The sequence below is a fragment of the Leopardus geoffroyi genome, chromosome B2 (genome assembly GCF_018350155.1).
Source record: "Leopardus geoffroyi isolate Oge1 chromosome B2, O.geoffroyi_Oge1_pat1.0, whole genome shotgun sequence".
Classification (NCBI taxonomy): domain Eukaryota; kingdom Metazoa; phylum Chordata; class Mammalia; order Carnivora; family Felidae; genus Leopardus; species Leopardus geoffroyi.
In genome coordinates this window covers 80,248,611-80,825,326 of record NC_059332.1, presented here as the reverse complement: position 1 = coordinate 80,825,326, position 576,716 = coordinate 80,248,611, and the positions used below count along the sequence as shown (strand labels likewise).

Below are 576,716 nucleotides of genomic sequence, written 5' to 3'. Positions count from 1 at the left end.
AAAGACAGGATGCTTAAGGGTCTTGCCTCATGCCCAGTAAGTAGCACGAGGGCCGTTTTCATGTCTGCACAGCCCTTCTTCCTTCCCAGTAGACACTGTAGACTGTGTGAGAATTTTCTTTCTCCCTAAAGAAGCTGTAGTAGCCCAGGAATTGAACTGTGACCTACGACAGGAAGGCAGGAAGATCAGGAATGTAGAACACCAGGATTTAGGGTAAGAGCTTCAGAGTTTGGGGAAACCGGTAGGGTACTAAAAGATGCTTGAAGCACAAATTTTGTAACTCTGCAGATTTTTGGGGTGAGTTAAATCCATCAGATTTACAAGATGCTCATAGAGAGAACTGCGATGACCTTTCAAAGTTCTGTTTAACAAAGGATCTTCGTGCCACCTAAAGGCTGTTACAGTAAATGTTGACCAGATGTTCTCACTCACAGAACAGAAGAAATAGTATCCCTGCTACATGTGAGGGATTTCAGCTATATTAAAGGACAGCGTAAGATGCGAGACACTGGAATAAGGTACAAAGAAATACAGAATTACCTTCAGAGGAGTTGGGGTGTGTTTGTGTGGTGTGTTTAAAGCAGATATTCAAAACGACAGGGTGGCTTAAGTAAAACGGTTCATAGAAGCAGAGGAAGGGAACACATGACCCTTTCATAGGCCGCTTCTTTGGGGGCTTAAGTTAAAAATATTAAGCAAGATCATTTCCTTCAAAGAGCTTTAATATAGTTGAAGAATCAAGATAAAACCATAGAAATCAGGGGCGCCTGGGTGGCTCAGTCAGTTAAGCATCTGACCCTTGATTTCGGCTCAGGTCATGATCTCATGGTTGTGAGATTGAGCCCCATGTCAGGCACTGTGCCGGGCATGGAGCCTGCTTAAGATTCTCTCTCTCTCCCTCTGCCTCTCTGCTACTTATGCACACACACTCTCTCTCTCAAAAAAAAAAATTTTTTTTTTTAATTTACATCCAAATTAGTTAGCATATAGTGCAACAATGATTTCAGGGGTAGATTCCTTAATGCCTCTTACTCGTTTAGCCCATCCCCCTTCCCACAACCCCTCCAGTAACCCTCTGTTTGTTCTCCATATTTAAGAGTCTTTTATGTTTTGTCCCCCTCCCTGTTTTTATATTATTTTTGCTTCCCTTCTCTTATGTTCATCTGTTTTATATCTTAAAGTCCTCATATGAGTGAAGTCATACGATATTTGTCTTCCTCTGACTAATTTCGCTTAGCATAATACCCTCTAGTCCCATCCATGTAGTTGCAAATGGAAAAATTTTTTTTAGTTAAAAAAATTTTTAGGGGCACCTGGGTGGCTCACTCGGTTGAGCATCCAACTTCAGCTCAGGTCATGATCTCGCTGTCTGGTCCATGAGTTCAAGTCCCACGTCGGGCTCTGTGCTGATGGCTCAGAGCCTGGAGCCTGCTTCAGATTCTGTGTCTCCCTCTCTCTCTGCCCCTCCACCACTCACACTCTGTCTCTCAAAAATAAATAAACATTAGATAGATAGATAGATAGATAGATAGATAGATAGATAATAAAAGTGTCAGTGCTGTCCCCCAGGCTTTCTGGTCCCTTCTGTCCAGCTCAGGGATCTGCATTCTCCTAAGAAACTAAAGTCCTTAACTTGGGCTGAACAAACTTGTACTCATGGTCTCAATGGTTAAATGAAAATCAACCAAAATCAATAAATAAAAAGAGTTGATTTCTTCTCATTCTTTCTTATTAAAAGTTTAAGACCTTTTTTCATATTTAAATTTACCTTGATCATTGAAACCTACCGATGCCCTCGCCTTCCTGTCTGTGTTTTAGAGTGACATCTCTGGAAATTACTAGTGTTATCTTAAATGGAAATAGCTCAGATGTTTTCCAAGTCTCTAACCCTAGCATCCCCAGAAAGAGAAGGAAAGTCTCACCATGTAGTTAAATCTTGAGCAGCTCTGAAAGAAGGAGAGGATGTGGGGAGTGTCTCTTCTCCTTTCCTGTCAGCTGGTGTACAAGTACTGAAACTGAAGAGTCTTTTCATAGGCATTTTCCAACATGTATAAATATCTATAAAGGTATCCTTTGGGAGGTCACTCAATAACCTTAGTATTTACATCAGGCTCTGGTTGTATACAGATTATGTCCAGGTAGTTGCTTCTTCCAGGATATGTCAAAATGTTTGGAGATAAGGACATGTCTTTATATTAATCAGACGGATGATGACGTTTTGCAAAACCAATCAGTAAAAGGCTTCTTTCATCTTCAACTCGGCTTTATTAAAATTAAGAACACATCACGAAGTCACCGCCTGACCCGGAGAAGGCTAGGCCCCTGAGTGCCCCTAGAACCTCCACTATTTTCATTCCTCTCCACATTTCCCTTGTGTCAGGGGGGCTGCTCACGGGGGCCCAGCAGCAATAAGATAGTTCCCTTCCCCACGTCAAGCCCAAAATCTGGAAGAAGACAACTGATACGTGTATGATTGAAACTTCAGAAGAGTGAGTCAGAATAGAAAGTGATGCTCTAATGGATCTGCACCTGGAAGGCTCACACTGGTGTTTAAAACAACTTTTACCTAACAGGCAAACTGATACCTACTCTGTGGCCAACAGAATGCTGGTCCTTCCCTACTTCCTCCTCAGAGACCTCCAGAAATGTCTCTTTTTTAAAGTTTTTTTTTTAAGTGATTTTTTTCTTAAATCAATCTTTAGTTTGTTTACATGGGAGGTCTATAATAGTTAACTCATCTTTTTTTGAATATTTATTTATTTGAGAGAGAGAGAGAGCGAGCACAAGTGGCGGGGGGGGGTGCAGTGAGAGAGTGGGAGACACAGAATCCGAAGCAAGCTCCAGGCTCTGAGCTGTCAGCACAGAGACCAACGCAGGGCTTGAACCCATGAACCTGAGATCATGACCTGAGCCAAAATCAGACACTTAACCGACTGAGCCACCCAGGTGCCCCAGTATTTGACTCTTCTAATACCCATGTATTAGCTCAGGCTGCCATAACAAAATACCACAGATTGGGTGGCTTAAACAGAAGTTTATTTTCTCACAGTTCTGGAGGCTGGAGGCTCGTAGGAGGCCACCTTCTCACTGTATCCTCATGTGGCCTTTCCTCTGTGTGCAGAGAGAAAGCACTGGTGTCTCTTCTTATAAGGACACCATTTTTATGAGATCAAGTTCTCACCTTATGACATCATTTAACCTTAATTATCTCCTTAAAGACCCCATCTCCAAATACGGTCACATTAGGGATTAGGCCTTCAAACTGTGGATTTGGTGGGGGGTGTAATTCAGTCCTTAACAATCCACTAAAAAATGATGGATTTGTACAAATACAAAACAACACACACACAAGATTATCCACAGATGTACAACCACATAACCACGTACTAGGCAGTCATGAGAAAGAAAAAAAGAAGACCTCCATGAACTGATAAGGAGTAATTTCCAGAATATATTTTAGAAACAAAAATAAGATGCAAAAGAGCACATACATACAGTACATATAGTATTATTCCTTTTGTACAAGAAAAAATGGAAAATAAGAATATATATTTATAATGTACAGAAGTGTATGTATAACTCAGAAGTATATACACACGTACACATTTGCATATTTTGTGAAAAGAAGAAGAAAAGAAAAATAAGGAATTATGAAAAAGGTGACCTATAGAAAGGGGGTGAAAACAGAGTAAAAGTTTTGGGATGGAAATGACTTTCTGAGTGTGTATTTTTATTTGATATTGACTTTTGAACCATTTAAATGTTTTACATAATTGGGGTACCTGGGTGACTCAGTTGGTTAAACATCCAACTTGAGCTCAGGTCATGATCTCTCCATTTGTGGGTTCGAGCTCCACATCAGGCTCTGTGCTGACAGCTCAGAACCTGGAGCCTACGTTTGGATTCTGTGTCTCCCTCTCTCTCTCTGCCCCTCCCCCACTTGTGCGCTCTCTCTCTCTCTCTCTCTCTCTCTCAAAAATAAATAAACATTAAAAAATCCCCCCAAAAATAAATGTTTTACATAGTCAAAAAATTTAAATTTAGACAAAAAGATGAAAAGCTGCAAACCTAAAAATTTTAAAGAAATAGAACAAATGAACTCACTGTATATTAAATTGGTTAGTTAACCACATAGACTAAAAGAATAAGTTATATTGAGTTTTACATCTGGTCCTATGACTAGACATTCTCTATGGGACATTCTTCAAGACAGTTGGACTGAACTTTTTAAAAACACCACTGTCACAACAGACAAAAATGATGAGGGACTGTCCCAGATGAATGCAATATGTGACCTTTGGCTCCCAAATTGGAAAAAAAATATCTGTAAAGGACATCCTTGGGGCAATTTAGAGACCCTGAATATAGACAGACTGCAATATTAGTTTATAATGTTGTATCAACGTTACTTTTCTTGGGTAGGAAAATGGTATTTTTGTTATGTAGAATATTCTTATTCTCAAGAAATATATGCTGAACTATCTAGAGGTGAAATGTCATGATTTATTTTCAAGTGGTTCTAGAAAGAGATGTGTGTGTGTGTATACATTGATAGATAGTACAGAGAAGAGAGCACACAAATCTAGCAAAATTAAACAGTTGGTGGATTCATGCTAATGGTATATGAATGTACATTTCTTTCATTTTTTTCTGTAGATTGAAATTTTCAAATTAAAAAATTCAGGGCAAACAAACAATGGATTTGAATTGATTTTGTCATGAAAGTGCTCCCTTCATTTAGGAAGCATTCACTGAGCACCTGCTCTGTGCCACGCCCTGTTCTTAGTGCTGGGGATATAGCAAAGGATAGGACAGAGTAAGTTGGAGCTCTCGTGGACCTACGTTTTAGCAGGGAAGACAAATAAGAAAACAAGATAACTTTAGAATGTAGAAAGTGCTAGAAGCAAAACAAAGAGGGTGATATGATAGACAGCCATCAAGGGAAAGGTGGCATTAGGTAACGATGGCCAGGGAAGACTTCCCCAAGAAGGAGGCCTTTGAGCTGAGACCTTAATAGCCAGAAGGAGCCATCCATTTGTTCAGGCGATTTGCATTGAGCATTGTGTATACAGGAGAAACCCCTCTGCCATCATAAAGTTTATGTTCCCTTTAGGGTTTACATACAGTAAACAAGAATATGTAAGTTGGTGATCAGTGTTCAGGGTAAAATAAAGCAAGGAGGGGATAGTTAATGAGGACAGGAGTTGAAATTTTAGATATAGTTGTTCAGAAAGGCCTCGTCAAGCAAGCATCACACAGAGACCAGAGCGAGAGCTGGGGTTGGGAAGAGACAGATCACATAGCATCTGACGGGACACTTAAGTGACTGGCTTTGACTCAGTGAATTGGGAATGTTTTGGAGGATTTTGGCTAGAACAGTGATGTAGTCCGGCTTATCTTTCTAAAGGATGACTCCAGGTGCTGGGTTTGAGAATAGGCCTGCCAACGGAGGAGGGCAGAGGAAGGGATACTTGTTAAGCATCTCCTGAAATAATCCAAGCAAGAGGTGCTCTATCCAAGAACGTAGCAGGGAGGGAATGCAAAAGTTTGGATTCTGACTCTATTTTAAAGGCAAAGCTGCCAGAATTTCCCACTAACTGATTGGAAGTGGGATATGAGAGAAAATAAAGGATCCAAGATGACTGAGGTTTTTGGCCGCAAGAACCAGGATAGGAGTTGCCTGGAACTGAGGTGCGAAGCAAAGTCTGTCCGAGGAGCAGGTTTAGGAGAGGAAACGAGGCTTTGGGTGGGTGGATGGCAAGATCAGGGGACGATCGGCAGTCAGGTGGAGGAAAAAGGCAAAAACTTAAAGATCTGCTGAGAATTTCACAGCAGGCCTGTGCAAGGATAATTATGATTGCCTTGTGTAAATCTTTTCAGAGAATTTCTTTTTGTTTATAAATACACCTAACTGGCAAGTTGAGCTGTCAGTTCAGACAAAAGGGTTAACTCCCGGTTCATTCTGTCTTCTGACTCTAAGAGTCTAGCTCCCATGTGAAGCTGCTGTAGGAGGCCTCCCCAGTGCTGGGCGCTGGATGGTAGTTTTGGTGGGAAAAGGAGGAATTTGTGCTGAAGATGTGGCCCTAGTCACAGTGACATGTGAGGCAGCAGTGTGGGAGCCGCCCTGCAAGGTTCAGCCGGAGTGTAACAGTGGTTCCCAGACATTTTTTGCCAATGACCCTTTCAGCATGTGACCAGATTTCACAGACTGCCTTTCAGTTTGAACCCAAATTTCCCTTCCTTCTCTGCCCTACGCCTGTGTCCGTGAGGGACGCACATTCTAAGCATATTTCGTTCCTCAAGAGCAGGCTCTGGCAGCTTTGAAACTATTCATTCACATTCCATTGCCTCTTCTGCTCTCCCGCCAAGATTCCAACAGAGGCTGCTCTTAAAATAAGGAGGCCTTATTTATTCAGATTCTTCCTCCTCCGGGAAGATGCTGAGGGCTTTTTATGAGACTTCTTCAAAACTTGCTGAAGTTCTGTGGACTTCAGAAAGTATACTGAAAACGGGGACTCCAATAACTTGGGCCCTCAGTAGACACTCATTGGGAGAGAGGATAGGCCTTTGCGCCCACCCTGCCTGGACCCTCTCTCCACAGCCAGAGTACACACCGCCAGCTGTGGACCAGCCCCAGAGAACAGTCCAGGACACTGACCTTTCTGGCCAACACCAGAAACAGAGGGGAGGTGTATTTGCCCTTTCCCTCTCATTCTTCATGCCTTTTCTTCCCACCTCCCTAGGTTTATTGCAAAAGCCATATTAGTGGAATAAGCCAGTCACAAAAAGACAAACACTGTATGAGTCCATGTATATGACGTATCTAAAATAGTCAAGTTCAAAGAATAGAATGGTGGTTACCAGGGCCTGGGAAAGAGGGGAAAGAGGAATCGTTTAATGGTTATGGAGTTTCAGATATCAAGATTAAAAAGTCCTGGAGGTCTGTTTCACAACGATATGAATATACTTACCACTGCCGAACTATACACTTGAAAATGATCACTATGGTAAATTTTATGGTACGTGTTTTTTTACCACAATTAAAAAAAATTTTTTTTAATTTGAGAGAGAGAGTGTGTGTGCAAGCAAGGGAGGGGCAGAGAGAGAGATTGAGAGGGAAGGAGAGAATCTCAAGCAGGTTCCATGCTCAGCCCAGAGCCTGACTCAGGGTTCAATCCCGCAACCCTGGCATCATGACCTGAGCTGAAATTGAGAGTTGGACACCAACTCAACCAACTCTGCCACCCAGGGACCCCTACCACAATTTTTAAAAGCCACATTAACAGCATTACTTCCATGGAGGGAAAAATATATAAGTTCTAAAACTCGAATGCCTTAGGACATAGCAAACAAGCAGAGTCCATGGAGTAAAGGTTTTTATGTTATAACCGTAGATGTTTCTATTACCCACCTCCCTATGATTCTGCAAGATGCACACACATATCGTGTGTATGTCTGTGTGTCTATGTGTAAGCACTCCAGCATTTTGTAGACATTTATTAGTTACTTCGAGGGGCTCATCCACACGATGGACCTAATACTATTATGCATTTTAAAGAAAGACCAAGGAGGGGCGCCTGGGTGGCTCAGTTGGTTGAGCGTCCAACTTTGGCTCAGGTCATGATCTCACAGTCTGTGAGTTCGAACCCCGCGTCGGGCTCTGTGCTAACAGCTCAGAGCCTGGAGCCTGTTTCAGATTCTGTGTCTCCCTCTCTCTCTGACCCTCCCCCGTTCATGCTCTGTCTCTCTCTGTCTCAAAAATAAAAAAAAATAAAACACTTAAAAAAAAAAGAAGACCAAGGAGTAGGATGAAATACTTAGGCTCATGTAATGGATTACCGGAAAATCCAGGATGCCTATGTCTGCCTCAGGCCTAGTCCCGGAATCTCTCTTTATCTCAGGCAACACTCCCGCTCTGGCCAGGATTAAAGAGCATGGATTTCATGAAGCAGTAGGTAGCAAGATGAGTAGAGAGAGTGGCCTCTTGAAAACAACAGTTAGGGTTCTAATCCCAGCTCCTACACCAACCAGTTTAGCCCCATGCAAGTCCCTAAACCTCTGAGCCTGGCTCCTGGGGATAATATAACTGCTCTGCAGGGTGGGAGTGAGTACCTTGCACATGGCACATGGGTCTCCCATTTGTGGTCATCCTTACCATTCATGACAGGAAAAAGATTTCAGAATCACCCTTGAGTTACCCAGCATCCCACTGGGTAGTCCTCTGCTAGGCTTAATGTCAAGCAGCAGTCCAGGACAGCTCTACTTGGCACAAATTTCTATTCCAGCTCCTACTGTTACTTCAAATACAATTGTCTCTTGGTCCAAAACTCACTGAAATTCAGCCTCTTTTATGGTTCATACACACTTGGGCCCCTTTTCTAACCACTTATTGAATTGTATAATTCCCTGGGTCTTATAGAGTCTGGCCTCCATGGGTTCCTCAGTCTGTGTCAGAAGGTTATTTTTGGATCTTACGATTCACTTCAATCCTTTTGGGGGAAAAATGTATGATATTATTTGAAAATGTAACTTGCTTTGAGTTAAAGATTTCTGAAAGAGCATGATCATCTTAGCATCCAAGGCTTTCTTCCTGATCTATCTTAATAGAACTTAGAGGGGCAGCCTCTGTATCAGCATGGCCATCTGTGATCAAAGGCCAGTGTCAAGAGAAGGTCCCTCCACTGCCAACTCCACAACAGGAAGCCCTAGTTCAATTGTTCGCCTCAACTGTGTGTCTAAAGTTTGAGTTAGAATCATTAATTAGATAGCAAGGTCACAGACCTGGGAGAACTACCCAAAAAATTCCAACCCAGATTAGAGCCCTAAGCATTGGCACAGGAAACAGACAGGTAAGCAGGTGCTAGAATGGGTGGTCTCCAGGAACCTGGTTGGTCTCATCATTGCATGAGCATCTCTTTTGTCTTTGCCTCAGGTTGCTGGTAAAGAGCTATGTTCTCTTGTAAGCTCTGACCATTCTTGATAAATTAGAGATATCTACCATGAGTTTCAACCATAAGTGAATCACAGTACTTATTGCCATGTTGTAGAATATATCCTTTACCGTCATCTCACTTCTTTCATTGCCTGGTGTCCTCCATCTCTTCTACTTGGGGTCATATCTTCTGGTTTCTTTCCCCTAATTAGCAAAGATTTCAGGATTACCTGGTTCGGTACTAAAACCTGTCCCAGAGATTATGAGGGAGGAAAGGCTTCGGGCTATTTTCTCCTGCCATTTTATGGTGTATAGAATGGCAGGGTGTGTACAACTTTTATGGTATTATTAAATGGCTGTTATTATGTCAAACCCAGGAAAATACAAGATGGGGCATGCTGCTATTCATTCAAACAAAATTGTAGGTCCATGTGACTGATTACACTTGCTCCTCTGACAGGTCTAAATAGAAAGAGCTTACTTATTCAGCAAGGGAAAATCATGCCTGGAAATAATGCCTGAAACTCAGACTGCTAAGTCTGCATTTGTTTAATTTCAAGGTTCTGCAACTATACACTTGAATTTTTGTTGAATAGGTATGATGGCTTCTGAAAACGTACATACTTAGGAAATCACTGACTTCTTTATTTTTTTTAATAGTGCCTTCCATTATATTCTGTCAAGACTCCCTGTGTTCTCTGCAAATTGTTCATGATCTCAGCAGACTGGTTGGACTAGGCCAGCATTCCAAACTAAAGTAGATTGAAGGATATGCATTCATTGACTTATAGGAGACTTGGGGAAGTTCAAAAAAGCTTTGTTTGCTTTGCCAACTCACAAGTCCATATATTTTGGCAGTGGTATCCAGAGTAAATGAATTTACTATCAACCTTGTCTTTCTTCCTTGTCAATTTTCTTAATGTTTATTTATTTATTTTGAGAGAGAGAGAGATCAAGACCGTGAGCAGAGGAGGGGCAGAGAGAGAGGGAGAGGAGAGAATCCCAAGCAGGCTACGCACTGACAGCACAGAGTCTGACATGGGCTCAGTCTCACAAACCGTGAGATCATGACCTGAGCCAAAATCAAAAGTCAGACCCTTAACCAACTGAGCCACCCAAGCACCCTTCGTTGTCAATTTTTGTATGAAGTATTTAAGGAATACTAAGAACCATAACTCCTCTTAATTATCATGGGGTGGGGGGGGATCGGGGAATGAGGACTGCCAAGGATTAAAGGTTAAAAAATAAGCCATGTTAAAAGTCATCTAACCCAATTCCCATCCAATTTGGAATCCTTTTATGATAATGACATAGGTAGCTCTTCAGTCTCTGCCGGAACACTTTCAGCAATCAGGAGCTCACCACCACTCAAGAGCTGCTTCCATTTTGTACATCTGTGATTACTAGAAAAGTCTCCTTCCTTTTTAGCAGAAATCTACCTCCCTTACATTTTTATTTGTGATCTTATTTATGTCCTCTGGAATTAAAGAGGAAAAAATCTATCTTTTCTCCTCATAATAGCCCATTAGCTCTCCAAAGACAGCTTTGGGGCACCTGGGTAGCTCAGTGAGTTAAGCATCCAACTCTTGATTTTGGCTCAGATCATGATCTCACAGTTCGTGGGTTCAAGCTCCACATTAGGCTCTGTGCTGACAGTGCGGAGCCTGCTTGGGATTCTCTACCTCCCTCTGTCTCTGCCCCTCCCCTGCTTGGTCTCTCTCTTTCTCTCACTCAAAACAAATAAACATTTTTCTAAACAATTTTTAAAAAGATAGCTCTTATGTGGGTCCCATAAATCTTGCTTTCTCAGAATTTAATAGCTTAGCTCCATATATCACTTGGATTCAGTGCTCATCATGATCCTTGTTGGTCAGGCCTGCTCGTAACATACAGCACAAGACTAAATACTAGAGTCTCGCTGTAATCTGAACAGTATAGAATAAAGCTATAACCCTGTCAATGCATTATACATCTCTTGATGTAGCCCAGGATTATGCTAAATTTCCTGGCGTCTGTGCCACTGTCCTGACTCACCCAGTTAAGCCAGCACCTTTCCATCCTGTCCTTACAAAGTTGACTTTTTTAATACCAGTGCAGGATTTGATTCTATTTTTGCTAAAGTGAATCTTTATACTTTATCCTATAATATCAACTTGTGGTTTTTATTTGGGATCTTGATTCTCTCTCTTGAAGTATCTTACCAGCTTGCCACCAACATCTTTTCCAAGTTAGATATAGAAACTTAAACATAACAGAGCAGACAACAGAAGCTTGGGTCATATAGCCACCCTTTCCTTCAGGTTGAAGTTGACATTGATCCATCACCGAGCTATTGATCACTTAATTTTACTATCTTCCAGACCCCATTTTTTCATATTATTCAAAGAATGACCTAAGAGATATCAGCTGCCTTGCTGAAATCCTGGGATTCTCTTTCTACTGCATTCTCTGAGCAGTAATCCTATCAAAACCAGAAGTGAAGTTATTCTAGCATGACTTGTTCCTAATGAAGCTTGAATCATCTGCCACCTTCCTGTCTCGGATCTGAGTGGGTGATGGTTTGCCAAGCCCAGAAAGATCAAGTACACAGTTCAAAGGGAAGTGCTGTTCAGAGACTTAGTTTTACTCACAAAGAGTATCAAAACTTTCAGAGAGCAGGTAGAAAGATTTAAGAGTGCCACATGCACATCTGAATTGAGTGACAGGGAAATGTCAGGGAAAAGACTCCTCCATTATGCATATACATTATAAGAATGAAAAGAAAACCATGGGGCACCTGGCTGGCTCAGTGGGTGGAGCATGCAACTCTTAATCTCAGGGTTGTGAGTTCGAGCCCCACGTTGGGTATAAAGATTACTTAAAAAGTGTTTTTTTAATGTTTACTTATTTTTGAGAGAGACAGAGACAGAGCATGAGTGAGGGAGGGGCAGAGAGAGAAGAAGACACAGAATCCAAAGCAGGCTCCAGAGTCTGAACTTCAGAACAGAGCCCAATGCAGGCCTCGAACTCATGAACCAGGAGATCATGACCTGAGCTGAAGTCAGATGCTTAACTGACTGAGCCACCCAGGCACCCCAAAAATAAAATCTTTTTTAAAAAAAGAAAAGAAAAGAAAACCAAAAAAAATAATGGTATTGTGACCACAATTCTTGGGAAAATGGCTGATAAGATTGAGATATGGTTGAAAAACATAAATGGAGGCAGGATGTTAGAAAAAAAGAAAAAAAAAAAAACTTTGAGTCCCTAAAGCCCACAGTGCTACAAATCTCTATCAAAGAGAGAACGTGTTGAATGGAAAGGTAGTAGAGAGGCAACACCATCCAGGCTAGGAATCAAGGGCAAAGAGAAATATGCCTAGAATGACTCCTTGACCATGGAATGGGTTTGTAAATCCCACAGAATGAAACACAGGTTAAAAACACACCAAGGGGTGCCTGGGTGGCTCAGTCAGTTGGGCGTCCAACTCATGGTTTTGGCTCAGTTCATGGTCTCATGGTTCATGAGTTCAAGCCCCACATTGGGTTCTGCGCTGGTGGTGCAGAGCCTGCTTGGGATTCTCCCTCTCCTTCTCTCTGACCTCCCCTGCTCTCTCTCTCTCTCAAAATAAATAAATAAACTTTAACACACACACACACACACACACACACACACTAAGAAGGAACAGCCTCACAAAACTCCCCCAGTACATGGCCCAGACGTTAACGCTCAAGAAGCTGAGTTCAGTTCACTTCCAACATCAGTCTTCCGTACTTTGTTTTTTCCATTCTCCTGTTTTAGTCTTTCTCAGATACCAGGTTCCTGAGAAAGCCTGCTGAGAAAGTCCTGCTATATGAGGACGGGGATTTGTAGGCAACAGTCCATGGCCCTCAACCCTCTAGCTTCTTCACTGTTTTCGGAGAGCTGTACTTCAGTTCCTCAAGCTCCTTCTTTCCAGCACCAGAAATTATCGAAACCTGGAAAATACTGCTGTGGAGTTATTTTTGGCTCCCTTCCTTCCAGCCCTGTGCCTGCCTGCTCATCGACAACCATTAACAGCTGTTAGAAGGGGCTTTCAATTGCCTGGCTTCTTGCTGAAGTGCTTTAACACCAGTTTTCTAAGAGCTCAGCTACACTGTAGAGGTGAGAGAAAAATGGCAGAAGAGTTACATAAAATCTCCTTCATTTGGGGAGTCAGGTTTTTCTCCCTTTTTTTTTTTTTTTTTTTTTTTTTTTCAGGAAAAATAAGTCTCTGCCACAAGCTGTAGAGGCGCTGCCTAGCTGAGTCCCTGTAGGGTCCAATTCAGGTGATCTTATGCGGCGGCCCCAGAGGCAGCCCTGTGCCATTTTCAGGGACACAGCCAAGGAGTTCCGAAGTCTATGCATCCTTGCGTTGAGAATTTTAGCATCCCCGCCCTCACTGAGCTGCTGCCACCTCACTACAGCATCTGAAGTTCTGGACTAGACAGAGAGGAGGTAGCCTGTCACCACAGAGGCTGGAAAATGACAACAGGACCCCCTGAGACCACCCACAAACTTGTACCCTGTCAGCCTCTTCCAGGAGCTTGAGGAACTAAAGCCTCATTAGTGCCAATGAGGCTGCCCGGGTGGCCCCCTCCTCAGTTGTTTACTTTCCTACAAACAACTGATAATGACAATAGACATTTGGAAAGTTCTGTGCTCCTTGCAAATGTTAGCCCATTGATTCTCACTAGCCTCAAAAAGGATAATGATGTTGTTGCTGATCAGTGATTAACACTTCACTTCACGTCAACCAACATTTTACCACCTTTTGCTCCTTCACTCTAGAGCGCCCACGCACCCCCCCCCCAACCAAGGGGAGTGTCACACAGTCCTAGTCCCATGTTTCAGACTGGAAAGTAGGAGAAGCCATGTCCAAATGTCTTCTAGCTCAGTACTTAGCCAGAATAATTGTTGAATCTCCTAATCCAAGTATTTCCCAAAATAGGACATGTGGAGCACAACATGGAAGTGAAATGATCTCAAGTGGTGTAGAACTTTTTCCAGAATCATTGTGTTTGTTTAATAAGTATTAGAAAAGGTATAACCTGACATGACACAGGCAATCTTGCTTAGGACAGGTTTCTTTTTAAGCTAAATTTATTTAAGGAAGACAGGGAGTTGCATTAGAGAAAATACTAAAAATTGTGATAGTGGGTCACAAGGTGTCTGTAGTTTAGGAAACACTTCATATTTCAGTACTTTTTCTGTCCACAAGCCCTGTCTGTCTTCTGCAATTTTTACCCAAAGAAAGCCACAATGGCATCTTATTGGAAACACGGGGTCATGCCTATTTTCTTTTTGCATTAGAACAAGCTTTTTGTATTAAGTACATTTAGATGAAAACAGTGTTTGTGTGCGTTTCTTTGAATCAACATTCTTGGTTATCTGATTTGTGTATTCTAAAATACCCTAGCTCTCTGGCTTGGGTTCCTAAGCATCTATACTGCCTCCTCACCTATTTCTGTAGCTCTCCTTACTCTACCTGACTACTGTTTTGTGTTGCAGAATGTCTTCAAGACTAACTAAGATGATTTACACTTCTGTGTGAGTAGTCTGTAACCACATACCTCTGCCTTCTTTCCTTCTCATGTTTCAGCTCAGTGAAGTTGTAAAGAAGGTCTCTTTATTTGGCTGTTGTGGATATCCTTATAATTTAGATGTTCTTCCAAAGAATGGATATGGAGGACAATAGGTTTTATATCAATAAACTGATTTTCTGTTGCTAAAATTGTGGGAGAAAGAGAGGACATATGGCATGAGATCAGTTGAACCCAATTATAAAGAGCCTGAATGCCATGTGAGAGGGGCTTGGGTTTTATTCTGCAAGAAACAGGGCGATAAAGTGATTGTCGTTGGGAAGATTAATCAGGTGACGATACAAAGGAAGAATTCAAGGAGAAAGAGACAATGACCAGGTTGTTACAATGGTCTAAGCAAGAAGTAATAAGGCCATGAAATAAGGCATGTTTGTTGGAAAAGAAAGATAGAGGTTCCTTTTGAAGACTGAAGAATGACAGAAAAGATCTAAAATTGTGTCATAATTTTCAAACATCATTGACTTAATTGTTTCTTATGTAATTCTTCCGGATCATTGCTATTCCATAAAATTTTCTGTGATGATAAAAATGTTTTACTGCACTGTCCAATATGGTAGCCACTAGCCACATGTGGCTGTTGAGCACTTTCAATGTGCCTAGTGTGACTAATTAAACTGAATTTTTAAATTTTATTTCATTTCAGCTAATTTTAATGTAAATAGTCACATGTGACTAGTGACTATCATATTGGATTAACCAATATGGTACAGGACTAGAATACAAGTGCCAAGTATCATGCCATCTTTGCCATTCTCTCTCTAGAGCCTAACATTGTCTGGCACATAGTAGGTACTTAATAAACATTTATTAAATGAGTGAATAAAATGAGACCTTATAAAACAGAGGCAAAGATTATGTCCTGTTCAAATCAATATACTCTTTTATGGAGAATTTTGGTCCCCCGTTAAAGGAGGAGGATGGAGATTTCTCATACACATCTAGAATATTTCCCAAATGTTTAAACTCAAGCTCTCAGCATGTACCAGTGGACCAAGATCAAACCAAAAGGTTAGATGAAAGTCAGCCATGTGGTGGGAATATCTAAGCCCAAGGTCTGTTCTGTTGGCCCCTGACTTCTTGGTCTTCATTTCTGGCTATTGTAGAATTGTACAATACCCGTGCTTGAAATATTTACATATTTCAATGCAAATGGGCAATGATCAAAATTTTTAAAATATTTTATGAGGAATGATAAAAAGAAAATGTGTTGGAGCTGCTTTGTTAAAATGGCTGTAGGAATACAGGGAGATCCACACATGATCTGGAGTGGAGGGACTCAGGACTTAAACCCCATGACCTTGGGCAAGTTGCTTAAGCTCTTCAAACCACAGTTACATAGAAAATGAGAATGAGAATCATAACACTTCACTTACCAAGTTGTTGGGAGGAAGAAATGATATGGCAATAGGAAAATTCGTGGTTCATAATCCATAAAATTCCATTCAGATGTTTATTATAATTCACACAGACTGGAGTTATATCTGAGTATGTGTCTGGAAGACACAGTTATATTAAAATAGAATTCTGATATGTGCCTTCCAGAAGAAGAAAAATAAGAAGTCATCAAATTCTAGCCACCTACATCCAAAACGAAACCTAAACAATCCAAAAAAGACTTTTATCTCTAACATTAAAAAAACAGAACAGGGGCACTCAGTCAGTTGAGTGTCCGACTTCGGCTCAGGTCATGATCTCACGATTCGTGAGTTAGAGCCCCACGTTGGGCTCTGTGCTGAGAGCTTAGAGCCTGGAACCCGCTTCGGATTCTGTGTCTCTCTGTCTCTCTGCCCCTCCTCCTCTCTCTCTCTCTCTCTCTCTCTCTCTCTCTCTCTTTCTCAAAAATGAATAAACATTAAAAAAATTAAAAACAAAATTCAAAACAAAACAAAAAAGCCTCTGGAAAAGCTGATACTACAACCTCCTTGTAGTAGCTTGTTATGATTCAGTAGTGCTTATTTCCAGGAAGTTCTTTATCTTTCCACCCTGTCTCTGCCCTTTTGGATGCAGTGGCCACCTCCTCTTCCCCATTTGCCCAGGACCACTTCCCACTTGCCCCTCTAGCCCTGCATACACTTCTCCCATCTCCCCTGCTCTATGCTTCCATCACCTGCCTCTGGCCCCTGTCTTAGCAATAAATTAGACTCTTTTTCTCCTTGAGCTGACCTTGTCAAACATAACTTCTGCAGCACCTGGAGTCATATAGTAAGAAACATCTACATCAGCTCAAGTCCCCCAGGACTACCACTTTCCCTCCATCACCCCCATTTCCTTTTCTCCACTCTCCGTGATTACAGCAAAGAGTTGGTCACCATTCCGTGCATGCTGACCATCCACAGATGTAGAGCTTTGTATAACCCTATCAAATAACATCACGTTGACTTAGGCTCTTCCTGGAGGTAACAACTGCTTACAGGAAAGTTTCAAAACTTGGCCTGCGTGTCATGATTTCATGCCGTTCCTCAGAACCAGGATTTGTAAAGAGATTCCTGTTGAAAATAGTTACTAAGTTGCCACTGGAATTATTTTCTCATAGTACATAAAGCCCATTTCTTTAAGGCTTTTGTAAATATGACTGTTTTTCTGAGCTTTTTATCATTTTTTCCCTAGATTTTAATATACTTATTAAAATAAAGGGCCATAACTGTATACAATCCAAATAACTGTTCATCAATTCCAGGAATCTAAGCATCCGTTTTCAAGCTTTGCCATCTTAGTCCCCAACATTCCTCCCCACTGGGAACATGTTCTCTTTCTAACCATATTTAAAGACAGGAATTACTAGAAATCCTACTGGTTTTCATGATAAATAAGCTTAAATAATTATTTCCATCTTACATTTGGGTTATTTCTTTTTTCCTTCCAAAATATTAGCGTCTATAAGACTAACGAGAACTTATACCACTTATCATCTTTAAACTTGAATTCTGAATCAAACATCTCTTTATGGCTACTACATAAAGATTAAGCCCACTCTAACCCCAGCCATTAGTAAAAATACTAAAGCTCTCCTTATAGTGTTGCTAGCTGTCAGCTAGTCAATAGTATGACAACTGATTGTATTGATAAAAGGGTAAAAGGGTAAGCATGCTCAAATTATACAAAAGGCAAACATTGAAAATAATATGTTTAAAAATCCTATTATATTAAGAAAAAAAAGTTATATAGACTTTACAAAAAAGAAAAAGCAGCAGTATAAGTCCAAGACTCAACACCTTCCAGCAGAAGCCAGCAGGGTTCTGTAAATGTCCTGTTAGATGATTGTTACATCCAAGGTCTGGGTTCTCAGGCAAGTGTCCTCAGGGCTAAAAAGCAGTTAAAGAGAAACCACACCCTGCTCTTCTTTTCCTTCTGGACAGTTACCAATCAGACTAGGTATCGGTACCGTGGTAGTAAGGGTTAGCCCCTGTGGGCTAGTCATGTTCCCAGATCTGCCACTATGAACAGCCTAAACTGGTGATTATAATCATAATAGTAGATCAGCTTAGGGTACTTATGAGGCAGTTGTATCTAAAGTACTGCATTTGTCCAAACATAACCCTGAGTTCATATGTAGAGCCAGGTGTGCTTTTCACTTTTCATTTTACCAAGGCCAGTATGGGGTGGAAGTCCTCCCCTGAAATACTCAGGGTTTTTTTTTTTAATATGCAAGTTATATGACTATGAGAAGAATCTTCACTTCACGTTCGCACTGCTTGAAACATTTCCATTGTCTCATGCATTGGTCCGTGTAAATGCAGGTTGTATTTTTGGTGGACCATTGTCCGAGGAACAAAGGCTAGGACAGGCAGTTTGGGTAAATTGCATTCCAAAAATTTCTTTAAAAATGAGTTGTTTCAAATTAGAATGTATTTTTTTTCTAGAAATAGGTTATAAATCATGATTTGTTTCCTAAATCAGCTCCCAAATCTCACATCTGTATCGCCTTTCTTTTTTTTTTTTTTTTAATTTATTCAGTGAACAGATATTTATCATCATGCAAAGAGAGAAGGAAATTAATTCTTTAGGAATAAGTGAAGGGCTATTAAAGTACAAGGGAAGAGTAAATCATTCTAGGGATTTCAAGAAGTGGGAAAAGGCCATCTTGGGTTTAGTGTCCCCCACCCCTGCCATTATATGCCTGTAGCACCTTCTCTATATTTCTGTCACAGCACCTTTGGCATTGTATTGCAATTGAATTATTTTTTGTCTGTCTTCTCATCTTGACAGTAAGATCCTTGTGCAAGATTTCTGTGTGGTGGTGGTGATATCTTCAGTCTGCAAATTGACCATCTAGAACAATGCCAGCATGATAGCCATTTGATTAATGTTTGTCAAATAAATGAAGGGCATCCTTCAGAAAAGTTCTAGAGGCAGGAAAATGTGTGGTGTGTATTAGATGGGAATAGGAGGGAAGAATGTGACAGAGTCTGGATGCCAGCAAAGAGGATACAGTTGGATTGTAGTTCTGGTGTACTTTCTGTCAGCCACACCTAAGTTCTATTCATTTTATATATATATTTTTTTCAACGTTTATTTATTTTTGGGACAGAGAGAGACAGAGCATGAACGGGGGAGGGGCAGAGAGAGAGGGAGACACAGAATCGGAAACAGGCTCCAGGCTCTGAGCCATCAGCCCAGAGCCCGACGCGGGGCTCAAACTCACGGACCGCGAGATTGTGACCTGGCTGAAGTCGGACGCTTAACCGACTGCGCCACCCAGGCGCCCCTCATTTTATATTTTTATGGGAAGATATTTTTTGGAGTTCCAGCCAAGGAACCCATCTTCTCGCAGTATTAAGGATGCATCAGCTTCCTCCAGGGAGGGATAGAGATCTCTATCGATTGGTCTTAACGAGCCAGTGGATCTATCTCTACCAACTGCCATGGGTGTTCACGATTGGAGAACAAAGGGCAGTTTTTCCTATGAGCCTTAATGAGGACTTGCCTGCCATTCACTTTTAAGTGCAGCTTATTCACAAAGTAGGAGCTGTTTATAAGTCAGGGACAGCATGTGTTTCATAAAAACATTTCCAGTATTAGGTTCTCTTTATTTCTACCACTTGTACAAACATGCATGGAAGTTTTTGCTTATCTTTTCTTTGCATTATCAATTTTTCCTTCCCCTCCTCCCTTTTAAAAAAAGTCTTAAGTTAATGTTCTTATGTTTATTTTGCATTTTTTTTAACACTAACACAATCCAGCCAGTAAATTTCACAGTAGCACTTGCCCCAGCTGACGGCAAAGAGCCTTGAATGAGGGCTCAGACAGCCTTCTCTGGCGAGCTGAAGAGTTCGCTCTCTGGGCTTCAGTTTTGCCACTATAATTATGAGCGAGAAGCCTATGGTTAATTACAGTGCATGAATGGAAGATATTCCTGGACTTATTTGCATTCATTACTTGCTGGTCATTTCTCTGTTGAGGTCTCCATGCTTGTTTTTACAGAGCTTTTTGGCAGTGTGTCTGCACTTGGTGTGTGAATTTTTATGATCTGTTGCATGTTATTCATGCAATTTCCTGCCCTGTAATGGTATCAGTTTTCCAGACGCAGAGGAATACAGACTAAAACCCAGGAGCCTGCATTAGCATAAAATGTCCCAGTTCTGTCAGTTTGATTAATTTGTCTCTTTGTCTCCACTCTATATGATAAGTGCTATTAATGGTTGCAACACTTCATATGTCAAAGTCTTTCTTCCTAATGACTTGAAAATGTGGTTTATTTCCCCCCTTTTTGTATTATTTTCCTCATTTAGCATTCCACTCAAGTATAGATTTATGCCATGCTCTTTCATTATCTTACTGGTTGCAGCACTGGAGTGATTACATATGGTGTAGAGTATGCGTAAAGATGTGATCCCAGGGGCAGCAGCTGCTGATGCAAGCTGAAAATAGATCCAGCATACGCTCAGCACTTTTCCCAGAGGCCTTTTATTTATTAGTAACAGTCTTGGTACAGGACAGCTTGGATCCTCATTTAGCAAGATGACTTTTTGCCTTTCCGAACACTGCAGTGACTTTGCTCTATTTACTGACACTGCTGTGTAATTATTTTTGTAACCGCCCTGTGTCTCAGCATTGACTTAACCTAACATAAATTGTAATATAATCTCGATATATAATGAACTCAAGAAGCGACAGGCTCCATTTGAAGTAATGGGGCTTGACAGATCTAAGGTTTAAATTAAATAATCCTATTTGTAAGACAGCATTTGTACATGGAACACTGCTTTAAAATGAATTTCTATTCTTCTCTAGTGCTTCTTACACCGTTTTTGGTATTCTTCCTTTCAAAAGGACTTTTTCTAGAAAGAAGTGCATTGCAGAGCCAAGGGCCCTTTCATAAGGAAAGAATAAAATGAAATTTTTTTACCCATTTCAATCCCTGAACTGGAACTAGCACCATTAATGATTTGAGATGGGTAGTTATTAATCCAAGCTGGCAAATCCAAATAGCTCAGACTCTTCTATCAGCACAAAACATCTGTGATGTAAGTACAGTAGCAGAATTTAGGATTAAGATAATAGCTAACCTTCTGCCCATGTTTTAGGTTCAGATAGGTATTTTTTTATATAAATTTGGGAAGTCCTAATAACAAGTATATGTATTTATTTTCTGAATAAATCTAAGCAGAACCCTTATTTTGTGATATCATTCTTCTCTTAGAGAGGTGTACTTTAAACAGGATAAGGAGGAAGTTCATTGTGTATATTAGCAGACAGCATCAAGATGGTGATTCCTCACTGTGTGATAAAATTTTCCAAATTGCGAAAATGAAAAAATCGTAACACTAAAAGTTTATAGGCAAATTACAATCTAAGAGTATTACTTATTGGCAGGACTTAGTCATATGATAAGGAAGCCTTGAAGAAAAAATGAATTTATAAATAGAGAGCATACCTCTTTATGGTAAAGTAGCAAATAAGGGAGGCAAGTTTGTAAATTTCCTTTTTCTTAGTTTGTGTGTGATTTTACCTGCTCTGAACCAAGAAGCCATCAGAGAAGAGGGTGGGTGATTGCCTCCTTAAATTTGTTGTTGCCCTGAGATAGTGCCATGGGTTCTGTTTGGTAACAAAGATTCTATTCCATAATCTAATGAAAGTTACATGGGGTTAAACACATAATTTCCTGCTGGGTCAGGTTAAAAATTAAAACAGCGATTCATGTTAAGGAAATTAAGTGTGGAAAAAAAAGAAATAAAGTTGATTGTTTCATTTTAGTGGGTATATGACCCATAATGTTGTTGAAAGTGCAGTAATCCAAACCATTCCTCAAATAAGCAAACCAAGGAGCATTTCAGCTGAGAAGAGACCCGCCCCCCCTTTTCCTGCCCACATGCACAACTGCATGAGAAAGCGTTGGACCATAGCATTTTATCAGCTTGATCATCGTGGTTCATATATTCTTTCAAGTTTGTTTGGGAATTTAGACTGCTAATAGCCTGTGCTGTGTAATGAGAGCAGAGCCTGCACCCTGCCCTAAAGATGCCCTCGGTAGGAACGGAATGGAAGACAAGCGGGAGCTTGCCCGCGGCTAATGTGCCTGCTTTCTTACTCTTCTTATTTTGTCTTCCTTTCTTTCCCTCCTGTCCTGCTTCCCGCTCTCACATACAAAGAGCACCCAAGCTTGTTCTCCAGGCTCATCCCTAATTACCTCCGTTGTGACACAGTAATGTTGGAGCCGATTTCATTCTCTGTCTAGTGGCCTCAGAACAGTGGGTGATCTTGCTTGCTATAGGAGAAGTGATACTCAGGCATGACAGGATGAATTAAGGTTGGGGGCCTAAGTATTAACTCTTAATTCCCTAGCTCTTGTGGTTTTAAATTAGATTCAGTGTCATTATAAGCGGGAGAATGTGAGCTTTTTGTATGTGTGTGTGTCTGTCGCTGAAACCATGTTTGATCAATTGAATTGACCTTGTTTTTCTTGTGAAACACATCAACTGTATTATGAAACAGGCAGCCCAAATAAAGAAAAACATTTCACATATCTTGTCAAATATTTCATTGGGACCTCTGAAAGCTGGTATTTCCCTTCTGCCACCAGATCTGAAATGAGAACAAAAGCACTTCATTTTTGATAAGTGGGACTTTGTTTTTCTCTGAAACCTTTTCATTTCCAAGATGTCTTATGAGAGTTATCACAGTTTGGGCTAAGTTTCCCAGTAAATGATGTGGACTCTGAAGGGGGCTCTCAGAGTCAATTATTTAGCAAATGGTTTGTAAACCAAAGACTAAAGGAAGAAATATGTTATCAGATAGGGGCCAAGCAAAGAACGAAGGGAGAAACCAAATTTATTGAACACCGGTTTTATACCAAGTAAATATGAAAATAATTTGAGCAAAATAACAAAGATCTTAGGATCAGAGAAACAAAAAAGATCAATGGACTTCCAGAGTTGGGTTTTTTTTTCCATGGAACACTGTGTTCCATTATAAACACTTGCAGAAGTATCTGAATAGAAGACAGAAAAGGGGAAAAGACAAAAGGGCAGGGGATGAAGTTCTTAAAGGCTGTCTAAAGAAGTAATAATAAAGTGGAAGGATTTCAGCCACTAAGGACAGAACTGAATCAAGTCAAGTTAAATACCAAGATAGTTGCTTGCAAGTAGAAATATAATATTCATTTTTGCTCCTGAATTCTGTTAGCAATTTCTGCCTCTTCAAAATCTTTTGAAAATAGAGAAGTCTGCATCTGAAGCTTTGCTTGGCTCTCAGTCAAAGGTCTGCCTCACCCAGAAAACATCATCAGGAAGCCCAAAATCAATGGAATTTTTTTCAATGGATAACACAAGCCAATTTTGAGCCTGATTTAAAATTCACTGTATAAATTCATCCTGGCTTGCTACAGCTATGAGTGTACTCTGTTTTCTGTTGCTGACTCTTCCAGTAAAACATACATCCACTCTACTTTCCACACTTCAGATTTCAAGAGGAAGAGAGCTATTTGAAGGCCTCCTCTCAAAACTGACTTATTGGGCCTTGTAGAACCTGCTTCAGAAGCTACCATGAGTATAGATGTGTATGTGCTTACTTTTTGAAAAATGATCTTTGATCCAAGAAAATTATAGCGTTTGTGTTTATGGGCATGCAATTATGCACTGGGCTTTCTTAAGGTACTATTATAAACAAGCTGGAGCTCCTATCCCTCTAGTTTTGGTTATACTTGGTGCTACTAAAAAGATACATATGCTTCATTAAGCTCAGATTTATTAGCAAGGCCAGCAGGTGATAATGGAACAGTAATTTTTGCATATCAACTTTGACTTGGTGCCCTTAATTGGCAGCAAGGAGAAATATTAAAAGATCTTGCTAACACAGCATGATGCATGGGAAGTAAGAACATCAAGGGAGTTTTTTCTTCTGTGATATATTGGGAATCATAAAACCTTGGTCTTAAAATTCATCTGACCCAGCACTAAAGAAATGGGCTATATTTTATCTTTTGTATAGCCCTCGTGTCTAATACAGTGATGCTGATGGTGTTTTAAAAAAATAACCTTTATTGAGCATTCACTATGTGCCAGGCACTGCTCTATGCACTTTTTTACATGTTTAACTCATTGACCCTATGGAATTGCTATTATTATGATTAATTTCTCTGTATGATGAAGAAACTGAAGCAAGAGACCTCAATTAACATGTCCCAAGGTCAGCTCCTAAGTCAAGGAGCCTGGATGGAAGCCGAGGCAGCCTGACTCCAGGGTCCATATTCTTTTTTTTTTTTTTTTTTTTTTAAGACATTTATTCTCTCACAGTTCTGGAGGCTATAGGGTAGTCTTAATCCTTTGCCTCAGAAAACTCATTAAAGATGCAGGCGTCTGTGTTTTTAGCAGGTGGAAAACTGAGGCCCAGGTGACACACCAGTCCTCTGTAGATTGGAGACAGCCAGTATCTCCATCTCTTTCTTTTTTTTAATGTTTATTTATTTTTGAGAGACAGAGAGAGCACAAATGGGAGAGGGGCAGAGAGGGAGACACAGAATGAGAAGCAGCCCCCAAGCTCTGAGCTATCAGCACAGAGCCGATGTGGGGCTCAAACCCACGAACTTGACATCACGACCTGAGCCAAAGTCAGAGGCTTAACCAACTGAGCCACCCAGGTGCCCGAGTATCTCCGTCTCTTGTCTATAGTTTTCCTATACCACACGGAAGTCACCAAGAGCCTAACAATAGAAATTTTCCTGTATGCAAGAAATAATGAAAAAGATGCTGAAAAAAATTGAAATATAAAATGATAGCAAAGAGAAAATACTTAAAATGTATATAAATTTTTGTTCTTCTCTCTTCCCCTTGATGATTCTTCAATTCATGCCACTTGATCAAATAAACATCTTAATATCTAGATCATCTTGACTTACATAAGGACTTGCCTTTGTCTGGGGCCTCTGTTTTGAGGCATAAGGTGTTTAAGAAACTGGCTATAGAGACTTTATAATAAGCCAGTATGGGGGCACCTGGATGGCTCAGTCGGTTAAGCATCTGACTTCAGCTCAGGTCATGATCTCGCGGTTTGTGAGTTCAAGCCCCATGTTCGGCTCTGTGCTGACAGCTGGGAGCCTGGAGCCTGCTTCGGAATCTGTGTCTCCCTCTCTCTCTGCCCCTCCCCTGCTCATGCTCTGTCTCTGTCTCTTAAAAAATAAACATTAAAAAAAATTTTTTATGATAACTCAGTATGGTAACAGAATAATGGCCCTCCAAAGATGTCCATGTCCTGATCCCCCAAAACCTGTGAGTATGTTACCTTACATGACAAAGAGGAGTTTGCACAAATGATTAAATTAAGGATCTTGAGATGGGGAGATTATCCCAGATTATCGGTTGGGTACAATGTAATCACAAAATTGCTTATAGGAGGACAAGAGGAGGGTCAGAGTCAAAAAGTCTACTCTGAAGTTTGAGGTCCACTCAAGGGGTGATGGAAGAAGTTTCTAGAGGCCCAGGTAGAAATCCTTGCCACAGAAATGGTTGGTTGCTCCACAATTAGTATAAAAATCAATGAACAGGTGGTGGGAGGAAGGTTGCTTTTTCTCCATCTCTGACAAGCTATTTTCAGCAAGTCTTCTCATTGTGTTAGTTCATCTATCTTCCATTCATCTTTCTTTTAAAATGAAAAGAACTCCTCACATTCTGTGGGAACTTCGACCTCTTTCTCACTGCCAGGCCAGAATGATTTATTGGGCAAGTTTGCTGTTCTTAAAAATCCTACATCATGCGGTGGGTAAAACAACTGACTGTCATCAATGATTGTGTTCCCTTAAAGAAAGCTCCAGGCTACAGAATTCTGATCCACTTCCTCCTTAATAAGTTATGACTCTGAATCCCAAACTATGTTGGTTTCTCCTCTGAATCTTTACATAATTCCTATCATAACAGTCATGTGGTAAGGTGTCCCCAATGGACAACTGGAACCCTCCTTTCACCAATATCCAAGCTATGGCTTTGGTTGATTGGTTGGTTGGTTGGTTGGTTAGAAGCAGGGTGGCCCTTCGTATATGATTCTTAGTCTTGAGTTGACCTGTGCTCTCACACATCGGCAGCTAATCCCCCTAACAGTCTCTCTAATCTGTCTCCACCTCCCTTCCGCCACCACTACCCACATTCAGGCCGCAGCTGGATGCCTGGACCTCTGTGATTAACATGCCCCCTGCCCAGGTTGTCCCCAGATGTGGCTAGAGTAATTTCCCCAGTACTCCTGCTTGGCAGACTCCAATGGCTCTCCATTGCCAACCAGCCTCTTCAGTGTGACATAGACCAGCTTTCCTGCCTGCCCCCCTGCTCACCTCTCTAGTGTCACTGGAGTCACCCAGCACCCCACTACAGCTGGACTCCTGCCTCACTGCTCTGCCTGCTGGATTCTCTCATGTGTCTTTGCATCTTCCTTTTCTTCCACGTGCAACACCAGTTCCCACCAAATACCTGGCTAATCCTCACTTGGGCTTCAGCTTATATCTTACTTCCTCAGAGTTAGATTCCCCTTCTGCCAGCACCTGTACTTGCCCTGTTGCAGCTCTTATGCTGTGCTGGAATTACCTGTTGACTTGTCTCTGTCCCATCAGCCTAGAACATCACAGACTAGGCACCCTTTCTTCCTTAATCACTGTTTTACCTTCCCAGCACCTAAGACTCCATAGAACCATGGGAGGTGGTCAATATGTGTTTGTTAAGGGAATAAAGTGAGCTGTACCCTACATTGCAAAGATGGTCACCAGCAGCATCCTGTATAGTGAATTCCCTGGGGCGGGGGTGGGGGGGGAATGCCTGGTCTCACTACCTTGTACTGGGTGACACAGACTCCAAACTTAACCCAGCTAAGTACTGCAATGTAACTGAGATTAACTGGTCTCTACATGAGGTTGCACACTTGCCATTTTGATGCACTTGCTCCCATATCACTGTGTGGTGAAGGTGAACTAAAATGACTAGGGAAGGTAGCTAAATAAATAAAGTGTTATTAACTGCTGACAGACTTAGCCGTTCATAAAGTAATGTTATGATCGAAGACAACAAGAACAAATCTAATGGCCTTTTAGGTCGGCATTCAATATAATCAGCTAAAGATTTCTTCTATGTGATGAACAAATAAGAGGTCTCAAATGCCCCCACTTCTTACCCCTAAAAAGTATACCATTCAGATTCTGCATATATTTTTTGAGGCAATTTGCTTCTCCTTGCCTTGCTCTCTTTCTGTGACTTGCCCTGCAATCCAGATATATAAATATCTTGTGTTCTTGTGCTCCCTCTCCTGGTCTTTTCTGTCTTTCAGCAAGACCATGTTCCTAGAATTGGGCATCCCCCCAGGTGGGGGCTTGGCATATTAACAAAGAAGCTAACCAGCACTGCAGGGCTTGTTGTAAGATCCACGGGGGACCAGAAACAGAGTCACTTCTTTGTTGTTTACAGTCCAGCTTGACTAAGTGAAAAAGCGCCATACTGGCACAGAAGACAAACGTGCCTGGCATCCTTTTTTGAGAAATGAAATGCTCTCCAGAAAAAAAAAATACATAATAAAAAGCACTTGATAGTACATTTTTGAAAATATTCCTCCCTGGAGATGTACAGATGCATGTAGGATGTGCCCTATCAGTGAACAGTGCTAATTACCTAATTATCTGGTCAGGTGCAATAAAAACCCTTTTGACATTCTGTTCCTTCCATAAGCCAGATACAGTGTTCTGGTATCTGCTCTGTGACCATGGTGAGGGGCACACCGTATTCTCTACCCACCCAGAGTAAGAACGTAGAAGGTCTTCACAGCTGGCTGAGGCGGTGCTTCACATCAGGGGCACAGGGCTGGGAACAGGGCAGTCCAAGGTCCTGCCACAGAGCTCACAGGACGACACTCCAGACGTTACCTGGCCTCCTTGGCTCCTAGCATCCCCTGGAGCTACCTTTGAACTCTGACCCTGCCCACATCTTTCTGTCGTTGCAATTGCTTCTTAGGCACTTCATAATTTTACCCATTTACCTTATATTCTTTTTTTTTCCCATTTGACTTTCTAAAATAGCTTCCCTGCTAAATATGTCATTTCTCCTACTTTAGTGTAAAAGAGGATTTTGCTTTTGCTTTTTCTCAAGCCGATATAGAAGAGCACACACCCCCAAATCTTAAATTTCTGTTATTCTAACTTAGTATGCCAAGGAAGAGCCAGTTTTGCTCAACCACTGAACACATCCAGCCTTCATTTTCAAACCAGCTTCCAGTCTTGTTCCCTCTGTCCTGCCACTCCTGCAGCGATGGTGTCTGTGTCCTCTCCTGAAGCCCCACTGTTGTGTTCTATAGTTTTCTCCTGTGTACTGTCGGCCTCTTCCCGATGGATTATTTCTTTTTCTACCATGGTGCTCCCTTTTATGAGGTGCTTTTGAAGTTTCACTTAGATGGAGTGGAGGGCAGCGGTTTCTCTTGGGTAGGGAAGAGTGTTAAATCCTAGGCGCTCCTTTCCTAGAAGGCTATGGGGCTGTTTCTGACAGGACCACAGTATTTGGAGGGCAAAGGTTGACTGACTCACATGGGTCTCGTGCTCTCCCATCTTCCAGCCTGCTCCCATCCAATCTTAGTGCCCTTTGACAGCCCATGCGCACCCCTCTTCTCTCAAAGTCTGTGGCACAAGAGTTTCAACAGTGTAGAGTTTAGCATTTAATTGTTCTCTAGTTGTGGATAATACATTGTGAGCTTCTCCAAGGTACAACTATCCTTTTTTGCTTCTTTGAAGTTCATCTCAGCACCCAACATAGCAAATGCTCAAGTAAACATTTTTGGATTGATTATTTAGTGGCAGTTTGGTTGTTCAAGATGCCTAGTATATACACGGAACTACTCATGGCCCCAGCACTTCTCTGCGATCTGATGATTTCCTATTAATTAACCTTTTTTGAATAGTATACCATCTGATTGACATGAAAATGTGAATTTCTGTTAATCCTTCTTTGTAATATTGTTGCCTTCTAGAAAAAGTAACCAACTTGGGGTGCCGGGGTGGCTCAGTTGGTTAAACGTCTGACTTTGGCTCAGGTCATGATCTCGCAGTTTGTGAGTTCAAGCCCCACATCGGGTTCTGTGCTGACAGCTCAGAGCCGAGAGCCTGCTTCAGATTCTGTGTCTCCTTCTCTCTCTCTTTTCCTCCCCCACTTGTGCTCTGTCTCTCTCTGTCAATAAAAAATAAATAAAATATTAAAAAAATAATTTTTTTTAAAACAGAAAAAAAGTAACCAACTCATCTTCATAATGCAGATATTTAACAAATTTTATTAGAGTACATGTAGATGATATATGGAAAGTATAAGACTTAGTACTTCACTTACAGGAATTTCTTTTTTTTATATTTAAATTTTTCTTTTACTTTTATTCATTTTTGAGAGGCAGAGAGAGACAGAGCATGAACAGAGGGAGACACAGAATCCAAAACAGGCTCCAGGTACTGAGCTGTCAGCACAGAGCCTGATGCAGGGCTCAAACTCATGAACTGCGAGATCATGACCTGAACCAAAGTCACTCAACCTATTGAGCCACCCAGGTGCCCCTCTTTTTTTTTTCTTTTTTTTTTCTTTTTTTTTAGTGATTGGTCATATGGATCCTTTATTTTTTCTTATTTACTTTTTTTTTTTTTTAAGTAGGCTCCATGCCCAATGTGGGGATTGACCTCACAACCCTGAGATTAAGAGTCATATGCTCTACCAACTAAGCCAGCCAGGTGCCCTGACTTTCAGGGATTTCTAATCAAGATAGGCACAATGGAACATTTAGATAACAATGAAAAATAGCACTTGTGTGATGAAATGCCAGGACTGGTTATCTATAATCAACAGCTATTATCCAAGTTGGGGGGAATGGGGTCCAGTTAAATTGCCATCTCCTTTGCAAGGGTTTGTCCTGGCCATTACATTCCGTATTGATGGAAGCCCCACCTCTGTCCTTCACAGCTATCATAGGTACAGTTGGAACGGGCAAAACAAAGTGAAGAATGCATCCAGTGAGCATAGCCTGAGCACATGCTAGACGGCAAGAGAAAGGCTGGCATTCTGGCTCAAGAAGACAACTGGAAATGAGACTGGAAGGGGACTCAGTCTGGGAAAAATCTGGAAACCAGACAGAAGAGAATAAAGTTTGCTCTCTAAAGCAGGGGGGTTGCTGTTTGAAACAAAGTCCCTGTCAGGAACATTCTCCCAAAGACTCTTCAGCCTCCCTCCCTATGATTGATGATTCAGAGGGATCTTGGAGGTGCAGGGGATGGGAGAGATCGTATCAACAGAGAGGAGAGGTTTTTTTTCCTTTTGCTTTGAGTCTCAGTATTTTTAACACAATGGTCACCTAGAGATTCTTAAGCCCTTGTCTCCTACACTTGGTAAGGAAAGAAATGACAATGTCGTCCAGACACCTGCTAGCTTAGTTGGGGTTTTCAAAGCAACACCACTCTGTAATGTGCTGTGGATGGGCTGTAATTATGCAAGGAAACCAAAGGGCTTGTTTTCTATTAGGGTTTGTTAGGTTTCTGACTTCCAACTTCAGTGACTGAACTTCCATCAAAATACCCGGGTATTCCATCAAAACACCCCCGGGTACTGTAGATGCCTTAACTCACTTCTTTAAACGTATGCTTCAGGAGTAGTTTGATTAGCCCAAACCAAGAACACCTGGTGTGGAGACGTGGGTATTTGTCAAAACCCAAAAGTTCCTTTTTAAGAGCGTTTGGCTATCTTTATTCATAGTAGGAAAGGTGTTTTCCTAGTTAGGAGATGTAAGTAAGGAGGTCTTTCATAACAGCTCCAAGCCACATTCAAAATAGATGTCCCAGAACAGACTCCTCCATGGTGCACATTCTAGATGCAACTATGACTTAGTTCCTTTTCTCACCATCCCCCAAGTTAGCATGAAAAGTGTGTTTCGGCCCCACAGAAACTGGACACGACCGATCAGACGCTATGGGAACTTTCTGCCTCACCTGCTTCAGCAGCAGCACTGCCAGAAATGACACCATTGTCAAAAACAGGACCATCCCTTCGTGCCCAGTCGTCTGAAGTCCCAGACACGCTGCTCTTCTCAGCAAAGGCCTGCTCCCTGTCCTCTTTGATGTCATTTGCCAACCCGGCAACCTAGTGTCCCAGGGAAGACTGTGGAAGGCTGCAGGGCAAGAGCCCAACACATCAGGCAAAACATGCACCATGGCCACAGAGATGGACCGAATTGGTTCCCTCTTCATTCTCTTCCCTGATGGCAGGAATCACATATAGAAAAGATCCGAATTTGAGGGGATGGAGGGGAGGTGGCTGAGTGACAAACCTGACTTCAGGCTCCTATGCAGGAGTGTGGGTGTTGTGTCGTACAGTCTCTGCAGCCCGGACAGCTCTAGAGCTGCGCTTTCTATCTGCTAGTCCCATAGCTCCAGGGCAGTCACTGTCCAATTCCCATATGGGGGTTTGTGTTGATGGCCACTGGTTAAATGCTCACAGAGCACAGATGGTGCCTGCATTGCATCAGCATTAACTCTTCTCCATTGGCAGAGCCCATTGTAGAAACAGGAGAAGGGAGGAAAAATCAGTGCACGGTCCCTTTGGCGGAAAGTCTGGTTTCCATATATGCTTTAGCCCTGACGTATGCCTTAACCCTGAGCCTCAGTTAACCCAGTCAGTGTGTCTCAGCTTCTGTTATATGGAGGTTAGTTAAAAAGGACTTAGATGGGGGCACCCGGGTGGCTCAGTTGGTTGAGCGTCTGACTCCGGCTCAGGTCATGATCTCGCGGTCCGTGAGTTCAAGCCCCGCGTCGGGCTCTGTGCTGACAGCTCAGAGCCTGGAGCCTGCTTTGGATTCTGTGTCTCCCTCTCTCTCCACCCCTCCCCCGCTCATGCTCTGTGTCTCTCTCTCTCTCTCTCTCTCTCTCTCTCTGTCAAAAATAAACATTAAAAAAAAATTTTTTTTAAAGACTTAGATGAAGGAAACTAAAGATTGTAGAAATACTATTACTGTTGTTGTATAAACCATGCCCATAAGGCAAAATCCACAGCTTTGTCCCTTCTGTAAGCCACAGTAACACCCCCTTCCGTTGCAAAGGCAGTGAAGAAGGCAATGAGAAAATGATATACATCTTTTAGAATTTTTAATGTTTGTGTCTCAAAAGGCCTTCAAGTATATGATTTCTTCAGCATGTCCTGGTTTATTCCTATTTTGCAAATGAAAGGGGGGAAATGGCAGCAGAGTGTCTCATGTTGTCAGGATCAAATTACCTTCCTCACTCAAGATCAGTGGTCCTCTCTTGTTGGCACTGGGTCCTCATGGCTACCGGAGTATTCATGGGGTATAAACCCACTTGTGCCAGTAGTCAAGTAACAAATAACATTTTCCATAAGAAGCGTGTGATCTGTCACTATTTCAGTTTTGATTTCAGATGGAAAATATGACTTCAGTTTTTGAAGAAAAAAAAATCCCTAACTGGGGTTGACAGATGTCTTCAAATATGTGATGGATTGTCATGTGAAGGAAGGACTCAAACCGTCTGCTTGCCCTGGTGGGCATTACTAGGGTTAGCTCAGTTCAGTTCAACTAATAGTTATAAAGCACCTGCAGTGCCCAAGGCTCATGCTTTAAACTGAAGGTGCTCAGAGAAGGAGGGAGATGAATATCCTGCTAAACTTGTGACATCAATTATTGCAGAAACAAGGAGGTTTGACATTGATGTGAAAGTGTGAAGTATCTGGTGAATCACTGGATAAACCAAGGAGAAGGGGAAGACAGAAGAAATACTTAAAGTCTCCAATGTCTATGCATCAATGGGTGAAGCAGAAGTAATTAAAAAATTGAATTGGAGATTACTGCCAGGGTGGTAAATAGAATGTCTTAGTAACCTAATGAGCAAAAGGATATCACATTGACATAGGGCTGTGAGAAGGAACTCCATGTTTATAAAATTAGAGCAAAGGAGAAGCATGATGCAGAACTTCAACTATATGAATAGTTACCAGAATTCTCTTCTAAGAAGAGAATACTGAGTACTTATTGATTTGCCATATTGGCAGTCTCACCTTCCAGAGGGTAGAGAGTACAAGAGTAGAATTGCTATTTTGGTCCAATACTGACCAACTAAAAGGAATTGATGGGAGCACATATGAGAGGATCCATAAAAGAAAGAGATATGATCTTAGAGAACGTGATAGTCAAAGAGTACATTTTGCACAGTCTGAAATATTTCAAGACCTTTCCTTTATTACAAAAGGAAAACCCAACATGAAATTTGCCATCTTAACCATTTTTAAGTGAACTCTACTAAAGTCCATCAAACATTCACCTTACTTAAAAAAATGTTCACATTGCTATGAAACACATCTCCAGAACTCTTGTCATCTTGCATATCTGAAACTCTGTACCCATTAAACAATAATCACCCCTTTTTTCCTTGACCCCAGCCCCTGATAACCACCATTCTATTTTCTGTATCTATGAATTTTACTACATTAGATAACCTCGTATAAGTGGAATCATACAGTATTTGTCTTTTTGTGACTGGCTTATTGCACTTAGCATAATGACCTCAACGTTTATCCATGCTATAGTATGTGACAGGCTTTCTTTCCTGTTTAAAACTGCAATATTCCATTGTATTTGTATACCATATTTTGGTTTTCTGTTCATCCCCTGATGGGCATGTGGGTTTAAACCGACAAGGAAAATAATTGTATGTTTCTGTTTAGAAAAGAAGGCAAGGAAAACAACAGCTGCTCCATGGGGCTCACCATTTTACTCTTGAGGATGGTAAAGGGTCTAGAGTTACCTCCATATTGTGTTTCAAGGAGAATGTCTATGAGATGGAAAAATAAGAAAAACTTGAGGAATAAATGTAAACCCCAGGTAGATGAATATTAAGAAAACACCCAAGGGACACCTGGGTGGCTCAGTTGGTTGAGTGTCTGACTCTTGATTTTGGCTCAGGTCATGATCTCACAGTTTGTGGGTTCAAGCCCCATGTCAGGCTCTGCACTGACGGTGCAGAGCCTGCTTGGGATTCTCTCCCTCTCTCTCTGCCTCTCCCCCACTCACTATGCCTGTCTCTTTCTCTCAAAAATAAATAGTCTGCTTCGAAAGAAAGAAAGAAAGAAAGAAAGAAAGAAAGAAAGAAAGACCCACACTCCCAATGTGAATGAAGTAAATCCCTCAAACTACAGAGAAAAAAAAAATCAGACATGATATGGTACAACTTGTTTTGGTCAAAGTCTTTGAAGAATTGCAGAACCTAGAAAAGTGTCAGAAGTCTGGAGATCAGAAAATGACATAATTTTCAAAAAGGGGAAGAAAGTGGATCTTTAAAAAATTGAGCAACTTGTATCAAGAATAATTTGTCTGGACAATAAATCTGAATATCTAGACAAGTATATACTCTTGGGTCAAAAAAATCAATTTTGCAACATTAAGATGGACACAGGTTTTATACTGAAAAAAAAGCTCAGAGATGTTCATTGATAGCACCATAAGTAATAAGTGACAATGAAATCTTAGCATTCCTTGGAAATAGGATCTGAACTGAGGGAGGTAATAGTTCTGTCCTCTCTACCAGTGACTGGAGTATTTACTCAGTCCAGATACTCTGCTGGGGATGTGGTCAAACTCAAGATGGTCCAAAGGAGAGCAGTGAGGAGGGTATCAGGGCTCATAACTGGTTAGATTTCCAGGATGGGAATTTTGGCTTAATATGAGGAACCATTAGAAGGCTCTGATGAGGGACTAAACCTCTCACCATTGGAAGACTTAAAAAAGGTTTTGTGTTTTTTGGTTGAAGATTGAGTGGCTGATGGTTGGTTTGAAATCACTAGAAGGGTTGAGGAGGTAAAACCAAACCCTGACTCAAGAAAATTCTGGTCAAGGAAGGTCATTGGTTTCTTGAATGGGGAAAAGGTCATTTTAAATGGAAATTAGGTAATTTTTTTAAAATCTCCTTTCAAAAAATAATTTTCTGTTGGAGGCGGTTTTTCAAATGAAACTATAAACCTAGATGCAAGTTTTACTACTTTATTACCAGTGAGTGGGATGCTTTTCACTTTCATTTTACACTGAAAAATGTAAAAAGTTACTATTTTATACCTATTTTAGGATCTATACTTATACTGAAATTCAATTTTTTGTAAATTATTCCATGAACTTCATTATGTAATCTTTCAGAAGGGAGATTTCCTGTTTTCATTGTATACTTTTAGAGTAAGTATGAATACAGTACCTTATATTTGTATCACGTGTAAATTTTGCTTGTCACTTACCTGAGAAATATATCCATGCATACCTGAGTGAGAAAATAATTAAGGCCTCACATGAAGGAGGTGAGAAGAAAGGGTGAACCACCCAGCTGAAATGAAGGTTCCACAGGGTCAAGGTGTTGCCAGTTCTAAGAAAAGATAGTAATGAATATTTGTTTCCCCTTCTCTGTTCATCAACTCTAAGATAACCAAAGAAATACCTAAAGGGCAGTTTTAGCTGTTACGTAGTCCCATGATGATTCTGAGCTGACTGACACAGATAGGGGGCATACCACTTTCTCTCTAAACACCAGTTTTATCAGTTGCCTTTCTAATTTGGAACCCAGCTTTGGTGCCACATGGATCCTCATGAGAAAGGCATTCCTGCATTGATATCTTCCAGATTCCAAGGACTGATACTGAGCGCAGCCTGCTAGTTTTATCAAATTCCTATGTGATAAAAGGGCTTCCTAGAATTTACTGAGTTTCACTGGGCAAGAGAGGAACATAGCAATTGTCTTCATTCTTCAAGAGAAATCTAGGCCCTGAATCTGAATAACGTGAATGACAATAGAACCAAGTGTGAGATTCACCCTTCTTCATAGCCCAGGCAGTACCACTAAGTTGTCCAGATTCCTTTGAATAAGCTACATACAACTGAATTACAAAATTTACAACAATGTCTTTCCATATGAAATACCATTTCTTTTCTAGTTCACTTCAGAGAAACAGCAACAGATAGGAAAGGAGCATGAGAGTTGAACTCTCTAATCAGAATACTTGAGTTCAACTCTGGCTGACCAGCTGTGTGACTTTGGGAAAATCCCTTCACCTTTCTGGGCTTTCTGGGCTTCACCTTTTTTGGCTTCCTTGTCTGTAAAGTGGATGAGGATTGAGTCAGGGAAACAGAAACCATGCCAGGTGTTTCAAACAGAGGGGATATAAAACAAGGAATTGGTTACACAGGTGTTGGAAAACTGGAAGAACAGAAAGGGGAAGAGAATTAACTCAGTGATTAATGATTATAGGAAGCAGCTACCACTCCTAGGGCCAGAGGGGATAAAAGAGACCTAGAAGCCTGGAGAAGCACCTGATGCCTCGGGAGCTGCACCTGTGGAGGAGACAGCCCTTACCCAAAACTCCTGCAGGCCTCCCCAGTACTCACCACCAAGGAAGGAAAGAGAACAAGAAATAGAAGGAACCACAGCTTCTTTCCTCCCACCTTCTGACATCCCACCAGTGCCCCCTATTGACAGAGTCCAATAATAAGTCAACCAACCAAAGAAGCCTAAAAAACATAGCATTACAGAGGGGAACATAAAAAGAGTTGGCATGAGGCTGAGGGACAATAGTAAATAAGCAGTGTATGAGTTTATAATGTCAGACTAAAAGTAAACTGAATCATAGAAGTCCAAAGTTAGTAGTTGATCAGAAATATTTATATTTTCCTGTTTGTATTAAAGTAATATTACTTTAATATACAGATGGAGATGGGGCACCTGGGTGGCTCAGTCAGTTAAGCAACCGGCTCTTGATCTCAGCTCAGGTCATGATCTCATGGTTTGCTAGTTCAAGCCCCACATCAGGCTATACACTGTCAGTGCGGAGCCTGCTTGGGATTCACTCTCTCCCTGTCTCTGTCCTTCCCCTGCTCTCTCTCTCTCTCTCTCAAAATAAATAAACTTTTTTAAAAAATGCATAGATGGAGATAGATCGATGGATGGATAGATAAATAGATAGATACATAGATTTAGTTCTGAGCTGAGCAATTTCTGAATAACTTTCATGAAAGTTTTTCTATTTAAAAAAAAGTTCATGTTTAGGAAAAACTATAAGGTATATGTTTCTGCAAACCCTTGTGACAGCAATAGTTCTAGTGAAAATGTAGGTAATTGTAGAATCCTTCCTCAAGAGTTCCCAGGAATTAATTTCAGGAAGTCTGTGTGAACACACTCAAGTTTGACATCATAACTCTCAATGATGGGGACTCATAGAGTCTCATATGAGAGGACTCAAGTCAGGTCTTTGTTCACTGAACCTACCTAACTTCCCCTTTTCTAAAAAAAAAAAAAAAAAAAACAATCAAAAAGTACCTTAGTAGGCTGACCATGCATTTCAGTCCAAGATATCTATGATCCTGCCAGTGACTGCTGACCCCAGTAGGCATGCCGGCTAGCCTTTGGAGTTTAACTCAGGTAGAGTTCCACTGTTTGGATACCATCCCCTCCCTCCCCAGCCCCCCCCCCCCCCAGTGAAATCAGGAGCCTATTTCAACTGCAGGGGACAGGGTGTGTGTGTGTGTGTGTTGACAGGGCCGTATTCATGGGCACACAAGCTGTGCAATTGCAAAGAGCCCCATGCTCAGGAGGACCCTATACTGTTCCTGAAAATCATGATGTAGCCAGTTTGGGTGGTGGAGTGGAGGAGGGCAGTTGTGAACAGAGACCCAAGAAAGGCCTCACAGATAAAGTGGCGTTGGAGGAGGAGCCGGAAGGAGATGATGGAGTGAGCCATGCCATTCTTTGATTTACTCTGATAAACTGAAGCTCAGCCTTCAACATTTGAGGCAAAGGCACCTTTTCCAGGAAGGCTTACACTGATGCCCTTAGCAGTTTCTGCCGCCAGCTTGGTCTTCCCTTAGCACCCTTTAAATACTTGCTGTTGCATACTTAAATTACATTGTGACATTTGTATTAAACATCTGTCTCCTTGGTCACCCTCTTAGCTCCTTGGAGAAAGCAACTGTTTTTATTCATTTTTGTAATAAGAGCAACAATAATAGTTGTTAATGCCAGACCCTGTCCCAGAGGGGTTTTATTGCAAAACAGGAACTGTTGGTATCCCTGTGTTCCAGTTGGAGAAACTGAAGAACAGAAAGGTTAAGTAACCAGCCCAAGTTACCCAGCTAGTACATAGTAGAGCTAGGATTTGAATCCCAGAAAGCTGGTTCCTTCAGGGCTCACACAGTACACAGTGAGTGCCCAGTAATGGTTGGTGAATGAATGATTGAATGAAAAACTTAACAAAAAATAGGAAGTGAATAAATGATCAAGTAGAGAACCTCAGGGGCAGATTTACAAATAGGAGAGGAATTTTATGTTGTGGCTACAGACCCAAAAATCAAGCCTGCAGAGGAGAGAAAAGACATTTTATTTTATGCTTTTAAGCCACATTTACTAGCACAGATAATTACTTTCTTTAGAGAAAAAAACAATTATGTACTTGTAAATCAACTTAAATGTTTATTTGTGTGTGTGTTGTTCCTTTAGGAATGGAAACAAGATTGCTTTCTTTGGCTCTGTCTTTAGCTACATTAATACTAAAATGACCAGAAGCTTTGTTGAAAGAGTGGAGTTAATTAATTTAACAAATACATCCAGAATATAGTATGCTTGTATAGCATGCTGCTTTGGGGAGAAAAGTATGATAATATGGATATTGATTATAGAAAATTAAGATTAGAAGTAAGTGATGCCTCATCACTAAATCAGTCTTCATCCTGCATCATGGTATCAGTGCAGTGTGGGGGTAGAAAGGAAGAGGAGTTGTCACCAGTGTTGTTGGTTTCGTTGTTGTTGTTGTTGAAGTAGGCTCCGTGCACAGCATGGAGCCCAACACGGGGCTTGAACTCATGACCCTGAGATCAAGACCTGAGCTGAGTTGAAGAGTCAGACACTTAACTGACTGAGCCACCCAGGCACCCCACCAGTGTTGTTTTCTTTCACAAGTGCCTTGCTGTGAGAGATCCAGCCTCATCAGGGAAGTATACATGGTGTTGCTGAAGGTAAAAGATTCCGTGTTTTGTGAGACTGTCATTAAGCAGCCTTGAGAGAAAACAGTCCTGAGATCTCCGCAGCCTGCGGCAAATGAGCTCAGTGCCCTAACAGTGTGTATATACTGCCAGAACCAACTGAAAAGACCTTGAACACATGCCTTAAGTAGAGAATGCTGGTCCAAGCCTCGTTAAAACTCCCAAACCCCGTTTTCCATATACACCTGAAGCCCAACTGCCGGATCCCTGTAGTAATCCAGAGCAGTGAAACTTACATGTTTCCGTTCAGGAGCTCTGTCCAGCAGCAGTCAGGGTACATCCTAAGAGCGAGCTCTACAAGCAGCACCCAGACGTGCCTGTGCCAGCTGAGTTGCCATCAGCTCCTCCTCCTTTCATCAGTAGCATAGAGAGGACTCATCAGAACCCATGGGAACAAAAGGTCAAGGGTCATAGTTTCAGTGGGTCACATTTTCAACACATTATCCTCCTGTGGGCTCACACCAGGCACAGGAGTTTGGTAGTGTGACCTTGTTTCAAAGGCTCAGAGGTCAATGCCGCTTGCCTTGTGTGTGCCAGCCGCTGGAGAAGGTCATCACCTGCTTGGGAGCAACCAGAGGACAAAAGGGTATCACTTCCTGACCTCGTGTACGTCTTAGTTCTACATGGCACATTCCATTCTTCCCCCATTGTGTGACCCAGTGTCATCTATACTGGACTGTACATTATGGGACCAGGCAGTTACATACTTAAGTGTGGTAGAAAAAGACTCTTCAAAACAATCCAACCAAAATATTTCGTTCAGAATGCAAGACTGTTATCCCAGGTGTCCGTAATATTGTATTTTGCACTTGTTTATCATTCCTTTAGGCCGTTCCCAACCAGTGAATTTTAGCCTAGATGTGTCTGCTTCCCTGAGAGCAGTGGAACACAGTCCATTGCCATCAGTGAAATGGAACTGGTTTGCTATTTCTAGTTACTTCATTCCGCTTTAACTTTATGATCATTACCTTTTTAAATAACATTTTTATGGGTCATTAGTTTTGTGTGTGATTCTCCACTTCCCACCCTTTCATTTTTTTTCCCATTATCAGAGCCTTACTCATTAAAAACAGAAAGTAAATCACAACACAGACTTGTGATCACAGTTTCATAGACACACAGCTTTACATTGGTACCTGGATATTTTGCTTTCTGAGTACAGTGAGTGAGTTTAGACGACTCCTGAAAATGGGAAGACGGTGCAAGCTACCAATGATGGAGGCTAAAAGCAGTATTTAGAAAGCCTCTGCGTGTTTAGCACTGGCCTGCACGTGTGATGAGCACTTGCTTTCTGTTTTGTGTGTCTAGAGTTATTGCAGCTGGCCTGAAGTGACCAGAGATGGGCTCCTGGGACAGACACCAGGCATTTTGGAAGGTACCCATTGTATCAAAGCAACTTATATTTTTAAAATTTTTTTGTTTAATGTTTATTTATTACTTTGAGAGAGAGAGAAAGAGTGCAAGCAGGGGAGGGGCAGAGAGAGAGACAGACAGACAGAATCTGAAGCAGACTCCAGACTCTGAGCTGTCCGTGCAGAGCCTGACGCGGGGCTCAGACTCACAGACTGTGAGATCATGACCTGACCCACGCAGTCAGACACTTAACCGACTGAGCCACCCAGGCACCCCTATCAAAGCAACTCTTGACCGAGAATGGATATAGGGCAATTTCACTGCATTCCAGGTGTCCTGCTTATGAGTGTTCAGGGGATCCCCACAGACCTCAGCAGTCACCTTCTCTCCTTAACTGGTCGGGATTTCTCAATTGACAAGTAATCATATAATCTTGTGATAGTCTTTCCATTTGTTGACTGATGTTGTTACATAGTAATCAACTTCCCATTGTCAAGGTATATCTACAAAGCTAAACTGTAGGTTTCTTAAGCACAGGGCCTAGTCTTGTACTTACCAATATTCCTCAGAGCACTTGGGTTGGAATCCCAGCTCTGTGACCTTGAACAAATTCCTTCACCTCTCTGCTTCTCAGTTTCCTTGTCTACAAAATAGAGGCAGCCATGCCTGCCTTGCAGGGCATTATGAGAACCCTAGCCTGCTGCTGGACACTAGGAGGTACTTGGTACATGGTAACTCTGACTCACTAGACAAAGCCTTGCACGCAGAAGCTGAGTAAAATTCAGCAAAATTGAATATGACAAAGCAAGATTTAAACTCGTGGGGGAGGAGCTAGTTACAGACTCTTGAAATTTCATGCTGAGGACACCATTTCCTCTGACCTTGAACTTAAATGACAGTTTACAATCCTGTTTTCAATCATGACCTTTTGTGACTGTATGATGATCATTTCAAGCTCATCATGTCTCCTAAGACCAAAAGGATCAGCCATCTGATTTGGGATGTGGAGACTGTTCATTGGCATCCTCAGTCCCATGCATACATTTAAGCATCAGCTTGTCCCTGCATGGAGAGGCTTTCTCCAGCTTCTTGTAGCCATGTGGCAGGTGGTGATACCGGGACTCATCTAATGATCCCCAGGGGTGTTCCTGGTTTCTCTAGGGATTTTCTTTAAAAGCATCCATAGTGGGGGACAGTGGCAGGACTTACTGAAACCAATGGCATGAAAATAAAAAAGAAATGGCAATAAGGGAGAAGGACTATATAAAAAATATAAATGATACTGATGTGAGTTTCCCTATTTTCCATATTCTGAGCACATCTACCAAAACTTGAGACGTGTATTATCCATTCAGCAACTGGCACATTCCCTGGGAGCAGAGCAGAAAATGCTGCCTTATGAAGGGGTCACCTCTGCCTTGATCATGCCATTCTTCTCTTTGTGGTGAAGTCCTGTTACAGTGAAGAAATGGGTCATGTGACATTCATCGCCTCCTTTGGTTACTTTTAAATATGTACTCCCTTGCCTTGCACTCCCTTTGAAAGGTTCCTGGAGGAAATATAGTAGGTACGTTTGCTGAGTCTATTACCATGTCAGCTTAGTAGGACACAAAGGTAGGTCAGAGAAGCTCCTTCTCAATAGTAGTACTAGGAGATAGGACAAATAAGGACTGTTGCCTACCTTTGATTGGCTGGTTGGTGTGGTTTATTGGTTCACACAGTGTCTTGCTCCAAAAGTAATTTGAGACAACACTCAGCACACAGTCTGCACTCTTACCTTCTGTACCTGTAATTGTATGTTAGGGGCCCAGCTAGACTTATGACATTCCGGTAATATACAAGCTTTTACCAGGTGTTTACTATGTTAGACACCCTAATTAGATGCAGAGTTATTAAGAGAAATGAAGCAATCCCTTATCTGAAGGAGCTTGCCGTCTTATGGTAGAAACAGACCCAATAAAGTATAATAAAAGTGAGATGGCAATGATTGTCCTTGTGGAACTATAATGTGGGTCTAGCAGTCATGTGTTGTTGTTGTTGTTGTTGTGTGTGTGTGTGTGTGTGTGTGTGTGTGTGTATTCACCAAATATCTTGGGACTCATCTGACAGATTTTTTTTTTTAATTTGGAATTTTATTTCAAGTCCTTCAAAACTATTAATAATTAAGTTCTCAGGGTGCCTGGGTGGCTCAGTTTGTTAAGCATCCAACTTTGGCTCAGGTCATAATCTCAGGATTCGTGAGTTGGAGCCCCACGTCAGTCTCTGTGCTGACAGCTGGAGCCTGAAGTCTGCTTCAGATTCTGTGTCTTCCTCCCTCTCTCCTCCTCGCATTCTGTCTCCCTCTCTCTCTTAAAAATAAATATTAAAAATTTTTTTAATAAAAAAATTAAATCCCATTCAGTTATATATCTAAGAAATTTCCCTTACTGGAAAGAATGCAGCATATAAAAATCAGTGCTGCCCTGGACAACCCAGGACATCTCCTCACTCTGGCAATGGGGCTGAGAGGCTCATATCACTTGTTCTAAGACGTTGGAGATTGCTCCCAGAGAAGCTGATGTCCAAGTTGAATATTGAACAAGGGATTGAGTCCTCACCAGAGTTTTGGCTCTGTGTGCTGCAGTGAGTTCAGTACACGTGGAAGTCAGCTACAGAACTTGCCAATTCAACTTGCTCTGCACTTATTCCCTTAGCAGACATCTTTCAATCACTGTTACTACAGCTTCCAGCAAGGACCCCATGATTACTGTGTCCATTTGACTTGTACACATGATCCGTAGACCTGCCTCTCCTTGCTATGGGGTCAGCAGCACTTGCAGGAACCTAGAAGATGCATGTAGGTTTGGCATGTAGGGTGAGAAAGCCTTCCCTGAACACCAGTGAGTTTGACCCACTTCCATCTGAAAAAACAGTTTGCCTTAGGCCATGCGTTTCTAATTGTTGAAGTCAATCTCTGTGATGGGTGTGTGTGCATACGCAAAACCGTGCGTAAATAGCACATTTTCAATCTATAAAATGGAAAGAAATGAGGAGCACCTGACAGTAGGCTGAGCCTCTGAAGATTTGTCGGGAAAGAAGACAGCTGCATGGCAAAGCGGCTGCTTATGATTAGGAAAGGAATAGCTCGTGTCCTGGGCCACTCAGCAACCTTCAACCATATAAATGACAGCTGATTTGTTTAGCTCTGTAACCCCCATTCTTTATGGGCCAGGAGTTGAGTTCTTGTTGAGAACACCACTTCGGATTGTCATTATCTCTGGTATCATTCATTGCAAGATCAGGTATGACATGATGACTGAAAAGTCCCAGCCAGAAACCGTGATGAATGAGAAAGACAAAAATTGCTTTAATGCCACTTTGTAACTTTTTAAGTGAGGGAACACTGTTCTTCACCCCCTGTAGACTTTTGGTTTTTAACAGGCCATATTGCCAGTTTTGCAGTTGACAAGGAAAGTCTGTTGCTCTCTTTGGCTCAAGTGATCAGCAAGTATCACAGCACTCCTTATGTAGAATGGCTCTCCACAGCACTGACAGGGAGGGAAATTAATAGGCTTCCCATTGTTACCGTGCATTTTTGCCAGGATATTTCATTAGGGTAAACACTGAACCCCTTGTCATCTTGTTTAGCCACTTGACCCTGGTGATTTTCAATTCTGTGTGCCAGGTGATGAAGTGGAGCCCAGGCGTGCACGAGACAGGCACTAATTATTGGAAGCAGAATCATTGCTGACCCAGTACGAGATTAACTGCTCCTTTGCAGTCTTTATTCTGGGACATTAGCACTGTCTGGTTATCTTGCTTCAGTTGAGGGATTCGGGACAATAGCGGTGCTGATGGTAACGTCGGCAATTTCCCTGTTTGTTTTGCAGGTCACGGCCAGGGGCTTCGGGCCGCTGTTACAGTTTGCCTACACCGCCAAGCTATTACTCAGCAGAGAAAACATACGCGAGGTCATCCGCTGCGCCGAGTTCCTGCGCATGCATAACCTGGAGGACTCCTGCTTCAGCTTCCTGCAGACCCAGCTCCTGAACAGCGAGGATGGCCTGTTCGTGTGCCGAAAGGACGCTGCGTGCCCCCGCGCGCACGAGGACCGCGAGAACTCCGCGGGGGAGGAGGAGGAGGAAGAGGAGGAGACGATGGACTCGGACACGGCCAAGGTGGCTTGCCCCAGGGACCAGATGCTTCCAGACCCCATCAGCTTTGAGGCCGCTGCCATCCCAGTAGCAGAGAAGGAAGAAGCTTTGCTGCCCGAGTCCGATGTGCCGCCCGACAGCAAGGAGAGCTCCGAGAAGGACGCGTTAAGGCAGTACCCCAGATACAAGAAATACCAGCTTGCATGTACCAAGAATGTCTATAATGCATCATCACACAGTACCTCAGGTTTTGCAAGCACATTCAGTGAAGATAACTCTGGCAACAGCCTCAAGCCGGGGCTTGCCATGGGGCAGATTAAAAGTGAGCCGCCCAGTGAAGAGAACGAGGAAGAGAGCATCGCGCTCTGCCTGTCCGGAGATGAGCCTGACATCAAGGACAGAGCGGGGGACGTCGAAATGGACCGGAAACAGCCCAGCCCTGCCCCCGCCCCCGCCCCCCCTGCCGGGGCCACCTGCCTGGAGAGATCCGGGAGTGTGTCCTCCCCCTCCTGCTTAAGGTCTCTGTTCATAACAAAAAGTGTGGAGTTGTCTGGCCTGCCCGGTACCTCTCAGCAGCACTTTGCCAGGAGTTCAGCGTGCCCTTTTGACAAGGGGATCACTCAGGGTGACCTTAAAACTGACTACACCCCTTTCCCGGGGAGTTACGGACAGCCCCACCTGGGCCAGAAGGACGTGTCCAACTTCACCATGGGGTCGCCCCTCAAGGGCCCTGGGTTGGAGGCTCTCTGTAAACAGGAAGGAGAGCTGGACCGGAGAAGTGTGATCTTCTCCTCAAGCGCTTGTGACCAAGTGAGCACTGCGGTGCATTCATATTCTGGGGTAAGCAGTTTGGACAAAGACCTCTCTGAGCCGGTGCCAAAGGGTCTGTGGGTGGGGGCTGGCCAGTCCCTCCCCAGCTCACAGGCCTACTCCCACGGTGGGCTGATGGCTGACCATTTGCCAGGAAGGATACGGCCCAACACTAGCTGCCCGGTGCCAATCAAAGTCTGCCCTCGCTCGCCCCCCTTGGAGACCAGGACCAGGACCTCCAGCTCGTGCTCTTCCTATTCCTACGCAGAGGACGGGAGTGGGGGCTCACCCTGCAGCCTCCCTCTCTGTGAGTTCTCCTCCTCGCCCTGTTCCCAGGGAGCCAGATTCCTTGCCACAGAACATCAGGAACCAGGCCTGATGGGAGATGGAATGTACAACCAAGTCCGACCCCAAATTAAATGTGAGCAGTCTTATGGAACCAACTCCAGCGACGAATCCGGATCGTTCTCGGAAGCAGACAGTGAGTCGTGTCCTGTGCAGGACAGGGGCCAGGAGGTAGGGAACCCGCATAAATTCAAGCATGTGGTCCACTCTTGCGGTCCTTTACCTGGACTCTACCTGCTGCCCCACCACTCCCAGATTAAAGGTCCCAGTAAAGGGACTGCCTCCCCCATCCACAGATGCAGGATGCTTCAGAGTCATTCCAAATTAACCACTTTTGTCCTAGAAGGCACTTGAAATTTGATGTAGATCTCAGTACTCAACAAACAGAGGCAAGCTGCTCAGAAAAAAAAAAAAAAAAAATGTTAAGTATAATGCATGAAAGCTTGAGATATTCAGATCTCCCCTTTCCACCTCCCTTTCTCCTTGTCCATCTGCTTTGAAAGGATACCCTAGTCCTCAGCCTCATCTTCGTCCTGCACCCCATCAGTGTGAAAGAAAATATAGAATCGCTTTCAAAACTGACTGATTGACACTAGACAGACCCTCAGTAACAGGTGCTCTCCCGGCACCCTTTAAGTTTTCCTTGTCAACAGGAGACCCTGGGACCATCCCTTGTCCACTGGTGAGCAGCGGACAGCTCACCATCCATCCTGGTCCCAGGGTCACCGCAGAAGCACCCTAGTCAGTCACACATAACTGAGTAACATACCCTTTCCCGAACTCCCCACAAATGACAAGAAGTCATATTGAGGAGTAGTGGAGTTGAGGACCCGTCTCTGCCCACCCGGAAAGCAGAGTGCCTCATAGATAAAAATTCCCAAGGCTCCATCCGTCTTACCAGTGCTGTAGGATGGAGCAGGAGCAACACCAGCCACATCGTAGGCAAGACTCACGTGGCTAAGGAGAGAAAAGAATAGACACCCCGTACGTTCCCCTTTCCCGCCGTAACCTGAGAGGCCTCTGCAAAGGTCTGAGGGAGCCCGTGTCATGATCTAGCACTGTCTGGCTGATTGACAAGGAACCAACCTGAGACTGCCACCCGGGTCTCAGAGCTGCCTCGGGAGCAGCAGCGTGAGCAAACCCAGTGAGAAGTCCCTCTTCAGAGCTGCTTATCTGAAAGCCACAGGAGGAAATGAAGCATGGTCCTCATTAGGCCAGTGCCCTCGGTTTGCGTCTGCGCTCCCTGGATAGGAGCCCTTAGTAGAGCAGGGATGTTAACCCAACCAGACAGCAGAAATGCCACACGGGGTGAGGGGCCTTTTCACAGAGCCACGTGCGGCTTATTCAGCCTCTGCGAGATTGGCAAGGAGCACATGAGGTTTTAGTTAGGGCATGTTTTGAAAATAGACCCCAAAGCTCTGCCAACTGCAGAGATGCCCTGTGGTCACTTCCTCGTCCTGCTAGCTAGCCTGGTCCCTGCTCTTCTGTTACTGCCTGGGAAAAATGGAGAAAGACAGCAACATACTGAAAGGATTTAATTTTGCTAAAAATTAGAAAGGAAATGTAGATGGGAACTCTTCCTGGCTGAATGCACCTGTCCCCTCAGGTCTGGGGTGGAGGACTGTGCCTGTGGCCCTGACCTGAGAGGACTGAGTTCTTGTGAAAACAGGGAAACCTTATGCTCTCTCTTCCCTCACTCATTTCTTTCTCTGATCATAACCGAGGTGAGGTGTTCTTTTTTCCCCTGACATTGTTCATAAATGCCCCTGCTGCAGAAGCCTGGTCACTGGGTCCAGTTCATCAGCAGAATGATTTATCTTGCCAAGGATTGGTGTCTCGAGAAAAGGACAAATGTCTTTGTCTTTGACGCTCCCTTAAGGGGAGCCCCACCGTGAAGCTAAAAGGGTTATGTTGTCCTGACATTTGCATATGTTCTAGGAACTGTCAGTTTCTGATAATCTCCTTTTGTCTCTCTCATGTCCCAAAAGAGAGTTTAAAGTCACTTCTTCAAATCAAATGCCACCAACAAGAGCACATGTATTTTTCCTGTGTGTTTGGGCCACATCACTTGTCTGCCTTTAGAACTTCTCAGCTCTAAATGAATCAATCAAAAGGATGATTCATTCAACCTATAAAATATCATGAACAGGATTAGTGTCCCCTTGAAAAATACCACCGCTAGGGGCGCTTGGGTGGCTCAGTTGGTTAAGTGTCTGATTCTTGATCTCAGCTCAGGTCATGATCTCATGGTTCACGAGATCAGGCCCTGCCTGGATCTGTGCCCTGACAGTGTGGAGCCTGCTTGGGATTCTCTCTCTCCCCGTCTCTCTCTCTGCCTCACCCCCGTTCATGCTCTATCCTCTCTCTCAAAATAAATAAACTTTATTTTAAAAAAAGAAAAATACCACCGCCTTAAAAATATTTTTATTTTTACTTGTCCAAAAAATAATAGATTATTTGCATTTCTAAACACTGAAAGAAGAAACCTTTACCAAAACTGCCATTTCAGGAATCACATCTAGTACCTCTCAGAAGGGCATTTAAAAAAATTTTTTTTTCAACGTTTATTTATTTTTGGGACAGAGAGAGACAGAGCATGAACGGGGGAGGGTCAGAGAGAGAGGGAGACACAGAATCGGAAACAGGCTCCAGGCTCTGAGCCATCAGCCCAGAGCCTGACGCGGGGCTCGAACTCACGGACCGCAAGATCGTGACCTGGCTGAAGCCGGACACTTAACCAACTGCGCCACCCAGGCGCCCCCAGAAGGGCATTTTAGACAGGGTTGTTAGAGTACAGCTAAAGTTTTTCCCAATTTGACATTTTGGTTTTCCTAGAATAGAGATTAGGTCTCAGGGACTCAGCAGGACTGCGTCTCTTTGAGTTAATAACTAGCTTCCAGGAGTTACTTTGACCCCAGTGGAAGTGTGTTCCCCAGTAATAACATTGAAGGTAAATCTGTCATACGCAATGTGGATTGTAACTCGTTTTCCTGAACTGAACTGATCCAGAAGAGGCCAACATCTGTTGGTCTGATTTTGCCCTGATCTGCTCTGGTGAGATGTCCAGGTGACTTCTCTTCTAGTTGAGCCCCAAGGAGACACCTCAGTCAGAAACCAAACAAAGAGTTCTCACCTCCGGCCAGCCACCTGTCCAGTGCTTCAGTCTGACGGGCCAGGCTCCTTCCCAGCCTCTCTTCCTTCACCTCTGCAAGGAGCCAAAAATGATAGATCAGAAGAAAAGTATTAGCACTCTTTATAACCTGTAAGGTGTTCTAGTTATGCCATCTCCTCGACACGGACTTCTCTCATCCTTTCTGTCTCCAGCTTTGAAGAAAGCTCAAATTAGCACAACATTGTCCTTTCTCAACCACCATCTTTTAAAATTACTTTCTTTTTTGAAATAATCAAACACAGCATGCCCAGGCCCTAACATACCAAATTTAACAGGCTTTCTCTGTGCCTATAACAGGATACAAACACATATTCCTGTCTCTAGGGGTTTTATTTTAATGGCATTTACTGTATAATTACTCAGCAACTTGCTTTTCTCACAGAGCTATCTACTATGTATGCGCCTCTACGTCAATCACATAGGGTTAAAACATACTTCTTCAATATCCATGGGCCCCATAAATCACAATTTATTCAGCTGTCAGCTACCAACAGACAGTCCAGTGCTTCAGTTGTTTCCAGTTTTTTCCCTTATAAACTTTGCTGCAATAAACATTTTTGTGAACATATTTAGTAGTGGTGCTTTTATTTTTGTCGGTTAGAATCCCATAAGTGGTTAAAGGTTGTGCTTTATTTGTGAAATACTACCTAACTACTTCCCCAGAAGGTTGTAGCAATTCACATATCTTTCAGCAATTTATGAATATCCTTTTCCCCCTGTTCTTGCCAGTACTGGCTGTTACCAGTCCTTTTAATTTTTGCCGATCCGATTGGCAAAAAATGATCGCTGATGAGGTTGACCTCTTCTCTTCTGGGTATGTGCCATTTATATTTCCCTTCCTGTGACTTGCCGGTTCACACATTTGCCCATTTTTCTCTCGTGGTGTTCGTCATTAAACCAATTTATAGGATCCCTAATCCCTAATACAGGAATATTAACCTTTTATTAGACATGCTTCCCATATTTTCTCCTACTCTTTCTTTCTATTTTTATGGCAATTCTTTTTGCGTATAGAAAATTTTGAGTTTCACGTAATCAAGTTCTCAATCTTTTTCTTTATGACTTTTGGGTGTGCTATATTAAAAAGTCAGTTTGGGAATTTTTTTTCTTATTTCCTATGATGAAAAAATGAACAGGTCATATTTAAAAATGTAACCAAACATAATGTATAACAAGGTCCTAGTTTGCTTCATGAATCTACATAGTATTAAAAAGGCAGTATAGGGGCACCTGGGTGGTTCAGTCGGTTAAGCATCTGACTCTTGATTTCTGCCCAGGTCATGATTTCCTGGTGGTGAGATGGAGCCCCGCAGAGAGCTTGCTTGGGATTCTGTCTCACCCCCTCCCTTTCCCCCTTCTATGCTTACGCTCTTGCTCTCTCTCAAAACAAAAAGGCAGTGTAGAGAACAAGATAAAACTAGGAGGCAAAGTTGGGGAGGAGTATAAGGGACGTTTTATTTCTATGTATTTCTATAATGTTTAAATTGTATTTATGTATATCTCACACCAGGCCATTATTTTAATTGAGCTACAAGTCACACACCATCAAATCTACCCTGTTAAAATGAACAATTCAGGGATTTTTAATGATTCACGAAGGCTTGTGACCATCATCGCTGTAATTCCAGGACATTTTCATCACCCCAAAAAGAAACACTATACCCATTAGCAGACACTCCTCATTGTCCTCCCTTTAACCCCAGGCAACCACTAATCTGCCTTCTATCTCTGTAGATTTGCCTCTTCTGAATATAACAATGGGATCTTACACTACGTGGCCTTTTGTGTCCGACTTCTTTCACTGAACATAACGTTTTCGAGGTTCATTCTTGCCATTGATGTACCAATAGGTACATCATGTATCAGGGCTTTGTTTGTTTTTATTGCTGAATAATAATCTACTCTGTGGATATACCACACTTTGTTGATCTATTGATCGACGTTGGACATTTGGGATTGTTTCCACTTTTCGGCCATTATCAATAATGCTACTGTGAGCATTGGTGTACAAGTTTTTTGCAGACGTATATTTTCACTTCTCTTCATGATGTACCTAGCAGTAGAATTGCTAAATCATACAATAACTACATGTTTAACCTTCTGAGGAACTACCAGACTGTCTTTCAACGTAAATGCACTATTTTACATTTCCGCCAACAGTGTATGAAGGCTCCTATTTCTCCACACTTTCAGCAGCACTTGGTTATTGTCCATCTTCTTTATTATAGCCCTTCTAGTGGATGTGAAATGGTATCTTGTTTTGGTTCACAGGTTCATTTTTAAAATTTGAAAATTATGGAAAAGCCACAAGCATTTTCCAGGTAGTAGCCTTCTTCGTGAGATGGGTTTATACCACACACATGTCTAATTACTTGTAAGTTTTGGTAAGGAAGCACTGGAAAGGCAATTTATTTGCGTAGCCCAAAGTTTTTATTGGTTGGACTTGCTTTATCAACATGTTTCATTTCAAGAGGGATAAAAGTGTGTGAGAGTTGAATGTGTGTACATTTGTTTTCATGCAGTTTGCAGGGCAGGGAAAAATCGTGTGTGACACGTAGTAGAATGGAAGACCTGTATCTGACACTGACATTTCCACCCACATGCCAACTTCCAGACGTATGTTGTATGTAAAATTTTTACAGTCATTCTTGTGGTTCATTGATTCAGGCATCTTTTTTTAAATGCCTGTGATTGGTCTGCTTAATTAAAAGAAAACCTTGCTAGGCAGCATAGAAGTCAGCTGTATCTCTAATTAAAACGATGTTTTTGTGTTGTCTAGAAAGACGTTCCTAGCATCTGTAATTGCACAGCATACTCTATGTCTGGAAGAAGAAACCATGTGACAAAGGAAGATAGGGCTAGTAAACAGAATTAATAGTACCTCATATTTGTCAGGCGACTCAGACTTTTCAAAGCACTTTCTCCATGTATTATCCAATTTGATTCTTCATAGCAATCCTATAAGCTAAGTAGGGCATGTATTATCTTCCTGTCACTCACAGCTCCTCAAAGAACTTTAGGACAGAGAGAATGAAAGGCTCGCCTGAGGTCACACAGCTAATTAATTGCAGTACAACTAAATCCCAGGTGTCCTGCGTTTGTTCTGGAAACTGGACCATGAGAATAGAGGGTGGAAGGACAATTGTTCAGGACACATTTCTTAGCCGAGAGGGGAGATTCTGTCACTGGCGTCTGCCTAGCATGGATCTGGTTGTCCCCCTGCCAACAGCACTGAATCATCAGCCCAATGGGCATCTTGCCTCCTCCCCTGACGGTGTACAGAGATCTGAGGGTCTTGTAAGAGCGTAGGTGTTAAAGGCTTTGAGCCTCGGGGTACTGTTAGTATTATCCGACTCCTGCAGCTTGTATTTCCAACATCTGGTAGTAAAACCAAGAAAGGAGATAGGAAAAAAGATTCACAAACCAGCTGTGGCTGGGATCTCTAGAGGAAATGCTTGTTTTCAGCTTTTCCTACAACCTTCGCATCTCTGTCCTGCCTCTCCAGTAGTTCCCATGAGCACCCAGCAGCTCCAGGCCAGAGAAATGTGCTGAGAGGCATGGTGAGATGAGGTGGTTGTGGTCTGCCTGCAACCCTGTAATAAAGATGCAGGGAAAACAGAGATCACAGGGCAGTCCCCGGGAGCAAGACAGTCACTGTTTGCAGGTGGGATTTCTTTTCTCCTCTTTTGTCCCATATTTGAATTTTCTGCAAGAAGTTATATTTCTTATGTAATTTTTAATGGTATTTTTGTTTAACTGGGAGCAAGGGGATGGTGGTTTGGGCCACAGGGTGGGGTGGTTGTTGGTACAAAGAAAAGAGGAGCAGTTGATTTCTGTTGGGCGAGAGGAGGCGCTGGGACCGCAGGGCCCACAGCTCCCCTGCTCAGGCCCTGGAGGAGGAGGATTTAGGTTTTATTTACCATCTAGATGTCATAGCTTTTTCCCACATTTGCCGGCCCCTGGGGCCAGAGGTCCCTCAGCACACTGCAGCACGCCATTTCACTGACATCTCGAGAACTGGAGCCCCCAGAGGGTCTGACTGCACTCTGGTCACTGCCTAGCAGTCCAGTGCAGGGGTTGGGCTGGGAAGTCCTCCGTCCTGTCCCTCTGCTTGTGCTCCAGAGGGCAGAGAGGACTGAGTAGCAAATCAGCAGAAGCAGACTGATGCAAGCCGTAGCACGGGCCCATGCTGCCCTGTTGGGCCCTTGGTTTGCTGACTCAGTGACCGCCCCTGACTTTCAGAGTCTCTCCTGAGAACCACAGTGCGGGTAGGAGGTGGGGATGGGCAGCACCTATGAGAAATCAGTACCCAGAGTCCCATGGGCCCCTCCCCTTCTGTGCAGCCTGCTTAGCCTCAGATGTCTGATATGCTTAGCCTCCTGTGTGTGCACTAGGCTGAAAATAAGTGCAGGCCAGCGAGCATTCAGACAAGTGGCGGTGGGAGCTGGCAGGACATTTCCTCTTGTTAGGGTGGGTGTTGTGCACTGTTTCACAGGGTCCAGTGAATGACCATGAAACTGTTGCTGAGAAGTAAAATAAAATCCTGGAAGAGTAAGTGTGTGGAGGGACAGTAAATAAGATGTTAAGCCCTATCGGGCCTATTTGGGTCATAAGAATTTGCCAGAAGAAAGGGAAAAGGGCCTCCGCCCTCACGAAGTGTCTGAACCTTCGAAGCCCATGTCGTACTAGCTGACTTTTGAGCCCTACTCAGGGAGTGTTTGGTGCGTGCACGCTTGAGAGTGGAATATATTCTCCCAACTCCGTAAGGGAATGTGGCTGCTCTTTATCCCCAGGGAAGATGCCCGTTGGCTTGGAACTTAACTTCCTACTCCGAAAGTAACAAATATCAGTGGCAAAGTTACCACTGCGCCTTCCCAAAATGCTTGGGGACCTCCCTCTTGGGAGACAGCGCAAGATCTCCCTTGCTTGAGGGGTAACAGAGCCTTTTAAAAAGAAACAAGAGTGGTCAGGTTTGGGTTTTGGCTTTTTGTTTGTTTGTTTTTTGTTTTTCCACATGGAAGAAGGTCTATCGCTATTTTCTTTTCCTTTGACCTCTTTAAAAAGCAGCTGGAGTTGCAACAGCTCCGCTGAAACTATAGGACCTTTTGCTTCAAGGACTTTGAAACGAGCATTGTTGATTTTCCCTTTTCCTGTCAACCTCTGTCCCATTTCCCTGGTGTTTTACATTTGTTGTCTGGATGATTTTAAATACAGTAGCTCTTAGTCTAGAAGGCCTTTGACGTTCCCTGTGGCCTGAGCTGTAGGTACGTATTCTTTCTGGAAATAAGTAAGTAAACAGGATTTAGAGCAGAAGCAGACCGGCTTTGGTGTCAGCAGAGGGGGGACTCCACGAGGCCCCGAAGCGCGGCAGCCTCTGCTGTGCAAACAAGGCTTCTGCCTGGTGTGGAAACATCCGTGTCCCCACCAGGCAGACCCCGGTGTGAGTCAGGCACTGTCCAGGATTGGAGTGTCTGTTTGTTATCCAAAGGATATAAAAGGAAATCAAACATTCTTCGTATCATGATAAGCCCTGTGCAAACACAGCCCATGGACAAAGCCCTTTCCCTGGCTGCCTGCCTTTCCGCAGTCAGAGCAGGGCTGGGCTGAAAGTGGTGTAATGTGAGCTATTGCGATTTTGCTTTCTTGGGCCCAAATTTTACAGGTGTCATGGGACACAGAGTTCACCATGCGAAAGTTGAATCAGGACCCCATCGGGAGCCCTCAGCAAATGCCACGTCCGGCAGGCTCAGGGTTCTGAAGCAGCCTGACAAAGCAGTTGTATCCAGCCACAGAAAAGTCATGTAGTGTGACCGCCTTTGTGCATGGGGATTAACTAGCCATAAATGCCAGCATCTAGACTCATCTTCCGGCATCTGATGCAATCAAAGAAAAGGCCTGAGCTCAGAATCAAGGATCTCCGTCTCACTTCCCTGAACAACACAGATATAACACTGCAGCTCCTGAATATTAACGAGGGGTTGGTTTCTTCAACCTAAACTACTTTGATCAATTAAACCCTGACCCTCCTGTTTTTCTGGTGACTCAAGTTCACTCGAGACTGTTCCACCTTCTAGAGCTGTGCCGTCCAGCACAGTAGCCACACGCCACACGTGGCTATAGAGCCCTAGAGATGTGCCAGGTTCTGAATTGTGTTAAGTGCAAAATATGCCTCCAGTTTTGAAAATTTAGTGCCAAAAAGGTGAAATATCTCAATTATGTTTATATTAATTACATGTTGAATATATTTTGGGCCTATTGGGCTTAATTCAATATACTATTAAAATTAATTTCTGATGTTTCTTTTTACTTCCTTTAATGTGGCTACTGGAAATGGAAAAATCACATCTCTTGTTTGCACTGGACAGCGCAGGGCTGGCCCTTTGTAGAAAGTTTAGGTTTATAGCGCCATCTGCTGGTCCGCCTAAAGCAGACGCTAACGTGAACAAGAATTAAGTGAATCTGAGCCGGAGGAGATACTTGGTCTCTTGGTCAAGCAACATGCAACCTTCCTTTTCTGAAACAGGACCGGAAATGAACCCTAACATCCCTGCACCATCAGTAAGAATCTTGGAGAGGGTAGTGATAAGCTGCTGGAAGATTCAAGCCTGTGCATTTAACAGAATATAAGGAGGACACAGATCCATTCCTCCAGAGACTCATGTCCTCTCCTTGTATAATGCTTATTTGTCTTTGTTTGTCAAGAGTTTAGAAGTTGGAATCTTGCTACTGACAGTATCTGCATCAGTTATCTGCGTAACAAATCACCCCCAGACTCCTTGGCTTCAATCATTTAGCTTCTCTCACCGTTTTCGTGGGGCAGGAACTCAGGAGTGGCCCATCTGAGCACTTCTAATTTGGGATACCTCATGAGGCTGAAGTCTGTGGCCGGGGCTTCCATATCTGAAGGTTCCCATGGGCCTAGAGAAATCACATCCTGGGTGGTTCACCCACGTGACCGACAAGGCAATGCTGGTTGTTGGCTGGAGACCTCCATTCTTCTCCACATGGGTCTGGGCCCTCCACAGGGTGGCTTGAGAGTCTTTTAGGCATGGCAGCTGGTTTCCTCTGGAGAAAGCAGTCTAAGAAGCCTAGGAGGAAGCCGCAGCTCCTTTTATGACCTAGCCTCAAGCCACACAGTTACTCCGGCTGCATTGTGGTGATCAAGAGGCAGGAACACGCATCCCGCCTCTTGATAGAGGAAGGTCAACATGCTGTGAAAGAGAATGTGAGATGGAATGACCATTAAATTTTTGAAAAATGGCCAAAGGGCCCAAATTGGTATAGCCTTGGGCAGCTCAAAAGCATGCCCCACTTTAAAATGAGGAAATTGAGACTCAGAGAAGTAAGGTAACTAGCCTGAGGTCTCATGGCTGGTAGAAAGACTAAAGCCCAGGTTTGAACTCTAGTCCACCAGGGTGGAGCCCATCTGAGTTCCCTCGCTGTACCTCCTTATGCTGTTATAACCGAAAAACCACACTGGTTGTTTCATCTTCCCAGCATCTTTGACGTGTGTGATGCTGTCCTCGTTCAAATGTTTTAGATAATTCCTTCAATGATATCTGTCTGTAAATTGTTATTTTATTGAGCTGAGGCTCAATGGAAGTAGGTTTCAACTAACTGTAGAGTCTTTCGTAAAATTGCTGTAGCAGTGAAAAAGTACACATTTTCCAGTATCTTTCGTGCTGTTTGTTTCAAGAACCTCAGGAACAATAACCACATTATAATTTGTGTGTTCACGTGCTGTTTGACTCTAAATATTACATCTTACTTATATTTGAAACAAGAAAGAATTAATCACTGCTTACTTTGAGTAGTTTCCATACTATTTGGTCCTCTTAAAAAGGAGGTTTGACCATTTTTTTTTGATGTTCCGCCAGCTGGAATTCAAACTAAAATACAGTTACCATAATCATATTCTGCTGTTCTCGGTTTCAGGTCAAACTTCCCTTTCCTGTAGATCAAATCACAGATCTTCCAAGGAATGATTTCCAGATGATGATTAAGATGCACAAGCTAACCTCAGAACAGTTAGAGTTCATTCACGACGTCCGACGGCGCAGCAAGAACCGCATCGCGGCCCAGCGCTGCCGCAAGAGGAAACTGGACTGTATTCAGAATTTAGAATGTGAAATCCGCAAATTGGTGAGTTGACCCGTTCGCTGCTATCAGCAACCCGGAGTGACCAGGACTGATGCAGAATTGCAGAAGTGAAGGCTGGAGAAGTGGAGAGAAGGATCACAACTTGGGGAAGTTTGGGTTTATTTTTAAGCAAGTTTCTCAACAAAAAAGAATAGCTTTCTATCTGCAGTTGTGTGTGTCTGTGCAGAGCTATAATCATGTTTCAGTATTTTATGTCCTTCAGCCATACACATAGAGGTAGTCCTTTCTTTTTTTCCATTCAACATGGACTGGTCACTAACATTTATTGCATGCATGTGTGGGCCAGGTGTTATTCTCAACTATTTTTGTAAATGATCACATTTAATCTTCACATCAACCCAATGACTTAGGTGCTATTTTATCTCCAGTTACAGAGGAGGAGAGGGGCGCAGAGAAGTGTGCTCACTCTCCACTATGTGGCAGAACTTGAACGCAAACCCAGTTGTCTGATTCCAAATCTAGACACCACTGCTTTCTCCTGCCTCGCACAGAAGAGTGTAGAATCCAGACAGGACACCACATGATCTCCTGAAGCCCTTCGCAGTCCCAGGGTCCTTGATTTTGTGATTCTGCCTCCAAGTGGCTGACACCTCTTCCCTGTGCCTGAGACTATTTTATCTCAGGGAACAAGCTCCCATCTCCCAGGCTCCCCTCACTGGGAGCTCTGTGCCCCCTTCTCCTTTGTAAGCAAGCTTAAGCTTCAGGAGGTAACTCCAGGTGGCCTCTGGCTCCTTACTGTAGCTTTGAAGGCAACCAGTGCAACCTCATTTAGCTGGACCTTTCAGCTGGCCAAATACTGGAAGCATCTTAGGTACTGTGCCTGTGTCAAGCTAAGGAAGAGAGAGACCACATGATGTGGTTATGATCTAAGTGTGGATCCTCAGACTATATACACAGTAATCCTCTGTCTCATGGTAAGCCACTGTCCCAATGAGAACCTCAGAACAAGATAAGACATTTGAAAAGCATAAATAAATATTGACCTGTTATCAAGGACTTCAGGGTATTTTTTCTCTCTTTTTTAAATTAACGCCCAGGGCTCCTGGGTGGCTTAGTCAGTTAAGCATCCGACTCTTGGTTTTGGCTGAGGTCATTATCTCACAGTTCATGAATTCAAGCCCCTCATCAGGCTCCACGCTGACCATGTGGAACCTACGTGGGATTCTCTCTCTGTCTCTCTGTGCACATTCTCTATTGTGCACATTCTCTTTCTCTCAAATAAAATTTTTTTAATGTTTTATTTATTTTTGAGAGAGAGACAGAGCATGAGTGGGGGAGGGGCGGGGATAGAGGGAGACACAGAATCTGAAGCAGGCTCCAGGTTCTGAGCTGTCAGCCCAGAGCCTGACGTGGGGCTCGAATTTGCAAACCGTGAGATCATGACCTGAGCCGAAGTCAGACACTTAACCGACTGAGCCAGCCAGGTGCCCCTCAAATAAATAAATAAACTTTAAAAAAATAATAAAATAAAATAAAAAATAAATTAACTCCCACCAAGCAGGAGAAATTTACTCATGTGCAGTGGTTAAGTCACCTACAAAATAAAGCTCAAGCTTCTTAGCAAGACATTGGTGCTTTCCAAGGTTCAGTCTGTAGCTACCTCCAGCATCACCTTCCACTCCTATCCTTGAACTTGACCCCTAATAAAATCAAGCTCTTCGCACTTCCTGCCATCTATGTTCGTACTTCTGTGTTTGTGCCTCTGCTGTCTCCCCTCTACCTTGGACGTTTCTCGACCATTTTCTTCTGTAATTTCATCCTTCATCCTTTGAGACTCACATTACTGCCACCTGTCTAGGAAACCCCTTCCCTGAGTCCCAGCTGAGGCTGGGCACTCACCCCTGGAGCCCTGATCTGACCTCTGGCTTCATGCTTATCACCGCAGTCTTGCGTCGTCTGTGTGTGTCTGTCTCCCCAGCCCCCCACCCTAGGTGGTAGGTTCCTCACAACAAGGACAGTGACTGGATCACCTCTCAGTCTCCAGTGCAGGCCCGGTGAAGCCTTCAGGATGTGTCTATTGCCCTGAAATTTCTTTGAAATTGTGACCAGATTGTGGAATTATGAATTCCTTCTTTCTTTCAAACTTTTCTTGAATGTTGCTTCAACAACAAAAATTTGTATTTAAGCCACATAAGGGGGCAAGACATTGTTGGTGGTGAATATGGGTCTTCTGAAAGCCTACTGGGCTTAGGGAGGGACCCAGGCAAGGCTGAGCCTGCTCAGTACAACTTATCAGGACATTGGGCATATGTCCATGATCATTCAGCCCTGTGTAGAATGAGTCTCATCACCCATGTTTGAGAAACACCTGATTTTTGTAATTAGAGTTCTGTCCTTCCATGTACTTGTGTAATACCGAACAAACAATAAAGTCTAAGCCACACACCAGGCAGATACCTAAAGCACTTTGCTTAATACTGTTCAGTTGAAAAATGGAGAGGGCACCTCCTACTTCTCCTCCCACTTTTTTGGCAACTTCTTAAATAATATGCTACATTTTGCTGCCGCATGAGAGTTTCCTGTGCTCATCACTGTATATCTGTGACTTAGAGCTTCACGCTTGTAACCAGGGCCTTGATTTATGCTGCCTTTCCTGCGAAGAGCCAAAACACGGTCACAGCAGCATTTCATTTTCTTCCCCTTGAAAGTGGCCCAGAACATTTTGCAGATTAGTAGGGGGTTGGTGGCTTGGCCAATATGATGTGGCAGGATCGAGACTGAGACACTCCTCCTGGGGCTGGGTGGTGTTGCCTCCCACTTTGCAGACCTCCAGGTCTTCCTGGCTGTCCGGGTTGCACAGCCACAAATGTAAGATATTTTCCACGAAGAGACTTCCTGGATGTTCTGTTTCCTATCCGGCACCCTCTAACTGCGGGGTCGTGCCTGCTCACCTAGTCTGGGCAGCAGGTACGGCACTGGCAGGCAGGGGCAGGCCAGTCTGCCCTGCCAGTCTCCCGCACACACACACCCACTCCCCACCGCCATGCTGCCTCCGGCACGCCACTCAGCTTTTGCAAACTTGCATAATGTATTTCTCTCAACTTGCACGGTACATCTGTTTATTTTTCATTTTTAAAACATGTTTTCTTGATAAATTTATAAATATTTTAGCAGGTGCCCTTTCCCCGTGTAAATCTCTGTCTCCTATACACATGCCCACGCTGCCTGCCAGATTGCATTCATGCTACAGCACGTACGGCTCCCATGTCGGAGCCCCCGTGTTGTATGTTTGCTTCTCTCCCCTGCTTTCTCTCTCTCTCACTCCCACCCCCCCCCCCCCCGCCTTCCATTTTCTCTCCCATCTGGTGGTGATGTCCAGTTTCCTCATCTCTTTCACTGTGTGTGCCTCCTGGAACCTTTGCATCTTCTCTCCTCACGCAGATAGTTCGGGTGAAACTTTAACCAGTCTCCCCTCTGGTGGCGAAATTCATCTCTCTGATGGGATGATGAATTTTAGTAACACAAGAGCTTGTGTGGGATTTTCTTTGAGGACAGCATCTCAGAACCATGGGCTAGTCTGCTAGGACTCAGTCACCACGCCTCTGTCTGCCCTTCCCATGTCACAGTCCCCACCTGTACTAAAGAGGATCTGTTGTGTTCAGTCTGTATGCTGCAAAGGCCAGAAGGCCTGTTGTTTGATGGAACCGTATGAAATTGCCAATGGTTGATTTTCGTTGTTGATTTTCGTTGACTTTTCACCAGTTTTTTTTTTTTTTTTATGAGACTTTCCTTTTTAGAGAAGTTTTTGGTTCACAGCACAATTGAATGCTCCTGCCCCCTGCCCCTATACACTCATCACCACCAGCCCCCCTTATCAACATCTCCCACCAGAGTAGTGCATTTGTTACAATTGAGGAACCTATTTTGACACATCATAATCACCCAAGTCCATAATTTACATCAGGACTCATTCTTGGTGTTGTATATTCTATAGATTGGGACAAATGTATCCACCATGACTATATCATTGAGTAAATTCACTGCCCTAAAAATCCTCTGTGCTTCACCTGTTCATCCTTCTCCCTCCCCCAGCCCCTGGCAACCACTGGCCTTTTTACCATCTCCATAGCTTTGCCTTCTTCCAAAATGTCATAAAGTTGGAATTGGCCCATTTCTGACCTTCAGAAATGGCAAACCTAACACATTTGGGGGAGATTTTTTTTAACTCCAAAGTTTGGAGCTGAGGGTTTTCCAAATGATTCTCTAAAAACCCCCAAATCCAGGAAACCAGAACTTTGACTCCCTGTAGTTTTCTGGTTGGTGGTGATTTTGCTGGCCACTTGGACAGACCCCAGAGAGGGATGAAGAGCTGCCACAGGGAAGGTGTGAGGCTTTCCAGCACATCTGGACATCTGGATAGGCTGCTCCCATAGGACACTTGAGCCCGGGCTCCTTAAATATACATTTTGTAGGTGCCTGGGTCCTGGCCTAGGCATTCACGAGTTACACTGCAATGCCAAATGCAAAAATAAAAGTTGGAAAACCCCCAGAAACCAGGGCTTCTGTGCTCCCATTCAGGCTTGATCAGGCCCCCTCTCTTCTCTCTGCTGTCCAGGTATGTGAGAAAGAGAAGCTGTTGTCAGAGAGGAACCAGCTGAAAGCCTGCATGGGGGAGCTGCTGGACAACTTCTCCTGCCTTTCCCAGGAAGTGTGCCGCGACATCCAGAGCCCCGAGCAGATCCAGGCCCTGCACCGGTACTGCCCCGTCCTCAGACCCGTGGGCCTCCCCGCAGCCTCCAGTATTAACCCTGCGCCCTTGAGCGTGGAGCAGAACCTGGCCGCCTCCCAGTGCGCGGTGGGGGAAAGCGCCCCCTGCTGCCTGGAGCCGGGAGCGGCTCCCCCCGGGCCCCCCTGGGTGCCCGGCAACACCTCGGAAAACTGTACTTCCGGGAGGAGGCCGGAAGGCGCTGACCCCGGAACCTTCTCGGAGAGAGGGCCTCCTCTTGAATCCAGGAGCCAGACGGTGACCGTGGATTTCTGCCAGGAAATGACTGATAAGTGTACGACCGACGAACAGCCCAGGAAAGATTACACCTAGTGACGCGGCCTGCCTCCCAGTTCTCACGCCTCTCCCACCCAGGTGTTCTCCGGTCAGCCTGTGGTGCTGCTCATCTGTTGTCTGGAAGAACCGAGAAGGAATTTGGTGCACACTACAGCGTTCTTAGCAGCAATACTGTTTCTGAGTATTCCCTCCTCTCTTCAAGCGGGAGTGATATACGGTTCCCTTCACAATGGTGCTACCCCTTGCTCAGGCGAGGAAAGACGGGCGGTGCTGACGCTGCCTGTCTGTGGGTTAATTTCAGTCTCAACAGGGATAGACTAGAACACCTCTAGGACCCAACCACGGATTTTTTTTCTCAGTGGCCCATGTCACAAACCCTATCTCAGGAATTTCTTCTGAATGTTCAATTTTTTTCATTGAAGACAGCTTCTATACACATCAAAGTTTTATAGCTAGACTGTACATATTATATATAATATATATATATAAGATATATATATATCCATATGCAAAAGTCCTGCATGCCTCAATTTTCTCATCCTAAAACTGGAAAACTTCATTTCTCATTTATAAACAGGTTCCAACATTCCTCTTCTTTTGTCTCTGATGCTAGAACTAGTTTGGTAACTGTTAACATGGTCATTTTTCTTGCTTCACAGTTCAATTTCAATTTGTACTTATTTATGGAACAGAATTCAATGTTGGAAACTTCTTTTGAGGTTTTATTTCAGACCCTTTTTTTGTTTGTTTGGTTTGCTTTGGGCACCGTCAGATGGTGTCATCTGAGTGTTGTGGGTTTTTTTTTGTTTTTGTTTTTCTTGCAGATACTGTACAGTCATGGTCAACTTTGCCACTTGCACTGAGTTTTGGGTCAAACCTATTTTCTTAAATGAAGTTGTTACTTCGGTATAACTCGAGTATACTGTATATTCTTTGCTTTTAGTTTAAAAGTAAGACATTTTAGCTAATTAAAAAGCACTCAGGTGATAATTATGTAGGAAAAATAATCTTGCCAAATAATGAATTCATCCTAGGATGTGTAGACAATAATCTGCTTGAATATTTTTATATTTCACCTCCTCCCCACCTTTCCCAGAAGCAAAGTTTAAATGCAGAGAGTTCAGAGTTGATGCTGGATGTTCAGACTCCTAAGTGGGGAGAGAGTTTGGACGTCCACTCAAAAGTGCATCCAAACAGCAGGAACCCATGATTTTGTACCAGAACTCAGCAGGCATTGGCTCCTAAAAATCAAGTTAGAACTATTTTCTCACCCAGGGGGCAAGTCCCATTCATTTCAACCCATCCTCAGGCCCCTGCCTGCCCTTGAAAGTGCAGTGCAGGAGGAATTTCTTGGAAGGATTTGTCTGATCAGCCACCCCACTCCCTTGCCCAGGCCCCAGCTCCCAGGACATCTCACCTGAGTGGGTTTGAATCACAGCGCCAGGTGTCCTGGGTTAATGCAGTTCACCCAGAGTAGGAGAGAGCAGGGCACATGTAAGCCTGGGGTCTGTCCCTAATACAGGCAAAAGCATTTCTTTCTCCCTCCCTTCTCCAAATGCTTTGAGTTGAATTCTGAGGTTTTTCTGCTCGTCTCTTGTCCAAAGGCAGATTTCATTCTGAGGCTTTGGATACAGTATGGCCAAGGAGCCCTCCCTATCCCCTTCCCCCACCACACACACACCTACCCTCACCTGATGATAATTTTCTTCTCTTGCTGCAAAACTGGTTGGCTTGCAACCCACAGAGAGCAGCTTCCCTTGGCTCTGGGGGCGTGCTGGCCCCTGGCCACGTTTACAGGAAGATGTGCCCAAGACCCTGCCGCCAGCCTAAGAGGAGGAGGAATCCGCTCCCTCCCTCCGGTCGGCCCTCCAGCCTGGCTGCAGGTAGAGTCCTGAAAGGTTTGATGTGGGGATGGGGTGGTGGGCAGTGGGGACTAGATGGTTGACTTTGTTTCTTTATTTGTGCCATTGTTTGGACAATATTAAAGCTGCATGTAAAAGGGGAAATTAGTATATGACGTAGGCGAAAAGTGAAATCATAGTAACATATGTTTTAGTATTATTAACTCTTTTCTGTACAAATATTAGCGCTAAATGTTTAAATATGTATGAATGCCAGAAATTTGTTGGTTCATGCGGTAGGATAAAAAAAAAAAAAAGGCTTTTCTTTTAAAATAGTTCCGCTTTTAAAACCTGCCTCTGGGTTTTTGTTTTTTCTCATGTGCGTGTGTATGTGTGTGTGCTAGTCTGACTCAGATTTTGGTAAAGCTCAGCGTTGGAGCTGCCATTTTTATTATGGTTGTTGGAATTTCTTGGCCTAGTGGAACGGTTCTGTGCTTCACCGTGGGGTTTGCCTTTGTGGAAAACTGGTGACAGCTGGAATTTAAATTCAATGTGAATCATGTGATACATCACAGGTGATATACATCCACAGGTGTTAATGGTGGAGGAGTCAGCCAACAGTATTGTTTAACTCTCGTGTTGCCTTTTTTAAGTGACCTCCTCTTCTTTTGAAAAAAGAATGTTTTCTGCTAGTATCATAACCAGGTCCAAACAAGCTCGCTGGCATGACTTACCCTGGCGACAACTCATGTGCAACTGGTAGTCTTGACCACATTCCATCAGTCTCCCCGCTGTCTGTTGTTTGGTCCGCACACACACACCTGTGCCACGGCCATTTCCAGGTGGGGAGGGGTCTCCTTATTTCCCTCCACCCTAACTCAGCCCACATCCTCCTTCCACCCACCCCCGCCTCGCTTTTCTCCCCCTTCCCCAGTCAAACCCCTACAATGGGACTGGTTAAAAACACTGCTTGGAAAACTGTCTTTCCATTTCTTAGAGATTTTTAACAGGTTGTTATGATTTTGTTCACTATGTACCATAAACAGTGACTGGCTTTGTGCAATTGTCTATGTGACGCGTCTTGTCTTTTACTACCCTGAACCATGTGTTCATCCAAATTGTTTCTGGGTTGATTCAAAGGGAGGACTAGTTGGGGACCAGAATCCAAATTGCCTCAAGTGGAGTTTTAAGAACCAGCCTGTCTCCTTTCCCTGGGATCCCTTAGTGAGGCCCATGTCTTTTATGAAAAAGAAAAGCAAGTTAATAGCAAAGAACAGTGTTTGCACAGCATGGTGGCATTTAATTGTGCTTTTAAGGGTCCTTCCTTACAAAAATAAAGGACCCTGCTGCCATGGCCTGCTTAGGAGGATCCCTGCCACAGCCGAGTTGGGTCTCCAAAAACGTAGGCGTGAGCCGTTGGGGCAGGGACGGTGGAGGTGGCCCTGTGGCTGGTTAACATCCGCCTGGATCTAGTCCTCCCCTTGGATCCACCTTTGTTCTACTTGTGTGTCCAGACAACCTCACTTCATTCAGGTTGGTCAGGCTTTGGGCAGGTGAGTGCTTTGCTGTATGTGTTTGTTTCTCTGCGTTATCTGGGGGTGCCTTGAATAAAATCAAACTTCATTACATACTGATTCTGGAACAAAACAGTTGCGAAAACAAAACAAAAGAGCTGTCAAACTTACTAGGCCATCCTGCTATTTCTATTCCGGGTTCCCTACCAATGACTCAGGCGTCAGAGGTGATGCTGCAGTATAAAACATTATTTTGTATATTGTACAAGTAATTTATTAACTGTCTTTCTAAAAGTATGCTGCTTTTAAGATGCACTATGACTTTGGATTTAATCCTTGTATTGCTTTCCTGAGGAAGTAAAAAAAAAAAAAAAAAGGCTAGTGATTAGAATGCCAGCTGCCACTTCTCCTTAAAAAGGAGGCCAGGGACCAGCTCTAGGACTTGCATGAGAGAACCGCCAGACATCGAGTGGGCACAATGTGAAGTTCAAAGCTATTATCAAGAGGTCTAGGAGCGCCTGGCTGGCTCAGTTAGTAAAGCATACGACTCTTGATCTCGGGGTTGTAAGTTTAAGCCCCATGTTGGGTGTAGAGATTACTTAAAAATAAAATCTTCAAAGAAAAAAAGATCTATACCTACACTTTCTCTTTTAATATTTTATGATTGCCATTAAAGAAGAAACAAAGGTGTATAAAGTATACACCTTTTAAGAAACTGTAAAGTCCCGTCCCTATGGGCCGCTCCACACCCTGTGGTAGCAGAACCCTCTCAGAGCGAGTAAGGCCTGCGAAGCGCTTTCAGACCCCGCTTAGCTGGACCTCTACATTACACCCCATTTAAACTAGCAGCTGCTTAATAAATGACTTCAATCTGCTCCCCTACCGCTTACAGTCTTGAAGGAGTCGCAGACCTGGAAGGGAGCAAGAATCAAGTTTTGTCCTCAAATTACTGTAAATAGACTGAGGGACAGAATTTTTTTTTTTTTTTTTTTTTTTTTTTTTAAGGAATAAACCTGTTCACTCTATCATGAGTTAGTATCTCTTCCCAAAATTGAGGATCTTGTTGTAGGTGCAGTTTTTGGCGAGTCAGTCCACAGTGCCGTGCCCTATGTGGAGTTGGTTTTCGTGCAGGAAGTCTGTGTGCATAGAGGCAATCTGTGTTCAAGCTGTATGTTTCCAGTACCGCCCAAGCCATCTCCTGACCCAAGCATCAAGGACTGATGCTGTAGAATAGAATATATTTGTGCACAAATAGTGTGTGCAGATAGTATTTGTACATAGAAAGGACCTATTGTGGCAAATTGAGGATAAATTATTCAACTGACGGTGCAAACACATTTCTTGCGAAGAAAAGGAAGTGTATAGTATTTTCCTACACTCCACCCTGGGAGGTGATATTTATATCCAGTGAATATCCACGCATTTTAATCATAATATGAAAATGACGCTGCCGTTCTGTGAAGAATACCCCTTGGTTGCAGAGGCCCCACTTTGTAGCTTTGGTTTGATGTTGTGACATGGTGCATGCGTCTCGCTATCAAGCAATGGCTAAACAACTCTGACTTTCACTTCATTCCAGTTTACTGACCTCAGATAAAACAGTGGCCCTCCTTAGAAGCAGAAGTGCACCAAGACCATCCATTCAGTGCCAAGTGTTCCTGGGGGGTTAACGGACACATAGATGAGGAAAGAGGGAAGAGACTTGCACAAAGAGGGTTTTCCCTACCAATGATGCTAAGTCTCCTACCAAAACATGTCTGCAGGCAGAGGGGTGACCTCCACCTGGTCCTAACGATGCATTGGGTGCGTGTGAATGCTGGGATGCCGTCATTCACACTCTGACACAAGAGACCCGCCACTTCTAGTGAGTGAACAGGAACCTTCCAAATGCACTTGGGAACTTTGGGCTCTGGTTAGACACAGCCGTTCAAGGCAAGCACCACCTTTGCTTGTGAGGCCAAAAGGGCCTGGGAGAATTTGTTCCAGAACCAGTCTGATACAAGTGCACCTCTAATATATGCCTTACAAACTCCAGAGGCCATATTCAAAACAGGGTCTTCTCAGTGTATGCAAGGGGCCACAGCCCTTCTTCTCTTCCTCCCCAGGTCGAACAATACGGACAGTTTCACACATATCTACCTGTATAACCCTCTGTACCTCTCATAACTGCTCAACGACTGTAACAGGTTACATCAGGTGTTTTTCTACATACTTTTTACACAGATTCTATGCGATTAATGTAACTTAATTCAATGCATCATTTTATTGTACTAGTTCTTAGGCTTGTCTTTTTTTTTCTAAGTGATTGTGGTTTTTGTTGTGGTTTTTACTGTAAAAATGAAATGGCTGTTGATGCTTATTCTCTGTAACTAAGAATTTTTACCTTTTTTGGGGAAAAAAAAGCATTGCTATGAACTAATGAATTGAAACTTCATTTACTCATTGTAAATACACTATTGTGCAAAAAAAAAAATTTCACTCAGTTGAATTGCTAGTGTTAACTGAATTTTGTCTCGACACCATTTCTGTTGATGAAATAAAGACATATCATTATGCATTGTAGGCTGGCTTTCTCTGCCCCTGAACCCTGTTACAGATCACAGGGCTAGAGGCCTTAGGAAATCTTTTCTCCCAGAGAAGCCATGTGACTTCCTCTAGTTTGGACCTTTACCTGCTACCTGATTAATATGATTAGAAATCTAAAACATGTGATACTGCTAAAGTGACTCCTCAGATCCCCAGTGCCTGTGAGAGTAGATAATAGGCATTAAATGCAATTTCCTGGTTTTGATGTTGTGGGTAGCTATGCAAAATGTCACCACTGGAGGGAGGCTGGGTGAAGGGTATTGTTTCCTACAAGGGCATGTGAATCTACAAGGATCTCAAAATAATAGGTTTAATTTAAAAGAAAAAGCTAAATGAAAGTCAGCCAAGAGAAAGGGGCATTAAACCAACACCAAGATACAATGATTAGCAAGACAGGGAGTTTAGAATTGTGGTTAAGGGAGTAAATACATTACAACTAGAAAAGTATATCTGATCATTTTGAATCTTGGATTTTGATATAAACAGAAAGCAAGGTACTGAATGGAGGGCAGGCCAGATGACCATGAGCGACGCTGGCCTCACGTGTTCTGGCTAAGCTGTCAGGCCATAAATACGTTCTCATGATGTCTGAAGAGCGCCGTGCTGCTGAGATCTGAGCTTCAGGAAGTACATGGCCTTGCCCCATCCACCAGATGGGAAAACTGAAATTTAAGGTTACTGAATTCTACTCCCTGGGCACCCTACTGAGACAAGGAGGAAGGGATTCCAGGGAGCATATAATGGGGTTAGCAAATGTGTGCTGTTCTGAAAACAACACAGTTATAACATTTTAGGTGTGAAAGGTAAAATATAGTTATTTGCATGAAGACATGAAGTTATTTAATCCATTCTAGAAAAAGCAGATGAATCTTTGTCTCAAAATTTGGTTAAGAAAACCTGGTCATTAAGCGGCGCCTGGATGTCTCCGTCGGTTAAGCCTCCGACTCTTGATTTCAGCTCAGGTCATGATCTCATGGTTCTTGAGATCAAACCCCATGTCGGGATTCACTGTGACAGCATGGAGCCTGCTTGGGATTCTCTCTCCCTCTCTCTCTGCCTCTCCCCCACCTCTAAAAATAAATAAATAAATAAATAAATAAATAAATAAATAAATAAATAAATAAATAAACTTAAAACATGGTCATTTAGAACTGATGGCCACTTGCACCTTTGATCCTGATGTTTGCACTTGTGGCAGGAATGACCATCATAGTTGGAAATAGAATTGAAAAGCTATTGTGTGTTGCAGAAGGGAAGCATTTAAACACCATCCTGCCCCAAATGGGCAACAGCCATTATTTCCTTTCCTTTGAATGTGCACCTTTGAAGGGATTCATATCTACTTCCAGGGTACAATGAGGATTCTCAGATTGGCTACCCCTATACCAGTCCCTGCCAACAGTTTTGTTGTATCTGTTTGTAAATAACTAGGCTCTTCTTTCAAACAGTTCTACTTCTCCAGACCGTCACCCCTACCCCCTCAATTAGGATGCACTAGCAAGACTGTACTTGATGTTTGACATCAGCTTGTGATAGTGCCCAGAGTGGGATGGGTTTCCAATTCTCCCTATTGAGCAGCTTTGCTTTCCTGGTATAAATGAATGTGATACCTCTTGGTGTCAAAGAATCAAGGCCCAGAGAGATGGAAAAAGCCACTCATCCCACATCCCATGATGCAAGTGTCTTTCCTTTCATTTGATTCAAGAACACAATACCTTCTGTTTTCACCACCTCTGACTCCTACAGATCCCAGCATATACCTGCCACTGGCCTGCTCAGTCAGCCAAAAAAAAGCCATTGCTGGTTCTTCATGGCTAGATTTTATTCTTCCCCTTTGAAGACCAGTGCATCCCTGAGGCAGTGATCCTCATCCTAAAGCAATAGATGGAAACCGTCAGAGACACACCAGCATTTACTGGTAGCATTACATTTTACACTGGTCCTTTAACTTTTTTTTTTTTCCTAAGTGGGCTTCATGCCCAGCGTGGAGCCCAACTTGGGGTTTGAACTCATGACCCTGAGATCAAGACCTGAGCTGAGATCAAGAGTCAGATGCTTAACCAACTGAGCCACCCAGGTAGGTGCCCCTTTTTTTAAACCTCTATTTGTGCTGAACAGTTGATGACATTATAAAGGCTTCTGAGGGTAAAGGAAATTTAAATCAAAGAAAAAAAGTGCTGCCCTACAGACTCTTCTGAAAGAATCTCTCATAATAAACCTATTGACAGGACATGACAGAACACTAGTGAATAAGGAATAGACTGGAGAGTTTAAAGCGATGGGTACTATATTGTCTTTGGCATCTATACATAAACATACATTCATTCAACCAACACTATGCTGCATGCTGGGCATCCGAGACTTAAAATGCACAGGCCTTATCCTTGTAGCTTTCACAGGTTAGTTGGGCAGACGGATGTGCAAATAAATCATTGCCCGGGGGCTGCTGATTGTTATGGACAAGAGAGAGAACACGACTTCACAGCTTCCTGGAAGGAGTCCAGGCCTTGGAACAGCTGGACCTGGATCTGGGTTTCAATTCAGCTGCACTGCATGCACTTTAGCTGTGTGACCTTTAGCTGTGGGGCAAGTTACTTAGTCTCTTTGAGCCTTCTCTGGTTTATAAAATGGGGGCAAATAATAACTTTGCACAGTTGTAGATAAAACAGGTATAGATAATGTGTCTTAAGCACCTGGAATATGGTGTGCCCCTTAATGGCACCCACTTGGACTTGGCCCCAGCATCATTTTCATCCACCTGGTCTTCACTGGCTCTTCTACCAACTCACTGTGGAACAGATCATGCCTCTTCATATCTCCACGCCTCATTTCCACTTCTGCAAAGTATGGGGACAGAGAAGACTCAGAAGCCATTTGGGCTAGAAACACAGACCAGCCCCATCCAATGCTGGGCTCCCTTCTGCAATATCCCAGGCAGTTACCCAGTGTATTAGGGTTCTCCAGAGAGACAGAACCAATAGTCTAATCTGTCTATGTCTGTCTGTCTGTCTATCTATCTATCTATCCATCCATCCATCCATCCATCCAATGGTCCCAACTGCTATGCCACTGCTATGCCACTGCAGAGCTGGGGTGCTCTCTGCAGTGAGCAGGTCAACAAGCCCTATGAGGCTGCTGGATGGGGGAAGGATAGCCGCTCCTCAATCCTTCTCCCCTCAGAGTGGCAGCAGCTTTTACCCCTGGATTTTCTCTCGGGGTGCACACTTCCTCCCTGCCTAATCCTGCCAGAGATCAGACCTGCCTCAGGTAGTGAGGCCAAGTGGGGCAGTAAGAGGTTGATCCCAGCCCCATCAGGGAAGGGAGGTCTCCTGTGGAGGTGGGCCCAGGTGGGAGCACCCTGTACACACCCATCGCCTGGCGGGTGTCTCTGTGGAGGGGATGGTTCCCACAATTCTTCTTGCAGTTTGAGCTAACAAAGGTGCAACTTTTCTCCTGCAGATGCTGGTTGGTCCTTGGTCCATTTTTCTGGCCCCAAGCATGAATTATTTTTTCATAATAGATGAAAGTTCTAGAAGCATGTTCTGAAAGAGAGAGGAAACAAGACAAATAAAACTAAATAGACTCAAAGGGCTTGTAAAAGTCAGTCCTGACAACCCACCTGGGACCCTGTATATGTCACAGATACCAGGGATCCAATCAAACCCTGCTGCAGAAGACAATTCTAGGTTGACCCAGAGATGAATGCCCACGTAAGAGGTTCTATTCCCAGAAACCTCTGATCCCACCTGCCATCTTCTTATTCTTCTCCAGTTGTTGTTTTTATCCAAAATCCAGGTCTAAAACTATAAGCCAACCTTTTCCAAAGCTCCATATTTGCCCCTTTTACAATTAGCCAGATTTTTTACTTTGCAAAATGTGGAAAGTGATCCATTGTGGCATATTCTATTTTGCAGTAATCTATCTTTGATCCTAAAAATATGCTACACTTAGGCTCCCTTTTGCAGAAAGAGCAAGAAGTAGCAACAAAGTATAGAAGAAGGAACTTGGGTTGAGTCAGACAGGCTTAGGATAAAATTCCAGGTCATTCACTCATCCAGTAAATATTAATTTATGTCCCTGCTATGTACGAAGGACTATGCTTCATCACATCCTAATTGTATGACTTTGGGCAAGTCATCTATTTCTGTATCCATAAAATGGAAATAATTACAGAAAGGAAGCCCACGGCAGTGTCTAGACCACCATCAGGCTCTTAATGAAGTGCGTATCTTTCCTCCTCTTCTTTAGATGCTTTGTTGATTGTTCTATAAAACTTCTCAGCCAGGGGCGCCTGGGTGGCTCAGTTGGTTAAGCTTCCGACTTTGGCTCAGATCACGATCTCAAGGTCCATGAGTTCGAGCCCTGTGTCAGACTCTGCTGACAGCTCAGAGCCTGGAGCCTGCTTCAGATTCTATGTCTTCCTCTCTCTCTGCCCCTCCCCTACTCATGCTCTGTCTCTCTCTGTATCTCAAAACTGAATAAATGTTTTTTAAAAAAAATTTTTAAACTTCTCAGCCAAAGGGCTCAATAAATTAGTACACTTCATCCTCAAAACATCCATCCAATAATCCTTGTTAATGCTGAGTCAAAAAAAAAAAGACCTTATCTCTTTTTTAATGTTTATTTATTTTGAAAGAGAGAGCATGAGCAGGGGAGGGGCAGAGAGAGGGAAAGAGAGAATCCCATGCAGGATCCATGCTCAGTGTGGAGCCTGACTCAGGGCTTGAGTTCATAACCACAAGATCATGACCTGAGCCAAAATCAAGAGTCAGATGCTTAACTGACTGAGCCACCCTAGCACCCCAAGACCTTCTGAAATGACACAAAGAACCTAGAAGTAATAGAGATTTTAGATTTAATATAATATCAAAAATTCAAAGATGCTATAAACAGGGATAAGAGACCAGGAGACTGGGAGAAAATCTTTCTATATACATACAAAGAGTTAACAATATCATATAAGAGCTCCTAAAAATCAGAAGAAAAACAAATATCCCAACAGAAAAGATAGGAAAGGATCATTCTTGGTAGAAATACAGATGACCAATAAACATGAACAACCTGACCAGTAATTACAGATGTAAATTAAAATGAAGGGGAACATGTCTAGTTCATCAAATTGCAGGGGTGGGGGGGGGAAGATAATGGCTGGTATGAACAAGAATGTGGGAAAAGAGGTACCAATGTACTGATAAGAAAATAAATTCGTGTGGTCCTTCCTAAGCAAAAATTTTCAGCATCTATCAAAATATAAAACATGTATGCCCATTAAAACCAACAATTCCACTTAAAGATATATGTATGAAACATTCACTGCAACATTGTGTTCAGGAGAAAAAAAAGTTAGAATGGCTAACTGGCCATCAAGTGTCTTATGGCTCATTAATACCATACAAAAGCATGAAGTGATGTAAAACTGAGGTAGTTCTGGGGCACCTGGGTGGCTCAGTCAGTTAAGAATCTGACTTTGGCTCAGGTCATGATCTCATGGTTCATGGGTTCAAGCCCCACATTGGGCCCTGCACTGATGGCTCAGAGCCTGCTTCAGATTCTCTGTCTCCTCCTCTCTGTCCCTCCCCTACTCATGCTGTCTCTCACACAAATAAATAGGCATTAAAAAAAAAAAAAAAACTGAGGCATTTCCACAAATCCTGACATGGGAAGATCCCTGTGATGTATCATGAACAAATCAAAAAGCAAACTGCAAAGACATCTCCACATCTCTACATGATCACATCTATATTTTAAAAATTAACATATATGTGTGGACATATATTTGTCCTCAAAGATGGATTATGAATACCTTGAGAAAGGTAGGGGTGTGTTCCCAAGCTGTTCACAGCAGTTGCCTTTAGGGAGAAGTGAGAACTGAATCTAGATGAGAAGAGATGAATCCTCACATGGTCAGGTTCCTATTTTATTCTCTGTGTTCTTTTATATTGCTTTAATTTCTTTCAATGAGCATGTATTACTTTAATTTGAAATACAACAAGTAAGAAAAAAACTGTTCTTCCATGCAAACCATAAATGATGGTACCCCTGGTCTGAGCCACATGCCTCTTTCACCTGGGTCATTGTGTAAGCCTCTAGCTGGCCTCCCTGATTGTACTCTTACCCCTTGTCTTAGTCTATTCAGGCTTCTATAACAAAATACTGTAGACAGGGTGGATTATTTATTTCCCACAGCTTTGGAGGCTGGGAAGCCCAAGATAAAGGTACTGACAGATTCACTATCTCGTAAAAACCTATTTCCTGGTTCATAGATAGCTGTCTTTTTTCTGTGTCCTCACATAGCAGATAGGATAAGGAACTCTCTGTGGCCCCTTTTATAAGGGCACTAATCCTAATCACGAGGGCTTTACCTTCATGACCTAATCACCTCCCAAAGACCCCACCTCCAAATACCATCATATTGGTGATTAAGTCTCAACATATGAATTGGGGGGGCGGGGGCACAAACATTCAGACCATAGCAGCCCTATAATAGACTCTCCAGAAAGTGTGTTTTTTAAAATGTATGTGTCAGATCACCACCACCCCTCTGCCATCCAACCCAGATTCCTTTCTGTGGCCTATAAAGCCCCATATATCAGCTCCTGACTGTTTCAACCTCACCCTTATCTCTCCCCTCCTTGATAATGGCCCAAGAGAACTCTGCAGGGCCTTGGCACAGCTGGCGCCATCAGTCATGCCAAGTCTTGAGGAGGGTGGTACATCCCAGGCAGAAAGACCAAGAAGTGCAAGCATCCTCAGCTTTTGAAGCTACAAAAGGAGAGCACTCTTTATCACTTGAATGCCCCGAAAATTGGAAAACTTCACAGGACAACCTTCTTCCTAATGCCAAAACCTCCCTCCTCTATAGCCATGGTTCTGAACTCTGGCTGCACACTGGAATCATCTAGGAGCTTAAAAAAAATACTGGTGTCCAGGCTCCATCAGCAGAGATTCTTATGGGGGAAAATTTCAAAGCTTCCCTGGTGATTTTATGTGGAACTCAGCAAGAGAATTACTGCTCCATTGCATCTCTGCATTCAACAATGAGGAAACGTCTCCTTTTCAGAGGGTAGCATGGGTTCCTAAAACTCAGCCAGCCCTCCTCCCCAGGCTCACTTGGACAGACCAGAAGTCTGCTTTCCATGCCCAGCTAAATCTATCCTCCAAAAACCAACCTTGACCAAAATTATTTAGCAATCAATGAGCTTGGACTTGAAGAAACTGTGGGGTTGGGTGAAAGCAAGGGAAATGTCAGAGCATAAAATCATGGCTCCTCCAAGTGACTTTTGTAACCTTCTAAAATAGAATGCATTTCTATTGCAGGACAATTCCCTCTATGGGACACATCATAAGTGACAAAGCAACTGTGGTCCTACCAGAAGTCATTTCTCTCTGAAATGTCAAAATGCATCTGACTGAGCCCTAAAAATTCTGCCATGTAGGACCTAAAACAGTGTAGAAAGCAGTTTACAGTCCATGTTTTGACCCTAGATGATTATAATCCTGTTTGCTGCACTAATTTCTAATTAAAGATCTCTCTGTTGGCAAGAAGCATGATGTGTCAGCCACAGTGCTCTGGAGTTGACAGCTGTGGCCTCAATCCCCAAGTCTTCCTGCCACTTGGGAAGTGAAGTCTCCTGTCAACCCTGTAAGAGGTCTGGGGGAAAGTTACCATAAGTAGTAAAGCTCTGTGTCCAAAGACATTATTTGTAATTCCCAGAAACATTAAAAAACAAAAACAAAAACAGGGAAGAAAGTGGAAGACAAAAAAAGAAAGGGGCCTATCATCTTCATCATCTTTTCTCCAAACTCACAAAAATGGCTGGCCTCTCCCAAAAGATAATCTAAGGGATTAAGAAAATCTGTCTCTACTACCGTCTCTACCTCAGTTCTCTGACAAAACAAATGCTCCTCTTAAATGGAAGCAGCTACAAGAGAGGGAAAATGATTAAAACTGTCTTGCTGACTTCACAAATGTAGGTAAGAAGCACGAGTCACTGGCAAGGTTACTCTAAAATAGTGGTTTTCAACACTGGCTGCACATTGCAATCACCATGAGAGTTTAAAAAATACTAATCCTAGGGGCACCTGGCTGGCTCAGTTAGTAGAGCATGTGACTTTTGATCTTGGAATCAGTGTTTGTATGTATGTATGTGTGTGTGTGTGTATATATATATATATATATATATATATACACACACACACACACACACACACATATATACATATACAGTACAACCTTGGTTTGCAAGCATAATTCATTCCGGAAACAAGCTTGTACTCCAAAGCACTTGTATATCAAAGTGAATTTCAAGAACCATTGGTTCAGTTGTGATCATGTGACATTCAGCATCACACACTACTCATATTGGAAGACATCACTTGTTTATCAAGATAAAATTTATTGGAAATGTTTGCTCATCTTGTGGAACACTCACAGAACAAGTTACTTGCAATCCAAGGTCTTACTGTATACAGTTTACATATGTATACACACATATATATGTATATAGTTTACATATATATACATACATACATACATACATAAATACTGATCCTGCATCCCCCCACCCCAGAGATTTTGGGTTAAATGGAATTGGATGGGTCCTGGGCATGACAATTTTTTAAAGCTCCCAGATGACTGTAACTCGTGGCCAGGGCTGAGAACCCTGCCGTAGTTTGTTATGGGGTTCCAAGTAGCCACACTCTGATCTTAAACATAGTCTCCTGGGGGCGGCTGGGTGGCTTAGTCGGTTAAGCATCTGACTTCAGCTCAGATCATGATCTCACGGTCCATGAGTTCGATTAAGCGTCTGACTTCAGCTCAGGTCACGATCTCACGGTCCGTGAGTTCGAGCTCCACGTCAGGCTCTGTGCTGACAGCTCAGAGCCTGGAGCCCGTTTCATATTCTGTGTCTCCCTCTCTCTCTGCCCCTCCCCTGTTCATGCTCTGTCTCTGTCTCAAAAATAAATAAACGTTAAAAAAAAAAAATTTAAACATAGTCTCCTGAATAGATGGCCGGTCACTGCCAAGAAATGAATATCAGTTTGAAAGAAGTATTATAGGAAAACTCTGAGTAGGATGATGCCTCCTCAAGATATGGCTTTAGTGTGGTAAAAATATCTCTAAACTCACAGGATATATGAAATTGGGATAGAGATTCAATCATCATAGATTTAATCATTATCATTAACAGGAAAAAGCAAGTGTATAAGTTCAACCAAGTGAGCTCAACTAGGGGGATTTCTTTCTAATGGAAAAAAGCTATTATGGGGTGCTTGGGTGGCTGAGTCAGTTAAGCGCCTGACTTTGTCTCAGGTCATGATCTCACAGTCCGTGAGTTCAGGCCCCACATTGGGCTCTGTGCTGACAGCTCAGAGCCTGGATCCCGCTTTGGATTCTGTCTTCCTCTCTCTTTGCCCCTCCCCTGCTCACTCGCTCGCTTGCTCTTGCTCTCACTCTCTCTCTCAAAAATAAACATTAAAAAAAAAAACTTTTAAAGCTATTAGGAGCAGTGGATAAAGCAAATGTCATTTTTTCTTTTTCCAGAACTGAGAAGAGTCCACAGTAAATATCCATTATGTCTTAACAATGGCCAGGAAATGCTTATTCCACACTGGCTTTTCAGAGAACAGAATTAAAATCAATACTATATTGATTTTAGTCTTTGTGAAATATATCACCAAATATTCGTATATGACCTTTAAATGCCAGAGCTATTAAAACAATGGAGCACACCCTCCTTCTTTAGCAAGACAAGGGCTGCTGAAGGTTACAAATGCTCTCTTTTGATCCATTTTCCACACTGTGATAGAAAGAGCTTTCTAAAATGTAATGCTGATCCCTTAACTCCTCTGCTGCACACCCTCTATGGGTTCTCCATTGCCTTCCCACAAGGCCTCCATGACCCTTCTCCACCCTTCCCTCTCCATAGCCTTCCTACCACTCAGTGCTCCAGCCACATGTAGCTCCCCAGACATCCCTGCTGTGTCACACCTCTCAGCCTTTGTCTATGCTGCTCCCTGTACTGGGATGTCCTTCTTTCATGCACCCCAGTCCTCCTAGTTCTGGAGAAATTCACTACATCTTTCAAGACTCAATTCAAAAACAATAAAAAAAAAAAGACTCAATTCAAAAGTAACTTCAACAATGAAGCTTTTCCTGACCCATTCATAAAGAATTGTCCACTCCTTCCTTTGCCTGCACACTCCTTCTAACATGGCACCTTACACTTGATCACATTTATGTTTACCTGTATAACTTCCCCATCTAGACTCTGAGCCCTTTGATGGGAGAGACAGTATTTTATCCATTTATAAACCCAGCTCTTGCAAGACTGAATGATATAAAGTAAGTGTTCAGTAACTTTATTTCATGAACTGAATTTAACTGAATGTACTGAATGACTGGATTCAACTCTCTATAAATTAACCTCCCTCACCTCCTCTCCCTCTCTCTCAACACACACGTATACACACCAGGAAATTGGAAAGGGACGACTAAGAAGCAGCCAGAGTGGAACATCTCTTGTAATAGTTCTATGATCAGTCCTTACTTACCATTGATGTTCTATACCCAGTGGCAGAAGGCAGAAGCGAGGGACTATTTTCCCGGTGCAGAAGATCCAAGCAAGAGCTGTTCTGAGAACTGAAGCTTCTTGAGTCACTGTGCAACTGTCCCTTTTCAGACAGCAATCTGGACAGAAAGCTGGCCTTGCGACTATCCAGGTGAGATCTGTCTGTCCAGACCCCACTCTCTCTCATGCTGCCATCGCTGTCTCTACAGTGACTGTGCAACTCTGTAAGAGGCTCTCCTGAGTGTCGTAGATCCTGGGACTGCTCCCAGGTTCCTATTGCATAGGATGGGCAATGTCTAGGAGCCATCTCTGTACCTAGCCAGGACTGGGACTTTACATTTTCTAGGCCAAATGAATGGCCTGGTTGCTGTCCCTGGTGCTGAATTCGATTACTGTCATCCCAGGGACATGGGCTGTGGACATGGAGCTGTCCGCTGTGCTGATCCTTCTCAGTCCATTCTTTTTTAATACAGCAAGGGTCTACTTCAAGTTGCTTGGGCTGTAGGCTTTCACATGTGGTTTTAGACTTCAGCACATTGACTTGAAAGACTTGCTGTTGATTGTTGGCTTGAAGTAAAGAGATTCTTTTAGGCAAGGGAGAGCAAATCATACAAGGCTGGGCCACCGAATATTTTTTCAAATGGAATGGAGTGCCACTTTCATCCTCAATGTCCTCATTGCTGGATTTCTCATAAAGTGCCCTCATGATTTTCCTGATTCCCAGATGAGATATTTCCAGTACATTAAGGAACAAAGAGATGGCTGCAATGCTGTGCATAAAGAGCATGAAAATTGTCTTCTCTGTGGGCCTGGATACAAAGCAATCCACTGCATTAGGGCAAGGAGATTGAGTGCATTTGTAAAGGGGGTGCATTTGAAACCCATAGAGAACATACTGGCCTATCATGAACCCTACTTCCAGCACAGATCTCGTTAAGATGTGTAAGACATAAGTACGCAGCAGACATCCTTTCAGAGGGACTTTATGGATTCTCTTCTGCTCCTCCAGTCTCTTCAGCTCTCTATCTATCCTTTGTTGCTCCTCCAATTCAAGCTCTGGATTCTCCATCCGGACTCTAAGGTGTGACTTTTTCCTCTGCCTCTCCTTTTCAAAGGCCCTGAGTCTATAAAGTGCATGGCCCATATACACCAGAGAAGGAGAAGACACAAAGATTATCTGTAAAACCCAGAACCTGATCAAAGAGATAGGGAAAGCATCATCATAACAGATATTGTTGCAACCAGGCTGCTGGGTGTTGCAGGCAAATGCTGACTGTTCATCATCCCAGACATCTTCAGCAGCCACACCGAGTACCAGCATTCGGAAAATGAAGAGAATGGTCAGCCAGATTTTCCCCACTATAGTTGAGTGGGAGTGAACTTCCTCTAGGATGTCACCCAGTAAATTCCAATCCCCCATGGTAAGAGATTAATGTCTGAAACATACAGAAAGTACTGAAGTTAATAGCACCCATGGATATAATGTATAAAGACACAGGCTCATTAATAAAGCAGGTTCTTTTTTCATGTCAGAAAAGCTATGAAGCATTTTCCAGCCCTAGTTATTTATGGCCCATGCTTGATGAAATAGGATACTTCCAAGGAATATGATTTGGGAAGAAAAAAAAAAACTCAAGACCCTGCACAATCTGATCCAATTTCCTGCCTATCCTTTCCTTCTCTCTGACACAAAGCTGACTCATTCCATATATGCAATGGCCCTCATATTTGTACAATGCATTCCATCTCAAGTTTTGTTCATTTCTCTGCCCAGATGAGAGGCCCCATTAACCAGACATCCTACATGATCTTACATGAGTCTCAACTTTTCCAAGAAGTTTTCCCTTGCCATCCCAAGTCAGAGTGGTTTTTCCCATTCCTAAATGCCCACACTATTTTTTATACCACTCATTTGGCACTGTGCCTAAAATGAGTTTTGTGAAGGCTGTGTCTTACATCCCTCATCTTGTACACTCTTTGCAGATAGGGACACATTCTACAGCATTTTGTTCTTTGCACACAGAAGGTATCAATAAATAATAGTGGGATGAATCATCTTTCCATTTTAAAACTTGGTTCCTTGACCTTATCACTGGAATAATCATCACACATACAACAAAAAAAAGTAAATCCTCATTATGTATTATATTATCCATGCTCCCACTGCAAGAAAACAAATCAGCCAAATATACCCTCTGGAACTGGCACAGGATAGCAGTAAAGATTAAGCAGACACAGGGGCGCCTGGGTGGCGCAGTCGGTTAAGCGTCCGACTTCAGCCAGGTCACGATCTCGCGGTCCGTGAGTTCGAGCCCCGCGTCGGGCTCTGGGCTGATGGCTCAGAGCCTGGAGCCTGTTTCCGATTCTGTGTCTCCCTCTCTCTCTGCCCCTCCCCCGTTCATGCTCTGTCTCTCTCTGTCCCAAAAATAAATAAATGTTGAAAAAAAAAAAAAAAGATTAAGCAGACACAGAAACAGTACCAGACATGTGATTACATCCACAACGCCACATCTGGAACAGCATGTTTTCATGAAAGCTTTGCTAACTTAGAAGAAAAGTGAATATAAACTGCTTTTCTAGCAAGCTTGGATCCAGGAAAGAAAGCAGAGCTGACATGAATAGGTTATTTGGTTTACCCTAAAAAAAAAATGTTTTTCAAAGTTCAATGAGATTAAAAAGTTAGTAGATTAAAGGCTTCTAAGATGTAGAAGACTTCCCAATATGAAAGATATGAAGAAAAAACAGGAAAAGTGTTATTAAGTTAAAAACCAATAATGAAAGAATTTTCTCTTCCATAATTCACCCATTCAATAATATTTACTAAATCTTACTATCATCTAGGCATTGTCCTAGATGCCAGGGAATTCAACAGTGAACAAGATATACCTGGTCCAGCCCTCACAGTACTTGGTCAGTAAGGAATCTCACTAACATAAAATGAACAAATTGTGAAAAGAATGGATGAATATCAACTCAAAAATACAAGAGATGGGGCGCCTGGGTGGCTCAGTCAGCTAAGGATCCACCTCTGATTTCAACCCAGGTCATAATATCACAGTTATGAGATCAAGCCCCACATCATTGGGCTCTGAGCTGGGTGTGGAGCCTGCTTGAGATTCTCTCTCTCCTTCTCCCTTTGCCCCTCCCCTGCTTGTGCTGTCTCTCTCTTTAAACACACACACACAACATGGAATCATTACATTTTCCCAACGTATCTCCCAAAAAAATAAATTCCAAGTGGAATAAAGTATTAAATGTAAAAACGCCAACCATAGGGATGCCTGTGTGTCTGGCTCATTTGGTTAAGCACCCAACTCTTGATTTAGGTTCAGGTCATGATCTCACAGTTCATGGGATCGAGCCCTGCATCAGGCACAGACAGCACAGAGCTGGCTTGGGATACTCTCTCCCTCTCTCTGCCCCTACCCAACTCTCTCATCTCTCTGTCTCTCTCAAAATAAACATTAAAAAAATTTTTTAAGGGGCGCCTGGGTGGCGCAGTCGGTTGAGCGTCCGACTTCAGCCAGGTCACGATCTCTCGGTCCGTGAGTTCGAGCCCCGCGTCGGGCTCTGGGCTGATGGCTCAGAGCCTGGAGCCTGTTTCCGATTCTGTGTCTCCCTCTCTCTCTGCCCCTCCCCCGTTCATGCTCTGTCTCTCTCTGTATCAAAAATAAATAAAAAAAAAAAAAAAAAAAAAAACGTTGAAAAAAAAAAAAAAATTTTTTTAAGTTAACCATATAAGTATTATAATAAAATATGAAAGAATGTTTTAGAATCTTGAAATAGAGGAAGTTTTTTTTAAGCACATCAATGCCAGAAATTATCATTGGAAAAAATTTTTAGATTTTACTCAGCAAAACTGAATGGCAAAACTGGAGCTGTCCCAGAAGGCATTTGGGTCTAGAAGACAATAAAAACAACAACAAAAAATACAAACTAAATATAAACATTTGTGAATAATCACTGAATAGGTAGAGAGGAGATCACTCAGGGACAAGAAAAAGTGAGCCAATGACAAAACCCTGAAAAATAACATAGGAGAACACGTCTACAAATAAAATACAAATAAAATGAATACAAATAAAGTAAAAGTGAGAAATGGCCAAAGAAAGTTGGGGGGCAGGGGGAGACTATGAAAACAGAAAACCATCACTGAAACCAAAGGATAGAGTTTCAAGGAGAGACACAATGCCAAATACACATACACATACTCCTATTTATATGAATTAAATGTGGGATATACCATGCTCAGGGATTGGAAAGCTCAGTATTTGTAAAGCTGTCAGTTCTCCCCAAATGAATTGATTGATAGATTCAATGTGAGATTTTATATCAGAATAAAATAAAATCCTATAAATGTACATATATATGTATGCACATGTATATGGTGTGTGTGTGTATATATATATATATATATATATATATATACACATGTGTGTGTATATATATGTATATATATGTGTGTGTATATAGTAGATATATGTAGATATATACACATATATATATATGACTTTGGACTATATGACTATATGACTACGTAGACTTTATGACTTTGAAAAAAATACAGGGCACACACCAGGAAGTTAATACAGGTTATTGGAGGTCTCTAGGAAGTGATGACAGTGGAGGGGGTAGGGGGAAAAAAAAAGGAAAAAGAATAAAGACTCTTCTTCTAAACAAGTATGACTAATTTTTTATCCAAAGTAAACATTTATATAAATTTACCTGTATATGCATACATATATATAAATTTTTTAAATAAAATATAAATAGGAGATACCTCTCTGAATTTGGGAGGGGTATTAATGAGACTTTTATTTTACTCTATATGCTTGCGAATTGCTTGAAATTCAAAATTAAGAAGGTAGTTACATATACTACTGGTAAATAAAATATTAGATTTAAAAATTTTGGACTTATGCCTTATTAGCTGAAGCAACAATTTACTAAGTTCTATCCTCTCTTAAAGAGTTCAGGTGCTTTCTCATTATTCCTTTAAAAATCTACAGACATTATTCTTTTTTTCAAAAATTTTTAAATGTTTATTTTTGAGACAGAGCAGGAGTGGGGGAGGGGCAGAGAGAGAGACAATCCGAAGCAGGCTCCAGGCTCCAAGCTGTCAGCACAGAGCCCAACATGGGGCTTGAACCCACAACTGCAAGATCACGACTCGAGCTGAAGTCGGACACTCAACTGACTGAACCACCCAGGCGCCACTAGACATTATTCTTTATTAAAAATTAATTCCTGGGGCGCCTGAGTGGCGCAGTCGGTTAAGCGTCCGACTTCAGCCAGGTCACGATCTCGCGGTCCGTGAGTTCGAGCCCCGCGTCAGGCTCTGGGCTGATGGCTCAGAGCCTGGAGCCTGTTTCCGATTCTGTGTCTCCCTCTCTCTCTGCCCCTCCCCCGTTCATGCTCTGTCTCTCTCTGTCCCAAAAATAAATAAACGTTGAAAAAAAAAAATTTAAAAATTAATTCCTGAGGAGCCTGGGTGGCTCAGTCAGTTGAACATCCGACTCTTGATTTCAGCTCAGGTCATAATCCCAGGGTCAGGGGATTGAGCCCCATGTCAGGCTCTGCACTGAGCATGGAACCTGCTTAAGATTCTCTTTCCCTCTGCCCCTCTCCCCCACTCGTGCACTCTCTCTTTCTCTCTCTAAAATAAAAAATAAAGATAAAAAATAATAATTCCTTTAGCACTTAAAAAAATATCTAGAGCTTCTATTTTATATAAAAACACTGAAATGGGAAAGTTAACTCAATTTGTTAAATTATCCTCTACTTGGCAGTCCTAACCTATTTAATGTTTCTATTGCCAGTATCCCTTTAAAACTTGGGAATTATTATCTTTAAATAACAAGTAAAGGAAAACTGGTCCAACATGGAAAACAGGAATACAATCATGCACATTGACATGCAAGAGCAAAATCCTTTAGACAAATACTCCTGTTTCCCAAAAGTAACTACTTTTTATCAATAATGAAAACAGGTCCTAGAAATATTCTTGAATTTTATTATCAAATACTAATTTAGCATCTCCCATGTAAAAACTGGTGCTCCTTTCCTGAATTTTATTTCAGATCTTATCTTTCTATCCCCACAGGGATTTCCTATATTTTTCATAAACAAGGAAGTCCACATATTTACCACTTACCTTATAGGTGGTCAAAAATAATAGTAACTGCTCACAGAACCTTTAAGTTGGACCGTGAGTGGCTAATTAGTGAAAAACTGCTGCTGGTTGCAGATATAAAGCATCTAATCAGCTGGGTGTGGGGCAGGATCCAGAATGAGCACAGTAGTTTTGATCAATGGAGTCTAACCTAGTTCTCTCTAGAGGTCAAAATGTCCTCTGGGGCTTTGCAATTCTCTTGTGATATTTTCCTCTAATTGACCCCATGCCTGAGCCCCTCCTGGTATATCATATTTACAAATGAAAAGTGAAACAAATGAGAATTTTCCTATCTTTTTTGTGGATGATCACAGTGATTTGAGTTTTGGGTGCATTTCTTCCAACCGATTGGGAATCCATGTCATAGATCAATGGGTCACGTCCAATTTCATTCAACAGCTGCCTGGGATGAGTCTTGCCTCATGAAATGTGAACAAGTAAAAATGGAGTGACAAGCCCAAAGTGTTCTTGCAAATCATGCTAGGCTGCAAGTAGTAACATCTCAAAAGAGATCAATAAACCAGAGAGGGGGCTGTACATGTCTGTAGATTATGCGTGCTACCAATACTCTATTAGGCTGAAACAGGCAGCTCAGGATATCCCCACCGCCCCCCCAACCAACTCCAAATGGATAATCTGAAAGCCTTAGAAAGCTCTGTCAAATTTTTTGGAGAAAGTATTTGAATTCCAGAGAGGTCAAATAACTTGCCCAATGTGGACAGACACTAGGTCTCCTAACTCCCAGTCTTACATAGCATCTACATTAGTCACATCTCAGGTACAGTCTTACTGCCATCTTAGAAGGGGTGACAGCAAGGGTGTTACTAGAACCCAATGGTGACTTCAAATCACAGCTCCTATGCACATTTCTGAGCCTGCTCTTTTCTGCTTAAATTTTGAAAGTATATAAAACTATTTAGGGCAGCTGGGTGGCTCAGTTGGTTAAGCGTCCAACTTCAGCTCAGGTCATGATCTCACAGTTCGTGAGTTCGAGACCGACATCGGGCTGTCTGCTACCAGCACACAGCCCACTTTGGATATACTGTCCTTCCCTCTCTCTGACCCTCCCCCACTTGTGTGCCTGCTCTCTCAAAAATAAACATTTTTTAAAAACTATTAATAGTTCCTATCATCCGCCTATTCTATTTTCACATATTTAGTTTTTAAAAAAGGATAATAAAGGCTAAACAGGTGAGGAGCTCAAATTTCCACTATATCGCACACTAGCCTCAAGTACAAATTGCCAGAATTAACTAGAGGCAAAAACACATGATGTATTAATATGTGTATTTGTATAGTACTGGGCACACTGTCCCAAAAAGCCCTTGACATTTAATTCTAAAATTCACCTGAAGACTAATGAATGTAATACCTTTAATGCATTTTGTCAGAGTCAAACATTAAAATCATACATTATGCATTGAGTAATTCAGAATGGTACGCAAGAAACTCCTATTAGTTGCCTCAAGGGAGGTAACTGAGTGACTGGGGAAGAGGTGGGATGAATACTTTTACATTGAATCATCTGAACAGCAAATGCATTACCTAACTCAAGATAATAATGTTTAAACCAGAAAGTGAGGTTTAAAAAAAAAAAAAAAAAAAAAGGCCCACAACCCTATGTTGATGTATTTAAAAATCTCCTGCAGGGGCACTTGGGTGGCTCAGTCAGTTAAGTGTCTGACCTTTGCTTTCGACTCAGGTCATGATCTCACATTTGGTGAGTTGGAAGCCCACATGGGGCTCTGTGCTGACAGTGCAAGGCATGCTTGGGATTCTTTCTCTTCCTCTCTCTCTGCCCCTCCTCCACTCACTCTCTCAAAAATAAATTTTAAAATAAACTTAAAAAAAATAAAAATAAAAAACTTTTCCCTGATAAAACAATCTGATCATTCTTGAAGAGTTTTAGCGAGCAGAGGATTGGCACAAAGTCGGTGACTCTCCCATATCCTCACAGTAATAATGTGAAATGTCCCCATGAGGTAATACTGCCCTGCACTGCTGCTGGGGAGGAGAAGCTCTACGCACTGCCTCATCCCCACCAGCCCAACGGCTCAGCATGAATTAGCACACTAAAGGATGAGAATCAGTGCCATAGAGAACAAGTTTTGTTTTGTTTTTTCAAGTTCCAACTTTCTCTCTCACCAAAAGAGATGTTGAATCTATGAAGTCACTGGCAGGCCCAAGACACACTCAGAGAAACAGAAGGGAAAAGGAAGTTTAGAAAGAACAAACGTAACAGGATGGAGGAAGGCGCACCTGGAATGAGAGCTCCACTAGCTACCGCCTCCGTGCTAGTCAATGGTATCAATACTTTCCATGTCACTGCACTCACAGCTGGTGATATACACTCCCTAGGGCCACGAGGGGTTGTTGGTTTTCTGTAAGCAGCTGTAAAACATTAGAACTGGGAAGGCTGATATAATATCAGTGAAATTCCGAGTCATAGAGGGTAGCAGCAGCAGAAGAGGAAAGCTCATTTGTGTCAAGTCCTCATCTGCTGAGATTCAGAGGAACTTACAATAAGAAAATAAGAGATTCCCAGAAGAAAGTGTGAGAAATTATAGGAACTGGGTTAACCTATCAGGTTCCTAGCAGAGAATTTGGTGTTCCTCAGATAAAAGGTATTACCATGCCAAAAGATAACCACACCAATTACAGAAAAACAGAACTGCAAAATAAAAGGTCGAGGTGAGTGATTTTCAAAACACCGTAGGGGCGCCTGGCTGGCTCAGTCGGCAGAGCATGCAACTCTCAGTCTCAGGCCTATGGGTTCAAGTCCCGCATTGGGTGTGGAGATTACTTAAAAAATAAAATCTTTTTTAAAAAGTAAAATAAAGGTAGTTCTAAGAAGCATGAAATTAAATCCCACCTTCCACTTGGAAAAACATTCTACGACAGTGTCAACCTCACATTAATGAATATATGAAATTCATAGCTGACTGTCTCATATTTAGGAGACACCACAGCTTAATAAACATAGTTCACTCTCACCACTTTCAGCAAGTCCTCTCCCAATCCAGGATGTGTGCTCGTGAACATAATTTAACCTACTACCCTGGCCTTCAATTATATATCCTTATGGGAATTTGTTCTACAGATTTACCTGCACATGTATAAAATGATGTGTACAAAGTGATTCATTACAGTACTGCTGCATTTGCAGAAGATAGGAAATGCCAGAATGTCCATCAATAGGGAAATGGTTAAACACAATAAACTCTCATTTATTATTATTCTCCCACCCCCACCGCCCACAAGGGGTAATCCCTCCAGCAACCCTTTGTTCTCTATACTTAAGAGTCTCTTATGTTTTGTCCCCCTCCCTGTTTTTATATTATTTTTGCTTCCCTTCCCTTACGTTCATCTGTTTTGTATCTTAAAGTCCTCATATAATATTTGTCTTTCTCTAATTTCACTTAGCATAATACCTTCTAGTTCCATGCATGTAGTTGCAAATGGCAAGATTTCATTCTTTTTGATTACTAATACTGAAGTATATATATATCACATCTTCTTTATCCATTCATCCAGTGACGAACATTTGGGCTCTTTCCATACTGTGGCTATTGTAGATAGTGCCGCTAAACATTGGGGTGAATGTGCCCCTTCGAAACAGCCTATCTGTATCCCTTGGATAAATACCTAGTGGTGCAATTGCTGGGTCATATGGTAGTTCTATTTTTAATTTTTTGAGGAACTACTATACTGTTTTCCAAGGTGGCTGCACCAGTTTGCATTCCCACCAGCAGTGCAAAAGAGATCCTCTTTCTCCACATCCTTGCCAACATCTGTTGCCTGAGTTGTTAAATGTTAGCCATTCTGACAGGTGTGAGGTGGTATCTCATTGTGGTTTTGGTTTGTATTTCTCTGATGATGAGTGATGTTGAGCATTTTTTCATGTGTTGGTTGGCCATCTGGATGTCTTCTTTGGAGAAGTATCTGTTCATGTCTTTTGCCCATTTCTTCACTGGATTATTTGTGTTTTGGGTGTTGAGTTTGGTAAGTTCTTTATAGATTTCGGATACTAACCCTTTATCTGATATGTCATTTGCAAATATTTTCTCCCATTCCGTTGGTTGCCTTTTAGTTTTGCTGATTGTTTCCTTTGCTGTGCAAAATCTTTCTATTTTGATGAGGTCCCAATTCTTATTTTTGCTTTTGTTTCCCTTGCCTCCAGAGATATGTTAAGAAGTTGCTGTGGCCAAGGTCAAGGAGGTCTTTGCCTGCTTTCTCCTGGAGGATTTTGATGGCTTCCTGTCTTACATTTAGGCCTTTCATACATTTTGTGTTTATTTTTGTGTATTGTGTAAGAAAGTGGTCCAGGTTCATTTTTCTGCATATCGCTGTCCAGTTTTCCCAGCACCATTTGCTGAAGAGACTGTCTTTATTCCATTGGATATTCTTTCCTGCTTTGTCAAAGATTAGTTGGCCATATGTTTGTGGGTCCATTTCTGGGTTCTCTATTCTGTTCCATTGATCTGAGTGCCTGTTTTTGTGCCAAACCTTCTTGATTTTTAAACCACATGAATGTATTATCTAGACAAAAATTTTGATTAAATATATGTAATTTACCCACAAGAAGCTAAGTCTATGCCTTCCCCAACTCTTCTCTGCCTCGGTGTCCTTCAAGGATCAGATCATATAGCACTTCCTCTATGTTGCCCCAACTTGTTCCTTGTAACACTAGTATACCACTTCTCACAGTTAGTTGGGTGTTTGTCTTCCCGGGAAGCTGAACTCCTTCAGAGGAAAAATGATTCATCTTTTTATCACCAGCTCCTATCACAATGTCAGGACTTAGGCACCTCAAGATACATTTAATTTTTAAAATATACCTCAAGTGCATTGAATCAAATCAGTCATAATCCTTGTATCAAGGCACACACACTGCCTTTATTTTTCCATGGAAGAAATCTTTTAAAGTTTTTATTTATTTGTTTGTTTGAGAATGAGAAAGAGAGAGAGAGAGAGAGAGTGCACGAGCCAGGAAGAGAGGCAGAGGGAGAGAATCCCAAGCAGGCTCCATACTCAACAGAGCCCATGTGGGGCTTGATGCCATGACCTTGGGATCATGACCTAAGCCGAAATCAAGAGTCAGATGCTCAACTGACTGAGCCACCTAGGCACCCCCAAAATTTGTTTTCTAATAATAGAGTCAATATCCATGAACCCATACCAAACTGAGAACTAGAACACTGACACTAAATTCTATTTCTCTAGATGCTATCCCTTCCCTTTGCCTCTTTGAATCTAGACATAGAGCTTACAGCCTTCACAAAAATTAACTCGAAATGGATCACAGACAATACACTTGTCACCATCTTATCTGAAGGCTATATTAATTTTCCTCCTCTGCCATAAACTAGGCCACAAAATCTAGTCTAGTCTTGACATCTCCCAGAACTTTAGACTGGGCCACAATATTAATCTGATTGGATCTGATGAGAGAGCAGTAGCAAATATGGTAGATGCTTTAGTAATAAGACATGCAAGCCACAGGGCAGGATATAACCTCCCCCCACCCCAAAATTAAGGCGCCTGCCACCTCAGTGGTTTCTGGAGGTCCAGCCTTTACAAAGTGAAAGATAAGCTGCTGTCCTTTGCACTAAAATAAGCACACACACACACACACACACACACACACACACACACACACAAAACCCCACAATACTTGATAAGCTTTTATGAATTCTAGAGGCCACTTGATGTGTTATTTGGCCCACTAAATGATCAACCTGTAAAGCTGTCAGCTTTCACTGGGGAACAAAGAAAAGGCTCTGCAACAAGTTCAGGTTGTAGTACAAAAGTCGTGCAAGATGCCAGCAAATCAGATGATACTCAAAGAGATGATAGCTAATATGTTGCATGAAGTCTCTGGTAAGCCTCAATGAAACAATCAGAGTGCATACCTCCAGGGTTTTATAGCAAAGCTATGCCTTGTGGGAGACTGAATGCCTGACCATGGGAAATCAAGTGACCAGGTGACCCAAGCTGCCCAGAATTAATTGGGTGTTATCTGAACCACCCAACCAAAAAGTACTAAATGCAGCATTCATCAATTAAGATGAAAAAAAGCAGGCTGAGGCAGGTCTGAAAGATACAAGTGACATAAGCAGGTAGCTCAGACTCTAGTATGTAATACTGTACCTGCTTTCTTTTCACTCAATCCAAACCTATAGCTTCATGTGCAGCTCCTTATAACCAGTTAGGTGAGGAGAAAGATTTGGGTCTGGTTTCCAGGTGTTTCTGCATTACATGCTAACACAAGCCAGAAGCAGACTGCTATAGTATTACAACCCAAATCAGGACAGAATGAAAAAGGGAAAAAAGGGAAATTCTCCCCCAAGGAGGGGGGATGGAAGAAGTATAGAACTTTTTTTTTTTAAGTTTGCTCATTTATTTTGAGAGAGAGAGGAAGCACACATCGGGGAGGGGCAGAGAAAGAGAGATTGAGAATCCCAAGCAGGCTGCACTGCCAGTGCAGAGCCAGACATGGGGCTCAAACTCACAAACTGTGAAATCAGGACCTGAGCCGAGGTTGGTCGCTCAACCAACTGGGCCACCCAGGCGCCCCAGGGTATAGGACTTATAACAATATATATAGTTGTCTCCTTCCTTCACTTTGAGAGCCAAAGCTAGAACCTATTCAAGGACAGTGGTTAAAGGCTTGACTGGATGGTTAAAGACTTAGAACATAATTGGATATATGACAAAGTCTTAGGGAAGCAGCAATGTGAATGGACTTCTAACATTGTAAACAAAGAATGAATATTGTGTCCCAGGTGAATGTTCACAAAAGGCACTTTGCAGAAGAGAATCTCCATGAGATGGACAAGATAATACATTCTGGAAATGAGTCTCTTCCCCGTGCAAACCCAGTGCTTACTTAATGGACCCATGTACAAAATGGCCATATGGCAAGAAAGCAAGCTTTGTATGGGCTCAACAACATGGACTTCCCCTCACCACAGCTGTTCTTGTTACCTCCATTGTGTAAGGCTTATCCTATCAACCACGAAGTCAAAGTAGAGTTCAAATACGGACTACCAACTACTAAGTAGCAGGTGTATTATAGCACACTGACTATCCATGGAGGGGAGGCAATTATACTATTGGAATGACACCATGGAATACCTGTTCACCATTATCACATTCCACCCATTTTCTGTCCAAGAAACTCATTTCACAGCAAAATACATTCAGCAAATGGGTTTATGCTCATGTCTTTCACAATTTCATCATATACCTCTCACAGAAAACAGAAAAAAGAACATTTCCAATGCATTTTATGAAGCCAGCATAATAACCTGAATACCAAAACCTGAGAAGGCATTATTAAGAAAATATTTTAGATCTCACAAAAAAATTAAAAACCCACAGAATATCCTAAACAAAACATTAGCAAACCAAATCTAATATTATATAAAGAGGATCTAATACATCACATTAAAGTGAGGCTGATTTTTTTTTAAGTTTATTTATTTTGGGAGAGAGCATGCGCATATACACGCATGAGAGCAGGGCAGGGGCAGAGAGAGGGAGAGAGGACCCCAAACAGGCTCCAGGCTCGATCTCACAATTGTGAGATCATGACCTGAACCAAAAGCAAGAGTCGAACACCTAACCCACTGAGCCACCCAGGTGCCCCAAACTTAGGCTTATTCTGAGACTACAAGGTTTGTTTAGTATTTAAAAATCAACATAATTCACATTTACAATATAAAATTTTAATAAAAGTAAACATCCATTCATGATTTTTTAAAAATTTATTTTAGAGAGAGAACGTGCAAGTGTGAGTGGGGGAGGGGCAGAGAGGCAGAGAGAGAGAGGGAGGAGAGAGAAACCCAAGCAGGTTCCATATGGAGCCCCGTGCAGGGCTTGAACTCAAGAACCATGAAATCATGACCTGGGCCCAAATCAAGAAATCCCACGCTTAACCAACCGAGTCACCTGGGAACCCCCATTCAGGATTAAAAAAAAAAAAAAAATTCTGGGGTGCCTGGGTAGCTCAGTTGGTAAAGCGTCCAACTTCGTCTCAGGTCATGGTCTCACAGTTTGTGAGTTCGAGCCCTGCATTGGGCTCTATGCTGATAGCTCAGAGCGTGAAGCCTGCTTCAGATTCTGTGTCTCCCTCTCTCTCTGCCCTTCCCCCGCTCACACTGTGTCTCTCTCCTTCACAAAAAAAAATACACATAAAAAAAATTTTTTTTTTAATTCTTAGGAATAGAAAGAAGGAAACTTCCTTAAACTGTAGTGGTTTTTATTTTTGTTTTTAATTTACAGGAAACCTTATATTTATAAAATATTGAGTCTTCACTATGAGATCAGGAATAAGACTAGTTCACTACCTTAGTGTTCACTAGTATCAAATTCTAAACTTTATTGTATTAAAGGTCTTTGACAGTGCAAAAAAAAGTAGAAAATAAAGCTTACAGATTATAAAGAAAGAATTAAAACCATGATTTTGTACAGAAGATTCAAAAGAATTTACAAATTTTTGACACATATATGATAGTTCAGCAAATTTCTAGGTATAAAGTCAAGTGTATTTCTGTATCCCCAAAAGAAAACTAAATCATTTACTACAGGATCAGATACTATCAAACACTAAGAAAAATCTAATGAAAAATATGCAAGCCTTATATGCACACACACATCATTATTTAAATAATTACAATAAATGGTGGAATATACCATGCTCAAGGACTGGAAAATTCAACACTGTAAACATGTCAATTCTCCCCGAATTTATTCAGATTCTGTGGAACTTGATAAACTGATTCTAATATGTATGTGGAAATGTGAAGAACCAAATATATCCACTAGGATAGTGAGGAAAGAAAACAAAGTGATGGAACTTGTCTACTGAACATCAAAACTTATTATAAAGCTACAGTAATTAAGAGAGTGATAAGAAACTAAAAATAGAACTACCCTATGGTCCAGCAATTGCATTATTAGATATTTACTCAAAGGATATAAAAATACACTCAAAGGGGTACATGCACCCCAGTGTTTACAGCATTATCAATAATAGCCAAACTATGGAAAGAGCACAAATTTCCACTGACTGATGAATGGATAAAGGGGTGGTAACGAAGGGGTAGTGTGTGTGTATGTGTATATATATACGTATACATATATATATATATATATGTATACGTATATATATACACATACACATACACACACATATACACAATACCAGTATTACTCAGCCATCAAAAAGAATGAGCTCTTGCCATTTGCAGTGGTGTGGATAGAGCTAGAATGTATTATGCTAAGTGAAATGAGTCAATCAGAGAAAGACTAATACCATTATGATTTCAACTCATGTGGAATTTAAGAAACAAAACAGATGAACATATGGGAAGGTGGAAGAAGAGAAGTGAGGGAAAGCACAAGAGACTCTTAATGATAGAGAACAAAGTAAGGGTTGATGGAAGGAGATGGGTGGGAGATTAAAGATTAAAATTAAGAATGTATATTCATCAAAAAGTATGTGATCCAAGGAAAGGCAAACGACAAAGTGGGAAAAGGGATTTCCACATACAGAATAAAGAAACTCATATCCAGAATATATAAATTATTCTTACAAATTAATAAAAGAGATCAGAGACTTGAACAGGGACTTTACCAAAAAAGGAAATTCAAATAGCCAACAAACATTCAGGAGGTATCATTCCACCAGAATGGCTAAGATTAAAGACTTATCATACTGAGTGGTAGAGAGCATGTGCAGAAACTGGAGCTCACACTACTGAAGAAGTATAAATGGATAAACACACTTTAGAAAACTGTTTGGCAGTGTTTACTAAAATTTCACACCTTTATTCTCATTCTGGACCTGGATGGGTGTTATACAAGTATCCACTTTGTGAAATTTACAGAGCTACTTTTCCTCAATGCCACACTTAAATTTTTTTTAAGCTTAGTCTTTTTTAATGTTTATTTTTATTTTTGAGAGTGCATGCATGAACGAGCGGGGAGGGGCAGAGAGAGAAGGAGACAGAGGATCCAAAGCAGAGGCTCCATGCTGACAGCAGAGTCAGTGAGATGCAGGACTTGAATACACAAACCATGAGATCATGACCTGAGCCGAAGTTGGTCACTCAACCGACTGAGCCACGCAGGTGCCCCACCAGACTTTAATTTTTAAAGTTCAGCGTTTTTATATTTGTACCTTCATCCTAACAAGGCAAGGACTCTAACATTTTCTTGGTCCCTTGACCTCCATCATATTGATACTGTCTAAAATTAATTATGGATATTTCCTCTTTCTCGTCCTATTCACACTTCACCCAGGTATCTAACCACTCCTTCTGCCTAGCTCTGATAATATCTCTTGGACTTATTGTTGCTGAGCATTTTCTCAAAAAATGTTTATGATGTGGATTTTTGATTGGTAAATCTTAATGATTGTATTAAGCCCTCACATTTGAATAACAATTTAAATGGATGTAAAGCTTTAGGTCCAATACTTTAAAAGGTTTTCTTACAGTCAGTTTTGCTCTTGAAAAGACAGATCAATCTGATTCTTATTCCTTTATACAAGAAAAATTTTTATTTTTTACAAGAGTAACTTTTAGATTTTTCTCATTATCAATATGTCTCTAGATGTGGGTACTTTCTTCTTGTTTGGCACTTCACAGCCCTTTCAATCTTTAATTTTTTCTTATCCTGGACCTCTTTTGTTACTTGAATGGTGGCACATCTACTTTGTCCTTCATCTCACTTAAATCTGAATTCATGTCGTCTTTTTTCTCTTTTGCTTCTTTCTGGGAGAATTTCTCAATTTGACTTTCCAACTCACTAACTCATTCATCAGCCATACTCATTCAATTTTTATTCCACTTATGTTATTTTAAATGTTTTTTATATTTCAACTTGGCTCATTATTTCTTATTCTTATACCACATTGCTAAACTCTTCCCTTTTTTTCTGTTTACAGGCTTAATTTTTGATTCTGATGATCTTATGTAATTGAGTTTTCTTTTGAACCAGTGGCATTTCTTGGTAATCACTTTACTTTGGCTTGTGAACTCACTTACCTGATGGTATGGGCTCTTCTGAGTGATAGAATGCCCTGGGGAAAGGCTGAGGGCAGCAATCTGGGCTATGTTGGGGGTTCAAAGAGAGGGAAGAAGATAAAGCCCTATGGTGCACAGCCCCAACACTACAAAAACCACAGTAAATTATTTGTTTGTTATCTACGAAGTAACCCTTCAACCATAGCTCCCTCTTTAGACACCGTGGGAGAAAGGGCAATTTCCTAAGGCATTTCCTAAAGTCTAGGGCCTAAGCTGTAACCCATTAGTCCTATAAGTCTGGAGGGGGAGGAGTGAACAAATAATGCACAAGCTAGTCAGTCCTTACCTGTTTTCCCCAAATCTTCACCCAAAAGGGTTTTGTGCTGCCCAGATTTTATCTGTGAGGACACCTGCAGCAGAGGTCTGGTTCACTGTACTAGTACCTGCTGTGAGAAAGCAGGCAAAGGCAACTGGTTTTCTCTAATGAATCTACTCACAGACATTCAGCCAGCCATACCCCCACCAAGAACCACTTCAAAACAGCTCCCATATCCCCTGTGAGTTTTACTTTTTTTTCTTGTAATTATTATCTAAACACACTAAAAGAAACATTCTAATCAAAATATAACAGAACTTTACATGGCTTTATTTATACATTACTGGTATTGAAAACAAACTTTATACAAAAAGTTTTATACAGATAAAAAAAAATCCTTGGCTAGGCAAAGCCATTTATGTGTGTATGTGCACACAAACACACCTATACACAAAGTATTATACATCACTGTAATTATACATATTTACATATACACTATTTAAATTATTTTACAATGTACCAAAATGAGAGGCAATTAGAAAAGCAAATAAAAATGGATGAAAATGAACTAAATAATCATTGTTTCAAATGCTACAAAATTATTTTGAGAAATCTAGAAAAGAAAGTCATTTCTTTGAGGTTTCAATGCCATTTCGTTGTTGCTTTTATCTTAATAACAAGTTCTGTTCAAAAATAAATACCTTGACCAATAACAAGTGAGCAAATCAGACTGATGACTAGAACAAGCCAAACATGCTGACCTGAGATTAAAGCGTCAGCAATTACAAATGTAGATTTTTATTATTAATCGAATATGCCATGAAACTGCCCTCTACTTCCCCATTTAAAACATGAGGAATTCCAAGCTTCTGTGAAATAGGCAATATCAATCAAGACTCCAAGGAATTCAGCAATTTATCTGTAATGTAAGAAAATGCTGAAGTTATGATTCTATTTTTCTGATGACCATTTTATAAGGTGTTGTTCTTTAAATGAGTTCACTCAGGTAATATCAGTGATAAAGAACTAGGTTTTTACAGACTCAGTTTGGTAACTTTATTGCTATATTCTGATTCTGGCAAGAATCTTATGAGACTATAGCACTTGGATGGAAAAAAAATCAGTTAAGAGACAGATAGGAATAAAATAACCTACTATTTTTGCTATCATGCAAGCAAAAAAAATTTCAAGTAACAAATCCACTGAAGATTTTAGATTTGTAAAGGAATTTGGAAATTTCAAACTAACACGCATCACTTTCAGATACAAGTTAATTCTTTCATAAATGTATATATTATCTTCACAAGGGAATGGAACTCACATTTTAACATAACATTCAGGTAAAATAAAAACTCAGTTTCATTTCTTAAAGGCAGTAAAAATTTTAAAGCACAGTAAATCTGAAAAATAATCAGGCCATTTTAAAAGGTTCTTAAAGGGGCGCCTGGGTGGCGCAGTCGGTTAAGCGTCCGACTTCAGCCAGGTCACGATCTCGCGGTCCGTGAGTTCGAGCCCCGCGTCAGGCTCTGGGCTGATGGCTCAGAGCCTGGAGCCTGTTTCCGATTCTGTGTCTCCCTCTCTCTCTGCCCCTCCCCCGTTCATGCTCTGTCTCTCTCTGTCCCAAAAATAAATAAACGTTGAAAAAAAAAAAAAAATTAAAAAAAATAAAAAAATTAAAAATAAAAGGTTCTTAAAGAATAAGCTTTTCTATTTAAATTCTCCATTATTCAATCTTACGTTCTGAATTATGTAAATAGGATTTCAACTTCACAGTAAACTGCTAAATATCTTCTGAAGATCTCATTAGCAAACTAGTTGCTTAGAGAAGATATTGAAACTAACAGGTTATCCACAGACAATAAAATTTACACTGGGTCCAGAAGTCGATTTAAACTTCAAAAATATAAGGACCCTTCACACTAAGATCTATGTCCAAATATGGATTCTTTTCAGATTTAATTTGAACTGAACTGAATTTGAAATTGGGTGTTCTGCATTCAAGTAATTATGATACAAATATACTGAAAACAGTGATAGGTTAAGTACCTTTACAACTTTCTTTATGTAAAGTCCAAAATATCTAAGCAATTGGTTCAGGCCTTAGAGAAAAAAAATCTGCTGATAATTATTGCCTGTACAGGAATGGCTTATATAATTATAAACCTGTAGGAATGGCTTAAATAAACTAAGAAAACATGTCAGTGAACATCATTAATAATTTAACTTGGTAAATCATGTCATCTACTCAGATGACAATGGATTTCATGTTTATGAATGATGTACATTTTATATTTTAAAATATTTAGTACTCCTAATTAAAATTTGAAAAATACTAAATTTCAAAGACTACAGAGTTCACTGCCTGTGAAATATATGCTATTCAAGAATGTTTTATTTTTCTTCATCTATAAAAAATTTTTTGTTAATCATCAAATGGATTTCCCCCCCCCAGCATCTTAGACTCATCAGCAATCAGAAGGTTGAGAAGAAATATGATATGTCGGTTATACTCCAAAAAAAAAGAAAAAAAAAGGGTTGAGGAGAGATGCCATGCTGATCTGAACTGCAGCAGGCTTCACTCTAAGCCACGTCTCTACGGATGAAGCAACCTTTGAATCCTGCACGAGCAACCATCCTCCAACCTGTGACTGAAGCAGAAACTAAACTGGATGTCTCTACCCACTACTCATATCTTCAATGACTAACAGGCCATTAACTGCACAGTTACAGTGTCAGATATTTACTTTACTAGTGTCCTGTAGCAGAACCGTTAACTACCTGCATTTTGACTTTTCAAAGAGCTTCATTAGCTGCTGGAATCTTTCTGAGACCTGAAAAATTTTAAATGATGGTTAATAACAAACATCTCAATATATATATATTCTTATCTGTGATGAATATTTTCACAAAACATCTAAAGACAAAGAAAGTTGCCCTCAATAATAAAAACATGAAGTAATGTTTGGAAGAATAAAATATCTTCATACTAAAGGTGATTGCTAGTTTAATTGTTCAATATTAAACATTCTTAAAGAAGCAAACATCATTATAAGACAAATGAGATCAAATAAGTAAATGGTAAGACAATAGGAAAAAATTAGGATTGTTCCCAACTACGTCCACAATCACCAAGATTTTATTTATTTATTTTATTTCCTTAAGTAATCTCTATACCCAAAGTGGAGCTCAAACTCAAGATCCCAAGATCAAGAGTCACATGCTCTACTGACTGAGCCATCCCGGTGCCCCTTACCAAGTTTCTAACAGTCCTATGTAAAGAGCCATACTGTTAAAGAAAATGGTTAATAGGAGCCCCTGGGTGGCTCAGTCGGTTGAGTGTCCAACTCTGGGTGTCAGCTCAGGTCATGATCTCATGGTTTGGGAGATCAAGCCCCACATCAGCTCTGCATGGACAGTGTGGAGCCCGCTTGGGATTCTCTCTCTCCCTCTCTCTTTGCCTCTCCCCCACTTGCGCTCTCTCTCTCTCAAAATAAAGAAACATTAAAAAATTTTTTTAAACAAATTGGATAATATCTACGTATTTTAAACATGATAAAGGTTAAATCTAAATATAGTAGAAACACTTGTAAAATTATAGAAATGTAAAAATTGGGTAGTTACCTGATATGGATTTTTATTCAACTTGGCAGCTAAATAAGAAAATGTTTTCAATGATGGCCCTCTTTTTTGACACTCCAATAAAATTTCCCGGTCATCATTTCTGAAGAGAGAAAAATGTTATTTTAGTTTCTGTAGATTAGAGTAGAAAGGTAACAAAAATTCCAATGCCTTAATGTCTACAAATAGGAGGTGACATTTTTCTTGAAAGCCCACAGAAACAAACAAACTGCATATACCAAAATATGAATAATGATTATCTCTGAGAAATAGTATGCATGATTTTAATGTTTGAGTTCACACATATTTCCCAAAAAATTAAAAAAAAATTTTTTTTAACATTTATTCATTTTTGAGAGACAGAGTGTGAGTGGGGAAGAGGCAGAGAGAGACAGAATCTGAAGCAGGCTCCGGGCTCTTAGCTATCAGCACAAAGCCCGACGTGGGGCTGGAACTCACACACTACGAGATTATGACCTGAGCTGAAGTCAGATGCTCAACCAACTGAGCCACCCGGGGGCCCCCCAAAATTTTCTAAAATAAACCAATTTATTCTAATGACAAAATTAAAGTTTTTTTTTTTCTTAATCTACCTTTAATGTGTAGAGTACTTTCTTTTTAATATTTATTTTTGAGAGAAAGTGCACACGTTCACACACAGGGGAGGGGCAGAGAGAGAGGGAGAGGGAAACAGAGGATCCGAAGTGGGCTCTGCACTGACAGCAGACAGCCAGATGCAGGGCTTGAACTTGCAAACCAAGAGATCATAACATGAGCTGAAGTCAGATGCTTAACCCACTGAGCCACCCAGGTGCCCCAATGTGTACTTTTAAAATTAGGGCCCAAACAAGATCAAAAGTCTTCATAAGCAGAAAAAACAAAAGTAAAATAGAATCCAGGCATTCTCATTCCCAGATTTGTTTTTCTAAGTGACCTGAACCAGTGCGTGTTATAATCTCTGAGATACTATTCTGCCATCTATAAATTATCTGGAATGAAGGCATGGAAGACTGTGGTATTAAACAAAACTGGTTACCAGGGGGTTGCTATACAGTTCCCCTAGACCTTTGAGCATGTCCAGGACCAGAGGTTAAGAACAAAGCAAAGGGACAGTTTCTAGAGACTTGAGCTAAGCTCAAGGTGACAAGGGAGAAAGAATGTGAGACTCTCAGGGTGCCTGGGTAGCACAGTCGGTTGAGCATCCTACTCTTGATCTCGGCTCTGGTCATGGTCTCATAGTTGTTGAGTTTGATGGGGCTCTGTACTGACGGAGTAGAGCCTGCCTGGGATTCTGTCTCTCCTCTCTGCCCCTCCCCGACTTGTGCTCTCTCTAAATTAATCAATTAATAAAACTTAAAAAAAAAAAAAAAAAAAAGGATGTGGGACTCTCAAATGGGGCAAAGAGCCAGGCACTTCACATGCATCCAAACACCAACTGTTCCCCAAACATGCATGTCCCCACATTCCACTTCCCTCTCTCCCTCTGCCCCCCCCACTTGCACATGCATGTTCTCCCTATCAAAATAAATGTATTTTTAAAAATTAAATGCAATTAATTAAATAGAATAAAACAAATTAAACTAAATAAGTAAAATAAACAAAACTGGTCACCAATTTCAACATGATTCAGTTTCCCTCATTATGCACTCTAGTTAAGTCTGGAGAGCATGAACCTCTAGTCCAATGGTTCACAAATGTAGTCACCTTTAAATCTCCATTTCTTAAAAAGTTTACATGAAAGTCAAGAGGACAACCAATTGATGAAACTTTTTCGAAACTCCTAGTTTAGGGGAAAACTCAAATTACAAATGCACTTTTTGCCCGTTTCACCACCTGTCATTCTTCCTTTCTAAAATGTGGTTATATTCTTCCTTTCTAAAATGTGGTTATACCAGTTCCTTACAAAGAATTTTTAACTGAAAAAGTTAAAAAAAAATTTTTTAAATAACAGTGAAAAGTTATGTCCATGGTGCTAATGCACATACCTGGTTAAGAGCCACTGCTCTAAACTGTTCTATACTACAGCTGGACTGCACTCTAGAATACATCCTTTACCAACTTTGGCCACTTTTGAAATCAGTCCTCACTTGCCTTATTTTAGGATGGGATAAAACTATGATGACATGACAGAACAGATGCCTGGCCTCTCAAAATTTCCTGGTGACTTAAAAGTCTCAAGATTCTTACCTTGTCCATAAAACTATAATTTCTCCCTTCTTTTTAATAACATTCTTTGCAGAAAGGCTTATAGGAGAAGTGGCAGTTGCTGACAGCTCCTCGATCCCTGGGCTTGACTTCAACGATGAGGGATCTTTAGTCACTGCAGGGGCCTTTTTCTTACTGGCTTTCTTTCGGTGAGCTTCACCATTCTCAGAAGAATCATGGGTAATTTTCTTAGTCTTTTCCCTACTGGTTAAGTCTGTTTCCTTTCTCTGTTTTTTATGAGAATGATTTAGATCAGAAAGTTTTTTTCTCTTTTTAGGAGCATTATCCAAAGTCCCAGGCAACACTGAACTATCAGAATTTGATGCCGACTCTGGTTTTAAGTCATCCTTTTTTACTTCACATGAACTGGGAGGTTCTGAGGTCAAATCGATACAGGCTTCCTCAACAATGCATTCCAAAGGCCCGTTTGCCACTTGCACCTTTCCTTCCTTACAGTTATCTTCATCTACACATATCACCTGACATTCCAAGCGTTCAACACCTAAAGCAGGACGGTTACTCTCATTTTTACTCTCACTTGAAACCTCTTGTGTCAAATCAATGAAAGCATCTACAGTATCAGGCTGCATATCATCTAGTATTTGAGCATTCTGATCCAAATTGCCTTCAGAGCATCCCAACTGATCAATATTTAAAACTGTTACTTCTATGAATTCCCCCAAGTTTTTGGTCTCAGTGACTGGATCTTTTGTGAGGTCTATATATGTGTCTGGAAGATGATCCTCAACAGAATGTGAAATTTCTTCCATTGGAGGCAATTCTTCAATGCTTTCAGGTACTTTTGGTTCCCATACTTGATGCAACTTGAAACACTCATCAGCCACTTCATTACCATGACTCACTTTACCTGAAGCATCTTTAAGAAATTCGTATATATCAGGAACCTGTGTTTGTATCATACAGTCCTGTTCTTCATGAGCTGATTTACTGCTGTCAACATTGTTGTTGGAATTTAATTCCTCCACAGATTTAAAAACTCCATTCTGACATGAAACATATTCTTTCTCCACTGCTTTATCTGCTTCTTTTTCCACTCTGGGCAACGATGCCAGTGACTCGTCAGCCACCATATTCTGTTTGAGACTAGGGGAGGTAGATGGTGCAGCACGCCGTATTTTCACAATGAAATGATCATTGGACTTTTCCATTATGACAGCATGCATGGGTAGGTTGGGGTGGTACTGAAAGCCTGGAGTAACAGACCGACTTGTCCATGATGAAGAACAACTTGATTTGCTGCTCGAATTATCAGACTCCAGAGCTAAATGAATATCTTGTTCAGATGCATCCTCTTCTTCAAGTAAGGCATCTTCACTAAAATGGGCACTAATAACTTCTTCAGGAGTTGAACTAGACAAAACTTCAGGCTTTAAGAAACTGAGATGACCATCTGACTTCAGAGGTGATGGTACTGTTAAAGAGACTGCGAGATCTTCAAGAAGTATGGAGGAAATGCAGGGCTTGCTCTTTTCTGAACTACATCCATTATCTTTACTCAAAGCTATATTAGTGGACACTTCAAACATACAACTTTCATCCAATACATCAGGATGAACTGGCAAAGAAAGTCCTGAAGACAAAGATGGACCTTTCTCAGATGACAATAATGACCAGTTGTCATCACTAATCATTTTAGGACATGGAGAAACCACCCCTGAAACCAGCTCGTCAGTTGTACAAGTTGGCATAGATTCGCACTTAAGACTCTCCAGCAGCTGTTTTTCTGGAGTCTTTAACTCCCACTCACTTTTTTCATTACAATTAACACTGTTATCCAAAAGATCAGAACCCTGTAACAAACTTTTGAATATTTCACCCATCTGTGCATCGCTCACTAAATTAAAAGTGAGGCTAGATGCTTGCTGTTCAGTAAGAATCTCGAAACTGCGTTCTGGCTTCAAAGCTGCATGCTGGGATGTTTGTGCATCCTCTATGGTGCTGCCTTCCATTTTTCCTGGCTTTGGGATGCTGGGACAGTTTGGTTCCAAGGAGCGTTCTTCAGACTGAGAGTTCTTAATGTTATCAAAGCAAGTGTTAGAACTTTTTTTAATGTCACGCTTTACTGTGTTAATACTGAAATTATCTTGAGGTTTTTCCTCAGATTTTTTACATCCAAGTGCAGACTTATGATTAACAGAATCTTCCGATTTGGGGGATTTCTCTTTCAGCATTTCTTTGCTGGAGTTGTCCACATTCCCCTTCTGACAATTTGAATACTGTGCTTTCTCCTTATTTATCTTTTCACGTTTTCCTTCATCACTGTCACTGCCAAAGTTTATGGAATCACAAAACTTTCCTAAGATTTTCTTAAGCTTTCCAAACAAATAATCCAGCTGTTCTTCTACAAACTTCCACAATTTTTTTTTCATATCTGGTAGCTGCTGTTCAAACAAACGATCCACAATGCCATTCTTTTTAACTTGCTTAAGTTTGGATTCTATAACATCACAGAGATTATTCTGTAAAGTAGTCACTGACTTTGAGATCTTGGATAAGTCAAGGTGTTTAATTAGTGATGTAAAACTCAAAATTGCTGACTCGATAATTCTATGAAATTGTATTAATGAAAATTTTACCTTGAATTTCATATAATTTTTCCTTACATGTTTTCTTATCATTCGTAACATGTGCATAATCTCTCGTACAGAAGAGGGTGCAGCAATAATTGGAACTATTTTTTCCAGGCTGGAGGTACTCATGGTCTTATCTTTCCTCTCTGTTTTTGAAGATCTGCTAGATTCACTTTGTCTATTATTATTCCATCTGCTTTTGGTCTGATGAATTTTTATAGATGTTTTCCTACTGTCTTTACCCAAGTGCATAGTACTTTTCCTACTTCCTGGGTTACTTTTTGCATTCTGGACTTCAGTAGAAGTTCTAGGTTTGGCACTTTTTTCAAAACTTTCTTGTGGTTTAGATTTTTCACTGTCGCTTATAATTTCTCCTTCTTCCAATTCATCTAAAGATGAATTCTTATGGTAGTCTGCATCTGTAAATTTGTCAGATTTGCAAACTGGCTTTTGATTTTCCTTATTGAGATCAGACTTGCTCTTAGAGGTAGATTGAGCCGAATCTGGTGGAAATATATCTGTGGAAGAGAAAAGTGTATTATAGTCACATGACAACTGAGTTCTAGTCATTTGACATTTCCATACTAAATATAACAAAAACTTAAGTACTGAGGCAACTCATTATTTTAATAGCTTTTTTTTTTAGTAGAATGTTAATGCCTAATATTTAATCATGTCATATGTCTTTTGTCACCATTTTTAATAGCTTTTTTTTTCTTAGTAGTATGTTAATGTTTAATACTTAATCACATCCTATGTCTTTCCTGGCCTCAGTTGGTACTCAGTGATGGTGTGGTTTGGTCATTTGGATAACCATCAACCAACCGGTCAGGTATCTTTATTTCATGTTAGGATCACCTACTCTATACCATTTGATGATGGCTTTGGAATAAAAAATATATCTGAAAGCAAGCAAAGAGTATTTGAAACAACCTGTCCTACCACTCCCTTGTTTGTAAAAATAAGAGTTATCTAAATCTAGATTAAAGGCTCGATGTACCTCTCTAATTAACAGGGGTCTGAACAATATGTTAACTATGTTATCAAAAAAGAAAAAGCACTAATTCTTCTTATATATTTTACAATCTCACAAAAAGTTATAGAACATAATATAAACTATTACCTTTATGACTGTTATTACATAATGAAACTTGAGATGGGCTTTCCAGTCTAAGAACTTTTGCTACAGGTCTCACTGGACTATTCAGAGGACTGATGGCTTCTGGAATAGGCCTCAGGTGATTGAGGTCAATGCTCAAAACTGAATTCTCATCATCATTATATACGGAGTTTGTTTCACCGATTTCCGTTCTGTTGTCCACTATCGCAGACTGCTGAAGTGAAGATTCTTGTGTCTCTTTAGGTGAGCAAGGCTCCAAATGACAAGACTTACTTTCATCCAATGGTGTATCTACAAGAGAAGGCTCAAATTTGGGGTTACCATCTTCTGAAAGGGCTACTGGCAAAATTTCAGTTTCTTCAACTGAAGGCTGCAAAATGCTGTCACTGGATTCAGCTACTTTTGTTGCAGAAGGCTCCTTCATCTCCATACCTTCAGAAACACTACAAGAATTTAAATCAACATTTCTTTTAGTATCCAATTCCAAGCCAAAGTTTTGAGAAACATTTGTTTGTAATATGTCCATTACCACAGGAACTGCTTCCCTGGCACCATTAATGGTTTGTTCCATTTCTGTTGATGATGGAAACAAGGATTCTGTTTGTTCCATTTCCACAGGCGCTGAGAAGGAAGTCTCTGTACCACAAATGGGCACATCACAACCCATAGTATTCTCAACAGATTTAACCAACACACTCTCTCCTTCCATTTTCCTTTCTGGATTACTGGTCCTGGGTTCAGATGCAACTGCAAGAGCATCCTTTGGTTCCAATAACTTTGATTTGGTTTCCTCTGCGGTATGTTCACTGACAGAGGAAACACATGTCACTGTTGTCGCCTGAACCAAGCACTCCAAATCACATATGCCACTGGATTTGGGGATATTGGTTATTTTCGGGTGGTTATCCTGAGAAACAGGCTGCTTTTTAGCAGGAGAAAGGGTTAAGTTCAATTTTTCCATAAAACTCAACTTTAAGTCTTTGTTTTTTGTTTCATTTGGACCACTGTCAGCTTTAATTGCAGGCTCTTTATTATCCGCTCCTTCAGAAACCTCATTGTTACAGACTTCACCTTTATCACTTTTGGGCTCATTCTGTCTCTTTAAATTCGTAGTGGTTTTCTTAGTTTCTTTGCTAGTCTTCTGCAAATGTTCTGTAGGTGTTCTTTTTTCATTTCTTATATGCCTATTTTCTTCTTTGCTTTCTCGTTCTCTTTTCCTCTTCTCTTCAGTCCTATGCCGTTCTGCTCTTAAAGGTGTATTTTCCCACTGGTGCACAGCATCAGATTCTTTGGAGTCAGTGTGTTTATGAGTTCTGCTGGATGAAAAAAAGGATGGACATCTTCCTTCTTGAAAACTATGATTACTTACACCCCTATCTCTTTTACAATCTTCCCTTCCTCTTCTCTCTTCTAGATGGTATTTACTTGAATTATGAGATTTTATTTCATTCTTGGAATGAGTAAGTGATGGTCGTTCAGATCTTCTCCAATGATCCTGGTCTTTTACTACGGATTTAGGTTTCTGATCAACTTTTCTTTCTTCTTTGTCTTGCGACTTAAGTTCTTTCCTATTTATAGTTTGTGATCTTTCACTTTGTCTTTCTAGTTTTTTGTCACTTTGAGATTCTACTCGAGTATATGACCTTTCTCTAAAGGTTTCTTTTTCCCAAGAGTTAATGCGTTCATTTTTATAATCCATATCTGTATTACTTTTAAACTTTGAATTTTTACTTTCAGCCTTTGGTTCACCTTTACCATATTTCTCAGGACGTCCTTGTAGCCTTTGACTAGCCTCTGTGTTCCTTGATTCACTATCACCACAACTAGAATTTAAGTCTTTCCGTATTCTATCCGTTCCTCTGCTATATTGGCTATGTCTAATATCTTTTCTCCCTCTTCTATTATCCTCATTTGAGATACTCTCACCAACCTGATAATGGGAACGTGACCAAATGCCATTGTTGCAGTGTTTTTCAGTAAATGGAGACAAATACAAAGTGCTCTTTTTTTCACAATGTGATTTTCCTTCCTTTTCGGGATTTGGCAGTGAAGTGCTATGATGTACATCTTTAGAAACATCACTTTTCACTCTGAGATCAGTCTTTGCACAATCATCCAAATGGGGAGATCTGGATTTAAGATCTTTTGTTTTAACTATATCTGGTGTCCTTAGAGTTTTGTGATTATTTCGAAAATGTGAGAACTCAGACAGTCTGTTGAGAGATAGAAATTCACAACAAAAAACAAAGTTAATTGCTTTTTAATGATCCAGATTTTAATCACATGCAAAACATTTTAAAATTCAGGGGTCCCCACACTGGCAAAACTGTTTTACTTCATATAAAGATGTGAGTGATGCTTACCAGCTTCCAACTAAATGGGCCTGTTTTCAAAACAAGGAACTCCCTTTCATTTGCTTTGTTCAACAAAGACTAGAGGACCTCTCTGTTCTATCCCAGGCCTTACCAAGGTCTTCCAGACTTCCCTCACCACAGGTGGATAACTGCCAAACTAACCACAGATTCATTTCTTTTAGAACAAATAACATTATTTTCTTGCCCTCACTCACTCTAGTGCAACTGAAACAGAAGGAAAAGTAAAATGTTGCCAGACAACACAATCATAGAGTTCTGCATAGCTCTCTACCCTGGTTTTCTGTTTCACATACAATCCCACAGTAAACCAAAGCATCAATAGCCATCTTAAAGTGCCACATACTATGCAAAAATAAAGAGAGATATAGAGTTGTGATTCTTTCTTAGGGAAATGGCGTGTATTTATTATTTAACCAAAAAAAGTCTAAGTCTTAGGGTTTTATATTAGTGTTTCAGAAAACTGGCAGTTTTCCTAACAATAATATGCAAATAGCTCATTTTAGTTCTCAGTCCATCTTCCTGAACTTCCATAACTTCTCTAAATCTCCATAAATCTAATCCTAATCAGTACTAAATGTACAGAGAACACCAAAATTTAAAAGACTCAGGAGAATAAGGGGAGATTTTAATTAAACAAAAGAGGATATAGGAAATATACAATCTAAAACAATATACAGATCTTACATGGATCTTATAATGGGTTAAGTTATGTTCTCCCCAAAATTCAAATGTTCAAGTCCTAACTCCCAGTATCTTACAATGTGACTTTGAGGAAAGGGTCTTTACAGAGGGAAATCAAGTTAAAGAGAGGTCACTAGGGTGAGCCCTAATCCACTATAACTAGTATCCCTATAAAAAAGGGAAATTTGGGGGTGCCTCAGTGGCCCAGTCAAACATCTAGCTCTTTATATCAGCTCAGATCATGATCTTACGGTTCGTGGGATTGAGCCCCACAACAGGCTCTGCACTGACAGCACAGAGCCTGCTTAGGATTTTCTCTCTCCCTCTCTGCCCCTCCCCAGCATGTGCACGCTAGATAGATAAAATACTATCAAAAGTTTTAGGGGGAGCCTGGCTCACTCAGTTGGAAGAGAATGTGGCTCTTTTTTTTTTTTTTTTTTAATTTTTTTTTTTCAACGTTTTTTTATTTTATTTTTGGGACAGAGAGAGACAGAGCATGAACGGGGGAGGGTCAGAGAGAGAGGGAGACACAGAATCGGAAACAGGCTCCAGGCTCTGAGCCATCAGCCCAGAGCCTGACGCGGGGCTCGAACTCACGGACCACGAGATCGCGACCTGGCTGAAGTCCGACGCCCAACCGACTGCGCCACCCAGGCGCCCCGAGAATGTGGCTCTTGATCTTGGGGTCATGAGTTTGAGCCCCACACTGGGTGTACAGATTAGTTAAATAAATAAACTTTAAAAAAAAAAAAAAAGCTTTATTTAAAACAAACCTTTACATTACACACTTTCCAGAATTTATACTCTTAAATTTTCACCTTACATTATTTATGTTTTCTATTAAACGTGAGGTTTCGGGGCGCCTGGGTGGCGCAGTCGGTTAAGCGTCCGACTTCAGCCAGGTCATGATCTCGCAGTCCTTGAGTTCGAGCCCCGCGTCAGGCTCTGGGCTGAGGGCTCAGAGCCTGGAGCCTGTTTCCGATTCTGTGTCTCCCTCTCTCTCTGCCCCTCCCCTGTTCATGCTCTGTCTCTCTCTGTCCCAAAAATAAATAAATGTTGGGAAAAAAAAAAAAAATTAAAAAAAAAAACAAAAACGTGAGGTTTCAGCCAAATGATAAACACCAGTAGAATACCAGATACAGGTCACAATTAAATTTTTTTTTTTTTTTCAACGTTTATTTATTTTTGGGACAGAGAGAGACAGAGCATGAACGGGGGAAGGGCAGAGAGAGAGGGAGACACAGAATCGGAAACAGGCTCCAGGCTCTGAGCCATCAGCCCAGAGCCTGACGCGGGGCTCGAACTCACGGACCGCGAGATCGTGACCTGAGCCGAAGTCGGACGCTCAACCGACTGAGCCACCCAGGCGCCCCTACAGGTCACAATTAAAAAGTGAAAATAACTGGCAGAATGTTTATTAGATAAGGTATAACCACATGAATCAATCTAATGACATAAGTCTCATCATTTATTCACCCAGCTTCTCTCTCCACCCTGTTAAAACATCACAACTATCCGCTAAAAGATTTAAATATGTATAAAATTTCCCCAACATTTCAGGAAGCAATCATACTAGCTGCACTGGTGCGATTTAGTACCACACACAGCCATCTTCATTTCCAAAAGGCCTGAAGTGTTTTACAGTATCACACAGTCTACATATAAAATTACCTTCATTCACCTGTCAATCATTTATTGACCATCTGCCATGCGCCAAACTCTGAGCTAAGTGCTTAATAAAATGGTGAAGATACACAGACATGGTCACTGCTCCCATGAAGCTTACAGTTTAGTGAAAAGATAGATACTAAAAGATAATTCTAACCCACAGAGCTCTTAACAGAGATAACAGGGAGATTAGAAAGAGAAAGATACTAAACAAGTAACCCCATTAATGACTTTAAAAATTCTAAGTGTAAGAGGAATAACAGACTAATACCCCTGTGAAAAAGACCTGAGGATAGGTTGGTTTTTAGCAAGTGGAGGATGGGAAATAGGTGGCAAAGGCAGAGCTCATGGTACATCAGAGGAACCAAAAGAATGCAGAAATTCCAGAGCTATGATGCCTAGGGCAAAGGTAAACACTAAAGGCAAGGCCTGAAAAGTAGTTTAGAACCATATTGGGAAGAGTCTTGTGGGCCACGTTCAGATTTATGATCTTTTATCCTAAGAACAATGAGAATCCATTGATGTATTTTAATTAAGAAAGAGGGTAGGATGGAGTAATTCTATGATAGTGAGATGTTCAGTGTGGTTTAAAAAGTGTCCTGTGTGGGGCTTTTATACTGAGAAGAGATGAACCAGAGGTGGAAAAGAGCAAGAATGGATGCAGAAATACCAGCACAAAGACTACTGCCAGATGAGAGTTGATAGGTAACAATGATGGTAAAATCGGAGACAAATGAGTAATTTGAGAGATTATAAAGACATAAAAATCAGCAGAACATGGTAACAAATTAGGTCTGAGGGATGATTAGAGAGGTAAGGGTCAATGACAGCTTCTAGGCACGGTGACTATGTGTCCCAGTTTGCCAAGTAATCTCAGTGCAATTATTAATAGCATGCTCTTCTACTCTCAAAAGGGTCCTGGTGTGGGCGATAAATTAAATGGCCAGTCTACCCCTAGGTCTCTGGTTTACACCAGCTGAATAAATGATGGAGAACCCACTGAGTAAGAAACAACTGAAGAGGTTTGATCATAAATTCCATTTTGAATGAGGTAATTTTGAAAATTCTGTATAGATGTGAAGTAGTTATTTCTATATAAATGGAACTGATGTAGCAGGAGTGAGATTACTTCAAATGAATATACTAACAGAGAAAGGAAAAGACATAGGTCTGAGTTTTAAGAATTCCAACCTAGTCAAGTACAGAAGAATAAACCTCAAGTTAGGAAGAAAATTAAGAATCATGAAAGCCAAATCAAGAGACTATTTTCAAGAAAAGGTCAATTATGTCATATAATGTGTGAGGGTAGTTAAAATGAGAAATCAAAACTATTTGATAGACTTAGAGGCAGTCACCGTTGAGCAAAATGACAGCTATTTGGGTGTACCAATGGAGGCAGAAGTCAGAGTGAAAGGGGGTCAAGAGTGAGTAGAAACATAAAATGAAGACAGCAAGTTTAGATAACTGCTTTGGAGGTTTGACTATGCAAGGGAAGGAAACATGAAATTCTCTGGAAAATACTGCCCCCAACCAAAATTTTAAAAAGAGAGAGAATATTAGTCATACTAAAACCTTAAAGACTTAATAAAATGCATGATTTTCATCTTTCCACTCAAAAGTTTAAAATATTCCACATATCAACAGCCATGTAATTCATAAACAGATCCACACCCCTCAATTATACCTTTGGTGAAGATTATTTATTTCTTCATCCTTGCGATTTATTTCCACTCTAGCAGTTTTGATAAGTGCTGAAATATTCTTCTTAAGAGACTGGTTTTCATTTTTTAAGCTGAAATTCTAAACATCATAAAATATATTTAAAGTATATATATAAATAAAGTATAGGTCTACAGGATTATTAAACTTTTACTTATATAATACAGCTAATGTTTACGGAATGCTCTAACTGCAAGCCAGGCATCGCTTTTTTTATCTTGTGTGATTCCAAAAAAAGTCCTATGAGAAAGAAGTACTATTATGTTCATTATACAGCTGAGATTCAAAGATAACAGACACCAAACAAAGGCCATTTCAAGTGAAACTACTTAAAACATGGATCAAGGGGCACCTGGGTGGCTGTCAATTAAGCACCCAAGTCTTGATATTGGCTCAGGTTGTGATCTTGCAGTCATGAGATAAGACACTGCACTGAGCATGGAACCTGCTTGGGATTCTCTCTCCCCCCCTCTCTCTGCCCCTCCCATACACACCTGCGTGCACATGCTCTCTCTCTCTCAAAATAAATAAACATTAAAAAAAAAAAAAAAAAAAAGCCAGGTTCAAAATGAAAAGACAATAACAAGAAAAAAGTTCTGCCTGGGTTATTACCTTGAAAACTGAAGATAAAAACGATAAGGCTTTATTATATTTAACAATTCACGTTTAACTTACAACAATGTACTAATTCTCAAATGAACAAAGAATGAATTTACGATTGGCTAGTTATTTGGGGGGGAAAGGGAAACGAAGAGAAACAACTTTACCAAAAAATAAATAAATAAATAAAAATCAAAACAAGACATGACATTCCTGTATTCTGCAGCATGCTCACCAAAAAAGTCACTCTTGCAAAAATACGAACGTATCACCACCTTCCCCCGACAGCCATTCTAAATCTTTGCTCCTCAAACCATTCCCTTTTCAAACACCTGGTATCGGGGCTCCTGGGTGGCTCAGTCACTCAAAGTGTCCAATTCTTGATTTGGGTTCATGCCATGATCTCACAGTTCATGGGTTCAAACCCCATATTGGGCTCCACGCTGATAGAACAGGGCCTGCTTAGAATTCTCCCTCTCTCTCCCTCCCTCTCTCTCTGCCCCTCCCAACTTGTGTTCTCTCTCTCAAAATAAATTAACAAAAAAACAAAAAGCAAAAAAATACCTGGTATCATCTCCATTAATGTTCTATTATTTGTTAACTAGTGTAACAGATTTTTATGCCAGTGCCATTTAACAAATCAGTTTTCCAATATCATTTTCAGTGACACAGAAAATAATGCATGTTTTTGCATATTTGCTATATCATTTAACACTAAAAAGAAGAATTTCCTTATAAACCGCCAACACTTAAGCATTTTAATTTCTAACAAAAAAAAATTATTACATTTTGATTTTAAAATAACACAAAAGGCCCTAGGGCCTCAATAAAACTTCCCTTCAATGACTGGAGCAGTAAAAGAAAACAGAGAGGCAAAAATACTCATTATAATCCTACCTGTGTCTGTATTTCCTTAAACTTTTTCATCAGCTCTTTCATTTGCAGCTGACATTTACCATATTCTACTTGCAACTGTAAGATATAAAAAGATTAAGCATCATCCTAAATTATTTTCTTAGCTCATATGACACTTCAGAATATTTTAAAATTTAGAAAATCAACCCCCTACGAAGGATAGACAAGGTCTATTTCTACTAACAGATATTTAATAAAACTACTAGTTTTTAACATTGTCTCAACCAAAACACATCTTGTTAAGTTTCACATTCAATCTCCAGACCTTAAAATTCAAATAAGGTAGAAAGAAATTCGTATGAATTAAGTCTTGGGACATTTTATAACTTAGTACAAATCATGAAAAGATAAAATGTTTTATCATACTGACTGCCTGTTGAGGTTTTATATATTCGCTTAAATTTAATCAAGCAAATTATAACTAAATTTAGACAAACATTCAGAAAAGATTTTAAAAAGCAGATCTGAAGACAGAAACTTAAATATTCTTTTACACTAAGAGCTATTTCTTCAACACAGAATGTTTAATAATAAGCTGATGTCTGAACTTCAGAAGCTACCAAAGGTTAAAATAACTCTGTCCTTAATTCTGGCAACCCATACATCATTATATGTTGCCTCCTTTGCAGTTCCTTCTTCAGTCAGGATTTCTTCATATAAATCCAAACAATTTCTGGATGGTACACACGATTTGGAAGCACTGTCTAAAACAAACATACAAAAAGCCCTTAAATTAAAATATATACTTTGAGATTCAATGCAATCCCTATCAGAATTCCAATGTCATTTTTCAAAGAAATAGAAATAACAATCCTAAAATTCATATGAAATGACAAGACTGCAAATAAAAAAGCTATCTTGAAAAAGAAGACCAAAGCTGTAGGCATCACATTTCCTGATCTCTAATTATAATACAAAGCTATAGTAATCAAAACTGTATGCTATTGGCATAAAAACAGATATACAGATCAATGGAGCAGAATACAGAACCCAGAAATAAATACAGTAAATTTATGTATGACAGACAAGCGAAGAATATACAATGGGGAATAGATAAGCTCTTTCCATAAATGATATTGAGAAAACTGGACCCCTATCTTACTCCATGCACAAAAATCAACTCCAAATGGTTTTTTTTTTTTAATTTTTTTAAATTTACATCCAAATTAGTTAGGATATATCATCAACAATGATTTCAGGAGTAGATTCCTTAGTGCCCCTTACCCATTTAGCCCATCCTCCCTCCACAACCCCTCCAGTAACCCCCAGTTTGTTCTCCATATTTATGAGTCTCTTCTGTTTTGTCCCCCTCCCTGTTTTTATATTATTTTTGTTTCCCTTCCCTTAGGTTCATCTGTTTTGTTTCTTAAAGTCCTCATATGAATGAAGTCATATGATTTGTGTCTTTCTCTGACTAATTTCACTTAGCATAATACCCTCCAATTCCACCCACGTAGTTGCAAATTCTTTTTGATTGTCAAGTAATACTCCATTGTATATATATACCACATATTCTTTATCCATTCATCCATCAATGGACACTTGGGCTCTTTCCATACTTTGGCTATTGTTGATAGTGCTGCTATAAACATGAGGGTGCATGTGTCCCAACGAAACAGCACACCTGTACCCCGTGGATAAATGCCTAGTAGTACAATTGCTGGCCCGTAAGGTAGTTCTATTTTTAATTTTTTGTGGAACCTCCATACTGTTTTCCAGAGTGGCTGCACCAGCTTGCATTCCAAATGGGATTTAAATGTGAGACCCAAAAAGTCTTAGGGAAAAAAAAAAGGAAGGGGGTAAGCTCCTAGACACCAGTCTTGGCAAAGATTTTCTGGATTTGACACCAAAAACAAGGGAAACAATAGCAAAAATAACAAGTAGGACTACATCAAATTACAAAGCTGCAGCACAGGAAAGAAAACCATCAACAAAGTGAAAGGCAACCCACAGAATGGGAGAAAATATTTGCAAATTAAGTATCTGACATAGGGTTAATATCCAAAATATATAAAGAACTCATACACTCAACAGCAAAAGAAAAAAAAAAAATCTGACAGAAAAATGGGCAGAGAAACTGAATAGACATTTTCCCAAAGACATACAAATGGCCAACAGGAACATGGAAAAGTGCTCAACCTGACTAACTGTTAGGGAAATGCAAATCAAAATCACAATGAGATAACACCTTACACCTGCTAGAATGGCTATCACCAAAAAGAGGAGATAAAAGCTATAGAATAGGGAATATAATCAATAATATTGTAATAACTTTGTATGGTGACAAATAGTAACTACACTTACCATGATGAACACTGCATTAGGTACAGAATTGTCAAATCACTATTTTGTACACTTGAAACTAATACAGCACTGTATGTCAACTATACTTCAATAAAATAAATGAGTAAAAAATAAAAAGCACCAAACACTTGCCACACTTAGTAAGTAAATGTTCAGTAAAGACTGCTGCTATCAGAGACCTCCCCGATTAAAAAAAAACAAAAACCAAAAAACAACCATGAGATAACAAGTGTTGGCAAGGATGTGGAGAAAATAAATACTTGTGCAAGATTGGTGGGAATGTAAACCAGTGCAGCTACAATGGAAAACACTATGGAGGTTCCTCAAAAACTTAAAAATAGAAATATGATTCAGTAATCCCACCTCTGGGTATTAATCCAAAGGATATAAAAAGAGGATCTTAGGGCACCTGGGTGGCTCAATTGGTTAAGCGCCTAACTTCGGCTCAAGTGCAAGTGATTCATGGGTTCAAGCCCTGCATCAGGCTCTCTGCAGTGTACAGAAAGCTATCTGTAATCAAATGCTCTACCACTAGACTATTACTATGGTGATCATTTCACATTATATACAAATACTGAATAATTATGTTGTATGCCTGAAACTAATATGTAATAGAGTCATAAATATGATCTCACAGTTCATGGGTTTGAGCCCCGTATAGGGTTTTTGCTGTCAGTGCAGAGCCCACTTCAGATCCTCTGTCCCCCCCCCTCTCTCTGCCCCTTCCCCATTCAATTTCTCTCTTTTCCTCTCTTTCTCTCTCTCAAAATAAATAAATAAAAACTTAAAAAAAAAACAAACCGGGATCTCAAAGAAATATCTGCACACCCATGTTCACTGCAGCATTATTCATAATAGCCAACATATGGAAACAACCTAAGTGTTCATTAACAGATGGTTAAAAGAGATGTGGCATATGTATACAATGGGATATTATTCAACCATGAGAAAGAAGGACCTCCTGCCATTTGCACTAACATGGACAGACCTTGCAGGCATTATGCTAATTGAAATAAGTCAGAAAGAGAAAGACAAATAGCACATGACACCAACTTGTATGTGAAATATAAAAATGCCAAATACATAGAAACAGACTAGAACAGTGGTTACCAGGGGCTGGGGTGACAGAAGAGATATTGATCAAAGAGTATGAACTTCCAGGGGCCCTTGGGTGGCTCAGTTGGTTGAGCACTCTTGATTTCAGCTCAGGTCATAATCTCATGGTTTGTGAGTTCTAGCCCCACATCAGGCTCAGTATTGACAGGGAAGAGCCTACTTGGGATTCTCTCTCTCCCTCTCTCTCTGCCCCTCCCCTGCTCATGCTCACTTGTGCTCTCTCTCTAAATAAATAAGTAAATAAATAAATAAACTTTAAAAAACCAGAATATAAACTTCTAGCTATAAGATAAATAAGGTTTAGGGATCTAAAACAGAGCAGAGTGATGATAGTTAATCATACTTTATTACATACTTAAAAGTTGCTAAGAGAATAGATCTTAAATGTTCTCACCACAAAAGAGAGATGGTAATTATGTCACATAATTGATGCAGGCTAATTATATCACAGAATTGATGCAGGTAATTATGTCACATAATTTAGCTAAGGCTAAAGTGGTAATCATTTTGCAACATATAAGTGTATCAAATCAATACTTAAACTTACACAATGTTATGTGTTAACTATATCTCAATAAAGGTGGGGAAAATAGAAAATATGTGTCAAGCTTTTTGATGTTGTGTCTACTGCAAATCAAAGGGCTATATATTTCTGCATCTCCTGCATTTCATCCAAATCCATACTGATTGGTTGGAAAGCCAATTTACCTAAAATACTCATGACAACAAATCAGATGTGAGGACCATATTTGTTCAAAGCTTTGAGAGATTTGATTATGGAAAGGTTTCTAATTTGGATAGGTCATTAGACTCTCTCCATACCACTCTTACTGATACATTTGTTTGTTTGTTTGTTTGTTTAATGTTTATTTTTGAGAGAGCGAGACAAAGAGAGAGAGAGAGAGAGAGAGAGCCAGCAAGCGAGCAAGCACAAATGGGGGAAGGGCAGAGAGGGAGATCAGAATCTGAAACAGGCTCCAGGCTCTGACCTGTCAGCATAGACGTCTGACAGGGCCTCGAACTCACAATGCAGGGTTCAAACTCACAAGCCACGAGATCATGACCTGAACCAAAGTTGGATGTCCAACCAACTGAGTCACCCAGGCACCTCTTACTGATACATTTGAAAACATTTATAGTAACTACCCTTTTCAAAAGTTCTAATATGTAAGCCATGACAGTATGAGTAGGAATATATGTATAGACACCACCAGCAGCTGCATTTCAATGTACAAAATATACCTGCTCTAGGTCCAGTTAAATCTAAGACCTAGATGAATAGCAAAACTGAGTGCTAATTTGTTTTAGTGATCAAACTTTGGTCAAAAAAATAATTACCTAAGTATAACCATTTCAAAGAATGGGCAAATTGTTCAGGAACTATGTATTACTCCAAGAATTGGCAACAACAAAATAAATACTTCCAATACACTGACCAAAGAAAATGAAACTTTTATTTTAGAATTTACATACCAGAAACAGCACTGTCCAACCCAGCATATATGTCCAAAGAACCTTCATCATTATTTTTAAGAGGAGAAGCTGCAGGAAAATCAAAGATAATTAAAACTGACTTTATGCAGTTAGTGAAGTTTTTCTAATCCAGGAAAAGACAGAGACTTTATTAGTCTTATACCAAAAAACACAATTGTTTACAATTTTTAATTTTTTTTTTTTTTAATTTTTTTTTTTTTTTTTCAACGTTTATTTATTTTTGGGACAGAGAGAGACAGAGCATGAACGGGGGAGGGGCAGAGAGAGAGAGGGAGACACAGAATCGGAAACAGGCTCCAGGCTCTGAGCCATCAGCCCAGAGCCCGACGCGGGGCTCGAACTCACGGACCGCGAGATCGTGACCTGGCTGAAGCCGGACGCTTAACCGACTGCGCCACCCAGGCGCCCCTGTTTACAATTTTTAAACGTCCTTATAAATACAAAGATCTCAATACACAGATTTATGACTCTATTACATAAGATTTAGACTTAAAAACTCACTTTCAAAAACAAACTTGTGAGAAGGTTCCAATTCCAATAATAGCAGAGTCGTTCTATCAGACCAATCCTCCTGCTGATAACAACTATAAACTCTAAGCAAATTATTAAAAGCTATCTGTAGTCAAATGCTCTGCCACTAGACTATCATTGTGGTGATCATTTCACATTATATACAAATACTGAATCATTATGTTGTATTCCTGAAACTAATAGGATGTTATAAGTATAATTATACCTCAATTAAATAAGAAAAAAAAGGCAATCTGAAAATCTAAAAACAATCCAAAGAGGGCAAAAACTGAATGGGAGACAACACCTGAAAGGAGAAAACAGTCTTGTATGCATTCCCTATCCCCTTTTATTAAAATTTTTTGTAGAAGGATAAGCCCTAGTTGGAGCCACTATGAGCAGTGAAAGCTTAGATGGAAATCTCTGGTCCTAAAAGCTTGAATAATGACAGAAAAAAAATGGGCAATGACAACAGCAACTATAAACTAAGAAAGAAAATCCAGAAAGAGTATTCCCCAATTTGTGCCCAAATCTCCAAGTGACCTCCAAACTACATAAGTAAAGGTGAGAACTCCAAAATGTCCAGTTCAAGCTAAAATATCTGAACAGATTTTCAGCTGCTATCCACTACAGGTAAGACAGAAGTTTAAGTTCAGCCAAGTTAAATACTTGCTAAAAGTAAAAACAATATAGCATAATCCAGTGTCTCTAGAACATAACAGAATTGAGCATCCAGAATGCAATCCAAAATTACTATAGGGGAAATCTTGGCAGAGAAACAGAAACCATTAAAACAAAGAATGAGGGATGCCTGGCAGGCTCAGTTGGTGGAGTGCAACTCTTGATTTTGGGGTCATGAGTTTGGGACCCACAATGGATGTAGAGATTACTAATATTAAATAAATAAAAAATAACTAAAACAAACAAGCAAAGAATGAAAATCCTAAAACTGAAAAGTGCAATATCTAATGCAAAAAAAAAAAAGAAAAAAAATTTTCACTGAAGGTGCTTAACAGTAGAGCCAGTGAACTTGAAGGTAAATCAATAAAAATTACCCAATCTGAAGAATAGAGAGAAAAAGATTTAAAACAAATAAACAACAACAAATGTCTTAGTAACCTTAGTAATATCAAAAGTTCTCACATACTGTATATCTGCAGTCCAAGAGGAAAAGAGAGAATGGGGAGGAAAATGATACTGAAAAGCTATTAGAGGATACTAGGACTAGAAACGATAAATAACAGAGTAAATATAAATAACAAATTTTTCTTAATTTCTTTTAATTCCTCTTAAGTTTTTAAAGATACGTAGAATGATATAAAGCAAAAAATTGAAGCTCTATATCATGAGGTTTATGACATCTTTAACATAAAAGGATGGATGAAGGTTAAATAAAACTATACATACAAGATTCTACATCTTAGGTGAAAAAGTACAATACTAGGAAGTAGACTACAAAATGTTAAAGAGGTATACTCCAATCCCTTTAAGCAGCCACTAAAAAATAATGCAAAGAGGTGTTGTAGCCCAAAAAGCTAATATATAAATTAGAATGAAATTCTAAAATATATTCAACATTTGAAAGAAGGTAAGAAAATCAGAAGGAAAAAAAAAAAAGATGAGAAAAACTAAAAGTATTAAAATGATAGATTAAAATCTAATCATAATAATAAAGAAAATGTTGGGGTTACCTGGTAAAACAGGAACAAAAATAGCAGATTAAATAAAAGTATTATATCAATGTTAAATTTACTGAAATTTTGATAATTGTGCTGTTCTTATATTAAAAAACCTAAGTTTTTCTTATGAAATACACACTTAAGTATTTGGGAGTAAAGGACCATAATGTATTCAACTTACTCAAGAGTAACAAATACCTATTTTATATTTCTTTGGATAGAAAAATAAATATCATTACCACTCATATTGACAAAGTTGTTAATTTCATTATATTTGAGAGCCTTAAAAGCCCTGTAATAATAAGAAAGCTCACATTTACTAAACATTTCCTATTTGCCAGGCACCTTACTACGTTAATTCATTTATGTGTGGGAAGAAAGAGTTGATGACAGTGTTTTCAATGAGAATAAATGATTTTGCAATTAAATACACTTAGAAAGGCAGTTCAGAAAGACAGGTCTTACCAGAAAAGACATCAAATAAACTTGTTCCATCACCATTGTCATCATCTGCTGCCATGATCCTATTTCCTTTTGACAGTCGCCATCTAAAGCATGAAATAGAAAGATTTTTCCATTGTTAAAATCAACCTCACAATTCAGAGAATAAACCTAGCTTTCAGTTAAAAAGCAATTTTTAGGGGCACCTGGGTGGCTCAGTCGGTTAAGTGTCCTACTTCGGCCCAGGCCGTGATCTTGCAGTTCACGAGTTCAAGCCCCGCATCAGGCTCGGTGCTGACAACTCAGAGCCTGGATCCTGCTTCAGATTCTGTGTCTCCCTCTCTCTCTGCCCCTACCCAGCTCGTGCTCTGTCTTTCCCTTTCTCTTTCTGTTTCTCTTCCTCTTTCTCTTCCTCTTTCTCTTTCTCTCTCTCTCTCTCCTCTCTCTTTCAAAAATAAATAAAAACATTAAAAAAGGAAAAAAAGAAAAAAACAAGTATCTAAATTCTTACTCCATTTTAATTAAAGAAGGAAGGAAGGGAGGGATGGAAATCATAAGCAATATCTTATAGGTGTGGTTTATGCAAGAAAGAAGTCAGGGGGCACCTGGCTCAGCTGGTAAAGCATTTGACTCTTGATCTCGAGGTCATGAGTTCAAGCCCCACGCTGGGTATACAGCTTACTTAAGAAAAAAAAAGAAAGAAAGAAGTCAGAACTCTGATCACTGGACTCATTCTCAAAGAAAAAGTCATGGTTCTATCACAAGAGATACAATTTATGTTACTACTTTTAAATACAATCAAAGTATATATCTTTTTTTAAAGGCGTTTATTTATTTTATATTTAGAGAGAGAGAAACAGTGTTCGTCTGAAAGTGGGGCAGGGACAGAGAGGGGGAGAGAGAGAGAGAGAGAGAGAGAGAGAGAGAGAGAGAGAGAACATCTCAAGCAGGCTCCACGCTGTTGGCACAGAGCCTGACTCAGGGCTCAATACCATGAACAGTGAGATCATGACCTGAGCAGAAATCAAGTCAGACACTTAACCAACTGAGCCACCCAGGCACCCCTAAAGTATATCATTTTGTTCATTACTCACATTCCCCACTGCAACACTTTTTCCAATTAGCTGAATTGATTAACTGTTATAATATAGTCTGTACAATAATTACAAATGGCATAATGATATTTGTCAAATAACAGAACTAACTCTTGGTAAAGCAAAACTACTGACACAGCAGAAACTCACAGGCTTTCTAACAGTAACTTATCACCAGCTATAAACCATCATATGGGGGCGCCTGGGTAGCTCAGTCAGTCGGTTAAGCAGCCAGCTCTTGATTTCAGCTCAGGCCATCTCACAGGTTCAGGAGTCTGAGCCCTGCATCGGGCTCTGGGCTCACAGTGACGAGCCTGCTTTGGATCATCTGCCTCCCTTCTCTGTGTCTGCCTCTTTCCCGTTCACATGCATGCGTGTTCTCTCCCTCTCTCTCTCAAAAATAAATAAATGTTAAAAAAAAAATAAAAGTGGTGCCTGGGTGGCTCAGTCGTTAGACAGCCAGCTTTGGCTCAGGTCATGATCTCACGGCTCGTGGGTTTGAGCCCCCTGTCAGGCTCTGTGCTGACAGCTCAGAGCCTGGAGCCTGCTTCAGATTCTGTGTCTCCCTCTCTCTCTGCCCGTCTCCGACTCGCACTCTGTCTCTCTCTCTTAAAAATAAACACACATTAAAAAAAATTTTTTAATGAAAATAAAAAATAAAAATAAATTAATTTAAAAATAAATAAACTGTCATAAGGAGGAGGGAAAATCAGTCAATGGGTTTTTTACAGAATGGTGATAATGATTTGGTTAAACAGAAATCTAATAGATCAAAGTCTTCATTGCATATGATTTTACAGTTTTAGTTTTTACTACTGGCAGGTATTACTTAAAAAAAAAAAAAAAAAAAAAAAGATGGGGCACTGGGTGGCTTAGTCGGTTAAGTGTCCCAACTCTTGATTTTGGCTCAGGTTATGATCCCACGGGATGAGCCCCACACGGGGCTCCACACTGAGCGTGAAGCCTGCTTGGGATCCTCTTTCTATCCCTCTGCCCCTCTTCCCCACATGAACCCTCTCTCTCTCCCTGTCTCTGAAATAAAATAAAAATACAATAAAATCTTAAAAAAAAAACAAAAAAATAAAGCAGTGTTGGTTCATAATTACAGGAAATGTACCATACTAATATCATGTAATAAGACATTAACAACGGAGAAAACTGGGGAGGGAGATGTAGCATGATAAACAAGATTTCTCTGTACTCCTGATTTTTTTTTTTTTTTTTAAGTAAGCTCTACACCTAATGTGGGGCTTGAACTCATGACCCTGAGATGAGGAGTCACATGCTGTACCTGAGCCAGACAGGCACCCCTGTGCTTCTGAATTTTACCATAAATCAAAAACCATTCTAACAAATGGTCTCTCAGTAAAAAAAAATATTTGCATATTTCATCATATTAGAGACAAAATATGTGTATCCTAACATCTGCTCAGGAAGAGCATATGATAAATTCAATACTAACTCCTAGCAAACTTGGCAGTTTATGAAAATTTAAGGGACCTTTTTTAAACTGATAAAGGATATATTTCTACTACAAAACAAAACAAAACAAAACAAAACCCTCAAACATCATACATTATGATGACACCTCAAAAGCATCTCCTTTAAAGTCAAGCTTGCTTCTGTTTGAAAGAAGAGTAAGGTATGAATTGAGACAGAACTGGAAAGAAGCAAAGCTGACATTATTTACACTATGGCCACCAATGTAGAAAATCTACAAATTATTAGAATAAGAGTTTTTTTTAAGTTCCTGAATGTAAGATAAACACACAAAAACGCTTTCCTGTATGCCAGCAAAACAATTTTAAGGTGTTTTTTTTTAACTTTATTTATTTTGAGAAAGAGGGAGAGAGAGCGTTAGAGGGGCAGAGAGGGAGTGAGAGAGAATCTGAGCCACCCAGGCACCCCGCAAGAGTTTTAAAACATAACTGATAAAAAGATATTTACAACAACAAAACCATTAAGTACACAGAAATTATATTCTCATTCCCTCTCTCTCTCCCCCTCTCTCTCTCTTCCCCTCTTTCTTGGTGCCTGGGTGGCTCAGTTAGCTAAGCATCTGACTCTAGGTTTCAGCTCAGTTCATGATCCCATGGTTCATCGGTTTGAGCCCTGCGCAGAGCCTGCTTAGGATTCTCTGTCTGCTTGTCTCCCTGCCTTTCTCTCTCTCTCTCTCAAAAATAAATAAACATTTAAAAAAAAAAAAAAAAAGACTCTCTTTCTCTCTCTCTCTGTCCCTCTCCCTACCCATGCACTCTCTCTCTCAAAAAATAAATAAATAAATTATCAAAGAAAGAAAGAAAGAAAGAAAGAAAGAAAGAAAGAAATAGAAAGAAAGGCCTAAATCAGGGGTATGGAAACCTTTTCTTCTTACAAGGCCAGAAAGTAAATATTTTGTGCTTGCAGGCCATCTGGTCTGTCACAACCACCTACCCCTGCCACTGAAGCTCAAAAGCAACCAAAGACGACATGTAAACAAATAGGTCTGACTGTGTTCCAATAAAACTTTATTTACAAAAACAGGCAATTTGCTTCTGATCTAAATAAATGGCAAAACATAATTCAATCATATTTAGGAAAACTCAATATCAAAGTTGGCAATTCTCCCCAACTCAAGGCAATCCCACTCAAACTTAACAAGTTGACCATAAAAATTAAATTGAAATGTAAAGGGCCTAGGAGAGGCAGGACATTTTTTATTTTGGAGAAAAGGAAGTAAGCTTTTTATTGAAGTATAACATATAGGGAAAAAAAACCCACCAATCATAAGTATACAGTCCTATGATTTTTGACAACCTACACACATCCATCTAACTACCACCCAGATCAAAAAACAGATCATTATCATCACCCTAGAAGTATTACTCATGCCCTCTTGTAGCCACTATCCACTCCCAAATGTTGGCAAAGATGTGTGGAGAATAAAAGCATGCATACGGCTGATGACTGGTTTGTAGAAGGACCTGCATATCAATGGAAGAGTGGGAGGAAGAGGGGAGATAGGTAGATTCCAAATGAGAACACCATTAACTTTGGAGGGAAGGCATATATGAACCTCAGGCAGAAGAGGACTGGGAGATAAGACTGTCAAATTTCATTAGAGTCAAACAGAAGATACTAAATGTCCAACTAAGGAATCTGGCCTTGAAATTTCAGAAGACAAGAGCACTGAAGGTTTCTGAGTTAGAAACACTGGTATAAAGAGAAAAGATTAACATGTGGAATGAACTAGAAAGACAAATGTGTAGGAAAAGAAACTGGGAAGGAGCTTATATAAGAGTCCACATAATAACATAACCCAAGATGGAGACAGTGAGATTGAAAAGGATATTTATATAAGGCATAATAATGAAAGAAAGCAAATAGGTAGATGCCTAGATATGGGAAATATAAACAATTATCTCCTGCCTGAACTCATTCTCAAACTACAAACTCTCATTATCTTTGATTTGTCCCTTACATCCACACTCACTTTCAAGTGATCACAAATTCTTAGTGATTTTATTTTTAAATCTCTCAAATTTAATATCTCCTTTCCACTCAGTCATTCCAGTTTTCAATATACTTATTACTCATTTAAATTATTACAAAGTCTCCTAACTAGTTTCCATACTACCAACACCTTTTTCCTTCTACCACTTTCCACACTAAAGTCAAAATCTGTTGACTTGTAACCTGTTTCACTCCCAGGTCAAAAAGCCTTTAAGAACTACCCAAAGCAACATTATTGAATTAAGCTTCCCTAGCACAGAACTACAAGGCCTTTCCAGAAATATCACTACTTTTCTCACACTGCTACTCTAACCTACCCTATTCAGCCACATGAGATATTCTGTACTACCACAGCATATTTCTATTTTTTTTAACGCTTATTTATTTATTTATTTATTTATTTATTTATTTATTTTGAGAGAGAACAGGGAGAGGGGGAGGGGGAGAGGTGGGGAGAGAGAACCCCAAGCAGGCTCCAGCTCCATGCTGTCAGCACAGAGCTTGACACAAGGCTCAAATTCATGAACCGTGGGATCATGCTCTGAGCTGAAATCAAGTCGGACACTTAACCAACTGAGCCACCCAGGTGCCCCTACCAAAGCATGTTTCTATAATGCGAGGCAGCACACACGTTATTGAGAAATAGAGAAATGACGTTAGTGTAATGCAGAAACTATACTGGTTCACACAGGGTTCTTCCCAGATCATTACAGTTTTGCACCATTAACAGCAGCTAAATGCAGCAACTCTTGAAGGAATCTAGTCCTACACTGATGCCCTTACCCTAGGTGCCCATCACTCTCCTTTCTTCCTCTTGTCTCAGTACAGTAACAGGCTCTGTCTTGCAAGGGTGTAAGCATGATTTTCCTCAATCTTTGTCAGGGTAGAAATAACCCAAATACCAGGCAATAAGCCAAAGCCATCCAGTCTGCCATCACAGTATTCACATCAAACCTGCAACCTGTGTTTATGTCCCTCTGTTCTTGTCTCCACAAATCAACAGCTTCAATTCTTCCTTTTCCTCCTTCCATCAGCCTATTTCATCTTTCTTCTTTCTTTTTTTTTTAATTTTTTTTTTTCAACGTTTATTTATTTTTGGGACAGAGAGAGACAGAGCATGAACGGGGGAGGGGCAGAGAGAGAGGGAGACACAGAATCGGAAACAGGCTCCAGGCTCTGAGCCATCAGCCCAGAGCCCGACGCGGGGCTCGAACTCACGGACCGCAAGATCGTGACCTGGCTGAAGTCGGACGCTTAACTGTCTGCGCCACCCAGGCGCCCCTCATCTTTCTTCTTTCTTGAGAAAAAATCTATATTGACTGAGATATTCATTAGGAATTTTACTTGCCTTAACTATGCCAACATTTTAATTAAAATTGTTATTGTTCCTGTTGGTGCTCTAGTAACATGAGTAGACAGGTTTTGAGTATTCTGCCCCTATTTTTCCCATAAACCCTGTTTTAGTGAGTTACAGAACTAAAGGTTTTTCAAAAATGCATACATTAAAGCAGAAATGTCTGTACTTGCAGTTCCTGAATTATGCCATGAACCTCAACTCCACAATCTCTTGCTCATTCTATTGCCCTGCCTGGTCTGCTCATCCTCTCCCCAACCCAGCTACCATAAAAGAGAACCCCCTTTTCTGGAGACATAGTCAACCCTCATTCCCTTATTGTACTGACATACTAAATACATCATTACATTTAGCTACCTCCATTGCAATCATTTGCTTTCTAAAGTTGTTCTTAGAGGCACCTGGGTAGCTCAGTTAAGCATACAACTTTTGGTTTTGGCTCAGGTCATGATGTCAGGGTTCGTGGGTTCAAGCTTTGCATCAAGCTCTGCACTGACAGTGCGGAGCCTGCTTGGAATCCTCCCTCTCTCTTCTTTCTCTGCCCCTTCTCTGTTCACTCGCAGGGCCAGGGCCAGGGCCAGGCAGGGCAGGGCAGGGCAGGGAAGAGAAAGAGTGAAAGAAAGGAAGAAAGGGAAAGAAAAGAAAAAAAGTTGTTTTTAGACTTCAGCATGTTTTTAGACTTCTAACCTGAAGGAGTTAGAACATAAGACTGATGAGTCCCATTTCCCCAGTTTTTGATTCTGTAGGTCTAGAGTGAGACATGAGTATCTGCAACTCTAAAAAGTTCTCAAGGGGGCGCCTGGGTGGCGCAGTCGGTTAAGCGTCCGACTTCAGCCAGGTCACGATCTCGCGGTACGTGAGTTCGAGCCCTGCGTTGGGCTCTGGGCTGATGGCTCAGAGCCTGGAGCCTGTTTCCGATTCTGTGTCTCCCTCTCTCTCTGCCCCTCCCCCTTTCATGCTCTGTCTCTCTCTGTCCCAAAAATAAATAAACGTTGAAAAAAAAAAAAATTTTAAAAAGTTCTCAGGTCATGCTGCTAGTTCAAGGACTACACTTTGAGAACTACCTTTTTAATTTTTTAATTTTTATTTTTTAAAGATTTTATTTTTTTTTTTTTAAATTTTTTTTTTTTCAACATTTATTTATTTTTGGGACAGAGAGAGACAGAGCATGAACGGGGGAGGGGCAGAGAGAGAGGGAGACACAGAATCGGAAACAGGCTCCAGGCTCTGAGCCATCAGCCCAGAGCCCGACGCGGGGCTCGAACTCACGGACCGCGAGATCGTGACCTGGCTGAAGTCGGACGCTTAACCGACTGCGCCACCCAGGCACCCCTTAAAGATTTTATTTTTAACTAATCTCTACACCCAATGTGGGGCTTGAACTTAACAACCCCCAAGACCACAAATCACATGCTCCACCGACTGAGCCAGCCAGATGCCCTAAGAACTACCTTTTTTAGACTAGTGCTGTCCAATAGAACTTTCTATAATGACAAAAATGTCCTATATCTGAGCTGTCCAATATAACACTAACCACATGTGACTATTGAGTACATAAAATATGCATAGTGTGACTGAGTACATTAGTCTCCTATTGCTGCTCTAACAACTTACCACAAACTTAGTGTCTTAACACATATTATCTTACAATCTCATTTGCCATGAAAAGCTCACAGAAAGGATTTCACAGAGCTGTGGTTATTACCATTTCAATAACACCTAACTAGCTCTAAATGCTCTTGGGCTCTTATAAAAATGCTTTTGAATGTTGTACTAAGGCAATGAACTCCTGGACATCAGTATCTTATTTTCTATACCTGAAAAGCAAAATTTATTACGTTGTGTTAAACACTTGATGAACAAACACAAGGGGGTAAGGGATAAAGAGCAAATACTGCCACAAAAAGTAGGGGTACCAGATCAGGTTTATAGACCCCTCTGCTGCCACCTCACAGTGCTGGAAAATTAGGAACTGTTTGTACTGAAACACAAACCAACAGTCAGCAATAAGATGCTAAAGTTAATAAACACATTCCTGTAAGTCCCAATTCACCAAGACCAAAACCAAAAGAGATCATCAACATCTGTCGCCTCCTGACATCTCTACTTCTTTCACTGGCACTAGCATTCCCTAATAGCCTTCTGATACAAGTCCACAATGTTTCTCCCATTTATCCTCGTTCTTTCCTTCTGAATTTTATTTCAGGCTCCACTATACCTATCTAATTATCTCCTCTCTCCAAATATATGCCACACACAATTGCTGGATTCGTTTTTCATCTTTTTTTTTTTTCTACGTTTATTTATTTTTTTGGGGGGACAGAGAGACAGAGCATGAACGGGGGAGGGGCAGAGAGAGAGGGAGACACAGAATCGGAAACAGGCTCCAGGCTCTGAGCCATCAGCCCAGAGCCCGACGCGGGGCTCGAACTCACGGACCGCGAGATCGTGACCTGGCTGAAGTCGGACGCTCAACCGACTGCGCCACCCAGGCGCCCCTGGATTCGTTTTTCAGAAGCAATCCTGCTCATTATCACTTCTTGCTCAAAAACTTTCCATTACTTCCCAATGTCTACTGAATAAAGCCCAAACGCCTTACCATGATACACACTAATGCCTACCTTTCTAGCTCCATCATTCACTATCCCAAGGTTTCCAAGATCCCAAGGTTCAGTGAAACTGGGTTCCCGTTTGCAAACACAATTCCTATACCATCTCCCCACTACGTCTATGAGCTCACAAGGAAGTATGGGTGTGAATACCTACAGATTAGAATTTGAGAAATGAGGGGCTTAATAATTTATTTTTTTATTTACATCCAAGTTAGCATATAATGTAACAATGATTTCAGGAGTAGATCCATTAACGCCCCTTACCCATTTATCCCATCCCCCCTCCCACAACCCCTCCAGCAACCCTTTGTTTGTTCACCATATTTAAGAGTCTCTTAGGGGCGCCTGAGTGGCTCAGTCAGTTAAGCATAAGCGTCGACTTCGGCTCAGGTCATGATCTCACAGTTCATGGGTTCAAGACCCGCATCAGGCTCTGTGCTGACAGCTGGGGCCTGGAGCCTGCTTCAGATTGTGTCTCCCTCTCTCTCTGCCCCTCCCCTGCTCACTCTGTCTGTCTCTGTCTCTCAATAATAAATAAACATTAAAAAATAATAAAGAGTCTCTTATGTTTTGTCTCCCTCCCTGTTTTTATATTATTCTTGCTTCCCTTCCCTTATGTTCATCTGTTTTGTATCTTAAAGTCCTCATATGAGTGAAGTCGTATATTTGTCTTTCTCTGACTAATTTCACTTAGCATAATACCCTCTAGTTCCATCCACAGAGTTGCAAATGGCAAGAGAGAAATGAGGTTTTAGAAGTCAGGTGATATATTACACGATTAAGATACTTGGACTTCATCCAGTAGAGAATGAGAGAAACCACTGAAGGTTTTTAAAGCAAGAGAATATCATGATCAAATCTGCATTCCAGGAATTTAACTCTAGCAAGAAAAGTATTGAAAATATTAGTACCAAAAGATAAAGACTATTAAAACAGTGCAGGAGACAATGAGGGGTGACGAAGTCATCAGTAGTGGAAATAAGAAGCAGATCTGAGATTTGAGACAGAATCAAAAGATTTAATGGAAAGTGTATTCGAATGTCCAATCTTGACCACTTCAAAACAAGAGCCTGAGTTATCTTTTCAAAATGCAAATCTGATCATGTTCCCTCCTCTACTTAAAACCCTTCAGTGCTTCCTGCTGATTTTAGATTTAAAAATTTTGTCACAAGTCTGCTTGCAAAGTCTAGGGAGAACTGGCCTCTGCCCACAATTCCAGAGATAGTCTGTATCCTTCTTCCCCATTTCCCAGCAGGCAGTCTTTACTCTTGATCATACTGACCTTTCAGCTCTTGGCCATGCCAATTGTTCCCTCCCGCCACAGGGCCTCTGCAGGGAGTGCTCTTTCCTCAATGCTCTACCATCACTCAACTCCTCGCTGGTATTTTGTCTTAAGTAATGTTTGAGCCTTCCCTGGCTACTCTCTCTCTCCACTATGTCAGGCCCTCTGTTACAAACTCTTATACCACTGTGTCCTTTCTCGATACGGCCTCTTTTCAGTTTATAATTACATTTTTGTGCGATTCCTAAAGAAATGTCCATCTCACCCACTGGAATGTAAGATCCATGAAGACCAGGACTGACTCTGTTCTGTTCACCACTGTATCACCAGCTCTCAGGACAGGGCCTTGCAAGTTAGTAGGTAATAAAAAGATATTTGTTGAATTACTGAAATCCCCAATTTATTAACAATAACTCCAAAGTTCCTAGCTTTGGTAACAAGGTAGTCATGCTTTTAACTGAAATAGAGAACCAAAGAAGACATGATAAATTATCTGTATGACATCCAGGTGAAGATGTCTAATAGACAACAGGAAACAGGAGTATGTAGCACAAAAGACAAAACATAATTGGTAGAGTTGAGAGTTGAGATTACTGTCTTGAAATCACAAAGGCCAGTGATTCTCCTAAAACAGAAGGGAGGAGGGAAAAGAGGAAGGATTATGTATCAGAATCTCTTGGAAAGAGGGGTTTTATTCACATTTGCTCTCACTTTCCCCTAAATGAGGACCTCAATGAGGGACTACTGACAGAGGAGTGTTGCACCTAAACAGTGTAAAGGCAAAGGTTTACATGTTTAAAACCATGATAAAAGAAAAGAGTTGAAAGCTCACTCATAATCATTTTAGGAACAAAGCACATGAAAGGAGGATTACCTAGCCTTTTGTGATAGGACAATGTCTTAAAGACAGTCTAAAGGAAATTTTCCTTAAAAAAAAAATTGAAGGAATGAAGTAAGCATTTATAGAGGAAAACAGGAAAAAGCCAGGGGAGGAGGAGAGTGTCTTTTAAGGTTCCTGGGAAAGGTTAAATCTAATACACCAAGATCCCCAAAGAAAATGTAAAGGGAAAATAACAAACACTACATATACTGAACACTACGTGCCAGGGCCTTAAATGTTCCAAATACATTATTTTAAATCTTCCCAAAATCCCGAGAAGTATATACTATTCTTTTTCCCGTTTCACAGTTGAGGAAACATATAACAAATGATTAAGAACCTTGCCCCAAGGTCAAACAGGTGTTAAATGGCATATTTGGTATTAGATTCACACTGTCTTTAAAGACAAATGACAAAATCAAGAATATTCGTGAGAAAAGTATGTATTTTTTTCTTTGAAACGGGGCCACCTCTTGTGAAACGGGAAGAAATGCTAGAAGATAATTGGGGTGGGGGTGGGGAAATTTTTGCTCTGGTCTCTGTCCTCCAATCAAAGAAGCGCTGAGTGAGATGGGGGAGGGGCACTGAGGAAGGGTAGAGGTTTGGAGCTATAGCTGCGGAGAATGGGAAAGACCAGGGAGGAATCTGGGAAAGACCAGGGAAGAATCAGTCAATGCCAACCCGATCCCTGAAGCACAAATCCTGAGATTCTGCATATTCTACATTAACATCTGAGTTGGGGCCAACTATGTGTCAGGTATGGTTCTAGGCGTTGTGGAGATAACTTCTCTGGGTATAAGAGTAGCGAAAACAACCAACATCAATGATCACCTTACACTTAACGAAAGACCCATTCCTCCAGAATCCCATCCGGAAGCCTCAAGAAGTGCATTCCAAAACAAGATTGGTTTTGGGGGGAGGGGCGGGAGGAGCGGTCGAAAGGGTAGTTCCTACGTGCTCTCACCCCAATTCCCCCCTGGATCCTCTCGAGGGACCAGAGAGGAACGCGAATGCTAGCCCTGAAACTGCACCCGAGGGCGGCGAGAACGCGGCTACCTAAGGGCCCCGGACATCAGGCGCGCCCCCCCACCTTCCCCGACTCCGTGATTCTCTTCGACGCCTGGGCTCCCCGAAAACCGCTTGCTTCCGCTCGGAGCACTACCGTGCCATACAGCCTATTCCCAAGAGCCCCGAGCGGACCGGACCCCCACATCAACTTACCCGCCCTGCCCAGCCCAAGATAGCTGGGGCTCCTTTCTGGACACCGAGGTCTCCCAGGCATCTCCACCAATGCCAGAACGCACTCAGGACGGTGGGGCGGGACCGAGCACCCATGGCCAATCAGACCAGACGTACAGCACGTCCCGGCGCACAGAACTAGTTCCCGCCTTTAGGAGGGCGAAAAAAAAAAAAAAACACGATTGGCGCCAAACTCGCGTAAGCTGGTGCGGAGTTTAAGGGAAAGGGGCGGAGCCTACGCTGTTGCAGGAAGGGGCGGGGCTTGGAGCTGTTAAGGGCGGAGTCTGGGAGAAGCTCTTTAATGAAAGGGAAAGTAAACTCTAAGGCCCTGTCATTTATTTGGTCTTTTATTCTATAAATTCTGTTGAGTATGAACCGCGTGCTAGACGTGGTGCTGGACACTGGCTCGATAATGATGAATAAACACTGTTCCTTGCCCTCAGACACTTTCCTACATAATAGGCAAACAATTTAGGCCAGGGTGTTGAGAGCTTTGAAGAGGGGATACCAAGTAAAGTGGGGTAGGAGGAACAGGAGAGCTTTTTAGAGGGTAGAATACCTGAATTGTCTTATAGAACATGCAGGAACTAGAGGTGCCCCTAGGGTCTAGCCTACGGGGGCGGGGCCTACGCCATTGATTGGTAGGGAAGTAAACCAAAAACAACTTCCTCTGCTACCTGATCTGGGGATCTTACTCTTGATCTCTAACCGTTTCCTCCTGTTTGTCCATTTTAATAACTTGTAACTGTCATATCGACTCGTATATTTTTAAATTTTCTGGAAAGACCTCCATTTGGCAGAATATGTTCTGGGAGAACCACCAATTTCCCAGGTTCTCTCCCAATCGCTTTGTTTCGGAGAAGTCAGTCAGACAGGCAAGCATTCCAGGTAGTGGAGACGGAAAGAGTAGAGGGTGTGCAACCATAAGGCGTTTATTGTTGCTGGAGCATGAAGTGTGAGATGAGGCCGGCGGGGAAGCTATGGGTCAGAACTTGAAAGGCTATATATGCATACATATATACATATATACATGTATGTATATATATGTCAACGAACTTGGAATTTATCTTTAAATGATGAGGCATTGAAGGATTTTATGCTTGGTGCGGTGGTGATCTGATTTGCATTATTAAAATCCTCTGGCCTTAAGAAGGAGAAGTTTCAGATGTTATTACAGTGATCAGGCTAGAGAAAATGAGGATCTGAAGGAAATGGTAGGCAACAGGATAGATTTGAGAATATTTAGGAGATGAAATCAACAAATTTAGCAATTGATTGAATATTGGTTTTCAGCATAGGTGCATAATGATGACATCATCAAAAAATATTAATGGAGGGGCGCCTGGGTGGCTCAGTCGGTTGAGCGTCCGACTTCGGCTCAGGTCATGATCTCGCCATCCGTGAGTTCGAGCCCCGCGTCGGGCTCTGTGCTGACAGCTCAGAGCCTGGAGCCTGTTTTGGATTCTGTGTCTCCCTCTCTCTCTGACCCTCCCCCATTCATGCTCTGTTTCTCTCTGTCTCAAAAATAAATAAATGTCAAAGAAATTAAAAATATATATATTAATGGAGAACATAAAATATATATCTCGAAAATAACTGAAGTTTTCCCCCAAAATTATCTTTCAGAGAAGAATGACCTTATTACTGATGTACTTACAAAGCCTCTCATTTTACTAGTACTTCTTAAAAACTTTACATTGACTAGAAAGTAGTGATTGGTTTAAAAATATTTGCTTAGGGGGCGCCTGGGTGGCGCAGTCGGTTAAGCGTCCGACTTCAGCCAGGTCACGATCTCGCGGTCCGTGAGTTCGAGCCCCGCGTCGGGCTCTGGGCTGATGGCTCAGAGCCTGGAGCCTGTTTCCGATTCTGTGTCTCCCTCTCTCTCTGCCCCTCCCCCGTTCATGCTCTGTCTCTCTCTGTCCCCAAAATAAATAAACGTTGAAAAAAAAAATTTAAAAATATTTGCTTAGGAGCGCCTGGGTGGCTCAGTTGGTTAGGCCTCTGACTTCAGCTCAGGTCATGATCTCACAGCTCATGAGTTCAAGCCCAGAGTAGGGCTCCGTGCTGATAGCTCTGCTTTGGAATCCGTGTCTCCCTCTTTCCCGTGTAGAGCTCTGTGCTTCTGTGCTGACAGCGCTGCTTTGGAATCAATATCCCTCTTTCTCTGTTTCTCTCTCTCTGTCTCAAAAATAAACATTTTAAAAAATGTATTTGCTCGGAAAGACCTCAACCAATGCCAAATTGGGAATTTGGGATACTTACGGAACAGAAGTCAACTGAAGGTATTTTTTTTAAGAAAACAAAGAAATGTAACACAGTTACATGTTTTATTAAGTCTGAACTCACAATTGCAAATGTTGCTTTAAAAAAAAAAAGCAAATTCCGGGCGCCTGGGTGGCTCAGTCGGCTCAGGTCATGATCTCACAGTTCGTGAGTTGAAGCCCCGCATCTGGCTCTATGCTGACAGCTCAGAGCCTGGAGCCTGCTTCCAATTGTGTGTCTCCCTCTCTCTCTGCTCCTCCCCTGCTCACATGCTGTCTCTCTCTCAAAAATAAATAAAGATTAAAAAAAGATTATATTAAAAAAACACAAATTCTAGGGGCACTTAGCTGGCTTAGTTAGTAGAGCATGTGACTCTTGATCCTCTTGATCTTGGGGTAGTGAGTTCAAGCCCCACCTTGGGCATAAAGCTTACTTAAATAACAACAGGAAAAAAAAGCAACTCCTGAAGATGTCTATATGTACTTATATTGGGTAATCTAGGGATAGTGTTAAGGAAGGAAAAAGTACAGTATGGTATGCTAGCTTTTGTATAAGAAAAAAATGAGTGAAAGAAATGCAGTACATATATTTGCTTGTTTTTCCATAAAAAACACTTGAAGGGTAGGGGCCCCTGGGTGGCTCAAACGGTTAAGTGTCCGACTTTGGTTCAGGGCATAATCTCGCGGTTTGTGAGTTCGAGCCCCACGTTGGGCTCTGTGCTGACAGCTCAGAGCCTGGAGCCTGCTTCGGATTCTGTGTCTCCCTCTCTCTCTCTGCCCCTCCCTCACTTGTGCTCTCTCTCTCTCTCTCTCAAAAATAAATAGTGTAAAAAAAAAAAAACACTTGAAGGGTAAATTAGAACTTAATAAAAGGGTAATTTGGGGTGCCTGCGTGGCTCGGTTGGTTGAGCAATTGACTCTTAATCTCAGCTCGGTTGTTGACCGCAGGGTTGTGAGTTCAAGACCCATGTCAGGCTCCAAGCTAGGTGTGGAGCCTACTTAAAAAAAAAAAAAAAAAAGTGGGGCACCTGGGTGTCTCAGTGGATTAAGCAACTGACTTCAGCTCAGGTCTTGATCTCATGGTTCATGGGTTCGAGCCCCGCATTGGGCTCTGTGCAGACAGCTCGGAGCCTGGAGCCTGCTTCAGATTCTGTGTCTCCCTCTCTCTGCCCCTCCCCCACTTGTGCTCTGTCTCTTCCTCTCTCTCAAAAATAAATAAAACATTAAAAAAATTTTTTTTAATAAAAAAATTTTTAAAAAGGGTAATTCAGGGGAAAAAGACAGCTTTTTTTTTGATAACAGCTTTATTGACATATAATTCACATACCATATATTTCACCTATGTAAAGTGCTGAGTTTTCCTTTTTATAACCCTTTGCTTGTGAATCACAGAAGTGTTTCATATATTCAAAAACGGAATCAAATCAGAAGGAAAAAATGCAAAAATTGAAAATAAATTGAAATAAATGAAACTGTGTAAACGAGAGAAATATAACCACTCAAACCAATAATAAGTGACATTAGAACACAGTACTCTGACTATACATCATTAGTGGGATATATTCCAAGCACAAAAAGGACTGCAAAGAAATCTTATACTTTATGCAGTAGTTTTACTGTTAGTCTCAATATTGTAATTTTTAAACTATTTCATGTATATTGTAAGATAAAGAAGTGTGTGATATGTTAATAATTTTAGGAACCAAGATACTTGGTGAAAGCAGCCACAGATAACATATAAACAAATTAATATGACTGTGTTTCAATAAAGCTTTATTTATAGAGACTGAAATTTGAATTTTATATTTTTTACCTGTCACAAAATATTATCCTTCTTTTGATTGTATTCCCAACCACTTAAAAATGTAAAAGCTATTCTTTGCTTATAGACCAAAATGTACAACACCAGTCAATGAGCAAGATTTGGTCCATGGGCTGTAGTTTGCTGACACTGCTTTAAAGTCTCATCGCTTGGTACTCCCTCACAGGCACTATGCTTCCTACTGGCCCTACAAAACATTTTTTCTTTTTTTTTTAAAGATTTTATTATTTATTTTTATTTTTTATAATAAATTAATGTGGGGCTCAAACTCATGAACCATGAGATCATGACCTGAGCCAAAATCCAGAGCCAGACGTTTAACTGACTGAGCCACCCAGGCACCCCTAAGCAAGACACTCTTTAAGAAGTTGGAGGACTTGCACTGTTAGTGAGCAGTGAGATGATTGGTTTAATGTGTTAACTTATCTAGGTCACAGGCCCATATGTTTGGTTACATATTCTTTCTGGTTATGTCTGTGATAATGTATCTGCCTGAAATGGTTGAATGAATAAAGTAGATTGCCCTCAGGGGGACTGGGTGGCTCAGTCGGTTAAGGATCCGACTTGGGGTCAGGTCATGATCTCACGAGTTCTTGAGTTTGAGCTCTGCATCTGACTCTGTGCTGACAGCTGGAGCCTGAAGCCTGCTTCAGGTTCTGTGTCTCCCTCTCTCTCTGCCCCTCCCCTACTACTGCTCTGTCTCTCACCCCCTCTCTCTCTAAAGGAAAAAAAAAATCTAAAAAAAATTTTTTTCATAAAAAATAGGGCACCTGAGTGGCTCAGCTGGTTAAGCATCCAACTTCTCAGGTCATGACCTTGTGGTTCTTGGGTTTGAGCCCCCAATGGACTCTGTGCTGGCAGATTAGAGCCTGGAGTCTGCTTCAGATTCTGTGTCTCCCTCTCTCTCTGCCCATTCTCCATTTTCACTCTGTCTCTCTCTCTCTCTCTCTCTCTCTCTCTCTCTCTCTCAAAAATAAACATTAAAAAAATCATTTAAGAGGCGCCTGGGTGGCGCAGTCGGTTGGGCGTCCGACTTCAGCCAGGTCACGATCTCGCGGTCCGTGAGTTCGAGCCCCGCGTCGGGCTCTGGGCTGATGGCTCAGAGCCTGGAGCCTGTTTCCGATTCTGTGTCTCCCTTTCTCTGCCCCTCCCCCGTTCATGCTCTGTCTCTCTCTGTCCCAAAAATAAATAAACGTTGAAAAAAAAAATTTAACAAAAAAAAATAAATAAAAACAAATAAATAAATCATTTAAATAAATAATAAATAAATAAATAAATAAATAAATAAATAAAGTAGATTGCCGTCACCACTGTGGGTATCATCCAATCAATTGGAGGTCTGAATAGAACAACCAGGTGGAGGAAGAGAGAATTTACTCTGATTTAGATCTGGAACATTGATTTTCTCTTGCTCTGGGACTAGAACTTAGACCATTAGTGCTTCTGTGTTTCAGGTCTTTGGAGTCAGACTAGAACTGCACCACTAACTTTCCTGGATCTCCAGCTTCCAGGTGGTAGATCATGGGACTTCCTAGACCTTGTAAGTTCATGAGTCAATTCCATATATGTCAAATATATATAATAGGATATTATAGGAAATATTTGTTTATACACAAGCATCTTGTATTGTTTCTGTTTCTCTGGAGAATCTTGACTACTACAACAGATTTCAAGACTCACTATAAAGCTACAATATTTATGACATGTGGCATTACTGCAAGTATAGACAAATGGCCTAATGGAACAGAATGGAGAGTCTAGGAACAGAACCACACATACAGGGTTACTTGATTTATGATAAAGACAATAAAGGACTGTCTTCCAAGTGGGAGAGAAAAACCCAGCCACAATAGTTTCTCCAGCAATGAATGAGATATGGCAATCAGGGGAAAGTGAAACATACCGAATGAGTACTGTCAGTCAAAAGACACCATGGCAGGGGCGCCTGGGTGGCGCAGTCGGTTAAGCGTCCGACTTCAGCCAGGTCACGATCTCGCGGTCCATGAGTTCGAGCCCTGCGTCAGGCTCTGGGCTGATGGCTCAGAGCCTGGAGCCTGTTTCCGATTCTGTGTCTCCCTCTCTCTCTCTGCTCCTCCCCCGTTCATGCTCTGTCTCTCTCTGTCCCAAAAATAAATAAACGTTGAAAAAAAAAATTAAAAAAAAAAAAAAAAAGACACCATGGCACAGAATATCAGTATTCTGACCAGGGCTCAGAGATGTGGCATATCAGTATGTGAAAACGAGGGCCCGAATTTATGTGGAAGGGAAAGTAGACTATGGTGAACATACAGATAAAAATAATGTGAGGCAACAAGCAACAATAAATATAACTGATAACATTCTATTTCTGAGAGACCAGACCAAAGACAAGGCATAGAGTGGACGATTCTTCTTTGGTCATTGTTTAGTGCAGTCTCATTTCCAAATCATGTATATAGTCTTTACAGTTCCTAGGGACAAGAATTTATTCTTTTACATAAAAATAAAAGGTGTCTTTTCAATAAAGGTGGAGAGCAACTGGATATCTATATGGAAATAAACCATGGATTACTTTTAAAAAATATTTTTAAAAAAGGGGTGTCTGAATGGCTTAGTCAGTATACCATGAGACTCTTGATCTTGGGATAGCAAGTTCCATTTGGCATATAAATAACTTAAAAAAATAATGTTAAAAAATTTACTGTACTGTACTTCACACCATGCATAAAAATTAGTTTAAGACAGATTATAGATTTAAATGTAAAAGTTGGGGCACCTGAGTGGCTCACTCAGTTAAACAACTGACTCTTAATATCAGCTCAGGTCATGATCTCACCATTTTGCGAGATCAAGACTGCACTGGGCTCTGCACTAACAACACAGGGCCTGCTTGAGATTCTCTCTCTCTCTCTCTCTCTCTCTCTCCCTCTCTGCCCCTCCCCTACTCTCTCTCTCTCTCTCCCTCTCTCAAAATAAATAAATAAACATTTAATATAAATAAATAGAGGTACCTGGGTGGCTCAGTCAGTTGAGCATCCAATTTCAACTCAGGTCATGATCTCATGGTTCATGGGTTTGAGCCCCACATTGGGCTCTGTGCTGACATCTGGGATCCTGGAGCCTGCTTTGGATTCAATGCCTCCCCCTCTCTCTGCCCCTTCCTCCCCCCCCCCGCCCCCCCCCACACACTCTCTCTCTCTCTCTCTCTCAAAAATAAACACAAAAAATATTTTTAATAATAATATAAATAAATAAATGTAAAAGTTAAATCATAAAGCTTCTAGAAAAAAATAGAAGGATTATAATTTAATGATTTTGGTGTAGCCAAAGATTTTTTTTTAAACAGGCCAAGAAAGTACTGACCATAAAACATTATTAAAATGAACTTTACTAAAAATTAAGAACTTTAGGGGGTGCCTGGGTGGCTCAGTTGGTTAATTGGCCAACTCTTGATCTTGGCTCAGGTCATGATCTCGAGGTTCATGAGATCAAGCCTCACGTTGGGCTCAGTGCTAATGGTGCAGAGCCTGCATGGAATTCTCTATCTCTCCCTCTCTCCCTGCCCCTCTCCTGCTTGCGTGCATGCTCTCTCTCTCTCTCAAAAATAAATAAATGAACTTTAAAAAAATTAAGAACTTTAGTTCAACAGATATCATTAAGATAGTAAAAAGGGAAGCTACTGTAAGAGAGGAAAGTCTTCCGCTCTACCTTGTAGGTTCATAACTGCATCTATGAAATAAACTGACAAAAGGCAGATTAACAGGATAAAAGGAATACAGATTTATTGATTTATTTATTACAAACTCACTGATTCTAATATCATATGCATCACAGTGTCATCACGGGGGGGGGGGGGTGGAACTATATACCCAAAAAAGCAGTGAGCTGTGAAAATTTTTTTTTAATGTTTATTATTTTTGAGAGAAAGAGACAGGCAGAGGGCAAGCAGGGGAGGGGCAGAGAGAGAGGAGACACAGAATCAGAAGCAGGCTCCAAGTTCTGAGATATCAGCACAGAGCCCAACATGGGGCTCAACCTCACAGACCGTGATATCATGACCTGACCTCAACCTGAATTGGGTTGGACACTCAACTGACTGAGCCACCCAGTTGCCACCCTATGAAATCTTGTATACCATCTTACTAGGGGAAGGTTGAAGGGGGATGTAAACTTTTAGGGGAGAGTCAATGAGTTTTAGGAAAGATGAATAAACCCTTAGTAGTAGATAGTAGGGTAGTTTGTGACAAAATGTATCTGGGTATGGTGTAGACTTCTAGTCTCCTCTTCTGTGTTAAGAGTCAATCTTCCCTACCGATGAAACTCCCAGGAAGGGGATTTATGACAGTTGAGTTCCTTTTGGAGGATCTGTCTCTAGGCAGATAAAGGGAGTTCAGAGAAAGCCTCTCCCTGCATTTACTGTTTTTCAAGTGCCCTACAGCTCAAAATAATCAATATACCAGAGCAGTATATTTTGGGGTGGAATGTCCTAGACTTCTTCACTACCAACCATGGGAAGATATTTATAATACATATATCTGACAAAGAATTAAATCCAGAATACTAAACAAAACAACAAGCCACACTTACACCCATAAATCAATAACAAAAAGACGACCCAATTTTTTTTTTAATGGGCAAAAAAACTACACCAAAAGTATACCCATATGACAACTAAGTAGTTGAAGACATACTAACATTCTTGCTCATCAGGGAAATGCAAATTCAAACAATGAGATACCTCTACAACCCAACCAGTCTGGCTAAAATTAAAAAAAGTCTGAGATGGGAATGCAAACTGGTGCAGCCACTCTGGAAAAAAGCATGGAGGTTCCTCAAAAATTAAAAATAGAACTACCTTACAAGCCAGCAATTGCACTACTAGGTATTTATCCATGAGATACAGGTATGCTGTTTCAAAGGGACTCATGCACCCCCATGTTTATAGCAGCAGTATCAACAATAGGCAATGTATGGAAAGAGCCCAAATGTCCATCGGTGGATGAATGGATAAAGAAGATGTGGTATATATATATATATACAATGGAGTATTACTTGGCGATCAAAAAGAATGAAATCATGCCATTTGCAACTACACGGATGGAAATAGAGGGTATTATGCTAAGCGAAATTGGTCAGTCAGAGAAAGACAAATATCATATGACTTCACTCATATGAGGAATTTAAGATACAGAACAGATAAACATAAGGGAAGGGAAGCAAAAATAATATAAAAGCGGGGAGGGGGACAAAACAGAAGTGACTCTTAAATACGAAGAACAAACAAAGGGTTGCTTGGAGGGGTTGTGGGAGGAAGAATGGGCTAAATGGGTAAGGGGCACTAAGGAATCTACTCCTGAAATCATTGTTGCACTATATGCTAACTAACTTGGATGTAAATTAAAAAATAAATAATTTTTTTAATTCCAAAAAAAATAATAAATAAAGACAAAACTTCTGTTACTGTGGGAAATTAGACACATGGAAATGATCTTAAAATTTATAGATGCATATTTTTCAAAATAAAGATACAAGGATCCAGTGGAAATTAAGGACTACAATGTTTGCTCAGAATGTTATTAATCACAGTTAACATAATAGTGTTACAGAATGTACTAGTGAACAGAGAAAAGAAGAAAAGAACAAACTGATGATAATGGTGTGACTGTAAATGAAGACACTTGTATATAATCAACATCCTTTTCCATAAATGTATATGTAATAATAAATAGTTCAAGTTATAAGGGGGAAAAAGTCTGAGAATAACAAGTATCAACAAAGAAACAGAATAACTGAAACTTTCACACTTTCCTAATGATGGTGAGAATTGTTGCAACCATTTTGGAAAACTGTTTAACATTATTTACCACAGCTTGTGTTTAAAATAACCAGCCTTGGGGCACCTGGGTGGCTCAGTCGGTTGAGCGTTTGACTTCAGCTCAGGTCATGATCTTGCGTTTTGTGAGTTTGAGCCCTGCATCAGGCCCACTGCTGTCAGCAGATCCCACTTTGGATCCTCTGTACCCCCTCTCTCTGCCCCTCCCCTGATCACTCGAGTGCTCTCTCTCTCTTTCTCAGAAATGAATAAACATTATGGGGCACCTGGGTGGCTCAGTTGGTTGAGCCTCTGACTTCGGCTCATGTCATGATCTTATGGTTCATGGGTGTGAGCCCTGTGTCGGGCTCTGTGCTGAAATCTCAGAGCCTGGAGCCTGCTTCAGATTCTGTGTCTCCCTCTCTCTCTCTCTCTCCCCCTCCCCAGCTTGCTCTCTCTCTCTCTCTCTCAAAAATAAACATTTTTTAAAAATTTAGAAATGAATAAACATTAAAAATTAAGTCAGCCAAAGACAATTACCATATGATTTCACTCATATGTGGAATTTAAGATACAAACAGATGAACATAGGCAAGGGAAGCAAAAACTGAGAGGAAGACAAACCATAAGAGACTCTTAAATACAGAGAACAAACTGAGAGTTTCTGGTGAGGCATTGGGTGGAGGATGGGTTAAATGGGTGATGGGAATTAAGGAGGACACTTGTTGAAATGAGCACTGGGTGTTACATATAAGTGATGAATCACTAAATTTTATTCCTGAAATCATTATTATACTATATGCTAACTAACTTGGATTTAAATTTTTAAAATTAATTAATTAAAAAAAAAAAAAAAACTCAGTCTGGAAAAAAAAAAAACAGCTTATGACCCCACAATCCCATTCTTGATTATATACCCAAGAGCTATGTGTGTTTTGTACATCAAGAAGCATATATCATGATATTTATAAAGGCTTCATTCATATTCATAACAGCTGTGACTGGGAACAACCTAAATGTTCATCAATACGAGAAAAAAAAGGGGTGCCTGGGTGGCTCATTTGGTTAAGCATCTGACTTTGGCTCAGGTCATGATCTCATAGTTCATGAGTTCAAGGCTTAGGTCATGATCTCTCACGGCTCATGAGTTCGAGCCCCAAGTCTGCTATCGGCACAGAGGTTTCTTTCGGATCCTCTGTCCCTCTCTCTCTGCCCCTCCCCTGCTCTCTACCCACCCCCCCCAAATAATTAAACATTTAGGGGCGCCTGGGTGCCTCAGTCAGTTATGCATCTGACTTGGGTTCAGGTCACAATCTCATAGTTCATGAATTCGAGCCCCTCATGGGGTTCTGTGCTGACAGCTCAGGGGCTGAAGACTGCTTAGGATTCTATGTCTCCCTCACTCTCTGCCCCACCCTACTCATACCCTGTGCCTCTGTCTCAAAAACAAACGTTAAAATTGTTTTTAATTCACAAAAATTAAAAATACACATTTTTAAAAGAAAAAGTATATTTATTTAAAAAATTTTTGATATTTATTTATTTATTATAAAAAATGTTTATTTATTTTTGAGAGAGACAGAGAGAGAGAGACACATTGCAAGTGGGGAAGAGGGAGAGAGAGAGGTAGACACAGAATCTGAAGCAGGCTCCAAGCTCTGAGCTGTCAGCACAGAACCTAACGCAGGGCTTGAATTCACAAACCACAAGATCATGATCTGCGCCAGAGTTCGATCCTTAACCAACTAAGCCACCCAAGCACCCCAAAAGGAAAAAGCACATTAAAAAAAAAATAAGAGAAATAAAAAAATAAATTGTGTTATAACAGACACAGATAATGCATACTGTGTGATTTCATTTATAGGAAGTTCAAGACCAGGCAAAACTAATCAATGGTCATATTGATAATGTTAAAAGATAAACTGAGATATATTAACATTTTTAAGGGCTTATTTAAGCAAAAATCTATTTGAGTCAGGCAGCATCCAATCTAGAAAATGAAAAAGAACTCCGAGGAGCTATATAAAATGAAGAACTTTCATAAGCAAAAGAGAGTAGAAACAAGGAAGTTGTACTGGTAAAAAATCAAATGGGTATTGCAGTTACTTTCCTCAGGGATTGGCAGGAGTCTTTCAGGCAGATTACCTACTAGTGCTAATCAGGCAGATTACCTACTAGTGCTAATCCTGACTGAATGGTTTAAAACTCCATTTCTGGGCATGCTGAACTGTAATTAAGTCTTGGTTTAGTGAAGTAGAGCTTTGCATAAGCACCTCCATTTTGGGATCTGTTGTCTTGGTTTTTTAAATTTTTTTTAATTAAAAATATTTTTAAGTTTTTATTTATTTATTTTGAGAGAGAGACAGAGCGAGCAGGGGAGGGGCAGAGAGAGAGGGAGAGAATCCCAAGCAGACTGCACTGTCAGCACAAAGCCCCATGTGGCACTCCAACTCACAAACCATGAGATCATGACCTGAGCTGAAACCAAGATTCGGTCTGTTGTCTTGTTTTTAACAATAGTAAATGTGGGGGTAATTGGTTAAAGAATTTGGACTGTGAGAGGGGTGCCTGGGTGGCTCAGTCGGTTAAGCATCCAATTTCGGCTCAGGTCATGATCTCATGGCTCGGCTCATGGGTTCAGGACCCATGTCAGTCTCTGTGCTGACAGCTCAGAGCCTGGAACCTGCTTTGGATTCTGTGTTTCCTTTTCACCCTGCCTCTCCCCTGCTCATGCTCTCTCTCTCTGTCTCAAAATGAAATAAACATTAAAAAGAAAAAAAAAAAAAGAATTCAGGCTGTGAGAAATGCATGGCTATTAATATGCTTTGGAAATTCTCCCAGATATTTTGGAAACATAACATATCATAGGTGAGGCTCTGTGGAAAAAGAATGGACTTTTCCCAGATGAGACAGAGATTCACTTGATGGAGGAGCCTTTCTCAGAGCAGGGCAGAGAAAAGAGTGATTGAGACATAAAGGAATAGGGCTAGCAACAAGGGTCTCCATGAAAAGCTTACTAGAGAAATAGCATCTAATGTGTAATTTCTTTGACTTTTCTCTAAATCTGTGATAAAACCTATTATATTACTTTCGACCCTGAGCTCATATCCCACTTTCTCCAGAAGTGTTTGCTGTTTTCCAGGTTGACTTGGCAGATACCCTATTTGTATTCTCATAGCACCTTCTCCCTAAATCCCTATGGGAACCCTTTGTGATACTATCCCTTAGGTGTCTGCCTTCACCATCAGACTGAGAATCCTTTAAGGTCTGGGCCCCTGTCTGTCATCTTTACATTGAGTATGAGAATTAGGAACAGTTGAAACCAGAAAATCTTGAGAGAGAAAGAGATTTTTTTTTTTTGCCTCTTATGGACATTTACTATTAAATATGAATAAAGAAAGGTCTATAGTAGGTATTGAATAAGCTAACTGGGTAGTCAATGTTTATGGAAGGAACTGATAATTTAGTAAGGAATTCATTATTGAAAATAATGATGAGAGGGACTTGGTTTCTTCTAATTCTCAATGTGACTGCTTGTTTTATGTATGAAATCACGGGATGCCTTGGGGGCTCAGTCAGTTGAGTGCCGTCTGCCTTCGGCTCAGGTTATGATCTCCAGGTTTGTAGGGCTGGGCTTGCGCTGAGGGCTCAGAGCCTACTTTGAATTCTCTGTCTCTCTCTCTCTCTGCCCCTCCCCTGTTCGTGCTGGTGCTCTCTCTCTCTCTCTCTCCCCCTCAACAATAAACATTAAAAAATTTTTATATATGAAATCACAGCTGTTGGGGAAAACAATTAAAAACAAAATCTCTTCCAAACCCAGAAAATTTCTCCATGAAGGCAGAGAAAGGTAACAATTTTATTACTGAATTAGCATAAAACCAGAATGTGATGCACATCACAGACAATCCCCTAAAGAGGTTGCAAAGACAGAAATTTCACCCTTTTATATAGTGTTAAAAGATACACCAAGGCTTAATAAAAATGTTAAGAGTGGGGGAAGGGGTGCCTGGGTGGCTCAGTGGGTTAAGTGTCTGACTTAGGCTCAGGTCATGATCTTACTGTTAGTGAGTTGAGCTATCAGCACAGAACCTGCGTTGGATCCTCTGTCCCTCCCTCTCTCTGACCCTCCCCTGCTGCTCGTTCTCTCTTTCTCTCTCTCTCTCTCCCTCAAAATAAATAAAATAAACATAAAAAAATTTTTATTAAAAAAAAAAAGAGTTGGGTTGCCTGAGTGGCTCAGTTGGTTAAACATCCAACTCTTTTTTTGTCCTTAAGTTTATTCATTTTTGAGAGAGAGAGAGAGAGAGCACAAGCAGGGGAGGGGCAGAGAGAGAGAGAGAAATGCAGAATCCAAGGCAGGTTACAGGCTCTGAGCTGTCATCACAGAGCCTGATGCAGGGCTTGAACTCAAGAGCTGTGAGATCATGACCTGAGCCGAAGTCGGTCACTTAACCGACAGAGCCACCCTGGCACTCCAAGCATCCAATTCTTGATCTCAGCTCAGGTCTTGATCAAAGAGTCATGAGTTCAAGTCCTGTATTGAGCTCCACAAACAGTGCAGAGCCTACTTAAAAAATAGAAAAAATAAAATAAAAATTTAAGGGTTTATTTGAGCAAAAATCAATCCAAATTGGGCAGTGTTAAACCAGAAGTAGTACTCTGTGACAGAAGCCGAGAGAAAAATTTATACAGAAAGTATAGATGCAAAGAAAGGAATTGGATTTGCTATAGCTCAAAGCTGGGTTGGCTGTTTGTGATTGTCTTTAGTGTTTGATTTCCTAACCTTCAGGCATTCACCAGACTTAGATTTTGATTTGCTTAGGAAGGCTACCAAGGCATTAGAGCCACCTCAGTCTCATGGCCTGTTTGTTTAATTAATTTAACAATAGCCAAGTGGCTATAATCCATTATATTAGGTAGGTTTTGCAATTCAGAGTCAGGTGACAAGTTAGGTCCACCTCCCCAGAAATTGGGCGACTGAGCATTATCTTCCTTGGCGATGATTTTGTTACAAAGAGATGGCTCCCAGGTCCTTAAAGAAAAATTCCCAAGTTGTAAAACTGGCAAGAGGCTTATTTTTAAAAAATATACATGTATTTGAAAAGAGCTGGAAAGAAGAGAAAGAAATTCTGAAAGAAAAGAATGAAGTGGAGAGAGGAGGAGTTTCCTCCCTTGTTTTCAAGGAAAATTAAGCCTCTTAATTTGTATATGCTCTTACACAGTTTATAAGTAGATAGAGAAATCAGTGCAACAGTTTCCACCTGCCTTTTTTAAAGATTTCATTTTTAAGTAATTTCTACCCCCAATGTGGGGCTCAAACTCACAACCTTGAGATTAAGAGTCACACACGCTACCAACTGAGCCGGCCAGGTGCCCCTGGTACAACAGTTTCTAAACGTGTTATTTTTTATAATTTGCACAAGTGATTTAATTAAATTGCTCCTGGTTTTCTCAGTCATCCTAGAAAGGTTGAACATTTATTAAATGCATATTGTGTATGAGAAAAGTACGTCAGCACTGTGTGATATGGCACTTCCTGTGTTCCTAGAGTGTTTATTGACTCTGGGAGACAGACACAGAATCAGAACTTCTAGAGAAAAACTGAGGCTTTGGAAGGTTAAGTCACTTAACCTAGGTCACACAGCTAGTTATTGGAAAAGTACAACTAATGGCTGAGGTCCTTAGATGCTGTTTCAGGGCTCTCTCAACTTCAAAGAACACTTCTGATATCCTAATGAGACACAAATAATTTTTTCTTAATATTTTACTTTTAAGTAGTCTCTATACCCAATATTTTATTTTTAAGTAATCTTACAATCCCAATATCAAGAATTGCATGCTCCAGGGGCGCCTGGGTGGCTTAGTCGGTTAAGCGTCCGACTTTGGCTCAGGTCATGATCCCGCGGTTTGTGGGTTCGAGTCCTGCATCGGGCTCTTTCCCGACAGCTCCGAGCCTGGAGCCTGCTTCGGATTCTGTGTCTCCCTCTCTCTCTGCCCCTTCCCTATTCATGCTCTGTCTCTGTCTCTCAAAAATAAATAAACATTGAAAAAAAAAAAAAAAGAATTGCATGCTCCAGCAACTGAGCCAGCCAGGTGCTCCTGAAGCACAAATAATTTTTTTGACAGCAATAATTTGAAGTTAAAGAAGAGTGCCTGGGTGGCTCAGTCGGTGTAGCATCCAATTTTGTTTTAGCTCAGGTCTTGATCTCAAGGTTTGTGGGTTCAAGACCCTTGTGGGGCTCCACACTGTGCAGAACCTGCCTGGGACTCTCTCTCTCTCTCCCCCCACCTCTCCCACTCATTCTCTCTCTCTCTTCCTCTCTCAAAATAGATAAATAAGCTTAAAAAAAGAAAAAGAGCACCTGGGAGAAATGAGAACTCTTACCCCTGATGTGTCCTGAGTTCTGAATCCCACAATTTTTTAGTTTTTATTTACATTTTCTGTATTCATTAAAAAAACTTATAGAACAATAAAAACATCTATTAATGAAATATTATTAGGTAAATATCATTGTAACTGCCACACAGGTCATGAAATCAAACTTACAAGCTTTTCTATACGCCCTACCCCAAACACAGCCCCTCTCCTCCAAACAAAAACTACTATCCTGACTGTCAGGGTAAAAACTCCCTTGCATTTTGTTATGGTTTGATTAACCAAGTGTGCATTTCTAGGCACTACAATTTAGTTTTGCCTGTGTTATAAAAATTTGCTAAGTGTCATAAGTCTCAGTCTTAGTTCAGGCTGCTAGAACAAAATATCACAGACTGGTGGCTTAAACAACAAACATTTATTTTTCACAGCTCTGGAGGCTGAGAGGTCTAAGGTTAAGGTGCCAGCAAATTCCGTGCCTGGTGAGAGCTCTCTTCCTGGTTTGTAGGTAGCTGCCTTCTTACTGAATGCTCACATGGCAGAAAGAGAGGTTAGGCTCTGGTTTCTTCTTGGAAGAAACTTGCAAGCACTTTATTGGTGCTCCACCCTCATGACTTTACCTAAAGCTAATTACTTCCCAAAGGCCTTGCCTCCAAATACCAAATACCTTGCCTCCAAATACCATTAATTTTGGAGGACACAAACATTCAGTCTGTAGCAGTCTCATAATTCAGTTTCCCCTCCCATACCTTTCTTTTCCTTTTTATTTATTATTTTTTTTGTTCTTGTTTTTTAATATTTTATTTTTAAGTAATTTCTACATCCAACATGGAGCTTGAACTCAGAACTGTGAGGTCAAGGATTGTGTGTTCTACCAAATGAGCCAGCCAGGTTCCCCAGCCTTTCTTTCTTTCTTTTTTTTAACATTTATTCATTTTTGAGAGACAGAGCATGAGTGGGGAAGGGGCAGAGAGAGAGACACAGAATCCTAAGTAAGCTCTAGGCTCTGAGTTGTCAGCACAGAGCCTGATGTGCGGCTTGAACTCACAAACCGCAAGATCATGATGAGCCAGTCAGATGCTCAACTGACCGAGCCACCCAGGTGTCCCCCCTTACTTTTTCTTTAAATTCATCTCTTTAGGGGCACGTGGCTGGCTCAGTCGGTTAAGTGTCTGACTCTTGATTTTGGCTCCAGTCACGATCTTGAGGTTTGTGAGTTTGAGCCCTGAGTCAGGCTCAGCAGTGACAGTACAGAGCCTGCTTGGGATTCTCTTTCCTCTCTCTCTTCCCCTCTCTCCTGTGGGCACCTGTGTGTGCACACACACACTGTCTCTTTCTCTCAAAATAAATAAATTAATTGAAAAAAATAAGTTCATCTCTTGAAAAATTGTGTTTTTGACTTGTAGACTCTCCCAACAGTCTGGATTTTGCTGATTATATATTCATGGTGCAGTTTAACATATTTCTCTGTTCTCTTTATTTTCTGCATATTGGCAGCTAGATCTCGAGATTTGATACTTTTGAGAAGACTATTGGTGGTATTATGTTCTTTTTATTTTTAATTTTTTTTAAGTTTATTTATTTTTGAGGGGGTTGCAGAGGGGCAGAGACAGAGAGGGAGAATCCCAAGCAGCTCTGCACTCAGTGCGGACCAAAGGTGGGGCTTGATTTCACAACTGTGAGATCATCACCTGAGTCGAAATCAAGAGTTGGACACTTAAGCCACGCACTGAGCCATGCAGTTGCCCCCAAAGGTAACCAGTTTTTTAAAAATATTATTATGTAGTCATGGATTTAAACATATATAACGTGTCAATTCATTGCAATTGTTATCTTCATTGAAGCTCAAATTGTACCATCATTGGTCAGCGGAGATCTTTAAGTTGGTACTGTAAAGGAGGAAAAGAAATAACTTTCCTTACCCATTTTGGGTTCTCTGGCTTGGGCCTGATAAAATACATTAAAAAGAGACAGATTAACAAGAGAAAAACATAAATTTATTAACATGTGCATCATGCATGCACATAGGAGGACTCAGATCAGTAACTCAAATAGTTAAAACTTGGGCTTATATAGCATCTTAAAAAAAGAACAATAAATTTTTAGAGAAGTGACAAAACAAAGGAAAAGAACTTTGAGTTTCTGGAGGTGGCAAATTGTGAGAAGGCAAATATATGGGGAAACTAATGGTAGATAACAGACAGTTTTAGCAAAGTTTGTTATATAGTTTCTTCTGCTGCTCTCTCTGTGCTAATAAAGGTCTACAGTTGTAGAGAAGGGAAGGGGAGGCACTCTTAAAAACTTATATCCTGCTTACAGGCAAATAGGAGGGCAGAGAGCTTCTGGATCTGCTTTTCCTCAATTGTGTTCAGTTCAAGAAAGCTTATAGATCTTCTAGAAAAAGCAGCAATAGATTTGTAAAGAAATGACAAGGCAAAAGAGGTCTGGGCTAGAGGCAGTAAATTGTAGGCAAGCAACTAGGAGACTTAGGGAGGGAAAATTAGTGGAAGATAATTTTATTAAGGAAGATAAGGATTATTTTAGTAAGTTTGTTTGTACAGACCCATTTGGTGTCAATTACCAGTCTCAGGTGATAAGTACCTTCTTTTATTCCTTGTAAAGTCGGGTGGGGGGGGGGGCACTTTTCTCATGGGAAATTTTATTCCTTGCTATATGTAGAAAAGGGAGGCATGGTCAGAGAGCCCTTCCTGCATCTTCTGTTTCAAAGGGTCTTTACCTCAAAATAATCAATATACCAACGTGGCATAGTTTAGGGTGGCATGTTCCAAATTCCTTCATGCCTAAGTGGTATATTCTGCTACTGTTTAGTACCTGAGTCCTTTTGACATGACCCTAGTAGTCTTTTTAAAAATAGATATTATTTTACCTTTTATTATTGAAAATTTTCTACTCAAAAGTAGAAAGAGTATAATGAACTCCCTTCACTCAACATCTAGTTTCATTAATTATCAATACATTGCCAATCTTGTTTCATCTGTACCTACACATATCCTATTCCTTGCTGATTAGTATAACTTTATTTTTAGAGCGTTTCCTTTTTTTTTTTAAGTAGGCTCCACACTCACTGCAGACCCCAGTGTGGGGTTTGAACTTAACGACCCTGAGATCAAGACCCTGATGCTCAACTGACTGAGCCACCCAGGCACCGCTAAAGGTTTTCTGAGGTTTAACTTATATACCATAAAGTTCGTTCATTGTAAGTAAGCAATTCAATGACTTTATTCCATTTATAGAGTTATGCCACCATCACCACAATACAGTCTTGGAACATTTCTATCACCCAAAAATGTTGCCTTATGGTTGCTTAAGAAAGGTCATAAGAAAGGGTGTGTAGAGGAGGAAAAATACTTTTTCCTTTACCCTTCTAAGTTCTTGGGTAAGACCACTGTCATATAAGAATGATTAACAAGAAAACAACAACACATAATTTTATTAACAAGTGCACTTCACATATATATGGGATATACCCAGGGGTAAAAATGAGTAATTCCTCAAATGTGGGTAATTTTTCATCCATTGTGCTATGTCCTCAGGGAACCCTCTTGATCTTCTTGGGAATTTTAGAAACATTATTTATGTGGAAACGTTTTTTGCCCACCTCCACAGTTCCCTAGTTCTGGAAGTCCTGTGCTTGAGTTTGAGTTCCCCCAGAAGCTAACGTTCAAACCCTAGGGGAAAAAAATTCAAATTCAAATACATTTTTAAAAAATTTTATTTTTATGTAATCTCTTCACCCAATATGGGGCTTGAACTCACAACCCCGAGATCAAGAGTCACAGGCTCCACCAACTGAGCCAGTCAGGCATCCTTCAAATACCTTCTTAAAATATTGACTCATGGTATACACTTGCTATTAGAGATCTACCCCCCTTTAAAAACACTTTTTAGGAATATAATTTACACAAGGTGCACAAATCTTGTATACAATTTTTTGCTTTTTAAAATTTATCTACCAGAGTAACACCACCAAGAGGAAGATAAGGAAACATTTCCATTACCATAGCATATTCCCTCAGGTTCCTTGGTTGGCAACACTTCTCATAGCAACCGTTAGCTTGACTTTGTCATTATTTTGGCTTGTTCTTGAACATCACAAAAATGAACTTTGAGGTTCTCTTCTACTCCACCCTTTTAAATGACGTCGTAATATAATATATATGCCCTACTTTACTTAAATATTTCCTAACTGAACACTTATTTCCAATATTTATATTAAGGATGCTGCAAGGTGGGGCGCTTGGGGAGCTCAGTCCTAAGCCTCCGACTTCCTGAATTCCACCCCTGCATCAGGCTCTGTGGTGACAGCTCAGAGCCTCGAGCCTGTTTCCCTGCTTGGGATTCTGTATCTCCCTCTGTCTCTCAAAAATAAATAAACATTAAAATAATTAAAAAAAAAAAAAAAGAATGCTGCAAGGGGGGGTGCTGGTCATACTTGTGAATTTCAATAGGAGGGAGGCACGGTGGGCTGAGGAACACATGCGGCTACGGGCTCCCTCAGTTCCGGGCCTAGTAGAATCTCCTGTCTCGCTGTCCCACCACACCTTCTCTCCGGGACCTACCATCACTGCAATGGTCGGACCCGAATCACGATATCGATGCCCACTTCAAACGTCCTCCCGGAACTGGGGCGGTAGTGACTCCCGCTGTTTCCGCTGCTGAGGGGGCGGGGCTGGGGCCGCCTTGCCGTGGCGGTCGTGGTCGAGGGCTGATGACGTAGGGCGCCGCGTGCTCCCCCACGTGTGCTGCAGTTCTCCCGGTGTCTGCGGGGCAACCGTGGCTGGTTTCCCCGGGGGCGTAGTTGCTGGCACCTCCAGCGCGGGACCTCGGTGGCTCGGGGGCTCCGAGCGCTAAGTAGGGACCGCTGATGACCGCCGGGGGGGGAGGGTCTGCGATCATGGAGCACCTTTTCCTAGAGGTGGCGGCCGCGCCGCTGCGCTTACTCGCTGCCAAGAACGAGAAGAGCCGCAGCGAACTGGGCAGGTTCTTGGCCAAGCAGGTAAAAGAAGGAGGGAGAGGGAAAACACCGGGCCGCTCCCGGCCGCCCCCCTCGCGCGTGCCCTGCGACCCTGAGTGAGACGCGCAACTTTAAGGGAGGGGAGAAGCGGCGTTCTGTCACCCTGGCCCCCTCCGCAGGGCTGGTGCGGGGCGGAGACGTCCGCGCGTGTTTGAGGAAATTGGAAGAAGCCTTTTGTGTGTATCTGAGAGACCCTTCCATTCTCCTCCAACCTACCTCTGTCTCCTCTCTGTAGCAGACGTGGCCTTCCGAAAGAAATGTGGTTTGTTTTTCTGTAATTGAAGTTGTATCTCTGCCCGCTTGACGTGTATTAACTTAAGTGTGCCAAGTCTAGCCACCCCTGTTAGTCTGGGTGACTGTTTTTCTTTTCTGCTCCATCCTTTAGTTGTGGCCGGCTGACACGTATTGATTGCGTTCCTGCTTTGCGTGAGGCACAGTATGGTTCTGTGAGGAGACAGAGAAATTCGTTACGATCTCTGCCCCCAGGGAACTTAGCGTCTATTTTTGGAGACCGTTCGTAAACACAGAAAACAACTGAAGGACAAAGCAAGACAGCTAATGCTGTGTGACATTAACTGTAGAGACTATGATGTGGATTAGAATTTTCTAAGAAATGGGGTTTTGGCCTTTTAAGAGCCTTCTCTCAACTCCCTGCTAAGTTGAGAACCTTTATCATGCATTTTCTTTTCACGTTGCATTTTAATTTCCCATTTTATGCTTCCCCACTCCCAATATCTCTGAACTTCTAGAGAGTAGAAAATGTGTTTAGTTTATTTTTTTCCTTCTAACTCCCGTATCTAGAACTCATTTATTCAGTCACGAATGCATTGTGTACACATATATCCTTTTGCTCAGGAAGCGACGGGAGTATTTTGGGTCTGGAGCTGCAGAGAACTAACATGAGAGGCATTTCTGTTTGGTGAAAACAAATTGAGCATGTAAAGGGCAGGGGGAGGGGGAGAAGAGGGGTGGGAGAGAAGGTCAGAGATACCCTGGGGCCTCTGAGCCCCAGTGAAGGGAATCACTAAACATGGTGATTCCCTCTGGTGAATCCGAGGGATTTTGGTGGGCTGGACTAAGGAAAGAGATCATCACTTTGTAAGAGCTGAGCTTTTGGTGACAGTCCTGAGTTATGGATTGTTGATAGATGTATTTTTCTGTAAGTGGGTGTTAGAATTTAGAGCAGAGGTTCTGAAACTAGGGATCATAGACCAGCAACAGGGGATTTGTGTTTCCCTACCACTGTAATTGGGTGTAACATAGATGTTTATGTACTGGGGGTAGGGAGGGGAAATGGTTTGTAGCCTTTATTAGATACAGTTTTAGAGAATCTGACAGGTGTGAGAATCACTCATGTGAATTCTGAGATTGTATAGAAGTAGTATTAGACTTGAAAGCTACTAGAAAGTTCACTTGAATTAAGGAGATTGGGACACCTTTGCTTCTCCCTTTTTTGTGTGTCACATTGTCAGATTCTCTCCTGAGATGTCTTTCGGTTTGTTCCTTATCATTTTCATGATTAATTTCAAACCTTTCACTCAGAAGACTTGATTGTGTTGCCATTCTGTATTTATCCTATTTTTTGGAAACAAAGCAATTTTTATGGGAAAGCAAAGCCTTTTGAAACATGATTCTCATTGCAATTGGGATCTGAAGTAAGAATTCTTTAGGATTGTGGGTTTTTTGTTTTGTTTTGTTTTGTTCTTTGTCTCAGCTGGTGACAGCAACTTCTGCCTATCCACTTTAGAGAACTGAATGACCTCACTCTTCTCACTTCTTTTCCTTCACATATGGCCAAGTTTTCCGTGTTTTATTTACTCAGTATTGAATCTATTACTTCCTTTTCATCCCTATTGTCACCACCATCCTACAGTTCTGACTCCATTCCAGTGTGGGTTTTCCAACATCTCCAAGCAATTCTCAGACACAAACTGGGTGTCTTATAATTTAACTCAATTCTGACACTGTCTACTTGGAGATAACATGAGATCCCACGTGTTAAGGGCTGAGTCTTTCAAAACTGCCCTCCCCACCTCTGAATGCCATTTGAAAGTCCAGGTTGTCACCTGTACTTCTGACCAACTGGCTGTGGATTGGAGGTTCTCTACAACCCCCTCCTTGGGTTTGATTAATTTGCTAGAGTGGCTCACAGAACTCAAACATTTTACTTACTAAATTACTGGTTTGTTATGAAAGGATAGAATTCTGGAACTGCCAGATGGAAGAGATGCATAGGGACAAGGTATGTGAGGAGTGCAGAGCTTCCATGCCCTCTCCAGAGGTGACACTTTCTCCACATATCCATATTTTTACCAACCTAGAAGCTCTCCTGACCAAGTCCCTTTGGGTTTTTATGGAGGCTTCATTACATAGGGTATAATTGATGAAAACTTTAGCCATTGGTGTTGGAATTCATTGACCAGCCCGTGGCCCTTGAGGTGGAGGTGGGGGTGGGACTGAAAGTTCCAACACTAATCACTTGGTTGGTTCTCTTGGCAGCCAGTTCCATCCTTGGGTGCTTTGCAAAATTCACCTCCTTGGGGCGCCTGGCTGGCTCAGTAGGTAGAGCATGCAACTGTAGATCTCAATCTAGTGAATTCAAGCAGCATGTTGGGCCTAGAGCTTACTTAAAACAACAACAACAGCAACCCTACCCCCACCCCCTCCCCCACAAAATTCACCTCCTTAACATAACAAAAGACACCTTTATCACTCTGCTCACAGGAAATTGCAAAGATTTTAGAAGCTCTGTGCCTGGAATGGGGTTGAGAACCGAACAAAAATGTGTTGTGATAAATCATATCACACATCCTTACCTCCTTGATTACTGTCTATGTTCAAGAAAAGCAGAATGCTTAAGAGCATGCATGGATATTGGAATGAAGTATGGCTAAAGATCAAATTCTCTTTTACATAATTGCTTTTGGGGTTTGAACAAGTTCCCTAACTCTCCTGAGTCACAATTTCTTGATATATTACATATGGTAGCTACTACATAGTTGGAGGGGCTCTGGAACCAGACTGTGACGCGGATTCTTGGTTCTCCTAGCTTTGTGACCTTGACCCCTTTTTAATTTTTCAGTTTCCTTATCTGTAAAATAGGGATATATTGCCTGCTTTATGGGTTGCTGTGAGGACTAGATGCCTACACTATAGTAAGCACTCTTTGTAGAAGTGGTTCTTAATTATTATTGCTATTAGTAAGGTTGTTGTAAGATCCAGATAATGCATGTGAGGAGCTTACCAAAATGCCTAGCACAGAGCAGGTAATCAGGGGCATCTGACTTCAGCTCAGGTCGTGATCTCGCGGTTCATGCATGGGTTTGAACCCTGCGTCTGGCTCTGTGCTGACAGCTGGGAGCCTGGAGCCTGCTTCAGATTCTGTGTCTCCCGCTCTCTCTGCCTCTCCTCCATGCACGGTCTGTCTGTGTGTCTGTCTCAATAAATAAACATTTAAAAAAATTAAAGAAAAACAGTAATCAGTACATATGAGCTATAATAATACTTTTTATGTTTATTTTTGAGAGAGCTAGTATGTGTGCTCGCAAGTGGGGGAAGGGCAGAGAGGGGGGAGAGAGGATCTAAAGTGGGCTCCATGCTGACAGCAGAGAAGCTGATATGGGGCTCAAACTCACAAACCTTGAGATCATGACCTGAGTTGAAGTTGAACACTCAACTGACTGAGTCATCCATGCACCCCAATATAATAATTTTTAAAAACCACTTTATTAAGATATAATTCAGGTACCATATACTTCTTCCATTTAAATTTATAGTTCAGTGGTTTTTGCTGTTTTCACAGATGTGTGTAACTGTTACCACAGTTTTAGACTGTGATGTTTAGACATTTTCATTCTTTTGTAATTTTTAAAATTATTTTTAAATTTTTTTTTAAGTTCATTTATTTTGAGAGAGAGAGTGCAAGCAGGGGAGGGGCAGAGAGAGAGGGAGGGAGAGAGAATCCCAAGCAGGCTCCACACTGCCAGTGCAGAGCCCCATGTGGGGCTCGAACTCATGAACCATAAGATCATGACCTGAGTTGAGATCAAGAGTTGGATGCTTAGGCTTAGCTGACAGAGCCACCCAGGAGCCCCTCTTTTTTTATTTAAAAAAGTCCCCCAACATGGGACTCGAACTCATGACCCCAGGTCATGAGTTGCATGCTCTTTGAACTGGGCCAGCCAGGTGCCCTGACATTTTCATTATTTCAAAAAGAAGCCCCCATACCTTTTAGATGGTAGCACCCCCCATTCCCACCCCAGTCACTGTGCTCTCCCACAGCTCCTCAGGCAACCACTAACTTAACTTTTTTTCTCTGTGGGTTCCCTATTCTGGTCATGAATAAGACATCTGAATCTATCACCGTTCTGCATAAAAGCTCCCTATTATCTCTATAATAAAAATTTCTAAGTGGCATATGAGGTGTTTTATATTTTTTGAAAATTTGTCACAAAAATGAAAGAAAGTTTTTTTTCTCTCAACTTTTTTTCCAGTTTTTGTTTGAAATACTTTTAAATCCAATGCAGTGGTTCTCAACTGGGGCAATTTTTCCCCCAAGGGCAAATCTGGAGACATTTTTTGGTTATCACAACTGTTGGTGGGGTTGCTTTTGGCATATAGTGTTTAGAGGGCAGAGATGCTGCTAAATATGTTACAATGCATGGGACAGCTTCCACAAAGAATTATCCAGCTCCAAATATCAGTAGTGCAAAATTAAGAAAGAAACTCTAAATATATATGTGCCTAATAACAGAGTATCAAAATATGTGAATCAAAAAGTGACAGAAAAGGAAAAATGGACAAATTCACAATTATAATTGGAGACTTTGACACTCTATCCTGATTAATTGATAGAACAAATACAGAAAATCTCTAAGCATGTAGAAGACCCACTATCAACAAACTTGACCTGACATTTCTAGATTGCTGTGCCCAGTAACTGTAGGATACATATTCTGCACATCTGGAACACTCCCCAAGATAGACCATATTCTGATTGATTAAACAAGTTTCAATAAATTTAGGAGAATTAAAATCATGCATGGTATATTCAATGATCCCAATGGAATTAAATTAAGGAAGGAAAAAAACAACCAAAAGATAGTGGGAAAAATCCCTAAATGTTAAAGAAAAAAAAAAAAAAAAAAAGATGGTTAAAGAACAATCACTGAGTCAGAAAATCATTTGATCTGAATCATGATTTAAACAAATTGAGGGAGGGGACATCTGGGTGCCGACTTCGCCTCAGGTCATGATCTCATGGTCTTGGATTCAAGCTCCATGTCAGGCTCTGTGCTGGCAGCTTGGAGCCTGGAGCTTGCTTCAGACGGTCTCCCTCTCTCTCTGCCACTCCTCTGCTTGCATTGTCTCTCTTTCTCAAAAATAAACATTTAAAAAAATTTAAAAAAAGGTAAGTTACTAATAATGAACAATTTATGAAATCAGTGTTTGAAGAATATAAATTACCAAAGCCCACTCAAGAAAAACAAGCTAGGAATAAAACAGAAACAAGTTAGCAATAGAACAAAACATCCTCAAGCTGATACAGAGCATCTACAAAAACTTAATAGCTAGCATCACAGTTAATATGTGAACAACCCAGTTTCAAAATGGATAAAAGATGGGGCACCTGTGTGGCTCAGTCAGTTCACCGTCTGACTTCAGCTCATGTCATGATCTCTCGGTCTGTGAGTTCGAGCCCCATGTCGGGTTCTATGCCGATAGCTCAGAGTCTAGAGCCTGCTTCAGATCCTATTTCTCCCTTTTTCTCTGCCCCTCCCCTGCTCATGCTCTGTCTCTCTCTGTCTTTCAAAAATGAATAAATGCTAAAAAAAAAAAAAAATTAAATGGATAAAAGATTGAACAAATGTACAACAGATGATAAATAAATGGCCATTAAACACTTGAAAAAATTCTCAACATCTTTGGCATCAGAGAAATTCAGATAAAACACCAGATTCCATTCCCCCTTCTCTAAAATGACTAAAATTTCAACTGACCATACTATGTGGTGGTGAAGTTATGTGGCAACCAGAGGTCTCAGACATTGCTGGTAGGTGTAAACTGGTACAACTACTTGTTTTAAAGTTAAACACTGAGGGGTACCCGGCTGACTCAGTTGATGGAGCATGTGACTCTTGATCTCGGAGCTATGAGTTCAAGTCCCACATTGGGTATAGAGCTTACTTCAAAAAAGAAAAAAAGGCTAAGTATCTTGTTTTCTTTTTTTTTAAGTAGGCTCCACACTCAGCGTGGAGTCCAGTGTGGGGCTGGAACTCAGGACCCTGAGATGAAGACCTGAGCCAAGATCAAGAGTATCAAGAGTCGGATGCTTAACTCCTTGAGCCACCCAGGCGCCCCTTCCTCATTTCCCTCAGGGGCGGAGAGAATCTTAAGTAGGCTCCACACCCAGCACAGAGCCTGACCTCGGGGCTTGATCTGCATCTCATGACCTTGAGACAACCTGAGCTGAAATCAAGGGTCTGGTGTTTAATTGACTGAACCACCCCACCCGCCCCTTTTCCTATTTTTAGTATCTGATTCATCTAACCCTGTTTTCCCGATTATCTTTTCAAGAGAAGGTTCATGAAGTGATATTCTCTCTGGAGACTTTTTTCCCAACTCACAAGTTTCTATATAATATGTCCAGGACAGTTGCACTTTTTTTCATTCATTTTGTAAGTGATGTGTTTCTTTTTCTTCACAATATAACCACTTACTATCTACTTTTTTTGAATGATATCTTTAGAGGGCTTCATAGCATGCCCCTGTGAATCATGACCAAATCTGTTAAAATTTCCTTGCAGGACTAATATTGATAGAAATTGTTCCAAAATAACATCTTTCCCCACTCAGTGCTTTGTTCAGAATTAGGAATTTTTTGGGGCTCCTGGGTGGCTCAGTTGGTTGAGCGTCTGACTTCGGCTCAGGTCATGATCTCATGGTTCGTGGGTTTGAGCCCCGCATCGGGCTCTGTGCTGACAGCTCAGAGCCTGAAGCCTGTTTCGGATTCTGTGTCTCTCTCTTTGCCCCTCCCCCACTCGTGCTCTGTCTCTCTCTGTCTCAAAAATAAATAAACATTAAAAAAATTTTTTTTCAAAAAAAGAATTAGGAATTTTTGGAGCACTTGCGTGGCTCATTTGGTTAAGCATCCAACACTTGATTTCGGCTCAGGTCATGATTTCATGGTTGTGAGATGGAGCCTCACATGGGGCATGGAGCCTGCTTAAGATTCTCCCTTTACCTCTGTCCCTTGAGTGTGTGCTCACACATGTGTGTGTGAGCTCTCTCTCTCTTTCTCAAAAAAAACAAAACAAAACAAAACAAAAAAAACCTAGGTGTTTTTATGAGTGAATGCCCTATAATTTGAAAGACTTCATAAGAGCTCAGGTGTAAGGTGACCTTTTTTGAGAGAGAACTTTGGAAAAAATTGTTATATTTTTGCATGGGGGTATTTAGGTTGTGCTCAAGCTTCAGTCTTAATAGGTAAATGTTTTGTGTGAAACGCCTTAGCATAAACTCATAGCGTTGGACTTGGTGAGTATTTTAAACCTGCTGTCTCATTGTCGGCAGCAGGGGTTGTGTAGACCCGCGTGCACACTAGCAATATGAGACGGTAGCATTTTACATGGAATTCAGGTATCAGTCCTTTTCCTCAAACCTCAGTGGACTGAAACTTCTTTATAACAGCCTTTCACGTTAAATTAACTGCACTCTTCTATTGCAAAGCCCTTTTCTATGTTTTATAAGATAAACTCATTTATGATATGTGGAAATTGGATGTTTTGATTCTAAGCTAGGACTTTTTCCCTTTTGCAGCAGTGCTAACAAGCAGCATTTACATAGATACATTGTTTTGCCTTTCTCTCAGGTGTGGACACCTCAAGATCGCCAGTGTATCCTGAGCACCTTAGCACAATTACTTCTGGATAAAGACTGTACTGTGCTGGTTGGTCGCCAGCTGCGACCTCTTCTTTTGGATTTGTTGGAAAGGAATGCTGAAGCCATTAAAGCCGGAGGCCAAATCAACCACGATCTACACGAACGGCTCTGTGTGTCAATGAGCAAACTCATTTGTAACCATCCTGACGTCCTCCCGTGAGTAACAGTTTTATTCTTCACTTCTCTCCTTGAGGTAGTAGAACCTGCTGTCTCCTGGAAAGTAAAGGGGTGTGAGCTGAGAAGGGAAGAGGAGAAATACAAGAAAGAAGGAAGGTAAGTGGTACTGTTTATTAACAATTTAGTGACCATTTACTAGGTTTCTTTGAAGTCTTGGCCATCAGGATGGGTCTGGAAAACTGGCCATGATGTGTTCCTTGGCTTCAAGAATTATATCATCTGGTGAGATGAGGCAGATTTAAAGAGTTTCATCTGAGGCTCTTATAGCATCCATTTCAGATGACTGCTTGCTGGAGTAGCTGAAGGGTGACGTTAGAAGAGCTGTGGTGTCCTTTCTAACTTTCTATAATCTGTCCAAAGCAGTTTTGTGAGAAGTTGTATTAGAACTGGATTCTAATGTATTTCTCTTTAAAAAAAAAAAAAAAAATTTTTTTTTTAATCTTTATTTATTTTTGAGAGAGAGGGAGAGACAGAGCTCAAGCAGGGGAGGGGCAGAGAAGGAGGGAGACAGAATCCGAAGCAGGCTCCAGGCTCCGAGCTGTTAGCACAGAGCCTGACACGGGGCTTGAACTCGCGAACTGCAAGATCATGACCTGAGCTGAAGTCGGACACTTAACCCACTGAACCACCCAGGCACCCCTAATGTATTTCTCTTCTGATCTGCTCTGTGTCCAGCCTGTGCTGGTTCACCCTTCCTTAGGCAGCCTGGTGGTCCCCTACTTCTGAGAGGTGACCATATTGATGCCAAACTTATTGTGCACCAGATCAGCATAGTGCATTGCAGTCAAGAACTATAGCCCAGCAATCCTCCTCCTGCCTCATCCACCTGAACAGCGGGGGCTACAGGCACGTACCACTGTATCTGCCTTTGTCTTTTAAATTAATAGCAAAATACTGTTGGTATGGAGTAAAGGGCCAGCAAAATGAGTATTAGGGTTTTTTTAATTGAGAAGGTGAAGAACTTTCACTCTAAACTTGAATAGTATCTTTGCAACTAATAAGAGTATCCCTTATATCCATTCCTTATTTATTAGTTTTCATTTGGCTTTCTTAGAAGTATGATCTCTAATCTGGTTCACGAATGAAGGGAATAAGAACTGAACTCTTGGCAGAAAACCATAATTTGTATGAGATTTTCTTTTTTTTTTTTAACGTTTATTTATTTTTGAAACAGAGTGAGAGAGAGAGAGAGAGCGCGCGCGCTCGAGCGAGAGAGAGCGAGCATGAGCGGGGGAGGGGCAGAGAGAGAGGGAGACACAGAGTGTGAAGCAGGCTCCAGGCTCTAGGCTCTGAAATGTTAGCACAGAGCCCAATGCAGGACTCAAACTCACAAGTCGTGAGATCATGACCTGAGCTGAAGTCGGACGCTTAACCCACAGAGCCACCCAGGTACCCCTGTATGAGCTTTTCTAAAAGGGGAGGGGGAAAAATAGGCCCAGTTTAATGGAACTAGAAGATATACAGCAAATATCATCATTATACGTGGTAATTAGGAACATAAGCTGTGGGTTGATTGAAGGTTGAGATTGTGGCCTCACTTAGTACTCATTGATGTACTTGACTGTGGTACCATTTCATAATGTGTACTGACTGCCCTGTACTTACTATATAGAATTGACGTGTGGGTAACTTGAACCCCCGTTTCTCCTAGGCCTTTGTGGTACAGTGCTTCTGGATTGTGTTTTTTTTTTTTTTTTTTTTTTTTTTTTATTATATGAAATTTATTGTCAAATTAGTTTCCATACAACACCCAGTGCTCATCCCAAAAGGTGCCCTCCTCAATACCCATCACCCACCCTCTCCTCCCTCCCACCCCCCATCAACCCTCAGTTTGTTCTCAGTTTTTAACAGTCTCTTATGCTTTGGCTCTCTCCCACTCTAACCTCTTTTTTTTTCTTTTTTCCTCCCTCTCCCCCATGGGTTCCTGTTAAGTTTCTCAGGATCCACATAAGAGTGAAACCATATGGTATCTGTCTTTCTCTGTATGGCTTATTTCACTTAGCATCACACTCTCCAGTTCCATCCACGTTGCTACAAAGGGCCATATTTCATTTTTTCTCATTGCCACGTAGTATTCCATTGTGTATATAAACCACAATTTCTTTATCCATTCATCTGGATTGTGTTTGAGAATCATTAAAATGATGGGTTAGTTACATCTGGTTTCCCATCCGCTTTGCACTTTATGTTCTTATGAAATGCATGTGAACACAGAGCACACCCCTACTTTTTCTTCTTTTCATTTTGCCAAGGCAGTATATTTTATTTACACTCCCACCTTATTTCAAAAATTATATAATGCAGTTTATGAAGTTTCTTGTGCTAGAGTAACTTAAAAACAAGCCATAAAAAAAAAGAGCTATGTGTAAATGAATCAATACATGATGTGAAATGAATTATAGACAATGATATAGAATGAGATTTTGATTTTCAGTTTTAAGAATTGTAGCTCATTAGTTCAGCATGTGCCCTAAATTTCCTCTGTAGAGGAAATATACCTAATGTGTTAGGGATATACCAAATATATTTAGATAGGATACAGTCATTCATTCAGTAGATAAATATAGAAGACCTCTCTTGGGGCCACATCATGGGGGTAAGAAAAGTCCAGTATAATGGGTTGTTGTATTTTGCAAACAATTGAATATAATGCTAATAGAGATGTTAGCCAAATACTTAAGGGGAGCAAGAAAATCATTAAAGAAGAATGAATGTTATCCTCTTAAAAATCAGAGAAAGTTTTGTATTGTGGCAGATTGTGGAGGAAGAGGGAAGAAAAAAAAATGAAGAGAAGAGAAATAGGATGGCAATGAAGATCTAGGAAAAAAGAGAGAGAGAGAGACAGACTGGAAAGGAGGATCCCAGTCAAGCTCCCTAGAATCCTAGTGCTTGCCCTTCATTTACTGGTACATATCTCTTTCTGAGCCCAAGGTGTTTGGGGCTTCCATGAGGTTCTTTAGTAGTCTTAAACATTTCTTTTTTTTTTTTTTTTTTTAATTTTTTTAATGTTTATTTTTTTTGACAGAGAGAGAGAGAGAGATATGAATGAGCGGGGGAGGGGCAGAGAGAGAGGGAGGCATAGAATCCAAAGCAGGTTCCAGGCTCTGAGCTGTCAACACAGAGCCTGATTGCGGGGCTAGAACCCATGAACCGTGAGATCATGACCTGAGCCGAAGTCGGACGCTTAACCAACTGAGCCACCCAGGCGCCCCTTAAACATTTCTTTTTTTTAATCTTGCTTATATTATTTGTTCATTACTGTGTTCCCCCTTCCCCTGCCCAGCTTTATTGATTCAATTGAGATATCTTTTTATTGACATACAATATTGTATAAATTGAAGGTAGAAAACATAGTGATTTGATACATGTACATATTGTGAAATATTTGCCACAGTAAGGTCAGTTAACACGTCTTTCACTTCACATAATTACCATTTTGTTGTTGTTTGTTCATTGTTTTTGATTCTAGAATCCTTGAACACGTTTTACTTTTTGGCAAATTTTTTGTCAGGACTTTGTGAGTGCAATCCTGGTGTATTGATTCTTTCTCTATTCTAACATACTAGGTTTCCAAGTTCTTTTTTTTGTTTTGTTTTTCCCCCAAAGATTTTACTTTTTGGGGCACCTGGGTGGCTCGGTCAGTTAAGCATCTGACTCTTGGTTTCAGCTCAGGTCGTGATCTCATAGTTTGTGAGTTCAGGCCCCACATCGGGCTCCACACTAACAGCTCAAAATCTAGAGTCATGTGGGGGCGACTGGGTGGCTCAGTCGTTTGAGCGTCCGACTTCGGCTCAGGTCATGATCTCGCGGTCCGTGAGTTTGAGCCCTGCATCAGGTCTGTGCTGACAGCTCAGATCCTGGAGCCTGTTTCGGATTCTGTGTCTCCCTCTCTCTCTGACTCTCCCCCATTCATGCTCTGTCTCTCTCTGTCTCAAAAATAAATAAATGTTAAAAAAAAATTAATAAAAAAAAAATCTAGAGTCATGTGTTCTTCCAACTGAGCCATTTAAGCACCCTTCAATCTTTATACTGTAACATCTTAAGGCACTGTTAGTCTTATTTCAAATCTTTAGAGAAGTAAACTAAGTAGCTCTGTCAGAGCCAGGACTGGACTGCAGGTCTTACTTCTGGATGCTGGAAAGACTGATGAGTTGCCCGAGTGGCTCATCCAAGATTAGATGTTTAACTGGGTGATATTCCTTGCTGTATTTTAGGCCTTATGACTATCTTACTCCAGGAAAGAGAACTTCTCCTCAATCTTTGGATATTCTCTAAGGCAAAAACTGATCATGTTATTCTCTGGCTAAAAATGCTTTATTGTTGTTTAGATCAGAATTTTAGAGCACTCCCTGAAAGCGATGGGTCTTTGGAGAAAAGGGTGCTGTAGTTAAGTAAGTTTGGGAGAGAATATTGACCAGTTCCCTTTTGTATTTTTATGGTGGACCACAATTCTCTTCCTTGCACTGGCCGCACAGATGTAGGCCATTGCCAGTGCACTCGGCTTATTTCCCCCGGTCTTCCTCAAGGAAGGAAGGTCAACCCTGAGTCAGGTTGACCACTTGGCTGCTGCTTCTCTGTTTGTTACTGCCGGCTGGTTTCACATGTGCTGCCAACATCATCTGCCTCTGAGCTAGTGGAATACCAGCCTCTCTCCCCCAAAGAATGATTGTACTTATTCTCACAGCATCCTTGTGGAGAAAAAAAAAAAAGTCCTGTTTTTGTTTTTAATTTCAAAGGTGATACATTTAAATAATAACAATACAGAATTGCAAAAAGTGGAAGTCCTGGAATTTCACCCTGAAATCCTACTTTTTAGAGATAATTGTTATTAACAGTGTGATATGTTACCTCTTAAATCTCTTTTCTTTTTCTCACTCTGCCAGGTTTCTCTCTTTTTCTTTTTAAGTTTATTTATTTTGAGAGAGGTAGTGTATATGCATGTGAGTAGAGGAGGGGCAGAGAGAGGGAGAGAGAGAATCCTAAGCAGACTCTGCACTGTCCACACAGAGCCCGATGCACAAGGCTCAATCTCACAAACCCACAAACTGTGAGATCATGACCTGAGCTGAAATCAAAAGTCGGTCGCTCAACAGACTGACTCACCCAGGCGCCCCAGCCAGGTCTCTTCTGAGCCACAGCTGAATCTTCTAAGTCCCATTTGTCCAGTCTTCTTCAGAATATTGTGAGTGTTAACTTACCAAGCCTCTATTTCTGTTTGCCCGGATTGCTTGTGGAAGTCTAAGCCTTCCCACCCATCTCCTGAGTTCTGATTCTCTCTCCCTCTCATAACAGTTTTATGTTTGGGGATTTATTGAGCCAGCGATGTGGGGTATGTTTCCCTGGTGCTTCAGTGCAAATCACTCTGGAAAGCAGATTCGAATGGCCCCTGCAGCTGCTCTGTCTCATTCCCAGTGGGCTCCTGAAGACTCTGTTACTGACCACTAGTTCACTAAGTTCTTGTAAAAGTTTGCAACTCTGGAACAGGCTGATGGAAGAGATTGCTTCCTAATACTAGATTTCACAGTGATTTTTTTTTTGGATGAAACCAAAAGCACAAGCAACTAAAACAAAAATAGACGAATGGGACATCAAACTAAAAAGCTTCAGCACCGCCAAGGAAACAAGAATGAAGAGACAATGTACAGATTGGGAGAAAATATTTCCAAGTCACCTATCCATTAGGGGATTAATATCCAGAATGTATAAAGAACTTCCTTCCATCTTTTCCAGTTTTACTGCCTGCCTTTTGTGTTCCACAGAAATCTGTTCTCATCTTCAGATGCAACCAAAGCATCTCTTCTTGACTCCCCCCCGCCGAGCCCTGTTGGTTTAGCTGAATCTTTTTTCTTTGTGCCTCTTGTTTCTGTAAGTGACTGTCTTCCTTGGTAGATAGCAAGCTCCTCAAGGAAAGTATCTCCTTGGTTTTGTACTCCTGGAACTTAACAGCATCTGGCTTCTAGTGAGAGGTCAATAAATGTTTATTGAAAACTAGTGCATTTTCAGTGGAAAACACTTGCAATAAGTACCTATGGTTTTGTATCCTCTTAGACATCTCATGCCATTGTCCTGGTTCCTGAATTTGAACAGGACACAGTCTTAGGATTGGGTAGCTTCACTATTTGTCTCTTTATTCTCAGACCCTTGGAAATTCCTGTTGTATTCTGCTGGCCTGTCTCAAAGTAGAAAAGCATACTTTGAAATGCTCACCAACAAATGAAAAAAATTTCTTTTTCTGAAGGTTTGCCCTGAGGTATTTCAAGGACACTTCTCCAGTCTTCCAAAGACTCTTCCTAGAGAGTTCAGATGCTAATCCAGTCCGCTATGGGCGCAGGCGGATGAAGCTCCGGGACCTAATGGAAGCAGCTTACAAGTTTCTGCAGAACGAGCAGTCTGTATTCCGGGAGCTCTGGGACTGGAGTGTGTGTGTCCCTCTCCTCAGAAGCCATGACACCTTGGTCCGCTGGTGTGTAGCTCCTGGAATTTTCTGGTGCTTCAAGTGTGGGGGTGGTATAAGGAGTGTAGAGTTCTGTGATGAGGCAGGAAAGGAAGCTATGTAAAATGTGTTGTTTTAGTTCTGGTACCTTTTGGGTTCCTCGTTCCTTTCCTTAATCATGCATCTCCTCAGTGGCAAATGAGATGATACTTAATGGAGTTCTACCTTTTTCAAGTTCTATCGGGTGAATTCATCATACTTGATTTGTATTTTCTACTCTCAAATGTATTGAAATGTATTAATTCTATAAGATTTCCTTTTTTTCTTTTTAAAGTTTTTCTTTTTTTAATTTAAGTTTTTAGTAATCTCTACACCCAACATGGGGCTCGAACTTAGAACCCTGAAATCAAGAGTTACATGCTCTATCCACTAAGCCAGCCAGGCACTCCTAAGATTCCCTTTTCTAATGTTTAGTTGGCGAGAAAATTTTCTTTTTTCTTGAGAATCAATTGCTTTTCCTAAGTTTATGTATACTTTGGTTTTCTCCAGGTACACAGCCAATTGTCTTGCTTTGGTCACCTGTATGAATGAAGAGCACAAGTTATCATTCCTTAAGAAGATTTTTAATAGTGAGGAACTGATCCATTTCAGGTTAAGGTAAGAAGGAGGATTCCTGGAGATCTTGATGTAGCCTTACTGTGCATTAAAGTAACTAATGAGAGACTCATTTTCCTCAGGTTATTGGAAGAGGCCCAGCTGCAGGACTTGGAGAAGGCCTTGGTTTTGGCTAATCCAGAAGCCTCCCTTTGGCGTAAGGAGAAAGAGCTGCAGTACTTACAGGGCCATCTTGTTTCAGCTGATCTCTCTGCCAGGGTGACTGCTGTCTGTGGCGTGGTGCTGCCTGGGCAGCCACCAGCCCCTGGAGAGCAGGTATATTGGCATTAGTGGGATGTGTGTCCTCTTCTCCCCTCTTAAACATTGAGTGTGCTTTTTTCCTTGGCTGGACTGTGTGTTATAGGTGTGAGCCGAGTTGAGTTTTCCAAATTGCTGTTCCATGTACAGAACTATTCAGAACAGATTAAGGAAAATTTACCCAGGGTCCTCTTCTCTGATAGTTTCTTTGTCTCTGTTTGATGTTAAATTAGAAAGTCTAATGATGTCGATGTGATGCTTTTAACGTTAGCAAAGCACTTCCATATACTCTCTTATTTACTTGCTACAGTAACTCTGTGAAGTTGGGTAGCACATGTTGTGATACCATATTTATGTAAAACAAAGGTAGAATGACTGGCCCAGAGACCCATGGGCTGCCCTTTGTAGAGACGGTGCCAGGCCCAGGTATAACTCCCAGCAACCTCTTTTTTTCAGAATATTCTTTTTGCTTGTTAGGTAGGAGACTAGTAACTGTAGTGAGCTTTCCCCCTGTCATATGAAATGAGCTTCTTTCCAAAAATATGGCTCCAGACCCACACTTTGGAAAAGCTTATAGATCAAAATCTAGCTCTGTAATCTGAAGCTATTCGCAGCCAGTTTTTAGTTGTCACTTTGTGTGATGGTCAGGTTCACCCAGTTTTCTTTTTGGAAGAAGACCTGGGTCATTCCTTGAACCATTGGTTTATCCATTGGGTAGTACAGTTTAAAAAAAAAAAGCATAATATGCATTTTAAAAATGCACATCTTAAATGTACAGCTCAATGATTATTCATAAACTGAATATATCTACGTACCTAGCACTAGGACACCAGCGCTTCCGCAGGCCCTTGTGTTTCCCTCTAGTCACTAAGATCCCCCAAACCCTAACCATTTTTCTAATATAGATAAGGTTTGGAGCATTAGAATTTTAACATAGGGAAAGATTCTAGTTGTGGTAGGTTTGATGTTGAGTACCAGTGGCTAGGCACTGGGGCAGAAGTACAGAATGGTTGCTATGGCCCAGCCTGCCTGCTAAGTTGCTGAGAGTAACAGCTCTGCAGAGAATTCAGGAACCTGAGCCAAAGTCGGCCGCTTAACCGACTGAGCCACCCAGGCACCCCTATTGTTTACATTCTTGATCTTAGATAATGAAATCTTAGAATGTGGCGAGAGGAAGGAAAACAAATAAAAATCTCTTCATGAGATTAGGTTTGCCCCCATCCCTCATGTGTCAACTTTTTTGACTTCTTAAACTTTGGGAGACTTTCCTTAAATTTGTTAGCAAATTTCTGCCAGAAGGAAAAAGATCCTATTTTGGGTAACCTACCTACGGTTACTATAGTTCTGATACTAGTAATTTAGAGGTTTATGTAAAGTCAGTGGAAGCATTGTTGTAGAAACTAATGTGTACCCTTTGGAGGAAAGACTGTTGACATGCCTTTTATTTTTCACTTGCCTCCTTAGGCTAGTAATAGAAGTTCTTCTCGTGAACAGGAGCTGGCCTTTAGGTCTTATGTGCTGGTTGATTCAATCTGCAAAAATCTTCAGACGCTGGCTATGGCAGTGGCTTCTCAGAATGCTGTGTTGTTGGAAGGACCGATAGGATGTGGCAAAACTTCCTTAGTTGAATACTTAGGTGCAATGACGGGTAGAAGGAAGCCCCCTCAGCTTCTTAAAGTCCAGCTTGGAGATCAGACCGACAGTAAGGTAATTAAGAAATGGCAGGTTTTGGTGGATTAGCATGCTTATAAATGTTTGCATTAAAGTATTGTTTTTGCTAAGGGATGTGAGAATAGTCCTTGGTCTTCTTCATAACTGATGGGACCAAGCTGTAAAAACCTCAAGTGCCTGCTTATTTCTGTATAGAAGTTTAACAATTAATCAAAGGTTATAGCAATTGGTATCTCAGATATGTGGTGTCAGTAATTACTTTAACCTCTTCCTGTAGATGCTGTTGGGAATGTATCGCTGCACAGATGTCCCAGGAGAGTTTGTGTGGCAACCTGGTACCCTGACACAGGCAGCCACAAAGGGACACTGGATCCTTCTGGAGGATATTGACTATGCCCCTTTAGATGTGGTATGTCATGTCACTAATTATTTGCTGATTCTACCTTTGAAGAGCATTTGGTTAATAGTGATTCTGGGAGGTGTTTGATTTGAGATGGTATGTTTTGCAAGAAGCTCATTCATGGTTGCCTACCTAATCTGGTTTGAGGTAGGATTACTTGGCTTGTCTCTTTTGATAGAAAATTGATAAAATTCCACTGGTGCTATTTCATTCAGTAGAGTAGTCCCCCCTTATCTGCCGTTCAGTTACCTGTGGTTACCCACGGTCCTGAAGCAAATGATTCTCCTCCTGTGTCTTCTGAAGGTTAGTAGTAGCCTGACGCTATGTCACAGTGCCTCGGTCATTCACCTCACTGTTACCTAGGCATTTTATCATCTTTCGTCTCCACAAGAAGGGTAAGTACAGTACAATAAGATACTTTGAGAAAGAGAGACTCCATTCACATATCTTTTTTATAGTATGTTGTTAGAATTATTCTATTTTACTGTTAGTTATTGTTGTTAATCTCTTACCTTGCCAGTTTATGTTAAACTTTATCATAGGTATGTTTGTGTAAGAAAAAGTATACTGTAAATAGGGATCTGTATTATCCACAATTTCAAACATCCACCAGGGGTGTTGAAACATACACTGTGTGGATAGGGGGGACTACTATAATCGGATATGTGACCAATTTCACTGTAGTTTTTTCCTCCTTTAGTTAAATTATGTGACTAGTGTCATAACCTTTCCAAGAATAGGCCTTGTGGGAAACATCTTACCAATGTTACAGATGGACTGAGAACTTTGAGACCCTACTTCCTAGCTATGGCATCCATAGAGCAGTGGGCTGAGGACAGATGAAGAAGAGATGATGTAACCAGAGTATCTTGTCTTGCTTTCATTAAGGAAAATCTACTGGACGTATATTTTCATTTTTTAAAGATTACTTTTCTATGTGTATCAAAATAACTATGCAGGCAGTCCATGTTTCCTCTATATTTTGTAAAGTATGACAAAAAAATGTATTGCAGAATGAAAAATTCTTCCTTGGGCACATTTTCCTGAGATTGGTTTTAATTTTTTTTTTTTTTTTTTTTTTTTTAATCATGAACCCTAAAGTACCTTTTGGATAGGAGAATAACGTGAGAGTGTGTGTGTGTTTGTATATGTAGGTTTAGGAAAATATGAAGGGGAAGGAGTAGCTATAAATACATGTGTATTGCGATGATTTTACAGTCTGATGAAGTAAAGATGTAATGGAATTACTGGCCCAGGTAGGGCCTCATAATATGATTACCATGTTCTAGGGTCTCTGTCTCTCTCTCTCTCTCCCTTTTGTTTTGTTTTGTTTTGTTTCTTGAGTCTCATTGACATACCATGTTCTAAGGTCTTAATGCTCAGTTTTATAGGACCAGAAATTTAGTTTTCTTAATAAGCTCAGAGCTAAGGCTGACTCCTACAAATGAGACTTAATAATACAACTGAAACATAAACCACATGGCCAAACATTTGCTGAGGGTTTTCACTTTCTTTTCTGTTTTCTTCTTCATTTTTTTTTCCTCCTCTCCACACCAAAACTAAGGCTTTTCATTTTCTAGTGCTGTCTTCCCTGGCATGTTTTTTAGATACCAGGGTACCTGGGAAGTCATTAGGATTATGGATTGTGGAATTAGAGCCAAAGAAGATAGATGAACATAAGAGATAGTCAATCCAGGCCATGATGGAGCCTAGGGATCCATCCCTGTCCTATAGTTAATTATATTCCTTGATGACCAGGTCCTGATTCAAGACCAAACTGACAGTTTCTATCTTGGTCTCCCTTTGCCAATATTTGATAAACATCATAAAATTCTACATTGAGTCCCATTTTGTATAGACTGGACTCTTTGGACTTCTTACTTTGGTTTTTCTTTTTAAACTTCCTGTATAAACTCATGTTCCCTAGATCCGTATGTCTAGTCCACCTTTTTGTCGGAAATATCTACTTGAATGTCCCTTAGCTGGTGGAAGTTCAAGATGTCCAAAATGGAGCTTGTCTGCTCGTTCTCAGAACAACCTTTTCTGCCACAGTTAGCAAGCCAGAAGTTTGATGTATCCTAGTCAGCACAGGAGACCCCTAGTCATTTATCTCTAAGTTTTGTAGTTTTCCATTACTTCATATGCACATTCTGCCCTAACAACAGAATCCTTTTATGACATACTCTTAGGAACAAAGACTTTTATCCATTTGAATATTTTTACATGGAGTTTAGTTTGTGCCATTTCTCTCCCACCAAACCTGGCTAATTCTTGCTCAGATTTAAGACTGAGTGAATATCATTACCTCTGGGATGGCTTCACTGCCCTGCTTCTACACCATTCCATTCTGATTCATAGCCACCCTCTATCTTCAGCTCTGGGGTCATGCTGTATGGTGGTTTGCATGGCTATTCCATCAGATGCTCGGCTGTAAAGCCTCAGTCATGCCTTGATTTTTAGTGTCTGGCTTGTTTCTAGTCCATAGTAGGCACTTAGTGAATGTTGAATGAATAAATCATTCTGTCAGAGTATAGGTGGCTCAGACATTCCTACCTGCCTTTTGGACCCAGTTCATGCTATGAGAATTAAGGTTTCCTTTACAGATGTGCTCATCATTTGGAGAGAAGGGTTTATTGTTGTTGTTGTTGCTTTAATAGCTTTATCAGTGGGGTTTTGTGATTTAGGTTTCTGTGCTGATCCCTCTCTTGGAGAACGGAGAGCTCTTGATTCCCGGCCGAGGTGACTGTCTGAAAGTGGCTCCTGGATTTCAGTTCTTTGCAACTAGGAGGTATGTCCTATTAACCTTTCTGTTTCCACTGTGGAGGCTTTTCCTCATACATTCCCACACTAGAGTCCAAAATCCCTGGAATAGAGTTTCCTGGGCCCACTTTAAGCAAGTGATGACAGATCCAATTTTCATTCCTTACTTATTTTTAAAAATACCTGATTCTATATCAGCACTCTATTTTGTTCCGTTGTTCATTTGTCTTTACACCATTTGTCTTTGATTACTGAAGTTTTTTTTTGATTGTTTGTTTTTAATTTTTAGAGAAAGAGAGTGCACTAGTGGGGGAGAGGGTCAGAGAGAGAGAGAGGCAGAGAAAATCTTAAGCAGGCTGCAGACTCAGCACAGAGCATGACATGGGGCTTGATCCCACAAGCTGTGATCCTGACCTGAGCTGAAATCAAGAGTTGGATGCTTAATCAACTAAGCCACCCAGGTGCCCCTGTAGCTTTTTAAAATTTAAGTAGGTTCTGTGCCCAACGTGGGGCTTGAACTCACAACCTGCAGATCAAGAATTGCATATTGTAATGACTGAGCCAGCTAGGCACCCCTTCATTCCTATTTTAAATAGAGATAACTAAATCAGAAAATGAGAGGGTTTTTTGTTCTCCCCACTTAAAAATATCCAGTTTTTTAAAACTACACCTTGGGGGCGCCTGGGTGGCGCAGTCGGTTAAGCGTCCGACTTCGGCCAGGTCACGATCTCGCGGTCTGGAAGTTCGAGCCCCACGTCAGGCTCTGGGCTGATGACTCAGAACCTGGAGCCTGTTTCCGATTCTGTGTCTCCCTCTCTCTCTGCCCCTCCCCCGTTCATGCTCTGTCTCTCTCTGTCCCAAAAATAAATAAACATTGAAAAAAAAAATTAAAAAAAAAAAAATTAAAAAAAAAAAATAAATAAAACTACACCTTGTTTCATGTTTTCAGAAATAATCACCAGTGGAACTGTTGTCAGACAGCCCTAGGTTTGAGTCCTGACACTACATTTTGTATTTGTGTGTATCTTGCTTGTCTGATAATGATGAGGCTAATAATACCTACTTTATGACTTGGTGTAGGTGGTAAAGATTAAATGAAATAATTTATGTTAAAGACTTCTTACATAATAAGTGCCCAACTAACTAATGGCTAGCCACGATGATGGTGATGATGATGACCTGTAAATTTTAACCAGTGAAAAAATTGAACGTAAGCATCAACAAAGGAATAAAACCTAAACGAACTTAGTATATGTTCTTGTCTATCATTTATAACAACATGGATGTAGTGGTTTTTTTCCTACTGCTAGTCTGTGTCTTTACAGCTTTCCCATGGTCTTAAACTGCCCAAGAATGACACTAATGTCACATTGTATTTTAGTGGTGGTTAAATTAGTGTTTGCCTCAGTGAACATTTACAGACGGAGGGTGAAGTTAATCTAACGGTTTTCAAGGAGCACTTTGCTAGGCCTTGCTTTTTTTTTCTTAAATAAACCCTGGTTTCGTTCATAGAAACAGTGAAGTTCTTTCCTGCTATGTTCATATCTCAGAAAGTCCTGGGACATCATAGAAAGGTGTCAGACAGACTTGAATTCAGTTCTTGGCTCTTCCATTTATAGTCATAGTTGAGTGATCAAAGGACCTTGCCGCCTCTTCTTAAAAAAATTTTTTTTTAATGTTTATTTATTTATTTATTTATTTATTATTATTTTTTTTTAAATTTTTTTTTAACGTTTATTTATTTTTGAGACAGAGAGACAGAGCATGAACAGGGGAGGGGCAGAGAGAGAGGGAGACACAGAATCTGAAACAGGCTCCAGGCTCTGAGCTGTCAGCACAGAGCCCGACGTGGGGCTCGAACTCACAGACCGCGAGATCATGACCTGAGCCCAAGTCGGACGCTTAACCGACCAAGCCACCCAGGCGCCCCAATGTTTATTTATTTTTGAGAGAGAGACAGAGCCAGGGAAGGACAGAGAGCAAGAGAGAGAGAGAGAGAGAGAGAGAGAGAGAATCCAAAACAGGCTCCAAGCTCTGAACCATCAGCACAGAGCCTGATGCAAGGCTTGAACTCATGAACTGTGAGATCACGACCTGAGCCGAAGTTGGACACTCAACCGACTGAGCTACCCAGGTGCCCCATCCTCCTTTATGCGTTAGAAGAAAAGTAGGGTACCATCTCCTTAGGAAGTTGTGAGGATTATGTGAAATGGCCTGGGTGTAGGCTTGTGGCTTGGCCAGAGTATGTGTTTAATGAATATTCCTTCTTGAAATTTTTAATAATTTTGGTATAGTAGCTTTTGGTAATAAGCAGTGAACTTTATTTTTTTTTAATGTTTATTCATTTTTGAGAGACAGAGCGCAAGTGGGGGAGGGACAGAGAGAGAGGGAGACACAGAAGCTGAAGCAGGTGCCAGGCTCTGAGCTGTCAGCACAGAGCCCAGTGCAGGGCTCCAACCCCTGAACTGTGAGATCATGACCTGAGCCAAAGTCAGATGCTTAACCAACTGAGCCACCCAGGTGCCCCAGCAGTGAACTTACTTTTAATGCTAGTGGCCTTGGATTATGTTTTCTCTTTCCTGAAGTTATGTCTTAAGGAAGAGAAATGTGTATTAAACTACCTGATGGGGCACCTGGGTGGCTCAGTTAGTTAAGTGACTGACTTCCGCTTAGGTCATGCATGATCTTACGGTTTGTGAGTTGGAGCCCAGCGTCGTGCACTGTGCTGACGGCTCGGAGCCTGGAGCCTGCTCTGGATTCTGTGGCTTCCTCTCTCTCTGCCCCTCCTCACTTGTACTCTATCTCTCTCAGAATAAATAAACATTAAAAAAAATTTTTTTAATTAAAAAAATATCAAAACACCTGATAGAATCATTTGCAGTGATTAGAAAATGACTTCATTAACATTGAGCTACCACCTCACAGCAGTCAGTGTCTAAAATTAACAACTCAGGAAACAACAGATGCTGGCGTTGATGTGGAGAAACGGGAACCCTCTTACACTGGTTTTGGGAGTGCAAACTGGTGCAGTTGCTTTGGAAAACAGTGTGGAGTTTCCTCAAAAAATTAAAAATAGAATTATCCTACAACCCAGCAATAGCACTTTGGATTTATCCAAAGGATAGAGGAGTGCTGATTCACAGGGGCACATGTACCCCAATGTTTATAGCAGTGCCATCAACAATAGCCAAATTCTGGAAAGAGCCCAAATGTCCATCAACTGATGAATGAATAAAGAAGTTGCGGTTTGTATATACAATGGAATACTACTTGGCAATGACAAGAATGAATTCTTGCCATTTGCAACAACGTGGCTGGAACTGGAGAGTATTATGCTAAATGAAATAAGTCGGTCAGAGAAACACAGATACGTGTTTTCACTTGTGGAATTTGAGAAACTCAACAGAAGACTATGGGGGAAGGGAAGGGGAAAAAATAGTTTCAAACAGAGAGGGAGGGAGGCAAACCATAAGAGACTCTTAAATACAGAGAACAAACAGGGTGGATGGGGAGGTGGCAGGAGGGAAGGGAGAAAAGGGTGATGGGCATTGAGGAGGGTACTTGTTGGGATGAGCACTGGGTGTTGTATATAAGTGATAAATCATGGGAATCTACTCCCGAAACCAAGAGTACACCGTATGTACTGTATGTTAGCTGACTTGACAATATATCATATTTAGAAGAAAAAAATAAGATAGATAAAGAAAATAACTTAGTTAAAGCTCTATTGTACCCCCTTAGGAAGAGTCAGACTTGGGTCAATTGGCAACCTTTCATTTGTCTTCTGCCCTATGAGCCCAGCATATCTGGCACCAGAAGGGGTTGTGAGTGTTATTCATATATGAGATATTGTCTAGCAAGGGCAACTAGAGGCATAATTAAAGATTAAAATTGGGAATTTTGTGTAATTTTTTTTATTTTGAAATACAGACTCTTGAGCTGTGGAGGAAATTGGTATCGACCTCTAAATAGTCATGCTGCTCTGCTGGACAAATATTGGACCAAAATTCACATGGATAACATGGATAAGAAAGAACTGAATGAGGTATGTCGTTATTAGTGAGAAAGTGCAGATGCTTTTCTTTAGTTTTTATTGTTAAAAGTTCCAGATATACATGTAAATAGAGGAAATGGTGTAATGAATCACCAAAATACTCATTAATAGTTAATGTACTAACATTTTACTGTACTAACTTCATCTGGTATTTATTTGCGAATATATTGGAAAGCAAACGTTTCATACTTATGCATCTCTAAAAACTTAAATGCATTTTCATGCGTAATCACAATAACTTTATTATACTCTATAAAATGAACAGTAATTCCTCAGTACCATTTTTTTTAAGGTTTATTTATTTATTTTGAGAGAGAGCTCATGTGTGCAAGCATGAGCAGGCGATGGACAGAGAGAGAGGGAGAGAATCTCAAGCAGGCTCCTCACTGTTAGTGTAGAGCCTAAAGTAGGGCTCAAACCCACGAACTGTGAAATCATCACCTGAGCTGAGATCAAGAGTCAGACATTCAACTGTCTGAGCCACCCAGGTGCCCTATCCTCATTACCATATAATTCTCAGACTGTATTTAAGTTTTCTCCATTGTTTCCAAAGAACTTTTTTTGTTTACTAAGTTGTTTTGTAACTAATGTCTTTAACACCCAGCAACTTAGTGTACATTGTGTTCTGGGTATTAATGAAAATTGAGATAAATTATTATTTTTTTTATTTTCCACATTGATTCACTTTGGTTTTTGCTGGTTATCCTTAATCATTATGAGGTATACCTCTCTTCGCCCTGCTAACCTCTCATTTTCCCTTTGTATCTACTCCCTCATTTGGAAAGCTTCCTAATCTGCAATGCTTCATCTTAGAGAAATGAATTGTCAGTGATCATTCAGGCATGGGAAGGATGGGAAGGATGCTTTACTCTTGGTATAAGTTTTTATTTAAATAAGTGACAAGACAACGTTATCAAATATTTTAGTTGTTTATTAGCAGAGGGGGTTTTTCAGGGTGGTATCTACTTCACCATATTACTGGAGAAGGCTTGATCGTGCAATCTCTCAGAAGCCTTCTCTTGCCATTGTGATTTTTTTTTTTTTTTTATAACTCTGCAGCCTGTTTTGGACTTGTGAATTTCTTATCTTACTCTGGTTCCCAGGTGTCTTATTTCTGTGTATGTCTTTCCCCATTTTGCTGCCCGCAGCAGTAGCCCCTCCAGTGTCCCCAGCATCCACTATGCCTGGCCATTTGTAATTGTTTGGTGTATTACTCTGTTATCATGCAGCTCTTTTCTTTTGCAGTTGTGGACCTTTGAATGTTTAGTTTTCATTCCTAAATTGCCATCTGTTCTTTAAAAAGGACTGAAGTTCGCATTTAGGTGTGATTTTTTTTTGGGGATTGAAAGGATCAGAACAGCATTTACAGCTACTATATTTTTTTTTCACTTGTGTTCTTAAAGTAAAAGCCAAAGCTCATCTTTCCATTCCTGTCATGAGCAGCTGTGAGTCATTCTGTTCACAGGACGTACCATAGGAGCATTCACCTCATCACTTACATGAAGTATATCATATTTAAATGTTGACCTTGAGAGGCTCACTTGTTATTTTTAAACTTCTGGACTTACTAATAAATTCTTATTCACCTGAATAAGTGACTGGTGGCGAAAACACTTGTGTATATTAGTTAGAAAATACAGTTCATGCTCTGTCTCTCTCTGTCCCAAAAATAAATAAACGTTGGAAAAATTAAAAAAAAAAAAGAAAATACAGTAATCTCCTATGCTGACCTCATGGGAAGTACACGGAATTGCATTTCTATTGCTGTCACCCCCACTTATTTTATGCTTAGAAGGCTGTCTTTGACGTCTTGCTGAAATAACAAATTATATTTTAAAAATTAACTATTTACACACTTATATAATGGAATTACTACTCAGCAGTAAAAAGGACTAAACTAGTGATACACGAAGTGGTGTTTAGATGAATCTCAAAAACAATAGCTGAGTAAGAGAAACCAAACTACACGCTCCATTCTATATGATTACATGTATGTGACAGACTTGAAAGCAGAACCATAGGGATTGGATTCTGATTCCTGATTCCCACAGGCAGGGGTGTGGGGGAAGGGACTGACTGCAGAAGCGACATGAGGGAACTTTTTGTTTAAGGGGTGATGAAAATAGTCTATATTTTGTGGTGACCAAGGTCATGAATATATATGACCAATTTTATAAATGTTCCATCCCTACACAAAAATTTATATTCTGTATTTAAAAAACCTGTGCGTGTATCCATTTAATTGAATTTATTGATTTTATTTTTCTGTTTTCATTTTTAATCCATATTCAATGTTTTCAGCAATATTTGTTGTAAAATCCTTCAGTAAAACAACATGAAGAAGTAAAATCTATGAGATCTGCCACTTCAGATGACATTTGTTAAAAGGTTTTAGTTCTTTATCTTTGTAAATATGTGTATATTACATATACAGAGTAAGTGCATCTTTCATATACAAATTGGAATGACAATATACCTTCAAGGTAACTTAAATGTATTGGATGACAATATTTCTTTTCTTAAAAAAATTTTTTTTTGTATTAACTATACACCTGATGTGGGAACTGATGACCCCAAGATCAAGTGCCACATGTTCTACTAACTTAGCCAGCCTGGTGCCCCTGGATGACAGTATTTCTAATATATACATATTTCCCTTCCTTTTAAAATAGACTTGCCTGAATAAGTCCATATCATAAAACCTTGGAACCAATATCATGAGCACTAATTACCATTCTGCAGAAAATTTTCAATAGTTATTGAAGTGAATAGGACTACATCTTTTGCCTTTTAATTTCTGTTGTTTGCTTTTTTTAATTTTAATTTTATTTGTTTTAAAGTTTTTTTTTTTTTTTTAAGTTTATTTATGTATTTTGAGAGAGACAGAGAGAGCACACACGTGCAAGCAGGGGAGGGGCAGAGAGAAAGGGAGGGAGAGCATCCCAAGCAGGCACTGTGCTGTCAGCATAGAGCTGGAGGAGGGCCTTGAATCCACAAACTGCGAGATCATAACCTGAGCTGAAACCAAGAGTTGGACAGTCGGATGCCCAGCCGACTGAGCCACCCAGGTGCCCCTGTTGTTTGCTTTTTAAAGATCAATTGCTTTTTATCAGTACTTAACATTAATCGTTTTACTGTGGTTTGGTTTTACACACTTCCTTTCTCTTTTCCTGTTAACTGCTTCTGATTGCATTTGCTGAGAAATGACATAACAAACCTTACTAGAATTTCGTTTAAAATCAGAGTAAGTATTGGGGCGCCTTGGTGGCTCAGTCAGTTGAGCCTCTGTCTGACTCTTGGTTGTGGCTCGGGTCATGATCTCAACACTTAGTGAGTTGAGCCCCGCATTTGGCTCTGCGCTGGCAGCATGGAGCCTGCATGGGATTCTCTCTCTTTCCTCTCTCTCTGCCCTTCCCCAACTCACGATATTTCTATCTCTCAAAATAAAGTTAAAAATTAGAGTAAGTAGTACTTGCAGGATTTTTCAGTGAGTCAGTTCCTAGGACTTGGATGTATATGTTGCTTGGACACCCTTTTACCATCTGGCTTCTACACCCTAGGTTGTGTAAATGGTGAGGTTGCCAGATAACTGCGTTTGGCTAGGAAAAAAAGTTGTGGTCTTTGAGGGCGACAGGGGTGTGGGTATTGGCATAAGTTCTTACACAGTAGTTCCCCCTTATCCCTGTCACTTTTTGTTCTTTCAGCTACCCATGGTCAACCTCAGTCTAGATGGTCCTCCTTCTGATGTTGTCAGAAGGCCAGAAATAGCCTGACAGTATGTCACAATGCCTGTGTCATTCATCTCACTTTATCTCATGTAGGCATTTTATCATTTTACGTTATTGTAGTACAAAATATATTGAATAAATTTCTTTTTTTAAAAATTTTTAATGTTTTTATTTTTGAGAGAGAAACAGAGCGTGAGTGGGGAAGGGGCAGAGAGAAGGAGACACAGAATCGGAAGCAGGCTCTGTTCTGACAGCTCAGAGCCTGACACGGGGCTGGAACTCACAAACTGTGAGATCATGACCTGAGCTGAAGTCAGACACTTAACCAACTGAGCCACCCAGGTGGCCCAGTACAAGATATATTGAGAGACCATATTCATATAATGTTTATTACAGCATATTGTTATAATTCTATTTTATTATTAATTATTGTTAACTTCTTACTATGCTTAATTTATAAATTAAACTTTATCATAGGAATGTCTGTTTTGGAAAAAAACATAGTATTTATAGGGTTTCATACTAACTGCAGTTTCACGTATCCACTGGGGGTCTTGGGACGTATCCCCTGTGGATAAGGGGGGAACAACTGTACTTGGTACAAATTTTAGAGGGAAATTCATTTTTTGGTTGACTAATATCAGCAGGAGTTCACATGTGCTTTTAAAAATCACTGTGTCTGCTGCTAAATTTTCTTTGCTTTTTTTCCTCCCTCTGTCAGGTTCTTCAGAACAGATATCCCAGCCTCTTGGCAGTAACTGATCACTTGCTTGACATTTACATCCAAATTACTGGAGAGAAACATCACTCTCAGAAGGATAGTTCTGTTACATGTGAACAGGCACCTGAGGAAGTTTCAGAAGCCAGAAGAGAAAACAAAGGACTAAGCCTTGAGGGAAGAGAGTTGTCTCTAAGGTACTGGATTAAACCTTGAGCGTATACGTATATATAAGAGGGGCAGAGGGAGAGAGAGAGACTCCTAAGCAGGCTCCATGCTCAGTGTGGAGCCCAACATGGGGCTCGATCCCACAACCCTGGGATCATGACCTGTGCCAAATCAAGAGTCAGACACCCCACTGACTGAGCCACCCAGACAACTCAAGTTGATATTCTATTTATTCATCTTTTAAGTAGGCTCCATGCCCAATGTGTGGCTTGAACCCCTGACCCCAAGGTCAGGAGTCCCATACTCCACTGACTGAGCCAGCCAGGTGCCTCCTGAGTTGATGTTTTATTGATTGATTGATTGATTGATTGATTTTTAGTGATTATTTATTTTTGAGAGAGAGAGTGCGCTCAAGAGCGCAAATGGGGGAGGGGCAAGCAGACAGGGGGACATAGAATCTGAAGCAGGCTTCAGGCACCTAGCTGTCTGCCCAGATCCTGATGCGGGGCTCTAACTCACAAGCCATGAGATCATGACCTGAGCCAAAGTTGGGTCCTCAACCAACTGAGCCTCCCAGGCACCTCTTGAGTTGATATTGTAAAAATTCCTTCCCTTTAAACTTCTTAGCAGCTAGCACTAAATGGTTATGAGGGGTCAGGTTTTGAAATTAGACCTGTGAACTGCTTCATGGTGTACAATCCTGTTTTCAGATCTTATAGTTAATCATTGAGAAGGCTTATTATAGGTAATGTTATTTTAGCTTTAAAAAGTAACTTTGGGGGCACCTGGCTGGCTCAGTTGGTAGAGCATGGGACTCCTATTAAACTCAGAGTCATGAGTTCAAGTCCCATATTGGGCATGGCGCATACTTAAAAAAAATTTTTAAAGAAAAAATAATAACTTTATTTAAAGAAAAATCTGTATTTATTTGGGGGGTGCAGAGAAAGGGAGAAGAATTCCAAGCAGGCCCTGCGCAATCAGCATGGAGCCTGATGCACGGCTTGATCTCACAAACTGTGAGTCACATGCTTAACTGACTGAACCACCCAGGCACCCCCAAAAAATAACTTTAGAAGCTTGGGACTAGTTACTGACATAATTCTTTCACTAGCTTTTTTTGTTGTTGTTACATTTGGGGTCATAAATAAGACTTGGATTTTGCTTATATGTATGGGTTCTGGGCCTTTGCTTTCTTTTCTTGATGGTTGACTTGCCTTTTGAGAAGTGAGCATTAGGAATGGACAGTTCCCCTCAGTTTGCTCTGAGAATTTATTGGCCACCCCTCAACCTTGTTTGGCATGGATTGGGGTAAAATGAATGATAGATCACTTCCTGGTAGGGTAGGGAGTAGGACCCCCTCACTTATTCTTTCCACTGCTCTGTTTATTTTCACAATGTCAGAGTTACAGTGAGACTTCATTGTCTGGTGTCTCCAGACTTAAGTGGATTGAATTTAACGCTGATGTCTTTGTTGTCTATGACCTATGGTCTTTTATTTCCTGGCTTTTTTTTTTTTTTTTTTAAAGGGATCTACTGAATTGGTGTAATAGGATCGTTCATAGCTTTGACGGTCTGTCTTCATCAGCATCCTTAAATATTTTTCAAGAGGTAAGAGAATCTTCAGAATCTTCCTGTTTGTTTTCTCTGTACTCTATAAGGCTATTGATTTTCATTTTTATTTTCTGTCTCTTGGCTGCTATCAGGATTTTTCTTTTGTGTTTATTATTCCTAGCTAGTTAAAACCAAACTAATGTCTTAAAACTGTGCATAATAAATGTTTGGTTTTGAAACAGGTTACTACTAATAACAAATAAGTATAGTTTGGATAGAGTAAAACAGACACTGAAATTAAAGATAAATAAAAACAAAATATCCCAGGTGATAAGAGTGTTGTAAAATGTAGCGTTTCTAAAATGTTTAGTATTTAAGGGTCCCTGGCTGGCCCAGTATAGCATCTTGATCTTGGGGTAGTGGTTTTGAGCCTCACATTGGGTGTGGTGCCTACTGAAAAAAATGTTCAATATTTATTCCTAGATATAATTTCATAGTCTGTCTGATAGAGTTTTATTTGTCTGATCCCTCCACTAGTCTCTGTAGGACCTTTTAACTTTGTTCAGAAAAATTTATGTGGGGGTTGCAAAGTATAGCCTTGTATGCTGGGCTTGGGGAAAAAAACGTGTTATGTGGGAGTGAAACCCTATTGAATTACAACTCTGCCATATTTTAGATTTAGAGATTTGTTCCTGCCTGTTTAGGAATAAAAGTGATACTGCCTGAAGATCTGTGGGCTCTTAAAGCACTGACCACTTTTGATTAGAGTTTAGTCCCTGCAGCTGTTTCCAATTTTCCACTTTCTCTCCAGCTGCTTTTGGGGAGGGGTGCTTTTCCCATATTCTCCCCTCCTCAGTCTCTGTCCTCACTCCGCTCGCAAAAGCACCTCCCTTCCTGCACCTTCTCGCTCCCCAGGTTCACTTCTCTGCGCCGCATACCTGCTGAATTCTGTGGTTCAGGTTGTGCAGATTGTTGTGTTAATCCTCCAGTCAGTTTTCTAGGTGTGTAGGATGGTTTAGTGTTGGTCTGGCTGTATTTCATGGATGCGAGACACACAAAAAACTTCCATGCTGTTCACCATCTTGGCTCCTATAACCGCTTTTGATTATAAAGTGTTCTGGTTTCTGTTAGCTAGGATTGAGGAGAGTTTACAGTGTCTTGTTGTGTTTGGCAGTTAGCTTGAGTAGAAAGAAACCACATATGGAGTTCACACTTATGGGGAGCCGAACCTGAAATGCTGTGTGTCAGTCCTTGCTTGAATTTCGATCTTCTCTCCCATGAACTTGCCTTCTCATTCCCCTAAATTTCTCATTTTTCTAAGAAAAACTTTGATTTTTATTTAAAAAAATTTTTTTTAACATTTATTTATTATTGAGAAACAGAAACAGAGCATGAGCAGGGGAGGGGCAGAGAGAGAGGGAGACACAGAATCCGAAGCAGGCCCCAGGCTCTGAGCTGTCAGCACAGAGCCCGATGCAGGGCTTGAACCCACGAACCACAAGATCATGACCTGAGCCGAAGTTGGACGCTTAACCAACTGAGCCACCCAGGCACCCATGTTTTATATTTTTAAAATAAAACTGTGGCATTAATAGGATTCCTATTATCTTTAGTCTCTGTTTTAGAATGTCATTCTGTGTGTTTGCATAGAACCACTTTATTGAGATATAATTCACATACCATAAAATCCACTCTTTTATTAAAGTTTGCAACTCAGCGTTTTTTACTGTATTCACAGAATTATGGAACCATCACCACTATCTAATTATAGAACTCTCTCTAATTGCATCACCCCAAAGGAAAACCATGTACCCATTAGCCATTATCCTCATTTTCCCCTCTCTATATCCCCTGGCAACCACTGATCTACCTTCTGTCTATAGATTAGCTAAATTTGGACATTTCATATAAATGGAATCATACAATACATGACTCTTTGTATCTGGCTTCTTTGACTCCGCTTGTTTTCTCGGTTAATCCATGTTGTAGCATGAGTTAATACTTCATTCTTTTTTTTTGGCTGAATAACATTTTACTGTATCAATATATCACATTTTGTTATCCATTTATTCGTTAATGGATATGTGGGTTATCTTTACCTTTTGGTTACCTGAATAATGCTGCCCTGAACATTTGTATACAAGTATTTTATTAATATAGAAACAGTATATATGTATTGTTGAAAATGGGAAAATATAGGAAAGCAAAGTGATAAAAATATTCTTTCATTCAGAGGTACTCCAGCACTTTTAACACCTTGGTGTATCTCCTTCCAGATATTTTTCCTCTTTTTTAAGATTTTATTTTTAAGTAATTTCTATATCTAATGTGGGGCTCAAACTCACAACCTGGATATCAAGAGTCACATGCATTACTGACTGAGCCAGCTAGGCGCTCCCAGATTTCTTTCTGTGCATATATGCTTAAGAATGCTTTTACTATCAGGGTTCCCCTCTTTACAGATACTATCTTGTGTTTTTTTTTAATTTTATTTTTAATGTTTATTTGTTTTTGAGAGAGACCATGAGTGGGGAGGGGCAGAGAGAGAGGGAGACATAGAATCCGAAGCAGGCTCCAGGCTCTGAGCTGTCAGCACAGACCCCAGCATGGGGCTTGAAGCCACAAACTGTGAGATCATGACCTGAACTGAAGTTGGATACTTAATTGACTGAGCCACCCAGGTGCCCCTACAGATATTATCTTGTTGAAGAGATCAGGCCTGTTTTGCAGAACGTTCCACCTTTTGGCTTTATCCTTGTTGCTTCTTCATTGCTCTGACACCAGCTGGTGTTCTGTAATTCAATCCAGTTCTGATACTGACTATCTCGAGTTAGTGTAGACCCTACAGGTCAAGGGTGCAGTCCTCTAGAAGACTGCCCCCATTTTAGACTCAGGCTGCAAGTCTTGGTGACTACTCTCACTTGTGACTACCAACTATAAATTCAGGGGTTCCCACGACCGTGTCATGATCAGTAACCCACAGAACTCATTGAAAGCACTATACGTAATAGTTTTATTATAAAAGGTATAACTTAAAGACAGTCAGATGGAGGAGACAAAAAGGGCGAAGTTTCAAGGATCCTGATTATACAGGAGCTTCTGTTCCTTTGGAGTCAGGGTGTGCTACCTTCCTGGTTCATCAGTATGTCCACCAACAAGGAGGTTCTCTGAACTTTGGATGTCCAGTGTTGTTGTTGTTGTTGTTGTTGTTTCAATATTATTTATATTCAGAGAGATAGACCTTGAGTGGGGAAGGGACAGAGAGAATCCCAAGCAGGCTCCCTGCTGTCAGCTCAGAGCCCTATGCGGGGCTCTATCTCATGAAATATGACATCAGGACCTGAGCGGAAATCAAGACTTGGAAGCTTAACCAACTGAGCCACCCATGGCTTTTATTGGGGTCTTCTGTCATTGTCCATATGATGGAGCTCAATCTCTAGCCCCTCCTCCCACTCCAGAGGGTAGAACTTTCAGCTCCACCCCTCCAGTAAGTGCTGGGTCTTTCTGGCCAGACCAGCCCCTCCCTCAAACTGCCTAAGGGTCCATCAGGAGTCACCTTGTTTATTAGCATAATAAACTCAAATATGATCCAAAGGGGCCCTAGTAAATAACAAAAGACACTTCTTACTCTTGGTAATTCCAAGGGTTTTTGAAGCTCTGTGCCAGATACTAGGGACAAGGACTGGATAAGTTCCCTCTCTTTAAAAAAAATTTTTTTTAACATTTATTTATTATTGAGAGGCAGAGAGAGACAGAGCATGAGCATGGGAGGGGCAGAGAAGGGGGAGACATAGAATCTGAAGCAGGCTGCAGGCTCTGAGCTGTCAGCAGAGCCTGATGCATGGGTCAAACCCACAAACCGCGAGATCATGACCTGAGCCGAAGTCGGATGCTCAACCAACTGAACCACCCATGCGCCCCAAATTTTATTGATATTTTAACATTTGGTTGGTGGTGGCAGAACCAAATGTATTCTTTGTTTGCCACACTCGTGGTATCCTTTCCGTTGTCATTTTATCTCTTATCTTTCCTGTAAATGGAGATTTAACAAATACTCAATGTATTCAAATTCAGACCTTTTTTAAAAAAATTTTTGTTAATGTTTATTTTTGAGACAGAGGGAGACAGTGCGAGTGGGGGAGGGGCAGAGAGAGAAGGAGACAGAATCTGAAACAGGCTTCAGGCTCTGAGCTGTCAGCACAGAGCCCGATGTGGGGCTTGAACCCATGAACTGTGAGATCATGACCTGAACCAAAGTCGGACGTTTAACCGACTGAGCCACCCAGGCGCCCCTCAAATTCAGACTTTTTTTGGGTAGACTCTTTTTTTGGTGGTGATATGTACTTTATATTTCATTACATCAGGAGACACATATCTGGTTGGCCTATCAGAAGTTGCTGAGATTGAGTACTGGATTAGGGTAATGACAATGTGATTTTTTTATTGTGCACCAAGAATTTACCTTTACAGCTAGAAATTAATCTTTTGGTGTTACTTCCACTGTAGAGTCAGATTTGTAAAATGAGCCTTTTAAAATTTTTTCCCAATTAACCAGTATTTGGATAGTAAAGGCTTCACATTTGTTTGTGTCTTGTCTCTCTTACGGTAAGGTCCTTGACGCTAGAGCTCGTACTTTATTTCTACTCTCCTTACTCTTACAGAAATGTTCCTGCTGTGTTTTATGTTCTTTTTGTGGCCAGGATAGTGGCACTCTGTTATTAATACAGTATTTTAAAATGTCAGTCGGCATTGACCTTGGTTATTTTAATAGGCTCTGGACTGTTTCACAGCAATGCTTTCTAAGCATACAAGCAAACTGAAAATGGCAGAAGTCATTGGAAGCAAATTGAACATTTCCAAGAAAAAGGTACGTAGTACCATTTTTGCTTCTCTGTTGAAAGGAAGCTGGGTTATTTAGTTTATTTGTTAGTCTCTGGTCCTTAGCTAGAACAGCTCCTTTGTAATAACTACCTCCTCTGAAAGTTGGTAGTTTCATTGCTCCCTTTCATGGACATAAAGCTCTCACTATCTTCTAAATAAGTAATTCTCCATGTGTTCTACATTCTTCTTTTTTTTTAAATATTTTTTTTTATTACGTTTCTTTATTTTTGAGAGGCAGAGAAAGACAGAGCACAAGTAGGGGAGGGGCAGAGAGAGGGAGACACAGAATCTGAAGCAGGCTCCAAGCTCTGAGGTGGCCACACAGAGCCCGATGCGGGGCTCGAACTCACGAATGGTGAGATCATGACCCGAGCCGAAGTCGGACGCTCAACCGACTGAGCCACCCAGGTGCCCGTCATGTGTTCTACATTTTTAAAGTGAGCTGCATTGTGCCTTATATCACATGCATGCTTTATTTTCTCTAGTGTTTTAATGAGCGTGTTCTGTAGATTGTGGACTCAGGACTGGAATTGTTTTACTAACACCTTTGTCTATAGTTTTATGCACAATTAGATTTTTTCCACCTTTTCATTATTAACATCAGAAAAGTTGAAAAGAATAGTACAAAGAATAGTACTTAGGTTCATTGATGACATTTTTAATATTTTGCCATTCTTGCTTTATTTCAAAAATTGTATTTTTGGAGGAGAGAGCTTTTTAGCAGTTGGTGATGGTAGCTAGAGAACTGTCTGAGGCCTGTCTTGTGGTAGGTGGCTGGCATTCTCAATTGAATGATGACTCAAAAAAGCTTTATGTCAGGAACTGCTCCTTAGCATTCTGAACCTGTTGGGGTGGTTTTGGCTGCAGGTGACAGAACACCTACTGAAAGGGGCTTACATAATAAAAGAAATGAAGCTGCCTCAGTTGGCTTAGATTGATCATTATCCCTCTTGGTTGAAGAGAGATTTACTTTCCCTGAATACTTTGCTGCCCCTTCCATTCCTGACCCAAATCTAAACAAAATCTGGGTTCTTAGAGTTAGCAAAAAGGATAAGAAAGAATGGCTCTTGGGTAGAGACCCTGGAGCCTCTCTGACAGCTTTTCTGTGTTTTGGCTGTGGTCAGATGTACTATGGTTTATTCAAGTCATTGTTTCCTGCATTATGTTAGAATCTAAAGCAGAGGAAAGCATAACTGAAGAAAAATCACTTTGATTTTTTTCATAAATTATAGGAGTAGAACTTTCTGTTCATTCACTATTGGAATATGTTAATGTGTTCACTTTAGAGATAGGCAGATATGGGCTTATTTGAATGAATAAAAACTACCATTACAGGGAAACATTCATGATCAATGTTTTCAAATAAAACTGCAGAGATTTAGAAAATTTTTAAAAAGACATAATTAAAGTTAACTCACCTGTCTTGGAAGTAGAAAATGCTTGTTAGTAAAGGGCTAATTAGAGGGGCACAGTATCCCACATGCATGAGGAAATGTTTGAAGCGTGTACAGAATTTTTTTAAAAGATCATACAGAAGTTTACTCTTTCCCCTCCCACAGGCTGAATTTTTCTGTCAACTTTATAAACCGGAAATTGTGATCAATGAGTTAGATGTGCAAGTGGGTCGAGTGCGGCTTCTCCGGAAACAAAGTGAGGCTGTCCACGTACAGAGGTAAATAGGTTCTCAACTAGTCTGAGACTGTGGGACGTTAGGAGCATGATAGGAGGGTTAATCTAGCCCCCTGTCTCCAAGCAAAACGTGTGTGAATGGTGATCTCTCCCCTGTGCTGGATGGTAAGAAGCAGTACTTTCCCAAAGTATATTCTGTGAAATTAGATGTTAATAGGTGAAGGAGGTGAGGAGGGTTATTAAGGATTTGGGACTAGCAAAGATGTATCTTTGATTTTATTCATTGTAGTGTATTTAGCAGAGTAAGCTTCCCTTGGAAGTTAGGCTAGATCCTAACGTTAGTCTGTAAATTCCTTGAATGCTGGAATGATTCGGAGATCTAGTTACCATTCATTAAATACTTACTATACTCCTAAGATTGTGCTGAGTGCTTTGCATATGTTCTCTCGTGTAGTGGTGGAAATAATTTTATGAATTAATAATTAGTGTCTTACAGCTGCCATAACAAATTACCATAACTTGGTGGCCTAAAACAATCGACATTTATTCTCTCACAGTTCTGGAGGCTTGAAGTCTGAAATCAAGATGTTGGCAGGACCATACTTCCCCTGAAGGCTTTTGCCTCTTCCTGGCTTCTAATGGCTACCAGCAGTCTTTGGTGTTCCTTGCCCCTGTAGCTGCATCGTTCCCATCTCCGTCTCCATTGTCAGATCATCTTTCTTGTGTGTGCTTGTGTTTCTAATTCTCTCTTTTTGTAAGGATACTAGTCAATGGATTTAAGGCTCACCCTTAAAGCCAGTATGATAGGATTTCAACTTTGTTATAGCTGCAAAGACCCTCTTTTCCAAATAAGGTCACATTCACACCTTCTGGGTGGACATGAATTTTGGGGGAAGGCTATTCAACCCACTACAAATAGTCACTCTTACCTAAATTTTATAGGTGAGGAGATGAGGGCTAAGAGAGGCTAAGTAATTTGCCGAAGATGACATAGCTAGTGCAGATAATGTCTTACCTTATGGGTGTTTTGATTCTCCAGAGTCTAGTAAAGTACTAGATGTATAAATACTCAATGTTTGTAGAATGAATGAATAAATTCTGTGATTCCTAGGTTGTAAGGATATCTGTTTATAGCATCAAGACAGCTATTGTCAGTTCTCTTCTCATTTTTGTGGAGTCCGGAAAATCTGGTTCCTACACTTAAAGAAACTTGTAGTCTGTTTCTCTAACTGCTTACTTGTTTTCCCCTTCCCAGGGAGAAGTTCACTTTTGCTCCCACAAGGCCATCCTCCATTCTTATTGAACAGCTTGCAGTGTGTGTTAGCAAAGGGGAACCTGTATTACTGGTGGGAGAGACTGGGACTGGCAAAACCTCTACTGTCCAGTACTTGGCTCACATTACAGGTAACTTAGAGGAGAAACATTCTGCCCCCACACAATAAACATTTCACACTGTCTGCCTTTTTTTTTCTTAAATAAAATGTCCAAAAAATACCGGAGTTTAAAATGCCACCTCACCACTGCCTGGAAGTAACCACTGAAAATTTTTTCCTTGGAAGTAATGTAATTTTTTTCCCCTGGAAATAACCACTGTTACAGCCTAGCATTATCTTTTTCAGTTTATTTGTTTATCTGTTTTTAAGCTTACTTATTTACCTGGAAATAGAAAGCAAGAGCTGGGGTTGGGCAGAGAGAGAGCTAGAGAGAGAATCCCAAACAGGCTCCATGCTGTCAGTGCCTAGCCCAATGTGGGGCTTGATTCCACAACCATGAGATCATGATCTGAGCCAAAACCAAGAGTTGGACACTCAACTGACTAAGTCACTCAGGTGCCCCAACTGTTTCCAGTTCTCACCTATGGTCTGCAAATATATAAACATTTAAGTTTGGGTTTGTGTTGAAACAAATGGGATCACATTCTTATATATTGCATTTAGTTAATAAGCAAATTGGATATCTTTAAAAACAGAACTGCTTTACTCCTAATGGTTAAATAATATTACGTATTGGATGTTTGTTTAATTCTAATTTATAGACATTTACTTATTGAAGGATTTTTTTGTTTTCAGTTTTCTGATGCTAGAGCAATAATACACAGTGAATCTTCTTGTATATCTCTCTGGGTTAGGTGAAAATTTTGAATGGTTAAAATTCCTGAAATTAAAATAAGAGGAGCAGAGGAAATGTGCCCATGTCCACACATCTTTAAGGATCACACTGGATATAATCAGTCTTGAAATTTTCAGAGTGACCCTTTTGCCCTTTCTTTTTAAAAGGCCACCATTTGAGGGTTGTCAATATGAATCAACAAAGTGACACTGCAGACTTGCTTGGAGGGTAAGTTTGTTTTAAAATTATTTTCTGGTTATTTTGAGTTCACTGCTTGAGGGAGCAAATAGTGTTTTCTTGTAAAGCTCAAAATTAGCCTTAGAAAAAGGTTCAAAGACTTGCACTCCTACCCCTCACCACAGTAGGTTATTTATTGGACTTTACTGAGGACCTGTTGGATATATAGATGTTTCTCTCAATTTTAAAGAATGCTTGAGATTCTTGCTCTCAAAGATCATGCTGGAATGGAGAGGGACAAAAAAAACCAAGCATGCAATTAATATTTGTGTGTACTGACATTTATCTAAAGTGTACAGAACTAGAGTCGCACTGCCTTGGAGCTAGATTCTCTCCTGCAGTTCAATTATCTTTGAAACATTAAGTAGCTCTCTACTTGGTTAAATGTTGCTCATGGGATTCCACTGTGGTCATTAAAAGGCCCTTCTTCCCTGTTGGTGTTTTTGAATATGTTAGATTCGTGATCAGTTTTAGTTTGTGCCGAAGGCTGTAAAACTGATGGATGTTTTTGGCATACCTTAAGTTGAGTGATATTGGGATCTGTCCCATTAACTCTAAACAATTGCTTAAAAAAACCCTTAAAGGCATAAAGTAGAATTTATTGCCCTTTTTGCTCTTTATGGCATCTGCCAGAAAGCTTTTCATTTATCTCTTTTTTGGAGGGTCACATTACAGCAGTTTTTATTTTTACTCTTTCTTTGTCTTATAGCCCTCCCTGCTGTGGTGGGAGTGCTACTTTGGATTCCTGCTTCCTCCTTTTACTTATATTCTCTTCTATACATATCACTAGTTATGTACTTAATTAACACTTTTAAATATATATTCTGTCTTAAGATCCATTAGCTGAGATTTATCTTTCTTTAATTCTACTTTCATTTTTTTATTTTTTCCCCAGTGATGTTTCTACCTTGTTTTTAGTTTACTTCTGTTAGTTCATTGACATTTAATCTGCTCTTTCCTTCATTGAGGTACTTGGCAATGTTTTTTTAGTGATATAATTTGTTTCTTAACTCGGTATATCTATGCTACCATGTATTTCTTTCTATTTTGTATCTATATGTGTCTTCAGGAATGTTCTGCTATTACATACTCCTAACACAAATGGCTAATCTTACAATAACTGAACATGGACTAGGTCTATTTCTTCTAAGAATTTATAGTGTTATGTCACGTCACCCACTATAAGTAGTTTTTTTTTTTTAATTAAAAAAATTATTTTATTTTATTATTATTTTTTAAATTTACATCCAAATTAGTTAGCATATACTGCAACAATGATTTCAGGAGTAGATTCCTTAATGCCCCTTACCCAGTTAGCCCATCCCACCCTCCCACAACCCCTCCAGTAACCCTCTGTTCTCCATATTTAAGAGTCTTTTATGTTTTGTCCCCCTCCATTTTTTTTTTTTTTTTCTTAATGTTTATTTATTTTTGGGACAGAGAGAGACAGAGCATGAACGGGGGAGGGGCAGAGAGAGAGGGAGACACAGAATCGGAAACAGGCTCCAGGCTCCGAGCCATCGGCCCAGAGCCTGACGCGGGGCTCGAACTCACAGACCGCGAGATCGTGACCTGGCTGAAGTCGGACGCTTAACCGACTGCGCCACCCAGGTGCCCCCCCCTCCGTTTTTATATTATTTTTGCTTCCCTTTCCTTATGTTCATCTGTTTTGTATCTTAAAGTCCTCATATGATATTTCTCTTTCTCTGACAAATTTCTTTAGCATAATACCTGTAGTTCCATCTACGTAGTTGCAAATGGCAAGATTTCATTCTTTTTGACTGCTGAGTAATACTCCATTGTGTGTGTGTGTGTGTGTGTGTGTGTGTGTGTGTGCGCGCGCGCGCACCACATCTTCTTTATTTATTCATCCATCGATGAACATTTGGGTTCTTTCCATACTTGGCTATTGTTGATAGTGCTGCTATAAACATTGGGGTGCATGGGCCCCTTCGAAAGAGCACACTTGTATCCCTTAGACAAATACCTAGTAGTGCAATTGTTGGGTCGTAGGGTAGTTCTATTTTTAATTTTTTGAGGAACCTCTACACTTTTCCAGAGTGGCTGCACCAGTTTGCATTCCCACCAGCAGTGCAAAAGAGATCCTCTTTCTCCGCATCCTCACCAACATCTGTTGTTGCCTGAGTTGTTAAATGTTAGCCATTCTTACAGGTGTGAGGTGGTATCTCGTTGTGGTTTTGATTTGATTTTCCCTGATGATGAGTGATGTTGAGCATTTTTTCATGTGTCAGTTGGCCATCTGGAAGTCTTCTTTGGAGAAGTGTCTATTCATGTCTTTTGCCCATTTTTTCACTGGATTATTTGTTTTTTGGGTGTTGAGTTTGATTAAGTTCTTTATAGATTTTGGATACTAACCCTTTATCTGATAATGTCATTTGTAAATATCTTCTCCCATTCCATCAGTTGCCTTTTTTTAAAAAAAAAATTTTTTTTTAACGTTTGTTTATTTTTGAGACAGAGAGAGACAGAGCATGAATGGGGGAGGGTCAGAGAGAGAGGGAGACACAGAATCTGAGGCAGGCTCCAGGCTCCGAGCTGTCAGCACAGAGCCTGATGCGGGGCTCGAACTCACAGACCACAAGATCATGACCTGAGCCGAAGTCGGCCGCTCAACCGACTGAGCCACCCAGGCGCCCCATGCCTTTTTTTTTTTTTTTTTTTAATTTTTTTAAACATGTATTTATTTTTTGAGAGACAGTATGAGCAGTAGAGGGGCAGAGAGAGAGGGAGTCATGGATTCAGAAGCAAGCTCCAGGCTCTGAGCTGTCAGCACAGAGCCCAATGCGAGGCTTGAACTCAGGAACCGCGAGATCATGACCTGAGCTGAAGTCACATGCTCAACCGACTCAGCCATCCAGGCACCCCCATCAGTTGCCTTTTAGTTTTGCTGATTGTTTCCTCCTCTATGCAGAAGCTTTTTATTTTGATAAGGTCCCAATAGTTCATTTTTGCTTTTGTTTCCCTTGCCTCCGGAGACATGCTGAGTAAGAAGTTGCTGCAGCCAAGGTCAAAGAGGTTTTTGCCTGCTTTCTCCTGGAGGATTTTGATGGTTTCCTGTCTTACATTGAGGTCTTTCATCCATTTTGAGTTTATTTTTGTATATGGTGTCAGAAAGTGGTCCAGGTTGATTCTTCTGCATGTCGCTGTGCAGTTTTCCCAGCACAACTTGCTGAAGAGACTGTCTTTATTTCATCGGATATTCTTTCCTGCTTTGTCAAAGATTAGTTGGCCATACATTTGTGGGTCTATTTCTGGGTTCTCTATTCTTTTCCATTGATCTGAGCGTCTTTTTGTGCCAGTACCATACTGTCTTGATGATTACAGCTTTGTAATATAGCTCGAAGCCCATGTTTTGCCCATTTTCAAATGAATTCTTACATGTAGTCTCAGTGTATGTTCTCCCAGGTGTCACGCTGGTTCCCATTGAGTATTTCTGTTACAATTCATTTTTTTCTTTTCTGAAGTGTATATATGTTGACTCATTTTTTTCATCACTTGAAATATATTGACTTAACTGTTTCAGCCACTGTGCTCCACTTTAAGTTAATTCTTATATGCACTCATGTTCCAGGCTCTGTTTGGAGTCCTTTATCTGTGTTAACTCACGTGGTCTTTTTAACAACCATGAGGCACAGACTCTTACCCCATTTTACACAACAGAGAACTGAGACACATAGGGATTAAGTACCTACTACAAGGTAGTGGCTGGTTCATGTTTGAACCCAGGCAGTCTGTACTGAACCCAGGCAGCTGCCTCAGTTAGCTTTGGATTCCATTCGTACTATCATCTTTAAGACTAGCAACTTTATTTAAATAACATGTGTGTTTTGTTTAATTTCTCACTATTCCTAGTGTTCATCATCTTTTGCTTTGGTCCATTGTATAGGTCTCTCATGTTTGCTTCTACTCTTAACTTCCCTACAGTCTCTTCCATTTAGTAGTTAACAGTCCTTTTAAGGTATAATCAGATTGCATTACTCTCTGTCTCAAATCCTTACACTGACTTCTCAGGCCATTTAGAGTATACTCCAAAGGCTTTTTTGGGCCTATAAGACCCTTCATAATCTAGCACTGGTGCTTCTCTGACATAATTTCCTCCCTTCGGCTCTGCTGTTGAGCTCCAGCCACACACTTTCCTGTGTTGCACCTGGTTGCTTGCTGTTCTCTGTGTGGCATCCCTTGTGGTCCACAGATGTCTGGCTTAACTCCTTTCCTTGCTTGATTTGGGTTGCCTTGAAACTCCCATCTTTAACAAAGCCTTTCTGACTATCATATTTAAATTACCAGTGCCTTCTCCACCCAGTCTCATTTATCTATAATCATAGCACTTAACTACTACTTGATATTTTATAGATGTCTTTTTCTATTCTTTTGTTAGATTGTAGGTGGGGGAGGACCTTGTGGGTCTTGTTGACTCAGTGCCTAACACCTAATAGGTACTCAGTAAATTTTTGTTGAATAAATGGAATAAATAAATGTCTTTACTAATGTGTTAGTGCTTACTGGTAAGTGTACATGAGTTTGAAGTTCTCATACTTTTTCTCTCTGGAATCAGACTCTTTGATGGATGCTCAGTATCTGGGCATTGATTTTGCTTATCTCATGGTTTCTCTCTCACAGTCCAATGAGTAAATAGTGTCCATGAGTTTTCTAATTGTGCTTGATTGTTGCGAAACATACTTGTTTTTGTTTTAGTTCTCAAATTATTTTTTGTGGAAATAACAGTTATGTCATTGTATTTGAATTATAGTATTTAGTATCTTAGGGTATAGAAAATTGTATACCTGAGGTTTTCCAGGAACAATTAGTTGCTGCTTGAGCAACTTCTAGCTACAGCAGTGGTTCTCGACTGTTTATTATCACCTGTCACCTCCAGATATTACAATTAATATGAACTGATCTCCTAGCTCCCCAACAGAGAAGTGCTAAAGAATAAGAGAGAATCTAAATACTAAGAAATAAAATGTTGAGCTTTGGAGGGCCACAGACCATTGCAACATCTAAGGTTTTGTTGCTGTCCTCTCTCCCCTAGTTTTTCTCTTTGAGAGCAATTCTCTCCCCCATCAATTGAGAAGGCATGAGCTGTGTTCACTTTTCTTAAGCTAACCAGTTTCAGATGTTGTATTTTCTTCTAAGATATTCTGAAAACTTTTTGGTCAGTCTTGATAAAATATGGTTTATCATTGAGTCTTCTACGTGATGTTTACTTAAACATGTTAGTAAAATAAGTGACATGCCTTTCACTGCCCAACTAGGAATTTCGAATTCTTTTCATAATACTGTTTTTACCTTCAGTGTAGACTCTTCAAACATTTAGAATGAAGAAAATCGATTATAATTTAAAACTTTAACATAGATTGTTATGTTAATATAGAGAGAGTGAGTCTGAGCAGAGAAGAAGGGCAGAGGGAGAGGGAGAGAGAATCCCAAGTAGTCTCTACGCTTGGTGCAGAGCCCCACGTGGGGCTCGGTCCCATGACCCTGGGATTAGGACCTGAGCCAAAATCAAGACTTGGATGCTCAACTAACTGAGCCACCCGGGCACCCCTAAGGCTTTAACATAGATCTTTAAAGTATTTTGATATTATTTCTGATTTTGAGTAAATGAAATCTTGGACCTATTCTTATTTTCTAACACATGATTTCTAATCTCTAGTAGCTTCAGAAGTTTGGGAATTATATTTACCTTTTGTTTCAGTTTCAAACCGGTGGACCATAAACTTATTTGGCTGCCCTTACGGGAGGCATTTGAAGAACTCTTTGCCCAGACATTTTCCAAGAAGCAAAACTTTACATTCTTAGGACACATTCAGACCTGTTACAGGCAGAAACGGTGGCATGATCTCCTCAGACTAATGCAGCATGTACACAAGTCGGCCGTCAACAAGGATGGAAAAGAAAGTGAAACTGGTAAGAACAGGACCCATACTGCTAGTGGGAGGCCATGAGGCTTTGGCTTAATTAACAGAATTGAAACCAGTGACCAAAGGGTTAATGGAACTAATAAGCACAGCTACAGACTAATAAACCAGGCTGCAGTGTTTTCCTTTTCCATGCCTCTTCTCTTTCCGGCAGACAGATTTGAGGCTTGCTCTCCTGTCTCCTTGTCTCACTGCCTCTTTTTTTTGTTTGGTTTTTAAGATTTTATTTTTAAGTAATCTCTACACCCAAAGTGGGGCTCAAACCTACAACCCTGAGATCAAGAGTTGTGTGCTGTATGACTGCCAGCCAGGCACCCCTTGGCTGCCTCTCAAGTAAACCCTTTCCTTGCTACATAACCGACATCTTAAATGGCTTTGCTGTGTGTTGGGCACATGAACTGGAGTTTAGTTACAAATTTGGTGAGCCAGGCAGGAGCTTTTTGCCAGTGGTTCATGAGCCCCCAGCCGACAACAACAATCTGGGGGAAAGTCTAAGCAGCTGCCTAGGCTCTTTTTCCTAAGGATGACACTCCCTGCCCTGACTGGGTGCTGCCAGCCCTCAGTGTTTAATTTAGCTCTCATGGGCAGGGAATGGTTTTTGGTTTGGGCAGATGTGTCTTGGTGAGGTCATTTCTTCCTTCCATTTGGTTTGGCTCTCTTAGCATCCTTCCCTTGCTTAATTAGAAAAGGTTGACTAGGAAGCCATTTGGTTCAGTTGGTGAAGCCCTGACTTTTAGGGAGGAACCAGTGCTCACAGAGGTACTCTGGGTTTCATTCATTTGGTTTGTTGTTGCTTCTTTGGGGATCTTTGGGTAAGATCAGCTGCATTGTAATTGGAAAATGGGAAATGACAGTTTGATTCCTGAATGCAGCCTTTTGGGTTGTATTCTTTAATTTTTTTTTTTTTTTTCAACGTTTATTTATTTTTTTTGGGGACAGAGAGAGACAGAGCATGAACGGGGGAGGGGCAGAGAGAGAGGGAGACACAGAATCGGAAACAGGCTCCAGGCTCTGAGCCATCAGCCCAGAGCCCGACGCGGGGCTCGAACTCACAGACCGTGAGATCGTGACCTGGCTGAAGTCGGACGCTTAACCGACTGCGCCACCCAGGCGCCCCGGTTGTATTCTTTAAAACTGAGCAGTGCTTAGTTATGAACCCATGAAAGGAAAAAGATGATCTTTTTTGCGACACTGCTTGGTCATAATATTCATTAGACTCCAGGTAATGATGACCAATTAATGAATCCATACGTTATAATACCATTTGCAGTTGGATTTGTTCTGTAAGATTTTGTTTGCATCTTTTTTGTATATTTATGTGTTCATGTATGTTGTAAATATGAGAAATTTTCTCCACCTTTGGATAGTATTGCTAAAATTAGTTTGTAAAGGAGTTATATATAAGTTGGTTTAAAGGCAAGTGCTTGTGGGGCACCTGGGTGGCTCAGTCGGTTGAACCTCTGACTTCAGCTCAGGTCATGATCTCACAGTTTGTGAGTTTGAGCCCCATGTCGGACTCTGTGCTGACAGCCTGGAGCCTGCTTCAGATTCTGTCTTCCTCTCTCTCTGCCCCTCCCCTGCTTGCATTCTCTCAAAAATAAATAAACATTAAAAAAAAAATTAAAAAAAAAAAAGGCAAGTGCTTGTAAGCTTTAGACATTCTAAAACTCAGAAACTAATGTAAGTTTTTCACATTTATGTGATCTGAAAAAATATTTGGTATTAAAGCTAATTTAAGGTTGTTGGTTTAAGGTTTAATAGACGTGTCTTTAGAATTAACAGCATTACTTTTATTCTGCTTCGATTTACTTAAGTCAAATAAGTTGATACAAAAAAAAAATTTTTAAATATATGTTTCTTGGGAGAATGACTTTCTTCTAAAGTTTAGATTGGCAATCTAAACATAACTATTAAGAAAAAAGAAACGGATATAAATAAGATAAAAAAGTTTATAGGTTGGGGAGCCTGGGTGGTTCAATTGGTTAAGCACCTGACTTCAGCTCCAGTCATGATCTCTCGGTTTATGAGTTCAAGCCCCCTGTTGGGCTCTGTGCTGACAGCTCAGAGCCTGGAGCCTACCAGAGATTCTGTGTCTCCCTCTCTGTCTGCCTCTGTCTCTCTCTCAAAAATGAATAAACATTAAAAAAAAAGTTTATAGGTAAACTTTTAAGTAGCTTTAAAAATCTTTGGTCACCTATAAAGTTTTACAAAGTTAAATGATAGGTTAAGTAAATTAATTATCTGTATCATTTCCAGGTAAGAAAACATTAATTACTAAACATAGTTTTATCTGCTTTTGGCTTCCTGTTACAGAGAAACTAAAGATATTTGGGTTTATTAGTAAACATGTTTTATGGTACACTGAAATAAGGCATACATTTCTATAAATTCTTCAGTGTAGTCATAAGTTTACCAATATAAAAAATGCCAACACAACAAACAGTTTACAATTAGTTACTACTTAGTTTTTACTAGAAACTTAAGATTTTTAAGAGTTAAGAATTCTAATACATAGAATTACTGGAAATGATAAGGGAAACAATTCATATATGCAAGGAAAGTGAGACTGGGTATGTAAAGAGGAAAAATGTAGGTGAAAATATGAATGTAAAAAGGAAAGTTGTAGAAGGTTTATGAGAAGGGAATTTTTGTGCATGGTAGTCACTAAGATTAATGATATTAGTTGTTTTTTTGTTTTTGTTTTTTTATAATTTTTTAATTTTATTTTTTATATTTTAAAATTTACATCCAAATTAGTTAGCATCTAGTGCAACAATGATTTCAGGAGTAGATTCCTTAGTACCCCTTACCCATTTAGCCTATCCTGCCTCCCACAACCCCTCCAGTAGCCCTCAGTTTGTTCTCCATGTTTATGAGTCTCTTCTGTTTTGTCCCCCTCCCTGTTTTTATATTATTTTTGTTTCCCTTCCCTTATGTTCATCTGTTTTGTCTCTTAGAGTCTTCATATGAGTTGAAGTCATATGATTTTTGTCTTTCTCTGACTAATTTCACTTAGCATAATACCCTCCAGTTCCATCCACATAGTTGCAAATGGCAAGATTTCATTCTTTTTGATTGCTGAGTAATACTCCATTGTATATGTATACCACATCTTCTTTATCCATTCATCCACTGATGGACATTTGGGCTCTTTCCATACTTTGGCTATTGTTGATAGTGCTGCTATAAACATGAGGGTGCATGTGTCCATCGAAACAGCACACCTGTATCCCGTGGATAAATGCCTAGCAGTGCAATTGCTGGGTTGTAGGGTAGTTCTATTTTTAGTTTTTTGAGGAAACTCCATACTGTTTTCCAGAGTGGCTGCACCAGCTTGCATTCCCATGTTTTTGTTTTTTAAAAGAGAGAGAGCGTGCACACAGGGGAGAAGGGGAGAGGGGCAGAGGGAGAGAGAGAAAATCCCAAGCAGGCTCCTCCCTTAGCATGGAGCCCGACACAGGGCTTGGTCCCGTGTCCCTGGGATCATGAACTGAACCAAGAAAAAAATCAAGAGTTGGATGCTCAACCTACTGAGCCACCCAGGAGCCCCAAGATTATGGATATTAGTATGTAAAGTTTATTAGGGAGTGGTCTACACCTGGGTAACAGAAGGGGGTAAGAGAGCAAGATTAAGCAGAAATTGAGCAGTGACACACTATCAACAGAAGCCATAGCTGATTCTCTGAGGGGTTCCAAAAGTTGGATTTTCTTGAGAACCATCCTAAATTGGGGCTGGACTTCTATAATAGTCATTGGATGTGACCACCTGGGAAGAGGGCATGCCCTTGGCAAAGCAATTGTCTTCAGTCAAGGCAGTCCCTGATGGCATCTGAGAGTTGAGGACTGAGAGCCTTTCATTTCTTTTTTTTTTTTTTTTTCCCTTTTTTTTTTTTTTTTTTTTGAGAGAGAGCCAGAGCAAGAGCGTGAGCCCAAGTAGGGGGAGGGGCAGAGATGGGGAGGGGGAGGGAGGGAGGGAGGGAGAGAGAGAGAAAGAGAGAAAGAAAGAAAGAGAATAAGAATCTTAAGCAGGCTCCATACCCAGCACAGAATCCATCAAGGGGCTCAATCTCAAGATCATGACCTGAGCTGGATGGTCAGCCAACTGAGCCCCCCCAGGCGCCCCGAAAGCCCTTCATTTCTGATGGAGATTCTGGTTAGCACGTCACCGCACGTGCCACAAGAGATCAGATCTGTGCAGTGCCCTAGATGTCCTTGTCCCAATAACTATATATCAACATTGGAGATGACAGGGAGGAAAAAAGGAGGGACTGCATACATTTTTAAAGAACTCATCTTGTTGGAAGAGTACATTTTAATACAGGAAGTATACTGGTATAAAACTGGAATTAGGTTTTTCTGTTAAAATGACAGTTTCCGGGGCGCCTGGGTGGCTCAGTCGGCTGGGCGTCCAACTTTGGCTCAGGTCATGATCTCGCAGTCCGTGAGTTCGAGCCCCGCGTCGGGCTCTGTGCTGACAGCTCAGAGCCTGGAGCCTGTTTCAGATTCTGTGTCTCCCTAGCTCTCTGACCTTCCCCCATTCATGCTCTGTCTCTCTCTGTCTCAAAAATGAATAAACGTTAAAAAAATAAATAAATAAATAAATAAATAAATAAAATAAAATGACAGTTTCCTTCGGTTATTGGCCTAATAAGAAATTATAAACAGAGGTTTTTCTTTATCATTAATGTAACCTGCTTAGAAAAACAAAGTTTCTATGTTTTGTCTCTGTTAGATCCTTGATTATTTAAGAAAAAACTTCAGTGTTGCTAACAAATCTGTAACCTTCTGTATTTGCCTTTAGAATCTCTTATTGCTGCCTTGGCTAAATAGATAATTAAATACTAAATTTTGTAATGATTTGTAATCCTGTTTTGGCATATGCTTTAAAAATTTCTCATATTTCTGACAGACTTCCCAAAATTCAGCTTCTAAATGAAGTCTTTTTTTTTTTTTACCAACTAGGCTTATTTGGTATATCAAATCACGTGGGAAGCATTGTCAAATAAGTGATGATAAACCTTCTGAGGTTGTAAGATTTTATTATGTCATCACTTGTAATTCTAATTATTGAAATGCTGACAAATTTCCTTGTCAACTGCATTATAATGATGTCCCATCATATCTTTAACCGTGGCCATTTTGTAATCTTTTGTCATTTATAGTTACTATTTTACTCTGATGATCTTGCAAATACCTTTCACCTTTAATGCAATTAAAGGAAAGAACTTTTGACAAATACAGTTTTCTCATATCTTTAAGATCATAAAACTGAACTAGGTATAAATTTCTGGAACTAATGAAAAAACTGGATTCAAGCAGAGTAACATGGGACTGAAAGAATTAAGAAAAATGGTTTCATTTTTTATGACTTTTTTTGAAACATTGCTGGCTCTTTAATGTTTGCCCTTCCAGATTTAAGGAAAGTGTTTCTCTTAAGCTGTGACTTGCAGAAATTTAATACAGTATTCCTTTGTAAACAAATACGAAACATTCATATTTTTCCCCTACCTGATTCCTCCAGAATTCAAAAATTCTCAGTGAATATTCTTATATTTTCATGGCAGTTATTATTATTAGCATAAGTTCTCTAAGAATCTGTTCTATTTGTAACAGAACACCACTGGAAACATTGGTTATATTACCAAGGCTCTGACTGGAATGTCCTATTTGAGTGTAAAATGCATAGACTCAAATGTGACCACATAGCTTTAAGGATCTAGGTTGACTCTCTGGAGCCCATAAAGCCCCTTAAGAATACCAACTTGAGGGGCGCCTGGGTGGCGCAGTCGGTTAAGCGTCCGACTTCAGCCAGGTCACGATCTCGCGGTCCGTGAGTTCGAGCCCCGCGTCAGGCTCTGGGCTGATGGCTCAGAGCCTGGAGCCTGTTTCCAATTCTGTGTCTCCCTCTCTCTCTGCCCCTCCCCCGTTCATGCTCTGTCTCTCTCTGTCCCAAAAATAAATAAACGTTGAAAAAAAAAAAAAAAAAGAATACCAACTTCAACTTGATACCTTGCTTATAGTGTTTTTCTAGCAGCCTTATCAGGCCTAGCTTTGAAAGCCCACCTGCAGGACTGCCTCCTGAGCTAAGAAACTGTTGAACAGAACTAACCTATTAAGACTAAGACTGGTTTATAACACCTGGAGTAAACCTCGTATCTAGGGTCAGAACAGTTTAAACTCAGGCCAAGAAGAAACAATATTGAATTGTGAAGTTTTTCTAACAAAACAAAAACTTGTCAAAAGTGGAGAATGTTAATTTTTTTAAATGTTTATTTATTGGGGGGGGGGGGTGGAATGTATAGAGAATGCAGAGCCTAACACGGGGCTCGAACTCATGAACCATGAGATTATTACCTGAGCCGAAGTTGGACACTTAACAACTGAGCTACCCAGGCACCCCAAGAATGTTAATTTGTAATGGTATACAAGGACTTTGACTATACTGTGGTAACCCATCAACAAAGCTGAAGCCCTTTCCTTAGTACATGCCCATGGGGCTAGTTGGAAGGGAAGGGGACTTTTGACCTTGGAGAAAACAAGACAAAAACAGAAGGGCCAGAATCACCCAAACCTTGGATGACACACCTTGAGCACAGATTTCACCCACCATCTTTGGAACAAAATTTTGCTAACTATTCTTGTGAGCCCCAACAGATCTTAAGGTATTTTTCAGGAGACGGACTAACAGATGAGTGTGATTACTTCGGGTTACTGGTTTTGCTATTTTGCTGAATACTTTATAGCAGTTTGAATCCATAAGCAATAAAGGCTAGACACCAGGTGAAGGTTTTTGCACATGCTTGGAATGCCACTGTAAGAACAGCTGTGTCTCTAATAGAGGAAAAGGTAGTGGCCAGATTTCCTGCTTTTTTACCGCACAAGGATCTGAATATGGACATGCAGAAAAATAGACCAGATGGGTGTACCCACATGGTGACCCCTGGAGCTGATTGAACCCACCTGATCAGAGTGGGAGATGCTGTGTTAGCCCTCCAGGATCCACCTGCTACATTATAAGAATATTCTTCTCCACAGTTAAATATTTCCTGAATTCACCTGCTTATTGTGTCATTGGTGTCACAGGCCAACCCCTACCATGAAGTAATGCCAGTTGACTTTGAGGAAACACCAAGACTTCAATCAGGCAGCTGGCTTTTAAAGGAATGAGGAGATTCAATAGAATTCATTCAATTGTGTTTGAGACTGGTTCCAACACCAGTGAGAAATTCACCTAACATCAGAGCCTCAGAGCATCGCTATGAAAGAATTGGTTGGTGATAATGCAGTTGTCAGCCACAGCAAAAAAAAATGGGATGTAGTGATAAGAAAGAGCATTGGAGATGCAGTTCTTTCCCAAATTGTAAAGCCCCTTATTCTTGATGAAGTTTATTTGCTGCATGATGAAGATAGGACTTTAGCTGTGCCTGGTAGTTAGTTTGTCTGGTTGCTCAAGATGTCAGCTTTCCGATGTTGCTTCAAAACAACCAAAGAAGACACTACTAGTTTGTTCAAGCAGAATGTACAGGTTAAGCTAAGTACCAGGGAATATTACCAAGAAAGCACGAAGTTGTTGGATTCCTCAAACCATGAAACTGCACCCTGTTTCAGCAGGAAGTAGCAAGAGCTGTCATCATCCCAGTTCCTTCAGGAATAAAGCATGATCAAAAGACAATGGGGATTGAAACTGGTAACCAAAGGGTTAATGGAACTAATGATAAGTGCAGCTGCAGACTAATAACCACAGATACAACTTTTTACCCACATCTGTTTTCGTTTGCCTTTAAATATCCCTGACTCTTCAGGCTTGCATATTTGAGGCTTGCTTTCCTGAGTCTCCTCATTTGGCTGCCTCTTAAATGCATCCTTGCTCTCTGTTTGGCTTTGCTGCATGTCAGGCAGACAAACTTGGGTTCAGTTATAGAATTAGGAGAGGAGTTTGGGGAAGAATGAAGCAATACAAATTGGAGCTTTCTGGGACTTAGGGGCAAAGATGACTAATTCTGAAGTATTGCTGTTCCTGTGATTCTACGCAAGATTTCCATAAAAACATGGTTGGTGATGTTGATGTACCAGTACCACTTACTGGTCACTTAATCTTATTTCCTTAGAAAATAAGTTCTTCAAAAAGCTAAGTTCTATAGCCAAAGGGGTTTTGGTAGCTTAGTTGTCTTCTATGTGCTTTCTTATCCCTAAAATGGGAGTAAGAGTACCTACTTGAAAGGATTGTTGTGAAGGGTAAAAAAATTAACTAATATACACATGCATATATAAATGACCTGATTAGTATAGTTGCTGGTACATAGCATTATATAAGTGTTAGGACTTATTTTTTAGTATGTCTAAGGTGTTTGATATTTGTATGAGTTTTGTGTGTGTGTAAGTTAAATGTATTACAACTCAAAATGTGTGTTACATTCTTGTCTTTATTCTTTCCTAGGGTTACTCCTAAAAGAGAAATGGGAAGCATTTGGTCTTAGACTCAGCCATGCTCAGCAACAGATGAAAATGACTGAAAATGCCCTCTTGTTTGCATTCGTAGAGGTATTTTGCTTTGGCTGGCTATCTAGGTTAAGGGAATGTTGATTTGATGCAAAATGCAAGTTTAGGCAGGCTGCTATTACTGTTGATGTTTTTAGTGCTTGCTGTTTAAAATTTAATAAATACTAACATTTTGTGGGGAGGATTTCTGAAAAATGTCCTTTATGGAAATTGTAAGGTCTTGATAATCACCATTATTTTTTTTTAATTTTTTTTATTTTTACATTTATTTATTTATTTTTGAGAGAGAGAGAGAGACAGAGCACAAGTGGGAGATGGGCAGAGGGAGGAGAATCCAAATTAGTCTCCAGGCTCTGAGCTGTCAGCACAGAGCCTGACACAGGGCTCGAACTCACAAATTGCGAGATCATGCTCTCAGCTGAAGTCAGACGCTCAACCGACTGAGCCACCCAGGCGCCCCAGCACCATTATTTTTAAAGTTGCAGTTGAGGATGACTAGTGAAGTCTGTTTTCATGGCAGGGGCCGTGGCCGGGAGATTTGAGTGTGTTCTCTTTAGGCCTTACTTTCTATTCTAGTAAATGGATAGTTCTATTGTTTTCTGTCCTGTGACCTGTGGGAAAGATCATCTTAATCAAATTTTCATGATGGAAGCTTATTAAATTCTTTTGTGGCATAATTGACTATGCCCTGAGAAAGGTAGGAATCTTATTCGAGATGGTGTTTTGGTGAGAGAGCAAGATCATTCAGTCCTATGTGCATCAGTATGGGAAATTTGGTCGTCATTGCTTAATCTTAGTAGGATTTATTTCTAAAATCACCCATTAGGATGTCAAGTGCTTTCAAAATAGGGTTTATACCTGGGAATGCAAGCTGGTACAGCCACTCTGGAAAACAGTATGGAGGTTCCTCAAAAAATGAAAAATATAGCTACCCTATGACCCAGCAATTGCACTACTAGGCATTTATCCAAGGGATACAGGTGTGCTGTTTCGAAGGGACACATGCACCCCCGTGTTTATAGCAGCACTATCAACAATAGCCAAAGTATGGAAAGAGCCCACATGTCCATTGGTGGATGAATGGATAAAGAAGGTGTGGTGTGTGTGTGTGTGTGTGTGTGTGTGTGTGTGTGTGTGTGTGTGCGCGCGCGCGCGCACACACACACACACACAATGGAGTATTACTAGGCCATCAAAAAGAATGAAATCTTGGCCATTTGCAGCTATGTGGATAGAACTGGAGGGTATTATGCTAAGTGAAATTAGTCAGAGAAAGACAAAAATCATATGACTTCACTCATATGAAGACTTTAAGAGACAAAACAGATGAACATAAGGGAAGGGAAACAAAAATAATATAAAAACAGGGAGGGGGACAAAACAGAAGAGACTCATAAATATGGAGAACAAACTGAGGGTTACTGGAGGGGTTGTGGGAGGCAAGATGGGCTAAATGGGTAAGGGGTACTAAGGAATCTACTCCTGAAATCATTGTTGCACTAGATGCTAACTAATTTGGATGTAAAATTTAAAAGATAAAAAATAAATAAATAAATAAATAAATGGAAAAAAAAGGGTTTATACCTATTTTATGATTTGGCATTACAGTAGAGTTCAATACATTTGTTCTGTTTTATTGTTTTCAATTAAATTTATTGAAGATTCTGTTAGGATCATCATGAAAGCAAAAGTACAAAGCCATTTAATAATAAAACAATCCAATTTTTGATGTTCTGTCACCTGAGTAGATTTTAATATTTATCTTTCAGTGTTCTTGGAAGTAGAACTTGAAAAGGTAACTCAGTAAAGATGAGAAAGATTTATTTTGATATTCTTCAACAAATGTGAAAGGCTATGTATTACAACCACTGTACCTTCTTGATTTAGTCACTTATTTCATCTTTGCATACTCGTCAGTATACTGACCCTGTATTTATTTTGGGTGCTTTTAGTAACCATTTGGGCACCTATAAACATCTGAATACATTATAAGTTACCAGTTACCTCACCATGTATCGCCTGAGATGATTTACTTTGTTGCATCTCTCTGTTAGGCTCAAAGATATTCCCTTGACCCTTTTGGACATTTAAAAAAGGTTGTTTTGGCCTTAGCTCTGACAACAAGCTGGCAGCCATTGGGCCTTTAGGGTGAAAGCTCATCAAGTACAAGAGGTTTGCCCTTGCCTCTTATTTCTAACCCTGCTTGCATAACTGCTCTTGGTGAGTGTATCTTAATTTGAAATGGATTTTTAACATTTTACTTTATCTTTTTTTAGGGTACACTAGCTCAAGCCGTAAAGAAAGGAGAGTGGATCTTATTGGATGAGATTAATCTGGCTGCTCCAGAAACATTAGAATGTCTCAGTGGTTTACTCGAAGGCTCCTCTGGCTCACTGGTGTTGCTAGATCGAGGAGATACAGGTAGCACTTGATCCCTTTGGGGTTTGACTTGGCACCAGGCCTTGTGGCCTCTTTAGAGTAAGATTCATTTGGTTAGGTGTGTTACATAGGTCTCCCAGTGTTCATTCCATAGTACTAATTTTCTGCCAAGTTAGGTAGCATGGGGAATGCAAAGAATAAGATAATTTGTCAAGTTACTTGGGTAGTAGGTAATAGATGTGCATACTCAGTGACAAAATATCTGCTGTTCAATATAATGAACAACGATACCTTAAAAGATGGTGGAATGGCAGTAGAAGATTAAGGGGTATATAGGCCTGGAAACTGTTCAGTGGGGTTTCAGAAAAAGCAAGGATGGTTTAAGCAGCCAGCAGTAACAGTCTGAGGCAGGGTGTCTTGGCCTTAAGTTTTGGGGCGTTAGATAGTCTTCCTCTGTGGACCTAAGGCTGATGACTTGATGTTACCAGTAGAGAATTTATAATTTTCTCTTAACAGAACCACTGGTTCGTCATCCCGACTTCCGTTTATTTGCCTGTATGAACCCAGCAACAGATGTGGGCAAAAGGAATCTTCCACCAGGAATAAGAAACAGGTGAGGAGACATGGACTGGTTCCTGGGGATGGATGGATGGATGGATGGATGGATGGATTTATTTATTTATTTATTTATTTATTTATTTATTTATTAAGTTCTCTTTGTTTATTGATTGGTAACACTAACACAACCAAACCTCATAACAATGCTTGAGGTTTCTTGATCTCTGATAAGCAGAATCCTTCCTTATGTGTCATATTCCTCTACTTTCTCCAGATGGTAGGAATACAGAGGACTCCAAAACACTGGAGAATTTTTCCTTTAGGTTGTTAGTATGACACTTAATGGATCATGGATATTGTTGAAAACAAAATTTTTTCCTCCTTCAAATATGTTTGTAGTTACCAGAGAAATTTCACATACTGATAAATGTTTAAGTGCATTTTAGGAATGGAATCCCTTTGGGCGAGACCAGTGATTAGTAAAAAGCCTTTTAAGTTTCAGTTTTCATCATTAAGCACTGACTGACACCAACAAGGTACTTAGTTGCTGGTATCTTATATATGTAGCATTTGGGAAAAGGTGAATGATCTAATTTTGTTGGTGATCTTTTGTTGAATTTCGAGTTTTATTTATTTATTTTTTTTTAATTTTTTTTTTTTTTCAACGTTTATTTATTTTTGGGACAGAGAGAGACAGAGCATGAACGGGGGAGGGGCAGAGAGAGAGGGAGACACAGAATCGGAAACAGGCTCCAGGCTCTGAGCCATCAGCCCAGAGTCCGACGCGGGGCTCGAACTCATGGACCACGAGATCATGACCTGGCTGAAGTCGGACGCCCAACCGACTGTGCCACCCAGGCGCCCCGAATTTCGAGTTTTAAAATGGTGTTAAAATTTTATTAGATTCCTCCCTCCATTATATGAGTAATAAAACCTTCTTAGGAAAATGTTATAAACTTCATTATGTATTTTCCTTTGCTTCTACAATTTTATCATTTTTTCCCCATGATTTTATTTTTGATGGTGATATTGATACTGTTCTGTTGTTGTTGCAGCGTGTATGTTTTATTACATGTAGTTAGAATCAAAAACACCTCTGAAAATGAGGACAAATGTCTTACTTTTGTAACTCTTTCTTGTAAGGACTGTACATGAAAAACTTCATTACATGCAAATAAATTTTTGGCAACAGTTATCTTTCATTTCATTATGGTCCATATGTATCTACATGAAAGGCTTTTATTTATTTATTTAAAAAAAGTTTTTTTCAATATATGAAATTTATTGTCAAATTGGTTTCCATACAACACCCAGTGCTCATCCCAAAAGGTGCCCTCCTCAATACCCATCACCCACCCTCCCTTCCCTCCCACCCCCCATCAACCCTCAGTTTGTTCTCAGTTTTTAAGAGTCTCTTATGCTTTGGCTCTCTCCCACTCTAACCTCTTTTTTTTTTTTTTTTTCCTTCCCCTCCCCCATGGGTTTCTGTTAAGTTTCTCAGGATCCACATAAGAGTGAAACCATATGGTATCTGTCTTTCTCTGTATGGCTTATTTCACTTAGCATCACACTCTCCAGTTCCATCCACGTTGCTACAAAGGGCCGTATTTCGTTCTTTCTCATACATGAAAGGCTTTTATAGTTTATACTGTAAAAAGTTCAAATGAGTTTACATAACTTCTTGTGTTTTCTATTTTTTTATTGTCAAAATAGTTGTATTCCTCAAAATTTTAATTCTGTAATAATAATTGTCTTCCAGGTTCACAGAACTTTATGTAGAAGAATTGGAAAGTAAAGAAGATTTACAGATTCTTATTGTGGATTATCTGAAAGGACTGAGTGTGAATAAGATCACAGTGCAAGGAATTATCAAGTAGGTTCACTTTGGTTTCTCTTGATAAACTTTTCCCCTGAACAAACAATGTATGCCTCATGCATCTATATTTATTATTTCTTTTTTGCTAGAGAAGGATTATCATTAAGGTTTCTGTTTTAAAGTAGGCACCTTATGATCTCCTTTGGATTTTCCTAATGAAGCTACATTGAAAGCTTAAGAATCACCACGTATGAGAATATTTAAGTAATTGGATAATGCTCTCCTAATTAGTTTTGTATTCATAGCTAAGAGTTTGCATCCGTGGCAGATGTAAATGGCTTCTCTTCTGATCTGTCTTGATGAAATCTTAATTTTTGCAGTTTGCATACTACTTATGTGGGATATAGGGGGGGAAAGGTTGGTAAAATACGGGATTCACGTTTAGAATTAATTGAGGCTTAACTGAAAAACATACAGACTGTCCATGTGGCTTGGTGCTTTCTTGAGTCTTTTTTGTTTTTCTGTTTTTGTTTTTTATGCCTTGTGGATAGGGCATAATCTTTTATATCAGATAACTGGATTCTCATACAGGCTGTGTCAGAAACGAATTCTTTCATCCTGGGCATGTCACTTAGTTAATTTTGTCTGTTGTCTAGATAGAAATACACACTATGTAAGTTGTTTTTGTTTTGTTTTGTTTTTAATTTATAGGGAGGGACGGAGAGAGGGCGAGTAGGGGAGGGGAGCAGAGGGAGAGAGAATCTTAAGTGGGCTCCATCCTCAGTGCACAGCCCAATGAGGGACTTGATCCCACGATGTTGGGGTCATGACCCGAGCTGAAATCAACTTGGATGCTCAAACAACTGAGCTGCCCAGGTGCCCTCTGTGTAAAGTTTTGAAATAGTATCATATTAATGTTTTACTTTGCATTTTGTGGTTTGTTCCTTATTTTTTATACAAATAATTACTGAGTTGCCCAGGTACTAGGGATACAGCTATAAATAAGAGACAGAATCCTGGTTCTCCTCACAGACCTTTTAATTCAAGAGGTGAAGGTAACCAATAAATAAGGAGATACATACTGTCATTTTAGGTTGTGTTAAGTGAATAAAAATAACACCACAAAATGGGGATTACAACATACAGGCTTAGAGCCCTATTTTAAATAGGTTAGTTAAGGAGGCATTTATGAAAATGCTTTGAAATGGTTTACCAATACCACATTCTAAAATTGGAACACTTTTTGTTAGCCAAGACTTTGGACAGAAGTATAAATATGTGTGGTTAAAATTCAAAAGTGGAGATAAAACAGGCTAGATAAAGCAGAGGCTCTTGTAAAATGCTGATAGTACGAGTAGTAAGTAGCCACTTTCTGCACAAAAAAGAATACATAGCTAAATTGCAAAGAGGCAAGCCAGATCCCATTTGGGCAAGCACTTGGATTTCATCTGTGACACACATTTGGTTACTCTTGATCTTGTGTAGCTGATCATCAGTTTCATGAAATTTTAAATTTCTTGCATTTCATGTTTCAGTCTGAAACTGCTTCCATCTTGTCATCTTCTGGACCCCTAAAGCCTATGGCAATGATAACAGTAACAGTCACTTTATATTCATGCTTTTTAAATTTTGTCATTATTGATTATGGCCACATCTGTGACCTTTCAGAACACCATGAGTTTTCTCTGTGCTTATCCATCACTATTATCGCTTACATAGGAACTTTATTTCCCCACTGTATTAGAGCTAACTCTGAAACATTATGTTTGGACTCTATATATTCTTGGTAAAGGCCTCTCCTGTCTCTCTTTTTGTTAAGAATCCAATGTTTCTCACCTCTCCTCTTTTCATCCTAAAGGAAATTGATAGATCCTTTTTTTTGAAAGAGTCTGTGAGCGTGTGAAAAATAGATTTAAAAGAGAATGTGAGAGGTTTTGGTGAATGCTCTAGCAAGTTGTATGCAAGCTTAACCATCTAATTCAGGGAAAATGGCTTTGGGCCTTATGTAGAAAAATTGGAATAACAGCAAAATAGTGAATGCTAATCAATTAATAAGTCACCTGAACTCTGTCCTTTTTGTAGCTTGTACACAGCTCTACGGAAAGACTCTGGGACAAAATTAGTGGATGGAACTGGCCATAGACCTCACTACAGCCTTCGGACTCTTTGCAGGGCCCTGCGATTTGCAGCCTCCAATCCGTGTAGCAACATCCAGCGCTCACTCTATGAGGTCTTTCTAAAGTCTGTGTTTTTTGTATGGGAGCTTGGCGGATGGGCTCACCGTCAGAAGGGAGGGAATGATTATGTGTCTGCCAGGTTTGCCTGTGTTTTCCATTTAGTCAGATAAGCCCAGAACATTTCATACCAGCACTACCCTGACCTTCTTCTACCATCCTGTCACATTTAAAAGTTGTTCAGCATGGGGCGCCTGGGTGGCTCAGTCGGTTGAGTGTCCGACTTCAGCTCAGGTCATGATCTCATGGTCTGAGTTTGAGCACTACGTCGGGCTCTGTGCTGACAGCTCAGAACCCCGGAGCCTGCTTCAGATTCTGTGTCTCCCTCCCTCTTTGCCCCTCCCCCGCTCGTGCTCGCTTGGGCGCGTGTGCTCTTCTCTCTCTGTCAAAAATAAACATTAAAAAAATAAATAAAAGTTGTTCAGCAGAGGGGGTGGGGGGATTGCATGCCTGAGTGGCCCAGTCAGTTAAGCATTTAACTCTTGATTTTGGCTCTGCACTGGGTGTGAGGCCTGCTTAGTATTCTCTCTCCCTTTTCCTCTGCCCCTTCCATTCTCATTCTCTCTCTCACTCTCTCTCTTTCTCTTTCCCCCCACTCTCTCCCTCTCTCCTTTCCCCTTCTCTCCCTCTCTCCCCCTCCTTCCCTCCCTCCCTCAAGGAAAAAAAAAAAATAGTTCTGGGAACCAGTACCATCTAAGAAGGTTGAATTTTGTTCCCGAAATATGTTGGCCTGTTACTGCAGAAGGGTAATTAGTTTTATGCATGTTTGTTTATTCTTTTTTTTCCCTAGGGCTTTTGTTTGGGTTTCTTAACACAGCTTGATAGGGCATCACATCCAGTAGTTCAGAAGCTCATTTGTCAACACCTTATCTCTGGCAGTGTAAAAAGTCTGCTGAAGCAGGTATGTTTTTTGATGTTTTTGACTTGTTTAATGTAAATGAATGGCTGAATTATCAACTTTTCAGCTTTTTTTTTTTGCAGAAGTAATCTGTTGCAAAAGATTTAAATATTAGAGGGTGTCTTAGATGGTGCAAATTCCCAATAATCCTACTCCTACTCTTTAGAGATTTAAGCCTTATAGTCATTTCCACCTAAATTATGTATGTTTTTATTATATATTCACATTCTGACTGCGTGTATAGATTTATCAAGGCAAATTCCTTCTTGTTTTTATTTTAATTCCTATTTAACCTACAGTGTTCTATTAGTTTCAGGTGTACAATATAGTGATTCAAAAATTCTATACATTATTCGGTGTTCATCACAGTGAGTTTTCTTTTAATCCCTTCATCTGTTTTACCCATCCACACTCCCGCCTCCCCTCTGGTAATCATCAGTTTGTTCTCTATAGTTAAGAGTCTGTTTTTTGGTTTGTCTTTTTGTTGTTTTTTGTTTGTTTCTTCAGACTCATATATGAGTGAAATCATATGGCATTTGTCTTTCTGACTTACTCCACTTAGAGTCAAATTCTAATACACATATCTAATTATAAATGATTTTAAAAGGATCATCTTGGGGCACCTGGGTGGCTCAGTTGGTTAAGCGCCCAGCTGTTGATATCAGCTCAGGTTGTGATCTCAGTCATGAGATTGAGCCCCGCATAAAGCACCACACTGAGCATGGAGCCTGCTTAGGGTTCTTTCTCTGTCCTCTATCTGCCCCTCCCCCACTTATTCTTTCTTTCTCTATTTCAAAATAAATAAATGAAATTTGAAAAAAAATTAAAAAGGACCGTCTCATAAGACTGTTCTGTAGCTTCTTTTCTTAGCCTAACTGTATACTGTATATAGTTTTGTTTCTGTACCCGAGATCACTGTGACATGGTTTCTAAAGGTTACATAGTATTTTGTTGCTTGTACCATAATTTGTGTACACACTTCACATCTGATTGATGGTTGGGCTCCCCCCCCCCCCCCCAATTAAACACAGTAACTGGGTTGCCTGTGTCACTCAGTTGGTTGAGTGCCCAACTCTTGATTTCGGCTCAGGTTATGATCTCAGGGTCATAGGATCGAGCCCTGTGCTGAGCATGGAGCCTGTTTGGGTTTCTCCCTCCCCCACCCCCCTCCCTTTCACTAGCCCCTCCCCCATTTGTGCACATTCTCTCTCTCATGCTCTCTCTAAAATAAAAAAAAAAAATTCTAAATTAAAATGCAACTATTTCAGTTTGACAAAGGAAATTATAGGATAACATAGGACTGAAAGATGCAGAGTAAGTTTACCAAATAAATGCTTTTTTATGTTGATTCATTCCTTTGTAGGAAGAAAGAGCCTTAGGGACTTTGGACTGCTTTCGATTCAATATATTTTCCTCTTTAAAAATTATACAAATGGGGCGCCTGCATGGCTCAGTTAGTTAAGCGTCCAACTCTTGATTGCGGCTCAGGTCATGATCTCATGGTTTGGTTCATGAGATCAAGCCCCATGTTGGGGCTTGGAAGTTTTCTTTTCTCTCTCTTTGTCTCTTCCCCCATTCACATGCACATACATTCTTTTTTTTTTTTTTTTTTTTTTTTTAATTTTTTTTTTAACGTTTATTTATTTTTGAAACAGAGAGAGACAGAGCATGAACGGGGGAGGGTCAGAGAGAGGGAGACACAGAATCTGAAACAGGCTCCAGGCTCTGAGCTGTCAGCACAGAGCCAGATGTGGGGCTCGAACCCACGGACCGTGAGATCATGACCCGAGCCGAAGTCGGCTGCCCAACCGAGCCAGCCAGGTGCCCCACATGCACATACATTCTGTCTCTCAACATAAATAAACTGTAAAAATTATACACGTAACACATGAATATTTACTTTTGGTAAAACATGAAAACATTGAAAAAAAGACTCAAGCTTGCTTTATTATCTCAATACCATTTTTTTTGTGTGTGTTCCTCATGGTTACACGTGATTGGAGGCTTAAATATTCTTTTTCCCCACTGCTCCTGAGCTCAGTAGAGGAGCCCTTAAAAGCAGTAACTGCAATGGTGCTTCAAGTTAGGGAACTAAATGAGGAGAGCACTTCTTTGTAGTTATAGATCTCACCATTTTTGATCTATGAAAATGAGAGTTTTGTATAAATCAACTTCATATATTCAAAAGATTATGCTGTCATCCACAATATTATTTTTTTTTTTAATTTTTTTTTAATGTTTTTTATTTATTTTTTGAGACAGAGACAGAGCATGAGCAGGGGAGGGGCAGAGAGAGAGGGAGACACAGAATCCGAAGCAGGCTCCAGGCTCTGAGCTGTCAGCATAGAGCCAGATGTGGGGCTCGAACCCACGGACCGTGAGATCATGACCTGAGCTGAAGTCGGACGCTTAATTGACTGAGCCACCCAGGTGCCCCCACAATATTATTCTGAATAGATTAATTTCTCTAGATGGTGGCTTTTATTATTTGTTTGTTTGTTTAATGTCTTCCAGGAAGTCCAGGATGTAATAATGCAAAGGCCATTTCCCTCAATTCAACGTTGGTCCTGTTTTTAGGAACATGGTTTACATGAAGTACGTGTTTTTGATCAAAGTACTTCATCAGAGTGGGAAATTTAATAGGTGAAAGAAAAGAACTGAATCATAAATTATTTGAGAATTTACTTGATTCAGTTTCTTCCTCATACACACCTACCACCCACCTGGATTTTAACACGAGTATGTGTCACTTGTCATTGTTTTGATCTCATTCCTCAGAGTAATTTATTTTCACATTTCACCTATGGCTTTAATGCTGAAAGCATTCAGAACAGGGCAGCATTCTTGGTGATAATTTCTTTTCCTACCTTACACTCCTTTCTGAAAGAAAGCCATAGTTGTCATTGGACTATGGAGTTATTTCTCTAACTTGTGTCTTTCAGCCTATTCCAGAACCAAAAGGAGGTCGTCTTATCCAAGTCGAAGGATACTGGATTTCGGTGGGAGACAGGGAACCTACAATAGATGAGACCTACATTCTTACGTCTTCTGTTAAGCTAAACCTGAGAGACATAGTCCGAGTGGTTTCTGCAGGGTATGTGGACCTTTTCTCTTGCTGCTCTGAAGCTTTACCAGAAAGGGCATTAATGACATTCTAGTCTTACTTCCATAATTTTCCAAGTGCTGTATTTGTTGTTCGCTGGCTACGTGTCGCTTTTCTCCTGGCACAAAGCATTGTTCTAGTTATACCTTTGGTGGGAGCAACAACCACCAATTATTTTGGCCATCTTTAAAGTTGCTTTCCAGTATTGGGCTGATGAATACTTGTCTCCCATTATTTAAGTGAGTAACAGCTAGCCCCATTTACTGTTTCTCATAAGTACTGCAAGAAAGGTTGAGATTGTTTTCCTCTGTATTTTTTAAGGAACCATTTTTATATAGAAATTTCTCAGAACTTAAGAAACATTCCATTAGTGATGCATAGGTATATAAACATATTCTTTTATGCTGATAAATTCTGTATTCTTTTTTAAAACTACTTGAATTAATTCTGGTTTCTTTCTTTTTTTTCTTAAATTGGTTTATTGTTTCATGTTTTGAAGAACCTATCCAGTGTTGATTCAGGGAGAGACATCAGTTGGTAAAACAAGCCTGATCCGGTGGCTGGCAGCAGCTACTGGTAACCATTGTGTGCGTATTAACAATCACGAACACACAGATATTCAGGAGTATATTGGTTGTTACACATCTGACTCTTCAGGGAAGCTTGTGTTTAAAGAAGGTAGGATTATTATTTCATTCCATGTGTGTGGATATTCATTCTTTGAAACCCATTTCCCCAGGTAATCTTTATCCTTTCCAATTGAGGTACATGACCTTTGCCATAACAGCTGGTTTTTCTTTTTCTCTGATTTCCTTGGTTAAAGAATGATGGTGAGGGGTCCAGCTTCCTTTGAGCCCCACTGATCTCATCAGTTGTACACAGGACTACTGCCAAGTTTTGTAGAGTGCAGTTGAACTGCTACTTCATTTCCTAGAGACTCAGAACGGGGTGAATGTTGAACAGAGGGGAAGCTGAGAATAGATATGGGAATGTGGTAATTTAAATGAAATTGGACTGAGGGGGGTGGAGGAATAAGTTGAAAATGTGATATTTGTCAGCCTTAGCTCCCCTTCTGTGTGAAATAAAAAGGATTACTTTGATTAAAAATTGTGCTTCCTTGATAACTCAGTGTCACAAGTTATCTTGAGGCGTGACTAACTGTAGGGAGTAATTTGTTTTGAAATTTAGTGTTCTAGTATTGGTTGATTTGTATATTACATTTTTTTTAAAACCTTGGACTAACTTATGTACTAATTCTCAGTGTTTGTTTTTTAAGGTATTCTTATTGATGCTATGAGAAAGGGCTATTGGATTATCTTAGATGAATTAAATTTGGCCCCTACCGATGTGTTAGAGGCACTGAACAGATTACTGGATGATAACCGTGAATTGCTCATCACAGAAACACAAGAAGTTGTTAAAGCTCACCCTCGGTTCATGCTTTTTGCTACCCAAAATCCCCCAGGACTTTATGGAGGCAGAAAGGTATGTAGCATTTGCCCCTTACTCCATTTGTTACCCCATTGAGTAGTAAATCTTCCTTGATAAGACTGAAATTTTTTTTTTGCTTCTTTTGAAGGGTTTTTCTTTTTCTGGTGAATAGCAGAGCCTCTGTTTTGGAAACTGTTTTTTTCTGATGTGTTTCCTAGGTGCTTTCTAGAGCCTTCAGGAATCGGTTTGTGGAGCTGCATTTTGATGAACTGCCTAGTTCTGAGCTGGAGACAATCTTGCATAAGCGCTGCAGTTTGCCACCCTCCTATTGTAGCAAGTTGGTTAAAGTTATGCTGGACCTTCAGGTATTTCACCTATCACTTAGTTTCAAATGGAATGTATTGATTATATTTGATGATCAAAATTTAAAATTTGATAGCCTTCTCCCGTCTGTTAATTTTTTTTTTTCTCACAGTACAGATAGTATCTTTAAAATGTGTTCCGTTAATATCCACTTTTTGGTTTTATAAATGAATAATTTAATATCGTGTTAAAAATTTTCTCATAATTGTATGTGATAACAGTTCCCTACTTGTTGATAATGTTGGAACATTTTGTTTAGGTTGGGATTTGGCATTGACAAACTACAGTTTTTGTTTTTTAAATGGAGCTAGTCCTTGAATGGACATAACTAAACATGCCTTTTTCATGTCTCGGCCTTGTCAACTATGCAAAGCTATACTTTTTTGTTTTTTGTATCCCATTTTAAGGTGTTAGAAGTGTTATCAGAATTAATACACATTTACCTTCTAGAAAGCTAATAATAATTAGCAGTTATACTCCTCTATGTTCCCAAATTATGGGAATAATGTTTGCCACCATTTGTATTCATAACTTTTTCTGTATGATATAGGAGATGGAATTCCTTTTTTTTTTTTTTTTTTTTTGGTGTTGTGATTTGAAATTCCATTGTTAATATTCTTATGTATGAGTTTGAATATTTATCTTCAAAGGATTACTTTCCATTTACTTAAAAAAATTTTTTTTTAATGTTTGTTTTTGAGAGAGAGACACAGTATGAGCAGGGGAAGGGCAGAGAGAGAGGGAGACACAGAATCTGAAGCAGGCTTCAGGCTCTGAGCTGTCAGCACAGAGCCCGATGTGGGGCTCGAACCCACAAGACATGAGATCATGACCTGAGCCGAAGTTGGACGCTTAACCGACAGCCACCCAGCCGCCCTGGGATGAACCATTTTCATGGGAGCTTACGTTTGCTAAAAAATTTTATATAGGTTGTACAGTGTGCTTGCCGTCACCCTTTTTCATTTGTTTTGATATTGTAATAGTCCTATCGCAGAAGTTCTTCAGTGTTTGCTGGAAAACAGGGCTTCATCACCCTTCGTGATCTGTTTCGATGGGCTGAAAGATACAGATTGGCTGAACAGACTGAGAAAGAGTATGACTGGCTACAGCATTTAGCCAATGATGGTATGTTTTCAATCGGATGTTCTCAAACCGTTTAGTTATGTTAGATATTTAACTTTCTTATTAAAATAAGTTTTTCCCAAATTGTGATCTATATACATATTTTACTAGGTATTCCAGATTTAGTCTTTCTCCCTCAAGTGCAAAGTGCTTTTGAAAATGGTTCTTTTCTGTAGGCATCTGTGTTAATATGTTTGGATTTTTACAGTTTTCTCTTTGGTTTAGGTGCCTCCATGTAGGAGTCAGGTAGGGGCACAGTGCCCATAAGACTTTAGGCAAATGGCTGGTGGTGTCTCTGTTGACCATTTATCTACAACTCGGTAACCATGGATAGTGGTGCTTCTGTCTTATACAGAAAGCTGACAGGTTTAGTCAGGTAATATCAGAGTTTTGAGAGGAAGCAGTTATGTCATGAGACTCCTGATTGGTCATTTTGGTTTAATCCATGGGAAGAATTTGTATGTTTCTCTATATCCTAGGAAAGAAAGCATTTCAGAATCTTCTGATTTGAAAGGTACTAATGAGTCATTAATAGAATCCTTAATAAAAGGAGAGTACAATTAACCCTTGAGAGTTGTTTTTTTTTTTTTTTCTTTACTGGTAAAGAGTAGATAGATGGAGGAACACATTTTTTAGAAAACTTTAAAAGGAAAACTTTTTAGTCAAGGTATAGCGTACAGTAAAATGAATGCAGTGCTCTATTTTTTCATGTACAAGGAAGATATATTTTTTTTTACATATGTATGTGTCCACATGAATCATCATCTAGACCAAGGTTTAGAATATTTTTCAGTGCCTCAAAAGATTCCTTCATGGCTCTTACCAGTCTTAACCTCCCCTGGAGGTAACCACTGCTTTGACATCTATCACCACTGCTTTGATTTTGCCTGTGCTTGAGCTTCAACTCGTGTCATGCAGTGTGTACTCCTTAGGCTTGGCTTTTCACTCAGTCTAATGTGAGGTTCAGTCACGCTGCTCTGTGTATCAGGACTTCATTTTTTTTTTTCTTATTATTGTAACCCGTTGTACAGAGATACCGTAATATATTTATTCATTCTCTTGTTGATGGACGTTTGGGTTATTTCCCCTTTTTAGCTGTTATGAATTAAACTGCCCTGAACTTTCCTCTATATATCTTTTGGTGCACACATGTTTATTTGTGTTTGGGTCTACCTGGAAGTCCTGTTGCTGGGACACAAGGCATCCAAATTTGGTTATTTGCAGTAGGTTTTCCCAATTGTCCAGAATAGTTCTTTAGATACCCTCTCCACCTGCAAGCTTATAAGAGTTCTTGTTGTTCTGTATTCTGAACATCCCTTGGTATTATAACTTGACACTTGATGACTTCTTTCTTTCTTTCTTTCTTTCTTTCTTTCTTTCTTTCTTTCTTTCTTTCTTTCTGTTTCTTTGTTTCTTTCTTTTTTTTTTAGGTTTTATGCTTCTCGCAGGCCGAGTCAGGAAGCAGGAGGAAATTGATGTGATTCAAGAAGTTATTGAAAAACATTTCAAGAAAAAATTGTGTCCTCAATCCCTTTTCTCCAAAGAAAATGTCTTAAAATTACTGAGTGAGTAGGTCAAAATATCTAGAGAAAATGAATTGAGTTGTACTCTTACTAGAAGCTAAATATTTATTCTGCCTTTTATAGGTAAATTGTCCACTCGGGTATCCATGTTGGAATCTGAGTTCAGTCACATTGTGTGGACTGAGGGCATGCGGAGACTGGCGATGCTGGTAGGAAGGGCGCTGGAATTTGGTGAACCAGTGCTACTGGTTGGGGACACTGGGTAAGTTCCTCTGCTTCTGTGACTGTAACTCATTATGATGGATCAGTTCAGTTCCATGGGAGTACTTGAGTTATCTCTGAAGGGTTATCAGGAATACAATCTTTGTTTTTTCTTTTCCTTTTCTCCCTTCCTCTTTTTTTTTAAAGGGCATGTAAGAGGTCTATTGTTTACTTTTTCTTCAGACTTTTGTGATGGAAAAAAAGGTTTCTTGCATTATTATCATTAGAGCAGTTTTTTTTCTTTGTAATTCTTCTGAATCGTGACATTCATTCTATAGACATATACAGAACAGCAGATGAGTACTATCACTTGAAAGTCTGTAAGGATTGGATTTCTCTCCCATCCATTGGTTGTTGTTATTAGAAGTAGGAAAGAATGAAATTCATGCAGTATTTGCTTTTCTAGATAAGGAACGTTGTAGGGTGCGGGTGTTTGGGGGAAGGGTACCCTTAGCCCAGGGTGCAGACGTCCTGGGTTGGCCTGCAGTGTCTGCTCTAGTGAGGCCCTCACCAGGGCTCCCCTCTTTTGCTCACTGGGGTGTTTGTGGGTGTGTGTTTGGAATTTATGGTCCTTACTAATCTGGTGTGTATTTCTTAACAGGTGTGGGAAAACTACTGTCTGTCAGATGTTTGCAGGCTTGGCAAATCAGAAACTATACTCTGTTAACTGCCACTTACACATGGAGACATCGGATTTCCTGGGAGGGCTGCGACCAGTGAGACAGAAGCCAAAGGACAAGGTTTGTCCAGTAATAAATGATGTGTTTATTCATTTGAAGAACTGCAGTTGGTTCTGTGCATGAATCAGCTGTGGAATTTGTTTATGGTGAGATTTTTGATTTGAGGTTTGATATGTATCTTTAGATTTTCACTTGTCTACAAGAGGCCTTCATGAGCATCCTGTTGTACAGGCTTTCCTCCTTATGTTTAGACCCTTAATTTCTGCAGAATCTTGTGGAGCCATCTGCTCTTTAATTTCACACCCCTCTTTTCCTAATTGTAGGAAGAAATTGATACATCAAGACTTTTTGAGTGGCATGATGGTCCTCTAGTTCTGGCCATGAAGGAGGATGGCTTTTTTCTCTTGGATGAAATCTCACTGGCTGACGACTCTGTTCTGGAAAGACTCAATAGGTATATGTGTAAGAGATTTACCCTGTGTTTGATGTTTGTGATGGTCTGGTTATTTATTTATTTTTTTAACTAATTTAAAAATTAAAAAATTCCCATCTAGTTAACACAGTGTTATATTAGTTTCAGGTAGGTGTATAATGTAGTGATTCAGTAATCTATATGTTACACAGTGCTCATCGTGATACGTATACTCTTAATCTCCTTCAGCTATTTCACCCATCCCCCCAGCTACCTCTCCTCTGGTAACCATCAGTTTTTTTCTCTATAGTTAAGAGTCTGTTTCTTGGTTTGTCTCTTTTTTTCTTTGTTTCTTTTCTTAAATTCTACTTAGGAGTGAAATCATTATATTTGTCTTTCTTTGACTTACTTAATTTAGCATTGTACCCTCTGGTTCTATCCATATTGTTGCAAATGGCAGGATTACATTCCTTTTTATGGCTGAATAATATTCCATTGTGTATGTATATATACCATGTTTCTCTAATCATTCATCTATCGGTGGACATTTGGACTGCTTGTCAATTTGGCTGTTGTAAATGATGCTAAAGTAAATATAGAGGTGCATATATCTTTTTGAATTAGTGTTTTCATTTTCTTTGGGTAAATATCCAGTAGTGGAATGACTAGATCATATGGTACTTCTATTTTTAAGTTTTAGAGGTACCTCCATACTGTTTTACTGGTCTGGTTTTTATAGATATTAATTCTTGTGCACAGTAATATTCTCCATAGGTGCATAGTAAATATTTGAAAATAATAATGAGTTACCGTTTTTGTGTTTTGTTTTGACTTTAGCACTCAGGGTCCTTTAAGGGACCTAGTTTTTCTGTTTTGCTGTCAGTAATCAGAAAGATGGCACTGTGGTGTGTCGGGGCTAAAACAAATGAGCCCAAGTTACAACTTTTTTTTTTTAATTTTTTTTTTTTTTTTGGTGTTTATTTTTCAGAGAGAGAGACAGAGTACGAGCAGGGGAGGGGCAGAGAGAGAGAGGGAGACACAGAATCTGAAGTGGGCTCCAGGTTCCGAGCTGTCAGCACAGAGCCCAACATGGGGCTGGAGCTCATGAACCATGAGATCATGACCTGAGCTGAAGTCAGGTGCTTGACCGACTGAGCCACCCAGGTGCCCCTACAACTTTTTTAAGGCAAATTTTATGTGACCATTATCTAAATTCTTTGAAAGAACTAGAATCAGAATTCTAAATGTTATGGCTGCAAGGCCTCAAAATCTCAGACCAGTATGAATTTTGATGTATATTTTTCTTTTTTGAAGTTTAATTTGCACACCATAAAATGTATCCATGTTAAATGTATAATTCAATAGGTTAGTAAATTTACGGAGTTTTGAGACCCCACAGCCCAGTTTTATATTTCTACCATCACAGAAGGATGCATCTATTTGGCCCCTTTACAGTATACTTCTGATGCCATCTCCTGCTCCAGGCAACTTTCTGCAAAATTTACTTTCTGCAAAATTTACTTTCTGCAAAAAAAGAGAAAAGATTCGTCTTTTCAGCACATTCATATAAATTGATTCTTCTCTCACTTTGCATCGTTTTGAGGTTCATCCATGTTGTAAGCTATGTTAGTAGTTTGTTCCTTTTTATTCCTAAGAGTATTCCAGTGTATAGTTATACCATATTTTTATCTACTCAGCACTTGATGGTATTCGTGTTGTTTCTACTTTTATGAATAATGCCGCCATGAATATTTGCATGGAGTTTTTTTTTAATGCATTTTTGTGCCTTTTTAAAACAAATGGATAAAAGGAATTTTTTTTCTTTCGATCAGAAATATTGTTCCATTACAGAGGAATTGGGATAATGAGTCATGTAAAAATTTGTGGTAGGAAATTATCAAAGTGAAAGCTCAGCAGAATAGATAACTTTTTTCCTTTTTAAAAGAATGTTGAAGACCACAAAATAGAAGAGTAAATGAGCCTTTTCTAATCTTAATTCTCCGATTTTTCTTTTAGTGTCCTTGAAGTGGAAAAGTCCTTGGTATTAGCTGAAAAAGGCAGTGTAGAAGACAAGGATAATGAGGTAGAGCTGTTGACTGCTGGGAAGAAATTCCGTATCTTAGCAACCATGAACCCTGGGGGCGACTTTGGAAAAAAAGAGGTAAAATTGTGTTCCTGAAGCATAATTTTTTTCCAGCTTTTGACCTCAGTTCACTGGTAGCTGTAAATATAATATGTAAAAATGCATTTGGAATTTTATATTGGGTAATAATTTAAAGCCTAGAAAGATAGTTTAGAATTATTACAAAATTGAAGTCTGACAAAAACATTTCCTTATTTTTACATCTCATGGTATGTATGTGTCTGAAATTTCATTGTGTCAGTCGCTTTGCCCAACTCAACTCTTTACATATGTTACCATAACAAATTCTCACAAGAACTTTGCATGAAAGTTATTTTCCTACTTTCATGGATGAGAAAAGATGAAACTGAAATTTAATCTATTTTTTTAAAGTTTATTTTGAGAGAGAGAGCTCACACATGCACAAGAGAGGGCACCAGCAGGAGAGAGGCAGAGAGAGAATCCCAAGAAGGCTCCACTCAACACAGAGCCCAACACAGAGCCCAACACGGGGCTTAATCTCATGACAGTGAGATCCCGATTTAGCTGATATCTAGAGTTAGACGCTCAACTGACTGAGCTGCCCACTGCTCCGAAACTGAAATTTAATCTTTTTAATTTAATCTTAAACTCTGCTTCTGGAGTCTCCTTTCTTAAACACGAGTGTGGCTTTGAGTGATTTTAGAGTGACAAAAATGTTGCAGCCAGGAACCTCTTCTGGTTTTGCAGGTGGAGCCTATCTGTTCTCTCCAAGGATTTGTGGGTTATGCTTAGACTATTGGTAAAGGAAAGGGTGGAAAGCAGTTCCTTCTGTTCATGGGGGTAGTGTTAGGATTCAGCCAGGATCCAATACCCTGAACACCATAGCTTTCAGGTTCATGAAGCCTTTCAGTAGAGAAGTCTTTGTCTGTGTCGATCCTGGTCTGTTAGAGTTAGGAAAATGGTAATGTGGTGATAGGTCAGGGATGATGAGAACGGAGGTTGATTGTGAATGAAAGTAATTAAAAATCTTGGTAATTTGGTGGATACCCCTGAAATGTGAACATGATGTTTTGGGCTTGATTTTCCTCTGTAGTGTAACAAAGATTATTGCTGTGCCTCTTGAAATGTTCTTAAGAGACATAATAAAGTATATCACAGCTTCAAACATAATGTGAAAACTGGTTCCTGGGTTGGCTGGGTGGCTCAGTCAGCTAAGCATCCGTCTTTGGCTCAGGTCATGATCTCACAGTTTGTGAGTTTGAGCTCTTTGTTGGGCTCTGTGCTGACAGCTCAGAGCCTGGAACCCGCTTTGGATTCTGTCTCCCTCCCCCTGCCAATTGCACTCTGTCTCTTTCTCAAAATTAAATAAACATTAAAAAAAACAAAACAAAATGGTTCCTTGGCAAATGGAAATCCCGTAGAATGATCTGATTTTGACATTGTGTGTGTTAGCTTAGGTTAAGATAGTTTAAGTTTTTCTTAGAAAAAGATTGCCAACTTTTACCTAAGGGAAAGCCCTTTTTTATTTTTGCACACCTAGCAAGCAGAGTGAGGTAGAATGCTGAAGACCAGAAGCACTGCTTGTCTAGGAAGGCAACAGGGAACACTCACACATTCACTGGGTCTTGGTTGAGCTTCTCCTGGGTATAGGCATTGCTCCTGGTCCTGTTGCAGTAGGCCAGATAAATGGATGGAGCTTATCAAGTTATAGGCAAGCAATGATAAACTAATAGTTACGTGCATATGTGGCATTGTAAATGCTTATTAATAGGGGAAGGGTAAGAGGAATCCATTTTGAGAGCAAAGGCCATAAGACTGGAAGACTGGAAGAACTAACAATTCTTTGTTATGCAAGAGGTAAAATACCTCCTTACTAATTTGGCTGTTCCTCTTTGAGCCACTTAAAAGATGTTTTCTCTGACTTCAGACAGCTCTCCCCTTATTGCACAATAGCATTTATTTTCTCTAAAACATTGGTTTTGTAACTGAAGGTAAAGGAATGGCCTTTGCTTAGGGGAAAGTATTCAGGTTTGGGAATCACCCACTGGGGCTAGAATTCAACTTACACGTACGTTTACTCTCTAAAACCTTGAAGTTCTGTATGTCTATAAAGAAAGTGATGGGAATATGGTGTTGGGGGGTGTGGTGGAGATTAATGAGATGACATATGGAAGGAGCCAGGACAAAGTAGACCTTTAATAAATTGTACCTACTAGTAGAGATAATAAGAGGAGCATTTGGTATTTGTTAGACTCACAGCTAACATTTCTTCAAAGGATTTATTCTCTAACTTTCCTCGTAAGTATCCATTCATATTGAAATTTTTGTTTCTTGTAGTTGTCTCCTGCCTTAAGAAACAGGTTTACAGAAATATGGTGCCCACAAAGCACAGGTCGTGAAGATTTAATTCAGATTATCAGCCATAACCTTCGTCCAGGATTGTCTCTGGGCAAAGTAGATCATAAAGGTGAGTTTTTTCAGTTGGTACAGGTTGTAATGGTGGTTATGAGGTGGAGGGGATTGTATGTTGGGAATGAGAGGTGTTGTATAGGACATTAGCAGCGTATATTTGTTGGCATGTTAAAAGGAGAAGAGGAGATCGAGAAATGGGAACAAATAGATGTAAGAAAATAGGCTATTTGGGGACGCCTGGATGGGCTCAGTTGGTTGGGCGAGCAACTTCGGCTTGGGTCATGATCTTGCAGTTTGTGAGTTCGAGCCCCGTGTTGGGCTGTGTGCTGACAGCTCAGAGCCTGGATCCTGCTTCAGCTTCTCTGTCTCCCTCTCTCTCCGCCCCTCCCCTGCTCACACTCTGTGTCTCTCTGTCTCTCAATAATAAATAAACGTTAAAAAAAAATTAAAAAAAAAAACAGGATATTTGTTATCTTCCACTTAAGTGTCCCTTTTTCATATTGCCTCCTTTACCAAGGTTTTTAAATTCTAGCTTTTTTATTTTACCTATTGGCTCTCTTTATTTAAAGTATATTTCTTCTCCAGAGATGAGGAAGATTTGGTTTAAATTTTAGTCATTACCACCTTCAGAAAATGTTTATAGACTTTTTTTTATGAAAAAAATTTTGTTTATTTATTTTGAATGAGAGAGCACAAGTGGGAGAGGGGCAGAGAGAGAGGGAGAGAAAGAATCCTAAGCAGACTTTGTGCTGTCAGCAAGGAGCCTGATGTGGGGCTTGATCCCATGAACTGTGAGATCATGACATGAGCTGAAATTAAGAGTCAGATGCTTAACCAACTGAGCCACCCAGGTGCCCCCAAAATGCTTATATACTTTTAAACTGCATTTCTTTATCATCAACTAATTTATTATTAACTTTATTTAAAAATTTCATTATAAAAATTTTCAAACATAAGAAAATCAAAAAATAATATTAAAAAACTTCTGTATACCTAAAACCTAGATTTAGCAATTTTTAAGATATCTAGTAAGGGTCAAAACGTTTATTATAAAGTTCTTTTATTTAGCCTAAATTGCTTCGATGTATATATGTATATATTTTTTTAAATGCTTATTTATTTGTTTTGAGAGAGAGAGAGGGAGGGAGAGAGGGTGCGTGTGCTGTGGGAGGGACAGAGAGGGAGAGAGAGAATTCCAAGCAGGCTCCTCAGTGTCATCATAGAGCCTGACCCAGGGCTCAAAGTCATGAACCATGAAATCATTACCTGAGCTGAAATCAAGAGTAGGGTGCTTAACCAATGGAGCCACCCAGGTGCCCCTACATGCATGTTTTTTTATTGAGGTATAATCAACATGTAACATCATATCAGTTTTAGGTACACCACATGATTTGATATTTGTACCTATTGTGAAATGATTATAATATGTCCACTTAACATTTATCATGAGATGTGTGTTTTTGTGTTTGTGTATTGAATGGCTAAATTTAGAATCCAGTTCTGGGGTGCCTGGGTGGCTCAGTTGGTTAAGTGTCGACTTCGGCTCAGGTCATGATCTCACAGTTTGTGAGTTCAAGCCCCGTATCGGGCTCTGTGCTGACAGCTTGGAGCCTGGAGCCTGCTTTGGATTCTGTGTCTCCCGCTCTCTCTGCCCCTCCCCCGCTCACACTCTGTCTCTCTCTCTCAAGAAATAAACAAACATTAAAAAAAAAACAAAGAATCCAGTCTGATTGCAAGCCATAATACATAGTTTTTTGGATCTCATCATTTCTATTCTCTTCTCTTTCTTTTATCTCTTTCTGAAAGAATGTAAAAGGATATTTGCTTCTTTGAGTTCCACACTCAACCTGGAGGGCTTGTAGAAATAAAGCTTCCTGGGCCTCACACCTAGAGTGTCTCTTTCATTTGGTCTGGGGTAGGACATGAGAATTTGCCTTTCTGTAAGTTCTCAGTTGATGCTAATAACGTTTGTCCAAGGCCCACACTCAGAACTCCTGACTTACCTTCGTTGTGTGCTGTTTGCAATGGTGCATTTATTATGAGAATTTCGGTTAAAGAAGAAAACAAATTACTACACAAGCATGGTTTATCTTTTGGCTCTGTGTTGGGGCTGGATCCCCCTAGGATGTAACCTCTTTATCTTCTATGGGCTGCTTACTTTTATGAGTTATTTTGATTATGATAAGAATGGCAGAGAATGCAACTGCCATTACACTGCCATGTTTGCTCCATGACTAGCGGGCTTCATGCTTAACTGAGCGAACAGTTTCTCCACACGCCGTTTGGTACTGGGGTCTCTAGGACTTAACTCTGAACCTTGCTGCTTGATCTTAAGGCGCTTGTTTGCTCTAAGCTCTGTAGGCTACATGGCAGCAACTTTTTTGGGGAAGCATTAGGGTTCCTGAGAGAGCAAGGGAGAGTAAGGGAGAAGTGGCTTGATTTTTATCATCTGGAAATGAATCAGGTTGGCACAGTGTAAAAACATTCTTAAAAACTATGCAGGGGCACCTGGATGGCTCAGTCAGTTAAGTGTCTAATTCTTGGTTTCAATTCAGGTCATGATTTCACAGTTTGTGCGTTCCAGCCCCAAGTTGGGCTCTGCGCTGATAGTGTGGAGCCTGCTTTGGATTCTCTCTCTCTGTCTCTTTCTGCCCCTCTCCTGCTCCTTCTGTCTGTCTGTCTGTCTGTCTCTCTCTCTCTCTCTCTCTCTCAAAATAAGTAAGCTTTTAAAAAAGTATTTAACAGGGGCGCCTGGGTGGCTCAGTCAGTTAAGCGTCCAACTTCAGCTCAGGTCATGATCTCACGGTCTGTGAGTTCGAGCCCTGCGTCGGGCTCCGTGCTGACAGCTCAGAGCCTGGAGCCTGTTTCAGATTCTGTGTCTCCCTCTCTCTCTGCCCCTCCCCTGTTCATGCTCTGTCTCTGTCTCAAAAATAAATAAACGTTAAAAAAAAAAAAAAAGGATTTAACAAACTGCAGTATAGGGGCGCCTGGGTGACTCAGTGATTAAGCATCCAACTCTTGATTTTGGCTCAGGTCATGATCTCATTGTTTGTGAGGTCGAACCCTGCATCAGGCTCCATGCTGACAGTGCAGAGCCTACTTGGGATTCTTTCTCCCTTTTTCTCTGCCCCTCCCCTTCTCCATGCGCTCTCTCATTCTCTCTCTCTCAAAAATGAATAAACTTTTTAAAAAAGGGCAAAAAACTGTGCAGGATAAAATGGGAAACTAGAGGGGTACCTGGGTGGCTCAGTCTGTTAAGCGTTCACCTTCGGCTCAGGTCATGATCTCATGGTTTGTGGGTTTGAGCCCTGCGTTGAGCTCTGTGCTGACAGCTTAGAGCCTGGAGCCTGTTTCAGATTCTCTGTCTCCCTGTCTCTCTGCTCCTCACTTGCTCATTCTCTGTCTTGTCTCTCAAAGATAATGTTAAAAAAATTTATAAAATGGGAAACTAAGTAAAGATTTTATTTCCAGGTTTTCTTTCTTTTTTTTTTTTTTTTTTTTTTTAACGTTTATTTATTTTTGAGACAGAGACAGAGCATGAACAGGGGAGGGGCAGAGAGAGAGGGAGACACAGAATCTGAAACAGGCTCCAGGCTCTGAGCTGTCAGCACGGAGCCCGATGCGGGGCTCGAATTCTCAGACCGTGAGATCGTGACCTGAGCCGAAGTCAGACGCCCAACCGACTGAGCCACCCAGGCGCCCCTGCAGGTTTTCTTTATAAAGATACATAAGATTTAATGGATCTAATATTTCAACTAATTATGAATTCTGAATTGAATTCTGATCCTGCTGAGAATACTCAAGATATACTTACTGCATTGTCTAAATAAAAATATAAATATCCCTGAGTTCTACTTACTTTCTGTAGGACTTTTGTTCACAAGTTATAGTAGTAATTTTATCTATACATCCACAGTATGAACTAAGAAAAGATTCCATTAAGTCGGTGTTTTGTTTTGTTTTTTTAATGACCTCTGAAGGGCATGTGGGCTTTTCTCAGTCTCACACTCTTATGACAGTACATCTAAAGATACTGTGTTTTCGTTAAAATGACATTTTTTAGAATTATTTCCTTGAGTTGTATTTCTAAAAGTGGAAATAAGGAAATTCATAGTTCTCACTGGTTATGGCCAGGTTGCTCTCCAGAAGGATGGTCCCATTCATAATTCTACCAGCAGCTTAGTAAATGTGCATGCTTGGGTAGTTTAACATGGAGTTTTCTTTTTTTTTCTAAATATAATGAAATCCATTGTTTTATCCTTGTTACTTTAATGAATAAGCTAAAATTTCATTTTCTTTATTAGTGATGAGCATTTTCTATGATACATTTTTTTAAAATGCCAATCATTTTATTTTTATTTTATTTTATTTTTTAAAGTAATCTCTATACCCAATGTGGGGCTCAAACTCATGACCCCGCATGACCATGCAAGATCAAAAGTTGCATGCTCAACTGAACCAACCTAGTCATTTTACACATTAGCATTTATTATTATATATTTTTCGCATGGGTTTCTATATTTGGTTACCTTTTAATATTTGTTATAAAAAATCCCTATATGAACCCATCTACCTTAGCTGATGAACTTATGTTCAATAGTGATGGTTTAATTCCTCTCTAACAATGGATCAGATTGTCAATTACATCTTGTAAACATTTGTGTTTTTTTTCTGTAGTTAGTTTTTTTCTAAGTAATTAGCAGTGTAGCCTTGAAGCCTATTGCTGAATGGTCTACTTTATATTATAGCAGTGCTGATTCCTCCTCATCATATTTTCTTTTAAAATACATTTTTGGTATTCCTACTTATTAGATAAATGTTTACTGTTGGCTTTAGAAGTTCCATAAAGTGCCTTACTAAATTTAATTGGCTTGGCTTTGCTCTGCCTTTCTTTTTTTTTTTTTTGGACAGAACCCTTATGAGAGGGAGAGAGAGAATCTTAAGCAGGCTTCATGCCCAGCGCAGAGCCTGACATGGGGCTTGAACTCAGGAAATTGTGAGATCATGAGCTAAAATGAAGAGTAGGACACTTAATCAACTGAGCCACCCGGGCACCACAAATTGTCTTTGCTTTAAATCTACATTACTTAAGAAGCATTTTATTTCCAAATATTTTACAATATGAAATTGTGATAATTAGAATAGTCTTTTAACTTAAATCATGGAACAAAATTTATGAATCCTCTAATTTGCTGAATTCTGAGGGATGCATCAATTTAATAAAAGAAAAAGCCTGAACTAAATGCCACTGAAAATGTGGCATCCCCATTCCAGTGAATCAGTGTAAAATACAATAAAATTTATGTGTTTTCTAAAATCATTGTGTCTTAACTTAAAAATTGTATCTGAACAGGAACCAAATGAATACTTTCTTTGAGTAGTTCTCAGGGCTCCATCTTCGGCTGTAATTCTCAAGGTGATTTTTCTTTTTTGGTAGGTATGGTATGCTATTCATGAACCCCTTGGGAATGTAGTAAAGCTATGGACCCCCTCTCCTTAGAAAAAGCAGTAATGTACATTCACAAAAATTTGCATATAATCTCATGAAGCACAGACCTCTTTTAGGCCATTTCTGGGCCCTCCATTACAAACCCCTATTTTGTAGTGTTTTATTACAACCAGTTCCAAATTGCTTTTTACTTCCTTGTGTCTTAGGGGCTGACATAGCTGAGGTGATGCTGGATTTCATTGAATGGCTGACCCACCAGGAATTTGGCCGAAGGTGTGTGGTCAGTATCAGAGATATCCTGTCCTGGGTTAACTTCATGAACACAATGGGGGAGGAAGCTGCTTTGAAACGGCCAGAGACCATCTCCACTGTGACATCTTTTGTCCATGCTGCATGCCTGGTGTACATAGATGGAATAGGTTCAGGTATGTTGTCTGTTAGCTGGTGTGGGGACAAGGAGGTTAGGGTAGTGGGGAGTAAGAAATGGAATAAGCCCAAACCTCTGACCTCTGACCCAGATACTTTGTAAAATCACTTAACTCTAGCATTTCCAAGACCCAGAATAGATTTTCTTTTCTTTCTACTCTTTTTGAGAGGTGGTTGATGTAAAAGATAGGCTGAAGCCTCACATTGATTATAGTCCAGGGTAACTGGTAAATGTGAAGTGATTATGAAGAAAAAGAAGACTGTTGGAAATGTCCTTGCTCCTAAAGGACTGAGGACTGGGTAATTCTTAACATGAATAGTCATTTATAGCGAATGGGCCTGAATCCTTTAGTTTTTTTTTAAGTGTACTACAATTTCTTAAATTTCACTAAGTTCTGTTTTTTCAACAGTGAAGATTAGAGATATAAACCAAAATGATCACTAGTACCACATTAATTACTCCTTCCTCCAGACTGACTTATCATGGAGTACATGGTGCTTTACTGAATAAGCTGCTGCTAATCTGTAAATTATTGGGATGGGAGGGGCAGACCTTTTGCCTTTGGACTGTTTACACTAGCAATCATATTTTGGGTATGCTTCAGCTAAGGTTTAATTTCCCCTGGAAACTGCCCAAGAGCTCCTGATGTGTACATATTTGGGAAGCTTGGTGTCATACTGTTGTTTGATGGTCTGATCCTCTCTATTTTAGGGGTAACTTCCTCAGGGTTTGGTACAGCTCTCTTGGCTCGCAAAGAATGTCTGAAATTCCTAATCAAGAAACTTTCCAAAATAGTGAGACTTGCAGAGTGTCAGAAAAATGAATTGAAGATTTATGACAGACTCAAGGCCAAAGAATTTACTGGAATAGATAACCTTTGGGGAATTCATCCATTTTTTATACCAAGGGGTAAGAATGATTTTAAATAAATGAAGGTTCTCTTCTTGTAGATCATGGGTACTTCACTTTTGTTGTGACTTTTAGTGTATCCTACTTCTGATTATTTTCAAACTAGTTATCTGAATTAGAATCTGACTTGGCATAACCAATCATAATTGCATGAATGATTAAAAATACATAACTGGCACGTAAAAATAGGGGAAAGTATAGTTTTTAATCTATGAATAAAATGTCTTATAAAATGCATTTATTTTTTATTTGGTGCTTAAAACAAGAGCTTTCCTATAGTGATAATTCAGCCCAGGGTGTATCATCATGAGGATGACCCTCATCACTGCTTACAAAAACAGTTTTGTGAACTGTTGAGGACTTGGGTCACTCATCTTCCTCTCCCTGGCACCTGACATGAGCAATCCCAGGCATTCAGAAAATGTCTGTTGATGGAATGAATGGATGAATGAATGAATAAGATTGTTGCTTGTCTAGCAGGGTCATCTGTTTCTTGTCCCTTCCTCTCTCCCTACATCAATAATTGTTGAGTGTCTGAAATGCATAGAGTAGCAGTTACTGGGGGTTCATTGGTGAACAAAATTAGCCCAGGTACCTGACCGAATGGAATATAGCCCTTTTCTCTCTCCCTCTTCAGTACTGCTCTTCATCCCTGGTGGTGCATCAATGATTTAAGTTCCCTAAGTCACTGTCATAGTATTTAATTCTCTCATGTAGGAGCTATATGTTAGTGGCATGGGACTGAAGTGGTCCTTGCTTCTGCTTCCATAGCTGAGGTGTAATAGATGTTTTCCTAGCCCTCCAAATTGGTATATGAAAAGTTTATTCCAGGAGACATAGTAGTATAGATGTTAAGCCCTATAAAACTGTTATTAGCCTGCATTATAGTTACCTTATGGGTTAAAGATGCATCCTGAATTGTCTTGGTGACCTAAAAACATTGGATGAAATTGCCTATATGGAACCATGTGGCCGATACACCTAGCATACACTTGATTTTTAGGAAGATACCAATTTATAAAGGTAAATCGTACAAGTACTTGAAGTAATTCCAGGTGTAGGTTGTGAAAGGAAAAGTGTGCTTGCAGTAAGACCTATGTATGTATGCATAGACCTAATTATATGCATAGGTGTAAGAGCTGGAGAGATCTGAGTAGTAGGCACAGTTGAAGAACGTGTGCTGCTGGCTATTGCTTTAAAGCAGTTGATGAATCTAAAAGTGGTGAAGTGTTGAAATAGGGTTGAGCATTTTCATCACAGATGGTACTTCACTGACTGAAAGTCTGCTTGGTAGGTTCTTAAAATCTTGGCTTGACATGTATATATGATTTGCTGATATTCGTCTTCTATGTGGCTTTTCTTTTCTCTACTTAAGGACCTGTCCTTCACAGGAATAATATTGCTGACTATGCACTCAGTGCAGGCACCACTGCTATGAATGCCCAGAGGCTCTTAAGAGCTACAAAATTGAATAAACCCATTCTCCTGGAGGGCTCTCCTGGTGTGGGCAAGACAAGTTTGGTGACAGCATTAGCAAAGGCTTCAGGCAACATCCTTGTTCGAATCAACTTGTCAGAACAGACGGTAAGCTTAGTCATTCTACAGTTGATGAGGATGAGTGTAGGGAGTAATGTTTGTATCTGTTTATAGAGTTTCTTATTCAGAAATAGTTAGGACATTTTCAGTACCTCAGATATTTCGTGGTGGTAAAGACCACACCAACATGACCTTCAAATTAAGTCTCCTTTTAGATTCGTTAATAGCTGATATCTGTAATCTTGTTGCCCTCTAGATGTTTTATTCTAATTGTCTTTTGAGAGATAGTTACCCAATTCAGTATATATTATAACCTTGTTTTTTGTCATTTCTAAAAGGGAAAAATTAGTAGAAATAAAATGGCCTTTAAACAGTCTTAGGAAATAATGGGACAAGAGGTGACAAATGAGACTCCCTGGATGTTGTTATTGGTCTTTGTTTTGTTTTTTTGTCTTTAAAGCTCACTAATTAATTTCCAAGTATAGCCACAGTTGAGAACTGCTGATATAGAGCTCCAACTCCAGTCGATTGATACTTGCAGTATTGTGACAAAAAGGTTTTTGAGGGCATGTCTGGGCTCCTGGTACAGAGTGCTAGGTTGATTAGTTCTGTTGTGGTGGGTATAAAAAGGAAAAGTAGCATAAGGCTCAAGAATTTATCAGGTTAGACTTATGGTCTTGGGATCTAGTAAATTTTTTAATATAATGTTTTCCTCCTTTCTACCCCCTCTTAAAGGACATCACAGACCTGTTTGGAGCAGATCTACCTGTTGAAGGTGGCAAGGGAGGAGAGTTTGCCTGGCGGGATGGCCCTTTGCTGGCGGCTCTGAAGGCAGGCCATTGGGTTGTGTTGGATGAGGTGAGAGGTTTGTTGTTCCAAGTATAGGGTCACAATGGGAAGAGCAGTTGTACTTTTCTTGTTTCTAGGGCATATCTCAGTGGGTTGTCATGCTTTTTTGTTAGTCAAATTCTCTAATGAAGAAAAATCCTTCATGGTCTCTTTTAAGAATGAGAAAAGTCACTTATCACAAAGCACATATAGAAGCCCCTGTGTATACAAGCTACAAACCCCGGCTTTTGTAAGGCAGCTACTAGAGAAAAACTATCTCTTGTCTTTTTTTTTTTTTTTTTTTTTGGTAATGTTTATTTTTGAGACAGTGAGTAAGAGTGAGTGAGGAAGGGGCAGAGAGAGACAGAAGGAGACAGAATTAGAAGTAGGCTCAGAGCTGTCAGTACAGAGCCTGACTCGGGGCTCAAACTTATGAACCGTGAGATCTTGACCTGAGCCAAAGTTGGACCCTTAACTGACTGAGCCACCCAGGCACCCATGTCTCTTAAGTTGTCTTAAGAGACATACAAAAAATGGTGAGAAAACGGTCAGTGGTACATGTGTATGTTAGATAAATGAATGAGTAGAAGAATGGAGCCCCTCATGATACCTGTGATAAATGCTGGATCTTAGTGACCAACAGGCACTGGAGATAGAGAAAAGTGATGCACAAAAATAAAAAATTTAAGGCTGTGGGCCAGTGTGTCTGGTCACAAGATTCCTTTGGAATCTGATGCTGGAGGGCAGACTGTGGTATTTCTTTTCAGCTGAGCTGCTTCTTACTTACCAATGGAGGAGATATTAAGGAGAAGGAGCTGTCATGTGGACCACCCACCCACCTCAGTTTTTAGAAGAAGATGTCTGATAGTATTAAATTCTTTAGCCAGAAAAGAAAAAAATGCCTAGTTTTAAAGCTTAAGGCTTGAGACCATTTTCCTAGTGGGTGGAAATGCATCTAGGTACCCAAGGCATTCTTGACTGCAGTCCCATTTAAGAGCAGCTTTTAGAACTTGACCTGTTTGGGAATATTCAGTGGAATTTGTGCTTTTGAGTGCTTCTATAAACATGATACTTTAAATTCTGGTATAATATAGTCTGGGTTTTTTTGGTCCATTTGCATTTTATTGATTTCACATTTTCCCAGTTGAATTTGTCCATGTTACCTAAAAACTATCACACTTCACATCCCTGAGCTCTGAAGTCAGCATCTGAAGACCTCCATTCAGCTATTTTCATTTTTGGCACAGAAACTCCTTGTATTTGTTCTTGTTCACAAAACTCTTAGTGAAAGTTAGTTATGTCTATCCATTAATGTGGTTTATATCATGACTTTGAAGCCCATTTGGAGATTTCAGTCAGTATTTGTTCTGGGAAAGATAGTTTTTTAAATATGTAGAGAGCTGTCTTCATCTTTAAAGATCTCAGAGGGCAAAAGTGAGATCTGTGTGTTGGCATGGTTTTTTTTTTGAAAGCTATGATTTACGGGGTGGGTCCATATAGGTGAATACAGTGGATACAGTGTAATTTTAGAGAAGATTTTAACTGCTTTTTTAAAAATTCAGTCTGAGTATTCAATTTACTTAAGTTACTGTCAGTTTATATCCTTCAGATGTCTCTACCACATATATATGAAATAATAAGATGAATATACTTGGCTTCCTCCTCCTGAAGATAACACTTTACTTTTGTGCCTATTATTCCTCTGCTTTTTGTTATAGTTATACAGTGTATGTAATAAATGTGTGCACTTTCTTCAAATAGCTCAACCTGGCTTCTCAGTCTGTATTGGAAGGACTCAATGCTTGTTTTGACCACCGAGGAGAAATTTATGTTCCTGAGTTAGGAATGAGCTTTCAAGTACAGCATGAAAAGACGAAGATTTTTGGGTGTCAGAATCCCTTTAGACAAGGAGGTGGGAGGAAGGGCTTGCCAAGATCTTTCCTTAACAGATTCACTCAGGTAAGATTTGCTGCAAGTTGCCATGGAGACCAAAGGTGGAGTGTTGGGGGTGATAAGACTGCTGGCACATAGCTATTAGGATGCTCATTATAAGAACGAGAGAGCTTCAGTTTAATGATGTATTTCTCAATTCCATGTCTTTATATGACAAATACTAATGCATCCAGTTCCCATCATCACTTCCCTCCTGCTGTGAGTCCCTTTGTTTTAAGTCCTAGAGGACCTGATGTGTTATCAGTTAGTGGAGAGTAAGGTCACCATTCCTCTAAGATTTCTATTACTGTGCTCAGGATAAAGGCCAATATTTGACCTTTCTAGTATCTGTGTGATGTATGAAAACATCGAAGTTTTTAAATTTTTTTTTTAATATTTATTTATTTTTGAGAGACAGAGACCGTGCGAGCGGGGGAGGGACAGAGAGAGGGAAGACACAGAATCCGAAGCAGGATCTAGGCTCTGAACTGTCAGTGCAGGGCCCAGTATGGGGCTCGAACCCACAAACCGTGAGGTCATTCATGACCTGAGCCAAAGTCAGAAGCTTAACTGACTGAGCCGCCCAGGCACCCCAAAACATTGAGATTTTTTAATGATGAAAATAATGCATTGTAGTTAAAGAAAAGGGAAAAATAAAATCCAGTATTCTCCATATAAGGGTCAATCATTATTAACATTTGGTGTCTTTTCTTACTGCCTTTATTCTCATTTACAGAGGTAGGAGTTGTGTGTATGTATGCTTACTTGTTTTAACGTTTATTTGCCAAATTTTGACTAGTCTAGAGGTTTGGAAATGGCCCTAGATGTTAGCTTTCTTTAATGTCCTTTTCTGTTGACAATTAAGAATTAGAGTATCTTTTCAGAATAATTTATTATGAAAAATATCAAATATGTTGAAAAGTTGAAGGGATTTTGAAGTAACTGCTCATATGCCCTACCATCTAGAATTCTGAGGGCATTATTACATAATGATAGGACATTTAAAAAAAAAAGTATACTTAAAAAATATACTTTAAAAAAGTGGTATGTTATCTTTTTTTCTTTAATTCAGTAGAGTGGAGCTAACAACACTACCAACACCTCTGTGTAAAGTGTTTAAAATATTTTATGTGATTCTGTATGTTAAAATGCAAAAAAATAGATTTCTGTAACTGAATTTTTATATATAAAATGAGGTTTGATACCTTGGTGTTAAATAAAAACTTTGCATCATAGGTGGTAGTCATTTCTGGTGTTTGGTGAAGAGATGCTGTAGCCTTTCTTCATGTTATTTTTGGATTCTGTAGGTCTTTGTGGATCCCCTTACAGTAGTTGACATGGAATTCATTGCCAGTACTCTGTTTCCAGCCATTGACAAAAATATTGTTAAGAAGATGGTTGCTTTCAACAACCAAGTAAGTACCTACTTGTATTAACTGTTCTTTGTTTTGATGGCTGTGATTGAACTATCATTTCATCGTGGGACACTATCACATTTACCAGTCTTTTAAAAAATAAAGCACATTGAATTGTCCCAGTTTCTAGTGGAATAAACTAATCATCTGAGGATTATAGTAATTCAGATCTATTTTGTATATCAGGTGAATGCTCAGAGAGTATTTCTGGTTTAGATGTCTGCGTTGGGTGAAGGAGACATTTGTATCAAACCTGTTAATTTCTGTTTCAGATTATGCATGCATTATAGTACTTAATACAGTGCCTACCAGTGGGACATGTTTCCCAATAATAGTATTTTCTTTTTAGATTGATCACGAAGTGACTGTTGAAAAGAAATGGGGGCAAAAAGGAGGACCCTGGGAATTCAACCTTCGGGACCTTTTCCGCTGGTGTCAGTTGATGCTGGTTGACCAGTCCCCCGGGTGTTATGATCCTGGTCAGCATGTGTTTTTGGTCTATGGTGAAAGAATGAGAACCAAGGAAGACAAGGAAAAGGTGAGTTTCATACTATTCTTTGGGTTTCTTTCCATCTGAAAGTTGATTTCTTCCTAAGAGAGAGAAAGGGTATACTCACTCATAACATTCAACACAGTAAAGCTGCTTAGAATTAATTAATTAATTAATTAATTAATTTTTAAATGTTTATTTTTGAGAGAGAGAGAGAGCATGCAAGCAGGGGAAGGGCAGAGAGAGAGGGAGACACAGAATCTGAAACAGGCCCCAGGCTCTGAGCTGTCAGCACAGAGCCCGACGTGGGGCTCGAATTCACGAACTGTGAGATCATGACCTGGGCTGAAGTCGGCCGCTTAACTCACTGAGCCACCCAGGCACCCCAAAGCTGCTTAGAATTTAAAAGTTAAGCAGACCAGATGTTCACTGACTTCAAAGTCTCAAAGTGCACCTTTCTAAGTTTCTGCGTGATGTATTAGTTTGCTTTTGAGTACACAATTTGCTTATCCATCTGAATTCCAAATATTGCAAACTTTGTTAAAGCAATATTGCCCTCCAGTAATAAAGAACTAGGTCCTTGAGGGGTGGGGGAGAGGGGAAAGTGGGTGATGGGCATTGAGGAGGGCACTTGTTGGGATGAGCACTGGGTGTTGTATGGAAGCCAATTTGAGAATAAATTAAAAAAAAAGAATTAGGTCTTCATCTTTCTAGGCATAAAGGAGAGAAACAGGAGGAGATAGGTGATACTCAAGTAGAGAAGGAGGGTTTTCTGTTTTTAAATAAACTTTGAATTACAAAGTATTTTATCTAGAAAATATAATTAGATCTATAAGAGGGTATTCTGTATCTCATCGGCAATAAAAATATCCCTTCGTAAATGGAGTAACACTAGAATTCCTAGCCTAATAAACTAATAATGTGTTCATTTTGCCTTGTGGTATTTAAAGTCCGATCTCACAAGATACTCATAATAGCTGCAGGTAGGAGGCACTATCATGATCTCTGAATAGTGAGGATCCAATGCTCTTAGTCATGGGGTATCACCTATAGTAAATAGTAGAGCCAGCACTTCTACATCGCAATTGTAGCTAAATGTTAACTCATTCATTATGTGCAAGTGGCTTTTGGTCAGTATATTAAGACAAAATATTCACCCAGTATTTTTTTATTTTTATTTTTTTACAACTCTGTTATATATAATTCATACACTATTAGCTGGTATTTTATTTTCTTCATTAACTAAATTATAGTATATCTATTGTGGCCAGACACTGGCCAATTTTTGGATAATTGATGTTATTCAGATAGTATGTTACTGTAGAGTGTGGAAGATTTCCATCACTTCTCTAATTCAGTTATTGTAATTCACACACCCGAAAAAGTGAAAAATAATAATAGGAGAAAGACTTGTAAAAGCTGGAAGAATTTGAGTAAATTGAGTCTGACTTTATAAAACTAAACCAACTACATTGTGAAAGCATTTTTAATTTTAATTTTGGTAGACTGTCAGGGAGATGAGATTATATTCTGCCTTGGAGGGAAATATAAGCTCAGAAATCACCTGGACCCAGGAATATGTGACAGGAGCACTTTCTCCTATGCTGCTTTTTGACTCGTAGTCAATGTTTGGTACTGATAATGATTTTATCTTTACAGTTTTTTCCTAATGTTTCTGAAACTCTTTTATTAATTTATTTAGTTGAGGTATAATTGACATATAACATGAGTTTCAGGTGTACAACACAATGATTCAGTATTTGGGTGCATTGTGAAATGATGACTACAATAAGGCTAGGTAACATCTGTCACCTTACGCAGCTACAAAAGGCTTTATTTATCTATCTACTTATTTATTTATTATTTATTTACTGATATTTTTAAGAGAGAGAGTATGCATGCATGCGCACTAGCAGGGGAGGGGCAAAGGGAGAAGGAGTAAGGAGTAAGAGAATCTTAAGCAGGCTTCAAGCCCAGTGCTAAGCCTGACGGTGAGATCATGACCTGAGCTGAAATCAAGAGTTGGACACTACTTAACCGACTGAGCCACCCAGGTGCCCCAAGACTTTTTCTCTTTTGATGACAACTTTTTAAATCTGTTCCCTTAGCAGTTTTCAAATACATAATATGGTATTATTATTTAAATTTTTTTTACTAGTTTTTAAAGTTTATTATTTTTGAGAGAGAGAGAGAGAGAGCAGGGGAGAAGCAAAGAGAGAGTGAGAGAAAAAATGCCAAGCATGCTCCGTGTAGTCAGTGCAGAGCCTGATGCGGGGCTTGAACCCACTAACCATGAGATCATGACCTGAGCTAAAATCAAGAGTCAGATGTTTGACTGAGCCACCCAAGTGCCCCTATGTTTATTTATTTTTTATTTATTTTTGAGAGAGAGCGAGCATGAGGGGGACGTGGAGGACACAGAGAAAGAGGGAGACACAGAATCTGAAGCAGGCTGTAGGCTCTGAGCTGTTAGCACAGAGCCCAATGAGGGCTCGAACTCATGAGCAGTGAGATCATGACCTGAGCCGAAGTTGGATGCTTAACCAACTGAGCTACCTAGGTACTCCATGTAATACTGTATTATATTAACTATAGTCACTATACTGTACATTCTATTTCTATGACTTATTTTATAATAATTGTTATTTTTATTTTCTGACTTTAGTCCAGTGTATGATGATTAATATGAGTATTGCTGCTTTGTTAGAAGCATGCAGCTTTGTATACATATTTTGGGTGGCTGGAATTTTTCCTGCTGCTCTGGGCTAAATTAGTGTATTTTACACACCCATATCTTTCTCTCCTGCCCCAATTCCTCTTTAGAAGAAACCCAGCAAAGGAACACATGAGTGGCTCAGTTAAGCGTCCGACTTCAGCTCAGGTCATGATCTTGTGGTTCATGAGTTTGAGCCCCTCTTGGGGCTCTGTGCTGACAGCTCAGAGCCTGGAGCCTGCTTCAGATTCTGTGTCTCCCTCTCTCCCTACCCCTCCCCCATTCGCACTCTGTGTGTGTGTGTGTGTGTGTGTGTGTGTGTGTGTGTGTGTGTGTCTGTGTGTGTGTGTCTGTGTGTCTCTCTCTCTCTCTCTCAAAGATAAACATTAAAAAAAATTTAAAAAAGAAGAAACCCAGCAAATAAGTAAGGTTAATGGAAAGTTTTCTAATCATATTTCTGGTAAGGGAGGGATAAATGAATGTAAATAATCAGAGAGATAACTTTGAGTGTCATTCTATGTAAATATTTATAAACCTAAAGTGGTGTTTTGGGATGAAACTGGCTTCCAAGATTTTTTTTTTTTTTTTAAATATTTCTTTATTTTTGAGAGAAAAAGACAGAATGTGAGCCAGGAGAGAGGCAGAGAGGGAGACAGAATCTGAAGCAGGCTCCATGCTCTGAGCTGTCAGCACAGAGCCCGCTGCGGAGTTCGAACCCACAAACCATGAGATCATGACCTGAGCCAGAGTCGGGTGCTTAAATGACTGAGCCACCCAGATGCCCTGTCACCTCAAGATTTAAAATCAATTACCATGAGCAAATCCTGTAACTCTCATGAATCCCATTATCCATATCTGTAAAGCAGAAATGATACCTATTTTGCAAGGGTATGAGGATCAGAAGTAACCTGTTGAAAGCACCCACTATAATAGTCAGTACATTAGTAGAGGCTTAAGAAATGATCATTTTTCTTCATAATTTTCAGACTGTTATTCTCTTCTGCTTCTTTTTAGGTGGTATCTTGAATGGTGAAAGCAGATTCATTTTTCATCTGTAGATTTGCAATAGTGTCCATGGCTTTAATTTATGGGGCATTCTCACGGGAATCCCAAATAGTTTGAGGTTAGGTGACTACTCTTTGTTTGAGTTCCAGTTTCCTTTCATTTCAAGATTTAAATAAATATTATCTATCCTTTTTATAAGAGAAAATTCAAAATGATAGGAAAATTGTGACTAGTCTTCACTCAGTTTTATGACCTCTGTTGCTGTTCATGTCTTCTAGAAGGTTTGGCTCAGAATTTGGTGAAATCATTTGTGTTTTGACTGTATTATCATCTTCATTTAGGTCATTGCTGTATTCAAAAATGTGTTTAGTTCAAATTCCAGCCCATACATGGGAACCAGACTATTTCACATCACTCCCTATGATGTTCAGGTGAGGCAAGCAGGATAATCCTCTATTCTTTTATAATTTTCTATGATTTCCTCTGCTCCCACTACTAGGCACACTTGTAAAATCTCACTGGCATGTGTTTTTCAGCTGGGCTACTCAGTCCTCTCCCGTGGCAGTTACGCTCCTCTCCTGTCTCGCCATCCACTGTCACTCCTGCACCAATCATTACAGTCTCTGGAGTCAGTTATGAAGTGTGTGCAGATGAGCTGGATGGTCATCCTTGTGGGGCCAGCCTCTGTGGGCAAGACCAGCCTGGTGCAGCTCCTGGCACACCTTACTGGTCACACGTTAAAGATCATGGCTATGAACAGTGCAATGGACACTACGGAGCTTCTAGGTGGATTTGAGCAGGTAAATGGTGTGCCTTCACAGTTTCAGGCAAAACATCTGTAATGCCATGGTCTGATTGATGGTCTTTTGTGTTGGTGAGTACAAATAGGATTATTCTTTTTTTAAGTAATCTCTGTACCCAGTGTGGGACTCGAACTCATGACCCCAAGATCCAGAGTCACATGCTCTACCAACAGAGCCAGCCAAGCATCCCCTACCCCAACCCCCAACCACTTTTTTTAATTTAAAGGAGTGTTCATTTGACTCTGGCCAGTGGCTATGATGAGTTTTTGTGCTCTGGAAATTGCAGGTTGATCTTATACGGCCATGGAGGCAGCTGCTAGAAAAGGTGGAAGGCACTGTAAGGGCACTTTTAAGAGACAGCCTCCTTATCAGTGCTGACGACGCAGAAGTAGTGCTGCGAGCCTGGAGTCATTTCCTTCTGACTTACAAACCCAAGTGTCTTGGAGATGGTGGTAAAGGTATCACGATGGAGATTGTCAACAAGCTGGAAGCAGTATTATTGCTTATGCAGAGACTCAACAATAAAATCAACTCCTACTCCAAGGCAGGTATGTGTGTTTGGATGTGTATCAGATACATAGTATTGTGCGTATAGTGTCCATATATAGGTAGTAATACATTTGTAATGTAATGTCTGAAATTTTTTTATTAATGTAATAGTTTTTAACAAAACAAAATCTTTGTTTTAGAAAGTAAAGTGAAGCTGATGTAAAATAATTCAGAATTGATGATCCTAAGCAAAGCAAAAGTAACAAAGAAATTGGTTAGTGAGTTTGATAGTTTATATTGTATGTGATCAGCTATAATGGTAAATCATTTGCATCTAAAGCTGGTTGTATTTTTCTTGGCTTAAAAACAAACTAATTAAGAAATTGAGAATTTTATTTTATTTTATTTTATTTATTTTATTTTATTTATTTTATGTTTTTATTTATTTTTGAGAGAAAGAGAAAGAATAAGCGGGGGAGGGGCAGAGAGCGAGGGAGACACAGAATCCAAAGCAGGCTCCAGGCTCTAGGCTCTGAACTGTCAGCACAAAGCCTGACACGGGCCTCGAATTCATAAACCATGAGGTCATGACCTGAGCTGAGTCGGATGCTCAACTAGCTGAGCCACCCAGGCGCTCCTGAGAATTATTTTATTTATTTATTTTTTTAAATTTTTTTTTTCAACGTTTATTTATTTTTGGGACAGAGAGAGACAGAGCATGAATGGGGGAGGGGCAGAGAGAGAGGGAGACACAGAATCGGAAACAGGCTCCAGGCTCTGAGCCATCAGCCCAGAGCCTGACGCGGGGCTCGAACTCACGGACCGCGAGATCGTGACCTGGCTGAAGTTGGACGCTTAACCGACTGCGCCACCCAGGCGCCCCTATTTTATTTTATTTTTAAAATAAAATTTATTTTGTTTTATTTTACTTTTTATCTTTAAAAAATATTTATTTACTTTGAAAGAGAGAGAGAGGGGGCATGCACATATACACACGCTTGAGTCTGTCAAGGGGAGGAGCAGAGAGAGAAGGAGAGAGGCAATCCCAAGCAGGCTCCTCAATGTCAGCATGGAGTTTGATTTGGGGCTTGATCCCATGACCCTGGGGTCATGACCTGAGCCAAAATCAAGAGTTGGATGCTGGGGCCCCTGGGTGGCGCAGTCGGTTAAGCGTCCGACTTCAGCCAGGTCACGATCTCGCGGTCCGTGAGTTCGAGCCCCGCGTCGGGCTCTGGGCGGATGGCTCAGAGCCTGGAGCCTGTTTCTGATTCTGTGTCTCCCTCTCTCTCTGCCCCTCCCCCGTTCATGCTCTCTCTCTGTCCCAAAAATAAATAAACGTTGAAAAAAAAAAAATTAAAAAAAAAAAAAAAAAAAAGAGTTGGATGCTTAACTGACTTGAGCCACCCATGCCACCCAAGAAATTGAGCATTTTAAATGGGAGAATAGAAGTCTAGATTTATCGTTAGTATGTCTTTATTAATTTCATAGAGAAAGTGGTAGAAATTCTGCAGATAACATGGAAACTTCTCTCATTTTGTGGCGCAGTTTTCTGTGTAGTGATGAGCATATGCCCTTAGGGAAGATTAAAAGGCTCTTCGGTTGTGTCTGTCACTATGATTGTTATCTGTTATTTCCAAAGCCTTTTTGTAACTGGTTACAAAGTCATTCCTTAGGGATAAAGAAATGAGACTCCTTTGTTCTATCTCTATAAACCATGTATCCATGGCTGTGGGTCAAATAGTTTACTTTCTTAGGCTAGGCAAGAAAATGATTTTATTGTTGGTTTGATTTGTTACTTCTGAATTCAAGCCCATCATTTGGATTTGAAATTCTTTACTCATTCACTCAAATTAATTGTTAGAGGTATTTAGTGGAGTTGTACATTACTTTATATGTATATATATATAAAGTACTTTACTTTTATATTTACTTTTATATATAAAGTGTAAGGTATATAAAGTATTTATTTGTATATATTTTAATTTATGTATATTTTAAATATGTATTTTAAAATATAAATTTTATTTTATATATGTTTTATATTGTAAAACTCACCATTGCGATATGAATTCCTACTGGGAGATAACTCCTATATTAATTATTTGCATTTAAAGCCTCACAACACCACTGCATTACAAAAAAAAAGACTATCCTCATTCTATGCTTGCAGAAATCAGTGCTCATAGAGGTTAAGTAACGTGCTCAATGTCTTAAAGTTACAAAGTGGTTAAACTAGACCTTGGATCTGATCCTCTGATTGTAAAGCCTTGAATCTATATATCTGTGCTTCTATATATCTTTCAGCTAAAATTTAAATATTTATTTATTTAGGGGCACCTGCGTGGCTCAGTTGGTTGAGTGTCTGACTTCGGCTCATGTTCTCACAGTTCGTGAGTTGGAGCCCTACGTTGGGCTCTGCTGACAGCTTGGAGCCTGGAGCCTGCTTCAGAGACACAGAAACTCTAAAAAAAAAATTAAATATTTATCCATTTAATATTTATTTTTGAGAGAGAGAGAGAATGTGCGTGTGAGCTGGGGAGGGGGAGAGAGACAAGGGGACAGAAGATCTGAAGTAGGCTCTGTGCTGACAGCAGAGTGCCTGACTCAGGGCTCGAACTCACAGAACCAAAGTTAGATGCTTAACTGAGCCACCCAGGCACCCCTAAAATTTAAATATTTAGAGTACATGCTCACAACTTGTTCTAAATACAGGTTTTTATTTAGGATTCACTTTCATACTGAGTCATTTCTTAAGGGTACTAATAGAGTGAGGAAAGGTGAGTCTAAAACAGTCTACTCTTTTATTTTTGGTTAAAAATATTCTTTCTTTCTAAATATATCTTTTAACATTAGTACCAAGGTGTATGACTGTTAAATATATTCTAGTTCTCTCGTGTTCACAATTTATCTTAAGTGCTTCTGCTTTTTTATAATATCTGTTTTAACATCTTTGCTAATTTCATCATCTATGACTTCTGGGGCTGTTCTGTTGAGTTTTTTCTCCTGGTTATGAGTCATGTTTTCTTTGTGTGTCAAGTAATTTTGATTGCATGCTGTGAATTTTGAATTAGTGCTTATTGCTGCATTTTTGTTAGTTGCTCCTTGAATATTGAATAACATGGGTTTGAGCTGCATGGGTCCACTTACATGTGGATTTTTTCCAATAAGTATATGTGCAGTACTGTAAATGCATTTTCTGTATAAATGTCTTTAACTTTAGTCTAAGAATATGGCATATAATATGCAATGTACATAACATGTTAATTGTTATTCATAAGGCTTCTGGTCAACAGTAAGCTATTAGTAGTTACGTTTTTGAGGAGTCAAAAGTTATATGTGGATTTTTGACTGATTGTAGGAGGAGGTGGCATCCTTGTCCTTTGTTGTTCAAGGGTCAACTATATTTCTTTAAAGACTTTTGGACTGGGCTGCCTGGGTAGCTCATTGCGTTAAGCGTCTGACTTCGGCTTAAGTCATGATCTCACAGTTCATGAGATCAAGCCCTGCATCAGGTTCTGTGCTCAGTGTGCAGAGCCTGCTTCGGACTCTGTCTCCCTCTCTCTCTGCCCCTCTCCTGCTGTACTTGCTCGTGCTCATTCCCTCCCTCCCTCCCTCTCTTCTTTGTCTCTCTCTCTCTCTCTCTCTCTCTCAAAAACAAAATAAACATTAAAAAAAAAAAAGAATTTTGGACTTTGTGGTAGGCAATGAAGTTGTTTATGGATTATTTTGATCTTATATTTTTATTTCGCCTATTTAGACTTAAAAAAAAAAAAAAAAAAAAAAGAGGGGCTACTGGGTGGCTCAGTTGGTTAAGCGTCTGACTTTGGCTCATGTCTTGATCTTGCGGTTCACAAGTTCGAGCCCTGCATTGGATTCTTTGCTGACAGCTAAGAGCCTGGGGCCTACTTCAGATTCTGTGTCTCCCTCTCTCTCTGCCCCTCCCCTGCTCTCTCTCTCTCAAAAATAAATAAAAACATTTTAAAAATTTAAAAAAAAACTGAAAACAAACATTTCACCCATTTCTTTCCCCAACGCCCTCAATCTCCAGTCTGTTCTTTGTATCTATAAGCTTGGTCTTTTATCCCACATATAAAAGAGATCATAAGATATTTGTCTTGCTCTGATTTATTTCACTTGCGTAATGCCTTTGAAGTCCATCCATGTTGTCACAGATAGCAAGACTTCATTCTTTTCTATGGCTAAATAATATTCCATTGTGTATGTATATACACTACAATTTCTTTATCCGTTCATCTGTGGAAAGACAATTAGGTTGTTTCCATATCTTGGCTATTACAAACAATTCTGTAGTGAACATGGTGGTGCATTATCTTTTCAAGTTAGTGATTTCATTTTCTTAGGATAAATACTCAGAAGTGGAATTGCTGGATCATATGGTAGTTCCATTTTTAATTTTTTGAGGAGCTTCTGTACTGTTTTCCATAGTAGTTGCACAAATTTACATTCTCACCAGTAGTACACAAGGGTTCCCTTTTCTCCACAGGCTTGTGAGCGCTTGTTATTTCTTATTGATAATAACCATTCTAACAGGAGTGAGGTGATAGCCTGTTGTGGTTTTGATTTGTATTTTCCTGATAATTAATGATGATGAGCATCTTTTCATGTACCTGTTGACTATCTAAAAGTCTTTGAAAGGGCACCTAGGTGGCTCAGTCGATTAAACATCCGTTCAAGCTGTGCATTGGGCTCTGTGCTGACATCTCAGAGCCTGGAACCTGCTTCAGATTCTGTGTCTCCCTCTCTCTCTGCCCCTCCCTCTGCTCGTTCTCTCTCTCTGTCTCTCTCCCTCTCCCTCTCTGAAAAATAAACATTAAAAAATTTTTTTAAAAAAGTCTTTTTAAAAAGTCTTTTTAAAAAGTCTGAAAAATGTGTATTCAGATCCCCTGCCCAGTTTTTAATGGGTTTGTATATAATTTTGCTATTGAGATGTATGAATTATTTATATATTTTGGATATTAGCCCCTTATCAGATAAATGACTTACAGGTATTTTCTCCCATTCAGTAGTAGGTTGTCTTTTCATTTTGTTGATGGGTTTCCTTGCTGTGCTAAAGCTTTTTAGTTTGATGTAGTCCTACTTGTTTGTTTTTGCTTTTGGTGTCATGTTAAAAAAGTCATCACCAAGACGTATGTTAAGGAGCTTATTTATGTTTTCTTCTAGGAGTTTTGTGGCTTAGGTCTTTTATTCAAGGCTTTAATCTATTTTGAATTTTTGTATATGGTATAAGACAGTGGTGCAGTTTTATTCTTGTATATGTGGCTGTCCAGATTCCCCAGCACCAATAATTGAGATCGTCCTTTCCTTATTGTGTATTCTTGGTTCCTTTGTTATAAATTAATTGGCGATATATTTGTGGGTTTATTTCTGGGCTCTCTCTTCTGTTCCATTGATCTGTGTGTCTTTATGCCCATATCATGCTGTTTTAGTTACTTTAGCTTTGTGATATAATTTGAAATAAGGGAGTCTGATGCCTTCAGCTTTCTTCTTTTTCAAGATTGCTTTGGCTTTTGGGGGGGTCTTTTGTGGTTCCACACAAATTTTAGCATTATTTGTTCTATTTTGGTTAAAAATACCATTGGAATTTTGATAGGGGTTGTATGGCATCTGTATTGTTTTGGTAGTATGATCATTTTAATAACATGTGTCCAGTCCAGGAGCATGGGATATCTTTCCATTCATTTATGTCTTCATCAATTTCTTTCATTAATGCCTTACCATTTTCAACATACATGTCTTTCACCGCCGTGTTTAAATTTATTCCTAGGTTGTTTGTTTTTGTTTTTGTTTCTGATGCAATTGTAAATGTGATTGTTTCAATTTCACTTTCTGATAGTTCATTATTAGTGTATGGAACCACAATGGATTTTTGTGTATGTATTGATTTTGTGTCCTGCAACTTTACTGAATTTGTTCATTTTCAGGGTTTTTTTTGTGGTGTCCTAGGGTTTCTGTATATAGTATTATGTAATGTGCACAATTTTCCTTTTTCCTTTTCAATTTGGATGCCTCTTACTTTTCTCACCGAATTGCCCTGCCTGGACTTCCAATATTCTGTTGAACAACATGGCGTGAGTGGGCATTCTTATCTTGTTCCTGATCTCAGAGGAAAAGCTTTCAGCTTTTCATTATTAAGTATGATGGTATCTCTGAGCTTATCTTATAGAGCTCTTATTAAGTTGAAGCATTTCTCTCTATACTCACTTTTAAGAGTTTATCATGAATGGATGTTGAATTTTGTCAAGTGCTTTCTCTTCTATTGAAATGATCATGTGATTTTTATCTTTCATTTTGCTAATGTGTTATATCACATTGATTTACAGATGTCAAACCATTCTTGCATCCCTGGAATAAATCCCAGTTGATCGTGGTATATGCTCCTTTCACAGTATTGTTGAATTCAGTTTGCTGGTTATTGTGTTGAGAATTTTTGGATCAGTGTTTATCAGTGATATTAGTTTAATATCATTTAATGTTTAAAAATGTCTCATTTTTGAGAGAGCATGAGCGGGGGAGGGACAGAGAGAGAGGGAGACACAGAATCAGAAGCAGGCTCCAGGCTCTGAGCTGTCAGCACAGAGCCTGATGTGGGGCGCGATCATGACCCAAGCCAAAGTTGGACACTCAACTGACTGAGCCATCCAGGTGCCTCTGTAATTTTCTTTTCTTGTGGCATCCTTGTCTGGTTTTGGTATCAGGGTAATGCTGAGTTTATAAAAGGAGTTTGGGCAAGTTCCCTCTTTTTTTTTTTTTTTTTTTTTTTTGAAGAGTTTGAAAAGGATTGAAGGATTAATACTTATTCCTTTGGAATGTTTGGTAGAATTTATCAATTCTGTCTCCTTTTGGGTGACACTGATTATTACAGTCCCATGGGATTAGGAACTCAAGCTCTTCTGGCCTCCAGAGCCAGAGGATCAAGAGGTGTCCCCTGGGTAGTAGCTGTAAAAATTAGGGCTCCAGACTTGTGTAAAAAGCTCTGGGAGGTGCTGGTGCTCTGGAGCACTACAAAGGAAGGGGACAAAGATGGCATGCAGCAGGCTCTAGGATGATGTGTTATATTAGATGCCTGCCCCTCAGGTAGGTTGGTTCTTTCTTTCTTTCTTTCTTTCTTTCTTTCTTTCTTTCTTTCTTTCTTTCTTTCTTTCTTTTTAATGTTTATTTATTTTGAGAGAGAAATAGAGAGGAGGGGCAGAGAGACAAAGAGAGAGAATCCCAAGCAGGCTCTGTAGTGTCAGTGCATAGCCCAGTGTGGGGCTTGATCCCACAAACCGTGAGGAGGTTGTTTCTTTAATAGAGGCAGGTGAAGCCTGGGTGGGATTGACTTCTCCTCTGAGCTGGGCCCTGGGACGAGTCTGAGTATGTGAGCCCTTTCTGGGATCACAGTCTTGGCATGCAAGCTCTGCTGCTTTTTATTTTTATTTATTTTTATTTTTATTTTTATTGTATTACATTGTATTTTTAGGGAAGCGTGTTCTTTTTAAAGTTTATTTATTTTGAAAGAGGGAGTTGGGTCTGCACTGTCAGCGCAGAGCCCAGGACGGGGCTTGAACTTACAGACTGAACTCACAAACCACGAGATCATAACCTGAGCCGAAATCAGGAGTTGGACGCTTAACTGACTGAGCCACCTAGGTGCCCCAAACTCTGTTGCTTTTAGAAGATAGATGTTTTTGAGGGCTTGCTTTTTAGGTACATGTTTTAGAAGTTGAGATTCTTGATGTAGGATTCAAACCTTTTGCTCCATAAGGGGAAGCTGCAGGTTTTCAGGTCCTTTCCAGTTGTGGGTCACTATGCTGGGGGGGTAGTGTTTATGGCGAGATTATTTCCTAGCCACTCTTCCCTGCTTCAGTGTTTTGTTTTTTGTTTTTTGGGTTTTTTTTCCATTTGTCTGGTGTGTAGTCATCACTCAGCCAGATTTTAGGGTTCTTTTGGAGGAAATTGTTCCGTAGATAGCTATCAATTCAGTGTGTCCATGGAAGGAGGTGAGTTCAGGATCTTCCTACATTGCTCTCTTGAAAGGTCATTTTGATCTTTTCAAGCTTTTTAAGGTCATTCCAGAGTAACCTTTACTGTAGGGCTAGATTAGCCTCCCTATTGAGGTGTAGCTTGCACGGCATCTCTGCTGAATTGCTGGTATATTCACTGGGGTCTCTTTAGTTTTGCTGGTGGGAACTGGAGTAATACTCAGTCTTGGGTGAGCTCTGGGAATCATTCCACTCATAGCTCCCCAGGTTTTCCTTGCAAGTGTTCTCATCCTTGTGGAGCTTCACCATTTATAAGCACATGCAGATTTTTTTATTTAGTCAAAGATTCCAGAGGCCCTTATCTAAATTTCTGGAGCTCTTTGAATAGCTCCTTCATCTTGAGTACTCTGCCCTTCAGCGTAGTTGGATTGGCTTGGCCTCCCTGAGTTTCAGTCTGTCCTCAAATCAGTGAGACCTCTCTGGTACATTGGAGTTCCCTCTCCTTGCTTTGCAATCCAGAAATTCCTTCCAGGTGGAAATCAAGGGCAATTTTAGGGCTTTCTTTCCCCAGGTATCACAGAGCTCTGCTGTCTGTTCTCCAGTGTCTGAAAGCAGTTGTTTGTGTATCTTGTGTAGTTTTTAAATTGTTAACAGTGGAGCTGAAGTCTAAACCTTATTATTTCCTCATGGCCAGAAGCAGGAGTCCAATACATAATACTTTGTGATATGAACAAGGGTCATAAGGCAGTTTCCAGGGAAATAAAGTACTAGTCAATGGATGCCTGGGTGGCTCAGTCAGTTAAGCATCCGACTTTGGCCCAGGTCATGATCTTGTATTTCACAAGTCAGGCTCTGTGCTGACAGCTCAGCACCTGGAGTCTGCTTCGGATTCTGTGTCTCCCTTGCTCCCTGTCCCTCCTCCACTCATGCTTTGTCTCTCTCTCAAAAATAAACATTAAAAAAAAAAAAAAAGCACTAGGAAAGTAAATACCAGTTGTTACTATAATCATGTGATATGGTCATTATAAAAGAAACCTTCGACTTCACGACTTTGATTTCATTGTGCCAACTTAATGCCCTTTCATTTGGTAAAAATGCAGTAATAGATGGGAGACATTATTCTCCTTGTGCCATGTGAGAAAGTATGACAAAGATTATTTGCGTCTCTGTCACCCTTGAGTACCTCTACCTAGTCATTAAAAAGTATTTTCTGCCACCAGACCTAAATTTCTTACCTGTTTTGTTTAAACAAATTAAAAAAAAAACAAAAAACAAAAAAACCCCTCTTCTTATATATACTCTATTATGAAACTTCAAAAACTTGGACCAGAAGTTTCCTATTTTATTTTAATAAACTCTTAGGGGGGTTCGTTCATTTTTCTTTTGTTGTCTTTTTATTGCCTTCCTTTGACATTAAGTGCTATGGCTGTGACATTTCAGAGTTTGCCAAACTTGTGGAAGAATTCCGAAATTTTGGGGCGAAGCTTCTGCAATCCACCAGTGGTCGCAGCCATGGCACATTTGAATGGGTTGACAGCATGTTGGTTCAGGCTCTGAAGTCTGGAGATTGGCTTTTGATGGACAATGTTAACTTCTGCAAGTAAGGACATTCTGCTTAAACACCAGATTGAAATTTCGGATATGCTTATCAAAGTAGAAACCCAGTTGGAAGCTCTGGGTTTTGAACATGTTGTTTTCTTAACCTCAAATGTATCCTCAGTCATCTTCTATAGTCTTATCCCTGTGGTGAACAAAGGTAGTTGGTCATTAGCTGCAAGATTTTAGCTCTGTATGACTGTTTTGGGGTGAACTGAAGGCTAACAAAATTTGTTTACTTTTCCAATTTTTGAGGTAGGCCTTTTTATTTAACATCAAAACTCCTTTTGTTAGGGTCATTCTTGAGTACAGGTTTTTGAAATGGAGGATCTTTTACAAGGCAGACATTAGAAAATGTGTATCAGTGTATTGCTCTGATTCTAAAATAACGAAAACAGCGTCATAAAACTACCGTAGTACACAGCATAATAGAAGCCACTCCAGGTTGGCTGATGGTTTCTCTACCTGAAGCATTTTTCAGAATGTTTTGAATTGAAACCCAGTTGCCTTTAAATTGATTTGATAATGTTGGGAAGTGGGGAAGATGGAAGGGGAAAGAGAAAAGAGTTAAACATCATGGAACCATTTCCCTTAATTTTGTTTATTTATTTAACAGTATTTTGGGTATTTACTGTGTATGAATCTCTGAGCAATGTGCCTTGGGGAGTGAAAAGGGGAGCAGATGGGGAGAGAGAGAGCACAATTCTATGTGGGGGAGTGATCCATGCTGAAGGAGGACATGGGTCAGGATCAGTGGGAAACCTGTGTAAGGAAAGTAGAATGCGTGCAGATGTCAGTCTGTCATCATTTAATTTGACGTCTCTCTATGCAGCCCATCAGTGCTGGACCGTTTGAATGCTTTGCTGGAACCTGGAGGTGTTCTCACTATTAGTGAAAGAGGAATGATAGATGGATCCACTCCCACCATAACACCAAATCCCAATTTCAGGTATTTGTGCCTCTTAAGTTTCTGATTAAGAATCTGACCACCTCAATAGTGGAGGTGGACATTCAGTAGGACGTTGTTACATATTATATTCATACATTCAGTCATAAATATGTTCACTCATTTATTGATTCAGTTAAATATTTATGGAGGCTCTGCTATTTGCCAGACTCTCAGTAAACAAGAGGGGGCACTTGGATGGCTCAGTTGGTTCAGGGGGTCGTGAGTTCAACCCCCACATTGGGCACAAAGCTTAATTAAAAAATAAAAATAAAAAAATAGTTGAGGTTTTTGTAGTGGGTTGGTGGTAAAGGGTAGAAGTAGGGGGAATGGTCTTAAGCCTTTTGCAATAGTTCAAGCAAGAGATACTATAGCTTAGACGGGGGTAACATAAGTTGGGATTTGCTGATCAGACATGTGGGTTGAGAAAAAGAGGAAACAAAGATTTTACCTAAATTTTTGGCCTGAGTAATTGGATAAATATGCGAGCCATTTACTGAGAAAGGGAAGACTGGCAAAGGAGCAGGGTTTTGTTATTGTTGTTTTGTTTTGTTTTTATGTTTGTTTATTTTTGAGAGAGAGAGAGAGGGAGAGAGACTGTGAGTGGGGAAGGAACAGAGACACATAGAATCCAAAGCAGGCTCCAGGCTCTGAGCTGTCAGCACAGAGCCTGACACGGGGCTCAAACCCTTTAACCATGAGATCATGACCTGAGCTGATGTCAGATACTCAACTGACTGAACCACCCAGGTGCCCTGGAGCTTGTTTGATGTAGGGAAGGTCAACAGGGAATCCACTGTTTAGTTTTGGAGATGTTAGATAGCTAGGCAGAGATGTTGAATATATGAAGATAATTGTTTCAGAAGAGCACACTGCTCCCTTTTTTGATCTCTGTAGGTGAGTTAGAATGATGAATTAGCACTATTTGATTTGGGAAATATCTGAAAGTAAGAATTTTAACGTTCTCAGGTAGCATTAAAGGTGCACTGGATAAACACTAGTTTCTAAGGTGAATAGGTTTAGAGACACTGATTTTGCTGTATTCATGCATTTTGGCACTACAAGATAGAAGACAGATGAAAGTAGCAGACTTTGAGTTAGTGAGATCTTCTTGATAAGCTCCCTGAAGAGGAGCCATATAGGGTCTGCCTTCACCACTTGTTGTTGAGCAGCCTCATCATTGGTTGCAACTGGGATTTTAATTTTTTTTCCTTTGGATTGCTATATTACCAGACTTTTTCTCTCGATGGATCCTGTTCATGGAGAAATATCCCGAGCGATGAGGAATCGTGGACTTGAAATCTACATTTCAGGAGAAGGGGATGGGAACATCCCAGATAACCTGGATCTGAAAGTTCTCCTGCACAGCCTTGGGTTGGTGGGGGACAGTGTGTGTGACACCCTCTTGGCTCTACACATGGAGATCCAGAGTACTGTTGTAGGTAAGGTGCTTGACTTCTAGCCTCTGTGGAGTTTTCTTCTTATAGAAATTCATATGCGGACTTCAAGCTGTATTACAAAGCTGTAATAATCAAGACAGTATGGTTCTGGCACAAAAACAGACACTCAGATCAGTGGATCAGAATAGAAAACCCAGAAATGGACCCTCAAATGCATGGCCATCTAATCTTTGACAAAGCAGGAAAGAATATCCAATGGAATAAAGAGAGTCTCTTCAGCAAGTAGTGCTGGGAAAACTGGACGGCAACATGCATAAAAATGAACCTAGACCACTTTCTTAGACCACACACAAAAATAAACTCAAAATGGATGAAAGACCTCAATGTAAGACAGGAGGCCATCAAAATCCTCCAGGAGAAAGCAGGCAAAAACCTTTGACCTTGGCCGCAGTAACTTCTTACTCAACACGTCTCTGGAGGCAAGGGAAACAAAAGCAGAAATGAACTATCAAAATGAACTCATCAAAATAAAAAGCTTCTGCACAGTGAAGGAAACAATCAGCAAAACTCAAAGGCAACTGGGAATGGAAGAAGATATTTGCAAACGACATATCAGATAAGAGGTTAGTATCCAAAATCTATAAAGAACTTATCAAACTCAATACCCAAAAAACAAATAATCCAGTGAAGAAATGGGCAAAAGACATGAATAGACACTTTTCCAAAGAAGACATCCAGATGGCTAACAGACTCATGAAAAGATGCTCAACATCACTCATCATCAAGGAGATACAAATCAAAACCACTATGAGATACCACCACACACCTGTTAGAATGGCCAACATTTAACAACTCAGGCAACAACAGATGTTGGTGAGGATGCAGAGAAAGAGGATCTCTTTTGCACTGCTGGTGGGAATGCAAATTGGTGCAGTCACTCTGGAAAACAGTATGGAGGTTCCTCAAAAATTAAAAATAGAACTACTCTATGACCCAGCAGTTGCACTACCAGGTATTTATCCAAGGGATACAGATATGCTGTTTCGAAGGGGCACATGCACCCCAATGTTTATAGCAGTGTTATCAACAATAACCAAAGTATGCAAAGAGCCCAAATGTTCATTGATGGATGAATGGATAAAGAAGATGTGGTATGTATATATATATATATATATATATATATATATATATACACAATGGACTGTTACTCGGCAATCAAAATGAATGGAATCTTGCCATTTGCAACAACGTGGATGGAACTAGAGGGTATTATACTAAGCGAAATTAGTCTGTCAGAGAAAGACAAATATCATATGACTTCACTCATATGAGGACTTTAAGAGACAAAACAGTTGAACATAAGGGAAGGGAAGCAAAAATAATATAAAAACAGGGAGGGGGACAAAACATAAGAGATTCTTAAATATGGAGAACAAACAGATGGTTGCTGGAGGGGTTGTGGGAGGGAGGATGGGCTAAATGGGTAAGGGGCATTAAGGAATCTGCTCTTGAAATCATTGTTGCACTATATGATAACTAACTTGAATGTAAATTTAAAAAAAGAAAGAAAGAAAAAAGAAAGAAATTCATGTGTTGGGGTGCCTGGGTGGCTCAGTGAGTTAGGCATCTGACTTTGGCTCAGGCCATGATCTCATGGCTCATGAGTTCAAGCCTCGCATGAGGTTCTATGCTGACAGCTGAGAGCCTGGAGCCTGCTTTGGATTCTGTGTCTCCCTCTCTCTGCCCCTCCCTTGCTCTCGCTCTGTCTCTCTCAAAAATAAATAAACATTAAAAAAAAAAAACAATTAAAAAAAGATTCATGTGTTATTCCATTTAATTGCTAGTCTAGGTTTTTTTGTTTTTTTTTTTTTTTTTTTAATGTTTATTTTTGAGAGAGAAAGCATGAATGCGGGAGGGGTAGAGAGAGAGGAGCAGAAGATCTGAAGTGGGCTCTGCACTGACAGCAGTGAGCCCTATGGGGGACCAAGGTGGGGGGGGGCCTCAAATTCATGAACTGTGAGCCAGAGTTGGACGCTCAAGTGACTGAGCCACACAGGCTCCCCTAGTCTAGAGGTTTTTAAATTTAGTGTACATACAAATAGAAATTACCTGAAAAGTCTTTAAAAATGTAGATATGGTGGTATCCTACTTCCCCCTAAGGGAGTGGGTTCAGCAAGTCTGAGTGAAGCACAGAAATTAGTATTTTAAAGAAGTTTCCCAGGTAATTCTGATGGATTCATTCAGAGACCCATTCTTTGAGGAATACTGCTTTAGACATTAATGTAAAGTTTGTCCTTATCTTCAGGATGGTCATTGAATCTTTTGAAGGTAGAATAAAGAGGGAACTTTGACTTGTTCAAAACAGCCAGGTGTTACTTCTTTTAAATGTCCAAATACACAGGAGTAGGCAAGAATAATAACAAAGATAATGCTGAAAAATGATGATACTCCTTATTGAGTAACCATTATGTGTTAGGTACAATGTCAGTTGCTTTTTTAGTCTTCTTCACATTAGTTCTTCAGGGCATGTTTTCATTTTATAGATAGGGCTCAGAGAGGTTGAATAACTCATCAGAGCATAACAGTTAATAATGATAGGTGAGAATTGAAAGTAGTTCTGTTGGATTTTAAAGTGCTTGGTCCTTCATGAGACCATGCTCTTTCTGCTACCTTCATTGTGTGTCAACTTTAAGTTTAAGGATATGTGTGATCAGGCTTTGTCATACTTGTAATTGTTGCTTTCCTGCACTGTGCTTCTGACAGAAAGAGAGGGAGGGACGCAGGTTAGGGAAGGAATATAAATGTTCCTACAAGTCCATTGTGTGCTAGTGAGACCCTAATATCCACTTAGATGCCTTTCTAAAATAAGTGTCTGGGTGAATTTGAGTAGAACGAAGCTTGATGTGAAGTTGAATTTCTTTGTTTTCATTGGAGATTTTGCAGAATCTGTTGCTCATAGATGGCAATATGTTTTCCTTTATAGGTTCTCCAACATCATCTATTTCAACTTTAATTCAGACAGCCTTACTCATTGTGCAGTGCCTACAGCGAGGGCTGAGTTTAGACACAGCCTTTTCTGAAGTATGCTGGGAAGCATATGTCCGCTCCCAGCATTCACCAGCAAACCAAAAGGTACTGTGAAATGTTGCAAATAGCTTTCTCAGTTATAACACTCTACGTTATTTAGGTGGAGGAAGTTCTATTGATGATAACTTTAATGAACTGAGAGTGGACTGCTTTAGTTACTTTCTAGTAGAGATCTGGTATCCCAAGTAATTTTCTGGTAAATAGGTTAAATACAATATTTACTTCTTGGAAACTTAGCTATCATTAGAAAAAGTGGAATTTACCCTGTAATGTTGAAAATTGAAGGATGTGTATGTTACAATATGACAACAACTATCGGGGCCTGGAAAACTATTATTACTCTGCTAGTTTTTGGTATTAGCACTTATATGTTGTTGCTTGTATACCACGTGTTTTTATCTCCTACCAGCTTGTGCAGGCTTTACTGGAGAAACATGTTTTTTCTCTGCGAGCCCATGAAACCTGGGGTAACTCCATCCTTGCCATGGGCCTGTGGCCAGATTCTCTGCCCTCAGCAATCTTTGCTACAGAAGATTCTCACCTCTCTAGAGTCCGAAGTGATGGACAAGTCTTAGTATATTGCCTTAACAGGATGAGCATGAAAACCAGCAGCTGGGCCAGGTTAGCAGAGCCTTGAGGTTGTATCTCTTTGGCATCTTGGCTTTTTTTTTTTTTTTTTTTCTTTTTAATGATAATGGTCATGACACAACATGTCTGACCAGAATGTTGTGTGGTCATTTATCACCCAGCTGTCATAGTTTCCTTGTTCATTGCAATATTCCTCCCTATTTATTATTCACTTCATAATGTTTTACTTGTCCTCCTTTGAAGAAGACTAATCTTTTCCCCATTACCTCTTTGATCCATTGTTTGCAAAGTTATTTACCTAGTTCTTTGAAATATAAGATGTAAGTTCATTCTAGTACTGACTTTGCCTTGCTGTTCTAATTAATTTCAGGATTCAGCCTCTTACCTTACCAGACTTGGAGAAAATTATGCAGTCCTCTAACCCTGAGAGCTTGAAATTCAGTTCAATCGAAGTGGCTACTTACTGGATTGATGAACCAGATGTTCTGGCCATGGCTGTTAAATTGCTTATAGAAAGAGCAACCAATCAAGATTGGGTGCTCAGAGTTAAATGGCTTTATCATTTAGCCAAGAATATACCACAGGGGCTTGGTGAGTCAAAAAGCTTACTTTGTATATGTAATAAGTGAATATATTTACCCGTACCCTATTTTTGTGCCTCAGCAGCTGTGTTATTCTGTGAGGACACTGTTAAAATTATATCTGGAAGATCTCCTAGCAAGAAATTTGTGACCTGGCATTACTGTTTGTATAACTGTTAAAAAATTAAGGAACATATCTGCTCTTAGATGTGTCCTAAGAGAAACTTTGCTCCCATGTAATTCATGTCAGTATCTTTCCACCTATCAAATCCAAAAAGAAAATGTACTGTATTATGTTACTATTTATTTTTTGAACATGCCTCTGTACTATTGCTGCACAACATTACTGTCTGGGAAAGGTTGCTTTTGGTAAATTCATTTCCCCTAAAAGTGCATAAGAGACTTTTATTTTCATTCCAGTGCTCTAATTTTTCATGCTTAATTTCTTTGTACCTTTTTCATTTTAAGAGGAAAAATCCAATAGTAACAACATTGCATGGGTTGCAAAGTAGAGCATGGAATTTGTTGGTACAGCTTGTTGCCTAAAGTAACTGAGTTTATATGAACCTTTCTATCCATGAGAAATTAGCCAGAAGATGTGTATATTGTATGGTATATGTGATCTGTCTACAAATGTATAGAGAATTTATAAATTCTTATCTGCATTGTCCTATATGAGAGCTACTAGCCACAGATGGCTACTAAAATGTAAATATAAGTTAATTAAAATGAAATAAAATCTAAAATCCGGTCCTTTGGGGTGCCTGGGTGGCACATTCGGATAAGCATCTGACTTCAGCTCAGGTCATGATCTCTGTTCATGGGTTTGAGCCCCATGTCAGGCTCTATGTTGACAGCTCAGAGCCTGGAGCCTGCTTCAGATTCTATGTCTCCCTCTCTCTGCCCCTCCCCTACTCATGCTCTTTCTTTCTCAAAAATAAATAAACATTAAAAAAAAATTTTTTTAATCCAGTCCTTAGTTGTACTGGCCACATTTCAAGTGCTTACTAACGTGTGACTAGTGACTACTCTGGCAGTGCAACTATAGGATGTTTCTTTCCATCATCGCAAAAAGTTTACCTGGACAGCCCTACTTTAGATACTAACATTTGCTTTTCCTTCCTCCACAGAATCAATACAGATTCATTTGGAAGCCAGTGCTGCATCACTTAGGAATTTTTACTCAAATTCTCTCTCAGCTGGGGTCAGTAATGTCATCAAAATATTACAACCAAATATAACAGGTACTGCACGAGATTTGATTTTGAGTTCTCAGCATAGTTTAGGAAATTGGTCCATTGAGTTCATGGAAAAAGACCTGACAGAACTACCACTGTGATAACAGTAATATTTAGAAGACTCAAAGTATCCAGATGCAAATTCCTCTTCTTGTTAGAAACTATCCATTGTATCCTTTAGTCTTTGAAAGAGGATGATGATATACAAGCATAGAAGGAAGAACACAGGAGTGGAAGACTGATCTCTGGTCCCAACTCAGCCACAACTGGCTTGTTCATTTGGGACCCATCATTCATACTCATTGCCTGTGTTTGAAAAATACGGGAATTAGGGGCACCTGGGTGGCTCAGTCAGTTAAGCATGCAACTCTTGGTTTCAGCTCAGGTCATGATCTTGAAGTTCGTGGGTTCAAGACCAGCACCAGGCTCTGCGCTGACAGTGCGGGGGCCTGCTTGGGATTCTCTCTCCCTCTCTCTGCCCCTGCTGCATGCGTGCGCACATCTTTCTCTCTCTTAAAAAGAATAAGGAAATTAGGGACATTTTGACAGAACCAGGCTTTTAATTTCCCACCCCATCTTCATTTGATTTTGACCAAAACATACCATTGCCATTTGGTTTAGAAGAAAATATGATGCTTTTGTGCTAAACCAATTACCTTATCTACACTAAAGGTTAACAAGGTAAATGTTGGGAAGAAAACAAACAGGGAAAACTACCGTAGTGGTCATGTTGTGGCTGAACTAAATCATGGCTTGCCCAGTATGTGGGATTTTTGGTTATTGGGAACACAGTTCTAGAGTAGAATAGCAGGTTCCCTTTTAAGCAGATATCATTTGCCCATTATTGGAACATACTAGGTATGCCTTTGTCTTCCTTTTCAAATGTGTAGCTCTGGATTGTGTAGTCTTCCTGGGCTTTGGAACATGCGCTCCCTCTTTCATGTACTTTGCTGTTCACAGTAGGCATTTGTTAGTCTACTGTATGGTGGGTACCGTTAAACCTTGTGCTCCACTGACCTACCCAGCCGTCTTCAATGTAATGTTACCGTTGTTTTGTCTTACCTCCCTTCCCTGGGTTCTCACAACCTCTGGAAAGGGGTCAGATCTGAGCACTGCTGCTTTACAAAAGAAGTGTCAAGTTTAAGCCAAAGAAGTGTGAGGTAGCAGCAAACACCATAGTCTGTTATTGTAAAGAAATGGCTTTTGGCTTTTAAGCGAAATAATCTTGAGTTGTTTTTCTTACTGAAAGCAAACAATGAGAAATATATTCATTCATTCTTCCACCATGTAAGTTAGTTTTTTTGTGGTTAATGAGCACAGGTTGGGTGATTAAGCTCATGGATTCTTTTCCGACCCACTGTGGGACCTGAGCAGGTGAATGTATTGGTCATAATGCTTATGTTGTAACAGGAACTACCTTCGTCCTAAAGCAGAATGAATTTTCAGGATTAGTAGAAATTTTGCATTTAGAAAGGAAGTAGTGTAGAAGCAGTTGAACCTTACTTTTCTAGTATTATGGGCTGAAACCAGCATTTTCCTGTTCTTTGTCTTCCCCATCAGGACTCAATGTGATCAAATTAGGACCAAGAAAAATCAACTGAAATTTGCTAGGCAAGGAGTTTAACTCCAAAATTTCGTTTTTTTGTTTCTTAAACCAGATGAATTTGTGATCCCTTTGGACCCCCGGTGGAATATACAGGCTTTGGACATCATTAGAAATTCGATGGACTTTGACCCACAAAACGATCAGCCTGAGCAGCTCTTTGCCCTTTTAGAGTCTGTTGCAAACAAGTAGGTGAAGCCTGCTATTCTGGGCACTGTTTGCCTCACTGTACACCATAGCTTCACAGATCATGCCTTTTCTTCTAAACTCTGTCACATCATGCTCCGCGCTCAGTGAAGTAATTCTGACTCTGATGTCAAAATGCCTATAAATTTTGCAAGTTCTTAATAATTTAACAAGATGCTTTAAGAGGTACTAGCTTAACTTTAATGTTGTGTTTGTTACAATTAATCCTTTATCATAGGGTAGTTATGTTTCTATTGTTTTCTGTTCATGATTCTTGGCAGCTCCTCCCATTTTCACGTGCTCATTTTCTCGTAGGTCCTATCCTCAATGTTGTGTCCACATCATTTTCCATCCTCAAATGCTGCAGAGATATGTAGTCCCTGCATGCTTACACACACACTCAACTTATAAATTTACTTAATTGTGATATAAGCTGGTCTTTTCTCACATTTAATGTAATGGCCAGAGTATTTTTTTTAATTAAATAATTTATTTTTTAATTTACATCCAAGTTAGTGCAACAATGATTTCAGGAGTAGATTCCTTAATGCCCCTTACCCATTTAGCCCATCCCCCCTCCCACAACCCCTCCAGCAACCCTCTGTTTGTTCTCAAAGAGTCAAGAGTATTTTTTTAGCCATCAGTGTTATTGTAATAGGTTTTTAAAAATAATTTTATGATGAGGTATAATGCGTATTACAGAAAAGTACACTGTTATTAATAATGAGCATATTTGGTTTTGATGAATTTTCACAAAGTGAACTCATGCATGTGATGTGAACTAGCACCTCAAAGGCCCCCTTGTCTCCCCTCCCCTTGTTACTCCCCTGGTAACTTCTAACAGCAGAGATTAATTTTATAATGGCCACTTTTAAGAGTTCACAGTGCAATTTGTCAGATCATGGCAGAGCAAGAGTGAGGCCTGGCAGTCTTCTTAGGTGCAGCTTTTCCAGGCCATCTGTCTTCTGCCCCGTGCTACCACCAACTCAGTTGTCATCACTACACCTCCATGTCTCTAGTCCAGAATTTTCAGGGGCTGGAGAGGAATGGCAGGTTGAAGGAGATTGATGTTCTCAAGATTTCAGCAGGTAGAGGATGTGATTGCAAAGTAGTATTCACCAATAACCAATACTATTTATTATGTTATTAAATCTCATTTCAGGACAATCATATATCTTGACCGGGAAAAACGGATATTTACTGAAGCAAATTTGGTTTCTGTTGGTGGCAAAAAGTTAAGAAATAGTGTTTTGAGAATGTCCTTTGAATTCCATAAAGGTGAGACGTTTCCCTTTTGTATTCTTGAGTTAATGCATCTGATCACATAATGTCTCTAAAGTGAAGAGACCTTGAGCAGCTGCTGCCATTTCACTAATTTCCTTTTGATTTGCTGGACTGATTTTAAACACATCCCCTTATTCAGTAGTAACACCTAACTGCTTTTTACATGTCTTTGATTTCATTTACTTTTTATAGCAACCTTATGTGGTGTAGGTCCCATGCTGTGAAAGAGAAAAGGGAGGCACAGAGATGCTCAAGGTCACATCTCTAGCAAGTAACAGAGCTAGAGTTTGAAATCTAGATCTGTTGGCTCAAAAAGTTCATGCTGCTAAGTATTTGGTTATAGGTTCTTTCTTCATCCTTTTTTTTTTTTAATTGAAAAGATAGAAGTCTGCCTTTGAAGCAGTTATTGTTAATAGTACATTGATTTGTATCTTCTCACCTGTCTGTGCTCTTCATCCATTCACACATATATACACATCTTGTTTTGTATTTAAAGAAGTACTTGTATAAAATATGCATTAATGCTCTATAATTTCCATTTTTCAGTAAGAGGTTATAAACATCTATAAGTGTACATACCTGATCAGTTATGTTTAATATGATAATGGTAGGCTAAGATTTGCTTTCAATTGTGACCTTTCAAAATTGACCGTACTGGAGATGCAGTTAAGTTCATATTACTGTTGAGTTTGAAAATATCTAGAGATGAATTTAAATCTGATGGAATGTTCTTATTTATGTCAACTCTAAGATCCAGAGAGCTATCACAGCCTGCCCCATGAAATTGTGGTCAATCTTGCTGCTTTTTTTGAACTTGGTGATGCACTAATCCTGCTCTGGGTACAGTCCTCCCAGGGGATGGTGTCTGATGTCAGTGTCATGGAGGTGAGGAAATGTATCTATATTAATTTTTGTGCCAAGACAAATGTTTAAGACTCTTAAGGGTGACAGTGTTGTTGTATGTCCAATATTATTTGAGAAATTTAGTTCTTAACAGTTTTAAATATATATACATATTTTAAAGCTTAATGAGTATACAACTGACCTATCATGAAGAGCATATATTTGAAGTGTACAATTTTATGTTTTGACACGTACACACCTTTGAAGCCATTACCACGATAATGAGCATATACAATATCCTTAAGCCTTTCCTCATATTCTTTTGTATTTCCTTCTTCTCCCTTGCTCCCACCCTAAATTTGTTCTCCTATTTAAGAGTCTCCCCAAAAAACTTTCTTAATAGATACCTATAAGAAAATGAAAACACTGGGATGGGGCGCCTGGGTGGCGTAGTCGGTTAAGCGTCCGACTTCAGCCAGGTCACGATCTCGCGGTCCGTGAGTTCGAGCCCCGCGTCAGGCTCTGGGCTGATGGCTCAGAGCCTGGAGCCTGTTTCCGATTCTGTGTCTCCCTCTCTCTCTGCCCCTCCCCCGTTCATGCTCTGTCTCTCTCTGTCCCAAAAATAAATAAACGTTGAAAAAAAAAATTTTTTTTAAAGAAAATGAAAACACTGGGAGAAACTTGAAAATTGGGCTGTATTTTGTTTGTATGTAAATTACATAAACGTATAATTCTAGATTATAGATACCATAAATTATACAAGCAAACTAATAACACCACCCAACTTTTTAAATGAGCAAGATAATTTGAATAGATACTTCTCAGAAGATACATGAATGCCCAGTAAGAACTTCAAAAATTCCAACATCATTAGTTATCAAAGAAATGTAAGTGAGGTGCCATGCACCAAAATGGCTAAAGTTAAAATCACTAACAGTAGCAAGTATTGGCAAGGAAACAGAACAACTGGAATTCACCTGTGCTGCTGGTTGGAATGCAGCTGCTCTATAAGAAAAGTTGTTAGTTTTTTATAAAACTATATGTACACTTACCATGTGACTCAATAATTCCATTTTGCCTAAGGAAATAGTTCTGAACTTTAAGTACTTGGGGGGAGAATCTTTGTCTTCTCTGACTGCTTTAATGTCCCTAAAAATATTTCAACTGAATGCTACACCTTTCATGGGTGTATGTTGAGTATTGATTAGCAATTGAAATCTGTGTCTTACTGAGAGGTGTTTGTGAGCGTGGTTTGCTCTGTTTTTAGATCTTGGATTCCCTGCGGTGGCGGGACCGGTTTTGGACCATAGCTGACACAGTAAAAGTGGATGCCTCAGGCCTGGCCCTGCTCGCCCTTCATTGGCACTGGGTTTTAAAACATCTGGTCCGTCAGATCCCTCAACTCCTAATGAACCATGAAGACAAGTAAGACTCCTATTTGGAGCAATAACTCAATATCTACAGTACTGATGATGATAAAGAGAAGAGGGTTTGGAATTGAAACTTTCTTCTTGCTTTATTTTGGCTTATTCCCGTGGCCTTTTGGTGAATGGAAATCAAATATAAAATGTTAAATGATGTCTCTTACTATCCAGCACTTCCCCCTTTTCTTACATCCATCTGTCCCTTTTCCCTTCTTCACTTGATCTTAGCCAAAAGGCCGAGAAGCGATATCCCTTTTCCCTTCTTTACAGATACTACAAAGAGGTTCAGACTGTCTCAGAACATATTCAGAATTGCTTGGGGAGCCCAACTGGCGGCTTCACTGGTGTAAAGAAGTTGCAAAAGTTCCTGGGACGGCCATTTCCTTTTAAGGTACAACTTGGAAACATGTAGCAAACACAAAGATTTGAGCTCTTATGCTCAAATCTGGAGTTCTGTAACATGGGAACTGCCATTCATCTAGACTCATAAATGTTTGCTGAATACTCTTCATTGATTTGTTAAGTGTTAACATTTTTGTTTATTCTTGAGAGTATTTAGTCTGGATAGAGTTTTAATTTGATTACTGTAAAATCTCCTGAGAGCAACAATAGACAAACCTTATGTTTTCTAGAAGAATTGTGGAAATAATTTAAAATTTTTTGAGACATGAATAGGCTGCTAAAATCTGCATTTCTCCTCTGTAATAGATTCTGCTGGGTTTTGTTGTTTCAGAACAAGCTGGTGGTAGAGTGTTTTTCTCAATTGAAAGTACTTAACAAAGCACTTGCCATCAGGGAGTGGATGCCTGCCCTTGGGGAAAGCGGATGGTGGGAAGACGTTAATCGTCTCCAAGTGGTTGCTTCTAAATGGACTTTAAAGAAAAGTCTCTTGCAGGCGTGGGGGCTGGTCCTCAGAGCTAATATTCTGGAAGATGTCAACCCAGGTAATCTGCTTTAGAGTTATCCTGCTAACAGTTGCTCTAAAAGTATCTGCTGCTCTGCAGCCAAAAAATTTTAAGTTTTTCACATAGATTTTCTTTTTTTCTGTTTCTTTTTTCTTTTCCTTTTTTTTTGTATACTATAACCGTCGTTAAATAAGCGTCAGGCACAGAACTGAACTTTAGATATACTGTTTAATTCTGTCATTAGAATTGTGCAGGTAACAATAATATCATTTCACAGATATAAAACTCAAGCTCAGGCTAAGCTCACAGTTACGTAACTAGTTGTTGGGAATCTGAGCCTATACTACTGACCATTATTCTGTAATATCACTTGTGTCTTTTTGTCCAGATGAGCTGAAGGATCTTGTGAATGCTCACTGTTTAGAACTAAAAGCCAAAGGAATTTCACTTGGTTTTCTGGAGAAAAAGCACAATGAAGCTTCCTCCCTGTTCCAACCAGACTTTACCTCCTTAATCCAACTCACCAGGAGTGTTCAGTTGTGGCCTGCAATGGAGTACCTGGCTCTGCTTTGGCAGTACAAAGTGACAGCTGATTTTATGACACAAGCTTGCCTAAAAAGGTAAGCCATTTTCCTCAGGGGAGATTTTTTTGTTGTTGTTAGGTTATTCTACGTATGCTACCTGTGAAACAAAGCATAGACTTGTCTTAAAGGGGAATAGTCTTACTGAAACAGAGGGAAGTCAGTTGCCACTTTGGAAAGCTGTAACTTCTTGAAGATTCTTTGCCTGTTTTGACTCCACCTCTATAAGTTACTAGGTATTTTTCCAGCAGAATTGCTTCTTTGTGTTTCAGTAAATGCACTGTAAGTTTTGTGTGTCCCATCTTCCCATACATAACAGATTTTTAGCAGTTTATTTATAGCCTATAGTCCATCCTCTCTTTCTCTTTATTTTTGAAACAGGTCCAGCAAAAATCAGCAACCCCAGACAGATAAGGAGAGAAGTCCTCACATCCTGTTTTGTCTTAAGCACACACCAATTGCTCCACAAGAGCTTCAAGCCTTTTGGTACTTACTGCACCATCAGAAGGTAAAAACCAAAACCAAAAAGGGAAATAAGCCTTCTTTATACTATAAGCCAATTAGACTTTCTGTGGCAGACTGGTTGCAGAATGGTTTATTTATTTAATTTTGCAATCCCGGGGTGCCTGAGTGGCTAAGTGTCTGACTTCGGCTCAGGTCAGGTGATGATCTCGCAGTTCGTGGGTTCAAGCCCTGCGTCGGGCTCTGTGCTGACAGCTTGGAGCCTGGAGCCTGCTTTGGATTCTGTGTCTCCTCTCTCTGTTCCTCCCCTGCTCACGCTGTGTCTCTCTCTCTCAAAAATAAGTAAAGATTTTTTTTAAAAATGTTTAAAAAATAAATAAAATAAAATAAAAATTTTGCAATCCCATGTTGTAAACTCTAGTCTTATCTGAATTAACTTTCAAAAGGGAAAATTTTGAATGTCATTTGCAGTAATTACCTGGGTATTTCTCACCTCTTATCACAGAATCATTCTATTTGGTTTCCATTAAATGAGGCTAAAATATTTATTTTTTATTGTTTATGTAAAAATATATCATGAGAGTGTTTTACTCTCTCCTCCAAGAATAGCTATTGAATATGAATGGTGGCAAACTATAGTCAATTTCATTACTTAATGTTTATTTTGAGAGAGAGACAGAAAGAGCAGGATAGGGGCAGAGAGGGAGGTAGAGAATCCCAAGCAGGCTTCGCACTGTCAGTGTTTGAGGTGGGTTCATTGAAAGCTTGAACCCACGAACTGTGAGATCATTACCTGAGCCGAAGTCAAGAGTCAGATGCTCAACCGACTGAGCCACCCAAGTGCCGTTCATTACTTAATATTCTAATGATGTTTTATTCATTTATCTGTTTTGCTGGTACATTATAATTGTTTGATTCACTTGTATTTTCTCATTTACCTTCTAAAGGCAGATCTCCGTTTTATAAAATTATAAACAGGATAAATGACTTAACCAAGATGACCGGGTGGCAGAAAATCAGCAACATTAGAATTAATATCTTTAAACCCATGTTAATTTTAGATAAGTCTTCTAAAAGAGAGACCTCATAACTTGATTTATGGATTTTTCTCAAATGTGCTTTTATCTATTTATCTCTAGGTGTCTACTGAAGAAATTATTTCCTTGTGGTCTGACTTATTTAATTGCACATTTATGTCTTTCTGGAGCAGTACTGTTACTACAAATCCAGAGTACTGGCTAATGTGGAGCCCTCTGCCTGGTGTACAGCAGAGGGAGATGCCCAAGTCCCTTTTGGACTCCACATTGAAGGTTTGTTGGCATAAAGTAATAAAAATATTTGATAGTGGAAAAAATTTCTTGATCTAGCAACAAACATTTATTCCTAGGACAGAGCAGTGACTAAATAAGTGATGGCAGTATTTTGTTTTCTGCAGGAAGTTAAGAAGTATACCTTCAAAAGAAAGATTCTGTCTTAAATCATTTGGGAAATTATGAATTAAAGTAAAAAAAAAAAAGTTTCCTTTAAAAGGTCTTCATTTTCTTCTCTAATTAAAATACCATTTTTCCTAGTTACAAAATATTTTAACAGTATAGAAATGTGTATGTATGTGTGTATACGTATGTATATATGCAGTTGACCCTTAACACCAGGTTTGAACTGCATGGGATTACTTACACGTGGACTTTTTTCCAATAAATATGTATTTTATATTGTGACTGAAAAGTAAGGTAGAAGTTGCCAAATGACTAGATGCAAAAGGAAGATGGAGGAAGGATGCAGGAAGGCTGTAACAACAGAGCTATCACCTGATTCTGGCACTCCTTATCCCACTACCTATGGTATTGAACTGAGAGAGGTGTGAAGGAGCCAGCCAGGGCAGAGGTGGGGGGGGTTGGCAGGTCCAGTCACTGGCCAGAGTTGGCCCAGGACCACAGAATGAGAACCTGCCTCCCTCCTGGGATAAGGAATTCAGGAAAACATCAGGGCAGGATAAGTACTAGGCAGGATTCTTGGTGGCAGAGGGGACTGCAGGGTGGGTGCTGTCTGTGGTTCTTTGCCTTTCTCTGGACTGTACTTGGAAGGAGATTCTGCACTCTTGGGTAGAGAAGCAAGTAGTGAACGTCACTCTAGGATCCAACTTTGCTAACTTTGGGTGAGGATGAGAAGACCTGTGGTGTCTTGTTCTACTGTAATGTACGTGGTTAAGTTTGGGGGAGTTAACTGTTAAATACATGGATTTTTTATTGTATGGGAGGGGGTTAGTACCCCTAACCCCTGCGTTGTTCAAGGGTCAGCGCTCATGTGTGCTCTCACTTTCTCTGTCTCCCTCTTCTCCCTCCCTCACCCTCTTCCTCTCTTTCTCTCTCTCTGTATATATATCAGAATTCTGCAGAAATAACTCCTCTTTGCTTCTTGTTTACATGTATTTTGCATTAAATGTATACATAAACAAAAATAAGATCACTTTCTCTGTTCACATAATATGTCATGGAAACATGTCATTCCAGCTTATTCTTTTTAAGGTATTCCATTGTTCTAGTTGCTGGAATTTGATCACTTGCTTATTCATAAATGTTGAGGTTTCTTGCCTTTATTTCCTCCTTCCTATAATAAGCATAACTGCATCAACTACTCTTGCATAAATCTTTGTCTCTTTCTCCTAGTATTTCTGTGGATATGTTACAAGAACTGGAATTTAATCATTGGTTAGAATGTCTGCATAGTTAAAGAGATTCATGGCTATTCTGAGAATGTCTGGGCAGGTGGTTTTTGTTACTACTTTTTTTTTTTCTTTCCTGGTTTTTATTTGGACTCCAGTTAGTTAACATTCAGTGTAATATTATATTAGTTTCAGGTGTCGAATTTAGTGATTCATCACTTGCATATCGCACCCAGTGCTCCTCACAGAAAATGCCCCCCTTCTCCCCACCCCCCTAACCCCTCCAGCAACCTTCAGTTTGTTCTCTAGAATCTGTTTCTTGGTTTAACTCTCTTTTTCATACACACCCCATCCATGTTCATTTGTTTTGTTCTTTGAATTTCACGTATGAGTGAAATCATATGGTATTTGTCTCTCTCTGACTTATTTCGCTTCGCATAATATTGTCCGGCTCCATCAATGTCATTGCAAATGGCAAGATTTCATTCTTTTTTATGGCCGAGTAATATTCCATTGTGTGCATGGGTATGTGTATGTAGGTGTGTACACACACACACACACACACACACACACACACACACCCACACCCCACATCCTTATCCATTCATCAGTCGGTGGACATTTGGGCTCTTTCCAATATTTGGCTATTGTTGATAATGCTGCCATAAACATTAGGGTGTGTTTTTTACTTTTTTAAACATGCTAGGAGCTCATAAAGAGGGAGGTCACGAAGTTCTGAATGACCACAGGACAACTTAGGACTAGAGCACAGTTTTACTTATTCGTATGTTTACAAGAACCTGTTTCTTATATCTTTGGCACACTAGGTGTTAGCAACATTTTTAATTATTACCAATTATTCAATTTAAAAAATGTCATTTGAATTTGTACTCCTGTGATTATTTTTGAGATCAGACATCTTTACACATATATATTTTCTTCTCTGAAGTTTTCAGTCATGTTTATTACTTATTTTGTTAAAAAAAATTGAGTTTATCGCCATTTTCTTATTGAAGATCTTTTTACATGGTATGTATATTAAACCTTTATCTACCATAAGGTTGGAAATATATTTCTAGTGTTCTCTTGTCTCTCAAGTTTTATAATGTTTTCTCTTCAAATATTGTAGTCCCTTTCTTTTTTCTGGCTTTGATGTCATGCTTTAAAAAAAAAAGTCTTCATTATCCCTAGAATTAAAAAACATTTTCCCATTATTTTCTTGTGTATTTGTTTTATATTTAAGTCCTCAGTTACATCTGGATATCTTGTTTTGTGAGATAGGTATACAATTGTTTTTTATTCTATACAAATAGCATTTCCAAAAGCAGCATAATAACACCACGTTTGACTAATTCATCTTTTCCACTCTCATTTGAAATGCCACCTTTATCATACTTTATTCCTATAGATGTTCATGGATTTGTTTCAGACTCTTCTATTCCCTTGCTCTGTCAAAATTGATTTTTAAAAAATTATTATTTTTAGTAATCTCTATGCCTGACATGGAGCTCGAACTCATGACCCTGAGATTAAGAGTCGCATGCTCTTCCAACTTAGCCCAGCCGGGCGCCCCTCAAAATTTATTTCTTTATTGTGAAACATTTCTCAAAGCCTTTAGTGATATATCTTATGGATTCTCAAGGGTTGCAGAGTATGCAGTGTTTCCCATTTTCTGTGTTTAACCACCTTATCATTTGCTGTGGACAGCAATTACAATGTCCCAGGTAAATAGTCCAAGGAGCACAGGTTTGACAAACTTTGTCCCTGGCTCTTGCAGTTGTCTTCTAACTCTTTGCCTGGCCTCCAAGTCTCCCTGCAGTATGCCTGTAGCTCTGTTGTAAAAATGGTCTTCCTCATGCCCAGGTTGGAAAGATTTTCTTGCATTACTAAAGCACCCATTGTTCCTCATTCGTTGAGAATGGAGTCTGTGTTTCTTTAAAGCCTACTAACACTTGACCCCATTCTATCCTTTGTTTGAGGCTTACCTGGTCCTAGCAACCTGAACCTCCTTTTCTTACTCTCTTTCTTCTCTTGGAAGTGCTCAGTGCTGCTTGTTGAAATCCATTTACTTATCTTCTAAAAGATACATGATTCCTCTCTATCCATCAGGGCCCTGGCAGTCTCAGTAGAGCCATCTTCTCCAAGTGCTGCTTTGAAGTATTGACCAGCAGCTGCAGAGCAAGTCCCTGGGATGTGAGCGGCCTCCCCATCCTGTCCTCCTCACATGTCACCCTGGGAGAGTGGGTTGAGAGAGCCCAGCAGCTCCGGGATATCAGCTTGGTGCTTTGGACCAATATGGCTGTGCCTTCAGTCGCAGAGTTCAGGTATTCTCGCCCCCTGCGTAGACTATAAAGCTCCATCTTTTCTATAGAGTGTGTAGAGAGAACCTCAGTCTGAACTTCATCTGTAGTGGCTAGTTTTGGTGGGTGAAAGCAAGTGTATTTTTTGGCTAGATCAGCAGATTTTTAGCCCATTACAGGCTATCATAAGCTGGGCAGTGCCTCTGTCACTTTTAATCTTCTTGTGATCAAGAGAGTGGTGCTTAGAAAAGCATATAAGATTACTTGAGAAGAGAAATTCACCTCTAAGTATTGGCAGTGCAGTCTGTTGTGTCATTTTCTAAAAGAATGATAGTGTGAGAAAGGAATGCCGTTTGATGTAGTGCAAGCCCTTAAGTGCCTCCTTGTTCCTACAGATACACGGATTCCCAGCTCCAGAGACTTGTGCTGTGCCGGCACTTGGCAGGTTTGGCAGAGCTGCTCCCTGAATCCCGGCGGCAGGAATACATGCAAAACTGTGAGCAGCTGCTGCTCGGGGACAAGCAGACCTTCCAGCATGTGGGCCAGACTCTTGGGGACATGGCCGGGCAGGAGGCCCTGCCCAAAGAGCTGCTATGCCTCTTGCTTACCTCCCTGCGCCACTTGTTTGGGGAAGGGGATGGTAAGCGGGACCTGCCCGAGCCAGCACGGCGTGGGAGCCTGTGGGTGAGCCTTGGCTTGCTCCAGATTCAGACATGGCTTCCGCAGGCACGCTTTGACCCTGCAGTGAAGAGGGAATACAAGCTCAAGTACGCTAAGGAAGAGGTATGGAGGGATGAGAGTTTGGAGCATGGGCTCCATCCCTGACTGGGTGGACTTGCTTAGTATATTACTCCTTTTATTCCCTTTTGGATGCTCAGAACATCAACGGGGTGATTTTGCATAAGCTGCCCTATGACTTCCCAGGAGTGTGTTCTAAAGACTACATTTTCCTCTTTGAGAATTCCTCTAAGTAAGCTTAGGCACTTGGAGGGGCCCTTCCTAAGCCTCTGATGTATCTCTCCTGTCCAGACTCCCTCTACCTGAACTAAGTTTTGAATATTTGGACTTGGATAATTTCTTTAGATGTGGTATAGTATTCCTCAGGTTTTGAACTTTTGGTGTTCCTTATCTAAAGTTCAAGGATCAAGTAGATTTAGATTATGTGGTATCCCTTGATATTTGAACTTGTAAGCAAATTCAGGAACTGAATACATAAAGATAGTGATAAGATTTTTCTTCTTCAAAATATGGAAGTAGTATATGAGTTGGTAAAACTGGAAGAACAGAGTCTCATAAATTCAGTGATATAAACAAGATAGTTTCCTTCACCTAACAGCTCGGAGATGAAGTGGTCCAGGTTAATGGAACAGAATCCCTTGCTCTTGGATCATTCAGGAGCCCAGGTTCCTTCTGTCCAGTTGCTCTACCCTTCCCCAGGGCATTGTCCTCTTGGACGTGGGCACAGCTGAGCACAGCAGACCAGCTTCTTCCCTTTCTATTAGTTACACCAGCTGCAGTGTGAGTGGAAGACCCGAAACCTCTCATCCCAGCTACACACTGGAAGAGACCTGGAAGATGAAGTCATTCTCAGTTACTGTCATCCTCACATCAGGTAACAGCAGAGTTATTGTGTTGATGGTTTATTGACTCTTTAAAAAAAAAAAAATTTTTTTTTTTTTGAGGTTGACCTTCACAGTGTAATTGCAGTGTTTGAGGTGATGATATAGAGGTGATGATATAGATCTCTGAACTACATTGGCGATTAGATGCTAAAGCCATTGTTACTGTCAGGAAAAGTTAATACTCTGAAAGGAAGGGCAGATTCTCATGAGGCCAGGAGGGTTTAAACCAGAATTTATTCTCAACATGACAGAAGTTAGATGTGATAATGTGCACTGAGTTGCGTTTGTTGTCTTAGTAAATATTGTATAATGTAGCAGGTCTGAGCTCCAGTCCTGTCCCTGTCCTTTGGCTTTAGACTTTGAAGAGATCACAATGTCTTTAAGCCTAAAAGGTCTGGGGTGCCTGAATGGCTCAGTCAGTTAAGCATCTTACATCAGCTCAGGTCATGATCTCACTGTTGGTGGGTTCAAGCCCCGCGTCGGGCTCTGTGCTGACAGCTCAGAGCCTGAAGCCTGCTTTGGATTCTGTATCTCCCTCTCTCTCTGCCCCTCCCCCGTTCACACTGTCTCTCTGTATCTCCTGAAAATAAATAAATGTTAAAAAAAAAAAAAAAAGCCTAAGAGGTCTGTAAGAGTAGGGTAATACAACTACTTCAGTGAGTAGTAACACCATGTGTGGCATGTGATAAATGCTTTTTCTATATTCTCCATTTACATTATAATTGCCAGTATTTTCTTCATGTTATTCCTTAGAAGCTGATATGTCTTCATTCTGTTTTCCTAGCTAAGGGCTGAGTCTCTGACAGAATTTGCATATTGTGATAATTTGCCTTTAGATTACTGCGCCAAAGAATAGATCATCTGGAGAACTTAATCTGCAGCCTGTCAAAGAAGCAGGCCTTCAGACCCCAGGTGCCTGCCTATGAGTCATTGGTGCAGGAAATCCACCACTATGTCACCAGCATTGCCAAGGCCCCTGCTGTTCAGGATCTGCTCACACGGCTCCTGCAGGCTCTCCACATGGATGGGCTTCGGTCTGCCCAGGTGGCCCAAAACCTTCTGAAGGAGGAGGCTTCCTGGCAGCAGTCACACCACCAGTTCAGGAAGCGGTTGGCCGAGGAGTATGCCCTCTATCCAGATTCTGTGGCCCCACTGCAGGCATCCATCTTGCAGTTGCAGCATGGCATGAGGCTGGTGGCATCTGAGGTCTACGCTTCATTCCATGGCAGTGTGGTCTGTGCAGACAGACTGGGTGCCCTGGCCACATCCCTGTTGGCTTTTCCATCGGTGGGCCCCACCTTCCCCACTTACTATGCTCATGCAGACGCCTTATGCTCAGTGAAGTCAGAGGAGGTTCTTCGAGGCCTTGGGAAGTTGATCCTCAAGCGCTCAGGAGGAAAGGAGCTGGAAGGCAAGGGCCAGAGACCTTGTCCTACCCGAGAGCAGCTGCTGATGAATGCCCTCCTTTACCTGCGTTCCCATGTGCTGTGCAAGGGAGAGCTGGACCAGAGGGCCCTGCAGCTCTTCAGACATGTGTGCCAGGTAAGCCTATTTCTAGGGGGCAGCATTGACCTTCTCCTAAAGGGAGCTGGGTGTGTAAGCAGGGCATCTGGAGGACACTGGCAATACCCTGTGTAGATAGAGATCATGTGGTTGGGCAGTGGGATCTGGTGTCTGTTCCTTTCTTTCTCCTATTCAGCTGTTAGTTTTGGGGGTATTTGTCCCTCAATTTTTAAGACATTTTTAATTAGAAAACATTAGTGATATTAGCTCTTTATCTGTGATACACATTGGAAATATTTTCTCCTATTTTGTTGTCTTTTGATTTTATTTATGGTGAGTTTTGCCATGTAATAGTATCAACCTTTATCAAGAAAATAACTTTTTTCCCCAACGAAAGCAATTTGTTTTTAACTTATATAATTAAAAGAATAAATATAAACAAAACCCACTAAATTTTACCATTGAAAGCTGTATAAACTGTTAACATATTGGTGCATCCCATTCTAGGCTTATTTTTTTTTAAGTTTATTTTGAGAGAAAGAGAGAGTATGTGTTTGCTTGTGTGTGAGTGGGGTCTGTGGGGGGAGGGGCAGCAGGGGGGAGCAGAGAAAAAGGGAGAGAGAGAATCCCAAGCAGGCTCCATGCTGTCAGTGCAGAACCCATCTTGGGGCTTGATCTCATGAACCATGAGATCATGACCTGAGCCAAAATCAAAAGTTGAATGCCACCCGGGTGCCCCTTTAGCAGTAGAACTCTTTTAAAAATAAAAATCTTAGAATAGTTTCCCAACATGTAGTAGATAAAAGAGCTGCTTTAGTTGAGAACAATTCTGTTCCCTCCCTGGTCTCTGAGACTGGTCCTTAAATCACTAGAGTTCTGTAAACCACTACTAAAGTTCATTCTGTTTTATACTTTGCTTTAAAAAAACCTAACAGCATTTAGTGATTATTTTCTTCCATAATTATGCTATTCTTCAGCTGCATCATGTTGAACGGCTGCCCAGTTTTCTATTGTATGGATACGCTCGAAGATACTTAAATAATTTCTTATCATTGAACATTTGTTTTGTATGTAGTCTTTTTATTGTCTTGGAAAACACCAGCACTACCATAAATAGTCTTATACCTAGGTCTTTAGGTACAAATTCTGGAAAGCAGAATTGCTTAGGTTTTTTAACACAAATTATCTTCCTGATTGATGGGTGCTCATTTCCTCAGTTCTCATCAATACTGCATGGTTTCTTTAACTTACAGTTTTTGCCTACTTAAGGATCTAAAATCTTAGAGGTACTAGGGAATTTAAGAAGTGTCTGATAAGGCATAGCCCAGTTTTCCTGATGGTTCCCCTCAACCACCCTGCCCCCAGCCCAGGTTTCCCTTTCCCAAACCCTTGGGCCAGCTGCTTGAGTTGTTAGCCAAGTATAGTCTGAATTACAACCCCCACATTGTCTATGCAGAGCCTGTCCTTAGTACAAAACACTACTAGCTCCTGACAGGAACTTCCAATGGCATTAGCTGTACTGTAGCAAGTTTTTACACCTGTGAAATTGTAGCACTACAGTAAGGGGGTGCTTTGGAAAATGGGTTGCTGCAGATACACAGTTTGAAAACAAAGTTCATTTCCTCTCTATACCTAAAATGTAGTTTCTTGGATGTAGGCATTTACTTCTTTTTGAACCGTAGTACTTTTATTTTCATGAGAAATTAAAAGATGGCCAATCTTGGGGCATCTGCGTGGCTCAGTTGGTTGAGTGTCTGACTCTTGATTTCAGCTCAGGTCATGATCCCAGAGTCATGCATCAGACTCCAAGGTGAGTGTGGAGCCTGCTTGGGATACTCTCCCTCTATACCCTCTCCCCACCCCCTCACCCCCCACCCCCGTCTCTCTTAAACAAACAAAACAAAACAAAACAAAACAAAACAACAACAGATAGCAAGTCTTGCTTTAAGTACTTCAGCAAAAGCAAATAAATTACTTTCTAATATTGTGACTTTTCAGGAAATTATCAATGAGTGGGATGAACAGGAACGCATAGCCCAAGAGAAGGCTGAGCAGGAAAACAGCTTGTACAGATACAGGAGCAGGAACTCCAGGACTGCCCTGAGCGAGGAGGAGGAGGAAGAACGGGAGTTCAGAAAGCAGTTCCCACTGCATGAAAAGGTCGGGTGGTGGTAACAGGGTTTGTTTGGGAATGAATTCCCTTGATGCCACCCGTGTTACCTTTGAATGGTTTTATAATCAGTCTTTTTACTATATCTATATGTAAGTCACTACTTCATTTTCTTGAGTGTTCACACAACATCTTTCCTCCTTCCTTTTTGAGTAGAACTGGATTCTGATTTTTAGAAGTTCAATTGCTCTAATGTTATTGGCAGGATTTTGCAGATATTTTGGTAGAACCAACACTGGAGGAGAAGAAGGGAACTTCAGATGGGCAAGAAGAGGGAGCAGCTTCAGATCCTGGCCTCCTCTCCCAGAGCTCAATGCAGGCTGTGATGCTCATTCATCAGCAGCTGTGCCTCAACTTTGCTCGGTCCCTCTGGTACCAACAGACTTTGCCACCACATGAGACAAAGCATTACCTTGGCCTGTTTCTATCCTGCTATCAAACTGGGGCATCTCTTGTGACACAGTTCTACCCTCTGATGGGTATGACAATTTATTTTTGTTATACTCTTGGGAAACGAGGACAAATAAATGTAATTACTACTTAGGGAACAATTAAAGTCATCACCTCCCTATTTTTTTGCTAAATTCCTTATCGAGGGAGTTTCCTTAGCTTAAGAGACTCCAGCTACTTCAAAAAACTTGATTTAAAATTCTGCAGTAAGTGGGGGCGCCTGGGTGGCGCAGTCGGTTAAGCGTCCGACTTCAGCCAGGTCACGATCTCGCGGTCCGTGAGTCCGAGCCCCGCGTCGGGCTCTGGGCTGATGGCTCAGAGCCTGGAGCCTGTTTCCGATTCTGTGTCTCCCTCTCTCTCTGCCCCTCCCCCGTTCATGCTCTGTCTCTCTCTGTCCCAAAAATAAATAAACGTTGAAAAAAAAAAAAAATTCTGCAGTAAGGGATTTTTATCATTTGAATACTTTGGGAGGAAGGGATTTAAAAAACAAGGATATGGACTTAGTTTAAATAGTTTTGTTCCTCAGTATTATTTCTAATTTGCCTGTAATAGCTTTAGTGCTTTTCCCATCATTTATTATTGGGAGAAACCTGGGAACTCAGAAATTAAGCTTACAGAATATTGTTTGTTTCAGTTTCCTGTATGACCTCATTAGTTACTCCTTGATATTAGGCAGGAAGCTTTAATTTTCATTTCTGTCTACCAAGACAGCTATAAAAGCCAGGAATTTGAATCCATCAAACCAGACTCTGTACTCTTTTAATAACAACCAGGCAATGTCTGAGTTCCTCTGTATGTCTGAGAAACTTGGCAGATTTTGGTGATACTACTATGATACTAGGGTCCTGCTCCTCTAGGCCTATGTTGCTTTGGGCATGATTGGCACTGTGACGTAATCTGCTTCATTAGTTCTAGTAGTTATTGTTTCTGAGCATGTGTTTGACATCTTTGTAACCTGATGGCTCAACCTACTAAGTGCACTGACTGTACTGATGTTAACTTCACAGGAGCTGAACTGAATGACCAACTCCTGGGCAGCCAACTTTTGGCCTGTACCCTCTCCCATAACACTCTCTTTGGTGAGGCAGCCTCAGATCTGATAGTGAAGCCTGATGGGCCCTATGACTTCTACCAGCACCCCAATGTCCCAGAAGCAAGGCATTGTCAACCTGTGCTTCAGGGTTTCTCAGAGGCTGTCAGTCAGCTGCTGCAGGATTGGCCGGAACACCCAGCCCTTGAGCAGGTAGGGCAGCCTGTGAGGAGGGAACACTGAGGGTGTGGTCTCTGCCATCTCCCAGGGCAATCATGTGCACATTTCAGTATATAAACAAAGGTTTACAGAATCCCACTTGAGTGAGACACTACTCACTTCAAGATGGACATACCAGTTTGTACTGCTGTTACATAAATGATGTTTGGGATTCTGCTAATTTTACTTGTTGGTCCGAGTTTGCTGTCGACATGTTAAAATGCTGCTGTATTATTGCCCTCTTTATTCAGACACATATGCACATTAGCAAAGACCTGCTGGCTTTTTCAAGATTGGCAGTTTTAACGCAGACCTCACTCTGTGGTCTTCAACCAGTTTTTTAGTAACTCTTAACAGCAGAGAGTGGTTAAGAGTTATTATTTTGGGAGCATCTGGCTGGCTCAGTTGAAAGAGAATGTGACTCTTGATTTCAGGGTCATGAGTTCAAGCCCCACATTGGCTGTAGAGATTACTAAAAAAATAAGTAAATAAACTTTAAAAAAAGAAAAAAAAAAGAGTATCATATCAAAGTCCATCTTCTTTCCAGAGTAATCCAGCAGATAAAGTGTTTATCTTTGATCCACAGCCCTAGAAAGCCTCTGTGGCTTTCACAGGGGCTTGTGAAGTAGAGACTTTGCATAAAACTTTCATCAGGCCTCTTTTCAGTGGCCTGTGACTTTGAGTGATTGTATTCCCACAGAGATGCCTAGATCTTTTCTTCGTTTTCTTTTTCTTTCCTGCAGCTGCTGGTTGTAATAGACAGAATTCGTAGTTTCCCACTTTCCAGTCCTATCTCAAAGTTGCTGAATGGCTTAGAGATCCTTCTAGCAAAGGCACAGGTAAGATAATTCTCTCTCTCTCTTCCTCATTTTAGTTTGTAATCAATTGAAAAAAATGATCTTGGGGCAACATTATTGCCAGAGGGACAGAAAGTTATAGTTTGGGTTGGAGAAGAATAAGCCTCTTTGTTTTTCTGGCATGGGGTCAGATCATTACAGGTGAAGCCATTATCTTATGGGGCACGTGAGGGGCCTGTGTCACCTGTTTTCAAGGGTAGGACGCAGCATCCACTGGTACTGCAGTCTCCCTCTTCCAGGGCTCCCAGGTGGGCCTCCAGACCAGCTACGTGCCTGCACGTCCCATCCCCTCAGTCCTTTCACAGCCTCTGAACTATCTGGTGCTTCCCTGACGATCACGTTAGGGCTCTGCACTTCGGAGGGGGTCACGTGTCTAGCAATAGGCATTCACACTCAGGTTCCCAAATCCTTTACTTTTTGCCTGCCTCTAAACTCAGCTCTGCTTGATTCTGTCAGGTGACTAGAAACAACTTGAAGCTAGATACACTGGATGTACACTCATTGCTATTGATAAATCAGCACAAGAGTTATTTAAGAGCCCAGCAGTAAATTTTATCTTTGTTTTTTAGGATTGGGAGGAGAATGCAAGTCGAGCTCTGTCTCTGCGGAAACATCTCGATTTAGTCAGTCAGACGATCATTCGTTGGCGTAAACTGGAACTGAAGTAAGTGATAATCTGTCACTTCCTTCCCCTCCTGAACTTGTGCTGTAGGGACATTCATCTTTTGATAGTTTGCTTCTGCAGGGTTTCTGTAGTAAGATAGAGAATGTACTTTTCAGTTATTAATCACAGAGTTAAACAGCAGGGCATTAGGGGTGCCTGGCTGGCCCAGTCAGTAGAGCATCTGACTCTTGATCTCAGGGCCGTGAGTTCAAGCCCCACATTGGGCATGGAGCCTACTTAAAAAACAAATAGGGCATTTAAAATGACCTCAGTAGAGGGACACCTGGGTGGCTCAGTCAGTTAAGTGTCCAACCTCAGCTCAGGTCATGATCTCACAGCTCGTGGGTTCGAGCCCCACATCAGGCTCTGTGCTGACAGCTCATATCCTGGAGCCTGCTTCGGATTCTGTCTCTGTCTCCCCCTCTCCCACTCACTCTCTGTCTCTCTCTCTCAAAAATAAACATTAAAAAAATAAAATTAAAAAAATAAAATAACCTCAGTAGAGACAATGGCATACATTCCTGAGGCGACACACTAGGTAGCTTCTCTATCTCCACTTGGAAGGAGAGAATAGCGAATGTTTAGCTTTTGCTTCTGTGGTTTCAGACCTTCCAAATGGGTTTCCTTAAATGCCTGGCTTCTTCTCTCATGTTTCAGCTGCTGGTCTATGAGTTTGGATAATACCATGAAGCGCCATACTGAGAAATCCACCAAGCACTGGTTCTCCATCTACCAGATGCTTGAGAAGCACATGCAGGAACAAACAGAGGAGCAGGAAGGTAACAACTGTCCATAAATTCCCTGCATATTTAGAAGTTGCAGGCTAATTGTAGAGTGCTGCAGATGTGGGATTTACCTGTTCCCTTGTCTCCTCGCACCACTCCTTTTACATGGGATGCATCATTGGACTTCATGGTATTTCTGAGAGGTTTACGTGATTTGTTCAGAGTCTAGAGAGCTGGTCATAAGGTTTCCTTATGCTCCATATCCAAGAGACAGGCAAAAATGAAGATGTTTTTTCTTGGGTACTAGTTGACCTGCTTGAGTTAAAAGTGTTTCATTTCCTACTTAAAACAAGCACCTTATAATTCAGTTTCATAATCTGTTTTGAGTGCGTTTAACACATACCCCGAGTGAGCTGTTTTTATATCAGCTGGGAATTTACCTATGCTTCAGAGTTTCACTTTAATTATGGTCTCTCTTTTCCTGCCGTGCCCCAGTGTGTTCCATAGTAGATTGCATGCATGTTACAAATATGAAGTGATGGTTGCAGGTGCATATGTTTTCTTCTTTGAATCTTTAAAGATGATAAGCAGATGACCCTGATGTTGCTGGTCAGCACATTACAAGCATTTATTGAGGGATCCTCACTGGGAGAATTCCACGTACGGCTTCAGATGTTACTGGTTTTCCATTGTCATGTCTTGTTGATGCCTCAAGTTGAAGGAAAGGGTAAGGAGGGGGGTGTGTGTGTTTTTCTTTACTCTTACACTGTACTGTTTAAATGGGTTAGGCTTTGAATTCTTCACAAGATAGGCATCTTATTGCATACCAGGTTTTAAACGTGACGCTTTCAGTCATCTCTTACTTTGAAGTGATTCACATTAGATACAGAGAACAACATTAAAGTACAAACTGGTTATAAATGAAGCCCAAACTAATGAACTCTGCCAGAGGTAAATTGCCAAATGCAGATCTTGGGAACTGGCATGTTGAGGGCGCACATCTTTCTGTATCGACAGTGTAGGTGTCCTGCTAAGCTTCTGCTTGATCCAGGCCATAATTAGATTCTTTGATCTAGCAAGCGCTCTACTACATATCAAGTAACTGCACAGGAAACACTGTCAATTACTGTCCCTGACCGCAGCTATTTGGATGAAAATGTAACTAGGACTATAGATTGTATGTGAATGAGCAGTCAGGGTGAACCTCTTAATAGGCCATCTTTTAAAACAGGTTTAGTTTCTGCTGACTTTACAATAAGATTCTGAGAAAGGGTTTGAAATTGTGTTTAGTGGAACATCTGAGTACATCACCGTTAAGAGCAACAAAATTCAGTATAAGCTGTAATGAAAAAATGGGGTAGAGGTGACAGGCTGCCTGCATCTCAGGGAATTGCTAGACTCAGACTCCCTGATAAGCTGTTAAATAACATGCCTGTGAAATGTTGTGCTGTCATCTCATGGCCTGAAGAGTAAAGAGGAAGGAGCGTCACTAAAATGTGAAGCCCACAGGTGGAGCCAGTAGCACATGCAGCAAGTGTGGTGTTTTTGTTTCCTTTTCATTTCTTCCAGATTCACTTTGCAGTGTTCTGTGGAATTTGTACCATTATTACAAGCAATTCTTTGACCGGGTCCAAGCCAAAATTGTGGAACTTCGTTCCCCCCTAGAAAAAGAACTTAAAGTAAGATGAACAGCTTTGTAATGATTACTCTTGGGAGAACAAAATCAGCAAATTCTTTGTTTAGTTCTTTTCTTTTATCCATTTAACTATGAAGCAGGGGGCTCTGGGGAATGGAGGAGAGCATTGCAACTGCCAAGTAGAATGGCAAGATTTATTCTGTGGCATTGGCTCCATTGCTGACCTGTCCCAAGTGTGTGACAGGTTAGTGGAGTGGCCCATCAAAGGCTTCTCAAGAAGATTGCCACAAACGTCTGTTAGTGTTCACTCCCCCGCTCTTGCCCTGGCTGATTTTCCACCTCAGAGGAACGCCATCTAGTGTTGTGTGTCATCAAGGTGCCCTGGGGGAAAGGAGGGTCCTATCTTTTGATAATTCAGTGGTTGTGGAGGCAGCCCTGGTACAAGCTGAACACATATCAGGTGACATGTTGATCATAGGAGCACTCTCTTTTCATTGCTTTGTGGCAAACACCTGGGTTCCCATTTTAGACTTGTTTTACTTGTTCACTGGTATACAGTCCTGTATGTGGGATGGAGTGGGCTCTGGTCTTCGGTAAACAGGTGATTTAGAAAGAAACAAAATGCTACCATTCCTCGTTCTTCATTTATCTTACAGGAATTTGTAAAGATATCCAAGTGGAATGATGTCAGCTTCTGGTCCATTAAACAATCTGTGGAAAAGACACACAGGTAATTTATCTTTTAAAAATTCAGAGTGACTAAAGGTGAGAATTTTTGTATGCTAGGTAGCAAGACTAAATTAAATTGTTCAAGTGGCCTTAGTGCTGCTTTGAACTCATTATAAAGCACTAGATTGTTTGGGTGTGGCTTTTCGACAGCACCCCCTACCACCTGAAGCAAAGTCTGCCTACAAAAAGAATTGGTGTGCCTCAAGACAAAGCAGCCTATGCACTTCTGCTATATACTAGCTGTCGTCCCTTGAGTGAAGTGATGTCCCCATTCCTGGCTTCAGTTTTTACTTCTAGAAAAAGGAGATGACAATACCTGCCTTACTTTTCCTTAAAAAATAAACAGGATGATTATGAGTATCTAAGGGGTTCATGCGTACAGACGATAAGGTTATTAAGTTATATGTGTGTGCATTATGCCATTTTACATTTCCTCACTTTCCATCCATCTTTTCCTCTTCATCTGTCATTACGTGGGGCCAGGACCCTCTTTAAATTCATGAAGAAATTTGAAGCCGTCCTGAGTGAACCCTGCCGGTCATCCTTGGTGGAGAGCGACAAGGAGGAACAGCCTGACTTTTTGTCACAGCCAGCAGCCACCAGCGAGGCATCCCCCATTCAGAGTCTGAACATGGCACTGAGGGAGACCCTGTTGGCCCGGCCAGTAGCTGCACAGGTATACCTTATGAGATGGTGTTTGCTTATTCTTGGGCCAGTCTAGTGAGGTCTGTGCTTTATGTGGAAGAATGTCCCTAGAACTGGGCAAGGCAATTCCTTTGAAATCTTGCTCTTTGGACAAATATAGCACTTGTCTGTATGTCTGACACTGCTACCTAATAAGGCAAAAGGCATCAGTCCTAGTGCTGAAAGTTTAATGTTCGCCTATGGGAAATACGCACTTTCTGTGCTTACCTGTGAAGATTTCATCTTCCTGTGATGGAAGACTTAAAGCATCAGTTGAGGAATATGCCATTGAAGCTGCCTTTGGGCCACCACATGATGAAGCTGCTGTATAGGTGAATGTTTGCAATGATTGGTTGATTTTAGTGGTTGCTGATGACCATGGTATAAATTCTCTCATCATGACCAACTTCAAGCACCAACAGTTAAGAGCTGGCTTGCAAAATTCCAGAAAATGTAACAGTTATGGAGACTTTGGGTGAGCAGGTCTGTTACAGAATGGGTGGTCCCGCATTATATCCTTAGATGTAAAGAGCTTTGGGATCAGAGAGCACACCTCACGACAGTAATAGCCTTTGCCTTCCTACTGTACTTACCGTCGTGGGTCCATAGAGTAAGCAGTGGAAGTCCTCAAGCTATTTTTAGTATTTCCCAAGTACAGAAAGTGTAATAGAAATTGAGCATATAGCCATGCTGTGGTTCTACAAATATGGTGTGGGCTCCAAGTTCATTTTCTTTTGATTATATTCATCAGCTCACTGATTTCTGTCATGCTGACCAAAATTTTTGATTTGCTGTTGATGACAGCATAGGAATTTCAGAGATTCTTCCGGGGTGGGGATGAAAATATGCCCCGGTGGACGAAAGTTTTTCCCATTATCCAGTATCTGGGTTCCTCATAATCGAATTGAAGAAAGTGGAGGGTGGAAGAGGTGGTGGTAGAAGTACGACTTGTGTGTCCAAGACAGGCAGTGCAGCACAGCACCATAAAGGCAGCAGTTCTAGTACATTCCAAAGTCTAGAACGGTCGCTAGCACAGGTAGTATTGCCGCAGGTGGGACGGGGTGCTTCTAAGTGATCTCACGTGGAGCAGCAGTAGGGTTCTCTAAATATCCAGGACACATCTTAATTTTGGTGATGCTGCTTTTGTTCTTGTGAGACCTCAGAGTTGGGGAGGAGAGGATTTAATACTTACTGATCTGAGTGTGTGTAGAGGGGTATGGCATTTAAATTTAGCACCAGTGCAGGTGAGTGCTGTTACTGTTCTTGGCAGTGAGACTAACCTGTGCTCTGTCTCACAGGCTGTGATTCCAGAACAGTGTCAGGGTGCTTCTTTCCCCTTGGAGGGAGAGCTGCTGTGTCGCTTGCCAAAGCTCATGAAACGAATGAGGAAGGTGTGCCTGATGCTCATGAAGGAAAGCCGTCTGCCTTACCTAGTGGAGGGCCTTGATCACTTCACTGGTGAGTGCCAGCAGCCAGGGGCAAAGGGTGGGGTTTGCTCTGTTTTCTCTAGTGCCCCCAAGAGCGTGGGAATTTGCTACCTATGTCCTTTTTTTGACCTCATCAGTAGTGTTGAGCGGTTAATTGAATAAACAAGTGGGCTAAAAAACAGAGCCTAGTCGCCGGAGCCAGCAGAGACCACACAAGCTGTTATAATTTTCGCCTTGTCCATCTTGTCCATAGCTAATGCTATGTTATGCCATTTTCTGCAGTAGCCTTGTCTATATCAGCTCTCTTTGGTTGGGGGCATGAATAAAGAGGTACAGAGACAAGTTTCTCAGAGTCTGTAAGCTGTTCCTACCTCTCCAAATATTGTCTCCCTTGAGTTAAAGGAGAAGGAAGATTCACTCACTGTCCTTTTCTTGCTTTCTTCACTGTGGAGAGATGTAGCAGTTTCATCTGCTGGTCGTCCTTGCACAGGGAAGTTGAGAGCCGAGATTTGCTCTGTAGTATAACAGCCATGGCTGGGGAAGGGATTCCAGAACTTAATAGATTGAGGTCTTGTCATCCTCCAGCACTGTCTGCACCCCTAATCACCCCCCATGAGTATGGTGTCAGAGTGAAACTGGTCCTTCTTCAATGAGGCTACAATGTGATCTCAGGGAGCTCTTTATTTTTAAAACTTGTTAGGGGGTGCCTGGGTGGTTCAGTTGGTTAAGCATCTGACTCTTGATTTCAGCTCAGGTTATGATTTCACAGTGTGTGGGATCGAGCCCCAAGCTAGGCTCTGAGCTGACAGTGTGGAGCCTGCTTGGGATTCTCTCTCACCCCCTCTTTTTGCCCCTCCCCTGCTTGTGCACATATGAATGTGTGCACTCCATATCTCTTTCTCTCTCTCCCTCTCTGTCTCAAAAAAATAAACATTAAAAAAAAAAACTTGTGGGGCGCCTGGGTGGCGCAGTCGGTTAAGCGTCCGACTTCAGCCAGGTCACGATCTCGCGGTCCGTGAGTTCGAGCCCCGCGTCGGGCTCTGGGCTGATGGCTCAGAGCCTGGAGCCTGCTTCCGGTTCTGTGTCTCCCTCTCTCTCTGCCCCTCCCCCGTTCATGCTCTGTCTCTCTCTGTCCCAAAAATAAATAAACGTTGAAAAAAAAAATTTAAAAAAAAAAAAAAAAAAAAAAAAACTTGTTAGAACAATAGCCTATTATATATATCCATTGCTAAAGATGATCTGCCTGCCTGATCCTGATGATCGAAATGAAAGGGATACAGGTCCCATGTGCATCTTCTGGAAAGGGTACCCACTCTGTGATGCAAAGAATTCTCTGACTTTCCTACAATGTCCATATAATGGTGTCCACTATACTTGCTTTCTTCTGGAAGACTAGAATGTCGGTGTTAGTTTGTTAGAGCTACCTTAAAGTATCACATATAGGGTGGCTTAAACAAGAAAAGTTAGTTTTCTAAACAGTTCTGGAAGTTAAACATATGAAATGGTTTGGTTTGGTTTGGTTTCTTCTGAGGTCTGTCCCCTTGGCTGCTCTGTTTCCCCTCTGTGTTTTCACATGTTCTCCCATGTCCTACTCTTCTGTTAAGAACATCAGTCAGGTTGGATTAGGGCCCACCCATATTGCCTCACCTTACCTTAATTACCTCTTTAAAGGTCTTATCTCCAAATACACTCATAATCTGAGGCACTGGGGGTTAGGACTCTAACATGAATTTTGGGGGACACAGTCCATAACACTTCCTGTAGCAGGCAGGAAGCAGCCTCATGTTACAGCCACCCATGGGTATTCAGCAAGGCAGTGTGGTGCTGGAGAAAGAATTTGGGTTTCAGAGTCAGTTTGGCCAGGGTTTGTGTCCTGTCTTCTAGTCACTCTTTAGCTGAATCAACTTTAGTAAGTGACTAGACCTTTCTGAGCCTCTCCAAACAGCTGTAAATCAGTGCTCCTGGAGTTGTACAGAGTAAGGGAACATCAACCACGAACCAGGTACAGTATAGGACCTCAGGATGTATCCTATTTATGGGAAATATATGATTTAAATTCTTACTATAAATTGCTGCACATAGTGTTCAGCAAGTGCTTTTTTGCCTATTTTTAAACCCCATAAATTAAAAAAAGAAAAACTACTTTTATTAGGTTTGTTGTCAAGAGGGATGAATTCCATGAGTATTTTCTATTTCCGTGCACCTTTAATTTAGAATTTACCAAATGCTAAGGACTGTGCTAGTTATCAGAGCTGTAAAGATGAGTGTCACCTGGTTCTCGTGTCCCACAATGTCCTGGGTCTGAGTAGTTTAACATGTTAATAAGACTGTGGGATTTTGGTATTTCCTCCTTGTTATTTCCTTAGGTGAAGTGATTTCCTCTGTGAGTGAGCTGCAGAGCTTGAAGGTGGAGCCCTCTGCAGAGAAGGAGAAGCAGCGGTCAGAAGCCAAGCATATTCTCCTGCGGAAGCAGCGAGCTTTAGCAGACCTCTTTCAACACCTTGCCAAAACTGGTATGGTTCTCATTGGAAACCTGATGAAGAATGATCACCAGCTCTTAGGGAGGAAAACAACGCGGGTGATGTGGGGGGAATTTCTAGAGACGATTGGGGTGGTGGAAAGCAGGAGGCAGTAGGCAAGGTTTTGAAATGCCATTCTGAGAGTTCAGTCACACATATGAAATCCATATGATGAACCAACCATTTGTGAGTCCCAAATATTTTCACAGTTTTGTAACGAAGGTTCTCAGAAACCATGCTTTGTTTTCATCACCATATGTTGTATGGCACCCACCCTTCCAATGTAGCTTAGAGAGCAAATTCTCAAACTTTAATGTATGTTCCAATGACTCAGGGAATCTTGTTAAATGCAGGGGTTCTGTTGTAGTAGGGGCAGGGCAGGGCCTGTCAGCGTGAGTTCTAACTAGCTCCTGGGTGGTGCTATTCCAAGGACTTTATTTTTAGAGTCACAGTGGCAGTGGGATGGGGTGGGGCATAGCACAGTCATTCTCTTCTGAGTTCCTTTACTTAAATGCATGCTGTTTACTTCCTAGGTTTGTCATATCGCAAAGGTCTTGCCTGGGCCCGTTCAAAAAACCCTCAAGAGATGCTTCATCTTCACCCGTTAGATCTCCGGAGTGCATTGTCTGTAGTCAGCAGCACTCAGGCTGATTCTAGGTTTGTTTTTTAAATTATAAATGGAGCAAGTCATTTAAGCTTCATGTCTTCATTTGCCAAAATGGGGATAGAATACCTCTCTCCTAGCATTGCTGTAAAGATAACATTTTAAAATGTGCCTGGCTCTGGCTCTGGCTCTGCATCTGGCACGTGGTGAGCATTCAGTAAGAGACTTTTTTTTCTTTTTTCTTTTTCTTTCTCCTTGTATTCACCTCTCCCGTTATTTTTTTGGTCCTTTGATTTTCCTGAGGTCTCCTCACTTGGTTTGAATTCACAGGCGAAAATCTGTGAGAGAATGGCCACATTTTTAGCTATTTCATATACATAAATTCGTTATAATTTCTAATGTATTCTTCAATTTGAGAACCTATAAATTTTGAGACAGAGTTACCTCTGTGTTCATAACTGTGGCAGAAGTGGTGGTAAATAGATGATTTGCATGAGCTGGGTACACATACATTTGTATTTTGTTTGCTCAGTGGCCCTCTGAGTGCTTTAAAGTTTAATTCAACACAGCATTATAAAAAGTAGAAATTTTATTTTTAAGATTTATTTAAGTAATCTCTACACCCATCGTGGGACTCAAACTCACAACCCTGAGATCAAGAGTCACATGCTCTTCTGACTGAGCCAGCCAGGCATCCCCAAAGTAGAAATTTTACATAAATAAATAAATATTCTGAATTTCAGTTTTTCAGGAAGATTGGGCCAATTGGATTTGCTTTCCTGTGAGAAAGTTAAACTGTAGCTCCCTCCTTTGGACAGGACACGTGCTCTCCAGATCACTACAGTCTGCAAACAGTCCTGTTGCTTTTCCCACATTGAGGTCGGCTGTCATTGCCATGTATCATTTTGTGCTTGTCTGTCCTTAATCATTTATGTTAACTGCTTGGCCCCCGTGGGCATCAGAATTTATGACCTTTAGCGTCCACTCCTAAGATAGTTATAAAGTTTTCATTAAGGAAACTATATTGTCATCATAATTTATTTTCCCTCTATACTTCCAGTGTTAAGTATTTAATACATTCTTTGCATAAAGGACTAATGAGCGCCTGACTGAATGAGACCTCACAGAAATGAATCTATTCGCACTCTTAGCTTTTGGTTGTGACTAAATAATACCAATCTCTGAGTCTTCAGGATCTTTGATGGGAAATAGTGGTTTTAATTAAGTATATCATGTTGATTTCTAGGCTGCTGACAGAAATCTCCTCTTCATGGGATGGATGCCAGAAGTACTTCTTTCGCTCTCTTGCACGGCACGCCAGGCTTAGTGCAGCCTTAGCAGCTCCTGCCAAGGTCGGTGAAAGAACCTCAGAATTGCCGGGGCCCAGGGAAAGCTCCTATTTTGTTCCTCCAGGGCGGCACTCTCAGGTCTTACCAAGTGATCAGAGCCCATTACAGAACGTGACTGAGCTTTTTGCAGAACATCATTAAACTTACAGTATAAATCAGTGTAATTTTGTGCTTAATCAGAAAGCATTTTATCATAAATTCTATTACTTACGTTTGCCAACAAGACCAAATGCGTAAGAAAAGTTATGTAAGGGGTGCCTGGGTAGCTCAGTCGATTGAGCATCTGACTTCGGCTGGAGTCATGATTTCAGGGTTTATGAGTTCGAGCCCCTCGTGGGCTCACTGCTGTCAGCATAGAGCCTGCTTCGGATCCTCTGTCTTCCCCTCTCTCTCTCTCTCTCTCTCTCTCTGCCCCTTCCCCACATGCGCTCATGCACACACACACACTCTCTCAAAAATAAATAAAACATTTAGAAAAGAGGTTATATAAGAAATGCTTCATGTGGAGAATGCCATCTTCAGATAGTTTTCCTCTTGTGAATTGAGAAAAGGCCACTAATTTTGATGTTAAACTAGTTCTTTTTTTGTTTTGTTTTAGTTTATTTATTTACTTAGAGCGAGCTGGGGAGCAGCAGAGAGAAGGGGAGAGAGAGAGAGACACAGAGAGAGAATATCCCAACTAGGCTCCACACTGCCAGCATGGAGCCCGATGCGGGGCTCGAACTCACAAACTGTGAGACTAATGACCTGAGCCAAAATCTAGAGTCAGATGTTTAACCAGCTGAACCACTCAGGTGTCTCAGTGTTAAATCTAGTTCCTATTCATGGAACATCAGTGATTTGTGGAAGCACAATTTGAGAAGCACTGCTTAGAAAGATGAATGTGTTGCCTCTAGACTGCAGCATATCCAAAGTTTATCCAATTAAAAGGCACTTTCCCCAGCGAGTTTTGGATGAAACTGCTTTCTGGTGACACCTGCGTGTGTGGTGATGTTTGCCAGTAATTCCTTTGGCATGTTTCCATTTCCCCTTTGCAGGAGTTGGGCATGAGCAACATCGAGCGATGCAAAGGGTTCTCGGCACATCTGATGAAGGTGCTTATCCAACAGCGGCGCTCCCTGACCACGCTGACTGAGCAGTGGATCCTCCTCAGGTATTCACGAACTAGTTAGTTGGGTTTGTGGCATGAATTAGGAACAATTGTGTGAGTCTGCTCTCAATTTGGAAATGAACTTTTGAGACCCAGAGAAGCAGATGGTGTTTCTCTTGGCTCTTGCCCTTGCTTTTGGTGATGTGCTTCTGCCCTGTGGTTGTGGCAGCACCTCTTGGGAGAATGGGCCCTGGGAGATGAGTTCGGGGGCTGAATTAGATAAAATTGCCATGGCTGAAGTACACCTTGGTCTGGAGAGAGGGGGTTTGTGGTTGACAGTCCATCAGATTGAGTGACAGGATTGTGTATATGGTGTTGTAGCATCTGTCTCTGGGCATAGATTAGATTTGAGACTGCTTCAGTTCATGGGGGGTTTTGGACCACAGAGTTGCAATTTGCTGAGCCATGCATGGAGCTTCCTCAGTGGAATTAAATATTTAAAAGACGAGGACAGTTAGGAAGCCTGTCATCATTTTTTGAATGGATTCTTGGCTGAGAGGTAGTATTTCCAGATTGTAATCACTTTGGCCGCAACCATTTTCTGTTGTACGCATAAGGGTTTATCTAACAAAGTATACCACGTTTACTAGATTTTTTTTTTTTTTTTAAGTAATGGTTGAAATCACTGCAGTGATTTGACTGTTAGATGGGGAAAAGCTGTAAGGGGGTAGGTGATAAGCAGTGAGTTTTGACACTTGTGTAAGACTGAAGAAACTTGCTTTCGGTCTTCAGAAGGTTGTGTTTAAGTATTTCAAAGGACATTTTAACAGTCTTAACCATGGGGGTTCTCTCCTTGATTATGTGAAAAAGCCCATACTTTGTTCAGAAACAAATGAAGTTATTGTTAAAAACAACATGGCGATGCAGTTTAAGGTGCCACATGATTTCTCCATGGGTTTCTCTGCACAGGAACCTCCTTGGCTGTGTGCAGGAAATTCATGGCAGGCTGACTGAGCCGCTGGCCTACCCGGTGGCCTTCCCCCCTCAGGATGGTGTGCAGCAGTGGACAGAAAGGCTGCAGCATCTGGCCATGCAGAGCCAGATCCTGCTTGAGCAGCTCTCCTTGCTCCTCCAGTGCTGCCCCAGTGCAGGGCCAACTCCAGGCCACAGTGGTGCCCAGGTACAGGGTCAGCCTTCTGCCCCCTACCCAGAAGGACCAGAGCTCACCAATGGCCAGCTTTCTGGAGCCATACAGGACCTCATCCCATCAGAATTGAGTTGCCCATCCCCGCTACCTCGAAATCAGTTGCCCTCTGGTTGCTGGATGCGGAAACAGGACGAGCTTTGGCAACAGTCAACTGCAAGATTAACAGAGATGCTGAAAACCATTAAAACAGTGAAAGCTGATGTTGACAAAATCAGGCAGCAGTCTTGTGAGACTCTCTTTCATTCTTGGTGAGTATGGCTATGTCTGTACTGTCCCTCTTTGTGCTTGGGTGCTTGCTCAGAGTTTAGTAAGGGGATAAAATGATGAAAGCTTATTTTATTTCAATTCTGTTTTTCTGTGGACCTTCATAGTACTTTGTAGCGTATGTCTAGCTGTTACTCTTGAGGTACAATGAATTCTCCCCTGCTCACGTTTTAATGGATGGAAGGAGCGGGGTGTGTGTGTGTGTGTTTATGGTAGCCCCTTCTTCTCAACATTGTTGAATTTCTGTTGTTGCAGGAAAGATTTTGAAGTTTGTTCTTCTGGGCTGAGTTGCCTGTCCCAGGTGTCAGTTCATTTGCAAGGACTAGAGTCCTTGTTCATTATTCCCAGGATACAAGTTGAGCAAACAGACCAACAAATGGCATTAGTTGAGAGCCTGGACTATTTAAGAGGAGAAATCAATAAAGCCACAGATGACTTTACTTCCTGGAAGACACATCTACTTGCTTCAGGAAGCCAAAGTGGTAAGACTGTCTGTCACTCAGTAAGGGAGTCAAAGCCTGGTGTAGGAGTGATGTCTTACAGATTTAAATCTAGACTATCCTAAAGACACATTATGTTTTGTTCCAGACATATCTGTCCAGGGTTCTAAGGCAGATAGGTGTGGTTGGAACCCCTAGCTCTTAACTCTGCCTCATTTCTCTTTTTTCTTAAAGTTTATTTATTTATTTTGAGAGAGAGAAAGGAAGAGAGAGACAATCCCAAACAGGCTCCACACTGTCAGTGCAGAGCCCCATGTAGGGCTCGAACTCATGAACCATGAGATCATGACCTGAGCCAAAATCCAGAGTCGGAGTCGACCATCTGAGCCACCCAGGCACCTCTCTGCCTCATTTCTTTGAGTACCTTGCCTTTGAGTTGATCATGTCACTTTGTAGCACACATGTAGGGAGGCAGCACGGGCTCACTCGCTGTTAGCAGACAATTCTTTCTGAGACTGGAAAGCTGAGGGCTGATATTTGGACTAAATTGGTGGTTATATACAGCATCTTAACTATTTTCGTATTTTTGGCATTCTTCTAGCAGAACTTTCAATAAAAGATGATAAACTTGTAATTCATCTCAGCAAGGAATGTGTCTCATTCATCTTTGTATTCAGCAGAGTTTGACACTGTGGCTCACTCATAGTAGGTGGTTAACAGGTGGCTGTTTTGTAAAAATAACAAGTGAGGATTGTTAATGATTTCTAGAGGCACTGGAGCAAATGATTGGGTTTTTTGTTTGTTTCACACCTTCTTACTTACTAGGAAACCAAATGTTAGATGAAGGGTTTGTGGAAGATTTTTCAGAACAGGTGGAAACTGCCATCCGGGCCATTCTTTGTGCCATCCAGAACTTAGCAGAAAGAAACAGTAAAAAGACAGAGGAGAACACTGACCAAAGCAGACCACAAGAAGAGGATGGTATGTCTGAAATCAAGCAAAAGCTATTTTTCTACTTGATTTAATTTCTAAATTTATTTTTCTGGCTAAATATTTAAAAAAATTTTTTTTGTGTTTATTGTTTATTTTTGAGAGAAAGAGCATGAGTGGGAAGGGGCAGAGAGAGGGAGACACAGAATCTGAGGCAGGCTCCAGGCTCTGAGCTGTCAGCACAGACCCCGATGCAGGGCTCGAATCCACAAACCACAAGATCAAGACCAAGCCAAAGTCGGGCTCTCAACCGACTGGGCCACCCAGACGCCCCTTTGTGGCTAAATATTTAAGGACAGATATTGGGAATGATGAGTGCATGAATGGAGATGAAAAGGGTTTATTTTGTGTTACTCATCATGTCTTCCTTTTCTGTGAATGAAAGGGGCAGCAGGCTTGGAGGGACTGCAATCAGGACATCTAACAAAACTGTTAGAGGATGATTTGTGGGCCGACGTGAGCACTCTGCATGTGCAGAAAATCATTTCTGCCGTCTCTGAGCTGTTGGAGAGGCTGAAATCGTACGGTGAAGACGGCATAGCAGCAAAACACACGGTAACCAGCAGTGCTTCAGAAGCTTCTTGCCATCCAGAGTGGGTTTCACTTTGCTCCATGTAGGTGCTCCCAAAGCAGGCCTTTGGGGGCAAAAATCACTCAAAATTTGTTTTCTTTATGCAGGTAAACATGACTGACAAACTGTGAAAAGCTTAGGGCTTGCTAGCTAAGGGTTATAGTTTTAAGATGCATAGATGCAAAAAAAAATGCTAGCAACCCAGAGTATCTGTCATCTTGGGGATTCTTTCATACCCTAACCACATATTTTCCTGGGTGTTTGATGTTAATGGTGGATGTTGCTGCCATCAGCTAATGAATCGCCACACTCTGCAAATACCTTCCCCTTCACAACAAGCTAGCAAAGGGGGAGGTTGCCACCTCCATAATATTCCAGAGAAGCAACTTATTTTGTAGGACATTGTAAGTCTGTAGTACTGACTCCAGTGCCAACTTTGATTCTGAATAGAATTCGTTTATAAACATCTTATTCAAAAAAAAAAAAAAAAAAACCAGTACACTTTATTAAGTAAATGGATTGTAAGTGACAGAATTTAAAGTGTACTTTTGTGAAGGTTTGTGTGAAGACGGAAGAAATAGTAGAGGCGTGCGTGCGTGCATGTGTGTGTGTAAGAGAGAAAATATACATAAAACTTACCATCAGTGGCATTTAGTGCATTCACAACATTGTGCAATGACTGTTGCTGTTTAGTTCCAGAACATTTTTATTACAGGGAAAACCCAGCACCCATTACATAGTGTGAGCAGGCCTTGTGATCTTTTGCCCGCAGTTCTTCAGCCAATCCTGCTGCTTGTTGGTGCGTCTGGTGCCCATGCTCTCCAGGTACTCAGACCTCGTCCTCTTCTTCCTGACCATGTCTTTGGCAACTCACCGTAGCACTGCAAAGCTGCTCTCTGTTCTTGCCCAGGTCTTTACAGAGCTCGCCCAGGAGGTAAGGACTGTTCATGTGAAGCACCCTGGTGCAGCTACCCTTGGTAGCCATTAAGTGCTTGCTTTCACAGGCTTTTATTTAGGACATTCACAAACAGCTGGAGGTCATTTGCTCTCCCTGTGGATTTTTTAGGGCTTTGTCCAGCACCCTTTCACTATGCCTGTTTCCACTAAGGTCTTGGAACCTGCAGGTCCCCCGACTGATGAAATCCCTAAACTCCAGAGGCTATCCCTAACCTTAGTCTCCTTGTTTGTAAAATGAGATCTGCCCACACTCCTTAGCATTTTTGTGAGAACTACCTTCAATTGAATATACTTTTTGTTTTATTTTGATTTCCTTAGTATTCTAAGATTTTCGCCAAATCTAAGTACAATACTCGTAAGAGTCACTTGAAGATAGGAATTTACAAATTAAAGATGGGCTTTAGGCTTCTTATAAATAGTCAAGAGTTCTTAATTCTGGGTAACTGGAATATTAGAAAGGGTTTAGAAATGGAAGACAAGCCCATGCAGTGTATGTAGAGGACGAATGTGTGTATTTGTTGAGTAATAAATAAATGAATGTCTTATTTGCTCCTTCTGTCTGATGGGCACTGAGCCGATCTCACATCTCATCACTCCTTGGAAAATATACCATATGCAAAAGAGCGGTAGGACAGTGTATGGTGAGCATACCCTGAGATTTGGGTCAGTTCTATTTGTCCACTTGTGCTGTTGCTCTTGTCTGACAGGTTTTAGAATGACTTTGGCCTGTGTTTTGGAGTGGGGTGTGGGGGTTTTAATATAAGCAAAGTGTTGGGAGCCCTTCCGCTATTCCAGATGTAGCTACTGTGAGTGATGTGCCCTGCAGAAGGACCTCTGAATCTCTGCCTCGTACAGTCATGTTCTGCCTGTACCTGAACCTATTTTAAATGTTTATTTATTTTTGAGAGAGAGAGAGATAGAGAGACAGAGCATGAGCAGGGGAGGGACAGAGAGAGAGGGAGACACAGAATATGAAGCAGGCTCCAGGCTCTGAGCTGTCAACACAGAGCCTGATGTGGGGCTTGAACTCACCACAAGATCATGATCTAAGCCGAAGTCGGGCCCTTAACTAAGTCACCCAGGTCCCCCTCAGTCAGCTTTCTAAGAATACATGTCCTGATAGTGAGTTTGCCTTTCCTTTACGTTTTTAGGTATCCAGATTGTATTCATATCCTTTCTGAGTAGTCCTGAGGGAAATTGAAAGTAGGTTAGACTCAGTGCTAAGATAATAGATCTATGTCATAATTATAACACTTAATCCATGGAAAGCTGTTTCTTTGTAACTGAGTCACAATCGGTATTTGCAGGTTTGGGATCTTAATTCCTTGTTAGTTGGCAGCTTATTTTTTAATACATTTCCATCCTCAGATTGACAACTTGATAGCTTGTTGATAAAATTCCTGATTGAGAGCCACTATTTTTGTCTACGGCCGTACCACCCTGAACTCTCCCGATCTCATCTGATCTCGGAAGCTAAACAGGGTCGGGCCTGGTTAGTTCTTGGATGGGAGAGAGCCACTATTTTCTTCTACTTGTTTTTCTATTTATTTTTGTCCCACATGCTAGCAGTTGATATTTCTTTCCAAACTATTTTCCAACACGAAACAGTTTTGTTAACACTTGATGAGTGTTTCTGTGTCTGACCTATTCTTGACTCTAGCCCCTATACTGTGCCAGCCAGGTGCCTTGGCAGAAAACAGTTGAGGCTAGATGTAGCACCTACCCCAGGAATGATAGATTTAGCTCAAGAGTTGAAGGAGGGGCATATTCTTTTTATATTAAAACTAACATTTTACTTGAGAAGCACCATACCAAATTTTCCTCAATTTTTGAAGTAAAAATGAAACCTGTTGTGGCATCTGTTTCAAGTTGCTGAACCTCCAGGGTTACATGTCTTGTCTCCCTCTTCTTTCTCCTCTTAGTCTTACTAATTTGAGAAGTAAATAAAGAATGACAAAATCCCTTTGGGATTTAGACACTGAGAGGCTCTACCCTTGCTCAATGACTTACTCCTAGGTGCTGTCCAAGTATAATTCATTAAGAATTTTGTCTTGCCAAATGAAGAATCACCACACACTAAAAGGCCTCTACAGAGTCAAAACCTGATATGTTAAATCTGATGTCAAGCTTTGAAACTGCATAATAACTGTTATCGAGGAGGAAAACAATGTCAAAAGTTTACTGTATATATTCCCATCAGATTTAAAATATTGAGCTAAAAAAAGCTAATAATTTTTTTTTTTGTATCAGGACTAGAAATCCTTTTGTTTTTGTTTTTGTTTTGTTGTTTTAATTGCTTTTGTACTTAACTGTTCACTCTTATTTTTAAGGGATTTTGCCTGCCCAAAGAATTCATGGAAGATTCAGCAGGAGAGGGAGCAACTGAGTTCCATGACTATGAGGGAGGTGGAATTGGGGAAGGTGAGGGCATGAAGGATGTGAGTGACCAGATTGAAAATGAAGAACAGGTATGTTTTCATATGTGTGAAATACACATACAGTTTACAGAAGCTCACCCCCATTTCCCTTTGTTTTCAATATTAAATTTTACACATCAATGTTTTTACTAAGTAATGGTTTCAATCTGTGATCCATGGAACCCTAAGAATACTAAAGCTTTAGGGAGTCAGGTATAAATAAGCCTAGAGAACAAGGAACTTTGCAGCTCAGTCATTAGTTATGGCTATAATTTGAAAGGGAAATGATTGAGGCGCCTGGGTGGCTCAGTTGGTTAAGCGTCCGACTTCAGCTCAGGTCACGATCTCGCGATCTGTGAGTTTGAGCCCCGCGTCGGGCTCTGGGCTGATGGCTCAGAGCCTGGAGCCTGCTTCTGATTCTGTGTCTCCCTCTCTCTCTGCCCCTCCCCCATTCATGCTCTGTCTCTCTCTGTCTCAAAAATAAATAAACGTTTAAAAAAAAATTTTTTTTTTTAAAAGAAAGGGAAATGATTTAAACTTTTGGTGTTTAATTTTTTTTAATGTTTATTCATTTTTGAGAGAAAAAAGAGCATGAATGGGGGGCAGAGAGAGAGAGGGAGACACAGAATCTGAAGCAGGCTCTGAGCTGTTAGCATAGAGCCCAATGCAGGGCTTGAACCCATGAACTGCGAGATCATGACCTGAGCCAAAGTCGGATGCTTAACCAACTGAGTTACTCAAGCACCCCATTAAATTCTCTTATTTTAAATGGGGAGGTCTTTGTTGATGATTTTCTGATGTGTTTTTGGTAGTGGTTCATTTAAAGATAAAAACCGTGGCTATTTTAAGTGACCACTGCATTAAGTAATAATGCCATTGTTTACTCTTAATAGGTTTTATTGTATGTCTTTAAGACCCATTGAAAAATTTTAATCTAATCCTCTTTTGGTTGGAATGAAGAATGTTTTTGAAATAGATGGCTTGGGCTAAGATTTATGCAAAGGACAAATGAGTACCGATTCATAGGGGCACTTGTATCCCAATGTTTATAGCAGCATTTTCAACAATAGCCGAATTATGGAAAGAGCCTAAATGTCCATCAACTGATGAATGGATAAAGAAGATAAGGTTTATATATACAATGGAATACTACTTGGCAATGAGAAAGAATGAAATCCTGCCATTTGCAACAACATGGATGGGAATGGAGGGTATTATGCTAAGTGAAATAAGTCAGAGAAAGACAGATACCATATGTTTTCACTCATATGTGGAACTTAAGAAACTTAACAGAAGACCATGGGGGAACAAGGGGGAGAATAATTTCAAACAGAGAGTGAGGTAAACTGTAAGAGACTCTTAAATACAGAGAACAAACTGAGGGTGGAAGAGGGAGTGGTGCAGGGAAGAGGGAAAAATGGGTGATGGACATTGAGAAGGGCACTTGTGGGGATGAGCACTGGGTGTTGTATGTAAGCAATGCATCATGAGAATCTATCCCCAAAACCAAGAGCACACTGTATATGCTGAATGTTAGCTAACTTGACAATAAATTATATTAAAAAATTAAAAATTAAAAAATAAAAATGTTTTACTAGAAAAAAAATTAAAAATAAAGCCAAGGGGCACTTGGGTAACAAAAAAATGGTGTGTGTGTGTGTGTTGAGAGAGTGTGAGCAGGGGAAGGACAGAGAGAGGGAGAGAACTCCAAGCAGGCTCTGCATTTTCAGTGCAAAGCCTGATGTGGAGCTCGATCCCATGAACTGTGAGATCTGAAATCAAGAGTCAGATGCCCAATGGCCTGAGCCACCCAGACACCCCTGTTGGCTTTTTTAAATGCGTGTCTCATTTGGGAGTGATTTTTTTTTTTTTTTTATGTATTATTATTATTAGTCATTTAGATTTATCAACTGTGACTTGAAGATTAAGAGATAATGGAATTTCTTTTTAGCGCCTATATTCTAAGTCTAAAGCAGACCATAAATTTTTATTTAAGGTGTGGTTATAACTATTAGAAATAAAGGACCAAACCAATTCAAACTTACTCTCATCCTTAGAAGGGAAAAGTGGAAAAAAAAGCCAAAAGTGTGGTAGAGCTCTTTTTAAAATTTTTTTTAATTTTTATTTTTTTTAACGTTTTATTTATTTTCGAGACAGAGAGAGACAGAGCATGAACAGGGGAGGGGCAGAGAGAGAGGGAGACACAGAATCGGAAGCAGGCTCCAGGCCCTGAGCCATCAGCCCAGAGCCCGACGCGGCGCTCGAACTCACGGACCGCGAGATTGTGACCCGAGCTGAAGTCGGACGCTTAACCGACTGAGCCACCCAGGCGCCCCAAGCTCTTTTAATGCATAATATATTTCTTTTTTATTTGCCTTTTCTCTGTTTCTCAAATTTAACTTTGTCAAAAGTACTTTTCTCATAGGAAAATATTAAAGCCAAAAAAAAAAGAAAGAAAGTAGAAAAGTGCAATCCAATGTGAAAAATATTGAGATAAAAGCTATCAGAACAATTTGGTAGTATCTCATAGATTTTGAATTGTGTGTATTCTTTGACCTAGGAATTCCATGTTTCCTGATAGAAATGTTAATGTTTTTTACTCAAGTATGTTCACTATACTATTATTTATAATGGTGAAAATTATAAAAGAATCCAAATATTTATCAGAGGGAATTATTTAAATTGTTACCATCCATGCAGAATAGCATTATAATTTAGAATGAGGTAGATTTATATGTATCAGCATAGAAATATATCTAAGAGACATTTTTTGAGTTAAAAAAGAAAAGTAGAATGCCAGCTTGTGAAGCAATGATCCATTTTTGTTTAAAAAGATATTGGGAGGCAGATATTGCTACAGATTGCCTTTATTACTAAATGCTTATTGGTGTATTCATGGTTAAAAAGATGCACCAGAATGTCACTGATGCTGATTTCTTTGGGAGGAGGTTGGTGGTGCCATGGGAAACTAACTCTTTCTGTTTTGCTTAAAATTCTTTTAATGGGATTTTATTATTTTTGTATTTAAAATTTTTTTTTTTTCAACGTTTATTTATTTTTGGGACAGAGAGAGACAGAGCATGAATGGGGGAGGGGCAGAGAGAGAGGGAGACACAGAATCGGAAACAGGCTCCAGGCTCTGAGCCATCAGCCCAGAGCCTGACCCGGGGCTCAAACTCCCGGACCGCGAGATCGTGACCTGGCTGAAGTCGGACGCTTAACCGACTGCGCCACTCAGGCGCCCCTTATTTTTGTATTTTAAAAAAACATTTTTAAAAATCCAACCATAATGAAAGAACAGTCATGAATCTTTGGCCCAAATATCACCTAGAGTATATAGAAATATATAGTTTAAGGGAAAGTGGACAAAACTACATTGAGTTACTGTCTATGAGAGACTAAAGTGATAAAAATATTAGAGATATGGGGAATACAATAAGAATGAATTTTTATCCTTAAGAATTCATATTTTTTGAGACTGCATATTCTTGTTAAATCTGGATTTTTTTAAACAATTCACATGAAAAAGAACAAAATTCTGTATTCTCTAATCACAGCGCAGTAAAACTGGAAATTATAGACATATTAAAGCAAACTAGAAATTGTTTGTGGTTGTCTCTTTTGGTTCTCTTTTTTTCTCTCCCCAGAGATAACTTTATACCATTAATGTTGGCATTTAGGTATTTCTATTTTATTTAGAGCTAAATAAACATTAGCAAAGTTATAATGTTTATGTTTTCTATAATACTTTTTGATATAGGCAGAAGATACACTTCAGAAAGGCCAAGAAAAGGATAAAGAGGATCCCGACTCAAAACCAGACATTAAGGGCGAGGATAATGCCATTGAGATGTCAGAAGACTTTGATGGGAAAATGCATGATGGGGAACTTGAAAAAGGTTTGAGATTGTCACTTCATTCTTGTTTTTAAAAAATACTTTATCTAGGAAATTACATTTTCCCAATAAGGAGCCTATTATCTTTTTTAGCAAGTTTATTACTCTGCATAACTGCAGATGAAAACATCAGCTATATGCATGTTTCATCACTGTCTCCATGGAGGCAGAAGTCTATAGTCCATTCTGGAGATTCTTCTGAGCAAACTGAGACATTGACTGGTATTTTGGCTGCCTCATGCACTATGTGCAGTGACTTCCCCTTCAGGGAACCTTGAAGGAACAAGGAGAGATGTCCCTAACAGAGCTTGGCTTAAAAGTAAATTGTTCAGGGGAGCCTGGGTGGCTCAGTTGGTTGAGCCAACTTCGGCTCAGGTCATGATCTCGCAGTTTGTGAGTTTGAGCCCCACATCAGGCTCTGTGCTGACAGCTCAGAGCCTGGAGCCTGCTTCAGATTCTGTGTCTCCTTCTCTCTGCCCCTCCGATGCTCACACTCTGTCTCTCAAAAATAAATAAACATTAAAAAATTAAAAAAAAAAATGCCTCCTTAAAAAAAAAACTTATATTAAAAAAAAGTAAAGGGGCGCCTGGGTGGCGCAGTCGGTTAAGCGTCCGACTTCAGCCAGGTCACGATCTCGCGGTCCGTGAGTTCGAGCCCCGCATCGGGCTCTGGGCTGATGGCTCAGAGCCTGGAGCCTGCTTCCGATTCTGTGTCTCCCTCTCTCTCTGACCCTCCCCCGTTCATGCTCTGTCTCTCTCTGTCTCAAAAATAAATAAAAACATTAAAAAAAAAAAAATTAAAAAAAAAAAAAGTAAATTGTTCAGGGTAGTTTCTTAAAAAATCTTTTTAAAAATTATAAAAATAGTAGACATTTGTGACAGATGACTTGGAACAAAAGTTCAGGAGTAAAATATCTATATCTACATTTGTAAAATAGATATCTATACACACACCATAAATAGTTCTATAGTCAGCTTTTTTCATTTAACATATAAACATTCCCCTGTCATTACAATTTGCTTGAGAATATGATTTCCTATAGCACATTGTCATCCGTTGTGTTTATACCATAATTCAGTTCTTACCCCTAAATTTCTCTCCAGAGCTTAATTTGAGATAATTGTGTCTTCTTCTAAGTGAAGATCTTGCAGAAATGAAAATTGACCTTAGAGTAGAAAAGCATATGCTTGCCTAAGCAGCATAAGAATATAACCTTTGTCACAGTAGACTGAGCAAAAACAATTGCGAAAAATTATGATTTAGATGTGTGATTTTAAAAGATGGTCAAAATAGAAGTGTAGAGTATGTTGGAGATGGGGAGGAACCTTGGACATCATTTCACAGACAAGAAACCAAAGCCCAGTAAAGTTGCTGAGTCTCATAATGATGAATATCCTCCCCACCCCCCAGTACCAGAAGTAGACATCCTGACAGCTGTTCCATCACCCTTCTGTTTATTAATATCACACATTACAGACTTCTTTTTTCCTTCAAGTAGTTTGCAAAACACAGTAGGACTGCTTCAGGAGATCTAAAGGCATCTGTGTGTACAGTGTTCTGTAAATGCAAGCAGTAAATCTCAGGTGGGGCACTTGCCAGGTGGTGGGTCCATGCCTCTTCTGCACATGGCCCAGTCAGTTCGGGGATTTGCCTAACCTCAGTGCCTTCCCTTACAGAAGAGGATGATGGGAAATCAGACAGTGAGGGCGGAGACCTGGATAAACAGATGGGCGATCTGAATGGTGAGGAAGCTGACAAACTTGATGAGAGGCTTTGGGGTGATGACGATGATGAGGAAGATGAGGAAGAAGAAGACAGTAAAACTGAAGAAACAGGACCAGGAATGGATGAGGTAATTAAAAGATTCTCCCCACCCTGTAGTCCCCAGCTTGAGAGGAGACCTTCTTCCAACCAGCTACCACTCCCTGTCATTTACTGCTCTTCCTTTTCTGCCTTTTTTTCTTTCTTCCATCCTTCTTTTTTTTCTTCTTCTTTTTTTTTTTCTGTCTTACTTAATTGAACTCAGAGCTAAAAGAATGGTCTGACCTGGGCCATTCCATGTGTAATGGAGGAGGAAAATTAAGGAGACTGTGCAAATGCTCTGATTCTGCTGTTGGCCACTGAACCTCCCCAGCTCTCTGCTTAGGAGAAATCAGGGCTGGGTGTGACACTGCAGCAGCACAGTGTGACCCACCCCACTGTTCACACACCTGCTAATACTGCTACCATCTGGATGAAGCCAGAATGTTCTTTCCAGGTCATGGAGGACACCCTGTCAGCTGGATATTTCCAGAGGATAGGCTCAACAGACAGAGATTGTACATGTCTAAGAGCTAGTTTAGGTAGAATCAACTTACGTGAAAGCTGTTTCTTAGATTGAGAGTAATGATTTTGTTTTTTCTGCCTCTGATATTTAGGAAGATTGTGGACTTGTTGCCAAAGACGACAACTTGGATGCTGGGAAGTCAAACAGAGATAAAAACCGAGATAAGGAAGAAAAGGAAGAAGCAGAAGTTGCTGATGATAGACAAGGCCAAGACAAAATTAATGAACAAATAGATGAGGTAATGAGGATTTGAAACCAGTCTGCTCCTGATTCAAGGTCAGGGCTCACAGCTCCTGGGAGTCTCAAGACATTTTTTTTTTCCCCTATTCATCATTTTCCCATTGCCTCATAAAAGAACATGTTACAAAGTCTCTCAACAGAACATAAAATATCGAACTATTGGTTACTAATGAGGTTGTCTTGATTCTGTTTGGGCTCATGCTGGAGTTTGGAAGCTAAGTTCTGTGATTCTTTTCTATATATCTTCTCATAAATTTCCGTTTCCTCTTGAAGTTAAGTAACACAGTACCTCTTATCAGTGGAGAACCTGCACAGTAAGTGAGGTTTGAAAATCCAACATGAAAATTCTAGAAACATCAGTAAAATTCCAACATGTGGGAGAAATTTTAGGGAAGAGATCTTGTATTCTCCTAGCGTAAGTGCTTAGAGCTAATTATTTGCAAATGCTACTTTTTAAAAAAAAATTAATTTTTTCCTGTTCTCTCCATTGTCAAAGAGGGAATATGATGAGAATGAGGTGGATCCTTACCATGGCAATCAGGAAGAGCTACCAGAACCTGAGGCCTTGGACCTTCCAGATGACTTGAACCTGGATAGTGAAGACAAGAATGATAGTGAGGACACAGACCAGGAAGAAGGAGGTGTGTCTTTCAAAACCTAAAGAGACCAGTTCAACTCACTGAAAATGAGCAATAACCTATTTCTTCAGGCCATATTATGGCCAAGTCATAAATCGTGTCTGGTCAGCCCAATTCCAATTTGAGAAAATTGTTTGCTTTTTTTCTATAATCTTTCTCACCTGACTAGACTTAAAGCTTAATCTGAGAAGAATTAAAGTAAACTACCTGGTGTTTGTCATTAATTTACCCTCCTGTCCTGTGTTCTAGTACTGTAGAATCCGGGTGGTGCTTCATTTCCCCACAGCTGTCTCCTGATGGCCTGCCTTATGGGGTGATGTGAACACTGCAGTCTGGGTATATCCAGGCCTCTTAAAGAGCCTTGTTACAGCTTTCTTAGGGAAATGATTGTTTCAGTTAATGATTGCTGTGCTTATGTTGTGTGTTTAGTTTGGAATATGAAGTCATTTTAGTGGGGTATGAAATTGAATAATCAAAAGAAATCACATGGCACTTGACAATAATCTGCCTGTCACCCATTGTTCAGTTTGGGTGACTTCCCTAGGGAGAGCTTTCTCATATTGGAAGCATTATATAGTGCCCTGTAACAGAAGGTCCCCAATCATGGTGGGTATCCAGACAAAAATATGAGCTAGCCTTACTATGCTTCATAATGAATCAGTTACCTATTTAGAAAACCCATTAAAAAAATTTTTAAACACCATATTGTTGGTGGGGGGGCGGGGCGGGCACCTGGGTGGCTCAGTTGGTTGAGCATCTGACTTCATTTCAGCTCAGGTCATGATCCCAGGGTTGTGGGATGAAGCCCCGCTTGTGTTCCATGCTGAGTGTGGAGCCTGCTTAAGATTCTCTCTCTCCCTCTGCCCCTGTCCGTGTTCATCCATGCTCTCTCTCTCAAAAAAATAAAAACACAAAACAAAACAAAAAAACCCCACACCTTATTGGAACCAAATTAGCAAGTTATAAAAGAATAAGAGGTATCATTTATGTAAAAACTTAATACAATACTATATATTATTAATGGGTACATCAAATGTAGGAAAACATCAGAATAAAACACAACTTCAGGTTATGGTGACTTCAGGTTAGGAAGGGCAAACACCTCCAGAATCCAGATAGTTGTACCCAGAATCATTTGTTTCTTAAAAACAAGTGGCAGAAGGGGCGCATGGGTGGCTCAGTTGGTTGGGTGTCTGACTTCGGCTCAGGTCATGATCTCTCAGTTTGTGAGTTTGAGCACCGCATCAGGCTCTGTGCTGTCAGCCTGGAGCCCACTTCAGATTCTGTTTCTTTCTCTCTCTCTGCCCCTTCCCTGCTTATTCTCTCTCTCTCTCTCTCAAAACTAAGTAAACATTAAAAAAAAAAAATTTTTTTAAGTGACAGAAGTTTGGTACATATATGGCAAAATGTTCACATCTATTAAATCTAGTAGGTGAGTATATGGGTCTTTTTATTTTATTTGGTTTTGCTTATTTTATAATATTTATTTTTGAGAGAGAGACACACAGATAGCATGAGTTGGGGGTGCGGCAGAGAGAGAGAGTGAGACACAGAGTCCAAAACAGGCTCCAGGCTCTGAGCTGTCAGCAAAGAACCTGATGCGGGGCTCAAACCCACGAAACGTGACATCATGACCTGAGCCGGAGTCAGACACCCAACCAACTGAGCCACCCAGGTGCCCTGGCTCTTAAGATTTTAAAATGCATTTTCCATGTTTAAAGTATTTAGTAATTAAAAAACAATAAATTAGTGAACTATTTAACCAGAATCATTTGGTTGAAGATTTGATAAGAGGCTTTCCTCATGCTAAGAACAAGTCTTCACTCTTTGAATCTCTAGCTTACTTTTTTTTTTTCTTCATTTTCATATAACTTTATTATAGAAGGAAAAGAAAATCTCCCAAAATCTATAAAGGCCAGACTTCTTACATTAAATTCTAGCTGACTTTTTAAGCACTGAGTAAGTTGTTGCCTCAGAGGTCATTTCATTACCATATAATTTTGGAATCTGACTTCAACCTTAAATTCAACAAGTAAGCCAGCATGAAATTAAGAAAATTAAAGAATTATTTGCTAACAAAGTGACTGTGATTCTGAAGTGTCCAAAGTATAGGAATGTTCTCTTAATAAATAAAACCTTTCCAAATAAGATTGTTTCCATTGAATGTATGTTGTACTTTCTATTTATGATAAAGAAGGATGTCTACCAGTTATTCCCAAGGATAATGTCATTTCCTATTTTTGGTCTAAAATGTCCCTATTGTGGCAGCTCTCAGGATTTTTTAGTGGATTAATTACTTAGAGTTTGTTAATGGAATGCACCATCCAAACAACTGTATGTATGTAAAATATTAAGTATGGTTTAGAGCAGGTGTGGACTAAACTTTTTCTGTAGAGTCAGGTAGTAAATATGTCAGATTTTACAGGCCATAAACTGAGACAGGGGTTGCAAAAACTCTACTCTGCTGTTGTAGTAGTGTGAAAGCAGCCATAGACAATACAGAATGGGTGGAGTAAACACATAAGGAAATAGATATGGCTGTATTCCAGTAAAACTTTATTTACAGAAATATGTTGGCCAGATTTAGCTCTTAGGACATAGTTTGCCAGTTCCTGGCTTGAGACTAATAAACACTTGTGTTAACTCCATCCCATGTTAAATCATGTTAAATTTGGTGTTCTTTCTTTTTGTTGTTATGTATCCAGAAGATAATCCTTTGGAAATTAAAGAAAAGCCAATGGATACTGAAGAAGCAGGTCATGAAGCTGAGGAAATAAAGGAACAGACCGAGGCTGACCACAGTGAAGGTCAGAGTCAACCTGAACCTGAAGAAGGCCCCAGTGAAGATGATAAGGGTGAGGGAGAAGAAGAGATGGACACAGGAGCTGATGACCAAGATAAAGACACTGCTGAACATCCTGAAGAAAACTCAGACGATGAGCGTCAGTCTCTGGAGGATAAGGACAAGGAAGCCAATGAGGAAAGTGCAAACAATGACGTTCCTGTTGACCAAGGTCTCCAGCCCCAGGTATTGTAAGGTCTTTGGCTTGTCTCATGTTAAAAGTAATAGTGAGGAAGGGGCGCCCGGTTGGTTCAGTTGGTTAAGTGTCCAACTTCAGCTCAGGTCATGATCTCGCAGTTCATGAGTTCAAGCCCCACGTTGGGCTCTGTGCTGGTGGTGCAGAGCCTGCTTGGGATTCTCTGTGTCTCTCTGTCCCTTCCCCACTTGCCCTCTTTCTCAAAATAAATAAATAAACTTAAAATAAAAAAATAGTGTGGGGGAGAGTTTACCTTATTCCGATCAGAATCTTTTAGGATACTTCTCTATCACCAGGTGGCGCTGCTGAGCAGCTTTGTTTCTGTTTAAGACCCTTTCTGGCCATTACCCTCCCTGCAGTCTCCCCATGGTGAGCAGTGGGGCACCTGCCAGTTGTAGTGGTCCCCTACCTCATATTCTTCCCCCAGCGCATTTTAATGTGGTGTTTGCTTACCCTGCAGAAGCAGGAAGAAGAAGAAGAAGGGAGCGGGGAGAACTCTGACACAGAGGAGCAGGTGCCAGAGGCCACGGAAAGGGAAGAACACGATTCCTGCGGGCAGACCGGGGTGGAGAGTGTGCAGAGTGCACAGGCTGTGGAGCTGGCTGGGGCCGCGCCCGAAAAGGAGCAGGGAAAGGAGGTGATAGGCCCTTACTGCTTCTGCCAGCTGCCTCTATTGGGGGGCGGGGGGGGGTCTCTGTTCCCTGTGTGAAATCACAACCCATTTAGCTGTAGTTGGTTTATGTGTGATTTTGTTTTGTTGTTGACATCTAAAAGATCATCTCTCATTCTTTGGGAAATGATCGGATACCTGATTTTATATGCCTCTCAGAACAAACCCTAGAATATTTGCTACACTGTATTTAAGTATTGTGCTTAATGAGAAAAAGCTATTAAACTCATAGTTCTTTGTGGGAGAACAGGTTCATGTTAATTTTTAGAAAGCTCCCAAGGAAAGAAAGGTTGCATTTAGACTTCATATAGTAATAGGCCTCAAATAGTGTTTCCTTTTTCCTTGCTGTTCACCAGGCTCTAAAAGTTGTAACTTAAAAAGCAAAAGCACTTCTTTATTTCTTGAGCCAGAGTGATATGCTGTGTATGGCCACAGTCCAGGTGACTGGCATGCTGTGGAGAGAGCACTGACAGAGGACCTGCTCTGGTGACTCTCAACAGCTCCTTAAGCCTCATTGAGCCCAGTTCTCTCACCAGTAGTAACACCTGTTTATACTTCTTGTGCCCCCCTCCACCACGTTTATTGAGCACCCATTAGGTGATGCTAAGCATTTTCATTACTTCAGGTCCTCACAGTAGTCCCGTAAGATAGCTGGTTAGTGTTCTTACGACGTTCTCCATTTTGTATTTGAGTTAAGCTGCAGTAAAGTGAAATGACAATCTCAAGGGTGTACAGCTGGTTGATGGCAGAGTCTGGTTTCTAGTCGAGGTCTGTCCTGCCTTCAGAGTAAGCCATTACAATCCTGGAAACAAGGAACTAATCAGCCTTACATAGCGAAGTCACTCAAGAGGGTAACATATCTGGATATAGATGCTCCTGTTTTTGCCCACAGGCCAGGCCTTAGTCATGGCTCAGCTCTGGACCAGGGAGGCAGGTATATCATGTGACTCTGAGAGGAGAATAACAGAGAAGCTATGCGAACTACAGCCCAGTAAGCAGGTGTGTGTATAGCATCTTCCACCCTCACTCTCTCATGGCTTGGATTTCACAGGAGCACGGGAGTGGAGCTGCAGATGCAAACCAGGCAGAAGGCCACCAGTCCAACTTCATTGCTCGACTGGCTTCCCAGAAACAGACCAGGAAGGACACACAGGTCTCTGTCACTCTTCAGCGAAACTTAGGTGAAGGCTGCATCTGGAAAGGATGCGCTAAGTGTAGTGGTTTTTTTAAAAAAAGCCACGTTCCCAGGCTTTGCCGTCTCACCAAACCTGATGATAGCCTCAGCAAGCAGATCAGGACCGTGGGGCTTTCCCATTGGAACCTGGGGCTTCTTCCCCATGTGGGTGCATGTACACACACACACACACACACACACACACACACACACACACACTCCTCCTTATTCCTGTTATGCAGCCTAAGAGCCAGTTGTTGGGTGCTGTTGCCTAGGACTAGCCAGTCTTTTTTCCACCGTCATTACTCTTCTGTGTTTTAAAAATTAGGTTTTTTAAAACATGGTATAATTCATGTACATGATTTATGAAATTCATATATAAAAACAGTCCCCTAAAAAGCTTCCATCTTATTCCTGTTTTCAAGTCACCCAAGAGTAAATTGGTGCTACCAGTTTTATTTTAAAGATATTTTTGCATATGTTACATATTTCAGATAACAAAGTATATCATAGACATTATCCTGAATTTGTGTATAGATACATGACCATTCTTCTTAACTGGCTCGTTGAATTCCATTTTTGTATGGCTGTACGTAATTTAGTTAACCAGCCCCCTGTCGATAGACATTAGTTTTTTTGCCATTACAGACAAACCTCTAATGAATTTCCTCATATTTCCCACAGAGTTTCAAGAGGAAACCTGGACAGGCTGACAATGAACGCTCCATGGGTGATCACAATGAGCGAGTGCATAAGCGGCTGAGGACTGTGGATATGGAGAGCCACAGTGAGCAGGGACCAGCCCAGCCCCACGCCCAGGTGGAGGACGCAGATGCATTTGAGCACATTAAACAAGGCAGTGACCCTTATGATGCACAGACGTATGGTATGGTTCAGGGAAGGCTTCTCCTTTGCTCACTGACCTCGCTGAGAGTTTATGCTGTATTACTGTGTGCCCAGCAGATGAACAAATCCATCTTAGGGATGGGAAACGGCTTTTTAAAATGTTTTCTCTCTAGTTCGAATTATGTGGGAATACAGTTTGTTTTTGGTATAGAGGTATCTGTAGACAAGTGCAGTTTTCGGGGTCTGGTGTAAGTCTTTCATATACCCTTGATAACAGCTGCCCGCATCCAAACCTAGTGCTTATCTCTGGGTTTCTGAGACGTGGACATTTCTTCATAGTCACAGTGAGGTCACTTCCTGCAATGGCAGGAGCTGTGAACTAGAAATGTGTTTTTCTTATAAGTGAAAAGGAAAAAAAAACTCCACATAAGAAGGGAGTGGTCAGTCATTACTCAGTCTCCTTTTTTAGTTCTCTTGGTGACTTCTTAATATTTCATTCCTAGTATATAAACTCATGTAGATAATATTTATCTTTGAGCACAGTTTCAGAAATGATTGCTCTATCATGAATTACCTTTTTTCTCTGTCTTCACTTTTTAGAAAAATAAAGCAGTAATAATAATTTGCTACCATGAATTGAGCTCTTACTTTGTACCAAACACTGTACTGAGCCTTTGCTGCATGATCATGGAATTTTTACAATAATCTTAAGATCTACGATATTTCCATTTTATAGATGAGCACACTGAGGCCAGACAAATTTAAGAACTTGTCCAAGATCACAGTGCTTGTCTTCATCGTTGGCCTTTCTGTGTCCTGTGTTATACTCTTACTCATTACAATATCTCCACTCATAACTTGGTAAAGGAGGATAATTCCATTAGCTGCTCTGAGTCATGTGTCCTCCCTGTTTATTCTGGTTCGGTCTCTTGTAATAGCAGTAAAAACCTAGCTAAGCATCCTACTTTTGTGGTAGAGAATAGGCGGTTACATCAATAGGTCAGTAGGGCATCACAGACCAGCCAAGCACTGTGTTCATGCCATATAGTTGGTCAGCAGGAGAACAGCATTAGTAAGATCTCAGAAGTGAAAAGTGAGAAACCACACCCACACATGTTCTATGTGTCTGTATGTTTTATTGGCAGATGTGGCCAGCAAGGAGCAGCAACAGTCTGCAAAAGATGCCAGCAGGGGTCAGGAGGAGGAGATGGAGGACACTTACATGGACACAGAGGAGGAAGAGCTCCAAGCAGCAGACGCAGAGCAGCTGAAGCCAGAGGAGATCAAGTCGGGGACCACAGTGAGCCCCGGTGGGTCCTATGGTGAACAAATCCCTCCTACGTTCGCTTACAGTAGTCACTTTCGTGTGGTACCATCTGATCTGGTGGTTCTATCTCCATCCTGACCCATAGTGTAGGTGTTCATTTGCCTATGAAAATTCCACTCTATCTCAGCTAGGAGTCAGAAGGTGGAGGAGTGACGTTGGAGACATTGTCCTGCAAGGAGACCTCAAAAGCCTGAGTTCTAGGCAAATGCCATCACTCTTCTTTAAATATGTAGAAGAAAAAAAATAGGACACTTACTTCAGTTATGACAGGAAGACACTTTTGATTATTAGACAGATGTTTTCAATTATATGAAAATACTCAATTTTAGCATAAAATGCAGTAAAATATTTAGAGAAATAGAGTGGGGAAAATGCATGTGTAAAAGTAACCAAATTTCTTACATATAGTTCCATTTCATAGTTGACCAAGTGTTACTACTGGATAATTTATTTAAAAAGTAAAAAAGACATGCATTTAACACATTAAAAAATAACTTTATCAGCAGTGGAATAAATACACATTCAAAACAACTTGCAAATTGAAATGCCTTTTTTCCCCTGCTTCCTGTCCTCTCAGAGGTTTTAGAAGCATTGACTGTGCCATTATATGACAGTGGGAATGGCATAGCTCTGATGAAAACTCAAAATCCAGACTTTGCCTCTTACTCACATTATAGGCTGTGGCATATTATCCATATTTTCTTTACCTCAGTTTCCTCATCTGTAAAATGGAACTAGGATTTATTTATTTAATTTAATTTTATTTATCTTTTTAACATTTATTTATCTTTGAGAGAGAAAGACAGAGTGTGAGTGGGGGAGGAGCAGAGAGAGAGGGAGACACAGAATCTGAAGGAGGCTCCAGGCTCTGAGCTGGATGGGGGGCTCGAACTCACTGACTGCGAGATCATGACAGAGACAGAGACAGAGAAACACAGAGCGTGAGTGGGGGAGGAGCAGAGAGAGAGGGAGACACAGAATCTGAAGCAGGCTCCAGGCTTTGAGCCCCGATGTGGGGCTCGAACTCACTGACTCCGAGATCATGACCTGAGCTGAAGTAGGATGCTCAACTGACTGAGCCACCCAGGCACCCCTATTTATTTTTTTTAATTTGAGAGAGCACATGCATGCAGGTTGGGGAGAGGGGCAGAGAGGGAGAGAGAGAATTCCAAGCAGGCTCAACGCTCAATGCAGAGCCCAGCGGGAGGCTGGATCGCATAAACCATGAGATCACAACCTAAACCGAAATCAAGAGTTGGATGCCTAATGGACTCAGCCACCCAGGCATCCCTGGTTTTTATTTTCATCAAAGTTCTACGTGCATGTATTTTAAAGAGTCACACACTACACAGTGGAGTCTCCCCTATTCCCCACCCTCCCAGAAGAGCCGCCTTCGACCTCATGGTGGGGAGGAGAGGTCAGGGGAGTAAGAATTGGCAGTGAATATCCCAAAGAGAAAGAACATGTGAAACTTGTATGGGGAAACGTGCTGGGGAGTGAAGGAGTGAAGTGTGAGTAATCGTTAAGATCGGCAGGCAATCTTGGAGGCTCAGTCTGTGTGTAATATCAGAGTAAGTAAAACAGTGTCCTTGTATGCAAATAGGCTATGATGAGGTGGACATGGAGACCCACACTGTTAGAACAGAAGAAGACCAAGATCCCAGGACCAACATATCCCATGGGGAGACAGAGGATATGAAACCAGAGAGAAGCCAAGATTCGACCATTCACACAGCCCATCAGTTCCTTGTGGACACAGTTTTCCAGGTGCTAAAATTTTCACAAATTACTGCTCTGATAAGTTAACAAAATGTAATTATAAACTGGTTTAAAATTTTTGTCTTTAGAACTTCATGGAATATCTGGTTGTTTGGGGGCATCTCATCCTTATCAAAGTGTTTAGGAAACCAGTTGGTATGACCGCTTCTCTAAACAGATGACACCGTTCCGGCAGTTGGTCCCAGGGTCAGAGTTGGTGGTCTGCCCCAACCTGGCTGTGATGTTGTGTCTGGTTCTCCAGCCTCAGGCTCGCAGATATAGATCTGCTCTTCCCACGTTCAGCATCCTTATGTGAGGAGCTGTAGGTAACAATTCAGTTCATGCTGACGAAGTAGCAAGAATATTTGGCTTAATGCCTGCATTTAGGAAAAGCAGATTTAACGGAGTTGTTTTCCCGAATCGTTTGACTTAATAGCAGTCTAGATTATTCAGAGAACATTTTGATATTGATAATTTTGTGGAGTTTTTGTTTTTATTTTGCTGGATAGATTTCTTCTAAATGGTAAAACTTCCTTTATCTTGTCTCTACACAAAGGGAAGTAGAAGAATAGTTGTCTGGCATCTTATTGTGCCATCAAATTTGCTTACGCTTTGTGTCTCAGGGGCATGTATTTGTAGTTCATACTACTGGGAAGAAGGCAGCCAGTGATATAATGAGTTGGTGATTTCAATCTAGGCTGCCTCTTATCTGTGGCTTTTTCTTCTTAGCCCTTTTTAAAAGATGTCAGTGAGCTAAGACAGGAGCTGGAGAGGCAGCTGGAAACATGGCATCCACACGAATCTGGAAACCCAGAAGAAGTAAGTCACCAGTCTTTTCATAAGATATCTTGATTTTCTTTTTTTTTAAGTTACAGCAAGCTTAACAGGTTCTTAGCACCAATTACTTTTGTAAAAGGGACTGAGTATATGAAGACTGTAATTACAGTCTGAAGCCTAAGTCTTTCCAGTGCTTTCTGCCTACTTTGCCACTAGACATGTAGTTTAATTAAACCACAGAAAAGCTGATGTGTTTATTTCCTTTAATTTCTCTTGCTAGCTATAGGAGTTATAACAGATATGACATTGGTTGTGAAATGAGGCAAAATGTGTCATCCTCACAGTAGGCCACCTGGAATATTGCTGGCTGACTTAATGTGGCAGCATAGCTTAAACAGAAGCTTCATTTTTAATGAGTTTGCATCCTGAATTTACTGTATTATCCATGTTTGTATTTTGAGCCTATAATCATCATTCCTACTACACACCTGTATGAGGGCTCTGTCATACTTGGAGCTTTGTGTCTGGGAAAGAAGCACACCGTTGAGATTGGCACTCATCATTTTTGCTTTTGAAACTTGACCCTGAGAGCCCACGATTAAGTGGCTGGATTTGCTGGCACCAAAAGTACCCACTCACAGCTCCCCACCCGTACAGAATGTGCAGTTTATCCTCTTTGTAGGTGATGAGAATTAGTTGTTGATTTGGTCATGCAATCCAATATTTTCTGCCTTGTTGTTTCACCCTTTCTCATTCGGAACTGTGAGTTGTGGTTTTGGTAGAAGATGAGACATTTTTAGGATGTGGACTAGATGGCAGCCTGCCGAGTTGGCTTCTGTTGACAGAGTTCACGCGGGTCATTTTCTGCTACTCTGTTTCAAGTGTCTTCTTGCTGTAAATGACTTGGCTGGCTCTGACGTTGTAAGAGTCACTTCTATGTCGTTGTCACAGGAGAAGGCTGCAGTGGAGATGTGGCAGAGTTACCTGGCCGTAACTGCGCCTCTTTCACAACAGTTGTGTGAACAGCTTCGTCTCATATTAGAGCCTACCCAGGCCGCCAAGCTGAAGTAAGTCTTCTCCACTAAGCACGCCCACTGTGCCCTGAAAAGATGGCCGTGTCACCTTTTCTATTGAGCTCAGCCCGTAACCACTTAAAGTGCTGGCTTCTAGGTTGCCATTTATGCTGCGTGGATATGTTATTCCATACCTTTTTTCATGTTCTCTCTAAAAACTGAAGTGTCTGCGAAGTTTGGTACGAGTGCAGTTCCTTTGATTCATTAGCCTCTGATGAGAAAATTGGTTGGTGGAGCCTTTGGGTGGGTGTATGGGCTTGCTGCATGTGTTACTCACCTAGATCTTCGCAAAGGTTTATCCAAACTCATAGTTTCAGATTAGAAAAGAGTCAAAGATTTAATCAGTGCAAACGTTCTTTTTCTAATTTTTTAAAACTTGTTGCAGCTTTCGTGGAAGGGCCTGAGTATTGACACATATATAACCAGTTTTTCTGGCTGCCCTCCTTTCTCAGTTGATGATGACATTTGAGTGTGTCAGGTTACTGGTTAAAAAGTATTATAATGTGATCTTATTCTTTAAAAAAATTTTTGGAGGATGAACAATTGTTAACTAATCTTTGCCCCATTTGGGTAAATTTAATAGAGGAGACTATCGAACTGGGAAGCGGCTGAACATGCGGAAGGTCATTCCATACATTGCTAGTCAATTTCGGAAAGACAAGATTTGGCTTCGAAGGACCAAGCCCAGTAAACGCCAGTATCAGATTTGTTTGGCCATTGATGACTCTTCTAGCATGGTAGACAACCATACCAAACAGGTAAGGAAACACAGGTGCTAATTTAATGAGAAATTAATGCCAAGCCATGCTCTATGGCCACCTAAAAGTTTTAAATATAATCTGGCAAAAAGCACTTTGAAATACCAATTACTGTTCTGAGAATGTGCTACTATGTTTGAGAGGACCTAAAATTTTAAAACGAGTTCAAAAGGGCAGTTTTAGGATGTCTCAAATAATTGGTCCCTTACTGTTAGAGACCTTTAAAAAATTTTTTTTTAACATTTATTTATTTTGAGAGAGAAAGAGCTCGAGCGGGGCAGGGGCAGAGAGAAAGAGAGAGAGAATCCCAGGCAGGCTGCCCGCTGTCAGCAGAGCCCAACGTGGGGGTTGATTTCACCAACAGTGAGATCATGACCTGAGCCAAAAAAAGAGTCAGATGCTTAACCAACTGAACCACCCAGGCATCCTGAAATTGTTTTTTAGCCTTGCTGTGCTCCCGTCTAGCTGTAGAAGAGTAACTCTGACAGTATTTATTTTCCACAAAACACAGTGTACTGGTAAACTGTTTTTTTAAGGCCTTGTACAACGTATTTGAATATCATTGATTTTTAAAAAGTGTTTCGTGTACATCTCTTTAAGTCTGAAATTAGTTAGTGCTCTAATAGTATTCACAAAGCTTAAGAGCCTGAATAGAATTAATTACTTATGATACCATCATTATGGACACAGAAGAGTGATGTGTTTTTGTTTTAAAGTTTATATATTTATTTTGAGAGAGAGAGAGAGAGAGAGCGCGCGCAAGCACAGGAGGTGCAGATAAAGAAGAAGAGAGAGAATCCCAATCAGGCTCCATGCTGACAGTGGACTCAGTCTTACCACTGTGAGATCATAACCTGAGCTGATATCAAGAGTCAGTCACTTAACCAACTGAGCCATCCAGGCACCTGGAAGAGTGATGTTTTTTGCAGTGATGCTATTACCCAGTATGAACCAATGAGCAACCTAAATCCATACTTGTGCTCTGCTGTAAAAAAAAATGTGACCTCTGAACCTAGGTTCAGGTCCAGGCTCCTCACTTACTGCCATATGATATTGGGCAATTTATTTACTTCTTAACATGTCAGTTTCATCTTCTGAACAATGAGGATTGTAACAGTATCTACCTCCTCCAGAGTTGTGAAAACTAAATGAAGTATGTACTGTGTTTAATGCCTAGCACTTGGTATGTATTCAGTAGATGTTAGTTGCTCTAAGTAGCATCATCTTTTTAATGGAATTTAAATTCTAAGACCAGGCTGTCATTTATTTATGGGTTAATAAACTGGTTTTTAAAACTTTTTGCCTGAGATTACTTTTTATGTAGTTCCCTCACCCCCCTAAAAGGGAAAAATTCTGAAAATTTTATGGACCAAATCTCTTAAGATCACTTTTATTAGATGCCTAGAGCAGACCTTTGCTACTGATGTAATGGACTCTGGGTTTCAGGATTTGTGGGATTAGCCAGGGTCTGAGGCCACCATGGCCTCTGGGTTGATTATGAATAGTCATGTTGACATTCCCTGTATGCCATGCAAAAATAACATTTTCTGTGAGACTCTTGCTATAAAAAAGGTTGAGAGGCACTGATCTAGAGGATATTCTGATTCCTTCAACCCTTAACCTTCTTATTTCATAGCTGGCATTTGAATCTTTGGCTGTGATTGGAAATGCTCTAACCCTCCTGGAAGTGGGTCAGATTGCTGTGTGCAGGTAAGGGTGCTTTTTAATCTCAGTGGGAAAATCAACTTCCTTTTGTTACGTTGATCACACAAAAAACACTGCATTTGTTTTTTCTATCCGTAGTTTTGGAGAGTCCGTAAAGCTATTACACCCATTCCACGAGCAGTTCAGTGATTCCTCGGGTTCCCAGATTCTGCGGCTCTGCAAATTCCAGCAAAAGAAAACCAAGATTGCTCAGGTATGCTTGTATCACATGTCCTTTGAACAGCCATTCTTCAGCAGGTGTGGGAGAGACATAATTTTTAGCACTCCCTCCTCCCCAGTATGGTGTTAGGACAGGTAAAAATTTCGAGGAAACAATTCCGGGATGCCAGGGTGGTTCAGTTCTAAACCTCAGGCCATGCACCACTGGAATAGAAACTTCCCTGGCATCCATTAACAAACAGGGTGTGAACTCTTTTTCTGAGTTCCTCAAGGGTTTCTGACTTTACATCACTAATATTCAGGCTCCCTACTCTTTGAGAGATTTGGAACTTTTGTAGGAATAAACTGTCTCCCCGTACCCTTAATCGGGCCAATTTCTCTCCCCCATTTGACCTAGAGAAGAAATGATGTAAAATAGAGCCAATGACTTGCTCAGGATGACATAAGTTCAAAACACAGCCCAGGATAATGATTTTGTCCTCTTCATTTTTGCCCTCATCTAGCCTACTTTCTTTATGTTGCACTAGACATTTTATGTTTTCTTGCCCTTTTTTGCTCAGCTATTTTCTTCTGAAAGACGACAGCTGTTCTGTTCATTTGGGGGAGTTACTGATGATGTCTTGTCTTCACCCCCCAGGGGAAGTATTTCTTTTCCTCTAGGGTGTGTTACAGAACACTAGTGGTGTGTGTGCCAGACACGCATGTCCGTGCTGGAGAATGCCAGTGCCCAGGGGTACATGCTAGCACTGCAAGGATCATCATCCCCTTTGGACGGGGGGTGGGGAGGGACGGTTTGATTGCCTAGAGATCTGAGATGGTTATTTTGATAATCTCCTGAGTGTCAAAAGTAATTTCAATCTCTGTGACAGTGGGAAGGGTTTTCGTGGTTTTCTAACAGCCTGTCTCTGGTTCTGGTCTAGTTTCTCGAGTCTGTAGCCAGCATGTTTGCAGCTGCTCAGCAGCCCTCCCAACACGCCAGTCCAGGTGAGCTGCAGTTCTCATCTTTATCCACACAACGCTTTTCTACTGTGTGCATTCACAAGCCACTTGCTTCATGCCACAGAACCCATCTTTTAAAGTGGACGCTGCATAGGAAAAGTTATAAGCAGGAGCTGGAGAGATATTAGGCATTCATGTAATTTGTTACTCAGCCATTTATCCATTCAGAAATTTGTGTTGAACCCATACTCATGAGGCTTATAACCACTGGAGGAATTAGATACTAATTAACTACACCTGGCCCTTGAACAATGCGGTAGTGAGGTGGGGGTGGGGGATAGGAGCACCAAGCCCCTGCACAGTTGAAAATCCGTGTAACTTTTGACTCCTCAAAAACTTAGTTACTCATAGCCTACTGTTGACCAGACGCCTTTACCGATAACATAATTAGCAATTTTGCATATTATATGTATTTTATACTGTATCTTTACAGCAAAGTAAGCTAAAGAGAAGAAAAGGTTAAGGAAATCATAAGGAAGAGAAAGTATATATGCAGTGCCATACAGTAAGATACCCACATATAAATGGACCTGCTCACACACTTCAGACCTGTGTTGTTCAAGGGTCAGCTGTAGTTTGTTATAACAGAGTTAAGCGTTGTGAAGGAGGAGCAAGGTGTCGGATTTTAGTATAAAGAATATTTTGTAATATTTTAATAACGGAGGGAAGCAGGGGAGGACATAATTCAGAAACCAGCTAATCCAACCACGATTGACTTAGGGCTTGAAACACACCAGTTCTGTATCTAGCTCTTCCTAAAATGTCTCAATCTTGATCATTTCATGGAGAACCTTCCTATTTGAAGCATGTCCTTCACACCTCTCAACACTCACTAAACTTCCTTGAGAGAAAGACTGCCCTCGTGCACTGTATGTAGTCTTCCATTGGAAACATTATAGGTAAACCATGAATACAAACGTTAAAAAATTATTTTAATGGCCCCTTCTACTTAAGTTTTCTTTTAAATGAGTCAATTTTAAGAGGAGAAAAATACCCAGATTAGGTACAAGAAATTTGGAAGACCCAGTTCCAGGTTTCTGATTTAGGCAGTTTCTTCTAATGGCCTACTCAATATTGCCATTTTTATACTTTATAGCCATGAGTATATGTTTAATTCTTGTATGTTGTTATACAATGAAATTGATCTAATGTGATAGGGAAATTGCTTTATTGACCGAAGCTTCATATGTCTGTGTAACCTTGTGTCCGACTGTGGCATCTAATGTCCCATCTTAGAGGTCCCTTTTGCTTATGTCCAGAATTCATCAGTTTCAGATGTCTGTTTGGTGTCGGCTTTCTCTGTGCTATTAACCTATTTGTCTTTAGGTAGCTTGGAGTTGTTAACAGTGGGATCTTCATTTTGTTCCCTTCCTCTCCTGCTGTATGTTCTACCACAGAAAACGCACAGCTCCTCCTGGTGGTCTCTGATGGGCGCGGCCTTTTCCTCGAGGGCAAAGACAGAGTCCTGGCAGCAGTCCAGGCTGCCCGGAATGCTAACATCTTCATCATTTTTGTTGTATTGGACAATCCCAGTTCACGGGTGAGTGATTACTAAAAGCTGCTTTTGGGGATAAAGTGGGGATACCCTTCATCATGTTCTATCTGAAATAGGGCCTAGGTCACACCTTAACTCCTTATGTTCTGCTGGACACTATCCGAGGCACTGTATTTTTTGTTAATACTCCCACTTTACAGTGAAGGACAGAAACACAGGTCATAGGTCAAGAAAGCCAGAATTCGGACATTCCAGAGACCACCCTCTTAACCACTTGCTGTGTCAATTCCTGCTCTAGTGGGTCATCCTTTCCCTCTGTACTGTGTCATTTCCGGTACTACAGCCTTGATGATGGGCCTTGTCTACTTCGAACTATACACCAGCCCTTTCCAGTTACTGGTATCCTAGCAGTGCCCTTCTCAGAGCAGGAAGCATCAGTTGCTAAGTGAAAGACCCCCACAGGACAGCTCTGTTCCAGGCGAAGCATGGTCTCTGCAGGTCACATTAAGGCCTGGATAACAAGTAGGAAGATTTAATGTGAATTACTCCAAGTAGAAAATGGGAAATTGGGTTTTCTGGTCTCTCCCTCTTTTTCAGTGTCCATTCTCCTGGAAGGGGTGCTCAGAGATCTGCCTCCTCCTTAATGAAAGTTCTGCAAATTGTTTCTTAATAATAAAAGCTAATTTTATATTAGGAGTTAGATACAGGAGACCTAAAAACTATTAGCAAAGGAGATCAGGGAAGAGCTAGCCAAGGATATTGGTTTGGTTTTTATTTCAAAATGTCTCCTGTTTACAGGATTCTATCTTGGACATCAAAGTGCCCATATTTAAAGGACCTGGAGAGATGCCTGAAATCCGATCCTACATGGAAGAGTTCCCGTTCCCATTCTACATCATCCTTCGCGATGTGAACGCGCTCCCCGAGACGCTCAGTGATGCTCTTAGGCAGTGGTTTGAGTTGGTGGCAGCCTCTGACCACCTGTAGGGAAGGAACGCAGTCTAAAGTGAGACTTTACACCACTGTCAGACTTTGGCGCCTCCAGCCTGTTGCTCCCTCTTTTGGACAACTGCTTCCGAACTCACAGCTCTAAAATGTTATTTTATCTTAGATCTGATTTATAAAGATTCATCTAATAGCTGCAGACAGTTTTTATTACAATGTACACTTTATCTTATAATGTGCTTTCAGAGCCTGGCCAGCCTCGGCCTCTGCTGTTGCCCTGGCTACCGGCTACAGCCGTAACAAACCCAGGGCAGCGGCCGGTGTCTGGACCTGGAAGCCCCGGCCCAAGAGGAGGCCAGGGCCCAACTGCTGCCCCCCCTGGAGGAGTAGCTGCTGGGAGAATGGGACCGTCCCAGTCCTTTGGACAAAGGACCACAGGCAGCTGCCCTTGTGACCCTGCTCTGAGGCTCCGCCTTGCCTATCCCACAGTGTGTATCTAAATGCCGTCAAGAGGCTGAGACAGCTGCAGCTTTCTAGAGGCTTGAGTGCGTGTGTTTTGTCATTGTGCTTCATGTGCAGGGAACTACCTTCTCTTTGAGGGTTAGGGAGGTCAGGGTGTGTGTGCTCTTACAAAGCAACCAGATAGCATAGGAGCCCAGGTAAGCCGAAAAATGACCCCCAGGCTGTGTAAAAATGAAGTGGCTTTTCTGTGCCGTCCTTTGCATTTGCTGCTACAGGAGACTATGCAATGATGGAAAAATGATTTTCCCTTTGGTTATTTCATTCTCTCAGCGCCACGGTCCCTGGTGTCGTAGTAATTTATTTCTTTAGTTCATTTTTTTCTTAACCGTTAAGGGGAAGAATATTCCTCACACTGCTTTCAAGCTGGACTGAGCCAGTCTCGTTCTGGAAAAGAAATGCCGTGTTTAAGAAAACTAAGTACTTTTTTTCCCCCCCAGTTAAACTACATCAATGATTTTTAGACAGTTTTTACTTGGCCAGAAAGCACTGATTGAATACTTGAAATTGTTGCTGTGTTCTATTTAAGTTGTCAGAATGTCGTTTTGTAGACAACATGCCATCACGTAATCGTCTATCTCCTGTTTGTTTTCAAGTTACACTGTGAAGTTTGCCACATTTTTGAGGTGGTCATCGAAGACACAGATTGCTTGTTGTTTAACCAACTGTCCTAAAGCATGTACCTGAAGTTATATCATTTTTTATTCTAAAAAGCTATGCAGCTTATATTCTGAAAATTATTAAATATATACCACTGTTGTAATTTGTGACCAGTTTAAGTGTTTGAGAGGTGGAAACTGCAGAGAGTGAGTGGGAGAGAATCTGAAGCAGGCTCAGTGTGGAGCCCGATCTCACAACCCTGAGATCACGACCTGAGCCAAAATCCAAGAATCAGATGGACTCACCAAGCATCCCTGCAACCATTCTTAATGGGACACAACAGGTGTGTAAAAGGTGTGCTAAGGGAATGATCTTGTCTGCTGGATCAGCGGTCACTAGCTTACGCTGGACCCACCATGGACCCACCACCTTAGTGGCTTCCTGAAATAAGGGTTTATTTCTTGCTTATGTTTCATGTCCATGGTGGGTGAGCTGCCCACCATGCTCTGGCCTTGTGCTCTGGCCTTGTGGCACAGGAAAGGGTAAGTTGGTGGAAAACAATGGCTTGTACAGATTTTGCTCCAAAATGACAGGTTTCATTGGCCATAGCCCTCTATAACGGGTCTGAAAGGGAAAGACACCAACATTCTGATGTGGTCTGTCATATGTACCTTTGAAATCGGACCATCGAAACTGAAGCCTCCCTGCTGATACCCAAGAGTCTCGTTTGCAGCTTGTGCTGTGATGGGAAACGTGGGAGCAGTCCCAGGAGACCTATCAGGAACTGTGACAGGGTGAGGGTAAGCAGCATGATGCACTTGAGTCACTGAGCGGGAGTTAGAGGGTATGCTTGCTCTCACTTGGAGCTTAACCATTATAGCTGCCTTACGTAGTCTTCATCCAAACCCCAATCTTGTCTGGTCTTTTATCCCATCTTCCCTTCTGCTCTCCTGACTACACTGCACCTGGACACTCTTATTTTAGAGAACCCCAAGCAGGCTCCATGCTCCATGTGGAGCCCCTCACATGGGTGCCCACAACCCTGGAATCATGACCTGAGCCGAAAATCAAGAGTCCGATGCTCAACTGACTGAGCCACCCAGGCACCCTTGGAGCGCTTTTAATCTGTAGTCTGGACTACTTTGGTGGTAGCCCAGACAAGTCGCATTGCCTGCTTCATCTCATAACATCCAAGAAAGAGATCATGCTTTTAGGGTGACCTCTCCTGTCCTTTCTTTCCCAGAATCCCTACCACAGAAGGTTCTGGTTACAGCACATGAGAAGTCCTAGAATCTGCTAGCATCCTAGGTGTCCTTTGGAATTTTCTTACCTAATGTGCCTTTCTGGAGACACCTACCTAGCTCAGAATAAGCCCTCAGGTATGAACCCTGACACCATCTGTAATATTGCATTGGACTTGCACTCCCACTTTAGGCAGGAAGACCTAAGGGGAGCATCTATGACTCATTACAGTATTTCAGGGTCTAGCATGAGTTCATGTATAAAAATGTCTTTTCTAATTTATAGATTCAACACTATGAATTTTAATAAAGATTTTACAATGATCTGTAGGGAAAGGATATAAAAGATTCTTACAAGAAACTACAGGGGAGTAGTTCTGCCATTTAATAAAACATACTAGTCCTAGGTGAAATAATCCTGAACAATTTGTTTAGACCCTAAAAAAATTTACCATATGGGCATCATTTATTTAGAGCACATGAGCCAGGGGAGGGGCAGAGAGGATGAGAGAATCCCAAGCAGGTTCCATGCTGTCAACACTGTCAGCACAGATCCTGATGTGGGGCTTGATCCCCTGGGATCACGACCCAAGCCATTATCTAGAGTTGGATGCTCGATTGAGCCACCCAGGTACCTCTGAAGAATGATCTAATAAATAGTGTCCAAATTATAGTTTAGCAACTGGCAAAAATACTGACATCCACATCATGCCATAAATCAAAATTAAAATATTTACACCACCTAGTTTAAAGTTAACCAGGAAGACATAAATACAGAATTACAAAGCTCTGAAGGGGAAAAGATGAAATTGAGAAGGCTTGAAAGAATAATACATGACTATATAGAAACTTCTGAAAGCTATATAAACAGAAGGACTAAAATTGTTTTTAGTTTTGAGAGAGCACAGGGGAAGGGCAGAAAGAGAGGGAGGGAGAGAATCCCAAGTAGGTTCCTCACTGTCAGTATGGAGCCTGATGTGGGGCTTGATCTACCGAATTATGATCATGGCCAGAGCTGAAATCAAGAATCAGACACTTGACTGAGCCACCCAGGTGCCCCCAAAAGGACTAAAATTTTTAAACAAACAACCCATATAAAATTAGAATAAAAACCTTGATCACCATAAATGGACCAGTCATGACAATTCATAAAAGTGGCAAGAGATGGGGCGCCTGGGTGGCGCAGTCGGTTAAGCGTCCGACTTCAGCCAGGTCATGATCTCGCAGTCCGTGAGTTCGAGCCCCGCGTCGGGCTCTGGGCTGATGGCTCAGAGCCTGGAGCCTGTTTCCGATTCTGTGTCTCCCTCTCTCTCTGCCCCTCCCCCGTTCATGCTCTGTCTCTCTCTGTCCCAAAAATAAATAAACGTTGAAAAAAAAAAATTTAAAAAAAAAAGTGGCAAGAGATATTTAACTTCACTTTTATAAGAAAAAAAGGAGTTGCTATTGCAATTACACAAAACTTCAAAAGTAGTCACAGCATCACCCATACAATGCTTGGTAATGTTCAAGAAAGCTAATCATCAAGAGTATAGTGGCAGGTCCTGTTTCTAGTAGGACTCAGGTAGGTCTTGCTTCACTTTACAGATGAGGAAAGAGGCTGGGAGAAATCAAGTTGCCAGAAAAACACAATTAGAAAAGGGGACCACACCAAACAATTCCAGCAAGTGACACAATCAAGTAAATGCTCACTAAACAGGTAACCAAATGAACATTTCTGGCTATATTCTAATTTAGAACAATTCTATTTGACAAAAAATACAGCAAAGATTCACTAATCCTACTTACATAAGGGCAGTTATGTGTTGTGGGGAGGATAAAATTACAAGGAAATAAAAGCTTAAAAGTGTGCGCATTTTCAGTGTCTCATTAGTGATACAAAATTGTTAAAACGCCAATGGGGCAGCCATTTAAAACCTCTTAAGAACTAATGTGAAAATTAATAAAGGGAGACTTCACAGGAGTCAGGAGGGTAGAAAGGAAAGCTGTACCACTCAATGTCCCTCCCTGGAAGAATTGTCCATTACAGACTCAAAACAGGTCAATAGAAAAGAATCCTAAATTACAGGCGCCAACAGGGAAAAGCTGGAAGAGGTGCAATGTACAAGACTTCAACCTCCCCTGAAACTCAATGAGAAATCATCACCCTCAACTCTTATTTTCCAATGGACTTTTCAAAACAACCCCCCTCAACTTTCTTCTTCATAAAATAAGATTCCCCCCCGCCCCCATGTTCATTGGGCTTGCCTATGGTTTTGCCAGAGCTTGTAGGTACCCAATTGCGAATTCTCTATTCCCAAATAACCCCATTTTTACTGATAAAATAACCTTTATGTTTAAGATTAACATAACTAATGGCAACCATGAAGATTACCACCATGAGGAAATTGCTTGCAAACAGAAAACACCAGGATGGAACAGCAAAAAAAAAAAAAGTAGATTTTAAAGTAAACATATCTTCATTATTTCTAACTATGCACGTTTAAAAAGCTCAAAAGGAATACACTAAATTTTACCCCTCACTCTCAAACTTCCGTTTAATAAAAACCACAGTGCCAGGAACTGGGCCAGTTGCCTTGCCACTCCTTTTATCACAACTATTTGTGGCACAAGAACTGTAAGCCCCTCTCACCCAAAAGAAAATTTAGTCGAAGACAAAACTGTCCAAGGTTATACATAGCTCATTACTGGTTCCAACTGCTGGGGCTTCAGTTTAGACACACTGCAGGGGATTTGGGGGCCAAGTGTAATCCACAGGCTGTATCCCAGGAAACCGAGCTCCCACCCCCCCCCACCCCCCGCCTGCTGACCACGCCCCCACTTCCGCTCCTGCGCATTGGAGCTGTAGGGGAACCACGCTGGCTGGAGGACATGGCTACTTCCAGGTTACCCCCGGCGACTCTAACACTAAAGCAGGTAACACCTGTTCTCGAGAGCCTTCTAGAGCAGCTTCCCACGGTCTGATTTCAATTATCCGTCTCTCCCTCCACACCCCCCTGCAGAGTGGGGCTCGGGGGCGGCTTAGCCCTCCGGGGAATTCTGACCCGGTGCGCACTCCCCCTGAGATTGGCCCGGCTTGGGGCGGGGCTTCCTGCTGCGGAAGCTGGGGTGGGGGCTGACCTCTGGCCACGGATTCGGCGGGCCACCCGCCAACCCGCTGCCTATCTCTTGACGCTTTGGCCACGGGAAAGATTGCTCTGGCTGTTGTACTGAGCTATTGTAAAGAATGAGATTACCAAAGGATTTTAACAACTGCATTGGTTTAGAAAAAGTGCTGTTACAGTAATCACAGGTTTTAGTAACTGGTAGCCCTTTTTCTGCCCAGTGGTCATCTTTTGACGTTAAAGATTCTTAGGTTTGACAAAGGAGTAAGCAAACAGCCCAAACTTTTTGCCTTCTTCTGAAAAGGAAAAAGTTTTTCTTTGGTCCTCAGTTTTGAAAAAGGCAAAGAAAAGTCATCTGTTTAGTTTGGTTTCCCAAAGTAAAGCCCTCTGGGCTGTAGGTTTTGCAGTTGTATTGACATTTCTCCTCTGTTCTACAGTTCATGAGAAGGCAACAAGTTCTACTTCTCTACAGAAGGATTTTGCAAGCGATTCGGCAAGTTCCAAATGATTCTGATCGCAAATACCTCAAGGACTGGGCAAGGGAAGAATTCAAAAGAAACAAAGGTGCCACCGAAGAGGTGAGAAAGAGATCACAGGCAGGACAGGCCCTGACCATTTTGTATTAATTGGCATTTTTTTTTTAAAAGATGAGTAGACATCTTGGAGTATGTCACAGAGACGATATATCTTCGTCATTGCTTTTAATGTTACTATTTTTCTACCCCAGTGATATTTAAAATTTCCTAATTTTTGCTCTACAGTAGCATCACCTGTCTGTTAACTGGACATACATACACACCTGAAAAGATTATAAATGGGACAGCATGATGGTTTGGGAAGTGTGATGACTAGGGTATCTGAAAGCATGCCAGACACTGTGCACCCATAGTTGTCAGCTTGGAGCTTTCCTGATACCCAGAAGTTCCGATTCTCAGTATTGGTTCCTGACTAACAAATAAAATGATAAAGTACAGCTCTATTTAATCAGGTAGAACAATGACCAGATTTCACTTTCTTCTACAGGATACAATCCGGATGATGATTACTCAAGGCAATATGCAGCTCAAGGAGTTAGAAAAAACACTTGCTTTGGCAAAATCTTAACTGTAGCATTATCCTGAAAGATTTTCAAAGCCTCCATGTATATTGTTGAGCTGATTCGACTCCATGATGGACAGCCTAACACCAAGTCAAACTGTACAGTACTTGGGAAAATACAGAACATGGAGCATGGCATGTCAAAGAAAAACACATCAGAACAATTGCCTTAACACTGAAAAATATACTTTGTATTCTGAAAATGTTTTTGGATATGTCAGCAGTTTAAGCAGCAAAAACCAGTACAGGTGGTCAATGCAGAAGGTGATCCCTACCATTAACTATCTGGGAAATACAAGTCTAAACCACACTGAGACACTACCATATCAGCTGAAATAACTAATTAAAAAGATAATAACAAATGGTGGTAGAGATATAGGAAAATTTAACCTCTCACACATTGCTGTGGGAATAGAAAATGGCACAGCCACTTTGGAAAACAGACTGTCAGCTGCTTAAGAGAGTAAATTCGACAGTTCTGTTCCTAGGTCTGTAACCAAGAGAACTGAAAACCTTTCTACAAAAAAACTTGTACAGGAATATTCACAGCAGCATCATTCATACCAGCCAAAAAATAGAAGCAATCCCAATGCCCATCAACCGATAAGTGAATAAATATGCCTATAGATTTAGTAATAAAAAGGAATTAAGTACTGATACATGCTACACATGGATGAACCCTGAGACCAATCGCAGAAAATCACTTATTGTAGGATTCCATTTACATGAAATGTCTGAAAGAGGCAGAAAGAGGTGGTTGCTCAGGGCTGTGGATAGCCTGGAGAGGAATTTAATGGATATGGGGTTCCCGTTCTGGGTAATAAAGCACTCTAAAGTTAGATTGTGGTGTTAGATGCACAACTCAATATACTCAAGTCCAACGAATCGTACATTTTGCATGTATGGTATGTGAATTCTGCTTCAACAAAGCTAGGTTTTTCTGATTTTTTTTTTTTTTTTTTTACTGATACACAGCAGTACTATGCGTCAATTAAATAAGTCAATAAAGCTGTTTTAAGAAGCAGTAGGAGATTTATGATTGGAAGCATACTGACCTCAGGAGATACCCTGGACCTTTCTTGAAAAAAGTCCTTCTGTGTTACCCCTCAGGGTTGTTGAGGTAGGTTCTTCAGATGTGTTATGATCTCATAGCAGAGGACTCCGAAAAGTCACCACTGGGAATCTAGATCTTTGTTGGAAAGAGGAGAGAGAGAAGCCTCGTGAACACATTGAAGCACTTAACCAAAAAAAAGAGACAACTTCTGGGTGAAACTAATGCAATTACCTTAGCATCCACAAAGAAAGAAGTAAAAGGATCAGGGAATATCCTTGGTGCATTAGGTTCTCCTCCAGTGACAGGAAGAGAAAGAGTTTTAAGAATACATTGAAGACAAGAAATTGACCTGAGCACATTTTGAGACCAAAATGTGTAACACAGTTTAGTGAAAGCTTATGGAAGAGGCTGGATTGACAGTCCTGCAGACTGACCTCTGTTCATTTACAGAACAGATCTAAAAAATTAATCCAAGAACCTGACCAACACCTGGAAAATGTAGGAAAATTTTTGCAGAATGGTTACCTAGTACTGGATTGTGTGCTAAAGGCAAGAGAAGCAGATGGTGGCATTTGTCAATGACTTACATTATTGCCAGGGTCCACCTGACCCTTCCATAACCTCAAAGCCTGCAAGACAAAATCATTCTTCAACAGGGTGATCGAATTCAAAATGCATGAGCTAATTATCAGGTTTGTATATAGGTGTACACATTAGTCAACCTATCACAAGGCCATGTGATGAACCAGAAGCACTTGTGAACAGTTTCTAAACACAGAATACTTTTCTTTGTACAGCATGATATACACACTCGTTAGGCTGTCTCTAATAAATCTAAGATCTTGACACTAAAAATCATCCTTTTATGAGGTGTAGAAGTCAGTGACCTGGGTGACGTTTTTACTAGCACTGGTGTATGTCAAAGATGTAAGTGCATTTGTGGTTTAGATTTGCAAGATGCAAAAATGCCAAGAAAATCTAACTTGAGTTTGTTTTGATTGTTTAAATTGGGCAAAACACTGCAAATTTTCGTCTTCCAGAGGCTAGGATTTTTTTAATCTTATATAATAATGGACAAGACTTTAGTGCTAAATAAATCTTAGCCTAAACAACTTCTCCTCTCACATATGGAACCATGCTTGTTAAGATGTTGGCCAGATTAGAACTGCTGGTGAAACACATTTAGCATCCTTATCAGTGTTCTAGATTAGACAACAAATTACCTTTTTGGATATTCCCTATAAACCATACTCTTAAAAAAACAACAAAAAAACGTTTATTTGAGAGAGAGTGCGTGCAGGGGAGGGGCTGAGGGGGGAGAGAGAATCCCAAGCAGGCCCCACACTGCACACTGTCGGTGCAGAGCCTAACATGGGCTAAATCTCACAAACCATGAGATCATGACCTGAGCCAAAAATCAAGAGTGAGACGCTTAACTGACTGAACCAACCAGGCAGCCCAACCATACTCTGGCGAGTATTCAAGTTTTGTTCCTAAGATTTAATTTTCAGATGTTTGAATGTTCAGTTTATGTATTTGAACTACAGTAAGTCAAATCTTTATATTAAAAAAATATATATTTTTTGTTTTTTTTTTTTTTAAAATTTTTTTTTTTTTTTCAACGTTTATTTATTTTTGGGACAGAGAGAGACAGAGCATGAACGGGGGAGGGGCAGAGAGAGAGGGAGACACAGAATCGGAAACAGGCTCCAGGCTCTGAGCCATCAGCCCAGAGCCTGATGCGGGGCTCGAACTCACAGACCGCGAGATCGTGACCTGGCTGAAGCCGGACGCTTAACCGACTGCGCCACCCAGGCGCCCCCAAAAATATATTTTTTTAATACAAAAGCATTCTAGCATGAGGAGAAGTGGCTAGGGCTATTTGCATACTGACTGTCCCTACGTCATTTCCTCCTTTTAAGTGTGCCATCGTGTAGGAAATTCAAAACCAAGGCACAGGCATTGCTGTGGATGTGCCTGCAGAGCAAAGGGCTTGAGGAAAGCAGAACATTCTCCCTGGTATTTGCATTACTGTAGACACACCAGCAGCCATGCAGGAGAGCGGGGAGACCCACACTTACCGAACTTGTCTCTTTTATGGAAGAAAAATGTGGCCAAACAGAGGGACGCAGCTCACGTCTACTGTGGGAAAAAATTGGTCTTACGTAGAGTTAAGGTCCAAGCAGGCTCAAAAGCAAATGTCACTTTGCCAAACTAGAAATCGCCCAGCCGGTTTCCTTCCTTCAGTCAGGCATTTAAGAAATTCTGTCAGAATTAAATTTACTATTTGTGTTTACTATGTCGCTTTTTTACCCATTCTGTTTTGCATTAGAAAAAGTGTTGTGCTATTTCTTAGGTGTCTCATGGATTTAATGTTAACATTTATTGTCATGGTATTTTGACAGTATTACAGAAGAATATTTCCCTTTAAAATAACAAAAATTTTTCTTACGCATAAGTATTCTAAAAGGTCAATTTTGTCTTTAAATCTTATTTAATTGATTTGGCTTTTATATCACAAGAAGAAATGTATTTAGCTTTTATGAACAGTTTTGTCAAAAAATGTTATTTTGCCTGCACACAATTAAGAGGTTTTGTTCTGTTCAAACTGTTGACCTTTTAGAAAATACTAAGCAAAACATTTAAGCTTGCACTAAGAAGTATTTCCATATTATGGGCTTCTGAAAAATTTATTTTTCATGCAGTGCATCTGACCTCTACTTTGAAGCAAATGTGATTACCAGAAATCACACTTCTATAGAAACAAGGTAAAATGTAGTTGGGTGAAGGCACTCTTTCTGGGAACATAAATTTGGTCAACCACAGAAACAAAAATGTACACTAAACAAAGCAGTCATACTTGCATTTTTTAAATAAGGATTTCAATATCCATAGTGTTGAGAACCATATTTAATGCTTGGAAGAGACAAATTCAAATTAATAAAAATATTAAATAGAAGACAACATATCTCTGCAGTATCAATGCTTGACTGAAAAAAAAAAAGATTTAAATGTGAAAACATCACTTCCTTTATTTTGGGCCCCCAAAGTCAAATGATTAGAACTATATTCAATCTAATCACAGATATTTACTATATTCAATGCAATAATTCACCAACAAAAAACCCCACTGCAATATTATACAACTTTTCTGTGTTTTACATCATTTTTCCCCATAGCTATTGAAAGCTCCAATCTCTGTTTCAAACACAACCCACATGACAGCCAATAAATTAATAGTTTTGCTTCTTTGGAAAAGTACTATTGTGGCATTTGCTCCTTTTAGCAGAAAGCACAAGGGAAAAAAGGAAAAATACACATCAGACCCATAGTTGAGTTTTTGACAATACTAAGAGACAAAAACCCAGTTGTTTAAAACAAGCTATTGCAGTGGCCTTGAGATGCTGCCATCTCTCTGGGTTAGGAGGCAGACTGATCCTGTTTTCCTCACTTCTACTGGTTTTCCGTTCTAGTAGAGAAAGATCCATGTAACCTGTCAGACTAGGTGATTTGGACCCTTCTCAGTCCTCCCTAGTCTCTTCCCTGTGACTTTGGCAAAAATATCCAGTTCACAATGGTAAGCTGCCCGCTTCTGATGAGTAGGGTTTGCATAATCAAAATACTTCCTACCACAGCACTCCGTAGTCTAGATAAAATTTGTCTTCATTTCTCAACAACGATACTCCTTGAGATAACAGCTATTTTGGTAAGTGAAAAGAACTCCTGCTTAGACCACAACTTACTGAACATCTCAGGATTTCCTCTCTGAGTATTCGGCAGTTCTTAAGAAACTGATGTATATTGAGGAAAGCTCCTGAAGATTTCAGTGATGCTGGATAAGGGAAAGATTTAAAAAACTGAAGGTACCATCTAGCTCTGCAATTCTGTGATTCTGCATTAGGAACGGAGATGAGAAAAGGAAAGTACCTCTACATTTATCAGTGCAACAAGATCCTCTGGGGAAGAATCAGACGTTCTTAACAGTAGCTGAGGAACAAGACTAACACGCACATGAACACAAACTTGGGAGAATATTAAATTGATTCCCTATCCAGGTTGTGTAATGGTGACCTATATCTAGATCTATAGATTGTCACTGTTAAGAAAACAAAAACTGAGCTTGTTAGGCAAGAACAAAGGGACTAAAAACATACTTTGTTTTTTTGGGTGTTCCCATGTCAGGAAATCATTTTTTCTTTGGCTCAGTGAGCAACATTTTATTCAAACTTAGAGACAACAGTTTCTCAGTTCTGGGGTTAATGCAAATAGAATTGACATTTCTTTGCATACGTGGAATTTTGAGGAGATGAATATAATTCCACATACCAAGGGGCAAGAAGCTTAAAAGATAACTAAATCCAAAGTTTCAACATACCCAAGCTACTTTTACAACTTACATACTCCACAGAGGAGAGGAAAATCCTTGGGGCTCCACAAGATGGGGAATTGTGGGGTCTAGACTGAGTTGACAATTTTTACCTTGACATAAAGACTGCAAAGCAGTGGGTAACTTCTGAGGTTCATCAATGACCGTATACAATTAGAAGTGAAATACTTTTAAGAAATAGCCTTATTTCTTTATAAAATGTAGACTGAGAAGCTCAAATTTAGAAAGGTACTCTTGGTTAACTGGGTTTGATTATGGATAGCTTATAGAAGTTTCAGGTAATTGTTAGGTGAATGCTTTTCCATTAATCTGCTTTAAAATTGGTAGGATTAATCAACTGTAGTGTTTCTGTATTTTGACTGAAAATACAGAAATCATGACCAAATGATCTGAACCTTTCTCATTTGAGTTTATTAACAAATATTCCCAGTGCTAGTAGCCAATTACTCATCATTTAAATACCCTCTGACTGCAAAATACTTTAACATATATTGGATCTAGTGACATCATGAAAATCTTTTTCTCCTCAAAATCAGTTTGGTAAGTTTTCATCTGGTTAAAAGGTCAGCACTCTAAGAATTAGGAATTCAAGAGAGTATTCAGCACATCTCAGCCATAGCTCGTACAGAAAGATGCTCTCATCTGGGCACCACAGAAGTGCTCACATGAATGACTAAAGTTCACAAGGGATTAATTTTTCTTCCTTTTGATTTATGTTATTTCACACATCCTGAATTTTAGGCTTTAGGCTTTACACATCTTTCCGTTTCTTAGCGTGGCTCACTTAATCTGAGCTTTTGAACCTCAGATGAACCCGGACCGAGGTTTTAAGTTTGTAATGAAACCTAACACAAAGCAAGCTTCCCCTGGCTTTGGTGGTCACTGTTGAAGTTTCATAACTTCAGGGCGCAGGAAAGCGTGTGCCTGGCACATTTCAGCAATTTGACTTTTTGTTTTTAAAGGCAAGTCTGCTACGTGCACAAGAATGGACATCTTGGGCACAGCTGTTCTATAGATGCAAAAGCAGAAATCATCAAGAATCCCTTCTCAGGCCACTTCCCAGATTCTAATTTTCCTTCTGCACTTTAGTCCTTAGTTTAGCAAGTTCTTCTTCTAAACTTTTAATATGTTCCTTCAGGGTGGCCTTGTCTTGCTGGGCTTTCTGACTGGCTTGGCTTCGCGCTTCTTCAATCTTCCTCTCGTACCACTTTTCCATCTGGGTAGAAACAGCCTCAAAAAAATACTGGGTAATCTCCAGAGCCTGGGAGGTGTCTCGAACATGAGAGGCAGTCTGCTCACTGCCCGCTGCCGGGGGCGGCTGCCCACCGGCGGTGCCGGGTACCGGGTGCTGGGGCCGGTGCCTCGTCTGCCCACTTTTCCCAGACTTCTTGGTTTGGGTGCCTCTGTCAACACAGGGCCCAGCCTGCTGATCACACTTGGCCGCCTCTTTCAAGGGTAGCAAGGCTGTCTGGACCTTGACATTCCTCAGTCGGGACGCGGTACAGTCTGAGGAAGACAGCTCCTGCTGTAGTCTGTGGGTAGCAGTGGAGTTGAAGGCCTTTTCCTTGGGCCTAACCACCTGAGGAGAACTGTCAGAAGCCGCTACCGGACCTGCAGTGGCCACGGACTGCTCCACGCCTAGTTGCAGAAGGAAAACACAACTCAGAGTAAATCCACGTTCACACAGTCATGTGGCTATGGGCTGGCGTTTGAGAGTCCTGATAATCCCGTAAACCATCAGGCCTTCTCAATCGCCAACCACCATGTGCAGCTTCTGCTCTGCCCTTCCCTTCCACTCGCCCCTGGTTATCATTTTGGCTTGTCAGGGCTTTCATGGGTAATGATGTTAACCACACTGGTGGCATCTAAGCCAAAAGCAGCTGCTGGCCTTTCCTTTAGCCAGTTTCATTAAAAGGCTCTGGGTACCATTTTGTGATTGCTAAGGATGACAGCTCACCAAGTGTCTCCCAAACAGAACTGGGCATGTACTGAGGGAAATAAATATACCCATTCCCTGGGGCGCCTGGGTGGCTCAGTCGGTTGAGCGACCGACTTCAGCTCAGGTCATGATTTCACAGTCTGTGAGTTTGAGCCCTGCATCGGGCTCTGTACTGACAGCTCGGAGCCTGGAGCTGCTTCAGATTCTGTGTCTCCCTCTCTCTCTGCCCCTCCCCTGCTCATGCTCTGTCTCTGTCTCAAAAATAAACAAAAACATTAAAATTATAAATATATATATATATATATACACACACACACACATACATACACACACACACACACACACACACACACACACACACACCCATTCCCTAATTTCTGGGCCTTTTCCACACCATAGGCCCAGTTAGTAGTTGCTTGACTCAAGCTCCAATTTGGAGAGGTGGTCATATTCTCCATACCCAGAGCTCCAGCCAAGCTCCATAACTAGACCGATCATGAAAAATTAGCCCAGGATTTCCCCAATGTTACCACAGTTCCAGAGATGGTCTATGGTAACAGAACACACTTGACATGAAAATCCCCCATGGAGGCCTAATTACAAAGGCTCTGATTATCCTCAAAATTATCATCATGGAGTGTAATCACTGTGGCTAATGAAAAGATGCTTTGTCTGAAAGGTCACGTTATCTAGCACCTGGGGCAGCTTTAATACATGAACTGCTGTTTAAGGAAGTTTTCCACAGTTGGACAAAGGCAAAAGGCTGATCAAAGAGAAGAAAGGAGAAGGAAGAACAAGAGCCAGAGCAAGAGACCTGCTGAGAAGACAGTGTCCATTCATCAATCTTCATCTTTGGGGCCCACTCTGACACCATCAACATTGTACCTCAAACGCTGCTGTCACCAGTCAACAATCCTTTTACTCTATGTTCTTTTACTCAAATATTCTTGAGCACTTAACTAGGAGTGCTTTATCACCATATAGAAACTGAATACACAGCAGTAAGCAAAATATGTCCTTGCCCCTACAGAATTTACAATCCAGTGTTTCCCACAGACCTATCCTAGGTCCACAGGATACAGCAAAGAACAGTATCTGGGGGTTTTACCACCTTTGAATGGAATGGCTCTCTCTGCACATGCGTTACCTGTAGACGACTCGCAAGTAGATGGTGTGGATTTGGTCCTAGAGGCCCTAGAATCTCCAGAAAGTTTCAGCTCCAGATTCTGAATCTTTAACATGCACCAGGTTTTTAATTCGTCAACCAATGACATCTAAAAAGAAAAACAAATAACAGCAAAAACAAAACAAAACAAAACAAAAAAAAAAACCAACAACACACACCAGATGAATTGGATCCATGGTTTATGAAGTAAACCACCAAGAGTGGGTTTTTCAATTATGATAGTTTGAGATACCATCTTGACCAGCCTAAACGTTGTGGACTACCTCCCCCTCCCTTCCCACAGGCCACACAGCCTTCTCTGCTTGCCCTCTGTAGACCAGGATGCACACAGCACCAATGGTGATAGTTTCTATAATCTTCATTGAGGGACTCAGAGCTACCTTGAACACCCAAAGCTTCCCAAATCTTACAAATCAAGAATGTCTGGCTGCTTAGGAGCATAAATTCTCACACACTCAAAAAATACTCATTTTATGTCTGTTGTCTTGGGTAGACCACAAACTCCAAGGGCAGGAACCAAATCTTGTTCAACTACAGAGCAATACCCAGCAAATGTACAATACATAGAAATGATTCAAGGTAGAGACCACATTTTCCCGGTGTGTTCCATTAACTGTTCTGTCTCCACCTATTACCAGAATATTCAGCAACAAATGAACTGAATTACATGCTCTTTCCTATTAACTTCATTTCAGAGTTAGAAAAGAAGGACACACTATGTAATAAGAATGCTTTTAGGGGTTCTTGGCCTCTGATTTTTCAATGATGGGTCTGAGTCTTAACTCAGTGGAGATGTGTGGTAAATCCCCAGTTAAGGGCAGATCCTGGCTCTCACCTGTCGTCTCTCCCCCTCATGCTTCTCTGTATCTGAATGCTGTTGCAGGCGGTTCAGGCACTCTGTTCTCTCTGCTGACAGCCGCTCAACCATCAGCTTGTCCAGAACACGCATCTAGGATTCAATGAGCAAAAAGCAGAGGATGGAGATGATCTAAGGATGGGCCCTGGTCTCTTAACCTCCAGGGCTCTGGGGGACCAGCAGGGACCAGTGAAAACAGAGGCAAACCTCAACTTCTTTTATTCTAGTTTCATCCAGTATGCATCCAACTCCTGGCTTTTCACAATCCCTGAGCATGTTTTTGTATAAGCCAAGGCCTCTTTCTTATTGTTTACCTCCTAAGGGGTTGAAAAGACTGAACATGGTAAATATACAACTTGAGCCAATGCAGACCTTGTGCATAGAAGGATTTTTGTAGGTCTTACAACATTATTCCCAAGACTATTATTGAAAGGAAAACTATTTCTAGAAGTATGGAGCTGTTCATTATTTTCATTACCCTTTTCAATTAATTTTTAACACCCCTCCAAGCCCTTAAAATGTTAGTAGCTGCCCATGAGATAGCAAAAGAAGCAGAATGCTCAGGGCTTTTACCCAGTGTTCCTAGTGAATACATCCCCTCAGTGCTTCACTGAAAGTAATCAAATCAAAGCAAGTGTGAAGAAGGGTGAGGAGGGAGTACAAGGGGAGTGCTCCAGAGAACCAATGATGGTCACTTTTCAGTCACGCCCTCCTGGATCCCCCCACCATCCCCCTTATCTTGATATTTCCCGTTAGGACCCTACACCCAGGAAAGCCAAACTTTCACTGCTTTGACAAGGTCCATACCAGGGAGAGAGACTTTGTCAGCAGGGGCCAGCTCCACAAGGGTTGTTCCACAATCAGATGTTCAAAATACAAACACAAAGAAGGGCCAGTTCTGGAGATGTGAGGAGGGCTCACAGGTGAGCTCTTCTCCTGTCAGGGACACACATGATGTTCAAAAATCAAAAAAGCAGCAGCAGTTCTGGAGATGTGGTGAGCACCTTCTGTTTTGTTTCTTCAGCTCTCCTGTTTTCTAGGATTGGCCTACTCCACCCACGTCCTTATCCTCTGTCAAGAGCAACTGTGTTGACATACAGCTTTGTTCTGGGGCACGGCTGATTGCTTCCGGCATGGACACCAGACTCATGCCGCACCAGAGCCCATGCCAGAGTCCTTCACCTAGAACTGGGAATTAGGACTAAGGTTTTACACACCCATCTGTAACCCTCCTTGAACTGAAGCAAGGTCCTTGAGATGGTTGGTCCAGCACTCATCTAATACACTCCTCCCTGGGCTTAGGCCAGCTGAAGTGGGTTTTATTTACAAAACAGTCTTAACTAATATACTATGGCACTAGGAAAAGAGTTCTTAAATGCGCTTTCCATGAAGGGCAAATAGCAAATAAACCTAAAACATTCTACCTCACCAACAAACAAGGAAGTAAAAATTAAACAATATACTTAATCGATTTGGCATAAGCTTTAAAAATAATATTAGTGATGGCAAAGGTTTGAGACAGAGACTCGACTTATATCCTATCCTACCTGTAGGATGTAAATTCATACAACCTTTTTATTTAGTAGATTATTAATATTTATGAAGAGATTTAAACATCTTAACTATGGACCCAATTATCCTAAAAAGGAGCAAATAACTTGAGAAGCAAATGTTTATACACATAAGTGTTCATCATAGCATTATTTATAAAAGTAAGAACTATAAGCAACTTTAAAGTCTAACAAAAAGGAAGACATAGAAAAATGCTTGGGATATCAAATTAAGTGAAAAAATCTGGAAGTAAAAATATGTGTAATTTAGGGAGGTGGGTGTGGGGATGGGTGAAATAGGTGAAGGGGGTTAAGGAATGAACTTGTGATGAGCACTGGGTGATGTATGGCACTATAGTGTTGAATCACTATATTGTACACCTGAAATATAACACTGTATGTTAACTATACTGGAGGTAAAAATAAATAAATAAGTAAATAAACCACATACTAGACAAAAAACAAATTATATGTGTAACTCCATACCCAGAACAGTACATTGCCATTAAACAGCATATTGAAACAACACACCTAAGACATATTACTTAATTTCAATGTAAGCTACAAAGATGACCAAGGCTCTTTGCGTCCAAGATAGCTAGGTAGGAAGACTCGGTAATCCTCTCCTCCACAGACACACCAAATCTATACCAATTTAAAGAAGAGTTAATACCTAGTCTTTCCAAACTGTTCCAAAAAACAGAAGAAGATGGAAACCTTTCAAATACATTCTATATGGCCAGCATTATCTTGATACCAAAACCAGATAAAGATGCCCCCAAAAAAGAAAATTACAGATCAATATCTCTTATGAACATAGATACAAAAAAACCTCAACAAAATATTAGCAAACTTCAACAATACTTCAAAATGATCAATCACCACAATCAAGTGGGATTTATTCTGGGGATGAAAGGATGGTTCAATATCCACAAGTCAATATGATACACCACATTAACAAAATGAAGAATAAGAATTCTATAATCACCTCATTAGATGCAGAAAAAGCATTTGACAAAGTTCAACATCTGTTCATGATAAAAACTCTCAAAAGAGTGGGTTTAAGGGGACCTAACTCAAAATAATAAAAGCCATATAAGACAAACTGACAGCTTACATCATACTCAATGGTAGAAACAAACAAACAAAACAAAACAAAAAAAAAAAACACCTGAGCTTTTTTCCTAAGATCAGGAACAAGAAAAGGATGTCTACTCTCACCACTTTTATCCAACATAGTACTAGAAGTTTTAGCCACAGCAATCAGACAAATAAAAGGTATCCAAATTGGTAAGGAAGAAGTAAAATTGTCACTGTTTGCAGTTGACATGATACTATACATAGGAAGCCCTAAAGCCTCTACCACAAACCTATTAGAATACATGAATTCAGGGGCGCCTGGGTGGCGCAGTCGGTTAAGCGTCCGACTTCAGCCAGGTCACGATCTCGCGGTCCGTGAGTTCGAGCCCCGCGTCGGGCTCTGGGCTGATGGCTCAGAGCCTGGAGCCTGTTTCCGATTCTGTGTCTCCCTCTCTCTCTGCCCCTCCCCCGTTCATGCTCTGTCTCTCTCTGTCCCAAAAATAAATAAACGTTGAAAAAAAAAAATTAAAAAAAAAAAAAAAAAAAGAATACATGAATTCAGTAAAGTTGCAGGATACAAAATTAATATACAGAAATCTGTTGCATTTCTATATACCAATAATGAAGTAGCAGAAAGAGAAATTAAGAAAACCATTCCATTTACACTTGCACCAAAAAGAATAAAATACCTAGGAATAAACTTAACCCAGAAGGTAAAAGACCTATACTCTGAAAATATAAAGCACTGATGAAAGAATTAAAGAAAACACAAGTGGAAAGATACTCCATGCTCATGGATTAGAAACTCAATATTTTAAAATGTCCACACTATCCAAAGCAATCTACAGATTCAATGCAATCCCTATCAAAATACCAACAGCATTTTTCACAGAACTAGAATAATCCTAAAATTTGTATGGAACTACAGAAGACCCCACATAGCTAAAGCAATCTTGAGAAAGAAGACAAGGCTGGCAGTTTCACAATCCAAGATTTAAAAATATACTACAGAGCTATAATAAAATATGGCACTGGCACAAAAACAGACACATAGATCAATAAACAGAGAGCCAAGAAATAAACCCACACTTATATGGTCAATCTACAACACAAGAGGCAGAAATATATGGGAGGAAAAAGATAGTTTCTTTAAAAAAAATTTTTTTTAGGGGTGCCTGGGTGGCTCAGTGGATTGAGCATCCGACTTCAGCTCAGGTCATGATCTCGCAGTTTGTGAGTTCGAGCCCCGCATCGGGCTCTGTGCTGACAGCTTGGAGCCTGGAGCCTGCTTAGGATTCTGTGTCTCCCTCTCTCTCTGCCCCTTGCTGCTCACACTCTATCACTCTCTCAAAAACAAACATTAAAAAAATTTTAATTAAAATTTAAAAAATTTTTAATATTTGTTCATTTTTAATATTTATTTTTGAGACAGAGTGAGAGCACTTGTGCGCGCAAGCAGAGGAGAGACAGAGAGAGGGAGACACAGAATCCGAAGCAGGCCCCAGGCTCTGAGCTGTCAGCAAAGAACCTAATGTGGGTCTCAAACCCACAAACCTCAAGATCATGACCTGAGCCCAAATCAGACCCCAACCAACCGAGCCGCCCAGGTGCCCCCAAGACAGTCTCTTTAATTAACGGTGCAGGGAAAATTACACAGCTACATGCAAAAGAAAAACCACACCACTTTCTTATACCATATGCAAAAATGAGTTTAAATGGATTAAAGACCTAAATGCGAGACCTGAACTCAAAAAACATCTAGGCGAAAATATAGGCAGTAATCTCTTTGACATCAGCCTTAGCAACATTTTTCTAGATAGGTCTCCTCAGGCAAAGGAACAAAAGCAAAAATAACTTTACTGGGATCACACCAAAATATAAAGCTTTTGCACATGAAGGAAATCATCAACGAAATGAAAAGGCAACCTACTGAATGGAAGAAGATATTTGCAAGTGATATATACAATAAGGGGTTTATAACCAAAATATATAAAGAACTTATACAACTCTACCCTCAACAATTTGATTTAAAAATAGGCAGGGGACCTGAACAGACATTTTTCCAAAGACAACATACAGATGGCAGACGGCATATGAAAGATGCTCAACAACACTAATAAGGGAAATGCAAATCAAAACCATGAGATATCGCCTCACACCAGTCAGAACAGCCAGTATCAAAAAGAAGTAAGTGTTGGCAAGGATGTGGAGAAGAAGGAACCCTCGTGCACTGTTGGTGGGAATGTAAATTGATAAAAATCACTGTGGAAAACAATATGGAGGTTCCTCAAAAATTAAAAATAGAACTACCATTTTTGATCCAATAATTCCACTACTGGGTATTTACCTGAAGAAAACAAAAACACTAACTTGGAAAAACAGACGCATTCCTATTCTTATTATAGTACTATTATTATAGTACTATAGTACTATAGTACAGTAGCCAAGATATAGGAGCAACCCAAGTGTCCATTGGTAAGATGAGTGGATAAGATATAGTGTGTGTGTCCACACACACACACACACAATGAAGTATTACTCAGCCATAAAAAAGAATACCTTGCAGGGCACCCTGGGTGGTTCAGTTGGTTAAACGTCAGACTCTTGATTTCGGCACAGGTCATCATCTCATGGTTCATGAGTTCAAGGACCACCCTGGGCTCCACACTGACAGTGCAGAATTTGCTTGGGATTCTCTCTCCCACTCTCTCTCTGCCCCTACCCTACTCATGCTCTCTCTCAAAATAAATAAACTTTAAAATAAAATAAAATGGTAAATCTTAAAAAATATATATTGCCATTTGTGACAGCATGGACGGACCCAGAGGGCATTTTCCTAAGTGAAATAAGGCAGACAGAGAGACAAATACCATAGAATTTCACTTGTATGGAATCTAAAAAACAAATGAACAAAAAAAGCAGAAACAGGGGCGCCTGGGTGGCTCAGTCGGTTGAGCGGCCGACTTCGGCTCAGGTCATGGTCTCGCGGTCCGTGAGTTTGAGCCCCGCGTCGGGCTCTGTGCTGACAGCTCAGAGCCTGGAGCCTGCTTCGGATTCTGTGTCTCCCTCCCTCTCTGCCCTTCCCCCACTCGTGCTCTGTGTCTCTCTCTCAAAAATAAACATTAAAAAAAAAAGCTGAAGAAGAGAAAACACAGCATAGTTTTTTTCCATTTTTGTTTTAAAGTGGTAACTATATAAGTACTATCTATAAAAGAGAAAATCTATGGGAAAATACACAAAACCAGGAATGGAAGGTATATTTGGAATGTATCACTATATTTCATATTTCTGTAATGTGGATTTTTTCCTATTAATAGGCTAGCTTATACATTTTTAAAAGTGTCTTTTGTACTTAAAAATCTATATCCACCATACATTTCTGATTACAAAGAGAAAATATATTCTTCGATGGAGAGAGATGGTGGTTACTCACTTAGCCAAGTAATCAAACTTATCATTAATAAGGAGACATCCTGGCATTATGTGCCTCCTGATGTGACATAATTTGAAGTTTACGCCATTAACTATGACATTTTCTTGCCAAAAATACTTAATCTGAACCGAAATAAGCATCTAGACACTAGTGGTTCTCAAACTTGGAGGTCTTGTTCAAACACAGGTGGCTAGACCCCATCCCCAGAGGTTTATTCACAATTAAGTTCAGTAGATCTGGAATGAGGCCCAAGAATTGTCATTTTTGCCCCCACAGCTCCCAGATAATGCTGATGCTACTGGTCCAGGGATGACACCTTTGAGACCCACTGCTCTAGACCTAACTTTCAGTTCACAGAGATACAGAGACAGAACAAGTTAAATAATACCACGAAGAGCCTATCAGACATGTCTAGAATGTTGAACATCCTATATAACAACTGGCCTAGACTTTTTAAAAAGATAATATCCTAGGAATAAAGAAAAAGATGGAAGAAGGAATCAGCCTGTTGTAGATGAAAAGAAACCAGAGAGACATAACCCAGATGCACAAAAGAAATCACTGGATTCTGAGCTGGAATTTAAAACAAAAACAAGCTATAAGAAAACATTTTGGAAGAACGGAATAAATCGCAATACGGACTGGATATGATGCAATCATTGTTAATTTTCTCATACATGATAACGGATTGTGCTACAAAGGAGAAAGTCCTTATTCTTCATCAAGATGCGCTCTGAAGTATTTAGAGGTGAGAAGTCAGGACAGGCTCCAACTAAATCTCAAAGGATTCAAGAGAAAGACAGGTGCATGTGAGAGACACAAAACAAATGTGGCAACATATTAACAAATGGTTGAGTCTAGGTGGAGAGTAGACATGCTTTCATTGCACTGTTTCACTGTTTCTCTTTGAAAATTTTCAAAATAAAGAAACCTATAGACAGGATTGTTCTGATTGTGTGTGCAGTGGGAAAGGGGCCAGGATACAAACATAAAGAGACTGGAAGAGAATAAACCCAAATGTTAGTAGTGATTTCTCACTGTGGTGGGCTTGTAGGGGATTTCTTTTCCTTTCTAAATTTCATATTTAAAGAAAATGCTCTGTAATAGGTATATATCATTTTTATAATCAGAAGCAATTTAAGCAGGTTCTTAAAAACTTTGGATAAATGCGCTTGGAAGAAATCACATAAGCCTCTTCCCTGAGAGTCCACCCGAGGTACTCAGCTCAGTCTGCAAAATACAAAGGGTGCTCAGTGTGGGCAGCTTCTGATTTCATTTCCTGCCAGAACATCAGGCCATGGGGGGTTGTGGGGGCGGGGGGGCAACTCACTGACCTGGTGCTGGGTTTTGTTCTCCATATGCCCCAGCTTTGTGTTCATTTTATCCTGAACCGAACCCAGCTCTGCTCGGATCTCCTCCACAGCTGCCTCCAACTGGTTCTCCAGCTTGTTGATTAGGGGTTCACATCTACAACCATTTATTGGTGCCTAACAGGGGAACAATAAAGGAATCAATCCACTCATTCCCTCCTTCAACAAACTGGTTTTGAGTGCCCATCCAGTGCCAGTCAGTATGCCAGGGGGATACAGATGACGGAGGAGGCATAACTTTGGGATGTCCAATGGGCCAAGCTGTGGGTCCAACAGGCACTGAGAAGCTTCAGAGAGGGTAAGACACGGTCCCAATCCTTGTGGCTTTTATCTACTCTGGAGCCTCAAGATTACCTAGTCACTTAAGGATGGTGCACAAAGGTTTGTAACTACCCATTTGCCTGGGCCTCAGCAGCAGAGGTGTATCTGCAGTGTAGGGAGGGACATCTGGTTTATCTTCAAAGCTCATTGCCTTCCCAAGTCAACACTGCAAGCGGATATTAGCCCCCAGGAATAGTGTTAAACAGACAGCCTTGCTTAAGGCCTACGGTCCTATGACCAGACAGGGCTCATGAAGTACCTGCATCACCTTCCCGTCCTTGCCCCGGTACAGCGTGTAGAGCTGGTACGCTCTGAACTCATGGGGAGGGGGTGGCGGTGAACATCGGTGCCTGGGCCTCTTTTTAGGGTGACTGTGAGCATGCAAGTTCTTCTGGTGTCCAGGCTGTTGGTCTGCTGGTGGAGTGGGGTCAGAAAATGCTGACGCCTGTGGGAGAGGAAGCAACAATACCCCTGAGCACTGTGACATCTGCAAGACTGGCCCCCATCCAACGGCTCCCATCTCACCCTTGTCTTCCTTTGTCTCACGGCACTCCACTGTAAGCACCGCATGTCCAAAGAAATAGATCAACGCATTAACCTTGTGTTTGAAGTTACCCAGATTTAATTTTCGTGCTCTGGCTCCAAACCAGCAAGCCAAGTCCAGTGGCATTTTAGCTACTGGGCATGATGTGATCCCAGGGCCCTTGGCCAACCTGCCTCCCAACCCTCCCTTGGCTGCCTTCACGTGCCTCCTGACCTTGGGCCTTGACTTTCTCTGCCTGTTGTCCTTCGCCTTGGGCTCTGGGGAGGCGGACAGGACATCTTCTCTGGCCTCTTCTTTTCTGGGTGCAGCCTGTTCACTGCTGGGGGTGTCTCCTGCGGAGACACTTCCCTACAGAGGGGGGGAAAAAGAAGTGCCCAGAAACCAGTTCTAATTGCCCCCTCTGCCTTCTTCTGTAATGGTGTAAAATTCTGTTTGCGAGATTGCATCCACTAAAGGACCCACAGGAACCTTAGCTGATGACAAAGAGGGAACACTGTTTGGTGGTCTAAACTGAACATGTAGGACTTTCCCAGTTGGTTGAATATTTTGCTTTTACTTCATTAGGTGCCAAGGTAGACAGAGTCTTGGGTCTAATTCTATATCTTAGAGCTTCTGGAAGCTACCATAAACAGCTCAGCATTAGAAATTTTTAAATTTTTTTGCATTTCAACCACAGCAACAACAACCAAAAAAACCATTTATTCTTTGAACTTGGACTTCAGAATTCATAATGGAGTAGGAGAACCCCCTGAAATGAAAACATCACATTTCTAGTCCTTATAAGAACTTTTACAAATTAATATGTACAATTCACCCACAGGAACTTAATCAGAGTTACAATGCCTTAACCCTGAAAACTGATAAGAGGATTTTGAAATAGAACAATAAGCACTCGGTATAAAATTTTATGTGCCAAAAGTTGTCTTTATATCCTAGTCTTTTTCTTCCTGCGAGAGCTGAAAGGCATGGTTCGTTCCAGTTGTGCAAGCTGTTCACTGCACAAGGGCACCTAGCAGAGGGAGCTGAAATCCGGCTCTGGCTCTCTTTGCCTTATGCACCCTGAGCAGGGCTGGGCTGCCCAAGGGGCATCTTTTTCTAAATTTGCAACAGAGGAATCACATGGGCTAGTGCAACCTCAATCCATTCCCCAAGCCGAAAGAGAAGAAGCGACCCAGGCCAGTGGTTGTCAAACTTTAGTCCACACCAGAATCACCTGAAGGGCTTGTTCGAACAGACTGCTGGGCCCCCTCCCAGAGTTTCTGATCCAGTGGGTCTGAGGTGAGGCCCCCAACTCTGTGTTTCTAACAAGGTGCCAGATGGCACAGTGGACACTACATTTTGAAAATCACTGCCCTATACCATTAAGGGCCCAGCATTAGAGGCAGTGCTGTCCACACAGTAGTGATGAGGCCACAGACACATGGGGCTAGAAACTATGCCCAGACAAGGATGCCGAGAAAGACTGGCAACACAGGCACACGATCTGAAATCCTGGAGGAGTGGAGGACACGAAACCAAAGGGAAAACACGGACAACAGTTTGAAGAACCAGCGGAAAGGAGAGACAGAGGAGGGCACGGCCGCTGCCAGATGAACCCAGAAGGAACAGCCAGATTGTTTCCCACCCTCTGCAAGGGGGTGACGTTTGGGAGGGGCGGGAGAGCTACCCCCCACCTTGCTTTGTGCCACCTCATCTCTTGGCACAGACTGAGCTCTCCTCTCTTCCTTGAGCCTCTCTCTCTTTTTCCTCAGGCTTCGCCCACGACTGAAGCGCAAGACCTGAAGGAGGCAAGAGGCGGGGTTACAAACCACGGCGTGTGCAGCGTCGTGACAGCATTGTCCTTGGACCTGGTGCTCTGATCTAGTGGAACTTCCAGCCTAGGGAGAGACCAAGCAATCACATCAAACACGCATCTCTGCCTGCCTGCTGGGCACCGAGGTCTTGTGCTGGGCTCTGTAGGAGCCCAGAAGGAAGTAGGACATGGTCCCCGATCTCAAGGAGCTTATGGTCGAGGACAACAATAGGCATTTGTGTGCCAGGCCACGGTCGCCATAGGGGGGTGTGCAGGCTGTGCACTGCTTAACTCCAGGGAACACCACTCACAGACGAGGATAGGAACGGCATCCCCTGGACTCGCATAACACAGCGGCCCCACGCCAGGCAGTGTCTTGCTATCTTGGTACGCTGGACCTGAACTAGCCCATCATATTTTCTCTTGACCAAACTGTATTCAAGTCAGCTTTTAGTTTGCTTCAAACACTGAGGTTCATCTGTGAACCATGGTACCAACCATGGGGCAGGAATCTGGTCCCCAAAAGGAAGCATTTGGCCTGCCCGAGAGGGCAGGAAGGTGGAACAGACACAGGCAAGTAGACATGGGGTCCGATAGCCCGATTTTGGAATTCAGCAGCAGCTAGCTGTAGGATCTTCTGGCAAGTTATTTGCCCTTTCTGTATTCTGTAAATACGGGGAGTTAATGGAATTAACCAAGACAAAGCAAGTGGCTGGCATACCCTGGACTTTCAGGCACTGTTAGGTGCCTCCCTCCTGCCTTGGCCCCTCGAGTTGCTTAATTGGCCAGACGAAGTTTAACCAGAGTACAGAGCTTTGAGCTGGCAGAAGCTTTCAACTCATGGCCTTTTACTTCCAGCCCCAGAGTCACTCCCTTTCACTAAGGAGGTCCAGAAAGGGAAAACACTTCTTCAAGCTCTAATTTTTTTGCAATAAAACATTTTATGGTCTTCATCTGTAGATAGAGAAGGGTTCTCCGAAGTTCAGTATAGTGCTTTCATCTAAATGTTCAACTTTCTTGTGTTCATTAAATTCAAGTGACATCATATGACAAGAAGGACCTCTATGGACAGCAGTACAATCTAAATGGAGAATTCCTGACGACATCTGCCTGTGGCTAAACCAGATTTTTAAATTGTATTCTCATCCTCTAAGCCAACAGCTCTGAAAGTGTCCACGGAACCCCGGGTGCACGAAACTAAAATTATTTTCATGACGGCGTAACAATGTCGGCTTTTTCCCTCTCACGGATTGTACAGCAGTGTTTACCAGAAGCTGCACACGACACCCCAGTGGGTCACGTGCAGAAGTAGAGGGCAGCCCTCCGTCTTTCCACTAAGACGGTAAGGAGATTTGCAACAGTGTAACATAATGCTACCTACTCTTCTCCCATAACTTTTGTTTTGAAAAATAGTTATTGCTCATAAAGACAATGCTATTTGTTACAAAATGAACTTACCATCTTTAACATTTCTCAAATTTCAAACATGGACACTATTAATAGATATAATTCACACACAGCTCTTAATGGGCCTCTAGAACATTAGATGTCCCCAGATCAAAAGGTCTGAGAACCATCTCTGAAACTAAATTCAGACCCACTAGGAAGTCAAGTCTGATGAGAAGAAGTGACTAATGCCCACTGCTCATTCGGTTTATGGGCTCTTAGAACAGGACACAGCCCCAGCATGAATCCAAAATTCACTTTCAAAAGCATTTGTGAACATATCAATCTAAAATGAGAAGGGATACTCAGAGGTCACCCAAATCATCAGAGTAATTCCCTCCACAGACCAGGTTATTAGCCAGTGCAAATAACTTTGCATGGCGTACAGCCTTTCTCAGCGAACCATATCATCTACCAATGGAACGTCATCAATCTTTTCTAGTTCACCGAAATCAGGGAATATGGATCTTTAGAAAGATCTTAGTACTGCTGTGAGCCATTGAAATCCACGGTCCACTAAGGTGCCAAGGCAAAGGAATTTCCTGTTTCACACAAAGAGGAAAGCTAGTTCTGTAACTTGAGAACAAAAGAACAACATGTATACAATTTTATGCATATTCCAAAGTTCCTTGTTCATATTGAGAACAGGGTTTAGCATATACAATCGTGTAAAATACTTCCATAAGATGTCATCCTATTTGCTATTCAAATGGGCATGGAAAAACTGAAGTCATTTTTTAAAATGGAAACAGTAAAGGAGAACCACATAGGAAAATGGTCCATGGGAAAGCCTCTCCCCTAAGAACACAGATCCTTGAGTTCTGGAGACAAAGGACAGGGGGATCAAAGGCCTGTAAGTCTGTACCTTGGGGGATACTACACCCCACAAAATTTGATGATCTTCACATGGCTGAGGACACAGCTGGCTGTCTAAACTGCCAATACTGAAATGCCAGATAACAGAGATAAATTCTGACATTTATTATAGCATGCTGTACTTTTTGATCTGTAAGAGACCAGCCTTTTGCTATCAGGATTCATGGATGTGACTCCAGTAATGATTTGTTCACAAATAGTTGGAAAGAGGTGGAAACTTCTTCCAAAGGACCACCTGACTCATGCCTGTCAGAGGCTCCAAGGATGTCCAGACGCTACTGAGAAGCACTAACTCCACAGGGAACAGGGTGACCAGTTTTCCAAAAACAAAAATCTTAACTACTTCCACAAACCGCTCGTTATATCAGGTAGGTTCTTAAAATTTAAATGACCCGAAGGCCATTCAGACCCTTCGGTTGACTGGGATCAGGCTCTGATGCAGCAGGCTGGTATCTGGAATCTTCCTCCGGCTCTCCGAGACTTTATCTTCTCACAACATTAGTCAGAATAAGGTAGAAAACAAATCAGTTTTCACTGTAATGTAATACAGAGCAGCTCCGATGGGGAAACAAACCATTTCCTTAATGTTGGACATTTAGGTTAACAAAATATTGGACAGCAACAACAACAAAAAAAGCATACTGGCTTCCATTATGATGAGTAATTTTGAGAACTACAGAACATTTTTCTATTATAGTTAAGATAAAGGGCAGCATACAAAAGGGTAGGCACAATTGTAAAAATCATGCGTCTGAAAGGGAATATGAACAAAAACAGTTATTTCAGGGCACTAAAATGATGAATAGCTTATAAATTACTAAATCTGTTAGAGGATTTCAATCTCAGCTCAAACGATATCAATTTTTTAACTTAAATGCCTAAAATACCATTATTCAATAAAAAAAGGAAAGAAAGCTATTTTATACTTAACTGCCTCTAATGGACGTGTGAAACATTGTGAAAATATTAAAAGAATCTTGTAACTTTATTCTTTTTTCTCCTGCTGAAAAAAATTAAACCAATCGTATGAAAAAAAAAAAAAAAGTTTTGTTTTTTTTTTTTTTGTTCACCCAGACCGGGATCCCTTCCTCCCACCTTTCTCTAGAAAAGGCTCCTCCCCTCTAACCATACAGTCAGATGGACGCAGCTATCTTCCTAAAGTGCCTGTCCTGCTCGTTCAGGCCGTTTGCCCCAAGCTCGCCAATCATGATCCTCTTCTGCGACCAGAACTTCTTCCCTGAGAACCTGGGGAGTTAGGGTCCACAAAGCTGGTAATGCCAATGATCCAGCCACGGGGAAGAAATGATGCCCGTGTATGAAGACAAGCCTACTGAACTTGAAGTCTCTTGTTCTGGTTATCTTAGAAGCCCCAAATGGATTCCTGCCTTTTCCACTGCCTGGTTGTGAGCCCATCAGTTTCCTGTTTAAGTTAGTTTGATTTGGCTTTCGTAGATGGCCAGAGAATCACAACAACTTTGCAGCCCCGCATAATCAATAGAATGGGAAATGTAATCAATCCTACCTGGGGAGCTTTAGTGAGGAGAAGAGCAACTTCCGGATTATTGTGGTAGCGGGCAGTCTCCAGTGGAGTCTGGCCTGCCTAAGGAAAGGCAAAGTGGGGGACAAGTGAGTAAGAGAGACCAACCCTGCACCCTAGCCCAACTGGGACAGCAATTCTGTGCTCAGTCACACCAGCACCTACACGTGCCCAACAAAATACAATCGCATAGAAGACCTGGCCTCACTCTTGAGCCTCCTCCATTCGACGAGGGGGCCAAATCACACCTGAGGGCCCAACGATTAATAACAACAGAGGGTAAGTGCTCTAGGAAGCAAAGCTCTGGAATACCTGCCCACCAAGGAATGCTTCCTGGAAGAGAGAGGAGAGAATGTAAACATCTCCCCAAAGGGAAAGATTTAGTTGAAGAAACACAAAGGATCATAAAGTCCAGCCAAGCAATGAATTTTCCCTGGAGAAGTGGAGAAGGCACTTGGAAGGGCAGACTGGGGCACAGCCACACAGTTTCAGGACCTGGACTGTGAGAGACAATTAGGTAGCTATGGCCATAATGGAGGCTCCAGGGAGATGAAGCCAAAAAGTAGGGAGTTGACAACAGTGGGATTCAAAAGAAGGGAAAGGCATCAGGGGACAGGCACAATGGTGCACCACCCAATACAGGTCGAAGAGGAGGAGGAAGGCGGGCACTCTCCATACAACTGTTCCACCCCCAGCCTTTCTCAGTCTGTCAGTCTGTGCTACTTCAGACCACAGGTCAGCCTTAAGAAGAAAGGGTGCCTGAGCTGGTGCCTGCCATAGGACCTAGGAGAGAGAGGGAACAATGGTGGGGTGGGATATTAAGAAAAAGAAGGAAGGAATAAGGTGATTTTGGAGAAGGGAGTTCGAGTTTTGAGGATGATTAATCTGATGATCATGTGGCCACTTTTCTGAGGACCCTGTCTGTTTACAGGGCAGGAACTCACTTTCAGTAACATCCACTTGTCAGTTTACTTAGACACCTCTGACCTTCCTTTTCCTGCCAGGATATGCTCACTTGAGCTAGGAGTCTAGAGATGAACCCTTAGGGCTCATCAACTCATGGAGCTGCTATGAGCAAGGGTTCCCTCAAGCTGGCCTCTGGGGTCCTCCTGTTAGCAGACCTCTAATCTCTTACAAAGTAAGGCTAAGGGAGGCTGTGTGCCCTGCAGGAGGTGAGGTAAGTAACAACACACTCCATTCTGGAAAGGGGTGGGAATGATTTCTAGAAACACTGTTGCAGCTTAACTTACATTATTAACAATGGTTCCATCTGCTCCAGCTTCCAGTAAGATTTTAACCACCTTCTTGTGATTTAGGGCAGCAGCAACATGAAGTGCTGTGTCTCCGGCCTGAAATTAAATCAGAAGAAAGGCAGCTAAACTCCATCTGATCATGGCTCACAGCCTTCCGGCTTTTCATCCCATGGCCTGGTAAGTAGCTTTTCAAATTAGGATTGGCTTTAGACTGATAGGGGACCCTTTCCTCAAGGGTTATGTGGTTCTCCTTAAAGAGATCGTTTTAAAATGACCTATGTACAAAGATCGCATTCCTTTCTGACTGAGGATACTAGAAATCACAGGGAAGGACAGGGGGGCAATCTGGGGTTGTTGAGAATGGGGACCTGAAGCTTTACACCAAGGTAGGATGACGGACAGATAGCCAGGGGCCAGCAGGCTAGCCATCACAGAGCTCTGTACCATATCCCTCTGCCCAGAGGGCCGCTTGATTTCTGAGCGCTAGAATGAACAAAAGCTGTGAAAGTAGTTACTTCTACAAACACGGGGGGAGGATCCCAGGTGGGATCACATTCCCACCTGCTGGAATGTGAAGGGCCCACTAGGAATCACTTTGCAGGCTCAGGGTATTCTTCGTTTGGGTGGAGTCACTGAAAAAAATCAGTGTTCACTTAAGACCAGCTGTTTTCAACCTCTTACCAAATAGCCTATAATAAAGTTCATATTTACTTTATATCTCAAAAAAAGTTCAGACAATCAACCATGAAAGGAGGCTATAGACAAATGGAGCTTGATGGGCCAATTCCATATGTAAACGCTGGTGTTTCCCCAAGCAGAAGGCTATGAATAAACCAGGCCAATACAAATGTTAAATAATCCATCCTCTCCCATTGGGTGATCAAGTAAAGCTCCAGATAACTTGTTTTCCTGGGCAGCATGAAAACGCCACTATCCCATGGCCCTCCCCCACTGAAAGTAGCCAGGGAAACGTTTAGTTCGTTGCCAAGTCACTTAGTTGTGTGTACTGGGCAGTGGTTTCTAATCCTGGCTGCACGCTGGAATCAGTGGAGGAGCTTTACTAACTACTGATGCTGGGGTCCCGCCCCTGGCACGCATTTAATTGTTCTGAATTGTAGGTTGGGCGTGGTGATTTTTAAAGCTCCCAGGTGCCTGAAACATCCTGCCAAGGTGCAGAACCACTGGTTAGTGGGGGCTGGGTACAGGTAATCTGATGGACCAGAATCTGTTGCGGGGCTGCAGAATGACAGGATGTATTTAGCTGTGTCAGTGGTTCTCAATCCTGACTGCACACTCAGGTCAGGAACTTTCTAACAATCCCATTACCTGGATTCTGGTCATTTAAACTCGGGTAGAATTCAGGAATGGTATTTATAACTGCCCTGTTGGTTGATTCTTATATGCAGCCAGGATCAGAAACCACTGTTATGGGGCATGGTTAACCTGAATAATGATTTTTAAAACTTCAAATATATGTACCCAAATGCAGAAATGTCAAACAATTTATCATTTAGGTATCAATAAATGCCAAGACATTTAAAAAATCTAAACTACTGAAAATCATGCCCATTTCCATGGAACACTGTAGTAATCACAGCTTTATTGCACACCCCCCACTATACGGACAGACACAGACCACATACCCAATTTTACAGAGACCAGAGACTTCATCCGATCAAAGTGGCAGGGCAAGGAACAGAACTCTAATTCCCTTGCTTATTTACTAAGCCACAGTCTTCTTTGTGGGTTTCCTTTGTAAAAAGCATTAAAAGCAAAACCTGCCCCAAGATCTTCAGAAAATGGTTAATATGCAAATGTGGAGATACGCACTGGAATAAGAGCAGGCTCTCTTCCCTCTAGAAGGCCAGATAAATCAGGACCACGGGGACTCAGTGGAACACACATGCAAAGGGCAGCACGGGCCCGGTCCCAGACCTCTGCCCCCGTTTGTGCTAACACACCTGTCAGCCTTGTGAGAATGGGGCCTGGCGGCCATGGGGAGGACACATGCACTGACCTGGTTCTTTTCATGGACAGAACAGAAAGCACTGAGGAGGAGCTTAATGATGGACAAGTGATTATAGCGTGCAGCAACGTGCAAACAGGTATCGCCTGCCTGCGGACAGAAATCAAACTCTGAGCACAATCTGAGCAATTACAAAAAGTTAAAAAAAAAAAATCATTAAAAAAACTGGCAGACTAGCATATATTCTTTAGAGGGTATCAGCCTGAATTGAAATGATTCTCTTTACCGTAGACACTACTCCAAGACTCGCAGCTCCGTGCTGTCTGCAGCCCCACCTGCATTCTGCCATGCAGACTCTTTCAGGTCTCATACACTGGGTGCCTGCCCCCCACAAGGCCGTCACAAGAGCGAAGGCAGGCTCTGCTTACCCAGCACTTGATAAGAATCCACTGACCACAGCCTCTCCTGCAGCCCAAAGGCTCCAGAGTATACCGAATTAAGACCAACAGCACCACTTTGGAAATGAGCCCTTTTCCATCATGGGTTCCTCATGGCTCAAAGGACAGGGCAGCAGGGAGAGCGGTCAGATTTTAAGATCACATGTGTTCTAAAAAAATTAGAGCTGCATCCCATTTTAGCAGGACTCCAACATCTCACATGGGGCAGAGTAGTCTGGGGAGCTGATGAGGAAGCAATCACTGGGCATAAAACAGAACATTCAGAAAAACTCAGGATCAAGATCTTCCTTGGTGGTCACAGGCTAAGCTGCTCCCAGAGAGACAAAACGGGAGACAAAGTCATGACATTCTGCAGTGTTTTCTTGAGGTTTTCATCCTAACTTTGTCTAGAGATGGCAACCACTCAGCATAACCTTCTCCCCTGGATTAAGAAGGAGCACACGTGGGAAGCCTGGGTGGTTCAGTCAGTTGAACATCCGACTTTGGCTCAGGTCATGATCTCCCATTCATGGGTTCGAGCCCCACATCAGGTTCTGTGCTGACCACTCAGAGCCTGGAACCTGCTTTGGATTCTCTGTCTCCCTCTCTCTCTGCCCCTCTCCTACTCACACTTTGTCTCAGTCTCTCAAAAAATAAAACGTTAAAAAAATTTTTTTAATAAAAATTAAAGAGAAAAAAAAAGGAGCCAAGCTCAAAGCCAAGGTTCAGGGCATTCTGAGACCCACTGTAGAAGAGTCTGCCTTCAGGGAGACCTCAACTAAGGCTTTTGTGTGTGTGTGTGGGGGGGGGGAGCCTCAATCTCTAGTTGAGAGCCTGAGGCATGGGACTTACAAAGGAAAAAATGGCTGCTTTAGAGGGAGGAGGCACACCCATGTGACCTTGAAAGTCAAGCATTCTCTAAGAACTACTGACCCATCGGCTCATCTCAAGAGCACCTGGGTAATCGATTTGTAGATGCTGGCCAAGGAGCATCAGACCTCCCCTGGATGGCATCAACTGTACAACAATATGTGGGCAGGTTTCCTAGGCTCATCTGCCAGCACACGCTGTGAGAAATGTTAAAACAAACCCAGGCTGAGGAGTGAAGGGAAAAGAAGAGGGGAGAAAAACAGTGTTTGAGTCTTGATGACTCTTCCGACCCTAGAGAACCCCTTAGGACATAGCAAAAAAAAAAAAAAAAAAGAATACTTTATAGATAGCCCCCAAATGCTTTTCACATTTTCATTTTCCAGATGTTAACACTCAAGTATGCTTTCGGAGTTATTTTCCTAGGTGACATAAGAGAGCACAAGAGAAGCCGGTGTTGTTCACCCACGTTATTTTTGAGGTCGGCTCGGGACCCGCCCAGCAGGAGGACTCGTGTGCTCTGGGAGTGGCTGTTCTGGCAGGCCAGGTGCAGAGCCGTGTTCCCCGCCTTGGAGAGAGGCAAGAGAAGGGAGGACACGTTAGCGACAAGCTTCTCGGCAGACCTGCGCCGGGCAGGCTTTGCAGAGGGGTGATGCTTACAGGGAGATAGTCAATGCTCACATTCTCTGCTTCCTGATTGGTGATCCCAGCAGAGGTGTTTCAGTGGCAAGAACATTTAATGTGGAATCCAAATGGGCACAAGAGGCACATCTGTCATAAAACCTTGGTTCCAAGTCCCAGCTCTACAACTTATGAGTTGAAAGTCACCGGTCAAGGCTCTTAACTATTCTCAGTCTTGAATTCCTTACCTGTTAAATGGAGTGTGACCCCTACGTCCTGAGGCTGTGAGGATGAATTCAGAGTGCCTAGGAGAGTATTTGCTTAATGGTAAAATGCTGTGCACACAGCACCACGTTCCATTCCTTTTGAAGAGGCCTGCATCCTTCCTGGCCAACACAGATAATAGCTGTGGCTACAAAACACCCCTGGACTAAAGGCAAAACAGGCCACTTCCTATAAGTGCAGGTAACTGAGATTCAACTTGTAAGCCTCTCGAAAATCGTCCATTCTTGTATTCTCCTTGAAATATCAAAATTTGAACTACGGATGAGGTACCCACATAGCAGGAAATACAATTATATCCATCACTTACCATACAAATAGCTTTTTGGACTCTATCCTCAATATGCCAAGTAAAAGTGACAGACAAGGGTCAGAATAATGTCCACAGTAATCTTACAGAAAGAATTCATGACATGAACAGAACTTTTTAAAACCATGCAAACAGTGCCCACAAAAGCTGCTGATAAAGAAAAGTAACAAGAAAAGCAGGCAGCACAAGAGGAGATTCAGTGTTAGAGAGGGCCTAGGAGCATACCGGAGGTTAAATCTATAAGCTCGGTGATTGTTCGGCTGAGCTAAAAAGCTGGGTCAGGACTGCAACTGTGTGGGCTCAAAGCTATTTCATTGCCTGTTTACAGCTTTGCCTCACCCAGGATCTGGATCACACAGCACTGTCTGGACACACTCACAGATGTTCTGTTCCTCACCTCTTGAAAAGAGGAATGAGTTTTATTAAAACACACACACAACAAAACCGTACGTCACTGGTTCACTTACCTCCCCTCTCATACCCTTAGCTCTAAGTAGCCTGGTAGAATCTTTCTTCCTCACTGCTCCCTCCAGGAAGTTGGGGGTTGTAAACCTGAGGGTTTAGTGAACTCAGTGGTTATCAACCTTCTGCTGCACCTTAGAGTCACCTGCGGGAGCTTTTAAAACTATCAGTGCTCAGCTGCAATGCTTCCAGGGGCTCTGATTTACTTGGCCTGGGGGAAGCTCAGGTTTTAGCACTAATGAAGTCCCAAATTCCAGGAAACCCCTCAGTTCAGGGGAAACTGGGACAGCCCGTTACCTTTGGCCTGGTCACCAGGTGAGTTTGTTTCTTCTCCCCCTCTCTTTTTTGTTTGTTGAAAGTTTTCCAGGAGATTTTAAAACACAGCCAGGTAGAGAGCCACTGCTAGCTCACCTCTCAAAAACAAAGGATCTGCCCCCATTTTAAACCCTCCATTCCCTGTGGAAGGGCTCAGTGCCTGGCTTGCTGTGTGATTCTTACTGCACAAGGAGTAGTTTGTCTCAAAGGTGTTGGCTTCGTGGGATTATTAACTGTATTGAATAAACGAATGAAATAAAAGAAATCTGATGGTTCTAGAACTATGTACCAAACTGCTTTGCTAATAAGAAAATATTAATTATGCCGAAAAACATTTGGATCAAGAAAATTAAAAACCGTGGGTTAGCATAAACAAATTATGGTATGTTCACACACTGGAATATTACGAAGCAATAAAAAGGAATGAATTAGGGGCACCTGGGTGGCTCAGTCAGTTAAGTGTCTGACTTCAGTCAGGTCATGATCTCGCAGTTCATGAGTTCAAGCCCTGTGTCAGGCTTTGTGCTGACAGCTCAGAGCCTGGAGTCTGCTTTGTGTTCTAGGTCTCCCTTGCTCTCTGCCCCTCCCCCACTATTACTCTGTCTCTCAAAAAATAAACATTAAAAAAATGTTTTTAAGGAATTAATTAATCACACATGTAACAACATGGAGTCATCTCAAAAACATTAAGCTAACTGAAGGAAGTCACTTGCAGTGACTTAAAGAAGTCAGATACGAAATGCTGCATACTATACAATTCCATTTGTATGACATTCTGGGAAAGGCAGAACAGGAGCTGGGGGTGGTGGGTGGGAACACCGCCACCAAAGGGCACAAAGGAAGCCTTGGGGTGATGGAAACATCCTATTATCTTGATTGTGGTGGTGGTTACACAACTGTATACTTTTGCCAAAATTCATACAACAGTATACCTAAGACAGATGAACTTTATTGTATATGGATTATACCTCAGAAGCTGACATTTCGAAAACGTAACCTAGGTAGATCTATGTAGCAGGCATTTTTCCCATCCTAATAAGTACTTATTTCCAGACAGGGGCTGATCTACTAAGAAGAACCTTTCTTATATAACAGAATATGATTCACTCTTAAAAAAAGAGAGAAACTCTATCATTTGTCACACGTATGAACGTGGAGCACATTATGTATGCTAAATGAAACAAGCCAGACAGAGAAATAAATACTGTATGGTATCACTTAGATGTGGAGGGTAGGGCAAATAGGGAGAAGTTGGTAAGTACAAACTTTCAGTTTTTCGATGAATAAGGTCTAAGGATCTAATGTAAAACATGGTGATGACAGTTGGTAAACTATATTGTATAACCGAAATTTACAAAAACTAGAACTTCAATGTTTTCATCAAAAAAAAAGTTTTAAAGGGTAAATGTGAGGTGATGGGTGTCTTAAGACATTACATATATGAAGCCATCACTTTGTACATTTTAAATATCTTATAATTTTATTTGTCTGTTATACCTCAATAAAGCTGGGGGTGGCAGAGGACTTTTCTAGAAGCTTCCTCAGAGGCTGTGGCTGGTACAGAACATGGAAGTCCTTCTTCTGGGATAACACCTACCTTTGCTTCTGCTGTTTTATCCATGGAGAACTTGTGGCTTTCCACAATACTTTTGGGGCCCTACACAGGATAGGAGGCAGTGTGATGGAGTAGACAGACTCAGGATAGTTTATGGCCCTGACTGTGTTACAAACAAGTCAGGTGTCTAAGATAAGACTACCAGCTCCCAGCTTAGGCTTCCCTATCCATTAACTAGGAACCACCTACTTCTCAGAGTTCAAGGATCTAACGTACACCATGGATTCACCTACAACTCACGTTCCAGACAATGTACCACGGTGAAGAAATGAAGAAGCCACCAGTCTGCCAGGCATTATTGGAAATATTATGATGCGTGGCTTGCTTCTTTTATTCAAGCTTCTGTCCCATGAGGGAACCATGAGAAACATTTAACGAGTAGATGACATCACAGAGTGGTGTGTGGTGCCAAGGGAGCCCTGTAGGAAATACCCTGATGCGCCTTTGGGGAGGGTGCGGCCGCGGCCCTGGAAGCCTGAGTTGGAGGTCTACGGGCAGGAATGAGGAGCGAGATACCCCACAGGGAGCAGGGGTGAGCCCACTCTGATAGCACAGGAGGCACATACTAGGAAAGGCACAGGGAAGAGGCTGCAGACAGACTGAGGCCACTCCAGGGAGGCCTGAGGCAGTGCCAGGCTGAGGAGCTTTACTGGAAGGTTTCTGGGCAGGGGAGGAACAGGATGCAGAAGGAGGGAGGCAAGCTGGCCAATCTGCTGTGAGGCTTCTGAAATAATGCTGGGATGCATTCAGTAATAATGAGCACATGAAGAGAGGGATAAGACCTGAGCAGTGCTGGGAGGGCAGATAGGAAAATGAGGGAGAACAGGTGCTACTGGCCTGCTTGCCTAACCGCACTCCAATAAACCAATGGGAAAGCAGGGAGTCCCAGGAGAGCTCAAAGGAAGTCAAAGCCACTCCAGTTTGTCTTGCTCACCACGGAGATTATGTTCACTATGGAGTTCCAAGCTTTCATTTCCCCTGCCAGGTTCCACATGCTCTCCTAAGCTCTTGCTCTGCTCAGAGAGGAGGTTCCCACAGGGACAAAAGCCCATAGCCATCCTCACCTGTGAATGGGGAGTTCTAGCACCTGCTGGGCCTCACCTTGTTCTTGGCAAGCACGTTGGCTCCTGCTTTAACGAGCAATTTGGCTGACTGGCTAAAACCGTGCCAGGACGCTTCGTGTAGGGCCGTATTCCCATCCTGAGGAACACATACAGAGACAGAGAACACATTACCCAAGACCGAAGTCATCTCATTATAATCAGTACATTGTAGCGTATTCCTAGGCCACACCACAGGTCCTTTTGATTTCAAAAGAGGCTTGTCGAGGCACCTGGGTGGCTCAGTTAAGCGTCCGGCTTCGGCTCAGGTCATGATCTCACAGCTCAGGAGTTTGAGCCCCGCGCTGGGCTCTGTGCTGACAGCTCAGAGCCTGGAACCTCCTTCAGATTCTGTGTCTCCCTCTCTCTTTCTGCCCCTCCCCCGCTCATGCTCGCTCTCACACTCACACTCTTTCTCTCTCTCAGAAATAAACACTAAAAAGAAAAAAAGCTTCTCATCTGAACCAGAGCCCAGAAAATGATTTCAGTGGCTAGTTTCTCCATTCTCCCAGAAATAGTACGTAACAAGGACCATTTTAGATTTATGATGTACAATGGATGCCTTCAGGCATTAGGGCTTAAATCTCCCTGGGAACCCTGGCTGAAAAAGGCTCATCCACAGGTCACATTTAACAGAAAGCAACATCAAGACGGCAGGCATGATGTTCATTCCTTCCCACCTCCATCACTCCTTGGGGTCTGCTCTGCTCTGCTCCCGGCCCGAGAGAGAACCCTGCAAAGTCCAGCTCCGTAAGTTGCTGGGCCCAAGGACCAGGGAGGCAGATTCCTCCTCTCTTTTTCTTTCCCCAAATTTAATCTGACGCAGCTTAATCCAACGTCTCAGGGACCGAAATAAATAAGCAGGCACCAAGAAAGCAGTGAGTTGTAAATAATATAAACAAGTGTCCTCAATATGTGGCTTTAAAAAAAAAAAAACCAACCAATTAACAAACACAGCGGTATTCGGTTAACTTCCTACAGAAAAAGAAGTATTAAATGCAGTGAAGTGTGTGGGGTGGGGCTGAGAGGGTTGGGGTTACAGGGAGAGAGAAGCACAGAGAGGAGAGGTAGAGAGACCACCTGTGCTGTTCCAGGTCAGAGTGTAGGGCACTGTCCAGTCATGTCCAGGCGCTGGCTCTGACTTTTGTTTGTCCATACCACGAGACAGGCTGAATGGTGTGGACAACCCACAAGTGGAAGTCGAGGGTCTCAAAGGCCATAGTCGGGGAGTGACCCTACAGAGCGAAATGGTGCTGGGAAGGTCAGTGGCGATGTGCGGCCTGGCCAGTGGGACTGACTGCACAACGCAGGAAGCAAAAGTCAAAGTGACTGGACGGGGGCACTGTTGAGGGGGCCTCCAGTGTGCTGATGTGATCTGCTTCTTGATCTGGGGGCTCACATAGATGTGCTCTGTTAGTGAACACTCATGGAACTTTACACGTATAACGTGCACATTTTTCTGTATATATATTACATGTAATAAAAAGTTGTCTAAAAAAGTAAGCAGAGGCTGAACTGCACCTGTGAAGTTCCATGTTTTAAGACTGTTTAACAATTTATTTATTTTTTTATTACATTTATTTATTTTTGAGAGACAGAAAAGACAGAGCACAAGCGAGAGAGGGGCAAAGAGAAGAGGAGACACAGAATCCAAAGCAGGCTCCAGGCTCTGAGATGTCAGCACAGAGCCCGACGCGGGGCTTGAACTCACAAACCGTGAGATACGACCTGAGCCGAAGTCGGTTGCTTAACCGACTGAGCCACCCAGGCACCCCGAGGCTGTTTAACAATTTAAAAGCAACAAATCAGCGGCACCTGGGTGGCTCGGTAGGTAAAGCGTCAGACTTTGGCTGAGGTCATATCTCACGGTTCATGAGTTCGAGCCCCGCGTCGGGCTCTGTGCTGACAGCTCAGAGCCTGGAGCCTGCTTCAGATTTCGTGTCTCCTCCTCTCTCTTCTTCTCCCTCATGTGCACTCTGTCTTTCTCTGTGTCTCAAAAATAAATAAATAAAAGCAACAAATCAATATGTCATTGGGATTTGTTAAAGAATTGATTTTGCTTATTGTTTTTCTTCCAATATTGTTTAAATTAACTTGCTCACTTTCCTTCAAAAAAAAAAAAAATTGGAAATAGAGTCCGGGGCACATCCCTTTCCCCACCCAAGCCTCCACAGATCATTATTGCTAGACTTTTTTCTTTACCATTTATACATATGTGGTTGCCCACTGCTGCCACAGAACAGGGTAAAGGATCAAAAAAACTAACATTTATTGGGATATTAGATACTCTTGCAAAAGAAAGGCTGAATTTACCATGTTAACTCACGATAAATAGGACTCAGCAATGATAACATATTGAGTCGTCACAAGTTCCCCAAGCAGGGTCCTTAGGCTGATATGCCCCATGTCACCTTGTCTTGGCGGTCCAGAGCACAGCCCTCCTGGATGAGCGCCGCGATGACTTCCGTGTTCCCCACCACTGTGGCCCGGTGCAAGGCGGTCTGATCCCCCTGCAGAGTGACACGTAGGCAGGAACAGCAGTCAGCTCTCCCAACCCCTCACCGCACCACTCACTACTCTGACACAAGGACATCTCCATCCTCGATTGCAACAGACTGGTCACCCTGCCAGGTGGAGCATTTTTGTTCACAAACTTAGTGGGAATCTCAAACCAACCACAAAACAGCTCCAGAGCTGACCTTGGAATGAGGGTCAGGCACTCACCCACCACCCCAAGGAAAGGCAGTGTTCAGAGGGAATATGACTGTCACATCTGTGAAAAGCTAGACTGTGTGTGTGATGCAATTAAACCAGCAATCTTTACTCCCCATTGAGTCCTCTACTCCCCACTTTCTCTCAGAGGAATCACTATCCAGCCATGCCAGTTAGCAACACTCATGATTTGATGATGGGTACGTATTTTTTTAATTGACTTTATGGGCCGAGAGCAATGGAGGGGTTTATGCTGTGTCATCTGAGGACTCCAGGACTACAAGCTGTGTAAGTCATTGTGTAAGTCTATGAAGCTTCTTCTGATATTTCATGACAGCATCCTCACTGACTTATGATGTATTTGACCCCTTTTTCTATAATCAGATGTCTGGGACTGCCGACCTTCTCTTTCTCCATCAGGGCACCAAAGGGAACTTGACTCTTGCCCCAACTGCATTAGAGAGGAGGTAAGATGGTCAAGATAAGAGAGAGTTCTAAAGTCTCTAAGAGCAATCTCATCTCTGACATGTACACAGGAAGTCCAGTCGAGACAAATCAAGTCTAGACTGGGGTCCAAACTGAAATGGGGAGAAAGGTGAATAGTGTGGAAAACTTCTCGTAGGAAGGAAGGGGTATGGGGCAAGAGGGTCAGGAGATGTGAGTCTTACACAGCCTTGGGAAACACCGGTCACCTTGCTGTGCCTCGGGTTGAGGGGTGGATGACCTCCAAGGTCTCTCCCTTCCCTTCTTGGGTTCTAGGATTTGGTTGGTAAGAGTTTTGCATACATAAAATGTTCTGGTGGAGCACCAGAGGGGCAAAGGCACCTCCTGTGGCATCCCTTGTCCTGAGCCCAAGAGAGGAAAGAGAGACTATTATAACACAGAAAACATGGGGATTTTGAAAAGAGGGACGCACTGCTACCTATAAATAGCCTTAATGAAATGCTGAGTCTACTTACCGAACACCCTGGAATCTATAACCAACAACAGTGCACATTAAAAGCACTAAATCCAAGAATAAATTCTGGAGATGGATGGTGGTAATGGTTGTACAACAATGTGAATGCACTCAATGCCACTGACTGTACAGTAAAAAATGGCTAAAATGGTAAATTTTATGTTACACGCATTTTATCACAATAAAAAAGCACTTAATGCTATTTAAAACTCAAATTCACTTTCTTAAAATTAAAAAAAAACCCTCCGTTTAAAAATCCATGAGGGGAAATGATTTTTATTTTCTTCCTTATAATTTTTAATACTTTCCAACTTTTTATATTTAACACATATAATTTTAGCAACAGCAAACACTGCTATTTATTAAAAGTCTAAGCTGTAACAATATATATTAATAATGGGATTGTCCACATCTTATAATCTTTTCTCACTGTTCAGTTGTAGAATTTAAGGGATTTACACAGTGATGGGTCAGGACATTCAGCTCCATTATTATGATTTATCCACTGTCCACAGCATTTCTATCATGAACCCTCCCCTTGGCATCCTAAATCCTTATTCCCAGTATAAATTAGGTTTGGACATGGCTTTCTTCTCATGCATCTTCCCAGACCCCTCACTCAAAAAGAACCCTTTCTGCATGCCTTGTAGTCACAAGAGAATGTGGCCACTGGATCAGTGGCTGCAGGAGGTGTGTAAAGCCATTAATGTCCGTCTCAAACATCTTCAGGAGTGTTTCCAGATGATGTACACTTAATGTCCAAACAAGTAATACTATGAGAAACTGCCCAAGTCTTAACTTCATAAGAATTTCCAAGACTGGCATTTCCCCATCAGAATGGTGACAAGTTTTCCCAAAATGGACCTCAAGTGCAGTTTACGACCTGATGAGAAAGATGGTGCTCTGTTCTTGGCAAGAAAGAAGAGACCACAGCTCACTCCTCCAGAGTAAACGCCGACAAGCCCTTTTCATATTCCCACAGACTGCTGGCACTTTACTCAGCACTCCACCAACCTTTCTGCATAATAGGTTCTGTCCCTGTCATGCACAAAGCCTCAAACTCATGGGTCGTGTTGGCCACTCTTCCATGCGAGTCATGGCACAAAGGGCCTCTGCTGGTTAAGGCACAATCTAACCTAAGCCTTGCTACAGGTCAATGGTTTATTGTGTTTCACAAGTTGCCACTAAATCACGAGTTGAGGCAGCTTTGGAGCCAGAACATCACCATTATTTATTACTTGCTCTCAGCATGAATCTACTGTTTTTGCTTCCCTGTGGAGAGGACTTTCCTTTGCGAAACTCTAACTCAGTGAAAGAAGCTAAATCTAACTTTCAGTTTAGCCTTTGGAAATTCCCAGGTGGATTATCGAGACTCAAGGAGATCTAACGACTTCTGTGAGGTTGCAGTGAGAACACAAATTGTCCTAAGCCACTGGCACTGGTGTCTCCTGTAGTGACCTTTTAGAGGCACTGCCTGTCTCCAGGCCACAGCTTCCCCTCCGTCTTTACTTCCCTCTGAGACCTCACTCAGCCTGGGTCCTGGCCTCATGAGTTGGATAAACACTGCTGGGAAGGCACCAACATCAGCCTTTCCACCATAAGTGGCTGCCCTTTAGCTCTATCATTAGCTTTGGGAACACTACACGGGACAATTCTGGAGGACTGAGTAAGACACTTTCTCTGGCCTAAAAACCCAGCTACCCTAAAGTTACCAAGATGAGAGTTAAACTCAGAGAGACATGAAATACATAAGCAAAGGGACACCTTGGGCTATCTATCTCAGGCTACTCTTCCCAGAACACAACACAATCAAGCACCTGAGACCCTCAATTGAGACAGGGGCAATTTCCTGGAAATCATCTTCCTCCTCTAAAATTTACTGTGGGAACATTTCCTCTGTGAAACAGGACCCAGAAGACAATAAAATGTGTCCTCAATACATACTTATTAACAGACCCAAGCAGCATCTTTGACATAATCCTTATTTCTATGATATAAATAAACCCTGAAATTCTGAAACTTTGAAAAAAGATGCTAGAAAAAATATGACACTCTTGTCAGCAGTTACTTGTTCAATGCATATTTATTGACTCTCTACTCCAAGTGGCATCATTTTATTGATAAAAACAAAAAACAAAAAACTAAGGCTCAGGGCAGTTCAGTGCCTAGCCTAGGATAACCAGCTAATTCGGGGTAGCATGGTCAAGCCAGAATTCAATCTGTCAAGGCTCTTTGCACTTACTCCAAGCTCGTTCCACCCTATGAAGTCAATTAGCCCCAGTGCAGGCCTTAAAAAAGATCAGGTCCCTCTGTGGGGTTGGAGCTGCCTCTTTATGGCATCATCTAGCTAAGTGCTTTAGCACAGTGCCCTGGCCACTACAGGTGCCCAAGAAGTATTTGCCAAATGATTAACTACAAAGAAGCAGAAGGAAAAACACTGCAGTGGGAAACTCGGAGAGCCAGCAACCTTGCAGTTTGGCATTTTGATTTGGAACATGCTGACCTGTTTGCAAAGTGCATGAACTGCCAGCTCTCAATTTTTCTGACTTCAGTGTTTCTCACTTTGGGAACTTAAGGCATTTAGAACCTCTGAGGTCTCAATATTTGTTTCACAATGCTTTTAGTTCTCTCTCCTACATGGTGAAAAAGAATGAGCACAGTACAGGCAGATTTCAAAGCTAAGCTCATGGAAGAAACCCGAGTCATGCAAAGGTGGAACATGTCCCTCTTCAGGAGGAATCCCTCCCAGGAGGCACAGACAGACATGTTGCAAGGAAGCCCGAGACAGCGTAGGTGTGCAAAGCAAATTGCTGACCTCTTGTTCTCTCTCTGATCTTCTAGGGTTCTTCCTAGCCTTTCTTCTCTGTTTTTTCTTATTTTTTTCTTCCTTCATGGCTTTTATCATGGCCACAGGGTCCTGGGCTATTTCTGAGGTAGGGGTCGTGTGGTTGCTCATTGACCAATCAGAGATGGCATTAGAGCTCCAATGTGTGTTGACAGGATTGGCAGGAAGCCAAGGGGAATTTTCTCCTGGAGTTGCATATTCTAAAGAACTGGTTTCCACAGGTTGAAATTCATAATAATCCCACTCCAGGCCACTGGAGGTCATTCTTCAACTAATTCTCAGTCCTTACCGTGACATAAGGAACGTATCTGTAGAATATGAAGTTAGAAGTAAATTCTTCATAATATTAACATTCTCTATTTCTACCCATCATCCAAGACAGGTAACTTCTGAACTGATTATTTCCAATAATTAATATCCCAGCTTCTTTAAAAAAACATATAGTTTTCTTCTTCAGATTCTTGCATTAAGTTTCAAAGCTGATCAACAGGCATGGTAAATACGTAGAAGAGAGACGTGAACAATATTCTGGTGAACACATTACTTCAGAATTCTACCTTCTCCATTCCCAGCAGCTTTTACACTGTTTTGTTCTGATGTTTCTGTTTTGTTTGTCTGTCTTGATTTAAGTTATCAGGGACAAGTAATGTACAGATTGATTACGGCAAGGAGAAGATGCAAGAAAATACATTATTCCAATAAATGAAACACATTGTTCCCATCTAAAAGTAGAGGTGAATTTCCTTCTGCTGACATGTCTCCCCTTAGCTACCTTGTGAAAACTCCTATTTTACTTCCTACCTTGCCTGATATAAACGCCCACAGTTCTAAGAAGTTAGCATGGCTCTTGCTGCATGAGAACACAGTGATTCTTGGAGCTCAAGAGCTGAGGCAGGAGTTGGCGGACCTGGCATGGTAACCTTGCCACCATGGCCAGTGAGGACTTCAATTATGCAAAGAGAAGACCAGAGGCATCCCAACATGTTTGCACCAGCATCCCAATGCCCTGCCTTTTCTGTGGTCAGAATCTCTTCTCTCCCCTTGTATTTTCACTCCTGTCATCTAAGGATATGATAGAATCAGGAATGTTATCATGGTTACAGTGTAGGGAAAATGTATTATGACCCAAGGTAGAAATCAACAGCTGAAAGTTAAATCAGCATCTTTTGAAAGTAACATTTTTGATGACCCAATGATTCCAAATATAACCAGAGATTTATGAATGATACTGGACAGCCTTCTGCCTGTACATAAAACAATGACATTTAGTTATTTCTTTGTGAATGCTGTCCTTCTCACCATATGTTTGCCAAGTTTTAGGACATTACAAAGATACCTACAGAAAACTAGATGCACTTTGGTAACCTACACCCTACTAGCACACCTGAGGGGCTAAAATTTGATTAACACTCCCATACCCTCAGTTATCAAAGGTCAATCAGGAAGAGATTATGATATGTGCAAATTCTGTAAGATTCTCTGTTCCTCACAAAACTTCTTGTTTCTTAAAGTCCTTACCACACAAATTAGAGTTGAAATTAGGAACAGTTTCTGAAAATAATTTCCAATTACATTATCATAAGGCTGTTTCCTAATAGCTCACTGGAGGACAATTCATTTCATCTTATTTATATCCTCTTCTTAGAGAATCTACTTCCTCAAAGATCCAATAGGCAACCCTGTGCACCACATGACCTCATCCCTACCACTGGTGATTGAGTCAGGAATGAATACTTGACTGTAGAGGAGCCAATTGGAGTCTTTGTCTACATAATCTGAATGAAGAAACTCAAAGTCTTTTTTTTTTTTTTAAGTCGGCTTCATGCCCAGTGCAGAACCCAACGGGGGCTTGAATTAATGACCCTGAGATTAAGACCTGAGCTGAGATCAAGAGTTGAACACTCTCAGCTGACTGAGCCGCCCAGGTGCCCCAGAGACTGAGTCTTAATAAAGGCATAACATGAGAGGAAACTCTTTCAGGATGCTTCCTTTTTCTTGGATTCCATGATATGTTAATTTTTTATTTGAACAGGTCCTTTTAAACTAAACGTATCCTAAGAGAAATCAAAGTGAGAAGAGGAAAAAGTCAAGTTTTTAAGCCCCACTTTTTCTCTAACGGTAAGCTTGGTCAATGACACATTTCCAACAGGGCTTGCCCACACTCACTCGTGTGTGTGTGTGTGTGTGTGTGTGTGTGTGTGTGTGTGTGTATGTGGTATGCTCCTTCACACCAAGACAGGACATAGATGATATGCCTTTGAGGCTCTAGACGTAGATGATACTAGATAGCACATGAACCATGATGGGAAAACCACCCCAAACTTGCAAACTATAGCTTGCTACTGAGAATGGGTCCCAGGATAGGTCTTCAAGAAGAAGGTCCCTGTGGGGACGCCATGGGGACCAAGATGGAGCTAAAAAGTGCTAGGAGAGCATCTTCTACCCTCCCACTGCCTAGCTGCTTATACACTATACCGTGTATTTCCAGATAGACAAGCTCCCAAACAACCCATCCCAATAGAATGTGGTTTCTACTCACATCATCCTGAACATCAAGGTCACAGCCAGCCTTCAGCAAGATCTGGACCACAGAAAGATGGCCCTTATTGGCAGCAAGATGAAGGGGGGTCCGGCCATGCTGTTAATGCAAAGGAAACACTGATTTCAGAACAGGATATCAAAACCACTTCCCTAGAGGCAGGTGTGGCCCTAGAGCAAGCTTTACACAGTCGGAGCCCCCTTCTTCCCCTTCAGTTCGGCAGGAGATCCTTATACATTTACTCAGAATTCAAGTTTGTCTCTGTTAACCTTTGTAATTGACATTGTAGTAAATGAATAAAATATGCTAAAAACACGAAGATTTCCTTTGGTGCATAATTTCTACTCCACACTCATCAAAGAAATAGGAAAATGAAGAGTTTCATGTTTTCTCTTATTTTCTCCTTGGTGCTAACACTCAGGGATGATGAAGTGGTCACAATGATTCAGATGGGGCAAAAGATGAAAGAACAGCAAAAGGTCAAGCTAATCAGCCCCAGAAAAATCTGGTTAGTAATTATTAAAATTTGAAACTACTGGCCAGACTGTTCTGAATAGGTTCTCCCTTTTCTGAAACAAAATTTAAAATTACAAAATAGGGGCGCCTGGGTGGTTCAGTCCGTTAAGCCGTTGACTTCAGCTCAGGTTATGATCTCACATTTCATGAGTTTGAGCCCTGCATTGGGCTCTGTGATGACAGCCTGGAGCCTGGAACCTGCTGTGTATTCCGTGTCTCCCTCTCTCTCTGCCCCTCCCCGGCTCCCACTCTATCTCTCTCAAAAATAAGTAAACATTAAAAAAAATATTTAAATAAAATAAAATTACAAAATATTTCAGCCATTCAAAAATATGAATATTTTTAAATGTACATACCTACAAGTCACTTTAAGAAAACCTTAGAGAAATTATAGATGTTCCTTGTGAACCCCTCCCAGATTTCATTTCCCTTCAGCTCCAGAGGTAATCACTCTTTTTTTTTTTAAAGATTTTATTTTTAAATAATCTCTATACCCAAGATGGGGCTCAAACTCACAACCCCAAGATCAAGAGTTGTATGCTCTACCGACTGAGCCAGCCAGGCACCACAAGGTATTGGTATTCTTAAATTAAATTAAATTAAATTTGGTATTTTTCATTCCTTTGCCTTTAATTACATATTTTGCTACGTGGGTATAGCCATAGATAATAAATATTGTTTTGCTTATTTTAGAACCTTACATAAATAGCATTAAACTCTTAAAATATCACTTGGCAATTTTTGTCCAATGTCCTATTTTTGAGATTTCTTCTCATATTGTCACATGTAGTTCCAGATCATTTATTCATTATTCACCCATTCCCTACTGATGGGCATCCAGGTTCTTTTCAGTGGTTTGCAGAACGCACTTGTGTGCACGTCTCCCTGTGCACCTGAGTAGGCTTCTTAGCCTTGTGATCGGGTCACAGAAAGGACTGTTTCTTCAATAGCCCTCTAGTATAACACGGAGGGTAACACCCAGAATAACTCTTCAGTGTAAATCAACTTCTATCCAGAGAACTGACCTTGCGAAACTCCAAATTCTAAAGGGGACATCGTATTTCCTTTGCTTTTCCCTTCAAGTTCACTGTTAAGAAATCTTCTACCTCCTGCTTCAAAAATCATTTAGCCACTGGCTCCCATCCATACTGAAACACACCCTGACGGGCTCATATGGGTCTCTTAATAAGGGAGAAATAGTCTCTTACATCCCTCTACACCTCAATAAAATTCTCCAAAGACCTTTATTGATATTCTAGCGGAATAAACTCATTTATGATCTCCATAAAGTGTCAGTCTGCCATGGGTAACTAGCCGTGGAGGAAAACACAGATAGCAGACAATAAAGGATCTTAATTTCTACGCATGAAATGCAATCAAAGCACTAGAATGATTCTGTAAAGAAAGAGGTCAGAGCTCACTTTAAAATTAGAATTCTTAATTAAGAAAAAAGTTACTCCCAACAAAGTGGGCTATAAAAAGCCTTCATAAAAAGGCAATGTCTGAGAAGAGATGGAGTGACCTTCCTTGGCTAGCAACTGTCTCAGTGCACACTGCTTAACCTTGATTCTTTCCATGAAAGTCCACAGCTGATCAGATGGAGTAAAATAAGCAGGTTCCCTCACTGGGCCTGGTCCCAGGCTCCATCTGTCATCACGTGTCCTTGTTAAGGACACCAGAAAATGACCTTCACCAAGTTTCTAGGCATTATGACACACAGAAAGTTTGTTACTCTCACGAGGAGACGGATGTGTGTGCTGTGAGGAAGGCTGACAGGACGGTAGGACACAAGTGCTTCTGAGCAACTGAAAACATAAACCATGATGAGGAGAGTTTGCTGGAGAGAGCCTGGAAAAGAGGACAAAGGACAAGGAATCTCAGGGTGTCAGATGAGGGAAGCCTGAGGAACATCCTCGTCAGGAACCAGATGTGACTGGTTGGAAGCTGAGGCACAAGGAGGCAAAAGGGTTTGTCCACGTGAACACAAATAAGAGAAGACAGAAGGAAATGGTGCTGTGGTTCAAACCAGGTCATACCTGGGAAGGTGCTTTAGAAACTATAAATTACTAACAAGATGCCTTGGACTGGCATCCAAAGTCAACAGAGAATCCTCTCTCTGCAGAAAGGACAGGCTGGAGGCAACGGAGCCTCACGTGCCCAGTTCAAATCCCAGCTCTGACTAATCACCCCTGACTTTGTCCACAACACTCTCCTGAGCCCATTTTCTCACCTATAATATAGGAAGAGGCTGGGGTGCCTGGTTGGCTCAGTTGGTTAAGTGTCTGACTCTTGATTTTGGTTCAGGTCATGATCTCACAGTTCATGCGATCAGGCCCCCATTTGGGGGGTGCAGAGCCAGCTTGAAATTCTCTCTCTCCTTCTCTCTCTACCCCTCCCCTGCTTTCACTCTCTCAAAATAAATAAATACACATTTAAAAAATTATAAACAGGAATAGCCTGCACTATCCACCCCATTATGCTTGAAATAAGAGTAACATCCACCATCGAAGATGGGGTTTTTTTCCCTTCCAGCTGTCCTGAGCCCTCACCCCTGAAGACACCCCAATTGTTCCCTCTCCTCCTTGACGCCTTTGCACCTCTGCCTTAACAAAGACCAGTGAGATATTTTCAATGGCAAACAGACTTGGGTGAAGGGTTGGAAATCAGATCACTTGGATGGCCAAATGGGCCCCTAGCTGAAGGGTCGTTTCCTACTGGCCAGTCCTGATCCACTTGTCCACTTCCATCTTTTTTTTTTTTTTTTTTTTAATTTTTTTTTTCAACGTTTATTTATTTTGGGACAGAGAGAGACAGAGCATGAACGGGGGAGGGGCAGAGAGAGAGGGAGACACAGAATCGGAAACAGGCTCTAGGCTCTGAGCCATCAGCCCAGAGCCCGACGCGGGGCTCGAACTCACGCACCGCGAGATCGTGACCTGGCTGAAGTCGGACGCTTAACCGACTGCGCCACCCAGGCGCCCCATGTCCACTTCCATCTTTGAAATACAGCCCACAGTTTCCGGTCTCTGTGTCTCTGCTGGATGGGCCTTCTTTCCTGGCAATGCCCTTCTCCAAACTTTGCCTTCTCTGACTCAGCAAGAAACATTCCTGGTCTTGTCTTCTCTGCTCCCACAGTGCCTCAGCTTCCTCCTAGGAAACCAGCACATTCTGTTTTGAATGTCACCCTGGGCACTGGCATTTTCTTCCAACCAGGCTATAATCTCCCTGAGGTCAGGACTGTGCCTTCCATGACGAGGAAGCAAGTTGCTTCTGGGATGGTACAGGGCCATGTCAAAGAGAAGCCAGTGTTCCTCAAGCACAGGCAGGCTGAGACTACCAGGGACATGGGAGCAAATTCCAATTCCAGGCTTGGCCTCAAAGAAATGGAGAGCCTAGGGGTGCTCTAGGTTCTTGGATGTCTCAGCCCCTCAGGGGAAGTGTAAACAACTGGGGGTTTCATTAGTACTTAAGCAGGTGCAACAGTGACATGAGGACTTCTCTGAGAAGGGTGAATGTCCTCCTCACATGTCTGGCTCCCTTTCTAGCACCAGGTAAAAGTACAGCAGCATCAAAGGCAATAGGAATCAGTTTCCCACCGAACCTGAAGCTGTCCACTCCCGTTCCCCGGGTTTCCTAACATAAGACCAACTCCCTTAAACACACACACACACACACACACACACACCACCACCCAAAGGTGGAGAGAAAGAAGCAGATATGTAATTGTTTTCTAGAACATTCTATTGTGAAAAGCAACAAAAGTAGAGCCAATCAGGGAAGTGGCTGCTCCCAGCAGGGATACCCCAAGGTCAAGCCTGACAAATGGGGAAGGCTGCAATCCCCTTAAGTGTGAGGGGGCAAATAATAACTGACCCTTAGAGGGGTATTTGAATGATTTAGACTCAAGAATGCAACTGCCATCATTTTCATGCCCCTAGGAATGGCCAATGAAAGAAATGGGAAAAGGAGAAAAGACTGTGAACTATGAATAAGACAAAGAAATTTTTGAAGCCTCCATTTGTCCTGGGACCTACCCCAGTTCAATAACCTGTTCAACTCAACTCAACCCAGGCCCTAGAAGGATTAGGAAGACCACTAATAATAAGGACATGAGCAAGAGACAGCAGCAGCTAACATTTATGGGATACTTACATGACAGGCACTATCTTAAGACTTTTACCTGTATTAGCTCATTTAATCCCCCCCCACCCCCACCCATGACTCTATGAGGTAGGCACTATTAAGATGAGGAATTTCCATTTTACAGGTGATGAAACTGAGGCATGGAGGGACCCTGTCACCTTTTCTATGTCATATAGCAAGTAATTAGAGTCTGGTTTCACCCCTAAGCCATCTGACTCTGGCCCCCAAGCTCTGACCCACCATTCTACCTGCCGCCTGCTTGCTGGGGGGTGAGGTGGGTGATGCTCTCTTCTAGCAGAAGGGTTCCATGTCTCAGTGTTAGGAAGCTCCCAAGACGCCCAGATGATGACCTCTGGATATAACCTGGTTTCTTTAAATCTCAAGGATGAGGAGAGAGGTTTTCTACTCTCACTGTACATCCAAATCACTTGTGCAGGTTGGTCTGCTCTTCTGTCCATCTATATTGATGCCTGAGCCCTGTCTCCAGCATTTCTGGTTCAACTTGTGGTGGAGCCCAGGCATCTATTAACAATAGGCCCTCCCCAGGTGATTCTTTCTTTCTTTCTTTTCTTTTTTAATGTTTATTCATTTTTGAGAGACAGCGAGAGAGACAGAGTGCAAGCAGTGGAGGAGCAGAGACAGAGGGAGATACAGAATCCAAAGCAGGCTCCAGGCTTTGAGCTGTCAGCACAGAGCCCGACGTGGGGCTCGAACCCACAAACTGTGAGATCATGAGCTGAGCTGAAGTTGGATGCTCAACTGACTGAGCCACCTGGGCACCCCTCCCCAGGTGATTCTAATGAGTGACCCAGGCTGAGACCCAGAGGATGAGATGAAGAGGACCTAGGATAATTCTCTCCAGGGAAGCTATAGGCCCTCAGGTGAAATCTGCCATGTTGGGCCTGTCCAAACAAGCATCATTCCTCTTGCCACATTCTTCGTGATGCTCTCAACCCCACCTGTCAGTACAAAACACTAAAATACTGCACTGCCACAACCCAGTTCCTGTTTCTTAAAAGAATATGTGAGCAATATAATGACATTACTAAAAATTTTGAAAATAAAAGCAAATAATTTGTAATTCTACCATCCAATACAACTATTATCATTTTTTACAGCTATTGTCATTTTCATCCAATCTTTTTCAGTGCATCTTTTCTACTGATGCTTTTGCATAGTTATATCAATAGGTCACATATAACTATCCTGCTTTCTATATTAATATTATACCTTGAACCAGTTGTTCTCAAACTTTGCTGGGCAGCAGTACTGGGCCTCCTTCCAGACTTTCTGATTCAGTAGGTCTGGAGTGGAGAATTTGCATTAAAAGTATGCATTTCTAACAAGTTCCCAGGAGAGGTAGATACTGCTCCTTGAGGATGACATTTTGAGAGCCACTGATGTAAACCACTGGTTTTCAAGCTTGGTTGCACATAAGAATCACTTGAAATCTTAAAAACAAACCCAAAATTTACCCCCAAAGGATTGGGTAGGGTGGGGATGATATGAATATGAGGTTAATTCCAGGTGATTCTAATATGCATCCAGAGGTTATGAACCCCTGCCTTGGGCCCTTTAAAGGTCCCAGTTCCTCCACCCTGCTCTGCTATCAGGATAGGCCATCTGAGACCAGGAGTAAGAGGGCACAGGACCCTGCAGGGAATGCACATTTCCATTGCTCTACCTAGGATAAGACAGAGACTCAGCCACTTCCAGGGAAGTAAACAGCCAAGGGCCTTGTGATGTTACCAGGCCATAACCACAAAAAAGTGGCCTTACTGTCAGGGATTCTGGGGCTCCGGTCTGGAGTGCTGCTCTGTTCTGGCAGGTCAGCCTGGTGGGTCCCAACTTCCAGCAGAACTGCTGCATGGAAATGGCAGAGAGTGTCCTGTTCTGGCAGGCGACCCATAAATTACACTCACAGGTGATCATGAAGGGTGTGCAGAATGAAGCAGTCCCTGCTACTCATTCTGAAGAGGCCAACTCCCAGCTGGAGAGGCAGGGCTCTGTCAGAGAGCATTCCAGGAGGAAGATTCCTGTTCAGATAAAGATCTTCTACTAGTGGGGATGACAAGGGAGCCCAGTTAAAGGTTGCCGGCTTAAAATACACCTTGATTTTGTTCTCAGCAGGTGTTCAGACATGCTGCTTAACCTTTCTCACCCAACAACCCCAGGCAGAGGGAAGCATTTATTGGAGAGACATCCTAAGGAAGGGCTGAGCCCCAGGGAGGGGGATCGGGCACCATTTGAGAACCACAACTGACAGAAACCTGGAAAAGACTCCTTTTCTGCAGACTCCATGGGGCCACTACCCTCGTCACTCATTACTGTAGCCACAATCCAGTCATTGGGTCCCAGCTCTTCTCTCGTGCTTTAGGTATCTTGGATCTTCCTTAGTAGAGAGCAGACCTTTCAGACTGACAATACCTGCCCCACGAATGACAAGCCCTGGCCCTCGTCAGGGCAGCTGCCTGGTCTAACAGAGCAGGCTTGAAAAGTTAGAAGGCAATACATACAAATCTCGAATCATTATGTTGTATACCTGTAAGTAATATAATGCTATATATCAATTGTTTCTCAGTAAAAAAAAAAAAAAAAAAGTGAGAGGTGTGCTGTGCTTACCCATTCCTGGAACACTGTCTTTGTCCAATGATATGCTTAAAACCAGTCACACAGAAACCTGGGGCAGAACCCAAAGGAATAAACAGGCTAGAAATTCTGAAGAGGTTGGGGGGGGGGGCGGTTAGGCAAGGATGAAAGAACCAGGAATCAGTAGCTCAAAGAAATAAAACAAACCATCTTAATTGGAGATTGTTACAAGGTGGGCAGTTGCACAGATGTTAGCCACACAAAGGGAAACCATTTAGGGGAGAAGAATTTAGGTTAGATCAATGTAATAACTTCAAAATGACAATGCTTCCTTTCTTCAGGAGATCATAAGTTCGATCAGGGTCATGCAATCTTTACCGAGGCAAGTAATGTCTGTCTCTATTATCTGTAGCATTAAACAAAGAAGCAAGGAAAGGAGGTAGGAGGCAAGAAAGATGCAATGCTGGTAAAATAAGAATAACATATTTTAGAAACAATATAACATTCAGGTCTTTGAGGGTCTTTGAAAGTTTAATTTGGATGAGGGTAGTAAGGCTAACAGAGGTTCTTTGATTTTACAAGATCACAAATCTCATTTCTGGTAGAACTACATGTAGCTAGAGTCCTGGCCACTTGGCCCCTCATCTACATTTAAATTGTAGAAAACTCCCACCAACTTTCTTAGATGCTCCCAGGGTCCTCATGTTATAGACAGTATTCCCCAAATCTCAACTGCCTGGAATGGTGTAGATTTGGATTAAAAAATAAAGCATTTCTCAGGCTTATGATTCAATGCAAACAAAGTCATGAAGACATTCAGAAGAAAATGGACAAAGAAAAATTGCCATGGATCAAAGGAGACGGAGACAATAAAACTTTTTATTTTAAAAAAGTTGATAGTTGGGGCGCCTGGGTGGCGCAGTCGGTTAAGCGTCCGACTTCAGCCAGGTCACGATCTCGCGGTCTGTGAGTTCGAGCCCCGCGTCGGGCTCTGGGCTGATGGCTCAGAGCCTGGAGCCTGCTTCTGATTCTGTGTCTCCCTCTCTCTCTGCCCCTCCCCTGTTCATGCTCTGTCTCTCTCTGTCCCCCAAAAAATAAATAAACGTTGAAAAAAAAATTAAAAAAAAAAAAGTTGATAGTTTAAAAAGCCTTCAAGGCTTTCTTTCCTTGTTGGAAAAATATTTTGTCCACCTGTCTTCTCGGATAAGTGACTTATCACATCTTAAAGAGATGATAGGTGACAAAAAGCAGTGAGAGACTAACTTCCTTGAATGACAAAAATCAGGATCCAAGACAATCTCAGATCAGAAGAACAGGCTAATTTTAATAAGACAAAATGTAATAGAAGCAGAAGTAAAACTCCTATGCTGAGGATCAACAGTCCAATCACACAAGGGCAGTAGGGTACAGGAATTGTCCCATTAAATGATCCTTCCTGGGGTGCTTGGGTGGCTCAGTCACTTAAGCATCTGACTTCTGCTCAGGTCATGATCTCTGGTTTGTGGGTTCGAGCCCCGCATCAGGCTCTGTGCTGACAGCTCAGAGCCTGGAGTCTGCTTTGTATCCTCTGCCCGCCTCTCTCTCTGCCCCTCCCCTTCTTGTGCACGCATGCTCTCTCTCGCTCTCTCTCTCAAAAATAAATAAATAAACTTTTTTTATTTTAAAGTCCACTAGCAAGAAGAACCAAAATACTTCAAGCAACTTAACTAGCTGTTAAGGATTCCGTCCGTTCCTGTAATACATCTGTTCGTAAGTGATAAAGCGTCACTTAATGGCCCCCATATTCCTCACAGGTAGCTGCTTAGACAAAATTTTCAATGGGCTGATGCACTGACAGAGCAAAGCATAGTGATCCAATGCATGATGAACTATCATCAAGAGATAAGAACTGCCCTCTCATATTTTCTGTTTTTTTTTTTTTATTTTTTAATTAAAAATCACTGCCTTTTCAGCAACTGGTAACCATGTGGTTGGTTGGGTTTGTTTGTTTGTTTGTTTGTTTATTTATTTATTTGTTTATAAGAGAGTGCAAGCAGGGGAGAGGGGCAGTGGGAAAGAGAGACAGAATCTCGATCCCACAACCTTGGGATCAGGCACCCCGTTTTCTCCTTTAATGTGTTAGTATATCAAATTATGGAACCATCTTCCACTCCTGGATCAAACTCCACATAATCACACTGTATTATTCTTTTGATAAGTGCTGTATCTTTCTAAGTAATGTTACTAAGAATTTTTGAATCTATATAAGTGAGATTGATCTATGTACTGTATCTTTATCTCCCTCTCTCATTTATATTTACCTGGTTTTGGTATTCAGGTTGTGTTGTTTCATAAAACAAATCTAGCTTTCCATTTTGTTCTATGCTTTACACTAGTTTAAATAACAATGGAACTATGTTTTTTTTTCATTGTTAAAATATGGGACAGAGTTAATGATTTGGCCCAAGTACTTTTTTTAATCATGTTTCTACTCTTATCTATGGTAATCAGACTAAGTTTTCTGCTGCTTCTTGGGTCAATTTGTTCCTGATTTTTTACTGTGGTAAAGTACACATAATATAAAATTTACCATTTTAACCATTTTTAAGTGTACAATTCAGTGGCATTGCATATATTCACAATGTTGTATAGCCATCACCACTATCAAATTCCAAATTTTTTTCATTATCCTAACAAACTCTGTATCCATTAAACAATAACTCCAGAGACGGAGGGAAGATGGCGGCGTAGGAGGACGCTGGGCTCACCGCGCGTCCTGCGGATCAATTAGATTCCACCTACACCTACCTAAATAACCCAGAAAACCGCCAGAGGATTAGCAGAACGGAGTCGCCGGAGCCAAGCGCAGACGAGAGGCCCACGGAAGAGGGGCCCCTCCTGAAGTGGATCACCTAAGGAGAAGCGAGCTAAGCCTGCCCCTCCTGCCCCTGTGCACCTTGCCTACCCACCCCAGCTAATACGCCAGATCCCAGCATCACAAGCCTGGCAGTGTGCAAGTAGCCCAGACGGGCCACGCCACCCCACAGTGAATCCCGCCCCTAGGAGAGGGGAAGAGAAGGCACACACCAGTTTGACTGTGGCCCCAGCGGTGGGCTGGGGGCAGACATCAGGCCGGACTGCGGCCCCGCCCACCAACTCCAGTTATACACCACAGCACAGGGGAAGTGCCCTGCAGGTCCTCACCACGCCAGGGACTATCCAAAATGACCAAGCGGAAGAATTCCCCTCAGAAGAATCTCCAGGAAATAACAACAGCTAATGAGCTGATCAAAAAGGATTTAAATAATATAACAGAAAGTGAATTTAGAATAATAGTCATAAAATTAATCGCCGGGCTTGAAAACAGTATACAGGACAGCAGAGAATCCCTTGCTACAGAGATCAAGGGACTAAGGAACAGTCACGAGGAGCTGAAAAACGCTTTAAATGAAATGCAAAACAAAATGGAAACCACCACAGCTCGGATTGAAGAGGCAGAGGAGAGAATAGGTGAACTAGAAGATAAAGTTATGGAAAAAGAGGAAGCTGAGAGAAAGAGAGATAAAAAAATCCAGGAGTATGAGGGGAAAATTAGAGAACTAAGTGATACACTAAAAAGAAATAATATACGCATAATTGGTATCCCAGAGGAGGAAGAGAGAGGGAAAGGTGCTGAAGGGGTACTTGAAGAAATAATAGCTGAGAACTTCCCTGAACTGGGGAAGGAAAAAGGCATTGAAATCCAAGAGGCACAGAGAACTCCCTTCAGACGGAACTTGAATCGATCTTCTGCACGACATAACATAGTGAAACTGGCAAAATACAAGGATAAAGAGAAAATTCTGAAAGCAGCAAGGGGTAAACGTGCCCTCACATATAAAGGGAGACCTATAAGACTCGTGACTGATCTCTCTTTTGAAACTTGGCAGGCCAGAAAGAATTGGCACGAGATTTTCAGTGTGCTAGACAGAAAAAATATGCAGCCGAGAATCCTTTATCCAGCAAGTCTATCATTTAGAATAGAAGGAGAGATAAAGGTCTTCCCAAACAAACAAAAACTGAAGGAATTTGTCACCACTAAACCAGCCCTACCAGAGATCCTAAGGGGGACTCTGTGAGACAAAATACCAGAGACATCACTACAAGCATAAAACACACAGACATCACAATGACTCTAAACCCGTATCTTTCTATAATAACACTGAATGTAAATGGATTAAATGCGCCAACCAAAAGACATAGGGTATCAGAATGGATAAAAAAACAACACCCATCTATTTGCTGTCTACAAGAGACTCATTTTAGACCTGAGGACACCTTTAGATTGAGAGTGAGGGGATGGAGAACTATTTATCATGCTACTGGAAGCCAAAAGAAAGCTGGAGTAGCCATACTTATATCAGACAAACTAGACTTTAAATTAAAGGCTGTAACAAGAGATGAAGAAGGACATTATATAATAGTTACAGGGTCTATCCATCAGGAAGAGCTAACAATTATACATGTCTATGCGCCGAATACCGGAGCCCCCAAATATATAAAACAACTACTCATAAACATAAGCAACCTTATTGATAAGAATGTGGTAATTGCAGGGGACTTTAACACCCCACTTACAGAAATGGATAGATCATCTAGACACACGATCAATAAAGAAACAAGGGCCCTGAATGAGACATTGGATCAGATGGACTTGACAGATATATTTAGAACTCTGCATCCCAAAGCAACAGAATATACTTTCTTCTCGAGTGCACATGGAACATTCTCCAAGATAGATCATATACTGGGTCACAAAACAGCCCTTCATAAGTTTACCAGAATTGAAATTATACCATGCATACTTTCAGACCACAATGCTATGAAGCTTGAAATCAACCACAGAAAAAAGTCTGGAAAACCTCCAAAAGCATGGAGGTTAAAGAACACCCTACTAACAAATGAGTGGGTCAACCAGGCAATTAGAGAAGAAATTAAAAAATATATGGAAACAAACGAAAATGAAAATACAACAATCCAAACGCTTTGGGACGCAGCGAAGGCAGTCCTGAGAGGAAAATACATTGCAATCCAGGCCTATCTCAAGAAACAAGAAAAATCCCAAATACAGAATCTAACAGCACACCTAAAGGAAATAGAAGCAGAACAGCAAAGGCAGCCTAAACCCAGCAGAAGAAGAGAAATAATAAAGATCAGAGCAGAAATAAACAATATAGAGTCTAAAAAAACTGTAGAGCAGATCAACGAAACCAAGAGTTGGTTTTTTGAAAAAATACACAAAATTGACAAACCTCTAGCCAGGCTTCTCAAAAAGAAAAGGGAGATGACCCAAATAGATAAAATCATGAATGAAAATGGAATGATTACAACCAATCCCTCAGAGATACAAACAATTATCAGGGGATACTATGAAAAATTATATGCCAACAAATTGGACAACCTGGAAGAAATGGACAAATTCCTGAACACCCACACTCTTCCAAAACTCAATCAGGAGGAAATAGAAAGCTTGAACAGACCCATAACCAGCGAAGAAATTGAATCGGTTATCAAAAATCTCCCAACAAATAAGAGTCCAGGACCAGATGGCTTCCCAGGGGAGTTCTACCAGACGTTTAAAGCAGAGATAATACCTATCCTCCTCAAGCTATTCCAAGAAATAGAAAGGGAAGGAAAACTTCCAGACTCATTCTATGAAGCCAGTATTACTTTGATCCCTAAACCAGACAGAGACCCAGTAAAAAAAGAGAACTACCGGCCGATATCCCTGATGAATATGGATGCAAAAATCCTCAATAAGATACTAGCAAATCGAATTCAACGGCATATAAAAAGAATTATTCACCATGATCAAGTGGGATTCATTCCTGGGATGCAGGGCTGGTTCAACATTCGCAAATCAATCAACGAGATACATCACATTAACAAAAAAAAAGAGAAGAACCATATGATCCTGTCAATCGATGCAGAAAAGGCCTTTGACAAAATCCAGCACCCTTTCTTAATAAAAACCCTTGAGAAAGTCGGGATAGAAGGAACATACTTAAAGATCATAAAAGCCATTTATGAAAAGCCCACAGCTAACATCATCCTCAACGGGGAAAAACTGAGAGCTTTTTCCCTGAGATCAGGAACACGACAGGGATGCCCACTCTCACCGCTGTTGTTTAACATAGTGCTGGAAGTTCTAGCATCAGCAATCAGACAACAAAAGGAAATCAAAGGCATCAAAATTGGCAAAGATGAAGTCAAGCTTTCGCTTTTTGCAGATGACATGATATTATACATGGAAAATCCGATAGACTCCACCAAAAGTCTGCTAGAATTGATACATGAATTCAGCAAAGTCGCAGGATACAAAATCAATGTACAGAAATCAGTTGCATTCTTATACACTAACAATGAAGCAACAGAAAGACAAATAAAGAAACTGATCACATTCACAATTGCACCAAGAAGCATAAAATACCTAGGAATAAATCTAACCAAAGATGTAAAGGATCTGTATGCTGAAAACTATAGAAAGCTTACGAAGGATATTGAAGAAGATTTAAAGAAATGGAAAGACATTCCCTGCTCATGGATTGGAAAAATAAATATTGTCAAAATGTCAATACTACCCAAAGCTATCTACACATTCAATGCAATCCCAATCAAAATTGCACCAGCATTCTTCTCGAAACTAGAACAAGCAATCCTAAAATTCATATGGAACCACAAAAGGCCCCGAATAGCCAAAGGAATTTTGAAGAAGAAGACCAAAGCAGGAGGCATCACAATCCCAGACTTTAGCCTCTACTACAAAGCTGTCATCATCAAGACAGCATGGTATTGGCACAAAAACAGACACATAGACCAATGGAATAGAATAGAAACCCCAGAACTAGACCCACAAACGTATGGTCAACTCATCTTTGACAAAGCAGGAAAGAACATCCAATGGAAAAAAGACAGCCTCTTTAACAAATGGTGCTGGGAGAACTGGACAGCAACATGCAGAAGGTTGAAACTAGACCACTTTCTCACACCATTCACAAAAATAAACTCAAAATGGATAAAGGACCTGAATGTGAGACAGGAAACCATCAAAACCTTAGAGGAGAAAGCAGGAAAAGACCTCTCTGACCGCAGCCGTAGCAATCTCTTACTCGACACATCCCCAAAGGCAAGGGAATTAAAAGCAAAAGTGAATTACTGGGACCTTATGAAGATAAAAAGCTTCTGCACAGCAAAGGAAACAACCAACAAAACTAAAAGGCAACCAACGGAATGGGAAAAGATATTTGCAAATGACACATCGGACAAAGGGCTAGTATCCAGAATCTATAAAGAGCTCACCAAACTCCACACCCGAAAAACAAATAACCCAGTGAAGAAATGGGCAGAAAACATGAATAGACACTTCTCTAAAGAAGACATCCGGATGGCCAACAGGCACATGAAAAGATGCTCAATGTCGCTCCTTATCAGGGAAATACAAATCAAAACCACACTCAGGTATCACCTCACGCCAGTCAGAGTGGCCAAAATGAACAAATCAGGAGACTATAGATGCTGGCGAGGATATGGAGAAACGGGAACCCTCTTGCACTGTTGGTGGGAATGCAAATTGGTGCAGCCGCTCTGGAAAGCAGTGTGGAGGTTCCTCAGAAAATTAAAAATAGACCTACCCTATGACCCAGCAATAGCACTGCTAGGAATTTATCCAAGGGATACAGGAGTACTGATGCATAGGGGCACTTGTACCCCAATGTTCATAGCAGCACTCTCAACAATAGCCAAATTATGGAAAGAGCCTAAATGTCCATCAACTGATGAATGGATAAAGAAATTGTGGTTTATATACACAATGGAATACTACGTGGCAATGAGAAAAAATGAACTATGGCCTTTTGTAGCAACGTGGATGGAACTGGAGAGTGTGATGCTAAGTGAAATAAGCCATACAGAGAAAGACAGATACCATATGGTTTCACTCTTATGTGGATCCTGAGAAACATAACAGGAACCCATGGGGGAGGGGGAGGAAAAAAGAAAAAAAAAAAAAAAAAAAAAAAGAGATTAGAGTGGGAGAGAGCCAAAGCATAAGAGACTGTTAAAAACTGAGAACAAACTGAGGGTTGATGGGGGGTGGGAGGGAGGAGAGGGTGGGTGATGGGTATTGAGGAGGGCACCTTTTGGGATGAGCACTGGGTGTTTTATGGAAACCAATTTGACAATAAATTTCATATATTATAAAAAATAAATAAATAAATAAATAAATAAATAAATAAATAAATAAATAAATAAAACAATAACTCCATCCCCTCACCTCCTAACAACCCCTGCTAACCTCTATTCTATTTTCTGTCTCTATGAATTTGTCTATTCTAGGTACTTCACATAAGTTGAATCATACAAAGTTTGTCCTTTTGTATCTGACTTATTTCACATAGCACAACATCTTCAAAGTCCATCCTTGTTGTAGCATATATCAGAATTTCATTCGTTTTTAAGGTTGAATAATATTCCACGTCATGAACACACTACATTTGGTTTAAGCATTCATCTGTAGACGGACATATGGGTTGCTTCCACTTTTGCTATTGTGAATAATGCTGTATGAACGTGCGTATACAAACATCTGTTCGAGTTCCTGCTTTCATTTCTTTTGGGTATATACCTAAAAGTGAAATTGCCAAATTATATGGTAACCCTATGTTTATTTTTTTTTTAATTTTTTTAAAATGTTTATTTATTTTTGAGACAGAGAGAGACAGAGCATGAACAGGGGAGGGGCAGACAGAGAGGGAGACACAGAATCTGAAACAGGCTCCAGGCTCTGAGCTGTCAGCACAGAGCCCGATGCAGGGCTCGAACTCACGGATTGCGAGATCATGACCTGAGCCAAAGTCGGACGCTTAACCAACTGAGCCACCCAGGCGCCCCCCTATGTTTAATTTTTTTGAGGAACCACCATACCATTTTCCAGAGTAGTTGCACCATTCTACATTCCCACCAGCAACACATATATGTTCTAATTTCTGCATGATCTTAAAACACTTATTTTCTGTTTTTCTTTATTTGATAACAGCCATCATATGATGAATGTGAAGTATCACATTATGATTTTGATGTGCATTTCCCTACTGACTAGTGCTATTAACCATCTTGTCATCTTGTGCTTATTGACGATTTATATATCTTTGTTGGAGAAACATCTATTCAAGTCCTTTATTTATTTTAAAAATTGAGCCTGGGTGAGCTCAGTTGGTTGAACATCCAACCAGCTCAGGTCATGATCTCACGGTCGTTGAGTTCAAGCTCTGCATTGGGCTCTGTGCTGACAGCTCAGAGCCTGGAGCTGCTTCAGATTCTGTGTCTCCCTCTCTGCCCCTCCTCTGCTCATGTCTCTCTCTCTCTCTCTCTCTCTCTCTCTCTCTCTCTCTCAAAAAAAAACATTAAAAAAGAAGATATAAAAAAATTGAGTTGTATTCACAAAATAATCAGTGATATTAATACATACATATTAATACATGATGATTAATACATGATATCAATAAGAATAAAAACCATATGATCATTTCAATAGGTGCAGAAAAACCATTTGATAAAGTACAACATCCATTCATGATAAAAACCCTTAACAAAGTAGACTTAGAACATACCTCAACATAATAAAGGCCATATATCACAAACCCACAGCTAACATCATACTCAGTGATGACAATCTGAGAGCTTTTCCCTTTAGATCAGGAACAAGACAAGGATGTCCACTCTCACCACTTTTATTCAGCACAGTACTAGAACTCCTAGCCACAGTAATCAGATAAGAAAAAGGAATAAAAGGTATCCAAATTGGTAAGGAAGAAGAAAAACTTTCACTATTTGCATATTATATGATACTAATATATAGGGGCACCTGGGTGGCTCAGTCGTTTGGGCATCTGACTTTGGCTCAGGTCATGATCTCATGGTTCACGGGTTTGAGCCCCACATTAAGCTCTGCTGACAGCTCAGAGACTGGAGTCTGCTTCGGATTCTCTGTCTCCCTCTCTCTCTTCCCTTCCCCCACTCACACTCTGTCTCTGTCTCTCTCTCTCTCAAAAATAAACATTAAAAAAAGTATATGATACTATATATAGAAAACCCTAAAAATTCCACCAAAAACTACTAAAATTGATACATGAATTCAGTAGTCACAGGATACAGAATCAATGTACAGAAATCTGTTGCATTCTATACTCTACATAATGAAGTAGCAGAAAGAGAGATTAAGAAAATAATCTCATTAACAATTGCATGAAAAATGATAAAATATCTAGGAATAAACTTAACCAAGGAGGTGAAAGACCTGTACTCTGAAAACTATAAAACACTGATGAAAGAAACTGAAGACATGGGCACCTGAGTGGCTTAGTCAGTTGGGCATACAACTCTTGATCTTGGCTCAGGTCATGATCTCACGGTTCATGGGTTCTAGCCCCGCACTGGGCTCTGCACTAACAGTGTGGAGCCTACTTGGAATTCTCTCTCTCCCCCCTCTCAAAGTAAATAAACTTAAAAAAAGAAAGAAAGAAAGAAAGAAAGAAAGAAAGAAAGAAAGAAAGAAAGAAAGAAAGAAATTGAAGACAATACAAACAAATGGAAAGATATTCCATGCTCACAGATTGGGAGAAAAAATACTGTTATAATGGCCATACTACTCAAAAAGCAACCTGCAGATTTAATACAATGCCTATCAAAATACCAACAGCATTTTTCACAGAACTAGAACAAAAATCCTAAAATTTTTACAAAACTTCAAAAGACCCCAAATAACCAAAGCAATCTTAAGAAAAGAGAACAAAACTGGAGGTATCACAATACCAGATTTCAAGATATACTACAAAGCTGTAATAATCAAAACAATATGGTACTGGTACAAAAAGAGACACATAGACTAATGGAACAGAACAGAGAGTCCAGAAATAAAGCCCCTCGATTATATGGCCAATCAATCACAAAGGAGGCAAGAATATACAATGGGAAAAAGTATTTTCAACAAATGGTGTTGGGAAAACTGGACACCTACATGCAAAAGAATGAAACTGGACCACTTTATTACACCATATATCAAAATAAATTCAAAATGGATTAAAGACCTAAATGTGAGACCTGAAACTATAAAAATTCTAGAAGAGAGCACAGGCAGTAATCTCTCTGACATTGGCCATAGCAACATTGTTTAGGTATGTCTCCTAAGGCAAAAGAAACAAAAGCAAAAATAAACTATTGGAACTACATCAAAATAAAAAGCTTCTGCATAGCAAAGAAAACAATCAACAAAACAAAAAGATAACCTATTGGATGGGAGAAGATATTTGCAAATGATATATCCAACAAGAGGTTAGTATGAAAATATATAAAGAACTTCTAAAACTTAATCGCAAAAAAAAAATCCAATTAAAAAATGGGCAGAAGTTATAAACAGGCATTAGTCCAAAGAAGATGGCCAGCAGACACATGAAAAGATGCTAAACAACACCAATCATTAGGGTAATGCAAATCAAAACTACAATAAGATATCACCTCACACCTGTTAGAATGGCTAAAATCACCACACAAGAAATAACAAAGGTTGGTGAGGATGTGGAGAAAAAAGGAACACTTGTGTACTGTTGGTGGGAATGCAAACTGGTGCAGCTACTATGAATGACAGTATTAAGTTTCCTTAAAAATTTAAAAATAGAATTACTATATGATCCAGTAATTCCACAATTGAGTATTTACCCAAAGAATATGAAAACACTAATTCAAAAACGGATATATGCACCCCTATGTTTACTGCAGCATTATTTACAATAGCCAAATTATACAAGCAGCTCAAGGGTCCATGGATAGAGGAGTGGATAAAGAAGATGCGGTGTGTGTGTGTGCGCGCACACACACACACACCCCACAGGAATGTTACTCTGCCATAAGAAAGAAATTAAATCTTGCCATCTGCATCAATATGGATAATACTAAGTAAAATAAGTCACAGAAAGACAAATATTATATGATTCCACTCATACGTAGATTTAAGACACAAAACAAATGAACAAAATAAAAAAGGGACAAACCAAAAAAAACAGACTCTTAACTATAGAGAACTAGTGGTTACCAGAGGGGAGGCAGGCATAGGAATGAGTGAAATAGGTGAAGGGAATGAAAAGTACACTTACTGTGATGGGCACTGAATAATGTATAGAATTGTTGAATCACTATATTGTACACCTGAAACGGATATAACACTGAATGTTAATTATACTAGAATTAAAATAATAATAATAATAGAAATAATAATTGAGTTGTTTTGTTGTTGTTGAGTTGTTGGATATGAATCCCTTGTCAGATGCACGATTTGCAAACATTTCCTCCCATTCTGTGTGTTGCCTTTTCACTCTGTTAATAGTCACAGTTTCACTTCCCCATCTCTCCGAAGTTAGGTGTGGCCACAGGACTTGCTCTGGCCAACAAAATGGATGTGTGATGTAAGGAAGCATTTTGGAGCTAATGGGCATATCTCCACTTTCCCTTCCTCTGCTGCAGCACTGGAACTGACAGACACTATTCTCAATGGCAGAGCCTCCATCAGTTTGGTCCTGAGCAAAAGCCTTGAGGAGCAGAGCCCGCTCCTCTACCCACCCCCGTAGACCCCCAATGAACATACAGCATGAACAAAAAATAAACCTTAATAAAGCTTTTTTTTAAGCTTCTGAGATGTTAGGTTTCTACAGCATTATGTAGGCTATCCTGGCAAATTTAAGGTAGCTATTATTATTGCCCCATTCTACAGATGTAGAAACCAAGGCACAGCGGGGGTCAATAACTTGTCAACAACACAGCTGCTAAGCAGTACAATGATATTTGAACCCAGACTGTCTCAATTCAAAGCCCTTGCTCTCGATCACCAGTTTTCACGTGATGGATCATCACAAGACCCCTCCGTGTGGAATTAGTCCTGGTGCTGGGAAGTGAGGAGCCCAGCTGTCTCCCAGAACTTGTGGGTGCTGGGAATAAGCTAGCTATTAGAGAAGAAGAAACTTGAATCAACACAGCTTTGCTTTTTTAATGCTTACATTGTCTTTGTCTTCTTTCGTGTTTGTTCTCCCTTAGTATTTGGGAGAGTTTCAGCTCATCCGAGTTATGCTAAGAGAACCAAGAACTGGCACTGTTTTTATGAAGGACCCTGAACCAGGTATGAACCCATACCAATCCATTTTATGAAATGCAAATTTCATGAGGCCTGAAACATACAATGTTGGAGTCTTTCCTTAAGAAAAAGATTAATTAGGGGCGCCTGGGTGGCGCAGTCGGTTAAGCGTCCGACTTCAGCCAGGTCACGATCTCGCGGTCCGTGAGTTCGAGCCCCGCGTCGGGCTCTGGGCTGACGGCTCAGAGCCTGGAGCCTGTTTCCGATTCTGTGCCTCCCTCTCTCTCTGCCCCTCCCCCGTTCATGCTCTGTCTCTCTCTGTCCCAAAAATAAATAAATGTTGAAAAAAAAATTAAAAAAAAAAGAAAAAGAAAAAGATTAATTACAAAATTACAAATGCATTGAAAAGGGTCAGCGCAAGGAAGGGCCCTAAAACCTAAACCCCATCAACTTTCAGCCACTTCTGTCTTAAAAATGAAGCTATTAACCCCGAGGTCAGGCTGTGCCTGCAAAGTGACAGAACTGCACAGGGAAAACCCAGGGCCCAGGGACAGAAAGAATGGAGGCTAGTCTTACCTCTCCTTTACTCAGTCTTCTTCCAGGTCTACAGCTCTGAACATGCTGGGACTTTCTTTAACTGAAGCAACTCCCTTTCTTCTCTGGCAGAGGTCTGAATTTTGAAGGTACTACTGCATGGGTGTCTACGAATTGTCTTCTGTAGTCAAGGTAGTAGGTATAATTTACTTGGTGAACATTTTACTGAGTGCCAGGCTAAGTACTGAGAATTCAAGGATGATAGAAACAAGGTCATTGCCCCTGCCAGTTGAGTGCTCACCCACATTTCCTATCAGCCTTTCCAACAACCAATCACAGCTCCTTCTCCACAAGCAGAGCAGCCCAGAAAAGGCACCTAAGAGCCGTGCTCCAATGTGTGAAGGTGTAAGGGTGGGGGTACAACGTACATATAGGGCATAAAATGCCAGAGATACACCACCAGAACTCAGAACCAAGCAATGGAAAAACCAGACGGATGCAGGCCTAGCTGACTGGGCAGGGAGAGTCAGAGATGTTCCAGATCTGCACAAACCCAACTCAGATCCTGAGACTTCCAGGTCCGCCTTAGGCTTAAGGTTGTAAACTGTGGCCCTTAAGACAGGAATAGCTTTTAATTGTAGCCTTTTATTGTTCTCTGCCATCCCCTTTCCATTGTAATTTTTAAAAATTAAAGCTTTTATTTTGAGAGGAGTATGGATTTACATGCAGTTTTAAGAAATAATACAGAGTGCTCCCATGTACCCTCCAAGTGTAACAGCTACACAATTACTGTGTAATATCACAATCAGAATATACACTGACATCGATACAGTCAAGACACACGACTCTATTACCAAGGACCCCTCCTATTACGCCTTTACAAGTACACCCACTTCTCTCCCCTCCCCTGCCCCTCAATCTCTAACTCCTGTGAAACCATTAATCTGTTTTCAATTGCTTTCATTTTTTCAATGTCATGTAAATGGAATAGTAGAGTGTGTAGACTTGCATATATTGATAATCTGTCTTTTTTACTACTGAGCCCATGTTCTATGGTATGAATGTATCATAATGTTTTTTAATTTTTTAAAGTTTATATATTTTTGAGAGAGAAAGACAGAGTACGAGCAGGAAAGGGGCAAAGAGAGAGAGGGAGACACAGAATCCAAAGCAGGCTCCAGGCTTTGAGCTATCAGCACAGAGCCTGACGCGGAGCTCGAACTCACGAACTGCGAGATCATGACCCTAGCCGAAGTCAGAGGCCTAACCAACTGACCCACCCAGATGCCCTGAATGTACCATAATTTTTAACCATTCACCCACTGCAGGACATTTGGACTGTTTCCAGTTTGGGGTTATCATGAATAAGAGTGCTATAAACATCTGTGTGTGTATCTTTGTGTAAATATAAGCCTTCATTTCTCTTGGATAAATGTCCAAGAGTGCAACTGCTGCATTATATAGTAGTTGTGTATTTACTTGTTTTTTTTAAGTTTATTTATTTATTTTGAGAGAGAGAGAGAGAGAAAGAGAATGTGCGTGCGTGGGTGTGGGAGGAGAAGAGAGAGAATCCCAAGCAGGCTCCATACTGTTAGTGCCGTCAACACGGTGCACGAACCCACGAACTGTGAGATCATGACCTGAGCCAAAATCAACAGTCAGACACTTAACTGACTAAGCCATCCAGGTGCCCCACTAGTTGCATATTTAGTTTCAAAAGAAATGGCCAGGGGCACCTGGGTGGCTCAGTCGGTTGAGCATCTGACTTCGGCTCAGGTCACGATCTCGCGGTCCGTGAGTTCGAGCCCCGCGTCGGGCTCTGGGCTGATGGCTCAGAGCCTGGAGCCTACTTCCAATTCTGTGTCTCCCTCTCTCTCTGCCCCTCCCCCGTTCATGCTCTGTCTCTCTCTGTCTCAAAAATAAATAAATGTTAAAAAAAAAATTAAAAAAAAAAAAAAAAAAGAAATGGCCAGGGGCACCTGGGTGGCTCGGTTGGTTAAGCGTCCGACTTTGGCTCAGGTCATGATCTCATGGTTCATGAGTTCAAGCTCCACATCAGGCTTTGTGTTGACAGCTCAGATCCTGGAACCTGATTTGGATTCTGTGTCTCCCTCTCTCACTGTCTGCCCCTCCCCCACTCGCACTCTGTGTCTCTCTCAACAATAAACATTAAAAAATTTTTTTAAAAGAAAAAAAGAAATGGCCAAACTGTTTTCTAGAGTGGCTGTATCATTTTATATTCTCACCAGCAACATATGAGAGATCCAGTTTCTCCACATCCTCATCAGCATTTGGTGTTGTCACTATTTTTTATTTTAGCCTTTCTGATAGATATAGTAATATGTTGCTGTGGTTTTAATTTGCATTAGCTCCTACTTGCTAATATTTAACATCTTTTCATGTGCTTATTTTCCAGCTGTATATTCTCTTCAGTGAAATGTCTCTTTATGTCTTTTGCCCATTTTCTGATGAGAGTGTTCATTATTTTACTGTTGAATTGAATTCAATTGTTGAACTGAATTTTACTATTGAATTCTAGATACAAGTCCTTTGTCAAATGTATGGTTTACAAATATTTTCTCCCAGACTGTTGGTTGCCTTTTCATGTTTTTAACACAGCTGCCCACAGAACAAAAGTTTTAAATTTTAATGAGATCCACTTTATCAAGTTTTCTTTTCATGTATCATGTTTTATGTGTGAAGTCTAACAACTCTTTGCCTGGCCCTACATCCTGAAGATTTTCTTTTCTGATTTTTTTCTAAGAGTTTTATAATTTTATATTTAAGGACATGACCCATTTGGGGTTAATTTCTGTATATGGTATTAGGTTCATTTTTTAAAACTATAGATGTCTAACTGCTCCAACGTCATTTGTGTAGAGTTCCTCTACTGAATTACTTTTGCACTTTTGTGAAAAATCAGTTGAACATATTTGTGTCGGTCTATTTCTGGGTTCTCAGTTGTGTTCTATTGATCTCTGTGTCCATCCTTCTACCAATACCTCACTCACTCTCCCAATTACTGTAGCTACATCGTGGGCCTTAATATCAAGTAGAGTAATTCCTTCCAATTTACTTGTTTTTAGCTATTTTAGGGTCTGTGCCTCTCCACACACATTAAAAAATTTTTTTTAATGTTTTTATTTATTTTTGAGAGAGAGCGAGAGAAACAGAGTATGAATGGGGGAGGGGCAGAGAGCGAGAGGGAAACACAGAATCCAAAGCAGGCTCCGGGCTCTGAGCTGTCAGCACAGAGCCCAACATGGTGTTCGAACCCACTAACTGTGAAACCATGACCTGAGCTGAAGTCAGACACTTAACTGACTGAGTCACCCAGATGCCCTCTCCTCATACATTTTAGAAAATGCCTGTCTATGCAAAAAATTTTGATAGGCTTTTAATAGAAACCACGTTCAACATATAGATCAATTTGGAGAGAATTGTTTACTATATTGAGTCTTCTGTGAACGTGATGTGCATCTCTATTTTAGGCCTCCTTTGATTCCTTTCTTCAGTATTTTCTAACTTTTCATATCCTGTACATGTTTTATTAAATATAACCTAAGTATTGGGGCACCTGGGTGGCTCAGGGACTCATACTCTGTGTCTCTCTCTGTCTCAAAAATAAACATTAAAAAAATTTTAAAAATATATTTTTAAAAAAATATTTTAAAAATATATAGTCACTTTAAAGTGACTATAATGGGTATTGTGTTTTTAATTTCCATTTCTACACGTTCGTCATTAGTATATAGCAATGCAATCGATTTTTGTGTGTTGATCTTCTATCCTGCACATTTGCTGAACTCTCTTACTAGTTTTAGGAGTATTTTGTATTTTCGTTAGTATTTTCTTTTTCTGAGAGAGAGAGAGAGAGAGAGAGAGAGAGAGAGCACTTGTGAGTGGAGGAGAGGGGCAGACAGAGAGGGACAGGAGAGGAGAGGAGGAGTGGAGAATCTCAAGCAGGCTCCATGCTCAGCACAGAGCCCAACTTGGGGCTCAATCCCAGGACCCTGGGATCGTGACCTGAGCTGAAATCATCGAGTCAGATGCTCAGTTGACTGAGCCCCCCCAGGCGCCTCTCCTTAGTATTTTCCATGTAGACAATCATGTCATCTTCCAACAAGGACAGTATTATTTCTTCTTTTCCAACAGGCATGCCTTTTTTTTCTTCTTGCATTGTTGCAGTGGCTAGACTTTGCATACTATATTGACTCAGTGGCATCCTTGCCTTGCTCCTTATTTTACAGGGGTGTTTGCTCAGTCTTCTACTGTTAAGTATGAGGTCAGCTGTAGGTTTTATGTAGGTGATCTGAATCATGTTCAGAAAGTTCTCCTCGATGCCTATTTTGCTGAGTGTTTTGTTTTGTTTTGTTTTGATGATGTATGGGTGTTGGATTTTGTCAAATGCCTTTGCTGCATCTGTTAATACGATTATATAATTTTTCTTGTTTAGCTTATTGTTATGGCCTAAATGTTTGTCCCCCCCCCCCCCCAAATTTATATGTTGAAGTTCTAACTCCAAATGTGGTAGTATTTAGAGAAAGGCCTCTGGGAGGTAAACAGGATGAGATGAGAAGGTGAGTATGGTGACCCCATGATAGGAATTTTCTTTATAAGAAGAGGGAGACCAGAGCTCTCGTTCTCTCTCTCTGTCATGTGGGAACTCAACAAAAAGGTGACTGTCTGTAAGCCAGAAAGAGGAATTCTGACCAGGAACTGAATCTGCCAGCACCTTGATCTTAGACTTGCCAGCTTCAAGAATTGTGAGAAATTAAGTTATCTGTTGTTCAAGCCCCCCAGTCTATGGTATTATATTATAGCAGCCTGAGCAGACTGAGATAGGGGAATTATATTAATTGAACCAGCTTTGCATACTTGGAATAAATTTCATCTGCTCATGGCATATAATTCTATATACATTGGGGGGGGGGTCGACGAAAACATGGGCTAAAAGAAGACCAGGCACAGCTGCCACCCACTCACCCATCTACCCTAGATCCTTGGTTCGCAACAACCTAAACATACAACAGCCAGTTCTCACTGAAAACACAGAGAGGACCGATAAGAAAAATATGTCACTTTCTGAACGAGTTTCTAGACTAATTTATTTTCTGAAACCCAAGTCATTATAGCTTAAAAGAACCAAGAAAACTAATAGGAGGGACTCCGGGGAGTTCACCAATAGACCACCTGCACTGGCATCTGGGCTGCGTCTAATGCTCCCTCCCTCTATGGCCTCTTTATGACATTCCTCAATGCGGATTAGGTGATGACACCTTGGAAGCCTTGCAACAGGCTGATTACTGCCCTGGAAAACACTAATCCTCCAACGCACTGTGTTCAGAAAAGATGTAGCCATTTAGGGAGGATTTTTAAAATACTGACACCCAGGTATGCCAGGACATTTAAAATGTCTCCTCTAGAGTGGTTAGGAACTGTTAACTACAGGACTTCAGGGTTTGTTTTCTTTTTTTAAACTTTGAGGGGGGGGGTTATGGCACATTAATCTGGATAATAAAATACTCAGCTGTTAGAGGCTTCGATTTTAAGTGCAGACTAATGAGGCAAAGTGCAAACCACACGGGCAGACCACAAGCACAAGGAAGGGTGGATGGCGAGCTGCCTGAACACCCGGGGCCACTGGGGCGAAGCACCGGCCTGGCCCCGCCTCCAGCCCCACTAAACACCACTGTCAACAGGCATGAGGGAGACTGAAGAGGAGCCACTCTGGAGACTTCCCGAAGGCAGTGGAGGGGGAGGAGAGCAGCTGAGAGACTCAGGGCCAGCTCCGGTGCTCCTTTTCCCCAATGGCAGCTTCAAAAGTCCCTCCTCAGATGCCGAGTCAGGTTTGAGTGTCCACCCAGAAGTTCTAAGACTTGCGCTCCTCAGTTGCAGGCTGTCTCTCCACAGGCTCCTGCAGGGACTTGTGTCTGACCTGCTACACCAGTACACTGTCTGAGAAGGCCACTTTTCCTTCCTCCAAGAGCATCTCCTCAGGGTATCTCCTATCTTTCTCAGCTAGGAACATGAGTCACTGTGCTGTCTGCCTAATCCACCCCCTCATCATAAGGTAACACTTGCTGAGACTTTTCTAGTATCGACCCAATAAGTTTCCATGCACTGTCTCATAGGCAAGCCACACAATTCACAGCATGCATTTGCCTACCCACGTCTGAGACATTTATTTCCTGCTAGTAAACATGTCTTTAGTTTGGATTATGACATTTCAATTATCAACATTTCATGGTGCTCTGCAAAGAGCACCAGGACTTCCAGGTGTCTAACCACAGAGTTGGCCGGATGCTCAACAGAACATGCTGCTCTACCCCACATGTAAGGCTCCGGGACCTCAGGGAGAAACATCCAGAGCAGTGAGTGGTTCCCCACTCGGCTGCTCATTAGAGCTTTGAAAACTCTCCAAGCCCAAGCCACACCCAGACCAGTTAAATCGGAACCTCTGAGTTGGGACCTGGGTATCAGTATTTTCAAAGACTCTCCAGGTGATCACATGTGCAATAGACACCGAGAACCACTGACCCAAAGGAATGTCTGTGTCTGAGGACCATGGACTCAAGTGAGAGAACAGTAATTATGATAATAGCTACCATCCATTGATCTCTCTACATCCTTATTACACTATACAGTAAAACCTTGGTTTGTGAGCATAATTCATTCCAGAAACATGCTTGTAATCCAAAGCACTTGTATATAAAAGCATATTTACCCGTAAGAAATAATGGAAACTCAGATGATTCAATCCACCACCCAAAATATTCATATAAAAATGATTACAATAATATAATACAAAATAATAAAGAAAATGCAAACTATAAAGAAAAATAAATTAACCTGCACTTACCTTTGAAAACCTTTGTGGCTGGTGTGAGGGAGACCAGAGAGAGAAGGGTTATTGTGTAGGACAACTTTCACTATCACTAATGGAATCACTGCTATCTTTTGGATCAATGGACTCTTTTTCTGCATTGGTATCATTGTATACGCTTGCATGAATGTTGGCAACAGTACAGTATTAATAAACTCTTGTCACATACTGTATTTAATGTAACTGGCAATAAGGCAGCAGAAGGGTCTATATCTGCAGGCAGCCTGACCTAGAATGGAGCAAAGCATTCCTAAGCTTACGGAAAAGCAAAGGACTGCCCATAGGTGCTTTGAAGTGACAAAAAATACACTAGTGCCAGTTGTGGGCACCTTCCAACATGCTAAAAAAATCACTGATGTCTGCCAAACACCACAGCCTGAGACCAAGCATCTGAGCATGGAAGATGATCACCCACAATCCCGCAGATAGAGACAGAGACAGAGAGAGAGAAAGAGAGAGAGAAGGATCATTGGCTCAATTGTGGTCATGTGACGTTCAGTGTCACGTCCTACTCATATTGGAGGACATCGCTTGTTTATCATGTTAAAATTTATTAGAAATGTTTGCTCATCGTACAGAACACTCACAGAACAAGTTGCTCACAATCCAAGGTTTTGCTGTACTAAGCACCCTGCACAGACTATCTTATTTAATCCTCACAACAATTCCCTGAGGTAGGTATTGTTAGGCTGATTCTACAGAAAGGAAACCAAGGCTCAAACTTGCTAATAACTTGGCCAAGCTCAAGAGATGGTCACAGAGATGCCTCCACTCCTGGTAAGAAACTAATGGGAAAGATTTTTAAATGGGTGACAAATTCAGAGAGACAGAAAGTGGAACAGTGGTTGCCAGAGACCAGGGGCAGGGGGAATGGGGAGTTACCATTGAACAGGCACAGAGGTTCAGTTTGAGAAGGTGAAAAAAGTTCTGGAGATGTATGGTGCTGACGGTTGCCCAAAATGCGAATGTACTTAATGCCACTGAATCGTACACTTAAATATGGTTCGGGGCACTTGGGTGGCTCAGTCAGTTAATTGCCTGACTCTCGATCTCCGTTCATGTCTTGATCTCAGGATAGAGAGTTTAGGCCCCGTGTTGGGCTCTGCGCTGGGCGTGAAGCCTATATACATACACACACACACACATAAATAAAAATAAAGGTAGGGGTGCCTGGATGGCTCAGTTGGTTGGTCAGCTCAGGTCATGATCTCACTGTTCGTGGGTTCAAACCCTGCATCGGGCTCTGTGCTGACAGCTCGGAGCCTGAAGCCTGCTTTGGATTCTGTGTCTCCCTCTCTCTACCTCTGTCTCTCCCCTGCTCATGCTCTCTCTCTCTCTCCAAAATAAACATTAAAAAAAAGGTAAAAAATATATATATATATGGTTCAGATGGTAAATATCATGTTATGTTTATTTTGCCATAATTTTAAAAAAACAAAAGAAGAGAAATTTAAAAATAAAATAAAAATGGGTGAAAGAGCTAGAGAAAGAGAGGGGACTAGGTGCCCTGGCTCACGCACAATGCAATTCCAGGTTATCTCCCACTGTCTTCATTGTCTTTTAGTTATTTTATAGCTCTAAGTTGTAGAATGCTGAGGGTAATGCCAATAAATTGTGTCTAGAAGAGACCCAGTAGATACTGGCCGGCTTCATATCCAATAAGCAAATATATTTGCACTTTCCTGATGGCCTACACAATTGTAATTGTTTGAATTCTCCTCTGAACCAGTTGCAACATCTCAGTGGTTCCCTCATGAATTAATATAATAAAATCTTAACATGTGTTTGTTTTATAACTGTTGCTCAGAATTACCACCATATGTCAGGTTTCCCTGATGATTTCTGATGATAAACTACAAAGGCCTAAGTTCTCCTGGTTGAGATTTTCTTCCCACGAGGCAAGGCTTGTAGTTACTGCAGAACAAAAAGCAGACTTTCTGTCAGACTGACTTGTAACTGTACACCCTAGTTGCCCCCCATGGAGTGTGCAGATCTAAGAGCCCCGAGCAGGACCAGGGGCTGTTATCAGCCCTGCGTAGTAGGCTCCTGCTTTCATTCGGGAGGTGAGAACACACTGGGCCACTGGGTGTGAGGTGAAAAGTCCCAGGCAGCCTTGGGAGGGAATCCTGTTTTCCAGCTGGGTGGATGGTGAGGAAGGGGAGGGGTGTGGAGACCCTCCCACTGCTCCACTCCCATCAGCCACTCCCATGCTTTTCTCCCTGACTCCCAGCAGTAGGCCCTAGACACAACCCAGAGCAGGTGAAAAAGAAAATCCTACAAAACCCAAGCTGAAGTAGAGAGGAACAGAGGCCAAATTAGTCACAGCAGAGAGCTCCTCAAGAGAATGCTAGAAAGGCAGGATAAATTCAGAAGATGAAGAGCCAGGAAAAGAGAGAGGACGGAGCAGTCAGGAAGAAGAGGCCAGGAAACCACTGGTCACGGTGCATCCAAGCATGGGAGATGATCACCTACAATACCACGGCTGGGGGGGCGGGGAGCGGGGGAGAGAGAAGAACCATTGGCTAGGCAGACCTCCAAGCCTCTCTCGCTGTGCTGGTGGAGGGTCCACTGGCACAACCTCAGTGCAGAGTAATTCCACTCTGGCTGTCACAATTTCAAGGGCACATGTGCCCTGACCCAGCAGTGCCAATTAGAGAAATCTGTTCCACAAATATAACCACACTGTATAATAAGACCTTAGGACAAGGTTGGTCACTGCAGCATAATTTACAAGAGAAGATTAGCATAATCTAAATGCCCATCGATAGGGAATAGGGTAAGCCAATTACAGTCCACGGAATAAAGCAAAGTGAAGAATCATATGTACAGTTGCCTACAATTTGTATAAAAGGAGGGAAACAATAGAGATACTTCTAATTTTTTTATATATGCATGAAATATGTCAGGAAAAAATGCAAGAAACAGGTAACACAAGTTGTCTTCAGGGAGGGAAACACTGAGTGGGAGACAGCACAGGAGAAAGACTTGTCAACTTTGGTATCTTCTGTATCAGAACCATGTGAATGAGCTACTTATTCAAAAACTGAACAATTTTTGTATCTTTTTAAGCAAATATATGGAGACTTCTGGAAGAATCATGTTACACACAACATGTTCTCTCTCACGTGAACCTCTTCACCTGAGCAACATTCTTGTAAGCATGTATTTCCCCCACCGCCTACCTCTCGGGGACTGACAGCTTTCAGGAAAGGACTTACAAACCCAAAGGCTGGCAGACACAAGTTCAGACTCACACCATTTCAATAAGTCCTAATATTAAATACACACCCACAGAACCAAAAACAAAGCAAATGAATAACAACAAAATAGGTCCTTGGTTTCCACTGCTTCCCTGTGCCCTGGAAAGCTGGCTTCACAGACCCCTCCTGGAGGTTTTGACCAATGGGAAACAGGTTCAAGAGTAAGAAGTCCAGGCAGTAGCAGCAGGAGGGATGACGTACGCAGAGCCTGCTCTTGTTCTCTTTCCTAAACCATGAATGTACATCATTTACCTCCAGCCTTTCTTTGGAGTGACTGCCAGAAAATATCTATCAGCTCCACATGCTCTTCATTTCTGCAAGAACTATCAAGTGTCATGCTTGGGTTTACTACAATCAAACCCTTTGCAAAGGGTTTACCTTCAGGAATTAACTCCTGCCAATTGTGGAGGCTTGACAAGCCCAAACTCTGCAGGGTAAGGGAGCAGAGTGTGGACCTCAGCAAGAGCCCGAAGGTAATCTGGATGCGGTATTCTCTTTTCCTCACAGGAATCTTTTTCACTTAAGGTCTTCAACTGATTGGACAAGACCCATCCACACCATGGAGGATAATCTGCCTAACTCAGAGTCTACTGATTTAAGTGTTAATCTCATCTATGAAACACCTTTACAAAAACATCTAGTTTTGACATCTACTTTTTTACAAAAACATCTAAATGTGTGACTAAATATCTGGGTGTCATGGCTTAGCCAAATTGAAACATAAAATTTACCATCACACAAGATCACAAAGATTTTATCCTGTTTTCTTCTACAATTTTTATAGTTTGTAATTCCTGCATTTAAGCCTATGATCCCTTTTGAGTTAATATTTACATGTGGTACATAACATTCACTTTTTTTGCATCCAATTGTTCCAGCACCATTTGTTGAAAAGACAGTTCTTGGGGCGGCTGGGTGGCTCAGTCAGTTAAGCACCTGACTTTAGCTCAGGTCATGATCTCACGGTTCGTGGGTTTAAGTCCCACATCGGGCTCTGTGCTGACAGCTCAGAGCCTGGAGCCTGCTTCAGATTCTGTGTGTCCCTCTCTCTCTCTGCCCCTCCCCTGCTCATGCTCTGTCTCTCTCTGTCTCTCAAAAATAAGTAAATGTTAAAAACAAAAAACAAAAACAAACAAACAAAAAAAAAAGACTGTTCTTTTCCTCCTGAATTGCCTGGGTATGTTTGTCAAAAATCAATAGACCACATGTGTGTAGATCTATTTGTGGACTCTTTATTCTGGTCTCTTGACCTTTTCTGTTTTGATTACGACAGTTGTATAGCGGACCTAGAAATCAAGCAGTGACAGTCCTCCAACTTTGTTCATCAAAATTGCTTTGGTTAGTCTAGATCCTTCAAGTTTTCATATAAATTTCAGAATCAGCTTCTCAACCTCCAGCAAGAAAGCCTATAATGGTCATTTCTTTAATGCTAGAAATTGTGCTCAACAGTTGTCCTCCCATTTAACCTTCACAGCAACCACATAAGGTTGGGATTATCCTTATCTTTCCGATGAGGACATTGAATGGCTTTGCATCCTCTGCTCAGGACTCCTGCCTGGTACTCAGACCAAAACTCTCAGATCAAGAGGTGGACACTGTGCATTGTCAGGATCTCCTCCCGATGGCTACTGCACTTGGCACTAAGCACGGTTTTAAGTTCTTTGCATATATTGATTTAGTTGCTTAAACAACCAAATGGGTAGCTACTATTATTTAATACTCATTCCAGAGATGACAATATGAAACAAATATGAAGTAATCTCCCCAAGATAGCAGAGGTGGTAAATATGCTGGCATCTGAACCCAAGGCAGTCTGGTTCCCATATCTATGCTCACACCCTCTACACTACACAGCCTTGGTACGGAATTTCGAAGTTGCTACAAAACTCCAGGAATGGTATGCACGTGGCATGGGAAGGGGTTGGGGGAGAGAGTCGATGGTAGAAAAGTCCCTTTGGCCTAACCCCCTCCCACAGGACAGCCTCGTTCTTTGTGTGTGTTGAGGGGGAGGGGGAGCAGGAAGGGATGGCTGGGGCTAATGCTGGAAAGAGTAGGGATAGTGCAGGCACTGGAAAAAGGGGCAGGCAGTGCCCTGAGCGTAGGACTCAGAGCCACACAGGGCTAATTCCCTCCCAGGTCAGCTTCTATGCTTAATTGGCCTTGACCCAGTTACTTCAAGTTCAGCAAGTCCCTTTCCTTACTAGTATGCCAGAGACAAGAGCACACAGCTGTTGGGAGCAATTCACTGAGACAGTATTTGTGGAGCAGTGGTCCAGTGCTGCTACAAGCACTCAAACACAACTTCAATCGACCTGATTTTATGTTTGGCAAATTACTAAAGTTAACATATGCTTATTTTAATAAGTGGAATGATACAATGGGAGAACCTATAAAACAACGCCAATCATCTTCAGCACCAGGTAACCAACAGGAGCAGTCTCTTGTGTTCCCTGCTCAAGCAAGTACAAGCATGTTCACATAGAGAAGTGGATTTGTTTTTCAACCAAAATACATCATACTGTACCCATCACTTGCTACCTGCCTTCTTCACTTATCAATGGATATAAGTGGTCAATATAAGTTCTAACTCCCCAATTTCTTTGTGCATGAATATATGTGTGTGTGTATATATATATATACATATATATATGTATATGTATATATATATGTATATGTATATATATGTATATGTATATGTATATATATGCAAATTGACACAAACGAGATCTATATGACACTGTATACATTTGCATATTATCTTTGGTTCTCATTTTTGTCTTGCTTCCGGGCCCTCCTTCCCTACCTCCACAATCACCCCCATGTGGCCACCCCCAGAGTTTTCTGCCTGCTCACTCTGCAGTGAACTCTGGGGGCACACTCTCTGAACAAGCTCCTTGAGGCCATGATCTGTACTTCTTAATCATCTAAATCCCTATGTTATTACTCAGGGGTAGTGGTAGATATCAAATGGAGTTCTGGTAAGCATTAATTTTATTAATAAAACCATTTTTCTTCTTCACTAAAGTTGCATCAAATAACCTTTGTCTGGTTGCTTTGGGAGGGAACAAAAGCTGCAGTGAAACATCCCAAGGACCTGAAAGCTCGATAAAAAGACACTCTGCCTATGGATTCCTAGAGGCTCACGACTCTTACTACACGGTCGGCGCCTGGCATTAAGGAGAAATACAGAGGGTTTATTCAGACAAAAAAAAAAAAAAAAAAACCTACTGGCATTGAGGTAACAAAACTAAGTTGTGTGTAAAGATTTTTAGCTAAAATGTGAGGTGACTATGGAGAGAAAAACAAAGCTTTCTTGCAAAGAAAAAAAATCCCACTTTCTGTTTTAATGCCAAATATGTCAGGCAGTATCTATGTGTGGGGCAACTAGAAAGGCACAGAGGAGAGAGAAAATTAGGAGGCAGACAGGGCCACGATAGGTCACTGGGAGCACGTGTAGGCAGAGGCATGTGAAGGAGTCAAAAGAAGGGAGGGTGGCTTGGGCTTCCGCTTGAGACTGGGCAAATGTGTGCATCCATCGGCAAAGAGACGGTGGAAAGAGGATTGGGTTTCAGGAGGGGCACAGGGACGGTGCTGGGTATTCAGATGTGATGTAGCTGTGAAGTACCCGTGGATCACTCAGATAAAGATGCCCATCAGGGTAGCTTGGCAAGTCAATCAGGAGATACAGCTGAACTGGTGCCTGGCCAGAGCTGGTAAGTCAAGGCAGGTGTGCAGAGTAAGAGCAGATGAGGGCTGAGAGCCCCAAGGAAAGCCAGCTCCAGAGGCAGAGATGGCGAAAGGAGGTGGATGAGGCCGCATCAGAGAAGAAAACCAGAGGCAGAGCATCGGGTGGCCAAGGAAGCTTCATGGAGGGGAGGGTGGGCAACATGCCAACTCTAGCCCATCTCCCCAAAATAAACAGACTTTTTTTTCCCTGTCTTGTTCACTGGTGTAAAGCAGGTGCTCAATTAATATTTGCTGGATAGGTGAGGTGACAGGTGACCAGTGGCACAGAGGTGAGGGGGGTGAGGAGCCAAATTACTGGGAGGTCCTGAGCCTCCAATTCTAACAGCCAATATACTCCAGCGACACATCTGATTTCACAGGATACCCACTGTTCATGTCAGGTTACCTGATCTAACTGAAAATGTGTTGGTCAATACAACATGAAAAATAATTGGTCTAAATATGAGAATTATGCAAATGGCTAATCAGAGTTCTTAGTAAGCTTCTTAAAACATGAATTTTAAATGTTTGTATGTAGTTTCCACACCAATTCCCTGCTCCCAATCCCATTAACTCTGAGGACTTGTCCTGTGCACAATTCCACCCCTACATGATGGATAAGGCATCACAGCAACACACTATTAGCTACTAAGTAAAGTCCCTATGAAAACAGAAGAGACTGCACTTGTCTGAGCCCTGGTGTAACAAAGAGGACATCTGCATGAGAGCCAGGAGATCCAGGCTCTGGTCCCAGCTCTGGCACTTTCTAGCTTGTCCAGTCACTCTCCTTTTATGGCCTTCCATTTCCTCACAATTCTAAAAGAAAAATCTGTGCGGTGTGTGTGTGTGTGTGTGTGTGTGTGTGTGTGTGTATGTATATGTATATATACACAGGGTTCTGGGGCTGAGCAACACGTATGTGAAAATAATTTGGAAAGTGTAAAGTATGACACCATATGCAATACAATTATTGGGATACTGGCTTATTAAAGTGCCTGTGCATGGGGCGCCTGGGTGACTCAATCGTTTAATGATCTGACTCTTGATTTCGGCTTAGGTCAAGATCTCACAGTTCGTGGAACTGAACACTGTGTCGGGCTCTGCACTGACAGCATGGAGCCTGCCTAGGATTCCCTCTCTCCTCTCTCTCTACCTCTCCCTCCCCACCATTACTCTCTCTCTCTCTCTCTCCCAAAATAAATAAATAAACATTTAAAAAAATAATCAAGTACCTATGCATATGAGGTCCCAGGCAGGAAAACATTTGCAGATTATATCTACCGTGTGCAAGATGCGAAGGAAGATAATCTAACAAGAAGTAGTTCACAGCGAGTTCACAATCCAAAATTATAAACCCACAGTTGCAACATGCTGGGTCAGAGCAAGGATTCTGGAGCCAGATGGCCAGGATTTGAATCCCAACCCTGACACTTTCTAACTGAAACTTTGGATGGGTTAGTTACCTAACCTCTTCTTACCTGCTTCTTCATCTGTATAATGAGTTGAGGTTTAGAATATTTAATCACTGAATAGCTCTTGCAAGAGTACCAGGCACCTCATAAGCACTATCTAAGTGCAAGCAGTCTACACTCAACATTATTCCCCTCATTCAATGTACACGGGGCTTATTGTGTGAATACTGTGCTGGGCACTGCAGATTTTGTGCCCACTGAGATTTTATAACTGTGGCAACTCATGTTCTCATACTTAGTCTTTATGGAAGCCCTTTAAGTTTGGGGAGAAATTTGGGGTGCCTGATTGGCTCAGTGGGTAGAGTATGTGACTCTTGATCTTGGGGTTGTAAGTTCGAGCCCCGCATTAGGTTTAGAGATTACCTAAAAATAAAATCTGAAAAAAAAGTTTGGGGCAGAATTTGAAATTTATGAAGTAAAGAGATTTGCCTACATCAGTGGCTCTTAGTCAGGAGACTAGTCAGGGGACGTTTAGCAATTTCTGGAAACATTTTTGGTTGTCACAACTAGGGAGAAGCATCTAATGAGTAGAAGCCAGAGCTGCTGCCCCTCTCGCTCCTCTCTTCCCTCCCACTCCTGGGAAAGAGAGAAGCCACCACTGCGGGTGGGTAGAGAAGCACTCAGCGCCTCCGGGAGGGGACTGCGCCCACCCCTTCTGAACCTCTGAGTATGGCTGGACCAGGCGATGGGGCCGGCGGGCAGCCGAAGGTGCGCAACAGGGCCGGTGGGTGGCCGTCCTTGACCTCTGGTCTGGTGGCCCAGCAGAACCCCTGGAAGCCCTGTGGTGAGGCCCAAGATTGTACAGGAACAGCTTAAGACCACTCAGTGGTCATTACTACCCATTCGGTGGCCTGAGCAGTGGGAGCTGCACCCCAGTCTTCAGCTGGGTGCTGAGCACTCCAGTCTGCGGTGGGGAATTGCTGAAAAGGCACAGAGGGACATGCCTGCCTGCAGAGCAGGTCTGGGACCACAGGTGGAGTAGCCATGAACTCGGGAGCCGGAGTAGTCCGTTCACCCTAAAATTCTTCCTTGATTTAGATGGCAGAGAAGTGGGGGGATCCATACATCCCGTGTCTCTCAAACAAAGAAGTGTAGAAGCCAAAGGACTTTGAACACCAGAGCCTGGGAGGAAAAGAGACTGCATCTACTAGGAAGAAAATGGGAAAGCTAGAAAAAAAATAGGGCTACTCCAAGGAACAAATCAAAGCATACCTGGTAGAGGGTACAAAATATTACTATGAGTAGGGTAATAAAATAACCAAAGTCACAACAACAGAGAGCAAGTAACAAGCCCCGAAAAACTACCTCCTGAAAGGCCAGACCCTGGACAATGTATGACCCTCCTTTAATATAGCAGTGCTTGCAGGTGCAGAGCACACAAGCTTTTAAAACGCATAAGGGACAGAAAACTAGCCAAAATGATGAAACAGAAGAGTTCTCCTCAAAAGAAACCCCAGGAAGTAGCAACAGCTAACGAACTGATCAAAACCAATTTAAGCAATATAACAGAACAAGTATTTAGAATAATAGTCATAAAATCAATCGTTTGGCTTGAAAAAAGCATAGAGAACAGCAGAGAATCTATTGCTAGACATCAAGGGACTAAAAAATAGTCGTGATGAATTAAAAAATGCTATAAATGAGGTGCAAAATAAAATGGAGGCAGCCATAGCATGGATTGAAGAGGCAGAGGCGAGAATAGGTGAATTATAAAATTATGGAAAAAGAGGAAGCTGAGAAAAAGAGAGATAAAAAAGTCCAGGAGTACAAGGGGAGAATAGAGAACTAAGTTGATGCAATCAAATGGAACAATATCCATATCATAGGAATTCTAGAAGAGCAAGAAGAGAGAGAGAAAGGGGCTGAAGGTGTACTTCAACAAATCACAGCTGAGAGCTTCCCTGATCTGGGGAAGGAAACAGGCATTGAAATCCAAGAGGCACAGAGAACTCCCTTCAGATGTAACTTGAATCGATCTTCTGCATGAAGTGAAATTGTCAAATTTCAGAGAGAATTCTGAAAGCAGCTAGGGATAAACGGGCCCTAACATACAAAGGTAGACACATAAGGGTAGTAGCAGACCTATTTACTGAACCTTGGCAGGCCAGAAGGGAGTGGCAGGTAATCTTCAATGTGATGAACAGAAAAAATATGCAGCCGAGAATCCTTTATCCAGCAACTCTGTCATTCAGAACAGAAGGACAGATAAAAGTTTTCTGAAACAAGCAAAAACTGAAGGAATTCATCACCACTAAACCAGCCCTACCAGAGATCCTAAGGGGGACTCTGTGAGTGAAATGTTGCAAGGACCACAAAGTACCAGAGACATCACTACAAGCGTGAAACCTACAGACATCACAATGACTCTAAACCCATATCTTTCAACAATAACACTGACTGTACATGGACTAAATGCTCCAACCAGAAGACATAGGGTATCAGCATGGATAAAAAAAACAAGACCCATCTATTTGCTGTCTACAAGAGACTCATTTTAGACCTGGGGACACCTTCAGATTGAAAGTGAGGGGATGGAGAACTATCATGCTATTGGAAGTCAAAAGAAAGCTGGAGTAGCCATACTTGTATCAGACAAACTAGACTTTAAATTAAAGGCTGTAACAAGAGATGAAGAAGGGCATTATATAATAATTACAGGGTCTATCCATCAGGAAGAGCTAACAATTATACATGTCTATGAGCTGAATATGGAAGCCCCCAAATATATAAAACAATCACAAACATAAGCAACCTTATTGATAAGAATGTGGTAATTGCAGGAGACTTTAATACTCCACTTACAACAATGGATAGATCATCTAGACACAGGATCAATAAGGAAACAAGGGCCCTGAATGATACATTGGATCAGATAGACTTGACAGATATATTTAGAACTCTGCATCCCAAAGCAACAGAATATATTTTCTTGTCAAGTGCACATGGAACATTCTCCAAGATAGACCACATACTGGGTCACAAAACAGCCCATCATAAGTATAAAAGAATTGAGATCATACCATGCATACTTTCAGACCACAATGCTATGAAACTTGAAATCAACCACAGGAAAAAGTCTGAAAAACCTCCAAAAGCATGGAGGTTAAAGTGCACCCTACTAAAGAATGAATGGGTCAACCAGGCAATTAGAGAAGAAATTTAAAAATATATAGAAACAGAGTTCGAGCCCCGCGTCAGGCTCTGGGCTGATGGCTCAGAGCCTGGAGCCTGTTTCCAATTCTGTGTCTCCCTCTCTCTCTGCCCCTCCCCCGTTCATGCTCTGTCTCTCTCTGTCCCAAAAATAAATAAACGTTGAAAAAAAAAAAATTTAAAAAAAAATATAAAAAAAATTAAAAAATTAAAAAAAAATAAAAAAAAAATATATAGAAACAAATGAAAATGAAAATACAACAATCCAAATGCTTTGGGATGCAGCGAAGGCAGTCCTGAGAGGAAAATACATTGCAATCCAGGCCTATCTCAAGAAACAGGAAAAATCCCAAATACAAAATCCAATGGCACACCTAAAAGAAATAGAAGCAGAACGGCAAAGACACCCCAAGCCCGGCAGAAGAAGAGAAATAATAAAGATCAGAGCAGAAATAAACAATATAGAATCTAAAAAAACTGGAGAGCAGATCAATGAAACCAAGAGTTGGTTTTTTGAAAAAATAAACAAAATTGACAAACCTCTAGCCAGGCTTCTCAAAAACAAGAGGGAGATGACCCAAATAGATAAAATCATGAATGAAAATGGAATTATTACAACCAATCTCTCAGAAATACAAGCAATTATCAGGGAATACTATGAAAAATTATATGCCAACAAACTAGACAACCTGGAAGAAATGGACAAATTCCTAAGCACCCACACACTTCCAAAATTCAAACAGGAAGAGATAGAAAACTTGAACAGACCCATAACCAGCGAAGAAATTGAATCAGTTATCAAAAAACTCCCAACAAATAAGAGTCCAGGACCAGATGGCTTCCCTGGGGAATTCAACCAGACATTTAAAGCCGAGATAATACATATCCTTCTCAAGATGTTCCAAAAAATAGAAAGTAAAGAAAAACTCCCAGACTCATTCTATGAAGCCAGCATTACTTTGACTCCCAAACCAGACAGAGACCCAGCAAAAAAAGAGAGAACTACAGGCCAATATCCCTGATGAATATGGATGCAAAAATTCTCAACAAGATACTAGCAAATCAAATTCAACAGCATATAAAAAGAATTATTCATCATGATCAAGTGGAATTCATTGCTGGGCTGCAGGGCTGGTTCAATATTCTCAAATCAATCAATGTGATACATCACATTAATAAAAGAAAAGATAAAGACCATATGATCCTGTCAATCAATGCAGAAAAAGCATTTGACAAAATTCAGCATCCTTTCTTAATAAAAACCCTTGAGAAAGTCGGGATAGAAGGAACATACTCAAACATCATAAAAACCATTTATGAAAAGCCCACAGCTAATGTCATCCCCAATGGGGAAAAACTAAGAGCTTTCCCCCGGAGATCAGGAATATGACAGGGATATCCACTCTTACCGCTGTTGTTCAACATAGTGTTGGAAGTTCTAGCATCAGCAATCAGACAACAAAAGGAAATCAAAGGCATCAAAATTGGCAAAGATGAAGTCAAGCTTTCACTTTTTGCAGATGACATGATAATCTACATGGAAAACCTGACACACTCCACCAAAAGTCTGCTAGAACTGATACATGAGTTCTGCAAAGTCGAGGGATACAAAATTAATGTACAGAAATCAGTTGCATTCTTATACGCTAATAATGAAGCAACAGAAAGACAAATAAAGAAACTGATCCCATTCACAATTGCACCAAGAAGCATAAAATACCTAGGGATAAACCTAGATGTAAAAGATGTAAAAGGTCTGTATGCTGAAAACTATAGAAAGCTTATGAAGGAAACTGAAGATACAAAGAAATGGAAAAACATTCCATGCTCATGGATTGGAAGAATAAATATTGTTAAAATGTCAATACTACCCAAAGCAATCTACACATTCAATGCAATCCCAATCAAAATTGCACCAGCATTCTTCTCGAAGCTAGAACAAGCAATCCTAAAATTTGTATGGAGCCACAAAAAACGCCAAATAGCCAAAGGAATTTTGAAGAAGAAGACCAAAGCAGGAGGCATCACAATCCCAGACTTTGGCCTCTACTACAAAGCTGTCATCATCAAGACAGCATGGCATTGGCACAAAAACAGACACATAGACCAACGGAATAGAATAGACACTCCAGAATTGGACCCACAGATGTATGGCCAACTAATCTTTGACAAAGCAGGAAAGAATATCCAATGGAAAAATCACAGTCTCTTTAACAAATGGTGCTGGGAGAACTGGACAGCAACATGCAGAAGAATGAAACTAGACCACTTTCTTACACCATAAATTCAAAATGGATGAAGGACCTAAATGGGAGACAGGAAACCATCAAAACCCTAGAGGAGAAAGCAGGAAAAAACCTCTCTGACCTCAGCCGCAGCAATTTCTTACTCAACACATCTCCAAAGGCAAGGGAATTAAAAGCAAAAATGAACTATTGGGACCTCATGAAGATAAAAAGCTTCTGCACTGCAAAGGAAACAATCAACAAAACTAAAAGGTAACTGATGGAATGGGAGAAGATATTTGCAAATGACATATTGGACAAAAGGCAAGTATCCAAAATCTATAAAGAACTCACCAAACTCCACACCCGAAAAACAAATAAGCCAGTGAAGAAGTGGGCAGAAAACATGAATAGACACTTCTCTAAAGAAGACATCCGGATGGCCAACAGGCACATGAAAAGATGCTCAACATCGCTCCTCATCAGGGAAATACAAATTAAAACCATACTGAGATATCACCTCATGCCAGTCAGAGTGGCTAAAATGAACAAATCAGGAGACTATAGATGTTGGCGAGGATGTGGAGAAACGGGAATCCTCTTGCACTGTTGGTGGGAATGCAAACTGGTACAGCCGCTTTGGAAAACAGTGTGGAGGTTCCTCAAAAAATTAAACATAGATCTATCCTATGACCCAATAAATAGCTAGGAATTTACCCAAGGGATACAGGAGTGCTGATGCATAGGGGCACTTGTACCCCAATGTTTATAGCAGCAGTTTCAACAATAGCCAAATTATGGAAAGAGCCTAAATGTCCATCAACTCATGAATGGATAAAGAAGTTGTGGTTTATATATACAATGGAATACTACTTGGCAATGAGAAAGAAAGAAGGAAATATAGCCTTTTGTAGCAACGTGGATGGCGCTGGAGAGTGTTATGCTAAGTGAAGTAAGTCATACAGAGAAAGACAGATACCATATGTTTTCACTCTTCTGTGGATCCTGAGAAACTTAACAGAAGACCATGGGGGAGGGGAAGGGAAAAAAAAAGTTAGAGAGAGGGAAGGAGGCAAACCATAAGAGACTTTTAAAAACTGAGAATAAATTGAGGGTTGAGGGGGATGGGAGGGAGAGGAAAGTGGGTGGTGGGCATTGAGGAGGGCACCTATTGGGATGAGCACTGGGTGTTGTATGGAAACCAATTTGCCAATAAATTACATATTAAAGAAAAAATAAATAAAATTCATAGAAAAAATAATTAAAAAAGAAGAAGAAGAAGAAGCCAGAGATGCTGCCAAACATTCTACCATGCATAGGGCCAATTCCCTCAACAAAGAACCGTGTGACCCAAAATGTCTATAATACAGAAGTCAAGAAACCCTGGCCACATTAACAAGTAGTTAATAAGCAGTGGAGCCTGTACCAAGGTCTTTGGATTCCAAATCCATTGCTTTTCTTCTATGCAAAACACACAGAAATGTGGGAGATAAACTCAGACCCAGGTCAGAGTGATAGTCTGGTGGGGGGTTCGGAGTAGTCACAGATACAGAAGTATCCAATTATTAGAGACACAGAGTGAAGGGGTAGCATTTCATCAGTTGAAAAGAGACAGAGTTCCATGCAGGATACTTCTCTGAGTGCAATCCCTGAGCCAGATTCTGAATGAGTAGACCTTACAGGGGCAGAGTGGGTGCATAAGGCCTTGAAAGAGGTCTTGCAAGGAAGAATCTATAAACTGAGTTTCCCAGGCAAACTGTGAGCTCAAAGACAATAAAATATTGCCCTCAAGGTTCTGAGGCAAAACAATTCTCGGCCTAGATTTTATACCAAACTGTCACTTAAGTGATTAGAATAAAGATATATTTTCAGACATGCAGACTCTCAAAACATTTATCTTCCTGTTCCCTTTCTTCAGAAGTTACCAGTGACCATGCACCACCAAAAGGAGGGTGATGTGGGTTGTGGCAAATGGGATCTAACACAGGGGAGAGGTGAATGGAATTCTCAGGATGACTCTGTTCAAGTAGAACTAGAGAGAAACCCAGATCAAACTGGAATGGAGAGATGGATGACTCCAGAAGGGATATCTATCTCAAGGGAAAGAATAAAACTGATAAGTACACGATGGGATTAATCATGGAAAATTGTACTAAGAACCGTTTTACAGAATTGCTGGAGGATAGAGGGAAGACTTAATTATAAGTCTGAATAAAACTAAACAAATAAAAAAATCAAGGCAATTATCAAGTCCAGGAAAAACAGCAAGTTATATAAAAATGGAAATGTAATTAACTATAGTACAACTCTTGGCTCACCAATGAACAGCAATTACATAATCACAGTAATCACGAATCTGCTCAAAAACTGTGATATAACAAGATCGAGACAGTGTGGAAGAGCAAGGGGCAATAGATTATGTCTAACACTGATCAATCTTGGGGTGCCTGGGTGGCTCAGTCAATTGAGCATCTGACTCTTGATTTCAGCTCAGGTCATGTTCTCACAGCCATGAGATCAAGCCCTGTGTCAGGCTCTGTGCTGAGTGTGAAGTCTGCTTGGGATTCTCTCCCCCTCTCTCTCTGCTCCTTGCCTCCTCGTGCATGTGCACACACACATGCTCTCTCTCAAAATAAATAAATAAACATTAAAAAAAAATAAAGTTGATCGATCTCTCCCATGCATTCATTCTCAAGAAGACATAAGTGCTGTGTTATTCAACACAGTAGCCAACAGTCACATGTGGCATTCAAATTTTAATTAAAATTAAATTTGAAATTAAGCCACACTAGCCACATTCTAGGTACTCAATAGCCATGTGTTGCTAACCTAAATATAGACAGACATAGAACAGCACAAATACAGAACATTTCACTATCATAGAAAATTCTGTTGGACAGTGCTGTACTAGGGGGTGTACCACATCAAACCAAGGGAGTAAACCAAGAAAGAAAAAGACACTGAGGTCCAAAACCAAATCAACATATATAAATATGGTAAGCGGAATCCCTAGGATAATAGTGAAGAGTGATATCTGTCAGAAGGCCTGAAGGGCCACCAGTCCAGACTAAAATAGGGGAGGGGTCTCCAGAGAACATCTCTGCAAAGAGACTCAGTGGAGAGATTTATCTAACACATCTGAACATCCAGAGAGAAGATCAGGAACTGGGGAAGAGTTTGGGGATGACTTGTTATATGTACACACAAAACCAAGGGAACAAACATGGGATAATTATTAACATCATAGTAAGGAAATTACTACCAAAAAAAAAAAAAAAACAGGAAACATAATGATACTACATACTACATGGCTCAGCTATAAATAAACTTGTTAAATTAATGTAAAGACCAAATGCTGATGTCACCTAAGTAATGACACAACTATATTATGAAGGTAGAAACTGTATCTGAGAGCAGGGTAGAGGAAGAAAGCTATACCTTAAAGCATCGGTTTTTATATTAAGTCAGCAGATGACGCCTAAAATGGAAAAATCAAAATCAAGCAATGTCAGGACATCATTTACAAATGTAAACACTAAAAGAAACTACCAAAAGACTTGCATGTAGTTGCCTATGGAGACTCAGAAATGGAAGACGAACATAGTAAAAATATTTGACACTTTATGTGTAGGTGTAACATAAAAATTAAAGTAATACCTAAACTGCTTTTATTTGTTTTTATTCTAATTCCAGTTAGTTAACATTCAGTGCGATATTAGTTTCAGGTGTATGAGATAGTGATTCGGCACTTCCATACAGCACCCAACAAGTAATCCCTATCACTTATTTAACCCATCTCCCAACCCCTTCCCTCTGGTAACCATTGGTTTGCACTCTATAATTAAGAGTCTGTTTCTTGGTTTCTCTCTCTCTCTCTGTCTCTCTCTCTGTCTCTCTCTCTTTCACTTTGCTTGTTTGAATTGTTTCATTAATTCCACATGAGTGAAATCATATGGTATTTCTCCTTCTCTGACTGACTTGTTTCACTTAGCAGAATACTCTCTAGCTCCATCCATGTTGTCACAAATGGCAAGATTTAGTTCTTTTTTATGGCTGAATAATATTCTGTTCCAGAATATATAAAACACCTTCTTTATCCATTCACCTATCAATGGATACTTGGGCTGCTTCCATATCTTGGTTATGGGAAATAATACTGCTATAAACATAGGGGTGAATGTATCCCTTTTAATTAGTGTTTTTCTTTTTTTAATTTTAACTTTATTTAAAAACTTTTTAAAGTTTATTTATTTAGTTTGAGAGAGAGAGAGAGTGAGCACGAAAGCACAAGAGCAACAGGAGCAGAGAGAGAGGGAGAGAGAATTACAAGCAGGCTCTTTTGATGTAGTCCCAATAGTTTATTTTTGCTTGTTTCCCTTGCCCCAGGAGACATATCTAGAAAGAAGTTGCTATGGCCAATGTCAGAGAAGTTACTGCTTGCAGTCTTATCTAGGATTTTTATACTTTCAGGTCTCACATTTAGGTCTTTAATCCATGTTGAATTTATTTTTGTGTATGGTAAGAAAATGATTTCATTCTTTTGCATGTAGCTGTCCAGTTTTCCCAGCACCATTTGTTGAAGAGACTTTTTCCCATTGCATATCTTCCCTTCTTTGTTGAAGATTAATTGACCATATAATTTTGGATTTATTTCTGGATTTCTATTCTGTTCCATTGGTCTATGTGTATATTTTTGTGCTGGTACCATACTGTTTTGATTACCGCAGCTTTGTAATATAATTTGAAGTCTGGAATTGTGATGCCTCTGGCTTTGCTTTTCTTTTTCAAGATTGCTATAGCAGCTATTTGGGATCTTTTGTGGTCCCATACACATTTTAGGATTGTTTATTCTAGTTCTGTGAAAAATGCTGTTGGTATTTTGATAAGGATTGCATTGAATGTGTACATTGCTTTTGGTAGTATGGGCATTTTAACAATATTTTTTCTTCCAATCCATGAGCATGAATGTGTTTCCATTTCTTTGTGTAGCCTTCAATTTCTTTCATCAGTGTTTAATAGTTTTCAGAGTACAGGTCTTTCACCTCTTTTGGTTAGGTTTATTCCTAGGTATTTTATTATTTTTGGTACAATTGTAAATCAGATTGTTTTCTTAATTTCTCTTTCTGCTGCTTCATTATTGGTGTACAGAAATGAAATAGGGGCACCTGAGTGGCTCAGTCAGTTAAGTAAGCAACTCTTGATTTCGGCTCAGGTTGTGACCGTTCGTGAGATTGAGCCCTGTGTCACGCTCCACACTGACAGCATGGAACCTGCCTAGGATTCTCTCTCACCCTCTCTCTCTGCCCCTCCCTCCCTCTCTCACAATAAATAAATAAACTTAAAAAAAAAGAAATGAAACAGATTTCTGTAGATTGATTTTGTATCCTGCAACCTTATTGAATTTATCAATTCTAGCAGTTCTTTGGGGGACTAAACACTAAAGGTTTTCTATAGAGAGTATCATGTCATCTGCAAAGAGTGAAAGTTTTACTTCTTCCTTACCTACCCCGAGGCCTATTTCCCCCCTTGTCTGACTGCTGTGGCTAGGACTTCCAGTACTATGTGGAATAAAAGTGGGCATCCTAATCTTGTTCCTGACCTTAGGGGAAAACCTCTCACTTATTCCCCATTAAGGATGATTTTCACTGTAAGTTTTTCATAAATGGCCTTTATTACGATGAAGTTTGTTCCCTCTAAACCTACTTTATTGAGGGTTTTTATCATGAATGGATGTTGTACTTTGTCTAAACATTTTTAAATGAAAAATTAAGCTGATTAATCAACTTAGCAGTATATGCATATTCATTATAGAAATATGGAGATCAATGCCAGCAGGAAAACAGCTAAGAGATCTGAGAGTTTGTTCTTTTGGGGAGCAGAGTTGAGGGGTGGGCAGGAGACAGCTCTTTCTGTTAAATGCCTTCCAACAGTATTTGAACTTATACTTTTAAACTTCCTATGTGCCTGCATTACTTTGAAAAAGAGAACTATTAAAGAACAAATGATGTAAAAAAATAAAAAAGGCAACAACAAGCATTGGCAAGGATACGGAGAAACTGGAACCCTTAAACACTGCGATGGGAATGTAAAATGGTACAACCACCCTGAAAAATAGTTTGGCAGTTCCTTAAAATGCTAAGCACAGATTTATCGTTTATTCCATCAATTCCACTCCTGGGTATTTACTAAAGAGAAATGAAAACACGTCCACACAAAAACCATACACCGGCATTCACAGCAGCATTATTCATAATAGTTCCAAGCTGGAAACAACCCAAAACATCCACCAACTGATGACTAGGTAAACAAAATGTGGCGTATCCATACAATGAGATATTATTCTGCAATAAAAGAGAATGACATACTGATGTAGGCTATAACATAGATCGACTCTGAAAACATTATGCTAAGTGAAAAAAGTCAGACACAAAAGGCTACATACTGTATGATTCCATTTATGGGAAATGTCCAGAAAACAAATATTTAAATTTTTTTAGGTTTATTTATTTATTTTGAGAGAGACAGAGAAAGCATGAGTAGGGGAGGGGCAGAGAGAAAGAGGATGAGAGAGAATCCGAAGCAGGCTCTGCACCATCACTGCACAGCCTGATGCAGGGTTCAAACCCATGAAACCACGCGATCATGACCTGAGCCAAAACCGAGAGTCAGACGCTTAACCCACTGAGCCACCCAGGCACCTCTAGAAAACAGATACATAGAGACAGAAAGTAGATTAATGGTTGCCAGGAGCTGGGGGTGGGAATGGGGAATGACAGCTAATGAGTAGAAAGTTTCTTACTGGGATGATGGAAATGTTCTAAAATTAAAACACGGTGATTATTGCACAACTCTGTAAATACATCAAAAATCACTGAATTGTATACTTTAAATGGGTGAATTTTATGACATGTAAGTTATACCTCAATAAACCTGTTTTTAAAAAAAGCAAGTGATGAAGTCTGTTTTAAAAAGAAAACTTTCAGGGCACCTGGAAGGTCAGTTGGTTAAGTATCCGATTCTTGATTTCAGCTGAGGTCATGATCTCACAGTTGTGAGATCGAGCTCCATGTCAGGCTCCGCGCTGAGGGTGGAGCCTGCTTAAGATTCTCTCTCTCCCTCTCCTTCTGCCCCTCCCCTGCTTGCACATGCATTCTCTCCCTCAAGAAAGAAAGTTCACATTAGAAAGAAAAAGAAAACTTTCAGACTATGAGCTAAATGTTTATCAATAATTTGTTATTATAACAATCCTGAAAAGATGGGATCATTAAGTCTTTTACAGTAAGGAAACTGATGCTCTAAGAAGTCAAGCAAGTGGCACAATTAGCAAACATAGCTAAGTGAAAATATGTGAGCATGCACCCTAACTACAGAGTTCATGCACCTTCTCGCAGTTGTGATTGCCCAGACCCTGAAGAGCTCTGGGCGAATCACACCAAAGCCTGAGCTATGGCTCCCTTCACCGTCAGTTCCATACAAGCTTATCACCATTTATGTGCAGGGCATTGTTAGGCCAATAGGTGACCTCTGCATAGCCCAATATTTTGTCAGAGACAAGCATCGTGATATTGTTTATAATGAATATATATTTGGTTTTAGTGTCCGTTCCTGGCTCACAGCTCCCCAAATCCTTGGAATTTCCTAAGTGATAAGAACAACAGGAACATCTTTTTTTTACAGTAGCTGGTCTTTGTCCTCATTCCTGAAATAGCTCCAGAGACAAAAAAGTGAAACTGATGTGTTCTTCATAATAAGCCCCTTTCAACCACACCTGAATTTATATTAATGAGGGAACTTATAGAAAGCCCTAAGGATGCTGCTGGTTGCCAGGGCAACCAACCATAATTAGATGGTCACATTTTCAGTCCCATCCCCTGACCTCCAGGGAGAGGGGTGAGGCTGGAGGTTGAATGTCAATGAGCAATCAGCCATGAAGCCTCCATAAAAATCCAAGACAAGTCAGAAAACTTCTGGGCTGGGGAAGACATGGAAGTTCCGGTAGGGTGGTGCACTCAGAGCGCATGGAAGCTCTGTAGCCTTTTCCTCATACCTTGCCTTATGTATCTCTTCTATCTGGCTGGTCCTCAGTTACAACCTTTCACAATGAACTAGTAATTTGGTAAGCAAAATGTCTTCCTGAGTTCTGTGAGCTGCTCTAGCAGATCAGTCAAACGCAGGGGATCGGGGGATTGTGGGAACCCTTGATTCTGTGTTGGTCAGAAGCACAGGTGACAACCTGGACTTGGCGGCTGGCATCTGAAGTGGAGTGGGGGGAAATGCAGTCTTGTGGGACTGAGCCCTTAACCTGTGAGGCCTGATGCCACCTCCAGGTAGACAGTGTCGGAATTAACTGCTTGGTGGGGCCAAAAAAGCACACGTCAGAATCATAAAATGCAGAGACCGCATGTGAGTAACTGAAAATGCGTGCTGGCCAATCTGTGCCACAGGTGGTCAGACATTAGCATTTGAAAATTAAGCTTCGCTTCTCTCCACAGCTATGTGGGGTGGCCTGGAGGGTGGGCTTTGGAGCCAGACTCTGTAGGTACAAGTAGCAATTCTGCCACCCAACAGCTGAAGAACAGACCCTGAGCAAGTAACTCTCTGTGCCTCAGGCTCTCTACATCTCTACAGTGGGGATGAAAAAAAGAACCTCTTCTAGAGGACTATAAAGTCCCTAGAGCAATACTAAGTGCTCAATAAGTGTCTTCCATCAGCATTATTTCATCTATATATTTTAACTTGTCACCTAACTATGCAGCCTGACTTTCCCCACTTTTGCTACAATATCGCCCTTTAGCCAGTATGTTTTCTCATCTACCATGGAATTATCTGTTTCCTGACCCATATGAAATGAAAGCCCAAAGAGATGGTGGCCATCATCTGGCCCAAGTCTGTTACTGTACAGATGGGAACAGTGAGGTTCTGCACAGCCGATGGGCTGCCCTGTCCCTGTACAATAATGAGATTACTGTACATTTTTTCCAATAACTTTTTATGCCCCCCAACTTCTCCAGAGACACCTCTTGTCCATTTAGCTAAAGAAGTAGGTGAGAAAAGGCCATACTGTGATTTAAAAGACTGTCAAATGCTAATTACAAGTCACTCCAGGGCCACCTGGATGGCTCAGCTGGTTAAGCATCTGACTTCGGCTCAGGTCATGATCTCACGGTCTGTGAGTTCGAGCCTCACATCAGACTCTGTGCTGACATCTCAGAGCTTGGAGCTGCTTCAGATTCTGTGTCTCCCTCTCTCTCTCTGCTCCTCCCCCACTCTCACTCTGCCTCTCTCTCTCTCTTTCTCCAGAATAAATAAACATAAAAAAAAAAATAATAAGTCACTCCACTTGAAAGATAGCATTGAAAGCATTTTAATCCTCCTTCCTGCTTCCCAAACTGCCACCACTGGAAAAAAGAAAAAGCTAGTTCCATGAAAGCTTCGAACCAACACAAAAGTTGTACAGACAATGGTTATTAAGAGGTAGGCTTTTTCCCAGGGAATGGTTAAAGTGTTAGTTTTTTTTTTCTTGTTACCTTGGTAACTGCTACCTTGGCGCCCTTGTTGATGAGCTGAACCACATTCTCTGCTTGGCCTTTGTACGCAGCTATGAGAAGGCGTTCAGAAAGTGCAGCGACCGCATCCTGCTGGCTCATGAATTAGGAGAAAAAAAGGTTTTCAGGAAAGCAGTAGACAAGTTCCTTCAGCTCAACACGATGCCACTGGCCCGGGCAGGCACCCACGGGTAAAGACGCTCCCGATCATCAGAAGGTGCCTGTATTACTATGCCATCTTCGGGACCTAGGGATTACAAACAAAGTTGCCATCAGCACCGCTCAGCACACAGGACAGGCCACACACCTCCTCTCTCTGATTTTAGGGCATCTGCTGATCGCTCACTGCAGGGGACAGAAGCTGAGTAAAGATAGGACGAGCAGGAAGCACATACTCTGCACACCAAGCCCCTGAACTTGCGAGTAGAAGGCAGCAGATGTGCCAACCTCCCTCCCTTCTTCCTCCTTCAGGGACATTCTCCAGAGGACTATGGCCAAAGCTGTGAGGTCTGCTCTGTCCTTCCATCCCGGGTAGCAGAGGCCTGATATAACCCCATCAACATCACCTGGTTCCAGGCCTGCCTTTGGCAGGTAACTGTACTGCGCATGATGACGAAGGGCCTTCTGGCCGTGTTTTGTGGGTCCACCACAGCCGACATGCTGATTCCCTTGGCAGGTGAAGATGCCCACGGACCACCCCCCACAGAGACCCTCAGGGGTGGGTTAAACCCTTGGGTGTTCCGCCAGCATTTACTGCAGGTTTTTTGCTTCATCCTTGTCTCACTGGGAACAGTGCAGCTTCCTGAGTTCTGGGACAGACCAAGAACTGGGCACAGGCCCGGGCCATCGCCCAGTTCCAGTTACTGCCGGAACAACCCACCTTGGGAACAACGCAGATGGTAGAAACCCTGACAGTGCATACTACCAACCGCATCAGGAGGGCCTGGTTTTGTTGCTTCCATGCTTAACAAGAAATAAAAGGCCTACTGAAACCACCTACAGGACGCAAAACCCCAGTCAGAGCAGTGGTCTAGAGGTAGTAGCAACTGCAGTAAAATTAAACTCTTCTTTCCACCAAATGACAAATGAACACAATTTTAAAGACCAACTTCTCCCAGGAGCCCTGGGCCACCATTAGAGCAAACCAAAGCCATTGGTAATTTATCCAAAGTAAAGTGTTCTTTGGAAGGAATGCTTTCAAGAATTGAACCCACTCAGGGTGCCTGGGTGGTTCAGTCGATTAAGTATCCGACTGTTAGTTTGGACTCAGGTCGTGATCTCATGATTTGTGAGTTCAAGCCTCACATCTGGCTCTGTGCTGTCAGATTCTCTCTCTCCCTCTCTCTCTCTGCCCCTCCCCCATGTGTGTGCATGCTCTGTCTCTCTCTCAAAATAAATAAACTTAAAAAAAAAAAAAAAAGAATTGAATCCACTCCTGCTAGGACAGCAAGTAAGTGAAAGCTTCTTTGTGTTTTGAAACATACTTATTAAAAATACCTATGGGGCACCTGGGTAGCTTAGTCAGTTGAGCCTCGACTCGATACAGGCTCAGATTGTGATCTTATGGTCCTGAGATCAAGCCCTGCATCAGGCTCCACTCTCAGTGTGGAGCCTGCTTGCGATTCTCTCTCTCTCTCTCTCTCTCTCTCTCTCTCTCTCCCCCTCTCTCCCTCCCTCCCTCCCTCCCTCTGTACCTCTCTCCTGCTCATGCACTCTCTCTCTCAAAATAAATATTTTAAAAATATTCCAATACATGCAAATACAAAGAAAATGCTGTGCCAAAAGGACTGCACTCTTCACCCCAGACCCTACCACACATTCTAATTTTGAAGGCCTGGAAGATACAGACATCTTTTACAGTTGCTTCCAGGCAAACCCAATGCTCCTTTCAACCTCTAAGATGAAGGAATTGGCCATGAGACGACTAGGAAAGATCTGGACTCTATGTGCCTTGCTCTAACTCTTGTTCACCATGACATTCCAGGCAATTCATTTTGCCAACAGCTCTGAGAGGCTGGGGTTAAATGATCACACATAAAACAGACACACACACACACACACACACACACACACACACACACACACACAAAGAGGACCATGGTGGGATTAAAGATGGCAGTTTACTATGTGAAAGTATTGGCCAAAATGTGAATAACTTCAAAACGGTAATTATTATCCATCCTGCCCCAACTTGTTAATCATCAACTTTTCTCACTTCATCTGTATGTTGCCCAAAATGTGGTTAAAGAATAGCAAGGAAAGAAAGAACCTTCAAATCCACCTGCTCTGCTCATTGGAAATGCAACAAACCTGGAGAAGGTATGCTCCAAAGAGAGGACTCCTCTCTTAGCCATGGTCAGAGACCCCTGGGATGCATGAGGAATCTCGGTTGAATGAATGAGCCAATGAAAGAATCAAGCTGCAACTCAAAACAGAGAAACAGAGCTGGAAAATCCACTGGAAATTCCCAGGGTCCCACTGAAAGACTAGTTTAGTTAGGCTTTATGTTTCCCAGACTGTTCTACAGTGTAGAAGTTGTTTTTGTAAACGTTGGATACATTCTCTCTTTATTCAGGTAATCTGTGGTATCTGTAAACCAATTATACTGAGCTTCCCAATACTGGGTTTGCCGGAGTATTGCGAGAACACTCCAGGCACAAATGGCAGGAAGCTACAATGTTAGCCGTGACTTCCAAACTGCTCTCCCTCCACAACCACATTGTTCATTTACTCATTTGTTGTCTTTGCACACTCAGCCTGAACTGCCACCTTCCCCTGTATCCAAACTTTCCTTGCAGTGAGCATCTGAGCGTCTCAATACAATGGCCCAATTCATACAAACACTATTAAAATTTCACTCATTTTATTTCAGAGCTTAGCTCCTGGAGATAGAGACATCCTTGCTGCAAACTAGTGCAGCCCACCAGCTGAGGTCACAAGCTCCAGTCCAGCAGCACTGGCCAGTCTCCCCAGCAACAGATGCAGGGGTCAGCAGGCCTGTAGTACATGGACAGCCACTCCCCTCCTGTCCCAGACAATAAATTCAGCTCTCAGACACCCACTGCCATGGTTGCAAGCTACTGAGATAGCCTCGTTTATATAACTACCTTTGGTAAACAGCCCTTTATAAGTCTAACACACATTACTATTCACTTTGTTTTAAGACAGAAAAAAACACTACAGTTGAGAAATATTGTCCAGACTTTTTTTTTTCTTCAGTTACAACTACTTAAGAATGAAATGCTCCCCACTCCCCACCCTATCCCACCCCCTCCACCATGGCCAATACACAGCCTGCTTGAGGCACAGGGATTTGTTGCTCACAGGATTTTGGATACCGCTCCCACCGCCCCCCCACCCCCAACTAGAATTGCATAGAAAACTGTCTGCAAAGTCAGGAACAGAATCCCAGGTTTCCAGTTCCTAGTCTGTGGTTAGTATCATCCCTATGTGCTTGGGCATCTCAAGTTCATTCTCAATTGAAATCCAGTAATAGCGTCACTGGTAGGATGCCCAGTATTCACCTACAGTTGCATATACACACAGGGTGGGTGGGAAAGAATCAAAGTGGCTGAATCTTCTTTTCTGTTTCCTCTCTGTACCTCCATCCTTTTGGAGGAAGGGGTTTCTCATCTGACACCTCTGAACTGACAAATCAGGAAGGCAGAGGCGGGTTGAGGGAGAGGAATAAGGAGGATAGAGGACCTTCACCAATGAGTGGGGAGGGTAGAGGAATAGAGACGTAGCAACTAGTCTGCAATCAACGAGTTAAACTTCACTGCCAACCTGTTGGGTACCTCGGCTGTAGCAGCCCCATTCCCTCATTCAATCTGAGCCTCCTCTTCCAAGTAGATCAGCTATCATTCAAGACACTTCCCACTGTTGGCAGTGAGGAATTTCTTCTGCCCTATATCTATCAATCACATCCTTCTTTGTCACAATGCTCACTTTCACAGCATTCTGGAGAAAAACATTAAATGCAAACATACTGCCAGCTCTTTAAGCAGAAATGAAATAAATCCATGATCATAAATATTCAATGAGCATCCTGAATCCAGAAAGGTATTTAGCTTCTAAGAAAGATTTCCCTGCTTTGTCCTAGCCCACCGCCCCATTTTCACTGCATTCCAATTTGCAAATGCTTTTTTTGTCTCATCACGAATGCTAGAGGGCCACACAGCTGCTTGGTCTGTGATGCGATCTGTTTTATTTTTATAGCAAAAGGTCTATGAGGTTTGCTTTTGCTGCTTTCTTGAGGATTTACAAGGAAGTCTCCCGGTACCAATATCCCCAAACTACTACATTCAGTTTCCTGACAGGCAACATATTTTAGAAGAGACCTGCAAATAGAAGTCCCAGCCAGGCATATGCATACCCCACCCAGAGACAGTCCACAAGCACCCAGAATCAGTGGTTAGGGGAGCACCATCAGTTACAATAATTCGCTTTGCTCCCACTGCTCAAAACTCTGTAGTGAAGAGAGATCGTACTCACATCCGGGGGTCTGTCCTCCCCATTCTACATGGTGTTCTGTTGCTGGGTAATTGCTGTCAATTATTTCCTGGAGACATGATTAGCTTCCTAGGGTTGTCACGCCCAGTGGGTCTGCAATCATTTACTTGCCTTTTTCCCTCGAGCTCTCTCTGCCAACTCTGGCCAAATCACATCTGAAAGCTTATTAAGACATCCATTCAGCTCACAATGTCGTGGCTTCCTCCTAGTCTGCTCGTCACAGCTTCTGAAAGTCTTAGGGCTTCAGGTTTTGTCAGACTGCTCCCTTCTGCCGGCAGAGGACCTGTAACACTGCCCTATCGAAGAGTCAGGGAATAATTCACAAATGGGAGGAATGCTTTTGAATGAGAGAAATGAAGTCTGAACTCTGCCAGCAGTAATGCCAGGAGAAGAGAGGGATGTGCATGTTGTAAAGGAGGGAGAACGAAGGAGGGGTCAAGATCTATAATGAACCACCTTTCTGGTGACAACAGTCCACCCTCCTTGGCAGAGAGTTCCAGCACAGTGACTGCAGCCACACGGGAGACAAGAGGCTGGGAGAGCAGCTGTTTCAGTGTTTATAAGTCCAGAATCTGTCTCACAAATGCTCCTCTGAGTCTCTGTGGGGTGGGGGAAGGGAGAAGACAGGGAGCAAAACTGTTCAAGTGCTGTCAGTGGTCCTAAACATCACAGGGGTGTCCTCCAGACCACTTGTAGAAGCGACAGAAAACTAACTCCCCAACTGAAGCAGTCCTAGAAAGGAAGAGTAGAAAGTCAAATTTCATTTTGACTTGAGCCGCATCACCACTTTTTCCTTATTTCTAAAGCAAGAATTATTGGTCCTGAAGATGGGAGAATTAATGTCAACGTAAACCCTCCCTGATCAAGACCTTGCCCCCATCTCCTTGAGGGTAGCAGCTCTTATGGGCAACAGGCTGGGATTCTGGTTTATACCAAAGGCAGAACAGCCAGACTCACGGCAGTGCGTTACAGGGAGACTGAATTCCGCTGGGGAGGCAAAGCGCCAATAGAACGACAAGCTTATTTTTAGCATACAACAATTGTACTAGTTTATCCAGAGGTGGTGACTGCTGGATACTGCCATCACCCCTGGGGGACAAGTCAGGTTAGAACAGAGACTAATGTGACTGACTCCCTACGTTAAAGAAACCGGCCCTGAAGAGTCTCAGCGAGGGCCCAAAGGCCAGAGGCCAGATAAGAAATGTAAACTGAATGTGACAGAAGTATAAAGAAAGGAGTGGTTACTTTTCTCAAAGCTTCTGGGACATTTCCTTCTTCTGAGAATATGTATTCCACAGGTAGGGACCCTCAACATAATACTATCAATGAGAACAGTACAGCACTGGCCATTCACAGAGCCTGGTGTCCACAAATGCTATCTCCAAAACACCAGGACAACAGGCGCAGAGCAAGCCCATGACTCATTTTCTATACCTCACTATTGCAAAGGAACGTGTATGCTACCTGAAGTACAGTACTTCTGACACTTACTGAATCTTTGAAATAATCACCTTTGCAGGAGGCATATGGAAGCTGTTGTAGTAAAAAGCTGAGTGACATCAGGAAACCTGTGACATACTCTACCATAAAGAAAAGCTGCTACAAAATGTAAAAATAGTACCATAGGCATAAAAATATCATTGAATGAAGTTATGACTGTCAGAAAGCTTGTGGTGTAGAGACCTCTTCTTTTCACATGGGACAATAATTACTTGTTGACTGCCCAGCACTGCTACATCACCAGAGCCACCAAGCTGGGGCTACTGAAATCACATATGCTGATATCTGCATGCTCAAAATCCAGAACAGGAGTCATTGCTGAGCTTTCTGCGGTCCCTTCTTTCCCCAGATAAGGCAATCATGACTGTGTCTGTGCTCTTACAGTTTTCTATAAGCTTCCGTTATGGGCTGATTTGTGTCCCCCCCAAATTCATATGTTGAGGCCTAACCCACACTGTGACTGTATTTGGAAATAGGGCCTTTAGGAGGTAATTAAGATAAAATGAGGTCTTAAGGGTGGGGCTCTGATCTGATAGGATTAGCGTCCTTATAAGAGAGACATCAACAGAAGTCTTTCTCTCCCTCTCTTTCCCTCATTCTCCCCCTCATCATACTCCTACCCACCTCACCCCCCACCCCCATTCTCAGAAGAAAGGCCATGTGAATACAGAGCAAGAAAATGGCCACCTGCAAGCCAAGAAGAAAGTCCTCACCAAAACCCAAACCCTCCTGGACCTTGATCTTGAACTTCCAGCCTCGAGAACTGTGAGAAAATAAATTTCTATTATTTAAGCCACTCAATCTATTGTATCTTGTTATGGCAGCCTGAGCTAAGACACCCCCCCTCATGGTGGAATTGCTGGCATGGACTCAAGATCAATATTCCTACTTAGACTAAACTCCTTGAGGACAGGAATTCTGTTTTGGTTATCTTGTATTCCAGTGCCTGGCATGGTTCCTGGAACATAGCTCGTCTTTAATGTGTGTTATGTGGATGTCAGAAAAAACTAATAACTAATTGCTTTCCCTAGTCATTAACTGGTCTTCAGGAGCCTGTAGATCCCATGAGAAATAGAGAAGTGTCACCAAGTCAGCAAACCTTTTTCTCCTTCCCCCACAGATGAGGCAGGCTATGGCTCCTGAACCTCCAAGAGAACTAAACAGATGTAGTCCTTCTCCTGTCTCCCTCCCTCCCCAAAATAGAGGACCACAGCTGCTGGAAGAAGAATTACCAGCCTCAAGACAGACCCGACCCAGTGACACAGGTCTGTCAGCACCCCAAGGACTGGACAGCGCCACAGCCCCTCCAGGAATTTTCTTCTCCCTACCCTCAACCCCTGTTGGGTAAAACCACAAATACTAAAGACAAACCAAAACAAGCAATATCAAATTATAATAAAACCAATCCCCACACATTAGTCTACCTTCCATGCATACATTTCTCCCTCCCACTTCTTAAATCGCTTTGATCAGGCTTCTTTCTGCCCCCAATTCTCACTAAACTGTTGATGTTGAAGACTGTGGGCACAAAGAACTATAGAATCAAGGAGAGGACTCTTTCTTGCTTAGTGTGCTATGGGTGAAAGGGAACAGCAAAGTTCTCACAGAAAAGGGTAGGTCTGGGATGTGTGACGGAAGATATGTAGGATTTTGTTAGGTAGAGAAGGGTAGAGGAGATAGGCCGAAAAAACCAGCAAGAGCAAAACGGGCAGCGTGGTCTGCAAGTGCACATCATGAATGGGAAAGACACGCAAAGAGACTGTTGCAGCTGAGGCTTATAATACATGGGCAATGACCCAGAGATCACGTTGCAAAGTTGGGCTGTGAAAAAAATCTCATATCATGCCAAAGACATCGTTTGTATGTTGCATTTGTGATGGGAGCCCTAGAAGTTGGTAAGCAGAAAAGAAACTAGTTATTTTTTACTCAACTTGGAATTCAAGAATTCCAAGAATTAGATTAAGTATAATTATGGGTTGATGCTACACTTTCAAGATTGTAGGCACATGGCTTTCTTTCTCTTTCTTCATTTATTTCTTCTTTAATTCCTTCCTTTCCTCTCTCCTCCTTTCTTTTTATGTTAATAGGTTTAGGTTTACAGAAAACTTAGCAGAAAGTACAAAGTTTCCATGTGCCCTCCACCCATTACTGCCCCTACCCCCTGCCAGTTTCCACACATTTTGCATTCGTGTGGAAAATGTTACAATTGATGAGTCAATATTGATACACTACTATTAAATAAATCTATGGTTTACATTAGGGTTCTTTGTGTTGTATAGTTGCATGGGTTTGGACAAATGTAAAATGAGGTACAGTAACAAACAGAATAGTTTCACTGGCCTAATGCTCCCCCTATTTATCCCTCCCTTCCCCCAACTCCCGGCAACCACCAAACTTATTACTATCTCTATAGTTTTTGCCTTTTCCCAGAATGTCATATAGTTGGAATCCCACAGTTTATAACCTTTTCAGTTGGCTTCTTTCACTTGGTAATATGCATTGAAGTTTCCTCCATGTCTTTTCATGGCTTGATAGCTCAATTTTTAATCACTAAATAATATTCCATTCTACAGATATGTCAGTTTGTTCATCGATGCACCTATTAAAGGACATCTTGGTTGCGTCCAAGTTTTAGCAATTATTAATAAAGCTGCTATAAACATTCATGTGCAGGTTTCTGTGTTATACTTTAAAAAAAAAATCTCATTTGGGTAAATACTAAGGAGTACCACTGCTAAATCATATGCTAGGAAATGTTTAGCTTTATAAGAAACTGCTATACTATCTTCCGAAACAGCTATAACATTTTGCATTCCCATCAGCTGATTTTACATTGACCTAATTGCCAAATGCAATGGTGACTTTCAGTTCTTACCTTATATGATTTCTCTGTTGTATTAGGCACTGCTATCGTTCCTTCATCACACTTCCCTTCTCCTTTGGTTTCTGTGACCCAGTCTCTCTTCATTCTCCCACCATCCCTTAAATTATTTATTTTTCTCATTCAGGGGCTCTTCTTTCACTGGTCCCTTAAGTGCTGCAAGTCCCTGAGATTCTATCCCTGATTGCCTTATCTTCTCATTTTCTTCTCTGGAAAAATCTCAGTTACCCACCTCCCCACCCCCCGCTGCTGCTGCCCACATGCTCCTCTGCTGCCTAGATACAGACTTCTTTAGCCTCAATCGCTTACTCTGAAGCCCCATATTTTAAGCACCCAACCATTTAACAGACATTTTACTTGGATGTCCCCCATCAACATGTTCACAACCAAATCATCATCCTTCTTTCACACCCATTCCCCTTCCTGTGTCCCCATCTTGGTGAAGGACTCCACCTTTCATCTACCTGCCTACTTCTCTAAACTGGAACATGCCTCCCATGCCTGATTCTCCTTCCCCCACTTCCCCATTCCATAAATTACCAAATCCTTCTGATTTGAGACAGTAATGCACAGAGATTAAAAATGAGAGTTTTGAGGTCAAGATTGCCAGGGCTCAAATCTCAGCTCTGCCACTTACTTTGGGCAAGTTTCTAATGACCCTAAGCCTGTTCTCTCATGCATAAAATAGAACAGTTCTTACCTCACTGGGTTGTTGCAAAGATTGAATGAGCTATTACACACACTATACAATGCCTGGCATATAGAAAGCACTCAGTAAATATAAGCATGGCTATATGGTTGCTGCTTACAGGTGCTTTGATCTGTTCTCTCTTCTCTAGTTGCATTGCCACTGCTTTCAGTATGTCATCATTTATTTTTTTTTTAATTTTTATTTATTTTTTTAATTTACATCCAAGTTAGCATATAGTGCAACGATTATTTCAGGAGTGGATTCCTTGGTGTCCCTTACCCACTTAGCCCCTCCCCCCTCCCCCAACCCCTCCAGTAGCCCTCTGTTTGGTCTCCATATTTATGAGTCTCTTCTGTTTTGTCCCCCTCCCTGTTTTCATATTATTTTTGCTTCCCTTCCCTTAGGTTCATCTGTTTTGTATCTTAAAGTCCTCATATGAGTGAAGTCATATGATACTTGTCTTTCTCTGAGTATGAAACATTTCTTACCTGAACTATCACAGTGGTCTCTGACTGGATGCTAAAGATGTTTCTTGAAATTCTGCTTGTGATCATCTAAACTTGGAAACTGGGATAAGAAAAGTGAAGTAGTTTTCAGCTTGTGAAATGGAAGCTGCTGATGCAGATGAGATTTTAACAAGGGAAAAGTAGGCCAGACTAATGTCCAGGATGCTGACAGTGAGTGTACTTTGGCTCACAGTACATCTTCAATAAAAGATAACTTTGCAGACATCAATATAACCTGCCTGGATAGTTGTTGGGATTTATTAAACTAGACCCTCAGGAAAGATAGAGCCATTGAGCCCATAGTGTTAAATTCTCTCTCTTTGGACTGGGCCTTAGAAGATCACTGAGCCATTAAGATGTAAGTTCCCCTTTCTGATATGTCAATGATAGAAGAAAGGGAGTAATGAGAAACTTCTCTTCTAGTTTGTTTCAAGATGGCAAAGATGGCAAACAGACAGATGAGCTGCACTGCAGGAGGAGTCATTAACACTGTGCCCATCTGCCAAGCAATAGTCTGCTAAGTGGTGGCACCTAGGTCTTTGGTACAGTTATTTTGCCTTTGTTTATGGACCTCTCATCCTCTGTGCCTCTGGACAAAGAGCATCTTATGACCAGACCATTCAGGGGTTATGGAGACTGTTAATCACAGGACAGAAGTTTGCACGCACTCCTTGTCTCAAGTCCTGCCCACTCCCTCCCTGACCTTAATATACGTGATCGCTGTCAGAATGCTCTTTTCACAACAACTGTGATAGTGCTTCCTCTTTGCTTATAACCCTCATGACTCACGTTACCCCAGAACAAAGTCCAGTGAGACATGACCTGGTCTTACCTCTCTCTCCAACCACCTCCTCTGCTGACACCCCACCCACCCACTCTGCACTCTGGCTTGGCCACAAGTGTACTCAGAACACCTTAAAAGAACCATCCTGCCATTTTTGCTTATAATACTCTTTAGATCTTTTCCAAACTCTTTCTTATCCTTCAAACCTGATTCAAGGTGTCCTTCTCTCAGAAGATTCCTCCAATGTTACTCTATCATCCAGGCTCCCAAGGCCCAAATCCAAGGTACTCTGAGCTCAAATCCCGGCTTGGCCACTTATTTTGGACAATGTATTTAATAAATCTAAGCTCCTTTCCTCAGGGTACCTGGGATGTGGGAAAGATCTAAAAAACATTGTAAGCAAAAACGGCAGGATGGTGCTTTCAAGGTGTTCTGAGTACTCTTGTGGCCAAATAGGAAGAATAACAGTTTTTACCCATTGGGCTGTTACAAACATTGAATGAGACCAATACAAAATAATGTAACGTTTAAACCTCACTGTAAATATTTACCCAACAGGACTGCAAGTGTGTGATGTCAGTACTTTTGGCCTCTCTTCCTACCTTCTGATTAAAAAGCCTCTCTGTTCACTTCCTCTTCTCTAAGGAGAATGTCCTAGCCTAGCCAGAAAGGCTCCTGGACTTTAGGATGCAGAATTAGAGACAGCAGAGAAGGGAAAGGAGAAGGTTGACTTGTCAAAGGAGGCCAAACTAATCTGTACAACAAAGAGCTGGGAGAGAAAGAAAGAAGTGCCATGCAGGACAGAGAATGGAACAAGAGTTTCTGGAGGGTGGTGGTAAACAATAATAGACTTCTGAACATTGTGGAATGTGAGAGAATTTGGGGGAGTGGGGGAGGTGGGGATGGGGATGTGAAAATTGTTACTGGGAGTTTAGGAACTGGGTTTCCTTTAATTTTGTAAGAGCAAGAAGTAAATGATGACTATTTTTTTAAATTACTTTTGGTCTTTGGATTATGATTCTTTGACTGTGTCCCTACAAATACTAGCCCACATGAAACTGAAATTCTTTAGGGTTACACTTGTTTACAAGGTCTTTGCTCTCAGACTCAGCTTCTCCAGACACAGGGACTATGTCTCACTCCTTTCTGTAAACCCAATGCAAGCACACAGCCTGGCGCATGGCATATAAACAATAAATGCTTTGCTGAGCAAATAAACATATTTACGCTTATACAACTGGATCATAGACTCCTATGAACAAGTCAATGCTCTTATTTTTCCAGGTGTCCAAATAAATCATTAAATGCTGGAGTTCAATGGTGGCACCCAAAAAGATACGTCATTGTCCTAATCCCCAGAGCCTGAGTACTAAATTATATGACAAAAGATATATTATGTTAAGGATCCTGAGAAGAGACAGTTATCCTGGATTATCTGGGTGGGCCTGAAATGCAATGACGTGAATCCTTATAAGAGAAGCAGAGAGAGTTTTAAGACAGGAGAGAAGGCCATGTGACCCCAGAGGCAGAGATTAGAGTGATAAGGTCACATGCTACCTGGAGCCATCAGAGGACAGATGAGAAAAGGAAGAATTATCCCCAGAGGGAGTACGGTCCAGCTGACTGACACCTTGATTTTAGACTTCTGGCCTCCAGAACATGAGAGAATAACATCCTATTGTTTTAAGCCATTGAGTTTATGGTGATTTGTTACAGCAGCCACAGGAAACTAATACAAATGCCTTATACATAATGGATGTTCAATAACTCTTTGTCAATTACCTGTCTGGGTCGCTTAGAATCACAAGCTGTGCTTCCTTTTCAAAGTCACTCACCCACACTTTGTGGTAAAGAGCCAGGGGTTCTACTATGTCGCTTCAACACTTGTGATGGCTGTTGTAACCAAGGGGCCCCTCACTACCATCCGAGAGATCATCAGGTTCCAGGGGCTAAGTGTTTGCTGACTGCATATTCTTACAGAATGTCCTTCACTCATTTCTTCAGGAAGGATAGTACAGTAGGGAAGCACTTGACAATGGCATGATGCCAACAGGAGAAATGTGTCATGCCATGGAGGGTGGACAGCCACCCTTACTGGGACCACTCCAACGGGCAGCCAACTCAGATTGAGTACTCAGCAGTCTACCTACAGGAAACACCAGTGAACTGAAAGAAAGCAATGCCAGACTTTCAGTTCCCAATTCTGTACAACAGCACACACACACACACACACACACACACACACACACACGATAAAGTTGCTTAGGCAACCCTGCAGACGCAATTTCAATTATGGTAAAAGGAAGTCTGAGATTAACATGAGCATCTGCTCAGAAGTAAACATCAAAATATGTTGCCACTCTAATTTCAGCATTATTTCTTCTACTTTGTTCCTCAGAGGACAGAGGCCTTCTTCTCTCAGGGCTGGAGGAGGTCTCCCAGCCATCAAGCCCATGACCCTTGTGGGAGACCATTCAAACTCCCCCAGCCACACACACAGTCTGCTATGTGATCCTCCAGAAATTATTAAGTCTGCTGGACCCAGTTTTCACATGAGTGATCCCATTTTAATCAATTGCACTGTCAGTAAAGTATTAACATAATATCCCTCCGATACTAGAATAAATACTATGATGCATCTCACTCCTCCTTCTCACCTCCCATTTCCCCTTATCCACATGACTTTCTTCAATACTCTTTCACAACCAGCAGCTTTCAGCAAGCATGGCCGGGTTAGATGTAATTTGATAGTAATAGTGTCTACCACCTATAAAAGGAGACATCCAGTGTGATGGAAATGCTGATACGACATCAACTGTTTCCACACCACTGTTTGCAGAAGACTATACACACATGGATTTCCCATCTCAATTCCCTTTTAAGAGTGGCTGAGGTAGGAGTGGGTAGAAGTAAGGGCAGAAGGTTATTTAAACACTCCACCCACAGAGTGTGCTTCATGACTCTGGGCAGGTTATATAACTTTTTCGAGCCTTAATGTCCTCATCTGTAAAATGGGAATAATAATGGTAGCTACTGGCTTCATCAGGCAACTGAAAGAATTACCTGTGGAGTAGATGACAAGCACTTAATATAGCACCTGGCACAGAGTAAGCACTCAGGAAATATTAATTGTGTCTGTGCACATGTATAAAGTCAACCAGAGGCTAAATTCTCGAATTAGATTTCCAAATCTTTTCCAACATTTAATCATTCTTCCATTTCTTCTTTATAGTTCCGAGGGGCTGCCCCAGGAAGAGCTTGGTCCCTTCGCTTTTTACTCAATACACAGCATGACACGGTGTTCGGTTTCAGCACAGACCTTTGCTGGGATCAAATGTCCCTGTAGAGGAGGAGAATTAGGATTTCAAGTAGAGCCAGTCATCAGGGAGGCTCTGCAGTCTCTCCCCATACTCAGGCCATCACACACTGACAATCAGACACGTGCATGCCCAGTAAGATGGACTCTGACCTGTTAGACTCCACACCCCAGGAACATGAGGACCTATGTATTAGACGGAGGGCAAGCTTCAGGGGAATGCTCTGCCTGAAGTCAGTTTTCCTCACATTCGGCCTCTCCCTACCCCTGCTCATTTTCCAGCTCAGACTTTCGCTCAAATTAGTTACTGTTCCTATTTTCAGTTTCAGTTATAGATTAACCATAGGCAGATTTGGTCCTACATTCTTTTGCCAATAATTACATCGCATGACAAACACACCCAGTTGTCATCAGCATCAGTTACGGTGCATTATTTATTATTTATTTATTTACTTTTAACGTTTATTTATTTATTTTTGAGTGAGAGAATGAGAGAGCACAAGCAGGAGAGGGGCAGAGAGAGAGGGAGACACAGAATCCACAGCAGGCTCCAGGCTTGGAGCTGTTAGCACAGAGCCCAATGCAGGGCTCAAACCCAAGACTTGTGTGATCATGACCGGAGGTGAAGTAGGATGCTTAACTGACTGAGCTACCCAGGTGCCCCTATGGTGCATTATTTAAAGTTAAAATTCTGCCCCATCTTTACAAGGAGAAGAGATTCCTACAGTGAAGGCAGCAGGAAGAGAAATGACACTGACCTTGAATTGCTTATATATGCCCAGAATTAGCCCCAGAGATATTTATCCCCAAGAGTTTTAAACAATCTTAAAATAGTTAGGTCTCTCAGGAATTTCTCATTATTATCATAGTCAAACTATTTCCACAATGAAAATATATTTAATTAGTTGAGCTTCAGCAGTTTTCAGGAGACGGGGTCAACCTGAGAAATTACGAAGCATGAGAACCTCTGTGTAAGCATCCTAGGTGAAGCCTATGCCCTCCCTCTTCTGATAGTTTTCTCAGGAAATGAGGCTGTGCTTGTCTTCAGTGAAGGGTGTGTCTGAATTTGCTGTGATAGATGAAGCTTTCATTCTGGGGCTTCAATCACTCTTCTTTGGGACTCAGGCCTTGGGAAGAATCCACAGACCCCCTCCAGCCCTTCTTCAGGGGGGTTCTCCCCAAACCCTGGGTGAGGGACAGTTCCATGCGTTCTGGGCAGATGGCCTCTTTGGCAGTCATTTGTATCTAGCCCAATGTCCAAACAAAGAGCTTGGTGGGAAGAGGGCAATAGAGAAAAAAGGAGAAAGGCGGGGAGGAGGAGGAGGAACACAGGAGGAACATGAGAAGACTATGAGCCACCAGAGTGACAATGCACCCAAGAAGGTGGGGGAACACTCAAGCTCAATCCTTTCCGATCTACAATCTACCCGTTCCCAAACTACAAGTGTTCCACCCAGCCCAATCTCTGCTCAGTGGGTATTTGGTAAATTAATGCAGGGATTCCTTCTGACAGAACATATTTATTGCATTTTCATAGTTGGTATCATGTTTAGCAATATTTTATTTTAGAATTAAAACTAGAGGTAAGGAAAACTTGAAAACAATTATGTATATGTATATATTATGTGTGTGTGTATATCCATTCTTTCTCTTTAAACTTTATAATATACATATATTATATGTATATATACATACATACCTGGGTAGCTGGTGGCTACCCTGGGTGGCTGAGTCAGTTAAGTGTCCAACTTCAGCTCATATCAGGATCTCACCATTCATGAGTTCGAACCCCACATCAGGCCCTTCCCCATTCAGGCTCTGTCTGTCTTCTCTCTCTCTCAAAAATAAATAAACATTAAAAAATAAATTTAAGGGGCACCTGGGTGGCTCAGTTGATTGAGCATCTGACTCTTGGTTTCAGCCCAGGTCATGATCTCACAGTTTTGTGGGTTTGAGCCCCGTGTCAGGCTCTGCGCTGGCAGCTTGGAGCCTACTTGGGATTCTCTCTCTCTCCTCTCTGCCCCTCTGCCACTCAAACTGTTTCTGTCTCTCTCAAAATAAATAAATAAATACTTTTTTTTTAAATTTATAATATACAGAGAAGTGTACAATGTGTTGAACTTTCAGAAACAGAACAGACCTGTGTACCTAGAACCTTAGTCACCTAAATAAACCACCAGTAACCCAGAAGCCCCCCTCATGCACTTTTTTTTTGACAGAAAGAGAAAGTGTGTGTGCAAGCACGCAGGGGAGGGGAAGAGGAAGAGGGAGAGCAAATCCTAAACAGGCTCTGCGCTCAGCATGGGGCTCGATCCCACAATCCACAACTGTGAGCTCATAACCTGCGCTGAAATCTGAGCTGAAATCAAGAGTCAGATGCTTAACTGACTGAGCCACATAGTCACCACCCACCCCATGCACTTCTAATTACTACTTTTACCCCCAAGCGTAGCCACTCTCCTGATTTTTGACAAGTTTTGCCTATTTTGAGCTTATATGAATGGAATGAAACGGGATGTCCTTTTCCACCTGGCTTCTTTCAGTCCCCATTTTATTTGTGAAATTCATCCATATGGTTGCAAATAGTTCTACTCCATTCACTCTCATGGCTATATAGTGTTCCGTTGTATGAATATTCCACAATTCATTTATCCATTCTTCCACTGATAGGCTTTTGGTTAATTTTATGTTTTGTGTACTGAAAACAATGAGGCTGTATACATTCTTACATGCGTGTCTTTTGGTGAAGACATATACGCCATGTGTACCTACGAAGTGGAATAGCTGGGTCACAGGCATGCATGCGTGTATTCAAATTCAGCAGATGTTTCTACGCATATTTCTCACCATCATGTATATCCTCTCGGTCTATGTGAATCATATAAGGCATGTGAGAGTTCCAGAGGCAGGAGTGCTGGGCCCTAGATTTCTGTCTATTCCTCTATACTATTCTGGGAGGTACTCTGCCTCCAAAAAGTCATATAAGGAGAATAAACCTTTAACTCTAGTTTGCTTTTGTTATTTTTTATAACTATGTTAGAGCAAAAGAACTATCACTGCCTGAATATCATTAACTGGAAAATTACCTGCAGAGGAGGCTGACCCCGGACAGCACAGCCCTCTGTTCTAGGTCAACAGCAGTCTTGCCCCCTCTACCACTGGAACAAATCCCTCCACCCACTGGACGCACATCAAATGCTCCATGGATGAAAGGACGAGGACACCAAGGACAGCCTTTTATTTAGTTCATGACTTGCTTTTGTTAAATTAGACTTAAAAAGCAGTTGAATATATTCCAATGGTGAGAGATGAAAATGAAAATGGAAGCATAATTGCTCGTGTGTAAATCATGTGCTCCCTGGCCCACACACGGAGACTCAGGTTCACACTGCTTTACAAACGTCTGCATGCCACCAGACAACTTTATGAAAACAGTAACGGAGCTCCAGAGGAGAAACCCCCTCCAGGAGACGGCTTCTCCATACTATGATAGTCTTCTAAAGCACTGCCTTGGAAACTTCCTTGTTTTACTTTCATACGTGAAAAAGACTCCAGAGTTTTCAAGTAAAAGTCCAGGGAAGTCACAGACATACCATGTGAATCAGCACTTCCACCTCCCAGCTGTATACATACACAAGTGAACTGAATACACATGATCACACAGGAACCTGCATACAAACATGTATACATGCATACCTGCATTCACAGAAGCATTATTCACAACTAAAAAGTGGAAACAACTCAAATGTCTGTCAGCCTGATAAAATGAACACACAAAATGTAGTATATCCTTACAATGGAATATTACTCAACCATAAAAAAGAATGAACTACTGATATATCCTATAACATGGATGGACCTTGAAAACATTAAGCTAAGTAAACGAAGCCAGACACAAAAGATCACATATTGTATACTTGCATTTATATAAAATATCCAGAATAGGCAAATTCCATACAGACAGAAAGCACACTGGTGGCTGGCAGGAGTGAGGACAGAGGAGAATGGGGAATGGCTACTAGTGACTGTGGGGTTCCTTTCTCTTTTTAAGTTTATTTATTTATTTTGAGAAAGAGAGTACATGAGTGGGGGAGGGGCAGAGAGAGAGGGAGAGCGAGAGAAAGAGTGAGAGAGAACGTCCCAAGCGGGCTCCACAGTGTCAGCGCAGAGCCCGACGCGGGGCTCAAACCCACCAAACCACAAGAGCGTGACTGAGCTGAAGTTGGATGCTCAACCTCCTGAGCCACCCAGGCGCCCGCGTACGGGGTTTCTTTTCGGGGTGATGGAAATGTTCTGGAATAGGTAGTGGTGATGACTGCACAACTTTGTGGATATAGTAAAAACCACTGAATCTGTATACTTTGTAAAGGGTGAGTTTATGATACACAAGATATTTCTCAATTTTTTTAAATGTCAAGTGAAGACCAGGGCATTGAAATCAGACAGCTGCTACAGGCACTATGCTGTGAGCAAGCCATTTAAGCCCTCTAAGACTCAGTCTCTTCCTCTACAAAATGGAGATAATAAAAGAATGATCTCAAGTGTCTACTGTGAGACTCAAGATGATAGTGTTTGGCACAGTGACCACATAGAAAGTGTCCAAATAAACTATTGCTGATGTTAAGATTACAGAAATAGTAGAAATTGGCTTATAGCAAATGCACCTTTTGACATCCCCGGGATACACTCACCAATTATTTCTATCAGACGCACTAAAGGACGTAATTTTCTATACAATATATAAGGAGTTTCACTAGTGAGCTTTGCCACTCAGTCCTAAGGGGGAAATCCTGCCATGAAGGAAGACATCAACAAGCAGAAAAACAGGGATGCCAAGAGTTGTCCCCAGAGTTCCTGAGGATAAGCTGCCAAGGAACCTTTGTTGGCTGAGAATCAGCTGAGCAGGATGCCATCCCTCCCAACACCCCCAGGGCCTAGGAACAAGGCACCATGCTTGATGGCTTCCCACCTTACCCCGTCGTCCTCAAGTATGGGCAAACACATGAACACTGGGGCCACAGGCCAAAGAAGAGGCAGGTTCCATCACTGTATCTCTGAAACTGCTCAGCATGCTGCCTTCCTGGAGGTGGCAGGAGGAAGGTGTGATATTCTGGTTTCCCATCTCCAAGATCCACCTCTTACCAGAACAACCACTGCCCCCTACACCTGCCTAAATTTGTTGCTGGAAGGCATCAAATTCAATCTCCTAAATAACAAGTTGTAACAGGATCTTTCTAGTTATCAGTTTTAGCAATGCCAACGGTCCTCCATAAATCAGAAACTTCCTTGAAAGTAATATTTCAGGGGTGACAGTTCAAAATTAATCCTATAATTACCAAGGACCGAAGAAACACTGACTGCAGGGGGTGATCCTCTTCATGGTCCTGGGGACTGCTCATCTTGGTGAATGCCAATCACAGTGAGAAGATCCTCTTTTTTTCTTTTACTTTTTTCTAATTGTGGTTTGATGCAATTTTTTTTTAATATATGAAATTTATTGTCAAATTGGTTTCCATACAACACCCAGTGCTCATCCCAAAAGGTGCCCTCCTCAATACCCATCACCCACCCTCCCCTCCCTCCCACCCCCCATCAACCCTCAGTTTGTTCTCAGTTTTTAAGAGTCTCTTATGCTTTGGCTCTCTCCCACTCTAACCTCTTTTTTTTTTTTTTTTTTCCTTCCCCTCCCCCATGGGTTTCTGTTAAGTTTCTCAGGATCTACATAAGAGTGAAACCATATGGTATCTGTCTTTCTCTGTATGGCTTATTTCACATAGCATCACACTCTCCAGTTCCATCCACGTTGCTACAAAAGGCCATATTTCATTTTTTCTCATTGCCACGTAGTATTCCATTGTGTGATGCAATTTTTAAAAAAATGATGTTTCAGAACATCACTGATTCGCTGTACTGTTCCTTTCTCAGAAATTATTCACATATGTATAAAAACTTCTGAACTAGTATATACATTTCTTCCCTTAAATTTTCATGGCTTTGTTGGGTATCAACATAGCTGCTAAAAATCAGGTGGTTAACAATGGAGTGGGATAAATTTAGGATTCACTCCTTACTGGTTATCTTATTATGGAGAAGCTACTTAGCTTCTCTGAGTATCAGCTGCTGCTTTTGTAAAATGGACATATTCTGTATTTAATGGAACGGTTAGGGACATTAAGTAAGAGAGTGTTAAATAAGATAATCGACACATTATGTTATAGAAATAAGATAATGAATCCAGAATGTACACAGATACCAGCTTTTAGTAACCACTATTATTATCGCTATTATGGAATTAGGCAACCATGCTTGACTCTAGTTCAATATTGCTTTCCTCGAGAGTTAGTCCATCTTTTGGGGTTGGAGACACTTGAGGAAACTGACTTCCTGTGAACCGTGTGATTGTATCTGTCACACAGGAAGTTCTGGATTTAAATGATGGATTTCTCTGACCTTGTCTTGTATATAAAGTCTCACGGAAACCTCCTGTTTCAGTCACTTGTGTGTGCCACTTCATCATTCTCTTGATTTCGCCTAGCCATCCACTGCTGCTACAACCAAAACCACTGACCAGAGACCTACACAGCACCTCACTTGGGATGCAGTTTTTCTGACAACACGGAGTGGGTCTCCCTCAGGACACCTCTTGGCACAACCTAGGTGTGTGGTGAGTTTACACAGATGGAGCCACCCTGAGACTTGCCATGGGGACATTTTGTGGGCAAGTCCCAGAATTCTGAACTCCCCAATTCCCTTGGACTTTCTGAACACCCAAAGCAACTTTTACTTGCTAGAGGAGAGTTGCCTCTTCTTGCCTAGAGACCAAAGACCTCACCTGAGGCCACTGCCTCATAAGGTGACGCTCCCCTTCCTCAAAATCCTTCCATCCCAGCCAATAATTAGGGTCAGGTTTCAGCACCATGTGAGGAAACAGAGTCCCTGCTCTTGCAGGAACTAGCTTCATAGTGAAGGACTTTCAGGTTCCAATGTTCCATACTGATGGAACTGAGGGAACACATGGGTCCGAAGGAGGGTCAGTGGGGTGAATGTCAGGCTTGATTGGTGAGAATTTATTGACACAAAAGCACTGTCTTGTAAGTTGTGGTTTAATACCAGCCACAGACACCTGAAGCTGGCATGGTTCCTGGAAGCCTGGGCCCAATAGTGGTCTACAGAAACTAACAGAGATGCTGGAACAGCTGTAGCAGAATATTGAGGGAGGAGTCAAAAGGCAAAAAGGTGGGTGTGCTAGACTGGATTTATTATGAGAGAACTAAAGAACTCACTATCTGAACATGATCCCAGAAAGGCCAAGAGGTCACTTCCTTCCCTAAAGGGATAAAGGCACTAATGAGGGGGATGGCATCATGGAGAAGTCCAATGGTTCTGTTCTCTGTTGATGAGTTGACTGTAGAAGATGCTGCCATAGTATTGGGCTCATATGAATTAATGAGAAATGATAGGATTCAAAATAGCAGGGGCCAGGTGGTGACAAGTAACCATCAAAGGCTAGGTGGATGTAAATACCGTAACTGACAGCAAGGCCACAGTAGCAAACAAGGGGCTCTGATCATTAGGAAGGAATCTATGGCAAAGCTAATCGGCCATGGGCGAGATGGGTAGACAACTGACTAGGATGTTACTTGATTTGTATAAAAAAGACAGTGAGCTGAGAGCAGAAGGTTGATATCAGTTGCTGTATTCATAGGTTCACAGGCCACTGGCTGAGGAGTGGTCTCGGGGAAGGACCCTGCAATACCACCACACAGTTCATATGATAAAGATTCCTCTGATCCTTCTATACAAGGACACGGAACCATGTACTAAGATTGTTGGTACTAAGGAAAGTGGGGTGCCAGATTTTTCCTGTTGGCTGTGGGTTGACCCTGATCCCATGGGACCAAAATGGTAGTTCTCCAATTGGAACAGAAATTTATGGAGTCCAGGTGATGAATAAAGTTGTGACCATGTCTATTTCACAGTGGGTCTAGTAGGTCCACAAAACCATCTTGTGGTTATTTTCCCAGCCTCCAAGTGTATAGATACACCAAGTGTGTGTATATATGTGTGTGTATGTATATATACATATACATGTATATATATATATATATATATATATATATATATATATATATATATATACATACACACACCAAGTGTATAGATACGCCTAGAAACTGGCAGAATTCCTGTAATGATTCCTTGTCGAAGAGTCAGGACACTCTCTCTGTAGAATAGGAAGACCTATCGATGTTATTTTTCTTGTATCTGTAAAGCAAAACATAGTATACTGTCCTTGGATTATAGTTGGCAGTCTGAAAAAGTAAAGTAAAAGGTAGTATATATTCTTTTACAAAATTATATGAAGGAACATTCACATTACATTTGCCTTTCATCATGTCTGTTATTCCTTACGTGTCCATGATATTTAGCGACCTAACTTTTGCCCAGTTATCAGGCAAGTTGAAAATAAAATACCATAAAAACCCCAAGAATGAATACACATTTGGCAATTTGAGATTCAAAAGTTAAAAGATATTTATTTGGGCAAATGAAATCCATACTCTCCCCACAAAGTTACCTTTTTTTTTTTTTTTTTTTTTTTTTTAATGAGCAGAAATACAAATTTGTTAGATAAATAGACAGAAAAAAATGACACCAGCTTCTGAAATTGTATTGGCAAGAATGCAGAGAAAGGGGAATCCTCTTGCACTGTTGGTGGGAATGCTAACTGCTGCAGCCACTGTGGAAGACGGTATGGAGGTTCCCCAAAGAGTTAAAAATACAAGTACCTTATGATTCAGCAATCGTGCTCCTGGATATTTACTCAAAGAATACAAAACACTACTTCAAAGGGATACATGCACCCTGATATTTATATAGCAGCACTATCTACATTAGCCAAATTATGAATACAGCCCAAGTTTCTATGAGTTAAAGAATGGATAAAGAAGTGGTATTGGTGGTGGTGGTGGTGGTGGTGGTGTGTGTGTACAATGGAATATTATTCAGCCACAAAAAAGAATGAAATCTTACCATTTGCAATAACATGGATAGAGCTACCAAGTATAATGCTAAGCAAAATAAGTCAGTCAGAGAAAGACAATTACCGTATGATTTCACTCATACATGGAATTTAAGAAACAAGCAAAGGGAAAAAGAGAGACAAAGCAAAAAAGACTCCTTTTTTTTTTTTATTTTAGAGAGATAGAGAGAGTGTACACATGCACACGCACATGCATTGGGAAGGGGCAGAGGGGGAAAGCGAGAGAATCTCAAGCAGGCTCCATGCCCAAGTTGAGTTGCCACCGAGTTGAGTGTGAAGCTCAACTCGGGACTTGATCTCATGACCCTAAGATCATGACCTGAGCTGAAATCAAGAGTCGGAAGGTCAACCGACTGGACCGCCCAGGTACCCCTGGACTCTATTATAGAGAACAAACTGATGGTTACCAGAGGGGAGGTAGTGGGGGGATGGGTTAAATAGGTAATGGGGATTAAGGAGTGCACTTGTCATGAGGAGCACTGGGTGATATCTGGAAGTGTTGAATCCCTATATTGCACACTGAAATTAATAGAACACTGCACATTAACTAATTGGAACTGAAATAAAAAAAAAGTTGGTGAGAGCTATTTCTCTATGCAAGAAATCACTAGAAAAGTACTACCAAGTACAAGGACTTTGAGAGTGTCAAAAGGATTTTGTGTCCTATACTATCCATGCCTCCTATGCCTCCGGATGATCAAATAGTTGATGAGATGAAGTTTCTCTTTGTAGAAGTATCTCATAGTACAGAAGCACAGAGATAAATGAAGGAAGAATGATAGAATATGACCACTGTATATTGCCTAATGAATTCATGGGTCTCAGCAATCAACAGGTAATAACATCACAGAGAGAGACAGCAGCAACTGGACACTGTATACCTCCTGCTGGAAGTATATAACACCAAACGTTCCTCCCACCCTCCAAAAAGAGCCTGACTCTGACCAAGCTTCCAGGAGATCTAACTACCAATAAACAGGAAATACAAAGAACAGAAGGACACGTTAAAGGACACCATGGGGATGGCTTTCTTCTAATTTGACTTTTTATTTCTAACATGTCTCAGTTTTTTAAATTATATCTGTAAGGGACGCCTGGGTGGCGCAGTCGGTTAAGCGTCCGACTTCAGCCAGGTCACGATCTCGCGGTCCGTGAGTTCGAGCCCCGTGTCAGGCTCTGGGCTGATGGCTCAGAGCCTGGAGCCTGTTTCCGATTCTGTGTCTCCCTCTCTCTCTGCCCCTCCCCCGTTCATGCTCTGTCTCTCTCTGTCCCAAAAATAAATAAACGTTGAAAAAAAAAATTAAATTATATCTGTAAATACAATAAAATTGCACTAGCAAAAAAAATTTAATATATAAAATGCAACCCCTAATTTTTATTCATAGATTAAAAAGACATAAAATAAGAATTAGGTAGGGGCGCCTGGGTGGCGCAGTCGGTTGGGCGTCCGACTTCAGCTCAGGTCACAATCTCGCGGTCCGTGAGTTCGAGCCCCGCGTTGGGCTCTGGGCTGATGGCTCAGAGCCTGGAGCCTGTTTCCGATTCTGTGTCTCCCTCTCTCTCTGCCCCTCCCCCGTTCATGCTCTGTCTCTCTCTGTCTCAAAAATAAATAAACGTTAAAAAAAATTAAAAAAAAAAAAAAGAATTAGGAAAGCTATACACATTATTCTTTGAAAATGTGCATATAGGCAATTAATAGAAAACTGCTATTACATTTCCAACTTTCTGCCATTCTGCAGTCATAACTAAATAAAGTTATGAAAAAGTAGCAATTGCTCATATTATGAGGAATAAGTGCTTACATATACACTTTGAATAAACACTCTGTATATCACTATTTAAAAATTTTAATGTGAAAAATCAGCTTGCTTCAAGCCTGTTAACCAGTGTGACCTAAAATGGATTAAAGACAACACTACTGGGGCACCTGGGTGGCTCAGTTGGTTAAGCATCTGACTTTGGCTCAGGTCATGACCTCACTGTGAGTTTAAGCCCTGCATCGGGCTCTGTGTTGACAGCTCAGAACCTAGAGCCTGCTTCAGATTCTGTATCTCTTTCTCTGTTCTTCCTCTGCTCATGCTTTCTCACTCTCTCTCTCAAAATTAATCAAAACAAAAAAATAAATAAAACACTACTTACTGAGGATATTTATATGAATTTTTTCCAGATTTAATAAAAATCATAGCAGAAAAAACAGTCTCACAAAGGTGTGACTTACAGGAATGGAAGAACAGATTTTAATATAACTTTAGCAAGCTCAAGATACTCACTTTTTAACCTTTATCTAAAATGAAACAACAGAAGTTGCATTTTCAAAATTTATCTTCAATCTATAGTAGCCCATTCTAGTAATTTATCTTGTAAGGTTAAATTTAAGTTATCTTTCAATGAAATAAATGGACTTCTAGATTCATGACTTTCCTCTACATGCATTTTCTTTTGACGGACAATTAAATTCAAAAATGTTTGGTCAAATTCAAATGATGTTTAGTGACCACTTGTTATATATGTACAATATCATATGGATATTCTTAATTGATTGTGGTTGTAATTAATGGAATATGTCATAACAATCAATTGAAATTGCTCTTCTGGGGTGCCTGGGAGGCTCAGTCAGGTAAGCATTAGACTTCTGCTCAGGTCATGATCTCAGTTTTTGAGTTCGAGCCCCGTGTCGGTCTCTGTGCTGACAGCTCGGAGCCTGAAGCCTGCTTCAGACTCTATGTTTCCCTCTCTTTCTGCCCATCCCCTGCTCTCTCTCTCTCTCTCTCTCTCTCAAAAATAAACATTAAAAAAAAAATTTAGAAACTCTGCTCTTCCAAGCTTTTATTTCCCTTTTGATCTTATTTGCCATTGAAAAACATGTTGCTTTTCTTCTTTGCACAAAAGTATTAAGGTGATTAAAATACCAAAGATATCACATAAATTTTATGTGGCTTCTTATCTTGAGGAACACTAGGAGTTCTTACACTTGACAGAACTTTTTCCCTCAAAAACCATCACACTTCTGTATGCAATAACTATTGTTTATGATTAGCTTCCACTTAGCACATAATAAAGACAATAAACTCAAATTTAATAGATTAGCCTTTATGTAAATTCATAATTTTTCTTATATCACTAAGCCTACTGCTTAATTCTGCTGACATGTTTTCATAGCCAAGACATTCGTGATGAAGGAAGCAGCATTTATTTACTTTCTGACACAAGCTTCTCCATCATCATAATTATTCTGGAATGTTTTCTTATCACCCTAGCTGCAGCATTAGAATGTCCTCAATACACAAAATTTAAGTCCAAACCACATTTGCTGATAATACTCATGTGACCGAATGTTACAGCAATGTCTAATTGCTAGAACACTTTCTAAACATTTACTCTGTACTTGTCACAAACCAGCACCAGACCGCACTTTGAGAAACATTGCTCTGTTTCTGACCTGATTTCTTCAACAATAACAACAAAAAACTGCAGAAAATAAAAAAGAAGAAATGTAGAGATTAAGAAAGACTTAAAAGACGCAGCCAATTGTTACATACAGCCTTTTTTGGATTCCAGTGAGGAGAAACTTAAAATTTTATGTGACAATCAGAAAATGTAAATAATTACTGAATATTTTATGATATCAAGGAGTGATTGATTTTTGAAAGTATGATAAAGACACTGCAGTTATTTACCTTAGAAGAGTGCTTTTAGATATACAAACTGAAATATTCACAGATGAAATAACAGGCTGTCTGGATTGGTACAAAGCAACCTGGTTTTGGGGGACATGGGTAGAGATGAAATAAGATTGGCCATGCTCTGAAAACTGTTGAAACAGAGGCGATCTGTACAGGTCCATTTGCTTTTCTTTCTACTTTCATATGTGTTTAAAATGTTTTATAATGAAACTTTTTTTAAGTCATCAAGAAAATACCCAGTGACAAAAGATACAATGAATTACTGGTATTTTATTCTTGATCTACAGACATTAAAAAAAAAAAATAGTAGAATATATGCACAAATTATCCAGGCCACGGATAATGGTTGGTGCAGTGTAGATTCACAGAGGACCCATAGCTCTGAGACATCCATGGTCCTTAGCTTTAAGCCTGTTGGGTTTTTTTCAGTTTAAGTCTTTTTTTTTTTTTTTTTTTCCGAGACAGAGAGACAGAGAGAGAGAGAGAGAGAGAGAGGATGAGTGGGGGAGGGGAGAGAGAGAGAAGGGGCTCTAAGCTGACAGCAGAGAGCCTGATACAGGCTCGAACTCACAAACCATGAGATCATGACCTGAGCCAAAGTTGGATGCTTAACCAACTGAGCCACTGAGGCACCCCTAAAGTTTATCTATTTATTTTGAGAGAGACCGAGAGAGAGAGAGAATACATGCAAACTGAGGAGAGGCAGAAAGAAAGGGAGAGAGAATCCCAAGCAGGCTCCACAGTCAGCACGAGACTTGATCTCATGACCCATGGGACCATGACCTGAGCTGAAATTAAGAGTCAGACTCGCAACTAACTGAGCCACCCAGGCACCCCACTTTAAGCTTGTTTTGGGGTAATTCTTAATCTTTTAAAACTCAGGTCTCTCATGGTGTTTTCTGGGGATTACAACCAGCCTAGAAGATTTTGTTGAAGTTTTTTTATTCCTTTGTAGTACAAATATAGATATCTAGAATATGCTTTTCAAAACTCTACAGTCTACTCCCACCCCTCACTCACACACTCTCTCTCTCCCTTCAAATACATCCTCTTCCCTAGTGAAAATCATCATTCTAGGATACTTAGGTTCAAACTGCCTACAATTCAAGCCACCTTCAGAAACATCCCCTCTGAGGGGTGCCTGGGTGGCTCAGTCGGTTGAGCGTCCGACTTGAGCTCAGGTCATGATCTCACAGCTCGTGAGTTCAAGTCCCGCAGCGGGTTCTGTGCTGTCAGCTCAGAGCCTGGAGCCAGCTTCAGATTCTGTGTATCCCTCTCTCTCTGCCCCTAACCCACTTGCATTCTGTCTCTGTCTCTCTCAAAAATAAATAAACGTTATAAAAAGGAAAGAAATATCCCCTGTGAGCTTGGACTGAGGGAGTGTACTTTACCTCAACTCGTTTCTACCTAACAACTAATAACACCAGCTTTTCCACTTCCTTCCCTCCTCACTGCCTCACCCTTTTCCCTCTTCCCTCCCTCCTCGCTGCCTCCCTCCCTTCCCTCCCCCCTCACTGCCTCTTCCCCTTCCCTCCTCCCTCACTGCTTCTCCCCCACCCCTCCTTGCTCTTGCTTCCTAAGAAGTTGGTTTCCCCCTTCAATGCCTAAACCCAACATTTATTCCCTTAAAAGCACAACTTTAGATTTGAAGCCAAATAAATCTAGCTCTCACAGATCATGTGCCCTCATGTCTGAATCTCCTGGGTGTTTATATTGCCTTCTTAGTCACACCCCTTTTTACTAACCCAGATTTAAGTCATTTGACAAAGATACCCAGCTTCGTTGGCCAAGTCAGGCCCTCAGAGCAGATTAAACTCCTTTGCAGACCAAGGTCTAACTACTAGTATGCTGTTCATTTTATTTAGTCATCTAAACACTTAGAATTTGAATTGAACATGGATTTTGGCTGAAGACTGGCAATTGTGTCTGAAAATTACCAGTGTCCAAACTCTAAAACCTTGTGTGGGAGGTCAGGAGGGAGGTTCCTGGAGTGACAATGGAATGTGGTATCTTCACAAATATCCAGACTTGCGCTCTGCAGTGGGGATTTTCAGAGACCTTACAGATTGGTGCTACAGATGAAATATGTGTGTCTCTCCAAATTCTCATAATGAAGTCCTGATCTCCAAGGTGATGGTATTAGGAATCAGGGCCTTTCAAAGGTACTTAGGTTTGGACGAGGTCATGAGGGTGGTGCCCCCATGATGGGATTAGTACCCTTATAAGAGAAGAGAAGGAGACCAGAGCCCTCTCTCTCTCTCTCTCTCTCTCTGCCAAGTGAGGACACAGCAAGAAGGCAGCTGTCTACAAGCCAGGAAGAGAGTTTTGCCAAAAACCCAAATCACTGGCACCTTTTCTTAGACCTCCCAGATTCCAGAACTGTAAGAAATAAATGTTTATTGTTTATTTGTTGTCACAGAAGCCCGAACTAAGATAGCCTCATGCCTATTTTAGAAATTGTTTTAAATTTAATTGCAATACATGCAATACAATACATGCATAAATTCTCATTGTAGGATAAAATTCAAATATGATATATAAAGCAATATTCCCCTTGACCACTGCCTCTTTTCCATTCAATTTCCCTCCTGTAGGGAACCACATTCTCAGTTTGGAGTCATCCCTTCCAGATTATTTCTGTGGGTGCACACACTTGTGGAAATACAATGGTATAGAGTTGTGTTTATGTGTGTGTGTGTGCATTTTAGTATAATTACTATACGTATTATTTACAACTTGCTTTTTTCAAAAACTGCTCTTATAGTATCCTATGGAATACTTTAGTTTATCTAGGCAATTCTGTATTGATAATCATTTAGGTTGTTTACAATTTTTTTTTTTTGTTGTCACAAATAAGGTTGCAATGAATAAATGTTTCTTTGTGTCCGTCATATTCATTTTCAGATGGGTCAATGAAGGTAAAACGTAAATGTCTTGCCCAAGTTTGCAGCACGGCCTGGGGCAGAACAGAGAAGACGCACACTGGCCTATTGGCTTACTTCCCAAGGATCTCCCTACATAATATAAAAGCTTTCATTTTGCTTAATTAGTTCTTTAAAAAAAATTTTTTTAACGTTTACTTTTGAGAGACAGAGAGAGAGCACGAGTAGGAGAGGGGCAAAGAGAGAAGGAGACAGAGAATCCCAAGCAGGCTCTGCACTGTCAGCACACAGCCTGATGTGAGGCTTGAACCCACTAACTGTGAGATCATGACCTGAGCCAAAGTCAGATACTCAACTGACCGAGCCACGCAGGCCCCCTGCTTAATCAGTTCTGATGCTTTAATATATTTTTAAAATAGGTATTTTTTAAAAAGTATAAACATAATATAATTTACACATAATCTATATACACTATGTATTGTACATTTATATATTACATAGAACATATATATGTACACACTCAAGTTAGCCTGACAGAGAAGGCTTTCAAGACAACTCCTACTGGATCAGCTACATTCCTTAAAAAATTCCCAGACATGTCTTTTTCTGCACACAGGCCCACGGAGAGGACAGTCACAGCAGCATTCCTCCAAGAGCACATTCCATCGCTCTGAGACTGAGAGCAATGCTGCTTTAAGAGTTAAGCTCACAGCAGCACATGTTTCCTCCCAGCTGTAGCTCCATTTCCGGGGATCTAGCTTTCATGCTGCTTTACAGAGAAAAGGGTGAAAACAAAAGGGCAAAGGGAGCCCCATATGGGCACCAGGTGGACCCCACCATGATGATGGCAGAAATGACAAGAGAGCTAATATTGAGCTTCTTACCCTAAACCATATATCGTGGTAGGGTCTTCACTTAATCCTCTTGGCAAACACAAGAGGTTGGGGCTATGATTACCCACATTTCATAGATGAGGAAATAAACCAGAGGGAGGTCAGGCCACTTCACCAGGATTACACGGCCAGTAGTGATCAGGTCAGGATGTGAACCCAGGCTGTCACATATCAGGGCGAACACTCTGAACTGTTGTGTGATGCTACCTCCCTAGTTTCAAGAAGGCATCAACTTTCCATGTTAGGCCAAGTACAGGCCAAGTTCTATGGAATTCTTTCAGAATAAATGCATTTTTGACTTAAATTTGCTCCCCACACAGTCTTTGAAGCAAAACCCTAAATCAGTGGTCACTGCTGTCAGTTCTCTGCAGAATATCCTGTTGAACAGAGAAGTGTACTTTATGGCCTAGAACAGGGCAGGAGTTCACCCAAACAACTCTATGTGTATCACGTGCCATATTCATCAGTGAGACCGAAAGCACAAACAACGATCTTTGCATTGCTCTTTCCCCATACAGTGTGTGTGTGTGTGTGTGTGTGGGTGTGTGGGTGGGTGTGTGGGTGTTAAACTCTTGTTTGGCTTAGTCTTATTGTCTCAGCTCTCAAAATACAGTGGCTGGAGGAACATGCAAACAGTCTATGGTAGTAGTTTTTCAAACCAAGTATTTTTTTCCCCAGAGTGGCTAATTCTTAGAAATTATACTTTAAGCATTTTGGGTCTACTACTTACAAACACTTCATGATAGCCAAAGATTTACATTAGGGGGCACATTTCTCCCCATCTCCTAAATGAAGATACCTTTAGACATCATGGAGGAATTAAAATATTATTACTGACATTAAAATAAAGTTAATCATAAGCAAGTTTTAAATATACATTTGGTTTTAATGAACTTGATTAAGGCAGCGATTGGGGAATCTTACTCTTGTTTAAGACTTTAAATGCCTTCTCCTCTTTTCCCTAAAGAAGCTATGTGTTCTACTTAGAACTGAGCCGGGAGTCCAAAGAGAATCCTATTAATGGTTTGCCAGGTTCTTGCAAAGGCTTCCATTTCCATTTGTCACATGAGCAGCACCACCTCGCAGAGACAGGTGGGAGGGGGGCAGGAATGGAGCATGAGCTCCCTAAGTCTGTAACGTTTTTGTGGGTCTGAATGGCCTAGTTGCCTCCCTCCCCTAAATCCACATACTTTATCACATTGTCAATTTCTATTTTTTTGCACGAAGTCAACGCCATTGTTCATTCATTTATTTACTTGGATATTGTTTGCCTCCAGTGACCAGCATCCCATAGGAGCTCCAAGACAGCAGGAGCCTTTTCCATGCTTACTACTTTATCTCAAAGTCTGCAACATTCCCTGGGCACAGCAGCACTTAGAAATATTTGTTGAATGAATGAATGAATCAGTTGGATATGAAATGGCTAGTCAAGAATGTAAAAATAGGGGCACCTGGGTGGCTCATTTGGTTAAGCATCCAACTCTTGATTTTGGCTCAGGTCATGATATCACTGTTGTGAGACCGAGCCCTGCCTTGGGCTCTGCTCTGTGCATGGAGCCTGCTTAAGATTCTTTCTCTCTCTCTCTCTCTCCCTCTGCCCCTCCCCTGCTCGTTCTCTCTCCCCACCTCTTCAAAAAAAAAAAAAAAAAAAAAAAAAAAAGAATGTAAAAATAGGATCTAAAGATTGTTCTAAATAATCGCCCTATTCACCAAAAAGTACTTTATAAACTCACTGGTTAGGAGAAAGTATAGGCCAGAAGCCTTTATTCCTCCCTACTCCTCATTCTGGAGGATGGAACATGGTCTTTTTCTTTTCTACTTTTTTTTTTAACCTATACTTTTCAAGTTCAGAAAAGAACTTTCCCATAAAACAGGTTTTCAATTTGTTTTTGGCAAAGGCAACAACCACAGAGTAATTACAGGCTTTACACCTAACAGAATCATCAATTAATTGAAAAGCTTTGTACTTCCCACAACGTATCTCTCCTTTGACTGTCAGCAAGAATCCGTTAGGGAGGCAACATGATATCAACTCAGTGGTTACAGACAAATGCTTCAAGTCAGCCATAAAATTGTCTAATTGTCTTTGAAAATTAAACTCTTTTACAGAAGAGCCACATTTGACTGCATTATTAATATTGTGACTTGGTATAGAAGAAAAAAAGACCCGCCCCATCATCTCATCATCTGGGGAATTAGTTCTAGGGTATGGGTTTGTAATTTAACACAATGAAATAGCTATAATATCCCCGAATTCTCGGAGTGCAGATGTATTTTCAAGTCTTCCAGAGAAGACACAGAGCCTTAAAACATGTAAGTATATACCGGATTTCAGAACACCAAATCTTATTTATTGGCACTAGGTACTGACACCCCTCCCCTTCCCTCTCCCCCTCCCCCTTCTACAGGTCACTAAGATGTCAGCTCAGAGAATACGGCTTACCTCACACACACCCCAATAGGTTGATCTAAATGGAAGACAGGGAGAAAGGGTTACTTTTTGAAGATACAGTGACTATGAAGAGAAGCATTTCTCCACCCATGCTTATCATGGTGGCTGGAGGCAAGGGGGTTCCTATACAGACTAAGGTAACTTCAAGAAGGGAGGAGCAGCATTCTGTTCCTCAAGTAGACATCTGCTTGGCCAGCAGACTTGCTAACTTTCCCCTATTTACTCGGGCAGAGAAAAAGAGAACTGAAGATGGCCCAGAAAGACCACAGTGTGAAGAAGGACCAGCTTCCCCATGAATTCCAGGTTCCAGGTTCCTGAGATGTATGGAAGCGGACCCTCCAGACTGAAATCCAGGAGGCAGAGAACGCCACTTATCTCATTAGGTTGCTATGAGTTGTCAAACGTATAGAATAGTACCTAGCTTATTGAGTGCTATAAACACGAACAGTTGCATTTATTATTATTTTATTTGAAGCCCAGATTCTATACAAATAGTCCCTAACCTCTGTGGGCCTCTATGTGGAAAATTGAAGATAATAATGTTTACCTCACAGGGTTGTATCTATATCTAAGAGCCTTATACCTTGTAAGCTTTTAATTCGGTGTAAGCTTGCAATACATTCATTCGTCCACTCATTCACTGGATGATCTGTGAACAGCTAGTAAATGCCAGGCACGTGGCAGCAAAACAGATATGTCTCCTGCCCTCATGGAGCTTAAAGTCCGGCACTAAACAAGTGACTCTCAGTGTGATATTAAAGGGGAGTTCAGTGTGCTCTAGCAATATGTATCTGAGGGAATGAATATAGCCTGGGAGGATCTGGGAATTCCCTTTAAGGAAGTGGAATTTCAGCTGACACATGATGGGTAAATAAGAATGGGCCAGATGAAAAAGCACTCTGGGTGGAATAAGCAGCATGTGTAAAGGCCCAGAGTCCAGAATTAGTGTAGTACATTAGAAAAGCTAGAAGCAGTCCAGTGTGGATAGATGACAAAAAGCAAACAGGGAGGGAGATAGTTAATTCATGTGTCTACTTGGCTGGGCCATGGGGTGCACAGGTATTTATCAACATAGTCAAACATTATTCCACATTTCTGTGAGGGTTTTTTTGGATAAGATTAATGTTTTAATCCATAGACTTTCATTTATTTTTTATTTTGAGAGAGAGAGAAAGAGAGTGCGAGTGGGGGAGGGATAGAGGGAGAAAGAGAGAGAGAGAGAGTCTCAAGCAGGCTCCACACCCAGCACAGAGTACAACTCCAGGCTTGATCTCATGACCATGGTATCATGACCTGAGCTGAAATCAAGAGTCAGAGGCTCAACCAACTGAGCCACCGAGGCACCCCTTACTCTGTAGACTTTGAGTAAAGCAGATTGCCCTCCATGATGTGGGTGGGCCTCATCAACAGCTAAAGGCTTGACTAGAACAACAACAACAACAAAAACAAAACCCCAGTCTCCCCCAAGCAAGAGAGAATTCTCTAGCAGACTGCCTTTGGACTTCATCTGCAATATCAACTCTTTCTGGTTCTCCAGCAATCTGCCTTCAGACTAGAACTAAAACATCAGCTCTCCTGTGTCTCCAGCCTGCTGGCCCACCCTGTAGATTTTGGACTTGCCAAATTGTGAGCCTATTCCTTATAATAAATCTCTTTCTGCATATATACACATAGCATTGGTCTCTTGTCTCTGAAGAACCCTGACTAAAACAGGACGTAAGGAGAAACAAGGTGATGGTACAGATGGGAGCCACACGAGGTCCAGGAAATCATGGGATGTGAGGGCAAGGAGGTGTATGGGGCAATGCTGAGCCCTGGGAGGGCATTTGAGAGGAAGTGTCATGACTAGATCTGTGATTTTTAAATGTCTGCCATGATACAGCATAATGAGCAGAGGGATGGGGCAATGGGGGAGCAGGGGTTATCAGTAAGGTTTGTTGCTGCTGCAGCACGAGCAGATGTCAGAGGCTTGGACTGGGTAAGGATGGAGAGAAGTTGACCTAGAGGATCTATGAAATATTGAGAAGTTTTGATCCACATGGTTGGATATTAGTATCTTTTCTTTAGAAAAGGGAGATAAAACATTTTGTAATTCTCCTTCAGCAAAGTGCTTGCCACTACAATGGATTTGTTGGTTCTTCTAATTTAAAACATATTTATTTGCCCATATCCTCCATTCTATTGGTTCTTCTATCTCCTTCCCTCAGTCTAACAGTGATATAACTGTAAAAACAGGAGCCAAGAGAAAGAACGGATCGGAACTTTGGCTGAATTCCCAGAAAGGAATGCACCTTCCCACCCACTGGGGAGGTGGATGCATGGTCACAGGTACACACAGCCAGCTCTCATTCTCACAGACAGCCCTCTGGGGTGCACAGCAACAATAATTGATCAGGTATCCTTCACTTACAACTGCTAAAGCAAATTGAGGACAATACAGCCTCCCATGGATTCCCATGATAGCACTTTGTATGTGTGCGGTGCAAACAAACCCAACCATCTTTTTAACTCTTGACATTCAAATGTAGAAGTTTAATAAATAGATTTGCTTCTTGAAGCAACCTCTGTGAATTTTAAATGGTCTGCTGCTGTGCAGCATGAAGACTGAGAAGATGGGGTAATGGGGGAGCCAGGAGACACTGATGCAGGCTGTTTCTGTAACCTTTCTACTCCCAACAAGGTAAGACTCTCAGAATCAGATTATACCCTCACCTTGGGAACATTTTCAAAGCAAGCTCTTCTGGCCGGGTACACCAGAAGGGCCCTTCCTGCTGGCTTTGCCCGGCCTGGAGTTGGAGCGCTGTGAGTGACCAGGCTGATGTCTGGGCACTGCCCAAAGTGAAGACCACTGATGGTCTGTGTCTCTGAAAGTAAACTAGGCTACTTAACTCCTTGCTGCCAGGCCAAAAGAAAGGGATTCCAAATAGCCCTTTGGTCCCCCTTCCTGTATGATATTTAATTAAGGAGCCCTCGTCCCATGCCCACTTCAGGAGACAGTAAACAGGCATGAACTTCCCTGCAGAATCTGAACCACTGAGATATGGACAAGCTCCGCTAGTCCCTCTCTCTCCAGATGAAGCCAGAGATGCAATCTGAGGGGCCATATCTCAGAGCCTGGGAACAGGACTGACTACTGAGACTGGCAACTGCTGTCACTCTATTTCTCAGGGGCTCATAGATGAAAGGATGTTTGGGCAAGGCTGATAGGAGGGCATGGGAGGCTGGGAACTCCCACTTTCTGGCGTCATCATAGAGGTTTAACTGTCTTTGGCTCTCTGGATGTCAGCACCAGGGCATACGAGAAATATAGCATGGACAAACCACTCAAGTTCATCTGACATGCATGGTAACCAGAGGGCATGCTTACACTCAGACACAAACACACACAATTAGTACCTCTCAGAAGCAAACCAACAGCTCATGGCAACAAGAGGTTCCTGCAAGAAATATTACAAGCACGCAAGTGATAGGATGGAAATGCTGATTTCCCAGTGAAAAGGGAACGAGACAGGAGGAAGTACACCTGCTGCCAGTGAGGGTCCTCAAGGCTAGGGTGCAAGTCTCCAGGAATGGAGAGCTGGTCACAGGCACTCATTTTTAATTTTCTTAAAACAGCATAGAAAGAGCTCCTGGGGTGCAAAAGTTGAGCCGAGGGCATTTTCCTTTCCTGATGAAGGTTATTATTTTACTCTTGTTATTTGGGCTCCTCTTACATAGGGTGAAAAGCATATGAACTGACATTATGCACCTATATCCAATTCATATGAGCTAAATTCATTATAGAAACAGGTTTTGTACTGGAGCAGATTGCACCGTTATTAGATACCAGAGGTAACAGAATTTAACATTAGGATTATTCTCTAATAGTAGATTACCCACTCAGCCAAGAAAGATTCATTCATGCTATAAACTCCTTGAGGGTAGTGACTTCAACATATTTACTTTGGCACACTCAGCACCTAACACGGTAGTATCCTAAGTGGTTGCTGGATGAATAAATGAAACTAAGTTCTTCAGCTGCTAAGAAAAGAGTACAGAGAAGTAAGAGGCCGGGGGCCTTGGCACGCACCACAAATCCTGCCACAGCCAACCTTTCACATCATCATTTATGGTAAAGATGGACCTAAAGCTCCTCTCTGAGCAGGATAAGAGTGAGTCACCAAGATGATAAACATAAAAGGAACTGTCCCCTTGTGGCACAGAGCAGCACTTCTGAGCTCTCATAGAAGATGCAGTGCTTGGTTTCATCACTTTTGGTGGTGTACCTAAATACGCATACCCCCCTAGAAGAGCCTGAGGGTCTTCTAACCGTAAGCTGGTCCAGTAACAGAAAAAGTCTTCTTGAAATACCTTCTATTTAGATCTTCTGCATGAGTCTTCAAAGGCAAATTCTCTCTTTAGATTGACCAAAAGCCAGCCTTTCCCCTGCCTCTCCTATGAAGACAGCTGCTCACCAATGCAAAGAAGCAAGCAGCCTCTCAAAGACAAAAGGAAGATGCAAATCTTGTCCACTACAGAACTGACAGCCTGGGGCGCCTGGGTACCTCAGTGGGTTAAGCATCCGACTATGGCTCAGGTCATCATCTCAGAGTTCGTGGGTTCGAGCCCCCTGTCGGGCTCTGTGCTGACAGCTTGGAGCCTGGAGCCTGCTTCAAATTCTGTGTCTCCCTCTCTCTCTGCCCCTCCCCCCGTTCTCACTCTATCTCTGTCTCTCAAAAATAAATAAACATTAAAAAACAAAACAAAACTGATGGCCTGATAGTGCCACAGCTCCTGAAACACCCTCTTCTGAGGCCTACAATCCGGTACTTTGGCACCCATTAACACCATTAATTAAGTGAGACTAAAACAACAGAGTGAAGAGGCTGTTCCAGCTCTCAGAGGGAAATCTCCTGTCTCTGTCTGACCTAGGCAGGCTGAAGGCACAAAATGTCATCCCCGCATCTCTGCGTAGGAATACTTGTGACCTGGAGCATTCTGAGTCTCTGTACTTTTGACTCCCTGTCAAGCTGAAGGCTGAATCTCAGGAGGGTTGGGGCAGGGCTTTGGAGCACTAGAATGATCCCTTCCTCCCCTTATGCAGTTCCAGTGGGGCCAGATACCAAAGGCCAGCAAGGGTACACTTCTAAGTAGGCAGAACTCTTGACCATGAGACTCTCCCTCCTAATCTCTTCTGGAAGAAAAGAAAAGAAAAGAAAACAAAAACAAAAACAAAAAAGAAAACCACCTATGAGAAATTTCTCTAGAACCAAGATATGTTATTCCTTAAATCTTCTGTAGCTGCCCTAAAAAAGCTTCCCAGACTACTGGTGTATACTGCTGACTCAGGAAGCTAGAATCCCTTCCACAGATTTTGGAAAGCATCAGTAAGCACTGTCAAAATGACAGACAAACCAAGCAGGGCTGACAATTTCCAATTGAGAAGGGTATCAGTTTATTTTATGACCAGTCAAGAAGGGTCATCACACCATTTCAAGATCATACAATAACATTATTTCACTTTTTTTATTGAGAGATAATTGACACATAACATTATATCATTGTTAGTATTTCACTTCCTTGTTTCCCCTTCAGCAGGTTCTGAGGGAGCATGCCTGCTTCAGCTCGTTCTGCAGGAAGCCACTTAGCGATTCATTCTCATAACAGGATGCCCTTTTCCTTTGACTTGTCAGAGATGCAACTGAGCTCCTTAAGCATCACACCCACCCCAGCAACAGCCTCAAGAAGCCCCTATTGGTGGTTGCCTGCCCTTCAACAGAGCTCTGGAAACTGGAGCTTCTACAAGCACCTCCCAGGGACCCTTCTCCTATGGTTTAGATGCCAACATACTGTGTAGACACTGCTGCAGCCCAGAAATTAACAAGATTCAGGACCATGAATGGCAGGCTCTGAAAACAGGCCCCAGGTTTATCCATATACACTGATAGGGGATTCTTTCTGGGGACATGCACAAATTGATACCAAGGCATTTCATTTGTCGACACAAACCAAAGAACTTACATTGGAGGCTAAAAAGGATATTATCAGAAATGTAAGTTATAGGGGCACCTGGGTGGCTCAGTTGGTTAAGTGTCTGAACTTGGATTAGACTTATAATTACTTGTTTAGGGGCGCCTGGGTGGTTCAGTCAGTTAAGCCTCCAACTCTTGATTTCAGCTCAAGTCATGATCTCACAGTTCGTGAGATCGAGCCCTGCTTGAGTTGGGATTCTCTCTCTCCTTCTCTCTCTGTCCCTCCCCTGTTCTCTCTCTCTCTCTCTCTCTCTCTCTCTCTCTCTCTCTCTGTCAAAACAAATAAATTAACATTTAAAAAATTACTGGGGCACCTGGGTGGCTCAGTCGGTTGAGCGTCCAACTTCGGCTCAGGTCACGATCTCACTGTCCGTGGGTTCGAGCCCCGCGTCGGGCTCTGTGCTGACTGCTCAGAGCCTGGAGACTGTTTCAAATTCTGTGTCTCCCTCTCTCTCTGACCCTCCCCCATTCATGCTCTGTCTCTCTCTGTCTCAAAAATGAATAAATGTTAAAAAATTACTTATTTAATAACAGTCTCTTGGGAAGGACCATGAGCCTTGGAAGGGCAAGGACCACTAGGACCCCAGCTTTACACACAGTAGGTGTTCAATAAATATTACATTTGAATACTTCTTTAAAAATGAAGTTCTGAAAACCAGGGCAACATTAAATAAAATCTCTGTATTTCTCAGCATGTTATCTCCTGTGATATTTTAAGAATTACATTTTTAAAGAAGAGCATGTGGAAGGACAAACATTTATTGTGCCAAGTCTTCCTGTATCTACATACCTACTGTTATCTAAGACAAAACAAACAGCAACTACTGTCATAATTAAAGCTAATATAATTACTGCCTTGTAAAAACATGCACCATTCGGGGCGCCTGGGTGGCTCAGTTGGTCAAGTGGCCAACTTCAGCTCAGGTCATGATCTCACAGATTGTGAGTTCGAGCCCCATGTTGGGGTCTGTGCTGACAGCTCAGAGCCTGAAGCCTGCTTCAGAAACTGTGTCTCCCTCTCTTTCTGTCCCTCCCCTGCTCAAGCCCTGTCTCTCTCTCTCTCTCTCTCAAAAATATATAAATATTTTAAAAAATTATAAAAACATGCAGTATTCTTACTTGCATGAAACAAGAAGAGCTGGACTCACTCACCCTTTCCACTCTGCAGCCTAGATTTCAAAGTTCAAGGGGATACTTCTTTCCCCATCTGGCCATCTGGACGCCAGGTCTGTTCTTGGCTCAGCAAAAGCCATTAATGATCCAGGAAATATGGAACAATCCAGGAAAAGACGTGAACTGTTGACAGAAGACCATTTTGATAGGACCTTGGGCCCCTGTCTTTTTCATCCTTTGTGGTTTAGCTGTGATAATTACGGCGATATTTTTTGAGTCTTTGCTATTTGTTGTGCCGCTGACAGATCTGCAGCCAAGCATATGCAGCACACTTCTGTTCATACATCTGTGCAGGTATTTGCCTGATGGGCCCGTGGCCCATGCAACAGATGAGACAGGTGTCGGCTGCAGGACTCTCAAGAAAAGAAGGACCAAATATCCTTTTACTCTCATAGCTTGAGTTCATTTTCCAACCTCGTTCCAAAATTCTTTTGTTTTAATTATTATTGCTTTTTTAATGTTTATTTATTTTTGAGGAAGAGACAGAGAGAGACAGAGTGCGAGCAGGGGAGGGGCAGAGAGAGAGGGAGACACAGAATCTGAAGCAGGCTCCAGGCTCTGAACTGTCAGCACAGAGGCTGACACGGGGCTCGAACCCACGGACCACGAGATCATGACCTGAGCTGTAGTTGGACGCTTAATCGACTGAGGCACCCAGGTGCCCCGTTCCAAAATTCTTATAAGAAAAGTCAATTTCCCCCCGCATATGATCCAAAGAATCATTTCTGTTTGGTTAGAGATGCATTCTACTATTTTCTTCTCCAACTGATAGCTTTCCTAAGGAGACGATTATGCACTATCCTTATATCCTACTCCATCTCCTATGAAACACTTTAGACTATAACTTGTTTTTTATTCAAAAACATTTATCAAAAATCTAAAATATGCCAGATAGTGCACTAAGTACTATTACCATCTATAAGCCCAAGACTTTCAAATTCATATCTCAATTCCAAATCTCTCCTCTAAACTCTTGACCCACATATCCAACTACTCATCATTTCCACATGGATCTCAAGAGACAAATCTACAAATCTAAGACCAAGCTTATCATTCTCCAACCTAGTCTCCTCCAGTGTTCCTATTACAATTCTGCAAGTCTAAAGATTTGGCGTCAATCTTGAAATCTCCCTTTTCCTATTCTCTCAATTGAATCCATCAATCCGTCATCACTGCATCCTGTCAATTTCGCTTCCAAAATCTCTCTCACATCCATCTCTACTACCAAAAATTAATTTTCTTACAGTTCTCGAGGCTAGAAGTTCAAGATCAAGGTTCAGGCCAATTCCATTTCTGGTGAGAGCTCTCTTCCTGGCTTCCAGATGACCACCTTCTTGTTTTGTTATCATAGCAAGGCCATGTCACACAGCCTTTCACTGGTGCATGGGTGGGGAGAGATGAGGTAGGGAGGAGAACCGAGCTCTCAGATGTCTCTTCTTACAAGGACACTAATCCTATCAGATCAAGGCCTTACAACCTCACTTAACCTTAATTACTTCCTTACTCCAAATACAGCCAACCACACTAGGGATTAGGGCTACAACGTATAAACTTTGGGGGACACATATATTCAATCCATAACACCTTTAAGAAGAAGAAACACCAAGGATGCATGCACAGAGAGAAAAAGTCCTATGAGAACACAGCAAGAAGGCAACTATCTGCAAGCCAAAAGTGAAGCCTTGGGAGAAACTAACACTGCCAGCACCTTGAGCTTGGACTTCCAGCCTCTAGAACTGTGCAAAAATTCATTTCTGTTGTTTTAGCCACTCAGTCTGTGGTATTTGTTTTGGCAGATCAAGCAACTGACACAGGTTTCCATTGCTCTTAAGATACAGATCTATGTTTCTGGCTTGATTTAAAAGGTTCTGCATGAAACCACCCTGCCAGGGTCATCCCTCTCAACACAACTCAACTTTCTGGGAATTGGTCACACTGAGTTTTCCTTCAGTTCCTCACTGGCAATTTGCTTTCTTGCATTGTAGGACTTTGTGTGAGCTCATCTGTCTGTCTGGAATGTTCATCAGATATCAGGTCATCTTCAGCCTTTCCTGATCTCCCAGACTAGCTCATGCTGTTTTTCCACGTTCTCATAGACTCATGTTCCTTCCTTTCAGATCACTGGTCTCAGTCTGTATAACACATTCATCTTAACGACTTTTTGGCTGTCTGTTTCCCCTTAGATTGTAAGCACCATGAAAGCAGGAATCATGTTGGGTTTTGCTACTCAAATGATCTTTTGTACCTGGCACAGCACTTGGGACAAGGCAGGAGAGTAACAACAATGTAATAAATGAATCAGTGAAGGTATGAAGACATGGGCTTTACTCTCAAGGGCCAGCAGATAGGCTTGTATCTAAAAAAAATGGTGAAATAACTCTACAGGGGGTATGACCAGTGAGATCCCAGGATCCAAGCTGGTGTTACCATGGTAACCACATCCCATTATGTATCCCAACAACCTTAGGAAAACAAACAACTAGGCTTCTAGGCTTCTAGTATATTTAGTCATTTTAAACTGACAAAGGACAATTTCTCTTTTTTAAAAATGTTGCTACTAATTTAGAAGTGGTCAGAATAAACATAACTATCAGTTTTTCCTTGTAGGAAATCATAAGAATAATTGTTTTGGTTAAACAATCTATCTGGACTATAAATCCAAACTTCTTCATCTATGATGTTCCACTAAAGTTGTTTTTTCACACTTGGTGTTTTTATTTTTTATTATCATTTTTAATGTTTATTTGTTTATTTTGAGAAAGAGAGAGCACAAGAGTAGGGGAGGAGAGAGAGAGAGAGAGAGAGAGAGAGAGAATATCCCAAGCAGACTCCAGGCTGTCAGCACAGGGCCCAACGCAAAGCTCAAACTCACGAACTACAAGATCATGACCTGAGCCAAACTTGGACAATTAACTGACTGAGCCATCCAGGTGCCCCTCAACAAATTTAAAAACAACTTTTTTAATGTTTATTTATGAGAGAGACAGAGTGTGAGCAAGGGAGGGGCAAAGACAGGGAGACAGAATCAGAAGCAGGCTTCAGGCTCTGAGCTGTCAGCACAGAGCCCAATACGGGGCTCAAACCCACCAACTGTGAGATCATGACCTAAGCTAAAGTTGGATGCTTAACCGACTGAGCCGTCCAGGCACCGCAAAAAAATTTTTAATAAATATACTACACTGTACTAGGGAAAACTAATGTGCATCAGATTTTCAACCTATGTGAATTCCGTCAAATGAGTTGTTTGATTTTCTTAGTAATAAGAGACCAGCTCTATAGTAACAATAGAAATCATCATACTTCTTTTCACAATGTATTAAAAATTACATACTTGTCATCACTATAATCAAAGAAAGAACTGCATTCCACTAATTTAATCTGAAACAGCAATTACAATCTAGAAATTGACCACAATACAGTTATTAAGCTACTACTCATTAAAAGAAGTTATGGACAAACTAACTTCTATCAGGACAACTGTATTAGTTTCCTGTGGCTGCTGTAACAAATTTCCACTTAGGGCTCACCATTTAGAGTCCATCCAGATAATCTAGGATAAGCTCCTCTTCTCAAGGTCCTTAATCACTTCTTTTTTTTTTTTTTTTTTTTTTGCCATATAAGGTAGTAGTCACTCATTTATCATATAAGTAATATTCACAGGCTCTGGTGATTAGGAAGTGAATATATCTTTGAAAGGCCATTTTGTCCACCAACCATACCAACCCTACCACCAATAACAACAAGAAAAGCCCAAAAAAACATTAAAAAATCTGTTTGAAGACATCAAAGAGCTATCAAGGCAGCAGGGACCTAAGTAGCCAAGATCATAAAGGGAAGGTTAGTGCAAAGAGATGAGCTAAACATTTGGGGTCACATTTTCCTTTCTGGCATTTGCTGCTGTGCAAGCAGTTGTTAAGGGAGTTCAGGAAACACTAAGGTAGCAGGGCTTGAATAAATACTCCACACTTCAGCTGGGGAGGCCTGAAAAGACTCACTGCCCTAGGAATAAGGATAAACTAGAAAGAACCTATCCCTTACAGAGACTGAAACCCAGGTTGGAATCTATTCCAGTGAAAGCAAAACTGAAGAGTGAGAGAAGAAATTTACAGTTCATACATCCAGTTAAGGTCTGATGTCCAGAATACATAAAGAATGCCTTCAAGATCAGTAAGAAAAAGACAGACAATCCAATAGGAGAATGGTCCACAGTCTTTCACAGATAACTTCACAAAAAGCATACGGAAAGGTGCTTAACTTCAAAAGTCATCAAGGAAAAAGAAAATAAAACCACTACACCCTCACAAGAATGACTAAAATTTTAGAAGACTGAAAATACCAAGTGTTGACATAGATCTGGAGCAATGGGAGCTCTCCCACACCTCTCGTTGGGGTGTAAATTGGCTTCACCACTTGAGAAAACTGTTCACTAGTGCCAAACACACGCACACCCTATGCCCAAACAATTCCAATTCTGTGACCATAACCATCAGAAATGCAAACACATGTGCATCAAAGGATATGGGGAATGTTCACGGCAGTGCCACTCTTAATAGTGAAAAACTGCAAAGAAAGTTATTGGTAGCCAGTCCCAAAACAGGGATGATGTGAATTGTCTCTGTTTCCACAAAATGTATTGTGACAGGCTACTGAGGATGTCTTACGTACACTGTAATTCCATTTATGATTTGATTACTTATGTAACTAAAATGTGACAGAGTTTGATAATTCTTGTCACAAATTGGAACATTAAATTTTCCTGTGTTATGATTTTCACAAATTTATCTATAGAATAACAAATGCATCCTGAATCCCTTTACCATGACATAAATAGGGAAACATTTAATTACTTTATAACCTGTCTCTTCTGTGAAGTTCATTGCCACCTAAAATAAACATTTATGCCTTTCTATTCTAGAATGAGATTAACCAGAATATTTGAGCTATGTTCTGAAGTAGTTGTTGTTTAGTAATTGCTTAGTACTTTAGCAGCACACAAAATTGAAAATAAAGTTTAAAATATAGTATAGATAATTTTAAAAAGCCATACAACAACTTAAATGTCTATCAATAGCAGAAGGAGCAAGTAAATTGTGATATATTAAGACTCTTATACCAATGCAAATCAATAAGGTATTACTACCCACAACCACATGAATAAATCTCACAAACATTCTGCTTATTAGCAAAAGAAACCAGACACAGAAAAGACACACTGTATGATTCTTATATAAAATTCAGAAACAAGCAAAACTAACCTACAAGTCAGGACAATGATTTGGGGAGGAAGGGAGGCAGTGACTGGGAGGAACGTGAAAGAGGCTTCTGGGCTACTGGCCACATTCAGTTTCCTGATCCAAATGGTAGTTACATTTACTTTGGAAAAAATGCATCAATCTATAGGTTCATAATTTGTGTACTTTTCAGTTCGTAATTATACTGTAATTTAAAATTTTAAAGCTCTAAACCTCTAGTTCTGGACTTTCTGAAAGGAAGCCACCTACTTTTCTAAGAAAATAAAAGGCAAAAAGGATTATTATTCTTTCCAGATTAGCTGAGAAATCTCCCCCAGTCATCGTTGATTAAAATTGATACTGATACAAAGTGCTGCAGCAGCCATTTGCTAAGTGTCCTGGCATTTCTCACACTGCTAAGAAATTAGTTTCCAAGCTTCAGGAATCCTGGTAAAGTGCTGCCAATATCTTGTTGCAGTCAAAATCGAAGTGCACGCAAATAGCAGAAGGGGCAGAGAAATCCAGATGCTGCTCCTGAGGAGACTCAGGCCTGCAGCCTCGCACAGGACTACACAGCCAGCTCCAGATGACAGCTCAGGAATTCTAGGACTCCTATACAAGAATTCTATGCATCCTAGCACTGCACCTTCTGCCCCAAACTTAGATGGAGACACTCACTGTTGTTTTAAAAAATAAAACCAAAACAGATGGCTTAGATTTGCCTCATGGCAGTTCATGAGGGAGTAGAGAGTCAGGTACTACGACTGACATATCCAAAAGAGAATTAAAAAAATTTTTTTTTCAATGCTTATTTTTGAGAGACGGAGAGACAGCATGAGTGGGGGAGGGGGCAGAGAGAGAGGGACATACAGAATCCAAATCAGGCTTCCAGGCTCTGAGCTGCCAGCACAGAACCCAACACGGGGCTCAAGCTCACAAACTGTGAGATCTAAACTGTGAGCCTAAGTTGGATGCTTAAACTACTGAGCCACCTAGGCACCCCCCTCTTTTTTTTTTTTTTAATTTTTTTTTTCAAAAGACAAAGTTTAACACTGACTCTTTGTTTGTTGACCCTGAGAGCAGCCTTCTCTATTGGATGTGCTTGGAGTTTTGCAAACATAAAATTTACTAATGTTTTAAAAATAACTGCTGTAAGTTTCTATTGAGGGTAATGATCATCAAAGTGGAAGATATTTGTTACCCTTCTATAGCATCTGTGCATTGAGGTTTAAATGGCTCACACAGGCTTATACTGTGGCCATGTAACTACTTTCAACTTGGCTTCTTCAGGACTCAAAGAACAATGAGAGTAAGCCTAGGACAGAACCATCCTGAAGATCAAACAGTTAGGCAGTGTGGTCTTTGCTGTCATGGCCATCCATGGCCTTTCTATTCATTCCCCTCACCTCCCTTTCAGGAGATGACAGACACAGAAATTCAGTTACCTGCCACAAATCATCTTGCAAATCTTAGGGCAATTTAGAAAAGACTAATTTAAATTCAGTTATTTTGTTCCCTAGGGAATAGTGACATCAACAATATCATGGGGCACCTGGTTGGCTCAGTGGGTTAAGTGTCAACTCTTGATTTTGGTTCAGGTCATGATCTCATGATTCGTGGGTTTGAGCCGAGTTGGGCTCTGCACTGACAGCGTGGAGCCTGCTTGGGATTCTATGTCTCCCTCTCTCTCTGGCCCTCCCCTGCTCATTCTCTCTCTCTCTCTCTCTCTCTGTTTCAAAAATAAATAAATTTTTTTTTAATGTTTATTTATTTTTAAGAGAGAGAGTGAGACAGAGTGTGAGCAGGGGAGGGGCAGAAAGAGAGGGAGACACAGAATCCAAAGCAGTCTCTAGGCTCTGAGTTGTTAGTATTAGAGGCCGACACAGGGCTCAAACCCATGAACCCTGAGATCATGACATGAGCCGAAGTCAGTCACTTCACCGACTGAGCCACCCAGCTGCCCCCAAAATAAATAAACATTTAACAAAAACAGTATCATGACCACATTTTCTATTTATTTATTTTGAGAGAGTAAGAGAGAGAGAGAGAGTACATGCAAGCAGGAAAGAGGGCAGAAAGAGAGGGAGAAAAAGAATCCCAAGCAGGCTGCACAGAGCCTGAAACAGGGCTCAAATTCACGAACCGTAAGATCATAACCTGAGCCGAAATTAAGAGTCAGACGCTTAATCAATGGAGCCACCCAGGCACCCCCTCATAGTCTTGAGTATGTGGGCTGAGTCCTTAAGCAAAGGCAAACAGGCTGCCCAGGCCTGGGTCTGCAGGTGGGGGTAGGAATTCCACATGCCAGCAAGCCAGCAGTGCCTACTCAGAGCTGCAAGAATCTCCCAACACCTCAGTATGTGCCTGCGAGAAACAGGTACAATCCATGGCTTTAGGTCTCATCTCTGGCCAGGTATTCAGGGAAGAAGAGCCATGGACAGCAGGTTTCCCTGGATGGGAGGGAACCCAGTGAGTTCCTGAGAAAAGCAGGGATTTGAGAGGCACCTGAGTGGCTCATGTGGTTAGCCGTCCGACTTTGGCTCAGGTCATGATCTCATGATTCGTGAATTTGAGCCCCACATCAGGCTCTGTGCTGACAGCTCAGAGCCTGGAGCCTGCTTCGGATTCTGTGTCTCCCTCTCTCTGCCCCTCCCCTGCTCACACTCTGTCCTTCTCTCTCAAAAATAAATGAACATAAAAAAAATTAAAAAACAAAGTATGGATTTGAGAAGTCTATGGAGGAAGAGGAATCTAGGACATGGTGGGTTTGTACCTACTCCTTCATGACCTCAGCCATGCAAAGGAGCATTTTATTTAAGACTCACCCAATGTCAAGGGCATGGCCTTCACTGGGCCTATCTTTGCAACTTCATAATAAGCCCTGAGACAGAAGTTTCTGGATGAAAAGGAAACAGAGATTATCAGCAGGTTATTCTATTCCCCCCTTAACTCTTCATCCAGGGTGACACTGTGCAACACCCAGCTATCACCACCCTGCTTTCAGCCCTTGCCTTTGGCACCATTCACTCATCCAACAGATACATACTGAGCACCTAGTATGAGCCACGCACTGTGCTAGGTGCCAGAGTCACAGCAGAGAACACAGAAGGCAAAGATCCCTGCCCTAGAGGAACTTACATTCTATGATTCCATATACACAAAATGTCCAGAAAAGGCAAATCTATAGACAGAGAGGCGATTAGTAGTTGCCTAGGGTTGGGAGGTTTGGAGGCCAGTAGGAAATGGGAGTGACTGCTAATGGGTAAAGGGGGTTCTTTTCTGGACTGATAAAACTGTTCTAAAATTGATTGTGGTGATGGTTGCACCATTCTGTGAATATATTAAAAACTACTGAATGTACACTTTAAACAGGTGAACCGTATGGTATGTGGATGGTATCTCAATAAAGCTATTGTATTAAAAAAATAATAAGGACCAAAACCCAGAACTTTCAACCTCAAACTCCATGCTGTTTCCACAGCCCTACGCTGCCTTCTGTATATAAGGGAAAAAATGCATGCCACCCAGTGAGGCTAAAAATATAAATTATTTGATGGGGCACCTGGGTGGCTCAGTTGGTTGAGCGTCCAACTTCGGCTCAGGTCATGATCTCACAGTTTGTGGGCTCAAGCCCTGCGTCGGGCTCTGTGCTGACAGTTCAGAGCCTGGAGCCTGCTTCAGATTCTGTGTCTCCCTTGCTCTCTGCCCCTCCCCCACTCACGCTCTGCCTCTCTCTCAAAAATAAATAAACATTAAAAAATCGGGGCACCTGGGTGGCTCAGTTGGTTAAGCATCCAACTTCGGCTCAAGTCATGATCTCACAGTTTGTGGGTTCGAGCCCCGTGTCGGGCTCTGTGCTGACAGTTCAGAGCCTGGAGCCTGCTTTCGATTCTGTGTCTCCCTTGCTCTCCCCCACTCACTCTCTGCCTCTCTCTCTCTCAGAAATAAATAAACATTAAAAAAATTTTTTTTAATAAATTATTTGGGGGAAAAATGTATCTTTGAAAATACTACAAACATGCATTTTTATTTGCAATAAAATATATTTTTCCATATCCTATGAAAATTTATAATATTCTATGAAATTATACATTTCATGTAGGCTATGTTCTTTTATATTTATATGTATCTCATTATTTAAAACTTTGAGGCCTAAAAAACTATTTGGAAAGATCTTTAAGTGTCCAATTTATTTACTACTGTATCCCTTAAAATATTAGGCACATGATAGATTACATGAGTCAGGATAAGCTGGGTAACAAACAAACCCAGAATCTTCATGGCTAAACAACACAAGTTCATTTCACATTCACGCAATGTCCGCGAAGGCTTGGTGGGGACTCTTTCCTCTCTGACTTGCCCAGGCTAACAGAGAAACCAACATCTGGAACTTTGCCAGTCTCCATGGCACAGGGAAAGACAGATCTAGTGACCACATTATCATCCAGAAGTGACACAACATGCTTTTCACAACTCCCTGGCTAGAACTGTCACATGGCCCCCAAAACACAAGGAGGCCAGGAAGTGCAAGTCCATCACATGCTTAGAAGATAGAAAGCGTTGAATATTCAGTAAATAGCATTAATGTTTGCACAGGGAATTAGGGCATAATGTGGTTAAGAGCATAGATTGTGAAACAGCCTGCTGAAGCTCTGAACTCCAATGCAGCCATGCACTAGCCAGATACCACACCACAACTTAGAGGAGTTAACTCGATCTATTTGTGCCTCAGTTTCCTCATCCATAAAATGGAGATAATAATAGCATTTACCTCATAGGTTTGTTAGATTAAATGAGTGTTTCTATCTGTGAGAAACTTAGAACAGTACCTAGCAAGTACTAACACCATAAGTACTACAGAGCTTATATTACTTTGAAAACAATTTTTAAAGGAAATGCTTTTTATTTTTGTATTACAATTAATGGATGGGCACTGGGTGAGGATCAACACAGAAGCCAAACATACAAAGTAGGTACAACATAAAGAGCAGCCTTTATTAACAGAGAACTAGGGGGCCCAGACCCTCCTTGGCCTGGCCTCTAACCAGCTGCCTGGTCTTTGGCTTCTGGATTTATTTCTTATCTTTAAAAGAGGAGCTGTACAAAGTAACTTCCAAGGTTCTCCAGCACTAAAAGCTTGGAATTCTTTGATTCATGGGTCACTGACTTGGCCTACCAAGGTATTTTTCATTGTTTACTCTTTATTCTTTTACCATGACGGATGATCCTCCCCTTCAAATCAAGAGGGCACTAACCATTCCTGACCTGGTTCCGCAAGGCAAACCTCACTTGGATACTCCCCTCTAGGCAGACCTACCCTGACCCTACCAATTTGGAAGAGTGCCCACCTGCTGCCAACCGACACCAGGAAGCTGCCAGGAGAGAGCCAGGTCCCTGTGCACACTTGACATGAAATGCCTCCCTTCCCAAGCAGAGTGGAGAGAGTGGTAAACAGTCACCCAGAGGGCAGCCGGCCTCCACTCTGACGGCTCGCCTGCGCCCCCAGTTGAATGAGGACTTCAAAACCCTCAACGCACCACTCCTCACCCCACCCAGGAGACCCTCCCCACCTTCACCCTCCCTCCAACGTCCTGCACCTGCGTGCTGAAGGGGCAGGAGCTGTCACCCTCATGGTTTAAGATGAGCCAAACATTCCCAGGGACCTTCCTATTGTCCAGTCTGGCGGTCAGGAACAGAGGCACAAATTTAAAAATGAGGAAGGTGTGCTCTGAGGGGGAGGGGGGGGTGGTGGGTGGGTGGGAAGCTCTCAGTAAAACAAAGCTTTAAAGAGTGGGGAGTCATCCACAATATCTCAACCTTAGCTGAACACACTGAATGCATGAAGTAAAATGTGTGTGTGCCTAGGAAAAGAAATCTCTCAGTGCCGTTTTTCAAACGTTAATGACTACATCAATTATTTCAGTCTCAGTAGCTGAGGCCCCTCCTTTCCAGGAGCCTTTAAAGCCACCTCCACAAATGTAATCTACAACCTCAAATCCTTTCTGCCTCGCAGGATGTGTCTCCAAGCATGCTCTCATTCTGCTGTGCACTCCATATGAATCTCTCTCTCTCCGCCTTGTGTTATCATCTCTCCTGGCTAGAATGCCATGCTCGTGGGTTTCAGCTCAGCCAAGTGCCACCTTCAAGGTAAAGCTTTCCCTGAATTCACTCCAGCACCTCTGTCACCATTTCTGGGCCACTTACTGTCAATAGCACCCATGTGACACAGCCTTGTGCCATCTTTTAACGTTTAAGCCAATAGCCATGTGAGTGAGCCCTCTTGAAGTAGACTGCTCAGCCCCAGTCAAGTTGCAGATGACAGAAGTCCAGGCCAATGGCTTGACTGCAACCTCATGAGGGATCCCAAGCCAGAACCACTCAGCAAAGCCACTCCCAGATTCCTGATTCACAGTAACTGTGTAAAGGAATACATGCGTATTGTTCTAAATAAGCTGCTAAGTGTGCAGTAATTGGTCATGCAGCAATAGCTGACTTAGTAAATGACAAAGCACCTATAACTACAGGTGATAAAACAATTTTAATAAGATGTTGAATTTTATTTAGAATTTAGGTGATAGTTATACAGTGTTCCCTGTAAAATTCTTTCAATGTTGTATGTAGAAAATTTTTCAGGGGCTCCTGGGTGGTTCAGTCGGTTAAGCAACTGACTTCGGCTCAGGTCACCATCTCATGGTTCATGGTGCATCAGACTCTGTGCTGACAGCTCGGAGCCTGGAGCCTGCTTCTGATTCTGTGTCTCCCTCTCTCTCTGCCCCTCCCCTGCTCCTGCTCTGTCTCTGTCTCTCTCAAAAATAAACATTAAAAAAATTCTTTTAATAAAAAATTAAAATTAAATTAAAAAGTAAAAGTTTTTCATAATCAAATGTTGGGGGGAAAACAACATAAACCATAATATAACACTGGCAGCTGGATCAGTCCATAACACAGCTGCAGTAATGTTTTCTGAACAACAGAAGAGAATGATTTACAAGGGCTACCAAGGAATATAGTCTATTTTTAAAGTAGACATCTTTAGAGCATTATTTGCTATATATGTTTTTAAAGAGCACATTTGTGGGGCACCTGGGTGGCTCTGTTGGTTGAGTGTCCAACTTTGGTTCAGGTCATGATCTTATGGTTCGTGAGTTCGAGCCCCACGTCGGGCTCTGTGCTGACAGCTCAGAGCCTGGAGCCTGCTTCAGATTCTGTGTCTCCCTCTCTCTCTCTGCCCCTCCTCCATTCACATACTCTCTATCAAAAATAAACATTAAAAGTTTTTTCAAAAAAACAAAGAGCACATTTGTATGTGTCGAGTAGTATTAGACATATGTTAGTCATTTTTTATCTCAATGTCAAATTTTCAAAAAGACACAGATCATCCAGTTTCAGTTTTATCAGTCAGGGTATTTATTTTTTTAGGAGCCCCATGACTGATAAGAAATTACTGTTATATCAACAGTAACCTATTTGTTCAGTTCATGCTGATTTAGTTTCCAAGCTAATTAGGCTAGCTGAATTCCCTGCTGCCTTATCAGGTAATGGCCAGAGAAATTCGATTAACTCTTACAAAACGTACTCAGCACAAAGCTGCAAGAAACGGATACTTCTGTGCTCCAGAGAGTTTGGACTGGTCAGACCAGTGTCCACAGAAGTTTACGTTTTCCTTAATCTTTACCTGGACCTGACACCCACCAGTTCATATTTTTATAGCAAAATTAGTCTGCTAATATTGCTCTTCGTGCCAAATGTTGATAGTGCCAAATGTTGATAATGTATTTTTAGATAAATAGCGCAACTAGCCTATTTTTTTAATGTAACGACACGAACCATAAAAACATTTTGTGATAAACAGAAACCCAGACTTGTTACTTTCTCCAAATGTAAATAAACTGAATCTGCCTGTTAATGACTGAGGCCCGCTTTGTTTATTTTACAGACATCAGAGAGGATCACCACAATGTAACTAATTATAAGAGCTCCTCTATTACAAGGTACACAGTATTGTGCTAAAGATAAACTTGGAAAATATTGACATTTGGATTCGGTGTTAACACAGAGTTGTGCGTGGTATCTTCTCAACACAGGCCAGCACCAACATACCTGGTATTCACTGCGGACAAGTGACATGTCATGGGGACTAGGGACTGGCTTGTTTGACCTCACCACATCCTCTACCTCGCTGGAGGACAGAAAGCTACGGTTTGTAGTTTCCACGCCGTGTAGCTAGAGATTGGGATGTGAAACAACTGAAGGCGCCTGTGCAAAATTAGGAAGCTGGGAGTGAACTGGAGGTCTCCTCTGTGCTGCTTTTGGCTCACAAGCAAGGTGTGGAAATGGAGGTTTTCTGGCGCCACATTGTAGGACCTTTCTCCTGGGTGCTGAGAGGCATCGTGCTGGCAGCCCTCCCTGGACTCAGGCTTCCTGGTCCCTGGCACCCAGGCAGGGAGTAGGTTCTCGAACCCACAGCCCCAGTTCATGTCCTCTGAGTTGGGAGCCCCCTGGTAGGTCAGTTTCTCACTGTTCTGGGAACCGCCTGGAGGCAGCCTGGGGTCCAGCCCAGAGCTAAGTAATGAGTATTCAGTGCCCATCGCTCCTGCTTAAAACACCTGGAGTGGTTTCTGTTTCCTGCACTCAGCCCTTACGTATTCACGACAAAAATCCCGTGTCTTTTGAAAATACAACAAAATGCAAAGGCAGCTGTCATCCTGTCTACTTTCTAACCACCCAATCTCTGAACACTTCAGGATGGGTGGTAGGTGCTGAAACTGCACACGCCCCTGGAGGAAAAGGAAACACAGAGACCTGGTAAGGAAATCGAGAACTAGCACAGTGCCAGGGCTAGGGTCAGACCAAGTCTGTCTGCACAGAAGGGACAAACAGAAGAGGGGAAGACGGCATAGAAAAACCCAAACCGTAAAGGCTACATTTAAATACAATTTAGTTTGGGGCGCCTGGGTGGCTCAGTCTGTTAAGCACCTGGTCATGAGTCAGTTCGGCTCAGGTCATGATCTCTCGGTTCGTGGGTTCAAACCCTGTGTCAGGCTCTGTGCTGACAGCTCAGAGCCTGCAGCTGCTTCAGATCCTGTGTCTCCCTCTCTCTCTACCCTCTCTCTTGCTTGTGGTCTGTCTTGCTCTCTCAAAAATAAATAAACATTTAAAAAAATTAATAAATAAATACAATTTAGTCTTAGATGAAACAATTTATTTAAAATGATTTAAGTTAATCAATTTATTAGCTTGATTTAAATTAATGTATTAATCAATTGGTCAACCAATCAGCCACAAACATGCCTGAGGACCCATGTGACTTAGGGGAACCAGGCTTGCTGCTGTGGAGTCAGAACTCACACTGCATACGATGAGGCTAGGGGGCACCTCCATGGCTCAGTCAGTTAAGCATCGGATTTCAGCTCAGGTCATGATCTCATGGTTTGTGGGTTTGAGCCTCGTGTCAGGCTCTGTGCAGACAGGCTCTGTGCTGAGCCTGGAGCCTGTTTCAGATTCTGTGTCTTCCTCTCTCTGCCCCTCCCCTGTTCACACCCTGTCTCTCTCTGTCTCTCAAAAATAAATAAAAAACATTTTAAAAATTTAAAAAAAAATTTAAAGGTAAGGCTAAAACAAGGTGTGCCAGCAGCAGCTCTCCTATGTGTGTGTGATTTAACTGAGCCCTTCCAGGCTGTGGTTTCAGAGTAGTTCAGATTTTTAGTTAAAGGGAAAGGCAGGAAGCATGCTTTTGGTTCAAAGCCAGCAATTCGGAGTTCCACTCCCAGTGCTGTTACTGCTGACTGGACAGACAAATCCCTGACCGGTTTCCTGTGCATATGTCATGATGTCCTACAAGACCACAAGCCCCCCAGTAATGGTAACAGGAGTAGCAGCTGCCCTTTTTTTTTTTTTTTAATTTTTTTTTCAACGTTTATTTATTTTGGGACAGAGAGAGACAGAGCATGAACGGGGGAGGGTCAGAGAGAGAGGGAGACACAGAATCGGAAACAGGCTCAAGGCTCTGAGCCATCAGCCCAGAGCCTGACACTGGGCTCGAACTCACGGACCGCGAGATCGTGACCTGGTTGAAGTCGGACGCTCAACCGACTGCGCCACCCAGGCGCCCCAACAGCTGCCCTTTTTTGAGGACCTACTATATGTCAGTGCTCTCTGTGCATCTTATTCAGCCTTACAGCCATGCCATCAGGTGGATATTATTAAAAAGGCCCAGAACTCCATCCGCTCTGCTCCTTCCCACTCCCACCCGAGTCCGAGCCTCCATCCTGTCTCACCTGGACACAGCACAGCCTCCTGCCTGGTCTTTCTGTTCCTGCCCTTCCCCACACACTACTGACTATTCCTCATCACAACTGGTCCTGTTAATTCTTAAGTTGGATCATGTCTCTTTTCTATTCAAACCTCCTTTCCCTGAACACAGCTTCTAACATGACCCAGTATAGAAACCCAGGTCTGCATCATGATCTACAAAGCCTCCCTCTTTCCTCTCTGATCACACCTCCTACCTAGTCCCCTGGCTCTCCAGCTACACTGGCCTCCTTGGTATTCTTTCAACACACCAGGTACACTTCTGCCTCAGGACATTTGCACTGCTGTCCCTCTATATAAACTGTTCTTCTTCACTTAGATATCTAAATGCACGCTCCTTGAGCCCCCCCACAGGTGTTTACACAAATGTCACCTTATCAGTGATGCTTTCTCTGACTACCTTATTTAAAATAGCAGTCTTAGCATTTATCGCTACCTATATATTTACTTTGTTTACTATTCTTCACCCTCTTCTAGCTCCATGAGGGTAGGAATTGTTATGTTCAAGGCTGTATCAGCCTCATAGTAGGCACTTAATAAATACTTGTTGAATTTAATGGATGAAGAATCTAAGGGTTACAGAGTTTGCCCACATGTACACTGGTACTGAAGAAGGAGTGCAGGGGGCCAAACTCAGGTTCTGACCCAGATGCTCACACTCTATCCAGGCCACCTGAAATCCTCCTTCCACATCTCAGAGGGCTATGAGAGACACAGCACATGTAAGTTTTGAACTGATAGGAGTCTAATGGTTTCCTGTTCTCTACCCAGCAGAGGTGCTCACTATAGATGCACTGGGCCCAATCAACATTGCTTCCTAACTGGGCAGAGAAGCAGGGGGAGCCCACCTTCTGAGGACTTTCCTTGTCCTTCCAATCCTTCCTTGAGAGCCCCAGCAGCCAAAACGCATCAGACCCACCCACAAGTCTAATGCAAAAAGATGGGCATAGCCCCATAAGTTCTGTACTTTTAAATTTTTTTTTTCAACGTTTATTTATTTTTGGGACAGAGAGAGACAGAGCATGAACAGGGGAGGGGCAGAGAGAGAGGGAGACACAGAATCGGAAACAGGCTCCAGGCTCCGAGCCATCAGCCCAGAGCCCGACGCGGGGCTCGAACTCAAGGACCGCGAGATCGTGACCTGGCTGAAGTCGGACGCTCAACCGACTGCGCCACCCAGGCACCCCTAAGTTTTGTACTTTTAACCCAATCACTAACCTCAGCAAGGTGGCTTCTACAAATCACCTTATATTTAGGCATAAAGGACTGTATGGGTCCAAGCCAAGCATTGCAGCCTGTGGGAGGGAGGGACGGTGGAAGGGCTTGGCAGCACCAGGAGGGGCCGAGGGAGGGAAGCAGTGGATAGGTTACAGCACAGGCTTATATAGAAATAGGAGCAGCAAAGGATGTCTGAAAGCCTGTTAGAATCACCTGACCTGCACCCCTCCCTCTGTCGAATGAAATATGTCTGTGAGGAGGTGGACCATTAGCTAGAGATTGGCAGCCTTTCTTGTTATACCCTATGTTGAGAATTCTGCGTTTCTTTTAATTAAGTGAATTAATATAAGTAACAGACTTAGAATACTACCTGCCACACAGATACATGTCCATAGCTATTATCATAATGGAATTTAATTGCTGTATTTTCTCAACAATAGCCAGAAACGCAAAAAGGGTCCTGTCAGTTAAGGAAGACAGGATCAAGTCTGCATATGCCTTAAAAGCTGACTTTAAAAAATATTTATTCACCAGCCCAGATTGTTCTAAAAAATAAATAAGACTAGGCTGTAAGCCTGATTAGACAGGGATCTGGACCTATTTCTTTTCCTATCTCTGTTGACATGATGAAATGGTAATTCTGCATGAGATAATTACAGTTAGGTTACTTTTATTATGGTTATGTTCATATTTTTAGTGTTTATTTTTGAGAGAGAGAGAGAGAGAAAGTGAGCTGTCAGCCCAGAGCCCAATGCAGGAACCCATGAAAGGGGGAAGATCATGACCTGAGCCAAAGATGCTTCACAGACTGAGCCACACAGGGGCCCTATGGTTATGTTAATTATGGTAATGTTATTTAAAATAACTATGTATATGAAATCAAAAACCGCTTTAAAAATAAATAGGCAGTACAAAACCCACATCTGGCTACTATCATAATGATCACCACTGCTGCTGTGAAGAGATGTGGCAGACCACAGAAGAATTACAAACTTCTAATAACCAGTGAGAGAAATGAAATAAAAAGTTTTAGGGCAAGTGTAATTTAATGTCAACAAGAATGCAGGGGGGACTGTGCTGTGTACAGCAGCTGCCAGCTAGACCTTCCAGCTGGAAACCAATGAAGGTGAGCAACTGAGAAACTATGTCACCTGTTAAAAAAAGACCTGTTAAAAAAAGAGAGAAATTCTGTGGGTCAGTGGTGGGATGGGGCATAATGTCATCTGCACCATTCAGTTCAAGTCTCTGCTTCATTTGGTTTTTGAAATCACTTCCTCACAGTAAAGACCCAGCACCAAGATGTCTTTTCAGTGAGAAAGGAATGAAAACGAAGAATTTTACAGCACTAGATGTCATATAAAACACAAATGCCCATTCACTCCAGTGTGAGAAACAGATTATTTCCATGCATCTCCAAATGGATATCACCCAGAAAGCCCCTCCCCAATCACTGAATGAAGTACCTTTCTTTAATGCAAAGATACTGCAGGATACAGAGTTGATAGGCATTTTGTTACGTTTGTTTCCTTCAAGAGAGGTGCCTTGCTGGTCAGTGACAAAAACTAAATGCCTTGAATAAGCTAAGCGCTCTCATGGCGGGGAGTCCTGTCAAGCTCTTCAAAGGAATGTGTTACTAAGGAATGTTTAAGTAAGCTTAAGGCGTTCCAAGTAACCCAAGATTTACGGTGCAGTGTGCTGTATTTGCCAAGAAGGCATTTCCCTTTTGAATGCAAATGTAGATCGAACCCCATTGATTTGAACTTAAGCTGTGGAGGGGAGACACAAGAGAGTTTTTGCTGAAAGCATGTGTCTGTTTCTACGAGCATGCGGTCCTTAAAAGACAAAACACTAGAAATACTTAGAAACAAGCCTGGTGCTTCCAGAAGAGAAAACAATTAGATAAGTCTAAGTCTTGATTTTTGTGGGCAGGATTTATGTACCCTAAACCTCAATAAGAAGCATTCCTCCGAGAATGTGTTGTGCAATTATGATGCAAAAAGAATCCACTCCTGAGAAATGGCCTCAACTGCAAGCCCCATCTTGATGCACATTCCCAGCAAAGTGTCTTTCAGACACAGTAAAAGCTGTGCTTTTCTGTGCTGGAAAGAAGTATGACTCAGCTGGGTACAAGCCTCTTCTGACTTTGCTAAGTGCATACTTATTATCTTTATTGCTTCCTTAACCCACTGCCCTGGCCTGAAATAAATTCAGTTGTACCTAATAAATCAAAATACAACACGAATCAACACAAACTTAAACCATGACCCACAGTCCTGCTGCACAACCTTCACTATTATTAATGCCCAAAGCCACTAAAAGCATCCCTGCTCTCATGAGAACGGTAATTAACTTTGGTATAGCCATTCGCTAATTCCAGAGTGCTTTCCCATCCCACATCCCCTTTAATCTCCATTTAGGAGCTAGGAGATGGTTGTTATACTATTACCCCTATTATCTGCAAGGACTCTCAGAAATTCGGAGGCTTACCATAGAAGACACACAAGGACTTTTTCAATTCCAGTTACTATCCAGTTTTAATGCATTTTTTGTTGGTATTTAAAATATATATCTGGTGAAAATTTTGCAGCTTGATGCATCTTTCTTTCTTCCTTCCTGCCTTCCTTCCTTCCTCCCTTCCTTCCTGAGAGAAGAGAGTGAGCACAAGTGGGGGAAGGGCAGAGGGAGAAGGAGAGAGAGAATCCCAAGCATGTTCCACATTGTCAGCACAGAGCCCGATGCAAGGCTCAAACCCACAAACCGTGAGATCATGACCACAAATCGTGAGCTGAATCCAACACTTAACTGACTGAGCCACCCAGGTGCCCCCTGATGCATTTTTCTAACCGCGGTGTATCTCACTTTCACTTTTTGGTGCCAGCAACTTCAGGGCAGCATTTCTATCTTGGATACCGCAGGGCAAGCAGCTTCTGTCCTCCTTCCTTAGAATCTCACCTCTGGGTAGAGGGGCAGAGAAAGAGAATGGCACCTGACTATCTCCTGGGAGGCCAGGCTTGAAGCCCTGTGCTGCTCCTTGAGGGTCAGAAGCTGTCTAGGTGACAAGAACCTTTGTTTCTTGCCTCTGCCGGCACCAAGACCATCGGCTGGAGCAAGACGAAGCCACTGGGGGCAGAAAGGTGACCCACAACCTCTCTCATGATCACAGTCATCAATGTCACCCCAGCTCAGGCCTCATAAAACCGGGAGATGATGGAACATCTGGAGACACTGAACAAACTCTTAGCCCGGATGCCTCAGAGACTTTTCAGAAGTGTGGTTTTGTAGAGGCTTTAGGGATCTCAGTGGGCACTGCATGCTTTCCCCCCTTACTCTCTAGTTTGCAGTGTAGGCGCCTTCCTCTTGGAATGCACCCCTGGTGCTACAGGCTTGTGGGATTAAGGAGGGTGCCGAAACAGAGACGGAAGGCAAGCAGGCTAAACTGAGGAAAGGCATGGGAAAGGGACTTGGGGACTCCCTCTAAATTGCCCAAACCAGTGCAGCAGGGTCTCAAGAACCCTGGGTGGCATGCTCCCCGTCGAGGACCAAGTCAGGGAAGTAGACTGCAACAGTGTTTCTTACCATGCACTAAGGACATTTTGAACAGGAACATTTTGTGCCGTGAGACTGCCCCACACAGCACAGGCTGTCAGCTCCCCTGGACTCGACTTGCTAAATAACAGCAGCACCTTGCAGACAATGAGTTCCACCCCCTGGCTGACAACCACGGCACTAGATAATTTTCTAGGACTTCCCATGCTTAAAATCTCCCAAGTCCACGATTAGACTGGCATGGTATTAGGTGTGAAAGCGCTCTAAGGTGGTAGAAAGGTGGTTTGCAGTTATCGGCAAAGAACACATTTAGCTGCAAACAACAACAACAAAAATAGACTAACCAGGCTTCACCAGATCCGGCTTATTTTTCCCCATCTGAAGAAGCCCTGAGGAAGGCAGAACATTCAGATTGTCAGACTCTGCAGTAAGAGGAAGGCAAGAGAGAAGCCAGCTGAGAATGAAGAAGCCAGCTTATGTTTTATATTCAATTAGTCTTAAAAAATGTTTTTAACGTTGTGTTTATTTTGAGAGAGAGACAGCATGCACACCTGAGTGTATGCAAGCGGAGGAGGGGCAGAGAGAGAGAGGGAAAGAGAGAATCCCAAAGAGGCTCCACACTGTCAGCCAGGAGCCCAATGCAAGGCTTGATCCCACGAACTGTGGGATCATGACCTGAGCCAAAATCAAGAGTTAGGCACCTAACCCACTGAGCCACCCAGGTGCCCCATCATCTCTCCTCTTAAAACAAAACTTGATTTTTAGCATAAAAACAAAATATACATGATTAAAAAAAACAGAAAGGAAACCTATTTTCAACACAGAGTGATGTTTGAATTGTTATTTTATATTGCAGAACCAGTGGACATACAAGATTTACAAACTATCATATCCTAGATTGCCACAGGTAGTACCTTGAACATAGCAGGACTGTTACATCTTAGTTAAATTAATATTTAGCTCTTTTATCCCGCCCTTTAACCCAGTACCCACATTTTCTAAAAACTATTTAGCTCCTTGGTTGCCTGGGTGGCTCAGTCAGTTAAGTGTTTCACTTCAGCTCAGGTCATGATCTCACAGTTCATGAGTTCGAGCCCTGTATTGGGCTCTCTGCTGTCAGCATGGAGCCTTCTTGGGATCCTCTGTCCCCCCCCCTCTCTCTCTCTCTCTCTCTCTCTCTCTCTGCCCCTCCCCTGCTTATGCTATCTCTCTCTCAAAAAATAAATAAATAAACCTAAAACAATATTTAGCTCCTTAGCTATTGAAAAGCAGGAGATAAATACAAATGCATCTACTAAACTATTTATAAATTAAGTGATATAGCAGCTGGGATTGGTTTCAAAATAATCAAAGGGGGTGGGGAGAGGAAAATGGGGAGGGGGGAGATGAAACAAGATTGATTATGAGTTCATAACTATCGAATCTGGGAGTGAAGTACATGTGGGTGACTTACACTAGTCTCTCTAATTTTGAAATGTGCCACAATAGAAAGGTTTTTTTTAATACCTCTGGAACTAATACTGATATACATACGTCATGGATAAACCTCAAAAACAGGCTGAATGGAAATAGTCAAACACAAGAAACCATATACTGTATGATTCTATTTATATGAAGTGTTTAGAAAGGCACATTTATGGAGGCAGTTGTCTGGACCCAGGAGTGGGAATGAGGACTGATTGCAAAGGGGCACAAGCAAACTTTCAGGAGTGATGAAAATGTTCTAAAACTGGTTAGGGTAATGGTTGCACAACTGTATAAATTTGCTTTAAAAATCTGTGAATTGCACACTTATAAATTTTGCGGTATATAAATTATACCTCAATAAAGCTATTTATAAAATACCTCTGGGGGGGCACCCAGCTGGCTCAGTCAGCAAAGCATGCAACTACACCTCCTCCGGATCATGAGTTCAAGCCCCACATTGGGCCTAGAGCTTGCTTTAAAAAAAATGGGGGGACCGCACCTGGGTGGCCCAGTCGGTTGAGCATCCGACTTCAGCTCAGGTCATGATCTCACAGCTTGTGAGTTCGAGCCCCACATCGGGCTTGCTGCTGTCAGCCTGTCAGCACACAGCCCACTTCAGATCCTCTGTCCCCCTCTCTCAGCCCCTCTCCCGCCTGTGCTCTCCCCCAAAATAAATATTTTTTTTAAAAGTGGGGTGCCTGGGTGGCTCAGTTGGTTAAGTATCTGACTCTTGATTTCGGCTCAGGTCAAGATCTCATGCTTTGTGAGATCGAGCCCCGCACTGGGTGGGGTCTGTGTGCTGACAGCATAGAGCCTGCTTGGGATTCTCTTTCTCCCTCTCTCTCTCTGCCCCCTCCTGCTCATGCTGCCCTCCCTCCCTCTCCCTCTCTCTCTCAAAATAAATTTAAGAAGTAAACTTATTTTTTAAAAAAGCTCTAAAACACACACATATGTGGGGGGGGGGGCGGGGGAGGAGAGAGAAATGCACCCACTGCTCCTTGCTAGTACTACACTTAGGAAGACAAGACTTGCAGGAATTTTAAAAATAAACAATTTTGAGAAAAGGACACGTGGCAGGGATTTCAAAGGTCCTGAACCAGCATCATAGAAAAGCAGTGTCTAGTCATATACACCACTTCTTATAACGTTTCTATACATCTGAAAATATGATAGAAAAACAAAACTAGCAAACAGGTGGGTGCTGGGTCCAGCTGAATCAGTGCAGGTGCTTCATGCAGAGCAAGAACTCAACAGGAGTCAGAGCTCCACGGAGAGGAGGTAATTAGATACCTTTGTGTACAAAGTAAAAGAGAAAAACAAAGTATGCCAAGTAAAGAAATAAATGCAGTTTACAGTTTCAAATTCAACTTTTTTAAAAAAGATTTTCATTTTTAAGTAATCTCTGCACCCAAACAAACAAACATTAAGAAACAAAGAAAGAAAGAGAGAGAAAGGAAATGGGCAAAATGAAAACAAGAAACCTTATTTTCTTTTGCAAAAGGAAGCACCTCTGGCAAGTTATAATTTACATGAAAACAGAATAAAGGAAACTACAAAATTTTTCATCAGTATTGTCTATCAAGCAATAGCTGATAGAGTTTATGCTTAGATGTTGTAACAAACCTCTTATTATAAACCTCATAAGTTTCCCAATTCTGACACTTAATAAAAGTTTGTTCTTTGTCACTTGAAAGGCAGATGGTAGGATTTAAATTTTAAAATTCCCCAGGGCACATACCTGAAAGGTGAAGTGGGGAGGAGGCAGATTTCCTGGTCCAGGATGGCACCATGCTTCATACCTGTACCCACATCTCTGAGTTTACACACGGACTTCAGTTAATGTCCTGCAGGTTTGTCACAAACAGGATCGAGGCTGGTGATTTACTCCGCCCTCTGACAGCCATAATCACTGCAACAGAACCTCACCTTCTATGTACCCCCAGATGGCCCAACACCTCTTCATACACAGAATTCTGTTGTTTCCAAATGGAATTCCTAAGTACTTAAAAAAAAGCAACTTACTAATAAGTCCTCTCTTCAGTGTTCCTGAGACATGGAGAAGTATAAATCCAGAGTTTTCTTTTTTTCTTTTTTTGAGAGTGAGAAAGAGAGTGCACACATAAGCAAGGGAGGGGCAGAGGAAGAGAGAGAATCTTAAGCAGGCTCCACACTCAGCACAGAGCCCAACACAGGGCTTGATCCCATGACCCTAGGTTGGTGACCTGAGCCAAGATCAAGGGTTGGACACTTGGGGCATCTGGGTGGCTCAGTCAGTTAGGTGTCTGACTCTTGATTTCAGCTCAAGTTATGATCTCACAGTTCATGGGTTTGAGCCCTGCATCAGGCTCTGTGCTGACAGTGCCTGCTTAGGATCCTCTGTCTCCCTCTGTCTCTGCCCCTCCCCTGCTCATGCTCACATTCTCTCTCCCTCTCAAAAATAAATAAATTAACTTTAAAAAAAAAAAAAAGGAGTCAGACACTCAACTGACTGAGCCACCCAGGTACCCCCAGAGTTTTCATTTTTCAGCAGGCTTAGTAAGATATCCTTAAGACCTGAAGGTGGCCATCAGTTAGCTCCAGGGTTCTTTCCCTTCTTTACCGGGGCTGCACCAGAGCACACACACTGGTCTGGATTCCAATCCCGATCCACAGTTACCAGATGGGAGAACCTGGACAAGTTAGGTTTGAGCCTGTTTCCTCACTTTAAGAAATCAAGACAAGGGGTGCCTGGGTGGCTCAGTAGGTTGAGCGTCCAACTTCGGCTCAGGTCATGATCTCACGGCTTGTGGGTTCGAGCCCCGCGTCGGGCTCTGTGCTGACAGCTCGGAGCCTGCAGCCTGCTTCAGAATCTGTGCCTCTCTCTCTCTCTGCCCCTAACCCACTCGCATTCTGTCTCTGTCTCTCTCAAAAATAAATAAACATCAAAAAAAAATTTTTTTTAATCAAGACAATACCTATAACTCACAGGTGTAAATGAGATAAAGAAAAGGTGCCCTAGACAGCATGTAGCACAGGACTGGTATTTAATAAACTTGAGCTAAATGTAATATAATTAGTGTACTGAATTCTGCTAAGCTCTATGAAAGAGTCTCAGTATGACAAGTAAAAAGCACTACTGTCTCATCCTGTGGTAGAAAAATGAGCACACAGAAGAGTACCAGAAAACACTATGAAAGCAGAGCCTCCGCTCCCTAAAGCACCAGTGCAACTATCTGCAGAATGGCCAAGTGGATTTCATTTATTTCCTACCTGTCAGAGTCCGAGGCACAATACAGGCCAGCATCCACCTGCCCAGAGGTGAGTCCAGCAACAGGTCTGAGGCACTAGGTCAACTTGGGGTTTGGAGGCGGACCCTTCCTCCCCTGCTATGGAAGAGATTACTCCCCAGATGCCTAGTTTTGAAATTGCACCAGCTCTGCTCCCACTCCTAAAGCCAGAGTTCATGCTAATCAGGTCCTTAGAATGGCCACGAGCCTTCTTATCAGTCACCAAATGTTCCTAGTCTAGGCCCAAAACCAACAATCAATTTCCTCTTCCCACATCACGATTTATCTAACATTCTCCCTGATGTTGCAATAAGTTTCCTAACATCAGCCCTCATGGGTGTTTTATTTTTCCTGTAGGTTGAGTGCAAACAATAACATGCAGGCAGAGGCAGGTGCTGTATTATAACCGGGGGGGGGGGCTGGGGAGCCGACTGCCCTGTAAACTGACCCTCCTATGGAAGGCGGCATGTCCACATTGCTAGGGCAGGTCCAGAGAGGCAAGAGGAAATGACTGCAGGAGACAAGGGAATCCTGCATGGAGCCACTTTTCCAATTAGGAAGCTGCTGCATAAGGCTGCAGAAGCTTCCCCATCATCAGCACAAGCTTGGTTGCTGGTAATCTGGGTCGGCTTTTAGGGTCTTTCTGAGTCTGGAAAACACTGTTTAGAGGACTGTGGCAAATACTCTCTCTTTGACCCAACTCACTTGGGCCCCCATCCTTGTCAGGTCTGCATAGCCCAGTTTAGCAAGAATCCTGCTAAATCAGTTTAGAGAGAATCCTCCTACCCTTTCAGATCACCCTCATTATCTGATCAAATTCCTCATCCCCTAAGGTCCTTTAGGTAACACTTGATCGCTCTGGCCTGCCTCCAGCAAGAATCCTGTTAGCTTAGCAAGAATTCCCCCTACCCTAGATGTCTCCTCTTAGTAACTTTCCATCCACCTCTCCAGCCGGCTCCTATACTAGGAACTGCCACTTGTTCTTGCTGTATTCGAAGTTGAGCCCGATCTCTCCCCCACACTGCAACAGTCCTGAAAACCATCACAATTCTACACCTGTCACAACAATCCTGAATAAAGTCTTCATCATTTTATCTTATGTCAGAATAACTTTTTCTTTAACAATGCCTAGCAGTTAAATAGTGGCCCCTCAAAAGTTATGTTACATCCTAATGCCCAGAACCTGTATGAACTTACACAGCAAAAGAGTGGATACTGCCTTATTGGGCCCTAAATGCAATCACATGTATCCTTTTAAGATAGAGGCAGAGAGAGTCTGGGGACACGCACACAGAAGAGGAAACAGCAATGCAAAGACAGAAGCAAAGATTGGAGTTGTGTGGCCTCAAGCCAAGAAATACCTGTGACCTACAGTAGCTGTAAGAGTCTAGGAACAGAATCTCCAGAGCCTTTGGAGAGAGCCTGCCCTGCCAACAGCTTGATTTTGGACTTTCAGTTTATAGAACCGTGAGAGAATAAATTTCTGTTGTTTTATGCCACCCTGTTTGTGGTAACTTGTTACAACAGCTACAGGAAAATAATACAGGGATAGAACTATGTCTCAGGCCAACAAAATACCACAGGTGGGTGGCTTATCAACAACAGAAATTTATTTCTCACAGCTGAGGAGGCTGAGAAGTCTAGGATCAAGGCGCCAGCCGGGTCAGTGTCAGTTGAGAGCTCACTTTCTGTTTCACAGCATCTTTCCGCTGTGTCCTTACATGGTGGGAAAGAGAAGGGAGATCTCTGGAACCACTTTTATAAAGGCATTTATCCCCTTCATGCAGGCTCCACCCTCATGAGCTAATAACCTCTCAAATGCCCAACCTCCAAAGACCATCACCTTGGGGATTAGGTTTCAACATTCAGGACAAACATTCAGACCATAGCAAAGTGAGAAGTGGGTTTTGCAGCCAGCTGAAGTATTAAGGAGCAACACATTCAAACCTACCACTTGACATTTTTATAATAAGCCTGAATTATTTTTGTAATGAAAATTAATAATTAAAAACCATAAAACATTGAGTATATGTGAAATTTGGGTCATGGAGGGAGCAAAGATAGAAGAAGATATTGTTCAGGTCAGAAAGACAGCTGAGGAGACACAAGACTGTTAGCTGCTCTTTCTCAACTCAAAGAAATAAAATTTAATTTGATTCCCAAATGTATTCATTTCTATCCCATTAAAGAAAAGAATAAGGTATCAAATGTTCCAGTTCTTCTCAAAGAAGAGCATGATGTGGGAGAGTTTGTTCTAGAATCTGAACCCCTGAGTCTCTGAAACCATAGACTAGTTTTGTGTTGAGGAACATGATTTTTTTCATCTGGTTCAAAGATGTTCACTACACGTTCCAGGAATGATTATACATTAATTGATGATTTCAAGGAAATAAAATGCCATGAAAATAGGGGCGCCTGGCTGGCTCGATTGGTGGAGCACGCAACTCTTAATCTCAGGGTTTTGAGTTCGAGGGTCACATTGGGCTCAGAGTTTAGTTAATATATATATATATTTTTTATTTTTAGTTTATTTTATTTACTTATTTTGAGAGAGAGAGAGAACACAAGCAGAGGAAGAGGGCAGAAAGAAGCAGAGAGAGAGAATCTCAAGCAGGATCCGCACTGTCAGCACAGAGACTGATGCAGGGTTCAAACTCACGAACTGCAAGATCATGACCTGAGCTGAGATCAAGAGTCAGATGCTTAACTGACTGAGCCACCCACGTACCCCTAAAATACATTTTTAAAAACCATTAAATTATATATATATATATATATATATATATATATTTTTTTTTTTTTTTTTTTTTTTAGGAAAATGCAGTGAGAACTGCAAGTTCAAGAACAAGATGTGTAAAGGGACTAAAGCAATCCTCCAGTGGGTATGTATGGGTTTCTCCAGGGACAATAACCAGGGAACATTTACACACTCCCCATATCCACACAAGAATGTAGCCACCTCATTCTGTGTTTTTTGTAACCCAGTGTTAAAAGCCATTACCTAAGAGGCAGTACAATATACTATCACATGACCCTTTAAAAACACATTACTCGAACTACCACAAAGGCAAAGCATCAGATACAAACTTTCCAGCCCTATATCCCCTGTTACTTCTGCTCACAAAATGTGTGCTCCAGCCAGACAGCTTGTCTTTTTTCAAATAGGGCTTTGGCTTCTCTGTACTTTCTCCAGATTCGTCCTCCCTTTAGCAGGTTATGGCTGTGGAAATCAAGGCTGTGTTTTTTTCTTTCCAGGAAAAAAAAAAAAAGTGCTTGCATATAGAATTACAATTTTTGCATATTTTGATGAGTTTATGGATTTCCCTAAAGCAGATCTATGAATTAATTATATAAGGATCTTTATATTCCATGTTAAAATCATGCCATAATAGTGTTTTTCCCCCAGACTACTCCTTTTTTTTTTTTAATGTTTATTTTTGAGAGAGAGAGAGAGAGAGAGAGAGAGAGAGAGAGAGAGACCGCGAGCAGGGGAGGGGCAGAGAGAGACGGAGACACAGAATCTGAAGCAGGCTCCAGGCTCTGAGCTGTCAGCACAGAGCCTGACTTGGGGCTTGAACTCACAAACCATGAGATCATGATCTGAGCTGAAGTTGGCGCTTAACCTAATGAGCCACCCAGGTGCCCCCTCCCCCAGACTACTCTTCTATATTAAAATTATTTTCAGAGGCATCTTAGTTAAGTGCCAACTTCAGCTCAGGTCATGATCTCACAATCCATGAGTTCAAGCCCCATCTTGGGCTCTGTGCTGACAGCTCAGAGCCTGGAGCTTGCTTCGGATCCTATGTCTCCCTCTCTCTCTGCCCCTGCCCTATTCGCACTCTGTCTCTCTGTCTCTGTCTCTGTCTCTCTCTCAAAAGTAAATATTTAAAAAAATTTTTTTTTTTTAATTATTTTCAGAAAATTTTATGCCCTGGCCAGGATCCCTAAGATAGAGGACTTAAAAAAAAAAGTTTCCCAGGACTGCCGTAACAAATTACCATGAACCTGGTGGCTTACCACAACAGAATTTTATTCTGTCACAGTTCTAGAAGCCACAACTCCAAAATCAAGGGGTGGGCTGGCCTGTACTCCTTCTGGAAACTCTTGAGGAAAATTCCTCCTTGCCTCTGCCAGTTTCTGGTGGCCACAGCATTTGGCATTCCTTGACTTGCAACCTCATCACCCCAATCTCTGCTTCCCTGGTCACATGGTCTCCTCTCCTTCTGTCTCGGTCAAATCTCCCCCTGCCTCACGCTTAAAAGCATGCTTGCCATTGAATTTAGGGCTCACCCAGTTCATCCAGGATGATCCCATCCCAGAATCTTTCCCTTAATCACATCTGAATAAACCATTTTTCCAAATAATGAAACATTCCCAGGTTCCAGGGATTAGGACATGGATTAAATTTTCAACCCACTACAACACAGGCCAAGCTGAGCTGTGACCTCTCACTGGAAGCCCTTTCTGGTCTTATTTTCCGACCACAGAAGATGGTTTTCTGTTCTCTCAGACACCGCCTACAGCTTCTTAGCTGTGCTGGGTCCAGAGGGATCAGCCGGCCCACTGTTTCTCCAAAGTGAACCTCACCGGGTAGGAAAGAGGTAAGTACATATCTTCCTCACTGCAACCACCACACCGTCACAATAACCTCCGTGCCTATCTCTCCCACTCTCACCTGAGCATCTCGAGGGCAGGGCCCATGGCTTACTCACCTTTGGATCCCTGCTCCTGACTACAGTACCTGTAAATAATAGGTGCTGAAATGTCAAATAAAAATGACTATATCTGAACCACATGAATATCGCTACTCACCAGGAGGTGATGCATATCTGGGACACACCATGCCTGGTAGGGAAGATAAATATTTCTGGGGTTCTCACCCATTCCACCACCAACAGTCTCTATCAGTAACACCCATGAAGCTGTTTTAATGACCCAGTAATGGGCAGATAACAACAGCTTGAAAAACACTGACCCAGGTGATCACCAGGCTCTTTTTCAGTCCTAAATTCTATGATAACCAACAACTGGAAAAACAAACCGGTGTGCAATAGAATTATGGTGATCTGAGCACTTGGAAAGCCAAGATTAAGAAAAAATGCCTACATAAATGCAAGGTGCTTAGAAAGGACCGGACAAAATAAGATGTGAGCTTTGGGTAGCATACTTTGGTCATGTTGTTTGCAGGGAATAAATGTGTTAAACAAAACCACAAACCCCTGCATGATACTGGCCATGAAACCCCTGAGTAGCAAGTGGCTGTAAGGGTTCTGGCCACCTTTGGTGGCTATCAGTACCCTCAACCCTAAGCCCTACGCAAGTCCACCCCAAGCCACCAGGTCTTCACAACATTTTCACAAAAACATTCAAAGAGCTCAGCAACTTCAAATGACCTTCAAGTTACCATTAGACACAGAAACTTCCCCAAGTCTGCAGCCTTCTCAGTTCCTGTTGACAGTCCTCTAAGCCCCCTATACCCCCTCCTACACCCCCACCCCTGGCTCTCAGCAGCTTTCCAAATCCCCATTAAATGTTATCTGATACAATCTTAAGGTATTCTTTTTATTTTTAATTTTTTTAAGTTTACTTATTTTGAGAGACAGAGCCAGCACAAGCAGGGGAGAGGCAGAGAGAAAGGGAGAGCGAGAATCCCAAGCAGGCTCCCCACCATCAGCACAGAGCCCAACGTGGGGCTTGAACTCACGAACCGTGAGATCATGACTGAGCTGAAACCAAGAACTGGATGCTTAACACACTGCACCACCCAGTCGCCCCTAGAATAATCAGGCACTCTTATATCGATCTGGAATTCTGGGAAACCAAAAAACTTATAAAATTTAAGAGAATGAACTCTTAATTATAACATTTTAGGCACCCAGGGATCAGTAGACATTTTAAAGAAAATCTTTTCTGGACCCCTTCAGAATGCACCGCCTAGGGAGGCACCTCTCTATGTACTTGAAAGTGAGCCAGCACTGGCCACAGATAGATCAATCCATGGGCAGCTGGCATCCTTAATAATGAACAACTTCCTTCTGTTCTGTCAAGAGCAGAGACAAAGACATGATTCAGGGACACTCAAATTGAATTATTGTCTTTGTTTAAACCTTCCCTCTCAGGCTGAGCTGCCAGCTGCAGCAGCCAGTCCAGAGAAGGATGAAAGTCTGCAAAAGCAGAGCTGTTTAAGTGACCAGGCGACCAACACAAGGCACTCTGCCTCCATCTCCTGCCAGGCCCCGTGGCATGGAGACCCTTCCAGAGGTGATGCTCCAGGCATGGAAAGCCTGCCCTGGACCCAGCACTAAGAGGAAGGCAATGTGCTTTCCACCATGAAAGGGCTGTTAAGTCCCCACCAAGGTTACCAGTCAGATCACGCTCAACAACAAACCACCTCAGGAACACAGTTTCCAAAGTATGGGTGGGTCATGGCCTATTTATGGGTCATGAAAATAAATTAGTGGATAACAAGCAGCATTTTAAAGAATGAAACAGAACAGAAAAGGGGTGCCTGGGTGGCTCAGTCGGCTAAGCGTCTAACTCAGGTCATGATCTCACAGTTCATGAGTTTGAACCCCACATTGGGTCTACACTGTCAGTACAGAGCCTGCTTAGGATCCTCTGTCCCCTCCCTCTGCCCTGCCCTGTTTGCATGCATGCACTCTCTCCTTCTCTCTCTCAAAAATAAATAAGCATTAAAAGAAAAAGAAATAGAACAGAAAATATCAAATCTGCATATATTTTAGGAAACAATTTTCTTACTTGTGTGTGTATTTATACTTGTATGCGTACATACTAGGTTACTATGTAAAATGCATTTCTTACAGTGGGTCATAGTCCAAGGTTGGAAAGCCACTACTCTTGAGCAAAAATGAATCAAGTATTCAATCCAAAAAAATAATAAAAATATAACCAACATTTCTTTTTAGAATGCAAATAATTATCAAAAGTACCTTGGCCAGCCTTTCCCAAGCATAGTTCTGAGGTTCTAAGAAGGATTTTCAGAAACTTGAGAATTTTCAATGAGAATTTTGTGTTCTTAATGAGAATCTAAACTGAACATATTTGGAATCATCTGTATGTCTCCCTCATAATTACGTTCGGTCATGTGGTTTAAATGTTCATGTTTGCACTTGTGTTTGAAATCAAAGGCAAGTGGGTGGATAGCTGAGAAGCTTCATCTAGCAACACCATGCTGGATACACAACAAGGTTATGGCGTGCCATACACGGGGTCTCAGTCATCCAGACAGAAATGATGTGTGGAAGAACTGAGTCATCACCCAGCAACTGGTAGCACAGGCCTGCTGAACAAGGACCCTGGGACACAGCACTCACTACAAAGTCAAGTAGCACAGAGGACACGAGTACACTACGGATCCCATCTCTGTATATACCAACCTGCAACAACTTCTTCATGGTAAAAGTAAAAACTGCACAATGAAATAAGTAACGTTTACGTACCACAGAATGAAGAGTTGACAGTGTTTTATAAACTATATATTTTTCATGATGGTCACTTAAAAGCTGCATAATGCTGCATTATGTTACTATATCAATAAGTTGCTAATTCTATCCTTAATATTGAATGTTTAATATACAACCAAATACTTAAAATGCATGTTCTTAACTAATAAGATTTATTGGTTTGTTCTGGTTATAAGAGTAATATAGCTCATTATAAAAAAAAAAAATTAGGAATGGGTGCCTGGATGGCCCAGTTAGTGTCCGACTTTGGTCACATTTCCTACATTTTTTTTTCCTTCCAGTATGTCTACAAGTTAAATTGGGTTGGGGGAAGAGTGTGTGAAGACCACTTGCGGGTTACACACTCACATCCTCTCACATACAAATAATTCTTGACCAACAAAGAAGTTATAGCACAGAAAATACCAACTGGCAGGTGATATACCTTGTTTGTTTATTTGACTATGGAATGTTTTATTGACTTTGTCTTGTGGCTGATTCATTTCCCTAATTATGCTTGCCCTAGAGCAATATTAAATTAGTTTATATTCCCAATTATTGGAAGGGGTGGGGGTCCCAGAACACACAGGATATTAGAAGGAAGCCAAGCTAAATTTTTTGCTTCAGCAGAGGGAAGTTGTTAGGAGTGAATATTGAGACAATTTTCCTGGAAGGCAATTCAGCAGTATGTATCCAAAGCCTCAAACTGTTGTTTGCTCTTTGGCCTAGAAATTCCACTTTGAGGAACTGATATGAAAGTAATAACTCTGGATGTCAAAAAAGATTCAGTTGCAAGAATGTCAAATACCAGGGGATTGGTTAGCAGAGACGGTATGGTCATATAATGATGCCAGTGCTGAAAACATGATGGTACCTCTCAGATATTGAGTGCTTACTTTATACAAGAGTCTTTTCTAATCACTCAACATCTATTATCCCATTTAACTCTCAAAACATTCTAATGTAGTCAGTAATATTATTCTCCCCATTTTACAGAAGAGTAAACCAAAGCAGAAAGAAGTGAACTGTCCAGTTAATAAGAGGCAGGGCTGAGGTAGGAAGCCAGAGACTGACTCTAAAGTATGTGCTCTTTGATTCCATTCTCCCAATGGATCACCAGCAGTCATGTAAAATTATGTAGTATCTATGTTAGAGAAATGTGCTCATGAGATAATGTGACATGAACAAAGCAGGTTACATAAATCATCACATACTGGGGCACCTGGCTGGCTCAGTTGGTAGAGCATGCAACTCTTGATCTCAGGGTTATGGGTTCAAGACCCACATTAGGCGTAGAGCCTAGTTAATTTAAAAAACAAAACAAAATATAACATACTGGAACTCCATTTTTGTCAAATTTGTAAGACTGGCATGGTATATATACTGGAATATATATAAATATATATATATATACACATACATACATATATACACACACATATATAGTAATTATTATATAGTAGAGAATATATATATATATATATACATACACATATATAGTATTTACTGGGTTTTTTGGTTATTTATTTGATTTTTTTAGTTAAATACATTATTTGTGTAATTACAAACAACACATCAATTTAAAAATATGTTCCAGGTAATCTTACAGTTTAGTTATTGAGAGTTGGATATATGTGCAACATCATAGCAAATTTCTGTGGAGGATTTGTAACTCACATCTCTATTGCCTTTTACAAAAAAGACAATCCTAAGAGAAATTTTTATGTGAGACTTTGATTTAATAACACTTCAATGGCAAATAAAAAGTAATTTAATCACACCAAACAATCTAAGAATTCAGAAATCCAGGAATTTTTATTCCATCCCAAATCCCTTCTGCCTCATCAAGGCCCCTGGTCTGACCTCTGACCACTGGCAGGCAGATTTTCAAGGCACCACCTGCCTCCACAATGACCCCTTCCCAACAGACAGTGCCCTGCAGCAGGGCAGTGAGATGAGACAGCTGCCTTCCTCTCAGCGGAAGACTCCAGGCCCTAGATGCCAGGCCTGTGGCCACAATAAACCCACTTCAACACTCTGAGGAAAAAAGGACGTAAAGGAAAATCCAAAGCCAACCAAAAAGCCAGGCCTGGCTCTGCACCTGTTTTTGAACAGTATCAGTATTTTTTTTCCTGTGCTTAGAGCAGGGACTTGACCCCAGCAATAAAGCTCTGAATCCCAGTTGCCATGGCAGGAGTGCCTTACTCCAGCATTACTGGGTCTGACTTCACTTCCAACAACACAGTGCTTAATGCTAAATGCGAGATACAGACATTAAGTGTAATAGTTCAGTAACACTTCGGATGTTTTCAATGCCCTGCTTACGAACTTGAGAGAAATAGAGCTGAAAGAATCGTAGTGATCATCCCCTGTTTCTCAGTTGGTGTGCCATCGGCATTTGGAGTGGGCCAATTCTTCACTGGGCTAAGTAGCATTTCAAGATTTCTAATTTCTGGGGTTCTCAACCATTAGTGTCCCCATACACTGTGACAATTAAAAATGGTTCCCCCCACACACGTTTCCAAGTGTCCTTTAAAGGACAGAACCACCCCTGCTTGAGAACCATTGATTTAGTCCATCACTGAGGTCCAGAGAAGTTAGTCATTTGCCCACCGCCACTTGGGTAGCTAGACACAGATCCTGTATCTCACAACACTTAGTTTTCTGTTCTTTCCACTGTACCAAACTCTCTTATGTTCATTAGAGCATAAGACACTTAAAAACAGACTTTACTCTTGGGGCTCCTGGGTGGCTCAGTTGGTTAGGCACCCGACTTCAGCTCAGGTCATGATCTCGTGGTTCGTGAGTTGAGCTCCGCGTCAGGCTCTATGCTAACAGCTCAGAGAGTGGAGCCTGCTTCAGATTCTGATTCTCTTCAGATTCTCCCTCTCTCTGCCCCTTGCCTGTTCATACTCTCTCTCTCTCTCTCTCTGTCTCAAAGAATAAATATTTTAAAAAAATTTTTAGATAGACTTTATAATGAGAGGATTTATGCATCTAAGACTGATTAAATGAGCTTTTTTTTCAATTTCATAATGGATATTCTAATATAAAAGCATAATTCTATTACTATAATTACTTTTAAAAAGAGCAAAAAAGTATCTGAACTAACAACCACCAATCAAGGCTTCAGGATGCATTGTGTACTGAAGTCATACTACAAAGATGAGTATCTATGAGACAGAGAGAGAGAGAGACAGAGCAAGAGAGAAGGAGAAGGGGCAGAGAGGTAGGGGGACAGGGTCTGGAAATATTTGCATTTTATTAAGAAAGTGTTTTCCTAAAAGCATCATCTCTGCAAGCAGTGAGGAAAGTGGGTCCTATGTGGGATATTTATTTTACAAAATAAAACTCTTTATTTCGAGACTTTTTAAAATTAAGATTCTTCTCTAACTCAATCGAGCACTCATTCCAAATGTAAAATCTAAACTTATATTTTAAATAATTCCTTGCTAGTTCTTAAAGGATCTGTAACAAAATCAGTCCAAAGCATGACATATACCTTCTTACATGATAAGAGCACCAAAAATTTTATAAGTCACTTTGTTACATTTAGGACATTGGCACTACATAAATATGTCCACTGAAGTTTCAGAGGGGAAAAAAATCAGCATATCCCCATTTTTTTAGCAGTGGTTCATTCATGTGATTCTTCTAATGGTATGTGACTTTCCCCTTGTTTCTCTAACTTATATAGAGCACATAGCAATATTTCCTTTATGAGTTACACAATTTACCATCACTACAAGGAAAGGGGAGGGGGAGGAAAGGTAATTAAGTTTAGAGACAGAGAAGGAGAGAAAAAGGGAGAGAGAACTGGCCTCCAGAAAACACAATGAGAAAAAGAAAATTATCCTACAGAAAGTTCAGGTAAAATTCAAAAAGTTCTTGTATATGCACATACGCATGGGCAAATGTGATTGTTTCTTTTCAGTATTCTTTTTCATTTCAAAAACCTTTATAGGGCCTATGTTTACATCGAGGACAGAGTGAGGTCCAAAGAGACCACTCCCACTGCATGTGGCTGGAAGAACTTTCCAGCCCACGATCACTGCCCCAAATGGAACAGTTTTATAACACAGCTAATCTGGGGGCTTACCTCTGCAGCCAGGATGCTCAGGAGCCTCCCTGCAGCCCTTCCGGGGCTGGGGCTTTGTGTGGTTGGAGAGCTTGTGGGAAGGTCTGCTGAGGATCAGCCTTGGGGCCCCTCAACAATTTACATGTCAATGATCAAACCAAAGTTCCTCCAACTCTGGTGGCCAGGGACCCTTTGAACAGCAAGGCTCTGAGTTTTGTCCTTCTCTCTTCTCCACGGGGCCTTGAATCGGCTGCCAGCAGGCATCTGGCAAACTCATTATGAGGGATTTGTCACCCTCTTCAAGCCCTGAGCCTAGGTAAATACATCAGCAATGGGCAGGCAGGCTTTTCAAATGATCCGACTGACACCATGCTGGGAGAGATGAATGCTTCAGATAAGATGACAGAATCAGAATTCCAAAAGCAGTCTGGGTTGAGAAAAATGAGCCGAAAGGAAAAAAGATTTCAGAGAAATAGACGCTACATCTTTCATTTAAGCTCAAAGAGCAACTGCTCTGGGGTTTTAGTTTGTTTACAAGTTGATATGAGACAATGGTGTGATGTGGATGCCAAAACCAACCAAACAAACAAACTTACTTGCAGGATTCATTACCAAAAAGGCAGTATTATAAACACAGATGGATGAAGGAGAATAGGTGGCCTGCATACTATTCTACAGAGAAGATTGGGTAACCAAGAGAGCAAAAATTCTAGGAATCCTGTCCTATGCGAAAGAAATGATTTAGACAGGGAGGGGGCGGAGAACAGCCATCCTCCATACAAGGAAGGTACCAAGAGTAGATTTATTCTGGGGGCTCCAGACAGCAGAACAAAGGATTGATGGTTGGATGGAGACAGCATCTGCATAAGCACAGGAGAGTTTTCTAACAATGAAAATCTCTGGCCCCAAGGAGTCAGTGGTAAGGGAACTTTCCTGCAGGGCCATGTTTGGGGACTCCCATTCTCACCCGGAGGCCGACGGGCTTCCATGACTTCCTTAGCATCTAATGTGAGAAGATCACCTTGAGTACAGATTCTCAAGATTTTTAGAGCTGGAAACAAAAATGACTGAAATAAAAATATGGATTTTTAAAAGGGGCAACAAAATCTGTGTAATGTAGAAAGACTGATTTATATTGGGATGGGCCGCTCTGATAATGCTCAAAAACAGTCCAAGCATTAGTCATTTCTGAAATTACAAAATGCAGATCATTGACCCATTTATTGTGGTTTGAAAATGCCAAGGTTGGCTCCCTGGATCCCATTCCCTTAAATTCCTTTTCCTTTCTCTCTCCACTTCTCAAAAAGCTGCTAATATAATTTGGATCACTTACAGCACTTACATTTAGAAAAGGTTTTATGGTCAATTGAATTTTATGAATATTTCATAGGGCAGAATCTCACTGCTGGTCTAGGACTTTATTTTTATTTTTTATTTATTTTTATTTTTTTTTCAACGTTTATTTATTTTTGGGGGGACAGAGAGAGACAGAGCATGAACGGGGGAGGGGCAGAGAGAGAGGGAGACACAGAATCAGAAGCAGGCTCCAGGCTCTGAACCATCAGCCCAGAGCCCGACGCGGGGCTCGAACTCACGGACCGCGAGATCGTGACCTGGCTGAAGTCGGACGCCTAACCGACTGCGCCACCCAGGTGCCCCTCTAGGACTTTAAAAGCAGAGAAAAGGAGGGAGTTCCTAGGAAGTGCCTTCCAAATGTGTCTGCAAGGGCCTGCGTGGCCCCCTGACTGTTTCCAGCTTACAAACGGAAGGGTAAAAGCCCTTCCTTCCCTGGGAAGTGGACCTTTCTGCCTATGTTGTGGAGAATCATAAGAACTGCTTTGACCCACACTGCCCCCTTGGCACCGTTCTGGGTACAAAGCTGACTCGGATGTGACTTTATCAAGCCTCCTCACATAGGAAAAGACACCAGCACCACTGCCACCAACACCACCACAGTACCAAATGACATCGTTTATAGAAGTTATCAACACTCTTATTTTCCTAAAGTCAGCAGAGGAAATGCATAAGGGATGGATGGATGGATGGATGGATGGATATATATATATATATATATATATATATATATATATATATATATATATAGGATGGATAGATGGATATATATATATATATATATATATATATATATATTCACAATTTTGGTAATTACTGACAAATTACCCTCCAAATAGATTGTTCCAATTTATACCCCCACCAACATCGTATGGAAGTGCCCATTTTCCTACCTGTTTTATCTTTGAGAACTTGATGGAGGGGAGAGAGAATCGGATTCTTGTTAAAACTCTGTATTTCATTTATTGTTAGTGAAGTTAAGTATCATTATATTTTTTACATGCTAGGAAAAAAATTTGGTGAAATACCCTAAATTGCAGACCATGCTTGCTTTCATTTATTTATTTATTTTAAGTAGGCTTCACGCAGGAGCGCCCTGGGTGGCTCAGTCAGTTAGGTGTCTGACTTAGGCTCAGGTCATGATCTCACAGTTCGTGAGTTCCAGCCCACTACATGTGAGCTCGAGCCCCGCTTTGGGCTCTGAATTCTCTCTCCCTCTCTCTCTGCCCCTCACTCACTCATGCTCTCTCTAAAAAAAAAAGAAGAAGAAGAAAAAAGAAAAAGAAACACCTATATGTAAAAAAAGATATACATTACACAATTATTTATAACAACAAAAAACATTGGAAACAGACATCAGGGGAACTTTTATACAGTAAAAGAGCATGATTCAATAAACCAGGAATCCTCCATCTGGTGGCATATTACATTGCTCTAAAAATGTTGTTTCAAGGTTAGCCTCCTTATCTCAGTAATGCATTATTGGTAATCTACCCTAAAGAAATAATCCAAAAACACAGGAAATTGAAAACACCCTAATGTTCAATCAACAATAGAATAGTTAAGTAGGCTCCTGTTGGTTCTTCAAAACTAAGCTCACGTGGTACTTCTGGCAAGTGGGCCCTCACTCTGGCCTGGCTCTGGGCTCCTAGAATTGATTTGTTAATACATTTCACTTGATTAATACGCATTGCCCATCATAGCATGACCCCAGGGTTCTATACATTACGTGCCAATCTCAGCACCTTAAGGACAGGGAACTTGACTTCACTGACTTGGTATTTCCAACATCTATCACAGTGCCCACACAAAGTAATTATTTATCCAAACGTCTATATCACGTAAGATGATAAAATCCACGAACATCTATGTCATGTAAGATGATAAAATCCGCGTACTGGTTTGTTAGGGCTGCTGTAACCAAGCACCACAAAGTGGATGGCTCCAAGAGCAGAAATTTACTGTCTCACAGTTCTGAGGCTAGAACTGTGAAATTAAAATGCTAGCAGGATCAGTTCCTTCTGAGAGTGATACAGGAAGGGCTCCTCACAGGCCTCTCTCCTTGGCTTATGGATGGCCATCTTCTCTATGTCTCTGCACAGCATCTTCCCTGTGTGCATGTATGTCTCCAAATTTCCTCTCTTTATAAAGATACCTGTCATATGGATTAGGATCCACCCTAATGCCTTCACTTTAACTTGATTACCTTTGTAGAGACCTTATCAGCAAATAAGGTCACAATATAGGGTGATGAGAGTTAGGACTTCCACATATGAATTTTGAGGGAAACGCAATTCAACCCCTACCAATCAGCAAATTTAGAGATTCATGAGAATCGACAATGATACACAAATACTTATTTTACAATGGTTAGTAAGAAAAAAAGAGTTAAGTATATTTATGTACACAATGAGAGTTATTAAGTTGGATTTTTAAAGTTTTTTCAAAGGGTCCATGACCACTAAGAACCATTAATGGTATAATATCTCAAGTATTTTTTTTTTTAATGTCAAGGTAATAAACCAAAATGTTGAAGGTGTTTGCTGCTGAGTAATAGGATTTGGATGTTTGGGATTATTTCCCAATTTCCTGTAACAGTTTCAAATTACTTTTACAGATGAGAAAAAAAAAAAAACCACCTTTCACTTTTTATAAAAAAAGGAAAATTTTTTTTTATTATGCTCTCTTAAAAGGACTTAGAAACAAAGGAAAATGAATATGTTTTATACAAATAGTATAGCTATAAACTGTACAACAAAGAAATGAAACATTAAGAAAAGGCAGGAAGGAAATATATAATGCTCACAAAGTTCATTAACAGAGGTTATAGAAAGAGTTCTGTGTGTGTCTTCCTATCAAAACAATTTTTTGTTTTGTTTTTAAATGTTTATTTTTGAGAAAGAGAGAGAGAGAGAGTGCATGTGCACGAGTGGGGTAGAGACAGAGAGAGAGGGGGACAGAGTTTCTGACGTAGGCTCTGTTCTCACAGCAGACAGCCTGATGCGGGGCTCAAACTCATGACCAAAGTCGGACACTTAACTAACTGGGCCACCCAAGCACCCTTTCCTAATATTTTTTTTATAATGAACTATATTACTCTTATAACCAGAACCAATAAATCTTATTAGTTAAGAACATGCATTTTAAGTATTTGGTTGTATATTAAGCATTCAATATTAAGGATAGAATTAGCAAGTTACTGATATAGTAACATAATGCAGCATTATGCAGCTTTTAAGTGACCATCATGAAAAATACACACAAACAGAAAACAGCTTATGAGACACTTCAGTGAAAAAAGTAAAATATGAAAACATATATACACTAATTATCACTGGTAAAATATATACATATAGATGGTAATTTGCAAAACTGAAAACCTCTTAAGAGTTGGATTATGCATTATTTTAAGATTCTTTAATATAATTAAATTTTCATTTTTAAAGTATGAAAATATTCTTTTCTAAGAATATTTGTATACTGTTTAACACTGTCTAAAACATCTTATAACTTGGGGTGCCTGGGTAGTTTAGTCGGTTGAGCGTCTGACTTTGGCTCAGATCCTGATTTCACAGTTCATGAGTTCAAGCCCCATGTAGGGCTTGCTGCTGTTAGCACAGAGCCTGCTTCAGATCCTCTTCCTCTGTCCCCTTCTCTCTGCCCCTCTCCAACTTGTGCTGTCTCAAAGATGAGATGAGATGAGATAAGATAAGATAAATTTTAAACATCTTATAACCATTCCAAGAATCAACTTCTGGACTAGAAAATGGCTGGCAAAGACTCAGACTTTCCCGGTTCCCCACACACAACTCCTCAGTACCCATTACCGGTGGTCGGTTTCACTTGCACATGGGTACTTTGTTTCTAGAGGATAATTTGGAAGCATGTGCTAAGCCTAAAAACGTTCTCTCCCTTTGAGCATTTCCACATCTAGCAATCTGTCCTACAAAAACAATTGTACACGTGTACAGATGTAAAGGTAACAAGAACAAACAACTAGTCTACCTGGGGAGGGGGCTCTTTTATAGAGGGCACTGGGGGAGGAACAATTTCATTTGAAAAAGAAGCAGAGACACCTAGAATAACTACTAAATGAAAAACCCATGCAGCTTTGATTTGCTGCCCAGTTTGTCTCTTTCCTTTGATGTATTTATTTCTGGCAACTGACCAGAAACAAGGGTGCTGATTCGACTCTCCACATTCCAATCATATGCATGCCAGTACAGATGCTAACGTACAGACTGAACGGAAATAAGTGTGTTTTAGATTGCTTTCTTTTTAGCTCCCAGCTTCACAAACAGAATTTAGAGTACAGCAACTCTTAATATGAAAACAGTCATGGAATGAGAGCCATATGTGCTCTCATCTTTTCCTTTTTTATTGTTTAAACAGGAAATGTCCAGATCTTAAATTCAGGCTCCTAGGATTTGTTCCCTAAATAAGCTGTGTTTCCATGCATCTACTCATATTTACATACACAGTGTTAGGATTGTCGCTTTCTGACAATTTATAAACTAGACAAATTTCCCCCTTTACGTCAACCCTCTTTATGGTTGACTCAAAGTACAAAAATTCTGATCAGGTCAAGAATACAGTTAAATCAGATCTCTGCAGTGTAGGCTGCAAAGGAGCCAGATTAAAAGCACAAATAATAAATAATTTCAAGCCAAAATGAGATGAATGAAACAAAACACTAGGTTTGTTTCTAGACTATATTCATTGTAACAATGTAGTGGGCAATTTTTCAGATTAACAAAGAAGAGAAGAAATTCTATAAATTATCAATATTTGAGTTCCTCCCAATGAAAATATCTTCATGAACTCTGATGATATCTATTTGTGGACCACTGTACATTATGAACATTTTTTTTTTCTGTACATCAAGTTAATGACAGCGTTAGGGATGTGAAGAAAAAAGAGAAAAGGAAGTTAGGTTGGCTGTGCAGTAGCACAGTGCAGCCTACCTGGCAAGGTCTGACACCTTATGGGACACCTCCTGCTGTCCCTGAATCAGCAGCTTTAGAAGTTAGCAGGTGTTATGCCTTGAGTCTCACTATTGTTTGCACTAACCATTGACTGGAACACAAAATTTTTAAAGACCACTCGCATTGGTGATGTTAGTTAGATGTTACTTTCAAAATAACATTAGTACTGGGGGGCCTGGGTGGCTCAGTCGGTTGAGCATCCGACTTCAGCTCAGGTCATGATCTCACGGTTTGTGGGTTCGAGACCCACCTCGGGCTCTGTGCTGACAGCTCAGAGCCTGGAGCCTGCTTCAGATTCTGTGTCTCCCTCTCTCTCTCAGCACTGCCCCCACCCCCTTCACACTCTGTCTCTCTCTCCTTCAAAAATAAATAACATTGAAAAAATTAAAAAAAAAATAACATTAGTACTGGTTATACATCTGGTACACAGAAATTTTCTGATGGGATTTAAAGTTAGTCAACCCTGGAAGGATAAGAATAAAGACGAGATTGGGGCAGCTGGCTTGCTCACTAGGTGGAGCATGTGACTCTTGATCTCAGGGTTGTGAGTTCGAGCCCCACACTGGGTGTAGAGATTGCTTGGAAAAAAAAAATGTAAAATAAATAAATAAATAAAAACAATAAAAATGAGATTTAGGGGCGCCTGGGTGGCTCAGTTAGTTAAATGCCAACTCTTGAATTCAGCTCAGGTCATGATCTCACCATTCATTAGATTGAGCCCCATATCAGGCTCTGCACTGACAGCATGGAGCTTGCTTGGGATTCTTTCTCTCCCTCACTCTGCCCCTCCCCTGCTCATTCTCTCTCTCTCTCTCTCAAAATAAATAAATAGACTTCTTTTTTAAAAAAGATAAGATTTAAAAAGGAAAGAAAAAACAAGAAGTAACATCTTTAAGGTAAAATGTTTTCAATGATGTAATAAACATATGTTTTTAATAAACTTTCTAGCCCTACAGCAGTGCTTACATTAAGGTAAAAGACATAGGCAAGGGAGGAAAAACTTACAGTGTGCCTCAATTTGAAATTTAGGATGCCAGATTAGGAAAAAAAAATCTAATAATGTCTGATTTAAATTAACTCTATTAGGGGCGTGTGGGTGGCCCAGTCGGTTAAGCGTCTAATTTCGGCTCAGGTCATGATCTCACGGTTTGTGAGTTTAAGCCCCGCACTGGGCTCTGTGCTGACAGCTCAGAGCCTGGAGCCTGCTTCAGATTCTGTGTCTCCCCCTCTCTCTCTACCCCTCCCCCCCACTCACACTCTGCCTCTCAAAAATGAATAGATGTTAAAAAAAATTTTTTTTAATAAAAATTTAAAAAAAAAAGAAACTATTAAATACAAAGAAAGTACAAGCAGTACAGAATGACAACACAGAGCAAGCTCAGTGACTATGAGGACGGATGAGAGGTCAGACAGCAGGCAGTGGCCTCTCTTCCTCTGGGGCTTTTCCTCACCAGATGTGAGCCCAGGTACCGGGGGCACGAGAACCTTCTTATGAGGATAAGACATGACACAGCAAGTTGGGCTGAGCAATCTGCAGACATGGGGGCAGGGACTGAATGATTTTCTCTGCTATTCAGAGGGAGACTGTGGGGCAGATGGCCTGAAACAACATGATTCGCCTTGGCCTGCAGAGAAGGCCACTCACGGCCAAAGAGGTACAAAACAAGGAGACCAGGTGAGATGCTGAGATGTTAGCAGCAATAGGGTCCCCCTCTTTATAACCTACAGCCAGGTGCCAATCAACACCCTCACTCCAAGGTTTTCTGGAAGAATCCACAGGCGACACATTCATACTCCCAGCACAGCAGTCCTAAGAGGAGCCAAAAGTAAAGGTTCCAGCAAGTTTTTAACAGGTATGCAATGAAGCAGAACTACTGCCAAAGACAAGGGAAGACCTGGGAAGCGCAGTGACTCCAGTAACCACCTTCTCCTGTTCCTCTGCAGGTTCCTCCACCCTCAGGCACCTGCAGTGAATTCACTAGCTCCGGGCAGAATCAAACTTAGACTTTGACGGTATGGGGCTGTTCTGGAACTCTAGAGAATAAGTCTGTGCATACACAGAGATGCATTTATATTCATGTATGTGGAGATATAAAGGAGGAAGGAAGAGCTGGGGGAAGGAGAGTTATTCCTCATTTAGAAGGAACAGGAGGTGGAACCACCTGACCTCTTAACTAATCCATCATCTATAAGACCTTGTGAAAATCTCTATACATTTACTTGAAGGGAAGGTATTTCAAGAAGATATTCCTGGGGCGCCTGGGTGGCGCAGTCGGTTAAGCGTCCGACTTCAGCCAGGTCACGATCTCGCGGTCCGTGAGTTCGAGCCCCGCGTCAGGCTCTGGGCTGATGGCTCAGAGCCTGGAGCCTGCTTCCGATTCTGTGTCTCCCTCTCTCTCTGCCCCTCCCCCGTTCATGCTCTGTCTCTCTCTGTCCCAAAAAAAAAATAAACGTTGGAAAAAAAATTTAAAAAAGAAGATATTCCAATAGACTCTGTGCTCTGGCAATAGACTCTCTTGGAATAGTTTTACTGTAAGAAAGGTCCTATAAAAACTAATTGATAGGGGTTCCTGGGTGGCTCAGTTGGTTAGGCGTCCAACTCTTGATTTAGGCTCAGGTCATGATCTCATGGTTCATGAGCTCAAGCCCCACGTGAGGCTCTGCACTGACAGTATGGAGCCTGCTTGGGATTCTCTCTCTCCTCTCTCTGCCCCTCCCCTATTCTCTCTCTCTCTCTCTCTCTCTCAAAATAAATAAACATTAAAAAAACTAACTGATAAAAGAATTAAGGTTTATCCTGCCTGTTCTATTACAAACTGCACCCCTAGTAGCCAAACAGTAAATGAGATAAAATTTCTCTTTATACTTCAGCTAATAAATAAAGAAATGATGTAATCAGAATATCCACTTAGCAGGGTGCATGGCTGGCTTAGTTGGTGGAGCGTGTGACCCTTGATCTCAGAGTTGTGAGTTCAAGCCCCATGTTGGCTACAGATATGACTTAAATAAATAAATAAATAAATAAATAAATAAATACTAAAAAAAATCCATTTAGCAACACCCAATGGATTAATAGATCTAGATTTAAAGCATCAAAGGTTGTGAAAAAAAGAGAAAAAAAAACAAACAGTACATTCCTTCTGATAAAAAAACACACCACCTCTTATAAAGTGGTCTTGTCAATATCAGATAAAGGGTTAGTATCCAAAATCTATAAAGGACTTATCAAACTCAACACCCAAAAAACAAGTAATCCAGTGAAGAAATGGGCAAAAGACATGAATAGACACTTTCCCAAAAAAGATATCCAGATGGCCAACAGACACATGAAAAGATGCTCAACATCACTCATCACCAGGGAAATACAAATCAAAGCCACAATGAGATACCACCTCACAGCTGTCAGAATGGCTAAAATTAACAACTCAGGAAACAACAGATGTGGGCGAGGATGCAGAGAAAGGGGAACACTTTTGTACTGCCTGTGGGAATGTAAACTGGTGCAGCCACTCTGGAAAACAGTATGGAGGTTCCTTAAAAAATTAAAAATAGAACTACTCTACAACCCAGCAGTTGGATTACTAGGTATTTATCCAAAGGATACAAAAAGGCTAATTTGAAGAGGTACATGACTAGCAGCACTATCAACAATAGCCAAAGTATGGAAAGAGCCTGAATGTCCATTGACTGATGAATGGATAAAGAAGATGTTATAATATATATACGTACACAATGGAATATTACTCAGTGATCAAAAAGAATGACATCTTGCCATTTGCAACAATGTGTATGGAAGTAGAGTGTATTATGCTAAGCTAAATAAGTCAATCAGAGAAAGACAAATATCTGATGATTTCACTCATATGTGGAATTTAAGAAACAAAACAGATGAACACAGGGAAAGGGAAGGAAAAATAAGATAAAAACAGAGAGGGAGACAAACCATAAGAAACTCTTAAATACAGAGAACAAACAAAGGGCTGCTGGTGGGGTGTTGGGTGATGGGCATTAAGGAGGGCACTTGCTGGGATGAGCGCTGGGTGTTATATGTAAGTGATGAATCACTAAATTCCATTCCCAAAATCATGATTATGCTATATGCTAACTAACTTTGATTTAAATAAGAAAGAAAGAAAGAAAGAAAGAAAGAAAGAAAGAAAGAAAGAGAAAAAGAAAATCAAGTGGTCTTGTCAAAATAAATTGAACTTACATATGACTACTTTCAAAGACAACTGCCAATTTACAAGTACTGGGGACACAAAAAAATATGTTAAATGACACCACAAAGACACAACCAGAAAAACCCAAATGGTGTAAAGCTCTACAGAACAAAGAACCTGGTTTCATCAAGACATAGTTCACAAGGAAAGAGACACACAGAGAGAGAATATACAGGCAAGTAACAATAAAACAGTCCTAAGAATCACAATGACCAATCCCATATGTGAACTTTATTTGGATCCTTATTCAAAACAAACATTTAAAAATCTTATATTTTAGACAATCTGAAAACTGAAAACTGATGATAGTTGATGCATTAAAGAACTGCTATTTTTTAGATATAATAGTGTGCTTATTTTCAATAAGTCTTTATCTTTTAGAGCTACATACTGAATTATTTACAGGTAAAATAATTCAATGCCCAGGATTTACTTCAAAATAATATGGGGGTGGGGAGAGCACCTGGGTGGCTCAGTTGGTTAAGAATCTGACTCTTGGGGCGCCTGCTGGCTCAGTCAGTTGGGCGTCTGACTTCGACTCAGGTCATGATCTTGCAGTCTGTGAGTTCAAGCCCCATGTTGGGCTCTGCGCTGACAGCTCAGAGCCTGGAGCCTACTTCAGATTCTGTCTCTGTCTCTCTCTGCCCCTCCCCTACTCTCACTGTGTGTGTGTCTCTCTCTCAAAAATAAAATAAAAATATTAAAAATTAAAAAAAAAAGAATCTGACTCTTGATTTCAGCTCAGGTCATGATATCATAGTTGTGAGATCAAGCCCCATATTGGGCTCTGCACTGGGCATGAAGCCTGGTTGGGATTCTCTCTCCCTCTCTCTCTCTGCTCCTCCCCACTTATGTGCTCTGTCTCTCTCTAAAATAAACAAAGAAACTTTAAAAAATGATAAAATAATATGGGGGCAGAGAGCCTGCCTGGCTCAGTCAGTAGAGCATGTGACTCTTGATCTTGGGGTCATAAGTTTGAGCCCCACATTGGGTATAGAGATTACTTGACAATAAAATCTTTTTTATTGTCAGAAAATATAATGTTTGATGCTATTCACAATAACAACTTTTAAAAAGTACAATACAAATAAAGATATATGCACCCCTATGTTTATTGCAGCATTATTTACAATAGCCAAGGTACAGAAGCAACCCAAGTGCCCATTGATAGACGAATGGATAAAGATCTGGTAAGCAGTTAGATAGATAGATAGATAGATAGATAGACAGACAGATACACACACACACACACACACACACACACAATCGAATATTATTCAGCCATAAACAAGAATGAGATCTTGCCATTTGCAACAATATGGACAGATATAGAGGGTATTATGCTAAGTGAAATAAGTCAGAGAAAGACAAATAACATATGACTTCACTTATATATGGAATCTAAAAAACAAAACAGATGAACAAAGAAACAAACAAAAAACACTCTTAAATATAGAGAACAAACTGATGGTTGCCAGGGGGGAGATGAGTGTGGGGATGGGTGAAATAGATAAAAGGGAATTAAGAGATACAAACTTGTAAGGGCACCTGGGTGGCTCAGTCTGTTAAGCCATCCAACTCCTGATTTCGGCTCAGGTCATGATCTCACAGTTCATGAGATTAAGCCCTACGTTGGGCTCCACACTGAGTGCACAGAGCCTGCTTGGAATCCTCTCTCTTTCCCTGCCCCTCCCCTGCTCGTGCACTCTCTCTCTCTGTCTCTCTCTCTGTCAAAATAAATAAACATTTAAAAAGAAAAGAAATACAAACTTGCACTTTGAAATAAGTCACAGAAACAAAAAGTACAGCATAGGGAATATAGTCAACAATATTATAATAATGTAGTTGGTGACAGATGATGACCACACTTACCATGGAGAGCACTAAGTAATGTACAGAATTGCTGAATCACTATGTTGTACACTTGAAAGTAATATAACACTGTATGTTAATTATACTTGAATAATTTTTAAAAACTGTAATACACCTAGGAATAAATTTAATAAGAAATGGACAGTCCCTATATGAAGAAAACTAAAAACTGCTGAGGAATATATGTGAAAGATGACCTAAACAGGAAGAAAAATCTTGTTCTTAGATAGGAAAACTCCTTAAAGGAGTTGTCTATGCCTACAGCTCAGATTTCTCTCCTCCTCTCCCTTGAATCCACCCCAATCATGTTTTCACTCTGTCACTCCACTACAAGTGCTCTTATCAGGGTCACTGGTGATCTCCACAGTGTTAAACTCCCAACATCACTTCTCAGTTCACCACTAACTTGACCCCTAAGCAACATCTAAGGAGGTGGATCCTTTCTCTTTGACTTTACTTGGCTTCCAGGAAAACACACACACACACACACACTCACTCACTCACTCACTCACTCACCTAGTTTTCTTCCTATCTTTCTGGCCCTTCCTTCTCATACTCTTGCTTACTCCTCCTCATCGACCCACCTATAATGTTAGGCAATCCCAGGACTCAGTCCTTGGGCCTCCAGTCTATCTATACTCATTCTTTAGATGTCTCATGCACTCTCATGGCTTCAATTACTTTCAAGTGCTGATAATTCCAGCAACTGACTTTCTAGCCTAGATCTCTCCTCTAAACTCTAGACCTATCTGACCTTGTCTCCTATTGTCTGCACCACTCTAACCACAATGGCCTCTGTTCTTCCTGTTCTTTCAAACTTTCAAAATACCAGTGTGGGCTCACCTCAGGACCTCTGCACTTGCTGCTTCCTCTACCTTGATGCTCTTTCTCCAGACATTCACATGTTTGCTTCCTCCCTTCCTTCAGAACTTTACCCAACAGATTCTTCAATGAGGTCTTCCTGACCATCTTACATAAATACTTATATTCCTCTTTTCCTCTTTAGCCTTTCCTCTTTATCACTTTGGGCACCTAATATTTTATATTACTTATTTATCTGGTCCACACTCAGCCTCTCCTCAAATACACATCTCCTGAAAGATATTCTAGATCAGAAGAATGTAGTAAATAGTCTAATTGAAGGAACACACACACACACACACATACACACACACACACACACACACACGGATATTAACTTACAAAATGATATTCAACTTCAGTCTTGAAATGTAGAAAAAAAAATTCAAACCATAAAACTGGCAAAGATTAGGATGCTTTGACACTATCCATGTTGGTAAGGGTAGTGAAAAAGCCGCTCACCACTTTATGTGAGTACAAGTTTCCTTTCTGATGGGCAACTGGGCAATAACATCACCTAGAAAACACATACATTTGACCAAGCAAATTCATATGCAGGAATTTATCCTAAAGAGATAACAGGGAGATGGGAGAGTTTAAGGATATAGCTCTATAAAGATGTTCACTACTGTGATGATTAATTTTATGTATCAACTTAACAGGGCCCCAGGGTACCGAGATATTTGGTTAAACATTATTCTGGGTGTGTATGTGAGGGTATTTCTGGATGAGCTGGACATTTGAATCAGCAGAATGAGTAAAGCAGACTGTCCTCCCCAATGTAGGCAGGCCTCATCCAATCCCTAGCAGGCCTGACTAGAACAGATGGCTAAGCAAGAGAGAATTTGCTCTCACTGCCTTGAGGGTCTTCAAGCTGGGACATCAGTCTTCTCCCACTTTTAGATTTAGACTGGAACCTGCACCAATGGCTCTGCTGATTCTTAGGCCCTCAAAAGCAGATCTTGGGACTTCTCAGCCTCTGTCATCCCATGAGCTAATTCCTTATAATAAATTTTTGCGTGTGGTGTGTGTGAGTGTGTGTGTGTGTGTGTGTGTGTGTGTGTGTGTCTTCCTTTGATCCTCTTTCTTTAAAGAACCCTAATGAATTAAACTACAGTGTTAGTTATATGAGCAAAAAACCAGGACAGAATGAGTGTGCCCATCAAAAGGCAGTGAATTAAATAATTTTGGTTCAATGGAATACTTTACAGCCATTTACAGTGATGGTGAGAATTAACATAAACTGACTCAGAAAGATGTCTCCAGTATATTGTTGATTTTTTTTAAAGCAGGTTATTGATCAGCATGAATGTGTGATTTCACTGATATACGTGTGAAATGGAATGGGATGTTTAGTGAAAGGCAATTTATCCCTCTAAGTGATGGCATTTTCAACAATTTTTATCCTCTTCAAATTCTCAACTTTTTGTGTTTTCCTCCAATGAGCTTCTTTATCAGGAAAATCAACAATGCTATTCTCTTTCACACACACACACACACAAAGTCCATAGAGGGAAGAAGAACCGTGGCTGCAGCAAGAAGAGGATTTGGGTAAAGAGAGAGTTTGGGGGGCGTCTGGGCAGCTCAATCGGTTAAGCGTCTAACTCTCGATTTTGGCTCAGGTCGTGATCTCACAGTTTGAGAGTCTCACTGAACAGACGGAGCCACCCAGGTGCCCCTCAAATACTCCATTTTATAAACAGGTATTTCCTCTTCTCCTTCTGTAACCTACAGAGCTGGGCATAAGAAAGTGAGGCAGGGGCACCCAGGTGGCTCAGCCAGTTAAGTGTCTGACTTCGATCTCACAGCTCATGAGTTCAAGCCCTGCATCGGGCTCTGTGCTGACAGCTCAGATACTGCCTTAGATTCTGTGTCTCCCTCTCTCTCTGCCCCTCCCCTCCCCTCACTTGTGCTCTGTCTCTCTCAAAAATAAATTTAAAGAAACATTAAAAATTAAAAAAAAAAAAAGAATGAATAATTAACAGTTATCCTGGGTGCCTGGGTGGCTCAGTTGGTTAAGCATCTCACCTCGGCTCAGGTCATGATCTCACAGTTCCTGAGCACGAGCTTCACTTCGAGACAGCTCACTCTGTGTCTCCGTCTCGGTCTCTCTCTCAAAAATAAACATTTAATATATATATGATATATATAACATATATATCATATATATAATATCAGTAGGGGCTCCTGGGTGGCTCAGTTGGTTAAGTGTCCAACTTCAAGGGTGCCTGGGTGGCTCAGTCGGTTAAGCGTCCGACTTCGGCTCAGGTCAAGATCTCGCGGTTCGTGAATTCAAGCCCCACGTCGGGCTCTGTGCTGACAGCTCAGAGCCTGGAGCCTGTTTCCGATTCTGTGTCTCCCTCTCTCTCTCTCTCTCTGACCCTCCCCCGTTCATGCTCTGTCTCTGTCTCGAAAATAAATAAACGTTTAAAAACAAAAAAGTGTCCAACTTAAACTCAGGTCATGATCTCATGGTTCATGAATTTGAACCCCACATCGGGCTCTCTGCTGTCAGCACAGAACCCACTTCAGATCCTCTGTCCCCCTCTTTCAGCCCCTACCCCACTCATTCTCTCTCTCTCTCTTTCAAAAGAAATAATCTTAAAAAATATTAATAATATTGGTAAGAACTTGATTTCTGCTCAGCTGATTTATACAGATTTTATGTATTTCCCCACAGTCTATTCTCATTTTCAAATAAAAGATTATAGATAATACAGAACATTCCATTAAACTTTTAAAAAAATTTTTAAATCTTTATTTATTTTTGAGAGAGATAAAGACAGAGTGCAAGCAGGGGAGGGGCACAGAGAGAGGAAGACAGAATCTGAAGCAGGCTCCAGGTTCTGGGCTGTCAGCACAGAGCCCGACATGGGGCTCGAACAGCAACCCGAGCTCATGACCTGAGCAGAAGCTGGACGCTTAACTGACTTAGCCACCCAGGTGCCCCTTCATTAAACTTTTTTCAAAGTTTACTTATTTATTTTGAGAGAGACAGAGCACGAGTTGGGGAGGGGTAGAGAGAGAGGGAGAGATCAAGCTCCACCAAGCAGGCTCCGCAGGTCATTGCACAGAGCCCGATGTGGGACTTGAACCCATGAAAACTGCGAAATCATGACCTGAGCTGAAATCAAGAGCCAGATGCCCACACAACTGAGCCACCCAGGTGACTCATATTTCATTAAACTTTGAATAAAAAGTCCAGACAAGTAAGATAAGCACCCTCATTATAACCTATTAGGTAAAATGTGAATGTTTAGACTCCCCAACCAGAACTTCAAAACAGTCCACAGAGAGAATAACCTATTAAGAAAAACTCACCTGTGATACCTAAGCCATAGAAGCCTGGTATGAGTCACCTCAAGGTTTTTAGATGGCTTTTCTGCTCAGTAGCAATGTCTACTTAGACACCTGGGGGGATTTGCAGTGGGTGAGGCTTGGGAAGTAAAGAAGGTGGAACACCGCCATATGAACTGCAAATTCTATCAGTGTAACAGGAATTTTTGCAGTTGTTTTAAATTGCAAAATGTGTTTATAGGTATGAATAAAGTTTCAAACTGCACTAAGGAAATGCACTTCAGCTCCAGGTTTCACAAAAATATATACTTCCTGCTCAAGCTTCAAAATGCTACACGGATGAATGAGTCCCCCAAGATGAGATGCTTTCAGGGGTGTTCAGGAGGCCTGAGCAACAATGATCTTCCCTACACAGGGTGAGCTCTTGTGATACTTATCAAAGAGGATCAGTGGAGCGTAAATCTTTTGCAAGGATTCCAATCTTTCTAAGAATCCCATCTTTCAAGTCATTTGGATACTAAACATCATGACCTCAGTTCTAGAATCACAAAAATCCATGCACCTTCCATCTTGACTTTTGACCCATCTACACAGTGAGCCCTTGATAAATACAGGGCAAAAACAATGTGTCTGATTATAAAAGTTTAAATACTAAGACAATGTCCAGTAAATAGCTGAGGAATCTATCAAGATATCATAGGTGTAGCACAAAATAGGATTCATAATATCTAATCAGAATGAATGAGGTATATTCTACCCAAACCATAAATCAACTTACCAACAAGTATCTGGTGTACTCAGAAGGAAAAAAAAAAGACTTCCCTGTTATATCAATAAATAATATGCTGGGGCACCTGGCTGGCTCAGTAAGTTAGGCGTCCAACTCTTTTGATTTCAGCTCAGGTCATGATCTCACGGTTTCTGAGATCAAGCCCAGCGTCTAGCTCTGTGCTGACAACGTGGAGCCTGCTTGGAGTTCTCTCTCTCCTTTCTCTACTCCTCTTTCACCCTGCCCTCAGCATCCACTCGCTCTCTATCAAAATAAATAAACGTTTTTTTAAAGTTTTAAATAAATAATATACCATTATATGTATCAATTGATGTGTAGTTTTTCTCTCAGAGAACTCATGGATGAAGCTTAATTGACCAAGCTCAGAGTATTAGATTCATTAGCAAACTTGCTGAAACTATTTCCTGGGGGAAAAAAATCTTAACAAACTCAATCAACAGCTTTTCATATAAAGATCTCTTACAAACTGATAGTTTATAAGAAGGTGAATACTTAAAAAAAAAAAGTGCACAAAAAATTCACAGGCATTTCACACACATAGAAGAAAATGAAATTCAAAAGCTAAAAACCACATACAAATGTTTGGCTTTCTTCATGATCAAACAAAAATAAAACAATGATACAATTTTTTTTACTTCTAAAACAGGATGTAAAAAATTTAGAATAATCAATACTGACAAGAAGGCAAGAAAACAAACACTCATGTATTGCGAGTAAAAATTTCTAGAAGGCAATCTGGCAATATGTGTCAAAGCTGTAAAAATATAGGGGCTCATGGGTGGCTCAGTCGGTTAAGCATGTGACTTCAGCTCAGGTCATGATTTCACAGTTGTGAGTTCCAGCCCTGCATCAGGCTCTGTGCTGACAGCTCAGAGCCTGGAGTCTGCTTCAGATGCTGTGTCTCTGTCTCTCTCCTCCTCCCCTGCTTGCTCTCTCTCTCTCATAAGTAAATAAACATTAAAAAAATTTTTTTAAAGCCTTAAAAATATAAATAATTACATTTTCCTTCAGTAATTCCATTTCTCTTTAAAGAAAGTAACCTCAAGAGTGAGATTAATATGCAAAAATGTTTATTGAAGCATTATTTCTTTTTTTTTTTTAATTTTTTTTTTCAACGTTTATTTATTTTTTTTGGGACAGAGAGAGACAGAGCATGAACGGGGGAGGGGCAGAGAGAGAGGGAGACACAGAATCGGAAACAGGCTCCAGGCTCTGAGCCATCAGCCCAGAGCCCGACACGGGGCTCGAACTCATGGACCGCGAGATCGTGACCTGGGTGAAGTCGGACGCTTAACCGACTGCGCCACCCAGGCGCCCCATGAAGCATTATTTCTAAAAGTGAAAAACTGGAAGCCACCTGAAAGCTTCAACTATATGGGAACAGTTTAATAAATTGAAATATATTCAATATATTCCACTCAATGAAGTTCTTTTAGACAGAATGATTTTGAAAACTGAGTAGTATGGGAAAAGGCTCATAATATATTATTAAGGGGGGAAAGTTACAAAATATCATGAAAGTATGATCTCAATGTTGTGCACAAAAATATATATAAGGATATTTACCAATATATTAATAGCAGTTAATTATAGGTGGAAGGATTGGAGATGTTGTCTTCTTTTCTCTAGATTTCCATATTATCTACCTTTCTACAATGAATATGTATTAATTTTGCTGAGTAAGTACTTTATCCATAACAAACCAAAAAGGTAGATACTATTATTATCTCCATTTCAAATATAAGGAAACTGAGACGTAGAGAGGTTAAGTAACTTGTCCAAGGTCACACAGCTGGTATGCCATGGAGCCAGGATTTGTCTTAGCTGACCTAGCTCTAGAGTCTGATCTCTTCACCACTTTGCAATGATTCACTTTTTAAAAAATAATTTAAAACAAAATGACAGATAATCTATAATTACATGCACTACAGATTCTTAAAAAAAGAGGATCTCTGTGGGTCAGAATTTTCAAGGCATATTAGGAGGCAGCCTGTAAAGCCAGAAGTTTTCTCCTGTCTCACCGTGTTGTCCCTTTTCTGTTTCAGGTTTTTACCCAAGTTATCTAAAAAGTCATCTATTTACTCTTCTATGACCATTCACCCTCCCTTCACCACACACAAACACAAATTATCAAAAGCTCACACTGAAATTGGCAACACTCTCCTGCTCCCTTTCCAGCGCACGATAATTCCTGAGAATTTCTTTTCCTGTTCCTAATAGCCAAGGTGGGTCGCACACAAATCACTCCTCATTAGTCTATCCAGACATATTAAAATTTAACTCATAATCTGGTATAAAACAAAGTATTTTCTGTTTCCCTTACAAATAAAAATGTATGTTATTTTCCCCTGAGGATGTTCCAGGGTAGTTTAGATGGAAGCAATGTAACTTCTTGGAAAGGTGCTATTAAAATACAAAAGACTCTTGACAAACTACGGTGTGGCACATAAGAATAGGTAAGATTACAGGATCTTTTCCTGTGTATCATGTGTCGTTCCTGCTCTGGCCTCTGAACAAAAGCCTGACAGATGTAAGTGCTTGTAGATAACACTCTGAACACTCTGTAGATCCAGGGTGCACTGCGATTTCTGTAAGGGTGTGGATGATCAAGTTGCAAGAGACTAAAAAAATGTCTTATGTAACCTAGAGGAAAAAATATTACTAATCAGTATAAAGCAAGCTCAGACATCTGTTGTTCTAAAATTAGACACTTGATCAGGTTAAAAAGAAGAGAAGTTCCTGCTGGTGGAAGCAGGAATCTAGACTACAAGATAGAATATCACCAGTAGTGATGAAATTATCTAGTGATGAATTACAGAACAATGGCAGCTTTTTAACTTCAGGGACCAATAATAGTTCTCCTCAGTTACAGTTCATAAAAAAGTATTTTATCCTGTTATCCCAATGCTTCTTAAAGACAAGCTCCTGTTACCAAAGGATTGTGTTTGATAAATTAGATTAATAAATTAGATTGATCCGTATATCCAGTACAAAGATATCTTTGTTTTCAGAAATGAACCTAACTGCCTTACCAAAGAATGAGATGAGTTAGTATGAGCTCCTTCAATGATAAAAATTTATCGAAAAGCAATCTTAAAATTCATATGAAACCCCAAAAGACCTCAAATAGACAAAACAAAAAGAACAAAACTGAAAGCCTCACACTACATTATTTCAAAATAATGTACAAAGCTACAGTAATTAAAATAGCATGGTACTGGGGCGCCTGGGTGGCGCAGTCGGTTAAGCGTCCGACTTCAGCCAGGTCACGATCTCGCGGTCCGGGAGTTCGAGCCCCGCGTCAGGCTCTGGGCTGATGGCTCAGAGCCTGGAGCCTGTTTCCGATTCTGTGTCTCCCTCTCTCTCTGCCCCTCCCCCGTTCGTGCTCTGTCTCTCTCTGTCCCAAAAATAAAATAAACGTTGAAAAAAAAAATTAAAAAAAAAAATAGCATGGTACTGGCATAAAAGCAAATATATAGACCAATGGAACAAAATAGAGAGCCTAGAAATAAAATGAAGCATTTACAGTCAATTGATCTTCAATAAAGGTGCCAAAAAACACAATGGGGAAGGACATTCTCTTCAATAAATGGTGCTGGGAAAACTGATTATATCCACATGCTAAAGAATAAAATTGGACCCTTATCTCATTCCTTATATAAAAATCAATTCAAAATGGATTAAAGACTTAAATGTAAGAACTGAAACTGTAAGACCATTAGAAGAAAATATAGGGGAAAACTCTTCTTGACATTGGTCTGGGCGATGATTTTTTGGATATGACCCCAAACGCAGAGGCAACAAAAGCAAAAATAAATAAATGGGATTGCATCAAACTGAAAAGCTTCTGCACAGCAAAGAAAACAATCAACAGTGTGAAGAGATAACCTATGGGATGGGAGAAAATATTTGACAATCACCCAAAGTATATAAGGTACTCAAACAACTCAAAAGCAGGAAAATAAATAACCCAATTTAAAAGTAGGCAAAGGACCTGAATAGACATTTCTCCAAAGAAGACAAATAAGCAAATGCCAACAGACACATGAAAGATGCTCAACATCATTAATCATCAAAGAAATGCGCATGAAAACCACAGTGAGATACCACCTCACACTTGTTAGAATGGCTATTATTAAAAAGACAAATGATAACAAGTGTTGGCTAGGATGCAGAGAAAAGGGAACCCTTGTACATACTTGGTGAGAATGTAAATTGGTGAAGCCACTATGGAAAATGGTACGGAGGTTCCTCAAAAAATTAAAACCAGAGCAACTATATGACTCAGCAATCCCACCTTGGGTATACATTCAAAGGAAATAAAAATGGAATATCAAAGAGGCATCTGCTCTCCTGTATTCACTGAAGCATTATTCACAATAGCCAAGCCATGGAAACAACCTAAATGTTCACTGATGAATGAATGAATAAAGAAAATGTGGTGCATATATATACAGTGGAATATATTTCAGCCTTAAAAAAAGGAAGTCCTATTTTAACAACATGAATTAACCTAGAGAGCTTTAACTGAAATAAGCCATAGAAAGAGTCTCACTTCTATGTGGAATCTTTGGTGGACACAAGGGAAAGGTGAAGTCATAAAAACAGAGAGTAGAAAAGTGGTTGCCAGAGGCTGAAGGGTGGGGAAAATAGCAAGAGGTTGGTAAAAGAGTAGAAACTGTCAGTTATAAAGTGAAAAAGTTCTTGGGAATGCAAGCTGGTGCAGCCACTCTGGAAAACAGTATGAAGATTCCTCAAAAAACTAAAAATAGAACTACCCTACGACTGAGCAGTTGCACTACTAGGCATTTATCCAAGGGATACAGGTGTGCTGTTTCAAAGGGACACATGCACCCCCATGTTTATAGCAGCACTATCAATAATAGCCAAAGTATGGAAAGAGCCCAAATGTCCATCAATGAATGAACGGATAAAGAAAATGTGGTATATACATATATATATATATATATATATATATATATATATATATATATACACAATGGACTATTACTCGGCAATCAAAAAGAATGAAATCTTGCCATTTGCAACTACGTGGATGGAACTGGAGGGAATTATGCTAAGTGAAATTAGTTAGAGAAAGACAAAAATCATATGACTTCACTCATATGAAGACTTTAAGAGACAAAACAGATAAACATAAGGGAAGGGAAACAAAAATAATATAAAAACAGGGAGGGGGACAAAACAGAAAAGACTCATAAATATGGAGAACAAACTGAGGGTTACTGGAGGGGTTGTGGGCTAAATGGGTAAGGGGCACTAAGGAATCTACTCCTGAAATCATTGTTGCACTATATGCTAACTAATTTGGATATAAATTTTAAAAAATAAAAAATAAAATTAAAAAAAGCAAATTGTAAAATTTAGCAAATTTAGCAAAAAAGCAAATTGTAAAAATTTGCTAAACTTTTAAAAAGAATTCAGCGAGATAAAAGCTTAAGAAAGAGGCAAATGAATAAAATAATCATTTAAAAAAGAAAGAAAGAAAGAAAGAAAGAAAGAAAGAAAGAAAGAAAGAAAGAAGGAAAGAGAGTAAGTTCTGAAGATCTAATTAATGTACAACACGCTGACTATAGTTGATAACAGTATATATAACTGAAATTTGCTAACAAGGTACAATTCAAATGTTCTTACCAAAATGAAAAAAAGAAAAAGGCAACACATGAGATAATGGAAGTGTTAACTCCACTGGGGGAATCCTTTCACAATGTATACATATATGAAATCATCATGTTATACTCCTTAAATACCTTGCTAAAAAAAACTTACATGGGCGCCTGGGTGGCTCAGTCGGTTAGGCGTCTGACTTCAGCTCAGGTGATGATCTCACCATTTGTGGGTTCAAGCCTCACTTCGGGCTCTGTGCTGAGCTGTCAGCACAGAGCCTGATGTGGGCTTGAACCCACGGACTGTGAAATCATGACCTGAGCTGAAGTCATACACTCAACCGACTGAGCCACCCAAGCACCCTTAGATTGTTGTAGATTTAAATAAAACTATATGGGTAAAAATGTATGGTGACTCTGGGGGTGCCTGGGTGACTCAGTTGGTTAAATGTACGACTTTGGCTTGGGTCACAATCTTGCTGTTAATGGGTTCAAGCACCGCATCGGGCTCTGTGTGGACAGCTCAGAGCCTGGAGCCTGCTTCAGATTCTGTGTCTCTCTCTCTCTCTGCCCTCTGCCCCAGTTGTGCTCTCTCTCTCTCAAAAAAAATGAATAAACATTAAAAAGAACTTTTAAAAAACTTATAATTTTACTTGTCAGTTATACTTGAATAAAGTTGGAGGGAAAAAAAAAAAAGACAAAATGCCTCAACAATGGTTTCTGATTAAAAAAAAATTTATTAAACACCTCCCGAATCTTCTCCCACCAAAGACCCAGCCAAGGTGAGAGAAAAGGAATAAAGACAAGCTCCATTATGAAATAGAACATGGGAGGGGCGCCTAGGTTGCTTAGTCAGTTAAGCATCAGACTCTAGATTTCCACCTAGGTCGTGATCTCAGGGTCCCTGGTTCCTGAGTTCGAGCCCCACATCAGATCCTCGCTCACAGCGTGGAGCCTGCTTGTGATTCTCTCTCTCCCTCTCTCTCTCTCTCTCTCTGTGCCCCTTCAGCATGGGCTCTCTAAATAAATAAGTAAATAAGTAAGCAATAAAATAAACAAATTAATTAATTAATTAAAAAAATAGAACACGGGTAGGCTACCGACTTCGGCGCAGATCATGATCTCACAGTTAGTGAGTTTGAGCCCCTCATCGGGCTCTGCGCTCTCTGCGCAGAGCCTGCTTCAGATCCTCTGTCTCCCTCCCTCTCTCTGTCCCTCCCTCTCTCTCTTTCAAAAATAAACATTAAAAAAAAAAAAAAAAAAAGAAATAGAACAGGGTTGTGGCCAAAAGTGGAGGAGAGATTTCAGTAGTTATACAAAATGGAAAGCCAGCAGAGAAGTGGTAACTGCTATACCAGTGATAGAAAAAGAAGCCTCAGCATGTGTTTACACAAGGGGACACTTGCAGAAAGGGACAATTTTGCTCTGCAAAACCCTGCTGAGGTTTGGAACTTAGAACCACTTGGTACTGGGGTAGGCACAATACACAAACTGGGGAGAAACTGAAAAACAGTATTTGTACCCAGTTATGAGTGCCCAACGTGCACTGATCCATTAGGACAATCTCTGTCTCAAACATTGTAATATTAAAACCTATGTACACACATCCACCAGCACACAGAGGTGAATTGTTCCAGTACTGAAGACTGAGAGGAAGGCAGACAAGCACCTCCTGGCCATGCCCCTCCCCTGAGCTCCCAACCAGTGAGCACTAAACACAATACCACCCTTTCTCACCCAATCACACAACTTTACTCCACTGAGGTTTCTCTTTCTGCCTTTATTTCATGTGTAGCTGAATGGTTTTGACCTATCATACCTTACAGAGAGGTGTAAGTGGTAGAAATAAAGGTGTAGAAGTGCCATGAAGAACCCTGCAGAAGGCAAAGAATGGAACTTATGACCAGCAGGCAATCAGGGACCCGTGGAAGTATCTCTTAAGCATCACTGGGGAGACTGATTAGTGTCTAGAGGTACCTATGGCTAGAGGACATCAGGGCTTCAGGGAACATGGTGCCAAAAACATCTCCAAAGGAATTATGTATAACCCAACCTGTTCATGCTGATTCATTTCACACTGTTATTTCTCAAAGAGTGGGTCTTGATTATGAACAGTCAACTCCTCCACTCCAGGCATAGAACACTGTCAGTCAAGCAGCTACTTTCTCAACATGGATTGAAAGGAGTTTCCTTCCAAACTTCTCATTTTTATTATGAAATATTTGACACATAGAAAATACTGTATGTAATAAATTACATATATGTCAGTAATGGAAATGATAATAAAACTCACTTCCCAATTTAGAATGTAATCAATAACAGTGAAACTTTATGCTCACCCCAATCACATCCCTAAAATGCAAGCACTATTTGAATATTGTGTTTAATTTCCTTTGCCATTATGATGGTTTTGCCATATATGCATATATCCACAAGCCATATAACGATTAATTTTTTCAACTTGTAAAACTAATATTAATATTATATTAATAATTAATATTATATTAATTCATCTGTGGATTGCTTTTTTTTGCCAACATTATAAGTTTCTAGAGATTTTGAACAGTTCCTAAGGCAAGTGCTTCACATACACTACATTTTGCCCATAGAGCCTCCAATTGCCTTTTAGTCTTAAACATGAACACAAAACCAAGATCACCAGACATTCAAAGTTTCCAAAAATGAAAAGGAGAGACCACAGTAAACAAAAAGAAATAACCCTGGAGTAAGCCCCTGAGATAATGTTGTTACCCAACAAGAATTTTTAAAAACCCAAAAACTTGAATTGATATCCTCAGAAAGATTAAATAAAGTATTACAGAACAAGTTATAATGAAAAAGAATGATCAGAGAACAAAAAAGAGTTCTTGGAAATAGAAATGTGATTGACAAAATTTAAAAAATTCAACACAAGGACTGAAAGTTTAAAAAATCTCCCAGGAAGTAGAACCAAAAGACAGAAAGATTCAATCCAATAGGTCCAGTATCTGCATATCAGAAGTTTTTAAAGAGAAAACAAAGAAAGAGGACAGAAGAACTACCACAGAAATGATAGAAGAAAATTTTCCAGAAGTGAAGAGCAAGTCTCCATATTGAATGAGCCAAGCGCAATGAATGGAAAAAAAAAAAAAAAAAAAAATCAACCACATCAAGTAGTTGGCATTTCAGAGTTATATAAATTCTCTAGATGGAAAAGGAAAGATTATTTTAATTTTTGTTACCATTTTTAAAAAAGATAAGCATCCATTTCATTTGATAAGCATCATCTTACTACTCTGAGATGGGTGTAACTATTTGAAGATGTAGAAAGAAAGGCATCCAATCAATTACACTAAAAGCCCCACACTATCCTAGAATCAAACAAGTTACAGTTTATTGCTAATATTAAGGTGTGGGATCTGGTGAGTTTACAAAGCACTGTAATAGAGTTAAAAGCTACAGCTATAAATAAAAGCTAGTCTTGAAAGGGATTGATTTTCTAGTCCTGTTTCCCACAAGTTGAAAGACTTTAGGCTGAGCATAATATTTTGTGAAGCAGGAAATCAAGTTCCCATCATGAACATGTTAAAAACTAAGAACTCATCTTGGTGGTCAATTCAAGGGGGTACCTGTATACTTTTCTATTTTTATAAATGTTTCTAAAAATAAATAAAAGGGCTCAAATAACAAGAGATTTGTTAACATAGCAAATCTGTTATAGGAAGTAATTGCCCAAAGACAATCTTTCATTGTCATATCCATTAGGCCTTATTCTCTCTGAAACAAAATACTATATATGAAATAGAGAAGACAGAACATAGACTTGTGAACCCTACTCCAGTCAGGAGTAGGACTTGAGAGTATTGAGAGTTCATAAGCCACCCAGTCACCACGCTAAATCCCTGTGATTCTATGCCCTGTACATGCTCTTTAGCCTCTACCAGGCTGTCACCTCAGTTCAGGTCTCTATCCTGAAGCACAGAGATATCTTTGTTCCTCAGGCAGACAGACAGAAGAAGCCAACAGCAAGCTCGTATTACATGTTTGCAAAGAACTGTTTATTATTCACCCATCTCCACCACAAATAAGTTTCAGACATTTATTTTGTGTCTACAAAACAGCCAGATCCCAAATGAACACAAACACTTCTCCCTTCACTACATTTTTGAAACTAGCAACCAGTTACCTCTAATGAGCCTATGAAGTGAGGTAGAATATAAGTAAATTAATTCTTAGTTACATTTTCAGATATGAATTGTATGCAACTCAGTGTGACAAGTATTCAATTTATTAGACGAACTTCCACAGGTGTAAAGGTTCAATAACAGCACTTCTTTTTTTGTTAATTTTTTAATGTTTTTATTTATTTTTGAGACACAGAGAGACAGAGCATGAGCAAGGGAGGGGCAGAGAGAGAGGGAGACACAGAATCTGAAGCAGGCTCCATGCTCTGAGCTGTCAGCACAGAGCCTGACGCGGGGCTCAAACTCACAGACTGTGAGATCATGACCTGAGCTGAAGTTGGACGCCCAACCTGACTGGGCCACCCAGGTGCCCCAATAACAGCATTTCTAATATTCTATTCACAAGAGTTTGGATTGAATATTGCACTCATTTTTGCAGCCACGTGAAGTCCAATCAAACTACAATACATTAGGAAGCTTTTTAAATAATGTCGCTAATTTTCCTTATGAATAAACCCCAAACATCTTTATTTAACAAATGATATTGGGACACCTGGGTGATTCAGTCGCTTAAGTGTCCAACTCTTGATTTTGGCTCAGGTCATGATCTCATGGTAGTGAGATTGGGCCCTAGGTTAGTCTCTACACTGGGTGTGAAGCCTGCTTAAAAGTCTCTCTCTGCCTCTCCCTCTACTTCTCCCCCTGCCCCTCTACCACATGCTTGCGTGAGCACACACACTCATGCACACACATTCTCTCGTTCTCAATCTCTCTCAAAAAAAAGATACTGAGAGGGGCGCCTGGGTGGCGCAGTCGGTTAAGCGTCCGACTTCAGCCAGGTCACGATCTCGCGGTCCGTGAGTTCGAGCCCCGCGTCGGGCTCTGGGCTGATGGCTCAGAGCCTGGAGCCTGTTTCCGATTCTGTGTCTCCCTCTCTCTCTGCCCCTCCCCCGTTCATGCTCTGTCTCTCTCTGTCCCAGAAATAAATAAACGTTGAAAAAAAATTAAAAAAAAAAGATACTGAGTTGTTGAGTGAATGTGGACTGCTAGAAATATTTAGATCCTAGAGTGTGGGCGTCAGTTTTGCAATGGACATAAGCTGATTAACATAAAGCCAGAATCTCATACTTCTTCATACTGCAAAGTTACTTGGGTAAGTATAGATCTTCCTACAAATACCAAGTGATACTTTAGCATAATCTGTCATAAGAAATCTCATCTCACACCAATTCTACTATCTCCCCTCAACTAACAGACTCTCCCTACTACTATTCACCAACCCCTCTGTTTAACTTGTTTCTCTTCCTTTTTATATTCTTCCTGTTCCTTAGCACATGCTCTGCCGTCATTTCTAGTACAGTCTCCTACCCACACAAAGGCATATATGATACCTGAAACTGTTGATCCCAATATCAAGAAACTCAGTAACTTCTGAAATGTATATGAATCTTTTGGAACTAATATTCTACTTTGTGAATTCCTGTACAGTGATATGGCATTAGTACAACCCAGTAAGGGTGGATAATGTGACTCTGAGATAATTATTTCATTTCTTTCTCTACTCCTCTACATGTCTCTCATTCTGAAATGATCCTAACTAGAAAATTTAACAGAAAACTTGAGAGGAAAAATTCTTAAAAATGTATACGTTCTAAAAAAAAAAAAAATGTATACTTCCTAAATCTTGTTAATCTATAAGGCACGGCTTATCTTAGTTGGTTTAGTTTATAAATATTGCCCATATTCTTTCTCTTTTAAAGAAAGGAAAAGGGGCGCCTGGGTGGCTTGGTCGGTTAAGCGTCTGACTTCGGCTCAGGTCATGATCTCACGGTCCGTGAGTTCCAGCCCCGCGTCGGGCTCTGTGCTGACAGCTCGGAGCCTGGAGCCTGTTTCCGATTCTGTGTCTCCCTCTCTCTCTCTGCCCCTCCCCTGTTCATGCTCTGTCTCTCTCTGTCTCAAAAATAAATAAACGTTAAAAAAAAAATTTTTTTTTAAAAAGAAAGGAAAAAATGAATTTGGTACTCATTAACGATAACTACATTATTATCCAAATAGATCCAGGCAAGTTTCCTGTCTTTGTGATCATGATCTTTCAGGTACCATTATTCACATATCTGGGATGCTGTTTGGGGCCTCAATTTGAAAATGTGAGGAAGAGCTCCAGGACGACAATTCTAAAAGACTGCCACAAGGGAAAGTGAATTATTTGAATTAAAAGCAAAATGCTTTATTTCCTAAAATGTATGCTCTCTAGGGCCAAGGATAATATTTAATCAATTTTACACAGTAGCACTATACAGAAACATTAGAAATACTTACATATTATCTGCTTTCTTCATCCGTAATAATTAAGCAGATAAATATTTACAGAAAGAAGTAAGGATGGGGCCTGATACATCTGCTTATAATTGTCATCATATTTCAATAAAACCAACCCTAATTCTCAAAAAGCTGCTTAAATAAATGATCTTTAGATGGCAGTGAAAATAGAGGCTGCAGGACCAAGCCAGGAAGGGACATTGTAGAGTCCAGTTCTTGGGAACAGAGGCTTTTAATTCACTTGAGGCTGATTTCAGTTACTGCTAGATTTATGGAAATTGAAGCGATCAACTTAAAGGCCTGGCAATTTGGAAGAACAAAGACTATCAGAAAAAGGAAAGACAAATGAGGGTGAAATTTGTGATACAACAGGATATGAGGCACCTACATCCACAGAAGTGCACACCCCCACCCCCACAGATTGCCCTGGGTTGCTCTGCCACCAGTCTGCAAATCAAAGGCTGGATCCAAGGTGGACCAGCAGTAGTAGCTCCCCATGGTACTGAACCCCAAGGCACACCACAGGCCAAAGACTAGGCAAGACTACTGTCCCTCAGTGGAATGTCACATACATTCTACTCCTCCGTAATATTAGAGCCCAAAATCATCACCAGTTTTCCCCTATAATTTTCATTTATTAGTTGTACCCTTCAAATAGATTAATTAGGGGTGCCTGGATGGCTCAGTCGGTTAAGCATCTCACTTCAGCTCAGGTCATGATCTCACAGTCCACGAGTTTGAGCACCACATCGGGCTCTCTGCCGTCAGCACAGAGCCCACTTTGGATCCTCTGTATCCCTCTGTCTCTGCCCCTCCCCTGCTCTCTCTCTTGCTCTCTCTCAAAAATAAGTAAACATTAAAAAAAATAGATTACTTACTTAGAAATCCTCTTTTCAGGGGCACGTGGGTGGCTCAGTCAGTTAAGCATCTGACTCTTGATTTCAGCTCAGGTCATGGTCCCAAGGTCACAGGATCAAGCCCTGCATCAGACTCTGTGCTAAGCATGGAGCCTGTTTATGATTCTCTCTCTCTCCCTCTGCCCCTCTCAAAAAACAAACAAACAAAATCCTCTTTTCATATAACAGACTAAAAAATTTGAGAAAAAATAGTTCAATTAGTTTAATTAGGGTTAACTCATAAAACTTCAGAGTTATAGCTTTAACCTATGAGTCACACTGTTTCCTAGTAACATAAGCCAAAATCCCTACTGCCACATTTTAGAGTTCAGAATCTACCATTTGATTCAAGATCAGTATCTCAGATGAATGACAAAGCTGAAGAGAAATCTATTAAGAGATAAATGTAGGTATTTGGACTGATATAATGCTTTTAGTCAGACACAGAAATTGAGCATAAAAAGTTATTTTGACAGGTGCTTGGCTGGCTCAGTCCATAGAACATGCAACTCCTGACCTCAGGGTTGTGAGTTCTAGCCCCACGTTGGAGTTTACTTTTAAAAAAGTTACCTTGGGGCGCATGGGTGGTCAGTCAGTTAAGTGTCCAACCCTTGATCTTGGCTCAGGTCATGATCTCATGGTTGGTGAGATTGAGCACTGCATCAGTGCTGACAGCACAGAGCCTGCTTCGAATTCTCTCTCTCCCTCTGTCCCTCATACCCTCTTAAAATAAATACATAAATAAACTTTTTTAAAGTTATCTTGAAAACTTTTAAAAACATGAACTCATTGGGGCACCTGGGTGACTCAGTCTGTAAAGTGTCTGACTCTTGATCTCATTTCAGGTCTTGATCTCAGGGTCATGAGTTCAAGTCCCACACTGGGCTCCATGCTGGGCATGGAGCCTACTTAAAAAAAAACAAAAACACTATTTACAAAAAAACACATTACATTAACTCATTAAATGTGAAGTATGAAATAGAAAGTTAGAATTTAGTAATGTTTAATTTTTTTTACTAAGCTCTATGCCAAATGTGGGACTTAAACTCAACCCTGAGATCAAGAGTCTACCGACTGAGACAGGCAGGTTCCCCTAGTAATGTTTAATTTTGATGACTTATCTGTAAGATAATCAAGCATTTGAAGGTGGAGGTTTGCAAACAGGTTTCCCAGAAGTGAGATACTTTTTCCCCATTTATGGCAGCCAGCCTCCAAGATGGCTCCCAATAATCCATATCTTGTGGCGTTCACACCCTTCTGGTGTTCCCTTATACGGTGAATCAAGGCTGAATCTATGTGACCAATAGAACATGGTGAAAATGACAATGCATTGCAGCTTCTGTCCTGGCCTCTTGGATTACTCACTCAGGGGAAGTCAGCTGCCATGCCATCAGAACACTGTAGAAGGCTACTGAGGCCTCCCACCAGCAGCCATCACCAACATGACAACCATGTGAATAAGCCATTTTAGAGGAGGATTATCTGGCCCCAGTCAAGCTTTCAGATGAGTGTAGCCCCAGCTAGTATATGACAATAAACTTGAGAGATGAGAGTCAAAACCTCTCAGCTGGGATACTCTCCAATTCCTGACTGAAAGGCTATGGGAGATAATAAGTAATTATTGCTGTTTCAAGCTGCCAAGTTTTGGGGTGATTTGCTATACAGCCTTACAAATGGAACATATTTTTACCCAACATAATCGGGGCCTAATCTTTAACAGTGTCCTTCATGAAGGATCCTGAGTCTTTAATGAAAAGTTTATGTAACTACAATTTAGGCTTTATGTGATTAGAGGTCAAACAGCCCAACTATTTCAATAGAGAAGTAGTAAAGGAAAGAAAGGGATAGTTTCATATGTTGAAACTCTAACTCCCAGTACTAGGAATGGGACTGTAGTTGGAGACAGGGTCTTTAAGGGGGAAATTAAGTTAAAAAGAAGCCATTAAGGTAAGCGCTAATCCAATAGGACTGGCATCGTTATAAGAAGTGAAAGAGACACTAGGAGTGCATGCACACAGAGGAAAGACCATATGAGGGTACAGTGAGGAGGTGACCATCTACAAGCCAAAGAGAGAGGCCTCAGGGAAAACCAAATCTGCTAACACCTTGATCTGGAACTTCCAGCCTCCAGAACTCTGAGAGAATAGTTTCTGTTGTTTAAGTCACCCCATCTGTGGTACTTTGTTATGGCAGCTCTAATAAACTAATACAGAAGAGAAACGCATAGATTACAGAGAGAAGAGACATAAAAACAATTTAAGGAACAACATTAAACCATAGCTTCTAAAGATGCACACGTGGGTAATAGAACCATAAAAAAGTAAATAAAAGGAAATGGTTACTATAACAGAGTAGTACATGCAGCCTTCACTTTACATGGTTCTAAAATGCACAATTTCAGTTCCTAGAGTTTAGTTAAATTACACCACTCCTCCAAATCTCACTCACCACAGTGTATTAACCAAGAAATTGCATAAAATACAAACTTCACTAAAAGCTCTTCAGCTTACAAATCACTAATTAATAGAATGTGCATCATGATCAGTGACGAATCATGTCACATCTCCCAAAGTCTGTCAGTGATGGGTCGCTCCTCATCTGTTACTCAGCTCACATGCAGACAGCAAACCATGTATTTGTATTGTCTCCTTGTCACCCACTGATAAACCCACACAATATTTTACCAAAATGAACAACTGACAGCAATAATTGGCCAAAAAAGAAAGTACCGTAAAGAAACGAGAAGTGATAGCACTGGTGTGCAATCTGAATGGAATGCAATGGAGTTACAGAAGCAATAACTGACCAAGGGAATGTGGACATTGACACCACATGACAACTCTCAATGTGCAGCCAGAGGAACTTAATGAAGGCAGCTCATCAACATAAAGGAGCAAAGTGATTGAGATGAAAAGGCCAAAGAAACGATGCCGCACAAACTTCACATTAAGGGCACCTGGCTGGCTCAGTCGGAAGAGCATGTGACTCCTGATGTCACAGCTGTGAGTTCAAGCCCTACATTGGGCATAGAACTTACTTAAAAAGTAAATTAATTAATTAAAAGACAACAACAGCAACAACAACAACACAGGGGTGCCTGGGTGACTCAGTGGGTTAAGGGTCTGACTCTTAATTTCAGCTCAGGTCATGATCTCACAGTTCGTGAGTTTGAGCCCGGTGTCAGGCTCTGTGCTGATACCATGCAATCTGCTTGAGAGTCTCTCTCCCTCCCTCTCTGCCCCTGCCCTGGTCTGTCTCTCTCTCTCTCTCTCCCTCCCTCCCTCCCCTATGCATGTGTATATGCTCTCTCTCATTTTCTCTCAAAATAAATAAATAAGCATACATACATGCATAAAAGCACAAAAGATAGGCAGACAGGCTCTCTGCTGTCCCGCTTGTTGCTCCCTTGCAGTGTATTCAATAAACTTCCACCTCCTTTAGGGGCACCTGGGTGGATCAGTTGGTTTCGTGTCTGACTTCAGCTCAGGTCATGATCTCGGGGTTCGGGAGTTGGAGCCACATGTCAGGCTCTGTGCTGACAGCTCAGAGCCTGGATCCTGCTTCGGATTCTGTGTCTCCCTCTCTCTTTGCCCCTCCCCCACTCACACTCTGTCTCTCTCAGTCTCTCAAAAATGAATAAACGTTAAAAAAATTTTTTTTCTATATCCTTTAAAAAAATAAAAATAAAAGCACAAAGGATAAAATACCAGAAATGGATCCAAATTTCAAAAGGACTATGAAAACATTTAAGACACAGAAGGGTACTTGTATCACAAGTTATAGGATGGGGAGAAAAAGGCAAGCCAAACCACTCTTGGTAAGTTTTTACAAAGCAATAAAAGCTTAACTCTCAATGTTGCTAATGTTTTAAATTACGGTGTACTAAATTTTACTGTTTTTTTTTTCATTTCTCTATACAATTATAATGGACAGTAAGAGCATTTTTAATGTTGAAGCCAAATGTCTAAAGGTCCCAGGATAACTGCAGTTTCCCTCGCTGATTATTAAGATCGCCTGCGAGGGCTCTGGCACACACTATCATCCTTGCGGATCCACAGAGCCGAGCCATGCCATGCAAGGGCTGCCTGCAATCACTCTGGAGGGACAAAGGGACAGGGTCACGACTGAGATCTGACACAAGGAAAGGCTTCTGGGGTGATGGCAGAGCTCTGTTTCCTGACCACAGTGCCAATTATAAGGGTATTTTCCTTATAACAATTTGTTAAGCTAAAAAAATGTTTCTGTGACTTAAATCCATGGGAGCAGGGGACTCATGAACGAGGACCCATCGGAAACATCAGGCCTACGGTCACCTTTCTAAGAGAAAAGAAACGCAAAGCCACAGAAGTAGGAAAGTGACTTGGCAGAGGGCACAAAGGCTGCTGTCAGAGCTGAAACCAGAGCCCAGGTCCTCCTGGCAGCCAGGTGTGCACTCGTCTCTTTCAAGCCTGCCAGTCTCCCGTGAAACGGACATCCCCTAAAGGGCATCCTTATTGTCCACTTCCAACCGAGGTAATTCAGCCAGGTTTGAATGTGGGGGCCTGGGGTTTTAAGATACATTACCTAATGCTAACCAGAAAGAAAAAGACAAATAAATAAGGAGGCCAAAAGAAGAGTCTCTGACCTTAAAACCTGCTTCTTCAATTATTTTTCAGGTGGAGAGATTAGGCTTGCCGAGCATCCTCAAAACAGTCTACATCCTGATCTTAGGCAACCATACACTCAAATGTAATGAATGGCATTTATTCTGTGGGGCTGAATAAATTCAATGCTGCAGTGGATTTATGATACCTGGTTAGGTGATAATCCATACTTGGTCTTTCCTTCTACATTTAGTACTGTAATGTAACATTTTCCCCCTCACTTAAACACCCTAGGAGCCTCTGATGTTGCTTTTTTCATATAGAAGCCATCAGGCATTACATGGCTTCTATTTGCTGACTGATGTGGGGAGAATGTTTCCCCTTCATTTTACACACAGCCTTAATTAATACTAACAAGAAACCCACCTTAGAACAAAGAAGCAAACAAAAAACAGAAACAGACTCATAAATACAGAGAAAAAAACTGTTGGGGGGGTGGGCGGTGGGCAAAATGGGTGAAAGGGATTAAGAGGTACAAGCTTCCAGTTATAAAACAAATAAGTCACAGGGATGAAAAGTAAAGCATGGGGAATATAGTCAATAATATTGTAATAACTTTGTGTGGTAACAAATGGTAACTACAATTGCCATAGTGGGCCTTTTGTAATGCACAGAACTTTTTTTTTTTTTTTTTTAAGTAGGCTCCATGACAAGTGTAGAGCCCCATACAGTGCTTGAACTCATGACCCTGAGACCAAGATCTGTGCTGAGATCAAGAGTTGGATGCTTAACCGACTGAGCCACCCAGGTGCCCCGTAATGTACAGAATTTTCAAATCATTATGTTGTATACCTGAAACTCATATATGTCAACTATACTTCAGTTTAAAAATTTAAGGGGCACCTGGCTGGCTCAGTCCGTAGAGCATGTAATTCTTGTTCTTGGAGTTGTACGTTCAAGGCCTACATGTGGGTGTGGTGATTACATAAAAATAAAAGCTTTCTTAAAAATTTAAAAAAGAGGGGTGCCTGGGTGCCTCAGTTGGTTAAGCGTCCAACTTTGGCTCGGCTCATGATCTCACAGTTTGTGGGTTCAAGCCCCGCGTCAGACTCTGTGCTGATAGCTCAGAGCCTGGAGCCTGCTTCAGATTCTGTCTGTCTGTCTCTCTCTCTCTCTCTCTCTCTGTCCCTCAAAAATGTCCCGTTTGTGCTCTTTCTCTGTCCCTCAAAAATAAATAAATGTCAAAAAAATTTTTTTTAATTTAGAAAAGAAAAATACTAAATGATAATAATGACGATGATGTCATGCTAACATAAAAAAAGAACACTTTATAGAACTGAGATGTTGTTGACTTCCATCCAATTTAATTGGGTAGTAAATTCAGAGCAAATATTAAAAGTCTTTAAGATTTATTCTTTTACAGTCAATGTACCTGACATTAAGGGAATTCCAAAGGCTGGGGACAGAGAGAAATAATAAGAAACTGCACAGAGGTCCTGGAGCAAAATCTGACACAATATTTTATGTTCTATATTTAGATGCACAAAAAACATGGTCACTTTTAACACAACCAGTCAATAATTAGCGTTAGTGTTTCTGACTCTTTAACTACTAAGGCAAGGGGAACCTGGGTGGCTCAGTCTATTGTGCATACGACTCTTGATTTTGACTCAGGTGGTGATCTCACGGTTTGTGAGTTTGAGCCCCATGTGGGGCTCTGCCCTGACACCGTGGAGCCTCTTGGGATTCTCTCTCTCTCCCTCTCTCTCTGCCCCTCCCCTGCTCTCGCTCTCCCTCTCTTTTTCAAAATAAATAAATATTTTAAATACCAAGGCAAGATATAAATTAGTGAATTTAGGATTTAAAAAAAAGGAAATGCACCAAGCATTAAGAAAATTGTTTCTTGGTATATCAAAATAATAATTAGCTTTTAAAGATACAAGCTTTATCTTCCAAGGTGCGTGACTGGCTTGGTCCATAGAGAACACGTGACTCTTGATCTCATCGTCATGAGTTTGAGTCTCACATTGGGAATAGAGTTTACTCTATCAGTCACAATAGCTAAAGACATAAAGTTTATCTTCTTCAAAATGGCCTTTTCTTTAAGGCTTTAGTAACCAAAAAGAAACTCTGGTATCTAGAGATAAATTAGACCGGTTACATTTTTTGGAGGGGGGACAGGAATGATCTAGAGCCGTAATTTTAGTAACAACAGAAGATGGTTATTCAGTTTACAACCTTTTGAGAATGGGTTCCTCAGTGGTGTTCCTACCTCCTAGCAAGGATGGGCCTGAACAGAGGGTATACTTTGAATTTTAGTAATTCTAATCATATATCAATATCCTTGGTCTAAGGGAACTCATTATTTAAAGGAATCCTTTAATAATCTTACATAGGATTTTAAAAATCCCTATTAGCATGTCTTTGAATCAATTTCCCTAGATGTGTCTCAGCAGGAAGATACCTAATTAGCTGTAAATACTTCATTGGATGATAAAGTGTTCACTTTACTTACATTTCAAAGTACAAAATACCCTGGCTTACACCCAATCAAGCATCCATATTTTATTTCAGCTGGATAGCAAAAATGGGAAATGTTTAAAGGTACCTGACTATTCATTTTAAAGCAGTGCTTGTGAATGGCAGCAACATGGCTCCATTCATATCAAGTACTGAAGGTGTGAAGTTCTTTGGCTCTTCCCTCAACTTTTCATTTATTTGTTTTGTTTTGTTTTTTGGTCTGGAGGAGTTGGGGGGGAGGGGTCTTACTTTTTTTTATATTGTATAAAAACCCCAAGGTGCCAGAGGATTTTGCTGTTATTCATGACTGGTTCTGCAGCTCTTTACTAAATTTTTGAATAGCAAATGGAGAGAAACAAAGGCTTCAGTGAGCAAGCCATTCATTAAGTATCCCCTAACCCAGGATAATACATTCTGGAGATTAAGGGAATTATAAACAATTAAATAAGCATCCGTTCCTAAAGCGCCTATAAAGCACCAGGACTTTGGTTCTTCCTCTCTGGGTAACTCCCTCTGCTATTAACTTTTACCTTGATTTTAAAAAGAGAAAGCTAACCCAGGGCCATAATGCTAATTTTAGCTTTGATTTGTTCTCTCTTAGCATCAAGAAGCATACTGAGCTCCAGTGTAAACTAGTCACATTCACTAAAGCCCCAGTGCCAACTTTCTTATCATTATTTCTATTTAGAAGCAAAGCAGCAGATGGCTCTATAGGTGAGGTCAGGCAGTGAATGATTTGATTTATAAGATAAACCCACTGGCTGAGTCTCTCAGCACATGTTCAGAATGCTGAGGATTAACACCCGCTGGGCATTCTCCTTTCGGTTGCAAGCTCTCCCATCAAGTAGGCAAGGCTTCAATGCTGGGTGAGACAAGAGGCATATTTAGAGCTGCCAGAGAAACTAAAACTATGTCTAGGGACCAAAAAACACAAGTTGCCACGAGGGTCTGAGTTCCATCAAGTCCAGGCCACTTGCGTGAGAATTTGGGGTACTCATTAAATGTGCACCTCCCCAGCCCTACTAAGTTAGCATCTAAGCTGTGAGGGTAAGAATCTCTGAAACTTTAAAATTTTTTTAATGTTTATTTATTTTTGAGACAGAGACAGAGAGACAGAGAGACAGAGAGTGAGCGGGGTTGGAGCAGAGTGAGAGGGAGACACAGACTCCGAAGCAGGCTCCAGGCTCTGAGCTGTCAGCACAGGGCCCAAGGCGGGGCTCAAACTCATGAACTGCGTGACCATGATGCTTAACCAACTGAGCCACCCACGTGCCCTAGGAATCTCTGAATTTTAATAGATTTCCCAGATGATTCTCAGCAAGATAGGTTTGAAAAATATTGGTCTAAGGAAGCTAACTGGAAGACAGAGAGGCAGATAGCTGTCTAGAAGATAAATTTAGTAACTTGCCTCAGGTCATTTAATTTAAAATCTCCTTTCTTTACTGTATTACATAGGTCTTATTATCCCCACTGTGATGGTAAGCACCCTATGGGCCAGAGAGATTAAGTAAAATTTAACCAGGAGCAGAATTAACTTTCAAAACAAGTTAGAGTAACTTTAGTGAAGGGTTAGCAAACTTTTCCTGTAAAGGAATAGACAGTAAATATATTAGGTGTTGAGGACCATATGGTCTCTGTGATAACTACTCAACTCTGTCAGTGTAGTGTGAATGCAGCCACAGGTAGTATATAAGTGAATGAGTTTGGCTGTGTTCTTCTAAAACTTTACAAGAACAGGCAGTGGGCTGCATTTGGTCCATGGCTATAATTTGCTGACCTTGGGTTTGGTGCACCTTTAATTCCAACATGGGTACCATGAAATATAACTTGAAAAGAACTAGGACTTGGGGCGCCTGGGTGGCTCAGTCGGTTGAGCATCTGACTTCGGCTCAGGTCATGATCTCGCGGACTGTGTGTTCGAGCCCTGCATCGGGCTCTGTGCCAACAGCTCGGAGCCTGGAGCCTGCTTCCCATTCTGTGTCTCCCTCTCTCTCTGCCCCTCCCCTGTTCATGCTCTGTCTCTTTCTGTCTCTCTCTCTCTCTCTCTCTCTGTCAAAAATAAATAACATTAAAAAAAAAAAAAGAACTAGGACTTAAAAGATGGTAAATATTAATCATGTGGACCACTTCCTCAGGTAGAATGGTCCAATCTCAGTTAATAATGTGTAAGTGAATCATTACTATAGTTACTGTATACCACTAAAGTTGTGGACCATTTTCTCCATGACTCCAACTGGGTACTGGGATCTTTCCTATAGCCTTGTATTAATCCCTCAATATGTTCCATTTGCAGTGGTCGGATGCTGGACATGGCCAAATGGTGCCCTCCTAGGCACAAATTTACTTCAAGCAAATAAGACAAATAGGTCCAAATCTTACAACTTTAGTTTCCCTTAATAGCAAATAAGTAAAAGTGATACATACACTTGTGATTGTGTAATACATTCCATAGCAAAGACAGCCTTTTTTTTTTAAAGAGGAAAAGAGTTTCACACTTTATTGCCAGCAGCTTGAAGTAGTTTTAAACTGTTACGATAACATTCATGAAGCCAATAAAACATGCATATTCTTGTTCTTTGCTAATCTCCCTCTGTTCCACCTTTCTAAAATGCACAGTTCTCTACATAGCTGGATGACTCTGAATAAATCAAATACGCTTTGTTCCCTAATAAATTTATGAACCTAGATGGCTTAATCCCATTTTATTTATTTACATGGCAATTACGATACAACTGCTTCCTGTATGGAGGTCTCATCCATACGTCACACTATAAAGACATACTACGTATATACAGATATTTGGAAAGTGAGAAATAAATCATATGAAGGCAGTTATACCTAACTTCCCAGTAAAGAGACTAGCATATTTATAGACAAGATGGCTACTTATCCACCAAAGAGTTCCATTCCCCTTTCAAAGTAAATAATTATTGCTCAGAAATAATTGCCCAGCCAGGGAGTGTATTTCCCAGCTTCTTTAAATCTAGGTGGGGCTGTGTGACTCCCTCTGGCCACTGGGATGTGAGCAGAAGTGATGTGTTTCACTTGCTGGTGAAGGTAGTTCATCTAGTATGCCTTTCCATACTCTGTTCCCCCTTACAGTGACATTGGGGACCACGTGCTGAAGATGGTGGCATTGGAAGATGGGAGAAGCCTTTATCCCTGAGTCTCATGAAGGACAGCTCACCAGGAGAACTGCCCAACCACAAACAACAGATTTGGACCTTGTATGAGCTAGAAATAAGCTTTTTCAGGATTAAGCCACTGACATTTGGAGATGGTTACTTCTTATAGCACTTAGCCTACCTTAACAGAACATATTTGAGTTGGATAAGAGTCAATAAACATGATTTATTGAAGGGTTTCTGAGATAAATTCAAATACTGAGGAGTCGTATGTATAAGAAAAACTTGAAAATTATAATTTGTACTATTTATGCAATCTATTCATATGAGCTACAAACCAATCTGAATATATTCTAATATTCAACATCTTTTATAGCGATATGTCAATGCATTAGCTACCTAGATCACTGGATTACTACACAAGATAAATTATTGTATATTTATAATACATTTATAACAGAAAGTGAAGGCAATCTTAAAATTAAATTTGCATTCCCCAAGGCAGAATTTACTGAACTTTAATCATTTGGTACCACTTCATGAGTAATTCCTTCCTCTTTTCTGGAGCCTGAGGAAGGTGGAGAGGGAGAGAGGTTGTGAGGCTAAGTTCTGCACAAGACTTTAGTTCCACTTGTCTACTGGGGACTCCAAAATAGTTCATCCTGGGGCAGCTCTAGCCCTTGAGGAATGGATCCTGAAGTTTGTAGGACACACATGAATGACCAGAGGCCCTAAGGGTAAAGAACTGTTGAGGCTTATCCCAGGTTTGAGCTGAAAGAAACCCCCTGGGGGAAAGATACACCAGAGAACTGAAAGGGGCTAAGATACCCAAGTGAAAGAGCCTATTATGGGGTAGGCATATCTCTGTAAACAATATTTTCCTGTACTTCTTATTAACCATTTGGGGATTAGAGAACCATTTGAGAATCTTGATGAAACCCTGGAACTTCTTTCTACTCAAATATACATATGAACATTTATTTACATATTTATACATAAATTCAGGGAGCTCAGGGCATCTGTAGCCCATGGATGAACTTCCAGGTTAAGGATTCCTATTTTTAAGGGAGCTTTAATAGCTGCCCCTCAGGTTGGTATAAGAACTCACTAATAGGGCCTCCTGGGGGGCTCAGTCAGTTGAGTGTCTGACTCTTGATTTAGGCTCAGGTCATGATCTCACGGTTCATTAGTTCAAGCCCCATGTCAGGCTCTGCCCTGGGGTTGTGGAGCCTGCTTGGAATTCTCTCTCTCTCTCTCTCTCTCTCTCTCTCTCTCTCTCTCTCTCTCTTTCTCTAAAATAAATAAACTTAAAAAAAAAAAAGAACTCACTAGTAAATAATATACACTTCGCTATACAAGAGAAACACTGCTATTACTTATATCTTTTTTCCCTATGACTAGGGATGGGAGGAGAAAGAAAAGAAAGGCAATGTCACTCCTCAGCTTTTCTGGCAATCTCGCACTGTCCCTAACCTCAGTCCCTTGGTACAGTCCAGCAGTGGGATACCATCAATGGAATTTTTTTTTTTTTGTAAACTTTATTTTGATATAATATTGGCCTCATATAAAAGTTGCAAAAATAATACACAAACCTCAAAGATATTAAGAAAGGTGAAATAAGCCAACCAAAAAAGGAAAAATATTGTATGACTGCACTTATAATATAAGTTATCTAGGGTAGGGGCGCCTGGGTGGCGCAGTCGGTTAAGCGTCCGACTTCAGCCAGGTCACGATCTTGCGGTCCGTGAGTTCGAGCCCCACGTCGGGCTCTGTGCTTACTGCTGAGAGCCTGGAGCCTGTTTCAGATTCTGTGTCTCCCTCTCTCTCTGACCCTCTCCCGTTCATGCTCTGTCTCTCCCTGTCTTAAAAATAAATAAAACGTTAAAAAAAAAAAAAATTTTATAAGTTATCTAGGGTAATGAAATTCATAGAGACAGAAAGTAGAACAGAGGTTACCAGGGTCTGGGGCATGGCAGGGAGAAGGAGAATGAAGAATTATTATCTAATGTATCCAGAGTTTCAGACTGGGATGATGAAAAAGTTCTGGAAATTAATAGTGGTGATGGTTGTACAACATCATGACTGTAATTAATGTCACTGAACAGCATACTTAAAAATTATGAAAATGGATGGGCTGCCTGGCTGGCTCAGTTGGTAGAGCATGTGACTCTTGATCTCGGGGTTGTGAGTTCAAGCCCCATGTTGGGGGTAGAGGTTACTCTTCAAAAATTATTAAAGTGGTAAATTTTATATTATGTATATTTTACCACAATAAAAAAAATTACAGAGTTCCTGTGTACCCTACCCACCAATGATGATCTTACATACACAATACAATTATCAAAACAGGGAAACTGGATTGGTATAATTCTATTAATGAAACTTTAGACCTTATTTGAATTTCACTTTTTCCAGGCACTCTCTGTGTGTGTGTGTGTGTGTGTGTGTGTAGTTCCATGAATTTTATCACATATGTAGATTCATGTGACCACCACCACCATAAAGTTTTGAAACTATTTCAAATCCTCATTTTATAGTTGAAGAAACTGAGCCATAAAGAGGTTAAGTAAATTGTCAAAATTTTTACAACCAATAGATGGCAAGCCAGGCATCAAACTCAGTAAGATCAGCAGTGAAGTCCATGGCTCTTAACTATTGGTGGCTCTAAACACAGCAGATATCTAGGAAACTCAAATGCATCCATAAATACCCACTAAGGAAACCTGCTCTCCAGTACTTGCATATTTTATACCAACTATGGAATAATATAAAATATAACTACAACTAAAATATAAATAAAATATAAAATGCAATGCATCTCAGCATTCTACCTAAGTTGGGTTGAATTCAGAATTTCATGCTGGGATATATAGTTAATTCGGCATTTTCTAGCTAAAAAATAAGTTTTAAAACTGGTGAAAGACATGTTCTCCCTGCCAGAGAAAAAGAAATAATAATTTTGTTTTGTGAAAAACCTGAACTGAAATTTTCCAAGTTGATTGCTCATAGTTTGGTTTATTTTTTAACCTTAATAATAAATTCAAATCACTGTCACGATTGGGGGGTGGGGCTGGCTGGCTCAGTCAGAAGAACATACAACTTTTTGTCTCAGCGTTGTGACTTCAAGGCCCACCTTGGACACAGAACTTACCCTAAAAAAAAGAAAAAAAAATCATGGGCTTCTGGGTGGCTCAGTGGGTTAAGCGGCTGACTTTGGCTCTGGTCATGATCTTGAGTTCATGGGTTCGAGCCCTGATGCGGGCTCCGTGCTGACAGCTCAGAGCCTGGAGCCTGCTTCAGATTCTGTGTCTCCCTCTCTCTCTGCCCTTCCCCTGCTTGCCCTCTGTCTCTCTCTCAAAAATAAATAAACATTTAAAAAATTTTTTCTAATTAAAAAAAAGATTCTTAAAAAAATCACTAGCATATAAGCATGATAAAATAGGTTATCACAATTTCATGTCATCACAATTTCATGCCATGTCATCACAATTTCACTTCTTATTAAATACATATTTTAGTTACTAGAACATCCAAACAGTCCCAAACAGTATCCAAACATACTAGGGGAACAAAGTATTTTTTTAATACTAATTTGATTAATACTGAATTTTATTGTGTAATTTTTAAAGCTTTTTGCCTGACTTATCTATTTTTCTGATTAAATGTAATATGTGTTCATCACAAGGAGTCTTTACAGTTCCCATAAAGATGCAGGGGGGAAATCCCCAATACTTCTAAAAGTCACTATCTAGAAGAAATTTCCTTGTATATCAGATTCCCACGGGACTTTACTAGAGGCACAATAAAATGCAGAAAAAAAGAAACTGAATAATTTTTTTATAAATATTTTTTTAATGTTTATTTTTGTGAAAGAGACACAGTTACATCAAGAGTTACATCAAGTTAACAACCTCATTGGTTCCTTTTGTTCCACAGATCATCAGGTAGACCTGAAGACACCTATCACTAGAATTATGGGGAAACAAAATGGTGCCACTTTGAATATGTATAATTTCAAAAAACTGCATTTAAAAAAAATTTTTTTTAAGTTTATTTTTCAGACTTCAAGCTGTATTACAAGGCTGTAATCATCAAGACAGTATGGTACTAGCACAAAAACAGACACTCAGATCAATGGAACAGAATAGAGAACCCCAGAAATGGACCCACAAACGTTGGCCAACTAATCTTTGACAAAGCAGGAAAGAATATCCAATGGAATAAAGACAGTCTCCTCAGCAAGTGGTGCTGGGAAAACTGGACAGCGACATGCAGAAGAATGAACCTGGACCACTTTTTTACACCATACACAAAAATAAATTCAAAATGGATGAAAGACTTCAATCTAAGACAGGAAGCCATCAAAATCCTCGAGGAGAAAGCAGGCAAAAACCTCCTTGACCTTGGCCACAGGAACTTCTTACTCAACACGTCTCCGAAGGCAAGGGAAACAAAAGCAAAAATAAGTATTAGGACCTCATCAAAATAGAAAGCTTCTGCACAGCAAAGGAAACAATCAGCAAAACTCAAAGGCAACCGACAGAATGGGAGAAGATATTTGCAAATGACATAGCAGATAAAGGGTTAGTATCCCAAATCTATAAAGAACTTACCAAACTGAACACGCAAAAAACAAATAATCCAGTGAAGAAATGGGCAAAGACATGAATAGACACTTCTCCAAAGAAGACATCCAGATGGCCAACCGATGCATGAAAAAATGCTCAACATCACTCATCATCAGGGAAATGCAAATCAAAACCACAGTGAGATACCACCTCACACCTGTCCGAATGGCTAACATTAACAACTCAGGCAACAACAGATGTTGGCGAGGATGTGGGGAAAGAGGATCTCTTTTGTTGGTGGGAATGCAAGCTGGTGCAGCCACTCTGGAAAACAGTATGGAGGTTCCTCAAAACACTAAAAATAGAACTACCCTACGACCCAGCAATTGCACTACTAGGTATTTATCCAAGGGATACAGGTGTGCTGTTTCAAAGGGGCAAATGAACCCCAATGTTTACAGCGGCACTATCAACAACAGCCAAAGTATGGAAAGAGCCCAAATGTCCATCGATGGATGAATGGATAAAGAAGATGTGGTGTACACACACACACACACACACACACACACACACACACAAAATGGAGTATTGCTCGGCAATCAAAAAGAATGAAATCTTGCCATTTGCAACTACGTGGATGGAACTGGAGGGTATTATGCTAAGTGAGATTAGTCAGTCAGAGAAAGACAAAAATCATATGACTTAACTCATACGATGACTTTAAGATATAAAACTGATGAACATAAGGGAAGGGAAACAAAAATAATATAAAAACAGGGAGGGGGATAAAACAGAAGAGACTCATAAATATGGAGAACACACTGAGGGTTACAGGAGGGGTTGTGGGAGGGGGGAATGGGCTAAATGGGTAAGGGGCATTAAGGAATCTACTCCCGAAATCACTGTTGCACTATATGATAACTAACTTGGATATAAATTTAAAAAATAAATAAAAATTAAGAAAAAAACAAAAATAACATATCATTACATACCTATTACAGATAAAACCACAATAAAAACCTGACAGTACTAAAAAGGTGATGAGGACCTACAACAATGGGAACGCTCAGGTATTGCCAAGTGGAATGAACTATAGTACAATCATTTTGGGAAAAGGCTGAACAGTTTCTTTTAAAATTAAATAAATATTCACAATGCAACTCAAAAAAAAGAAGTTTATTTATTTTTGAGAGAGAGAGAGAAAACGAGAGAGCAGGGGAGGGGTAGAGAGGGAGAGAGAGAATTCCAAGAAGGCTCCACACTGTCAGTGGAGAGCCCCAATGCAGGGCTCAACCCACAAATCATGACACCATGACCTGAGCCAAAATCAAGAGTAGGATGCTTAACCAACTGAGCCACCCAGGCACCCCTGAACTATGCATTTTTAAAAGAAATATTTTGGTCTAGTCCCCTTATTTAGGGAAGAAAAAATTGAGGCTCTAAGAAATTCAGAGTGTCTAGAGCTCCACAGTGAGCTGGTGGCCAGAATTATACCAAGTGTCTTGATGTCCATCAATGTCCTTTCATCTTCCCCAAGCCCCCAGGATTTGGTCCACCATTTCCCACTGCCTCACCCAACCCAGCCAGATAGGAGAGAAGATTCCTAAAGCTAATGTGGCAAATGTCACCACCACAAGAGAACTAAGTTCTATACTCATCTTTCATCCACTTAATATATGTAAGAAAAATCAACCTTATTCTAGTCTATTGTATCTATTCATCTTAAAAAAATTTATTCAAGCATATGCCCTTTATAAAAACAAAGACAAGGGCGCCTGGGTGGCTCAGCTGGTTGAGCGCCAGACTTCAGCTCAGGTCATGATCTCACGGTCCATGGGTTCGAGCCCCCAAGTCGGGCTTTATGCTGCTGGAGCCTGCTTCAGATTCTGTCTCCCTCTCCCTCTCCCTCTGCCCTTCCCCTGCTTGCTCTCTCTCTCTCTCTCTCTCTCTCTCAAAAATAAACATTTTAAAAACTGTGATATTAAAAACAAAACTCCTTGCTCATTCCTGTTTAGCTATTAAGATTAGTTTACTTCGGGCTAATTCTCCATTATTGGTTATTATTTACTGATGGGTTCATTAAATTCACTTTTTTTAAAGGATGTTTTTTACCATCACAGGTAGAAATATTTCCCATAATCTCCATTCTTATACCAAGAACAAATCAGTGATACAAGAATTAAGTCCATACAGCTACCAATAAGCTCCCAAATTTATTTTTTTAATTTTTTTTTCAACGTTTATTTATTTTTTTTTTTGGGGGGGACAGAGAGAGACAGAGCATGAACAGGGGAGGGGCAGAGAGAGAGGGAGACACAGAATCGGAAACAGGCTCCAGGCTCTGAGCCATCAGCCCAGAGCCCGACGCGGGGCTCGAACTCACGGACCGCGAGATCGTGACCTGGCTGAAGTCGGACGCTTAACCGACTGCGCCACCCAGGCGCCCCTAAATACAATGTTTTAATCTTTGTTTGCCCTTTCCTAGTTTTTCATGAAAATACTGAGTCAAGTATTTCCCAAAGTACTTTGTACCTAGTACATCGAATTCTAATAGTTAAATAGATGCTCAAACTTTCTGACTTTCTATTTTAATTTTTTAAATGTCTATTTTTGAGAGAGAGAGATATAATGTAAGCAGGGGAGAGGCAGAGAGAGAGGGAGACACAGAATCCGAAGGAGTTCCAGGCTCTGAGCTGTCAGCACAGAACCTGACACGAGACTCAAACCGACAGACCCTGAGATCATAACCTGAGCCGAAGTCGGACGCTCAACTGATTGAGTCACCCAGGCGCCCTTAATTTTTTTAAAGTAATCTCTACACCAAATGTGGGGCTTGAATTCACAACCCTAAGATCAAGAGTCACATGCTCGGGATGCTTGGATCGCACAGTTGGTTAAAGCTCAGGTTGCGCCCCATGTTGTGAAGCCTACTTAAGATTCTCTCTGTATCACTCCCTCCCCCTTTATTCTTCTCCCCCACTTAAGCTCTAAATAGATAGATAGATAGGGGCGCCTGGGTGGCGCAGTCGGTTAAGCGTCTGACTTCGGCCAGGTCACGATCTCGCGGTCCGTGAGTTCGAGCCCCGCGTCAGGCTCTGGGCTGATGGCTCAGAGCCTGGAGCCTGTTTCCGATTCTGTGTCTCCCTCTCTCTCTGCCCCTCCCCCGTTCATGCTCTGTCTCTCTCTGTCCCAAAAATAAATAAACGTTGAAAAAAAAAAATTAAAAAAAAAAAAATAGATAGATAGATAGACAGACAAAGTTTTTAGAGGGTCACATGCTCTGCACAATGAGCCAGCCAGGCACCCCTCAATTTTAAGTAAAAGAGTAACAGATAACAAAAGGAAAAACAATTTATTCTAACCAACGTTTTATTATCTATAATGTAGTTTTCTACTTTGTACCCTGAAATCTTAAGATTTTGAATATTAAATATAACCAGTCTAATGCAGGGAAAGATTTGAAATTCTTATTTATTTTTTTAAAGAGAAATTCAATGTTAAATGAAAATAATGTTGACAATTTATTACATGGGCATCAAATGAAAAAAAGAGAACAATTAGTTAAGAAGAATCAAAATAGTTTCTCCCACACACATATGTCCCCAAATTTTACAAAGAAATTTAAAACTCTCAACATTAGGAACCAGAGACGCCTGGCTGGCTCAGTTGGTAGAGCATGCAACTCTTGATCTCGGGGTCCTGAGTTCAAGCCCCATGTTGGGTACAGAGCCTACTTTAGAAAAGAAAAAAAAAAAACCTAGGAACAAACACAAATAAAATTGTATCCAGTAATATTTAAGTCAACTTGGAAGCATCATCATCACCTATAGTTCTGTACAAACTCTACAAACTCCCTAACGATAAATGACCAAAGAAAGCAATAATAAAAATCAACAACTACACTAGGCAAATATCACTATTGAACGTATTGTCACAAACTGTCAAAGTATCACCAAGTTCTAGCTTAGGGTTGGGGTCTGGAAAATGAACAGGACAAGGGAATAAAGGTCTGTGTTTCCTAAAAGACATCATGACAGCCATCTATGACATCTTTTTTTAAATCTTTTTTTTTTTTTTTTTTTTGAGAGAGAGAGAACATGTTCAAGAGAGAGGCGGGAGGAGAGAGAGAGAGAGAGAGAGAGAGAGGGAGAGAATCTTAAGCAGACTCCACGCTCAGTGCAGAGCCTGACGTGGGTCTCGATTCCACAACCCTGGGATCATAACCTGAGCTGAAATGAAAAGTGAGACGCTCAACTGGCTGAGCCACACAGGCATCCCGACCTCTTTATTCAGGTCAGCCTTTCTTGGAGGATTAGTAAATACCACTTATTGATAGGAATTATCATGTAATGCTAATCAGTTTAATAAAACTATTTCATCTGAAAAGACTGTCTGCCTCTCTGTGCTGTAAGTATATGCAAAAATTAAACCCTACATGAAACATGTTCAGGTCTGTAACCTGTAGGGGAGAAAGACCTTCCTCTGCCCTATGGTCCTTCTAGCTGCACTTTGAATCAAAGTGACATGAGACAGGTTAACAGGAGAAAATCAAATTTAATAGGTGTACCAATGAAGAATCCACACAGGCGTGAGATTCCAAAGATAAGGAGGCAACATGAAGCTTATAGAGGAGCTAAGGGAAAAGGTAGGGGCTTGAGGACACAAAGTGGAGAAAATTCATTAACAAGAAGGTGAAAGAAGATGTTTGGAAAAAAACAAAAATGTTTTATTATGTAGATGAGTTCCTTAGTAAAAGGGGCCTCTGATAACACTTTCTTCCTGTTACACGTTCTCCTTTCCAATGTAAATTTAGGCAGTTATGGGGAGGCAGAGTGCCTTTCCTATATCTACTGGGTTTCTATTACTTTTAACTCTAAATAATGGGGGGGGTTTCTTTTTTCATTTTATTTACTTTAGAGAGAGAGAGTTAGGGAGAGGGGCGGAGGGAGGGAGAGAGAGAGAGAGAGAGAGAGAGAGAGAGAGAATCTCAAGGAGGCTCCACCTTGAGCATGAAGCCTGACACAGGGCTCAGTCCCACAGCCCTGGGATCATGACTTGAGCTGAAATCCAGAGGTAGACACTCAAACAACTCTCCTAACTCTAAATAATCTTTATGCCAAATTGGCACATTTGGGGGCAGCCTGCCCTGGGCCCCTACAAACCAAGACAAAGTCCCTTCCTCCTGAAATAAAAAGTCAACTTGTCTGAGCTCAGGCCTTCTCCCTCCAATCAGTTATGACCTCCTCCTCAAACCTGGGCACATGTTGGCAAATGAGCATTTAAAATGAGTATTTCAAAGATGGTGTGCAGAGTCAAAATGTACCACAATGGGACACCAGAGTTTGCTGTTTGAAAATGGTAAGTCACTTTATATTGTGAACCAATAGTTCATAATTTATTTGCTAGCACTGAGATTTCAAGCACTGGCTGTTCTTAAATAGGGACTATGATATATTTACCAATTACTGGACTATTGAGTACTATTAAACAATCATAAAACAGCTACCATTTCTTGAGACTATTGTATTCCAGGTCCTTTAGAGATGCTTCTCTGTACATTATCTAGTTTAATCCTCTCAACAACCCAATGGGGCAGGCTTTAGACATTCCATTTTATGTAGATGAGAATCCAGGATTTAGCCCACTCCACATAGAAACTTAACCTGGGGCTACTTCAAGTGGACCTCTCCTTTAATAACTGCTCTCTCCCGGAAGAGGATTTTACCCCAGGCCATCAATTCCCAAACTGAGCACCAAGACACTCTGGATACTGTAGCAAATTCACAAGGGCAATTTAGGATATTTGAAAGTTTCAAGGGAAACCTGGTATATATTCAACATATTGGACACCGCAGAACCTATAAACCAGAATTCAAAGTTTCAACGTTAGATCACGTTATATTCCTATCAATGACATCATACACATCTTTGCAAAACCTGTGTTTTCAGTGGATGCTGTGATAAAAAGTGAGTGCTGCAGAAAAATTTATGTGGAACAGGAAATGAGAGTGGTGATATCCAATCTGATCCCAAGATTTAAGAATTAGTACAGGCACACACATCCTGCTTGTAACTGTGGTTATTTAAGAATGATAGAACAAGATTTTTTCTAGGGGTACCTGGGGGGCTCAGTTGGTTGGCCATGTGACTTTGGCTCAGGTCATGATCTCACGGTTCGTGGGTTCAAGCCTTCCATCGGGCCCTCCACTTTCAGCACAGACCCCGCTTTGGGCCCTCTGTCCCTTGTCTCTCTCTCTGCACCTCCCCTGCTCTCATACATGCTCTCTCTCTCTCTCTTTCTCTCAAAAATAAAAAATAAACATAAAAAAACAATAATTTTTCTCAGTTTATTTGTATTATTTTTTAAAAATACCTTCTATGGAGGCATCGAGGTGGCTCAGTAGTTTAAGTGTCTGACTCTGGTTTTCAGCTCAGGTCATGATCTCACTCATGGTTCATGAGTTTGAGCGCACGTGGGACTCTGGACTGGCAGTGTGGAGTCTGTGATTCTCTCTCTCTCCTGCTCTCTCTGCCCCTCTCCTGCTCTCTCTCACTCTCAAATTAAATAAACTTAAAAAAAAATAGCTTCTATGTTGTTAGGACATAAATACTTACTAAGTTGCTTGAACATAACTATGACTAACTACTTGCGAGGGGCACTGTGAAAAAATTACTAAGATACTAAGGGAGCCATGAACCAAGTTTAGGAATCTTTTGCCTTAACCAAGAAGTGATAGAGTTGTGTAAGATTCTCTGAGCTGACACAGAGTTGTGTGACCCCGAGAAAACAACTTAAGACAAAGTCCATAACACAAGCATAATAACCAGGAAAGGGAGAATTTGGGTTAAAACCATTTTTAAAGGTTGCTCTCAGTCAGTTTAATCCTTCAAATCTCACAAAATGTTTCCTGGGATAATTTGTATTTAAAAAAAAAAAAAAAAACTTTTAAAACACATGCACACAAATTACTATTTTTCTAATTCTTAGCGACTCAAGCAAAGCTTTTAAAAATTATAGCCTCTAGGCTATGTTGGAAGAGACAGGGCCTCCCCTGCACAGACAGAACACGCCCATGGAGGCTGTGCCAAGAAAACCTGAGGAAAACCTTGAAAGACAGACTGCCCGATCCCAGTACTTTGAGATTGTCACCTTTTTTGTGGTTTGCATCCTACTGTCAATATCCTGCTTTTAAGTTCAATAAGAATGCTCCAGGTTATTGTGGAAATGCTTGTTTGGAAACTTCCCTTTCACAGAGCTTTTTACATAGCATATGATGTGTGCAAAGATAGGAAAAAATTAACACAAAATCCCGACTAATGGTTCCTTGCAGGGAGGAGAGGTGGAATGCCATGGGAGGGGTACTACAGTGTGGTGGGGGTAGGGGTGGAGGACTCCAAGGCTCAGGGATGCTCTATTTCTTCAGCTGAGTGATGAGTGCTTTGGGGTCTGTGGGTGCTATTCTTATTCTTTAAATTTAAAGCATAGTTTGATATTTTGTGCAGGTATATTTTACAGTGAGGGTAAGGCGCACCAGAAATTCTATGTGGGAGGGCCTCCAGAGTTGAAAGTATGCCTTGTCTCTAAGTTGAGCTGGATCACTTAGCCATCAGCCTTTACTTGGAATAAATGCTTAGCGGGAGGGCTCTGGAGAGGCTGACAGGTTGAAGTGGGAAGTTAAGGTACATTTTTGGTAAAAACAAGGAGTTAACAGATGAGCATTTCTCTCTTTTTTTAATATTTAGGGATGCCTGGGTGGCTCAGGCGTTTAAGCATCTGACTTCCACCAGGTCATGATCTCACGGTTGGTGAGTTCAAGCCCCGCATCCAGCTCTCTGCTATCAGCACAGAGCTCACTTCAGATCCTCTGTCCCCCTCTCTCTCTGCCCCTCCCCTGCTCTTATATGCTCTCTCTCTCTCTCAAATATAAATAAACATTTAAAAATATATATTTAAAGTTTTCATTCAAGTAATCTTTACCCAGCGTAGGGATGGAACTCACAACCCTGAAATCAAGAGTCACATGCTCCACTGACTGAGCTGGCTAGGTGCCCCATCTTTATCACCCTTGATTTACGCTGTCCAACAACGTGCAGCTAGTTGTTTTATGGTCTCTTATTCTTCTTTACCCTGTCCAGCTCTCCCCTCCCCACTTATGACCTAGAGGACAGAAAACTCTTCCAATTTTAATTTATATCCCTAATTTTTAAAAAATTATTCATTTGCCATATGCTAAGCACCTGTTAGGGATGGCAAAAGGAAGTTAAACATGTATGGTTGCACCTGCTATATGCAAGAACAAAAGATTGCCATTGCTATTTTAGGAATAGGAAATATCACCCCAGAGATACACTTGTGGCACTGCCGTGGACCCAGGTGTATTTGTCTTCATTGCCAAGTTCTTTCCACTTACTTTGGCCTAATAGGCATTTCTATAAACACCAATGGATATCATCATCCAACAGGTTCACAAAAAGGATCCCTAACGTTCAAGAGCACTATGCCAAGCATTTTACTGGCATCATTTCATTTATGAAACATAGCCAGTTATGTATAATACACCAAGTTTACAGTTTTAAAAACTAAGTTTAACAAAGCAGGTTTCCCAGGCTGGTCCAAGCGCAGTGATGTTTACAATGAATTGATCACAGCCTGTTACAGTTGTCTTTGTTCCTTCTCCACTCCCACTGATTCATTTGACAAGCCTTAAAAGAAAAAAAGAAAACGGGAGGGAGAAGGAAGGAAGGAAAAAGGTAAAAAGAAATGGGTTTTCCAAAAGAAAGAAAGAGAAAAAGTAGAAAGAAATGGGTCTTCCAGTCACAAACTTAACAAGTGGTGGAATCAACACAGTGTCATAACCCCAAAGCAGATCTCAACACTACTTGAATCATCTCACTGTGCTGCCGGGAAAACATTCTTGACCAGCTTTATGAAATTCAAGCCCCTCTCAGGTCACAGATAATGCTCCACACTTCCCCTCCCGCTCCCCAAAATACCGGAAGCACTACACTTAAATCCCCAAGACAAACTGGTGTCCGAACTCAAACCAACGTGCTCGCTTCCTCCGCCCCGGCCCTGGGAGATGCCACCTGCTAACTCTTCACAGGGCTTAATTCCGGCCAGAGCGGATCTCGCTCCCATTCTCCCGGGTCTGCGCCTCTTGCAGTCCTCAAAGGGGTAAGGGGATGGGGCGGGGGGGGGGGGGGGGGCCGGAAAGGCTGCTGGCGCAAGCGAGCCGAACCCGGTACCTCCGAGGCCGGCCCGCAGGCCCGGGGACCCCGGAGAGCGTAAGGCGACCAAAGGAGACCCTCCTTTTCGCCCGCAGACCGCCAGCCACCGCATCCGGGAGAAAAGCCGGTGACCCCCACCCCCCTACCACCACTTTCTTCAAACTCTGAGCTCACTGGAGAAAGAGGAGGGGGACAAGCAAAGACGACAAAGTTCTCCGCCCCCACCCAAAGTTCTCTACTCTGGGGAGGCGAGTGAAGCAAAGCGGTAAGGGAGGCGTCCTAGGAAGACCCCCTCCCGTCCGGGCTTTCCGGAGGCCGCAGGAGAGGGGGCAACGCGCTCCCTCTGGGTCTCTTCCCCAGGCAGACGCCGACAATGGGGGGGGGGGGGGCCGAGGGAGCAGCGCCCCCACCTCCAACACCGTCCTCCCCGGCTCGGAGGTTCTCCGGGAGTGGGGGGCGCCGGCCCTCAGATGAAGGGGTCTCCAAAGAACCGAGCGAGGTTGCACTATACCTTTCTCGCGCGCGCCGGACGTCCGCGCCGCAGGGACCGCGGCCGGCGACAGGGTGGGGGGCGAGGCGAGACGACGGGGACGCGTTCCCGCAGGCTCCGGCGGCCCCTGGGCCTCGGCGCCGCGCAGCGCCGCGCCTCCAGCCGCCCGCTCGCCACGCTGCGCTCCCCGCTCCCGCAGGTAACCTGTGGCCGAGCCCGCCGCGCCCGCAGCCCGCACGGCCCTGGCCCCGCCCCGCCCTCGGCTCCTAACCTGGGGCCGCAGCGCCCCGCAGCGGCCTGCTCCCGGCACGGCGGGGACCGGGGGGAGGTGGGGCCCCTAAGGCCCTGGGGCTGGCCCTGGGCTGCAGGCCCCTCCCAGCTCGGGCCGCTGTCCCTTCCTTGCCCCCCCCCCCCCCGCCGGGAGGCCTCCTTCCAAAGAGTGGAAGGAAGGGGGGCTGCAGCGGGGTGATCTTGTCCGGGCACTGGTCTCCAGGAGGCTTATTGGAGGGAGAGGAGAATTAGGGAGTTAGGGAGGAGAAAACCATGCCTCACCCCGTGGCCAAACGGATATTTCAGTATATTCATAGTTCACTTAACTGGAAGGGCTCAGCGGAAGCTCAACAATGATGAATGATGCAGATTCATGAGAGAGCTGGAAAAGGGAAAGGAAGCCCTTATTCCAAACAGCTTATCTGTCAGTAGCTTGTCAAAACCATCCATCCCATATGACACTGACAAAAGCATTGCGCATTCCTGACTCCTATATTCAAATCACACTCTATACACCATTAACTTGGTCAGGTTTTGTCTGGTTTTCAGTTACTTCTTCAGTACCTAGAAGAGTTCCCTGAACAAAGTGAGCATTCAATAAAGTATTGTTGCATGAATGTGTCAATGAATGGAACCTCATTCAACCTTTTGAAGACAACAGGTAACTGCTGTCCAAACACAGCTGGAGGGGGAGGTGGAAACCTAGAATGGAGTCTCCGTCTTACCTGAGGTTTGGGACAAGCTTATTTTGAACCGGATTTTTCTTATCTGCTTTGAAAAAGGCCTGGTTTCCAGAAGTAAAGAAATATGATCATCTCTGCCTTTTTCATGAGATGTCTGTCTCCCTGTCTCTTTCAGGGAGCATTAGGTAAAAGAAATCCAACCAGCTCCAACTCACACCAGGGAAGTGCTTGATTTTCCTCTACAATTTCAGAACTTCCACACCCTATAGCCATAGCTGCAATTTTTCTTGGCAGGGTGTGAAACCTCTTCTGTCATTTGACCCTCTTCAGATTTGTTCCCCATCCCTGTCACTCTGCATCTAGAGCTGTTAGAAGAACACGCTTCCCTTCCCTGCCCATCAGTAGCTCTGGATTTCTCTCCAGGGAATCACCAGTGACTTACAGGTGACCCCCAAAGTCAAGATATGTATGCATGACCTTTCAAAGGGATCATTTCTTTCTTATACATTTCCAGATTAAAGAGTTTTCCTAGTAGCTACTCCCTTGAATGAACTTCCAGAGATACAATGTTGCATTCCTCTGGGAGGCTTTTATAATATCACCATAAAGTCAAGATGGAGTTTTAAGTTACATTTGTGGGCAGTCAGAGCAATCAGGCATTAGTTCTGCTGAAAGGAACAGAAAGCCCAAGCTGGCCTATAAGACATGTGAATGCTGCTAGAAGCCAACGGGCCTGTAATTGTTCCCAGACCTTGATTAGTGGGAATTCCTGACAGAGGGGCCTCATGAGAACCAAAGCAGAAGGTGGGTGAGCTGCCTGGAGATCTTGTTTGCTCGTCTCCAAGTGGGCACACAGTCTTTGGGAAACTAATGAAAAGACACTCTAAAACTCCCTCCAAATGAGGAAGGCTCCCAGCCTACTGTTCCATTCTTATACCTCAATTCAGCTTAATCAAAGCCAGCCTCATGTATCCGCCTCACTACTTTCTCCTTCTGCCTCGTGAGAAAGAAGTCTGTTCTGCCAATGATAATTTTCCCTGCTTCCTGAGAATATAATCTGCTCTGATCTCTAGCAACATTTCTTTAATGAGTTGACTGCACTAGCTATTTTTCATGTCATTAGCTTCAATTCATCCTTCAGTCCACCATTCCAGCTTCTATCCCTGCCACTCACTCCCTGAAACTGACCTTGCTAAGGCTTCTACCCAAGGAGCCTTCAATGTGCCTCACCACAATCATATCTTCCTTCTCCTCCAAAGGAAACTAGCATGCTAAATTTTGTGTTAGCTTTTATGGCTTTCCCTTCAGAGCAGGTGAAGGTGCAACTCTCCTCAGTCATCCTGAATCCTGGTTCCTCTGCCACCAGCCACCTCCACCAGGCCACCTAAATTCAACCGCAAGAAGGTCACAGTCATATACCTGAGGTGCACCCTTAGGGAAGTCCGTACCACATTGGCCCTGGCCCCCAAAATTGGCCCCCTGGGCCGATCTGTCTCCAAAGAGTTGGTGATGACATCACAAGGCAACCTGTAATTGGAAGGGTCTAAGGATTACAGGGAAGCTGAACATTCAGAACAGATTGGCCCAGATTGAAGTAGTACCTTCTGCCTCTGCCCTGATGATCAGAGCCCTCAAGGAACCACCAAGAGACAGAAAGAAGCAGAAAAACATTAAGCACAGTGGAAATATCACTTTTGATGAGATTGTCAACATTGCCCTACAGATGCAGCACCAATCTTCAGCCAGAGAACTCTCTGGAACCGTTAAGGAGATCCTGGGGACTGCCCAGTCTGTGGACTGCAATGTTGCTGGCCACCATCCTCACAACATCATAGATGACATAAATAGTGGCATAGTGGAATGCCCACAGCTCCTTAAGAACTGCAGAGGAAAATATTTCAATAAAGGATCATCTGACAACCAAAACAAAACTTGTGTGTGTATTAATAATTCTCTTATCACAAATATATATATATGTCCCTAATCACTACATTGTACAGTTCTGCTAATTTTTGAACTTTTTGTCAATGGAATCATTCCACACTCTTCCTATGCAACTTGGTTTTTCCACTCAGCATTCTGTTTCTGAGATTCAGCTATTCAATTTCTCTGCTATATAGTGTTTCACTGTAAGAAGATACCACAATTTATTTATCCAGTCTACTTTTGGACATTGGGTAGGCTCCAGTTGTTGCTGTTGCAAACAGTGTTGCTATGAACACTCTTAAATATTTCTCCTGACGCGTGCATTTAAGAGTTTTCAGGATCTTTATGTAGGAGTGGAATTTTGGGGTCTTAAGGTATATGTGTGTTCAGATTTACTAAGTAATGCCAGACTGTTTTCTAAACCAGTTTGTACCAATTTTCATTCCCATCAACAATGTATTAAAGTTCTGCTTCCTCTACATCTTTGCCAGAGCTTGTTTTTGGTTTGTGTGTGTGCTTGTGAAATTATTACTTATTATGATGATTTGTATTTCCCCAATTACCAGTATAATTGGGCATCTTTAATATTTATTAACTATTTTTATTTTCTCTTTTGTTAACTGGTCATATCTTTGGCTCTGTTTCAGGTGTTTTGTGAAATCCTTCCTGCCCGTGAGGTGTACAAATATTCTCCCATATTTTCTTCTAAAAGTTGTAAAGTTTTGCCTTTCGTGTTTAAGTCCATATTCCATCTGAAATTCATTTCTCCTCTCATTTGCTGTGCCAAAGAGATCTTACGAGTTTCCATGTATGATTGGGTCTGTTTCAGGTTCTCTATTTTGTTCCATTTGCCTATTCCTGTACTTAGTACCACACTGCCTGAAAATCTGTGGGTTTTTTGTTAAATCTTGATTTCATAAAGAATCTCAAGTGTTCTTAGCTCTTTTCTCTTCCAAAGGCATTTTAGGATTGTCTGTCTGGCTCCATGAAAATTTTGTTCCTTGTTTTTTAATTTTTTTTAATTTATTTTAAATTTATTTATTTATTTATTTAATTTTAATTTTGAGAGAGGAAGGGAGAGACTGCGAGTGAGGCAGGGTCAGAGAAAGAGGGAGATACAGAATCTGAAGCAGGCTCCAGGCTCTAAGCTGTCAGCATACAGCCCAATGTGGGACTCAAACCCACAAATCGCGACATCATGACCTGAACTGAAGTTGGACATTTAACCAACTGAGCCACCCAGGTGCCCCTAAATTTTTAAACTTTTTTAAGTAAACTCTCCACCAAACATGGGGCATGAACTCACAACCTAAAGAGTCACATGCTCTACTGAACCAGCCAGGCACCCACCCCTCCATGAAAACTTTGTGATCTTGATTTGAAATCACAGTGAACCTATGTGTTGGGTGGCAATTTTTATTCACAATTATTTGTTCTGTTCCTATATTTGCCATACTTTCCTATAGTGACATAGACTCCTCTGCCCCGCTGTTTTGGGGCTTGTGTGACTTGCCTTGACCAACACCATGTTGGAGCAGAAGCTTTAAATATGTCGTGGGCTTTAGTGATTCTTCTCCCCTGCTTCTCTCACCTTGAGCTTTTGCCCTATGCCAGGAGAATATCATGCCACAAAGAGTGGCTGCCTCTTTAGCTGGGGTCTCGCTATGAGAAAATGCATGGAATCACACAGAGCCCAGAGTGGCTACAGGTGGTCTGCAGTCCTCGCATAATGGGAACAAGAAATAAATTGTTTGCTGCTACTGTAATTTCGAGAGAATTAACATCTTTACACTGTTGAGTCTTCCTATCTATGAACATGTGTGACATGTATGTCTATTTGCTTAGAACTTTAGTGACTTCAAAAGTTTCAGAACTTTCCATTTTCTGAGATTTATTATCTTTTTTTTTTACCATTGCAAGTGTATCTCTTAAAAAGTACATTTTCTACCCTTTTTGTTGTCAAGAGAATGCAAATATCTTTGTTTACTAAACTTATACCCAAAAATATTGCTAAATTCTGTTATTAATGTGAGTAATTTATAGATTATTTCATTTTCTACGTACCTATAAATAAGGATATTTTATTTCTTCCTTTGTAATCCTTATATCTTTAAAAAAAATTATTTTGAGGAATGTCTGGGTGTCTCAGTGGGTAAAGTGTCCAACTCTTGATTTCGGCTCAGGTCATAATCTCACCACTCATGGGATCAAGTCCCATGTCGGGCTCTGTGCTGACAACCAGAGACTGCTTGGGATTCTCTCTCTTCCTCTCTCTGCCCCTCTTCCCCTCTCAAGATAAAGAAATAAACATTAATTTTTTTTTTGAGATAATTACAGATTCACAAGAAGTTGCAAAATAGTATAGAGAAGTCCTTTGTATCCTTCACCCAGTTTTCCCCAACGGTTACATTTTACGTAACTATAGCACAATATCAAACCAGGAAATTGACATTGGTACAATGTATGTGCAATTTTATCTCATGTGCAGCTTCTTTTAACCACCATCACAATCAGGATAAAGAACTATTCATCACCACAATGAATTGTACTCACACTCCAGACCTTCCTTTTTCCCCATACCAGCCTAACCCCTGACAGCCACTAATCTGTTTTCCATCTTTACAATTTTATCTTTCAAGAATGTTATGTGAATAGAATCATATGGAACGTGACCTGTTAAGACTGTCTTTTTTTTTTTTTTTTTCCAGTGTAATGCCCTAGAGAGGCATCCAAGTTGTTGGCATGTTTCAACAGTTCATTCCTTGTATTGCTGAATAGTATTCCATGGTATGGATGTACCATAGCTTGTTTAACCATTCATCATTTGAAAGGCATCTGGGTTGTTTAGATGTTTTGGATATTGTGAATAAAGCTGCCATGAACAATCATGTACAGGTTTTCATATAAACATGGTTTCATTTCTCTGAGATAAGTGTCCAGAAAGGCAATTGCTGGGTTGTATAGTAGTTGCATGTTTACTTTTATAAGAAACTACCAAACTGTTTTCCAGAGTAGCTATATCATTTTACATTCCCATCGCCAATGTATGAGAGACCCAGTTTTTCCACATTCTTGCCAGCATTTGCTGTTCTTTTTTTTTTTTGGCCATTTTGATGGTATGGAGTTGTATCTCATTGTTATCCCAATAATTTGCATTTCCTTAATGGCTAGTGGTATTGGACATCTTTTACACTCTGGAGGGTTTTTTTTATTATTTTTAATTTTTTTTAATACTCATTAAGCCATGAATTCATAGGGAATGGATTCCAGCAGCTCAGGCTCCACTTCTCACAAAGTGTGCCTCCCTGGGGGGGGGGGGGGGGGGCAGGTGGATGCTCCAGTTTATCCAATCATCTTTCTCTTGGGCTTCCTTCTTTTTCTGATCATTTTCTTTCACTTTTTCAGGAAGCTCTAAGGACTCTTAGAGTGCTCAATACAGACATTAATTCTCTTGGCAAGAATGTTGCCTTTAACCTGTTTGTTTACAACAATGCCAACAGCATGCTGGGTAACACTGCAGACTTCCAGTTTTGCCATAGGAACATTTGTGGGACATTCCTTTTTGAATAGTGCCCATAGCCTTGATGTCTACCACGTCACCTTACTTGTAGATTTGCATGTATGTGGCCAAAGGAACAAACCCATGTTTTCTAAGGCCTAGAGAATATATAGTGGGTGTCTCTCCTTTTTCTCTTTGGGTTGGTCATTTTGGAAGACCAAAAGATGGTGGTTCTGGCCAGAAGACTGAACATCTTTTCATGTGTTTATTTGACATCCCTATATTTTCTTCAGTAAAATACCTCTTCATGCTTTTGCCTGTTTTCCAACTAGATTTTATGTTTTGCTGTTGAGTTTTGAAAATTCTTTATATATTATAGATGTGAGTCCTTAGTCAGATACATGGTTAACAAATATTTTACTCCAGTCTATAGCTTGTCATTTATTCTCTTTAAAAAAAGAAAGAAAGAGAGAGAGAGAGAGAGAGAGAGAGAGAAAGAAAGGAAGGAAGGAAGGAAGGAAGGAAGGAAGGAAGGAAGGAAGGAAGGAAGGAAGGAAGAAAGAAAGAAAATTCTTTTTCTTCTCTAACTAATCTCTATGCCCAACATGGGTCTTGAACATGCCCAACATGGGTCTAAGATCAAGAGTCTCATGCTCTATCGACTAAGCTAGCCAGCTGCACTTTGTCTTTTAATTCTCGACAGGAAGTTTGCAAAGAAAAAATTTTAATTTTGATGAAATATATCAGATTTTTTCTCTTATGGATAGTACTTGTTTTTGGTGTCACAATCTTTTCGTTTCTTTTTGCTATCTTATGCAATCAAGGATGTACAGAACACTGTGGAATAAGAGTGGGGGGGCAGTGGGCATCCTTCTCTGTTCCTGATTTTAAGCTACTGAATATCGGATCTGTCTCCCTCACTCACGTTCAGTTCCAAAGATAAAAGGACCACATATATCAGTTAGAATGTGTTTGGCTACAAGAGGGAGCATACTTGACTAGAGTGGTTTAAATCACAAAACACATGGTAACTTACAGAAAAAAAATATCTGGGTTTAGGCTCTGTCTAGATTCTATTGTATCACCCTCAGTGTTGGCTTTTGTCTTTAGCTTGGCATTTAAGCAGGAAAAAGGGCCACACCTTCTCACTGTATTTATTTTAATTTGGGAACAAATTCTTCTCCGATGACCCTTAAATATATTTCCTCTTATGTACCATTGATCACAACTGGGCCACGAGGTGGGAGGGGATGCGGTTGCCATTCTTAGGTGAATCATGAGTCTTGACTCAACCTCTAGGTCTGAGGTTCCTTCTAGCCAAGAATATTTAGGTATACCAAACTAAGGGAAAGGGGAGTGGGGGTGTTAGTTATGCCACCAACAATGTCTGCCTGACGTTTGTCTGACTTTGCATTTCTTGTGCCTGACCATGTGAGGTATGTGGTGGACACATCTAGAGGCTTCTGTTCAGATTATTCCCCTTTGTTAAGACCTACCTATCTACTTATAAGGGTAGACTTCTGCAGCCACCAATTGCACCCCAGCCATTGTGGATTGGACCATTAATTCAGCATATTTCTTGGGACTGATCACCATCAAGCCGCCATGTTGCAAATAGAATACAATGTAAACGGTGTGCCCTAGAATTGTACTTCATGGAGTTCTGACCACTGTGCTAGGCACTTGAGGACAGAAGGGGGAGGAAACCAGATGGTCCCAGAGTCCAGTGGTGAATACAGTCCTCTATCAAATATTAAATTATAGCTGAAATAAATGCTCTGAAGGTATAGCAGTACATGGAACTATGTAAAGTATGATTGGGGGATTAGGCCAGGAGTGGACCACTGGCCCAAACTCAATCAGATTTTCTTGCCTGGGAATCAAAGATAATAATAACTAACATTTACATAGTGTTTGCCTTTTAAATATGGATATATAGATACACACACACTTTAGTGGGTTTAGTTCCTACAACTCTATTAAGGTATATAACATTATTATCAGTTTAGAGATGAGGAAATTGAGGCACAGGGAGTTAAGTAACTTGGTCCAGGTAACACAGCTAGTTAGTGGTGGAACTAGGATTTGAACCCAGGTAGCCTGGTTCTAGAGCCTGGGTCCACTATCACTGGGACTGGATGGGTGGGGTAACCATCTTCAGTCACCTGGCATGAAAAGCAGAGAGAGCCAGTTTTCATGCAGAAATTAAAAAATGAAGTGAGAAGTACGGAAAGAAGCAAAAATGAGTTTCCTTTCTAAGGAAGCCTCAGTTATCCCCTGTAGTATCCTGAGACACCTTTACCAGGATCCTCTGACTATAACATAACTTCTGAACTTCATCACCAACTATATGATCAGGTTTTATCCATCCAATCCTCCCATCCTCCCTCCACTCATAGAGGATATATATTGCGTCAGTTAGGACACATTCTACTGCAAAGTTCAGAACACCCACCTTCAGTGTTTTTTTAAAGTAAGCTCTAGCCTAATGTAGGGTTTGAACTCACTACCCCGAGACCAAGAGTTGTATGCCCCACTGACTGAGACAGCCAGGCACCCTCACCCACCTTCAGTGGCATAAGCAGAACTTCCCAACTGGTTTGCTGTTACCGCTTGTGTGCAAATAAATGGGTTATGGATATGGCTAAGTTACTGATACCTTCAGTCTTTGGGGCAGCTGGGGGGACCTGAGGTGGCCAAAGTCTCTGGGCCAGTCACCTCTGACTGCAAACAGCCTGTCCATTTAGGTAACTGTGCAATAAAAATAGTATCATTTCCTATTTGCACCTTGACTATACAGGGTGGGGAAGCACTGGCTTCAAGAATGGACTTCAGGGTGGGGGGCCTGGGTGGCTCAGTCGATTGAGCGTCCGACTTCAGCTCGGGTCATGATCTCGCGGTCTGTGGGTTCAGGCCCCTCGTCCGGCTCTGTGCTGACAGCTCAGAGCCTGGAGCCTGCTTCGGATTCTGTGTCTCCCTGTCTCTCTGCCCCTCCCCTGCTCGTGCTTTGTCTCTCTCTCTCTGTCAAAAATAAACTTTAAAAAAAAAATTAAAAAAAAAAGAATGGACTTCAGGGGCACCGGAGTGGCTCAGTCGGTTAAGTGTCTGACTCTTTGTCTTGCTCAGGTCATGATCTCACATTTTGTGGGTTCAAGCTCTGTGCTGATGGTGCAAAACCTGCTTGGGATCCTGTCTGTCCTTCTCTCTGACCCACTTGTGCTCTATCTCACTCAAAATAAATTTAAAAAAAAAAAAGAAAAAGAAAAAAAAAAGAATGGACTTCAATTGTCTTGTGATATAAGAAGTTGGGACATAGGCCTTTCCAGGTCTGAGTACACTAGTTCAGCAAGGTCATCCAGTCTCTTTCTATTCTATTCTGCCATTCCCATGACAGGGTTTTGGTCTTAGGCCTGGTACCTCATGTTGCAAAATGACTTCCCTAACTCTAAGTACCATATTCTTTTTTTTTTTTTTTTTTTTTAATTTTTTTTTCAACGTTTATTTATTTTTGGGACAGAGAGAGACAGAGCATGAACGGGGGAGGGGCAGAGAGAGAGGGAGACACTGAATCGGAAACAGGCTCCAGGCTCTGAGCCATCAGCCCAGAGCCCGACGCGGGGCTCGAACTCACGGACCGTGAGATCGTGACCTGGCTGAAGTCGGACGCTTAACCGACTGTGCCACCCAGGCGCCCCTAAGTTCCATATTCTTACACAACTGTGTTCAAAGCAGGAAAGGGTAATGTCAAGGGGTTCTTCTGATTCATCGGCCTCTCTTATCAGAAAGCAAAGTCTTTCCTAGAAGTTCCCCAACAAGATTACTTCTAACTGACCAAATATGAAGGCGTCATATGAGTACCTGACTTTTCCCATTTCTAGTTTGGGAAGTAGGCACAGGGAAGAACAGGGAAGCGGGTTTTGGAATGGCTGATAAGTAGCTGACCAACCATGTCTGCCACTTTTGTAGGTGACATTAAGTGAAATGTATAAGTGATAGTTCCTAGATCTCATTCTACTAGATATTTATTTATTTAGTAAACTCTACCCTCAATGTGGGGCTTGAACTCATGACCCTGAGATCAAGAGTTGCATGGTCTATGGACTGAACCAACCAAGTTCCCCTCTTACAGATTTTTAATAAGGTCATTTGTCTTGGAGAATCTTGTATCATTGAAAGTATAATTTGGTGTAACCTCCCAGCCAAAGCAGGAGTTGCCAAGTCCAAACTAATCTACAGATACATAGAGCTATTAATACCTCTGTCCAGTTGACTCTGTTGTCAAGAGGTTTCTACCCTCATGTTACAGCACCATATACATCAGAAGCTTGTCCTTAAAAGTCCATATGAATAAAAAGTTGATTTTTTTTTAATAGAAGTCCACATGTAGCAATTCTATCTCACTACTTTGGGACTTTTCAATTACAAATGTCATCTTCAGGGGTGCCTGGGTGGCTCAGTAGGCTGGGCATCCTACTTCAGCCCAGGTCATGATCTCGCAGATTGTGAGTTCGAGCCCCTCATCGGGCTCTGGGCTGACAGTTCAGAGCCTGGAGCCTGTTTCAGATTCTGTATCTCCTTCTCTCTCTGCCTCTCCCTTGCTGGCACTCTCTCTCTCAAAAATACACAAACATTAAAAACAAATGCTTATCCTTTAAAAAACAAAAACAAAACAAAAAACACAAATGTCATCTTCAGGAGCCCTGGGAGCACTCAGTAGGTTAAATGTCCGACTCTTCATTTTGGCTTAGGTCATGATTTCATGGTTCCTGATATTGAGCCCTTCATGGAGCCTTCTTGGGATTCTCTCTCTCTCTCTCTCTCTCTCTCTGCCTTTCCCCACTCATGCTCTCTCTCTCTCTCTCAAAATAAATAAATAAACTTAAAAAAACAAAAAACAGGGGCACCTGTGTGGCTCAGTTGGTTAAGTGTCCAACTGTTGGTTTTAGCTCAGATTATGATCTCAGTTTTGTGAGGTTGAGCCCCGCATCGGGCTCTGGCTGACAGTGCTGAGCCTGCTTGGGATTTTCTCTCTCTCTCTCTCTCTCTCTCTCTCTGCTTCTTCCCCACTCATGTTGTCTCTCTCTCAAAATAAATAAATAAACTTAAGAAAAATGTCATCTTCAGTACATTCATGGCTCTAAGATGGAAAATATCATTATTTATTCCAAAGACAACATGATAGACATCTAAGAAATAGCCAAATCACAGGATTAAGAGAGATTGTCCTGTGACAATATACAACAACTAGACTGTTAAAAATCAAGGACCTTAGGGCACCTGGATGGCTCAGTCCGTTAAGTGTCCAACTTCGGCTCAGGTCATGATCTCACAGTTCGTGGGTTTGAGCCCTGTGTCAGGCTCTGTGCTGACAGCTTCCTCAGAGCCTGGAGCCTGCTTCAGATTCTGTGTCTCCTTCTCTCTCTGCCCCTCCCCTGCCCGTGCTCTCTCTGTCTCTCAAAAATAAATAAGTGTAAAAAAAAAATTTTTTTTAATCAAGGACCTTGATTCACATCTTGCCCCCCAATCCTGTTCCTATCTAGGTCTTACTTATTTTAATAAATGGCATTACTATACTTCTAGTTACTCAAACCAAATGCCTGGGAGGAGCCTTCTCCCTGACTACCATGTTAAATAAGCTATCAACAAATCTTATCTAGTCTACTTCTGAAATTTATATAAAATCTACCCACGTCTCTCACTTTCCACTGTTATTTTCTTCCACCCTTAAATCTGCAATCCATTTTCCCCACATCAGCCAGAATGTAGGCATCAGTTATCTACCGCAGTGTGACAAATCATCCCAAACACTGCTGGATTTAAAAAACAGCCATTTTAGGGGTGCCTAGCTGGCTGTCAGTAGAACATGCAACTGTTGATCTAGGGGTTATGATTTCAAGTCCCACATTGGGTGTAGAGTCTAACAAAACAAAACAAAACAAAACAAAACAAAACAAAACAAAACACAAAACCCAGCCATTTTGTTTGCTCATGATTCTGTGGATTGGCAGAGCAAGGGTTCATCTGGAATAGCAAGCCTGTGTTCCATGTGGTGTGGACTAGACTTGCTCATGTGCCTGCAATTTGGGCTGGAGAATCCAATATGGCTGGGATGGCTCATTGGAGATGGCTGGGATGTTGGAGCCTCTCTACTCTAGCATCCTTCAGGGCCTCTCTGTACATGGGGATTCTCCAGCAAGCTAGCCCAGACCTCTTTGCATGGTAGCTCCAGGCTCCAAGAAAATAAAAAAGGATGTAGTAGCAAGGCCTTTTATGGTCCAGTCTCAGAAGTTGTACACTGTCACTGTCACACCTACCACAATCTATTGGTTAAAGCAAGTCACAGGCCCTGTGCACATCCAAGAAGAGGAAAAATAGGTGGAAGGAGTGGCAAAGTCACATTTGCAAAAGGGCGTGTGGGATGGCCTGGAGGGTTGTAGCCATCTTTGGAAACAATCTACCAGCAAGGGCTTTTAGAAAAGCAAACCACACATCTCATCTCCCTTCTTAAAACTTTTCAATGCTTCTAGAGGTACTTAGAATAAAATCCAAACTCCTTATCCTGAAAAGATGGCCTGTCTCTAATGCCTACTACTGTCTCCCTCTCTCATCACACTGACATTTTGTTCCTCCAATGCCCTTTCTTTTCTCCTTGGCCTTTCCAACTACTGAGAAACCTTCAAGGGAACACTTTCCATTCCAGCTTTAACTTTGCTATCCCCTCATGCTCAACTCAAATGTCATCTTTTCATCTATCTATTTATTAATTTTTCAAATATTTTACTTTTTAAAAGTAATCTCTACCTCCAATGTGGGGCTCAACCCTACAACCCCTAGATCAAGAGTCACATGCTCTACTGACTGAGCCAGCCAGGTATCCCTAAAAAAATTTTTCTAAGTAAGCCCTATGCCCAAAGTCAGGCTTGAATTCACAACCCTGAGGTCAAGAGTCACATGCTCTACTGACTAAACCAGCCAGTTGTCCCAAATGTCATCTTTTTTAGAGAGGTTTTCTCTGACCATCCCATCAAATTCAGGCTCCTTCTCTCATCCTCACATACTTTCACCTCCCTCTGTTTATCTCCTCCAAAGCACAGCCCTAAAAATCTAATTGTCTTCATGGTCATTAAAAACAAAACAAAACAAAAAAACATATTTGGGGCACCTGGGTAGCTCAGTCAGTTGAGCATCTGACTCTTGATTTTGGCTCAGGTCATGATACCAGGGTTATGGAATCGAGCCCTACATTGGGCTCCATCTCTCTCTCTCTCTCTCTCTCCCTCTCTCTCTCTCTCTCTCCCCCCCACACACACACCCCCTGGCCCCTGGGTGGCTCAGTTTGTTAAACCTCCAACTCTTGGTTTCGGCTCAGGTCACAATCTCACAGTTCGTGAGTTTGAGCCCCTCTCTAACTCCACACTGGAGTTCCACACTGACAGGGCAGAGAGAGAGAGAGGAGGATACAGAATCTAAAGCAGATTCCAGGCTCTGAGCTGTCAGGACAGAACCTGACGCGGGGCTCGAACCCACAAACCATGAGACCATGACCTGAGACGAAGTCGGATGCTTAACCAACTGAGCCACCCAGGTGCCCCTCAAAACATTATATTAATAAAATCTCTATAATGATGGATTGCTTCAATGAAAATGATTTAACAATTTTTTTAAGTGATTTCATCAATTCATTGACTGTCTTAGGAGAACTGGAGACTGTAAGCTGCCCTTTTGAAAAATTCGATTGGCTTCCCTGGATTAGCAGGAGTCCAGTGAGATTTTGTAGAAGGCTCTTTCCTTTGTTTGCTTCAAGAGAGAATTAATGGCTTTAAATACATATTTTAAAAGAAAGCCTAAAAGGCTTTCAACATATGAATCCCAGGAACCAGGCATAATGCCATCAGATGCCTTAAAATATCCTAAGATGCAGGATGCAGGCTGTATTTAATTGCTTGCCCTCTTCAGGACTGCAATTATTCTGCCTAAATTGTACAGGTCTCTTTTACATAGCTCTCATGTTCCTTGTCACAAGGCATCTAATTGCAAACAGCAAAATAATTCACCAAAATAAGGGCACAAACTTGTGGCCTTTAAAATTCAAATTTTAGGGCACCTGGGTGGCTCAGTTGGTAAAGTGCCTAACTTCTGCTCAGGTCATGATCTCATGGTCTGTGAGTTCGAGCCCCTCATGGGGCTCTGTGCTGACAGCTCAGAGCCTGGAGCCTGCTTCAGATTCTGTGTCTCCCTCTCCCTCTGCCCCTCCCTTGCTTACTCTGTCTCTCTCTCTCTCTCTCAAAAAAAAATTTTTTTTAATTTAAAAAAATGAATAAAATTCAAATTTTAAATAAAAAACCCACTTAGATATCATACTTTAGCTTAATGTACGGTACAATATACCATATAAACCAGAAGGGGTATTAAATCACTTGCTATTTGTGCTCCTAATAGAAGGAGCCAAAATAATCAGTATTTTTTTTAAGTTTATTTATTTGGGGGGAGACAGAGAGAATGTGAGCAGAGGAGGGGCAGAGACAGTGGAAGGGCTTGAACTCACAAACCGTGAGATCATGACCTGAACCAAAATCAAGAGTTGGAAGCTCAACCAACTGAGCCATCCAGGTGCCCCAATCAGCAATTTTATTGTGACAAGTAGTTTTCTAACTTTTGTGGGTTAGGAACCTTTGCATTTTTTTTTTCTTCCTTTCAGTGAATCCTGTAAATTAAATGGCCCGAGACAGCAGACCCATTTTCTGAGTGTATATGTGTTTTGATTCTTTACCTAGGAGATTGGGAGCCTTTATTTTAATTTTATTTAAAAAAATTTTTTTAACGTTTATTAATTTTTGAGGGACAGACTGTGAGCTGGGGAGGGGCAGAGAGAGACGCAGAATTCAAAGCAGGCTCCAGGCTCTGAGCTGTCAGCACAGAGCCTGATGTAGGGCTTGAACTCATGAACTGCAAGACCATGACCTGAGCCAAAGTCGGACGCTTAACCAACTAAGCCACCCAGGTCCCCCTTTATTTTGTTTTAAGTTTATTTATTTTGAGAGAAACAGAGATATCACAAATGGGGGAGTGGCAGAGAGAGAGAACCCCAAGCAGGCTCCACACTGCAAGCCCAGAGCCTGTCGTGGGACTTTTAACCACAAAGCTGTGATGTCGTAACCTGAGCCAAAACCAAAAGTTGGACGTTTAACTGAGTGAGTCACCCAGGCATCCTGACTGTAGCCTTTAAATAAGATCTAATGTCTGAGTTCCAAAGTGGTTCCACTGTCCACTCCAGGTCCACTCCATATGGTACCTTGGGCAAATTGTTTAACCTCAGTGTTTTTACCTGTAAAGTAAGAACAATCATATTACTTACTTAATGGGAATATTTCGAAGGTCATATTATTTTGGAAGAGTGCCTCATTTATGGAAAATCTCAGTAAATATTAGTTGGTTAAATTTTAGTTATGTTTTAGTAGGCGATAGACAAAGTTTTCAGGATGCTACAAAATACCTCTGAGTTAAGAGTTTTTGTCAACTATAGGGGCAGCTGGGTGGCTCAGTTGGTTGAGGGTCAGACTCTTGATTTTCGCTCAGGTCATAAGCTCATGGTTTGTGAGTTTGAGCCCCTCATAGGGATCTGCTCTGACAGTGTGGAGCCTGATTTAGATTCTCTCTCTCCCTCTCTCACTTCCCCTCCCTCTTTCTCTTTCTCAAAATAAATTTAAAAAATGGAAAAAAAAAGAGTTTTTGTCAACTATACTCAAATGAAAATAAACAAAATAGGCACTCCTGAGTGAGTCAGTCGGTTAAGTGTCCGACTTCAGCTCAGGTCATGATCTTGTGGTCTGTGAATTCAAACTCACCAGTTTCTGTGTTGACAGCTCAGAGCCTGGAGGCTGTTTTGGATTCCATGTCTCCCTCTCTCTCTGCCCTTGCCCTGCTCATGCTCTGTCTCTCTCTCTCTCTCTCTCAAAAATTAACATTAATTTTTTTTAAATAAACACTACAAAAAACAGTTTTTAAAGGGGAAAAAAGAGTTAAGAGTTTTTAGAAGGAAGAGTTAGTAAAAATAAAATAGGCATTTAATAGTCATCGGACAATGACTAATCATTCAGCAAAGTCTTTAGGCAGTCCTGAAGGGATGAAAACCTAAGAGTGATCATCTCTCGTAGGTCAGCTCCTTCCTGATTACACTCTAATAACTCACAGTTTGTACTTATCTCACTGTGGCATTACCCAGGGTTTAGAGTAAGCAGAAAATTTAGCTTCTGTCTCTTCCCGAAGTTTCTCTCAAAAATATGCCAAGTCTGTGCAGAGAGCTGGCCTGTACTATCTTTCTTCTTCTTTTCTTTCATTCACTCCATAGGCATTAAGCACCCATCATGTACATGGCAACCCGAAATGGTTACATTCAACAGCAAAAACCATGGGCAACCCAGAAACAGATCCTCATATTTTTATTATTTTTTATGTTAAATTTTTTTTTAGTGTTTATTTATTTTTGAGAGAGAGAGACACAGCATGATCAGGGGAAGGACAGAGAGAGGAGACACAGAATCCAAAGCAGGCTCCAGACACTGAGCTGTCAGCACAGAGCCAGACACAGGGCTCGAACTCATGAGCCCTGAGATCAAGACCCGAGCCGAAATCAGATGCTTAACCGACTGAGCGACCCAGGCGCCCCAATTTTTTTTTTATGTTTTTAAAGTAAGCTCTACACCCAACATGGGCTTGAACTCACTTGTGACCCTGAAATCAAGAAAGAGTTGCATGCTCCAGCAACTGAGTCCACCAGGCGCCCCAAAGTCTTTCCATTTTTATTTAAATTCTGAAAGAATCCATACACAGGACTTTTTAAATTAAAAAACATTTCTAAGATGTTTTTTCCAACATATCCCTTATTTGAAAGCTGACAATGTTGAAATAACAGCAAAAGGAAAGCAATAAAATTTTTTCTTGTTGTGTTTATCAATACCATACATGTATGAATGACAGTGAATTAGAAGCTCTTAAACCTGTGTGCGACTCTTCTTTCTACCTGAGGGTGGAGCATAATTCAGGATTTGGCTTTTATTGATTTTTTGTGGATTTGTTCCTTTTTTCTCAAGAATAGCCCAGTTTTCAAATGTTTAGGGTATGCTCCAGTCTACTGCTGGTGTTCCCTCTAAAATCTCTTTGGGCTTTGGGCGTGGTGCGCCTGGGTGGCTCAGTCAGTTGAGCATCAGACTCTTGACTTTGGCTCAGGTCATTATCTCACAGCTCATGGCTTTGAAGCCTACTTGGGTTTCTCTCTCTCTCCCTGCCCCTACCTCTCTCTTGCGTGCTCTTTCTCAAAATAAATAAAAATAAAATCTCTTTGGGAGAAGGCAGAGGATCATCAAAGATCTCCATCCTTTCTGGGTCTCAGGCACAGTGGCGCTATTGGCTTAGCAATTGTCCTCTCTTGAACCCCTGGGTCCCTGGGGGCAGACATGCTCAGCAACCAGCCCAGGAATGCTCTGTTTGGGTTGACCTTGGACTGGTTGCTGGGGTCCCATAAGTAGGCCTCTGCAGTTTGAATCAGGCCAGCTGAATGTCCTTCCCAGGCTGGTGGGTTTGTTCCAGGATAGCTGAAAGTCTTTAAACCCCCTCTGGGAAAGGACTTCTTCCTTCCCCCTGGGGACTTCCTTTTATAAAACGGATGGGCTAGGAAAATTATCTCAGAGTAACTTCTGATAACAGCGAGTAGAAGCTTCTTGTGGGGGCTATGCCAGTTGCCCCCTACTCCAGCCACAGCCTAGGACCCACTATCTGCCCTCCCTGCCCAATCTCTGTGTCCTGGACTAGTTTCCAGACTCCCTTGCCCTCTGGTTTCCAGCTGGGTGTAGCCTCTGGGAGGCAGGCACTTCCAGGAGAATTGGAGAGATTGGAGAGAGAGGTCCGAGTATTTCTTCCTACCGCTGTCTCCTTGACAGTGAGATGGTTCTGGCAGTGGTTGCTTCCTCATCAGCTATAGTTCCTGCTTTGTGCCCCCCTGCCCAGTACGCTAGCCCCTTCCTTTACTCCTACTAGTTTTGGGGTGATAATCTCTTCCCACTGTTGCTAATCCCTGTGTTGATTCTCTGAACTCTGCCCATG

At 41.2% G+C, this 576,716-nt stretch overlaps 7 protein-coding genes and 2 long non-coding RNA genes across 24 annotated transcripts in view; 5 read left to right on the top strand and 4 right to left on the bottom strand.

The window, feature by feature from the left end:
* The window catches only part of BACH2 (BTB domain and CNC homolog 2), a 357,318-nt gene extending 289,407 nt beyond the window's left edge, over positions 1–67,911 (top strand). For all 5 annotated transcript variants that reach the window (XM_045499041.1, XM_045499042.1, XM_045499040.1 and 2 more), the window contains 3 exons: positions 44,247–45,836; positions 56,773–56,979; positions 61,553–67,911. In XM_045499041.1, the coding sequence (XP_045354997.1) occupies positions 44,247–45,836; positions 56,773–56,979; positions 61,553–62,035 (2,280 nt within the window). In that variant the 3' untranslated portion in view covers positions 62,036–67,911. The remainder of the gene's footprint in view (positions 1–44,246; positions 45,837–56,772; positions 56,980–61,552) is intronic.
* Positions 67,912–70,209: 2,298 nt separating this feature from the next.
* On the bottom strand, positions 70,210–85,569 carry GJA10 (gap junction protein alpha 10). The gene is made up of 4 exons (XM_045499039.1): positions 84,666–85,569; positions 78,495–79,947; positions 71,309–71,482; positions 70,210–70,777 (listed from the first exon to the last, which is right to left on the bottom strand). The coding sequence occupies exons 2-3, from the start codon at positions 79,929–79,931 to the stop codon at positions 71,444–71,446; spliced, it is 1,476 nt and encodes a 491-aa protein (XP_045354995.1). The 5' UTR covers positions 79,932–79,947; positions 84,666–85,569; the 3' UTR covers positions 70,210–70,777; positions 71,309–71,443.
* Positions 85,570–96,341: 10,772 nt separating this feature from the next.
* CASP8AP2 (caspase 8 associated protein 2) lies at positions 96,342–133,088 on the bottom strand. 4 transcript variants are annotated; one of them, XM_045499038.1, is made up of 12 exons: positions 133,004–133,088; positions 121,674–121,749; positions 121,093–121,175; positions 118,418–118,486; positions 114,128–114,228; positions 113,507–113,581; positions 111,975–112,090; positions 105,570–107,779; positions 101,838–104,964; positions 99,654–99,753; positions 98,777–98,863; positions 96,342–96,951 (listed from the first exon to the last, which is right to left on the bottom strand). In XM_045499038.1, the coding sequence occupies exons 3-11, from the start codon at positions 121,145–121,147 to the stop codon at positions 98,807–98,809; spliced, it is 5,910 nt and encodes a 1,969-aa protein (XP_045354994.1). In that variant the 5' UTR covers positions 121,148–121,175; positions 121,674–121,749; positions 133,004–133,088; the 3' UTR covers positions 96,342–96,951; positions 98,777–98,806. The 4 variants fall into 4 exon arrangements, with proteins under 4 accessions (XP_045354994.1, XP_045354993.1, XP_045354990.1 ...); XM_045499037.1 differs by having other exon boundaries at positions 98,811–98,863; XM_045499034.1 differs by having other exon boundaries at positions 96,342–98,863.
* On the top strand, positions 109,300–110,112 carry LOC123608733. Its single transcript, XR_006717400.1, has 3 exons — positions 109,300–109,473; positions 109,723–109,764; positions 110,001–110,112. It is a non-coding gene; the product is annotated as an uncharacterized LOC123608733 (long non-coding RNA).
* Positions 133,089–153,975: 20,887 nt separating the features above from the next.
* On the top strand, positions 153,976–328,324 carry MDN1 (midasin AAA ATPase 1). Its single transcript, XM_045499022.1, has 102 exons — positions 153,976–154,285; positions 162,174–162,400; positions 168,660–168,884; positions 169,404–169,511; positions 169,592–169,784; positions 171,231–171,473; positions 171,715–171,846; positions 174,522–174,625; positions 178,528–178,642; positions 183,101–183,294; positions 184,792–184,873; positions 189,588–189,683; positions 191,257–191,369; positions 192,582–192,730; positions 193,603–193,663; positions 199,392–199,603; positions 208,052–208,155; positions 210,390–210,534; positions 211,009–211,105; positions 212,810–212,923; positions 214,949–215,096; positions 215,891–216,001; positions 218,941–219,092; positions 219,601–219,779; positions 220,378–220,586; positions 220,751–220,897; positions 221,879–222,020; positions 223,448–223,582; positions 223,664–223,802; positions 224,403–224,541; positions 224,805–224,935; positions 226,910–227,054; positions 229,335–229,464; positions 235,065–235,283; positions 235,997–236,194; positions 237,570–237,778; positions 238,466–238,588; positions 240,320–240,517; positions 241,798–241,905; positions 242,255–242,443; positions 246,455–246,544; positions 246,650–246,913; positions 247,203–247,464; positions 256,828–256,987; positions 257,816–257,932; positions 259,163–259,371; positions 262,313–262,461; positions 262,826–263,037; positions 263,375–263,595; positions 264,716–264,829; positions 266,482–266,614; positions 267,775–267,890; positions 268,648–268,781; positions 270,007–270,164; positions 270,434–270,554; positions 270,897–271,107; positions 271,457–271,688; positions 272,031–272,157; positions 273,251–273,421; positions 276,883–277,097; positions 277,469–277,856; positions 278,576–278,685; positions 279,532–280,237; positions 282,197–282,358; positions 282,574–282,847; positions 283,826–284,061; positions 284,811–284,906; positions 285,494–285,588; positions 286,246–286,367; positions 286,894–287,040; positions 287,883–287,992; positions 288,606–288,679; positions 289,162–289,354; positions 290,661–290,820; positions 293,156–293,302; positions 293,842–293,965; positions 295,159–295,264; positions 296,299–296,414; positions 297,321–297,806; positions 298,078–298,304; positions 299,088–299,243; positions 299,638–299,807; positions 300,596–300,757; positions 303,111–303,248; positions 306,958–307,096; positions 308,771–308,946; positions 309,512–309,658; positions 310,157–310,301; positions 313,004–313,326; positions 313,797–313,973; positions 315,058–315,159; positions 315,865–316,066; positions 317,172–317,336; positions 318,957–319,120; positions 319,841–319,930; positions 320,840–320,955; positions 321,545–321,719; positions 323,356–323,429; positions 323,523–323,637; positions 324,524–324,587; positions 326,000–326,142; positions 326,896–328,324. Exons 1-102 carry the CDS (start codon positions 154,154–154,156, stop codon positions 327,082–327,084), a joined length of 16,824 nt encoding a protein of 5,607 aa, XP_045354978.1. The 5' UTR covers positions 153,976–154,153; the 3' UTR covers positions 327,085–328,324.
* LOC123608730 lies at positions 213,738–238,566 on the bottom strand. The gene is made up of 3 exons (XR_006717399.1): positions 238,478–238,566; positions 226,312–226,401; positions 213,738–214,437 (listed from the first exon to the last, which is right to left on the bottom strand). It is a non-coding gene; the product is annotated as an uncharacterized LOC123608730 (long non-coding RNA).
* Positions 328,325–332,211: 3,887 nt separating the features above from the next.
* LYRM2 (LYR motif containing 2) lies at positions 332,212–335,768 on the top strand. Its single transcript, XM_045499033.1, has 3 exons — positions 332,212–332,315; positions 332,941–333,081; positions 333,527–335,768. Exons 1-3 carry the CDS (start codon positions 332,271–332,273, stop codon positions 333,605–333,607), a joined length of 267 nt encoding a protein of 88 aa, XP_045354989.1. The 5' UTR covers positions 332,212–332,270; the 3' UTR covers positions 333,608–335,768.
* A 1,558-nt stretch (positions 335,769–337,326) lies between these two features.
* ANKRD6 (ankyrin repeat domain 6) lies at positions 337,327–558,466 on the bottom strand. 9 transcript variants are annotated; one of them, XM_045499026.1, is made up of 17 exons: positions 558,261–558,466; positions 436,508–436,586; positions 426,418–426,682; positions 375,255–375,353; positions 368,612–368,710; positions 366,202–366,300; positions 361,965–362,063; positions 360,243–360,341; positions 358,223–358,321; positions 356,958–357,035; positions 352,995–353,099; positions 351,535–351,669; positions 351,037–351,222; positions 350,421–350,573; positions 343,003–343,116; positions 342,129–342,255; positions 337,327–340,680 (listed from the first exon to the last, which is right to left on the bottom strand). In XM_045499026.1, exons 3-17 carry the CDS (start codon positions 426,535–426,537, stop codon positions 340,109–340,111), a joined length of 2,184 nt encoding a protein of 727 aa, XP_045354982.1. In that variant the 5' UTR covers positions 426,538–426,682; positions 436,508–436,586; positions 558,261–558,466; the 3' UTR covers positions 337,327–340,108. The 9 variants fall into 9 exon arrangements, with proteins under 9 accessions (XP_045354982.1, XP_045354980.1, XP_045354984.1 ...); XM_045499024.1 differs by lacking the exon at positions 436,508–436,586; XM_045499028.1 differs by lacking the exons at positions 436,508–436,586; positions 558,261–558,466 and adding an exon at positions 503,364–503,382.
* Positions 558,467–560,536: 2,070 nt separating this feature from the next.
* LOC123609928 (60S ribosomal protein L12-like) lies at positions 560,537–564,688 on the top strand (the record flags this gene model as incomplete). The annotated part of the gene is given in 4 exon segments (XM_045500928.1): positions 560,537–560,692; positions 560,695–560,707; positions 560,710–561,128; positions 564,524–564,688. Coding segments are annotated over 4 exon segments (753 nt in total), but the record flags the coding sequence as incomplete, so codon positions are not given.
* Between the last annotated feature and the right edge of the window lie 12,028 nt (positions 564,689–576,716).

What these genes read in the sequence shown, in the direction of transcription:
- GJA10 (XM_045499039.1), bottom strand. Translation starts at nt 79,931, where the DNA reads ATGGGGGATTGGAATTTACTGGGTGACATCCTAGAGGAAGTTCACTCC. An exon ending in CTGGGTATAGAACATCAATG is followed by an intron (nt 71,483 to 78,494) that starts GTAAGTAAGGAC and finishes TCTCTCTTTCAG; the next exon opens with AACATGCTTCTAGAACTTTC.
- CASP8AP2 (XM_045499034.1), bottom strand. Translation starts at nt 121,147, where the DNA reads ATGGCAGCAGATGATGACAATGGTGATGGAACAAGTTTATTTGATGTC. An exon ending in TTAAGGAAATACAGACACAG is followed by an intron (nt 112,091 to 113,506) that starts GTAGGATTATAA and finishes TATGATGTTTAG; the next exon opens with AATTTCAGCTTAAAAAATGA. An exon ending in ATTATAGTTTTATGGACAAG is followed by an intron (nt 99,754 to 101,837) that starts GTAAGAATCTTG and finishes TTCTCTCTTCAG; the next exon opens with AAATGATGACCGGGAAATTT.
- MDN1 (XM_045499022.1), top strand. Translation starts at nt 154,154, where the DNA reads ATGACCGCCGGGGGGGGAGGGTCTGCGATCATGGAGCACCTTTTCCTA. An exon ending in ATTACAACCAAATATAACAG is followed by an intron (nt 264,830 to 266,481) that starts GTACTGCACGAG and finishes TTCTTAAACCAG; the next exon opens with ATGAATTTGTGATCCCTTTG. An exon ending in CACAGACCAGGAAGAAGGAG is followed by an intron (nt 310,302 to 313,003) that starts GTGTGTCTTTCA and finishes TTATGTATCCAG; the next exon opens with AAGATAATCCTTTGGAAATT.
- LYRM2 (XM_045499033.1), top strand. Translation starts at nt 332,271, where the DNA reads ATGGCTACTTCCAGGTTACCCCCGGCGACTCTAACACTAAAGCAG. An exon ending in CGACTCTAACACTAAAGCAG is followed by an intron (nt 332,316 to 332,940) that starts GTAACACCTGTT and finishes TCTGTTCTACAG; the next exon opens with TTCATGAGAAGGCAACAAGT. An exon ending in ACAAAGGTGCCACCGAAGAG is followed by an intron (nt 333,082 to 333,526) that starts GTGAGAAAGAGA and finishes TTTCTTCTACAG; the next exon opens with GATACAATCCGGATGATGAT.
- ANKRD6 (XM_045499023.1), bottom strand. Translation starts at nt 372,979, where the DNA reads ATGACCTCCAGTGGCCTGGAGTGGGATTATTATGAATTTCAACCTGTG. An exon ending in GATCAGAGAGAGAACAAGAG is followed by an intron (nt 368,711 to 372,685) that starts GTCAGCAATTTG and finishes GTCACTCTGCAG; the next exon opens with GGGGATCAGACCGCCTTGCA. An exon ending in TACTTGCGAGTCGTCTACAG is followed by an intron (nt 340,681 to 342,128) that starts GTAACGCATGTG and finishes TTCTGCAACTAG; the next exon opens with GCGTGGAGCAGTCCGTGGCC.